Source organism: Mytilus californianus, unplaced genomic scaffold, assembly GCF_021869535.1.
Source record: "Mytilus californianus isolate M0D057914Y unplaced genomic scaffold, xbMytCali1.0.p SCAF_5, whole genome shotgun sequence".
Lineage (NCBI taxonomy): Eukaryota > Metazoa > Mollusca > Bivalvia > Mytilida > Mytilidae > Mytilus > Mytilus californianus.
The window spans coordinates 79049639-79596413 of record NW_026262701.1 but is presented as its reverse complement, the minus strand read 5'-3'; the positions used below and the strand labels follow the sequence as shown (position 1 = coordinate 79596413).

Below are 546775 nucleotides of genomic sequence, written 5' to 3'. Positions count from 1 at the left end.
AAAACAGAAATTTACGTGGAAATAACATATCATTTTTAAATCAAATTCGTACTACAATGTTTCGAGTAATATTGATTTAAAGTTAATCTTTTTAATCTATGTGTAATATTAACATGTTTTTCTATAAAATTGTATTTCTATTTTTGCTAAATTTGTTAGATCTCGAAAAGTGTTTAGCTTACAGATATCTTTTATTCAATATTCATATACAATTGTTTATAATCTATTTGTTTGTATCATTACATCTTGAAATAACCCATTTTTACGTACCTTTATAAATGTGTAAACCTGTTACCCTCCTAGACAATATCCGTTTATTCTACTCTGTGTCCATGGTTGATATGTATTTTTTAGAATAGAAAAAATCCTGGTGTCACATACAACATTTTTTTTTTTAATTCTTTTTTAATTTAGTTGTTTAATTTACGTGGTTGCAGCTAGACAATGAGTATTCCATCCACATTTCGAAAACAACGGCTAACAATGCCAACCCTATGAAAATACAATTGGTGTCTCTTTAAATGATGTTTATATAAATTAGCGATTTGACAAATTTACCCATGATGATACATACAGAAACGACACTATGGAACAAAACCAACAATGACATGTGTACATAGCATATCAAACATAAAATATTGTGTGGTCAGTCAAAAAAAATTCTTTTCGTGTTTATATGTGTCGGTCGCATAGTCTTTGTCTTGTTATTAACTCAATCAACCTATTTTGCTGTTCCTAGAATGTGAATATAAATTTAAAATGTTAACGGACATATCTATAAACCGCATAAGTATGTTCAGTTTACCGGATGATATCAATGTTAGTTAACAACATGAAAAATCTCGTAAAATAGACAAGACTTATAACTTTGTACGTAAGACATGCGTTTCGTCTACAAAAGACCTAACAGTGTCGCTCGAATCAAAATAGTTAGAAAGAACATCATATACGAAGTTGAAGTAAAAAACCGAAAATTCCGAAAAGTTAAACCAATTACGGATGAGGCAATCTTTGCCTGGAGTAGGAAAAAACTCGGTGATTCAGGTTTTATAAAAGGACATTTACAGAAAATCAACATATTAATAATATAAGCGGTACCTTTTTTTCACGCCAGAAGCATGATTTGACACAAAGTATCACTGAAGAAGTGTTTCTAGAGACCTAATAGTATGTTAATTGAAAAGCTTATACAAATGTTGACGAGCTGATATAACTAAAAATGAATAGAAAATATAGTTTAGCAAGGTCATTGTTTAACATTTTCAAGGTGTAAGGCAAAAATCGAAAATTATTTTCAACGAATTGTTTAATATATTTTGTCCTGTCTTGGCCTTTTATAGCTGACTATACGGTATGGGTTTTGCCAGTTGTCGAAGACCGTACGGTAAACAAAACGTTGCTGAAATCCAAGTCATTGGAAATCTGTTTGTTATTTGTCTCATTGGCAATCATATCACACCTCCTTATTTTAGATAGGTTAACGGTTTGTTTTTATGCGGTTATTTTGATTTTGAATAAATTGATAGTTCTAACACCTTATAAATTTTGTGCACTTGGAGAGCTATCTTAGTTTACTTTCATTAGGAACGCTCAAACTCATCATTTTGAAAGACTATGATATATAAATATTTGAAGAGCTCTTTAAAAGTATAGCCACATATAATTCATGTCATGTTTGCCTATGGGAGATGGAATCTTGGTTTCTTCATAATTTCTAAAATTAGGAACGGAAAATTTATGAAAGTAATGTTATGAACCATGTCAGTATCTAAACACTGTCTACTGAGCTGGTGAAACCCTAGGCATTAAATACACTCATCATAGATACCAGGATTAAAATTTTGTATTTGCGCCAGACGCGCGTTTCGTCTACAAAAGACTCATGAGTGACGCTCGAATAAAAAAAGTTAAAAAGGTCAAATAAAGTACGAAGTTGAAGAGCATTGAGGACCAAAAATTCCTAAAACTTTTGCCAGTTAACGAACAGCGAAATCTAACCAGCGCTGATAATGAAAATAACGCTTTATAAGTTTGGTGCGCCTGAAGCACTTTTCTGTATTCCCCTTCATTAGGAATATAGTAATTGTGCCAGTTGTCTTTTTTAGATTCGTTACGTAGTTGTGTTGCTGTCTCATCGTCGTATACATCATATCATCCTGATATTCATATTGCATGAGATACATTGACTCTTTTGTTTAAGTAAGATCAAAGGAAATTACTGTATTCGAAATCCTTTGTTTTATATTATTAGGATCCACATGGAATTGACATACTGTTTCCAAACTGTAGCTTGTCCAACAAAAAAATTAATGAAACAAAATGTTATCGAAAAATTATTTCAAGCATTGTTTTAAGGTTATCTTCAAATTGCCATGTCATTGTTACAGGGCTCATATATTTCAGCATATTCAATGATAGGCTTGCTTAAAGAACCAACAAATTGGATTCAAATGGACTCACACGATAACAGTTTTTCATATCTAACGACCAAAGATATGTATTCCCTGTGGACTTATTTTAAAGTGGTCTAGCAGCATCTGCAGTAGCACTTTTGAGCATTAAGATAATCTGAACTGATCATTTGTTCCCAATACGATTAACTTTAGCTGAGGAAATTACAGTCTTATTAATGAGAACGAATTGCTCCCTACTTTTTCTCATGCAATTCACTTATTTTTTTTTTTTTGTTTATTGCCTCGATTTGTCTCTTAATCGATTGATGAGATTTGATCAACATCGGTAAACTACTGTTAAACCTTCCACTTGTATGACAGTTGTTTATAGTTCCGTTATATTTACAAAATTGGGTGAGCAATAAAGTATCAATCTTACTTGTAGTTGTCAAAAAAGCACTGCCAGATGATTTTTTAATACATCAAAATACGGAAGAGTTTTTACATAATTACAGTTTGCTATGATTGAAGAGTTTTTTCAACTTTCTCTTTTAAAGATAAAGTTATAAATTTCTTGTTGAATATTAAATCACTGTACCAACTTATCACTTCACAAGAACGTTTTTTTGACATGTAGACTGTCAAAATGATATAAAACACTATCAAAATTCATGCATGACATATTTTTTTAATTTCATATGATTATACATCCTTAACTGTTTAAGTTTAAAAAAAAATTGTTAATTTTTTTTTATCGGCTGATTGCAAGCTAATATATGGTTTCTATTGTTTTATACATTTTTCTCTATTCTTACTTTTGGCTCTGAGCGTACATAAAAGTTTGAATAGAGAAATAAGAAAATAGATATTTTTTTACAATTAGTATAAATGCCAACATTGCTTCATACCATTATAATTTGAAAGATGATAAATGGCAATTTAGTGTTTTCAGTGTGTTAAAATACACAAATTAAGAAGAAAGTAAACGGATAAAAAATAAAATAAATATTTTAAAACTGTACCATTAAGTAACAAGTAAAATGTTCTTTATGCACATTATCCATATAATCTATAGACCAACGAAATCACTAAATACATTAATTATGTCGAACATTCATACTAACGGACCTGTGTATAGTGAACCGTTTACCACAGCGATTGCTGTGGCTGTTTCTCTAAATCTAAACAGTTAGATCAATAGAAGTTTCTATTACATTAACGGATAGATCTTAACATATTCTTGAAAGGTAAAAAAATCGGTATGAATTACTTTGATTAAACCTTTTATTTAGTTATCAAAATGTATGGTTGAAATCAACTTACATAAACATACTTTATTCGGTATTTGTATATCTACAATGTTGATATAGATTTAAACAATCTCAATTAAATTATTTCATATTTTTCATGTCGGTGCCTTTTAAAGCCGACTATACGGTATTGGTTTTTCGCATTGTTGAAGGCTAAAATAAAATAAAATCCTTCCCCCAAAAAAACATTAAAAGTTCTAGACAACCATATATCAACATTAGATAAAACTGGACTAAATTCAACCAACAACCTGAATATGAATTTACTTTGGAGTTTGTATTTTTGTTAATACTTATTTTTTTTAAACGGTGGAATACTTTCCGTGTTGGAAATGAATATTTCTAGGTTCATAAACTTTCAAAATTATCAGGTGACAGAGTATGTGAATTAAATAGATGCAAAATAAAATTCACAAAAACGAAAATAAAGTTTGAGCTACTCTTGCACTATTTTCAAACATGTTGTGTAACGTCTTTTAAATAATTCCCAGAAATAGTCAACAAAAGCACAATGACACCAGAATACTGGATCAAATGCATCCTTGATCCCGCTTGCCATGATTCCATCTACCCAAACATGAACCATGTCGTGGTAGCATTCACAGCAAAACTTGCGTTGATTGCGAAGCACTATCTCGCTATATTTTCTTCTAGATAGCACGGCTGCAATTGTTTTGTTTTTTTTGGAAAATCAATGATCCCGGTCCGTTGATTGCTGCCTAATCCTTCGTCCGGGTAAGTTTGCATAAAACTCTTCGGTAACTTGACCAAGCGGTGTCCCAAAATATTTGTTTGAAAATAAAATGGGTACAATTGGACACCAAGTTTCAAGTTTCAAGTTTCAAGTTTTTATTTCTCAAGACCCTGCTAACCAGGCATGGGGCGAATAACATTGCAATGTAATGCATTATTTTACAATTACTTTGGCAAAACTATGCATAAAATTACAATTACAATTACATGCATGTATCAAAGTAATGCATAATATTACAATTACTTTTGCAAAGTAATGCATTGAATACACATTACATTTGTAAGTTTTATTATCAAGTGAAAAGAAAAATCAAACATTTTGAAAAACATGAAGTCACAAAAGATTCTAGCATATGCAGTAACTGTTTCATGTATTGAATTTAAGTATACATGTAAAAAGTATATTCAATACGACTATTACATTTCAACATCATAAGGGGTTCGAAGATTTCATGATGAATGATATTTCTGACTACCCGACGGTTTCAGAAAACCTATCAAAGTTGATTGCTCTTCTATCTTTGGTTTTAAAGGTATACATCTCTGTTTTTTCTCCAAAAAAAAATTTCAGAGATGAAGTTTAATACTTATTTTAACTTAATGTTTAATTTACTTTTATAAATATACATTATTTTTTTTAATTTCAATCAAAATATTTACTGAGAATTTCTTTCCTAATTATATAATAAACATAGAGCTTAATTTATGACCAAGTGTCAAAATGGTGAAAAGATTGATTGTAAAACAAACTAATTAGTGTTTTAAGACAATGTTCAATTATCTGTTATTTAATCATGTGATCTTTTGACAACAATGCAACACTTTTACAGTAATGCTTTTCAAACATCAACCTTTTTATGCAGGAAAATGTATAAATAAAATGAAATAAAAAAAAAACACTCAATCTGATACACAGTGTTGTGTTATTCATTTAGAATTGTAATTTGGTCATTCTAGTATTTATACCACTTTATTTTTTTTTTCAAGTTCTACCTGGGGCAAGGATTAATCTCCGAATTCCCTCTAGTGATTTATCTAAAGTGTGAAAGATAAAAATTAAATATCAAATCAATATTTAAATGATTATGTTCTTAGTTAATCAAAAAATCTTAAATAATGCTTTAGTTTCATCTCCAAAAATCTGTTAAAGATATATAGTATGTGAAAAAAAGTAATCCATGTAATGCAATGTAATGCATGAAATTACACAACTTTTTGCTAAAGTAATTAATTAAATTATAATTACATGTAATGCAAAAGTTGCTGCATTACACATTACATGCAATTACTTGGAAAAATGTAATACATTACCATGCATTAAAATTACAAATTTGCATTACCCCATGCCTGCTGCTAACAGGGGAAAATCCTGACGTGGGAAATGAAATAGTTTTATATTAACCTTTTGAACACGTTCAATTATACTAAGATAGACAAAGGATGTGAATATAATATATGCAAAATAAAATTCGCAATGAAAAAAAAACGTTACAACAATTCCTGCTCAATTCTGACTTTGTTCAACTACACTAACTCTGAAAAGAGGGTGAGCTACCATTAACGGAACAGAAAAAAAGATTTAAGTTGACAAATAAAATTGAGAATGGAAATATTTACTTAATTTCTTTGACAAAGCTAACACTTTCTTTTAAGTAAGTTAACAATTGGCACACAGGCATATTGAAGAAACTCGCAGTAAGTCAAATCAAGCATGTGTCTGTGTTGTTTACTATAGATACTACAGTTTTTTATACGTCAAAAACAGTGAGACCAGAAGTATAAGAATCGATTTGATTTGCATAAAATAAATTAAGAGGAGAAGCAGCCGGAATATTTTGTAATACTGCTTGATGTATACCTTGTAAGGCCGTCACTGTTGTTTTACTATCTGCCATACCAAAAAGAATTTCATCTGGGCCTGGTAATTAAGTTCCACTCGAAGCACCGAAGGTGGCCACATCTTTTCGAAATTGTTCTCTGATTACTCTCTTTACATACATACATATATTTGTATACTGTTACAATATAGATCTTGACTATTTGAACACTTGTTTTGGCGTGATTGCGCGGGAGCATATCGTCGAAGACGGACATATCTATTACTGTAACCTTCTCTATTTGTAATTGGTGGAATTGGTCGGTATCTGGAATTGCTAAATCTCATTTGACCATCTGGAGGATGCAATTGAAAACCTAATGCATAATCTGCAGGGGCATTCAAAATACGTCTTTCAAATAATTCCTTGACGTAGTCAACAAATGCGTGATGACACAAAGATATAGGGTCAAAGGCAGACGTGTGCCCGCTTGCCATGGTTCCATCTTTCCAACGGTGTACCAGGTTGTGTTAGCCTTCTAAAAAATATCTGCGTTGCTCCCTTCGAACAATCTGACTATGATGTGTTCTTGTTAGAACAGCCGCAATTGCATTCTTAGAAAATGAGTTTTCCCGTTGCAGCAATATTACGTATTATTTTTAATCCAGGTAAGTTTGCAAAAAGTCTTCACTAACCTCTGCAAAAGGTGTCCCAAAATATTTTTTTGAAAACAAAATTGTCCTTGTTTTTCAATTTCCGAAGGCTTGATCACAGAAGTCCCAGAATGGAGTAGAAACACCTCGACCAAAAACAGAATGCAATGCAGCTTCATACCTTTAACAAAAAAAAATACTTTCAGTTCAAATATTTTGTCTAAAAATTAAAATAATATTTACAGTAACGTAAAATAGAATTCAGACATGTATTCGTGTATAAGCAAGGTTGTTACCACTATAGTAATACTTACTTGTAATTATTAAATCATTGGGATATAATTGATTGAGTGATTTATTGGTGTTTAACGCCACTTTCAACACTATTGTGCTATTACGTGGCAGTCAGTTTTTATTGGTGGAGGAAGCCGGAGTGCCTGCAGAGAACCACCGACCTTCGGTAGGAAAACTGACAATCCTAGTCAATTAAAATTAGAGTCGAGTGCACCTGCCCCGTGCGGGATTTGAACTCACAACCTCAGTGTTAACAGGCCACCGAGGCCCCCATATTGGGATATAAAGTTAACTTTATCGCTAAATGAATTTTCTTTTGATTATTTTAGATTTCAGTCTAAACCATCATCGACCAAAGGTCTGAACCAAACTCGACCAAAGTCTACCCACTATCCGACCAACTTGAACCATACTTGACCAAATTAGCTCTACTTTTTTTAATTTTAATTGTTTAATTGTTTACTAAATATAAACTCAGAAATACTGCCATGACAAACATCATCAAGTACTAATGAGAATATCTCAAAATTTATTTAACCGAAAACTTGATATTTTTTTAATCCGACCACAAATCACTTCCTTTGATCATCGTGTTTTTATTTTTATTTTAGAGGTAATAAACAATTATAAGTGTTGATGAATATGGTGTTGATTATTATATTATATGTATTGTGAAATTTGGTTTCAATGCTATATTAAATACATTTTGGATTTCAAATTGTTGTACAAATTTCTAGCCAAGGGAAATAACTGTTCCTAAATTGATGAAATACTATAGATAGATACAGAAATAGTCCTCGTTTGGTTAAGACTTGGTCAAGTATGGTTCATACTAGGTCGAGTATGGTTCAGACTTGGCAGGGAATGGTTATGACTTGGTTGGTCGAGTATGGTTCAGACACCTATACAATGGTTAGGTACTGGTCGACTAAAGGTCGTGTACAAGTTCAGGCTATTAAGTATGGTTCAGACTATAGTCGAGTAATATCAATTAATTTTCAAACCAATTAAGACTGGTCGAGTAAAAATCAGAACAGTCGGGTACAGATATAGGCCATTTCAGACTATTACTGGTTTGTAGTGTTTTTGTATCTCCCGCCTCTCTTTTGAAACAAAAGTAAGGTTAAATTATGTTGTGTGGCGTATTCTTTAACATCTGTTTGCTTCATAGTTAGTGCGACATGTCTTATAATTAGTCTACCAAACTATCTGCAAACATAATTACTGGACTAAAATTTAACTATTGTAAGTTAACTCATTCTTTAATATTTTATTTGGAACGATTCACAAAACAAAATTATCTTGTTTAGCATACTTACGAAAGTTTTTAAGTTACCTTCAGAGAAAATAGCAGACTCCTTGTTTAATACTTGATAGGTGACACACAATAACCTATATTATTCAGTTAATATAAGAAAATGGAAAAAAAAATATTAAAGCTTGCATGAATTAAACTACAAAAAAATAGATATTGGATGAATCTGAAGTTAAATGCCATTTAAGAAATTACTTCATTTGATTTACTCGATAACCTTGCGATTTTAGATATTTATAGAATTTTGTATCTCTTACTTTTAAAGTCATGTGAAACTTTGAATTTTAAAACAAGAAGTTGAAAATGTTTAATATACTTGAATGGATACGTTTAACTATAAAAAAAAATTGTATGTGAACTTCCTTTATATTATCAAAATCTTCACAAATGTACTGCTACTGAATTATTGTCTACTCGTACACACTGTATCGGTGTATTGGTGTTGTCGTGCTGGCGTGTTTGCCTCGATTGCGCGAGTTCGTGGGTTTGAATCCCGGCCGGGTCAAACCAAAGACTTTAACATTAGTATTTGCTGCTTCTCCGCTAAGCACGCGGCTCTAAGGAGTAAGAGCAAAGACTGGTCGGCTCGGAGTCAGAATAATGTGTCCGGGTAAGTTGATATGTCTTTCTGTGGACCGTCACCTTGTGAACTACCACGTTAAAAATCCGGCTCAGCGTGTTGGTCTACTACAAAGCAGTGTCAATATTCATATTACATTAACATGTCCTCGTTTTGAATATGCATATCAATTTGCCGCTGGGCGTTAAGCAGCCACCCTTCCTCATCATCATCATCTTCCTGTACATTAATTTGCCGATATTTTTCCATAGACAGTGACCTTTACTACGAGACCTCTCGTTAGAACTTCAGGTACCGCACGAGGGGGAAACCGCTGATGAAAGCATGTAAACACGCGTGCAATGGAAGGTAAATAGTAAAAACTGGTTCTTAAAGAACAAATTATTTAACAATTGTAAAGGAAAAGTTTAATTAACAAATGAGAACGCATTGAAAATATAAAATAAAATAGCATAGCTCTAAAAATTCACTTATTTGTCACGTGCAACACGTGCTCTGAGTTGATTGTTTATCAATGTCACGATCAAGTAAACATCGGCAACAAACTCGTAAGTTAATTAGCTTGTGATCAACAGTCACTGAATGAAATATCATTTGTCGATAATACGTTACAGATTCGTAATAAATATATAAAAAGGGGCATACAGGATTTAGTTTAATATATGTGCAAGTATTTGTTCAAAAATTGCGATAACCTTAATATTACAAAAAACTTGTTTCATATACATTGGTTTATGACACTAAAGTCTAAACAGCACAAAACTGATGGATATTTAGTAATTCTATTCTGAACAATTTAGTGTTTTCCCAGTTATATACTTAGTTTGATGTATTTTAAAAACTGATTAGAGTAGTTGTATAAAGGGCTTTTTTTCATTTTAAATTCCAATATATAGGTTAAATATGCACGTGTAATCCTTTTGCGGTTTAAAGGGTGTGGTTTTGTTATACATGTACTATATAAAAAAAACATTTGTAGTGAGTGCTCGCAGTAACTACAACAGACATTTTGTCGTTTTGTTGTCGTCTATTGATATATGGATCATGTAGTTTACTTTCAGATCGTGTTAAAGTATTGGACAAATTTTCTACATGAAAATGTCAATTTGAATATTGTTTTTAAGTTGAATTTTGGATTTTTATGTTTTAAATATTGGTTGCCAAAAAAATATTTACCGCGATCTATATATAGATTTTTGTCTTATCTATACTATAGATGGCAGATAAAAAGACATGTTTTAGATTCAATTAGATGGCGAGAGAGAAAATAATATGATAACATGAGTGCACCAAACAAGATCAAATTGTGTACCATATAGCATTTTACTAACAAAAAAATTAGAAAATGAATTATCAAAATAACAAGGTAGGTGTACCTGGTTTAACAAAGTTGTGCTATTTAAAGTGTTACAAAATGATAAATATTATTTACAATGGAATTGATAAAAGATAAAATTGTACGAATAAGATGAAATGAAATCGTGTTGATAGATATTTTGCCTCAACAAATAGCCTTCATCAGTGTCAGTCCCCTTTCAAAATGTAATGAAACTAAAACTTTTTGTTAAAAGAGCTTACTCATATATATAGTGATGAAAAGGTATAAAAAAAAGAAAGTTCACATATAGACTCTTATTTACTAAATCAGATTGTAAGGAATGAATTAAATTATAATTGTTCATTATGAGTCCAGAAATCGTGTTTGCATAGGTTTTGGTAGATTACAGGTAACACTTGTCAAACTTACTTTGAAACGCGTGTGAGGTTCGTTTTGGTGATAAAGCTCATCTATTGTTTATACTTCATCGACTTCTTAAATATTTAGTTTCGATTTTACCTGAAGGAGATAAATTTAGAAAAGCGCTTTGGACGCATTAGATTTATAAAGTGCTATTTTCATTTACAATCATTCGTTTAACTAATTAGAAATACAAATAAACTGTTAATGGTGTTCCAAGATGAAAAAGAACATAAAACCTCGACTTTTCGTATGTTTCTGCAGCGCTATTTCAGTTTAACTTCAGCAGGAACACGCACACCTAGGCGTCTGATACCCAATTTTACCAATCAATTTATCTGTTAAGGCAGATATATGTATGCAGCATGGATGTGGTGGAAAGTCCATTGTTAACTATTACCTACAGATATGTTATCATGTACTGCAAATAAGGAGTAGACAATGTATGGTATAATTAGGCGATTGTTAAGACTTGAGCATCGTGCATTCTTATCTACTTTGATTTAATAAATGTTTTGGCTCGGTAGACAGTTTTCTTAATTAGAAATACTGTGACGTTCCGGGGTTTTCGAGTCAGGAGACCCGGCGTTACTAAAGTGGGTCTCTGGTGAAGAAAGTTATTATAAAAATCATAATGGAAGTTCATAAATTGCATTATTTTCTGCTTCAGTAATATGCAATACAACGATAGAGTGGTTCATAAAATATATTATATGAAATAAAATACGTTAATATATAACAAGTAATACAGCAAGGTGCATTACTCAAGTTGAACTAAGTTTAATAAAACAATTGTTCTAGCGCTAGGTGCGAGAAAATCTACTTGGGACACTGCATTATAATACTCTGCATACTTGGTGCAGGAAAATCTGCCTTGTGCACTGCATTCAAATGCTCAGTATACTCGGTGCATGGTTAGCGATTTACCTGAACAAACAGTACGTCAGCATTTTGATGTGAAGACTTGATTAATTATCAAGTCTATTTAATATTATCACCAAGCACTCTTACTTGGTGCAGCAAATTATAGTTTGATATATACTGCTAACAGCATGGAGGTTCTTGGAGAGAAGCTCCAAGTAGGAACATGCGTTCCGTATTTTATACAAAAGCGTCGTTTACTGGTGACGTAATACACAAGTTATTCATAAACAAGAACAGGATAACGTAACGTTATATTTGGCGCGTTACACGAAAATAAATTTTAACAAATACAAAATGAACAATTACATTCATAAATAAAGTCGATTTGTAGATTTAAGGAGGTCATTAAATAATGTAATGACCAGGTAAGCTATTTCTTCTTTAAAATACGGATCAGAACACAACAACGGACATATGCGTGTATCAAGCGTGGAACGGAGACCACAGTGATAATACAAACACATCTATCTTATTTACACAAGTTAATACCACAGTAACAATATAAGCTTTCAAATCACCAGAGCGTAACAATACATAACATAATTTGATGTTTCATCTTTAACCTATAGCCATGACATAAAAGTTTGAAAACAACTATAAATCATATCAACTTAATCTTACAACAAAGGATAAACTATGTGCCATGATAAAAAAAAGCCGACCCTTGATGCTCTTGAGTACTACATGTATGGATAGTTGCAATGATGTCATAGGTATTCATATCTGTCCGAACTCCTCCTGAAATTTCAAGATACGCAGTTGTTGATCCGCGGTTGGTATTAGTTTAATTACTTTATTTAAACTGATATTTTGGTTACAATTCTACCCGGTTACTTGACGTAATTAATCAATAACTTTGTTGGTAGTTTACTCTTTCAATGACCCGAATGGAACCCATGATGACACACTATGACCTGTTACAATAATACGGAAATGACACTTAAAGGTCAATGTTCTCTCCGTTTTAATGGACATTAGAATAAACGTAATCTTTAGAAAGTGTTAAATATACAAGACAAATTGAGATCGTAGTTTAAATAAAACCGTTGAAATATACCCTTCTATCTCATATAAATATTAGGCTTTCAAATATTCAGCTTTGGGCGTTCCTGATGGAGGTAAATCCAGAAAAGCGCTGCTTCCTCGTAAAATTTATAAAGTGTTGTTTTAATTTTTTACAGCATTTGGTCGATACCGCTGCTACATGTGCTAGTAGACTATGAGTCCCGCGGTTATCATCAGGTCAGTAATCAGCACTTTGGTACTGACATGATTTATAACAAATCGTTCTTAAATTGTCCGTTTACAAGAAATTATTTAGAAACTAAGGTTTCAACTCCCTCAAGCAAAGTTGACCTTAGATTGATTTGGCTGTTATTTTTAAGCCCTTTTTGTCATATATCTCTTCAGTGTCGGTCTTATACATCTTTGGCTTTTAAATATTTGGCTTTGAGCGTTCCCGATTAAGGTAAATCTGGAAACGAGCTTCGGATAGATAAAATTAATAAGGTGTTGTTTCCTTTTTTTATCTCATGTTATGAGGTTCAGCTTAGTAGTCAACCAAGCAGTTAAAAAGTAACAAAAAATTGAACATTTCGATCTATAGAGAAAAACACCCCAAAATATAAAATTGAGAATGGAAATGGGAAATATGTCAAAGAGACAACAACCCGACCAAAGAGCAGACAACAGCCGAAGGCCACCAATGGGTCTTCAACGAAGCGAGAAAATCCCGCACCCGGAGGTGGTCCTCAGCTGGCCCCTAAATACAATTGTGTACTAGTTCAGTGAAAATGGACGTCACACTAAACTCCAAAACATATAAATGAACTAAAATTAAAAAACAAACAAGACTAACAAAGGCCAGAGGCTCCTGACTTGGGACAGGCGCAAAAATGCGGCGGGGTTAAACATGTTTTGTGAGAGCTCAACCCTCCTATACCTCTAGCCAATGTAGAATAAAGAAACACATAGAAATACGCAGAGTAGAAATTCAGTTTAAAAGAAGTCCGAGTCCGATGTCAGAATAGGTAACAAAAGAAACTAAGCAAAATGACAATGATACATAAATGAACAAAGGACTACTAGCAGTTACTGACATGCCAGCTCCAGACCTCAATTAAACTGATTGAAAGATTATGTCTTCATCATATGAAAATCAAGTACAATCCCTCCCGTTAGGGGTTTAGTATCATTCTTTTTTTAGGCAATCGATTGTTTATTCAAGATATTGTAAGCGTTTTTCTATAAAACATATTGTAAGCGTTTTTTTTAAAAACCTATTGTAAAGATAGTTATACGCACGGGATATTGAATAACGATGTATTTTTACGTTATGATTCAGTTGTCGATTCTATCTACTGTAACATAACATTTTTGTTTCTTTGTCCTTTACAAGTATAATGTTTAAGCAGAATAAAACAATCACGAAACTTCTGTCCATACTATGTTGCTATAGAGATTTCCAATAAAATGACATACGTACCTAACTCGACGTACGCACGTAACGGGACCGGTTATCGCTAGCATATTAATTTTGTTTAATTCGTCACTCAAGTTTCAACTAAGTATTTCTAAACTATTAAACCCATTCATGATAAATTTTATCAATAACAATTATTTCTAAGATGATGAAAAACGAAAGAAATCATGATTTTTATATATCACGTGATAATTAAGATTCCCGCCAAAATTTCACTGTCATAAGCCCACGTATATACACGTATCTTTACCTATCATAGTAACAATTGATTTGAGTTGTCTTTTATGGTTTTGACCATGACTTTGTTTTTCGATAAACTTTGCAAATGAACCTTTTATTATTTAATATTTGTCGTTATCAGATTGGTGCCCCTTTTTCCTTTCGTCTTTTAATGGTTTATGATATTTGATTTCCGTGGGTATTTATTATTAGACAGAGATTTTTCTAGCAATTTCAGAAATATCGAATTTAAATTGTTAGTCAGAATTTGTCTCTGTTAAAGTTAATAACTCGGATTGCATCATACTTTATTAAGCGTCATTTCAAACGTTCTCTTCTTCTGCAGTAAATCTTGCTTATTTACAATCTCCGATTTTTACCCAGGGAAAACGTACGACAAAGGGATGTGTATATTTAAAAACAAAAAATCAATACAGGTTTTGCACTTCTTCAAATTTTAAAAGTTGACATACACTTTTCTTTCAAATAAAAGTCAACTAACAAAAAAAAGAATTTTGTAATTACTACTGATTTATGTAAATAAATGTCTACACCAATTCGTTGTATAGATTGTAATTTGGAAGGTGTACTTGATTAGCAATTGATGACTAATCTGCATATAAACATTGACCGCTGTGGATAGTAAACTATCAATTTATAGTACATAGTAATTGGCTAAAAAAAGTCCTGTTCCCAAGTATCTCTGATTAAAAGTGGATATGAATGCCAATTTACATACTTGTGACATTTTTAAGACAACTATAATGCCACTTCAGTCTTTACAATGATTTTCTGTTTAAAATGTACTTTTAATTAGTAAGGCTTGATATTGAGGATTTTTTTGGATTAAGACAACTCTTACTAATCCAATTAGAAGTGGATTCTAAAACTATCACATATTGATTGAGTAAAGCAAAAATTTTGAGTTTCAATTTTTGTCTGGCCTTAGAGGTATATATTTATATATAAAAGTTAAACTCTGCGACATATCCATGCATAGGATCACCAGTGAAGGTGATACACGGCTGAAAACACATTTTATATTCATAATTACTTTAAATATGTATATATTTGTGTGAACCAAGCTCTCTGAAGGGAGGTTTTTCCAGGTTGTTATTATGTCGTGCTGTTGCACCACTGTCCCAGGCTTATTGGAGGGGGGTTGAGCATTCACAAAAATGTTTAACCCGGCCACATTCTTTATGCGCGGCTGCCTGTCCCATGTCAGGAGCCTATGGTTCACTTGTCGTCGTTGGTTCATTTCTGTTATATTTGTTTTTTCGTAATCCGCTGTCTTTAGAAAGGTATTTCACGTTACCCTTAAGTCGTGAACATTCTTTAAAAGACATCAGACGTAGTGTTAGTGTTTAATCCACTGTGTTTACAAATATTGCAATGTAGGGAAATACCGATCAAGTTGAAATATGTGTTTAGCCTTTGGTAAAGTATCGACAGAAGTATTCAGTGATGTATTTCTTTAGGATTTATTCTAGATTTGTCTGGACATCATTTGTAGTTTACAAGTTTTAAATATTAATATATATCTAATAGATTTACGCAATCTCAAGTTGTATATCGTTACAATAACCTATTCTAAATCCTAATAAAGTCAATCTCGCTTCAAACATGTTCTTTCTCCAATGATTTACTTAATGATTGTCTCTGAAACATTAGAAGTGTCATTTTTTTTCAAGAAAAAACTCTGTTTTCATCAGTATATTACAATACTCAAATGTTGTTGTAAGCTATGTGATTGAAAAGTTAATTCTATTTCTAAAGGGGCCTCGGCGGCCTCGTGGTTTAAGTAGTCGATCTACTGTATCAATATCCAGTCGACAATGAGGTTGTGAGTTCGAATCAGTATGTTCATTTTAATGACAAAGACTTAAAAAGTTAAATCACAAAAAATACTGAACTCCGAGGAAAATTCAAAACGGAAAGTCCCTAATCAAATGGAAAAATCAAAAGCACAAATACATCAAACGAATGGACAACAACTGTCATATTCCTGACTTCGTACAGGCATTTTCTTATGTAGAAAATCGTTGATTGAACCTGGTTTTATAGCGTTAAACCTCTCACTTGTATGACAGTCGCATCAAATTCCATTATATTGACAACGATGCGTGAATAAAACAAACAGACATAAAAGGAAAAATGTCAAAATAAGGGTACAGCAGTCAACACCGTGTCACAATCTTTATCACAAGAAAAACAAACAAATATTTAACAAAGAACCACAGAAAGCATATTTCACATTTAACAACCTCGTTCATTGCTAACTTATTTTTGTATTTTATTTATGTATGCCAAATCAACCCATAAAGGATCGAGGGATTTTAAGCACTGGGACCGAATCGTGATTTTAACATTAACTCTGGCGTAGAATCGCGTGTTTGACGTCAGAATGTAAACGTCACACAGGTAAAGATATAAAATAATTTTGTCGTTCAAAGTATGCAAAAATTATAATAGAGCAATAACACAATGGCGGGATGTTTAAAGTACAGAGACACGTCATATGTATCAAAGTAATATATAAAGTCAATCGGACAAAGCACATAAGTAAAAATGAAAAATAATACAAACAACTCAATGACGGGATGCATAAGTACAGAGCAACGTCAAATGTATATCACCAAAAACAGACCAAACATTAAAAGTAATATTAATAAAGACAAATAGAAGAACACTTTAACACGTTATTAAGAAAATAAACAGCGTCAGTACGCAGAATCTATACTTCAAGACCATCATGTATTATTTGTGAAGTTGATACGGAATATTTATCAACAAGGTCTTGGTACCTTCCGATGAACTTTTTTGGCAAAAAGGACGAGACGTTCTTTGACATACCCCTGGTTCATCAAATTTCTGCTCAGACACTGGTGACGTTTTACAAAGTCTGAGTAGGAGCTGCAAGCTCTTGCATACCGAATAAATTGGGAAATGTATATCCCATATGCAGGTGAAGTTGGTATATTGCTACTAAGGCGGGGGAAATTGATAATTTTAAAATAGTCTCGTTTGTCATAGATTCTGGTTCTGAGATGACTGTGTATGTCAAATTCGAGGTATAAGTCTAAAAATGAGGCGGAGGAAGCCGTGTCTGTTGTTTCTTTAATTTTTAGTTCTGGGGGATATATTAATGGAACCCAATCAGAAATGTTCGGATTGTTAATGGAAATAACATCATCAATATATCTGAAAGTGAAATTAAATAATCTGGCTTCTTTGATCTTCTTGTTTTTGACAAGTGTCTGAAGGAACTTAGATTCATATGAAAATAAGAAGAGGTCGGCAAGGAGAGGCGCACAGTTTGTTCCCATAGGAATGCCGACAATTTGATGAAAAAGTCTACCTTCAAATGTTGTCGAAAAGAAACTCCAGCATACTGATCACTTGTTCCTCTGTGTAGCATGTTTTACCCTTTTGTTCGCTATTTACAAAATATGCCTTATGGTATCCCAAAGTAATTAATTTATAGCGTATGCTACCATTTTTATGTTGAAAGGCATTGTGGATTATTTCTTTTAGGCGATTTTTCAATTTCACATGGGGAATGGTGGTATACAGGATTGAAAAATCAAAAGTTTTGATAGAACTAATTTCAGAAAAAGACCGAGATTTAAAATTATCCAGAAGTTCTTTAGAATTTTTAAGAATCCACATATGATAATACCACTACGCGAGTAAACAGTTTCACAGGAAGGATTTCGCAAGGATTTCTGAAATAAAAAACTGGTAATTAAATCAAAATAATAAACCTTACATATTATAAAAAAACCAAAGAATGATTTCTTGTTTAATTTGTTTTACAGTTTTTTATTTCGCAAGGATTTCTGAAATAAAAAACTGTAAAACAAATTAATAAGAAATCATTCTTGGGTTTTTTTATAACATGTAAGGTTTATTATTTTGATTTAATTACCAATAATGCATTCAGAATTTCAAGAAAAGTGTTTCATGTAATACAATTAATTGTTTACAGACAATAAGTCTTAAAATTTGAATAAATTAAGGCGACAGTGATTTATCAATGTTTAGGGCTCGACAAATCATGTAAAGAGACAGACAGATCACGGTAACATAAGTTAGGTAAGCTTCTTCGACCATTCGAATCCACATTCAGTCAAAATGTCACAATTGGGGAAGGGATACAATCGATTAAATTACAGATCATACTGATTTTCTAAAGATGTAAGACCGCGAAAAACACCATTGAGTTACGACACCGACACAGCATATCTGTCAACCAATGTGACGGACGACAGTTATGACAATATTTCGCGCTGGCCCTTTTGGTCAGATACGCTTAAATATAAAAATAACAATGGGGCAATCATATATCTAAATTTCAAACAGACTACATCATGACAAAATAAACGACATTAAAATTGAGGATGATAAATATTCTAAAGGACAGGCGATGACACTTTACATGTTATATTTTAGTGCATTTAGTTTTCCGGAATAAGGTTAACATTCATTAAGACCACAAATGCACAAATAGATACGGGTCTAACATATAAAAAAAATTATATTGTGCGTATAAACATTAACGGTACCAATTTTACTGCAATGGATTCTCATTTCAAGAGGTAAAGAAATAATCCATTTTTTTTATTTTTTTAGATCATATTTGTGAATGTATTTATATAGCCGGTTTTATCATTTGTAAGTTTGTCTCAGCTATCCTCAAATATCAAAATAACAACCATCTGATAAGTGAAGCCAATGAGTCAATGAATTCAATAACAAAAATGTTATTATATCATACTTTATTGAAAATTCAGGTTTGTTAGTTGGATATAGAAAGTACCGGCATTATCCCGGCTGTGTTAACAGTTTTAGAATATAGCTGGTTGATTTGGTTTAGTAGTTATCTAAATTCCTAAATATACCTTATAACATTTTAATATCAAGCAAACACTTCTATGTCATTTGGTCTCTGGTGGAGAGTTGTCTCATTGGCAATCATACCTCATCTTTTTATTAAAAATAAATATATGTCTAGGTTACTTTGTACTGGTTTTGGCTTTCAAGCTTTTTTCATCTGAGCGTCACTGAATGGTCTTGTGTGGACGAGACGCACGTCTGGCGTATTGAATTTTAAGCCTAGTACCTTTTGTTAGCTATCATTCGTGTGTTTCTTTGTCCTATATGTTCTCCCATTTATTTGTATTGTGGTCCTGTCATGTGATGTTGTCGTTTTGGTGTTGTGTTTGACGTTGCCATTAAAGCGGGAGGTTTGGCATGCCACAAAACCAGGTTCAACCCACCATTTGTTTCTTAAAATGTCCTGTACCAAGTCAGGAAAATGGCCATTGTTATATTATAGTTCGTTTCTGTGTGTGTTACATTTTAATGTTGTGTTTTTGTTGTGTCGTTGTTTTCCTCTTATATTTGATGCGTTTCCCTCAGTTTTAGTTTGTAACCCGGATTTGTTTTTATCTCTATCGATTTATGAGTTTCGAACAGCGGTATACTACTGTTGCCTTTATTTACAGCATACACAATTGCTGAGGCAGATAATTTTCTTTTGTAGTATTTACACAAGTACAAATAAAAATTAAAGGATACCGGTGTTTATAGGTGTTTTTGATAAAAATGTATTTCTGGCCTTATACTTTCGTAGTGATATGTTTATTTTCTCTTACAATTTGTTACCTATACTGATTATATGTCTAACATAAAAATAAGGAGATGTGGTATGATTGACAATGAGACAATTATCCACCAGAGTTAAAAAAAAAACGTGGATATTTATAGAATAATGGCATTTTTGTTTTTAATGCTTACTTTTTCAGCAAGAATACTAAGCGAGTCCGCAAGGGCAAAATGATATTCGAGCTGATAAAGTCCGTATCAAAACTTAAAATGCAATTATTCTTGTTATCGGTAATTCGTCTTAACTGAATTGTTTTTTTGTTTTGTTGAGAATATGAAATAAAATGAAATAGTTAAGATTCACTCGGTCTGATTTAACACTTTTTATATTGGGTTGTGAATCAAACCAATACATGAGCGATAGGTCTCATTCATTTCTAGGTCCAGGATCATATACATTAGAAAGTTTTTTTACGCGTACGATGGTTGTTAGGTTGTATGAATGAAGTTGCGAGTATTTCATTTATAAATTGACGCGGATGGATTTGAACACGTGATCTTAAGCACTACACCGATATATGACGTCATTGTCTAATATTTTCGAGCATCAGGTCCTGTCCATGATCTAAAAAATATGAGGCGGTAAGATCAAAGGGGAAATGTACAAATTGCATTTTCAGGTCACCTTACGGCCTTCAACTATGAGAAAACCCATATCGTGTAGTCAGACACATCTGAACAATTCAAACGAGAAAACTAACGGCCTATTTCATAACAAAACAATAAGTTGGCTTATATATTTCTTCTTTCTCAGAAAGTAAGTAAATATAGATGGATGATCAAATTTTAGCTCAACTAGATGATATGTTTCTAATTTTATTGAATTTGTGATGAAGATATCAAGATACACATTCTTCAAGTTGAATGACATAAAATACTGAAAAAAAAAAAATTTTTAACAAACACTGGTTGCTTATCATAATGAAAGTCAATTGTTGAAAATAGTAAAACTCCTGTACTTCATAACAATTATCCTTTGCCTCTCTTTTATGGCCAGTATTGAAAATCAAACAGTATGATATGAAACCACACAGTAGCATTTCAACGACTTTTCATGAAAAACAGATAATAGTTTAGCAAATTGTGCTAAAATTTTTCAATCAGACAGTTTTCTCGTTATTGCAAAGATCTTGAAAATAAAGATTGCCATGACATATGCATGCCGATAATTATATGATGTAGTAATAAGTAATTTACTAACAAAGCACATTCATTTTGTTTTTTGTTTTTTTATTTCTTTTATAGTTGAAAACATAAAATTGTGTTTTAATAACATGTGTTTTGATTCTGGTCAAAACAGAAATTAAACTAGACTTCCTATTGCAAGCAATAACGGATGTCACCCGCCCCCATTGCTACGGTTACGGCAGCCATTTTGAAAATTCCAAAGTCGAATGCCAGATAAATATATATATGCCAGTTAACATTTCTGTAACGTTTCGTTAAGTTTGGAGCCTTTTGAAATTTTTCACAATTTGGATGTTTCCATGGTCACGACGGCCATTTTGGAAAGTCGAAATTCAAAAGTCTCATCTTTACTTGCCAGTAAACATTTATATTAAGGTTCGTTACGTTTGGAGCATTTTAAAGTTTTGGACATTTTTGCTGTTTCCGTGGTAACGGTAACCATTTCCAAAATTTTGACTACAGATATCACATTGGTACATGAGAGGAAACACACTTTCAAAGTTTCACTGGGTTTTACCTACCATTTTAAGGGAGGAAATGCTACTTTACAGCTTTTAGAGCATTTTGACTTTTTTACATTGTTTCTATGGTAACGGCAGATATTTTGGAAATTCCAAAATCAAATGACATGCTAGTCAACATTTCTGTGAAGTTTCATTAAGTTTGGAGCATTTTGAAATTTTGACTTTTTTGCTGTTGTTTCCATGGCAACATAGTAGTTCCGATTATTGTCAAAATCATCCAAAACCTGTATATAGTAGTCATCTACATTGTATAAGAATTTAATGATTTTAAGTTCGGGCATACTCAAATAATTCACCAGACCCAAATATTTTCTTTTTAACATTTTTCAGGTTTCTATGGTAACCGCAGCCTTCTTTTAGTGCCAAAGTGAGATTGAAATTTACATATGGTGATTACCATTATGGTAAAGTTTTATCAACATTGATCCATTAGTCTTTCATTTATGCTCCGGACAAAAAAAGGTGGAAGAATGATAATATTAATAATAATAATAATAATAATAATAATAATAATAATAATGATAATAATAGGGGAAAAAAACTGAGGAAAAGCAATATGTTAACCGACATTGTCGATCGGGTGACATAATGACGTATACTTACATGTATCAATCAATCTAGTTAAGATTGACTAGGTAAATGCATTCAAGAACTCATAATTAGGAAAACAACATATATAGATTTAAAAGAAGAATATACTTGTTTAATTTTACAACTTAGCAGGATTTGGGTGAAATAATAATAATATGAGACTTCTTTCTGAAAACAGTTTTTTTAACAAATCTGATCAATCAACATGAAGAAAGGACGCATCAAACCTTTTCTGAAACATTTTTTTTTAATAATTGTTATGTTCTGCAAGAAGTGGTTGAGGTAACTGGTACGTAAATTAGGATCTTTAATTCTGTATAGCTTTCAACCGGTAACGATCGGTCTGATAAATCCGCCATATCCATTCGGAGCAATGCATTAATAATTTTACATTAAAACACTATAATTTTAAAGGGTATTACCGAATGAGTTTTTGCTGTTTTGATCATTTCAGTGTATGTGTTATATCTGAAAAAAAAGTGAAGAAAGATACTGTTAATATGCAAATAACAGTCACAATGTTACACTGCTCCTTTTCGGCTCTTTTTCATGCTTTTTAAAAGATTCGTCTATCAAAACTAAAAAAACTAATTCAGTGATACTTTTAAAGTTATCAATAAAACTAAAATTTCAGTGGCAATATCATATGATTTTTTAAAGCAAATCTTACGACAAGGTTTCGAGAAACATTAATTTAAGGATGTACTTAGGTCAGGTTTAGAAATTTTTGTCAGATGTTTGGACTCCTTGGTTTTTTTCCTACGATACAGGGTAAACTATTTTGCCCCATAACACCGATTTTTCTTTTCATATAAGACTTCAATAGCTCATAAAAGGCCATTTACCAAAATTTAAGCAGATTCTAGATTTCTTTTCTTTCGATTTGAGACCCAAATAATACCAATGCAAATATAAGGTAAAAGTCCGAGTCAGCCTTTCCCCGCCATATTTAAAAAACATAAATATCTCGAAAAGGAGCTCCATAACCTATCAATATATCTAGCTTTTTTGTTCCTTAACTAATGCTCTTCTGACTTATAGTATCAATTTTAAATTCTAGATTTTTTTAATTTCACATAGGTACATCCTTAAAGCTAAAAATGTCTTTACTTATTTGTGATATTTACATGTTTTCTATACAAATATACTTCTATTTTTCTGTAATTAGTGAGATCTCTCTCGAAAAGTATATATGTTACAGATATCTTTTAATTCGATATTCATATGCAATTCCTTATGATGTGGTTGGTTGCATTTATTTTCTTTAGTTCTTAAGAAGTTCTTACTTTATGAATGTATAAACCTACTACGCTCCAAGACAATCTCCGCTTTATTATTTGTCAATGGTTGATATATATTATGAAATTCTTACTGATTTATATCAAAAAGAAGAAAATCCTGGTGTCACATGCAAGAAGTACTATTTTTTCATTTTTTTGTTATTTGCTTCTATGTGGTTGCAGCGAGATACATTAATCAGAATTCCATGCACATTTCGAAAATAACAGCTAACAATGCCACCACTGTGAAAGTATTCTAATTTTGATTCAGCGACACAAACTGTTGAGTTTGTTTTAATTACAGTTGATGTATCTTTAAATGATGATTATATACATCAGCGATTTGACAAATTAAACCATGATGATACATACAGAAACGACGCCACGAAAACAACAATGACATGCATACAAGCGTTTCAACATTAAATAGTGTATGCCGTATTTGGATCAAGATAAAATGGCTTTTCGTGTTTATTTATGTCGGTCATATAGTATTTGTCTGGTCATTTTGTTCAATCAACATATTTTTGCTGTTGTTAGAATGTAAACGAAAGCATTTGTTAGTATCAGTTTCATTTAAACGGGGAAATCTGTAAACGTCACATGTATGTGAAGTTAACGGATGATATCGATGTTAACTGCATGAACATCTCATCAAAGATACCGGGTTTATAACTGATTACGTCAGACATGCGTTTCGTCTACATTAGACTTAACAGTGTCGCTCGAATAACTGTTAGAAGGTAACATCATATACGAAGTTGAATATCAAAACCGCAAATTCAGTAAAGTTGTGTCAATTACGGATAAGGTAATATATGACTAGGGTAGAAAAATCTTGATGTTTCGAACAAATCAAGATTTGAAAAAAGTTTATTGACAGAAAATGAACACATTCTTTCATCTCATTCTTTGTGTCTGCAATAAAAGACTAGAACCACCAGGAAAACACTGTTGTGAACACAATAAACGTGTAAAACTTTGAATCTAAATCTGACCTTGCAAACCAATCAATAAATCAACTACGATTTTGCTCCCAATTCATCATTGGCTTTCAAATAGTCGGGGCTTTAGCGTTACTGATGAAAACGCATCAAATTCATAATGTGTTATTTTCATCATTCAGCAGTGGGTCGATTCCGCAGTTGATGGACTGCTTATTCCCAAGGGAATCATCAGCTCAGAAGCCACTGTTTCGATACTAACAGAATATATAACACAGAGCTCTATTATTACTTTTTTTTAAATTCTCCGTTGAATTAAAAACGGAATTAGAATAAGAAAATGTGTTATGTTTGCCTATGATAAACTTTACTATATAGTCCAAATGATGTCACCATTGTCTGAGCAGAAAGTTGATGAACTAGGGTTATGTCAAAGAACGTCTCGTCCTTTTCCAAAAAAAGTTAATCGGAAGATACCAAGACCTTGTTGATTAATATTCCGTATCTTCACAAATAAAACATGATGTTCTTGAAGTATATATTATAGGTACTGACGTTGTTTATCATCTTAATTATGTATCATAGTGTTCTTTTTATTGGTCTTTGTATAATGTTTAACCTTTATCTGTATTGTGTGGCACGGTATTTATACATTTTGCCATTGTGTTATTGTACTTTGGTCAATTTTTGTATTCTGGTCTTTCATTTTTGCTTATGAGCTTTGTCTATAGAGTGTCTATATGCCTTTTTGTTTTCTTTGTTGACATAGTCGTTCGTTTTTATAGTGATTTAGATAAAAACATAAAGTTGACTGCTGTACCCCAATTTTTGACATTTTTACTTATTATGTCTGTTTGTTTTGCTCACACATTGTTGTCATTTTAATGGAACTATATGCGACTGTCATAGAAGTGAGAGGCTTAGCTAGCTATAAAACCAGGTTCAATCCACCATTTTCTACATAAGGAAATGCCTGTACCAAGTCAGGAATATGACAGTTGTTTTCCATTTGTTTGATGTGTTTGAACATTTGAATTTCCCATTTGATAACGGACTTTCCGTTTGAATGTTCGGCATTTTTGTTATTTTACTTTATGGGAGCTACAGGTATCCGTACAACTTTAAACAATTAGTAAAACCTCATACCTTTTCATCAGCAATAAAACGTACCTACATGAATAAAAGGGAATCAATTAAAAGGAAAATTGATTAACGCCTGCCTCACATTTTTTAACGACTGGGTTCAGCTATATTGCTGGTCTTTTTCGGTTAAATTTTTTAATTGACAAAAACTTTTGCCTCAAGAGACACTGGAGGGATTTACTGTGTCAAGGTTGCTATTGGGACTAACTGTGCACCACTTATTGCGGACCTGTTTCTGTATTGTTATGAGTTACAATTTATGACTAAAATCAGGAAATAAAATTGAGAATGGAAATGGGGAATGTGTCAAAGAGACAACAACCCGACCATAGAACAGACAACAGCAGAAGGTCACCAACAGGTCTTCAATGCAGCGAGAAATTCCCGCACCCGGAGGCGTCCTTCAGCTGGCCCCTAAACAAATATATATACTAGTTCAGTGATAATGAACGCCATACTAAACTCCAAATTGTACACAAGAAACTAAAATTAAAAATAATACAAGACTAACAAAGGCTAGAGGCTCCTGACTTGGGACAGGCGCAAAAATGCGGCGGGGTTAAACATGTTTATGAGATCTCAACCCTCCCCCTATACCTCTAGCCAATGTAGAAAAGTAAACGCCTAACAATACGCACATTAAAATTCAGTTCAAGAGAAGTCCGAGTCTGATGTCAGAAGATGTAACCAAAGAAAATAAACAAAATGACAATAATACATAAATAACAACAGACTACTAGCAGTTAACTGACATGCCAGCTCCAGACTTCAATTAAACTGATTGAAAGATTATGTCTTCATCATATGAATATCAGGCACAATCCTTCCCGTTAGGGGTTTAGTATCATACCATCATAACATATATGAGAAGAACATAACCCGTGTCATGCCAACAACTGGTTTTTAAATAAATGTGTTTAGTGCCGATGCAAAGACCCTATAAGTGAATCAATATTAACGCCAAAATATGCAATCTTTAATGACCTGACAACAGTATCGTAACTATATCCCTTCTTGATAAGTCTATTTAAAGGTTTTGTTAGTTTCAGAGGTGAATACTGACATTTTTGTGCTTTATAAAGAATATTTCCATAAAAAATTGGATGTGAAATACCTGAACGTATAAGAAGTCTGCATGTTGAGCTATATTTACGAATGATGTCCTTATACCGATGATAAAATTTAGTAAATGTTTTGACTAGTTTGTGATATCGAAAACCCTGGTGTAATAATTTTTCAGTAATACATAAATTTCTCTCTTTAAAATCTAAAACATTGTTACATACACGAGCGAATCGTACAAGTTGAGATATATAAACACCGTAAGATGGTGACAAGGGAACGTCACCATCTAAAAATGGATAATTAACGATAGGAAATGAAAAATCATCTCTTTTATCATATATTTTAGTATTAAGCTTTCCGTTAATGATATAGATATCAAGATCGAGGAAAGGACAGTGGTCATTGTTAGTATTAGCTTTATTTAAAGTAAGTTCAACAGGATAAATTTCTTTAGTATACATACTGAAGTCGTCATTATTGAGAGCCAAAATATCATCCAAATATCTAAAAGTATTATTAAATTTGTGTATCAGATGTTGTTTCGATGGGTCTTTACTGATTTTTGTCATAAATTGTAACTCATAGCAATACAAAAAAAGGTCCGCAATAAGTGGTGCACAGTTAGTCCCCATTGGAATTCCGATAACCTGACGATATACGGAATCTCCAAAGCGAACAAAAATGTTATCTAGTAAAAATTCAAGGGCATATATAGTATCAAAGCATGTCCAATTGACATAGTTTTTTTGTTTATTGCTACTAAAAAATGACCTAAAAGAGTTTGAACATATATATTCACATTCTGACTTTTTAAATGCCCATTTAATTAGGTGTGTGAATTTTTTCTTAATGAGAATGTGAGGCAATGTGGTATATAGGGTAGAAAAATCAAAACTTTGAACAGATTCAAAATCACCAATATATGCATGCAATTTATCAAGTACTTCCAACGAGTTCTTGACACTCCAAAAGTAATTAATTCCACTATTTTCGAAGGCCTTATTTGAACAATTTATTATCAGGTTTTTGATTGTACCAAGTGTACTGGTAAGAAGAATAGACAATTTAGTAGTGGAACAATGGCTTGAAGACGAAATGAATCTATATTTGTAAGGTATTTTGTGTAGCTTCGGAAGCCAATACATAGTTGGGACTTTCATTGTATTTGGTTCTGCTTGTAAAACGGTAGCTAAAAGTTTATGTTTGTTACAGATGTCGTTTTCTGAAAATGGAGTCAGTTGGAATGTTGGTGAATTGGTGATTTCTTTTTTCAGAACCTCAATGTAAAATTTACGTCAAACAATAATAATATTATTAGCAGCTTTATCGGCCGGGACAAAAACAAATTCCTTGGCTAGTTCTTTTAGTTTATGTTTGATACGAGAAATAGGTTTATTGTGGTTATTGTTAAGAGTAAAATGTTCTTTAAAATGTTGAATACGTATATCAACTATGTTCATTACTGATTTAAAAAAAGAGACTATGTTCATATAACAAATTCCTTGGCTAGTTCTTTTAGTTTATGTTTGATACGAGAAATAGGTTTATTGTGGTTATTGTTAAGAGTAAAATGTTCTTTAAAATGTTGAATACGTATATCAACTATGTTCATTACTGATTTAAAAAAAAAAGACCCTTCGAAACAACATCTGATACAAAAATTTAATAACACTTTTAGATATTTGGATGATATATTGGCTCTAAATAATGACGACTACAGTATGTACACTAAAGAGATTTATCCTGCTGAACTGACTTTAAATAAAGCCAATACTAACAATGAATACTGCCCTTTCCTGGATCTTGATATCTATATCTTTAACGGGAAGCTTAATACTAAAATTTATGATAAAAGAGATTATTTTTCATTTCCTATTGTTAATTATCTATTTTTAGATGGTGACGTTCCCTTGTTACCATCTTATGGTGTTTATATATCTCGACTTGTTCGATTCGCTCGTGTATGTAACAACGTATTTGATTTTAACGAAAGAAACCTCTGTATTACTGAAAAATTATTACACCAGGGTTTTCGATATCACAAACTAGTCAAAACATTTACTAAATCTTATCATCGGTACAAGGACATCATTAGTAAATATAAATCAACATGCAGACATCTTATACGTTCAGGTATTTCACATCCAATCTTTTATAGTAATATTCTATACAAAGCACAAAAATGTCGACATTCACCCCAAAACCTAACCAAACCATTAAACAGACTTATTCAGAAGGGATATAGTTACGATACTGTTGTCAGATCATTAAAGATGGCATATTTTGGTATTAATATTGATTCCCTCATAGGGTTTTTGCATCGGAAATAAACACATTTATTCTAAAACCATACTAAACCCCTGACGTGAGGGATTGTGCTTGATTTTTGTATGATGAAGACATAATCTTTCAATCAGTCTAATTGAGGTCAGGAACTGGCATGTCATTAACTGCTAGTAGTCCTTTGTTAATTTATGTATAATTGTCATTTTGCTCAGTTTCTTTTGTTACCTATTCTGACATTGGACTCGGACTTCTTTTAAACTGATTTTTACAGTGCGTATTGCTGTGTGTTTGTTTATTCTACATTGGCTAGATGTATAGGGGAGGGTTGAGATATCACAAAACATGTTTAACCCCGCCGCATTTTTCCGCCTGTCCCAAGTCAGGAGCCTCTGGCCTTTGTTAGTGATTTTAGTATGATTTTAGTTCATGTATATGTTTTGGAGTTTAGTGTGACGTCCATTTTCATTGAACTATTACACTTTTTTGTTTAGGGGTCAGATGAAGCCCGCCTCCGGGTGCGGGATTTTTTCGCTGTGTTGAAAACCCATTTGTGGTCTTCGGCTGTTTTCTGCTCTTTAGTCGAGTCGTTATCTCTTTGACACAAACCCCATTTCCATTCTCAATCTTATTCTGTTGTAATAGTAAATTAGGCACTTTTTCTTTTATTGATTGTTCATTTTCTGCCAATTTACTAGTAATAAAATGTTGAACCATTTGTAACACTCATGTTTTTCTACCCCATTCTTAAATTGCCTTTGTCGTATTTGGCACAACTATTTGAAATTTCGGTTTATAATGCTCCTCAACTTTGTATTTGAATATGCCTGAAAAGTGCTTTGATTCTCCCAACACCACTGAGTCTTATGTAGATAAAAATTGCGTCACGTACCAATTTATAAGTGTGGTATCTCTAATAAATTATTTCATGTAGTTAAATAAAATTGATAGCATCTGTTAACTTCATGGACATGTGGCGTTTACCTATATGTTTGTTTGTGAATTTAAATTGATATTCACAGTCACTTCCTTTAACATTTTAACTCCGAATAGTATCGTAAACACGTATCAAGCAACTTAATCTTCTGAAATGCATTGAATGTTGTTTTTTTCGAAAAGTCGTAAGTCATCGTAACGTCGTTAATGTATATTTTATACACAATATATTTTTTGATGTTTTAGATTCACACAAATACTTGAATGATTTTAACAGCAACACAGATTACGGTGATGAACGTTCTATATTTATTCTGTATCAATAAAACGAAAATTGCACCAATACATGCATATATACTAAAATAAATCCCCTATGCACGTTTTGTTTCATTTATAACAAATCCATAACGTAAAGTCGACAAAACATATTTCATTCAGTGATTGATGATCGAAAACTTTGGGTTCTGATTAACTTTCGAGTTGTGTTGCTGAAGTTTACCGATCTATACATTTATAAACAATCAATACATAATTGTCTAGCACGTGGAAAATAAGTGAGTTGATAGAGCGATGTTCATTTTGTTTTATGTTTTCCATACTTTTCTAAATGTTAATAAAACTTCGTCATAACAATTGTTAAATGATTTGGTGTATCATTTATTTCTAATTCAATTAATACTTTTTACCTTCTATCCCACGCTTATTTACCTTTTCTTTCATCATGGGTTTTCCTTTGCACTTGCGCTGTGCGATTACCGGAGCTCTGACGAGAGGTCTCGTGGTTAAAGTCACTGCATACGGAAAAGCTATCGGCGAATTAAAGTACGCAAAGACAATAATTCAATAACAGTATATTTCTGTAGATTTTTATACGATAAAGAATTTTCTATTACAAGTAAGTCCATGTTCACTTGTTTTAATAAAACATAGCCATTCAAGTATATACAACCTATTCAACTTTTTTTTTAATTTGAATTATCAAATGACTTTGAATGATTTGAAATTTTATAGATATTAACGTGCATTCTATACAGTTCTACTTTTATCTGAATAATACATAATTTGCTTTATCTCGGAAACAATGCGGAAACAACATACTTTTTCAATATTCATATACAGGTAAAAATGCTTTGGTTGTTTGCAAAATTTCATAAAATCAGTGAGATATATGGTTCTATCACACAACTCAGTGATAACTTATTCATCCACTTGAGGTAGTTAAATTTTCAAACTTAAAAATGTTATAAGTTTAAAAGTTAAGTTTGAGAGTAGATAAATATAGTAATTGACGGGATAAAGTAGTAGAATTTGTTTTTCTAACGATTCAATTGAAAATTTGAGTGCTTTTCGTTGAAAGAATATGGCGTATATCAAATTTATCAAAATGGTCAAAACCTATTGAAATACGTACAGAATTAGAAAAAGTCCATTTACGTACCCTAGACCTGAAGCGCTATATGCACAACATCATTACTTGTTTAACAGCATTTTTTATGCTATTTGTTGTTTAATCAAAGTGTTTCAATTTGCTTTTATTAAAGAGAATAATTTAAACATATCTGATAGATTTTTGCTGTAATTTGAAGTAGCTAAGCCAAATATTGATCAGATGTCAACCCTAAACAAATGAGTAAATTCACGAAGTATACATATTGGCCCTAGAATTCCATTAATTTCATTTTAGTAATAAAAAAAAAGATTTAATGACAAAATCTTATTCAACAAGCTCTGACTAATTAGAACTATTGTGATGTCATTATGACGTCATGATTGTGCATTCTTATGAAGAAAATGATACTTTTAACCAATATTTGTTTAAACTCGTAAAAGATTTTGCTTCAAACGTAATTGGTAGCATGCAATGTCCGCCATAATGATTTTGTTATGTATCCGACCCATATAAATCTAATAAAACAATTTCAAATTGGTCGAAATGTTTGACCAATGGTTTTTCGGGTGGAAATAGACATACAAAATGTAAAAAAAAACAGGTAAGTTGGCTGAAAACTTGTAAAATATCATCCTTTTGAAGCTGCCAACATTGTTAAAACGAACAGCTTACAACAAAAGTGTTTAGTTTATCTTAATTTGCATATTTAAGATCGTATGGGTTTTTACATATGGTATGACAAAGTTTGAATTTAATGGCCAATTAAAGGCCTTCTGGGCTATTCTTAATATTTTTCCTGAAAATCTATAAATTATTTTTCAATAATACATTCTGATCTGCTATTACCTATTCAATCATTACCAGACTGATTTATACATATAATAATGAGTCATTTTATTTATGTATTGAATGCTTATCTTGTTACAATTATACACCTGCTTCAACACAATATTTACTTGCAAAAGTCATTCGTGTAGTAGGTTTCCTAGAATTGGTAGTAAGAAGAATGTCCACAGATCACTAGTAGGTATTGTTTTTGAAAATATATGTAAAAAAAAAACAAAATGTATGTGATAAATTAGTATATTACTTATCACTGCATCATATAATGATCGGCATGCATAAGATCTGTCAATATCTATCACCAAGATCTGTGCAATAAATGCAATAACAGAAAACGTTTTTTTTTTTTAACTATCAGAACAATTTGCAAAACTGTTTTCCGTTTTTCGTGAAGAGTCGTGAAATACTACCGTATAATTTGATATCATACTGCATGATTTTCCTATACTGACCTTATTGCAATTGTTATAAAGTAGAATAGTTTTATTTTGTGTGCATTGTATTTTCTTTCATAATGATAAAAAGTAAAATAACAAAAAACCAAACTGCAAGGAAAATTCAAAACGGAAAGTCCCTTATCAAATGGCAAAATAAAAAACTTAAACACATCAAACGAATGGAAAATAACTATCATATTCCTGCTTTGGTACAGGCATTTCCTTATGTAGAAAATGGTGGATTGAACCTGGATTTATAGCTAGCTAAACCTCTCAGTTGTATGACAGTTGCATAGAATTCCATTATAATTGACAATAATCTGTGAGCAAAACAAACAGACATAATAAGCGAAAAATTCAAAAATTGGGGTACAGAGTCAACATAAGCAACCATTGTTATTTTTTTAAAATTCTACAATCAGTATTTCATAGTGATTTTAACTTGAAGCATGTGTTTCTACATTACTTTATCACAATTTTACATTCCAAAAGATCTCATTATTTTAAGCTAATATATGATTATTCTTATTCAACTTCTGAAGGTTGGATTTATCTTTATTCAATTTCATACTTTATGAGGCAGAAGAAACCAACTTACAAGAAAGATACGCTATATATGTAACGAAAGCGTTAAAAGGTAAATTTATTAATACAAAAGTATAGAGCCAAAAACATAATTAAAAGCAAAAAATAAGTAAAAGTTTTGCATATAACTACCTGAATGCTTTCATACTTATTTGTGCCTGACTAAATACAATAAAAGAAAAGCATCTGCCTCAGCAATCTAAAATGCTGCAATTGAGACATAGCTTGCTGTGAATATATAATGATCCCGACAAAAATTAATTTTCTTTTCTTTCCACCCCAACCCCACCCCACCACTCTAAAAATTTACGTCGTCCTTTGTTGAAATCTATTGATATTACGATCATTTTACACTTTGGATAACAAAAAATAACTTACCCAAATCTAAGAGCGAATGGACTAATTGTGATAACGAGGACGGGATAGAATACAGGTGCTTTTTGTGTCCAACTTTCAAATGCAAATTTTTCAATTAAGTATGATATACTTGATAAAAAGTTAATCAAGTTCAGTGGCTTATTGCCCTCGATATTACATAGTTGCTTCGCAAATATCTGAGAATAACTGAGACACAGCAATAAATAATAAAACTGGCTTTATGATTACATTGACACCATTGATATATAAAAACTATTGGTAAACAAATTTATACGCACAATTGTTTGCATTTATAAGCATCTTCTGTCCGTACGAATATCTATTCCGGAAAACGCTTCAAATGCACCAAAATATAGTTTGGTATGTGTTTTTAGCAGTCATTTTGAAACATTCATTATTCTCAATTGTTACGTCGTTTTTTTTTTTTATTTTGGCAAGGGTGTTGTCTGTTTTTCTAGACTTATGATTTTTTATTGCCCCTTTGGTATCTTCTCTTTTTATAGCTCATCAGACCCATCACTTGGCGTTCGTCGTCTACCGTCGTCCGTTGTCGTCCGTTAATTTTTACAAAAATCTTCTCCTCTGAAACTACTTGGCCAAATTTAACCTAAGTTGGCCGGACACATACTTGTGATATCTTGTTAAGAATATGTGTCAGACGATTTTGCTTGTCAACAAACGTGACCGCCAAGGCTAAAATATATAACACTGAGGTAAAATGCAAGTAGTGATTATTATTTTGAAAAGTTGTTGATAGAAAAAATCCAACAGTGGCAAAAATGTTCATAATGTCAAAATCTATATATTGTCTAGTTTGAGCAAAATGTTCAGTCAACACTTTATAGGAGTTATTGCACTAAAATGACTTTATTATTCTTTTTATCTTTTTGTTCGTTAATTTAAAAACTACGAAAGATACAGGAAAACTTCAGATAGCAAAATTGGTCAGCAAGACAAGGTAAAACGAAGATTTTAAATACCAACGAAATCGTCATTCGACTCCTTATAGGGTTTTTTACCCTTAAACATGTTAAATGACGATGGTTATTATTTTGGGATTTTCCCCCATTGTCGTGAAAACTATAACAGAAAGAGGAAAACTGTAAACTTAGAATAATCAGCAAAACAAGATCTTCAAGTCAACAATTAACAATTATAAGATGAAAGCAAATGATTCAAAAAATTTAGCTATGCTATGGGACAATTTTAAAATAGATGTTCGAGATTGTACAATTCAGTTCTGTAAATTGAAAGCACTAAATAAAAAAGATTCAATCAATATATCAGAAAGTCAACTATACCTTGACCTTGACCTATAATGGCCAATAATGACTTGACCTATAATGGTTTACTTTTATAAATTGTTACTTGGATGGAGAGTTGTCTCATTGGCACTCATACCACATCTTCCTATATCCAGTACAATAAAATAATGAAATTCATACAAATAACAACAGAGTTAATGAAACAAATACCTACCTGATTGAAAAAATAAAGAAAGTAGAACAGGAATTAGGAAATCTGTACAATGAAAAAATAAAAGGCAATCAAATAAGATCAAGGGTGAAATGGATTGAAGAGAAAGAAAAAAAATACCTCTTACTTCTTAGGTCTTGAAAAAGCCAGGCAGCGCAAAAAGTGCAGGAATGTATAGATGCTATATTCAAAATGACATTAAATACAGCTCCAGGTTTAAATGGACTTATTGTTGATTTTACAGAAAATTTTGGGAAAAAATAAAAGAATTACTTGTATCTGTATTCACAAAAAGTTGAGGCAATATCATTAATATATATAAAAAAAAAAGATCCACTCTTTCTAAATAATTATCGTCCAATAATTCTGTTAAATTTTGGTGAAATATTCTTAGCTTATGCACTTGCTCAAAGATTAAAACTAGTATTATCAAAAATAATTCATACTGAGTAAACAAAAAATTAGATAAATAATAGACAAATACAAGATGTTATTGATTACTCAGAGAACTTTAAAGTAGATGAAGCTATACTTTATGTTGATTGTTCCAAGGCATTTGACTCCCTTTAATGGAACTTTATGTCAGAAACCTTGGAAAAATTTGGCTTTAAATGTAGTTTTATAAGATGGATTCCAACAATGAACACAGACATAAAAGACTGTATACTCAACAAATGGTTAGGTATCCAGCAGTTTTAATAATTTTCACGGAATTCGACAAGGTTATCCAATTTCTTCGTTAGCCTTTGCTTTGGTATTGAAATTATGGCAATTAAACTACGATAAAATAATAACTCCAAGGGTTTAGAGGTGAAATTAGATGGTTAAAACTGGTCACTGAAAATATGTCAACTTGATGATGATACAACCCTATTTCTTAAATCACCAAAAGATGTTAGTTTATCAATGTATAAAATTGAAACTTTTGGAGGCTTCTCAGGATTACTGTTAAACAGAAACAAAACAGAAGGATTTTGGTTGGGAAAACTTAAACATAGTTGAGACAAATTTGAAAACAAAAAAATGTAAAACTGATAACATTAAAAAGTTTTGTCTTTTACTTTGTCAAAAACTAAACACTGACAAACAGCTTAAAAAATGTGAAAAGATAATATCATACTGAACGAAAAGAAATTTAACATTAGTAGGTAAAATAATAGTAGTAAAATCATTAGTTCTTCCAAATTTAACTTATATTGCATCGAACATGTACATACCAAAGGAAATAATACAAAAATTTAAAACTGTAGGCTATAATTTCATATGGAATGGGAAAGAAGATAAAGTTGAAAGAACAACCCTATGTAAAGACTATTTGGAAGGCGGGTTAAAAATGATCGACATAGACATGTATCTCAAAGCACTTCAATTACGCTGGATTTTAAAACTTAAACAAAACTCTGGTGATGATTGGTCAATCAAACCCTAAGTTTACCTATACAAATTTGGTAAGAACCTTTTGATATTCAAAATGAACATTAAAAATTTTAATTTGTTTAACAAAAAACTATCTAAATCCCTTCCTGAGTTCTACCAGCAACTTAAAAAAACTTGGATCAATGTAAAGGTGGACAAACAAAGATCCCACAAACTTTTTTAGATATAAAAAAGCGGATTTTATGGGGCAATCATAACATACAAAGAAGAGGAAAATACCTATTGTTTACAAAGTGGATTGAACATAATATTCTGTATGTAAATGACATACTTGTTGAAAGAGGTTACATATCATAAAATATAATATTACTTAAACTAAAAGACCTACGAGAACGGATTAGAGAATTATCCTTAATAAAGAAAGCTATCCCAAAACATTGGCAAACTATTTTAAAGCAAGAAAGCTCATTAAAAACAAAAATACTTATAAAGAATACCAGAAATCTGCAAATATCATAAATCATAATATCTATCCAGAAATGAGAAATAACGAAATATATTCAATACTATTTGACATTCATAAACAAGAAAAAAACTGTAGGTTTTTTTAAGTGGGAAAGAATTTTTAAAGAAAATTTGAACATAGAATTTTAAAACACTCCTAGTTTTGTATTTGAATACCTAGATAACACCAAATTTAAAATGTTTAATGGAAATTACTCCATTTTATCCTTCCATGTAATGAATTATTAGTTCAGTGGAAAGTATTAGAAAGCAGTTCATGCAATTTCTGAAAAGAAAATGAAAACTATAAACATTTTTTTCATAACATGCACTTATAATACTAAATACTGGCAAGAAATATACAAACTACTACTTGATTTTTAAATAGACATACACACACTAAGATTAGAAAATTTAGTAAATGGTTATAAAATATCAGATGAAAAATATTTTGACATAAACAACCTTATAACAGTTATATTCTTCTCTATATATAAGGCATATTTTATTTCAAACAAAAAAGAAACCAATATAGATATATTCAAAATTTTCAAACGAAAATAAACGAAATCATTAAATTAAATGCGATCAGTAATATTGAAACTGAAAAAAATGATATTAAAGACATCAACATATTGTAACTTGTAAGTGATATCTGTATTGTGTAAGTTTGACAAATCAACACATGCTACTTTCCGTGTATAAATAATGACCACGAGGTGCCAAAAATGCACCGCTGAGAACATAACCTATTGATTTGCAATTAACATAATTATATACACTTACCTTTATATTTATTTCCATTAGCATGGTCAAACAATAAAGTTTGAAAAATAAATCCTTCAAATTATCAGAAAAGAATAATTGAATCCCAGTTACACAGGTATCCTGTCAAAGGTAAATATGATAAACGTAAAACGGTACGGGTGTAGATCCGTTATTTTTTCCGATTTGTTAGTAGACATCAAATCTTATAAATCAATTTATATTTATGTTTATTTATATTATGTATTATGTTAAAATGTATAATACTAACATTTATATATATTTTATTAAATATTCTCCCTGGATACCTAATAATTAATACACAGGAAAACTTAGCCCAATGCTGTAAGGTAAGTAAATGTAAATTGTTAAACAGCATATAGTGCAATAAAGATTAGTTAATTGTGAAAAAAAAAATCTTCAAGTCTATATGGTCAAAATTGTCAGTTGATTCCGTACAGGAGTTTTGTTGCTATATGACAATTTCTACCAATTTCTTTGTTGATATAAAAAAAGGAGATGTTTCTATTTCAAAATTCTTCTGTAAATGACCCCCTTCGACACAAAAACAAAATCGGTATGTATACTAGTTTAATGAAGAACTCACAAATCTCAAACTTTTTCGATATTCTTTAGTTTCGGAATCAATTTCCTTTAAATTTGGCATGACTGCTCATTTGGTTTACCTAACGAACGTGTACACGTCTTTATAATTCATGCATAACCAAACGGACGACAATCAGCATGACAAGATGCAAGGGCTTGTCAAGAAAGCACAACATACTCCAACACATATTTACATGACGTATGTGCATATTGTTACAAAACATACTCGTATAGTAATCACCAGTACTGTACATGTAGTTTATATCCTTTAAAGAGTCATGGTGTCCACTTTACCAGTACGTTGAAGCATTATCCAACCATATTTGACAAATTTCAACATATACATTTTCAATTTGTTTCAATGTCAGTCTTTTTAATTGTAGAAATTATAAGAATTTTGAATAAAGAAGAATTAGATATAAATGTTTGGTAAAAGTTAGGCGAAAGATACCAAATGGATATTCAAACTCAAGTCGAAAACAAACTGACAATGTCATGGCAAAAAACGAAAAACGACCAAAAGACAAATAACAGTATACAAAACACAACATATAAAAATATAGACTGACCAACTAGAATCCCACCAAAAACCGAGGGTTATCTCAGGTGCTCCTGATGGGTTAGCAAATCCTGTTCCTGTTTAAATGTTTCATAGCAGGTAAATTTTATATTGATCATTTTCGTGTCAAAGTTGTTTAAATTTTCACGCTGAAAAACTACACAGTAAGCACAATTTATTTTCTTTGAATTAATCACGGAAAGATGATATATATCTGTACAATGTTAAAAAATAATTTCACATCTTGTCGGGTTGTCACATGAACTTATTTTTCATTGATAGTGCGTTTAAAACTTGTTGATTAGAAACAAGAAGATGTGGTATGATAGCCAATGAGACAACTTTCCACTCGAGACCACATGACATAGAAGTGAGCAATTATAGGTCACCGTACGGCCTTCAATAATAAGCAAAATCCCATACCGCAAAGCTAGCAGTAAAAAGCAACGATATGACAAATGTAAAACAATTCAAAACTAACGGCATGATGTCATCATTTTGTTCAGATTAGGTGATTTGGGGGATTTTGTACAAACAAGTTGTTTATAAATATATAACATTGAAATATAGTAGATTTATGCCTTTGAACATATATATAAGATATATGATATCTAATACATATATCTGTATGCAGATTGTCCTGAAATCACAATAATCAATCTCGCATGTTTGTCCATTCTTCTATTACTGTTATAATCGTAGTAATAAATGCGTGCATTAATTTCTGAATTTACAATATTTTAGGTTATGAAAACATGGTCTACTTATTATTTGTAATTTGGTTTTAAACCAGCTTTCAGCAACTTTGAGTGTTGTTATAGCACTCTTCAAATCAATAATGGAGGATTAAGCGTTTATAAAAATTCCCGCCACAAACTTATGGCTTTATGTCCGAGCCAGGATCATGTAAGACAGCGATTATCGTTGGTTGCTGTTTGTCCTTATCGTTCTGCATTTATTGTTTAGGGCCAATGCAAACAGTTGGTTTATTCTCTTTTGAAATATTTTTACATTTTATCACCCCCTTGACTTGTTTTATTTGTATTAATGAATTGACCGTTGTTAAAGCCGGTACAGTGATATGAAGTTACAAATTTACTAGTGCTTGGTCTTTGGTGGAAAGATATCTCCTTGACAACGTATCACATCTTTCATTTTTATCTAGATAACTCTGTTGGTGCATATTTCATGATGTGAGAATAGATTTGTTGCAGTAATTGTGCCAGTTATCTTTCTAGATTTGTTGCTGTCTCATCGTCGTATACTTTATATCATCCTGATATTTATATAGCATATAATACATTGACTCTTTTGTTTAAGTAACATCAAAGAAAATAACTGGACGTGTATTCAAAATCATTTGTTTTTTTTATTTTTAGAATCCACAAGATTATCAAGAAATTATCGCATGGTTTCCAAACTGCAACTTGTCCAACAAAATTTAAATGAAACAAAATGATATCAAAAATCATTACAAGCGTTGTTTTAAGGTTATCTTCACATTGCCATTTCATTGTTACAAGGTTCATAGAGTTCAGCATATTCATCGTAAGGGTTAAAGAACAAACAAATTGAATTCAAATGGGCTCACAAGATTTCAGTTTTTTTTTTATATCTAACGACCTGAGACATGTATTTCCTTTTGGACTTCTTAATTTAATGTGGTCTTACAGCATTTGCATTTATTTAGCACTTTTGATCTTTAAGATAATCCGAACTGATTATTTGTTCTCATACCATTAACTCAACTTGAGGAAGTTACAGTTTTATTACTGAGAACGAATTACTCGCTACTTTTTGAGTTCATGCCATTCCTTCGGTGTTTGTTTGTTACCTCGATTTGTCTCCTTGATCGATTATGAAATTTGATCATCATCGGTAAACTTCTCTTGCCTTAATATTTCAGCACAAACGGTTCACCAAGCAACATGCGCTTATAGGGATTGCAAAATGATAAATTTCAATCATTTGACTGAGTGCTGTGTGTTTAATTAAAATAGTATTAACCAAAATACCGAATTACAAGGGTAATTAAAAAAGGAGTCCATAAATCCTGACGAAAAGCAAACGTTAGACTTTTTCAACCAACAAAACGAATAGATACAAATGTCATATTCCTGACTTGGTACAGGCATTTTCAGAGGCAAATGGTTGGTTATACCTGGTTTTATAGCTTTTTTAACCTTCCACTTTTATGACATGTGTTTATAGTGCCGCCATTTTGACATAATTCTGTGAGTAATAAAGTATCCGTAATGTTTGTAGTGGTAAGCGATGTTCGCTCCTCTGTTTCAAAATAACAAGCTGTTTAAAAGACTGTTATCAATTGATAGCATATAAATAACGAAACTTAAAAAGTAGAACAAAATTTCAGGTCCGTGTCCTTTATTTTGAGATAAAATCAGTTGAATATATGACAGATAATGATTCTCTCTTGATTTTTCATATATTTGAAATTGGCACCTTTATTTTTTCAAAAACTATGAAAAAAAACAAGGAATTTAAAAGATTTACAAAAATGGCTTTTTAACTATATGTAATAAAATTATGAAAAGGACAGTAGGGATTAACGGGCAAATTTCTGTGTTGTTTTTTGGCACTACATTGATAAAACTAGAGGATTCCGAATACCTTACAAAAAGTCAAAAACAAAAGTAGCGAACATCCATAAAAAAGCATATGATTAGTTTTTTAATGTAACAACATAATAACCGTTTACTGTGATTGAAGAGTTTTTTCAAATTAATATTTTGTAGATAAAGTTATACATCTGTTGATGAATATTAAATCTTTTTACTGACTTATCATTTTACAAAAACGTACTTTAGATATGTAACCTGTCAATATGATATAAATCACTATCAACATTCAAGCATGATAGTTTTTTCAATTTCATGTTAGTACATATCAGGCATGGGGAAATGCAAATTTGTAATTGTAATGCATGGTAATGCATTACATTTTTCCAAGTAATTGCATGTAATGTGTAATGCAGCAATTTGTGCATTATATGTAATTGTAATATAATGCATTACTTTAGCAAAAAGTTGTGTAATTTCATGCATTACATGGCATTACATGTCATTACTTTTTTCACATACTACATCTTTAACATTTTAACTAAATCAAATTTAAGATTTCTTGATTAACTAAGAATATGTTAGTCATTAGAATATATTCTTTATTTCATCTTATTTCATACATTTTCCTGCATAAAAAGATTGATAATTTAAAAGCATAACTATATTGTTGTCATAAGATCAAAGAATATCTTGTCTTGCTTAAATAAAAGATAATTAAACTTTGTTATAAAACACTAATTAGTTTGTTTTACAATCAATATTTTCACCATTTAGACAATTGTTCATTAATTAAGGTCTATGTTTATTTTATAATTAGGGAAGTAATTCTCAGTAATTAAATATTTCGTTTAAAATTTTAAAAAAAAACAACAAAAAGTATATTTATAAAAGTAAAGTCAACATTAAGTTAAAATAATTAAATTGTAAATTAAAGTCGAATTAAATAGACTTTTTACATGTATACTTATATTCAATTTATGGAACAGTTAATGCATATGCTAGAATCTTTTGTGACTTCTAGTTGTTTTTCAAAATGTTTAATTTTTCTATTCACTTAATAAAATTTTCAAATGTAATGTGTAATTCAAGGCATTACTTTGCAAAAGTAATTGTAATATAATGCATTACTTTGATAAATGCATGTAATTGTAATTGTAATATAATGCATGGTTTGGTCAAAGTAATTGTAATATAATGCATTACATTGCAATGTAATTCGCCCCATGCCTGGTACATATCCTTAACTGTTTAATTTTTAAAAAACAAAATACTTTTTACAGCGCAAATTGCTAACTTATTTGATTTCCCTTGTTATCCCTTTCCTTATTCTAACTGTTGACTCTGAGCGTACCTTGATATTTGAATAGAGAAATAAAAAAGCTTTTCTTTACAATTAGGATAGTTGACAACATTACGTATTTTAATCTGAAACCATTGAAATTAGATAGACAACGAAGCCTTTTCCACAACGTTTGTAGTAGCTGCTTCTTTTAATCTCAACGATAACATCAATACAAGATTCCGTGACATTAACGGATAGATTTGTATTTCTTAAACTTAACATATTCTTGAAAGTAATATAACAGCTGAATGAATCACTATGATTTAACCTTTGATTTAATAAAATATGTATGTTCAAAACGTTCCAAAAATAAGAATGGACGAGAAATGATGAACAAAAACATCAACAACCATAACCAATAACAGTTTAACATTGGAATAATTTCCCTGTTGGAATTTTTTTATAAACGTTCAAAACTATCAGGTGACAGAGACGGTGAATAAATAAATGCAAAGAAATTCACAAAAACACGAGCTAAACAACTTATAAAGATTAAACACCTGCTGCAATATTTTCAAATCTGGTAGGTTACTCGCAATTACTCATATGATAGGGAAAGACTAAAATAACAAAAAATACAGAACTCCAAGTCCCTTATCAAATGGCAAAATCAAAAGCTCAAACACATCAAACGAATGGAAAACGACTGACATATTCCTGACTTGGTACAGGCATTTCCTTATGTAGAAAATGGTGGGTTAAAGAGGGACTCGCAATTACTCATAGGATAGGACAGAGGGACTCGTAATTACGCATAGGATGGAGAAGAGGGGAGTAAAGCCCATCACTCATTGCCTAGATAGCTATTTTATTTGACTAGAACTGTTGCCTTTATTCTTTAACCTGTTAAGTCAGTAGCAATCGGCATATTAAAAAAACGCAGTTATTCGATTTAAGCATGTGTCTGATATTTTACTTGCGGTGTAAGCTATAAATACGACACATTTGTTAAGCAGCAAAAACTGATAAAGGACGAGTGTTAGGGTCGATTTGATCTGCAGTGAACAAATTAAGAGGAGTACCAGCAGGAAGATCTTGTAATAATTCTTGCTGGATACTCTGTAAGGCTGTAACTGTTGTTGTCACATCTGCCATTCCAGCAGCAATATCAACTGGGGCTGTAGCCGCACTAAAAGCACCAAAAGCTGGGGCACCAGCTGCATCCATTGGAGCTGATCCTTCAGGCACTGCCTCTTGGGAGATACATATTCTTCTATTTCTGTCACAGAATAAGTCTGGACTATTCGAACACTGGTTTTCACATGATGGCGCAGGAGCATATCGTCGAAGACGGGCATATCTATTACTGTAACCTTCTCTATTTGTAATAGGTGGATTTGGTCGGTATCTGTAATTGTTAAATCGCATTTGACCCTCTGGAGGATGCGTTGGAAAACCTAATGGATAATCTGCAGGGGCATTTGCAATACGTCTTCTAAATAATTCCCAGACGTAGTCAACAAATGCATGATGACACCAGAATATTGGATCGAATGCAGCCAAGGTCCCGCTTGCCATGGTTCCGTCTACCCAAACATGTACCATGTCGTGATAGCATTCCCAGCAATATCTTCTTTGATCATATCGTACAATCTGACTATGGCTTCTTCTTGATAGCACGGCTGCAATTGCATTTTTGGAAATTAATCCTCCCGGTCCGTTAATTGCACGCCTAATTCTTTGACCAGGTAAGTTTGCAAAAAAGCCTTCGGTAACTTGACCAAGCGGTGTACCAAAATATTTATTTGAAAATAAAATTGTTCTTGATTGTCTATTTCCCATCGCTTGGTCACACGAGGAGTCCCAATATGGAGCAGTTACACCTTGTCCAAAAACAGCTTGCAATGCAGCTTCATACCTAAAAAACATAAGGAGGAATTAATATATTGTAGCTTAAACATAAAAAAAAATATTGCGTTCATAAAACAAACTCCGAAGTAATAAGAATGAAAAGACACAATTTTACCCAAGTCAAAGTTTAGTACAATATTTTCCTACTAGTTATTTGTAATGCAAACATAAGAAGTAAGAAAACCAATTATAATTTGATACTATATTTACTGAACTTACAACAACAGGTAAATTCTATGCCATGAAAAGAAAGCTGACCCTCGATGTTCTCGATTTCCGCCTGTATGAATTGTTGCAATGATGTCATAGGTATTCATATCCTGACGAACTCCCTAGAAAATAAAAATGATACAGTATTTGATCCGCCTTGGTTTTATTTTTATTGTTTTATTTAAGGATGTACTCAGGTCAGGTTTAGGAATTTTTGTCAAATGTTCGGACTCCTTAGGTTTTTTCCTACGATACAGGGTCAAATATTTTGCCCCATTTCACCCACTTTTCTTTTCATAGAAGACTTCAATAGCTCATAAAAAGGTCATTGCCAAAATTTAAGCAGATTCTAGATTTTTTTCTTACGATTTGCGACCCAAACAATGTCAATGCTGACTATAAGGTAAATTTCCGAGTCAGCCTTTTTCCGCCATTTTAAAAAAATATCTAATGCTCTTCTGACTTATAGTATCAATCTTAAATTCTATATTTTTTTAATTTCACCTAACTACATCCTTAAACTGTTTTTTGTAGTTTGTTTTATACCTGAGTCATCAATAAGCTTTACTGTAAATTTTCTTTTTCAATTGCCATGGTGAAATCCCGGATGTTACAAAGTGAACTACTGTAATCTTTATATGAGACGGAACTAAGATAGAACGTTGACACTTAGAGGGTTCATATGACACCCACTCTTTTTACCTTGCCTTTAAAATTAGGACCTTATTTTAGAAAATGTTACACATATACGACAAGACTAATTAACAAAGTTTTAAAAAAAAGTGTTATAATGTGGTCTTCTATCTGGTGTTCCGACGGTCAGCTTAGTCGTAAAAGGTCCAAGGTGATGTTTTATACATAAAGTATAAAATTTGAACTAATGTGGTGTTTTAAAGACCATTTATATTGCAATTGTGATACATTCGCAATCAAAATGTATTGACTTTATAAACTTATCCTTTGTACATGCACTTGCTTGTGACGCTGATAAAGTGTTTCCATAGAGCTGTTAATGTGACGTGGAAAAGGATGCAGTTTTGTGGAATTTTTTTAGACCATTTAAGAGTCAATGCCCTATCTTTTTCCGTAGCATTTGTTGATTTGATTACAACAATATCACATTGTAATAGCATGGGTTTCGTGAATGGCACTTGACCAAACAAAACGTTCAGTAAGCTTGTTGATTACTTAAGTAAAGTTCAAGAGTAAAACTACCAAACAAGTTGCTTACGCTGTCCGCATCAAATTCATAATTGCTAATCGGAACAGATTAAAGAGTTGAAGTGAAATGAGAGCAACCATAAATTGTCTCAAAATATCAATAAGTTTTACTCGGCTCCAAAAGTCGCCAAGTCTACCCGTTTCTAAGCCTTGTACAAAGTAAAATAATATATATATTGTCGTATAGACATTGGCAATCATAGAAAATCATTTAAAACTAAGGAATGCCTCTTCCTCCTACAAAGCTCTGATTTTTTGTGCGGGTATTGCTATATATTATGGTCCTTTACATTTAGTTCAGTTCTTCAATGTTTGTTGTAGCAGGTTTTCTGTTTTCAATTATTATTTGGCATCGAGGATCACTGAACATCCATTAATTGTAGATTCATAATCTACACCGTTTAGATCTTTAAACTGTTGAATTTCTTCTTTAAAACTGCGTTTAAAATGGCCATTTATTGTCAAATATAACAATGTCAACGTGTTTATAACTGCATAATGTGTAGTTCTGGTGTGCTGTCGTAAATTCATGGAAGGTGTCCGTTGTTATTCTGCGGTACACATGTTGTAATGTACTATTATATATTCATTTATGTATTTCTATGTGCTGAGTGTTCTTGTGTTTGTTTGCACTGTATTCATGTCACGTTGTGTTGTAATTTTAGCGGTATTTTTAAAATTGCCATATAACCGGGATGTTTGGCTTTCCATAAATCCAGATTAAACCCACCATTTTTTCTTAAAATGTCCTGTACCAAGTCAGGAATATGGCAGTTGTTATCTACAGTCCGTTTCTATGTATGTTGGCGTTTGCTTTTGTTGTAGTTCAGTGTTTCTGTTGTTCCGTTGTTTTCCTCTTATAGTTGATGTGTTTCCCTCGGTTTTAGTTTGTTACCCGGATCTACACTGATTTCTTGTTACGATGTATAAGTCCTTGTCATACTAATATAATACTTACAAAATGGTTTTTCAATCTCCGTACAGCTTGCGCATAACGGAAAAAGTTGGTTTCGTATGGAGCTGCTCTGACTTCCCGTCTGACTGGTACTCCAACCGCCTGCCTTTTATGTCGAGAATTAGCAGCTGTATCAACCTCACTGTTGATCTTTCGCCATAATGCCGTTAAGAAATTAGAGGAGCTTGTATCGTTCAGCGTCTCTGTTGCCGGTTGAAGAAATTCTTTGAAACATATTATATTGATCCCTCTCTTAAAACAGTCTGTTTTGTGGTCCGTAGAATTTATTTGATAGCTTAAAATGTCTGCATCTGTGCTTGGAGGAAAATCCAAAAACAACACAGTCATAAATAGACTAACCTATAAATAAACATAGCATTATAATGTACAAAGTTTTATGACAAAGATTCCTATAATACAGATCTAGTCGAAAAGGTGAAAAGGTAAACAAGTTTTGTACTACTGAAATATATAACATACTTTATGATGATAATTATGATGTCCCTACTTTGAAATTACCAAATTAAAAAAAATATAATACGAATAATGGTATTTATTAATCATTGCAGGGATTGTGGTTGATTGTCATATGATGAAGACATGATCTTTCAACCAGTTTAATTGAAGTTTGGAGCTGACATGTCAGTAACTGCTAGTAGTCCTTTGTTAATTTATGTTTATCATTGTCATTTTGCTTAGTTTCTTCTATTACCTATTCTAATATCGGACTCGGACTTCTATAAAACTGTGTTTTACTGCGTGTTTTGCAGTTTTTTTTGTTTTTTTTCTGCCACTTTTGCTTCGGATATTAGGGGAGGGTTGAGATCTCACAAAACATGTTTAACCCTGCCGCATTTTTGCGCCTGTCCCAAGTCAGAAACCTCTAAACTTTGTTAATCTTGTATGTTTTTTTTAATTTTGGTTCATTTGTATGTCTCGGAGTTTAGTATGTCGCCATTTCGCTGAACGAGTATACATAATTATTTAGGGGCCAGCTGAAGCCCACCCGGGTTGCGGTTTTCTCGCTGAGTTGAAGACTCATTAGTCCTTTGTCTGTTTTCTGCCCTTTTTGTCGGGTTGTTGTCTCTTTGGCATATTGTCCATTTCCATTATATATTCTAATATTCTTATTATAATTGAGTACCATAAGGGATTTTTGGATTTCGCCAACAAAAAAAAAAGGAGAATAAAAAAGCGCTTCATTAAATTCATTAAATTCAGATGTGAACTGATAATTAAGCTTAGAATATAGAAAATATGATATGTAGCGTTTACTTCAATTAATCAAAGAGTCAGTAATAACGGTTTGCACAAAACAATAGGTTGGCATTTCGTTTCAAGGATATACTACAATTTGTATATCAAATACGAAGGATAAGTATTTTGGTGCCAATCTTAACGTTAAGTTCTCTATAATTTAGTTGTTATAAAGAAGTTATCGGTACGACAAAAACACCTTTGAAAACTCTTCCATAATAATATAAACAGGGATTAATCTAATAAATGCGCAGGCGTATAAAGTTCTATTGAATGATAGAAAGTGTTCACCAGAACAACATGGAATTCGTCTGAAATAAAAGAAAAAAATGTGTTTGAGGACACGAATGCCCTCGCTCAAGCTTTGCAAATTTCCAAGTTAAAAAGGGGCATAACTCTAGAACGGTAAATAACTCACTGCCAAAATTCGAACTCTGTCTGCTTGTTGTTATTCTTAACATTGTTAATGAATTTTATAAAATTTGGATGATGCAATTTAAGTTAGAGTGCGGAAACGGAGATGGGACGGACGGAAAGACAGAAGGACGGAAAGACGGAAAGACGGACGGAAGGATTTAATAAACGTATCAGCCGGGAAGTTTCCGAATGACAGAGTTATCTCCTGTTTCGTCTATGTTATTTGGAAATGACACGTTTGCCATTTACGTTTCTTTCGCCGAGAAATTTTAATGTTTTGACCTAAATGAAACGATAGCTGAGTAAGGGTGTCGTTGATCGGAAAATCAATACATGCTTGTGATAAAAGAATCATTTAGGAAGGACATGAGTGCCTTTGTAAGGTATATAGTCACATAGAAATATTTTTAATTATTTTTCATCTAAAGAAGGTTAGGCTATTCAAACTGTCGACTTAGGATTTTTCAGTATACAAATACATGTATGGATAGTAAACTGAACATTGCTAGAAAGCAAAGAACTATTGATGCCAACGTTAAAAACGTTAATAATGTAATACAAATAGACAAGAAATACGAAAATAAATTTACAAAACATTGTTTAACAAATTTTAATCTGCTAATCGAGTCCTTGTGGCAAATTCAGCTAAGATCGTCTATTTCTGGAGTAGACGCTTACCCTGTCGACGCAGTTTTTATTTTAATACATGGAAATGGATGTATCAATCGGATGGATGAGATATCAACTAACTCACACTATTTGTGAATTAAAACAGATACATCGGGATATAAATCAAATAAAGAACTGAGAAAATCAACAAATAAACAAATGAAGAAGGTTCCTTAAACTTACATACCTTCCAAAATTCCGAACGTTATCAAAAATATAATCATAAAGAATGATACGTAATCCCTAAACTTAGACTGATCAATAAGACGAATGATAAAAGACATATTGATGTTGCCCTCATTATGTCTGCTAGTTGTTCTTGTTATTGGGTTTCAATCCCCTATTTTACTAATTTTCCTAGTAAGACAGTTTTATCGTTACTGGATGTCGTGCACATATGGAGGCAATAAATGTTTATGTATCATATGTATGCACCATCATATCTTGATAGAAATTAGAAATATACTAACGTAAGACATATATATTGTTGGTATATGTGAACCATTAAAAGTGTTTTAAAGACAAGCAAATGTGGTGTGTTCAAAGTAGAATACATAAGTAGTACATTATTTTTTTTTCAAAAACAAATATTATACTAACCAATGTGTTGTAGGTATGCATCCTACCAATCCTAGTGAAAAACACAAAACAAATTACTTTTTTTCAAAATGCATTTATTTGTTGGAATTGACACGCAAATGTGATTGAATTAGCATTTTATATGTAAATAACATGACGTATTGTTATCGATCAGGTTGGTGTAAATTAACTAAATAAATGCACACAAGAATGCATAATAACAAAAAACAACCTACTTTTGAAGAAAATAAAATATATGTTATTATGTAAATTTAACTAAATTTACTCGAGGAAGATACTAGTGACCTAATGTTTTCATACAAAAAAAATCAAACATCATGCACTAATGCATCTGATATGTTCTAATTGTCTTAACTACAATTCCGTCCTCTATTCCCGAATGTGACCTACCGAATTACACTGGTCACCCTGGTGTGTACTTGCAGGAGCAACACGAGGGGTGCCACATGTGGAGCAGGATCTGCTTATCCTTCCGGAGCACATGAGATTCCCCCGGTTTTGGTGGGGTTCGTGTTGCTCAGTCTTTCGCTTTCTATGGTGTGTGTTGTGTACTGTTGTTTGTCTTTTAGTCTTTTTATCTTTTTTTGCCATGGCGTTGTCTGTTTATTTTCGTCTAATGAGTTTCAATGTCCATTTGGAATTTTCGCCTCTCTTTGCATCATATACAGAACTCACATAATTTAACATTTTTATACCAGACGATAAGAAGCAATAATTTCTTTTTGAAACCATTTAGATTTTCTGTGAGCAGGGCTAACGCATTTATAAACCTACTAAGTTTAAATATTAAATACTAGTTTGATCCTTTTTCTTCTAAATTGTTAATACATACATACATTGTTGGAGTATATATTAGTATAAAAAGTGTACAACAACACCAAAAATTAGATAGAACACAGTAAATAAATACAAATATTAATAAATATACCGGATAACAGATATCCTTATTTAGTGTGAAGTATAATGGAGTCCTTCTGATATACGCTGATAAAATTCTTGAACGTACAAGAATTGAACAACGCTTGTATAATTCTAAAATATTGTAGTTCGCGCAAATTAAATATTTACAATTGATGGGGCTGTGTATGTATACATCCCAAATGAAACAACACACCCAGCTGCTGTAGTTAGTACTGCAGGATTTGAACTACGCATTCTCATTGATCCTATCCCGAGTGCTTCTCTCCTCCCTACGCCAAGCAATATGTTGGTGAATGATGCCTTAGTGTGGTAAGGGATCTCAAATGTTGACTGAGTGGAAGGTTTGGCTTTATAATACATTCATAGTCACTACGATGACCATTAATGCATTTGTGAAATGGGTTTTGACTCACCAATATACTGTTCATCACACTTACACTGTAGTAGATACACAGTACTTGTACTCTTGCAAGAAAAATTGAAAAATATGGTGTATTTCGTACCAGTAGAGTGACTGTTGAAAGTTTGGGTATGCAGTAATTGCTGGCAAGTCAGACATCGTATGTTTCCACAACTCTTGCATGAGCCTGCTGACGAAGAGCTCGGTTTAAAGGATAAATCAGCACTTTAAGACTTTGGGCCTACTTTGTTCGTATATAAATATGAAAAAAATGTTAACTCATTATTTTTAAACAGAAAAAAATACGGATGTCAAATAAAAAAAAATCCAATTTCCTATAAGTGAATGTGGGGCCATCAGTTTTGCATAAACATTTCGCAAACTCTAATAATACATGATGTTTTATATTTCTTCATATTAATATGATGACTACTAGCAATTGGAACAAGGGACCAAGGGGATAAATACAGAATCCTATCTCTTTCAATTTTCACAAATAAAGATATTTTTCACCAAAAAATGGACATTTCTATCTATGTTGAGCATGCATTTTCAAGACGAAATAATTTTTTTTTTTATTTAGTGTTTAGTTTGAGGGGGATTCTTTTCTGCACGCGGTGGTTAGTCATAATTTTAAATTGTCAAATCTAACTGGAAATTTTATATTAAAGAGTTTATTTTTTAAACAATTTAACATAAATATATTTTATCTTATGCAGACTAACCGTGCGTCTGGCGTATTTATAAGCCTGGAACCTTTCTGTTTTTACATGATGGTTTTTTTTTTATTTTACATCGAGAGGACGTTATTATTTACAATGTGTTTATCATTTAAGGAGTTGTAACAAACCCGTAGTATTACGCGTCATTTATTACTGCAAAAACAAATGACAATTAAATGTCATAATTAATCATCAATATACACAAAATGAATTTAAAACAATAGAGCCTAAAATAGTCTTGGTATTAAGTGGTGCACTTAACCCAGTAAGATTGAACTTGTTACATAGTCATTCCTACTCCCTTGTCATATGTTATCTTGATGAGTGTCTCTTAAAAATAAAATATTGACAATCGATTTCGCTTATGAATTATAACAGCACCATTTTCGTGTGCATGTTCCTAGTACAAAATGCAAATAATCCGACTTCTTTACACTTAACACATATCAGTCCACATTCTAAACTTTATAGGTTTGTTCATTTTTGAAGGCCGTAAAGTGCCCTATATAGTTTTTACAGCCTCCGTTTTTTATCTCTAGTGGAAAGTTGTCTCAGGTGATGATTTTTGCCACTAGATTTTCCAATGGTAAGTTCTGATAAATAGCTGAAAAACTCAAAACTGAAATCACATATTCGAGTACGTTCGTACCTACAAGAGGGGCGGAAGGACCCTTTTTTGGAAATTGGGAATTGAGCAGTTCAATTCACGGGAATTCGGGAAAAGCCAGTTAAATCGTAAGGAATTCGGGATTTAATTATATCGAGATGCGGGTAATTCGTAAATTTGCAAAAACAGGGACAGTAAGCTAACGTTGGAATGAAAACAAAATTAGGGTTAACTGTACGTTCAAAATTCAATTGAAATTTAAAATAAAGATGATCATCTTGACTTATTAATGCGTACCAATAAATTATAGAGTATACGAACTTTTTTGTAAGATGCTTTCCTCATAAGATCTTGTAGAGGGAGGGTATAGAATTCCCGAATTCCCGAGAAAATAAATGCCAAATCCCGAATAATCGTGAAATTATTGTGTCCTTTCCCGCATCATGCTAAAATTAAATTCCGAATTCCCGAATTTCCGACGATTTAAATGGCTATTCCCGCGAATTAAACAGCTCAATCTCGAATTCCCGAAGAAGGTAAAAAAAAAATGTTGTTGACTGTTGATTGTCTGTTTGACTTTTTTTTTGTTCTTTTGGTCTCGGTGTTGTTTGTCGATCTCCAACTTTTGAGTTTTGATTTCCCGCCTTTTTGGTATCTTCTGCAGTTTTCTTGAGTATTTTTTATTCTTGTGGCCTAAAATTATCAACGTTTTGATATCTCATTATTTTTGTAATCCTATTTAATATCTCAACATATACAGCTTTATATTAAACATCAAAAACAGAAAGAAGGCAAGAATTTGGATCAACTAGACTTGTAGTCAACAAAAGAATGATGGCAACCAAATATAGGATCGAATGCAGCCCTGAGCCCGTCTACCCAAACATGTAACACGTGGTAGCATTCCCAGCAAAACCTTCTTTAAATTTGATTGCTTTGCACAATCTATATATCGGTGACTTGTTCTTGATGAAACAGTCTTTATGGCATTTTTTGCAATAAGTCCTCCCGGTCCATTTATTGCACGGAAAAAGCTTCGCCAAGGTAAATTTGACAAAAATTTCCCTCTGTTACCCGACCAAATGGTCACTAAGAAACTGACCTTCAAAGATATTCAGTATTTCAAAGTACATGGACATAAGACATCTCTTCCTTGTAGATTTATAAGTTTTATAAAAAAAAGTCACTTATTCTTTGGGTTTATTCTTGAAATTTGTTAAATTTAAAGAAGAGTTTGTTACGGCAGTTAGACAGCAAATCAACTGACTCAAAATATGTCAATAATGGTCATATAATTATTGTGATTTACTATTGCATTTTAAAGATCTCCTCTGATAATTTCTTGTTATTAACGGTACTTAAAAGCCTCTATCTTCACGTCCCGTTTCAAATTTTCTTGGACTGTTTTGATACCATGTTCAACCCAACATTTTTTTTTTAATTGTCCTGTATACCAAGTCAGGAATATGGCAGTTGTTATCAAATAGTCTGTTTCTATGTATCGTTGGCGTTTGTTTTTGTTGCAGTTCAGTGTTTCTGTTGTTCCATTGTTTTCCTTTTATAATTGATGTATTTCCCTCGGTATTGGATTGTGACCCGGATTTGTTTTCGCTTAATCGATTTATGATTATTGTTGCCTTTATTTATATATAATTCTTAACCCAAATGGTTGACTGGGGTAAAGAAATACGGTCACCAGGACTCCTCCCATTTAACAGTATAACCTATGCTAAAAAGGTTGTTCTTTTGGGTGTGTTCGTAAGCAGTCGTAATAGGGACGTTAAATCTGAAGTCGTGTAAGGAACGTACCATGCTTTCTAAGGAACCCTTGTAAAAACAAAATTGAGTCCGTAGGTTGCCTGTTGCAAAAAAAGAGTCTGTAACTACCCAACGTACCTTATTTTCAAATAACAATTTAAATGTCCCGCCCGTCACATTGTAGTATCTACGAATTTGATTATAATTTCTTTCTTTCTGAATATGAATAAAATATTTGCCACTATTCAAAAATCAATCAATCAATCATATTTTCAGAGTTTGCGTCAGGTCTTTAACAAAAGTGTATAACAAATATAGCTAACCTCAAGGTTTATTTGAAACAGTAAGCTGAACGCCTTGTTTTATAAAGCACACCCACCTATAATATAAAGGATAGGAAAACAGAAAATATTTGTCTGACAGATACGAAAAGCGCTTACACGTTACGCATCATTACTGTCAAGCTGCATACAAGATATGAAGTTATTCTGTTCAGTAGTAGAAACAAAAATAAAATAATAAGACGTAGCTAACAAGACCACTTGCAAAGTTTTGTGTACTGCTATTTATATTTTCGTCCTTTTTCTTTCGTCGTAGTGTTTTATGTCCTACTTCGACTTGTAAAATGTCCCTTCTTTCATTCCGTCTTATCTGTCAAACCTTATAACCGATCAAACGTATTACTAATATATCTAATGATTTGCGTCAAAATTAATTTTATAAACTTAGACAAGAAACATAAATATATTTGGGATATTTTAAATTGTTTAAAACATGATCCAAGGTTAACAATCAGTCTGGATCTAACATTGACAAGAATCAATACGTAAGCAGCCATTTAATTTTGAAGATAATAAGATTCGTATGTAAATGAAACTTTTCATATTTCCGAAAATGAATCATAAAATTCAAAATCAAAAACAAGTGTCAATGACTTTGAAACAAGGAACTCCAAGGAGAATCTGTATCGTTCAAGTGGCATCTTTGTGTATAATATTTTATTTGTGCGATATTTTCTATAGCATTCCAAAAGAGAAACTTGATTTTGGCAGTTAAAAGCACTCAAAAATGTGTAATCAATATTCTTGAAACGCAATTCAGTAAAGAATGCTGACACGTTTTCTTTATACCTTATTCAGCTTAATACAAACTTTAAACATGTGTTTTATTATTTGCACCTATTTGAGCCCAAAAAATAAACCCAATTCAGAAAAAAAATCGACAAACATTCCCCGTACCTTGAATGATTAAGGATGAAAACCAAACAAGATTCATTTTCTTGTTACTAAGTCCAAGGGTTGTGATAAGTCAACCGGAACCAGATTCATCCGTCATCTGAAATTACTCATCACGTAATTACATGTCAAATTCATGGAAATAACCTATCGGTTGCGTGTAAGGAGTAGGCCCGGTAAGACCCCTTTTTGGTCCCAAAATATAGCATTTCAATTTTTTTAGCTAGTATGTTTAAGAAAGAGGATTTCTTTTGTTACATAAATATGTGCTGTTTTTTGACAATACAATGCATATGCATCAGGTACTAACATCATTAATTCATGCAAAATTACTGAAATCTTCACAATTTTAGCATTTGTGCTAATTTTAGACGGTTTTTGTCAAAAATGGAAGTGGCCGCACTTGTGTTCAGTCTTAATATTTAAATATATGTTGTATTTGATGATGATACATAACATATATAACGGTTGAGACTGAACACGAATGCGTCCACATCCATTTTGGACAAAAACCATCTGAAAAGTAACGTTTTGTGGCATATTTGATAGAATTTCATATTTAAGCTTGAATTTAGACGTCTTTAATGACCAAATCAGTTCAAATCTTTTACATAAACTAATTGAATCGACTGAAGAAGAAGACACTTAAGTGTTTAAAAAATGTCAAAAATCTTTCAACAGATGTTCTTCAAATTTAAGGCCAAAATAAGCCCTTACCGGACCTTCTCCTTCATATAAACTAAGCAGAATCAAGAAATTTTGTAAATCGACCAGAACGAAACTTATATAAGTTGATGTTATTATTTCTACTACAATTTTTTACCTCTTATCAGTACAATATTCATAAGAATGACCGAAATGAGAACAGAGCAAAGAAGAAAAATCAACAGGATTACAGGTTTCTAGCTTGGGACAGGCATATAAAGAATATGGCGGGGTGAAACATGTTTACCGATCTTTACCAGAACTCAACCCTCCACTGAATTTGGACAGTGGTGTGGTAGAACAGCAATAGAACAAACTATAAAAGCCAGTTGAAAAGAGTTTAACTCATTAGATCTAGATTAAGTACAAACAATAGTAGCAAAATGTAGAAAGATAAAGTGTGACTGTATGTTATTTCAAACCCCAATTTCAACTAAAAAATAGACGATGCCTACCCGAACTTAAAGATCAATCAGTGCACTTCCGACAGATAAAAGTAGAGATGTCTTTATGATATAAGCAGACTAGGAAAAGCATCACCTTTGAGAATGCCAAAATATGCAGGACCATAAGTGTTAAAACTGGGGCCGTGTCAACGAAGCGGTCTTAGGACTAGGACGTGTCTTAGGATGGTCTTAGGACACGTTTTAGTCCTAAGTCAGGTTAACGAAAGTCTCCTAAGTTAAGATATGTCCTAAATTTGGTCCTAAAGTAAGGATATATGAATAGGTGTCTTAGGATGGTCTTAGGATAGTCCTAAGAGTTATGATGTCCTAAGTTGAAATAAAAACAACAAATATGGCCGCTGTGTATGTTCATGTAAGACGACGAGCGAATAATATTCGCCGAAACAGAGTGTTTAGGGACAGAGACAATCCATTAGACTATTTGAACGATGCTGATATTTTACGTAAATATAGACTTTCAAGACCAATGATTCTAGAACTTTGTGGAATGTTCCAAAATGAGCTCGCTAGGCCGACTAAAAGGTCCCATGTATTTCCTGTCTCATTACAAATAATGGTAGCCCCAAGACTTTATGCGACTGGGAGCTTTCAACTGGTTAATGCTGATGTCCATCGTATTTCTAGAGCTAGTGTTTCTACTATTACACGTGAAATCACACAATGTTGGAAAAATGTATACAATCAATACATTTCGATGCCCACAGATCAAGCATCTCTTCAAGCTTTAAAGCAAGATTTTTATGACATTTCAAATTTTCCAAATGTTATTGGTGCTGTTGATGGTACTCATGTGCGTATCAAAAGCCCAGCTGTTGATGAACACTTGTACGTAAACAGAAAAAATTACCACTCGCTTAATGTAATGGGTGTTTGTGACTCAAACTTGAAGTTTTTAAACATTGTGATAAAGTGGCCTGGTAGTACACATGACTCATTTGCATTGCGCAATTCAAGGCTTTGTGAAATGTTTGAAGACGGAGACATAAGCGATGGATGGCTTCTTGGGGAAGTGGATATCCACTTCGACCTTGGCTCCTAACACCAGTCATAAACCCAACAACAAGACAGGACCAACGTTACAACAGTTGCCATATGAAAACAAGATGTGCTGTTGAGAGGAGTTTTGGAGTGTTGAAATCTCGGTTCCGATGTATCGATACCACTGCAGGAACATTGTTGTACAGCCCAGTTAGATGTTGTGACATTATAGTAGCTGTTGTTGTTCTACACAACATGTGTATTGACAATAGAATTCCATTGCCTCCAGGAAACGATAATCCAAGAGATCATGGAAACATTGGTGGACAGCAATATGTTGGTATCCAAAATGATGGTACAGTTATTCGTACTAGATTGATTAATAACAGATTCAACAATTAAAAAAAAAAAATATTCTTATCCTTCTTTGTTAATCACTAATGCGTTGTTCATTGCATTTATTCTTGTATTCTGATACCTGGATGACTATCTCACAGACATATAACCAATAAAATTTCATTTGGTGGTACAAAGGAATTTAACAATTTTTAGGTTTAAAAGAAAGGAAAAGGATTCTTAAGGGACACTCGAACTCACAAGTCGAATATAAAACTGACAAAGACATGGCAAAAAAGAAAAAGAAAATGTCCAAGACAAATAAGAGTATACAAAACACAATATAGAAAACCAAAGATTGAGCGACACAAACCAGTATAGCGATTATCATTGTAAACTTATAGTTTTCAACGGAAATTATCATTGTATACTTATAGTTGTCAAAGAAAATAAGGTAAATTATTTACTGAAATGATAACTATATAATTATTCAAAATTGAACTATGACAAAAAGTATATTTAATCAATATGAAAGAAATAGCAATGTATCACTCGTGATCACTGGCTCGATCTGAGTTTTCTGGAATCTGCAAACTGATACCAAGTTGGACCAAACGCAACTGTTCTTTGGCCTGTTCCAGCTGAAGGCGTTGGCGGTCAACAGATAGCTTATCTTTTTCTACGCGAAGTCTTTCCTTTTCAACGGTAAGTCTCTCCTTCAGCAGCCTCATTTTTTCTTCTTTCAATTTCAGTGTATCCTTTTCTACCTACAGTCTTTCCTTTTCAATATTCAACCTTCCTCTCTCAATTTGAATCAGCTGCTGAGAATCACTATCGTCCATGGTCGAAGCAGTGGTGGTAATATTTCTGGTTGGCGTAGTTCTATTACTAGCACCGCTGATTGATGGTTCTGAAATAGAATGTTAAGCATTAAGCTAATTCATAAATACAATTTTTTGAATCGACAAATGCATGAAAAGAATAACATTGGTTGACATATCTGGCGATTACCGTGTGTGTGTGTGTGTGTGTGTGTGTGCGTGTGACGTTGTGGTCTATACACACCCACATCTCTTAGTTTTCAGTTTATTATCAAATAGTTGAATCATAAACAGATGGTTAATAGAAATATATTTTAAATATTAAAAAGGACAATCATTCAAAACGGGAAGAATAAATGTATTTCAAGCCAAAATTCGATTAATTGATGATCACATCCAGTGGCAAACATTACAAGCCCATCGTGACCGGAGAAAGTTCAAAGACAGACATGTCGAACCAATCATGTCGTCACCTCCTCCCCCCCCCCTTTTTTCGCTCTATTTTACACAAGAACTATAAGAAAATAAACAAATTACCTCATTCATCTGCTGAAGAGTAGGAGCTCCTTCTTGAAGATGAACATGACGGCATCGACAAATCCATCGACGTTTCTTTAAAAGAGGCTGTATCTATTCCTCCGTCTATTCCATCTATAGGCGTGTCTCCAATAATTCCTACCACCTGATCTTCCATGGAGGAAATGTCTTCTGGGGGAGGACCTCCGCCTGTCTTTCTTGCCTCTCGTCTATTGTGTGCCACTTTCTTTATTGCGTTGCTCATATATGCTGTCCATTTCTTTCGAATTTCTTCAACTGTTCTTTGGTGGTGGGTATTTGAAGAATTCATCTTTGTACATATACCATCCCATGTCTTCTTCTTAATGTTATTTGTCGCAACATTTGACAGCTTGCTGAATAGTATTCCTTTATGTTTTTTCAACTTCGGCTAGCATAATTTGAATTTCGATTTCGGAAAAATTTGGAGATCTTTTCTTGCTCATGTTGATTCAGTATACGAATTGAAATCGAGTAGACCTAAGTACAAAACTAGTTTATATAGTTAAATTGCAGCACGACAATAGCCTCTAAAAAGTTTTGAGAAAATTAATTTAATCGTTTAAAGAATTGTATTCTTTCATTTTAACAGTTTATATTATGTTTCTATTATTATATGTTAAAACCTTTATTTTGTGTTATTTTTTCATTACAGATGACCCCCCCCCCCCCCCCCCCCCCCCCCCGCTAAAAAAACACCAAAACTTTATATCTGTGCAATGTAATGGTTATAATTGCGTGAGTTTTTGGAAGCTTCTATGGGCCATTCGATATCCTCGGAAAAAATTCTCGGAACGTCTCGATAAGTTTCGATCATTTATACACTCAGTCAGGTAGTTGTTTATGTCTTTGATACGGTCCCTCTATGGATAGGCTACCACGTGAAATTGTATTAGTTCAACAATCGAAGTTCATTTGTAGATCGGAATATTAAAAAAAATAAAGACTCGATTGCAATAAAAAAAATCATTTATATATTGCCACCTACTTGCCTTTTGGTAGAACATATGCGTTTTTAATAATGCGACATAATCAGAATGTTTATAAATATCAAGTATAATGATAACGCAATTATATAATTCATGCTTTGAGACGGTCCTTGTGTGCGTTGTGTATGTAGTATTTAATACAACGTGCTATTGTGCATTGTGACAATAAATCTGGGAATAGTATACTTATATGTTATGTCTCAGAACATGGAAGTAATATTTAATATTACTTCCATGCTCAGAATAAACTGATTATTTTTTAACGTTTACCACATGACATTATTTACTTTAATCACAGCCTGGGCTAATGTCGGAAAGCAAAAAGAAAATTAACAAAACGATATTGCTGTAAGTTATAAATATTTATCTTAGGTCGGAAAGCATAATTATAATTAAACAAAACAATATTTCTGTCAAAATATTTAATTTAATTAGAATACACTAACAGACCAAGAAAATATTCATTAACATTATTAAGTTTAAACTGAAACTGAATTTGTCATTAATAGAATGTAATGTATAATGTTATATTATGTCCGACATGTCTGAACAGTGAATACATTTATGAAAACTATATGCAACATATTAGCACCAACTATCAGGAATGCGTACACATAAGTGAGTTAAATTTAAACTGTAGTGAATGAAAAAATACTCTCACAACGATTTTAAATCCTTGCATCTCACGAAAAACGTATTTAATATTTTACAATAATCATTTAATTACTACGTTAATTATTTAATTTCGTTTTAGTATATATGGTTTTATAAGTCTCTGCTTATATTTTGTATAGCAATATATTCATATAATGGAAATTCAGACTTGAAGAAGAAATTAATTTAATAAATAAATTGTCGTTCAGTAAATACTTGATGTTTGGAACCCCCTTTTTTTTACGATCACTGCTTTTGAATGGGGACATATGGTTGGAACCCCACTTTATCCTGGGTTTGAACCACCCCCCCCCTTTTATTTTAAAAATGGCTGGATCCGCCCCTAGTATACATTGTGTTGACCAGCTTTCATACACCCGTCTTGATTTATTTTTATTATATTATACCCTGTTCACACGACACAACATCGGTTTGCGTTTACACAAATTTCGGATTAAAAGGACATGAATCCGGAGTCAAAACACTTGAGGTAGGCGGTTTGACATCCGAATTCAACTAGCATTAGATTTGAGCCTTGAATGAATATACGTGTTGACGCAAATGCGTGTTGTAATCCAGAGTATCAGTGCGTATGCTTTCCACTTACTATTTCTTGCGCTGCGAAAGAAAACCACATGCATGCATAGATATTAATTTCACTCTCGGACTGTGAATTTTCGCATTTCTTATCTAAATTCAGGACACGGCAGTTAGAGCTGAAGATGTGACGTTGAATCATGGTCATCATCAGTTAAGATATTCTGACCTCTAGCTGTTTCGCCTTTCTTTTTCTTTTCGTTTGAGTGATTGTCCTATTATAAACTTTGAAATTTTCAAAATACTAAGTATTTTCTTCCCACGGAATAAATAGATTACCTTAGATGTATTTGGCAAAACCTTTGTTTCGAAATTTTGGGTCTTCAATGCTCTTCAACTTTGTTCTTTATTCGGCCTTTTTAACATTTTTTTATTCAAGCGTCACTGATGAGTCTTTGTAGACAAAACGCTCGTCTGGCGTACAACATTTTTATCCTGGTATCTATACATTTTTATATATCTACATAGGATACATATCTTTTTTTATATTAATTGGTGCTTTCGAGAGCATATTCAGGTATTTTTAAATCTTCTTCAGAACTAAGTTTTCCCATAGAATATTTGGATTGATTAAAGTAACTTCAGGAAATCCTTAAAATTTGAGATGTTTTTATAGACCGAAATAATTGTCAGTTTATAAGAGGTCCCAATGTAGCTGGTGTGTTGCTCTCAAAACTAAAATACGAAACATTGTTATAAGTTGATTTCATTGTATTGTTCACACATGCATGTAATTGTACCTTATAGTTATGTTATATTTGTTCTCTATAACTATGTAATTGTAGTTTTATGAGAAATAAAGTATTTGGTATACGGCTGAAAGATTTTTGACAGTTTTTAAACACTTAAGTGTGTTCTTCAGTCGATTAGATTAGTTTATTTAAAAAAAATTGAACTGATTTAGTCATTGAAGACGCCTAAATTCAAGCTTAAATATAAAATTCTATCAACTATGCCACAAAACGTCACTTTTCAGATGGTTTTTGTCTAAAATGGAAGTGGTCGCATTCGTGTTCAGTCTCAATCTTTATATATGTTATGTATCATCATCAAATACAACATATATTTAAATATCAAGACTGAACACAAGTGCGGCCACTTCCATTTTAGACAAAAAAAAACATCTAAAATTAGCACAAATGCTAAAATTGTGAAGATTTCAGTAATTTTGCATGAATTGATGATGCTAGTACCTAATGCATGTGCAGTGTAAAGTCAAAAACAAGCCCATATTTATTTAACAAAAGTATTCTTCTTTCCAATAAATATCTCAAAGTTTATATTTTTAACAGATTTTTTAAATGCTATATTTTGGGGCCAAAAAGGCTTACTCCTTTGTTCGGTTATTAAATGTAATTCGTAACAATCCAGAAACATGTTTCTATCGAAGGGGCTCAAATCGTGTCCATGGGAATACATATAACCAGCCGATATATTGATTGTATTGTCGAAACGTCATTGGATGTTGTAAATGACAATATGAACGGCTTTAATTGTCTCATTACAGTTCCAGTAAGTAAATTTTACATATTTATCTATTTCACAACCATAGAAATCTTTATATGAGTAGCAGCAAATATATTCGCAATCAGCTTTTTCTAAAGAATATTTGATTAAATAAGAAACTTCTGTTTGATAAGATTACATGGAAGTGTAGTGTAGAAAGTGGAAAAGGTATAATTGTCAACGGATTTGAAAGGACAATTAAAAACACGTAATTCATCCACAGGCGCTCGGGAACAGAATTTGGATTTTTTTTTCTATCGATACTTAAAAACAAGATTGTTTATAAGTATTCATTCCAATAAATTGTATATGCTGTATAACAAAATTGTACGATAAGTCCTTTAAGAATTGTTGTGGAACAGAAAGGTTGTGGGGAATACTTACAGGAATTCGAGATGAAATGAAATTTGGCGGTTTAATGTGTCGTATAGGTAGCCAATACATGAGAGGACCCTCAAATGTTCAGAGGTTACCGTAATGATATGAATGTCAACTATATCGCGTTCCGTGTAGCGCACGGCCTTGAATGTAGAAAAATCTATAATTTCATTTTTATGAATTTCCGTATAGTATTTACTTCATACCACTACCATATTGTCTAATGCTTTGTCGGTCATCACGAAAACAAAGCGCTTTCCAGTGAAATCAACAACAACAAAAAATAATCCGTTACCTACCACTTTTATGACAGTCATTTCAGTGTTATTACTTGAATATTACAGAGCCAATATCCCCAAAATAGTGCGTTGCTGTGTATTGGAGACCCCAACGGACGTGGATATGTATTCATAGTTTTTTTCGGTCAAAATGTACGCCCATCAACATCAGTACCTGCAAGGCCTATGTCAAGAAAGTTCCGAATACTCCCACACATTTATTTAATTTAATGTAAGCAATCACTGCTAACTAAGCTCGTTAAGCCAAACAAGCTTCCTCTGGCAAGAGTACTTAAGGATGTTCGCTCCTTTTGTTTTAGATTTTTTGCCAGATATTCGGAATCCTCTGGTTTTACCCATGTAGTGCCATTAAAAATTTTGCCCACTAACCCATACTTTTCTTTTCATAATTTTATTACATATAGTTTAAAAAGCCATATTTGAAAATACTATAAAATCCTTGTTATGTTCTCATCATTTTTTAAAGAAAACGGGTGCGAATGTTAAATGTACGAAAAGTCTAGAGAGGATTATTTCCCGCCAAATTTTCAATGGCTTTTATCTCGAAAACAAGCACACGGACCCTTCATTTTGTTCTGCTTTTTTTTAGTTCCTTTATTTATATACTACCAATTTATAACAGTCTTTTAAAAAACTTGTTATTTTGAAACAGAGTAGCGAACATCCTTAATAGGGATACAGCAAGTGTAGTTATTCGGGGTAAAGCAAGAGTAGTTATTAGTACAACACGAGTAGTTATTAGGAATAGTTTACAGCAAGAGTAGTTAATCAGGTACACTACATGCATAGATTTCTAACAACTATAAATGAAAAGTGATTTGTGATATACGTCGATTGATGAGACAGCAACCCAGATTACATTTTAAAAAATACACTATCATAATAAGTGCAAATTTGCCAAAAAAAAAGGGTTAAGCAGGTTTGACTATTTGGTCCTGGGGGACGTTATCTCTTCAATCTAATTAAAAACCGAGCTTGCATCGCTCCCATTTTCTGATATGTCACATGGGACACATAAAACTGGAACATTGCGAGATAGGATTTAAATTAGTTTTGTATCTCTTAGTATACCTGTACTGCAATCATTAAACAGATTCTACCAATAGGTGCTCTTGAACTGATAAAAACTAGACTTCTTTATGTTTGTCATGGATAAACATTTTTACCGGACACATGGTGATCACTGTGCATAAAGTGTGTAGCCCTTCTCGTCGTTATCTTTTAAATCTGCGAATATTTTTTTCAGGAAATACGTAAAAAGCTTAATATCTTTCAAGTGGTGAAGGCTTTTCACTAAATATATTTATAAAGTCTACAAGTTGTCTGAAGATAACATAAATTTCTATTTTTCTGTATCAGCATTTTAGCCTCACAGATATACGGAATATAAAGCTCTTCATTGGGCAATATGCTAGTATCTATGTACAAGTATTCTTCATGTAATGTCTCGGTGAAGAAGTCTACTAATTAAAGCGTTCTTACATGTAATATTATAAATCAACGTGAAAGAAAAGTCATGATCGCCAACACTTCCGTCGTGAACTATTGTGGTATATATCGGGTCTTTCAAATGACAATGAAATATTGTGTTTACTATTATAGTGGCAGTTCATCCATCTTTCCTGATTAATGCCTTAAAACTAGATGTTATAAAAAGTACACAGACAGTTTCAACACGTTGATTTATACGGACTTGATTTTAATCACCAAGGTCGAACAATTGCTGTCCCCCGCTGCCGTCCATTACATTACGAGATTGTTCAGTTGTATATGTCTTGATTCATATTCAGATATCAGTGTACTATTCTTATAGATAAGAGGTTTTAAGATGCGTAATGGGAAATCCGATTATGTTTCTGTAATTATTAGACATACTGGTTATCATTTTTTAGATGAGTTTATGCTTGGCTTTTTGTACAAAACAAATATGTCACTATACATGTATCTGCTGAAAAGAAAAGAAAAACGGTTCAAAAAATGTTTCGATGTGCATTATTAAAAGTCGTTGCATATTTGTGTAAATGTTTAGTAATGTTTAATTGTTTTAACCACACATCAATTAATATATCTAAAACATGTACAACATCATGATGAGTTTTGATGTGTCAAAATAAAACGATGAGACAAGAATAGTTAATGTATTTTCAATCAATTCATCATCTCTCTCTCTCTCTCTCTCTCTCTCTCTCTCTCTCTCTCTCTATATATATATATATATATATATTTATATATATACAAGTCTAAATTGAAAACAACGTTCAAACCTATGATTGCGTTGGATAAAAATCGCAATTTTTATACATGTGCATGCAAAACAAATTTCTTGGTAGAGTGGTCTAAATACAGCACAAACAACATTTTCCAAAAGACCAAAAAGAGTGAAAAAGTATATTTTAACAAAACGCATTTGACTAGCAGGTCGAACAACGGATGTTCTTAAACCCTGCTGACTGCCATGGCGATTGCCAAAAAAACGGATCACCAGATGTAAAAATGGATCTTAATTTATTAATTAAATACCAAACAGAAAACAATAAACTTGCGGAAAAGATGGTATACCGCAAACATGAGGTGCAAAAATTTGTACACCATATCCGGATTTCGACAATTAATGTCTCTTCAGTGATGTTAGGAATCGAAACGGTATTTGGAAGGCCATATAATTTACCTCAATTTGGGATTGACTCTTAAATTTTGAAGAGTCAAAATAGGATGAACGCATCATATAAACCCGAAGGCAAATATAATACAAGCCCAAACGAAAAAATATAAACAAGTCTAAATTGAAAACAACGTTCAAACCTATGATTGCGTTCGATAAAAACCGCAATTTTTATACGTGTGCATGCAAAACAAATTTCTTGGTAGAGTGGTCTAAATACAGCACAAACAACATTTTCCAAAAGACCAAAAAGAGTGAAAAAGTATATTTTAACAAAACGCATTTGACTAGCAGGTCGAACAACGGATGTTCTTAAACCCTGCTGACTGCCATGGCGATTGCCAAAAAAACGGATCACCAGATGTAAAAATGGATCTTAATTTATTAATTAAATACCAAACAGAAAACAATAAACTTGCGGAAAAGATGGTATACCGCAAACATGAGGTGCAAAAATTTGTACACCATATCCGGATTTCGACAATTAATGTCTCTTCAGTGATGTTAGGAATCGAAACGGTATTTGGAAGGCCATATAATTTACCTCAATTTGGGATTGACTCTTAAATTTTGAAGAGTCAAAATAGGATGAACGGATCATATAAACCCGAAGGCAAATATAATACAGGCCCAAACGAAAAAATATAAACAAGTCTAAATTAAAAACAACGTTCAAACCTATGATTGCGTTGGATAAAAACCGCAATTTTTATACGTGTGCATGCAAAACAAATTTCTTGGTAGAGTGGTCTAAATACAGCACAAACAACATTTTCCAAAAGACCAAAAAGAGTGAAAAAGTATATTTTAACAAAACGCATTTGACTAGCAGGTCGAACAACGGATGTTCTTAAACCCTGCTGACTGCCATGGCGATTGCCAAAAAAACGGATCACCAGATGTAAAAATGGATCTTAATTTATTAATTAAATACCAAACAGAAAACAATAAACTTGCGGAAAAGATGGCATACCGCAAACATGAGGTGCAAAAATTTGTACACCATATCCGGATTTCGACAACTAATGTCTCTTCAGTGATGTTAGGAATCGAAACGGTATTTGGAAGGCCATACAATTTACCTCAATTTGGGATTGACTCTTAAATGCAGAGTCAAAATAGGATGAACGGATCATATAAACCCGAAGGCAAATATAATACAGGCCCAAACGAAAAAATATAAACAAGTCTAAATTGAAAACAACGTTCAAACCTATGATTGCGTTGGATAAAAACCGCAATTTTTATACGTGTGCATGCAAAACAAATTTCTTGGTAGAGTGGTCTAAATACAGCACAAACAACATTTTCCAAAAGACCAAAAAGAGTGAAAAAGTATATTTTAACAAAACGCATTTGACTAGCAGGTCGAACAACGGATGTTCTTAAACCCTGCTGACTGCCATGGCGATTGCCATATATATATATATATTGGTGGCCTTGTGTTGTTTTCTGCTCTTTTTTCGGGTTGTTGTCTCTTTGATACATTCCCCGTTTCTATTCTCAATTTTATATATATAACTTTGTCATACATTTTCAGTAAAGTGCATAAAATGCATAAAGAAAGTATAAGTTTATGTTTACAAGATGATAAGAGAGTATGCACAATAAGGAATTGAGGAATAAATTGTACTAATTTGAATAACAGGAGTTGTAGAATTGACATTAATTATAGACATCAACCAAAAAACAAAAAATAAAATGCCATTTGAAAGTCAAAATAATGTCCTCAGCAATAGACAATTTTAATGCAATATATAAAACATTAAATCGCCGTGAGTTTAGAAAAGTAGTGAAAGAAAATAAGACAGAGATTATTAAAGAAATGGTGAAAGTCTAAGACGCTAAAGTCGGAAAATACGGCAGTATCAAATTGACATATTTTGAGAAATTTCTTTGATGAAAATGCATTTGAAAATCACAATATTTTTTATTTAAAATTGTAGAACAATTCATTAGCATTAAAAATCCGTTTAAATTTTTATTCTATGCTTAGGGCTCCGTTCCAGAGAAATTGCTTAAAACATAGATATAAGAAGATGTGGTATGAGTGCCAATAAGACAACTCTCCACCCAAGTCAAAATTTATAAATGCCAATTTTAGACTTTCGTGTTTTCCGACTTTCGAGATTTCCGACTTCCGTGTTTAAGACTCTACCAAAGATATCCAATTAGCACCGAATTCCATAAAGGATCAAAATATTTAAACTGAGCAGGTATGCATTGGGGATTACGATATTTTTTTTTAACTTAGCATGTATTAGATGTAAATATCTGAGAGAGCGTCAATTAGTTTTGATATAACAGAAACAGTGTCATTTTCCTCAAATTTACCAGATGCATGTCGTTATGGATTTGGAATGAAATCTTAGTTGCGTCTATTTCTCTGTCATCAAATTGATACTTTATCGCTTCTCTTGTATAGCAATATGAATCGCTGTACTATCTTGTCTTTTTTTCTGGTTTAAATGTCAAAATCTGAACTGTTTGCTGATAAATGATAACACTTCTATATAAATTATGAACATGTTTCATATCTTAAATAATATTTATATGTTGGTAATGGACAAAACAGTTCTATTTTTTTCGTCTTTCTGATATATCACTTTCTATCCTTCCCTGTTGTTTCATGTCACGTCACTTAACGATAAAGTACATTGTTAATATGTGTTCATCAAAACATCATATAACATTGTCCTGATATTGTGATAATATTTTGCACCGGTGAGAAATATATCATCCCTATAGTTTGTAAAGGATCCATGTGTATATTTCCATTGAAGAACAAATTTAGTTAGTATCTATCAAAATATTTTTGATTTCTCAAAAGAAAATAAAAAATGAAAAAGAAATCACAAAAGTTATCGTGAATTCAGATACACAATGTACAAACAAAAACGAAATACAAATCAGAAACTGACTGCCAACAGTGTGTATAACAAATTTATCAACTTTTAAATGATACTGACGAGTGTTCTGTTAATCAATCTTATTTTTGCAACAAGCGTTTTTTCAATGAACTTTTATTTAAATGACAAACTTTGAATGTAAATATTCAGTTTAAACATTTTGTAATTTGACTAAACTGTTGATCTGCAATCCCTCAATCAATAATTAATCGATCGTCCTGAACATGCATGAAATATTTGACACTGAACGTTAAGCTGACATCGTCAATCAATCAAAATTGACCGACGAGTTTGGTTGGTTGTTGTAAGTGCCTTTTGTATTTTTGTTAATATAAAAAATAGAGATGTGGTATAATTGCAAATGAGACAACTGTCCAACAGAGACCAGAGAACGAGGATCTAAACAACGATCGCTGAATGCACCGTCCGAGTGATCTATAAACATGATAAATGTTTTCATCGTTGTCCTTTTGGCAATTCTTTGGCAAGCATACAACATCTTTTTTATTTTGTAGAGGTTAAAAACCAGGAAAGGGCTTGATTTATAAGATCGACAAGAATCACAAAAAAACTAACAAAATGACAAAATACAAAAGAAACAAATTATTGACAAAAGAAAGCTTGCAATATAGTAATTGAAAGCCAATTTAACACCAATTTTAACATGTTTTTTTTGGTCTAAAATACACACGATAAACGTGCGGAAATCAATGTCATACATTCATACCATTATATACTTTTTTAGAATTACGCTTTAAGGCATCCATGCAAAGGCACTGTGCGAATTTGTTAAAAAAAACTGTAGTTGTGGATAAAAACTCTACTAAATATACTTTTTTCGTAATACCTTTTGCGACCCCCAATCGGAACAAGTATCATCAAAATCAACTCAAGTCTTTTTTAATATGTTCCGAGATATAGTGGATGAAATGTTTTAAAGATTGACAACTAATTAATACAGTATCATCTTCTAACGGATGACAATGCGATGGCACATGTATGTAACAAACACCATGCCATAAAGCAACCATAGTACCAGTAATTTGGATTCTATCAAAGCATACTATATGCGATTCACTTACAAACAATATAGAATGCTATTTGGTTTTGTAAATTTACCCAATCATTAGCCCTTTTTTATGTAATTGGGCCTCGGTGGTCGAGTGGTCTAAGTAGTCCATCTACTGCACCACTAGCATGTCAATACTGTAATGAGTTCGAACCCCACATAAGGCAGGTGCGTTCGAATCGTAATTGACTAGATTGCCAGTTTTCCTGCCGAAGGTCGGTTGTTCTCCCCGGACATTTCGGCTTCCTCCGCCAATAAAAACGGAACGCCACGATAGTGCCAATAGTGCTGAAAGTGGTGTTCAACACCAACAATCAATCAATCATTCAATCTTTTTGTAGTGATGTGTAGGCAATTGTGTGTTTGTTTGTCTTTTTTCAATGGTGTTGTATGGTTGTCTTCGCCTTATGGGTTTTGATAGTCTTTGGGTATAATATCCCCCTTTTTTCTAGTTAATAACAAATATAAGATAGCACAAATTCAATATTTTAATATAAATATAAATATAACTGAGTAACTAATTATATTTTTTTTACATTCATTCAGATAATGGAAAATATAACAGTTTACATTTCTTGTTTTATTAAATCATTATAATAAAAAAATAACGTTAGAACATGACATTGTTATTTTTTAAAGAAAAAAATCTTCTAAAAGTCAAATGAGATGTATCTTAAGCTTTATTCGCAGTTAGTTGACTTTTTACACATTATATCTGTCTTTTTCTTCTTAACTGCTAGATGAATTATGACGAGATCTTGGCTTTGGCGGTTTAGTACGTGGAACAAACATACATGTTGGTATTGATGATTGTTGCTTCTCAACCAAGGTTGATAATGCTGTAGGAAGACTCCTCGATTGACGAAGAGCAATATCTGCAAAATTCTACAAAAGAATTTTTAAAACGATTTAAAAACATATTCAATATCAACACTGTGCAAGACTTATTAAAAACTTTATAATCAATCATAAAAACATATAATGTTCGTGTCTAACAATCAACAAAAACAAAGAAAAGACCTTTTAAATTAATTAAGAATGAATACATGTATAACGAAGGGCCTTCTTTCCTGTGTTTTAATTAGTGTGAAAAGTAACCAATTATTTTCACCATATTAATACTAATAGGATTTAAAATGATTTTTTTCTTTTGCTACCGACATAAATACATTACTATGTAGAATATAAATAACGTGATTGCCAATGAGACAGTTATCCACCAGACATCAAAGGATAAGGATGTAAGCAAACACAGGGCAATGTACAGTCTTCAACAATGAGCAAAACCCATACCGTATATAATAGTAGGCAATGATGTGCAAAACTGTACAATTTTCCCCTTTTTAACGATGATCCTAAAAAGATACGGCAATTATAATTGTGATAAAGTTCTTCTATATTATTATTGCAGGTTAGTGACTGATGAATCAAGAGATGAATACAAGCCGAATTGGACAAGTGTCATGCACTGTCATAAAGAAATTTTTTTGTTAAAAGGTTTCCTCTTTATTCAGATGAGGCACCTTAACAAGTTGTAATAAAATTGGCGTATGTAATGATCTTATACAAAAATACAGCTTTCATACCTTTGGTATCCCGAGGAAGGTTTTGACTTGTTTGACTTCTTCTGTCAGTATATTAACTGTATGTCGTAAACACTGATTTTCTTTAGCTATTCCCTATAATTGAGGAAAACGAATTTTTATTTACGATTCATATAAATATTTGATATAGGTTTACCGTTACATAATAGCAAAAACAATATCCTTTTAGATGACAGAACATCCGAAATGTGATGTAAACGGCATTAGTTGTAATTTATCTGTTAATTTTGCTAGTTTGCTATACTACATGGAAAAATGATGACATACAATTTACATAATTTTCATCACAAAACATTGTAAATTACCTGACAGATGAGAGTTGACAATAAATACCTTGAATGTCGCATATTCAATTTTTCTTTCCCATTGTGACGCAGTGGAAGCATTGAAAGCATTTAATAGTTTTAAGTATGTATACTTGGTCGATTTTTTGTGAGGTATCCTTGCGATGTATCTTTTTGTATCTGTTGGTACAACACACGCTTTACATATCCTGAGAACCTGAAAAATGTGGGTGACCAGTTCTGCAGTCATCTTATAAAAGAACCAGAAAATAAACTTTAAACTTGAGGACATACTGGTTGAAAAGTACTCATAGTGCGCGACACGGTGATTACCTAACCCCTAGTTTGTAAAATTGAACATGTTAACAACTATAAATATCTGGGTTCACATTTTTGTGCTTCTTGTACCTTCTCTTTGGGTCAAAACGAATTATACCAAACGTCATTTAAAGCATTTTTTAAATAATGCAGGTACTGTTTTCCCCCACAAACCGCATGTAAAGATTGTAGGCATACACATGGAGTTCGGGAGGTTTCCTCTTCATTTTATCATTGTTAAATGCTTTTTTTTTTATTTTGGCATGGATTATACATGATCTATAACATAAACTTATTATTAATTCACCGTTCATAAATTATGAAATTATAAAGATAATAACATTGACGGTACCAATTTTACTGCACTAAATGAGCATTTCGACAATAGATGTCTCTTTAGTGATGCTCGAGGCCAAAATTTTTGAAAATCCAAAACTTACTTTAAAATATAGGTTTCAACTACCTCAGACAATGAAAGTTAACCTTAAAGGATTTTTTACTATTAATCTGTTTAGGTCCTTATTTTGTCCTATAGCTAATATGTATCCGTGGCTTCCAAATGTTAAGGTGTGAGCGTTTCTGGTGAAGGTTAATCCAGAAAAGCGTTTTGGATGCACGATTTGTTTTTAAAAGTGGTAATTTCTATCATAAATTTAGAATCTTCTTTTCTATAACTTCAGACGCATACATTTTATGAAAGGAAATGTTCAACAACTGACAAACATCATGGTTTGTTTCAGTTGAAATACTTAAATGTCTTGAATTTTCAACACAATCTTAACGTTGGGAACGGTGGTTTTTAAACAAATGATGAGTAAACTTGCATATTCACATTACTTAAGTGAATTGATAGCAACTATTGGAATGTTCTGTTGGAAAACTAATCCTGAACATATACTTAATTAAGAATTAATCTAAAATTTATGTTGGAATGTTATTCCCCGATTGTATCACCAGCCAAGTAGCCAATATTTCGGTTTTTGACTTTCAAATATGTTGGCCTTGAGCTTCACTGAAGAGACAATAATTGTCAAAATGCTCACCTTGTGCCAACAAAATTGTACCTTTAATGTTATTTCTATCTATCTCCACTGACCTTCATTTCAATTCTGGTCTTTTCTTTTTCTTGCAAGAGGTTTTTCACTACAATCACACTCATTTCTAGATGTTTATGCGGAAATATTTCCTCGTGATCTTTGTGTTCGGCTGTTTTACCCTGAATACAATAATTAAGGGTTTCCTCAATTAGTTGTAGGTAATTTTCTCCAAGATAGATACACCTATTCAATACTATTAAAATCAATAATAAAAGAAACAAAAGAACAGCGTTCATATATCACCTACCGTAGCACATATCTAATCTGTCAAAGAGAAATAACTCAAACTCTTTTTGTCTGTTCTTTTAAACTTTTTTAAGCTTACCACAAATCGGCGACTGGGGGAAACAAGTAATTGGTCTGCGCTAATTATCGAACTCATCTAAGATATTGCGGATATAAACCTTTAGTCTTTGTCTAAAATTTCATCCCAAAATTCCCAAACGTAAGGGTTTCCATCCAAACCTATGAAAGGATAGATAGCTACTCTGGATGATGTAAACACATGTTTATTGTTGACCTCTAGTATAGGTATTTTTGTTTAATCTTGTCATTTGCTTGCTGTCTCATTGACGTATACCCCACATATCCTTCGATTCATATTTTTAAGTCACTTGTGATGCTAATATCCACATCAAAGTTTTGCACATATTTTAGAAAACAGCAAATAGGAAAAAAATGCTACTTATACTTTTCAAATCTACAGTATATAGCACAAAGATATTGAATGAAGTGACAAATTAAAACAAACAATTATTACCCTAAATTTCAAAAACATGGACATTGTTTTGATTTTGCAAATATATCAATAAGTGTAGTATTTTGGCATTCAATTGCATATTTACAAATGTTCAAAGTTGTTCTTTGCTACTCAGAGCAAAATCTTGAATACAAAATTCTCAAAAATTGTAAAAAAAATCTTTTTTACCTGTTTTTAAAATTACTTCATACTTTTCTACACCTGATTCATCTCTCAGTTTGGGAAAGTATTTCAGTAGATACTGTATTTTTGTCCAATCAGTGTTCAGATACATTGATTTAAGTAGGGTACACAAAAGAGCAACCTAAATTCCGAAATGTAAGTACTGTCATACCACCTATACGATTTTGACTATTCCGTAACTTAATGCTCTTCAATATTTATCATTAAGGCTTCTAAAACATTTCGTCCTTGGGTTTTCCAAAGTACGTGTTCTGCGCACTGGTATCGATATTCAACGTGTATATTAGAAAATGTACGTCTTGAAGAAAAGTAAAACTGCCCATAGACCATATATTACATGTATAATTCTGATGTTTTATATGCCATTTATCTATTCGATTATGTTATAAGTAACTGGAAACTAATATGTGCAGCTGTTTGCTGAAAGTCAGAAAGTACAAAATTGTTTTTTGACACTTAATCGCGTTTCAAAATCGTATGATTTGATAGAAAGAACTACATACAATATAAGTGAAAAGGAAAATCTTATTTTAAAAATCAATTTGATAATCTGTCATCAAGGAATACTACCATTTACGGGAAAGGTTTATTTTCATTTTGGTTTTCACAACGTAATAAGAATTCTTTGAATATTCAGAAAAACTTTCTGAGACTGTTCACACTTTAAATTTGTTTTTAACGTGGCACTATTGCAATTCCTCTGGCTTATTCTAGCACCATAAGGTCTTTTGGAGTTCGTGTGATTTTCTCCGTGGATTTATGAGATTTAAAAATTGATAGACTACTGGTGCTCTAAATTTTAGCTTATTACCATTTCAAAATAGGAATCTCACGTACATATCAGACAAACTATTTTTAAATATTTATATTTATATTTCAGCTACATAGAAAAATAATTTCAACGATTTATCATAAAAGCAACAGCGGTCACTTGTGAATATTTTTCGGTAATATAAATTCGATATAATGAATATCAGATTAGCACGGTTTCATGAAAAGTATACTTTAAATTTCTAGATTAATCAAATCTGATTTGTGAAAATGATACATTATATCCAAAATGTCATCAACTGCACATTTTTCATAATAATTGTAGCAGTAAAATAAATGGTACTTACCTTGAAGGCGCAGCCAAAAATCTGATATTGACAAGGAAGTAGTCTGTTGCAGCATTCTTTCATATGCTGTGTCATCTATATCCACAAACACAACGAATAGAATACAGCATTGCAAATGATGAAAGGATACAGATGTCATTGAAGATAATAATATGAGTGTGTTTTTTTCATTCTACATTGTTTATTTGATTCTCGGTAAATCAAAAATCATTAAAAAATTGTAGTCTTTAATAAAGGATATATTTTCTTGCAACAACAAAAAATTTCCAAAAAAGACCTAGATGACGTTGCAAACATAACAGATTTTTAGCATTTAAGGAACTTTTAGCATGTGTTTTCTATAACAACGGTCAGACATGATTAAATATAAATGTCACCGTGTAGGATTGCTTTGGAGATTAAGCATAGGGCTCGCATAATTGCTAAGTATAATTGTTATTTTAAGAATAATGAAATGTAAAAATTAAAGCTCTTCATGTTGGTATGTATTTGTTGTGGTATTTACATTTAAAATGCAGAAATTGGAATTGACACAGTACGGTTAAAAAATAACAACGAATGCGTCCGTTCAATCATTTTTCTGGACCTATGCAGGCATTTGTCACATTTATGTATATATATGTCAACAACGATGTTTAATCAAGAAAAGACTGAATGTCGAAAATTTCGTTGTGATTTACTCTATAACTTAGGTGCTGCTGGCGAACTTTCATGTTACCGGGGATATAATTCAACGTCTTAACTACATTACAATAATAACAAACACAAAGCAATGCATTTAGCCGTGCAGACTAACAGAGCCGGCGTTTAACGTATATTTTATATTATAAATACATATATGAAATACAAATACATTCCAAATTGAGGTACACAGAAAGAATAAACGTCTAAAGAATGTCTACTATGAAGCAATAATAGCCCATATCTCTATGTATGTATGTAAATATATATCCGTCTTTAACGTTACCTCGCCGCCCAGGAAAAACCACAAAAACTTTACTAAAGAAAATTGATATGGAAACCTGTGTTACGGAGCAAGTGCAAGGCACGCCTCAGGACATTGATGCCGAACTTCATCAAAAAAACAAATTAACATATAATATCAAATATTATGAAACATTGAAGTTTAGTGTTGAACGTCTGCGGCTAGAATGATTTTCAAACACAAGAAAATAAAAAACCCGCTTTCACCTCATTAACATAAGAATACTTATTGACAATCCAAATGATTGGTCCACGTAACCACGTGTACAACTACACATAACAAAAAACCGCCAAAAACATACCGTTATTAAAAAACGTTCCTTTTAGACAACATTTTTCCGCTATACTCAGAAACGCGGGAAAATACATTTGTAGTCAGTGCTAGACAGCAGTGACTTTTATTTCATATTAATTATGATACATCTCGGTTGAAAAATATATGTAAGGGGACAAAAACAATAAATTCAGAATAAGAAAGACCTAACAAAGACCTTTTGTTCTTTCATTTGATCGTATGAACTAAGTAATAAGATGATACAACAAAACATCGTCGTACAAGAGCAGTGCATAAAAAACTGTTATGAAACATCTTATATAGTCATCTTATTTGATTTCTCTAGACACTAAGGAAAACAAAGATATTCGTATATGAAAAACAAATAGCCAGTCTCCATATGCATACATGAACCCCTGTTTCACAATCAAACTCGCTTGCAACATGTGCAAAGGTTTCCTGGAATAAAAAAGCAGGTGAATATACTTACCTGATTCGTCAAGGTTTTCATTCTAAAAAGTGTTTTTAAATTAAAACATAAGTTTACAATTTGCATAATTATTATTGTGTTTGTTCCTTAAATTCTGTAAAAGGAAATAATTTCAAGCGGATGCAAGCTTATTGTTATGCATATCACTACTTACTTTGCTTCTCTTTAAAGATTGTATTCCGCATCCATACGGGCAAGATAAGGATATTTCTGTGCATATATTTCCATGATGTTCCTTTAGAAAAGATAATATGCTTTCCAAAACTGACATTTGAATATAATAACATATCTGTGGGTTGCATGAATTATTTCGATTAAAATAGGACAAACACGGTCATTTAACAAATCTGGAGCGAAGATAAGTGTTCCGTGTGTGTGGCTATTAAATTAACCATCTCTCCCCTTTTTGAAAGATTAAGATAAACATTTCCAATAAATCTATGGATTGCATGAATTTTTTCTTAAGTAAAAATGTGTTTTAAAGTTATAATTCTCAATCCTAAATTTGAAACTTTTAATCTACAATTTTTATTCGTTGGCTACTTTTACCATCTAATTCATAGTTGCTCTTCAGCTGTTTCGGTTCTTACACATTCTTGGCTTGCAAATATTTGGCTTTGTGCGTTCCTGATGAAGGTAAATCCACATATGCGCTTCGGGCGCATGACATTTATAACGTGTTATTTCTATTTTTTTAACATGTTATATTAGATTAGTTACGTCTTTACAAAGGATTTGTAGGGATAGTCCTAATGTTAACTTTTTACAATGCCACACAGGAAACGGGAAACCGTCATAAACGATTGATATACAGTTCCAGTACCAGTGTAAATATCATTTGACAAGAATAGTCTACCTCGTTTGCAAGCAAGTCTTGTGATGCAATATATCCATACAATACTAACCTTGATCTGGCCTCTGGAAACTGATAATTTACAGAAGGCACATACAACGGGAGCTTGAACACAAGATGTAGAAATATGATCCTGGAGGTCCTTGTAACGTATGCTTCCATCACATCCTTTATCTTTAAATGTACAGTTAACAAGCCTCCACTCACAATCTGACAACAAGTGTCTCTGTTAAATGTCAAAATATATAGTAGTCAACCTTTTAACGATTTGACGAAAAGAAAAGGAATAATTAGGTTTTTTTACTGGATCTGCAGTATCTGTTAACTATCTATCCATAAGATTACCCATGGAAAATGTACACTTTGAAATGTTTCATCTAAAACTAATTTTTCTAACAAACTTTCCGAGAAGGTGTAAATTTCTGAAGAACTAAATGTTATTATTGTTCTTTTTTTCCTCTTTAGTTATGTCATATGAAAATAATGAAACTAGTAAAGATGTAGTTCAAAATAGATAATGACTTTTATATTTCTTCAGTTGAAGTTTACGTCTAGAAGCTTACTTCGATTTGCTTAAGTTTTGAAGTGTATGCACAGCCATTTTCCATTTCTGGGCAATAAACAGTAGCAGACAAAATATCTCTTCTCAAACCATAATCTTGATGAATCTAATAAAAACAAAAAGACCAAGTATAGTGAATATTTGTGTTATTTCTGTCCGACAGTATTCTAAAGCCAACCTTCGACATATTTGTATTTATCTTTATCACGTAATATCTTCATTGTTTGAAAATATAGCATGACGAATTTGAAGATCCTTTGTTAGTTTTTGCAATTCTATTAGAGTTCCAATTGATTAATTGAGATAATGTATTTAACTTATACTGTTTTTGTCTGAACTTCTTGTTACCAGTGAAACCCTTAAAAACGGAGCAAAAATAAAATTACTTTCTTGTAGGTCTATCTACATCCTTTAATCAATTTCCATTTAATTTCATGCATACATATGATTGAATTTTTTACAATTTTATAGATTTTTGTAGAAAGATGTAGGGCAAATTTCAATTGATGTCTATTCTATGTCTGTGTAAAGAAATATAGCATGTACATTTCAGGATCATGATGCATTACTAATGGAATTCGTCCATGACTACCTAAGACACACTATTCCCTCTTTTTAAGCCATGTGTTCATTTATAACAAGAGCCCTTTTCGTAACCATTTTTGTTCGATTGTGATAATTTTAAATGCCAAATGATAGTTATTGTACTTACTAGTCCCAGGCACAATTAATGATTTCAATCTTAAATAAAATGTTTACCTCTGATTCTGCGAACGTTTCATTGCAGCTATCTGGATTCATCGGACAATACCCGTGACCATCAGAATCAAAAAGGGTATTGATACAACCATCACATACGCAATGTCCACAAGGAAGCTGCATTGGTCTTCGTAAAACACATTCACATACTGGACAAAAGAATCGGTCCTCCTTCAGAACGAACTCAATTTTTTGTTTTGGCAAAGTCAAAGCTAAATCCAGGCTTGCCATAATTAAACCTAAAAGTATATAAAAGAGAGGCGAAATATACCGGAGCATTCAAACTTATTAGTGGAAGATAAACTAACAACGCAATGGTTAAAACGAAAATCGACAAAAAGACAAACAACGGTCTACAAAACACAACATTGAAAACTAAAGACTGAGCAACATGAACCCAATCCAAATCCGGAAGTAATCTCAGGTGCTCCGGAAGGGTAACCAGCTCCAGCACCACATGTGGCTTCCGTTGTGTTGCGTCCTGTTGCTCATGTTGGTATAAAGTCGGTGTTAAGTCTATTTCGGTGATGTCATATTTGAGGGAAACAGGACTGGACTGTGGTTACGACAATTGGAACAAATGCATCGTCGTCTGTGAAACAGATATTCAAAGACGGTCAACCAACTCGTAATGGTGTCGGTAAATTGTCATCACTTTGAAACCTTGGTTTACAATAGCTTCCTTGTAAACAGAAATCAGATATTAAGGAAATCATAATACGAAACGCAAGCTCTGAAATATCGTATCAACTCGGAGATAGATACTCCATATTAGGAGCTGCTGGAATGCTGCTACATAAAAATGGGAAGTTCAAAATTGAAAAGCTGAAATCATCTCTCTTGTCTTAAAGCTTAGTTCTCAACAGACCCTCATTGTCAATTTCTAGATGTAAGTCAAATATGAGACAGACTTACCTGTATCTGTGGTTTTCTTTATTTTAGGATCGATTGGACAGATTGGTTCAACATAGTCACCAAAACTTGAATAATTTCGTGAGTGGACGTCATTTATATTGCGAAATGTGGAGTTAAACGATAATACTAGCTTCTCTTCATTCTTTTAATAAGCTCCTATATGAAGTCTGCCTCATGTAAATATAGGAACAAGTTATGGAGAAGACTTCATAAGTCTGTTTGTGATTATGTTTAAACTAAACAAGTCGGCAGGAATGGGAGCATAGTTGTTTCCAATAGGAATGTCGATTCTTTGTTGAAAAACACGTACGTAACAAATATTTAGTCAACCAAGAAATCTAGCATCTTGATTATGTTAGTTTCAGAGAAAATTTTTTAATCAGAGTTGTTTTACAAAGTATGAATTTACAAGATATGTGTATGCACTTTCGATATATTTTTTTATGAAACAAAGTTGGACCAATTTTTTTTTTTTCATCAAAGTTTGAAATGGGGAATACTTGTGTAAAGGGTAGAAAAGTATAATGTTGTTATACTATTGCAAGAGGAAAGAGATTAAGATTGTATGGACCCAACAGATCGCTGGAATGTTTTAGTATCTACATCCGATTCAAACCATTCATTGCGTAGGTAGCTTTACAATAACTCTCAAGCCAGACTTCGATTGAGGAGAAAATTGATGTTCATATTTTGGAAAGAGGTTTCGTGGCGCACTTGGCAGACCTGCAATATAACGTTGTTTGAAGGGACACATGTAATTTAGGTATCCAATAAAGTGAAGGAAGATCCAGATTTTCATCTTTGATTGTAATTGCGAAGGAACATTGAACCGACCTATTATTAGTCAAAATTTTCTTTTTGGTAAGCGTCGTCAAGTAAATTGTCAATACATAATTCCTTTAGCAAGCAGTTTATGTAATGTGATTTATATTTTCTTACACATGTATATTCCGCAAAAAAAAACACATTTTGATGGGAGAGAATTTTTTCATTATATCGAGTTATTTCCTTTTAATACAAAAACTATACTTCATCCTAGTTTATGCAAAGTTTTTTTTTATTATTTTCAAATATAGTGATGATGTCCTAACATTTCGAACCCATATTTCAGTGAGTGCTTGCATCTCAAATATCCTAGTGCATCTACTTTACTATTTTATATTGTGATTAATGATACTTTTCAAACTAGAAGGTCTGCTTCATATCTTGATATGTCCTTGATATTGACACAGATGGACGACATCAAACAAGAATCTATGACAAACGTGATGATTTTAATTTTCCAATTTCCAACTTCCCATTTATCAACAGTAACATACCCTCTGCTCAATCGTAGTATGACCACGGTTCCAACAGATAAGTTAGGAAGAACGACTGATATCGGCACTACATAGTTTATATTGTCACCGTTGCGACATGGTTGACCAAACACTATGTGTTTTTGTCTCAACTCACAAGAGACATGTTATCGCGGTCATAGATCTGTCTATACATGTACTGGAATAATAGTCGAACCTGTATAGTTACCGATTGTGTCATATCCTGCGTGTGACACATTGACTGAGTGTGGATTCGCATAACGGATGGTTCGTGCAGAGATCGAGACGCTAACCCTGTCGACGCTCCAGGTCTCGCTCCTTTGGGATTCACTTAGTTTCTTTTTATTTTTTTAATTTGAGTTGTATCTTCTTACTGGACTAATGGGATTTGAACATTGGTTAACTACTATTGATCATTCATGATTCCAAGAATATATCATGCGTCGTCGCCGCTGATAACTCCTGGTCAGCGCAATGATCATATATAAGACATGGTCATATCTATACTAATATGTGTCATATATAACTCAGGTAAGGGGCCCGACTTTTTTCTTGATTTTGGTTCTTAGACAGACGTAAAATGGGTAAAATCCATATCCTGTTTAATACAGTGCTTAATTTACAGCATCGATCTATGCATTGCGATGTGACTGCTAAAACACATTCTTATCATAATACACAAACATAAAAACACACAGAGTCCTAAAAAGATAATTTAACCAAGCATAATGTAGTACTCAAAAAACCAATTACTGATCATTTAATAAATCGTGGTTTATCTGATAATTAAAAATGCAATTGCACAAGAAGATGAAGATCAGGCGCAGTTGCACTATAAAGTTCATGCAAAGCTATTTTGTAATATGAATGGTAATTTTTCCTTTGATATTCGAGAGTTGAATGCTATAATTCAAAGAGATGTGCATTATAAAACTCTTTCTTTTATATTATAGCACTAGTATGTGTCCTCGTTCACCACTTGTTATAGTCATAGCAAAGAATGAGAGGAGTTTAGACCTGTCCAATTCATTAAATTCGATCTGATAATTTGTTATTACGATGTTTGGGTCCGCGTTTTGAAGACATATTACACAATTCAATATTTCGATGAAAAGAACATAATTAAAACTAAATTATTAATTTCTTGCGTCCGATATGCGCTTTTCTGGATTATCTTCATCGGGAACGCTCTAACCCAAACATTTGAAAGCCAATTGTACAATGTGACTTTATGCATGTAACATAACGGTAGTATGCAAAATGTTGATTGTTTTTTTTTTCTCGTTTTTTGTTGTTGGATTTTTTTGGGGTTTTTTTGGGGGGAGGGGGGGTGTAAATGACCTCATTTAAACAAGTTTATATGTACGCTAGGGTTCTTGTGTTTAAAATAAAATAAAACATATCTTAGTGTGTCGTATTCAAGAGAAAAGTATGTTTGCCCTTCATATTCCCTGATACAAGCCTATAGGCGGCAATGTTAACGTTTTGTTTACAAACTTTAAAACATATATAATTCTATTTTTAACTCCAAACAGAAATGCTTCTACCCATAAAATACACAGACAAATTATATTTTAAGTTAATCGCACAAGGTCAATGATAGAGATATGATATAATTTTAAGGTAAATTGAGTTGAAACAATTGTGCTTTTTGATTGAAAACTTACTATTTTTCTTTGTCAATTGACGACAGTAAATCTAATGGCGGCCTGCTATAAATAGATACAGGAATTTTTGTAATGTATAAATACCAGGAAAATGGTTTTCCTGATAATATGCCGGTACAGCACGGAAAGCTATGGAAAAATGATTGTCACTATTTAAAAAAAGTTGCATAACAGTGTTGTTTTCAATTAATTATTTTGTACATCTGAGTTAAACCCAAACTTTCCTGAATATAGATCATATAGTCATCAAAATATAAAATATAAAAGTATATGCAAAGTGATATGGTGTTGCATGGCTGTTTCCAAGAATGTTCTTGCAGTGTCCAAATTTTTTTTATTTGTTTTCTATAATCGAATAAAAAATCAAAATCTTCATCACCAGATATATTCAAATCAATGCTAAAGTGAAACGAAAAGAAAAGAAAAAGACGGGATATGCAAATGAGTCATGTTAGTGTTCAGTTTGCAATACTTCACGAAATAAAACAGTAATAAAATTGAGAATGGAAATTATAGTAAATATGACATATTACTAAAACGATTTGTACATCCATTGTATGCTAAAAACTTACAAACTATGTCAGTATCAAGGAGGTATAATTTCATTGATTTTGATTATGATTCGAAGAAAAATTAAATATCCTATATAACCCCGAAAAAAGCGATCAAAATGTGATATAGCAATAATCTCGTGTGTTTTATTGGGTTTTATCAGAATGGAAATATAATAAATCAAACTCGAGTATCTTCTTGTTTTCAGTTTTTTTCTTAATCCCGTGGAGTTCAACTTTTTATTGTATAATTTTAGAGTTCTTTCTTTGGCTCTCGAATTCGTTTACCAATGTTTTCTATTCTATTTGGGTTTTTTTCTTCTGTCATTGTGACCTATTTACATCAATGGTAGTCTTTTCCTCGACAGAGTAGTAAATCTACACCGTTTACATTAGACTGAAATCAGAGACATATATATACATATAATGGTTCACATAAAAGAAATGTTTAATATGACAATTTCTTTACAGCTTAAAACTTTCCTTTAATTTTAGCATCCAATTAACCTTGATTTATGGCCATGGGTTATGTGACCTTAATCTTAAGGAAAATGGTCAGTCTCTTTTAGGTCCATATGTACATAAATGTGTATGTATGGGTGTGACTGAGTTTTATGTCTGTTTGTTTTGCTCACACATTAATTGTTGTCAATAGAAAGGAATTCTATATGACTGTCATACAAGTGAGAGGTTTAGCTAGCTATAAAACCAGGACTAATCCACTATTTTCTACTTTAAAAAATGCCTGTACCAAGTCAGGTATATGACAGTTGTTTTCCATTCGTTTGATGTGTTTGAGCTTTCGATTTTGCCATTTGATAAGGGACTTTTCCTTGGAGTTCGGTATTTTTGTTATTTTATTTTTAGCTGTGGATGATTTTGGTTCTCTAAAACATCCCTCGACCTTTTTAATTCTGTTCTGGCTCTCTGTGAGAAGATTTTCATAATAATGCCTCATACTCCTGTTCTTGTGGCCATGTCCTTCAATAGTTTTTCTTTAATTCTGGTAATTGTTTCTTTATCCGGTGCTGCACATTCTCAATCATATCAATATATTTTTTTTTATATGGATGCCATACTGAGCTTTAAAACTCTAAATGTGTTCTTACAAGTGTCTTGTAAAGTTGTAAAAAGGTATCTGTATCTAAATATTGGAATGTCCTTCTCAGTAGTGCAAACATTGAATTTGCCTTATTTACCTTTTCGCTGATATGTTTTTCGAAATTTAATTCAGAGTAAATCTCCAATGTCTTTTTCTTCAGTAGCTCTTTGTAATATTGTAGACTTCAGTGTTTACTTTGAGTATGGGTCCGGTTCCGGTTTACCAATATATTTGCACTTGGCAAGGTGAAGTTTTAATGGGTATCACTCAATTGCGATAATTATTAGGGGACTTTGTAATTGTGTTTTATGATCTTTTTGATTAATTGTGTTAAAATCTTAGTATCATCTACAAAAAGCAAAAAAGTATACGTCGGAATCAACAAGGTTTGGTAAGTTGTTTATAAAAATTACAAAATGTAATGGCCCCAACACAGATCCTTGGGGTATACTCGAGGTTACTTTTGACCATGATGAAGTTTTGTTGTTTATCGAAACGTGTTGTATCCTGTAACTTAGAAAACAATCTACCCATTTTAGTTCTCAATATTCTGTGCCATGTGCTCTTAGATTGTTCATTAGTTGTTTATATGGAACACAGTGTCGAATGCTTTCAGGTAGTCCATGTAGATAACTATACTAGATTTTCCATTATCAATTGTTTCTTGCCATTTGTCAAGGATATCTAATAATTGAAGAGACGTCGATCTACCTGATATAAATCCATATTGACGACCAGTAAAGAACTTGTTTCTTTTCATGTTTGACAATGTGTTCACGTACCAATACTGTTTCCATTACTTTGCACACACCTGACGTTAGGCTCAAAGGTCTATGGTAAACAGCAATACATTTTTGCTCTTTTTGAATATAGCGCTTATGTGTGATTCTTTCCAACTTTTTGGAACAGTACTTGTTCTAATTGATTGGTTGATAATTGGGCGTAATTTTACGGATATTGTTTCAGTTAGCTCTTTGAGTATTCTAGGGTGTAACCTATCTGGTCCCGGAGATTTATTAACTTTCTGTCCCCTTAGTATCTTAAAAATTTCTTCCATCTTTACATTTATTTGTTGCATTTTACTTTAAGTGTCTCTTATCGATAATGTATGCACCTTACAGGGGCGGGTCCAGGTGACGGCGTAATGGGCGTACGCCCCCCCTTTTCAAAAAAAAAAAAAAAAAAAAAAAGCTATCGCAATCTGCTAATATTGTAATGAATATGGAAATTTATCATATTCATTAATTATTTTATGTTTTGTAGCAAAAAATAGGTCCAAAAAAATTTTCGTCTCGCTCCGAATATTTCATTCTACGCCCCCTCTTTCAAATATCATAGAAACGCCCCTGCCTTACCTTCTGGTCCTTTTGTAAATACACTGTTGAAGAACGTTGTATAAATTTCAGCTTTTTCTTTGTCATCATCAGTCTTTCCAGATTTTTCATCATTTTGGTCTGTTGACAGCTCTCGTATTTCTGATCTTGTTTTAGACTTTGACTTAATGTATTTCCAGAATGCTTTTGGATTTTTCTTAGAATTTGTTGAAAGTTTCTTGTCGTGTTCCCTTTTCAGTTTATTTGTCGTAGTCTTTACTTATTCCCTGTCTGTGGTCATTTGTTATTTCATTCTACATGATTAATTACATGACATATATAACTGGCTTTAACCATTGGGTAATATGATGGATGATGTATGCGAAAAGATAAATTCATCATAGATACCAGGCTTAACATTTTGTACGCCAGATGCGTGTTTCGTCTACAAAAGACTCATCAGTGACTCTCAAATCAAAATAATTTTAAAAGGCCAAATAAAGTACAAAATTGAAGTATGGTTTGCTTACCAGTTAAGGGTACCTTACATCATTTCTGGTTATTATGGCAGTTTTTATTGTCAATAGCTTTTAGTTTTTCTAATCTTCACTTGTGAGTTAGTCTTGTTTATCTGTGCTCTAACATGTTCTTATTCTATAGTTATTGAAAGTATATTTTTTCCTGTTACATTGCTGCTTCAGCTATTCTATACTGACTGATTGACTAATGGTCACTTCGTGTCAAGCCGATAACATATTAATTTCATATCAACTGACCATACTTTGTACTACACAGACATTAAGTCAGTTAATTATAATGCAGCTCAACATGTGTAGTCAGTAAGAAGACATGTAACTCCAATTGAATATTTCATTCTAATTTTGAGATGACCAGTATATGTATTTACTCATAAATACTACTGACTTGGCAGAAGAGATACAAATATAAATAAAAGAAGAATGTGTCTGAGGACACAAAGGCCCACGCTCAAGCTTCAAACAAATGAAAATGGGACTGACGGACGGACGGAAAAACAGACGGTCAAGGGTAACACTTAATGCCTACGGCGGGGGCATAAAAACATTGGGTTTTTTCATATTTGGTGGAACTTACAACTTTCTGCAAATAAGGCAATCATACTAGCGCAATACAAGACTCTTCTCAGCTTAACTATGTAAATCCAGAAAAGGGCTTGGGACACACTTGTAGTGTGGTTTTTTTTAATTTGTATTTTTTAAATCATGGCAGCATTCATATTGTATTGTTTAAAGCTATTTACTTTTTTTTCCCTATTATTATGGCTGGGGTGACGTATTGTTATTCTACGTTTCTTTTCTTTTTCTCTCTTATTATGGCACCCTCAACGGAGTTGGGATGACATATTGTTATTGTTCGTTTCTTTTTTTCTTATTATTATGGCACCCTCAACGGAGTTGGGGTGACATATTGTTATTGTTCGTTTCTTTTTTTCTTATTATTATATTTATTCTTCCACACTTTTTTGTCCATGCTATTTCTCAGAATTGGCTTGAACAATATTGATGGAACTATACCATAATGTAGACCACTATATAAAATTGTGCAATCGGGGTGTGGCATCATGAAGATGACTGCCGTTGCCATGGAAACTGAAAAAATGTGAAAAAAAATGCAAATTCTAAATCTTTCGTTATAAGAGGCAATCTCTTGAAACTTTATGCAAATGTTGGCAATGGTGCCCTGAGGTACCAACAGTACTTAGCTTCTGCAAAATGGCTGCCATTGCCATGGAAACTAGAGAAAAGTTTAACATTGACCCTATGGGAAAAAACATCAAACCAACTTTTCTAAAGGAATATATGATCAAACTCAAAGAAACATCATGAATATATAACATGGCATAAGTCAATGTTGCAACTGTTGTTGGAATTTTCAAAATGGACACCGTTACCATGGAAACATGGAAAGTATCCAAAAATTTCAAAATGATCTAAACTAAATGAAACTTATAATAAATTGGTACTGACAATTGGAGATAAGACTTTGTACTTCGGAATTTCGAAAATGGCCGCCATTGCTATGGAAACTGCAAAAATAAAAATAGATAAGAAATGTTTCAAATTTTCCGAAAATTTACAGACAGGTTTGTTGTGATGCATTTAAGTCCTACGACTATTTTCAATTTTCAAAATGGCTGCAGTTTAGTGGCAGTGTGGGAAGGGTGCCATCCGCTATTGCTTGCAATGGCAAATCTAGTTATTATTATGGCACCCTCAACGGAGTTGGGGTGACATACTGTTATTCTACGTTTCTTTTTTTTCTAATTATTTTTCTTGCACAAATTTTGTCCGCGAGTTCTTGGAATCCAATGGACCAATGTTGATGGAACTCTACTATAATGAGGACCCCCATGTAAAGTTGTGCACCTTGCTATGGAATGGTAAAAAATGGCCGCCGTTTCCATGGAAACAGCAAAAATGCCAAAAAAATCAAAGTGTTCCAAACTGGAAGAAACTCCACAGGAATGGTAACTGGCATGTGCTGATTTGCAGTTTGACTTTGGAATTTTCAATATGGCTGCCGTTACCATGGAAACAGCTAACATATCAAAAATTCTAACTCATCCGTTATAAACCCAACTGGATGAATAATAAACTTAATGAAAATGTTACCCAGTATGCCAAGATGCCAAGACAATATTTGGATACTCCAAAATGGCCGCCGTTGTCATGGAAACTGGGGGCAAGTTTAACATTGACCCAATGGGAAAATGCATAAAATCAGCATTTTCTTAAAGAGTTTTTCACCAAAGTCAATGAAACTGTATTGATATATAACATGACATGTGGCAATGAGATGTCTGCTTTTAGAATTGTGGAATTATCCACTGTAACCATGGCTGCATCATAAATGTCCAAAATTTCAAAAAAAAATCAAAATGCTGCAAACTGGATGAAACTTTACAGAAATGGTAACTGGCATAGGCAGAGTTGCATTTTGAAGTTGGAATTTTCAAAATGGCCGCCGTTACCATGGAAACAGCAAAAATGTTCAAAATTTCAAAATGCTCCAAACTTAATAAAACTTTACAAAAAGGATAATTTGCATGTGTAGATGCACTCTTTGACTTTAGAATTTTCTAAATTGCTGCCACTCACCTGGCAACGGGGGAAGGGTGCCATCCGCTATTGCTTGCAATTGCAAGTCAAGTTATTATTATATTTATTCTTCCACACTTTTTTGTCCATGCTATTTCTCAGAATTGGCTTAAACAATATCGATGGAACTATACCATAATGTAGACCACTATATAATATTGTGCAATCGGGGTATGGCATTTTTAAAATGGCCACCGTTACCATGGAAACAGAAATGTAAAAAATAAAATTTTAGTTTTTGGTGAATATTTTGAGTATGCCTGAACTAAAAAAAAAACAAATTTATATATATTGTTGGTGTCCACTATATACAGGTTTTAGACGATTTTGAGAATCTTTGGAACTTCTATATTGCCATGGAAACTAAATATGTTTAGCATCAAACCCTATGGGAAAACTTAAAAGTAGCATTTACATGCATACTATGGCAGGCCAAACTCGGTGGTTCTGTAATGGTAATGTTCCTGTTATGTGCCAATGTTGCATGTATCATTGGAATTTTGGAAATGGTCACCGTTACCATGGAAATAGCAAAAAATTCAAAAATTTCAAAATGCTCCAAAATTGATGAAACTTTACAACAATGTTAATATACATCTTTAGATGCGCTCTTTGACTTTGGATTTTTCAAAATGGCTGCCGCTCACCTGGCAATTGGGGAAGGGTGCCATCCGTTATTGCTAGCAATTACAAATCCAGTTATGGCACCATCAACGGAGTTTGGGTGACATATTGTTATTCTACGTTTCTTTTTTTTCTTTTTATTATTATTATGTCACCCGTACGACAATGTCGGGTGACATATTGCTTTTCCTCCGTTTCTTTATTATTATTATTATTATTCCACCTTTTTTTGTCTGCCAGTTTTCTCATAGATTAATGGACAAATTATATTGAATGGGTACCAAAATGAGGACCACCAACTCTAAGTTATGCACGACACCTTTGGAATTTTTTAAATGGTCACCGTTACCATGGAAACCAAATAAAGGTGAAAAAATAATATTTTTGAGTTTGGTGGATTTTTTGGATATGCATAAACTTAGAATCATGATATTTTAATACAATGTAGGTGCCCACTATATACTGGTTTTGGATTATTTTGGCAATCACTGGAACTACTATGTTGCAATGGAAACTACACCAAAAATTTCAAAAATATCAAAATGCTCAAAATTAAATGAAATTTCACAGTAATGATGAGCAACATTGGTAGATGTGGAATTTAGCGTTGGAATTTCAAAAATGTCTGCCGTTACCATGGAAACAATGAAAAACAGGTCAAAATGATCCAAAAACCTTAATGTAGCATTTCCTCTCTTAAAATGGTAGGTCAAATCCATTGAAACCTTGATGGTATGTTCCCTCCAATGTACCAATGTGGCATCTGTCATTAAAATTTTGGAAATGGTCTCTGTTACCATGGAAACCAGCAAAAATGTCAAAAATTTCAAAATGCTCCAACCTTTATGAAACTTAATATAAATGTTAACTGGCAAGTATAAATGAGATTTCTGGCTTTGGAATTTCCAAAATGGCCGCCGTTGCCATGGAAACAGCAAAAATGTGTAAAAATTTCAAAATGCTCCAAATGTTCTGAAAATTTACAGAAAGATGTAAAGCTATGCATATATGTCCATTCACTGTTTAAAATTTTCAAAATGGCTGCCGCTTAGAGGCAATGGGGGGAAGGGTGACATCTGCTATTGCTTGCAATGGCAAATCTAGTTATTATTTCTATTCTTCCACACTTTTTGTCCGAGCTATTTCTCGGAATTGAATGGACCAAAGTTGATGGACCTATATCATAATGTGGACCACTATGTGAAGTTGTGCAAGAGACATTAGAATGGTTCAAAATGGCCGCCGTTACCATGGAAAAAGCAAAAATGTAAAAAAATAATCAAATTTCAAAATCTTTTGTTATAAGAGCCATCTTATTGAAACTTAATGTAAATGTTGCCAGTGGTGCCCTGAGGTACCATCAGTACTTAGAAATTCCAAAATGGCTGCCATTGCCATGGAAACAGGAGAAAAGTTTAACATTGACCCTATGAGGAAACACATTAAAGCAGCATTTTCTTGAATAATATTCGATCAAACACAATGAAACTTCATGAATATATAACATGGCATACGTCAATGTTGTAGCCGTTGTTGGAATTTTCGAAATGGACACTGTAACCATGGAAACAGCAAAAGTGTCCAAAAATTTCAAAATGCTCCAAACTTAATTGATTGGTAAGTAAAGATAAGATGTTTGAACTTGGAATTTCCAAAATGGCCGCAGTTGCCATGGAAACTGCAAAATGAGAAATATTGAAAAATGCTCCAAACGTTCTGAAAATTTACAGACTGATGTGTTATGATGTATTTATGTAAAATGACTGTTTAAAAAATTTCAAAATGGCTGCAGTTTATTGGCAATGTGGGATGGGTGCCATTCGCTATTGCTTGCAATGGCAAATCTAGTATAGTCGCCAAAACGGAGTGTGTTTGTCCCGTTTCTTATTATGTCACCCTGACATAGGTCAGGTGACATATTGTTATTGTTCAATTCTTCTTTTTATTATTCTTATTCCACACTTTTTGTCCAGCTTAGTACTCGGAATTGAATGGACCAATTGTGATGGAACTATACCATAATGTTAACCACCATGTGTAGTTGTGCACCTGACTTTGGAATAAAAAAAATGGCTGCCATTGCCATGGAAACAGCAAAAATGTGAAAAATAGAAATGTGTTCCAATTTATATGAAACTTCTATGATATTAAGAGACTCATGCACACTTCAACATGGAACATTTTTATTTCAACTGGGGGGGTCTCCTTGGCATAATTTGAGGGGGGTGAATTTTTCATGGAACATTCCAGAACATTAGTGTTAAAATAGGTCTACAGACATTAAATGTAATATGATGGTATATTATTATGGGGAAAACAATATGCAGCAGTAGTTTGACTTTGGAATTTTTAAAATGGCGGCCGTTACCATGGAAACAGCAAAAATACAAAAAGTATCAAAATGCTCCAAATTCATTGGAATTTAAAACAGATAGATATGTTGTCATGCATAAATCTGCATTCACTGATGGAAAATTTCGAAATGGCTGCTGTTTAGTGGCAATTGGCAGACCAGGGTGACATCCGCTATTGCTTGCAATGGCAATTCTAGTTTTTCTTATTCTTCTTCCACACATTTTGGCCGTCGTGTTTCTCGGAATTCAATGGACCAATGTTGATGGAACTTTACTATAATGAGGACCCCCATGTAAAGTTTTGCACCTTGGTATGGAATGGTTCAAGATGGCCACCGTTTCCATGGAAACAGCAAAAATGCGAAAAAAAATCAAAGTGTCCCAAATGGAAAGAACTTCACAGAAATGGTAACTGGCATGTGCTGATTTGCAATTGTGACTAAGGAATTTTCAAAATGGCCGCCGTTACCATGGAAACTGCAAAAATGTCAAAAATTTCAAAATACTCAAAAGTTATTGAAACTTTACAAAAATGTTAATCAGCATGTGTAGATGCACTCTTTGACTTTGGAATTTTCAAAATGACTGCCATTACCCTGGCAATGGGGGAAGGGTGCCATCCGTTATTGCTAGCAATTACAAATCTAGTTCTTTTTCTTTTGCAATTTTAAAATTACTGTAAATATTCATTTAAGTTATAACTAATATCTCATCTTTTTGTGTCTTGTCATGAGCACCGATCATCAATTCATACTTTATTTGATAACATAAAATCTGTAAATTAAGTAGAAGTAAGGCTCATAAACAAAAGCAAGAACATCTTTTGTAAACTATTTATATTATTTCTTTTCTTATCAAAACATCTGGTTGAATAAAAATTATCACTGAGTTCTTGCAAACAACCACAGGTCATTAATCTTTGTGTAAGATGATGTCAACGGTTATTTTCTATAACAATTGTTCTTGCTGGGTAGCCTTGCAACTCACATATTACATGCTTAAACTGATATTTCTTACTGTCGTCCTGAAAAAAATAATGAAATATGTAATATCCATGTGCAAGACCAAAATTCTTAAGCATCCACATTTTGGCCGAAAAAATTGAAATTACTCATCTCTGAGTTACAGTCTTCAGTCTTGATAGAAACAGCTCATCATGGCTTTTTTTATCCAGATTAGCTAAGAAGTCCTGATGATTTTAGGATTTTGAAAAGAGCAAAGGAGAAAAATGAGTAACATCATATGCCCTGGCAACCAAATTTTAGCGGCACAAAAATCCGCTGCTGGATAGTTTATAGTTCACAGTTGGGAAAAAAACTGTTTTCCTGCATGTTGAAGGAGATGATAAGATTTTGCTCTTCTAGAATGGGTGTGTTCCAAATGAGATTGTTTCTCCAATTTTATTGTCAAATCGAATTATTTACACAGATTTTGTTGAACTTTTGGGTGAGTTTTAGTTGTTGATACTTTTGGTTCTCAAAAAGCATCCCTCAACTTTGTTGAAGCTAATTTTTATACTTTTTGATAACCAAATATATAATTTTACATTGAATAAAATATTGATATTTCATTCATTGATATTCTATTTCATTACACATTGATACACACGTTAAACTTCTAAAATAACTTTATTTACCATCATAAAAACACAAGTTAATAGTTTTAACAGTACCTGAAATACTTCTACATGGACAGTTCCTTTTCTGTAAGGCCCTTCTATTTTAAAGACAACTCTCATGTGTTTTACACCATTTTCCATAAATTCTTGTGAACTGTAAAAGATGAAACATTATAGCAAATATAGGTTATACTTTTTACAGACAACTGAATTGACATGATAAACAATACAGTTTTTTCACCCCCAACTACTTTTTTTAAACAAAAGTAATCATGGCAAATTTAATAATGTCACATGACCCTTTCTTAAAATGTATATCTATGTTTCTGTATTCAACAGCACTGATTGATTTATTGATTAATTGATTGATTGATTGATTGATTGATTGATTGATTGATTGATTGATTGATTGATTGATTGATTGATTGATTGATTGATTGATTGATTGATTGATTGATTGATTGATTGATTGATTGATTGATTGATTGATTGATTGATTGATTGTGTAAGCCACTATCAGCACTCATTGCTATATCATGGTGTCTAGTGTTTACTGGTTATGGAAGCCCAAGTACCTGTAGAGAACCATGACCTTCTGCAAGCAAGCTGGCAATCCTCTTCAATTAAGATGGAGTGGACTGCACATGCCACAAGCAGGGTTCCAACTCACAACCTCAGTACTTGACAGGCTAATGATTAATGTACATAAACTAATTAGTTCACTAAGTCATCAAGTCCCCTCAATACATTTGTTGCATTATATACTGTATATAAATATCTGAATACCTCACATGCTGTTTCCGTCTCCTGCTCCCTGAAGTCCCATGTCCTGTGATTGGTTCTCCTAATGTATCAAGTACCTGTTTCAAGAATAAAAACAAACATTTTTAAATGTATGAATAATTTTAATGCATAAAATTTGAATCATAATGTTCATAAATACTATTGATATCTATTATCCTTGCAGAATTTGGCTATGGATGAAACTTCATCTTGATACCTTACAAAAATAAGAAGATGTGGTCTGATTGCCAATGAGACAACTCTCCACCAGACCCAAATGACTTAGAAGTTTGCAAATATAGGTCATGGTGAGGCCTTCAACAATGAGCAAACCCATACTGCATAGTAAGCTATAAAAGGTCCCAAATGACAAATGTAAAACAATTCAAATGAGAAGAACAATGGCCTGATTTATGTACAGTGGGCCTCATTGGGGTCTAAGCGTGATGCGGGATTGCCGATTTTTTGTAAGCGTGATACGTGAAAGTCAAATTATTGTGTCGTGAAAACGGGAAATAAAGTCTAGCGGGATACAGGAAATTACAAAAAAAAATGAGAATTGCTTACGTACATAGTGTAAGCGGGAAAAGGGAATCTGTCAAAACAGTAAGCGGGATCCGGGATCAGAACCCCCCAATGAGACCCCCTGTACAAAACAATAAACTTACCAACTTTAACCAATACTACCAACACCTTGAATATTATAATTGAATAATTTGAACAGTTCATGGCTTTATGCATTCTGTGATGAAGTTACCTTGTGATTTCAAATTTGAACTTGCCACTTGTTTTATAGTTAACTATAAGCGTTTACTTCGATTCATTCTGTGAAGAACTTAATGTGATATCACATCTCCTTCACCTAAGACTATCTTTAACCTAAATCTTACAATGCAACTAAGAATTATTATCACTGAACCATGAGAATCCCAGTGCTATTGATACAGTGCACCCAAGATGGTTCAGTGAAAAATCACTTGTTCTGGTGTTTAGTGAATCACTATCAATGTTATTCTTGGAGATTTAAGATGATAAACTCAGGATTACAAGATTGCCATATAAATAACTTATGAAATATAAAGAATATATATATACACTGAGTATGTTAAGTATAGATTGTTATACCACTGTTATATACATGATTTGTCCTATTCTTTGTCTTACCTCCATATTATTTTGGCACTTTTTTAATGCTTTACTGTAAACACCTGCTGGACTTTGACTTGAAAATAATTCCTTGCCAACAGTATAAAATACTACACCTAAAAATATTTAATGATCTAATTATTTTTTTTTTAACATGTACTTTATAAATGTGTATTATAGTGACAATAGTGGCACTGCCAGTGAAAACTCAAACTTATCTACAATGATTCACTAAAGGTGGTACCAAACACCTTGACTAAAATTAATTTGGCTTGTTTAATTTTCATAAAATTTTGACATAATATTTACTTTGACCCTTTGACATAAATATAAAAATTTCAAAAGACTTAAACCACATACTTTATCGAAAAATTTCATTGGATATATAGAAGTTTGACAAACACCAATTTTGATCATTGAGAAGCTTAATATTTCCTTAACAATAGAACGTGATTAAAACGTTCAGCTGATTTTTACAGAGTTATCTCCCTGTAGTGTTATGTACCACCTTAACACTTTTATATACATTAACACATAGACAGGCAAGTAATTAATACAATCTTGTACAATTGTATTTTCAAATTTTCCATTTCTCAAACTTTCCCAAATCTAGACCAAATTTTGGATCAAGAGTCTTTTGATGTAGCTACTTATAAAGATCACTTTGTCTGTGGTAGTAATCTGTGGGCAAACTGACTTTGGCCAATTGTGGCATTGCACAAGATGATGTTTTTATGCCCCACCTAAGATAGTAGAGGGGCATTATGTTTTTTGGTCTGTGTGTCCGTTCATCCGTCCGTCTGTCCGTTTGTCCATCTGTCAGGCTTCAGGTTAAAGTTTTTGGTCAAGGTTGTTTATGATGAAGTTGAAGTCCAATCAACTTGAAACTTAGTACATATGTTCCCTATGATATGATCCTTCTAATTTTAATGCCAAATTAGAGTTTTGACCCCAATTTCACGGTCCACTGAACATAGAAAATAATAGTGTGAGTGGGGCATCCGTGTACTATAGACACATTCTTGTTTAGAATGTTTCTGACTTTTCACTGTAATAAATATTTTAAAAGTACTGAATCTGATAAAAGACATGAAAGAGAGTGTGATGGTATGATTTATACAGCAGATAAATATTTGAGCTCTGTAAATGTAAAGTCTGAAATTTTGCCATTACTTAATTATCTGATTAACTGTGACTTTAACTTTATCATTACTTTTCTAAACAAAAAGTGTATATGATATGGCTTTTTCAATATGGCACACCAAACCAACCCTCAACCAATATTATCCCTTGAGCAGAGCACTTGAGAATATATAAGTGTCTCGGGCTGATATAAGTGTAATATTGAAAAAGCCATATAATATTCTCTATACACAATTTGTGAAACTAAATGAGTAAGTTCGATAAGGCCCCTAAAACAGAACCTATTTCTAGCTACAATTTCAAACGACAACAACAAAAAACAAGGAATCATAGCTAACAAAATGACTACATAAAAGATATCATGACTTTTTGTTGAAAATTACATACTAACGTTAATGTCATGATATCACAAATAGCACTCATGATGATTTTCCACGAAAATTCAATGAAAATGATAAATTTATATTAATTACTTAGACAGGAAACACAGAGTGCAATGCGTTGACGAAAAAGATCTTTTAACATAATGTTTGTTAAAATATTCTAAATATCTGTTTTGAATATTTAATTTGTCCTTTTTTTTAGTCTGTCCTCTATGTTTCCTAGGCCTAAATTTGGTTGAAATTCAGAATATTTTGTCAAATATCACAAAAATCTCTATTTTTTGTCTATTTTGGATGTAAAAATCAACGCTTTAAAATAAGTTTAACAAAAATAGTTTAAATTTCTTACATTGGTTTTTAACATGTCTTTTCATCGGTTTTTAACATTTTTTCATCTTGAAACATTGAACATGATATGGCCCTTACCAAACTTACTCCTTTTTCATTGATCATTTTTTCTCAAATATTTGTTCTCACTATAGATGAAACAAATCAAATCATGCTAACTTTTTTTATAGTACTGAATATGTTATGTTTCATAAAACTCTGTTTTAGATGTCTTTAAAACCTTACCTATAACACCAATTCCTGCTATTATAATTGCAATATATGATGCATCTTTACCTGCTTCTTTCACTGAAATCATAAAAAAAATATCATTTTTTAAGTTTTTCCATTCCTTGAATTTACTTATTTTTAATTTTTCAATTGAAAGTACAAAAATGTAGGTCATTTTCCATTCCTTGAATTTACTTATTTTAAATTTTTCACTTGAAAGTAGGTCATCGTTACAAAATATTAATGAAAAATCATGATGTAGGGTAAATTATACTGCTTACACACATGAAACAATAACACAATTTTTAAATTTATAACAGAAATCATCTGAAGCTAATGAAAGGCTCTTCTTGACAAGTACATTATTATAAGTGATATAACTTGAGCTTAAGAAGACCCCTAAAAAATTAGTCTAAAATAAGATTAGGCAAACAATCTACTTCAAACTTATTTAAATACATCAATTCTTTTATTGTTTCTATTGCTGAAAAATAATTCATAATCAGGATTTGATAATCAATCATCTGAGATATTGGTTACAACACTCTATAGACTGATATAAGTTAGTCTATCATGTCTATATGAAATGTAATATCTAATCAAATGCAAAATGTTCTGTTTATAAACCCGTTCCTAAGTTCGCTCTGCAACAGTCAACTAAATTTCTATTTAAAGATGATTAAAAAGGGTTAAAATAAATTATTTATAGGTAGTTATACTGAATCTTTTTTGAATCATTTATATATAATTTGATAGAAATTCAGGTGACTGCACGACATCTGTACCTCATCTAACTGCATTTAAAAAGCTGTCATTCTCACTTCAGGCACTAATCTGCATTCTTATATATGTTTTGTAAAAAAAAAGTATCTTTGCATAGCTTCTTGAATCCCCTAAAAACTTAATCCAACTGTCTTAACAAAATTAATATTTTATATATATATTAACCTTTTTCTGCAGCACTTAGACCAGCATATGGACTTTCTCTTTTAATATCCAGTTCTTTCTTTGTTTCATTCTTTGGTACTTTGTTACTAAAATATCTTTTTGATAGATTTATCAGTTGACGTTGCCTTTGGTTTACTTGGCTGTTTGACCTTAAGCAATGATAATGTTCTATTTGTGAAGTGGCTTTCCAACAACAAAGTCTAAAACTTTTAGTAGAACAGCATGTCAGTCCTTTTAAAAACTGGGGTCTGCTGAGAAAAATATATGTGCTCATTTTTATGCTTTCATCTCAATCAAGCATTTTCATTTTATATTTTGTAGATATTTATCATTCATGCTCCATCAGAACTTCATTCATGTAGATTTTCAGAGTTATTTGCCCCTGTCAATTTTTTAGAGTTATCTCCCTCCATAATTTCCGGTTTAAAATAATAGAAAACATGAGCGAGAAAATTAGTCGTTTTGAGGCCTTGGAACAACAGTTAGAGCTTTTTATAGAAACAACCAGACAAGTAGGAATAATTGTGAGCGATGTGCAACCAAATAGCCAAGCCGTTTTGAATAAAAAGTTGTAAGTAAAAATTGCACATCCTCATCCGTGCCCGGAAATTTAGAAACGATCCTGGTAAACTTATCGATCCTTTAAATAAACTTATTCTAAAAGGTTATCAATTCAACACTGTAATTAGTTCATTAAATATTGTTTTTATTGGTACTAATATTGATTTTGTTATCAGTAAATTAAAAGCAAACTAAATATTATTGTTATATACATATACACATTCATGGATCTACAATCTGTCGATACCTGTATCTTGGAATTGCACAAGGTCATGTTTTTCTCTGACTGTTTATGACGTCTTTACACTAAATTCATTGGATGTAGGATGTGTACGAATTGATAATTTAGTCTTAGATGCATGATTTTTTTTTTTTTATTAATTGTTAGTGGCTTTGAACTAGCTATCAGTAACTGCGAGTACTCTCAGATCCCTACTTGGTGTCTTTTTGTTGTTTGGATGTACAAGTACCCGGCCACGTCCACTTGTATTTGTATTATTTGTATTTTTATCCATCTGATGAGTTAAGCCTCTTTCAACTGATTTTTATAGTCGTTCTTATGTTGTACTGTTACACCACTGTCCCAGGTTAGGGGGAGGGTTGGGATCCCACTAACATGTTTAACCCCGCCACATTCTGTATGTATGTGCCTGTCCCAATTCAGGAGCCTGTAATTCAGTGGTTGTCGTTTGTTTATGTGTTACATATTTGTTATTCGTTCTTTTTTGTACATAAATTAGGCCATTAGTTTTCTCGTTTGAATTGTTTTACATTGTCATTTCGAGGTCTTTTATAGCTGACTGTGCGGTATGGGCTTTGCTCATTGTTGAAGGCCGTACGGTGACATATAGTGGTTAATTTCTGTGTCATTTGGTCTCTTGTGGAGAGTTGTCTCATTGGCAATCATACCACATCTTCTTTTTTATATGAATTACATTAGGTGACACTCCGTCATGATTTATCGTTCGTAATCTTAAAATAAATGAAGCTGAAACTGTATATCAGAAGAAGAAGAATCACTTTTGGGTGGAAAAGGGGGGGATAAAATTTCTGTACAAAATTTATCATCTAAATTCATTCTTATTTCTACTTGAACTTCTACTTTTAATTTTCGCGACCACCATCAATAAACGGATTATTCAGACACTTTTGGATGAGCATGTAAATAACCTATAAGGAAAAAGGGAGGAATGTGCTATACATAATAATTTATAGAATAGACTGGAAATTTTATTGGGGAATGTGTCAAAGAGACAACAACCCAACCATAGGCATAGAGCAGAAAACTACCCAAGGCAACCAATGGGTCTACAACATAGCAAGAAAATCCATCACCCAAGGCAGGCTTCATCTGGCCCCTAAACAATAATGTATACTATATGTATAGCTAGTTCAGCAATATGGACACCACACTAAACTCTGAAACATACAATTAAATCAAAATTTAAAATCATGCATGACTAACAAAGGCTTGAGTTTCCTGACTTGTGACAGGCGAAAATGGGCAGGATTATAAATGTTTTGTGAGATCTCAATTCTTGCCAATGTGGAATAATCAAAACACAGTGAAACACAAAATAAATTAACAAGTTTTAAAGAAGTTTGAATCTGATTTAAGAGTAGGTAACAGATTGTACATGTATATAAAGTGAGGTTAAAAGCATCCTAAGCAGTGGTCTAGATCGTCTCATGTTAAAAAAATGTAGGTGAGTCTTGATACATGTACATTCAAGACTAACAGCACTGGTGGCGGCATGTGATAGGGCCATGCTTTCCAATCTCTAATATTGTTCTTGGGTAAAAAGATTCTTTCTTCACTTCTGTTTTACACAATGGTACTTGGAAACCGTTGATGTGTAAATGTACATGTATGTTATGTGATAGTCTGTCTGGTTGAGTGAGAATGTTTTCTGTGCCAACAATGACCATCCTATTGGCAGGTTTGTACATCATTGTGAGTCTGGATATTTTTATTTTATCTTCAAGGGTTTTCCCTTCAAGTTGGTTAAGCATGTAAGTAACAGATGAGGTTTTGTGATAACTGTTAGTGACATATCTTGCTGCTTTTCTTTGTACTGTTTCCAGCCCGTGTTTGTTGTTCTGCTGGATAGGGTCGAAGACTGTATGTATACCACTAGTTTGTCTAACAAGAGATTTGTACATGTATGCAGTTTCCTTTTAATGGTGTTGTTAATATTGAGGTTCTGTTTCAGAAATCCTATGGTCTTCTTTGCCTTATTACATATTATGATTTTCCATTTCATGTCTGAACTGATGGTACAATCAAGGTACTTTGCAGACCCAGTATTGGTCTCATTGTTTAATTTGTTTTCCTGTCTAATTTTATATCTCTACTTTTCAGTTGATAATACAGAATGAACATTAACCCTGTAATTCTTTTTACTAATATTGTTTTTATACGCCCCTTTAGGGGACGTATTATGGTATACCGTTGTCTGTTAGTCGTCAACATTTCCGACAATAACACTAAAAAAGCTTAATCCAATTTGCATGAAACTTTGATGAATTGTTTATATCTATAAACGTTAGATCCCTTTCGATTTTTATGAATTTTAGATTTTATATTTCAAAGTTATGGGTTTTTTTTCATTAAAAAAGGGGTATTTTCCAGTTTTCGGACAATAACTCAAAAAATGCTTTGACTAGTTTCATGAAACTTTGGTGAATTGTTTATATCTATGGACATAAGCTCCCTTTGGATTTTTATAAATTTTAGTTTTAACGTTTCCGAGTTATGGTTTTTGATTCATAAAAAAAGGGGTGATTTTCCAGTTTCTTGACAATAACTCAAAAGTGCTTTGAGCAGTTTTCATGAACATTTGGTGACTGGTTTACATCTATTAAAACAACCTCCCTTTAGTTTTTTATAAATTTCTGATATGACATTGAGGAGTTATTGAACTTTATTCTTTGAAAAAGGAACAGGCGTATCATGCGCTCATATCGCAGCTGTTTATTTATAATATTATTATTATATTGACAATACTCAGTTATATTTTTAGTAAACTAAACAAGGGAACTTAAGGTTGAATTGAGATGTTAAAACTGATATATGGATTATTTTAAGATCAACTCTGTCAAAATTAATAAGTTTGTGGAAGTAGAACATACATGTTCATGATAATGTCTGTCATTAACAAACATTCTGTAATTGTAAAATATATTAAAAGTATATATTTGTAAACAGTTTTTTTTTTTTTTTTTTTGAAATTACTTTTATGTTTCTTTTGCAGAAATGAAATGATCACAGGAATGCAGGAAGTAGACAAAATGAAGTCACAGATGGCCGATATCAGTGTTCCATTGGAGGTTTTTGAGTAAGGATTAAGTATATCATAAAAAATCATAAGAGGCAGTATTTGTCAAATACAACATAGAAAAATTTTGTACATTGTTTTGTACATGCATTACAACAACTGCATGGTTTACAGACCATGACAGAGTACATTTACAAGTTAATTTGACAAAGAGTATTTTATAAAAACTTTTGCTTACATACTTATAGTACATGTAGCATTAATATGTCAGATACAGGTACATGCCATGCTTTTCAAAAATTCAACAAATGAGAACTAACAACTTAACTTCTTCCCGTTTGTTCAGTATACATGAGTATATGTTTGTACAAGGATAAAAATGAATACTGACACTAACTGATGGATAATATCAGCATTGATATATTTGAATTATTTTTAAATTTTCTAATTGTTTTCAGTTACATTGATCAGGGTAAGAATCCCAACCTTTATACTAAGGACTGTTTGGAGAAAACATTGGCCAAGAATGAACAAGTCAAAGGAAAGATTGATAATTTAAAGGTAATGTTTAAGAAAATCATATAAAAATAAGAAGATGTGGTATGATCATGATGATTGCCATTGAGACAACTCACCACCAGAGACCAAATGACATAGAAGTTTACAACTATAAGTCAAGTACAGTCTACAACAATGAGCAAAACCCATACAGTTTAGTCAGCTATAAAAACCCTGAAAAAATAAATGTAAAACAATTTAAAAGAGAAAATAATGGGCTGAATATGTAAAAATTAACAGTTTTTGATACTTCTGCACAGTATACATATTATTTTTTTTTTTTTTTAAATGTAATTTTGATACGATATTGTAAAAATATTTCATCAGTATCTTATGCTTGTGGAAGTAATTGAGTAAGATTTGGTACAAGTTGGGCATGAATATCAATGTGGGTTTTTTTTTTTAAATAAATGAGGATCTCGCTGTGTAAACAAGCCAGACTGGTTAACTAGAGACACAGAAAGACATTCCCCTCTCACAATTTGGTTTTCCCAGTTCTCAAAAGAAATATCATGTTGATGTGCAATTTAATCAGTTTGGCTGGATCACATTTCAACATCAGCTATGCCATGAATGCTTTGATTGTCGTCAGTAATACATGTATTATTGAGTTAAGTGCTTTTGAGGAATTGATTAGTAATGTTAGTTCTTCTCTGTAACATCTTTGTTATTTAACTGATTGATATAGAAAGGTTTGGTAGGTGGGGGTGGGGGTGTGTTAACAATACTGTTTAAACCTACAAAGTGGTAATAATTTGCCTTTCCCTAGTCTGGTACCCTGTCAGTGAGTCAGTAGATTTCTTTGTTTTGTTCGTAATGGTATTTGATGTTGATGGCATATCTTTGGAAGTCTATAAAATATTCATATCTAGTCCAGAATCCTGACAATAGAGGGTTAACATTCACTTATCAGTTGTTGAATACAGTATGTTGAAATTCTAGTTGTCTCTTGGTATCTAGAGGAAAGATTGCACAAGCAAAAGCCTATTGTAACTGGCTTGATATTTTAGACCACATCTGTGGTAAACATTTTTTAAATCATATCCATGCCCATGTCAAGCAATTATTTAATAATGTATTTTATTTAAGATATTCAAGTTCCAAAATGATTTGAATATGGATAACCGTACTTGTCAAGAACTATTTTATTAAAGATTACATAAGTTGCAAAAAGTAATGTATGTTCTATGATTCTATCTGATCTGCCTACAATTATGGACAAAGGGAGATAACTCAATTCAAAATCTTGCCTAAACCTTCTATTTCCTTATTAGATATACAATGCAAAGTTAAATTTTAAGTTCAGATTTACTGTGCAAGTTTTTTCGGCTAATTTCAATAAAAACCACTAAGTTTTCATTTGAATGGTTAGATGCATTACTGATTCTTTAAGCATTATGGAACTTTTTACTGCATATACATGATTATACATTTTCTGAAATTAAAAAGAAGTCTGTTTTTTGTTTTAATTTGCATTTTTTAAGCCATGATTTAGATGAATGAAAAGGAATTTTATTCAAAGTTTATTTCAGTAGACCTAATTGACAGTAATGATGATAAATATATAAACTAATTGGATTTGCTTTGACTTATCTTATCCTATAAAATATGTACAGCTTAATTTGCTGCACTTGTACTTTTATCCTGTGTAACTTTTTACTGCATATACATGAGATATATGCATTTTCTGAAATTAAAAAGAAGTCTGTTTTTATCAATCTACATTTTTTATGCCACGATTGAGATGAATGAAAGACATGTTATTCAAAGATTTTTTCAGTATAAGTAATTTAATTATGATAAACATATATAAAACTAACTTACTGGATTGATTTCAGAGATTCAAAGCTAGTTTACTGGTGGAGTTGACAAAAGTTTTTCCAAATGAGATCAACACTTATAGAGCCCTAAGAGACGACCAACCAACCTGAAATTTGTTATTTTGTGACAAGTGTTAACTAGGAAAGAAATGTTGCAGGCTTGATATTAATCATCAGATTAACAGTTTGCAGAACAGATTTTTGTGAAGCTTTGAGTGAATGGATCTGAATTGTGAAATAAATATGTACCTGATGTTATGTTTGATAGCTATTGGATGATTATTTTGCCTACAATTTTATGTGAAACATTGCGCTGCTGAAGATGGAGAAGTATCATTTTCCAGTTGAATTATAGGATGTGTTTTTCGAGAATCATTGATACTTTTCCTTGTGTCAGTTATAGTAATATCATCATTTAAAATGAGTTGAGAGCTACAATGTATTCAGGGGCTTAATAATAAATCAATGTACTATCAACAACTTTTTTTATACGCCAAAAAATCTTCTATCTTATTTTGTTTTATACTTTTGTCATTAATTAATGCTTTCTCATGCATTTTTCAGAGGCGGATTTAGAGGGTCTTCCAGGGGGCCCGATCCCCCCCCCCCCCCCCCCCCCCTTTTGTGGGAAAATTTGGTTGATTATTTAGGGAATCACTGAAGCATGACTGGAGCGGGCCCCTTCTTAGGTAGTCAGTGGGCCCCCTTATGAAAATTTTTAGATCCGCCACTGTTTTTATATATATTTTTTCCAATAATTTTTTATACGCCCGTTTACGGGACGTATTATGGTATAACGTTGTCCGTCCGTCTGTCCGTCGTCAACATGTCGGACATTAACTCAAAATTGCTTTAACCAATTTGCATAAAACTTTGGTGAATTGTTTATATCTATTGACGTGAGCTCACTTTCGTTTTTTATAAAATTTAGATTTTACGTTTCCGAGTTATGGTGTTTTATTCATTAAAAAAAGGGGGATTTTCCAGTTTTCGGACAATAAGTCAAGAATGCTTTCACCAACTTGCAAGAAATTGTGGTGAATTGTTTATATCTATTGACATGAGCTCCCTTTCGATTTTTATAAATTTTAGATTTTAGGTTTCCGAGTTACAGGGTTTTATTCATAAAAAAAGGGGATATTTTCCAGTTATCGGACAAAAACTCAAAAATGCTTTCAGCAATTCTTATGAAAATTTTGTGAATTGTTTGTATGTAATGATGTAAGCTCCCTTTAGAATTTTATAAATTTTACTTTTTATATTTCTGAGTTATGGGGTTTTGTTCATTAAAAAAAGGGGTGATTTTCCAGTTTTCGGACAATAACTCAAAAATAATATGTCAAATATTTAATTACAATCCAAATTCAGACCTGAATCAAGCTTGAATATCGTGTCCATTTTTGCCCCAACTGTTCAGGGTTGGACCTCTGAGGGCGTACCTAGCTGCGCTCAGCGAAGCAGTTTATTATAATTGGACAACAAAGCTGTACATTTTACAAATGGGGTTAGCTATATAAAGATAAGAAGATGTGGAATGATTGCCAATGAGACAGAGACCAAATATCGAGTGTAGGATTTCTGGTCCTTTCCATTATTCTCAGTGTCAAATATTAAATTGAGGCCTTAAATAGAGAAATTATCAGCTCTAGTACCTTTAAAGATGTAGAAGTTATTGTTCATTAACACATTGTGCAACTCGGCTTATCCTGAATATGCATGAAATATTTGTCACTAGACATTTTGCAAGCAGCAATCATTCAATCAACTGAATCAGAATTTTAAAACCTTATGCCATTTCAACAGTACATAATAATTAACAAGAAAATGACATTTGATTATTAAACTAATCAAAACAACTTTTGGTTATTGTTTTATTTCATTTATTCAAGTACTCTAAATCTACAACAAAATATCTGTTTCTGACTACATGTATAATAAAAAAAAATCGTCTAAGGATACTTCAACGAAATGTATCAGGAAGTGTATTAAAATTTACTTTTATTATCCTCAGTAAATTTGTCCTTCTTTCTATTATATTGTAACAAAAACTGTATCTTGAATATGCACTTTGCAATTCAAAATCAGAAATTGTTCTAAAAACATAATTTCCATGATAAGGATGAGACTGGCCATCTGCCTGAATCTGCACCTGCAGCCATAACAGTTTGAGGTCAACTTTGACCTAGGGAATTGCAATTTGTTTAAAGTTTTGATAGTTTAAAACTTTGTAAGAAGTGTCATATCTATTCATCACTGGAATTATGATTTGAAGATGTACTAATTATTCTCATGAAATCATGAGTCTATGTGCATATTCAACAAAGGACACTCTCCAACATTGTAGACGAGAATAGAATTCATGACAGAAATCTCTGTTTTGTTGATCTTGTATTGCTGACCATTAAGTCTGTTTAGCTTCTCGCTATCTTTATTTTTTGCTCAAAACACAAGAGGGTAAAAAAAACCCTCATTTTAGAGCAATCACTCCTGTAATCTATCATTTGCATTAATCATGACATAAAATCATTATGTAAATTATATTAGTTGTATGATTTTAGTGGTCTTCAAACAATAACCTTTTCACATAAAAAAATATATAGTACTATTCTTTTAAAAGAAATATAAATTTTTACAAAGAACTTACAGAGAAATAATAATAGTAAGGAGATACCCTTCATCACTACAGATAAAACCAGGTACCCGGGAATGATTCAGTAAATACTGTTGAATATATTATACTTGTTTTTCTTCTTTCTTTCCCTTAGTTCGTCGTAAAACTGTTATTTTTCCTTCTGAACATGTACGGTATGCTTCAAACAGTGATTGAATTGTTCCTTTTTGGTCGATTATGCTTGTCGGCATAGGCATGATGTAATGATAGAATTGTAAAATGTTATTAATTTTAATAGAATTTTCGTTTCATTTTTTTACCAATTTTTACGTATATTGGTATGACGTCGTCGTCTTCATCTGAAGACACATTGGTTTTCGCACAATAACTTTCTATGAAATTTTAACATAAGGTTCAATACCACAAAAGGAAGGTTGGGATTGATTTTGGGGGGTTATGGTACCAACAGTCAAGGAATTACGGGTAAAAAATAAGCATTTTTGTAACTTCCAGACAATAACTTGTGTTTAAGTGTATGGATCTCTCTGAAATTAAACCACAAGTTTCCATACCACAAAGGGATGGTTAGGATTGGCTTTGAGGGGTTATGGCTCAAACCGTTTAGGAATTAGGGGCAATAAAGGGGAAACAAGGGCTTCCTGGCTAATGGACAATTTAAAAGCAGTGTAAGGGAGGTAATCCAAAAACAAATGTTGGATTACCTCCCTTACACTGCTTTTAAATTATCTATTTAAGACTTTTATGATGTATTTAAATTGGTAATTATGGTTGCAAACTCCATTGGAAATTTGAATTGAGATTATGACCACATCTTTTTTTTTTTGGGGGGGGGGGGGGTCAGTTGGCAACAGCTTAGTGTATTGCACAAAAGCAAAAAATTGAATATAAATTCAAATCATATAACCAATTCTAAGTTCTTTGACTACAGTTATTCTGTGTCAGAAACCTATTATGTGTCAAATATTTAATTACAACCCAAATTCAGACCTGTATCAAGCGCGAATATTGTGTCCATTTTCGCCCCAACTGTTCAGAGTTGGACCTTTGCGGTCGTATCCAGCTGCGCTCAGCAAAGCATTTTATTCATGATTATCAGAATCAGTTTATGCGTCGTTTTTTAAGCTATATTTTTTCGGTTAAATTTCCTTTAGTTATAATTACAAGATGACATTTTGATAATTCTTAAACGACAGTATTTGATAAAAAAAAAACTGTCACCAATAATAACAAATACAACAGTACTGCTTAATAACAAAACGACATTTTATTAGTTTTAAGAACTGGCCATCTTCCATGGAGTTGGTGTTTGCTTCATCTACCTGAAAAAGAAAAAAAATACGGTAAGAAATTACATTGTTCCAAAGCAAACACAAATACGTGAATGAGGTATGTAGTATCCGGGAATTGTTTGTCATATCAGGAATAGGTTGCAATAGATATGCTTACCAAAGAAGTGTTGTCATCTCAACAATTAATAAGAACATCTTAATAATTGTGGAACTATAATGTCTACCATGGAGTTAAGAAGGATAATAAATAAACTGAAGAAGGCCAGTGCATGGCCGAAACGTCTTAAAAAATTGTTTAAGTACTAAAATAATGTAATATATATATATAGTATAAGGAATTTCATGTGAATCATCTGAATAACTGATTGCAATTAACAAGGAAATGTAAGCAGTTATTTTTGTGGTATGTTTACCATCTTCGTTATTTGCAATAGCGCCGCGGCTAATACATTCCACATATTTTCATAGCTGCGAACCGTCTCTTTCGTCTTGTATTGATTGTTGATTTGTATGCACCGTCTATCCAATAAAGTAAATCCATTGGGATTTTTTGTGTCAGTTTACTTACCAAAATAGTTCTGTAATACCCTAACGTCTTTGTCCACTTCCTCCAGTGACAAGATATCCTCTGATATTACTTTTCTTATTTTCCACAATTCCCTGTCTGTAATAGAATTCAAACAGTTATATATTTCAAATGTTCACAATGGTTAATAGATTTTAGATTGAAGTCATGCAGGTATTGCATTGTATCAATTATAATGTCAACATACTTGAAAAGAAAAAAAGAGATGCAACTAAAATACATAAGGAGCATTTTGCGGTCTATTACATGATTTTGGAAAAGGGGAAAGGTAAGTCTCAAAATAATTCTGTATGGGGATGTAAACAAATTGTACTAGAAAGATATCAATAAAAGGAGAAGTGGGGTGAAAGTCACTGAGACAGGAACCTATCCACACAAAATCCAAACGATTGAAGAAAGTATCTGCATCTGTCCAAAGGCAATAACTAAGTCATGTGTTTGTTTTTGTTGGTTCTTTTAAAAATCTATTTATTAATAGCAATGCATTTTTCCAAATATTTCTATTTTCCAGGGCATAACTCACAAATAGTTGATCGACACTTTCAAGACCTTGTTAATCTAAGCATATGGACAAAGAGACATAACTCCTATTAAAGTAATAGATCAGTGCTGATTTTCAAACTCACCCGATATATTGCTTAAAAGTAAAATAACAAAAATACCGAACCCCAAGGAAAATTCAAAGCGGAAAGTGCCTTATATACACATTTGATATTAATTTCATAACAATCATTCAAGAAATGTAGGTGTTAGTACGAGTGTGCTTACAATGCAATTCATGTATAATTAATAATTCTGAGGGGCATAACTCTTTTAAAAATAATTGTCGGCACTGATTTTCGAACTTGTCCGGCGAAATGTTGATGATGTAAACCTTTGATATAAATTTTATAGATATCTTGCAAGAATTGAACACAATAGAGCGCTTACAAGACTGGACAGACGGACGGACGGACGCTGGGTATTTCTTTGTCCCCGTAACATCGTGCGCCAGGGGCAATTAGGACATGATTGGATTTTTACGAGTAAACATTTCAATTCTAAAAAATAATTATGCCATTATTTTCTAATTTTTTGGCGAATATGAAATTGTGTTTTTAACATCTAGTAATTACAGCTCAACTTCATGCTGCTTAATTGTATGCACTAAAGTCAACACTAGATGCTTATTGACCTTGCTTTAAAATTTGAGCTTTTTAATTAATATCTAACATCTCCAAACAAACTTTTAAATGAAAAAAGTAACAAATGCATGCTCGAAAACTTTTGTCACGTGTTCTTCAAACTCATTTTCTTTTGCTTCCTATGGCGAGTGGTGTCACATAAAAGCATGTATATATAATGATTATTCATTTGAGATGTTGTTACATTTACCTACAAATCCTTTAGCCATAGTGAGTTGGACCTGTGTTCCCTGCTCGGCAATGTGCATCTTTCCATTAAGAACGTCTACATCAAAACGACTTATACATGAGTGTTCTTTCGTCCAGTTATGTCTTAAAGTCTGGAAGTCGTATTTAATATTTTTGCATACCGGTACTTTTTCATTTACAATCATTCTACTAGCTCTTTGGAATCTATCATGTACACAAGTTGATTGCGATTCTAGATTGGAAAACTTGATTTCCACATCTGAAATTAATAAGCTATATTACATTTATTTGCTAACCCTTCCGGACCAATTAAAATCCGCTATGGCATTGCCAGTTTGTTTTCGACTTATGAGTTTGAATATCCGTTTGGTATCTCTTGTTTCTCTTTTTATTTAAGGAATGACTGTAATATTTTTTCTGTCTAGATGAAGAAATAACATCAAAAATGTGGTGCACACTGAATAACCCGCGTAGCGAGTTATTTTAAAGTGTGCACCACATTTTTATGTTATTTCGAAAAAATATTACAGTCATTTCTTACAATTTTATTCTTAATTCCTTTTAAACAGGAGTAAATCATGAAAAAACGTTGATGACGTCAAGGTCACATGACAAAATTATGTTATTTCGAATAGACAGAAAAAATATTACAGTCATTTCTTATAATTTTATTCTTAATTCCTTTTAAACCGGAGTAAATCATGAAAAAACGTTGATGACGTCAAGGTCACATGACAAAATTATGTCTATGAGCTGATAAACAAAACAACGTCAGCCAATCGGAAGACGTGTTACATCCAAAATTGAATTATTTACTAATATCTGTATTTTCATACGAATTTTGTGTTCAACGTCTTATCATTAATAAGCATGAAATATTTCCCACACTAAGACGTTTCGCAAACAACAAACAACAGTTAAATGAAATTTACTAGGGTTTCAATATTTCTAATATAAAAATAAGAAGCCGGATGTGGTACAGTTACCAATGAGACAACTCTCCACCAGAGACCAAATTACATAGAAGTTAACACCGTACGGCCTTCAACAATGAGCAAAACCCATACCATTTTTGCGCCACATCATTTGTGGTGCGAAAGAAAAAGAGACTGATTGTACTACCGAGAACTAATACAAATGAATTATACTAGGATGTACTAATATAATTTTGATTTTACTATCCGGGTTTATGATAATGATAAATTGTTCTAACTGTATTTTTTAGAAGTTGTGCGTTTATTTAGTCTATGAAGAGTTGACAACATGTATACTATATGTATTTATCAAATTATCTGACTGTTTGACATCTAAGGACCAGGGCCCGTATGTATAAACCCACTTAAGTTAAGAAATCCAATCGTAGTACTAATTTATCGTTGGACACGTAGAAAAATCCATCTGTTCGGAACAAATTTTAACTTAAGTAGCTTTATGCATACGGACCCAGGCATAATAATAAACAATAAATCAGCTGTTTACCTCTATAAAACTTAGGGATTTTCATTACTTGGTCATGGTAACTTCTGCATTTTTTCATAAACAAATCGAATTCTGAAATTTAAGAGTAAACAATGGTTCATAATGGTGTTCAAAATGTTTGGTCTTCAGTGCCATTCTGATAATGTGGTCATTGTGTTCCATTTATCATATGCTATTGTTGTTGTGCAACTAATTTTGGTTTGATTTATTGATTGATTGATTGTTTTGTGTTAAACGCCACTTTCAGCATTATTCTGTGGCGGTCCGTTTTTATTGGTGAATGTGGCCGGAGTGCTCGGAAAGAACCAAAGGTCTACGGTATGAAAACTGACAATCCAAGTCAATTAAGATAGTGATACAGTAGTTGAACGTGTTAGACCACTCGGCCACCGATGTCCCTATTTTGGTTTGCATTTTCAGAAGGCGAGTAACAGTTTTCCACAGATATCTTCTTATTGAACGTGATGGTGGTGGTCATCGTTGTTTATTTTTTAAATAATGTTGTCTAATGCAGGTCATTTGTCGTAATCTTTGATTTATTTCAAATTGATTTTTTAATGACTGTGATTACCTATGGTGAGAGACCTTTAGATAATTAATTTCTTGTCTGTGGTGAGTGACAGACAGTTAGATGATTAATTACTTGTCTGTGGTGAGTGACAGTAAGATTATAATTCCTTGTCAGTTTGTCTATGATGGGTTGCTGTTTCATTTACAAGATCATTTTTGGCGAAGTAAATGCTCTTCGTAATAACTTATGATAATGATTTCACATCGCATGAATACTATTTCAGTAGCCACCCTCAACAGGTACGATTGAGATCAAAACGTTTAATTTTACATCATCAACAGCTAGGATTGAGATCAAAATGTTTAATTTTACATCAGGTTTTAAGAAGAAGAAAAACAAAAACATGAAATGACAGCACTTGATTTAATTGGTGAAATGAAGCGGTCCATAAGTTGAATAATGACCATATTTTCAAATAAAAAGAACTTCAGTCAGTAAAATAATTGTTATACATTGGTGTTTAGTTTCCATTTAATTTTTACCTTCCTCGTCTCGCCACTGAACAAACAACTGATATAACATGCAACACATAAAACCAGTAATAACACATACTGCTATTGCATCCCTCCGTATGCTGCTTTCTTTTACACTAGGAAACTGTAAAAAACGTTAAGTTTTCATTCTTTATGATCTTTTAGAGCTATTTTCCTAATGCTTGTAGTTTAAAGGTTTGGTTGGCTTGCTTGCTTTGTTTGTATAAATGCACTATTAATCATGTACTTTTTGCGGAGTAAAATTCTGAAAAACACAGAAACATGTACTTTTGTGACTTTCTGAAAAACACAGAAACATGTACTTTTGTGACATTCTGAAAAACACAGAAACATGCACTAGTACTTTAGTATATTCTGATAAAACACACTTATAGTCATGTACTTTTGTGATATTCTGTCATAAAGAAACCCAACCATGTATTTTCATAACATTCTGACAACCACAGAAACATGTATTTTAGTACATTCAGACAAACAAAGAGCATGTTACATTCTGAGAAACACATACACTTGCGCTTTAGTATATATTCTGACAAACACAGAGTAAGTAAGTAAGGAGTAAGTAAGTAAATGTTATTAAGGTCAGCATATATGTACTTAAACAGAGAAGAATTAGGATGATGTCATTTAAGCCGGGGTGCGAAGAAACTCAACAAATTAATTCAAAACTATTCAGTCTTTAGAATTGTTTCTGTTAAGGCCAGCAACGCGGCGTCGGTGGACATTAAGTGTTACCATTGTCCGTCCGTCCGTCCGTCCGTACGTCCCAAAGTTTTTTTCCGTTCTCTTAAATTAGTTGGCCTCAACCAAATGTTATGAAACTTATACACAACGCTACCACAAAACACAGATCACGTTCAAATTTTGGTTGCATTTCTTTTACCGTTCTTGAGTTATCATTTTTATAATATCCCTTTATAATGTGATATGCAAGCGGGGCATCATCTGTGTCCCATAGACACGTACACTCTCCGTCGATAGTATTATAATTGAAGGGGTCTGCGTAAACTATCATAAAATATAGTAAACACTTGAGGTACCTACCTGAATGGAGTTGAGTTCTTGATTAACCATTTTGGAAACAATCTGTGATTCCGTTCTATAAAAAGAGAATACGAGGAGGGTTTATAAAATATGGCTTCATCTCAAATATCGTTTAATTGTTGTATAAAACATAAATCTGTTTATAGAACTCCCTGTTAAACTTTATACGCAACCTTCACTCTTAAAGTGGTCCTTTAAGTATATATGTAACAGTAAATTTGGTCCGGTAGTAAAATTTGTCCGCCAGACTTTTTTTCCTAGTTAATCAAGTCCATGACCATTATTTTACTAGGAATTTAAGTCCCAGGACAACTTTTCCTAGGAAAATAAGTCCATACCTAGTAAAATATGTCTGGCACTTATTTTCCTAGGAAAAATTGTCCTAAGACTTGTTTTTCTAGTAATTTTTATTACATTTTAAAAATTATTGAAAATAAAAAAAACATTTTCTTAGGTAAGATTGGAAAGTTTCATTAATTTGTTCCTATTAAAATAAAAGGACATGGCCGGACGTTATAACCTAGGCATGTTAATTGGACATAATGTCCTAGGAAAATTAGTCTGGGGACATAAATTTTATTAAAATATTAATACACAACTCTAAAACAATATTAAAACATAACATTTAAATTTAATTTCAAAATAAAGGGAATGGACGTTTTTACCTAGGAATATTAATGACATGGACATGATTTCCTAGGAAAATTAGTCTGGGGACATAAATTTTATCAAAGTATTAATGCACAACTCTTAAACAATATTAAAACATAAAAATTGAATTTCCATTGTTAACATGTAAATAATTTGTTTCATTAAAATTTTCCTTTTAAAATAAATGGCATGGACGTATTTACCTAGGAATATTAATGACATGGACATGATTTCCTAGGAAAATTAGTCTGGGGACAAACATTATATTAAAAAAAAATTGATACACAACTCTTAAACAATATTAAAACATAACATTTATATTTACCTTTTAAAACAAAGGGCATGTGGACGTTTTTACCTAGAAATATTAATGACATGGACATGATTTCCTAGGAAAATTAGTCTGGGGACATGAATTTTATTAAAAATATAAATACACAACTCTTAAATAATATTAAAACGTAATATTTAAATTTCCAATATAGTTTAAATGTAAATGATTTGATTCATTAATATTTTTCCTATAAAAAAAAGGACATGGACGTTTTTACCTAGGAAATTTAATGACATGGACTTGAATTCCTAGGAAAATTAGTCTGGGGACATAAATTACTAACATCGGTCTAAATATACTAGTAAATTATGTAACCATGGACTTTTTATACTAGTTATATGTGTCCGCCCGGACATATTTTACCAGGACAAATTTATCTCTTACATATATAGGAAGATGTGGTATGAGTGCCAATGAGACAACTCTCCATCCAAGTTACAATTTATAAAAGTAAACCATTATAGGTCAAGCTTTAAAACATATTTTACTAGTGAAAGAAACATTATTTTTTCAAAAGTTCTCATTTATTATCAACTTTTTCTTATCTACATCACTAGTGTCAATTAACTTAGACTATAAGATAATCTTACTTCAAATTACATAATGACTGATTCTCGATCCATTGATTACAAAACAGGGTAATCAAAACGTTCACCAACAAAACTACGCCTGCCATGTTAGGTTACTAATCGATCCTGTGTGCCGTTGCTACGTGCATGACGTCATATTAAGTGTAGTATTGCGGAGCATGTACGGAACGGATATGAACTCTGCGCCGGAGATTGCCGTGCAACTAGACATCGGGTAACGTCACTAACATCAGAGACTATCTATTTAAAATTTTCACAGATTTTATATTCATTTTTAGCTTCATAAATGACGATTAAATAATTTAAAAACATTCAAATACAAATTATGCATTGTATAAAATTTGTTAACATTTTGAAAGAATAATAAAGTCTACCTATTTGTTCATACAACTTATATATTTACTACTGATTGCTTACTGGCATTAACAGAGCATCGGAATAAATATAATTCATATAAAAGACTGAAAGAAAAGGAATCTTTAACAAATAAATACCGTTAAGACTTTGAAAGAAATTATTCTTTAAAGAAATTACTACTACTACTCCTCCTTCATTTTCAAACGGACACTGTTGAATTATACACCCGTCATACATGTAACTGGTGGCTATTCAAGGAAGGAGACACTAAGGTACTAAGGAATCATCGTAAAGCCCATTGCATCATGACAGACAGATTTTGACAGTTATTTTAAGAATATCTACTTCACATTAACCTTATTGACTTTTGCTTAAATTAAGAATAACAGTAGTGTACCAATGGATGTTCATATCTTAAAAATCCATCAAGAAGATACAAATCAAGGAAAAAACACGCCGCCGTGCAAATCACAATCACTCGAAATGTCACAAAAGGGAATTTTGGACACAATTGGTAAATACAGGTCAGACCTATTCTGTTATCTTAAACCACGAAAACATGTCGCTATTGAGTTGAGACACAGAAATATTGTACCAGTCAACTAATTCATGATGGTGACCGTAAAACTTATCGATTTCAGTCGGGTTTTTTTTTTCCTAATTACTCTGTAGGAGCAGTTTTTTGAGTCTGGAGCAAACTACTGCATATTTTTCAGTTGGTGCCACTTTACAAATATCAAGATACTTCAAGTTCTATTGCCAAGTTAATTTGACTGCTTCGACCCAGGCTCTTGTTTTTTTTTTAATAACCGATACAAGCTTTATCAATTATATATTTTTATTTATCCCGTTGTCTAAAAACAATGAACACGAGACCGCTTCTCATATTTCATCGGTTGCTGCTTTTGAAATTTGAAATACAAAAAAATAATTAGATAGAATATTAAAGATTAATATGTCGCTAATATGACAACGAAAATCATTATAAAATGATATATACTTTTGACTTAGTTTTTTTTAGATTCTGTCAAAGTATTGGAATCCGATATTTTGCGTCTTTACCTCAAAAATTCGAAATCATATACTGAAATATATCGAGCCATGAAGGCATATTTTTTCTTTCCATATTGAGTGAGTGCATATCATATTTAAGTCATAACTTCGTCGAAAATTCAACGTCAGATGGTCTTCTGTATCATATCCAAAATTTATGAGAAAAGATTTAACAAGTTGCTTTCTTTAAAAAGAAATGCAGTCGTGAACCTAAATGCCTGTTTGGTATATAAAGATGTATGATTTACCTCATTGTTATATAAGACGTAGAAACACTGAAATGGTTTCTTAATGAAACTGCTGTCCAAATTATGTACGGCATAATTTTCCTGTTATAGAAATCATTTCTCTCTCTCTCTCATCTGATAGATAACATTACAAGGTGTTGAATAGGAGGAAACCACTGCATGTTTCATTCTGATGTGCTATTTTGAAAATTAGAGGTAGCTCCCTGGCTAAAGTCGACATGTAAATTCTTTTGAAAAAGTTCAATAAAATGAATCATGATTATTTGCTTTTGTAGCCAGCTTGAAAATAGTTCAAAACCATGAGCTTTATTCTTATTTGTTAATCCTAACTATAACTGTTCTGGAAAATCAATTACATTGGTTTATATGGTTTGGTCATTAGCTATCATATTCAAGATATGCTTGATCAATTTATTTACACCAGCATGACCAAGGCAATGAACTCCAACCAGGCTTTTAGAGTAGAAAAAGTTTGCAACCACAACTATTTACTTAAATTGTTTTGTTAAAAAATTTGTTCTTAAGTAAATTAGCCAAAATAATTATAATAAAGTTGCTGATTTGTTGCTTTTAAACGATTGTGTGACAGACAGATGGAATTAAGACTAACAGTGCCAATTCACTATAGCTCATTTTCAGTACGCAATTTTAAAATCCTGCTTTTGCAATCGCATGTCCGTTGAATTACGGATATTGTTTTTAAGAAAAATAATTTGTTATTAAGTTGAGCTATTTATTGTTAATGAATACACAATTTTTGTATCGTTTAATTAGTTAAGATATCGTCCTATTTTGTCGCCAAACGCTTTATGCCTCTGTCAACTAGACCCTCTTAGTTCGCTTATGAATACAGATTGCCTCGACTCCTTGAAAACAAATTTACGGAATGTACTGATTCTTCTTTAGGTGGGACATGAAGTTGTGCACCTGAAATTAAACTTCAACTTTTAATTTAGGGGAGGTGTGCGGGGGTGTTGTTTCACATACCAAAAACAAACAAAAAATGACTTTGCCATTTATAACTTAATTTTTAGGAGAGGGTAGTCGAAACACGTGTTACTTGGAAAACTCATTATTATAAAAAAAAAACAAATTAACATACGCATATCTAATTTGATAAAATGATCATGAATAGATAATATTCATCTTACTGTTATTATAAGTCTTTGGGCAATTGCTAATATATTCTCGCAAACCACATACCGGTAGTAATTTATAATAGTTGTAAATGACAGACATAGAGAAATATATAAATCATCTTTTTTTTCTATTTCATTGACCATAAGTTTGAAATAGATAGAGAGTCATCGCCTGAACTCCAAAGAATATCACTCAGTGTCTGTAAATCGTTTCATAACTATAGAATTATTTTAAGGGCTCAAACTACAGGCACTTGTTTCTGTCAATGAGGGTTTACTATCCACACTTGTACGAAAAATCACAAGGTAGCTAACGAAAATTTTCTATGTGTTCGGTTCAACCGATATTTTCTAACACTCCCTTGCATTTCTCACGAATAAACACACATCAGTCTGCCGGTAATTGATTTATCTTTACAATAAAATATGTTTTACGTTTTTGTTTCGACTTAGAACATCGTAACTTTAGGACTATCCTAACACACCTATGTATATATCCTAACTTTAGGACCAACTTGAGGACATATCTTATCTAAGGAGACTTTCGTTAACCTGCCTTAGGACTAAGACGCGTCCTAAGACCATCCTAAGACACTTCCTAACGTCCTAGTCCTAAGACAGCTTCGTTGACACGGTCCGTGGTTGCTATTTCTGTGAGTCGTATTATGTTAAGTTTGTCTCGGTTGTAACCTATGGATTACGGCGAATATAGCTTATGATCGACTTATGTCAGACTGTTGAAGAGTTTTAACAGCAGAACTGATGGCACATTTTAACAGATGATATGTGATCCGCCTACCACCGCAATTCTTGATTCAGTTTTATATAGTGAAAATATTTTCACTTTCTAAATAAAAAAAAATGGCATTGATACTATGAACGTTTCATATTTTAACAGCAAAATTAGTTTAAAACAGTATTTATTATTGAAAAATTATAACAATGAAGTAGTACAGTTTTACATAAAATTCAGATATGGGATTCGGAAACAAGTTTGGAAAACTTTTATAAATCCGCCTCCCGACAGTTAAATTGATGGAGCGTCTTTAAATTTTAGTATGTATGTAATAGATAATGCATATGTTATGGTTTTTCTTGTCGTACAACACACCCCGGGGTGTTTATCAAAGGGGATGCTATGTTTTTTCTTTTTCTTTTTCATTTTCATGACATTTTTATCGCGGAAAAGCAGATTATTTTCAACAGTTTTTAAAGCTATTCAGAATACTAGTAATTGTTTTCTCTCTTTTGTCTGGCAATATAATTTTTTATAAATAGTTAAGAACTAGCACGAAGAAAGCACGAAATCGTGATGCATATACATGCATCACGAAAAACGATTATCCATAGATCAAAGTATGATTTCCAATATAGTGAGAATCAATGTGATTTTCAAAATCCTACACACGAATGTGTTAAATACGGCGTGTTGTAAAAGTGTTGTGTAAAGTTTTACATTATCAAATTCATCTCACATAATGCCCCTTTATTGTAGCGATAAATTAACAAACATTCACATTATTTGTTTCGAAAGTTAAACTATGCGTCACCGACGATTTTTGGTATTTCAGTCTAATAAACAGAAGAAAGGATTTTTTCTGCCTGAAACCTATCAAAAATAGAAAATTAAAAAGTTAAACCCCAATAGGCAACAACACACGATAACTATCAAGTGAATTAAATATTTAAGAAAATTATAGTTTGCTTTTCAATCAGAGAAAATAATGACCTTACAGAGATCATTATGTTATGGTGTAATACCACCATTGTTTTTCCCCTTTTAGTGTTTGTTAAATTTGCACTTTTGTGCAGAATTTATCTTTGTTTCAAATAAAGAAATACTTGGCATGAGTAAAGTTTGATCCTGTCCAGTACTACAGACAAAATTTCACATAACTTTTTATTTGATATAAGAAAATAACCCTCACTGGAAGTTAACCAATCAAATGTTCACCCCTTTTTTCCTGTGTACAAGCTTTAGTAACCACGTAACCTCAAGTTTCCGAAATATTCTATAGAAACATCAAATAAAAAAAGAATGGTGCTTTGAAACACCCAAGATATATGTTTATGACTCAGAATTTTTTTTACTGCAATGAAATGTAGGATTAATTTCCTACAACTGTCAAATTCAAGGGAATATTTTTTTTCGACCCTTTTTCGTATGCAACATTTGGTGGTATTAAACCTTATGCCTTGAAGCAAAGTTCATTGAAACTTGGTATCGTCCGGGTTGATTCTTCAAAAGAAAGACCTTTCGTTCTGAAAGAAAAAAACCTCCATATAGGTATATAAGAATCAAAAAAACATGAACTATAAACATTCTTTTCTGACTTTATTAAAGGGAGATTATCGATTCTCATCCATTATTTATCCAAAACTTGACCGCAATCATCATTATGGTATTTATTTTAAAAACATGTGTCCGATGACACCGCCTGCCAACCAACATGGCCGACATGGCTAAAAATAGAACATAGTGGTAAAATGCAAGTTTGGTCTATGATCTTGAAAACCGCTATGAATGGAGAGAATCTGTCGAAAGCAAAAATGTTCAGAATGATGAGATCTATATATTGTTTTTTTGCTTCAAAACTGTCAAACGACTTCTTATAGGAATTATTGGCCTAAAATGACGAATTTTACCGATCATTTTTCATGTTTGCCTAATATCTGAAACCTATAGTAGATAGAGAGAAACTTTATATATACCAAAAATATCAAGTAGACAAGATCTACTAATAAGTCCACATGGCCGTCGAAATTGTCAGACGGCTCCTTATTGGAGTTATTGCCCTTTATAAAGACGATTTTTATCGTATTTTTGTGCTTTTGCTTAATATCTGATAAACTATTATAATAGATAGATAGAAACTTAAATAAGCCAAAGTGATCAGCAAGACAAGATCTACAAATTAGTTTCAATCTTGAAATCGTCTGACGACCACTTATTGGAGTTACTGCCCTTTGATAATGATTTTTACCATTTTTTGCGTTTTGTCTAATATCTGAAAAACTCAAATAGATAAATAGCAACTTGAATAAGCAAAAATGATCAGCAAGAATTGATCTACAAATAAGTCAAATAACCGAAATCATCAGTCGACTCCTTGTAGGAATACTTGCTCTTTAATGACGATTTTTACTAATATTATACGTTTTACTAACTATCTTAAAAGGTCTATAGACACTTTCTATGGTGCCTAGGGGGAGGGGTCAAAATAGCAGGTGATATTATAAGTAAAGAAAAGGTCGATAGAAATATTTTCTATGGTGCTTAGGGGGAGGGATCATATCAGCAATTGATGTTGTAAGTAAATAAACAGTCAATAGAGACAATTTCTATGATGCCTAAAGGTAGGGGTCATATCAGCAGGTGATGTTATAAGTAAAGAAAGCGCCGATAGAGACGCTTTCTATGGTGCCTAGCAGGAGGGGTCATATCAGCAGATGATTTTATAAGTAAAGAAAAAGTCGATAGAGACGATACTTTCCATGGTGCAAAGGAGAGTAGTCATATCAGCAGGACTGGTGATGTTATAAGTAAAGAAAGGGTCGATAGAGACACTTTCTATGGTGCCTCTAGGTAGGGGTCATATAAGCAGGTGATGGTATAAGTAAACAAAAGAGTCGAAAGAGACACTTTTTATGGTGCCTATAGGGAGGGGTCATATCAGCAGGTGAGGTTATAAGTAAAGGAGGGCCGATAGAGACACTTTCTACGGTTCCTACAGGGAGGAGCTATATCACCAGGACATGTTATAAGAAAAGAAAGGGCCGTCCAAAGTGTCTCTATCGGTTCTTTCTTTACTTAGAACATCACCTGTTGACGTGACCACTACCTTTAGGCACCATAGAAATTGTCTCTATCGACTTTTTCTTTACATATAACATCACCTTCTGATATTATCCCTTTTTATAGGCACCATAGAAAGTGTCTCTATTGACCCTTTCTTTACTTATAACATATCCTGATTATATAACTCCTCCATATAGGCACCATAAAAAGTGTCTCTATCGACCCCCTTTTTTTTACTTTTAACATCACCTGCTGATATTACCCCTCCCCTAGGCACCATAGAAAGTGTCTCTATCGATAGAGAAACTGAAAAGGGTTTATATCAGCAGGGGATGTTATAAGTAAAGAAAGGGCCGATAGAGACACTTTCTATGGTTCACCTTTTACAAAAAATTACCAAAAGAATTGTGTAGAATTATACAATATATTCAACATGTTTAATACTAAGAATTTTTTATCAGATGTACACCATGATGTCATCTTTAATCATACTTTATCCTAAAATAAGAGCCCTTTTTAATAATTTAAAGATGATATTTGCGTTAACCCAAAAGATGAGTTACGAACAGAAATATGGTCACTTTTGTTTTTTTAAACTGTCAATAAAGCCCTTGTGAAAGTGGGCGTCCGTTTGGTCGTGTTGGATGAATAAATAATCAGCCACGTCTGGTCAGAAAGGAGACGTTTAATCCCATGTGTCTTGTAGAGAAAGAGTGCCAGGCTCTCTGCACGTTAAGGACCATTGAAAGAACTCTTTGAAGGGTTCTTAGGTTGACTGTTGCAAGGCTAAATTTCAGTTTCTCTAACCTTTGTCTCGTGGTAGCGTGTTCGCCTCCAAGTGCGGGATGTCGTGGTTTCGAACCCCGGTCGGTTCAAACCAAAGACTTTAAACTTTGTATTTGCTACTTTTCTACTAAGCATGCGGCATCTTACTTAATAATGTGTCCGGGTAAGGTGACATGTCTTCCTGCGTACTGTTACCTTGTGAACTTGTACATTAAAAATCCGGCTTAGCGTGTTGGTCTAGTACAAAGCAGGGTATATATTCATATAACATTAACATGTTTTCGTCTGAATATGCATATTAATTTGACGCTGGACGTTCATCATCATCATCATCATCATCATCATCATCATCATCATCATCATCATCATTTTAATTGGTATACAAGAAAAATAAAGGAAATGAACACTAGTGATATAAAGGTTCCTCTATCAAAATTTTACACCATGATGCCATTGAAAGTAAAAGGAAACCCTACATTTATCATGATTATCATGATCACCATAAACGAAGTTACTTAAATTACTGAAATTTATCGTTTTGCATTAATTATGGCATAAAATCATTGTGTAAATTATATAAGTTGTATGATTAACTTCTTTTAGTGGTGGTCTTTAAACAATAATCTTTTAACAAAAAAAAATATAACAGTCTTATTTTTTAAAAGAAATATAAGTTAATTTCCTGTTATAACTTTATGTTTTATGTTTTTTAAGCTATATTGTTTTCAGTTAAATTTCCTTTCGTTATAATTACAAGATAAGATTTGGATAATTCTTAAAAGACAGTATTTGATGTTTATTTTCACCAACAAAATCACATTAAATTTCATAAGATAAAACACATTTTATTAGTTTTTAGAACTGATCATCTTCCATGGCGTTAGTGTTAGCTTCATTTGCCTGCAAAATATAAAAAAAAACAAGTAAGAAATAACCATACATTGTTGCAATTTGTATGAAGTATGCAGTTTCAATGAATTGTATATCATATCAAGAATTAGTTGCATTCAACCGTAGCTACGTAGCTCTTTGGTCCTTTTTTTTATTTCTGATGTGTACGCACCATAAATGTTCTTGTCTTTTTAATAAAGCAAATGTAAATTGTACTGGTACTAAGACAACTGGTGGTGGTACAATTTGTCTCCGTGGAAAATCCGTATTCACGCAACCGTATGCACGAAGAAATTGAACAGATACACATTTCGATGTTAAAGTAGTAATGAAATGTTCCGTGAAAAGAGGATTCATCAATAGTTTGTACTCATTGATTGGATGGAGGGCTGGTTAACGTTTAGTGCATGTAGTGTCTCATATAGAGGAGACCTGATGTATGAACATATGATTCATAAGTTCATTGTCATTTGCAAGGTGTTTTGGTGTCCTTTTACTTACCAAAATACTTCTGCAATAGACTAACGTCTTTGTTCACTTCCTCCAGTGACAAGTTATCCTCGGACATATTTTTCCTGATTTTCAACAATTCCCTGTCTGTAATAGAATTCAAGCCGTTATTTGTTTCAAATGTTTCCACAATGATCACTAAACATTGGCTTGAAGTCATTGTATGTATTGGTTTCTATTATAATACACTTATATGTATTGGATATCAGAATACGAGTTCTTATTCATCGATTGCGATACTCAAACAGTCGCATTATTCGCATTAATAAAACCTCGCAGTAATTTCTGAATTTACAGTACTTGAAAAGAAAAAAAGATACAACTTAAATATATAACGGACATTTGCGGTCCATTACAGGATTTTAATGGGAGAAAAAGTGAAAGGAAATCATCAAAATAATTCTGTATGGGATGTTAAACATTTTTGGCGAAAAAGAAAGGTATGAATAAAAGGAGAAGTGGGTGAAAATCACTGAGACAGGAACCAGGAGAAATATAGGCATGAGATCGCTTGCAATGTTATTTTCCATATACCTCTATTCCAAGTGGCATAACTCTTGTAAAAATAGATGGTCGGCACTCTTCCAAGATCTTTCTGAATTAAGCCTTTCATATGAACTTCATCAAAATTTGACAAGAAATTAATGTGGGAGTGCTTACAACGCAATGTTCAATATACATTACATTTCAAAGACATAACTCATTTAAAAATAATAGATCAGTGCTGACTTTCAAACTCATCCAAGACATTGCTCATATACACCTTTGAGCGCTTACAATGCAATTTTCGATTTGATTTAATTGATTGATTGATTGATTGGTGTTTAATGCCACTTTCAACACTATTGTGCTATTTCTTGGCGGTCAGTTTTTATTGGAGGAGGAAGCCGGAGTGCCCGGAGAGAACCACCGACCTTCGGTAGGAAAACTGACAATCCTAGTCAATTAAGATTGGAGTCGAGCGTACTTGTCCGAGACATTGCTGATATAAACCTGTGATATAAATTTTATAAGTATCTGGCAAGAATCGGACACGTGAGAGCGCTTACAAGGACGGACGGACGGGCGTTGTTGACAACGCGTTGCTCGGGGAACAATGATGTCATGATTTAACTTTTTTGAGTAAACATTGCAAATCCAATAAATAATTTGATATTTTTTTCTAATTTTTTGGCAAATATGAAATTGAGTCAAAGTTTTTACCGTCCAGTAATTACAGCAGTACAACAAAATCAGGATCTTTAACATCCACCCTATTTACGATTATTCAATGAAGATATTAACATGTACCCATCACTTAATCCAAATGGCATTATAGCACTTATTATCGGGTCAGGAGCGATATAGAATAAGGGTCCTGGATTTGGTTCGGCCAAAACGGTCATTTGTAAATCAAGTTGCAATCAATTTCCAAGTATGGGATAAGTCTTCTCAGTAACTAATCGAAGCTCGGATGTTTACTCAAGTTATTCTGGCATTATCCACTTACAAAACTAACCACAACGATATTGTAAAATAATGCTACCAGGTATTATATCTCTATTTTGATGGACAACGAATGATTTTTACAAGTGTATATTCAGATATACAAATAATTTATTTCAGATGTTGTTACATTTACCTACAAATCCTTTAGCCATAGTGAGCTGGACGTGGATTCCCTGCTCCGAAATGTTTCTCTTTCCATTTAGTACGTCTGCATCGAAACGACTTATAAATGAGTGTTCTTTCGTCCAGTTATGTCTTAAAGTCTGGATGTCGACATTCATAGCGTAGCATACTTTTTCATTTACAATCATTCTACTGGCTCTTCGGAACCTATCATGTACACAAGTTGACTCAGATTCTAAATAGGAAAATCTGGTTTCAACATCTGAAATTAATAATAAAGCCATATTGCATATATTTGCTAATCTTTGTTCACTTTTTAGTTTTCAATGTTGTGTTTTGTGTACATTTGTTCGTCATTTTTGTTATTTTTTTGGCATGACATTGCCAGTTGTTTTCGACTTATGAGTTTGAATATCCCTTAGATAACTTGTGTTTCTCTTTTAATGACAAATATCTGTATTTTCCTAAGAATTTTGTGTTCAACGTCTTATCATTAATATGCATGAAATGTTTCCCACAAGACGTTTAGCAAACAACAAACAACAATTAAATGAAATTTACTAGGGTTTCAGAATATTTCTTAAGCATTTTTGCGCAACATCATTTGTGGTGTGAAAAAAAGAGACTGATTGTACTTCCGAGAACTAATACAAATGAATTGTACTAGGATGTACTAATGGAATTTGATTTTACTCTCAAGGTATATGATAATGATAAATTTTCCCAACTGTATTTCTTAGAAGTTTATTTACTCCATGAATAGTCGACAACAGGTACTACATGTACTTGTCAAATTATCTGACTGCTTGACATCTAAGGATGATCAGGCATAATAATAAACAATATATCAAAACTTAGGAATTTGCATTACTCTGTCATGGTCATCTCTGCAGCTCCCCATAAACAAATCGAATTCTAAAAGTTAAGAGTAAACAATGGTAAATAAAGGTGTTCAAAATGTCTGGTCTTCAGTACTGGTCGGATGAATTAGTCATTGTGTTCCATTTACTATATGATATGGTTTTTAACTATTTTTGGTTTGCATTTTTAACTGGTAAAATGAAATGGTCCATGAGTTGAATCATAACCATACTTTCAAATAAAAAGAACTTTAGTCAGTTAAATAATTGTTATACATTGGTGTTTAATTTCCATTTAATTATTACCTTTCTCGTCTCGCCACTGTAGAAGTAACTGATACAAAATGAAACACACAAAACCGGTAATCACACATACTGCTATTGCATCCCTCCATATGCTGCTTACTTTTATACTAGGAAACTGTAAACAAAAATAAAGTTTTCATTCTTTATGATCTTTTAGAGCTATTTTCCTAATGCTTGTAGTTTAAAGGTTTGGTTGTCTTGCTTGCTTTGTTTGTATAAACGTTTGCTCAAGCATTGTAATTAAGAATGATATACCCTGCATTATACCTAACATCCAATAACATTTAAAAGTATAATGTATACAAGCTGAAGCCCCGCCTATCTGTTGATTGCAGATGTCAATCTTAAATACAATGCTTGAGCAAACATTTATACATACAATACAAGCAAGCCAAACAATCCTTTAAACTAGAAGCATTAGGAAAATAGCCCTAATATTAGAAATCATAGTAGGTATGTTTAAAATGTTTAAAATCAAAGCATAAACAACAATAATAATCATGTAATTTTGCGGAGTAAACTGGCAAACACAGAAACATGTTCTTTTGTGACATTATGAAAAACATAGAAACATGTACTTAATGCATTAAGTGTTACCATTGTCCGTCCGTACGTACGTACGTAAGTCCCAAAATTAGTTTCAGTTCTCTAACATTAGATTCAACCAAATGTTCTGAAACTTATGCACAATGCTTATTACCACAAAACACAGATCACGTTCGAATTTTGGATGCATTACTTTTACTGTTCTTGAGCCATGTCCCTTTATAACGTGATATGCAAGCGGGTGCATCGATCATCTGTGTCCCATGGACATATTCTCCATGTATTTCTTTTTCTTTTGAAAGTCGATAGTATTCTAAGGGATCTACCTAAACTATCGTAAAACATTGTAAACAATTGATGTACCTACCTGACTGGAGTTGAATACTAGGTTAACCATTTTGGAAACAATCTGTGATTCCGTTCTATAAAAAGAGAACATGAGGAGGGTTTATAAAAAATGCTATATATATATCAAATATCGTTTAATTGTTGTACAAAACATAAATCTGTTTATAGAACTCACTGTTAAACTTTATACGCAACCGTCACTCTTAAAGTGGTCCTTTAAAACATATTTTACTAGTGAAAGAAACATTATTTTTTTTATAGTTCTCATTTATGTTCAACTTTTTCTTATCTACATCACTAATGTCAATTAGCATAAATTATAAAATAATCTTACTTCAAATTATCAGATGACTGATTCTCCATCCATGGATTACAAAATAGGATAATTAAAATATTCACCAACAAAACTACGCCTGCCATGTTGGGTAACTAGCGATCCTAATGGCGTTGTTACGTGCAAGACGTCTATAACAAACACCCGTGCAGTTAGGCATCGGGTAACGTCACAGAGACTATCTCTAAAAATTTCACAGAGCCCCCCCCCCCCCCCTCCCAAAAAAAATAGAAAAAGAAAGAAAGATTGAAAATAAAGTATAAAGTAAAAAAATGTTACGAAGTACATGAATAACTTTGGACAGACGAACTTTGCTTTGTTTTTAGATTTAATGTACAAGCCAATTTTATATTCATTTTTATCTTCATAAATGACAATTGAATAATTAAATTCAAGAAAGAGTACAAACTCCTCCTTAGCATAGCATGCTGTACAAGAAAGCAGAAATATTCCAACGGGTACTTCGACATGAAAGAAATGAAAACACAAACTGATTCAGACAAATCACGGAGAAATGAATTTTCATCTTCGAATAAATACCTAATTACCCGTGCTTATAGTAACATGAAAACTATAGACGACGGCAGAAATGCTTTTAGAAGGGAAATGAATATGGATGAACCGGAATTAATGTATTGTTATTTTCGACTTGCTGTTTTTGACAGTTCCCTTGGTATCTTTTGTCTCTTTTCCTTCATTTTCAAACGGGCATTGTTGACTTAAACAAGAAAGTGACATTAGTAACATTTGTTTGTATATTAAACTAATAAATCGTAGTAAAAGAATTGCAAACGTCATACATGTAACTGGTGGCTATTCAAGGAAGGAGACACTAAGGTGCTAATGAATTACAGCCTATTGCAATCAACTGGTATAATGCCAGACAGATTTTGACAGTTATGTTAAGAATATCTACTTCACATTGACCTTATTGACTTTTGCTAAAATTAGAAGTAACAGTAGTGTACCAATGTTCATATCTTACAAGAATGTGTCCATAGTACACGGATGTCCCACTCGAACGATCGTTTTCTATGTTCAGTGGACCGTGAAATTAGGGTAAAAACTCTATAATTTGGCATTAAAATTAGAAAGATCATATCAAAGGGAACATGTGTACTAAGTTTCAAGTTGATTGGACTTCAACTTCGTCAACTTGTGAAACCACCTTGACCAAAAACTTTAACCTGAAGCGGGACAGACGGACGAACGAACGGTCGCACAGACCGAAAAACATAATGCCCCTAGGTGGGGCATAAAAAACAAAAACGCCGCCGTGCAAATCACAATCACTCAAAATGTCACGAAAAGGAATATAGGACACAATTGAGTAAATACAGGTCGGACTATTCTGGTATCTTAAACCACGAAAACATGTCGTGAGTGAGTTGAGACACAGAAATATTGTACCAGTCAACTAATTCGTGATGGTGCCCGTTAAACTTATGAAGTATCGATTTCAGTCGTTTTTTGTGTCTAGAGCAAAACACTGTTAATGAAGTCCATGTAGTGTGAACATATACGAGCTCAACGTACTAATTGAGATCTGTATACACCATACGATGGGACAGAGGATATATTACTGCCGAGAAATGGGATATCGGAAGTTTACAATTGGAAACGGTTACAATCATGACGTGTGTAATAAATTCTAGATTGAAGTCGTCCAATTGTGTGTATATCGAGGGGATGGGGAATATGAACCAGACATTCTAGATTCGGTAGTATCCTTAATCTCAAGTTGACTGATATTTTAGATGCAAGCACTCACTAAAATGTGGGTTATTGAGTACAAGACATCATCAATATAACTTAAAGATGAATTAATTAACTTTGCAAGATACCGTCTCTTTTTATTTTTGAAAAGGTTCACTGTGAATTCTGCTTCATATGAGTGTAAAACAAGTCTGCTTGTAGGGTGGACAATTAATACTAAAAGACGAACTGTTTTGAAATTTTAGGGGATTTATTATTTGAAGACCTTCTACAGACGGTCCTCGTGTAATTTTGATTAGGAGACAACATTTTTGTGTGGCGGTTAAATACGAGTAGTTCTCATGAACCTGTATAGACTCTGAAACTACTTGGTCAAAACAACTTAGCAGAAATGATGTATGAAGGGTCCTCTACAACATATTCTGAATTTAAGTGTATGTCGCATATCCAAGTTCACAATGGGTAGATGCAATGAAACTTTCTTTGACCTTTCACTGTACTGTATGCTTGAGTGGCTTGGGTATGGATAGCATGACATACAACGAAACTGACATATAATATACTCGTTTTATTTTCAATATTAATGATAGCAAACGGGAATATGTCACTATGTGGAGTTCACAGGCACTTGATAAGTGCCTGTGGTGGAGTTGTTAATAAAGTATTTTTGCAAATGTCAAGAGCAAATTTGGAGCCTGCATCACAACTGCAACTGATTGGTTCTGTCGTTTGTAGGGTTAAATTTAAAACAAGAGTGCACACGCTGAAATGTCTAGTCTGAGTTAGTTATAATTGAATTCATGTGGAAAGTCTGTAATATGAAGGTTTTACTAGCAGTATCACATAAAATTATCATTATTAATGTTCTATAAAAATAAGGTCACAGTCATATGAACCCTGTCAGACAGACATGTACACCTTACAATCATTCCATTCACCAAACATATTTGACCTATGGCTTATAATATCTGATAAACTGATAACATTACGAAAACTTATCATTGACCAATGAACCATGAAACTGATGAAGTCAAGGTCAGATGAAACTTCCCACACGGACATCTACAGCTTACAATCATTACATACACCAAATATAGTGGCTCTATTGCTTATAGTATCTGAGAAATAGTTCAAACAAATAAAAAAAAAACACTGTCCAATGAACCATGAAATTGATGTCAAGGTCAGTTAAAACGTACCAGTCGGACATGTATACCTTACAATCATTCCATACATCAAATATAGTTGACCTAATGCTTATAGTATATAAGATACCTTATCTGATCCATGAAATGAGGTCGGGGTCAGGTGAACCCTACCTGACGAGACATGTATAATCATTGCAAGGAACCCATTTACCAAATATAATTAGCCTATTACTCCTTAAGTAAAAGAGAGTATTTCACTTGACAAAATAACTGGATTTTTTTTTCAAGCAGTCACTGAACCATGGAAATAAGGTCAAGGACAATGGACATATGACAAACGGAAACATCGTAACATATTGTATCTGCATACAAGGTATGAAGCATCCAGGTTTTCTACCTTCTGAAGTATAAAGCTTAAAACAAATAGTTTACGCCGCCGCCCCGATTGTAATCCCTATGTCTCGCATTCTGCGACTTTGTCACAGGAGAGACAAAAATGGTACTTGCTGCACCTCCAACAAGCACATAGTATTTAGGTGTAAGAGCAAATAACAGTCAGCTCAAGAGTAGGAATGTGTTAGGCAAGGGGAACATGTCTGCCTGCAGTCTGTTATCTTGTAAAATATCTGGAAATTTAAAGCAAGCTTCACGATGATATCACATTAACATGTTATTGTCCTGAAAATCCATTTAATATACATGCATCAGTTAATCAATGTGAGTACCACTGCTGGTGGGCCTTGAATTTCACAGGGCATTTTCTTCCCAGTGTCAGTTACTAGCTTATTCATAAATTCAAACTTTGTTCATTCTTGTTTAGTGTCTGTAAGTCTGTTTTCTCAGAGTAGTCAGGAGTTAATGTGGACTGTTGTGTGGAACTTTCCAATATTTTTGGTTATTCCACATCTCTCTTTTGTGTATTGTGCTTGTATTGTTTCGCTAATTCTATTTATATCTGTTGATATTTTTAATAAACTGCTTCGCTGAGCGCAGCTAGATACGCCCTCGGAGGTCCAACCCTGAACAGTTGGGGCAAAAATGGACACAATATTCAAGCTTGATTCAGGTCTGAATTTGGATTGTAATTAAATATTTGACATATTATAGGTTTCTGAATAAATGTAGTCAAAGAACTTGAAATTGGTTATATGAATTGAATTTATATTCAATTAAAGATTTCTTGCTGTTGTGCATTACTTAGTATATCTGTTGTCAGCCTATAAACAAATAAAGTTCAATTAATTCTCAATGTCATATTAGAAATTTATGAAAATAAAAAGGGAGCTTACATCAATAGATATAACAATTCACCAAAGTTTCATGAGAATTGGTGACAGCATTTTTGAGTTATTGTCCGAAAACTGGAAAATCAACCCTTTTTTTAATGAATAACACCCCATAACTTCGAAATGTAAAATGTAAAATTTATAAAATTTTAAAGAGAGCTTACATCAATACATACAAACAATTCAACAAAGTTTCATAAGAATTGCTGAAAGCATTTTAGAGTTTTTGTCAGAAAACTGGAAAATCCCCCCTTTTTTTATGAATAAAACCCTGTAACTCGGAAACGTAAAATCTAAAATTTATAAAAATCGAAAGGGAGCTCATGTCAATAGATATAAACAATTCACCAAAGTTTCTTGCAAGTTGGTGAAAGCATTCTTGACTTATTGTCCGAAAACTGGAAAATCCCCCTTTTTTTATGAATAAAACCCCATAACTCGGAAACTTAAAATCTAAATTTTATAAAAAACAAAAGTGAGCTCCCGTCATTAGATATAAACAATTCACCAAAGTTTTATACAAATTGGTGAAAGCATTTTTGAGTTAATGTCCAACATGTTGACGACGGACAGATGGACGGACGGACAGACGGACAACGGTATACCATAATACGTCCCGTAAACGGGCGTATAAAAATGTATCAATGTATTTTCTTACTTCTCAAACATGTTTGACCCTGATTGTTACCAATGAATGCCGAGATTTAAACAAAACACCCTCTACTCATATATTGAAATCTTGTGAAAATCACAACCCATAATATATTTCATGGCAAAATCATGACCTATTTGTATATTTCTCATTTATCAAATACATTTTTTTACATCTTAATCTGATTTTTAAGGATAAAACAAGCATCTATACAGATATCTAATCAAAAGATGAAACCTATGGACCAATTGACATTTTACCATGATGAGTATGAAATCTATTGATATATTTGATACGTTAAAAAAGGGACCCATTCCAGCCACATGTCTGTGTATACCTTTATATAGGAAGAGACCCCTGAATCCTAATGCCAAACAAGCAACAATACTATTCAGACATTAATGCCCTACTAAAAAGACCAATATGAATTAAAACCAGGTGCAGATCCAGGATTTTAAAAAGGTGGCCCCCTGACAAGCCAACCTTTAGAGTGATACTTGTAAAAAGTCTATGCAGTTATAATATATCTGTAGCTCCAGAAGGGGGGCCTGGCTCCCCCCATAATCCACCTCTGAGAACCTTTGTACAAAAGAACAAACTCTTTTAATTCTTTATTTCAACATTCAAAACTAAGTGAACACAGTTTAAAAACCACATAAATTTCTTCATAAAATATATGTGTATAATATAAAATACATGATGTATGCTAATTTGATTAGCACTAATTTAATGTATATAATAAATATTTTTGAAATCTATGTATATATATATATATGTGTGGAATGTTCATAACATGGATAATTTGTGATATCTATGACTGAATAATATATATATGAATTAAATAAATAATAACATCTTTTGATTTTATTATTAAAGTTATAGTTGTTAGATATGACAGTTTTAATCTTGTTTACAAATTGTTCTTTGGATCCATATTTGTTTACAAGGGTACGAATATTTGTGAATTGAAGAAAAATTGTATTTCAGAGGCTAGCTACTAGATTTTGTAGTTTTGCTGAAGTTTGCATTCAAGCCATTAAGAAACTTATACTTCAGTGAATATTTAAATTTGTAGTTCAACAATACCCATGAAATCCACAAAAATTGGCAGCTTAATGAATAAATAATGAATCCACAGTAATCAATGGTTTCCCCGATTCTTTAACAAGGTAGATAACTCTATGGTATCTGAATGCAGTCAAACTTAAAACCAGATTGGAATTAAAAGCTTTCACTTCTTTTTATAAACTTCTTGGTATCTCAAAGAATAAATCTATGTAGCGTTTTATGGTTAGATCCAATAATTTGAGTTTGAGAGGGGTAATACCAAAATCTGAAATATTTGTCACTTTTTAAAAGACTTTGTTGATTTGCCAACATTTTGTTTTGAACCTCAACTACCTCTTATTTAATCACAAGAAAGAGTACAAAATGAATTAATCCTTTAAACTGCAATTAATCGTTGAAAATTTTATGAATTTGTAGCCTTTAATGAGATAATTTAATTTATGTTTTCATTTGACAGCATATTGGAGTAGCTATTACTTGTATAGCCATAAATTTAAACTGTTGGTTACATTGTCATGATGACTCATAAGTACATTCAGACCAGCCTAGATAAGTCCCAGCTTCATAAAAGTGAGACATAGAACTGCCCTGCATAACAACATATATGGATTTCTCTGAATTTATGAAAATAAGGTTGTTTTCAAACACCACAAAAAACACAACACAGTGTTTAAACTTTTGCTTTTAACAATTGACAGCGACAGTATCTTTACCTTAATATGGTAAAAGAATAATCTGATCATAAAATAAAAAATCTAACAAATTTACTGAAAACAAACAATAAATGAACAATGAGATGGCATGATACCAAAGTATAAATAGAGAGATCTAACAACAAAAACAATGGTTATATACATAACATCAACATAATAATTTCATCTTTTGTTGAATGGAAGACATCCCTCAACTATTTTTTTATTTCAACAATAGTCTGTTTTCTCAAATTTTTATAAATTTCTCATTTTCCTGTGGGTTGCCCCTGAACCTCTTAGTGACTCCTTTTTGGGGGCAAAAGCAAAATGAGAATAACAAATGTACTAAAATCAATAATTATTTCAGATTCAACCATCATAAATCAACCTATAAATAGTTTACATCCTCATCCTTTGGCCTCGGTTGGATATTGGTATCATAACAATCATACCACATCTCCTTATTTTTATAAGTCTACAAAAATCAATATTTTTTTTTAATTCATACTTTATTAAAAGAAAACATGATGATGCTCAGCAGTATTAGCTGTTTTTCCATTTCTTTACCTTATTATCAAACATTAATTGTCACAAAATTGCAACCTTTTACTGATATGCTTCCGCAAATAAGATATCCCATCATAGGGTTGAGAGGCAACCAAGGGGCAACCAATAAAGTAAGAATAAATACTAACACAATTCAATTGTACAAAGCCAGCACTATTTGTAAAAGAGTAATCCTATAATAAAACTTCTGTGTATAACTGCATAATATACAAATAACACTACCTTACAAAGGTTACAGCTGTTATCATAATGCTAGCAAGATAAAGGTTTGGTTGACTTGCTTGCTTTCTTTGTATAAATGTTTATTAAGCATTGTAATTAAGATTGACATCTGAAAATATATAAAAAGATGGAGTTAAACTTGTATATTATATTTAAATTTGATTGGACATTATCAAATAATCAAATTTACCTATATACAGGTTTAACTCCGCCTACTTATATTATTTGCAGATGTCAATCTTAATTACAATGCTCGAGCAAACATTAATTGAAACAAAGCAAGCAAGCCAACCAAACCTTTAACTTGCTAGCATTAGGATAACAGCTGTAATATTATACATATGTTATGTGTATCACAAAAATAATGAAAAGAAACACATCAAAGAAATCAGGTCTATAATTTTGTACACCAGACACCGGTTGTCTACATAAGACACAAGTGACACCTCAACTTTAACCAATATTATAACTGTTTGTTTATTCTAAATTAAAAGCACCTTCACTATGTATTTTCTATGAGTTTACATCATATTTCTTAATGAACAGGCAAGAACAGCATCAGTAAAACCTCATTTTACTTATATTTTTCTTAAGTGATCTTAAGTCAAGTTGCCACTTTTTCAAATATCAATGCTTTAGAACCATCTTTCTTATTATAACGCCCAAATAATTGTTTCACTCAATAATGTGTTAAATAAATAAATAAAAATACTCATGCTAAGCACATGCCGAATTTAACAGGTAAAATTTTTCATTGTTAGTTAATTGTAAGGATTGAATTTTTTGTACCAAGATATTAGTTTATGTTAAAAGATTCGAACTGGCTGTTCCTTTTTTAAATTCTTTGAAATATTGATTTTATCTTATTATCTTTAAATAAACAGCTGCGCCACGAGCGCATGATACGCCCGTCGTCTTGTGTGTGAGGTTTTATGCAATAATCATAAATCGTTTCTGAGATACGGTGTGACATGTGAAAAACCCCCTTTTTTATAAAAAAAATCAATTACTCTAAAATAAAATTTTGAATCATCACCAAAAAGTATACAGATCTTTAGATTAATATAATTAAGAAGTGTGTAAAGTTTTAAGCAATAATCATAAATCATTTTTGAGATACGGCGTGACATGTGAAAAGCCCCCTTTTTTTTTACAAAAAACTCAATAACTCTAAAATAAAATTTTGAATCATCACCAAAAAGTATACAGATCTTTAGATTAATATAACTAAGAGGTGTGTAAAGTTTTAAGCAATAATCATAAATCTTTTTGAGATACAGCGCAACATGTGAAAAAAACACCCCCCTGTTTTAGTTAGAAAGTCCTGTAACTCAAAAAGTTTTAATCTTATTTTCACAAAAGTATACAGATCGTTTGACCATCATAAGAAACAACTATGTTGAGTTTCAAGAAATTTGGATAAGTCCTTCTCAAGTTACAGTGCGACATGTTGACGCCTGACAGACAGACCGACACCGGACATTTGTAACCATAATATGTCCCGTAAAAGGCATATAAAAATAAACTTACAGACGAAAGCTTTCATTAAGTTTAATTTGAAATTTTTTCTCGCTGAATAACAAATATCTTATAAAAATTTCAATTCCAAATCATAATTAGTTTTCCCCCTCGTATAGTCTTTTTCATGAAATAAATTTTTAAAAAATATTATCTTGCTTGCATTTCTTATTTCAAAAAAATTAAGAAGTACAATTAAATTTTTGTGTGGCCTTATCAGCATCAATCAGCACATGCTTTTTAGTTCCTTGATGTGTAATCTAACAATATATGCCTAATTTTATTTTCTGACAGGAAGATTCACGACTCTTTTGACCACTTAGAAGTTGTCAACTATTCTTAAAGTATGTTTAATTTTGGAACTGTCATACTGTTTTCACTTTCTGTAACAGGGAAACTGGCTCCGATAATTAAAAATACTGAGTAAAAAAAAAAAAATAAGAAACACTTATTTAAAATTTGGTATTTCAAAAATTACGTAAACTTCAAAACATAAAAAAAAAATTATTGTAAAAAAGAAAATAAAGGATAAGGTGCATTTTTTAATTGACATAAATGCAATTAAAAAAAAAAAAAAAAAAAAAAATTTTAATTTCAATTTTTTTTGTATTAAAAAGGGATGTGGCATAACGTAAAAATTTCAAGATTTTTTTGTTTTAAAATAGATGTTGCTTAACTTTTATTTACTTAGTACAATGTTCATAAAATCACATTTTGACAAAAACGGACCAAATCTACTGATATAATTAACTATATATAATGTATGAGATCATACAGAGGTAATAGTCTGACACATTTCAAATGTTAAATTTTGACAAAGCTCTTTTGAATTGTCACTAAAATAATCACTGGTCTCATCGCCTCGATCTCCTTTCTCACTTGATGTAAGTAATGGAAGACATTGTGAAAAGGATGAGGGGATTTCATGTGAATGCCTATGGGATTTATTTGAGATGGATCCTGTTGGACTAATGTCTGGGACTTCATAATGATCACTATATTTGTCTTTTTGAAGAGCCTGTGGCGTTCCAATGCTGTTGCTTCGTTGTCTTCCCTGAGGACTTGAGGGACTGAATGCTGGTTTCACCAATGTTTTTGTAGGTGTCAACAATTTTATACTTTGACTTCCGCCACTCAAACGTTTTGCGTCCTGAGAACTTTGAGACAGACGGTTAAAAAAGTTCAAAAAATTAGTGGAATGTGATTTGGTCATCGTTGAATGACAAGACGTTGATTTAAATTCTATTGGATCTAGATCGTCAGCAAGATAAACACTGTTAGTTGGAGCATCTAAACATGGTTCCAAAAATGAAGGGTTTGCTTTCAGAAACCTTATGATATCTGGTAAGTCCAGACGATCCTTTGATTCAGATGCCAAACAATTATATATAAATCTGTATCTGAAATAGGAAGAAGAAGAAAAATATCGATTAAAATACATTTTTTTTGTTAAAGATATTTTATACTTTTTTAGCATGTAATGAATTTTATTGTATGCAGCAAACGGATAATTTTAGTATCATGTAACATGGCTTCTAAAACAGTCATATTTTTTACTGACATGTCCCAACGAATTCTCTTTTGTCCGATTGTCATTCAGCGGAAACAGACACCAAATGCAGATTTTTTGGTTGTTTTTTTATGAACAAAATTCTCATTAAAGTGTCATGAGGAATAATCACTGTAGAACCACACCCTTATTTAATCCCCCTCACCCAAATTGCTATTACTATTTACTATCAAGGTTAATTAGTTGTCAGACAGCTGAGATTTACTTGTTTACCTAACAGGTAAATTACAGTACCAAACATCAATCAATCTTTGTGAAGATGCTTATCATTTTAAACTGGTTTTCATCTAACTAATTTACGTAAGCAATAAAAGATTAAGTGAATCAAACAAATGTTTAAAATAATTAAATTAAAAAGTTGTTTGAAAAAAAACCCCAACAAAACCATGATGTGTGTGTGTGTGTGTGTGTGCAGGTGTGAAATTTGATCATGCATTTGAAAGCTTGAAAAAATATAGTTATACCAATTTTCTCTAGCATTTACTTGAAGATATGACATGGAAATAACCACTTAAACTCATATATTCAAAATGTACACCAATCAAACATGTATTCCATATCTGTTCCTAGTTTTATCTCTGTCTGGTCAACATCCGGTATTCTAACATGTTTGTATTTAAAACAAAAGCATTTTTTAGTATTTTCAACATAAATGTAAATCATCTTGTGTTTCACACTACAAATGATGCTCTGTAAGTTGATGAAACTTCTACCAATATACAAGTTACTGCAAGTTTCAGAAATCCATTACAAAAGTACCTAAAAAGAAGACCATTTTGAACTCTCCAGAAAAAATGAAGGATATCTGGCAATTAAGGCAAATATATAAACATTTGCAATTAAATGGCAACTAATTTGTCTTTTATGTTAAGTGCTTGTATTAACATCCTTAAGCTTTCAGCAAACAATGGCTTACATAATGACTAAAAACCATTTTAATTTTGGTAAATACAACAACCACAGAAAAACAAAGTCACTGAAGACTGAAAGGAATGGAAATGACATGATATAAACTCACATATCTTCAGGACAGTTTCCAGGTAATATTAGTCTGTTTTGATTCTTCACATATTCTATAACTTGGTTATTAGTCAGACCTTGGTATGGAAAACTACCAAATGTTACAATCTCATACAGCAGTACTCCATAGCTCCAAATGTCAGACTTTGAAGTAAACAGTCCATCCCATAAACTTTCAGGTGACATCCATCTAACTGGTAACATACCTAAATAACAAAGAGATGCAAATATTATTCTAAAAGATGTGATATGTTCTGTGTTATAATACCATATATGCAATGACAAGCACAAATATAACATGCAAATTTTTTTATGCACAGAAATACAGATTCTGTCTCCATGCTTTGGTTACAAGGATCTGACAATGCGCCTCTTCTTACTTGTTTATAAGACAAAGAAGAGGTAATGTCACTTCTTAACATAATGATATAACTGATGCATAGTTCAAAGTCTTATGTCTGCTTTCTGTAACGGTGCTATTGTGAAGATTGTGGCTAGTACTTCGTTTTGAATTGATAAGGCTTGTGTTCATACAAATTTATTCATGTAATGAGTAGTTGCACACAAGGCAACGTTACATATACAAACGTTAGTGATGTTCGTTACATAGTAAATGAATAGTGGCAAATCCTTGACAGGTGCCTTAATTCTTTAATGGATCTGATTGATATAATGTCCATCTTTTCTAACTCCACTAGTATCATATGACTTACCTTTCTTGGTAAATCTGTAATAATCAGATTCTATAATTGGTCTAGTCATTCCAAAATCTCCTATTTTCACTGTTAGGTTGGAATGAACTAAGCAGTTTCTACAAGCCAAATCTCTGTAAAATAAGAAGTACAAGACGTCATTTATAAATAATCTTTCATAAATAGTCATGCAAGTTCACACAAGTGATTTAAAAGTAATTTTCTTGCAACTGATAAGTTCAATTTCAATTTTACTTAAAGCTAATGAAATGTTTATTAGGCATTGAAATTACTATAGCTCAGTTAAAACAACATGTCACATTACCTAAGATTTGCTAAAATTCCACTGCAATGAGCAATTTTAAGTACAACACCTGGCCTTTCGGTCATAAAATTTTTATTGTACTCAGACCCTGAAATTAACCAATCAAAATTCTGTATTTCAGTGTTTTTAAAACAAATTTTGAACTCCAAGTACTGAGTTAAGTTTTATGACCGAAAAAGGCCTGATATCTAAAATTAAAATCAAATTACTCATAGAAACTGAAGAGATCAGGATGAAAAAAGAAGCTATACAGTTTATTTATACTTTCTTTGAACCATGAAAATTCAAGAGTAATCGGCATATTAAACCAGACAGAAACCTCAAATCATAAGAGATTTGTATACCACACCACTTTTAAAGTCTCAGGTATGACAAGGACACCAATTGAACTCATTAGAAGCGGATTTAGGGAGTGGCCAAGCCGCCCTTTACGGAACAATGGAACAAAATATATGGTTAATGCATAGGCTGTTTACAAGTCCAACTCCTACAATTGCCTTGATGGTGAGCCCAACCCCCTCAAAATCCTAGATCTGCATCTGCTCACAAACTTGCCACTCACGTCAAGCATGCTTTCATAAGACAAAAGACAATTTACCAGAAAAGACTGGATGGGGTAGGTGTAATTGATACAATAATATTATAGAAATCTTCCTAAAAACAATAATATTATAGAAATCTTCCTAAAATAAAAACTGCTAACACAGAGAAAAGTCTCGCCTTTTTGTTATTACCCAAGTCTCGCTTTTTGACTATGTGAAGGCGACACAAAACGGTGGCTAGGTCATAAATATATTCCACTATTACAGATCTTACCTATGTACATATTTCAAGTCATGCATATATTTGAGACCACTGGCTACATCCAATGCCATTTTGGTCAGTCTTTCAGAACTTATATCTAATGCCTCTTTGCAATCACTTCCTACTAAATTCCTACGTGATAACAAATAGGTTTTCAAATCACCTGCAACAAGAAAATATTGTTGTGAAAACTGTCCTCATTAAATATTAAAGGGCAGCAAATCAGTCAGTTTAATTCAAATTCTAAGAAAAATAATTAAATACATTTTTTTTTGGTTTGTGACACAATAGAAGGTTGTTTTACATTTCAAATTTAAATTCATAGTGGACTTGGACAACAATTCCCAAACTGATATGAACTATTAGATCCTTATACTTTATAAAATCTGTCAAAATATGTATAGGTCGTTAACAGATATAGAATAATACATGCAAACTTTGAAAATAATAATGGTTCTTTTTGCACATTACGACATTTTAAAGTGTTAGAATATATAATATTCATACAGTGTAGGAAAATATAAAATTTATTTGATGAGTTTTAGAAACAGAGAGAAAACCCAGGCTTGCAAAGCTTTTCTCCTGTTTTGAGTACAAATAAATTTGATTTTTTTTATTAGTACTTTTGTATCTATAACTAGCTTTATATTAAAGCTGTCTTGAGATGCTCCTTTGGTGGTGGAATATATAAAATATCAATAACTTGCTAGTGTTGTTGATTTTCATAATAAGCAGAGAGCACAAGTTTAAATTGTCTATAGAAGTGCTAGTATTTGTCTGTATCTTTTTTACTGTTCAGAAATATGTTTGCAATCTTGGTCAGTAGAGAACTGACAGTGACAGACTTGGTAGTGTTCTGAGCCTAGAAGGACTTCTGAACATTACTGCTTTGAAATATCATTCAGGCCTCTGTGATTAACTTTGAGGTCTCTGTTGCAGACTTTGTAAAGGCATTTTTTAGTGTGATTGTCTCCCTTGGAAAAAGTCCAAAATCATGTTTTGCAGCTTTTTCATGATCACAATTGTGCAATCAGGACAAAGGATTGTCTTAATCGTTTAAGTTGGAAGGTATGCAGAACCAAAAATGAAACAATTTTTTTTTCATATTTATACCAGATCTAAGGGTGCATTGCAGACAAGTCATGGCTGACTTAGGCCTGAGACCACAGCTATTTCGTAGTGCATTTCTTTTAGACAATAAATGAAAATTAAAAAAAATCCCACCTGTGCTTTCAAAATAATATTTTTACAGTGTGGTGTACTACATTTTGGACAAATTATATCAAAATTATAGAAAACTTCATGATCTCTAACTCAAAATATGGACAATTTTATGTTAAGGGGGTCTTGAATTCTTTTGACAGCTTCCAAAATACTAATTTTTATCCTTTTTTAGCTGGACCAAATCACTACTTTACTTTAAAATTAATGACCCAAATTTTTTTTACAGTGTATTTTCATCCCCCTACTTGCTATTTGAGGCATAAAACATGAAGAAATAAATTTGGAAAGGGTATAAAAAAAATGGCAAGTAACACACTGTCCACACTAGGGACTATATTTGTAGACAACGAAAAATCAAGGGACAATAACTCTGTTCCCATACCATAGTTATATAGAAAATATAACTTTGTGATTGTACATACCATGCAGATGGTACTCCATAACAGCATAGACAGGTTCTCCTCTGGTACACACACCTAGTAACTGTACAATATTTGGATGTTTGAATCTCTTCATAATATCTGCCTCACTTAGGAAATCAATCTGAAATATGGAAAATCCTGTAATAACACGACTAATAACAAGTCTGGCCATGCCTCGCTGCATGCATTTGATTGGTGTAACATGTATACTGGAGCAAAAATTATCATTCCCTTTCATTGAAGCTAAAAAAACTTTTCCCTGTACAATGAGTGCTGTAAAATTTCAAACTGTCAGCAAACAGGAAGTGGCTGTACAGAAGATGTTAAAATTACTTACTCATTACAACTAAACATTATCAAGCTGTAGACCAAATATTAAATCATTCCCTTCAATAGGAGCCAAGAAAACTTTTGCCGAAAATTTTCCTTGTATAATGAGTTCTTTAAAATTTCAAACTAACAGCAAACAGAAAGTGGCTACACAACAGTTGTACAAATTGCTTACTCGCTACAACCTAGTAACTGTACAATATTAGATGTTTGAATCTCTTCATAACATCTGCCCCACTAAGGAAATCAATCTGAAATATGGAGAATCCCGTCATAATAAGAGATTACCTTAAATCCAAACTGTTGATGGTTCAAGCCTAAAAAAAAGTTTTCCCTATTTCATTTAAAAAAGATGTTAGAGTCAAGCATCCTTTAAAGAATAGATTTTTTTTGTTTTAAAATTAAAAAAAAAACCTCCTGCAGACATTCTTACCTATTCTTACATCGGACTCAGACTTCTTTTAAACTGAGTTTTACACTGCGTATTGCTGTGTATTTGTTTATTCTACATTGGCTAGAGGTATAGGGGGAGGGTTGAGATTTCACAAAACATGTTTAATCCCCCACATTTTTGTGCCTATCCTAAATCAGGAGCCTCTGGTCTTTGCTAGTCTTGTATGCTTTTTTAATTTTGGTCAAGCATACCTTATAGTGTTAAATTTTGAAATAAATAATTTGATTGGTAGCGTATAAAAACTTTTAAAAAATATGTGAAATTTTTTTCTGACTCAGACAAAAAAAAAAAATCCCCCCTTGAAGTTAAATGGTCGCTCCCTTATAGCTGTAGATGGTAATTAATACCCATCTCAACATAAAAATCAATAGTGATTGTTGTATTAAATAATCTTTAGCGAATTTTACTCAATAAATTACAGTCAAGATTGAATCATATAACAAACCTTTTCATCAACTCTGGCTCCGATTTTTAATGCTTTAACTGCTACAGCCACCCACCCACGACCATCAAGGAAAGCTTCTCCACCAAATACTGTTCCAAAGGCTCCTTCTCCCAATTTCCTGTTCACAACAACTTTGTCTCTCGCCATCTCCCATTCATCCAAAGATAAACACGGAGACATGTCAGGAGAAAGCAAACCTAATTCTTTCATTCTTTCGTGTGTTTTTCTCATTTTGGCATCATATCTAAAATAAATATATTTCGAATTTACATTATTGATTAATTTATTCATTTACAATATAGACATTAATAGACAGTCATAACAAATCTGTGTTCAAGTTTGCAGAATTCTTCATGATCAATTAACATATAATTTGCTCATGTATCTTTTTAATATACCTTCTCCAGGTATAAGTGTAAGCATGCTTTAACTATCAGACTGCTAGTTCAGAATTCATTGCTGTGCAGCCAAAAATAATTAAAGCAGAGAAACAATACATATAAAACTACAGATAAACATCTTTACAAAAGGGAGATAATTCATGTATACTAATACATACATATCTTTTTCTTTCAAAATGCATGAGAAATCTAAATTACCTGAATTTTATAAAAACTAGCACCAATACAACCAGAATGAGGAAGACACCAAAACCAATCACATTAGCAATAACTATAGCCATCTCACAGGTTACTCCAAAAGCCCTCCGGAAAGTTTCTACTACACATTCTTCAACATCTACAAAACATAAGTATCATCATTTTGTTTTAAAAACTTATTGAGACTGTAGGCATATATTTAGTCCATTGAAGAACAGTTGGCTGTCAAGGAGATCATCTCCACTTGCAGTAAATAATGTTGAGACTAGGTAAATTTGAGAAAACAAATTAAAGGCATCATTGTTTGAATGGTGTTTTTTTTTTCTACTTGATTATATTTGGCAAATTATTTTGTATCTTTCACATATTATAAATACATATTAACATAATCATAACTTGTTTAAGACTTCAAACATAATAATCATCATATTGTGTAAACTAAATATATATGGACAAAGACTAGCTCCCTTCAACTTGAAAATGGTAACTTGATAATGGCAAATCATTTAAAAATGCTTGGAGTGAAAGGACTTGTTTAATGAACTACCTAATGAATTTTATGCTACTAGTGTTCAAAATAATAAGCTTAATACCAAAGTAATATTAATATTATATTTCAGCTACTTGCTTACCTATATGACCATCTGAAGGTCGTTTACCCTGTGATGTTAACCAGCGAATCTTAGTTTCATCAATTTGTAGTTTGCCTCCATGTAAACCAGGCATAAATTGTCCTACAAGTCGTGTTCCATTGTGGAAGTGTTGTAATATATTTATAGTTCCTGGTCGGTTACTACCATTAAACTTGATATGTCCTGATACCCCATGGAAATCTGTCTGGTTCACATAGTCTGCTAGTTTCCTTAAAATGGATATATATGTGTAAGTATAATTTGTTTTCTATAATCTGTGAAAGATACAGCAATGGAGACGGGCTAATTTTGTTTATAGGGGCAAACTGCAGGAGGGTTGGGGCTTTGATTGGAAAATATATAATTTTTTAGCATAAAATTGTCCTAATTGTTTTAGGTCAGCAAACCCCCTTTCAAAAATCCTGCATCTGCACCTGGTTTTATCATTTACTTATTCATATTAATATTTAAAAAATTTGCATTCATGACTTATAGTTTCAGAAATACTCATATTCCTCAATTCCTATCATCTTTCCACAATTTATGAAAACTAGAGGCTCTCAAGAGCCTGTGTCGCTCACCTGTATTTACTGATGCTTTGGAAATCATGTAAAATAAGGTTAAAATCATAATTAATAGTATTAGATATTAGATATTATAATGATATCTAAGATAATAACAAAAAACTGCAAAATTTTTGTAAAATTACTAACTCAAGGGCAGCAACCCAACAACGGGTTGTCGGATTCGTCTGAAAATTTCAGGGCAGATAAATCTAAATCTGATGAACATTTTTGCCACCTGTCAGATTTGCTCTAAATGCTTTAGTTTCAGAGATATAAACCAAAAACTGCATTTTACCCCTATGTTCTATTTTAACCAAGTCGGCAATGATGGTTGGAAGGCAGGGTCATTGGACAAATTTTTTAAACTAGATACCCTAATAATGATTATGGCCAAGTATGGTTAAATTTGTCTCAGTAGTTTCAGAGAAGAAGATTTTTGTAAAAGATTACAAAAATTTACAAAATACAGTACATTCCGGTTATTTGCATAGCCTATTTGTCAGACGAAATTATGCAATTAAGCGGAGTATGCTTATATCCGAAATGCCAAATTACAAAGTCAAACAACATCGATAGTGCAGATCAGTAAAGGAAATCCCTGAAGAAAGATGAACGTCCATAATCCACTTACAACATATTGAATGCTTATTTATTCTAATAAAAGTTATTTGTCTAGTGTCATACATGTTATTTCATTGTGTATTCTTTCAATAAAGTTTATAAACACATTTTGTTTTAGTTTATTTACGCACCGACTTTTCCTTTACCTGAGATACGAAAATAAAATTTTTCTAAAAATAGATTTGTTTCTTTGACCCGGATGTACAATGTACATTGTTACGCTTTGATTAAAATAAACTGTTTAACAATACTACACAGTTTATAATCATTTTAAACAATAAATGTGTAATGAACTGCCTTTGATATGCAGTATTTACCGATTGCACAGTGATGTAACACTGTTACTTTAACCTCGTTAGTTTCGTATATGCAAAGCAGTTAACAGGTAATGGGGCCCTGCACGGGTTATTTGCTGGACACGAGTGTTGAAAGTGAGAAAATATAATAATTAGAAGTTAATGTTCTTTTCAAAAAATATTAAAAATAAAAGATTGATGTATAAAATTCTTCAACCAAATATAAATGCTCTGTAAAATTTAACATAAGTGTAGATCACCCCAAGCCGAATTACGAGATTACACATTGGATAATGATCGATAATTAGCAGGTGTTATTGTTTTAAAAATTCACCCAAAATGTAATCTATGAACAATGTTTGAAATCCAATCAATAATTAACACCTTTTGAGATAGAATGGTCGTGTTTTTACAACAATCAGCTGTTTGACATTTTTATGACCTCGAGGCTTAAAATAGAACATGGGAAACTTTACCTGTGTACACATCGAGGCTTATTTTACAATCATATAAACACGAAAGAAACTGTTTTAAAACTTTATTTAAATAACACAGAAGTAAATATGAAATAATAACGAAAATTATAATGCATTCAAGAAAAATATACTTACCAAATTGCCGTTTCCGGTCAAAAATCTCGTCAGTTTTTACTAAGCATATCTAGCTGGCGATTATTTTCTATGCAATTAACCGAAATGCCACTTGTAAGGCTATGCATATAACCGGACAATTTAACATTAGATGAATGGGAAATGGTTTTGTGCAGGAGAAAAGTATGCAATTAACCGAATTATGCTATTAAGCGGTATGCAATTAAGTGGAGTCGACTGTATTGTTAAAAATTTACTATTAAGGGCAATTACTCCTTAAGAGGTCAACTGACCATTTTGGTCATGTTGACTTATTTGTAGATCTTACTTTGCTGAACATTATGATGTTTACAGTTTATCTCTATCTATAATAATATTCAAGATAATAACCAAAAACTGCAAAATTTCCTTAAAATTACCAATTTAGTGACAGCAACCCAACAGCAGGTTCTCCGATTCATCTGAAAATTTCAGGGCAGATAGATCTTGACCTTATAAACAATTTTACCCCATGTCAGATTTGCTCTAAATGCTTTGGTTTCAGAGATATAAGCCAAAATCTACATTTTACCCCTATGTTCTATTTTTAGCCATGGCGGCCATCTTGGTTGGTTGACCGGATCACCGGACACATTTTTTAAACTAGATACCCCAATGATGATTGTTGCCAAGTTTGGTTAAATTTGACCCAGTAGATTCAGAGGAGAAGATTTTTGTAAAAGTTAACAGACGACGCCGGACGACGACGGACGACGGACGCAAAGTGATGACAAAAGCTCACTTGGCCCTTCGGGCCAGGTGAGCTAAAAAGCAATCCACAAAGGGGATGGAAAGATTTTCATTTTATTAAAAATAATAGGGTTTTCCGTTCAATCTTTAAAATCTGAATCTAACAAAATGAATATTGAGGAAATAAATGGCCACAGAAATGAGGGGGAAAATTAGGAACCTTTCCTTGAGGGAAGACATTTTAATATATTGCTAACATTTTCCATTTTCAAACAATGATATGAATTGAATTATACATTATTAAAACATATTTTACTTTTTCAATGATCCACTTGATATATAAAAATATATAAAAATGTGTAAATACAGACTTGTGTATGGTAATCATTGAATTTTGAATTTTACTTACTGAGCTGTAGATTTGGAATGAATCAGTTCCAAGGCTCCTGGTTCATTTTTGAACAGTTTATCTAAGGCATAAGCATAAACCCACACAGCATCATAAACATAACTGGCAAAGGCACTCCCTGCTACTCCCTGTAAAAGGAAATCATATATATGGAAAAGCTCGGTTTCATATTTACAAGGACAGTTTAAATATTAATTTTTTGTTATATATGTCTTAGAGCATCATTGTTAAACATGCTGAAGAATTAAGGAAACATTATGAAGAATATAACCTTAAGGAAGATAATCGTGTACTGCCATTATCAATCTGCTGTGCATTTTCTCTATTTTACATTTAAATTTATAGGAAAACTAATGAAAATCAAATTAGTAGGAGATAAAAAAAATTTAAAAACTTTTCATACATATGATTAAAAGATTAATGGACAGAAACATTATGATACAAAAGGCGAAACCAAAAGACATATAGTCTTCAACAAGAGACAAGTGTCTATATAATATATCAAGCTCAAAATCAGCCTAGTGTCTAGAAATGTTGGGAATAAATTAAGTTAACAGAAACTATCAAAGATATACAAGATATCAAATTCCCTAAATAACAGAAACCATCAAGATATTAACAAGAGACCACAACTGATGAGTCTCCTGAAGAGAGGCACATGAATGTGTGGAGAGTTAAAACTAGGTTTTTGAGAACTCAAACCTTGACCATGTAATCTCGATCAGTGGAATTAATAAAAGATAACTTAAACATTGTACAATAAAAATCAATACAGGAAAAGCACTAAACTCTTTGATATCCATATAATTTATAGACAACAAATACACATGTACAAGCAAAACAATACGCTATGAAAGAATGTTCATACGTTTACCTTACAGTATTTTGGTATTATGCTTGTTATTTTACTCATTTCAAAAATCGTAAGTTTACATGTAAAACAGTAAATAATTGTTTCAGGAGTGATCTGATATGAAATATAAAAAAAAGAGATGTGGTATGATTGCTAATGAGACAACTATCCCCCAGAGACCAAATGATGAAGATGTAAGCAACTATAGGTCACCATACCGCCATCAACAATGATTCTTACTAAAAGTATGTTTTAGAAGGCCCCAACATGACAAAATGTAAACAATTCAAACGAGAAAAACAAACAGCCTGATTTAAGTCTAAAACAATAACAAAAGTTTGAAAAGTCATTTGACTTACTGCTTCTCCAACACGTTTAGCGTACATCTGTTTGTACTGTCCAACTGTTATGTTCCCAACAATTAAAGTGTTGTCTGAATCAGAAAATGTCTTTGATAATACAAAATATCCATCTGTAGCATACTTCATCATGTCTGATGAGCAAGGTACATTCTCCTGGGTACGTGATTCTGTTGGATTAGGTGAGCTATTGTAAAAATCAACATCCCACCAGTCATTAGGGTACCAGGAAGGTAGAAACCAAACATAACCCTCTCGACTTGTCATTCTCTGAAATATAAAGGATTTTTATGATTTTTTTTCAAGTACATTGAAGCATGTAACTATTATGCCAGATGTGTCAAAAAAGCTCAACAACTATACACTTATCAATCCCTCTTAAACATCCATCAGAATTTTTTTTCACAAATACATGTACATTTTTTTGTACTTAATTTTCTCAAATACTGCCTGCTGTTGGATAAAATAAAAGTAAAATACTGGTTATGTGATGTTTTACTTCTAGTGTTGTGCTGTTGCATAGCTGTCCATGGTTAGTAGATGGTTTGTGCTCTCATACATGTTTGGCCATGCCACATGCTGAGTGTGCCTGCAGAATGCTACTTCATTCATAAAAGCAAGAAAGCATAGGTTGCCATGCTACGCATACCCAAATTCATAATTCAAAGTACTGGAAAACAGGAAGTAGGTGTTTGACAGATCAAAAACACCCACACACAACAACTCATCACTGTTGAGCTTCTGACTACATATGAAGACATTCTTCTCATTAGTATTGGAGAAATGTGTGACCAAACATTTTAGTTCATTCAACATATTGAAAAATTCAAAGTATCAGCAAACAGGAAGTAGTCATCAGATATACCGGGTATCTCACACATTACAACTCATTACTGTCAAATTGCTGACCAAATACATAGTTATTCTGTTCAGTAGTTTCTGAGAAAGTGTGACGAAAATATTTGTCGGACAAAAAGATAGACAGACTGACAAGGGGATTGCAATAATGAATATAGACCCCAATCCCAGAGTGGGGGTATAATATAAATTCCACTAACAAATGAAATGAGATGTGTCATAACAAATTGGAATCATATTCACATAAGTATAGTTCAAAGATATCTTTTTGGATTTTGAACTTATAAATATTTGATGTAACACAAACCTGTCTCCAAGCTTCACACATGACTGCTCTAGCTGCTGGCATGTAAAAGTCTGCTATTATTATTTTAACATTCTTTGATCTCAAATCAGCAAATATCTGAAATAAAAAGAAGAGAGATACAAGAATTGATAACAATTTTTAAAGGATATAGATTGCATTAATTTTTAAATACATCAGTTTTTTTCATAAACTCCTGAACATAAACTACAAATATTTGAAAAACTTGCTTCTCTTAAAGGTTAATAAAATGCTCTGCTGGGCGCAGCTTGATACGACCGCAGAGGTCGAACCCTAACAGTTGGGGCAAGTATGGATTGTGATTAAATATTTGACACAGCATAGGTTTCTGACACAGAATGAATGTGGTCTAAGAACTTAAAAAATTTTAATTTACTTATTCAAACCATATCATTATTATTTGCTTTTATATATAAATCAGAAATAACCAATTTAAAATGGAAAATTTTAAAGAAAAAAAAAAGGAAAAAAAAATCCTCCCCCCCAAACTCAATCCCAGCCTTCCCTTTGTGGTATGGTACCTTGCAGTTCAATTTCAGAGAGATCCATACACTTGAACACAAGTTATTGTCTGGAAACTAGAAAAATGCTTGTTTTTTGGCCCCAAATTCCTAAACATTTAGGGCAATTACCCCCAAACTCAAACCCAGCTTTCCCTTTGTGATATGGAACCTTGTAGTACAATTTCATAAAGATCCATACACTTACACACAAGTTATTGTCCTGAAACTAGTAAATGCTTGTTTTTTGCCCCTCCCTAATTCCTAATATTATGAGGCAATTACCCCCAAAATCAATCCCAGCCTTCCCTCTGTGGTATGGTACCTTGCAGTACAATTTCAGAGAGATCCATTCACTTGAACACAAGTTATTGTCAGGAAACTAGAATAAATACATGTTTAGATTCAGCATATCAAAGAACCTCATATATTCAATTTTTGCTAAAATCAAACAAAGTTTAATTTTGGACCCTTTGGACCTTAATGTAGACCAATTTGAAAACTGGCCCCAAAATTAAAAAATCTAAATACACTGTTAGATTCGGCATAACAAATAAATAAATGTGATCAAAGATTTTACAAATCTAATGCGCCATACTGTGCAATTAAAGACTTCTTGAAATTTTTCAATATTTGAAATTTGAAAAAAAATAATTTTTGAAGAATAATTCTTTTTAATTTCTGAAATCTGAAATGAGAAAAAATTGACCCCCCCCACAATTTCTTTTTATCCCCCCCCCCTTTTTTCCCCCAAAAAATTCTTTCCCTCAAGATATGGTCATAATCTCAATTCAAATTTCCAATGGAGTTGGCAACCATAATTACCCATTTAAATTTACCATAGTGCTAACTTAATCTATTTTATAATAGAATTAAAAATATAGTGTCAAATCTTTCATATGGATTTTTTTGTAAAAAAAAAAGATGCAACATTTGCAAATATTTTTACTGGTCTTCCTTTATAAATATGCATTTCTTTAAACATAATTTAAAAGCAGTGTAAGGGAAGTAACCAAAATGTTGTATTTGGATTACCTCCCTTACACTGTTTTAAATTATCTTTATTGTTCATTAACCATTACTTTATACATAATTTAAAAGCAGTGTAAGGGAGATAATTTCAATGATGTATTTGATTTATCTCCCTTACACTGCTTTAAATTATGTTTTGTACTGAAGTATTTGTCCATTAACCAGGACAACCCTGTTTTTCCCCCTTTTTTGCCCCTAAGTCCTAAACGGTTTGAGCCATAACCCCCCAAAGCAAATCCTAACCATCCCTTTGTGGTATGGAAACTTGTAGTATAATTTCAGAGAGATCCATACACCGTTCCACAGTTATTGTCTGGAAACTAGAAAATGCTTATTTTTGGCCCCTTTTTGGCCCCTAATTCCTTAACTGTTGGTACCATAACCCCCAAAATCAATCCCAACCTTCCTTTTGTGGTATTTAACCTTATGGTCAAATTTCAAAAAGATCCATTCACTTAAACTAAAGTTAGAGTGCGAAAACTAATGTGTCTTCGGACGACGACGACGACGCCAACGTCATACCAGTATAAGACCACAAAATTTTTTGGCGGTCGTATAAAAATGCTTATTTTTGGCCCCTTATTCCTTAACGTTTTAGGCAATTACCCCCAAACTCAATTCCAGCTTTCCCTTTGTGATATGGAACCTTGTGGTACAATGTCAGAGAGATCCATACACTAACACACAAGTTATGTCTGGAAGTTACAAAAATGCTTATTTTTGGCCCCTTTTTCCTTAACTGTTTCTACCATAACCCCCAAAATCAATCCCAACCTTCCTTATGTGGTATTGAACCTTATGGTAAAATTTCATAGAAATCCATTCACTTAAACTAAAGTTAGAGTGCGAATACCAATGTGTCTTCGGACGACGACGACGCCAACGTCATACCAATATACGACCGCAAAATTTTTTTGCAGTCGTATAAAAACCAACCTCTGATACATCTGAATTTTGTAGTGTTCCCTGAATGTTATGTTTGACAATGACAGAGACACCTCTCTGATGGAGATATTCCTGGAGCATAAGATGATATTCTGGTAACTCTTGTCCTCCTTCAGACATGGCACCTAGCTGGTTCCAATTCATCGCATGGAAAAATTTCTCATATACAAACCTAAATACAATTATGGAATATATTAATGAAGTTGTTTATTTTTTGTGTAAAGAACGTATTATGTTTGTGAGTAAAAGGTAAAGTAAACACTTTAGATTAAGTCTGTATAAATTACACTTATTACTTTTAATTTAAATAGCATGCACTTAAAACTATGTTCACAAGAAAAATTTCACAAACAAAGACATATGAGGCCTATGTAGAAATTAATACTTTGTCATGTATTTTTTATTGATCAATTACTGTAGGCATATCTAATGTATAAATTCTATGTTATACTAGTATCTCACCCTTATTTTCAAAATGGCAGTTACTATCACCGAAGTCCTTTCAGACATCTGCTGATAGAACTACTTATATTCAATGTTTACAAACTATTTTGATTTTAAAATTGTGTATTTTTCATAACAAATATTTCATAAAAACTTACTTGTGATGGCTAACTTCTGGGATAGTTCGGAAGAAAAAAGGGTAGTTAACTCTGTTTGATAAAGATGAAGCCTCGGCACCATAACTAACAGTTAACATGTTAAAGTGGCGGGACAATGAGGCAATTGGTTCTGTTTCATCTGAACATGCTGGACCTGTAAAAGAATTTTCAGAATGAGCTTCAAATAGGGATTCATTAAAACAAGATGTAATGTAATGAGCCATCATACCCCTGTTTCAAGTATACAGTAAAAATAGATATTGAGCAATGGAGCAGAAAACAAATAACACCAATATCAGGAAGCTGTGATTTGTAGTTCTGAAGGTAAATATGAATGGACCAATAGAGGAAAAGCAGGGATAACCCCATTCCTCTGAACCGAGGTATAAAATTCACAACAACAATTAGTCATGTACATGTTAGTAGTGTAGTTTGCTTATAATTTTATATTAATAAAATTGCTACATTCTAAAATATTTATGGAAGTTTATTACTTCCATGAATTTTTTACATGTGTTGAAAAAAGGTAATAATTATTACCTCATCGAATTTTTTGCAAATGAGTGAATTTTTAATCATTTAATATTGTTCACTTTCTATGTAATTTATATAGAACTTGTTTATGTTGTTGGGTTCCTTCTTAATTTTCCACCAAATCTCATGATCTCCTGTTATTCTTTATTTCTCTTCTTTCATAGAAGTCAGTATCCATTTGGACTGTGTTTGATAACCGTCTCATTGGCAATCATAGCACATCTCCATATTTTATATTAACTATTTACCTAAAACTCCTGCAATAGGAATAGCCGATCGTTTTCCAACATATCTAATGAATTCTTTCAATGCTATACCAGGCTGACACTGAGAATCAACAACCACCATTTCTAAGTCATGATTTGGTAATATATGACGATTTTTGTTCACAATGTCAAGTGCAAGCTTAGCTCCTGAAACAAAGATTAAAAGTGAACTTGAAGAATACAAAACCTACTAATATGGTCATATAATATCTTGCCAATCTCTATAAGGATTCTTTAAAGAAATATCTCTGTCTGTCTGAATATGTACAAACCTGATGTTAAATAATTACTTTTCTGTTCAATCAATGAAAGACTGTCCCTCTTAAAATGGGATAGACCAATATGATTTTGTGGTCTATATTGTTGTTCATGTCGAACCATTATTACACAGAAAAGTGAAATCTAAATGTCAACTATTCAAATATTTGAGTTTCGTAGCACTATTTCAGAAATATGAAAAGTTACTCTAAAAACAGCACACAAATAGTATTTTTTAATGTGCTCTTTTATAAATTGATTTTATTCACTAAAATCGAAAGTTACAAACTAGAGTGAATATATTTTTATAAACTTTTATATCCATATATAAACACATGTATAAATAACTAATATTTGAACTTACCCTGAATTAGTCCTGGTTGTCGCCATCTAGATCCAGATAAGGGAAAGAAACTAAGTAACGATACTTTAATTTTACTGGATAAATTTGGCGGGATCCATTTTTGCCACTCATCTTGGTGGTATCTTAAATAACTACAAGCCGCTTTTTCTGTAGATCCATAATATTTGTATCTTTTAATAAACTGCTGAGTATAAATCTCATCAGTAAATTTCATTTTTGAGATCACATGATAAACTTCTGGTGCACTATAGCGAATCTTTGTCCATACAAATTTTTTGTATTGATTTCCTTCAAAATCACAGTTGTTTGGATAAAAGAAAGAGTTCTTTTGGCACAGTGGAAAATTTATTCGTGTTACATTCTCTGTCGATGTCAGGATACTTGGATTAATGTCAAAGAAGAGAACTGGAAGACTTTTCTTTAATCTGTCCTGTACAAAAGCATTAAAATTGTCACCAATATATACAACATTAACAGGAAGACCGAGACTTTTGACCTGGGATATCAAAGCACCATTATCAAAATCTGAAAAAATAATATAACATGGTATTGAATTAAAAATGATCATGCTTCATTTAGTCTCAAATAAATAAAATGGACATATATGTTTTTAATTATTGTTTTTAGCATGAATCAGGCTGTTTGTTTTCTCTTTCCAAATTGATTCACATTTTGTGATGCAGAGGCCTTTTGAAGCATTCTATACACTATGAGTTTTGCTCATTGTTGAAAATTACTCTGTGACCTAGTATAGTTATTAACAACCTCATCCTTTGGTCTCTAGTGGATCGTTAGTCTCATTGGCAATCATACAACATCATCTTATTTTTGTAATGATCAAAATAAAATCACATCAAAAAGGAATTTAATCTATAAAAGATGAACAAAGTGATATATAGTTCTGTGTATCAATCTGTAAATTGTATAATGTAAAAGAATCAAATGCTCACAGAAATCTCACTTGATTTACCCCAATAATGCACATTTATGAGCACTAGAATGAAACTTGAAAATAATAGTCATTTGCTCAGTGTAGAAGGCTGTATGGTCCGTGAGTGACCTATAGTTTTTGACTTCTACATCATTTAGTCTCTGGTGGAGAGTTGTCTCATTGACAATCATACCACATCTTCTTATTGTTATATTTGAAAGCTACATATTTTCTACGTATCTAATTAATAAATACATATTCATATTCTTTTTTTCCCCACTAACTTTGGATTTAAGAATTATTTTGATATCACTTGTGTCTAATGTCATATCCCATATATTTATATATATAAATAAATGGGGAATGTGTCCATGGGAAACAGATGATGCCCCCTCTTGCATATCACGTTATAAAGGAACATAACTCAAGAACAGTAAAAAAAAAAGCTACCTAAAATCTTACTAGATCTGAGTTTTGTGGTAATAAGCATTGTGTATAAGTTTCATAACATTTGGTTGAGGCAAACAAAAGTTACAGTACGGAAACCAATTTCGGGATGTACGGACAAGGGTAAAACTTAATGCCCCCTCCGCTACAGCAGGGGCATAAAAAAATTAAATTCTTTTTATCTTAATATCATACAATAAAATACTTGCCTGGAAAAGACGTAATCAATGTAGAACACTTAGAAAAATTGGTTTTGGGACAACCATAGCCATAAAAAATACCATCCTCACAAATAGGACTATCACAGTAATGCTTGTTTGTTATGTCGTTTATAATTGTCAGATTCTTAAGTTGCTCATACTCGCTAGTCAATGCAAACTTTTCTGCCACACTCTTAGAAAACAGTGACCTCCAGTGGTCTGATATGATCCCTAATCTCCATAACTCATCAACCATATGTGTGGTAGCAAACCAGCCTAATCTGTAAAAAACACCAGGATAAAAAGAATTTGGATCTAAGGTTATCCTCCTGATGTATAGGGTTTCTTTGCTGGTTAAAAATTCTATTTTGGTGTTATTTGTTTTTTTTTTTGCTTGTCTGTGTTTTACTTTGATAACAACAAACAAAACAAAATATTTTTTAAATGTGCTAATGATACATTTAACTGGCTTCCATATCTTGTATATTTGTAAACCTAGCATATATATTTAGTAAAACAATTGTATTTCATTGAATTTTTTTTACAAACTGTGAAGTAGACATATTGTGTAAAAGCTTTTGGTTTGAAAATTAAGATTTGTGTAAATTATTAACTTCTTTGTGTTTTTTTTTCAGTGCTATCTTTATTGGCTCTCACTCAAAGTGTATGTTTAAAGTGTCATCTCATAATTAGCAGACAGGGGTTGCTTTACAATATGTTGAAAGTTGTTGCTCTAAAATATGTAGAAAGTGATTGCTCTTAATTATTTAAAGGAAATTTATTAGAACAATATGAATTCAGCTTTCTACTCATTCTCAGTAATAACTCAAGTATTAATTACTATAACTGCTATTGGAGTACTTATTAAGTCTGAAAATTTTTAATTCATCTCTTCAAAATAATGTTTTCTTATTTTGAGAAGCAAAGTGACAAGCTTCTGGATACTTTCAATTGGTCAAGGTATCTCCTTTTTGTCCTGCAAAAGCCCTAATTCTGTATTCTTCTAAAGCACAACGTTTCCCTTCTTTGGAATGTGGAACCAGCAATTATTTTGTATTAAAAAAATCAAACTGGCCCTTTGTTTCAATAAATCCTGTATTGTATTGTGTATTCTGCTGCAGTTTAACATACCTCCCCTTTGGTCCAAGAAAGCCCACATTTTGTATTCTATCAGTACTGGTCCACGGACTTGTGTCATAACCATTTTGAACTGGTACCTCCAGGTTAATCATAGATACTGGTAACTTAGCTCTGGCTTCATCATTTCCACTAAAATCACAATAATCAAATTCATTCCCTACATTTTTACTATTTTCAAGTTTTCAATTGTACATTTCGATGTAATTGTTGAACATTTTAGGTAATCCATAGATTGATCAATGTAATGGCTGTCTTTGTACTGGCCGAGTCAAACTTTTAACATCCTTACTTTGGTAACAGTCCACAGGAAGACATAACCTGGTGCATTATTCTACCTTTGAGTAGAACAGTCTTTGATTTTACTGTTAGTAGTGCTTGAAGGAGAAGCAGAAATTACTTATTTCAAAGTCTTTAGGTATTGCAAAGCAAGAGATACATGTCAAGACTTCTCAACAATTGCACACTTCCAGAAGACCATCAAGATTCACAGAAACTTGACCATACTGGAATCAATTTTGTAAATACTGTGAATTCATTTATTTTCATGGCTACCAATTTTTTCGTGAATTCAGGAAAACTGACATTATCCTGGATATTTGGTTTTTGTGGTTTTGCAAAGGCTGCAAACTAGCCTATAGAACATTTGTAATTTGCTAAACATTCAAATTTGTGGTTCACCTGTACCCACAAAATCCAAGTAAATTGGTATCTCACGAATAATAATGAATCCACAGTATACTATAAATAAAAGACATGACTTACTCCTCTCCTTGATATGGATCCAGTCTTCTGAGGACATCTGATGTATTATATAATGCTCCTGATTGGTAGTTGATTCTAATCTGACTGTAGCCAATGATCTCCTCCAATAAAATCTTCAAGACATAGTTGGTGATATTCTGTGACAATCGATCACTGCCTTCCAGAACTATTGGAACACTAGATCCATAATGGTACAGCCGTTTCACTCTCGGCACATCTGTAAATCAACAATCTAAACTTAAATACGGTTGAATATTGCGATCAATGATTTGTAAATCATTTCACTATAAAGATACAAATTTGAAAAGAATTCTTTTCATTTCTTTTTATGTTTTGGTTCTTTTAAATGATAGATTTCCCTGTTTTAAAGAACACCAATCAATTTAAGAATTTACATGAATAATGAAATGCTTAAATTAGCAAAATAATCTTTGATGAAAAAAGGGTATGGAGATGTTGAATATAATCCAAAGATTCTAAGGCAATATAACCATATAGCAGAGGATAAATTTTTTTATTGCTGTGCTTCATCTTGAATAATTACTGAAAAGCTTTGTTAGCACCATTCAACTAGGAAACCTGCAATCTGTAGCTTAGGCATGCAAGCCATAGAAATTTGCTCAGTTCACATTATAAATGTTCATCTCTGCAAAAATGAGAGCTGTCACTTTGCAGCTATAATTTCTGTAAACTGTGTGTACCCTTAGTAAGAGAAATTAAAGAACCTTAGTGAGCACGCTCACATACCCCACGTCCCCACATTGTCACTGGAGAAATAAAATAACTGTAAGAAAAAAAAATTGTATAAGAAAAAAAAATTGAATCAAAATTTCCTGTCGATATGCACATCTACATAGTATGTCCTTATTATCCAGAAAGTTTCATGAAATTCTGTTGTGTGGTTTCAGAGGAGTTGCGATGACAAACTGTTGCAGAGGTATATTGAAGCAAATAAGTTCAAAGGGGCGTAACACCTAGAAAAAAAATTGAATCGTAATTTCCTGTCGATATGCACATCTACGTAGTATGTCCTTATTATCTACAAAGTTTCATGAAATTCTGTTGTGTGGTTTCAGAGGAGTTGCAATGACAAACTGTTGCAGAGGTTTATTGAAGCAAATAAGTTCAAAGGGGCGTAACTCCTTGAAAAAAAATTGAATCGTAATTTCCTGTCGATATGCACATCTACGTAGTATGTCCTTATTATCTGAAAAGGTTTCATGAAATTCTATTGTGTGGTTTGAGAGGAGTTGTGATGACAAAAGGTTGCAGTAGTATATTGGGCAAATAAGTTCAAAGGGGCGTAACTCCTGTAAAAAAAATTGAATCGTAATTTCCTGTCGATATGCACATCTACGTAGTATGTCCTTATTATCTACAAAGTTTCATGAAATTTTGTTGTGTGGTTTCAGAGGAGTTGAGATGACAAACTGTTGCAGTAGTACATTAAAGTAAATAAGTTCAAAGGGGCGTAACTCCTAGAAAAAAAATTAAATCGTAATTTCCTGTCGATATGCACAACTACATAGTATGTCCTTATTATCTAAAAAGGTTTCGTGAAATTCTGTTGTGTGGTTTGAGAGGAGTTGCGATGACAAGAAACAGGACTGACGGACTGACGGACGGACGGACGGACGGACGGACAGACAGACGGACAGACGGACGGGTCAAAAACATTATACCCTCCGCAACTCGTTGCGTGGGGTATAATAACCCAATATATATCATGAAATATACAACTATTAATCAATATGAATCAACAAAAAAACAATAGAATTTTTGAAAGATTTGAAAAGGGAAGAAGATAATTTTCCAAATTCTATAAGACACCATGCCCATCTTAAGCTATCACATTTCTATGTTCAGTGAACACCTAAATCTGGATCAATAGCCCAATTTTGCATTTTGTAAAATACCTTAAAACCAAACTATACTCTGATACAGTACTGTACAGAGGACTGGATGGACTAACAGATAACAGACAAAATGTAAAAATAAAAAAAAAGAATGGAAAACATAATGCCAGCCGTACTACCATAGGTGTTTCATAAAAACAAATATCTTTGCTGCTTATTTTCATCTTAAAACTACTTAAAATTTCAACTTCTTTATATTCTGTGCTGCTCTTATTCTGTATCTTCAAATACTAGTACAAATACCTGGTATTTTACAGAAACATTTCTGCATACATTCTACTGATTCTTCAGAATAACCTATGTACAGACAAACAACCAGAACAGAAAGTATTTTCTTCAAAGTGCCTGGTGAATGGTATCCCATCATTCTTTATCTCCATGACAACTGGATCACATGATTCAATAAACATCCAAGTTTCTTCACCCTCTAATTATTTTAGGAACCATTGTCTGAAATAAGTAAATATAATTCATCTTTATTCTTTAGTTATAGTTCACTAAATTTTCTAAATAATTAAATATTTTTCATCCTGCAGCAACCTTTTTATTTTCTGTTCATCAGCTAGTGCCCTAAACCTAATCAGTTTGTTGCCCCATTTGTCAAAAGTCCATAGCATGGCAGAAAGTGGACTCTTCAACTGAACAGTCCACTACATCTCTGTGATTGGAACATTAATCTGCTGAAATATTGCATATTTCATTTTATTTGTCTTCTTTTATAATTTATTCAATCATTATTTGCCAACAACCCTTCCAGATGTAAAAAGATCTTTAATTATTTTGGACAACTGCTGGAACTCACCAAATGGTTCCAAGCTGCACTTGGAACTTCTGTGTATGGGTTAATTATGGGGAAATTTAACATAAAAGTTTCCAAGTTTCTGATGCAATCAAAAGGTAAATGCAGGTAATTCACTTTTGTTTCTTACAGAAAAAAACTAGAGTACAATTGTACTTTAACATGTCAAATTTAAAACTATACAACTATTAGTAATTTATGATGATATTCTTATATAAGGAAATATTTATTTTAATCAAAGTACAAATGTTTTTATACAACATATCTTATTACAGAGTCACCATGTCATGTTAAAATTCTTTCACGAATCTTATATAATGCATTTATACTTAAATTTCATACTTTAAAGTGCATATTTAATGCACAAACAATGCCTTTTACATGTAAAGTACATTAACTTTTTGTAAGATAAAGAATGCACTTTGTAATCATAATCCAACGATTTTAATTTTATTTAGTACAATATCAAAAAATAAAGTTTTATTATATTGCAAATGAATAATTGCATGAATTTTCATCTTAAAATGAATACACAATATCTTTACAATAGCTATGGAGATGATTATCAGATAATAAGACTTGGATCAAGATTTTCAATTAGATCTATGGAAAACGGTCATGTTTTACTGATCGTTTAGAAAGTACATGGCTTAATGATACATTGCAAATTGCTCATACATGACAGCACATAAAGTTCATTATTTAGTGTTATGAAAAAAAATTAATTAAAAGATATGCTAAACAACACCATATATTGATGCATCCTAATTACTTTTTTAAAAGTTTTTTTATGTGCATACACACATCTTTTATTTTCATAAGCACCATAAAATAGGAACATGAAAAAACTATTCTGCCTTCTCAATCAAGAAAAAGGTGTTATGCATTATGGAAATTCCAAATGATATATTCAGAAATTTATATATATGGAAGTTACGAATTGAAACTTGGGAGTATTGGAACTATTTTTCGAATCATCATTCATAAAATTACACATCGACTTCAACGTTTTTTCCTATTACCAATAACTTTCTGAATTGTTTCCGAGTAAACTTCCAAGTTAAATCCAAGTGACTCAAAACAGATTCAAAATCCACTTCCAAATGATTTCAAAGCAATTGAAGGAAAAATCTGAACCACTGTAGACTAGTGGATAGTGCAGTGTAGACTCAGGTGAGAACTATGAGAGAATTTCATCGTCTAAATACAAAGTAACGTAACATGACACATGAGACAATGTCACAATGAGCCATACTTTATTAAACTAAAAATCCTACCACCGGAAAAATAACAAATAATTTTTGTACCAGATTAAGTCTTAGATATATTGACGGAAAAAAAAACAGACTGAACAATAATTATTCTTTCAGTAATTTTTCAGACAATTCCAGTTTAATACCACAATTCAGTTCTGTTTAGACATCTTGTTCGCAGTTAATCCATAGGTGTTCAGTCTATTTTCAAAGTATTCAGTATTTGTTTCTTACCTGTGCTAATAGCTATACTGAATAATGTCTGAATTGTGACTGAACAAGTCTAGATTGACTGCCAATGTTCTCTGCATAAATCTTATTTCATGCAAAGAAAATATGTGAAAAATAATGTACATTCATGTAAAGACTACTCTTCTGTTCAGTATTAAGACTTGAAGTGGCTGTTTCAGACTGAAATTAAAATACTCAAGATTGAAGATCCTTATTTGGCTATAGGAGGGAAGTTTACCCAATAAACCACCAAAATAGAAGATCAAGAAACACCATGGAAATATTCTCAAATGCTACCCCAAATTTAAAATGACTGAATACTGACATGCCTTTATACAAATGTAAATTTGTTTATTTACCTAAGACATTCTTACCTCTTATACAAGTGTAAATCCACTGTCAGACATGTATAACCCATGTTTGACAAATAAATCACACATAGAAGGCTAAGTTAACATGACTTATCTGTAATTAACAGATTGATAGCAATATAGAAAGGTGTTAAAAGATATTCTGTCAGCTGATGTAATTAGGTGCAAACCAGTTACCAATGCACTGTATATACATAGACATGTCATAAATTTAGGACAGTAAAAACTGATGTAAGAGCATTTGCTTGGCACTGGGTCAACATAGTCCCATTTTTCAAGGAACATAATTATCTCAAGCTGTAGTTACCAAATCAACTTCTTAAATTATCAAATTACAGGGTCAAAGAGTAGCATAATTAAAAAATATCAACAGGTAAAAGGGAAAAATTATTGTCATTCCACTGCTATATATATTTCTTATTTAAAACAATAACATTTCAATAAACAAATATTACTGTAACTTGTGTTTTGAATAACTGTCTATAAGTCTGTGGTGTCACTCTAGCTGTCAGGTCAAGATATTCTTCAGTGTAATAAGTCAATATTAAAAAAAAAGAAGAGCACAGATTACCATTGCCTACAAACATGGGCAGTAAGCAAAATGTCTTACAAAAACGTCTAAATGCCTTCCTTCTATCAATATGTAGGGACCCATGATATCACCAGCACTTTACAGTGAGACCATTGAGGTGGAACTCCCTACTTCACTGCTAATGACCATATATCAGTTAGATGGAAAACAGCAATAAAATCTCTGTTTTTCTATACATTTGTTAATTTCTTTTCTTTTTTTTTCATGAGAATTTTGTCAAACATACATAGACCCTATATTCTTTTTTTTCCAAAAATCATTGCAAATGAGAATACCTGTTTAAAATTTTCAGACAGTAAGCAATTGAAAAAAACTGTGATTAATATGGGACGTTAACTATACAAAACTTTAAAAGTGTACCGATATTCTCTTGTTTTCCCACATCATATTAATGGTCATTAATAGATTAATTTTCTAATGATCCAGATACTTTTTAAATATAATCTTAAATAAAAAGCAGTTATAAATAAGTTTACTGCTGTGCTCATTAATAAACTGATTTTGTTTTGCTTTCACATGTTTATTTTTAAACCAAAAAGTAAAAATAATAAATGGTGGCCTTAAATATAATGCTTGTGTATGGTGAGACTGCCATGCTCTCAGCATATTAAAGAACCCTTGGCACAAATCAGAGGGTATGTAGGTGGCCTAGCTGTTCCAAGGCAAAAAAAAATGTTTGCCCCCATCCACCAAACCCTCATTTTCAGTGGCACTCCAAATTTCCTGCCCTTCATCACGGTTGACCTAACTTTTGTATTAATTGTTAATTTATTCTAATCCTGAATATGTATGAGATACTTGCTACTGGATGTTAACCAATCAACAATTTATCAAAATACAAAAGAATGATTACATTCCAAATAATTTATTTTAGTGTTTAAACGTTTTAATCCTAAAAAAGTAAAAAATACAGAATTAAAAATATTGGCTTAAACCTTACCCTAATGTTGCTCCATTTGTATATATTAGGATTTTAGTAATTCCAGCAATGATGTCTTGCATTTTATTTCCCTGCCAACTAAAGATTTTATTGTGAACATTTTCAAGTTATTTAAACATGTCAACATGTCACATGACTTGTATATTAAAGGATTTTTTGTTTATATGTATCACAGTTTAAATCTGATGTATCACCAACTTATTTTTATAATTTGTAATATGCTGATACTCCAAGTCATAATTCCTGTGGTTTTTAAAATTCTGAGAAATTACATCCAAAAAATAAAACTGTGAATCAAGAATGCATCAGACTTGAGAATGGACTTACAGAAAGGTTGAAAATTGAAGTAATGGTCCCAAAGTTCACCCTTTAGGAGTAATACCACCATTGTTTTTCCCCTATTAGTCTCTTAAAAATTAAGCAGAATTTATCTTTGTTTCAAATAAAGAAATACTTGGCATGAGTAAAGTTTTATCCTGTCCAGTACTACAGACAAAATTTCACATAACAGATCATTGCAATATAAGACAAGAGTGCACATGCTGAAATGTCTCGCCTTCTTTACTAATCATTGATATTATGTTGATAGTCCTAAATATAAAGCTTTATTACAACTGTCACATAAACTTAACATTAACCAAGTAAACTAAACATTGACCAATGAACCATGAAAATGAGGTCAAGGTCAGATGAACCATGCTAGGCAGGCATGTACAGCTAACAATTCTTCCATACAACAAATATAGTTGACCTATTGCTTATAGTTTAAGAAAAACAGACCAAAACACAAAAACTTAACACTGAGCAATGAACCTTGAAAATAAGGTCAAGGTAAAAAAAAACCTGCGTGACTGACAAATAGATCATAAAATATTTCCATACACCAAATATAGTTGAACTATTGCATATAATATTAGAAAAAAAGACCAAAACTCAAAAACTTAACTTTGACCACTGAACCATGAAAATAAAGTCAAGGTCAGATGACACCTGCCAGCTAGACATGTACACCTTACAGTCCTTCCATACACCGAATATACTAGACCTATTGCTTATAGTATCTGAGATATGGACTTGACCACCAAAACTTAACCTTGTTCACTGATCCATGAAATGAGGTTGAGGTCAAGTGAAAACTGTCTGACGGGCATGAGGACCTTGCAAGGTACGCACATACCAAATATAGTTATCCTATTACTTATAATAAGAGAGAATTTAACATTACAAAAAATCTTAACTTTTTTTTCAAGTAGTCACTGAACCATGAAAATGAGGTCAAGGACATTGGACATGTGACTGATGGAAACTTCGTAACATGAGGCTTCCATATACAAAGTATGAAGCATCCAGACCTTCTACCTTCTAAAATATAAAGCTTTTAAGAAGTTAGCTAACGCCGCCGCCACTGGATCACTATCCCTATGTAGAGATTTCTGCGACAAAAGTCGCAGGCTCGACAATAATAACCATCACTGGAAGTTAATCAATCAAATTTTCACCCTTTTTTTCCCTGTGTACAAGCTTTAGTAACCATGTAACCTCAAATTCCCAAACTATTCTATAGAAACACCAAATAAAAAAAAGAATGGTGCTTTGAAACACCCAAGATATATGTTTATGACTCAGAAATTTTTTACTGCAATGAAATGTAAGGGTTAATTTCCTACAACTGTCAAATTCAAGGGAATATTTTTTCCGACCCTTTTTCGTATGCAACCGGATGTGATGTACTATGATGTGGTGGTATTACACCTTTATGAAAGAATAACAGAAGAAATTTTGTTTACACCAGAATCCATTCCCACATTAACCAATGTTCTTGCAAGTTGTCAATTTTTATTATTTTTCATATCTAAGGCTATTTAACAAATCAATGTAATTAAGGCAAAATTTTCAACATCTCAGCATTATGTTTCAAACTTCTTGATAAGTTGTAACTGAAGTGATCAGTTTCAAGAGAATTTGTTAACATATGAATGAATTTTGCTTTGACATGGAAAATGCTTCGAAACAGATTACTTTAGTTTACAAAAATCTCAACAATAATGTCCATTTCAGATGTTTATAAATCTGTTTGAAATGGATTACATCAATAAATTTCAAATCTAACAAAAATCCATTTGAAACTCACACCTATCAAAAGAAGTTTAAACAGACAATTATTGTCTGAAATTTAAGTTAATGTCACAAAGTGCACCCACTTCTCACACATCAGATAAAAGAAAAGGATATTTTATTCTCTCTGTATGAAAGTTTCTCAGTATTATTATATTTAAAGGAATACTTAATATACATTGGATGTCTAGCTGATTTCCTATTCATACATGCCAACACAAGAAATGATTAAAGTAGGATAAAACAAAATATTCAGATTAAATATTAAATTATTGCTTTTAATTTCCAGTGGCAAATATCACACACACATTTTCAGATTAGCACGAATCATTAAAAAAATCAATTAGAGATGTTCCGAAAAAGTGGTTGGATCCAGTGGATGAGTTGCAGGTTACCTGTGACTGTCACTTGGTTTCAAGTGCATCTTTTTACCTATTGCAGTTCATTCAAAATTCTGACCCAATAGCAATTTGTTTCATCAAATCAAACTGTTCCACTGGTCTGAAATTTACAAGACTTTTAAAATGAACAGAATACCTTGGTAAAGATTGATTGAATTAATTTTTGGTGTCTAATGCCACTTTCAGCACTTTTGGCTATTTCAAGACAACTTTTTATTCCTGGAGGAAGCCGGATTGCCCAGAGTGAACCAAGACCTTGATAGAAAACTAGCAATCCTCACTTTTCAAACTCACAACCTCAGTGTTGACAGGCTAGTGATACAGTATATAACCTACTTAGACCTCTTGGCCACCGAGGCTCCACCTTGGCAATGATGTTTCATTAATAACAGTAATGATTTCAATTATCGGTACTGTAATAAATCCCTAAAAAAAGTACCTATTAGTACCCTTTTTTTTAACAATTCATTAAAACGTACTTGAAATGCAGACCAATTTCCATAAAATTTAATGATCTTGAATGCACCTGTTATATATTTTGTTTAGATTAACAAAGGGTGTAGATACTTGACAATTCTGTTATGATCAGTTTACAGTCTAGGTGACAACGCTCTAATCATATATGTATTTCCTTTTAACGTGTGAAATTCACAACACATGCCAATAAAACAATACCAAACAAATCCTATTTCAAAATATACATCAAGCACGTAATCCACCAGATTTAATTTAAAACCCTTTTTTTGTTGTATATATTGTCCTCTAAATGCAAAATACCTAGACCTCTTTGTCTGCATGGAATTTTATTCATTAAATGAAAACGTAACATCCACCCATTTTTTATACAGAAACTAAAGGTATACTGTGATAACAGTCTTCAAAAGCTACTAAAAACCACCAAAACTGGTAAGAACGGATGAAGAACAGAATTGCTGTACTTTTCCTTGAAATAATAGTTATTTTCTAAGTACTGTGTTTTCATTTATTTTTGAAGAGCTTGCATTTTTGGGACACTTTATTTAATTTTGAAAGTCCATAGTAGTGGTTACTTTAGATAAGTTTAACATACATGTAAAATTAAAATTAAGAATAGAAATGGGGAATGTGTCAAAGAGACAGCAACCCGACCATAGAGCAGACAACAGCCGAAGGCCACCAATGGGTCTTCAATGCAGCGAGAAACTCCCGCACCTACATGTACATGTATCTTACCATTAAAAAGAATATTATTAATCCTAGGTTGAAGGGGGACAATAAATGTATTCAAACGATTTGAGAGACTGGTCCAATTGAACCTGTCTATTATTCTAAGGTTAATTGTGCCTGAGGGAGTCCAAATTTAGTTATAGTACAATAATATAATTTATAAACTGAAAATTTTCAGTCAAAATGTATCACATAAATCCATTCAATATAATCAGGTACATGTACAAATATGTGCTTCCTACATACAGAGGAAAACACAATTATGAATGGAGTTTAAGATATTGTAAATTCAGAAATTATTATGAGGTTTTTATTAATGCAAATAATGCGAGTTTGTGATTATCGCAATCATAGGAACTCGCATTCTGATATCTGATACATATATATCTGTATGCAGATTTTCCTGAAATCGAAATAATTAATCTCCAATTTTTGTCCATTCTTCAAAATATCGCAATAATAAATGCAAGCAATAATTTCTGAATTTACAGTATAAGTAAATTCCATGTTACCATGCTTAACATCTATGTAAAATTACATTGGGTATATGTAAATAAAACAAGTTTAGGGCTTGTAAGTTGTAAAATATTAGTAACAGGTAGATTGATGTCCTGGGTAAAATGAATATTTTCACATACATGTGTGATATTTAAAATCAGGTTAACACCCAAAACATAACTTTGAAGTATTGAATTTTACAGGGTTTTTAGTAACAATAAAATTTAACAATTTAAAAGAGTTTTACCGCCAAATTGTAAATACTCAACAATGGAATGTTATGTGGAGATCTATTCCACATCAAACAAAACTACTTAAAAGGACTTCTTTTTTTTCACCCTTTAAATTTATCTGTTTTCCCACATTTAAATACAAATATTTACAAGGATTAAAGACTTTTCTCATGAACAAAACGAAAATATGCATGTAAATTGTTGTCCTTATGCATTCAACAAACATGTACACTTATAAGAGAAACCATCCATGTGCTAACCATGACAATTTTCTAGATATTTTTTTTTATTTGATCAATACCTGTTTTAAAAAGTGTGAGGTGTCTGAACTAAAATTTTTCAGGTCTCAATTAAAATATTCAGGTACATGAAAACCTAAAACTATTTAAGACACTTGATGCAAGCTGTTTTTCTTTAAAGCAATGTTGATTGCAATACCTAACTATTGTTTAAGTAACTTTAAAGCAAGGAATTATATGAATCTGGAATATTTTGAATTCTGAAAAATTGATAAGAAATGCATGATGAAAACTAACCCAATTAAGGAGGGTTATATTGATATTTCTGTATGAACTAACTAATACTATAACCCCCCTTAGACATTCAAATTGAATTGACACATTCTTATAAAAAAGATGCACAAATTTAGGGTCTAAAATAAATTGTATTCCATCTATGTTTTTCATTGATTAATTGACATCCAGTGACAAATAGTTCATGTAGAATTCAGGACAATATGTTGCCGAAATCATGAACTTCATCATACCAATTTAAGGAATTACATGTATCAATTTTTCTCTCTTTTTATAATATTTGATGTTAAGTTTCTCCATTTTTGTAACCTTTATGTAGTACTTGTAATATACCCTGGTATAACAATGAAAAATTGAATATTTGTTGACAAATTCATTCTATCCCTGAAGCTCCGCTATATATTACACAGTATAGTTAAAGCAAGAACTCAGCAAGAGTTTGTTAATTAGCGTAAGACATACCATTATATATATTATATGGGTATGTTTAACAGGTAAATCCAACTTAGGATAAAATACACCCAGAGGTAGTTGCAATTTTGAAAAAGTGTTATTTATTAGATAAAAAATTTGCAAAGTCATTTTTGTTGGGGGTAAATGATTTCAAGAATACAAATTCAAATTTGTATCTTTTAATGAGCAATAATGATTAATTTTTGTTTCTGGTGTTAAACATATTTATTTAGAAACTTACAAAAATGTATTACACAAGAAATTCTTATTTTATAGATAAAAAGGAACATTAATATCTACGTCATTTGGTCTCTGGTGGATAGTTGTCTCATTGGCAATCATACCATATCTCCTTATTTCATATTATATATATATATATATGTTTTCAATTTAGACTTGTTTATATATATATATCTTCATGCCTTATATATCATGTACTGTTACGACGCTAGATAAAAACTGACGAGGAAAGGTAACACCCGGCCACCGAAAGCTTGATTTTTTTGTTGAGCCTAGGTGGTCGAGTGGTCTAGCGCGTTGGGCATAGTGCAAGGCAATTTGGTGCCACGATATCTCAGTAGCATGAGTTTGAATCCCGGCCAGGGAAGAACAAAAAATTTGTTTCCGCAAATTTACAGATCTAACATTGTTGGGCTGTTATTTAGTCGAATTATGTATACAGAATGTGTTTTCAGCCTTGTATCACCATCACTGGTGATCCGATGGATAAAATCTGTCATAGAGTTGTCACTGGTTCAGACCAGACGTACTTATATATATATATAGAGCCAATTAAAAGTTTTTGGGTAGTTGTTAGTGTAAACAAGATTGCTATGCTGTAGAGAAATGTCTCATACAGCAGTGTACTGAGGAGAACAGTAACTACCAAGTATGAAAGCTTTTTGGCAAACAGTCTCAGGAGATAGATTTACAAACTGTTTTTGTCTTACAAGAGTTAAGAATGGTCAAAGTCCCATAACTCACAAACAAATTTTAAAATCAATGACGGTCAAGTATGGTTAACTACACATCATGACAATTAATCCTAATATTTATGAGATCTTTCCGTCACACTGTCTAAGAGGAGTTGCGTTCCAAAAGTGTTGAACAGTAAAATAAAAACTGGTTGAGTCCCATTACTCTCTTAAAAATTTTCAAATAAAAATGAAATACACTACCGTAAGCTACAGCCACATTTAACGACAAACAATGCCAACAAGTATGATATCTTTCTGTCAGTCTCAGAGGAGTTGTGTTCACAAGGTGCATTTATTTTACAATGGTAAAACAATGGTCACAGTCCAATAACACCCATAAAAATTATCAAATCAAAATGAGGTAACATTATGGTCAAAGGATTATGATGAAAAACAAACCTTCCAATTATAAAATTTTTCTTTGGAACTGTCTCTGAATATTTTTGTGATCCAGAACCATGGACAATTTAGACTATGACTGTGCATCTTAGGATTTGTTGACCGACTGCAGATGTTTGATTGCATTATGGTTCCTCTGTGACTGATAAGTATTTTTTTTAGTAGCAGTAAGTAAAATACCATATATACACCACAAAGGGATCAAGATGACCTCAGCTGTCAACTAGAATCATTAAAATGTGTCTTTTTCTTGCAAAAACTGAACAAAATACAAATACATTACATTGTTTTGAAATTATGAATTATGTGTAAAAGTGATACATGTATCTCCAAATGTTTTTTTATCATTACTCATAAGTTATATATGTGAACCTCTTAATGGTCTCCCATAAGGTTGTTCCAATTTTGTTAAAAAAAATGAATTACAAGCTTAAAAAAAATACATGTTATTTCTACTTCAAAGATGCAATGAAATGTCAATGAGACAATTTTATTGACAAAAACAAATTCAAAAGAATGATAACAATTATCCATCTCAATCATTGTCATTTTTACACATATTCATATTTATCATATTTTTCCCCACTTTCATTATAAAATTATGCAACGATGTACTCCATTAAATACTTTACATATCTATATAAGCTTGGTTACCCCAAAAGATAATTTGATGGTGAAGTAAGTTTTAATGCGATGTCTAAGTTATCCAACAAGTATTTTGTAATCAGTCGGTATAACTAATTTCCTTTTCTTCAAACCCACATACCATATATTGGGAAATTTTCGTGTCGTCTAATTTTTGCTGTGTTTGTGATTGGCACTTTATCGGGAAAGGAATTCTACAGGAACATTTCAATGTCAATTCAAAATCACTTTAAAAGATTGTGAAACTCAAATAGCGAACATGGCGATAATTTAACTATCCCTACAATGATATGGCCTTAACAAAGTACAAAATCTGACAAGAAAATAACCTGATATATGCTATATAGTATACGTTACCATACCTGCCAACTTCTAAAATTTGACATCTGAGATTTTAAGCATGAGAGGGTCTTATGCATCTGTTTTGATCTATGTAATATACTATGGTTTTTAATGAGTAAATATGTGCTAAAATGCCATTCTGACTCCTTTGGAACCATGCCGGTTTTGAGGATTTCAGTCCAGTCACCACCTCTCACCGGGGAAATCACCCATTAATTGTGGGAAATCTGCATAAATTCCTCTTCCACATGCAATCTTTCAATTTCAATGATACACATTTTATTGTTTTTTTCCACTGTAATCAATTATTTTTTCTGTATAAACCTTCTTTTCAAAGTTAAGTTTGTTACTAAGATGAAAAGGTGGTGCATTGAAGAAGTTATTGGTACATGTATGTGCCGTCCCTTCCAAAGACAAAAAAGGGTGTGTTTTGAGGGTATTTTTAGTATAATTTGAGAGTCCAAAAACCATTTTACAATTTGACTAAATTAAGTCTATTTCATATTCACTTATTTCATATTTCATAACTTTTTTTCATTATCATCACATTTACATACAAATAAAACATTCCAATTTATTTATATCCATTTACATAAATACAGTAGGTCACTTTTTAAAAATATTTACCAATAGCAAACTTATTTCCACCGTAAAAGGCCTTCGTCAATGGGATAAAGTATAAATACCTCATGATTTATTTACATGTTGTGATATATTTATATATTTTATACCGAAAAGTGTCTTATATTACCTGTGATTACCTGAGAAATCAAAGTCATTTGATTAAAGATCAAAGGGCCAGGTAAAATAACTACAAATGATGAAGAGCAAAGATAGGGTGAAAGCTCAAAGTTTGGCTTTGTCCTTGGGCAATAGGTGTGCAATTCCTGACTGTCTAGATAATATTTCGATAGTTTTATAGCTCCAGCTATAAAATAGAGTCCTAAAAAAGTCAACAGCATTTAAAAGTAAATGATCCATCACTATACACCTACTTAGATAACCATGTTTTTTTCAAGATTGTGATCAATTTTTCAAGGATAGATCACTGCACTAAAAACTAACTGACCTACAGTACAGAGAGATAAAATACTTCCCTGGGTGTTAAAAAGTGCAGATTTACAAAAAAATTTCCCTTTTTCTTTTCAGATTTTCTAACCTGCAAACTCAAAAGAACCTTTGTGCTCGCAACGTAAACACTTAAACTTTTGTCAACATACAGATATTCTTTAGATTAATCAGGGGATTTATGCAAAATTTAAAAGTACTTTTTTTGTGTGTGCGTCAGAATTGAAAAAATAGAAAATATCTGTGCAATTAACATGATTAAAATTGCATTTGTTAACATGGTTAATAAGCTGACAAAAATGCAAGACTAGTAAATTCAATTTCAAGAAAATCTGCATGTACAAATAATATTATAAAAAATAAAAAATGCAAATTTTACATGATTTAATGCAATGCTAATCATGTTGTATTACTTTTGCAATAATATGATAATAAAGATTTCAAAAATTATATAAAGTATAATTTCACAGTATACACTGCAGGGGGTCAATGCGAGGAATTTACTCATCTACCAGTAGTCAGAGTATATTTCTCTGACAACTTACGATTTTTGCAGGTAGTCTATGAGGACATTTAGAGGAATAAACTCATCTTGTCTATATTCCTTTGACAACTAAAAAATTTTATACAAACCAATATATCATCAAATGGTCTATTAACTGAGGTCCACCTCAGCAAATTGTTGCTTTTACAAAAAAAAAGTTTTTGGTTTTTTTTTCATTGAAAGTACATGAAAAAATGTACATACTTTTTAGTTGTTTGCCTGTAATATAAATAATTAAATCTAAACCCATAAAAATAATATCCAAACAAGCTTACTCACTTTAAAAAGATAGTACTGTTTTACTGCTATGCAGACCGTCTATGTATACATGCATAATAATATATCAGCATGTTTATGAATTTAGGTTGATGTGACTATAGATTTTAACACAATATTTTCCAACTGAATTTACTTAAGTTTTTATAAACCATATGTATTATCTTTCACACATCTGCATAAGTCTTTAAAATTTGTAGGCACAATTAATAAACAATTTAATTAAATATTTAACAAACCACAGCTAATCCTAAATATGAGTACACAATGTATGAGTACCAATGTGTCCAATCTACATCTATATTATCATTTCTCAATTTTCTTTACAACATTTTGATATGTTTACCTGGCTCAGGTGTCTGAATCAAATCTAAATCACATTCTTTTCATTTTAATATCCACAGGAATGTAGGTAAATATTAATACCTTAAATGAACCTTCGATTACTTTCAAATGTGTAAGTAACAAATCTTTAGAATATTGGAATGCTCCTGGTTATAAAAATATATCACCCTTAATAACATTATGACCCTTTAATACTACTGTTGATAAAATCATCTAAAAATTCCTAAAACTTTTTGAAGCATGGCTTATTAGAATAAAAAATTTGATAAAAACAATAAATATTGATTTGTACCTTTGGTACTTAAGTTGTCACAACAAAGAACATCTGATAAGATATGTTTTTGTATATTACAGTAATTATTTGTAACACAATACAAACAGGTGCTTAGACTGTCTTCTAAACAGATAAAATCTTCCCACCAAACACTCGTATATACATGATATATATCTAATTGAATTTCAAATTTTTCTGAACAAATGTAAATTGAACTCAAATTACAACTTGGAAATTTAGCTATAGCCGACAACAAAGACCTGTGACTCTCATGACTAATATGTCTGCCTATTATTAAACAAAGACCTGTATTTGATTAATTGATTGTTGGTTGCTTGATGTCCAGTGGCAACTATTTCATGAATAGTTCGGACAATGAGATCTGTGACTCTCATAACTAATATGTCTGCTTATAATATTAATGAACAAAGACATGTAATTGATTAAATGATTGTTGTCTGCTTAATGTCCAGTGGCAATTATTTCATGCATATTCTGTACAATAAGACCTGTGACTCTCATGACATAAATAACTGCCTATTGAAAATCTGTAATGGATTGATTGTTGCTTGTTTAATGTCCAGTGGCAACTACATGTATTTCATGCATATTACAGACAATGAGACCTGTGACTCTCATGAGTAATATATGTCTGCCAATTGAACAAAGCTCTGTAATTAATTGATTGTTGGTTGCTTAATGTCCAGTGGCAGTTATTTCATGTTTATTCCAGACAATGAGACCTGTGACTCTCGTGAGTAATATATGTCTGCCAATTGAACAAAGCTCTGAAATTAATTGATTGTTGGTTGCTTAATGTCCAGTGGCAGTTATTTCATGCATATTCCAGATAATGAGACCTATGATTCTCATGACTAAAATATATATGTCTGCCTATTGAACAAAGACCTCTTGCTTAACGTCCAGCAGCAATTATTTCATGCAGTTTCACGAAAATGAGACCTGTGACTCTGATGACTTATTATATATATAATATATATATATGTCTGCCTTTTTGAACAAAGATCTGTAATTGATTGATTGTTGCTTGCTTCCTATGTCCAGTGGCAACTATTTCATGCATATTCCAGACAATGAGACCTGTGACTCTCATAACTTGTATATATATATGTCTGCCTATTGAACAAAGAATTGTGATTGATTGATTGTTGGTTGCTTAACATCCAGTGGCAATCATTTATTGCATATTAAAAGAGGTTGAGGAATGAATGATAGTAAAAACCAGCAAAATATTGCCCTTTGTACATGTACCTGTTTAACTTCTCACTTTATCTTTTACACAACTGTTAACTAGTCAGCAATCTTAAAGTAATGGTTCATCTTGTAAGACTGATTGATTGATTGTTGGTGTTTAATGTCACTTTCAGAGGTATTGGCTATATTGTGGCTCTCAGTTTTTATTGGTGGAGGAAGCCCGAGTGCCTGCAGAGAACCGGTACCTTATGCAGGAAAACTGACAATCCTATTCAGTTACCATTGAAGACGAACGCACCTGCTACATGCATTGTTCGAACTCACAACCTCAGTGTTGACAGGCTAGTGATACATGTATAGTAGATGAACTACTTAGATGAATTGGCCCCAGTTTTGTAAGACATATAAATAAAGGAAGAATACCAAACAATACATTAGGCATAAATCAGGCCGTTAGTTTTTCTCTTTTGAAATGTTTCACATTTTGTCATGCTGGGCTTTTAAAGCTTACTTTATGTTATGGGTTTTTCTCATTGTTGAAAATCATAGAGTGCCCTATAGTTGTTTACAATTTAGTCCTTAGGGCTCTGGTGGATAGTTGTCTCATTGGCAATTATACCACATCTCCTTATTTATATATATGTACATAGAAAGCAGTATGATTCATCCAATTAACTTAAAAAGTATGATTCATTCAATTAACTTAAGGAGTATGATTCATCCAATTAGCTTAAGGAGTATGATTCATCTAATTAACTTAAGGAGCATTGGATTCACCCAATTAACTTAAGGAGTATGATTCATCCAATTAACTTAAGGTGTATGATTCATCCAATTAACTTAAGGAGTATGATTCATCCAATTAGCTAAAGGAGTATGATTCATCTAATTAGCTTAAGGAGTATGATTCATCCAATAAGCTAAAGGAGTATGATTCATCCAATTAACTGAAAGAATATGATTCATCCAATTAACTTAAGGAGTATGATTCATCCAATTACCTTAAGGAGTATGATTTGTCCAATTACCTTAAGGAATATGATTCATTCAATTTACTTAAGGAGTATGATTCATCCAATTAGCTTAAGGAGTATGATTCATCCAATTAGCTAAAGGAATATGATTCATCCTATTAACTTAAGGAGTATGATTCATCCAATTAGCTAAAAGAGTATGATTCATCTAATTAGCTTAAGGAGTATGATTCATCCAATTATCTTCAGGAGTATGATTCATCCAATTAACTTAAGGAGTATGATTTATCCAATTAACTTAAGGAATATGATTCATCGAATTATCTTAAGGAGTATGATTCATCCAATTACCTTAAGGAGTATGATTCATCCAAAACCTAAAGGAGTATATGACTTTATGATTCTCCCAATTCACTCTGCAAAGTGAACAGACAACTCTAGTTACCTCAAGCTTTTAATTAAACTCAATTACATGACGAATGTACAAAGTCAGGATACAAGTTCATGTATATAGTCCATTATGTTACTTTTGATTCATGGGTCTCTGTCTGTGGTTTTTTTCATGATAAGTTGGTACATGTAGTTGGCAGATGATGAACAAAGTGGTGACGATTTATGTGCTTTTGATCAATTTTGTCATAATTTTGAAGAATCAATTGGTAGTTACAACAACTCGTATGTTTGAAAAAATTTGTATCAAAATGATAATGTCGTAGTTCATTATTAGGGTTGGTTGGGACACCCTAAATGAATAACATTTCTTTATGTTGCCTGAAGACAAAGGGAATGTTGTTTAAATCTATTAATCTTTAAACAAGATATTAGCCAATTTCACATATTTTGTACACCCAAGTTTACAAATGTTTAAATTGTTTAATCATAATAATAATAAAAATTTGTAAGGGTCCCGCGGAAACCAGTGTCTCGCCTGCTTTTGCTGTTGTCTATGTTTTCAGTGTGATAGGGGAATGCACATAATAGATTTACAGTTAATGAAAATAAACGTTTGAAATGTATAAAAAAGTTATGCTTGTAAAAAATGAATACAGTATGCAATAAAATCTATAGATTTATAAAAGAGTTGAAACATAAATTTATTGAATGAACAAATGATAAAGAAAAAATAATTTTTACATATTTGGTTTGGTAAAAATCGAGGATGGTGCCGCCGAAGAAAGTTATTAAAATTTTAAAAACTTTCATCACAATGTGAATGTTATGTTAACTGGAAGAAAAACTAAGTCCATTTATAAGTAAAATACGGAAAAACAGAAATAAATATTTTACAAAATTTTCTTCTGGATACTATTTTTAGATCATAAACAAGCTTCTGTCCAAGTTTGGTAGAAATCCAGGATATTTTAAGAAAGTTATTAAAATTTTAAAAACTTTAACCACAGAGTGAATGTAATGTTAAATGGCAGAAAAACTAAGTCCATTTATAAGTAAAATACTGAAAAACAGGATTTTTTTTTTACAAAATTTACTTCTGGATACTATCATGACTATCTTATGCTCATAAACAAGCTTCTTGCAAGTTTGGTAGAAATCCAGAATAGTTTAAGAAAGTTATTAAAATTTCAAAAACTTTCACAGAGTGAATATTTGTGGAAGCCGCCACCGACGGAATGTACGATCGCTGTCACGCTTTTGCGACAAAAGTCGCAGGCTTGACAATAATGAAAACATACACATGTATTAATTATCACTATTACAAATAGTAATTAAAAAAAACATGAACAGGTAATCACGCAAAATCGATTACAAAGATAAGATACATTCATTTTAAGGAAAGAGATCACCTAAACAGACTTCCAAGAAATAAACAGATAAACAAAAAAATTTAATCACCCTTATTTAAAGAGCAACTTTAGAAGTCTCAATCAGGAAGAAGTTTAGGAAAAAAATATATTTGTGATGAACAGAAATTCTTTCAATTATTCTCTGAATTATACTTTTTTCTGGTACATGTAACATTCAAATGGCAAAATTTAGTTCAATACGGGAGAAGTTTAGCTAGGAGTTACCCAGACAAACCATGTACTCATGCCTTTTATTACTAAAATTCGACATCATTTGTGGAATATTAAAAGAAATTCAAAATCCTGACAATATGCATACCTTCAGTACATGTACTAACATACATGTATACTACATAAGTAATATAAAAGTTTTTGCTTGAAAACTGTAAGGACAAACCATATACCATATGGAACAGATGGACCACCAGGGGTAAAACAAAATGCCCCAAGACACTTTGTCAGAGGGTCATAAAGAGATAAAATCGCTGCATCGATGGTCCATAATATGGCAAAGAAAGTTTATAACATCATAATTATTATACTTGAAATGCATTGGATTTTACAAGATGAGAAAACTGTAAATTGGAATATTCCTTTACCATACTGGCTTTTTCTTTAATTATTGAAAGAGAAAACTATTTTTGACATGTTTTGAACCACTTAAGCACCTGATTATTGAGATATACAAAGAGGCATGAAATTAAATAAAAGTTTAAATGGTTTATAATGTACACACTTGTGCAGACTGTACTAGATTTTGGCAAGTTATCAAGTTCTGTCAAGCCATTTAAATAATTTGCGAATAGGTATCCTTATTTGCAGTTTTGAACATATGTGGTGTATTCAAAATTATTGCTAAATAAAGAAATTTAAAAATTTAAATACTCCTAAATTGTATATGCTGTCAAACCTGTATATTTCACTGAATTGATAGTAAAAGGGAAAATTAACCTGCACAACAGAACAAATGAACTGGACAGTGTGACCATGACTGTGCAGCATAATAAAACTAATGTTATAATTTATATGTATTGGAGTTAATTGACAGTAATACAAAAGTTGATTTCACTTTATTTCTAATATATCCTCATTAAAAAGTTTAAACAATAATTGCCAGGACTTAATTTTACGTTTACTTACCTTTTTCAGCTCAGGTGTGATTTTACTACAGGTACGTCTATCGTGGGAACTCGGACTTGTCCATGCACATCGTAGTAAATGACGTATTTTCGGTACATTTCGATATGGCGGGAAATATAAAATTTGTAATATTACAAAGTAGTGTTTACAAAACGAATATACTGTGTTAAGCCAAGGATTTGTATAGTGACTATACAAATCATTGGTTAAGCGTATCCAATAAGAACAAAGTGTGTGGTTAAAAGCCTACCCAATTCGAATAAAAGGTGTGGGTGAACATCAATTAGACAGCAACCCAATGGCATAAAAAAAGAGCAACAAAAATTAATTATCTCGAATCAATTCAATATGACTGATATATAGGTTCTGTATTGTATTTTCTGATTACGATATTCTGACTAAAACTCCAGTGAAGTATAATGGGGCTGAGAAAGTAGACCATAGCAGTCTCATGGTGGGGTAGGAATACTCGCTAAAGTTTCCCATGTCTTCCAACAGGGAGCAATAGATTTTAGTCCCAGCTTCCAAGAAGCGGCAATATTTAAAACCTGACACTGTCCCAAATAAAAATGCAAATCCCTATCGAGCTGGGAGTTTATCAAATACCAGGAGACCTGTTTGTATGTCTTACCTGAGACTACTATAACACTGTATAGTAGTCTCATGTCTTACATTCTTTCTTTATTTGATTTTTTTTTTATTTTCAAATTTATATTTACAATAAAATGTAATTAGGTCATATCGCAAATTCTGATCTTATATTCAAGCTTTACGTATTGCTGTGTGTTTGTTAATTCTACATTGGCTAGAGGTATAGGGGGAGGATTGAGATCTCACAAAACATGTTTAACTCTGCCGCATTTTTGCGCCTGTCCCAAGTCAGGAGCCTATGGCCTTTATTAGTCTTGTATGTTTTTTTTTTAATTTTAGCTCATTTATATGTTTCGGAGTTTAGTGTGACGTCCATTTTCACTGAACTAGTACACTTTTTTGTTTAGGGGCCAGCTGAAGCCCTCCTCCGGGTGTGCGGGATTTTCTCGCTGTGTCGAAGACCCATTGGTTGCCTTGGGCTGTTTTCTGCTCTTTGGTCGGGTTGTTGTCTCTTTGAAACATTCCCCATTTCCATTCTCAATTTATTCAGAAGCCAAATTAAGGTGTCAAATATAAGAATAAAGAAGCTGGGACTATTATAGCTTGGATAGTTCCAGAAAGAAGTTATGAACTATTTTGAATAATGTATGACATACATTTTTGATGATGGAAGTTTTTAACGACCTTGACTGGCTATACAGCCCTCGCACGGTCGGCCTTGGCTTGCGCCTTTTTGGGCATTTAAATAATTTGTTTTTATAGGTAACAGTTGTGTGTCGATCTTTGCAAACATTACCAATAAATTATATCTTTTACCAATTTCACTGATTTTAAAGTACTAAGAATCTGCATAGTTTTTAAGAAAAAAAATGTTTTTTTCTTAAGTAAAATGAAGTTCTGTCATCAATTCAATTTTCTTACCAATCCTTGGTATACAAAGGGAGGTAATTACTAGAGAAATAAATTTTCATGTTGCATTTGTATTATAAATCTTATCTGCATGATATAGGAAGACAACATATATTCAAATCCTTGATAAAACACTTTTAACAAAAAAATTGTAATAATCCTTGATAAAGGTACTTTAGTATGGGGTTCTTTTCTATGAAGGAAGTCAAAGACTTTAGTGTTATGTATACATAGTTGTTTCAGAGACATATATGTCTCTGGTTGTTTCAAACATTGGCAAACATAGTAGTAGTAATTGGATGTGAAATCACAGTTCCAATTCGGGCACGTGACGAGTAAAGATGTTTTCATTTAGGTCAGCGCTCATATCGTAGAAATTCGTTTCATAAAATGTACATTTCTATAAATAGTTCATCAAGCGTAATCTTTCAAAACAGAAATCCTACAGTCATCAAAAATAGAAATTAATAGATTTAAACAAACTAAAATGCCAAGGAGGAAGAAAACAGGTGAGAAAAAACATGGAACAATGCATGTCACAGTGATTTGCATATGTGTTTGTCTCTGTAAGTTGACTTAGTTGTGAGTGTAACCGAAGAGCATGATTGATAATTTGTTATTACAAAATTGTTTGTTTAGAGACGATTCTTCGATTCTTTCATTTAGTTTTTCCTGTTAGAAAAGTTTTAAGGCCTAGCATCCACTAGATCCCGTTTACCAGGTTTCTTCACGTGTGATTAACTTTCAATTTGTTTGCAGCAGCTGATGAAAATGCGAATATTTGACCCAGTCACCCTGCATAAATAATTTTTACTGCATATTCAAAGATTTATTGCTGTTAGAACATTTCATACATTATACTTTTAATCATCAAGGACACACGGAATTGATGTGTACACCTGTTTCACCATAAGGGTAAATTACATTATGTATACAATAAGTCTTTTGTGTTGATAGACATATCACAAGAATGTGCATATATCAATTAAGATCTCTGTATACGGTATATATAATAAAAGTCAAATGCATTTTGTGAGCAATGGTATGGATTAAACAATAAAATGAGCTTAAATATACATGTATACATGATTATTATGATAATTTGATTTAATAAATGAAAAAAACTTGCTAATTATATAATTAGCGAACTCAAGGAGGTTATAACTGCATGGTATGATCAACACATAAAATGTTAAAATTTAAGTATCCCTTTTACTTGAAAGAATAAACAGATTATTTGAACAATACTTGAATTATTTGTGACGAGTGAACCAACACCTTCTAACGGAAAAGCTGGTAGAGTAACCAAGATGGATACCGAAGTATGCTGCGGTTGTCTTAAAACCTCATGGAAATATAATATGTAGAGACAACAACATCTGGGTTACCGCAAGGTGATAGTTTTATTGAGTCTACATGTTTCGCCACTTACGGTGGCGTCTTCAGGACAATTTAAACATAGAAAACAAATACTGAAGTACATAAAATGCGGTGCATATGGGGTTACAAAGGTTAACAAGACGTAACGTCACAATGATTGATTTGACAACTTTAAAATGAAAGTGAAAGTAAAAGTTAATAATGCATTGTCAGTGTCTATTCCAAAATGGACAACACCTCACAGGACATTCCGTACCATTCCAAAAGGCTTCACTCGGAAAGAGGTACTACTTCCAATTGCGTCGGGAATGTTGTAAGATGTATGGTAGTCGCACATGTAGGGCATGGTGGAAGTTGTGGTGAATTGGTTACATTTTGCGGTTGTGGTACACTATCCATGTTGCAAGTTTATTTCAACAATAATCGTGCGGTTCTGTGGTTCAGTACGTTTTGCGGTGGTCTTCTTTTTCGCGGGTTTTCCTTTTCTTCGAGGTATGGGCGGTTTCTTCAGTGAGGTTGGTGGTAGAATGGAACTGGTCGGTAGACATGAGGCTAACGGTTGTAACTACAACGCAGGACGGCTAAGGTGGATCGTGTGCGGATGCAGGGGTTCACAGAAAAATAAATAATTTGTGACGAGTGAACCAACACCTTCTAACGGAAAAGCTGGTAGAGTAACCAAGATGGATACCGAAGTATGCTGCGGTTGTCTTAAAACCTCATGGAAATATAATATGTAGAGACAACAACATCTGGGTTACCGCAAGGTGATAGTTTTATTGAGTCTACATGTTTCGCCACTTACGGTGGCGTCTTCAGGACAATTTAAACATAGAAAACAAATACTGAAGTACATAAAATGCTTGAATTATTCAAATGTAACTCAAATTGCTCTACCCTCAGTTCTAATGTCAAGTTATTGCAATTGATAAGTTCTGGTTGTTTAAATCAGAGACATATAATACATATGTATTACTTGTATATGTCTCTGTTTGAATAAATTCTTTTCAATGATAATCATAATGGTGTTTGTCTGATGCTTTTGCCTTTCAGGTGTCAAAATAATAGGTATTTTACATATTGAAATTGAACAGAAAATGAAAGTACCAAAATTTTCCATGCCAAAAATTAACCACTGCTGTTTTTATGAAATTCATCAAAATATTCTTATACTATAATATCCTGATTTACAGTATTTATATGCAGGACTAGCAGAGTGAGTGTCTTTAAGTATTGAATCCTGAGTATATATTTTTTTCCTCTTCACTACAGATGCAACTGAAGATGGTAGTGGAGATTCGGTTCCAACAAAGAAATCTAAACTTGGATCACAGATTGATGGTGTAACAGTCCGATGGGAATGGGAAGGAGATAAATCTACCTGGACAAAGTACTCAGATGATAAAAATGAAAATATTACTGATGCTTTCAATTCAAAGAAACCATCTGTGAGTTGAAGTAAATAAAATTATTGAATGAAGAAAATATACCTTTTACAGTACCTATCATACTATATGTAGATCAAACAAAATATAACTTCTTCAGAACAAAGTAAATGTAACTATTACTGTTCAAAGTTATATTAAAGTTTAAAGTTAATACAAATATTTCAGTGCAAAGTAAATACATATATTTTACAAAGTGTAACCATTACATGTATAACAGTACATGGTTATATTTTTTTTTTCTCAGAAATGTTACAAATTCTAGTTTATTAGTTAGAAAAATTCCAGTCAAATGAATTGGTTATCATGCGCTATATGGTTATTATACAACTTTGTACAATGTTCAATACAGTTTGGTGAATATTGTTCATGTTGTGATTATCTATGCGATTTATTGCTATTTAAACTTGCTAATACATGTAATATGATTGTAAACTATTGTAAATTTAGATGAGCTTTGATGTTGCTGGTGGTGCCAGTTTAGAGGTTGTCTTTGACAAAATGGTACAGAAGAATAGTAAGACTGGATGGTCAAGAAGGGTCAGATTAGCAGTTAAAGATGATAAGAGTGATGGTATGTTTAATGTGAAATGTCAATTTCAAGTAAATTATATGTACCTCAAAGCTTTCATTTTCTTCCTTTGTTCATCCGAAAATAAATATTGTCCTTCCTTGAAGAATAATTACCAAAAAAGGGTATATAGGGCTGAGTCCTCACTAGGATTTTATTTATATAAATTATATAAATCATATGCATATCAAGTACAACAACTGATGAAAACATCTATGTTTCCCCCTTTAAATCCTCAAATATCGACATAGAAAAATAAATAAGAGGTGATGTGGTTTTCTGTAAAGATACTTGATAAAAATTTCTACCGCAAAACACTTTTTGTATAAGGCACAAATACCCATATGTTAGACTACTCAACTTCAAAAAAACTAACTGATATTGTTTAATATTAAAGTTTGGATGATGGGTATGTCAGCAACGAATGGCCAGCCTTCAACAATGAGCAAAACCAATACCATGTATTCAGCTTTAAAAGACTTGACAAAAAGTGAAACAATTAAAACTAGAAAACTAACGGCCTGATTTATGGCAAAACAAATATGACAAACAGCAACGAATGACAAACACTGAATTACAGGCTCCTGAATTGGGACAGGCACATAAAGAATGAGTTAAACATGTTTGTGAGTGCTTAACCTTCTCCCTGTCAATGTGGTGTAACAACACAACATGAGAACCAACTAATTATCTCTTTTAGATTACTATGTGTGGCAGTGGGAGGACGAGAAGGGTAAATGGAATCCATACAATGCTGAACATTCCATTGAAATAGAGAATGCCAGAATTTCTGGGAAGGATCTCAATATAGTGGCTAACCACAGAGCTTATGATATAGACTTTGCTCAAATGGAACAGGTTAATACAGTCACCAATGTAGCTCGTACTATAGACAGATGTCAATCTGGTGAGGAAAGTTAGAAGAATTGTTTTATTGGAAAGTTAATAATTAAAATACAAATGATCATGATGTGAAAATGTGGAGGAAAAAGAAATAATAAGTTTAGACTTGGAATATTCTTTTTGGATATTAACAATACATATTATTCTTATATCAGAAACGGTAGTATTTGTTTGACCATGTAAATTAAATTTTGATACCCGGTAGGCTTTAATATTATTTAATTAAATATGATACTTTGTAATTTTATATAGATATAAGAAGATGTGGTATGAGTGCCACTAAGACAACTCTCCATCAAAGTCACAATTTGTAAAAGTAAACCATTATAGATCAAAGTACTGCCTTCAACATGGAACCTTGGCTCACACAGAACAGCAATCTATAAAGGGCCCCAAAAATGACTAGTGTAAAACCATTCAAACAGGAAAACCAACGGTCTAATCTAAATAAAAAATGAGAAACGAGAAACAGTCTATATGTAGAATTTTTTACAGATGCAGTTGAACCAATAGATTCACCAAAGAAAGTAGCACCTAAAAGAGTATCAAGTAGAGGAGATGCTGTGAAAGTGAAAGTAGAACCTGAGGATGAACCTATGACCTCAAAGTCAGCTGGTAAAGGCAAAGGGAAAGCTGCTAAAAGTGGAAGGAAGAAAGGAAAATCTGGAGCTGATGAAAATGGCTCTGAAGGAAAGGAAATGGGTACGAAAAGCTTTTCACTTTTTATATCCAGATATCTAATACAGACTTATCGGAGATGCTATAAGAATGTGTTCGGTTTTTTTTTTTGTGATTTTCATGATATTCTATAGAAACATTATAGTACAGTAGACTCCACCTAATCAGATATCGGCTAAACGAATATATCGGCTATTGTAATATTATTTCAAAACACCAAACCCTTTCCTATATGTTAAATGTAAATTTTATCGGGTACCGTACCTACTCGCTTATTAGTCGGAAAATTGGGAGTAAAATTCATAATCCAGAGAGGGGGACCGACTAATAGACGAGATCTAGCGACCAGAGGAAAAATCCAAGCTTGAGAAAAGTCAGGAGTGAATTTCCTGGTCAAAACTACGTTTTTGATTGCCAAACCTACATAAATCAATAAATAAAAAGTTTTTGTTGAAAATAAATGACTACATTACTAGCTTTGTGTTTTATTTGTTCTTTGGTAAACATTTTCTGCAAATTCGTGTTGAAATTCTACTGTTTCCGGTTTGTGTATTGATTTTCATGGTCACATGGTTTTCCTATAAACCCAAAAGAAGAGCCAAGAACCAAAAATGAAAAGGAGATAACAATGTACCAAATATGTGAAAGGATGTTTTCAGCGGTGTTATTGTGTCATTATTGTGATATCATGATATCAATTCAATGCTTATAAATCATATAATAATCAAAAAATAATTTTAAGATTCATTCCCAAAATCAAAATATTATTCATTAAAGTGTCTCAGGTAAGCAAAAATTACAAAATTGATTGACAAGCCAATATAATCCATTGATAACCCCAATTAAGAGACAAAGAGTTGTATTTACTAAAGGTGTGAAAACTATCAGTGATAGGTAAACAGATGACACTAATGAGTTGGAGTTAGTTATTTTAATATATTGATAAGCTTCACTTAATTTTTTTAATCCTTTAATCATCACAATATAATAAGAATTATGAAGTGTACATGCTCATTTAACACCGAGTTATGTATGCTGTGAAAAATATTTTCATCAAGTGTTGATTGACTTTAAATTTTTCAGGTTCATATTGGTTTATATTCGCTTTTCTCAAACAATAGGTTGTTAGTCATACCCTACAAAATCATTGATGCATTACGTAAACAACACATGGCTAATCTAACATTTGAACAGTGAACAAAACAAGAGAAATGAATACATCTTTATTATTAACAGCAATATAAATTATCATGATGAGCATCAACTAAATTCAAACCAAACATTAATGCAGAAATGAATATTATTCCTGGATTTGCATTGGTTCTACCGGTGTTCAGTTACTGTCAGCTGAAAAAAAATGCCCAAATTTTGTCCGACTTATACGAGGGTCAAGACTAAATCCTTAGAATTTGGAGCTGAAAAGGGCCCCCGACTTATAGTAGGATCGACTATTAGGCGAGTTTATACGGTAAATGAATATTGGATATACAAATATATCGGCAAATCGGATAGGAATATTCATAAAAATTCTGTCAAAACCATGCACAATCCGATATTTTCAATGTTTTTCTGACAGGAAATGAGGCAGGAAGTTATGCAAGTACAATCTTGCAGACAAGAAAATTTTGTTTCTGCTTAATAAAAGGGACTATTTCCTAATAAGATTTTTGTCTTTATTCATTGTTATACGACCGCAAATTTTCGTATATTGGTATCACATCGTCGTCGTCAGTGTCATCCGAAGACATTTGGTTTCTGGACAATAACTTTAGTAAGTGTAAATAGAAATCTATGAAATTTAAACACAAGGTTTATAACCACAAAAGGAAGGTTGAGATTGATTTTAGGGGTTATAGTCCTAACAATTTAGGAATTAGGGGCCAGAAAGTGGCCCTAATAAGCATTTTTCTAGTTTCCAGACAATAACTTGTGGAACGGTGTATGGATCTCTCTGACTGAAATTATACCACAAGTTTCCATACTACAAAGGGATGGTTAGGATTGGCTTTGGGGGGTTATGGCTCAAATCGTTTAGGAATAAGGGGCAAAAAAGGGGGAAAAACAAGGGTTTCTTGGTTAACGGATAATTAAAAAAAAGTACAATGTTATGTTTGGATTACCTCCCTTACATGTTTTTAAATTATGTTTAAAGAAATGTTGTATTGTCTTGGAGTGATTAGCTGTCAATTTATTTTTAGAAGTTACTATTCAAAAATGCTGATTAAGGAATATTAATTTTAGCCATGGTTATGTATGTCATTTTCTATTTTAAGACTTTTATGATGTATTTAAATGGGTAATTATGGTTACAAACTCCATAGGAAATTTGAAATGAGATTATGACCATATCTTGAGGGAAAGAATTTTTTTGGGGGGAAAAGGGGGGGGGGGGGGTTGGAGGGGAAAAAGAAATTGTGAGAGGGGGACAATTTTTTCTCATTTCAGTTTCACAAATTAAAAAAGAAAATTTCTTCAAATTTTTTTTTTTTTTTTTTTTTGCATAAAAAAAAGAGGGGTGGGGGTGGGTAAACATTTTTTTTTTGGGGGGGGGGGGGGTCAATTTGCAACAGCATAGTGTATTGCACAAAAGCAAAAAATTGTATATATATTCAAATCATATAACCAATTCTAAGTTCTTTGACTACAGTTATTCTGTGTCAGAAACCTATTATGTGTCAAATATTTAATTACAATCCAAATTCAGACCTGTATCAAGCGCGAATATTGTGTCCATTTTTGCCCAAACTGTTCAGGGTTGGACCTCTGCGGTCGTATACAGCTGCGCTCAGCGAAGCAATTTTTCTTCCTTTGCAATGTGAATAAGATGCCCTTACAGTTCAAATGGATGAATTTTATTTAAAAATACCAGTGCAGTACGTTGGGAGAAATTTTGATAAAACTTGTGTGTTCACAGAATCCGAAATATAATCTTAAACTGAATAATTTATTGCAATGTACATATAAATCCCTTCAGAACAGAGAAATCTGACTTTTATCAGATATAATTATGTAACATGTGCATGACCACATGTCATGGACGCCATTTTCCCTTGTTTACATTTTAAAATGTGTAGCCTCGAGAACCATGACCCGAACAATAACAGAATCTTTAGAAAACTTAAACTTGATGCATTATTTATTCATCAAACTTTATTATCTTCATTGATAAACAAACTAAATTTCGTAATTTAAAGAAATAAAATATATAACAAGTAAGATTTCAGTGAGTTTAGAGACTGTGACAAATGATAGTGAAAAAATGATTTGCTGAACTTCAGACATGTAATCATTTTAAATCTAAATTTAAGCCTCTTTCCATATCATTTCTATTGAATGATAGAAACAAATTATTTTTTAATTAAATATCATCAAAGAAATAGTTTAATTAGTCATCATGTTAATAAGACAAGCTGATAAAAATTTCACAGAGTGTGAGCAAGATTTTACTGTTACCTCTGTTGTCACTACATAAATAGACATGCATAAATATGGAGTATTACTTCATTTATGAAACAAATAAAGACACAAACTATGGATGGTAGATATATATTCACATAAATAATTAGGAAATTTGATTTATTTAAATAAACAAAGGATTAAAAGGCAGAAAACAAATAGTATTACATAACAAGCTGATCAATTTTTAACTCAAACATCTTGGTGGTGTACCTGAAAAAATCAAGAAAAAAACGTCTTAACCTTTTCTTAAGCAGTGGTCAGGGCTAGTTACATCTCAGGATTATGAATCTTTTTTTTTTTGCAGAATATTCAATAAGTATACATTTATTGTCTAATTGAATATATCGGGTAATGGCATATTTTTTGCTGATGTTTTGCGTATCCGATTTGCCAGAGTCTACTGTACTTACACATTCTCGCAATTTTGTAGACATCACATATTTTAATTAAACAAGGACGTTAAGCAACCAACAATCAATCAATCAATTAATTTAACAGTGTAAACAATAGTCATTAGATATTATGTCCCACTCACCAACAAAAGATGAGTGCCTATACCATTTGTCAAGCTTTCATGTTTTGATTTACAGTGAAGACAGTTGTCATGAAAGACAAGGCACCAGTAGATCAGAATGTACTCATTCATTAGGTAAAGATCATTTTTATTTTATTTACAGTGAAGACAGTTGTCATTGAAGGCAAGTCACCAGTAGATCAGAATGTACTCATTCATTAGGCAAAGCTCATGTTTATTTTATTAACAGTGAAGACAGTTGTCATTGAAGGCAAGTCACCAGTAGATCAGAATGTACTCATTCATTAGGCAAAGCTCATGTTTATTTTATTTACAGTGAAGACAGTTGTCATTAAAGACAAGGCACCAGTAGATCAGAATGTACTCATTCATTAGGTAAAGCTCATGTTTATTTTATTTACAATGAAGACAGTTGTCATTAAAGACAAGGCATCAGTTGATCAGAATGTACTTATTCATTAGGTAAAGTTCATGTTTATTTTATTTACAGAGAAGACAGTTGTCATTAAGGACAAGGCACCAGTAGATCAGAATGTACTCATTCATTAGGCAAAGCTCATGTTTATTTTATTTACAGTGAAGACAGTTGTCATTAAAGACAACGCACCAGTTGATCAGAATGTACTCATTCATTAGGCAAAGCTCATGTTTATTTTATTTACAGTGAAGACAGTTGTCATTAAAGACAAGGCACCAGTTGATCAGAATGTACTCATTCATTAGGTAAAGATCATTTTTATTTTATTTACAGTGAAGACAGTTGTCATTGAAGGCAAGTCACCAGTAGATCAGAATGTACTCATTCATTAGGCAAAGCTCATGTTTATTTTATTTACAGTGAAGACAGCTGTCATTGAAGGCAAGTCACCAGTAGATCAGAATGTACTCATTCATTAGGCAAAGCTCGTGTTTATTTTATTTACAGTGAAGACAGTTGTCATTAAAGACAAGGCACCAGTAGATCAGAATGTACTCATTCATTAGGTAAAGCTCATGTTTATTTTATTTACAATGAAGACAGTTGTCATTAAAGACAAGGCACCAGTTGATCAGAATGTACTTATTCATTAGGTAAAGTTCATGTTTATTTTATTTACAGAGAAGACAGTTGTCATTAAGGACAAGGCACCAGTAGATCAGAATGTACTCATTCATTAGGCAAAGCTCATGTTTATTTTATTAACAGTGAAGACAGTTGTCATTGAAGGCAAGTCACCAGTAGATCAGAATGTACTCATTCATTAGGCAAAGCTCATGTTTATTTTATTTACAGTGAAGACAGTTGTCATTAAAGACAAGGCACCAGTTGATCAGAATGTACTCATTCATTAGGCAAAGCTCATGTTTATTTTATTTACAATGAAGACAGTTGTCATTAAAGACAAGGCACCAGTTGATCAGAATGTACTTATTCATTAGGTAAAGTTCATGTTTATTTTATTTACAGAGAAGACAGTTGTCATTAAGGACAAGGCACCAGTAGATCAGAATGTACTCATTCATTAGGCAAAGCTCATGTTTATTTTATTTACAGTGAAGACAGTTGTCATTAAAGACAACGCACCAGTTGATCAGAATGTACTCATTCATTAGGCAAAGCTCATGTTTATTTTATTTACAGTGAAGACAGTTGTCATTAAAGACAAGGCACCAGTTGATCAGAATGTACTCATTCATTAGGCAAAGCTCATGTTTATTTTATTTACAATGAAGACAGTTGTCATTAAAGACAAGACACCAGTTGATCAGAATGTACTCATTCATTAGGCAAAGCTCATGTTTATTTTATTTACAGTGAAGACAGTTGTCATTAAAGGCAAAGCACCTGTAGATTCAGAATGTACTCAGATGTTAGGCAAAGCGCATGTATTTTATGAAGGAAAAGATATTTGGGATTGTATGCTTAACCAGGTATGTATAATAAATCAAATTGAAACTATTTTCCACATATATTATATATGCAAACTGTATGTTAAATATTACAAATTCAGGACATGTTGAAATATATAATGCATGTTTAGCATTAAAAACATTGTTTGAACAAAAATTATGTTTATTTTGGTCATGTTACTTAATAAAGGTTTCATAATGAGTAAGAATTGGACATATCCTCATATTGAGCTGATTTTTATTATGTGAGTCTACTATGATGAGTAACAGATGGAGTTTATGTTTGGTTCCACTTTTTTTCTAAACACCTTCACATATTGAGCTGGTGTTTTCTTATGTGAGTCTACTATGATGAGTTACAGAACAAGTTAATGATTGATTCCGCTCAGCTGATTGATGCCAAAATTACGGACTTTTGACTTTGAAAATTTTCTGAAAATAACAGTTACATTGTGTATGCAGACTTTTTTTCTAAACACCTTAACATATTGAGGTGATTTTTAGTATGTGATTCGTTGAACATTTAAATTGGTAGTTTACCTATACCCATGAAATACACGATAATTGATATCCCACAAATAATAATGAATCCACAGTCATGACAGTAAATAAGTTATTTAAAAGAAGCAATGTATGAAAGGAAAAACAAAAATCTTTTGAATTAAAATGATTTTGTTCATCGATTTCAGACAAATGTTGGGAACAACAACAACAAATACTTTATGATACAGTTATTAGAGGAAGACAGTAAGAAATCGTACCATGTTTGGTTTAGATGGGGTCGTGTTGGTTATAAAGGACAGAATAACCTTGTTCCATGTGGTAGTAATATAGATCTGGCTAAGAAAACATTCTGCAAAAAGTAAGTCTTGTTCCAAAAGGTAAGACTTATAAGCCATTGATTCCTGATATATGAAATGAAAGCATTTTAAGTGCCAATCTGCCAAAGAATCAGGCAGTGGTGAAAACATGACAAATAAAAACCCACTCAAGTTTACATTAATTTAAGTTCAAAATGTATAATTGTGCACGCATATAACGTTCGTTTCCTTTTCCTGTTCTGGTAATTCAAGATACAATTTGGTTGAAATGCACTAGAAATTACCAATTGAGGGGAGCTAACTCTGTAATTTGCTATCATTCTAACCAAAGATTAGAGATTTATCAAAATTAACAGACATGCAGAAACGAAAGACCTACCATTTCTAACTCAGGATGAAGGTAACTTCAAAATAGAATGGTTAGGTCGGTGGATTTTGTTCAAAAGCTTCCTTTACTGTCAATTCAGAAAGAAATGCATGCATTTGTTATTACGAATCCTTGATACTGGCAAAAATGCAAAATCTAAATAATGCGATTGCAAAAATTTTATGAAGGAATTGAATACTGAACTTATCAATGCATGTTTTTATTATTGCAAACTTGAAACTGTCACATTTTTCACATTAATAAAAACATTGCAATAATTTCTGAATTTACAATATTTACATAAAATGACACGTCATCCTTTGCCTACTGAGAGATTGATATTTGTGACGTGTCAGGATGGATTTTACTGTTGGTGCATGTTCATATTTCCTTTTGACAAAAAACATGAGAACTTGATAGTGAATGAATGTAAGAAAGCAAAGTAAAACACCATCAAACAAACAAATTAAAGACCAACTCTATTATAATGTCTTTGGCAATATGATGGTTCATCTATCTGTGTGGGGCAGAGTGGTCTAGAAATCAGAAGTATGGTAATATTTCTCTATGTAAAAAAGAAATTTCGAAAATTTAATACAGTCAAACCTGTTGCATTACTATCAGTACATATCTGTTTGATGACTATTTTGAGGCCCTGCCCCCTAGGTCATGGTCCAGTGACTTTGAATTAATGAGCAATTTTCAATGTTAAGTTTTCTGCTTAAGTCAGTTTGACAAGAACTACTTGTGACAGATCGATGATATTTTGTATAAAGTTGCATTACTATCAGTACATTTCAGTTTGTCGATCATTTCAAGTTCAATGCCCTGCCCACAAGATCATGGTCCAGTGACTTTGAAATATTAAGCAATGTTGCTGTCCATCAGATTGTCTTTATCTGAATTTTGTGTGAACAGGCAAACATATCTCTGTGTCAACAGTATATTCCTTAATAGAGGTGACCTTTGTTGCCGGATTGATTGTAATAGGTTAAATCTATGCACGATATATTAAATATTTGCACTCTGCTGTATCTAAGTAAATATAAAAATGAAAGAAGATTTTGTATACTTGCCAATTAGACAACAATCCACCAGAGCTGAAACGAAGTGGTAGTAAGCAATTATAGGCACATGTACAGCCTTCAACAAAAAAATATCATACTGCATAGGCTGCTATAAAAGGCTCCGACATGAGAAATGTGAAACAATTTAAACGAGAAAACTAACTGCTTAATTTATAACAAAACAATTTACAAAAAGCAAATATGACAGACATGAACCAGTGACAACCACTGTACTTCAAGCTCCTGACTTGGGACAGGCACATAAAGAATGTTAAATAAATATTCATTGTATAGTTGAAAATCTTTTTTATTGCAGAAGCCGTTTAATTGTTTTATTCCTACAGTGAATGTGGATTAAATATTTGTAATTTAAGTATATTATTTATTCTTTATAAGATTTACAGATAAAACAAAAAATGACTGGGCCAATCGAAGCAAGTTTGTTCACTCCCCTGGGAAATATGATATGTTAGCCATGGATTATGGTGAAGATAGCAAGGTCAGTCAAAGAAATGAAAATAGTTGAATGAAGTTCAGAATATTTGAAAAAACAATTGAAATGTTCCAGAAAACTGCTTAACAATAAGCTCCTTTAATTATAAAAATAAGAAGATGTGGTATGATTGCCAATAAGACAACTCTCCACAAGAGACCAAATGACACAGACATTAACAACTATAGGTCACTGTACGGCCTTTCGACAATGAGTAAAACCCATACTGCATAGTCAGCTATAAAAGGCCCTGAAATGACAAATGTAAAACAATTCAAACGAGAAAACTAACAGCCTGATTTATGTACAAAATTTTGAACAAACAAATAGAATAAACAGCAACAACAACAACCACTGAAATACAGGCTCCTGACTTGGGACAGGCACATACAGAACAAACAAATAGAATAAACAGCAACAACAACCACCACTGAAATACAGGCTCCTGACTTGGGACAGGCACATACAGAACAAACAAATAGAATAAACAGCAACAACAACCACCACTGAAATACAGGCTCCTGACTTGGGACAGGTACATACAGAACAAACAAATAGAATAAACAGCAACAACAACCACCACTGAAATACAGGCTCCTGACTTGGGACAGGCACATACAGAACAAACAAATAGAATAAACAGCAACAACAACCACCACTGAAATACAGGCTCCTGACTTGGGACAGGTACATACAGAACAAACAAATAGAATAAACAGCAACAACAACCACCACTGAAATACAGGCTCCTGACTTGGGACAGGCACATACAGAACAAACAAATAGAATAAACAGCAACAACAACCACCACTGAAATACAGGCTCCTGACTTGGGACAGGCACATACAGAACAAACAAATAGAATAAACAGCAACAACAACCACCACTGAAATACAGGCTCCTGACTTGGGACAGGTACATACAGAACAAACAAATAGAATAAACAGCAACAACAACCACCACTGAAATACAGGCTCCTGACTTGGGACAGGCACATACAGAACAAACAAATAGAATAAACAGCAACAACAACCACCACTGAAATACAGGCTCCTGACTTGGGACAGGTACATACAGAACAAACAAATAGAATAAACAGCAACAACAACCACCACTGAAATACAGGCTCCTGACTTGGGACAGGCACATACAGAACAAACAAATAGGATAAACAACAACAACAACCACCACTGAAATACAGGCTCCTGACTTGGGACAGGTACATACAGAACAAACAAATAGAATAAACAGCAACAACAACACCCACTGAAATACAGGCTCCTGACTTGGGACAGGCACATACAGAACAAACAAATAGGATAAACAGCAACAACAACAACCACTGAAATACAGGCTCCTGACTTGGGACAGGTACATACAGAACAAACAAATAGAATAAACAGCAGCAACAACCACCACTGAAATACAGGCTCCTGACTTGGGACAGGTACATACAGAACAAACAAATAGAATAAACAGCAACAACAACCACCACTGAAATACAGGCTCCTGACTTGGGACAGGCACATACAGAACAAACAAATAGAATAAACAGCAACAACAACCACCACTGAAATACAGGCTCCTGACTTGGGACAGGCACATACAGAACAAACAAATAGAATAAACAGCAACAACAACACCCACTGAAATACAGGCTCCTGACTTGGGACAGGCACATACAGAACAAACAAATAGAATAAACAGCAACAACAACACCCACTGAAATACAGGCTCCTGACTTGGGACAGGCACATACAGAACAAACAAATAGAATAAACAGCAACAACAACCACCACTGAAATACAGGCTCCTGACTTGGGACAGGCACATACAGAACAAACAAATAGAATAAACAACAACAACAACCACCACTGAAATACAGGCTCCTGACTTGGGACAGGTACATACAGAACAAACAAATAGAATAAACAGCAACAACAACCACCACTGAAATACAGGCTCCTGACTTGGGACAGGTACATACAGAACAAACAAATAGGATAAACAACAACAACAACCACCACTGAAATACAGGCTCCTGACTTGGGACAGGTACATACAGAACAAACAAATAGAATAAACAGCAACAACAACCACCACTGAAATACAGGCTCCTGACTTGGGACAGGTACATACAGAACAAACAAATAGAATAAACAGCAACAACAACCACCACTGAAATACAGGCTCCTGACTTGGGACAGGTACATACAGAACAAACAAATAGAATAAACAGCAACAACAACCACCACTGAAATACAGGCTCCTGACTTGGGACAGGCACATACAGAACAAACAAATAGAATAAACAGCAACAACAACCACCACTGAAATACAGGCTCCTGACTTGGGACAGGTACATACAGAACAAACAAATAGAATAAACAGCAACAACAACCACCACTGAAATACAGGCTCCTGACTTGGGACAGGCACATACAGAACAAACAAATAGAATAAACAGCAACAACAACACCCACTGAAATACAGGCTCCTGACTTGGGACAGGTACATACAGAACAAACAAATAGAATAAACAGCAACAACAACCACCACTGAAATACAGGCTCCTGACTTGGGACAGGCACATACAGAACAAACAAATAGAATAAACAGCAACAACAACCACTGAAATACAGGCTCCTGACTTGGGACAGGCACATACAGAACAAACAAATAGAATAAACAGCAACAACAACCACCACTGAAATACAGGCTCCTGACTTGGGACAGGTACATACAGAACAAACAAATAGAATAAACAGCAACAACAACCACCACTGAAATACAGGCTCCTGACTTGGGACAGGCACATACAGAACAAACAAATAGAATAAACAGCAACAACAACCACCACTGAAATACAGGCTCCTGACTTGGGACAGGTACATACAGAACAAACAAATAGAATAAACAGCAACAACAACCACCACTGAAATACAGGCTCCTGACTTGGGACAGGCACATACAGAACAAACAAATAGAATAAACAGCAACAACAACCACCACTGAAATACAGGCTCCTGACTTGGGACAGGTACATACAGAACAAACAAATAGAATAAACAGCAGCAACAACCACCACTGAAATACAGGCTCCTGACTTGGGACAGGCACATACAGAACAAACAAATAGAATAAACAGCAACAACAACCACCACTGAAATACAGGCTCCTGACTTGGGACAGGCACATACAGAACAAACAAATAGAATAAACAGCAACAACAACCACCACTGAAATACAGGCTCCTGACTTGGGACAGGTACATACAGAACAAACAAATAGAATAAACAGCAACAACAACCACCACTGAAATACAGGCTCCTGACTTGGGACAGGCACATACAGAACAAACAAATAGAATAAACAGCAACAACAACCACCACTGAAATACAGGCTCCTGACTTGGGACAGGCACATACAGAACAAACAAATAGAATAAACAGCAACAACAACCACCACTGAAATACAGGCTCCTGACTTGGGACAGGTACATACAGAACAAACAAATAGAATAAACAGCAACAACAACCACCACTGAAATACAGGCTCCTGACTTGGGACAGGCACATACAGAACAAACAAATAGAATAAACAGCAACAACAACCACCACTGAAATACAGGCTCCTGACTTGGGACAGGTACATACAGAACAAACAAATAGAATAAACAGCAACAACAACCACCACTGAAATACAGGCTCCTGACTTGGGACAGGTACATACAGAACAAACAAATAGAATAAACAGCAACAACAACCACCACTGAAATACAGGCTCCTGACTTGGGACAGGTACATACAGAACAAACAAATAGAATAAACAGCAACAACAACCACCACTGAAATACAGGCTCCTGACTTGGGACAGGCACATACAGAACAAACAAATAGAATAAACAGCAACAACAACCACCACTGAAATACAGGCTCCTGACTTGGGACAGGCACATACAGAACAAACAAATAGAATAAACAGCAACAACAACCACCACTGAAATACAGGCTCCTGACTTGGGACAGGTACATACAGAACAAACAAATAGAATAAACAGCAACAACAACCACCACTGAAATACAGGCTCCTGACTTGGGACAGGCACATACAGAACAAACAAACAGGATAAACAGCAACAACAACCACCACTGAAATACAGGCTCCTGACTTGGGACAGGCACATACAGAACAAACAAATAGAATAAACAGCAACAACAACCACCACTGAAATACAGGCTCCTGACTTGGGACAGGTACATACAGAACAAACAAATAGAATAAACAGCAACAACAACCACCACTGAAATACAGGCTCCTGACTTGGGACAGGTACATACAGAACAAACAAATAGAATAAACAGCAACAACAACCACCACTGAAATACAGGCTCCTGACTTGGGACAGGTACATACAGAACAAACAAATAGAATAAACAGCAACAACAACCACCACTGAAATACAGGCTCCTGACTTGGGACAGGTACATACAGAACAAACAAATAGAATAAACAGCAACAACAACCACCACTGAAATACAGGCTCCTGACTTGGGACAGGTACATACAGAACAAACAAATAGAATAAACAGCAACAACAACCACCACTGAAATACAGGCTCCTGACTTGGGACAGGTACATACAGAACAAACAAATAGAATAAACAGCAACAACAACCACCACTGAAATACAGGCTCCTGACTTTGGACAGGCACATACAGAACAAACAAATAGAATAAACAGCAACAACAACCACCACTGAAATACAGGCTCCTGACTTGGGACAGGTACATACAGAACAAACAAATAGAATAAACAGCAACAACAACCACCACTGAAATACAGGCTCCTGACTTGGGACAGGTACATACAGAACAAACAAATAGAATAAACAGCAACAACAACCACTGAAATACAGGCTCCTGACTTGGGACAGGTACATACAGAACAAACAAATAGAATAAACAGCAACAACAACCACCGCTTAAATACAGGCTCCTGACTTGGGACAGGCACATACAGAACAAACAAATAGAATAAACAGCAACAACAACCACCACTGAAATACAGGCTCCTGACTTGGGACAGGTACATACAGAACAAACAAATAGAATAAACAGCAACAACAACCACCACTGAAATACAGGCTCCTGACTTGGGACAGGTACATACAGAACAAACAAATAGAATAAACAGCAACAACAACCACCACTGAAATACAGGCTCCTGACTTGGGACAGGTACATACAGAACAAACAAATAGAACAAACAGCAACAACAACACCCACTGAAATACAGGCTCCTGACTTGGGACAGGTACATACAGAACAAACAAACAGGATAAACAACAACAACAACCACCACTGAAATACAGGCTCCTGACTTGGGACAGGTACATACAGAACAAACAAATAGAATAAACAGCAACAACAACCACCACTGAAATACAGGCTCCTGACTTGGGACAGGTACATACAGAACAAACAAATAGAATAAACAGCAACAACAACCACCACTGAAATACAGGCTCCTGACTTGGGACAGGTACATACAGAACAAACAAATAGAATAAACAGCAACAACAACACCCACTGAAATACAGGCTCCTGACTTGGGACAGGTACATACAGAACAAACAAACAGGATAAACAACAACAACAACCACCACTGAAATACAGGCTCCTGACTTGGGACAGGTACATACAGAACAAACAAATAGAATAAACAGCAACAACAACCACCACTGAAATACAGGCTCCTGACTTGGGACAGGCACATACAGAACAAACAAATAGAATAAACAGCAACAACAACCACCACTGAAATACAGGCTCCTGACTTGGGACAGGTACATACAGAACAAACAAATAGAATAAACAGCAACAACAACCACCACTGAAATACAGGCTCCTGACTTGGGACAGGTACATACAGAACAAACAAATAGAATAAACAGCAACAACAACCACCACTGAAATACAGGCTCCTGACTTGGGACAGGTACATACAGAACAAACAAATAGAATAAACAGCAACAACAACCACCACTGAAATACAGGCTCCTGACTTGGGACAGGCACATACAGAACAAACAAATAGAATAAACAGCAACAACAACCACCACTGAAATACAGGCTCCTGACTTGGGACAGGCACATACAGAAACAAACAAACAGGATAAACAGCAACAACAACCACCACTGAAATACAGGCTCCTGACTTGGGACAGGTACATACAGAACAAACAAATAGAATAAACAGCAACAACAACCACCACTGAAATACAGGCTCCTGACTTGGGACAGGCACATACAGAACAAACAAATAGAATAAACAGCAACAACAACCACCACTGAAATACAGGCTCCTGACTTGGGACAGGCACATACAGAAACAAACAAACAGGATAAACAGCAACAACAACCACCACTGAAATACAGGCTCCTGACTTGGGACAGGCACATACAGAAACAAACAAACAGGATAAACAGCAACAACAACCACCACTGAAATACAGGCTCCTGACTTGGGACAGGTACATACAGAACAAACAAATAGAATAAACAGCAACAACAACCACCACTGAAATACAGGCTCCTGACTTGGGACAGGCACATACAGAAACAAACAAACAGGATAAACAGCAACAACAACCACCACTGAAATACAGGCTCCTGACTTGGGACAGGTACATACAGAACAAACAAATAGAATAAACAGCAACAACAACCACCACTGAAATACAGGCTCCTGACTTGGGACAGGCACATACAGAAACAAACAAACAGGATAAACAGCAACAACAACCACCACTGAAATACAGGCTCCTGACTTGGGACAGGCACATACAGAATGTGGTGGGGTTAAACTAGTTAGCATACCATTCTGATTCCCTGTCCTTACTCAGAATAATGCCTATTTAGATAAGGATTAAACTGTTGTGTATGTGATGATCGTTTACGTGCTATTATGCTATAGCTATAGTTTATATTGTACCCACACATTCTTATACATTGAATTTTTCATTATATCAAATGAAAATTTTCGTCACACATTTCTCCAAAACAACTGGACAGAATGACTTTCATATCTGGTCTGCACCTCAATAGTGAAGAGAAGTAATGGATTTTTGCAGAAACCTACTTCCTGTTTTCAGATAATTTGAATTACAAGTGTCAGTATGCTTAGCAAGACAGCCTGTGCATTCTTGTTCTGTATGTATACTAGTGAAAAGTTATAATCAACTTTCATGATTACTTTTCAGAACAAAATTTACTCATATCTCCGGTTGTAAAAAAAGTGTTTATGATTGCATATAGATACTAATGTTTTTATAAGTGATGTGTGTTTTAAAACATGGACTTACTATATTTATCATATTTGTACTTTTCTAGGGAGAAGATGTAGTAGATACTGCTGTTACAAAAGATATTAAGTATCCAGATTCAAAGTTAGACAAAAGTCTACAGGTAAATGCTGCATCACAACTAAAAAGAATGTATATTTTTCCAATCTGAAAAATCTTCTATAAGCTATGATGGAGTTTACAAAAACAAAGTTACAGATACTATTATAATGTGGCAAGTTTAGTTGTGGGAGATTTGATCTCAGTGGTGCTCATTACATAAGCCTGGTGAGAGATACAGGTTCCTTGAAGTCCTACTGGAAAGTGAAAATGTTGGAAATAATTTTATTTCTTGTTTCGTTCAAAACTTGAAAAGATATGAGGTAAATAAATTTGAGATTGTATCCAAAAATATAAGAATCTGCAGTGAGTGTCATAATATCAACATTTTTATATGTATCTGGTGAAAATTTAATCTGATTTAAAATGCCCTGGCTACAATTTTTTAGAGGCATTATGTTTTCTGGTCTGGTTGCCAACTGTCCATTATTCTGTCTGTCCATTCATCCTTCCTATATCAGGTTAACAATTTTTGGGCAAAAATAAAGTCCCTTGGGTTCAGATTTTCGGACCTCAGAAAAAAAACCAAACTTTGTAGGCATACATTATACTCCCTTTTGAGAAACCTAACTCAGGGTAATAATCCAAGTGTTATGCATAACTGAAACCAGTATATGATATTAGGGAAGCAAAATAAAGATTTATTTTGCAAAACTAGGCATACAGCCAGTTATCTATGATTTCAGTATGAACAGAAATCTTTTTTCCACACAGGCTTTTGAGTACAGTAATGGTAATTGTAATGTGATATTTATTTTCAGAACTTGATAGATTTGATATGTGATGTAAAGTCTATGGAAGATGCTGTCAAAGAAATGAAATATGATGCTAAAAAGGCTCCATTGGGTAAAGTGCTTCATTTATTTTATGTAAATATGTATACTATAATAATAAAAAGTGTTTACAATTTTTTTCTTAAGTAATCATTGAAAACATCTATTAGAGATGACAGAAATATTTAAAAACCTAGTTAAATAATTGGCAATGAAGACAGAAATATTTGAAAATCTAATTAAACTATAGGCAATGAAAGAAATATTTAAAAGTTTTTGCTTTATATTTCCGTTTCGACAGGGAAATTAACAACTGATCAAGTAAAAGCTGGTTATGCATCATTGAAGAAGATAGAAACTTGTATAAACAAAGGCGATTTTGGTCAACACTTGACACAAGCTTGTAATGAATTCTACACCAGAATACCGCATACTTTTGGGTAAGACAATTATACGAAGGTCTAACCAAGAATCAGAATCAACACTTTTGTTTAGGGCTGTTCCATTAAAAATATACAATGGACCCAGGGAAGGGCAATTTGAATTTGTCACATTTGGTGGGTTTGACTTAAATTATGGTGTACAAGTTAAAAATGTATGCAGGTCTCCAAAATTCCTTCGATAGGTGGTTACTCGGTTTTAGAAGTGCCATCCCTGGATACTGGGTACTATGTATGTTTTCATGGAATGAAGTTCTTTACTTTGTGTTCTTTTAAAAAGGGATTTCTCATTTTGATCTGACAGAAACTTAGAATATGAATACAACATGGTTATACTTTGACAGCATTTATTCATTCTGAAAGTCAACGTTTGAAAGCAGTCATATTTGCCAGAGATAAATATTCAAATTTTAGACTTTCAAAATTTAGAAGATCAGGTATTTTGTTATTCAGTGACCATAATGACATGTTAACCGGCCAAATGTTCCTATGTTTAAAATATTTGGCCAAAAAATTGTAAACCATCAATGCTATGTCAAGTATTATTGTTTTATTTATTTTGTAAATTTTTTAGGCAAAGTATATGCATGTATAAATTTGGGGGAATTTCAGATTTTTATGAATTTTGCATTAATTTAAGAATTGTTCAGCTGCATCTGAATATTAAAAAAAAAGATGTAAGTAGCATTTATACTTCCAAAGTTACAATCAATTTAAGAATTGTGAAACACATCTAAAGGATGCAGCTAAAGAGCAGCTAAGTTTTTTTTTTCTCACTTATGGAACTATATTGGAACTGATTTTATATGACCTTTGATGATACACAATGGATGGTAGATATAACATTATTTTAACAAATCTATTGTGTTTGCTTTCAGTATGTCACAACCACCATTGATTAGATCAAAAGAAGAAGTGAAAGCTAAGATTCAGTTACTTGAGGTAAGGTTCTTTTATATGGCATTTAAAAGGTTTATAAAATTGTAAACATGCATGTTAATTTGTTAAATGTGAATCTGAATTCACCAGTTCAAAAATATTGATTTGTCTATTATATACATACTTTCTTTATAATAGATAGTTCAGTAGACTCCACCTAATCGGATATCAGCTAAACAAATATATTGGCTATTGCAATATTATTTCAAAACACCAAACCCTTTCCTATACATTTAATGTTAATTTTATCATGTAATCGAATATCGGATATAGGAATATATCCGCAAATCGGATAAGAATATTCAGGAAATTTTGTTCAAAACTATGCAATGTTTTTCTGACCGGAAATGCAGACAATAAAATTAGTTTTTACTAAATAGAAAGGAACAATTTCTTAATAAATTGTTGTCTTTATTCATTTTCTTCCTTTGTAATGTGAATTAGATGCCCTTTAAATTCAAATGGTTTGAATTTTTTTATATAAAATACACAAGAGCAGCATGTTGGGAGAATTTTGATAAAACTCTAAATGTTCACAGAATTAGAAATATAATTTAAACTGAATGTACCGTACCTCCTTCTGAACAATTTATTGCAATATACATATAAAGCCCTTTTGACAAGAGAAATCTGACTTTTGTCTGATATAATTTTGTAAAATGTGTATGACCACATTTCATGGATGCCATTTTGTTTTGTTTACAAAATGTGAAGAAGCCTCGAGAACCATGACCTAAACAATAAACAGTCTTCAGAAAACTTAAACTTGATGCAATCATATTTTTTTTCATAAATTTAAATTTTATTATTTAAAGAAATAAAATATATAAATATAATTTTAGTTTAGAGATATTGTACACAGACATGCTTTGATCTGTTTATAGCCCAATTATTAGCTTACCTGTGATAAATGTAAATAATGGACCATCATCCAAACATCTGTGATGTGATGGATGAAGGTCATTATATGAGGAAGCCAAGGGCTTCCGAGGGTTAATAGTGAACCTTTTATTATGTGCCAGCCACACGCCTATTTTACAGTTGAGTGATTTTTTGTATGTCCAGGTAGTATATAAGGCCAGGTGACCTGAGTAGTATCCTCTTTTATTTTGAGGCAAACAGTAAAATCTCCAGTGTAAATGGGTAGTAACACGACCAGTATTTGCATTTATATCAAACCTCATCGGGAATGGGTTTTCACTAGGGAGGGTACTATTAACCCTCGGAAGCCCTGGCTTCCTCATATAATGACCTTCATCCATCACATCACAGATGTTTGGATGATGGTCCATTATATATCATAACCCGGGCTTGACTCGGGTTAATAGTGAACTCTTTACAGCCAAAAATGCAAATACCAACAAGAACAACAAGAACATCAATCACCATAACCAAACAATTGGTCTCTCATACTTTAACAAGTATATATGTATGAGCCTAAATCATATCAAAATATTTAACTGCAGATAAAAAGAAAATTCATCTGTCTCCATTCATGTATATCACTTGTACGAAAGAGAATACACAATCACCACTATGTCTATCTACTATCTTTTTATTCCATGTGTTAGATGTTTCTGTTTTCATACCAAAATCATAAACAGTCTCTATTAATACCAAATATAAAACATCCTCTAGTAGAAAACCTAACTACCACTCTACATAATATGTACATGTAGTAGATCATAAATTATCACATTTTGTCTCCATAACATTACTCCAAAACTACCCAGAATTGCAATGACTATCATGAAATAATAGAATATTTCTTTGTTTTGTGGAATAAAGACATAAGCTTCATAATAACTTTTATTATGTTCAAAAACAAAAATCTGTTACAATCTTCAGAAAACAATTAATACTCTATAAAGTTCACTTTAAAATGCCTCTCACATGTAACAAATATAACAAAATAACACTGTTGTTTTCTCATTATTCTTAAATTATCACATTTTCTCTATGCTTCTTCTCAAACGTTCTCGAAATTTAATGCTATTGACTAAAACTGTTCGATTCAACTCCAAATGTCAGCAAACTCCTGTTGCAAAAAACCAAATGGAATGTCCAAAAACCATTCATCTCGCAGAAATGCTAGATACATCATAACATGTACGTAGAAAAACCATAGCTGATCCTCCTGGTCCACCATACAGTTCCTGTAAACCACTAGCTATAAATAAGAATTAAATACTGTTTCAGTATATGATGGCAATGGAGTTTCAATATCTTTAAAATAAAACTTTTGAAAAGTGTAAGCTGACCTCCAGTTAGCAGTTTTTAATATATCATTCAGTGAAATTCCAGCTTGTTTAGCAGCTGAAGTTGAAGCACTACGATATGAGTGTGCCTTAAATTTGTTTATATCAATTCCTGCATTACCTAACACTATTTTCAACCAACGAGCAATAGTTGAAGTTGTAACACGTTTGAATGTTCTAAAAGAAATGAATAAATTTTTACTTTTTCGAACATCCTTTGTCCGTAAAATATAATGTTTAATACATCTAACAGGACAAATATCCTGTTTTTGATATTTATGTATGATAACATCCAAATTAGATTTGTTTGGTTTAGTTGTTTTTAGTAAAACTGGTATCTTAAAAATCAAAGAATTGTCTGTTACAGATACAAATCTCAGATCTAAATTAACAAGTGTTTGTGATCTTTGAGCTGATGACAATGCAAATAAAGCAATGCATTTCAGAGTTAACATTTTTAGAGATAAATTCTCATTTGGATATAATTGTGATAAGTACTTCAAAACTGTACCAACATTCCATGTAAATGTATATCTAGGTAAAGACGGCCTTAAATTAAAAATGCCTTTCATAAATCTAGTTATGTGTTTATCTTTTGCTAATTCAGCCATACCCATTAATGTCAGAGTCTGACAAATAGCTGATTTATGAGAATTAATACAGCTGTAAGATTTTTTGTTTTCATACAAAAAAGATAGATAATTCAAAATTTGTATCACAGATGGAGAAGTGGAATTAATTTGTTCTTTACTACACCACAAAATCCACTTCCTCCAAGCATATTCATACTGTTTATTGGTTGAATCTCTCCATGATTCGGAGAGAATTCTAACAGCTCTTTTTGAAAAGCCTTTATCAATGAGATATCGCCGGATACAATACAAGCGATAAGGAATAATCTTCGTTAGTTCATTGAATGTCTTTGACCATTGTGAGCCAAAGTTAATAGATCTGACCAATTTGGTAATTTTAGTGGAGTAGAAATTAATAATTCTAATAATTTTGGAAACCATGTTTGTGTGGTCCAAACAGGAGCTATAATTAATGCCTTCCTTACCTTGTCCTCTTCTATTTTCTGTAGGACTCTTGGCAACTGACTGAAAGGAGCAAAAATATATGGTAATAAATTACTCCAAGAGAGAGAAAATGCATCTGAAGCATAAGCTTCTGGATCAGGAAACCAACTAACATACTTTGGCAGTTGTTTGTTTAAACGAGACGCAAACAAATCAATCTCTGGGTTAAATAAACTTAAAGTCACTTTTTCAAAAACTGAACTATTTAGTTTCCACTCTGAAGAATCATTAAATTGTCTAGATAAATTATCTGGTTGTATATTTTGTTTTCCTGGGATATGTACCGCAGATATAAATACTTTTCTTTCAGTACTCCAAAACCAAATTTCTTTTGCAAGTTTTAAAAGCGATAATATTGATCCCCCTTGATTATTGATGTATGCAACCGCTACTGCGCTGTCTGTTCTAACACAAATATGACAATCTTTAACAGATCTACAAAGAGCCTGCAATGCCAAAATTATTGCTTTTAATTCTAACACATTAATATGATTCTGACATTCATCTATATTCCATCTACCTTGGGTACAATCTTTCTCAAATACTGCACCCCAACCTATCAACGACGCATCAGTTTGTAAATAAACTTTTGGAGGCTCTTGTCGAATTGGACAACCATTTTCTTTTTTAATATTTTGAATCCACCATAAAATCTCATTTTTACTCTCCACCGACAAAGACATATGAGCATTAAAATTTTTAAAAGATTTTTGTAAAGCTTTTGTTTTGTCAATGTCCAAATATCTATGCTGTAAATGTGCAAGTGTAATTGCATGATAAGATGAAGAATATAACCCAATTAATTGGGCAACCGTACGAATTTGTGTAATCTTCCTTTCAAACACTTTGTATGAAATTTCTATAATTTTTTGTATTTTATCTTCTGGTAAAAATACCTTGAACAAAACTGAATCAATAATGAATCCCAGAAACATTGTTCTTTGTGAAGGTATAAAATTTGATTTCTCTATATTTATTGAAAAACCTAGTGATTCTATTAAATCATTTACAAAATGTGTGTTTCTTTTTGCTTGTTCGAAACAAAGTGCTTGTAATAGGGAATCATCAATATAAAAGAAAGAACTAATGCCTAACTGTCTCACATGTGAAAATACCACTTTCATGATTTTTGTAAATATTCTTGGAGCCGAAGCTATTCCGAATGGGAGACATTCAAAATTATATAATTTGTTGTTCCACATAAATTTCAAATACTTTTTACTGTCTTCGTGTATCGCTACAGACCAATATGCCTCGGACAAATCCAGGCTTGTAAAAAATGCATTTCTAGAGATGCTTTTCAAAATAACTTCAAGAGTTTCTTGTTTAAAATGATAATACTGAATATAACTGTTTAATTTTTTCAGGTTAATAACTGGTCTAAATGTTCCATTTTTCTTTTTTACAAGAAAGAGATTTGAAATAAATTCACCTTTCTCATGGTGTGAAATTTTAATTGCTCCCTTTTTTAACATATCAGATACCTCTGTATCAACTAATCTTTCCTCATTTTTATTAAATTTTATAGGTCTTGGAATTATTTTCTGAACTGGTATCTCATCAAATTCTATTTTGTAACCAGTAATTGTTTCTAATACCCAACTATCTGATGTTAATTTTTTCCAATTTCTAATATGATATTTTAATTTACCAATGTTTAAGCCAACTTTTTCAACATGTTTACATGTAATACCAACCTTCAATTTTTTCTTCTGTATTGAGAATTCATCATGGGTTGCCTGTATGACCCTCTTGGGTAGCGGCTCTGCCCTCTGAAAATGCCTCTTGGGTTTGACATACCAAACCGGTACCCTCGCCGATAGGATCGGCCTCTGTAGTTTTTTGAACTGAAAGTTTTGTTTATCTTTTGTGCATCATTAATCTCCCGAAGTCTTTTACTAATATCATCTCCAAAGAGTTTTTCACCCACGACCTCATTTCTGTTACACAGTTGATGGAATTTACGTTCAATATGAGGCTTCAAATTCATTCTCCTTTTAATAGATAGCTCAAAATGCAAATTACACTGTATAGAAATAGCTCTTGAAATTAACTCTCTCATTGTCTTAATACAAGGATTTTTCCCTCGTAATAATTCCGCCACCTTAATCAAAGGGACCATGCCTGCCCCTGTTAGCTTTTGAATATTCTGAGAAATCAAATCCTCAGTCTTAGCTCTACGGGCTAAAAATTGCCAAATTTCTGGGTTGACAGGTGGTGGTACTAAAGCTTTACAATTGCTAGGTATCTTGCTATCCTTAGTCAAAGATGTAACATCTGACTTTTTCTTACAAATTTTTTCTATGACTGATGCTATCGAAGGGCTGACCTCAGAATCAAACCGTTCATCGTCCTCAAAAATTTTTGGCATTTCATAATCAAACTCCTCGTCTTCACTTTCAACGACAAGTTGTGTGGGATCAACATTACTCTCATGTTCAGACAAATCATCAGTTTCAAACAAATTGAAAACATTTTGGTCATTTTCGACCTCATTAATGTCATTATCTTCAAGTTCCTGTATAAAACTATGGGAGTCACTACTTGGACCTGCAGTACCACTACTATTGACATTTATTGCAGACACAATATTACTAGATAAGTCAGCAAATAATTGTTTCAGTAACTCATTTTGCTCGGCTTGAGCTTGTTTACTTTTAGAAGTTTTTCTGGGAGCCTTTGGCTTACTACAGCTAGCGGACGGTTCGTCCTGCGTAATTTGAATACTTCTTTTCAAAGGTGCTTTGCCTTTCTTATTTTTGCCTGGACCTTTTCCCGGTCCTTTTTCTGTAGGCACAACCACTGTTTTCTTATTAGTTTTTACGTTTGTACTCACAGTTTGTGAAAAAGAATCTATATCGGGTTTATCTAAAACCTGAATGCACTCCGGTGTATTTGAAGCGTGATTCACACTTATATTTTCAGAAAACCCGGAGAAACTTGCGTCAAACTCATCCTCGGAAGCAAAAAGCTTCATAATCTCCTCATAGTTTCTTTCATCTTCAGATTCTGAAGAAGATGGTCTACGAGACCTTGCCATTTGAAAATCTATAGTATAGACACGTGTATCGATCAAACAGGGTCTGCTTGATACGTACTTAAATTCGTGCGGCCTTGAAATAAAAGAGGATACTACTCAGGTCACCTGGCCTTATATACTACCTGGACATACAAAAAATCACTCAACTGTAAAATAGGCGTGTGGCTGGCACATAATAAAAGGTTCACTATTAACCCGAGTCAAGCCCGGGTTATGATATATAATGGATATAATTCGTTTACAAAACATATAATGACAAAAACTATGGATGGTAGATATTTATTCACATAAATATTTCGTGACATTTGATTTATTTTAATAAATATAGGATTAAAAAACGGAAAACAAATATGAGCATTACATAACCAGCTGATAATTTTTTACACAAACATCGTGGTGATGTAACTGATAAAAACCACTCCAGCCCTTTCAAATATACAGCAATGGTCAGGGTTAGTAACATCTCAGGATAAGGTCTACTCATTATTGCAGAATATTCAATGAATATACATTTATCGTCTAATTGAATATATGGGGTAATGGGATATTTTTTGCTGACATTTTGGGTATCCTATTTGACTTCTAGTATAATCTTTTACACTTTCATATTTCATCAGCAAAATCATTTCTTAGAAATATAAGAAGGGTTGGAGTTTATTAACTTTTTTTTCTCTAATAAAAACTTGACATAAATGTATCCAGTGTTTCTTTGGCCATATTTTAAAAGAAACCACCATAATAGAATTTAAGATGCTGTCTAATTCTCTCCCCATACATCATTTCTTGAAAAGCTATCAGAAAGGCACTGTTAAATATGGAACTTTGTGCATTATTAGATTTATTTTCCTAATGCTGGTAGTTTAAAGGTTTGGTTGGCTTGTTTGCTTTGTTTGTATAAATGTTTGCTCAAGCATTGTAATTAAGATTGCCATCTGCAATTAATAGATTGGTGGGCCTTCAGCTTGTATACATTATACTCTGCATTATATTTAACATCCAATAACATTTAAGTATCAGGTATACAAGCTGAAGCCCCACCTATCTATTAATTGCAGATGTCAATCTTAATAACAATGCTTGAGCAAACATTTAAACAAACAAAGCAAACAAGCCAACCAAACCTTTAAACTACAAGCATTAGGAAAATAGCTCTAAAAAAAATAAAACAACCACCACTGTTATCTTGTTAGAGTAATTGATTGACAAATGGTATGTCTTAGGTTTACTACACTACTGGATCAAACAATTCCAAATCGGGTATTTATTATTTTTCTTCTAAGTGTGCATCTTCCTGCGTTAGAGAAGACTTGTTAGCTTGGAGTCCGATTAATGTGTCCAGCTATGAAGAAATGTGTTCCTGCAGACTAGTCATTTTGGGGCCCTTTATAGCTTCCTGTTCGGTGTGAGCCAAGGCTCCGTGTTGAAGGCTGTACTTTGACCTATAATTGTTAACTTTTTATACATTGTGACTTGGATGGAGAGTTGTCTCATTGGCACTCATACCACACCTTCTTATTTGTATTACCTTCTGAGCTAGCACATTAAAAATTTGGCTCAGTGTTCCAGCTTAGTACAAAGCAAGGATTAGTAATGTAACATTAACATGGTATTATCCTGAATGTGTATGTAATATATTTGCTGCTAAAGCAAAGGATATGTCAATTAATCAGTTTGAAATAAACAATAACAAAAAAGTGTGTTAATTTGATTTTAATTCTTTTTACAGGCATTAAGTGATATTGAGATTGCAATCAAAGTACTGAAACAAGGAGATATGTCTGACAACCCAATAGACAGACATTATAAATCACTTAATGTTGATCTTGTACCTGTAGAAAAATCATCAGATGATTATAAGGTAAATACACATGCTCCCTGAAACAAGGAGGTTATGCCTAACAACACAATAGACAGACATGACATTACTAAAGTGACCGAACAACACTGATAATTAACTCATGCACTCAGGGCATTCATGAATTAATGTTTTGTTCTGCCACTCAAATATTTTTACTTGATTTGAATTCTTGGATTAGTTAAAATTGAGAATGGAAATGGGGAATGTGTCAAAGAGACAACAGCCCAACCAAAGAGCAGAAAACAGCCGAAGGCCACCAATGGGTCTTCAACACAGCGAGAAAATCCCGCACCCTGAGGTGGGCTTCAGCTGGCCCCTAAACAAAAATGTGTACTAGTTCAATGAAAATGGACGTCAGTTACTCTATAAATTAAGATGAAAACCTAATTAAAAAAATGAAATTTATCTTAGGTTCTTACAATTGATTGATAACAGTTCTTTTATTACAATGTTTATTATTTTATTTCAGATGGTAAATGATTATTTACTTAATACACATGCATCAACTCATAGTCAGTATAAGATGGAAATAGTCAGTCTTTTTGAAATGAAGAAACATGGAGAAGATAAAAATTTCAAAGATCTTGGAAACAGGTACTGTATGCATGTGGAAGAAACTTAAAACACATTTTCAAAATAAAAGAAACATATTCTAGTGTTTTGTAGAGTCTAATATTGGGAACTATTCCCCATGACAAAAACAAACATAAACATTTAATCTCATCAAATTGGCACAGGTGATTAAAATCTGCTACTATTTAAATGAGATTAGGTGAATGACATTAGAAGATGATAACCAAATCAAATAATAAAAATTAAAGATCACATGTGAGACCTGAAACTGAAAAAGATGTTAAGCAATGAAATCATGAAAATCAACAGTTACATTACCTGGAATCATTAAAATCACTGATCACATGACATAAAATCATGAAAATCACTGATCCCATGTGAGACCTGAAACTGAAAAGATGTTAATGAAACCATGAAAATAACAGATTTCATTACCTGAAATCATTTAAATATCTGATTACATGACCTGAAATCATGAAAATCACTGATAAAATGCCTTGAAATCATGAAAATCACTGATAACATACCAGACTAAAATATTTACATGCTACATTTAAATACGAAGCATGATAAAGAAAATATTTTGAAGTATGTAAAATTTGGTTTCTGATATTACAAGTATCAAAGAGATATGTGATTTCAATATTCATTAGGATATGAAAAAAACAATTCTTATTTTATTACAAAATACTGAAAAAAAGTTGATTTACTGATATGTACCATCTAACATAGCCTATTTATACCCATTACAGACAGTTATTGTGGCATGGTTCTAGACTGTCAAACTGGGTTGGAATTCTTAGTCAAGGTTTACGTATTGCTCCACCAGAAGCTCCTGTAACAGGATACATGGTAAGTTACTGGGTAGGAATTCTGTGTTATGGTATGCATATTTTGTTTTGTGAGAGTTCCTGTCATAGATAACTTGGTATCTAAAATTGTAAACCATTGTAGCTCCTGTGCCTGTTACAAAACATGTTAGCTGAACACAGTTTAATAATTAAGGATATTTACCTGTTGCATTGTGAAAGTTAAGGGCCCATACACCTGAAAGTATATATATGCTGGGATATTTACCATATTCACCAAGAATTATTTATTTATTAACATGGAAAAGGTTTGACTCACAGCTTCTACAATCAGAAGTAAGAAAAAAAATTAGAATTAATGAAAAAGAAGGAATGTTCTGTAATTATTGATGACACAAAATCCTTACATGCATTTGTCAAAACAAAAACTATGTATATAAATATCCATGTTTACAATTTTAAATAATAATTGATATAAAGATCTGATTTATTATTTAATTTTTTGAATTTCATCGGTGTCTTTAAGGGTGGATTCATTAATTTTCGTGGGATATCAATTTTCATGGATTTGTTGGGTATATTTGAACAAAGAAAATAAATATTTAATGAAGCATAAATTTTCTAACGGCATGTATGCAGACTTTAGTAGAACCCGGAAATCTAATATCCTCGAAAATATAATTTTTCTAAATCCATGAAATGTGTTACTCACAAAAATAAATGGATCAACAGTATTTATAATACTATAAATATGTTTTATGTTTTTGATCACTTTCAGTTTGGTAAAGGTGTATACTTTGCTGATATGTCTAGCAAGAGTGCTAACTACTGCTTTGCTTCAAGATCTAAAAATATTGGTTGTATTTTATTGAGTGAGGTATGTAAACTTAATCATTATGTTTTGATTGACTTGGTATCATTTTGTTGGAGTAAAGATTGCACTAAATGCAATCAAAACCCAATTGTGACTGGTTGGATAAATATATCTAGCCAGTGTTCAGGCCTGTTCTCTACTTATGTTTGTGAATACACACAACATAGTGCAATGAGGTGGACATTCTTTAGATCCTATCCATGCTCATGTCAAGCAATTTATTGGTTATATTTACTCAAGATAACCAGGTTACAAAATAATGTGTATATGTATAACCATACTTGTGAAGAAACCCATGTTATTATGGCAAATAGAAATTTTCCTGTATCACCAAGATTACAATTCTACGTTGCTAATTAAGTTGTTATATTAGCCTAGGAAATACCTATTTAGTCTTGAGAATTGAAAGGTCACTTTATCCCAAGTTATCCCAAGTATGCTTGGATCAATTGACTAGAAACTTAATTTTGTTTGGCTTGCTTAAAGTAAGCTACATTGTCATTGTGAAAATTGTCTGGTTGTTTTTTCCAAAGGACTTTAACCAAGAGTTAAGGGACTTTAACTGTCAGATTTATGCCAATTTTTCAAATGTTGTGCACTAACTCAGTATGCTCTGATCAATTTACTTGAAACTTTACAAAAATGTTGGGATAAGTAAATATGCCTTTGGGCCAGGTGGGCTTACCATTTTCTTAACCATTTTGGTTTCTAGAGGATACATTATCAGACAGATTTATTGTGAAATACACCATAACATAAGTTTTATATTATTTTTTCAGGTTTCGTTGGGCAAAACAAATGATTTGTTAGCAGCAGATTATAAGGCAGATAAATTACCTACAGGAAAACACAGCGTAAGAGGATTAGGCTCTATTGGTCCAGACCCTTCAAAGACAAAAACTTTGTAAGTATAGAAATAAAACATTAGGCTCTATTGGTCCAGACTCCTCAAAGACCAAAACTTGTACTTATAGAAATAAAAGATTAGGCTCTATTGGTCCAGACCCCTCAAAGACCAAAACTTTGTAAGTAAAGAAATAAAACATTAGGCTCTATTGGTCCAGACTCCTCAAAGACCAAAACTTTGTAAATATAGAAATAAAACATTAGGCTCTATTGGTCCAGACCCCTCAAAGACCAAAACTTTGTAAGTATAGAAATAAAACATTAGGCTCTATTGGTCCAGACCCCTCAAAAACCAAAACTTTGTAAGTATAGAAATAAAACATTAGGCTCTATTGGTCCAGACTCCTCAAAGACCAAAACGTTGTAGCTAAAGAAATAAAACATTGGTCTAGACCCTTCAAAGACCAAAACTTTGTAAGTATAGAAATAAAAGATTAGGCTCTTATTGAAACAATAGCTCTGGTGGATAGTTGTCTCATTGGCAAACATACCACATCCCCTTAGTTTTGTAAAAATACAATTGGTGTAATTTTGTAAAAGGCATTTCTTTGCTTTATGTCATAGTCATTAAAAATTCTGATTTTGAAATTATAGCTGATGGATCAATTCAGAAATTCTACTTTTGTCCTTGTAAATTACATTGTGAAGTCTCAGTCTCCATGTAAATGAAGTCTCAACCAATCAAGTATGTCCAAATCATCTTGTAAATTATGTCTATAGTGAATTTACCTGTGTGTAAGACAGCAAAAACTAATCTCTGTAAACTGAGATTGATTGATTGTTTAATTGTTTATTGGTGTTTAATGCCACTTTCAGCACTCTTATCTTTATCATGGCCGACAGTTTTTACTGGAGAGGAATCCTAAGTTCCCAGAGAGAACCACTGACCTTGGGCAGGAAAATTGTCAATTGAACTAAGATAGTATTTCCCAGGTGTAAAAAAACAAATCAATAATCTGTTTAAACAATTACTGAGAATTTTTTATTATTTCTGAGGTACTTATTTTCCTGGGTACAGGCTAACCACTTTTTTTAAAGTTCAACAAAACACAAGTTTGTAATACACATCTACTTGAATGTAGAATTTGTCAAAGTTACTCATAAAGTGTTTTTATTTTCCACCAAAATGTTTTTCCTCAATCCATGAAAATTGGTACACAGGAAAATAAATGAATCCCCTTTTTATTTCTTGGTGAAGGTTACCTTAGATAAGTCAATTTCTCATATAAAAATGCGTTATAAAGTAATTTTTTCTTTGATTTCAGGTCATGTGGTACTGCTGTACCACTTGGTAAACCAGTTGACACAGGTGTAAAGAACCCAGCAGGATATACTCTGAACTATAATGAATTCATCGTCTATAATACTCAGCAAATTAAAATGAAATATCTTTTACAAGTTAAATTCAAGTTTTAAATGAGTCCGTGATATATTGAGGGGGAAGAAGTTACAATGATACCAAATGTTAACTTCTGTTGTTAGAACAAGTGAATTATTGGACAAATGTAGTGATAAGTCTCAGTATTGTGCTTGACAATTTTATAGATGAACTGTGTGGTGAACAATTTTAATGTAGCCTCCTTGTTTTATTGATAATACCATGTTGACATTGAATAGGTTAGATGTTTATATAAATTTGATCTAGATGTGTGGATAAATATGTTGCAAGGCTAACTTTGGCATCATTGACAAAGGGAGAGAGGCTATTTTCAATATGGTTGAAATGGAAATTGATATGTTCATGTCTGGATTTAGTCTGGTAAATAGTTAGACGTCTTGAAATAATATTTTAATTTTTCAGATGTCATAATTATTTGCACTAGTCTGGATTAGAATCTTAGATTCATGAATTTTCTGGTTAATAAATTTACAGATTATTCTGTTCTATTGTTTTTGTCTTAATAGGTTAAAATCCTGCATTATTATGAAGAAAATGTATTGTAAACAAAAAAAGATTGTATTTTGTTGATATTTTAAACCAAAATAATATTTGTTTCACCTCATACATTGTAGTTGAAAGACAATCATGGAAAAAAAATTAATTGAGAAACACCTTTTATTGCTAAGATTTCAATAAAAATTGTTATATAGGTATAATGTATCATTTCAAATTGATTCCAGGTGTATTCTGCCAATTTCCAAATAGACGTCAATATACATTAAAGAAATTCGACGTCTAGAGCATGATATCCCAAATTAATTCTTACTCGTCAGTCACTGTTTTACAAAATGGTCATCAAAATACTTAAACATTTTGAGTACTTGGATTTCAATGAATTGGATATCTAGGTAGAATATTAGAAAATGATATCATGAACTAATCTCTAGTGTCCTTGTTGACATGTAAATTATTCTTGTGTCATTTTTATCAATAGCATGTTTCATCAAATTTAACGATTAATATTGTTTTGCTTATACTGAAATGTTATGAACTTATCACATGTTGTAAAATCATACATCATTCATTGTTTTTGTATACTGTTCTGTTAAGTTCTGTAGTTGTTAGATTTGAAACCTCTTAGAATAAAAGATTTAAATTTTTTTTTCAAATTTTGATATTCGCTCCCGTCTTGGTGGATGAGAAAGTGTTTTAGTTGTATATCAAGATAGCCATAGTATACAAGAACACCAATGTTAATGTCCAGAAATATAAGATGGGAAAATCTGTCTCAAAGGAAAGAATATCAAGAAAGCATACAATTTCTTATGATTGGAGAAAGATGGAACTTATACAAAAAATACAGTAAAGAAGTGGTCAGGACAAGGAAGTTTCTAACTGGTAAAATGGCTGTATTATTAAACTGGGGTTCTATGAACTTCTCTCTCCTATGTTTATAAAACAGATATATACACGAAGGCTTCAATTAATAAATAATAATAAAAAAGTGGAATTGGTTTGATCAAAACAATAAACCACCATAATTTTTATGTTTGTATGTCTCTTCATGTATTTGGCCAGGGAATGCATTTCTGAGTACATTGTTTTAGTTGATTCATTTTTTGTGTCACTGGGATTCAGTTATAAATTCTTGTCACTTGTTGAGGCTATCAGAAAAAAACCTTTTGTGATGTTTGCAGACCTGTTTAATGTCCTGATGTTGTAGGTTGTGAATTTTAATTTCAAAAGGATACATTAATTAGACAGCAACCAAACAGTACACAAAAAAAGACATCCATTACTAAGGACAGTATATGATCTTCAATAATTGACAAGAGTATTATATATTTATACAAGCTCTGAATAAGTCTAGATCAAGTACATGCATTGCTCTATAGTTTCCTTTGGTCTCTGGTGGATAGTTGTATCATTGGCAATCATACCAATATCCTAACTTTTATAAAGAATAAATACAACTGGAGACTACACCAAATTCCCTGGACAATGAACATTAAGATATAACTACAGATAGCCATTGACGAGGCTTCTGACTTGGTGGACGGTCACATAAACATTTAATTTTGTTAAATTAGTGTTTTGAAGACTCAACCATTCATCTTAATCGCTGTAGTGATGAAAGGTATACAAAGAGAATGTTCCTAGGGCCTAGGTGGCTGAGTTGGTGGTAGATAAGTAGTTCATCTTCTGTATTACCAGCCTGTTGACACTGAGGTGAGGTTCAACCCAGCATGTGGCGGTTGAATAAGACCAATATCCAAAATCTAAAGACAGGGTTAGATTCAGCATATCAGAGAACCCAAGAATTCAATTTTTGTCTCGCCTTGATGAAGTCAAAAAGCAAGACCGGTATGCTGTTTCCGGCGTCAGCAGCAGCATTAATGTATTAGTTTGTGATTAGGTCTAGTTTATGGTGAACCACTAGTAATAGGTCAATGATATTTGGTATGCAGTTGTACTAGCATTGACACATCTCATTTCCATGGAGATTATTTGGCCCTGCCCCCTCAGTCATGGTCTATTGACTTTGAAACTTTTGCTTAGTTTACATGTATTGGTTTGTGATTAGGTCAGTTTATTTGGAATCACTAGTGGTAGGTCAATGATATTTGGTATGCAGTTGTATAAGCTTTGGCATATCTCATTTCCATGGAGATTATTTGGCTCCGCCCTCAGTCATGGTCTATTGACTTTGAAACTTTTGCTTAGTTTACATGTATTAGTTTGTTATTAGGTCAGTTTATTGGGAACCACTAGTGGCAGGTCAATGATATTTGGTATGCAGTTGTATAAGCATTGGCATATCTCATTCCCATGGAGATTATTTGGCTCCGCCCCCTCAGTCATGGTCTATCAACTTTGAAACTTTTGCTTAGTTTACATGTATTAGTTTGTGATTAGGTCAGTTCAAAGGGAATTATTAGTGGTTGGCCAATGTTAATTGGTATGTAGTTGTATAAGCATTAGCACATCTAATTTCCATGGAGAATATTTGGCCCCGCCCCCTCAGTCATGGTTTGTGATTAGATCAGTTTAAAATGAACCGCAAATGTTAAGTCAATGATATTTGGTATGCAAATTTATTGGCATTTGCAAGTCTCATTTCATGGAGATTATATAGCCCCACACCCTCATCATGGTTCATTGACTTTGAAACTTTTACTTAGTTTACAAGTTAATGTTTGTGTTTAGGTTTGTTTAAAGGGAACGACTTATGACAAGTTAATGGTATTTGGTATGCAGTTGTATTAGCATTGGCACATCTCATTTCTATGGTGATTGTTTAACCATGTACCTTCAGTCATGCTTCATTGACTTTGAATATTTGCATAACTTACATGTTAAAGTTTTTCTATTTTAATTTCAACATTTGCATTATCAAAATTACAAAAAGAGGAGACATATCTCTGTGTTAAGTTTGATGAAATTGAACATATTTTAAATTGGACCCTGTGGACCAATTTGATAACTGGGCCCAAAATCCAAAATATAAATACATGGTTAGAACCATTAGCTTTGAATATAAGCTTTCAGTAACTGCAAGTACTCTTATGTCGGTGCTTTGTGTCTATTGTTTTATGTATAACTTAGTTGTTTTATGTGCTTTGTTCTGATCTATCGTGTTAAGCCATTTACAACTGATTTTACAGTTTGTTCTGATCTATCTAGTTAAGCCATTTACAACTGATTTTACAGTTTGTTCTGATCTATTGAGTTAAGCCATTTACAACTGATTTTACAGTTTGTTCTGATCTATTGAGTTAAGCCATTTACAACTGATTTAACAGTTTGTTCTGATCTATTGAGTTAAGCCATTTACAACTGATTTTACATTTTGTTCTGATCTATTGAGTTAAGCCATTTACAACTGATTTTACAGTTTGTTCTGATCTATCGAGTTAAGCCATTTACAACTGATTTTACATTTTGTTCTGATCTATTGAGTTAAGCCATTTACAACTGATTTTACAGTTTGTTCTGATCTATCGAGTTAAGCCATTTACAACTGATTTTACAGTTTGTTCTGATCTATCTAGTTAAGCCATTTACAACTGATTTTACAGTTTGTTCTGATCTATCTAGTTAAGCCATTTACAACTGATTTTACAACTGATTTTACAGTTTGTTCTGATCTATTGAGTTAAGCCATTTACAACTGATTTTACAGTTTGTTCTGATCTATTGAGTTAAGCCATTTACAACTGATTTTACAGTTTGTTCTGATCTATTGAGTTAAGCCATTTACAACTGATTTTACAGTTTGTTCTGATCTATTGAGTTAAGCCATTTACAACTGATTTTACAGTTTGTTCTGATCTATCGAGTTAAGCCATTTACAACTGACTTTACAGTTTATTCTGATATATCTAGTTAAGCCATTTACAACTGATTTTACAGTTTGTTCTGATCTATTGAGTTAAGCCATTTACAACTGATTTTACAGTTTGTTCTGATCTATCTAGTTAAGCCATTTACAACTGATTTTACAGTTTGTTCTGATCTATTGAGTAAAGCCATTTACAACTGATTTTACAGTTCGTTCTGATCTATTGAGTTTAGCCATTTACAACTGATTTTACAGTTTGCTCTGATCTATCTAGTTAAGCCATTGAATTAAGTTATTTACAACTGATTTTACAGTTTGTTCTGATCTATCGAGTTAAGCCATTTACAAATGATTTTACAGTTTGTTCTGATCTATTGAGTTAAGCCATTTACAACTGATTTTACAGTTTGTTCTGATCTATGGAGTTAAGCCATTTACAACTGATTTTACAGTTTGTTTTGATCTATTGAGTTAAGCCGTTTACAACTGATTTTACAGTTTATTCTGATCTATTGACTTAAGCCATTTACAACTGATTTTACAGTTTGTTCTGATCTATCTAGTTAAGCCATTTACAACTGATTTTACAGTTTGTTCTGATCTATTGAGTTAAGCCATTTACAACTGATTTTACAGTTTGTTCTGATCTATTGAGTTAAGCCATTTACAACTGATTTTACAGTTTGTTCTGATCTATCTAGTTAAGCCATTTACAACTGATTTTACAGTTTGTTCTGATATATCTAGTTAAGTCATTTACAACTGATTTTACAGTTTGTTCTGATCTATCTAGTTAAGCCATTTACAACTGATTTTACAGTTTGTTCTGATCAATCTTGTTAAGCCATTTACAACTGATTTTACAGTTTGTTCTTATCTTTTGAGTTAAGCCATTTACAACTGATTTTACAGTTTGTTCTGATCTATTGAGTTAAGCTATTTACAACTGATTTTACAGTTTGTTCTGATCTATGGAGTTAAGCCATTTACAACTGATTTTACAGTTTGTTCTGATCTATCTAGTTAAGCCATTTACAACTGATTTTACAGTTTGTTCTGATCTATCTAGTTAAGCCATTTACAACTGATTTTACAGTTTGTTCTGATCTTTTGAGTTAAACCATTTACAACTGATTTTACAGTTTGTTCTGATCTATTGAGTTAAGCCATTTACAACTGATTTTACAGTTTGTTCTGATCTATCGAGTTAAGCCATTTACAACTGATTTTACAGTTTGTTCTGATCTATCTAGTTAAGCCATTTACAACTGATTTTACAGTTTATTCTGATCTATTGACTTAAGCCATTTACAACTGATTTTACAGTTTGTTCTGATCTATCTAGTTAAGCCATTTACAACTGATTTTACAGTTTGTTCTGATCTATTGAGTTAAGCCATTTACAACTGATTTTACAGTTTGTTCTGATCTATTGAGTTAAGCCATTTACAACTGATTTTACAGTTTGTTCTGATCTATCTAGTTAAGCCATTTACAACTGATTTTACAGTTTGTTCTGATCTTTTGAGTTAAACCATTTACAACTGATTTTACAGTTTGTTCTGATCTATTGAGTTAAGCCATTTACAACTGATTTTACAGTTTGTTCTGATCTATCGAGTTAAGCCATTTACAACTGATTTTACAGTTTGTTCTGATCTATCTAGTTAAGCCATTTACAACTGATTTTACAGTTTGTTCTGATCTATCTAGTTAAGCCATTTACAACTGATTTTACAACTGATTTTACAGTTTGTTCTGATCTATTGAGTTAAGCCATTTACAACTGATTTTACAGTTTGTTCTGATCTATTGAGTTAAGCCATTTACAACTGATTTTACAGTGTGTTCTGATCTATTGAGTTAAGCCATTTACAACTGATTTTACAGTTTGTTCTGATCTATTGAGTTAAGCCATTTACAACTGATTTTACATTTTGTTCTGATCTATCGAGTAAAGCCATTTACAACTGATTTTACAGTTTGTTCTGATCTATTGAGTTAAGCCATTTACAACTGATTTTACAGTTTGTTCTGATCTATCGAGTAAAGCCATTTACAACTGATTTTACAGTTTATTCTGATATATCTAGTTAAGCCATTTACAACTGATTTTACAGTTTGTTCTGATCTATCTAATTAAGCCATTTAAAACTGATTTTACAACTGATTTTACAGTTTGTTTTGATCTATTGAGTTAAGTCACTTACAACTGATTTTACAGTTTGTTCTGATCTATCTAGTTAAGCCATTTACAACTGATTTTACAGTTTGTTCTGATCTATTGAGTTAAGCCATTTACAACTGATTTTACAGTTTGTTCTGATCTATTGAGTTAAGCCATTTACAACTGATTTTACAGTTTGTTCTGATCTATTGAGTTAAGCCATTTACAACTGATTTTACAATTTGTTCTGATCTTTCTAGTTAAGCCTTTTACAACTGATTTTACAGTTTGTTCTGATCTATCTAATTAAGCCATTTTAAACTGATTTTACAGTTTGTTCTGATCTATCTAATTAAGCCGTTTAAAAGTGGTTTTACAACTGATTTTACAGTTTGTTCTGATCTATTGAGTTAAGTCATTTTCAACTGATTTTACAGTTTGTTCTGATCTATCTAGTTAAGCCATTTACAACTGATTTTACAGTTTGTTTTGATCTATGGAGTTAAGCCATTTACAACTGATTTTACAGTTTGTTCTGATCTATTGAGTTAAGCCATTTACAACTGATTTTACAGTTTGTTCTGATCTATTGAGTTAAGCCATTTACAACTGATTTTACAGTTTGTTCTGATCTATCAAGTTAAGCTATTTATAACTGATTTTACATTTTGTTCTGATCTATTGAGTTAAGCCATTTACAACTGATTTTACAGTTTGTTCTGATCTATTGAGTTAAGTCATTTACAGCTGATTTTACAGTTTGTTCTGATCTATCTAGTTAAGCCTTTTACAACTGATTTTACAGTTTGTTCTGATCTATCTAATCAAGCCATTTAAAACTGATTTTACAACTGATTTTACAGTTTGTTCTGATATATCTAATTAAGCCATTTAAAACTGATTTTACAACTGATTTTACAGTTTGTTCTGATCTATTGAGTTAAGTCACTTACAACTGATTTTACAGTTTGTTCTGATCTATCTAGTTAAGCCATTTACAACTGATTTTACAGTTTGTTCTGATCTATCGAGTAAAGCCATTTACAACTGATTTTACAGTTTATTCTGATATATCTAGTTAAGCCATTTACAACTGATTTTACAGTTTGTTCTGATCTATCTAATTAAGCCATTTAAAACTGATTTTACAACTGATTTTACAGTTTGTCGTGATCTATTGAGTTAAGTCACTTACAACTGATTTTACAGTTTGTTCTGATCTATCTAGTTAAGCCATTTACAACTGATTTTACAGTTTGTTCTGATCTATTGAGTTAAGCCATTTACAACTGATTTTACAGTTTGTTCTGATCTATTGAGTTAAGCCATTTACAACTGATTTTACAGTTTGTTCTGATCTATTGAGTTAAGCCATTTACAACTGATTTTACAATTTGTTCTGATCTTTCTAGTTAAGCCTTTTACAACTGATTTTACAGTTTGTTCTGATCTATCTAATTAAGCCATTTTAAACTGATTTTACAGTTTGTTCTGATCTATCTAATTAAGCCGTTTAAAAGTGGTTTTACAACTGATTTTACAGTTTGTTCTGATCTATTGAGTTAAGTCATTTTCAACTGATTTTACAGTTTGTTCTGATCTATCTAGTTAAGCCATTTACAACTGATTTTACAGTTTGTTTTGATCTATGGAGTTAAGCCATTTACAACTGATTTTACAGTTTGTTCTGATCTATTGAGTTAAGCCATTTACAACTGATTTTACAGTTTGTTCTGATCTATTGAGTTAAGCCATTTACAACTGATTTTACAGTTTGTTCTGATCTATCAAGTTAAGCTATTTATAACTGATTTTACATTTTGTTCTGATCTATTGAGTTAAGCCATTTACAACTGATTTTACAGTTTGTTCTGATCTATTGAGTTAAGTCATTTACAGCTGATTTTACAGTTTGTTCTGATCTATCTAGTTAAGCCTTTTACAACTGATTTTACAGTTTGTTCTGATCTATCTAATCAAGCCATTTAAAACTGATTTTACAACTGATTTTACAGTTTGTTCTGATATATCTAATTAAGCCATTTAAAACTGATTTTACAACTGATTTTACAGTTTGTTCTGATCTATTGAGTTAAGTCACTTACAACTGATTTTACAGTTTGTTCTGATCTATCTAGTTAAGCCATTTACAACTGATTTTACAGTTTGTTCTGATCTATGGAGTTAAGCCATTTACAACTGATTTTACAGTTTGTTCTGATCTATTGAGTTAAGCCATTTACAACTGATTTTACAGTTTGTTCTGATCTATTGAGTTAAGCCATTTACAACTGATTTTACAGTTTGTTCTGATCTATGGAGTTAAGCCATTTACAACTGATTTTACAGTTTGTTCTGATCTATTGAGTTAAGCCATTTACAACTGATTTTACAGTTTGTTCTGATCTATCTAGTTAAGCCATTTACAACTGATTTTACAGTTTGTTCTGATCTATTGAGTTAAGCCATTTACAACTGATTTTACAGTTTGTTCTGATCTATTGAGTTAAGCCATTTACAACTGATTTTACAGTTTGTTCTGATCTATTGAGTTAAGCCATTTACAACTGATTTTACAGTTTGTTCTGATCTATCTAGTTAAGCCATTTACAACTGATTTTACAGTTTGTTCTGATCTATTGAGTTAAGCCATTTACAACTGATTTTACAGTTTGTTCTGATCTATCGAGTTAAGCCATTTACAACTGATTTTACAGTTTGGTCTTATGTTGTGCTGTTACACCACTGTCCCAGGGTAGGGAATGGTTGATTGCTCACACAAATGATTAACCCAGCCACATTTTTTATGTGCCTGTCCAAAGTCAGGAGCCTGTAATTCAGTGGGTGCTGTTGGTTCATGTCTCATGTCTGTTATATTTATTTTTGTAAATTGTATTGTTAAAAATTAGGCTGTTTGTTTTCTTGTTTGAATTGATTAACATTTTTAATGTCGGGGTTCAAAAGACTTTGAAAATGGTATTTGCTACTTCTTAGCTAAGCATGGGGCATTTAAAAGAAGAAAGAGCAGAGACTCATCTTCTCAGAGTCAGAATTATGTGTCCAGGTAGGTTGACATGTCTTCCTGCAGACTGTTACTTTGTAAACAATCACTGGATATGTCCTCATTGGCATTCATACCGCATCTCCTTATTTTTATATTAATAGTGCTGAACACTTGGGATAATTTAGTGAACTACAGCCTGAACTAGACTAAGTAGAGCTGGACACTTGGAAGTAAATTGGTTATCAGATAAATTGTTCTTCTAAATATACCTGAGGAATTCACAATAATACAAAACTTAATTTAATAAGATGTACATGATGTATGCACAATTAACTAAATAAAAAACACAATGGAGTTGCATAGTTTAATAAAAATAAATTACTTCATTTCAATGACATTTGAACACAATAAAATTTTCAAATCATAAAATCAATTTCACTTTTTAAAACAATTATTACATTAAGATCAAAGAAACTATAATTGACTAAAATTTTTGGAACAATATGAAAAGTTTTACCAATATTTTTTTATACCCTCGTAATGTAGTATAATCTCATAAAATGAGTGATTATCATGAATGTAAGGGATCATCTCAAAAGTTTTTATATAACTTCTAGACTGAACAAATTTAGTCAATAACTTCATCCCACTTGTTTGGGGGTCAAATTCAAAGGGATAGTCTGTGACTGTTATATTATATGAACGTATGAAACTAATTTCATTTTGTTTCTGAAATTACCTTCATATTTTATAAATTTCAATAGATGAAAACCTGAAATTTAAAATTAAACAAATGAAAGAATTCAAGTCGAGGAAATCTTAAGATACCCAAGTTTAAGATTTCCAGTCTAGGAAGCTTTTCTAAGTAAGAGATGATAGAAATTATAGCTAAGGGTGTTTGAGACTTTTTAAGTAAGATATGATAAAAATTATAGCCAAGGGTATTTGAGATTTTCAAGTCTTTCTTGCCTTCTTGCAGGTATTTCTTTTTATTGACCTTTAACATTAAAACCCATTTACATACTTTCATATATCACGAGAAAAGGTGCATGTTTACTGTCTCACTCAGGATGTTGGGCGAGACAGGGATAACTCTGTTCATATCTTCACATTATAAAAGTATACATTTTAGTAGTTATATAACAACTTTTGTTATAATCCTTTGCAGGGATTGTTCATCATCTATACATTAATATGAAAAATTCATACATCCATTTAACAAATTTCTTCAAATCATATTTCATCTCTTCATTTCAATAGTTAACCATTAAACTTTGAACTATTTGTATCTTATAAAATCAGTAATAGTATAAAAATTCAGTTTTTCGTATAATTAATCTTATTAACCTCCAAAGAAAAGCACTCCAAATAAAAAAGTTACCATAAGGCTTAAACGTTTTTTGTGAATGAATATTCTTTCCTTTGTAAAGGACAAACTTAAGGTATGCTGATCAATTATAAATCATAAAAATTTAATCTTCAAAAAACTTCATTACACAGAAAACCTTTTTATTTCCTTATTAAGGCCAAGTCAAAGTAATGGAAGATATTCTTGTAATCATAATTTTTGTTGCTATGATGCATCTAAACATAACCAATAAAATGCTTCACTGGGGCGCAGCTTGATACGACCGCAGAGGTCGAACCCTGAACAGTTGGGGCAAGTATGGACACAACATTCAAGCTTGATACAGCTCTGAATTTGGATTGTGATTAAATATTTGACACAGCATAGGTTTCTGACACAGAAAGAATGTGGTCTAAGAACTTGAATTTTTTTAATTTACCTATTATGGTCCAATGTCCAAAATCAAAATACATGGTTAGATTCAGCATATCAAAGAACCCCATATATTCAATTTTTGTTAAAATCAAACAAAGTTTAATTTTGGACCCCAACTTGGACAAACGTGAAAACTGGGCCCATAATCAAAAATCTAAACACATGTTTAGATTCAGCATATCAAAGAACCCCAAGAATTCAATTTTTGCTAAAATCAAACTAAGTTTAATTTTGGACCCTTTGGACCTTAATGTAGACCAATTTAAAAAACGGGACTTAAAATTAAAAATCTAAATACACGGTTAGATTTGGAATATCAAAGAACCCCAATAATTCAATTTTTGATGAAATCAAACAAAGTTTAATTTTGGACCCTTTTGACCTCAATATGAAGCAATTTGATAGCGGGGCCCACAAATAAAAAATCTAAATTCATGGTTAGATTCAGCATATCAAAGAACCCCATATATTCAATTTTGGTTGAAATCAAAAAAAGTTTAATTTTGGACCCCAACTTGGACCAACTTGAAAACTGGGCCCATAATCAAAAATCTAAACACATGTTTAGATTCAGCAAATCAAAGAACCCCAAGAATTCAATTTTTGTTAAAATCAAACTAAGTTTAATTTTGGACCCTTTGGACCTCAATGAAGACCAATTTAAAAAACGGGACCCAAATTAAAAATACGGTTAGATTTGGCATATCAAAGAACCCCAATAATTCAATTTTCAATGAAATCAAACAAAGTTTAATTTTGGACCCTTTTGACCTCAATATGAACCAATTTGATAGCGGGGCCTACAAATAAAAAATCTAAATACATGGTTAGATTCAGCATATCAAAGAACCTCATATATTCAATTTTTGTTGAAATCAAACAAAGTTTAATTTTGGACCCCAATTTGGACCAACTTGAAAACTGGGCCCATAATCAAAAATCTAAATACATGTTTAGATTCAGCATATCAAAGAACCCCATATATTCAATTTTTGTTGAAATCAAACAAAGTTTAAATACTGGACCCTATCTTAGACCAACTTGAAAACTGGGCCCATAATCAAAAATCTAAACACATGTTTAGATTCAGCAAATCAAAGAACCCCAAGAATTCAATTTTTGTCAAAATCAAACTAAGTTTAATTTTGGACCCTTTGGACCTCAATGTAGACCAATTTAAAAAACAGGACCCAAAATTAAAAACCTAAATACACGGTTAGATTTGGAATATCAAAGAACCCCAATAATTCAATTTTAGATGAAATCAAACAAAGTTTAATTTTGGACCCTTTTGACCTCAATATTAACCAATTAGATAACGGGGTCCACAAATAAAAAATCTAAATACATGGTTAGATTCAGCATATCAAAGAACCCCATATATTCAATTTTTGTTGAAATCAAACAAAGTTTAATTTTGGACCCCAATTTGGACCAACTTGAAAACTGGGCCAAAAATCAAAAATCTAAATACATGTTTAGATTCAGCATATCAAAGAACCTCATATATTCAATTTTTGCTAAAATCAAACAAAGTTTAATTTTGGACCCTTTGGACATTAATGTAGACCAATTTGAAAACTGGACCCAAAATTAAAAATCTAAATACACTGTTAGATTCGGCATAACAAATAAATAAATGTGATCAAAGATTTTACAAATCTAATGCGCCATACTGTGCAATTAAAGATTACTTCTTGAAATTTTTCAATATTTGAAATTTGAAAAAAAAATAATATTTGAAGAATAATTCTTTTTAATTTCTGAAATCTGAAATGAGAAAAAATTGGCCCCCCACAATTTCTTTTTATCCCCCCCCCCCTTTTTCCCCCAAACAAAATTCTTTCCCTCAAGATATGGTCATAATCTCAATTCAAATTTCCAATGGAGTTGGCAACCATAATTACCCATTTAAATTTACCATAGTGCTAACTTAATCTATTTTATAATAGAATTAATAAAAATATAGTGTCAAATCTTTCATATGGATTTTTTTGTAAAAAAAAAAGATGAAAACATTTGCAGATATTTTTACTGGTCTTCCTTTATAAATATGCATTTCTTTAAACATAATTTAAAAGCAGTGTAAGGGAAGTAACCAAAACGTTGTATTTGGATTACCTCCCTTACACTGTTTTAGATTATCTTTATTGTTCATTAACCATTACTTTATACATAATTTAAAAGCAGTGTAAGGGAGATAATTTCAATGATGTATTTGATTTATCTCCCTTACACTGCTTTAAATTATGTTTTGTACTAAAGTATTTGTCCATTAACCAGGACAACCTTGTTTTTCCCCCTTTTTTGCCCCTAATTCCTAAACGGTTTGAGCCATAACCCCCCAAAGCAAATCCTAACCATCCCTTTGTGGTATGGAAACTTGTAGTATAATTTCAGAGAGATCCATAGACCGTTCCACAGTTATTGTCTGGAAACTAGAAAATGCTCATTTATGGCCCCTTTTTGGCCCCTAATTCCTTAACTGTTAGTACCATAACCCCCAAAATCAATCCCAACCTTCCTTTTGTGGTATTTAACCTTATGGTCAAATTTCAAAAAGATCCATTCACTTAAACTAAAGTTAGAGTGCGAAAACCAATATGTATTCGGACAACGACGACGACGACGACGACGACGACGCCAACGTCATACCAATATACGACCACAAAATTTTTTTGCGGTCGTATAAAAATGTGTACCCCCCTTTTACTCAATGCTTGAATTGTGGCTTTTTCCACTACTGTATACCAGCCGTATATATTTAATTCAACTTTTTAAGGTACATGTATATTGAATTTTGGAAAATCATGTTTATCTATTTATTTATATAATATCCCTAGTTTTTTTTAAAGGAAAGCTGACATATGGCCATGTTTCTAAGCTTTCAGAAAATTTATGAGCACTTGTGCTTGACTTTTTACGAGTGATCTTTATTTTATGTTTTAATTGAAAACAAGATAAACATATGTAAGGTTGTACACCTTGTGGATTTCTTATCATAATGTGGACTATTGGACATGAAGCACAGACATCAAATTAACAATAAATTACTTTGACTTGACCATAAACATATTTTCCTTTCCATACATGAAAGACCAATTTATAAACCTGGGGCTGATACATAAATGATAAAAAAGGAACTCAATTAATACATACTTTTTCACTCCACAGGTATAAAAGTTAGTACATACGATGCATGAATGATTACACAAAGAAAGGCTATAGATATGTCACAAAGATTCATATACATCATACTTGTGCAACATTTTAAGTATGTTGACCACAAAAAAATTGAGCATTCATACTTCATAACGACAAAATGTCTATACACAAGCTTTATATCATTCAAATGTAAACAATAATGGTGAAGCTATAAATAAATACAGCAATGCTGATTCATTGTTGCTCAATCTAATGCATTCTGGGTAATATTTTGAAAACCTTTCTCCAAACTTTGTGATTGGTTAACAAGACCTTAACAATAGATATCTGATGAATGCTGTAACATTATTTTTATTTTAGAATTTAGACTTCTGAAACTGTGAATTTTATATTCTTTACTATTGGAACATAAAACAATAGAACTTGTGGAATGATTAATATCATCAAGGAACAAAAATAATATGGATTAAGGGTGTATATATTTGTTCGCTACTGGGAACAAGAACTATGTATTCCTTTTATGTTAAATATGTTAAAAATATTTTACATTGTGAAAATACTGTGAAAAAAACAAACTTTTTACTGTAAAAAGTGATGTTTCCGTAATGAGATTTAATTTACCCCAGTATTATGTGATTTATTAGAAAAATTTATTTGACCACATATGTTATGTTTACAATATAAAGCAAACTGAAAGTTTTTTTTATCTCTATATAATTATATCACACAGGTAAAACAAACTTCTTGCATTAAATTCCCATGCTGTTTTTACTTTTTTTCAAAAAAGAATGATTTTAACTGAGTATTCACTTATTCATCTAAATGCATTTTTGCAGAGCAAACCAAGAAACCTTATTCACATTTTCTTAAATAAAGTCCAATAATATTTTATATCAACTGACACAATGATAATTTTTACAGCCTCCTGTTTTAGCATATATGATGGTATTATTCAGCAAGATTTGAGAAGTTGTCTACAAAAATCTTTAAGTTTTTTGTGTTAGCACTATAAAGTTATTTTATATTGAAAAGTTAGTAAAAACTTTGAGAAAAATACAAAATAGTCAAATAAAAGCAAATTTCTATACATAAAGTAAATACATGTTTGAAGCACCCTGAGAAGGCTATCACAAAATGCAAAATGAAATATACAACAAAAAAAACAACATTGGCAAGCTTTGATTCTTTTCACAGTATTTGAACTCTGAACACAAAATTACTATACATATATTTAAGGTAGATCTTCCCTTCAAATTCAACAATGCCTGCCGGAGCTGTTGATGTTGTCAAGGGATTTGGTTGTACACTTCTTTTTTTTTTGATACCAGCTAATTCTCTGTTCTTTAAATAAATATTAACACAAACACTATTTGTCAAAAGTTTGGAAAGTCAAAGATATAAAAATACTGCGGATATAATTTTCTTTGTCAGTACCAATTTTCAAGGATTGAAGAAAAACTATTGTCATGGATATTTGATATTGTGGTCGTGATAAATTTTACCTACCGGTACACAGCTATAGCAAATCTTGTATTTTTAAAAAAATTAATTAGTATCAAACAAACAATAGTGAATCCAAAAGTACACACAGAACAATTCTCAAAACGGGATACAAAGAAGTTGAAAACTGTCTAAGATAAGTTGCCATTAAAAGATCAGCAGCCACTGATCAATTAAACAATCATACATTCATAGCTTTATCTTTAGGTAAAAGAGAAAATCCACTATAATCATAAAACATGTAGCATCAGAAAATGTTCAACATGTAATCTTTGCTCGTAAAAAAAAAAAAAAGCAATCAATATCATTATCCACAATACAATGCCCAACAGATAAAAACTCAGATAATAGTTAAATATTAGCAATGAAATTTGCATGCATGTTATTATTTGTTCTTTAAAACAAAATGTTAAAATAAAAAATTTTAAGGCACACAACTGAGGACCATAAAAATTACAATCCATCATAGATATGAATAAAGTAAGATGGAAGTAATTGTCAATAAGAATACCAAACTGAAACAAGTCTTTACATAATTTGAGTAAAATTCAAAGAGACAACCTATTTTCAAATGAATGAGTGTTTAACTGCTAGTGGTGGCAAATATAACATGCATATCTCTATAGCTTAGAAAATGTTCATGCAATAGGATTATGTACTAGACCAACACACTAAGCTGATTTTTATCTTGATACATGTAATTCACACATTAGCAGTATACAGGAATAATGTCATCCTACTAGGGTAAATTTCTGACTCTGAGCCAACCAGTCTTTGTTTTTACTCCTAAATACTGAATGCTTAACTGAAAAGCAGCAAATACCTCTTTTCAAGTCTTTGGAGTGACTCACTTGTGGATCTTATCCATGACCTCCTGCACTTGGACAAGCATGCTATCATGAAGCAGTTACCTTCAGATCAGACATCAACAACAGATTCATAATAAGATGAAAAGATTAACAGCAACCACTGACAAAATTTCAAACTTGGGACAGGCAACTAAGCAATTGACTCGGTTAATCTATTAGTCTTAGTAATAACTGGTTGTAACTCCTACGATCAGAAATATTATATATAAAGGATTCCATCTTGTATTGCTTGGCTGTCAAATAAAAATTTTAAATATATCATAGCTAAAAATTTCTTTTTTAATACATAACTTTCTGAATTAAAATAAAATCTGCTAAGGTCAAATAAGCCTTCCTACTTTTTGTGTTCAGAGCAAAGCAATAAACCAGATGCTGGCTTCAGTTCATGACATAGACTTAAATGCAGTAGGTAAAAAATGCATACATTCAATCTGAACAAAGCACTGGTGACTATATATTGAAAGGTTTGATATATATGTATGTCTGAAATATTTGCATATATGAAAAAAAAAACTATTGCATTATTTTAAGTAAATTATTTATCTTTGTGTTAGTCGATTCCCTTTTGTAGTTTTTTTGTAAATATTTCTTCCCTTTTTCTCTTATATCTATACATAAATACACTTAAAAACCTCATTCATGTTAATTAGGCATACACATTCATAACGTTTATGTTACACAAAGAATAAATATATGACAATATTCAGTATGTACAAATAAGCATAATATCACAATCAACTGAATTCTTCTTTTGACACCTCAGGAATACAAACTATTCCAAATATTACCCTTCAAAATCAATTTCCTATATTTCCTCTTTTTTTAAGTTCAAGTCTTATGTTTAAATTAGATATTTAAATTTTTTTCTGATCTTGGCCAAAAATAGCCCTTCAACCTATCCTCCCCCCCATCATCAAATCATACCTGGTACTGGGAAAGTTAAAATTCAAATATGCCATTTTAAAAAATTTCAAAACTGATAGTGGTTGCCATTTTTCTTTGTCCTATGACCTTCAAAACAGTTACTTCATGATATTTATTTTACTGAATCAGTGTAAGAACTTACTTTGATAAATTTAAACGAAACATGGTTGACAAAGGAATGGTAAAATCAATGGTTATAAGATAAACAAGCACCTAAAACTATAGTTTAACAAGATAAAATGACATGGATGGTCTGAAATCACAGTCACTCACAAATACTGACATTAGTATTGAGCACAATTTCTGTGTGAAAGGAAATATAGTAAAAGTTAAAAACTTTTGTAGAAGTTATATTTCATCAAATGATAAAAAAGGCTAAAATTTATATTGACCAATGACAAAGTTAATTACCCTCCCCTTTTTATAATTGAAAAAATTAGATATGTCTTTCTTGTACATAGCATTTTTAAAAATTACAAATGTTCTTTTGCCAAACCCACAAAATACAGAATGGCGGTAATAAATGATAAATTTCTAAAAGCTCAATATAAAATTTAATAATCACTTCATCGTTGTAAGATATATAAGATGTACCGCAACTGCAGACACACAAAACATTTTTTTTTTAACTTTTGTATCATGTTAGTTGTTCAACGAACATATTCTGTTGAAATATTTTCTCTTTTAATAGTGATTGTATCCCATATATAAACCTGAAAATAATTGCGTATTTTGAAAATCTCATTAATAAAGAAATTTTCTTCACTCAATTCACATACTCACACAGAAATACTTTAAAGAGATCATTGAATAAGATGATTATGGGAAAATGATTTATTCTTGTTGCATGAAGTAGGTTTGATAAGGCCCAAAAAGTCCCTTTTTCTAGCTGAATTTTCAAATAAGGATTTAATGGCCATTATCGTAATAAATCATAGCTAAAACAATGACTAGATAGAAAATATGTCTATTTTGAAAATTTATGTATCAGTGTTCTTTTTATGATGTCACAATTTGCATCAATTTCAAGTTTTAAAATAAAATTCAGCTTAAAAATAATAGACATCTTATACCACTATTTAAAATTTAGTGATTTTAACAATCAAAGTAAAATATAACTCTTAGCACTTTAAAAAAAATAAAATATATTTTTCAATAACAATAGAATTTAATAATGCTTAAAACTAGTAACATTAATGATACGCTTGTATGCAAGCACATGTATAATATTTGCTTAATGTGTTCATGCAAAGGAAACTATTTTTTATCTCCTTTGATTTAAAAATAAATTTAATTTGAAAATAAAAAAAACATTATAAATCTTTCCAATATTTAAAATATACAAGTATATCAGATTTCAGTAATTATTCTTAACCATGTCTTGCAAATTTCCTTTTTAGATCTTTTAAACTAATTTCATATAGGCAAAAAACCTGCAAAGCCTTCCACATTTGCATCATTTTTCCATCTTCTATTTATTGTTCAGATATTTTACCAAAAAATGTCTTATTCAAAGATATTGAGGCTACTGATGTTGTCAATTATGACATGTTTTTGCCTTCACATTGAAAAAACAAAAGTAACAAATGATATTTCTACACTATGGTTGCCTGAATATAGGATCAAAATAATGGCTCCTAATAGGTTTTCTTTTGATCTAGAACATTTCAAAACAAAATAAAACACAATGTATTTAACACTCAGTTGTTTTTAAAAGTCTGATACAAAGACCAGACCATCTGTATTTGTAGATTTGGTTTAATATACAAAATAAGGTTAATATTTATGAAACAATCACTCTACCTCAATTATTTATGGAGAAAAACATTGCAACAAATACATAATAAATGTTATGGACAGAAGTACAATATTGCTACAGTTTAATTAAGGTAAATGAAATATCATTGAACATTGGACTTAATTCTGTAGGCAGGTTCATATAGCAATGGTACACTGATCAGTATGAAAATAATTCCATTCATACAGGTACATACAGCAATGGTACACTGATCAGTATGAAAATAATTCCATTCATACAGGTACATACAGCAATGGTACACTGATCAGTATGAAAATAATTCCATTCAGACAGGAACATATAGCAATGGTACACTGATCAGTATGAAAATAATTTCATTCAGACATAACAAATCACACACAGACACACCATTTTTTTAAATCTGCTTCTAAAATCGATATCTAAAACATTTAATGATGAGAAATGTGGAGTTTTTTTCATTTTGCCTAGGCCATCCCTGCCGTTTAAACTGGTCCACTGGTTTTTTTCATAATTTGAGCTTCAATTGGAATTCTTCAGTCAGTGATGTATTTCTGTCTCCTCTTCTGTAGTCATGGCAACAAATAAATAACAGTAATGATTGGTACATTAGTTAATTCAAATACTTTAATTCATTCAGATTGGACCAGTAATTACACTAAGTTCCAATGATATTTATCTCTGATAGGTCAGTTCATTAGCCAATCACTATTGTTGTTGCTGTTGGTTTGCATCTGTGTGATCAACTGAGAAAGTTTAAGCCAATCAAACTAGACATGAGATCAAGATACACTAGATTTAGGTCTATATAAAGTTACTGATGCTATATGTTGGTTCTGCATTACCTGAAATATAATATCAAAAAAATACATTCATTATAATTAAGTGCCAGTCTTTGTAAGAATCAGGCAATTTAGAAAAAATTCAAAGCATGGCCGAAAAAATTCCACCGACCTAACCATCCTATTTTGAAGTTATCCTCATCCTGAGTTAGGTTGTTTCTGCGTGTCTGGTAATTCGAGAAATCGAATTGGTCTGGTCTTGTTACTTTTGGTTAGAATGATAGCAAATTACAGAGTTAGCTCCCCATAATTGTTAATTTCTAGTGCATTTCAACCAAATAATATCTTGAATTACTAGAACAGGAAAAGGAAACGAATGTTATATTTGTGCACCGTTATACAATTTGACCAAAAATTAATGTCAACTTGAGTGGGTTTCTGTTTGTCATGTTTTCACCTTTTTTAGGCAGATTGGCACTTAAAACATGCTCAGAATTAAAACAAAATAGAAAAAGATCTCCATAATCATGTCTACCATACAATCTTTCTGTACACAGAATATACTTGATCTATGAGAAATTGACCTAATCATGAAAATTCAACATTGCCCAATAAACCCTCAAAAACTGAAAAAGGTGAACCCTGTCTGATGAACATGAATGGATACCTTGCAATAATTCTACAAACAAATATATAGTTGTTCTATTCCTCATAATAACTGAAAAAATTACATGATGAAAAACTAATTTTTTAAAAGGGTCATTGAAACAAGAGAATAGGGTCAAAGGCAAAGGACATATACTAGACAGAAACTTCAAACTATAATGCAACTGTATACCAGATATGAATTATCCAGTTCTTTCACCATCTGAAAAAATAAAGCTTAATACATATTGCCCTTGGATTAGCATCCCTATGTCTTACTTTCTGCAACCTTTGTTGCAGACGACACAAAAACTTAAATCCACAGCTGATTAATAACATCAATGGTACCAATTTTAATGCACCAGATCAGCAGAAATCTATTTTGACAAAAATGTCTCATCAGTGATGCCTAAGGCCAAAATTTGAAAGTCTAAACTTAATACAAACATTGAATAGCTAATTAAACCAATAGGATTAGAGTATGCTTTACCTCAAATATAAGATCCTGTACGCCATAACAGAATGTAGATCCAAAGGGATTACTAGTATTTGTAGATGCTGATCTATTTAATATCACTGGCTGTTGGTCTGGTCTTATTAAGTAATTCTGAACAGAATCCCACTGAAATAAATTATTTGAGTGTATGTATATTAGAAAAATTAAATAGCTTTCTTCACAAAATTAATTGGTAATTAGCTTTATGTCTTAAGCAGTGTTTCAAATACTGTCAAAGCAGAAATTATTATGTGCATTTATTATTTCAATTTTTGAAGATTGGATAAAAATGAGTGATAAATTAATGCGATTTCAGGAAAATCTGCATACAGATATATGAGTTAGCTACGGAATGTTAGTTCTTATTATTGTGATACTCACCCAGTCACATAATTCAGTGTTATAAAAAGCTAATGATAATTTCTGAATTAACAAATAGAAAGGATTCATCAAATTCAATAAAAAATGCATCCTTTGTACACAGTGCTTCACTGACAACTTTTACAAAGAAGGATAAGAACAATACCAGCGTTATGTCAAATTGTAATATACAACTGTGACCAATGAACTGTGAAATTAAAATTAAACCCTCCCATCTTATACAAGTTTTTTTTTATGTCACTGTAATGTTTCATATCTTGAAGTTTTAATTGATGAAGTTCCATGCTCCACATTTCCCTTATACTCATTTCCTTTCACAAAATTCTTCAACAACACCTTAGCAGTGAATAATCATCCATGAAATTGAGGTCAAAGAATCATTTTGACTTAATTTTTAGTTAGTAACATCTTATTGCGAACCAAATGTAACTCTTCCACAGAGTCATCTCCTCTTGGTCAAGGTATTTAAATTTTTGTCAGTTCAATTGACCTATTGAATAGCTATTGTTCTCTCTGTGTTTATTCACTTCTTAGAGAAATCCATCACTCATTAATTTACCTGATGCAAAAATTATCTTCTAAGCAGATGAAAATTCATGTTATCAACTCACAAAACTGTATATGATGTTGTATTTATTCAATATCAATAATATATTTTCAATCTGTTCAATATACACACTGATTTCATCATTAAAAGTTGATTTAGCATGGTTCCTATTGAAATTTTGTGTGTTTGTTTAGTTATAGAATACATTTTTAAAAAGCCTTAATTTGAACATCATCATTTTCCATTTTTTATTTGTCAAACACAAAAAAACAAATTTCAATACATGTCTTATTGGTATAAGCTGTGAAATTCTTAATATTGGGTTTCATTTTTCAAGGTTCATAAAAAAAATTATTAGTTCATGAATTTTTTTTTGTTCCTGGTTTCAGATTTTCGATGTTACAAATTCATAGAAAATATTCAAATTGTTCTGTCACAAACTTGCTGTATTTGTTCTTGATTGACCTTGAACATAAGTACATTACAACAAGTACTTTTATATAAGCTGTACATGTAACAATATTTGTAGCTTACTTTAGAATAAGCTGTAATAACCCTAACTTCTTCATCATCACTTTCTCCTGTCTGTATCAGTTTTGGTTTGGTGTTCTCTACCATCACAGGAATCTTACACTCACATCTATAGTACCTACAAACAGGTATATACTGTGTGTACACACATATTCATTTTAAAATACATAACCAAAGAAAACATATTTGCTAGAATATTTTCTAATACTTGTTAAAGTTTAATTAAAGATCATCCAAGTTCAAAATCTACTTTGCATAAAGTAATGTCTATTGACGGAAAATAATGTTGATTTTGCAAAAACATATAAAATTGAAACTTACATATTAAAATTATAATGGCCCGGGAAATTAGTGTGTAGAATAAACTTCTTTACTTGATGTGTATTGGCATCCAAAAGAATGTCCTGAAATAAAATGTATCTAGATTATTTTGTTTATTGAGATATTTATAGTATATATTTAAAGCAGTCTATCCATTTTTGTTTGTGCGAAAATTACTACGAGTTATCATCCATTTAAAATTTTAGATTCACATAAATGCATTTGTTATCTTTCATAAAAAGTTGGAAAAATCAGTCCAAATACCATTATCCAACCCTGGGTTTAGACCTCAGGTTATATGACTGTCTTTGGATGATATCCAGACTGATATATGGAAAATGGTGTGTAACAATCTATTTTTAATACACCTATTTTTCTAAATACTTAATTTTACACATTATTACATTTTCTGCAATAAATGTTTATAGTTCAGTTTCAAATTTACTACTCAGTGGAATTTTTTGTCATGCTTGCCATTTCTTTTTTTTTATCATTATGATTTTAAAATACCGGTACACAAAATTCTTGTGTGTGTGTTGTTTTTTTTTATAAACAATATGTGCAATATAAAGGGTGAATGGCAGGTCTGGTCCTAAATATGTGAATGGCAGCATATCAGATGGTGAGCATTTAATTCAAATATTGATTGCACACTAGTCCTGCATATTTCTGAATATATTTCCATCTAAAACATCAATCACTAGCAGAAGTAAAGGAGTAGTCCCAAAGGATTGAAATTGGCTCTCAGATTTACATTATTTTCAAATTTCTGGTCAAAATACTTCAAATTTTACATAGAAAAAACTGTGATATCACTATGAATACAAAATAATTTCTTTGTGGCACATAAATTAAATTTTTCAACAAGCATTCTGAGAGTATTGCATGGCAATACATAGTCCCCTACCGGGTAAAAATTCATTATACTGGAACAAAAAGCTAACTTGTTCTATAACTTGTCATGGTGTAAACAAAAAGAAAATATCAAGTCAATATCTTCAAGCATGACTAAAAACAGTGTGGAAAACTGATTACTGTGGATTCATTTATTTTAGTGGGTACCAATTTTCGTGGATTAAGGAAAACTTGCATATTCGTGGATATCTAATTTCGTGGTTTTGCTGAAGTCTGCATACAAACTTACAGAAAATGTGTCATTCGTTGAACATTAAATTTCGTGGTTCACCAATACCACCGAAATCCACGAAATTTGGTATCCAACGAATAATAATGAATCCACAGTAAATGAGTGAATTTTTCAAGTCCAAGGACCATAACTCTGCACAAAATTATCAGACCGAAACAAAATTTCAAACTTGATCTGTATAACTTGTCATGATAAAACTATATACCAATTATCAATCAAGATCTTCAAGCATGATGAAAAAAAGTGTGGAAAACACTTTAACATTAGATATGATTAATAGTTCTCTAAAATTAGATATGATGTAATACAGAGTATATCTATTTTCAAATTATAATCAAATATAATTAATAGTTCCAAATATTTTTTCTTTTATTTGTCACAAACTAATATAGATTTGTAACTTATCTATAAAATGTCAACAATTTTTATCTACACAATGTAATGTAATATATACATTAATAAAAATAGATTATTATCTAATTAAAGGATTTCACTTCATAATTTTTTTTATATGTATATAGCATTCAGAAAATTAGTTTATACAAAATAACAAACAAACCTGCCAAAAAATTCTTTAAATAATTTACCAAAGAATGTCTTTTAAAAATGAGTTATCTCCCTTTGTACAGAAATATGGTTTAACATAGTACTCTAACATTAGATATGGTCCACAACTCTGGACTAAATCATCAGACCAGAACAAAATTCGAACTTGATCTATAACTTGTCATGGCAAAACTATATACCAAATATCAAATCAATATCTTCAAGAACGAAGAAAAAAGGTGTGGAAAACTGATTGCCGGACTGACCGATGGACAGACGGACAGACAGACGGACAGACGGACAGACAGACGGACAGAGTGCAAACCTAAAGTCCCCTTCGACTTCGTCAGTAGGGGACTAATAAGTAAAGACCCTTTAATCATGCATTATTTGTGTTGTATTATCAGTTTTGGTCCAATCTTTTCATAATTTATTACAGTATTCAGCATATTTAACTTTGGCTGTTAAATAGTTGTGTCTAGGGATTCTATATAAACATTAGCACTTTTTGGTTACAGAACATTGGATCAAGGGTTCGTGGCCAAGGTTATCCTATGGCTTTTTCGGAATCAGCTGAGTAGTAAATCTCTCAGAATTTTTTTAAACCTGTACCAATACTTACAACACCAAGCGTAAAATAATTAAAGAAATAATCGGAACATTGAGATCGTATCCGCTTGTGAACATAAGGGGAATGAATCTTCATTTTATCTTCTGCTTTATAGTACACTTTTCCAGGACAACCTAAGGCACTAATAACATCCTATAAAGAAAATGAAATCATGTAAATATATAAATATATTGTATTTATTAAGATAAAAAATGTGAAGAAAGTCATAAACTGATATGTGTATTTTCAGGTAATATAAAAATCCTAATTAATCTTAAACAAGCTTATTTTTTTCCTTTTTGATTTACACGTAAATATTTTGTGAACATGACTTAACCCATACTTTTACCTATTTAAGCAGTTTTGTATTACAACAGAAAAACAGAAAGATTTTTACTATTTTGTTGCAAGTGTTTAATTCTATCTTATTCTTTTAAGAGCAATTTAAAAAAATAAATGGGGAATGTGTCCATGGACACAGATGATGCCCCCACTTGCATATAACGTTATAAAGAGACATAACTCAAGAACTGTAAAAGTGAGGCTACCCAAATTTGTACTTGATCTGAGTTTTGTGGTAATAAGAATTGTGTATAAGTTTCATAACATTTGGTTGACAAGTTAGAGAACGGAAACGAAACTTTCAGCAATTTTTCCATTTGTAAAGGGGCATAACTCTAGAACGGTAAAAGTGAGGCCACCAAAATTCAAACTAGATCTGTGTTTTGTGGTAATAAGCATTGTGTATAAGTTTCATAACATTTGGTTGAGGCAGAGTAAAGTTAAAGAATGGAAACAAATTTTGGGACGTACGTACGGACAGACGGACAGATGGACAAGGGTAAAACTTAATGCCCCTCTGCTACGGCAGGGGCATAAAAAATGTTGTATGAAAGTAAAATTGCTCTGATGGAACTTAAATAGGTGAATCAGTTACAAGAAGCAAACAGTTTTATCTGTGTGTTATTTTTTTCTATACATGCACAAAATATACCTAGGTATATGCCATATGTTAAGGATCTGACTGGGGGTTTACAGAAAAGAGAATAATGAACCCAAAAAAATAAGAATAGATAAAACTGGGCCAATAAAATAGAGAATACATAATAATATAGTGCTAAAATATAAAGAATAGAGAATTTTATACAAACACAATAAAGACTAGAGAATAGTAGGCAAAAAAAATATGGGATAGAGAATACTAGGCAAATAAAATAAAGAATAGAGAAATAAACTTGTAAGAGTACAGAAACAACCCCTTATATTGAGACCCTCATATGTTCAAATAGCTCTTGACAAAAATTGAAATTGAAATTTAAATTGCCAGTTGCAAAGCAATTAGTTAACACTTCTATGAGTTTGTGTGAAGTACTTTTGAGATTTTTCAAACATCATTATACTTATTTGAGTTAATACAATTTCCACAGCATTATCATCTTTTTAATTGTATACTTTGCAGATATCTAAAAAATAACTCTAGAACGGTTAAAGTGATGCCACCAAAATTCAAACTTGATCTGTGTTTTTGGTAACAAGCATTGTGTATAAGTTTCATAACATTTGGTTGAGGCAAACTAAAGTTAGAGAACGGAAACCAACTTTGGGACATATGTACAGACGAACGTACGTACAGACGTACCTACTGACATACAGACGGACAAGGGTAAAACTTAATGCCCCCATCTGCTACGGCGAGGGCATAAAAAAAGGTGCACCATAAATACTACTTTCTTAGTAGCATTATTTGATGCTACATAAGCTTTACAAATTATTACCTGACTGGAATCACCAAACTGTACTATTCTTTCTACAATCTTTTTTCTTGGGTCTATTAATTTACCAGGACCATTTCCTGAAATAAAATATTGTTCTATTGACTTAATCTTATCTACACATTGTTATGCTAAGTACACATACTACAATTCATTCAGCTGTTGACCAAATTTGAAGCCAATCTGTTCAGTTGTATTGAAGAAATGGGTGACTAAATTTTTAAGTTAGTACAACAAATTAAAAAATTTAAAGTATTAGCAAAAAGGAAGTAGGTATCTGACTGATAAGAAAAGACTTCAAGTGCAAACACACAACTACTCATCCCTATTAAGCTGCTGACCACATATGAACATGTTCAGTTGTTTCTGAGAAAAAGTCTGACAAAAAATATTTGTTGGACGGAGAGACCAATGGACAAACATATGAATAGATTGATGGACAAACTGATTGCAATATAGCCTCCACTCCTAAAATAGAGTTTCATAAAAAAAAAAAAAACCACTCGATTTATCTATATAATGTAAATAAAAATCAATATTTTTCTCTACATATTAGTCAACTACATTTTTAGGACTCTTTATTCTTTTTAACCTCATTAATCAGCCCAAAACTCCAACATTAATGAAATTTACATTAAGGTTTCAATTCTTGTAAATATTGATGTTAAGCATTGTGAGTTTTTAGTCCAATCTAGGTCTATAAAAACAAGTATGTACAGTACACCATCTCTAAAGTTGGTACTTATTAAATTTGCAATTATGGTGATAAATAAATCTATTGAACTATTTCCAAGATTTATGTAAGAGTTTTTATTATCAAACATGACATACACATGTATTCCCTAAACACAGAGGCAAATCTTTGATTGATTGATTGTTGATGTTTAACACAATATCCAGTACTCTTGGCTATATCCTGGCGGTTACTTTTTATTGGTGGAGAAAGCCAGAGTTCTTAAAGAGAACCACAGATTTTCGGCAGGAAAACTGGCAATCCTAGTCAATTAAGATTGTAGTCAAACACACCTGCCATGTGCGGAGTTTGAACTCACAACCTCAGTGTTGACAGGCTAGTGATTTCTGTAGATCAACCACTTAGACTATTTAGCCACCGACACACCCAGGACATCTTTGATAGTTCTTTGTTTATTCACTACTTACTGTGGATTCATTATTATTCGTGGAATACCAATTTTTGTGGATTTTGTGGGAATAGGTTAAACACAAATTTGAATGTTCAATGAAGTACACATTTTCTAAAGGCTTGTATACAGATTTTGGCAAATCCATGAAATCAAATATCCCAGAAAGAATGTTTTCCTCAATCCACTAAAATTGGTATCCATGAAAATAAAATAAATCCACAGTATCTAAATTTATTGTGATTTAGAGCTTGACACATAGTTTAAGCATTGTTTATTGCTAAAGATCATATGTAGACTGTTACTGAACCTCTAGCTTCCTTTTGGATTTTTTTGTTATCAGGTTGCTGCCTCATTGACATATACCTAAGTTCCCTTTTATTCCTAATATGAATAACACATCTGCTGTAGATCTATAAGACAAAAGCAAATACTATACAAACCTTCAGTTACTAACAAGAACTTTAATCCTTTTGTCACATTTCTTTCCCTCAATACTTCTAAACAATCTAAATAACAATTACCATGGAAACAAAGAATGGGCAGTGGAGGTGCTCTGAAATAAAAAGAATCAAGCAATTAGCAATAAGGATGTTTTAAGTTGTTTATTCCCTAATAAACTATATGTTCCTGCAAGACAACCTTGTCTGCAATTTTCATTCTTTAGGTTATTAGTTTTCACAGAATGACTTTCTGTCTTTAATACATACTTTATTTTACATTATGTTCTTATAAGATGTCCAATAGCATTTCTATCACAATACTCCATAAGTGATAACTTTCCATGTATTGGTGAAAATCTTTCAATATCTTATCAAAATTTTGCAATAACATAAATGGTACGAATTTTTCTGCACCAGATGCGCATTTCGACAATCAATGTCTCTTCAGTGATGCTCAAGGCCAAAATGTTTGAAAATCCAAAGCTTATTAAAAAGATGGAAGAGCTATAGACCAAAAAGGACCAAAAAGTAAGCCAAAGTCAGGCAAGGAATCAGAGCTTTGCATGAGGGAGATACATTCCTTAATTTAAAATAATAACCAAAATTTTGCTACTTTCCTCTAAAGATTGATAATACTGATAGGAAGATAAAATATTTTACTTTGTACAAAAAAATCTCATTTTCCACATCCCCTTTTTCATCATTTTTGTCGAGCCTTCGACTTTAGTCGAAAAAGCGAGACATAGCGATCCTACATTCGGTCAGCGTCGTCAGCGGCGTCCACAAATATTCACTCTGTGGTTAAAGTTTTTGAAATTTTAGTAACTTTCTTAAACTATCCTGGATTTCTACCAAACTTGGACAGAAGCTTGTTTATGATCAAAAGCTAGTATCTAGAAGGAAATTTTGTTAAAATTTTGTACCTGTTTATCCGTATTTTACTGATAAATGGACTAAGTTTTTCTTCCAGTTATCATTAAATACAGTCTGCAGTTAAAGTTTTTAAAACATTTATAAGATTCATAAACTATCCTTGATTTATACCAAACTTTGACAGAAGCTTCTTACAATCAAAAGATAGTATCTAAAGGAATATTTTTATTGATTTTTTTCCTCATTTTTGTTGAGCCTGCGATTAACAGCAAAAGTAGGCGAGACACTGGGTTCCATGGAACCCTTACGAATTTTAACTATAAGTACTGTAGTTGTTTGTCTTTTAACAAAATCAACTAATTGTCAAAATATGGTTTGTTTACACAACATAAAATGCTAAATGCCAGATTCCTTATGTTATTTTTTGCTTATTTTTTCATTTGTAAGTTTATTGTAAGGACTGTTTAAATATATTTATAATTCATCTGCAAAAATAACAATTAAAACAACATAAATGGGTTCCAACTAAAAATTTATGTCAGAGGAAGATTTCCTATTTTGAAGTTTGACATCTTTGCAGATTGCTACTGATGATAAGATGAAGTAAATAGATTGGATGCTACACTGAAAAACAGTGCAATTTGATTGTATTTTTCAATGATAATATATAAACATGTTCTCAAGGTTTTTCTTTATCAAAATTAAAATATATATATCTATTCATATATAGAAAAGCTCCATAATGTAATCTAGTTTGCATTCCTATATATGAAGTATAACACAATTTGTTTTATTTCCACAACAACAACAAAATCCTAACCACATTTTCTGTCTGTTGTCTAAACATGAAAATACAGGTAAAACTAACATTTAACAGCAAAGGCTTTTTTCAATACGTCAAAAAAACTAACTTACTTTGTATCAACTAAACTACTTCCTGTATATATACACATCCTAGATACAACTGGGGAGGAACCATTTGGAAACTGTAATGATCCTAAACCATGGGCATATTTAGGCTGAAAAAAAAAATTATGCTGCTTTCATTGTAAACATATTTACATGAAGACATAGAGGTAGATACTTTTTTTATTATCCACATTGATAAACTTCTGGACAAAAATTACAACAAAATTAATTCCCTCAAAATAATGTCAAGGAACAATGAAGAAGAACAACTTACAATTATGATGTAACAAATTTTACTGAAGTTTAATGGGAATATGCATTATGTTGTAGAATAGAAGTGCAAAATTACAAAAAATGTGGTAGAATTTTTCTACACAACAGTTGTCGTGCTAAGCATACCCCTTCTTGTAACTTATAATATTGGAAAACTGGAAGTTAGTATCTTACAAATCTGAAAAGTGCTTACACTGAATAACCCTTCCCAGACAAAAATTCTGATATTTATAAACCACATGTTGATTAAAATTGTCATTTGTGATTTCCTGTGAAATCTATAGATCATAATTAAGTTTTTCATATCATCATAATAGAAATAGATCATTTATATACTACTCCCAATAATTAAAACAGTAGGTTTGATTAGGCCACAATATGAAGCCTCTTTCTATCTTAAATTTCAAATTGGGATTTAAAGGTCATTATGACCTTTGAATCAAAATTAAAACAATGAGTAAATGGAAGATATATTTTTTTTTTGTATATGAATCAATATCTCAGTGTTCTTGAAATGACATCAAAATTGGCATGAATTTCAATTTTCCAACAAAATCTCTGTCTCAATGAGGTTTTAACCCAGACCTTCTCAATCCAAAAAACATCAAGCAATTAAATATAAACAATCAAACTGATTTTCTTGCTAGTTTTGCAAAAGAGAGATAACATTATATTTTTCTTATGCAACATTTATAAAAACAAAGAAAGAAAAGAAAATTGAACATACTTAAATGCAAACTTACCTCAAACTTGGATTCTATTGGGAAATCAAAAGATAATCCTCTAAAATTCAAGACAAATAATTGCTTCTCAGAATTGTAAACTGTGAAAAGAAAACATTACATAAATTTTTGAGTTTGAGTTATCTTTCTTTATCCATGATATTCAATTTGCATTTATCGGTAACTGATTCAATATTTAAAATAGAAAAATAAGCTAGAATTATAATCTAAAAATATGTACAATGCACATTTTGTGTCTAAGAAAAAATAGGCTGCAATTGGAAGTTCAAAGGTTTACAATATTTTTTCAAAACTTTCAATATTTTGTTTTTTTGGGAATAGGTGATTTGATAACATAAAAAAAACAAGGTTCAACAAATAATGGATTGAGGGTAGAATAAGGTCATGAAAAATTCTTAGCACAAAATTTCAGTCAAAGTATATCCCCACTTGTTATTTGACATTAGCCAACAAATTCCATGCTCGGTGTAAAAAACAAAAAAAGTATTGTCAAACAGGAAGTGACTGCCTGGCAGATCTAAAAATCGCTTACACAGTACAACTAATCATCATAAAGATCAAAACCAATTATCATATGATTCCTTATTACAGTAGCTGGGGAGAAATATGCGACAAAAAAATATTCTATCAGTACATCTACTTCATTTGAACTTTAGTGGATAGTTGTCTCATTGAATAGGCAATAATACCACATGACCTTATTCTTTTATTATATAAACTCAAAGTATTGTCAAAAAGAAATCTGATATTCGCTAACAAAGTACTACTCATCATAATAAAGTTCCAGACCAAATATCACATATTACAGAAGCTGTGTAACATGAATCAAAAGTTACGGACAGGTGGACTGAGAGACAGACAGACAAGTTGATGCAATAAACCACCCACTCTTTGAGTTGGGATATAATATCAAAATTGAATTAACACCAAATTTTCATTTCAAACCAGAAAAGAATTTATTCAGTTAAATTGGTAATATAAAAGAAGAAGAGAAATGGCTACATAAAAAAATGTATCCTGGTCAAACCTCCTCCTCTTGTTAGTAAGGCCAGGTTTAATACAAACCACTCTTCAGCTCTGTAAAGGACTGAATTACATGTGCATGTTTTATAAATAATGAATATATCAATCAGATGGCAAATTAACTATTGATTCGTTATGTAAATAAGTAAAGTTTAATTATGATTGCTTTTTTTTTTAACTGAAAATTCCATTTTTCATTAACTTTTAAATAGTTTTCATATAGAAATATTTCCCGCCTATGTGTGTAAGAAATGATGCAATCCAAAAGGCATAGTTTTAACATCCACTAAATGAATACACATCATTGTATCCCGCCTGGCTGTACTGTTGAACTGTGAGCCATGATCCCAGGCTACTATCAATGTACCACCATCTTCAGTTGCAATTGTCAAAGGGGAGAAAAAAAGTGCCTATTGATAGTCAACTATTTCAAGATATTCTTTTACTTTATTTAAGGTACCAATATTATTCCTTTTATTATTCCCTCATCTTTTAGCAAAGTACTTGTCAATAATTGCAAAATAAACTGCATTATTTACATAATTTCTAGTTAACAAAGAACTTGTTCACTATGTTAACTGATTAATAATATTCTAGCTATAATGACACTCTTTAGGGGTCAAATCAATATGAAGATAGGAGTAAAAAAACAGTTGTTCATGGGCTATTAAAAAAAACTTAGTGCTCATAAGAATTTGTAAAATAAAACTTGCATGTTCTTCAACATGAAAATTCTTAATAAACAAATGTACGGGTAGCTTACGGTCTTTGCAATTCTAAAAGTCATTAGACAAGAGACAATTCATAAATTTATTGAACGGAACCTTCTGTCCTCCAGCACTATAATCTCGATCAATGACTTTTGATGAATACAATTAACCATCAATATTGTCTACATAAAGAAACAATATTCTTTTTATGTTTTCAAATGATTCTTTCTTTGGAAACAAACGTCTAATATGAATGAATGGTTACCGACTCACCGTCATATCAATAACATAGTATGAATCTTCCAGGCAAGATTACCCAAAATACCCAACATCTAACATGAATAAAATAAAACTATTGAGTAAACAAACTAATGCCTTAAAGATGAATGCAGGTTCATCAACAAACCAAAGATTGCTATTTACTGTACAATTTCTTAAATTGTGAATTGGCTCTCAGAATAAATGTCTGCTGCTAAATATACTGTGTATTCATAATTACTTGTTGAATACCAGTTTTTATTGGATATACCGGTAGGTAAAGCAGGAATCTAAATAACAAAGTACAAACTTTTCCATAGGTTGTATGCAAACTTTGGCAAAACCATAAAATCAAACATCCACAAAAAAATACAAGTTTTCCTCAATCCACAAAAAGCCCATTTACAAGCAATATATGGTGGCATGCCCAGAAGCTGCTATAGTAGAAAGTGCTACATTTTCAATTTACAAGAAAAGAAAACAATTTTGTCTATTTTTTGCAAGCATAAAATTCTTTTTGAAATCCTGAACTCCTAAGCATGTTTGTTTTGTGATTATGAAAGGATTCATTCACGCAATAATCTAAATATTTCCTAAAGACCTTCAGAACTCCTATAAAAGGTACATGTACTTTGACAATATTTAAAGCTATGAAAACCTTCAGAACTCCTATAAAAGGTACTTTAGACAATATTATTAAGCTATCAAGACCTTTATAACTCCTATAAAAGGTACTTTTTACTACATATTAAGCTATCAAGACCTTCAGGACTCCTACAAAAAGGTACTTTGACAATATTTAAAGCTATGAAAACCTTCAGAACTCCTATAAAAGGTACTTTTTACTACATATTAAGCTATCAAGACCTTCAGGACTCCTACAAAAAGGTACCTTTTTCAATATTTCAAGCTATGAAGACCTTCAGATCTATAAAAGGTACTTTGACAATATATAAAGTTATCAAGACCTTCAGGACTCCTATAAAAGTTACTTTTACAATATTTCAAGCTAAAAAGGCCAACAGAACTCATATAAAAGGTACTTTGTCAATATTTGAAGGTATTTATGTTTGACAATAATCTCCTACAAAATAAAATAATTTACACCATACCTCCAGGGTGAGTTGCTCCAAAGGACTGGTCTATCTGCTCTATAGTAGGTTGTACTTGTGGGGAGCTGAAGTGGACTCCACTGAAAAAAGAAACATTTTGTTAAGATTAATGGTGTAACAAGAAAAACATCAATGCTTGTTGTGTGAATATATCAATACATAATAAGTGCTTTGCTGAAACACCATGGGTAATCAACTTAATAAGATGAACAATATTTCAGGGACATAAAAATGATGGCAGACCTTTCCAACACCTTTTATTATAGTTCCTTTAAAGGAATTCATAACAATCTTTAAAAATAAATTGCAGTCTGCCGACAAGACCTCTCATAAACTTTGAGGAATCTGCGAGTTTAGAAAATGAATACATAATATCAATAATCTCAATATTAATGAGATTAAAGATGTTTCAATTAAAAGGTACAATGCAATTTTCGAAAGATGATCTTAAACACAATGCTACAGTGAAAAAAGAGTCAATTACAAATATATTCAAATTTAAGATTTTTTTCAAACGGGAGGCTTTAAGGTGTAAAGAATTTAGTTGCTAGAAAGCACCTCACACAATCAAAAATTAGTGCTCATAAATTAGCTACTGAGCACGATTGTGATAAAAAGATTGACAAAGATAAAAGAATTTGATTTTGTTTTTCTTTACATTCAATTGAAGATGAAATTCATTTTCTTATGGAATATCCAGCATTCAAACTACAACAACAAGTTATGTTAGATTCTGCTTAAATAAAATGCTTTCATTCAAAAATCTGGATACAGACAACAGATTTTGGCTTCTTGTGAATATGAAGAAATATGCAACACTGTGGCTTTGATTTGTTAGTAAGAAAACAACTGCTTAAATTAACATCATATTCTCTATGGTTGTAGCCTGTTGTCTATTTCTCCCATGAAGAGAAATATTTCTCGTATCATACTGCTAGGAGTGTGATACGAAAAAATGAGTATAATTTGATTGGCTTATCCAGCATCATGAGATGATATTGTAACATTTCCATTGGCTATTGGTCAGGTCATTGATGAATTTCAAATGTTAAGAAGATAAACATTTCACTCATGGCAACAGATATATGTGATTTTTTTCAATAATATACAAAACACTCATATTTTCATCTGAAAATCTTATTTTTATCACAATTCTATTACATTCTGAAGTGTATAAACAATTTATAAAATGTCTAATGTTTAAGTTTAATGCTGTTCCTACTAGTATGCCAGTGCAAAAGACTATTCAACGATTCACAGAATTTTTGATTTTACACAATGATAACATTGACCATAAGAGAAATAGGTTTAACAACTTGTGAGAATTGGATATTGTTTGATATCAACTCTCGTTATTTAATTTAAATAGTAATAATAAACTCACACAAGGCTCGTTCATTATTATATTGAAATTAAATAAATAGAGTTGATATCAAGCGATATTCCATTCTCACTCGATAAGAAACCTATAGTTATCATTATTATTCTCATTATTGTTTTTTAACTTATGGATATTTCATCTCATTATATGTAACATGCCCTTTATGGCCCAATGATCGATTTACTAATACTAAAGTATTCTTATTTGTATTGTGTAACCAAGAACCTTCAAAAAAGTTATATCTAAAACAAGAGGCTGTCAAAACGACAGTAAGCCTGATTTTTAAAAGGTTTTCATATTTATTACGACTGGTTAAGCAATAAGGTGAGAACCTATCAAACAATGCATTTTAAAGAATTGGCAAAACCATTCATAAGTTATTGCACGGATACAACTAGAGCCACTATCCAAACCGCTCGACCGTCCACCTGCATTTAACCAAAAATCATATCCACTTTCTGTGGATAAACCTGGTTAAATATTTCAACTTGCAAGCTCTTTTATACAGGTCACTTTAGAAAATGTATACTCCCGACCCCCATTTTCCCCCTCCCCAAAACCCTAAACATTAGTTATCTTAAATAATTAGTAACTCAATAAAAATAGTTTGCCATCAAAAACAATATAACAGTTATCTTTTGGTTATCTTTGACTTAAAAAAATACATACTTTGTCATGGAGACCCCCTATAATATATTTGAATTTTTTGTTTAAAATGCTTACTTTGTCACCAAGACCCCCTATAACAGTAATCTTTAAAGATTTGTAACTAAGTAAAAATGCAAAGCCTGCCACCAAAACCCTTTAAGGTAAGGGAATCTATGCTGAATCTAACACCTGTCAGACTCTTCAATTTCCGTGACATACAAATAAAAAATATCTATTTCCCAAGAAAGCATTAAAGTTAACAATTCCAACACACTGTAAATTTGTGTATATCATAAAATTTATTTATAGCTTATTTATACACGCAACTTTTGTTTATCTGAATGCCTTCTATTTTATAGTAACAATATAAGGAAATAATCATTGATTAAGCTATATTAATCAAAACAACAGTGCATGTTACTAAATATAGAATATATTTATAGCAAATTCCCTTGGTACTGATCAGCGGGAATCCTTTTTAATGTACTAAAATAATCCTTTTACTTAAGAATAACTATTTTTATCATCGTGTGGGAAATGTCTTTGGCCTTCTTAGCTGTTAAATACCTTTCTTCTTCTGTAAACAAGGGAATACATATATATGTGTTTTATGTTTTACTTGATACATTAAAAAAGACCTTAAACAAGGAGTTATTTGAATCTGGAATCATTTTGAATTCTGGAAAATTGAAAAGTAATGTATGATGAAAACTAACCCAACTAAATAAGGTTAGCCATGCACGCATGGCTAAGGTTAATTTTATTTTCACTGATATTTCAGTATGAACTAACTAACCCCTCTTAGCCATGCATGGCTAACACTCCAAAATTGGGTTAGTTTTCTCATACATTTCTTATCAGTTTTCCAGAATTCAAAATTATTGCAGATTCAAATAATTCCTTGTTCTTACAAAAACATTTGATTGGAGATTTCATGACTATTTATGTTCATGTTTGTATCCTTACAGTTCCTCATAATCAATCATTATTTTTATTAGTTTATTAATAACTTCGATCTTATAAATATTGCCTTTCTAGTCTACAACTTACTGCAATTAAAAATGGTGGGTTTAATTCACATGGCTTTCTATAAATTTTGGTATAGGTTGTACTTGGTAAATAAAGTTGATTCACAAACCATGCATCTTTTTGGGAGATACTTAATATTCATAGATTTTTTGTTTTGTTTACCTACTGTTCTCCATGTTTCATCTCATAGAGACACAACTTGAGAAGTTTACAGTTGGAAAAGCAATCAATTTTAACACTTTATGACATTGTCAAAATTTTAGACCAATCTTATTCAGAAAATGAGTCTGTTCTTAGGTATTTTAGATCCCAATTTTTTTCTTTACATGTTATGATAAATATGAAATAATTGAAGAATGCCACATCAAAGTTTAGAGAGAAAATCAAAAGTTTTTTTTTCTATGTGCATTTCTATAGTAACAAGTAAGTTGTCTAATCTTCTTCTTCAAATTTGAATATCTTACAATTTGGTGACTGTCTACATGCTATGTAAACTTTTATAGAAATTCCAAAAGTAACCAAGTTATATTTTATGCCCAACAGTTATGCTATACTTCTTGAACGTAACAACAATTCAAAATTTCCAATGTTTCTCTTCAAACAGACCAAAATGAGTCAGGAAGCCTAACAAATTTTTAGAAAAAAATTCAAAGGTGGATCATAACTGTATCCAAGTTTGAGCTTTCTAAAAAGCTGTGGACTGCTTAGCTCTATCCTAATTTAAGGTAATATGTGTGCATGTGGTTGTTGATTTAGTATTGGAAATGTGGTATTTTTATGATTGATATAAAATGGATGTCTTATACTTGGAATATCAATTTTTGTATATCTATTAAGATGAACTTTTCTGAAATTTTAAACTGGCTGTTCAGTGTTAAGTTGTCAATGTGTTTTTGTGGAGTGTGGTTTTCCAGTTCTTTTAGCTGGTCATTGACTTGCTATTTTGATTGCTAGTTCTGTATATAATTTATTAAGATATATATGAATGTTTAGGTATGTTGATTAAGAGTAACATGATTTCGAGTGATGAAGACAATAACAATTAAAACCAAGGAGTAAACAAAGACTTGTACAACCAAAAGATATTTACAACCGTTACAATGAATAAGAAACAGCAATAAATATTTAGTTTCAGTGAAAATGATGTTGTTCTACTTTAAGAGTGTGCAATACACCCATGCTTTTAAAATTTTGTTCACTTTACTTGTTGAAAATTAAAACATTAATTTACAAATAGACATGACTCTGGAGGTGTGCCTCTCTGGAGGTGTGCCTATAATGGCAGAAGTTATAAAATACAGATAATGCATTTTTGTAAACATTGTATAGGAACATTGTTTAGCAAAACAAATCGTGCATATTGCAGATTAACAAAGCAAATAAACACGTATTAATAATTGATATTTCAATATTGAATTTCAGTGTGCAATATATGCATAATAAAACGAACATGAATTAATGACATTTGATCGGAACTGAAATACACATAGTTAAAATTTTCCGGCATTTGATGAGGTCTTATTCTAAGACGAGAAAAGTCTGATATTCTTTATCTCATTTTAGCCAATAGCTGTTGCTGTATCTCAGCCGCATCATAAAGCAACCAATCAGAATCTATATGTGATAAGTAATTATTTCAAGATGGCGTGTATATCGACTGAAACTAATAGCTCATCCGTCATGCAAAGCAAATATTCCCCTAAAAGGGCCTCTTCCTTCATATCAGGACTTCAGATATTACTATGCAGTTATTGTTCCTAATCTGTCAAATCTACTAGAAGTAACATTTATTTATAAATATTCTATTTTAGAAATTTTGTATTAATAAATCAATATTCAAAAGACATTTTTATCAATTTTATACTCACTTTGTTGTATTTTCAAAATACTTACAAATATTGCAATAAAATTTAGAATTTGCAGTATTAGTATCAATAATGAGACCTTATTATTTGTGATTTGTGCTATTTTCAATCAATTACTCCTGAGAGTGACAAAAAAGAATAAAATAATCAACGATGTTTTGAACTTTCATGATTTACTTTGTGGTCAACAGATTCAGAAGAATCCAAATCCTTTAGGATATTGCACAATATACATGTACTGTTATTTCATGTAAAATTCATAGGTCAGCATAAAAATAATCTGTATTCATAAAAATATATCTAATTAACATGTAAAATTAGTTTTGATTTACTAATCAATATCAGGATTGAATAATAAGAAAATAAAATCAATCAATTAAGAAATAAATAATAAGTAATAGTTTTGTAAGAGTAAGACTGAAAAATACATGACTACTGTATCCATGCTGGTGACTATCTTCAGCATGAATGAAAATGCAGCACTAATAAAACAAGGAACCACCTCCCGACAGCCTAATCCTGTAACTCATAAAACTTACTTGTTTAGAAACAATTGTGCTGTTCTCAATAAGTCTGACACAATGTCAACAAAAAAAGGCAAAACTACTAAGGAGAAGGGGGCATTAAGGACCGGTTTTGGCCCAAGAAAATAAAATGTTTGACAACTATTTCAAATTGGCACATAATGTTTGGAAATGCATAGAGTCAAGAAATATAAATGAAAAACATACGATTTTTTATCTGATGACATCACAATTACGTCATAATATGTACCGTTTTTATGAAGACAATGTAAAATACAGAATTTATAGAGTTTTCCATCATTATTTGCATTGTGGAAATATCGTGCGCAGCAAAGAAACAACAAACGAATTTAAGAGAAGTTTTATGATATCAATTGACATAATCTGATTATCTATAAAGTTGTTTATTTGGTGCGCACATACTTTTCTAATCTAAATATACTTAAAATTTGATGAAAAACAACGAAAATCAAGAAATATTACAAAATATACAAATTTTGTCTTGGTTTGTAGCCATGGTAACTCGTTAAATGTGATATTTGTTTTTATTTTCTGAATACCTTGTACTTTAGTCTAGTTAGAACAAATTTAAGAAAATGTCTGATAACTTTTAAATTTGTAGTTAAATTTGGGCCAAATAAGTAAGTATTTAAGCTTGTTGCAGTTTTCAGCATTTTTACTTTTTTTATACAAGACATATTGATCAACAATTTATAGTTATATACAAAACATCATATCAAAACAACTACAATGTGTATATAATTGTTAATATTTTATCAAACATAACTTATGCAAAATATTCTTTCAATAAAATTTTATTTGTAGAGACAAAACTAAACTTAAAAGCATTTCCTTGGACTTCTGAAACAGATTTTCACAGTCTGAAGAATATTTACTGTTTTAATATGTTTTTCATTGTCAGTATACCAAAGCCCCTTTAAATCTTACGGATCTTTCGGACAAAGGCCACACGGGTGGAAGTAATAACTCCTAATACATCACTTGAGCAAATTATTTAATATTTTCACAATTCATTATCCAAAACACCCCTGGACAAAGAAACATACATCACACATGCCTTGACCATCTTCCGTAAAATCACAAAAGATATTAGTTTTGTATGAAAATACAACATTGAATAACAAGTTACATGTCCAGTTTAATAGGCCAGCAAGAAGTGGACACTTGTTATCAGGCAGATGTCTTTTGAAGTTTTAAGGACAATTTGTATCTAATTAGCATAAATTGAGAAAGAAGCATGTTCTATCTGACCACTCACTTACAGGTGTCCAGGTGACAAAGTGACCAAAATTCTCATTTGAAATGTTATAATATTAAATGACTTTCATAGAAATTATTTACTACTAGGAATTTACAGCCAGCTTTAGCATTTCAATTGCAAGTGTTTAATGAAAAACAAAAGGCAAACTTATGTCAAATTGAGCAAATTTTTGGTGGGGTTCAGGTTGCTCTGTCTTTAGTTTTCTATGTTGTGTTTTGTGTACTGTTGTTTGTCTTTTGTTCTTTTTCTTTTTTTGGCATGGTTTTGTCAGTTCATTTTTGACTTATGAGTTTGAATGCCCCTTTGGTATCTTTCGCCTCTTTTTTTTGAGCAGGCGACATGAAAACAGAACCAATACATGTAGTACTTAGAGACTCAGTTTAGTTTTTAGTCACAGTGTATTCGTATATTTTCTTTGGTACCAATTTCTTTGAATTGAGGAAAAAATGCTCAATTTCTTGGTTTTAACAAATTCTGCATACTAGCATTAAAACATAGCAAAATTGTGTTAGTTGAATTCTTATATTTGTGGTTTATAACCCTTTAACCCACTGAATCCATGAACAGTAAATGTTTTTATTTAAGACAGATAATACATTATATACTGCAACTGGTCAAATTGACTGTATATTCATATGTGATATACAGTCAATGACTATATATCACCTTGTTTTTGACGTTGGCAATGCGTTTCTGTAGTTTTTTGTCGAGCCTGCGACTTTTGTCGCAGAAAGCTCGATATAGGGATAGTGATCCAGCGGCGGCGGCGGCGTTAGCTAACTTCTTAAAAGCTTTATATTTTAGAAGGTGGAAGACCTGGATGCTTCATACTTTGTATATGGATGCCTCATGTTACAAAGTTTCCGACAGTCACATGTCCAATGTCCTTGACCTCATTTTCATGGTTCAGTGACTACTTGAAAAAAAAGTTAACATTTTTTGTAATGTTATATTCTCTCTTATTATAAGTAGTAGGATAACTATATTTGGTATGTGCGTACCTTGCAAGGTCCTCATGCCCGTCAGACAGTTTTCAGTTGACCTCGACCTCATTTCATGGATCAGTGAACAAGGTTAAGTTTTGGTGGTCAAGTCCATATCTCAGATACTATAAGCAATAGGTCTAGTATATTCAGTGTATGGAAGGACTGTAAGGTGTACATGTCCAACTGGCAGGTGTCATCTGACCTTGACCTCATTTTCATGGTTCAGTGGTTATAGTTAAGTTTTTGTGTTTTGGTCTGTTTTTCTTATACTGTATGCAATAGGTCTACTATATTTGGTGCATGGAATGATTGTAAGGTGTACATGTCTAGCTGGCAGGTGTCATCTTCTGACCTTGACCTCATTTTCATGGTTCAGTGGTCAAAGTTAAGTTTTTGAGTTTTGGTCTTTTTTTCTTATACTATATGCAATAGGTCAACTATATTTGGTGTATGGAAATATTTTATGATCTATATGTCAGTCGCGCAGGTTTTATATGACCTTGACCTCATTTTCACAGTTCATTGCTCAGTGTTAAGTTTTTGTGTTTCAGTCTGTTTTTCTTTAACTATAAGCAATAGGTCAACTATATTTGTTATATGGAAGAATTGTTAACTGTACTTGTCTGCCTGGCATGATTCATCTGACCTTGACCTCATTTTCATGGTTCATTGGTCAATGTTTAGTTTTCTTTGTTAATGTTAAGTTTATGTGACAGTTGTAATAAAGATTTATATTTAGGACTATCAACATAATATCAATGATTAGTAAAGAAGGCGAGACATTTCAGCGTGTGCACTCTTGTTATTTATGACATCAATACAGAATAAAGGTTCACAGAACTTTTACGTTGTTTGCTTCAAATTAAAAAAATTATTGTTTTTACCCCCCAAACATTTCATTTGGAACAGTTGTAAGAGTTGTAGGATATAAAGAATAACCATACATTTGTCTCGAAATATCGATACATTGTACATACCAATATTTTAATTTTACTTTTCCCAAGTTGTTCACTTCAATGACCTGAAAATATAGAAATAAAAGGGATTTATACTAAAAATAATGCAAATATTACAAGCTTCACACACACACACACACACACACACACACTATTAACTTGTCTAAATACACAGAAAATGTTTTGGCATGATACATCCATATTGACTTTCACAGGGAACAAATATTATTTTCCCTTCTGTAACTGCTTTATCTTTTACATTAAAATTCTTAAAACCTCCAAAATACTGATAGGTGTTAGACTTAAAAGACAAAATGTATGTCGAGTAAAGTGTTGTCTTTGTTGTGTTATTGACAGATTTTGTGTTTAAAATTATGTAGTTGGCAGGAAGTAGGCTTAAGGAACTGCATAAGAATTAATGTGTAGAGAAAATTAAATATTTTTTTATTGTGCTGCTTTTGTAGTGAAGATTATTCTCTAAATCAAATGATGGTCTTGTTCATCTTTGCAAGCAGAGGAGGGAGACTGGATCATAACCCTTGGCTAGCAAAGATGTGTCTTGTTCTATATGGAATCTGACTATTTTCTCCAGTTTTGTCATCAGGACATCACAAATTATGTAAATTCACTTTTCTTAGGAATGAAAGGGTGTTCAAACTTCAAAGGTAATCTCCCTTGAAAATATCTTTTGAACCAATCTTTGTATATATATATATATATATATACTAGTAGACAATGTACCAGAAATTGTCTTTTGTAACACATTGTCTTACTTTAATAAATACCAAAGTGCTCTCCTGTTGAGAATTACTGTAGAAGTCTAAGAGACCATGATAACCGGAATTACATAACTATCCCTAATATGTACAACATGTAATTATCACACTCCGTAATTTCCTTATATGGAATACATTTGGTTGGATTCTACCTTTATTACATAATTATCAAATCCTAATAAGGTAGTTTGATATAAGGAGTACCACCTCTCCTTCCAGTAATATTAACTGCGATTCTAATTCCAAATCTAACCAAATACTGATATTGCAAAACAAACACCCCCAAAACTTTACTGATATTAGTCACACATTTAACATAAATATGTAACTACGATTCCATTTTAATAAACAAGTTCTTTAATACTAAAAATATACATTTTATGGAATAAAACTATAAACCACAATAAGAATTAAGTTTTATGTCGATTGTGGATTAAGAAGTGAACAGAGATTAGGAATGAGGTAAATGATGGTATGACATAAGTATAGTTTCTACGTAATTTACCGCTGAATCCCGATGACAATGATTGCAGAAGTTATTGAAAACCATATCAACAATTAAAATTTGTAGGATTGTCAATATAATGACTGAGATTATAAACTCTAGAGAATTCAGGAAAAAAGTAATTATTTCCGTAAAATAAATAAATTCTGAAAGCTATTATCCTTAATAATGTATTAATGATCAAATTATTTGATACCAGAGGCATAATATATTGATTTTTTTAACATAGACAAAAGTATATTATGACGTTAGAAAAGGGTTCTGTAACGAAATCTTGACGAAATATTTCAAAGTAATTCCCTAGTGGCTAGAGACAATGACACAGTCTTTCTATGCATTTAATTCAATGACGGACAACATTGTTTTCCTTGTCGGAGACTGACAGCAAAAATGCTTAAAGGGGTAAAGGATTTCAAAGATTATTTTTCATTTCAAGGTTGTGATACAGGAAGTAAAATCCAAAACATGATGTAAGCAAGGTTTTCTGCTTTAATACAGATGAATATTTGAACAAACAACTTAAAAAACAGAAAATAAACTGAAAGTTTCAGTTTGTATACTTAAATATAAGAAATAAGAAATGAAATATATTTCGGCAATTATAAAGGAAACAAACTTTGCCAAGACATTCAAACCAGTAAAAACACATCCTTTTCAAAAACAACACTTTTTCACTAAACTTCCACATATGTAATACTAAATTGGAGGGTATACTAATGATAGCTATAGAAATAAGTACGAAAAATCAAAATTGGAAATTTTACTTAAATTAAAAATTTCAGGGATATTTAGAAATATTTAAAGATTTTGACCATTTTCTTTTCAAAATTTATACGCTTCTTAAAAGAGTGCACTTAATTAAAAACTCAATATGAAATGCTAATTTTCCATCAAACTTATGGTCATTATTTTTTCATATCCTGAATAAATAGAGTGGCAGGTGGACAGCTGAGAAGTCCATTGTCCTGAGCTGACCACTGGCTAGTTTATGTCCAAATTAACCTTCTACCCCTAAACTGACCATTCTTTAGCCACTTAAAGTGAGCAAAAGTCAACAATATTTCTTCTTTGTATAATAAAAATGTGAAGTTTACTGTTGTGTTTTTTTATCTAAACAACTGGACCTTCATTAACAAGACCAGCGGTCACTTTCATTAAATTTTGGACAAAAAGAAAGGTCATCAGTGAACGTGGTCTTAAATGACCTTAACAGGAGGTCAGTCCAATAAATGCATAAATTGACTCTATCAAACTAATATTTATTTCTTTTTTATACAAATACTAATCTGTTTATTCCATCAATCAATTCCAGCTTCTTTGTTAATCTTTAAAATAAAAAGACCATCCAAATTTCTTTTAAATACATTGAGTTATAATGAAAAATGTTCGTATTAAGCTTTGTTGCTATCTAGTTTTATAAACTTTATTTACAAAATCACAAACATTTCTGAAACATATAGGTGTCAGACCACCAATTCACTCACCCAATTTAGAACGTATGTAAAAGTAGCCCTACTCTGACACAAAATAGTGCTTTTGATGTCATTGTTTACTTAAACTAACCAACAAATTTGCAGAAATGGAACTTTTGGTGAAAGAGAAATAAATTAGACCATTTTGAGCCAAAATTTACTTGTCTATGAGTTTGCACTAAAAATTGAGGATTAATGCGTTCCATATTATACTTATCTAAGATTTCCAGAAAACCAGGGGCTATTTTTAGTAGTACTTGTCTTCGGAAAGGCAGTTCTTTCTTAGAAGGCTTTAAACATGGGTTGAAAATTGGCAAGTAGAAAGGTGATACATGTACAATTCAGGATATACCTGGTTTCTATGAAGTTAAACTTAAGGTAAAATATTAAGAAAGCTGTGAAAATTGCAAAATTTGATTGAAAAGATAGGGATTTTTTGAATTGGTGGTCTGACACCTATAGTAACATTATATATTGGATTCTTTCTCAGTTTACACCCTTTGATTCCAGATGAGGGTGATATAACTTATAGAGGGATAAAGTGTCACACAATTCTTTAATAATCAATTTATTTCATTTTTTTTTCCCTTTAACATTTCCTGGTTTTGAGGCCTGTACCACTTGATTTAATGACAATTAAAAAATTGAAATTAACTAGTTTCTTAATTTTTTAATAACAGCATATGTCAAAAAATGTAATTTCTGCAGATTTTTTTCTCGATAGTATACAGAAACTGTGCCGTAATTTCTATCGGAAGAAATAACAGCAGGACTATTTGTTATTAAATGTTAAATAATGTTATTTAAATTAGTCAAAATTGTTAAGAACCTTATAACCCTCCCATATAATTTGCAAGAGTCGTCCAATATTTGTTTTGAAGCATAATTGCAGGTGCCTTTCATGATCAATAATACAAGAAACTTCAATAAAGAGGATAATTTACTAAAAACTTAAACAATTATCATTAAAATATTATAAAACAGACAGTCACTTTCATTTGATAAATATTTTTTTTCTAAATTGTTTTTGAAAAGTTGGAGATGAAATTTCTATGATAATTTACGGCCAATTACAAGTTCAAAGTAATAATTTATTTCTTTAGCACAAGGACAGCTGCAGTGGGCAAGTGAAACATGATTTAACAAAAAATGTGAAAAATTGTTCAAGTCATCAAGCACTGTTATTTGTAAGGAGTTGTTTAACAGTAATTTATGGAAAACATTTTAAAGAGACTCAAGACAAGAGAATACTGAGGCAATTCATAGAAAATGATACACTGACAATAAATTCTATCTTAAAACTATAAAGAACTACTTAGACATGATTTAGCATATTACACCAAGCAGGTATACTGTAAAATGGGAATTTTTTGAGAGGAGTTTATTTTTCAATGTAAAGATTAAGATAAAATCGCAAAAATACCCCTTTTCATAAATTTGATCCTGAAGGAAGATAAAAATAAAAGAGAAGAAGAATATGAAGCAGGCTAAAATAAATTGAACATTATGTTTACTTGTTCAAGTGTCTGACATTTTTTCCTGTAAAACTATGAATTATTATTCAAAATTATTTGTCTTCCCCTTTTTCTTGTTTCCTTGTCTGTCCTGATTCAATTCTTTTTCAACAAAATTCATAACACTTTAGATAACGGGGAACTTGTTTCAGACTTGTGTCCAAAAGGAAGAAAAATTCTAAGGGCTGAAATAAAATTTTGCAACACAACTATTACTCATTATCTTAAGTCTAGTTTATAATTACAATTATTGTATAGAATTTTGTTATTTTATTGCTTTAAAGAATCAGCATTTTCTGTTAAAAAGATTACAAATTTCTATTATTCAAATAAATAACATAGTTAAAAGAGGTTTATGTATTCAGTTCCAATGAATAATAAAATGCTTGAAGACAAAGTAAATTTGGACATACGAAATAGGTGCATTTTTAATTTGTAACCCAAAAAGTTAAAACAGAAAATTCAGAAATTATTTTTTGCATTAATTATAGCAATTTTTGAAGAAATGAACAATAAACTGCTTCGCTGAGCGCAGCTGGATACGCCCGCAGAGGTCCAACCCTGAACAGTTGGGGCAAAAATGGACACAATATTCAAACTTGATACAGGTCTGAATTTGGATTGTAATTAAATATTTGACATATTACAGGTTTCTGAATAAATGTAGTCAAAGAACTTGAAATTGGTTATATGAATTGAATTTATATTCAATTAAAGATTTCTTGCTGTTGTGCAATACACTGTGCTGTTGCGCAATACTTAGTAAATCTGTTGTCAGACTATAAACAAATAAAGTTCAATTAATTCTCAATGTCATATTAGAAAATTATGAAAATCAAAAGGAGCTTACATCAATAAATATAAACAATTCACCAAAGTTTCATGGGAATTGTTGACAGCATTTTTGAGTTATTGTCAGAAAACTGGAAAATCCCCCTTTTTTAATGAATAAAACCCCATAACTCAGAAATGTAAAATGCAAAATTTATAAAATTCTAAAGGGAGCTTACATCAATAGATATAAACAATTCACCAAAGTTTCATAAGAACTGCTGAAAGCATTTTTGAGTATTTGTCCGAAAACTGGAAAATCCCCCTTTTTTTTAATAAAACCCTGCAACTCGGAAACGTAAAATCTAAAATTTATAAAAATCGAAAGGGAGCTCATGTCAATAGATATAAACAATTCACCACAATTTTTTTGCAAGTTGGTGAAAGTATTCTTGAGTTATTGTCCGAAAATTGGAAAATCCCCCTTTTTTTAATGAATAAAACCCCATAACTCTGAAACATAAAATCTAAAATTTATAAAAAACGAAAGGGAGCTCACGTCAATAGATATAAACAATTCACCAAAGTTTTATGCAAATTGGTTAAAGCATTTTTGAGTTAATGTCCGACATGTTGACGACGGACGGACAGACGGATGGACGGACAGACGGACAGACAGACGGACGGACGGACAGACGGACAGAGGTATACCATAATACGTCCCGTAAACGGGCGTATAAAAATGTGAATTTAATTATTGCGATTTTAAGTAAAGCTACATACAAATGTATGTATTTGATATCAGAATGCAAGTTATTATTAGTGCGATACTCAAGAAGTCGCATTATTCGCATTAATAAAAACCTCGCCATTATTTCTGAATTTACAGTAGCCAGTATTTTTTGAAATATGGGAAAAGTGTTTATGCTAAAAGGTTTATGCTAATTAAGAACATTACAAAATTATACCAGGACTGTGATAAAGCAAGCAATGACATTTTTTCGCAATTCTAATTGACTTGTTATAGATTTCTTTTATTTCATACATGTGACCTGAATGAAAACTGTTTTGTCATACTAATTATAGATTTATAATAATCTTAAATACATTGCAACACTACATTTAAACTCAATAATTAAACGGTTCCGCAGACTTTTTTCTGATACAAGATCCTATAAAAACACGACTGCAGATGACAGAGACAGATTCAGACCGGTGGCCAACAACATTCATTTGAACAGGCTAATAAGATACTAGACAAAGTTCAATTCGTTTTTGCAAATTTGGGAATTGTTCAATACAAAGGGACAATAAAAATATAATTCATCATTTATACAAACACAATAAAACTACATCCTGCTGAGAGGTGTTACAATGAATAAAATAAATGTTCTGGTGAAGTTTTTCCCTGCAAGATATATGACTTTAAGATTTGTCAATACCTTATAAACAATAATCATTACCATAAAAGAATAATTCATTGAATTTTACATGGAAAAAATTCCAGGAATATTACAAGGAAAACACCCAGTTCAATATCCTGAATTTTTCATTACATACATTTTCCAACTTTTTCATTTTTTTATTCATATAATTGTTAATTTGTGGGTTATGATGAATTTATATGAAATAGTTTTACATGTTTTGATGAATCTAATGTTGGTAACTCATAATTGTAGCAAAAATCATTCAGATTCTTCTTGTCGTCTGCTTAGTTTAGAAAATTAAAGATTAAGAAAAAGATAGTTTTATAATGTCAATAAACTGATATATTTTCAGATGAAATCAATTATCAATTAATTTCATTCAGCTACTTATTATGAAGTGTATCTAGAAGGTAAATTATATTTAGATATTCAGTAAAAATATTTTTGTCACTTTTGTAACCATTTATTAGAATATTACTGGCTTTTATTCAAACAACGCAATACTCTCCCTTTTCCAATTGGTAGAAAAAATATTCAGCAACATTTTTATTAATATTTAGATGCACCAAGAGCACATAATATGCCTTTTCCCCTTATTATTAATAATAATACCATTAAAGTCCCATAACTCTATAACATCAAATCTGTAAACAGTCAAAAATTAAAATGGAGGCATAACATAGTGGCATTTATAGGTTGTGAGATTTTATCAAAATTTATAAATTCTTAAATAAGTTGAAAGAAAACTGTGTCCTGCACAAGACACATGAAAAAAGCCTACAGTTTGACCAAAAAAATTATATTTACTCTGGACTAATACCAGGGGTAATTTGGAAAACGATCAAAATGGTAACTAAGGATAATGAATCTAGGAATACTGTCAAAATTTCATAAAGATCTGTTAAAGAAAACTGGACGGACTCAGTCAAACATTCAGTAAGTTTTTTAAAAGAACCGTTCAAGTCCACTTGAGGCAACACTAATAAATATTAGCACTTATTTAGGCATCCCAGAAATGACAAAATAGAGAAAATCGAAACTAAAAATTGTATCTTGTTGCTTAAATCTTATAGTATATGTGAACCAAATCTTAATATAACTTTAAGATTTCAAGCAAGAAAGTATGTATCAACATATGCCAAACACTGATGCATATATGCATTTCATTTCATGGCTATTTTCTACCTTAAATAATAGCAGAAAAAATTAACAGACAATGGTTAAGGGGGTTGAATGCTCTGAACATGAAATATGACTGCAAATAATTTTTCAATAAGTTAAGCTATGAACAGTGCTTTTCTACCTATTTTTAAGAACAAGGGGAACAACAGACTTTAATCGTTGAAATATATGAAACAGAAATAATGGCAAACATTTTTTTTTTTAAATCCTTTAAAACAGTCTCAACATACTTAAATGTATGTGGGGCCTTGGAGGTCGTCGGTTCTATCCGGGCATTCTGGCGCTCTCCATCAATAAAAACTGACAGACACGAAAAAGCACAATAGTGTTGAAAGTGGCGTTAAACACCAATCAATCAATCATAAATGTATGACGTCACATCAAAATTCACCAAAAATTAAATTTTAGGTTTTACTTTTCATTAATGTTACACCAAAACTTATGCTTTGATATACTAAAAGAACGTTACATTGCCCTTGGTATTACACATTGTTTTAGGAAACATGTATCTTATTGCCCTCTGTGTTGCACATCAAGGAACCAGGAAGTATATATTGAACTTTATGTTGTACATCTAATTTTCATATATGTTGTACATCTAATTTTCATATATGTTGCACTAATTTTCATATGGTAACTAGAAAACTTACATGTCATCAAGAGCCCCTCCTGCTCACTCTTGTGTGATTAATACTGATGCAAATAAAGTAAAATAAGTTCATTGGGTATTTATTTTAGTCGAAAATCAAAACACTATGAAGTTTTATGTATTTTGGCAGCCATTTCGAAAATAGCTGCTGGCCACAATATTTTTTAAACAGGGAATTTGGAACAGCATATCAAATATCAATTTTTGGTGAAATCTTAGCACAAAAATTATTTATTATGTTCATAAATTTCATAGTTAGCATTTATCGTATAAAGTATTTATTGTACTCTGTATTGTACATAACGATCCAGTAATATTCATTGTACTGTATTCTGTATGTACTATTTGATGAACTTGGTTTTTTTTTCAGGAAGAACTTTTTGTACTCTACTCTGTTCATTAAGCTTTCAAGAAATATTTATTGCAGTGGGTTGTAATTGATTTTTCCATAAGTACTGTTTGTACTCTATATTGTACATTACATTTCCAGGAAGTATTTACTTTACTCTACATTGTACCATATATTTTCATGACAAGATCAATATTAACTGGCCTTTAATCAATTTAAAATAAATAAGTTATCATTATTTCCCTTTGAATGTAACATCGCTCCTGCTTTTTTTAAATAATGTTACACAAGAGAATTGCATATTACTTTTAATCCATCACCTCATGAAGCATTTTTTCACCTTCTTATCCAATGATTTGAATTTGACATTTTACACCTTCCTAGCTTATGGCCTGATTTTTAATTTGATATATTTCATATGTCAATTACATGTGCATTGCAACTGTTTCCGGAGGTTTTTTTAGCGAATAATTGTGAGAAACAAAATATAATTTAAAAAAATGAAACATTAAGCCATACATCCACCATGATTTAACAATGTTTACAAGTTTTGTTGAAGTCACATTATTTCCTTACTGCAAGGCTCAGAAAAAATTCATGATTGCAGATACACTTCATATAAAACTTATGAGTTTTCTATATATATTTGTTAATGTAACTGTTTCCTGAACAAAGAGTTAAGTCCAAGGGCCATAACTTTGTGAAAAGTATGTCATCCATAAAACATGAACTTGCTGCAAAGATGATATCAAATGAAAAAGTATAATTTCTGTCAAAATATGATTGATTGAAGGTTGCTTAATGTCCAGTGGCAAATGTTTCATGCATGTTCAGGACGAGAAACTGTCAAAATATATATATATATCTCAAGATATATATTGCTTTAAATATTGTACTAACACGTGGTAAAAACCTGAGGTGTTTGGTAAATAACATCTAGTCTGATAACCAAGGTAAATTAATTTGGGTCATCTGATCACGGTTTAAGTTAGGATTTTGAGAGCTTTAGTCACTTTTGTGCGAGATGAAAATCAACCTTATTTGGGGTAACATCAAGAACCAAGGATGTATAATACTAGCTATACATCTATGTCAGACTTTGAAGGACTAAGGCATGTACTACTAATAGGCAGTTATTGCATGATTTAACTGATTTGGCGCTTAAATATGAAGATTAGGATATAAGATCTAAAAGTTAGTTTCAGGGGACATTCCTTATCAACAAAAGTTGGTTTCCATTTTTTTTTTACCAGGAATCACAGCATAAATGAACTTGTAGTAAGTTGTAAGACTATTTCACTGCATAATCATTGTCCTTATAAAAACATTTAAATCAATAATTGGAATTCATTTCTATAAAGTTGGAACCAAGGAGTTGTTCAAATCCTTAAGAGAACGATTCTAATGACTGTAAATTGTAAATTAATCAAGAATTGATCAGGACTTTTACTTTCGATTTTCAAATGAAATGAAAATGGGAAGTGACAAGTAGATAATAAATTCAGAATGAATCCGGATTCATCTATGGATAATTATGATGGTCAATTATGGAGTTTATTAATAATTAACAGATTAGTGACCCATCCGATGTTGATAAGCAGATTACCTGTAATCACAACTTATAACATCTGTTGTAAATGTTAATTAGCTGAGGGTCATAAACTTGTCAGAAACATGAAGACAGGTAGAATTATAGTATTTTCATGCGAAAATATTTTTACACTTTCCTAATTTAAGTGATACTTTTGTCATTTTGAAAACCGTTTCATAAATGACAAAAAAGACGAGCGCTAGCAAAATCGCTGTCATCTGATTGGTCAGTAAATTGTTGCAATTTAATCAAGACATTATGCTCTGACAGATATCGGTTACTTATTTGCCCATGCAACTGAGTAATGGGGGCATAAAAAACGAACAGAATTTGATAAGATTGAACACCACAAACTCCACCAAATAAACAGGGGTGGACTCAAGTGCTTCAGAAGAGTACGATGTTCTTGCTCCACTTGCTACACCCATTGCAACGCTCATTGCAAGTAAAAATTTAATAATCGGCTTTCATAGACACCAGAAAAGAAGGACAAGCCAGGGTTATGATTAATTCAGTATTAAATATGAATGCCTTCTGCTACAATGTTCTCGGGTAATACAAATGAAGTGCCTGCTACAATGTTCTCGGGTAATACAAATGAAGTGCCTGCTACAATGTTCTCGGGTAATACAAATGAAGTGCCTGCTACAATGTTCTCGGGTAATACAAATGAAGTGCCAACGGCTACAATGCTCTGAATGCCAGAATTTTCCTTTATATTCATAAATTCTCAAACGCTAGTTATTATTTTGACAGTCTGCAAGGTAAGAAATAAAAGGCACATGTTATTATAAATGATGATATAATGAAATGAAAAAGACCATTATACTACCAAGCCATTTAAAATTTTGGTTAAAATATAAAAGTTAGGCAAAATAGAATGATTGATTGTTTGTATTTAACACCACTTTCAACACTCTTGACGGCCAGTTTTCATAAATGGAGGAATTAGTCAGAGAGAACAACAGACCTTATGCAGGAAAACTAAAAATCCTAGTATATTTAGATAGGAGTTGAATGCACCTGCAACGAGCAGGTAACGAAATCACAACCTCAGTGTTATTGCACAATAGATATAATGTTTCTGAGAGAATGTTTCTGAGATAATGTACACATTACATGTAACTACATTTTACACACACAAAGTAATAAGCATTGGCAAGATTTACAGTTTCACAATCAGTACAATTCAAAATTACGTCTTTGGAATGTTTCTTAAACGCAATACACAGAGCTATTCTTAGGATTATTTTTCCAATATTTTACCTCAAATGAAGTTTAATTATAACCACATCAAACTAGGTACATTAACCACAAATCATGTCTTATTATTAATAGAGACGAAAGGAAATGGCTTCTTGGTTACATCAGAGACTCCTCCAATCCCATTTGTAGGAAGCTACAGGCCTGTGGGATTCTGACGACTATCTGAAGGATTTAAATCTCAATATAGTCGTTTTTAATTTTATTGTTTTTATTTGCTCATTCCTGGGAAGACAAAAATGTCTTTTCAACAACAAAACATACATTATAGAGACAGATATTAATGACATTAAAGGCTATAATGAAATAAAATGATACCCACACACTTATAACTGTCCATAATATCTCTAGAACTAAAATACTACCATCATCAACTGACAAAATAGCAAAGAATTAAACCTACTTTATATTGAATGCGCTTATTTAACAATTTTAGAATCGTTAAGAAAAAAAACTCAAGATATTACAGTATAACAAAGTACCATGTCAGCCATTTTGGCTGAATATCGCATATGAATTTTTCTAATTTAAGTTCCGTTTTTTGTGTCATACAAGGAAATAAACACTTTTAACCAATCCTAGGAATCACATAAATATAGATCTTTATTCTTTTTTTTTTTTTTTTTTAAATCATGCATAGTGTTCAAATACACACAAATTTTTATAAAATGATTATTCTCAGGATATTCAAATAAATATTTAATGCTAACGATGATGTTTGAAATAAAAGGTATTTACTCATGCAGTATACATGTGGAATGTTTTACTGCATTTAGTTCAAGGTTTTAATTGTTAATTCAGATCAATAATTCATCATTATAACATGTTCTTCATTATACTTTTCACATGGTAATGAAACATAAAAGTTTCAGCATGACTATCTGTAGGTGTAAAAATCATTTCACAAATAAACAAAACATCAACTTTTTATAATGAGTGGAAATTGACTATATTTTTGTAGTCAAATTATTTAATTAGTAACTGAAAATATGAAGATAGAGACTTGATTGAAATATCAAAGTTAGATAGTGCTATCCTCAGGCAAACAAAAACAATGTCTTTAATGAGTAAACAAAAACAATTTCTAAAGTATACTGTGGAAGCCAGGAACAGGATCGAACAGAATTGTTTCCTACCCCCACATACAAAATACATACTCTTGGTCATCATGTACTTTCATCTTTTCTACCCCCACATGTAATGTTGTTTTCATATACTTTTAAACAATAAAACAAACAAAAAACAACTAATAACTTAAATAACGAATGAGGAAACAATCTGACAGTCAAATTTACAATTTCCCCCCAAAAAAACAATTACAGAGACGAACATTCTTACGTCACCCTACACTTTGGGCTTATATTCAAATGAAAAATTCAGAAAGGTTTCTGACCTTTCAAAATCAATTTGTTTTTGAAATTATTATAACTATATTCTGCATAAGATATCTGAGCTTTTGGTAAGATTTCAAAGACAAGTCAGTGTGCATTTTCTCGAATTTTCAGGATGATCATTGTTGTAATTTATAGTTTCTATTTTTCAATATATTTGACAATAAACTGCTTCGCCGAGCGCAGCTGGATACTACCGCAGAGGTACAACCCTGAACAGTTGGAAACAAAAAACAATAAAATGCTCCGCAGGGCGCAGCTTGATACGACCGCAGAGGTCGAACCCTGAACAGTTGGGGCAAGTATGGACACAACATTCAAGCTTGATACAGCTTGCATTTGGATTGTGATTAAATATTTGACACAGCATAGGTTTCTAACACAGAATGAATGTGGTCTAAGAACTTAAAAATTTTAAATTGGACATTCACCTATTATGGTCCAATATCCAAAATCTAAATACATGGTTAGATTCAGCATATCAAAGAACCCCAAGAATTCAATTTTTGATGAAATCAAACAAAGTTTAATTTTGGACCCTTTTGACCTCAATGTGGACAAAGTTGATAACGGGGCCCAAAAATCAAAAATCTAAATACATGGTTAGATTCAGCATATCAAAGAACCCCATATATTCAATTTTTGTTGAAATCAAACAAATTTTAATTTTGGACCCCGATTTGGACCAACTTGAAAACTGGGCCCATAATCAAAAATCTAAACACATGTTTAGATTCAGCATATCAAAGAACCCTAAGAATTCAATTTTTGTTAAAATCAAACTAAGTTTAATTTTGGACCCTTTGGACCTTAATGTAGACCAATTTGAAAACGGAACCAAAAATTAAGAATCTAAATACACGGTTAGATTCGGCATATCAAAGAACCCCAATAATTCAATTTTAGATGAAATCAAACAAAAAAGTTTAATTTTGGACCCTTTGGACCTCAATGTGGACCAATTTAAAAACGGGGCCCAAAATCCAAAAAATAAATACACGGTTAGATTCAGCATATTAAAGAACCCCAAGAATTCAAGAATAAAACCCCATTGAAATTGGTCAAGAAATAAGCAATTTATACGAAGTATCTTCTTTTGCCCAATACTGTGCAATTAAATATTTCTTGCTATTGCGCAATACTGTACAGTTGACAATTTCTTGCTATTGCGCAATATTGTGCTATTGGATATTTCTTGCTATTGCGCAATACTGTGCAATTGAAGATTTCTTGCTATTGCGCAATACTGTGCAATTGAAGATTTCTTGCTATTGTGCAATACTGTGCAATTGAAAATTTCTTGCTATTGCACAATACTTATTATATAATAATTTACACTTCCTGTTTGGTGTGTATCTCCTACCATATCATTATTATTTGCTTTTAAATATAAATCAGAAATAACCAACTTAAAATGGAAAATTTTAAAAGAAAAAAAAAGGAAAAAAAGAAAAAAAAGGAGAAAAAAAAAATCCCCCCCCAAATTTTTTGAACCCCCTTATGATTCATCACCCCCAAACTCAATCCCAGCCTCCCCTTTGTGGTATGGTACCTTGCAGTACAATTTCAGAGAGATCCATACACTTGAACACAACTTATTGTCTGGAAACTAGAAAAATGTGTTTTTTGGCCCCTTTTTGGCCCCGAATTCCAAAACGTTTAGGGCAATTACCCCCAAACTCAAACCCAGCTTTCCCTTTGTGATATGGAACCTTGTAGTACAATTTCAGAAAGATCCATACACTTACACACAAGTTATTGTCCTGAAACTAGAAAAATGCTTGTTTTTTGCCCCTTTTTGGCCCCTAATTCCTAAAATATTGAGGCAATTACCCCCATCATCAATCCCAGCCTTCCCTTTGTGGTATGGTACCTTGCAGTACGATTTCAGAGAGATCCATACACTTGAAGACAAGTTATTGTCTGGAAACTAGAAAAATGCTTATTTTTGGCCCCTTTTTGGACCCCAATTCCTAAACGTTTCTACAATTACCCCCAAACTCAATTCCAGCTTTCCCTTTGTGATATGGAACCTTGTAGTACAATTTCAGAAAGATCCATACACTTACACACAAGTTATTGTCATGAAACTAGAAAAATGCTTGTTTTTTGCCCCTTTTTTGGCCCCTAATTCCTAAAATTTTGAGGCAATTACCCCCAAAATCAATCCCAGCATTCCTTTTGTGATATGGAACCTTGTGGTACAATGTCAGAGAGATCCATACACTAACACACAAGTTATGTCTGGAAGTTACAAAAATGCTTATTTTTGGCCCCTTTTTGGCCCCTAATTCCTTTACTGTTGGTACCATAACCCCCAAAATCAATCCCAACCTTCCTTTTGTGGTATTCAACCTTGTGGTAAAATTTCATAGAGATCCATTCACTTAAACTAAAGTTAGAGTGCGAAAACCAATGTGTCTTCGGACGATGACGACGACGACGCCAACGTCATACCAATATACGACCACAAAAATTTTTTTGCGGTCGTATAAAAATGGACACAATATTCAAGCTTGATACAGGTCTGAATTTGGATTGTAATTAAATATTTGACACATTATAGGTTTCTGACACAGAATAAATGTAGTCAAAGAATTGAAATTGGTTATATGATTTGAATTTATATTCAATTGAAGATTTCTTGCTGTTGTGCAATACACTGTGCTGTTGCGCAATACTTAGTAAATCTGTTTTCAGACTATATACAAAGAATTAGCAAAATAAATTGTGATCCCCAATTTTTTGGGGGGAAAATTAATAATTTCTAAAATCTTGAGGAAAAAAAAATTGACCCCCCCAAAAAAAAAATATTTGAAGAAATTTTCTTTTTGTAAAATGTGGTAAAATTTAAGAGACATCCATACACTTAAACACAAGTCATTGTCCAAAAACTAGAAAATTGCTTGTTTTGGCCCTTAATTCCTTAACGGTTTGGGCAATTACCCCCAAAATAAATCCCAACCTTCTACTTGTGGTATTGAACCTTGTGGTACAAATTCAGAGCAATCAAAATATTTATACACAAGTTATTGTCCTGAAACTAGAAAAAATGCTTGTTTTGGGCCCCTTTTTGGCCCCTAATTCCTGAACAAATGGGACCATCACCACCATCACCACCATAAACAATCCCAACCTTCCTTTTGTGGTATTGAACCTTTTGGTTAAATTTCATAGAGATCCATACACTTAAACTAAAGTTATTGTCCAGAAACAAAATGTCTTCGGACGACGACAACACCAACAACATTATAGCATTATACGAATGCAAATTTTTTGCGGTCGTATAAAAACACAAAAAAATACTCCTTAATAATTTATCCATTTGTGTTGGTCATATTGGCATTTTTGTAGATGTTGAATAGCTGATCATTTCTGCTGAGTACAGATTCTACCTATCTAACATACTTTTCGAGATTCAATGTTTTTGGCAAAAACACTGAATTTGTCAAAATCGTCATTTAATGACAATAAACTTTAGGTAGTCATCCAATTGATGAAATTATACTGGACTTTCTGTAGTTCTTGTATTGCTTATCATTTTTGCATTTAACAGTTTCTACCAACATAAAATGTATAGATTATCGGGTTTTCGACATATTGATATAGTAGAATATCAGCTGCAAGCTACAGTGTGAACCTTTTAGGCGAGTGATCGCAGCGAACGAGCAAACTTCACATTATACTGAGGGGCTAATTAATATTTTTCGTACATAATCTATATATAGAAAACCTGGTAATCTTTTCTTGTTCTATTAATGTTCTTGTTTTACATTTGACGAATGCATGCTTTAAATATCACATTGTGATGTCGCTGATATTAAACTTCTCTTAAGACATTGTGACAACACTGATAATGCCTGCTCACGTCTCAAAGCCATTTAATGATAATACTGAGCAACTGAGCAGAACGATATAGATGAAGAGAAGGATGATAAATTGTATGATTTGGTTCTATTGTAGTTCTCAAGATAACAAACAAAAACATGACAATGAGTCAAAAATTGTCATTTCAGGGAAATTACTACTTAAGGAGTCATTTTCAAATTTCAGTTGTATCAGCATTCTGTAGATCTTGTATGGCTGATCAGTTTTGCTGTTTAAAATTTTTACCTATTTATTATAGTTTTGGGGTTAATTGGCAAACACATAAAAATAAGCCAATACATGTAATTGTGAATTAAAGGTAAGATACTTATGGAGTGATCAACAGTTTCTGTAATATTGGTATTTTTGTAGATCCTGAATTGCTGATCATTTTTGCTGTTTACAGTTTCTACTAATCTATTATATTTTTCAAGAAATTAGATAAAAGGCAAAAACTTGAAAATTAGTCATTTAAGGGCAATAACTCCTACAATGAGTCATCTATTAATTTTAGTGAAAATAGGAAGTAAATAGATCTTTGATATTCTGATCATATTTGTCCTGTTAAATTTTCCCTATCTAGTATGTTTTTCAATATATGAGCTGTGTTGGTTAGAAAACAACCTTGTGCAAATGAATATCAATACATCTGTTAACCTATTTCTGGTTAAAAAAATCTTTGTGGAAATAAAATTGAGAATGGAAATGGAGAATGTGTCAAAGAGACAACAACCCGACCATAGAGCAGACAACAGCCGAAGGCCACCAATGGGTCTTCAATGTAGCGAGAAACTCCCGCATCCGGAGGCGTCCTTCAGCTGGCCCCTAAACAAATATGTATACTAGTTCAGTGGAAAGTCTGTAACTGTTTGAAAATTATTGAGATGTAATACGAACCCTACAAAACAGACCAAAATTCATCTTTTATTTCTTATTTGAATGTTTCAAAATCAATCATAGTCTTATACATGTACATGTATACGTGCATTGTTGATTTCTATCCTAAGCAGTTCATACAAGTCAATTAATTCTGAACATGCCAAAAACAACAGAATACGTAGTTATACATATAAAAAGATGTCTGACATACAAAATACTCTGTATTATGAATATATTATATAAAAGATCACTGTGTTTAATTAAAAACAGATCAAAAGGTCACTGTTTCAGTTTTAGTTAAAATTAACCATACAATGTCTTAAATCGTAAATACTGTCAAACTGTACCAATCACCTGAGTGTATGTGTCCTCACAAGGACATGTATCTTCAAGACACAAAATATTATTGAATAAAAAGGCAAACAATTGTTTATCTACTGTAATGAAGACATGCATCTTAATTGTTTTTATTTAGTTTTGTCAACTCTACTAACTGCACATACTCAATGATATACAAGACGTGAGGTCAATTAAGGTTAGCTTGCATAAGGATGAGTTAAATTGCAAGTAATTGTCACCAGACAATGATTCAGAGACCTATTTTTTTACATTTTAATTTCTTGAAATGCTTCAGTGGTCTGTACAATTTTGACATATTCATGTTATTCTGTTCATTGCATAACTCTTACATTCATTTCAAGAAATATTTTCAAAAATAAATTCTATTTCCAAAATGCTAGTCACTGTACACATTCGACACATCTCTGCAGATCTAATAATCATGAGGTGTGCCAAATGTCACTGTACAGTTTTACTATATCCTTTTGCTGTCATACTTCTTAAATATAAGGTCAATTAAAATTAGTCGATCAAAAGAAACTTTATGTAATGTTTCAAAAGATATATGTCATTAAAACACTCTAACATTGCAGGATTTTTTAACGTTCCATAATAACAATAATGATGGACATTAAACTTGCATTGTTAAAAACTAACACAATGGATACACGACACCTTAACAATTATGGTAAAATAATGAAGCCAAACACTACCACAGTTTTGTAAAGATTTGGCCACAAAAACAGCTGGACTGACCAACTGCCTTCTGCATTATTACACCAACTGTGGTCAATCTTAGATAATGTGTTTTACATGATTGATCAGCGACGATTTCTTCCTGATTTATGGCACAAGTAACAAAAACATAATAATATGTGTTAAGGTGGTCATTTAAGTCTTGATGAGGTTTTCAGCTCTCTAAGGAATAACTGTTAAAGCTTCCCCTTTAATATCGTAAAACTTCTTTCTAATTAATGGTCAGCTGTGGCTTATGGTTTTTAAATGTGAAAACATACATGTTACATGTTATCAAACATGACAATCAAAAAGATGAAATCAAGTTCTAACAATAATGCTGCTTATGGATATGAATTCATAAATTAGTGGTATATGGTTTCTTTAAACAAGAATGCAAGGGCTGCCAGAACAAAATTTTCTATAATTGCCAGTCAGACAACTTTCAGACTTCTTGCAACTAGCAAAGCACAGAAAGTTTTAAACATATTTTCTTGTCAATACATAACAAGCAGTTATTGTATGATAATAAGAACAAAAGGACCTTTATAAAGATACATATAATGAGATGTTAAGAAATACAAATTTTAATCATCAGATGACAAGATAATGAAATGCTTCATTGCATTTACATTGAAATTAAATTGAAAAAAAAATATCAATTAGATTTAACACAAAAAAAATTCCCTGAACTGCACATTAATTGAAAGAGAGCAAAAATGAGTACCATCAATGTTTTGTAATTCAGGGTGAAAAATGGTATGCTTGGAACAGAAAAATATCAATTTATATATATACCGTAATTGTAATTTTCCACCTGGAGCATACCGGTATTTGTAACAATACTAGAGTTATCATCCCTGAAAAATCCAAATAAGTAAGGGCTTCATGTATATATATAAGCATCCTAAAAACTTTTCAGGGAGTATAGAAAATCAGTTATCTGGAAGGTTGTTCTAAATAGTCCATGTGGTCAAGAGTTTACACAGGTTGTGGATTTGATCCCGGGTCTGTTCATCCTAGACTTGAAACCTAGTATTTGCTGCTTTACCTCAAAGCATACAGCATTTAAAAGTGAAAGCAAAGACTGCTTAGAGTACCGGTAGGTTTTCAGATTGCTATTACATCAGTATTTGGAATTTGCTGGGACTATGGATCCAGTATATCCTAAAAAGGCTGTCAGACGTCAGAGCAATCTAGGACTAGGGTAGGATGACATGTCTTCCTGCAGACTGTTACCTTGTAAACTAGCACTGCCATTAGATGATCCTCAAACTGCACTTTTTTTTTAGAGAAAATAAAAATAAATACCATACATATATATGGCCTATCTTGTATATCATTTATAATTTAAAGGAAACCAACTTTTTCCAAAAGTTTCTATTTTTAGTAAGTGACCTTGAACTTTAACCTTTTGCCCCCAAAATGGGCTCCTTTCCCTTCCCTTTGTCTTTAAAACATATGTATGAGTTTTATTCCAATCAAGCAAGATTAACCCAAGAAACAATCTTGAAACAATATTTCATAAAAATTCAATTTTTACTAACAGTGACCTTAAAATTTGACCAATTAACCCCATTATTTATAGCAGTCTTCAATTCCCTATGCCTTCCATGGTATAAGTTTCCTTCTAATCAAGCAAGAGAAACTCAAGTTACCATCCATATGATCAGACCATATCCCATTTGTTTTGGCCACACAGACAGACAGACAGAAGGAGGAAAGACGGTTGGACAAAGTGATTTTCTGGGCACATAAAATCAGTTATAACTTTGAACACTCAACATTGACAAATAATGAAATGAGGTAGAGGACAACAGGCATACAACAGACAGAAAATTAAGATCAGATTATCCAGCTCTTATCTTCTGAAATATAAAAGCTTTAAACAAAATAGTAATACCACCAATGCCATCACTGCAAGATTACCATCCCCTATAAATATATTGCATTCTGTGACATTCATTGCAGCCAAGAAAAAACTAAGACAAAAAACTTAAGGCTGTATTGCACAAAATGACTTTCAGTATAATCACGGAAGTATTATATTAATAGGACCTCCAACAAATCAACTTCAAACGTTTATAGTGCGATGCCGCAAAATCGTAATGTATCTGTTAATTAGCTCGACATGTCATATCGATGCATGGGTTCAACCATATCTCCTTATTTTAATATTGGCTTGAATACAATGTAACAATAAATTCCTAGTGTAAAGGGGGGCGGGGGGGGGGGGGGGGGGGGGGGGGGGGGGGGAGTTGTATTCTCCATCTATAATTGAGGTTTACTGCTAACTTTGACAAATATTTTGATTAATTCTTTACTGAAAGTCCAATTGGACAAGAAAAAAACATATATTGCTTAACAAATGTAGTAAGATGTTTCAGAACTGTTAAGCATTTACACACAAAAATAAATTAAAATTTGGTTCCCAAGATAAAATCTGAAGAATAAAAAAATATTATACTGCTTAGGGACCATCATGATGATTGTTCTTTAAATGCATCCAGAATTATTTAAAGTTAAGCCATTCCTAAAAAAAATCTGTCACACGTCAGAGCAATCTCGGACTAGGTTGAGGGTTGTTGTTATCTGTCTCATCACCTGATACATGCTATGTAGAGGTCATCACATGCGTGTAATTATTAACCTCTTTTAGTATTTAAAACATATTCAATAAATACGTTTAATTACATTTTTCTACACTGAGACGATAGAGAAAACCATAAATATTCTTGTAACACTCGATAAAAATTTACAACCTTTAACTTAAAATTTGAGTTATCCTTCGCCATCATGCACACTTCACAAGCATCACATTATTTTCTACAAACACCCTACTTCAGGTACATGTAATTTTTAATACCGGATATTTCCCGATTTCTAAGTTCCAATGATTAAAACATATTAAACAAAACTAAAAATAATCTTGCCTTCTTTCCGAATGCAGTTTAATATGGACCAATTTTTAAAATCTTTTCAGCTTTCGCCTTCATTAATTGAACAGAAACAGGTTTCGTCATTCATGTGGCAATCCACAAATAACCACAGGAGTTTCCGTGTTTATTTACATTGGTAGGTAGACAAGACATTCGATAACAAATCACATGATAAGACCAGCTTCATTTAACAGAACAAGCGAAGGCAGCATCGCAGATACCCCACAAAGGAGTTATCACATACTTGACAAACTGTGTCGGAACCTTTTATTTTCTTAAAGAAATCAGTGGGATGGGAATGTGCTAATTTTTCGTTGGAGTTCCTGTCAATATAATACTTCCATGGTATAATTAACTCAGATACTGATTCCTGACTTCAAAATCCAGTTTCAAAAAGACTATTTCTTTCCTTGTAAATGCATTCCACCCTTATATTAAGATAAGTACTCTTTTTTTTTTACTACTGTAATAAATACATGTATATAATTAATATTTCCAATGGGCATAAATCTTTAAAAAAAAGTTGATTGGCACTGATTTTGGAACTTGTCCAAGACACTGGTGATATAAAACTTTGATTTTAATTTCATCAATACCTTTCAATTGTACACTTGAGAGCCCTTAAAATTTATATTTCCAAGCACATAAAACTTTTTTAAATAGTTGATCGGCACAGTTTTTCGTACTAGTCTGAGACATTGCTAATATTAACCTATGATATAAATTTCATAAAAATCTGGCAAGAATTGTGGATGTGAGAGTGCTTACAAGACCAGACTGACATGGTTCAGACGGTGCAGTTCACAAAATTTTTTTCTTAAACTTTAATGCCTCCGTTTCCTTGAATATACGTTTATCTGTGACATTTAAGAAAGTTCATTTATCAATGATACATACTTTAAACTTTTCGGTACATATTATTGTACATGATAACTAATCAATGCACCCAAGAGACTTAATTCCATTATAACAAGAAAAGTACATGTGAAATGTACATAAATTCTTAAATCCTTTACAAAACAACTGTCAATTCATTGCTTCTCAGTAACAACTGCAAGTAAACATTTCTTAGAAAGATTTTTTTTTAAACATTACACGCAGTAATTTACAAGACTAAAAAATTTTCTTATAGAATTTTAAACAAATAGTGTGTTAGATGTATCTTTTAATTTATATAGCAAATGAGAGAAACAAGCATTGTTGTCAATATACTGAATTATTATTGAGAACTATTCAAGATGATTAGCAATTTATGACATCAAAATAAGGAAAGATAATAAGAGTTGACAGACAAAGGAAAAGTTTTGTCTTTCGTACTTAAAACTGAGAATATGGCTCATGAAAAGAACCAGTCATTGATCTATGCAGTGGTCTAAAGACCAACAAGCAGAAACTACAGTCTCCTCAGAGCCTCCTCCACCAATCATCTGACATTCATGTATAATGCTATTTTACGCTCTCTAGTGGTCTGAATACCAGTAAACAGACATATTTTTTTTTGCACTAACCTTTTCTAGTCAGTGTAATATTATAGCCAGACACATTTGTGATGATTCAATATGAAAATAAGGAGATGTTGTATGATTGTCAATGAGATAGCTACAGATGTATCCATAGAGACCACTGGACAAGGAAATAAACAACTAAAGGTCATCATACCACCTTCAACAAAACCCATACAGTATAGCGGAAAGCTAGAAAATCAGCTGGTATGACAAAATGCCAAACAATTAAAAGTGAAAACCAACGGGCTTATTCATTCCAAAAAAAGAAGAAAAAAAGATAAAAAATATGGCAGACAGCAACCAATGACCACTGAATTATAGGCTCCGGGCTTGGGGCAAGAACATACAGAATGTAAAGGGGTTAAACATGTTTTGTGAGTGCTGAATCCTCCCCCTAACCTGGGACAATGTGTAACAGCACAACATAAGAACTGTTAAAATCAACAAACATGAATCATCAGATCTACACAGAGCACAAAATACAGTAATCAAAAGAACACAAACTACTGATGTAAAAGATCTCGCATTTACATAAGCTAGTTCAAAGCCAATTACCATGACTTTGGCTAACACACACTTCTTGACGGACTTTTGAGAAAACTGAGTTTTTTTAAAACCTTGATCACCACCTGGGCTACTGGAAATAAAAATTAATCGGCCTGTTAGTCTTTTTGTTGTCACAGGTAAACTGGTTAAACATTGGTGTCTATCCCTGAATAAAAATAGGCTATTTGTCTACAAAAATTGGGAAGCACTGAGCAAGTTCCTGCTATACGTACTTGCAAGTACATGTACAAACTACTAACCTTAAGTCTTTGTGAGACTGGATCAAAAATTAGTCTGACACCATCTTGAGACAGGTTTAACACTAGGTCCATCTGCAGTGGATACTATAATAAAATAAGAATAGGCTTTACATCCCAACTGGTGTGTTAACTAATTTTCTGGCAACTTATTAATTCTATTTTGAGCTGTTTCAAAAATATATGAAACTCTTGCAATAATCCTCTGAGGGGTCTGTGTATGACAAACTGACAAGCAAAATTCTGTCTCCACCCAACAAACCCTAATTGTCCAGTGGCATCTCTTTGGAGAACCTTCTTAATTGATTCATTGTCAAATGTGTTCTTGCCCCAAAGATGCATGAAATATTTGCCACTGCAATAGACTATTTTCATATTACCGACTTTTGACTCCAAATTATATAATTTTTCGACAGGTTACTTTTTCTGTGGTAAGACATCCTGGTACTCTGTCAAGTAAGAGCAACCAAAATAAGTAAAATCAAACATATAATCGGTGTAATTTGAGGGGAAAGTTTACTGTTTTCTGATGATTTTGTCATGTAAAGAAAATGTAAAGCAATTAATTTTCCCCAAAAATTATACCGATTGAAAGCTTAATTTTACTTCTTTACCTTGCTCTTACTTGACTTGGTACCAGGATGTCCTACCAAAGAAAAGGTAACCTGTTGAAAAAATGTTTAATTCCAAAGTCAAAAGTCGGTAATATGAAAATAGTCTATTAGGTAAACAAAAATCAATGTATCACAATGAATAATATCTAATCACCATACACTAGCATGCAATCAAGTAATCAAGTTTACCTTCAACCATACCACTGCATAAAAAACAAGAGTACTTACCGAATAGATCTAGTCTGCTTTATTGATCATGATTGATATTTATATTGAAAGTCTTAAAGGTTTTACTACAATTACTACATAAACTTTACATTATCAATGACCCGTGTAAATAAGGTCAAAGTCAGTTGGAATATCTTATTATCAGATGGATATGGACACTTAACAATTTTTCAATACACCAAATTTAGTTGACCATTGCTTATAGTATCTGAAAAACAGACCTAAGCATAAAAGCTTAACATTGACCAAATAAACCATGCAAAATGAGGTTAAGCCCTGCCAGCTGGACATGTATATCTTGCAATCATTCCATACATTATATATTGTGTACATACTGCTTATCCGTACATATATAGTATCCGAGAAAAGTGTATTCTTTTACATTCTTACAGTTATAGCAAATTCATTCTTGAGATTTCTTAACCTTTCTACCTTAGTCAGCTGTATTTAAATCTTACAGTGTACACAATTCTAGTCTTTTGATGAGGTAAATGTATATATATTGAAGCAGGTCCAATTCTAAAAAGTAAAATTGCCTCCATTCATTCTGTTTTTATTGTTTAATGCAGTTAACCAAAGTCAAATTTAAGCCCAATTCTGACTGGCTGAAATTCCTGTTTTTTGTTATGCATGTGAGTGCTGGTAATTGTAAGTGATAACACTGATTTTATTACCCCCTCCTATAATACATGTATCTTTTGAAAATATGGAGATGTATTTCAGTGAATTGCTGATCACACTTACTCACAATCACCATCATTCACTATGAATAATCAAAATTACCAAGAGACTGAGTCACTGAATAACATTGTAAACTGTAAACCACAACGTATATGGTCATTAAACCATAGCATATAGCTAACTTGGTAACATACTATTACATATTTACAAAATGTATATAAGAACATTATCAAACTCACCTGATCACTATACCATACTTGTACCCCTTTAATGGACCTATCTTGTCTTTTTAATATACTGATAGCCTGGTTGAATGGCATGCCTGTAAAATAAAAATATCCCATTCTACAGAGTTTATAGGGTACATCATCAGGGTGGGCGATAATACTGATTGTTGTTTGCCTACCATACAGTGCATTAACAGCGGCAATTATTTCATGGATATTCAGAATGATATATGTATGTATGGCAATATGAAAATGCAGATTGCTTTTATACATATGAATAAGGAATAATCTTATCAAACCAGCCTACAGACAATTCTAATTTTCCTGTGCTAATCAAATCACTAAATTAAGCCATCGTTTATGACCCTTTGCTATTGGTTGAACAATAGCATCATAGATAAAACACCAAGTTTTTAGTACCCCACAAAAAAAAAACTCCAAATTTTATTCCAACAGTGAGTAAACTGATCAAACAGTTTTAAAATTTTATCCGGAAATTTTCAAATTTTTGGCAATGATGGCCATCTTTGTTTTCAATTGATATGAGTTCAAACTAATCTAATAAAATTCATTCAAAGTTCATGAGGAACATTTCAACTACTCTTTAGGTTATTTGCGGTAACATTTCAATTTCTGACCGTCCAAAACGTGATTTGTTTCTGTCTACTACAACGTTTGATATAACATCCCTATACTTATAATCAGAATGACAGAGTTCTCGAAATCATTTTTTCGCTGGTGGTCCTTGAAGAAAATCTGCTGGTCTTCACTAACATTTCTATTGCAAAATACCAAAATTGTCAGTCCTTTGTAAAATTTTGGTGTTCATGACCTTCAGACCAACACTTTTCGTGAACTTTGGAATGACATTGAGTACATCGGTGTTTGTGCATTAATGTACACATCACAATGACAAATGTTACCAAAAATAATCATCTATGGAAGTATATTTCTAAAAACTTCCTTTAAATTTCAACTATAACAAGCAATCTGAAAGTATTGCATGGCAATACATAGTCCCCTACCGGTTAATAATTAATTGTACTGGAACAAAATGCTAACTTGATCTATAACTTGTCATGGTGTAAACTATATAACAAATATCAAGTCAATATCTTCAAGCATGACGAAAAAAAGTGCAGAAAACTGATAATTTAAGTGAATTTTCTAAGTCCAAGGACCATAGCTCTGCACAAAATCATCAAACCGAAACAAAATTCAAACTTGGTCTGTAATTTGTCATGATAAAACTATATACCAATTATCAAATCAATATCTTCAAGCATGACGAAAAAAAGTGCGGAAAACTGATTATTTGAGTGAATTTTATAAGTCCAAGGACCATAACTCTGCACAAAATCATCAGACCGGAACAAAATTCGAACTTGATATGTAACTTGTCATGATAAAACAATGTACCAATTATTAAATCAATATCTTAAAGAATGACGAAAAAAAGTGCGGAAAACTGAATATTTGAGTGAATTTTCCAAGTCAAAGGACCATAACTCTGCACAAAATTATCAGACCGGAACTAAATTCGAACTTGATCTGTTACTTGTCATGATAAAAGAATATACCAAATATCAAATCAATATATTCAAGCATGAAGAAAAAAAGTGTGGAAAACTGATTTGCACGACTGACAGAAGGACAGACAGACAGACAGACGGAGTGCAAACCTAAAGTCCCCTTCGACTTCATCGGTAGGGGACTAATAACCACCTGTTACTTTGCCTTTTAATTTAACATGATACATTTATAAAAAAAAATCCATTTGTAGAATAATCACTGACAAAATCAATGAATGTATACTGAATCCATACAGCAACGATCCATAGATTAAAAAAAAACTTATTTTAAAAGTGACACAAAGAGTACAAATGTGACTGACCGGGACATCCCTACAAATGTACAGGTTTTTAATTTAAAACACAAAATGTTTTACTTTGGCCTTCCAGTCAAAAAGGCAAGAAAAGTTATACTAGACTGCATGGTTTTGGTCAGACTCCCTGAGTGGCAATAGCTTTTTCAGAACCAGACTACCAAAGCAATTACACATGTAAAAAAAATTATAATTATTACAATTTACTAGTAAAATCTATCAAGTGTTGCAAACAGTCTTTTGATCATTTCTTTTTAACATACTTCATGTAGTACAATGTAATAAACTTGTTTTGTTTTAAAATGTGACAATAGTGTCTAGGTTAAAGGAAATTGTATGTTACAAGTTTGAAAAACCTATAAATTTTGCTTTTACTTGCTTCCCAGTAAGTTTTATCCTTCTATTGCACCTGTGACAATTGACTATTCTCCTAATTACAGCAATGTATATCAGTAGAAAATAATGTATTTTCTAGATAGACAGTCCCCATATGTCAGTTCCGAGATATGGTAGTTAGTTATATCTGTCATGTGACTTTCATCACCATGTGACCAAAATGTAGGCATTGTGAATTTGTCAATTCCAACACATGTTGAGCAAATGGATGAAAAAGTTTGATGCTATACATCACAAACTATTTGGGAAATCAAAATCTAATAGTTGGTCACCTTCTCTTCAGTCATAAGGGACATTGCGATTATGTACCTACTGAATACAAATTTATTTCTAGATTACCCTGAAGAATGAAAATCCTGAAGATGCTTGAAACTTTAATAGGTGCAGGGATACTGGCGCGCATTCTATCTGGTAAATGACGTCATAAGAGAGTGCGTAAATGACAATCTTTTCCGGTGAAAGACATGATTAAAAAAAAAACCTATTCCAAAATTTCATCTTAAAACATGATACCCTTTATCAAAAACAAATTACAGACTCATCAGTGTAATTTCATATTTTTAAAACTTTTTAATTTTCAAATGTCAAATATTTGATCCTTTTCTATGTGCTTAAATAAGACTTTTATAAGATTGACATAAAGCACTTGTTAAAGATCACGTATGTTGCCACTGCACTAAAGTTACATGTACTCTCAAACCTTTTAGTATATATATCAAGTCTTTCTGGTCCGAATTCAATCCGGCCCAAGTCTATCTACACCCATAGTGTATACAGATGAATAATTACTATAAAAATCGGTGGGTTTTGTGACATATGTGATTCATGGTAAGTGGAATTTGCACATGAAAAATTTGGAACATTTTGTAGCAAACAGTATTGATGATTAATAACATTCGTCAAATCAAACAACATTTCTACATTGTAAATTTGTGTTGTTTTTATAACTTTGTAAGGTGTGTGTGTATCAGCTCAGTGGGAAACGGCTTGTATAGTTGTGTATATAACTATTTGTCTACAAACAATAAGTGTAATATGCCAAAAGGCTATTTCTTGAATCATGTCTTTCACTAGAGAAGATCGTCAATTTCGCACGCCTTTATGACGTCATTTACCAGATAGATGGTGCACCTGTATCCCTGCACTATTAAAGTTTCAAGCACTTTAAGAATCGTCATTCTGCAGGGTAGTCTAGAAATAATTTATGTTCCATAAGTACGTAATCTTTATTGCCGAACAACTGAAGGGAGGGTGACACCACTTAATAGATTTTAATTTCCCAAATATTTTGTGCGTATGTTGGAAGTGATGATGCCTACATTTTGGTCACGTGGTGATGGAAGTCACATGACAGATTCAACTAACTTCCATATCTCGGAACTGGTGTATCTGATTGTTATATACAAACAAATAGGTTTATAAAATGTACCCAATACTAATAATAAGGAAACTTATTTTGGTGAACAATAAAAACATACAATTTCAATATTTTATTGTTTTTTTCCTTCCAAAATTTCATTTACTTCAAACTCCAACACATAAGAGTAAATCTATGATCATTTTCAACAAAGCGGACTTCAAAATATACTCGAGTAAAGAGATTTGAATCAACCCAGATCAATTAATCAAAGTTAGAAATGCCTTAAACAAACACGAATTCTACTGAGACTTACAAAATACCTTGACTTGTCAGTTTTTGACACAACAAGGTTCTACTGTATATAAATCAGAAACTGTACTATGGCATAAGTGGGTTGCATATTATTACTGGGTCTGGGACTCTTTGGTCCCCCTTAATAAAATGATATTACAATTATAAAGGTTTGACAATTAGTGCAGTTTAATGAAATCTTGTTCCAGAATTACAAATATCTGAGTCTATGATTCCTTAAGTTTTGCCATTGATTGTCTTGTCCCTACATGTATTTTTTATCCAATAGTGATCAGCTGTTTTGTGACATTCGACCTTCACCGTTGTTATTAATTTTATATATGACGATCGATGTCCATTATAAATTACGGAAATGGGGAAAACAATTTATTTACCGACGTCAAAACATAGAGTTTTAATGTCATTAATCTATTTTTTTTTCATAATCTGTAGTTTTCACAAGAAAATCTGACATAATGACTTGTAAATGACGACTTCGTCATACTCACCAAGAATAAATTCCCATTGCTCGTTTCCAAGTGACCTTTCCGGGACTACTTCTAGATCGAGCATGGTAATTTAAAATTATTGTTTCTATCGGCATCAAGATTAAGGTTTTATAATGCAACGTTATAAAATTCTATAGACATTTTTAGACTGTCAATTATGGTTTGTTGTCATTATGATATCGCCATTTTTGTTTTGGTTTATACAACCTGCGCAATGCATCATTTATTTAGCGCCAAATTTAAACAACCCGAAATATCTAGGACTATTATACTAACTATACAAGTATAATAGTCCTAGGAAATACATAGATAATAAAATTCACGCGTCTATCCATAGATTTTTTTTTATTTTACCGAAATAAGTTATTAGAATTCTGTTTTAACAGGAACCAGTAATATCTTAAAAACTGATGCTGAATCTGACTTGCATGGGTCCACATATGCACTTGAAATGGACCTCTTGTTCTTGTTTCTTTTCTTTTTTTCACTTTCTATTTTCTTCAAACGAGTATTTAAATCGTCTACTGTTGTTATTTACATTAATGTAACAAACAAAAAACTCAATACAATAATTCTATAAGTTATTCGAGTGAACCCTGATAGTCGACAGGTCAAATAGGGCATGTATTGCCAGTTTCAGTGAAAATATCAAATTATCAAAATATTCAGATAAATCTAAATTGGTAGATTTACATATATTACTTATCTTCAATAATCAAGGTACGAATGTAGACCTTACCAAGGACTCACGTTCTTTCAATTGAGTAAAGGGAGGTGCTTAGTAAACATCAATGAGACAGCAACCCAACGACAAAAAATACATATACATCTAGGAGTGTGTTTTATTGCTCTCTTCTGTACACCTCCAGAATATATTCTGTTGATTGGGGGTAAAAAAAAAAGAATCTGGGTCTCGTTCTGGAGATATTCTGAAGAAGAAGCAATAAAACACAAATTCAATTTGCCGTCGAATATAGCAGAATTTTTTAAGTTGGGTGACATAAATGAAGTTTACGATGATTTATTAGAAAATTTAGTTACCTCAGTCAGAGACATATATGTATATATGTATATATGTCTCTGCCTCAGTTCATTCGGTAGACATGAGTTATAGTGTGCTCTGTTTTTGGCATTGATATAATTATATAATAAGTGTAAAAAACAAAGAAAATTGGTTGGAAGAAATCACTGTGTTTGTGACATTTTTTCTTTATGCTTTCATAACTTAATTTAGCTAAACAAATCCGGCTTAAAGCTCCGACCATTTGGATTTCAGGAATAACCTTAAACTGAACAAGAATTTGTCAATGTTTGTCTGATATATGTTCGAAAAAGACAGCTCGTCTATCAAATTTTTTAAAGTACCCGGCAACCCAACTGGATTATTTTTGGATGTAAGATTTATATCATTATGTATACAAGTAATAAAATAGAACAGTGGCGAATCTAGGGGGACCGGCGGTTGGAATCCCCCTTTTTTTGACGATCAATGCTTTTGAATTGGGACATATGGTTGGAACCATCCTTTATCCTGGGTTAGTTTAAACAATATTTATTCAGATAAATCAACATTGAACCATATTATACAAATGAAATGAATATTAAGGATTCAGAAACAAGCAATTTGCTTTTACAAATCTGTCTCCTTTTACAAAAATAATACACTTATTGAACAATACATAAATATAATTACTGGCATGCTCTGTAATAAATATATGAATATGAAAAGGTGGAAAATACTTAAGAGAAGAAGAAATGGGAACCCTCTTTTAAAAATGGCTGGATCCGCCCCTGGAATAGAATAGAATAGAGCAGTACAGAGCAGAGCAGAGCAGACTATTTAACTTTCAAAGTTACAGGGCCAATATAGAGCATATAAATCAGATACAATGATTGAAGTAATTGGGTCAACAAAAAGACATTACAATATAATATTGATATCACTATAAGCCGCTCAGTCAGAATCAGAGCCAAAATAAAACAAACAAACAAACAAACAAAAAACACATTTCTATTATATAACAGTATCAAAACCCGTCTTTTTTAAGTCTACTAATAAAATTACCATTTTTTTCCCATAATAGTAAAGTTTTCTTGTGTTAACAACCACTGTGTTAAACCAATTGCAACTTATTTTTTACACCACTGTCACAGGTTAGGGGGTGGTTGAGCGCCCACAAACATGTTAAGCCCCGCCACATTCTGTATGTGCCTGTCAGCCAAAGCCAGGAGCCCGTAGTTCAGTGGTTGTCGTTGGTTCATGCATGTCTGTCGACTCATATGTGTATTTTGTAAATTGTTTTGTTATATATAATTAGACTGCTAGTTTTGTCGTTTGATTTTTTTCAAATTTTTCACGTCGGGGACTTTTATAGCAGACTAAACGGTATGAGTTTTTGTCATTGTTGTAGGCCGTACGGTTGCCTATAATTGCTTACATCCTCTTCATTTGAACTCTGGTGAATAGTTGTCCTATTGGCAATCATACCGCATCTCCTTATTTTTATATTATATACCTGACTTTTAAACTCTTGTCGTCCTGAACATGAATGAAATATTTGTCACTGGACGTTAAAAATAATCAACCAACAATCAATTAGTTTAAACTCGTGTATTATAAGGGGGAAACCATTTGATATTTATTTTTGTTTGTTGGGGGGGGGGGGGGGGGGTTGTATATGAATATGCTGCCCTGGTAAGAGCTGATAAAATAAGCATGCATAGCGACAGATTAAGATGAGAAATAAATCCGCAAACATCCTCCTGCCCCCTCCCCAGAATATCAAATAGTCGTCCCCTTACTGTTATTTTCCGGCTAGTTATTATATTTATCCAGCTTATCGTACCAACAGGGATGTCGTAATAAGGATTCCATACGATAAAAACGTTTATCATACAGCTCACATTCTTTTATATCTGCATTCATAAATTTATTAATGTCATTTGAAAGACGCCATGTTTGTTATGTGCCTCTGCCGTCTAATCTGCTGATTTAAAAGGAAGTGGTATGTGGTGGTAAATAGAAAATATCCATTTCATTATTTACAGTAGTTTATTCAAGATTAACGGTAACATGTGAGGCATGGCCATGCAAAATAAGTAATAATGGTCTCTGTGAAGAGAGATTCGGAAAGTGAAATGTTTCAAACCATTTCCCAAAAAGCAGTCCATCTAGGTGCGTTTCCCATACTGAGTGCTAGACTTAATTTTTGATATTTGAAAATAATCATTGGTGGAATTATTCGGGCTTCTGCACTCACATAGCATAAGGCCGTAACATTTTCACCACGTTCACCGTTAGTTTTGGAATGTATATTTTTCACCCTTTTGCCAACAGCTTATGAAGGATCAAATGAGGAGCGGATTTAGTCAAAGTTATTGTTTTTAAGGAGCTCCTGAAATATATTTCAGTAACTCCATAATTCGAATTCAGGATGTCCATAAATCATTATTCAAGACCTCCAAAACTATTTATGGAGGTCCACAGTTATTTCAGGACCTCCACAATTGTTATTCGATTTGAGGATATTCTTATTCATGCGTTTACTTTTCTACATTGGCTAGAGGTATAGGGGGAGGGTTAAGATCTCATAAACATGTTTAACCCCGCCGCATTTTTGCGCCTGTCCCAAGTCAGGAGCCTCTAGCCTGTTAGTCTTGTATTATTTTTAATTTTAGTTTCTTGTGTACAATTTGGAGTTTAGTATGGCGTTCATTATCACTGAACTAGTATATATATTTGTTTAGGGGCCAGCTGAAGGACGCCTCTGTGTGCGGGAATTTCTCGCTGCATTGAAGACCTGTTGGTGACCTTCTGCTGTTGTCTGTTCTATGGTCGGGTTGTTGTCTCTTTGACACATTCCCCATTTCCATTCTCAATTTTATATCATAAATTCTAATTATGGAGATTCTGAAATATTTCAGGAGGTCCTTAAATACAATAATGTTGACTAAATGCGCACTTAATAGGATCATGTCTAGTTTATCCATTCAGATCACCAAGCTTTTTAAAATATGCTGATATATAAAATGATTCGGATTTGCACGGTACTGCGAGCTGCACTTCCTTCAAGATTCCAGATAGCTAGACATGGATGAAGATCTCTGAATCCTTGTCACCAATCCTATCCAGCTGTCTACTTTTCTTTATTAAAGGAACACTTTCTTTCAGATCTAGCAACGATTTCTTAAGCCATGCTGTGTACGAACATCGCTTTTGTTCAGACGAATTTTTTTTCTTTCATTTTCGAGATATGACCAACAAGGATTTCTTCCTTTGTTACTGTTCGCAGTGTTGTTTTAGTTACTGAGATTCCAAATCCATGTATTTCAGCCGTCTAGACAGTGTTGTCCTCTGAATATCGTATAATTAATTTTGTTTAGACTTGACTTGATTTAATCTCTCTGACAGGGACTTTTAACTCCATTTCCTTCGCTTCGTGGTCCATCCCTTCTTCTACTTAGCCATGAAAATCTGTAAGTAAAATTTGAAAAATAAATCATATTTATCCAAGTGAGTAACAGTCAGTAATTTTTTTTTAATACTTCCGATTTATACGTATGCACACAATTTCTTGTTTAAAACTAAGAGCTGGATATAAAAAAGTAGATGTGGTACGATTGCCAATGAGACAACTCTTCACAAGAGACCAAATGACACAGAAATTAACAACTATAGGTCACCGTACGGCCTTCAACAATGAGCAAAGCCCATACCGCATATTCAGCTATAAAAGGCCCCGAAATGACAAATGTAAAACAATGAGTATGGTTGTTGCAAATGGGACAACCATGCACCGACGATTAAAGAACACGAGAGAAATAAAAGCCTGAAAAAGAATCAATTAAGTGCAAAATTAAGAAGTATGGACAAATACTGGTCGACTCAGAGTCAAAATAATGTGTCCGGGTAGGACAAAGTAACATGTCTCCTGCGACCTATAAACTATAGGACGTTACAAATCTAACTCAGCGTGTCAGTATTGTACAAAGTATGCCGGTTCATAATGTTATATCGCATTGACATGTTCTCGTCCTGATATGCATGTAATAGCTGCCACTGGACGTTTAACACCAATCCATCATCGTCATCATCTAAAAAATAAGCCAAAATATTAAAATTTGTAGCTTTCATACACAAGAAGCGATGAAATCTAACATGCATTATCACGTTAATAAAATCAACTTCATACCTAACTTTCAAAAAAACACATAAAAAGAGTTTAACGGAAAGATCGTGCAGTCGTTTCCAAAGTTGTGAAAAGTAATCTTCAAAAGGTGAATGAGATCAATATTTTCAAAAAAATCAAGCATTTATATATGCAGATCAGATTCTCAAGATATCATAAACATACACGTGAAGCTCAATGTGTGACAAGTTTTATAGTTGAAGGAGTTACAGTGCACGTGGATAAGAGATATCAATTATCCATAAACTTCTTATCGATAAGCACTCATTTATATGAGGGTGTATAAGAATAAGAAGATGTGGTATGATTGCCAATGAGACAACTCTCCACCAGAGACCAAATGACATAGAAGTTAACAAATATAGGTCACCGTACAGTCTACAGCAATGAGCAAAATCCATACCGCATAGTCAGTTATAAAATGTCCCGAAATGACAAATGACAAACAATTCAAACGAAAAAACTAGCGGCATGATTTATGTACACATCAATGAACGAAAAACAAATAGCATATACAACAACAAACGACAACCACTGAATTACAGGCTCCTGACTTGAGACATGCAGGCACATACAGAATGTGGCGGGGTTAAACATGTTTGCAGGGCCTAACCCTCACTTAACCTGGGACAGTGGTGTAACAAGTTGTTTAGCTGTCAAATGAGCCTGAAATGTTAAGCTTTTTTAGAAGTGTACTGTACATTCAGGAATTATTTCGTGCATTCATTATTGTAATTCTTGAAAACTGAACAAAAACGCATGATTTATATTTGCCATTTGATAAATATATGTATCAGATATTAGAATGAGAGTTCTTATTATTGCGATACGCACCCAGTCGCATTATTCGCATTAATAAAAACCTTGCATTAATATTTTTAATTTACAGTATATGATTAACAACATTTTTTTACTATCTAAAACTGAGGATAATAAATTGAATGATATATACTTAAGATGTGATACCTTGAACAGGATATTATTACTCATATTGAAGAAGAAATAAATCTATGTTTAAAATGGTCCTCTTGTAGACATTTGACAGCAAAGAGCTCTGTTTAGGCATGATTTTGACAACAAAGAGCTCTGCTGTTTCTTTAATCGTCTCTCTCGAACGTCTGAGAGATAATTTAATTTCAAGGGGGTCTTAACTTATACGAAATGAAGTCAACTTTGGTTAATAAATTTGTCACATTTTTTTGTCAGGATTTTTTTTCGGCAGCCCTATGTATCTTCCCAATAAGTGTTTTTAACTCTATATGTGGATCTAGTACTTCTTTTCCAAAATATGAGTTTTGAATAGAAAAAACTCATCAAAGATACCATTAAATTAGATTATATCATTTGTTTCGCCAGACGCGCGTTTCGTCTACACAAGACTCATCAGTGGCGCTCGAATCAAAATAGAAATATATAATCGTTAACCCGACCTAAGCACGGAGCATTGAAAGCTTTACAGGGCACTCCTGGAATTTCTTAAGCTTGGTAAATTTGTTAGATTTCAGAAAAATCTGAATCATTGTATTGGTCTATTCCACACACACCTCACTATCGTCCAAAGCAATAGGAACATATTTTGATATTTTCATTTAGATGTTTGTTTATTGTAGTAAGGAATCTTATATTTTATACAGGTATTTACTTAGAGAGCTATACATGTGAAAAAGATTAAAATACACAGTTTAAAACTTCTGAAATATATCATTTCATCGCTGCTTTAGGTCTTTCATTTTGATTAAGCCTGAACCTTTGAACTTTATTTTCAGTGGGGTCAAGTTCACTGGACTTGCAGATGGAGATCGAAAAATGACCCAGTAAATGTTTGTGTAGTACTTAGAATGCTTGACTTCTTTTGAATACTGGAGTCCAGACCTCTTACAATAAACAAAACAACATCCAATAAGAACATATGTAAATTTGTCACTTTTCACTAATATCGGTAAACACAACAGTGTCATATACCATAAAAACCATTTCCAGAAAAATGGAACTGGTATAAAAGTGACAAGAACACAAGTACATTAAAACAAAAATAGATTATACTGTATCAAAGAATGCCCGCAGCTACTGAAAAAAAAAGCTGAAAGTACTGATCCTGCTGCTACAAAAACCATGCCGTCCTACACTCTAATCATGTATTAGATATACCTTGAGGGCGTTAGCCCGAATTGGAGTATCTTATTTACACCAAGATATTATTGTCAGTGCAGAATGATAGTTTTCAATAATTTAGGAAAGGGGGGGGGGGGGTGTCTTTCAGCGATTCGACCATATGTTATTGAAAAGTGTGTATGAAGGGTATACAATTTTATTTAGCGACATCTTGGTATAAATAGCCTTGTAGGTGATAACCCGAATAATTCAGTCGTTATATTCCGCTGATCTACGAAGGCTACATTAACCTCGTGTGGGAGAAAATCGGACACGGAAAGGGCTTGAATTATTCGAGTTATGTAGGTGACTGATACTTTTGAGTAGATTTCATACGGTAACATTACACACTGTTTAGGATTAAAGGATCTTGTAAAATGGCCAGAATAATTTCTACACAATTTCAATGGAAAAAAATAGAAAATAAAATAAAAATGTTTGTCTTTTTGGTTAGACTATATAAATTATCGAATAGATGTCTATCTATACAAAAATATCAGACGTTTTATTTAAGGTGTTACTTTCTTAATTTATTCGAACTTTTTTTCTTTTCCATTTACTTTGCTTCAGTTTAAGCAGTAAATAAATAGAAAACCAGATTCTTATTATTTCCCCTTTCTTCTTTTCTCTTTGTATGATTATAGTAAGGGGCATGATTGTCAGAAATGATAAAAATTCTGCCGCGTAACGATGCAATATTTTGTTAATAATTATATGCTAAAAATTCGATATTTTTCCGATCAAAGGGGTACGCCCTTTATACAGTTCCCTCCTCAGAATCCGCACTCACGACTTCTTTCCCAATTGTCAGTCATTCAAACAATTGTTTTTGCAACTGCGTACATCCGATGAGATTTTTGTCTGCAGTTGCGATAGCAATTACAATACAATGGATTTTGCAATCGTGTACAGCAGATTTTGATATGTGTTGTTTATTTCATCTACAGTACCGATAGCCCGTAATAGCTACTGTAATATCTATTGGTCCTAGGTAATAGGTGCAACGGAAAACTTATAAAGTTACCATAGTTGTGGGACTTTACAATCTAGTTCATTTGTACATAAATACAAATATCACAGTAGATGAAGTAGTACTAATGCTATGCTTTATTATTGATAAATTAATTATTTTATACATAAAGTAAGTACATTTTTTAATCAGTATATCTACAAATTCTTTTCAGTTTTATGTGAAAACGTCAAAACACGAAAAGGGGACCTTTTTTGTGTACATTTCGTAATCTGAGCCCCCCTCTAATATCGATAAATAGACAAGTACTTGCTTACATTACGATAATCAATTTCCAAAACTTTACAAATGAAAAAGGTTGATGACGTTGTGGTATGATTGCCAACAAGACAACCCTCCATCTAAGGACAGGGATGTAAACAACGATCACCGTACGACCCTCATCAATGAGCAAACCTGACACTGTAAAGTAAAAGGCCATGGGTTAGAAAAATGTAAAAAAAATAAAAAAGATGAAACTTTTTAAGTTATATAGCGGACTGATTTAAGCTGGGACTAATACATATCTCAAATCCCAGATTTAAGCTTTTAACATTAAACGAAAACAATTATTAACAGACGTTAACCAACGACAACCATGCACTGACGTTACCATTGGCACATGATACAAGATAACTTAACCCCCGTTTCATTATGGTGAAGTACATTCCATATTTGCTAAGGGAGACTAAAATATCACGAAAAGAAAACAAAAATTAAGAAACAAAAATGAGAGATGTACAATAACATGTGATACTCAGAAGTGGCAGAGTCGATGTTTTGCCATAAAAAAAATAATAATTCGAATCTAATGGTTGAAAAAGGCAGTTCACAATACGGTGTACCATTAGATAAATATTGTTTCTCTGATGTCCAACTGAAATGCAATCGGGTGTTTTTTTAGGACGAGTTTCTAAACACTTCTTGTCATATGTGGTAAAGTGAATTTTGTTACATGAATTGCTTACGCTTCAGGAGCACCCGAGTTCAACCCGGTTCACGTTACTCTGTCTTTACGTAGAAAGATTGTCATATCGTCTGTTTTAGTTTTTTGCCATGGCGTTATCAGTTTTACTTCGACTTATGAGTGTTGAATGTCCCCTTGATATCTTTCGCCTGTTGTTTGACTTAATAACAAATCATTCATATAGAAATAACATTGGAAGAGCAGCATGTCATAGGTACTAAATATTCAGTGTTGTCATTCCTTTACGGCTGAAGTTTTCCACACTTAAACAACTAAATTGCGGATATAGTTAGCGAAATGACGAACGGAAACAACGATCTGAGTACAACCAATATAACAAACAGAGGAAGAGAAAACAAATGAAAGAAAAATGAATGTGTTAAATACGAAATTCCGTACAAGCTAATAGCTGGTATGCTTGTTTTTAGCACACCAGAAAGGACACAAAAGTAGATTAATAGAAAAACAAAGGATATGGAATATCCATCCATGGCACCAAATCAGTACATGAACAGCAAAAAAAAAACTAAAAAAAAACGCTCACACACAAAAAACTAGTTTATTTCAGAACGAATAATTTGTAGGCTTGGTTCCTAATGCATTTTTTTTTTGCTGGAATAACAAATTTGGTCACTGAATTAAAATGTATTTTGTCGTAATTTTTTTTTTAAATTTCAGGATGATTGTAAACTTGCTTTCAGCAGAGAAAATAACACGAATAAGTTACATATTAAAAATAATAAATCATTAAAAGCTAATTATTATGCAAGATATTATGAACTTTTACATTTACAGTAAACAAAACTAATCCCAAGAAATGAATATGCCTGTAGGTAGGTGTTTTCAGACGCTCCTGTACATGACAATTCTTTATTAAATTTTTATCACCTTCATCCTCCTTTTTTCTCTGTTAAAAAAATAAACTGAAAAAAAAAACAGTTTCACAATTGTCAATATTTGTTTGGTGGTGCATATCGCAATCACGTTTTCAACCTTTATACTTTTGCTTTGATTGTTTTGAAATTAGTCAACATCGCAAGACTAAACAACATGAAAACATCACGATTTTATATAATTAAGTCATTAACATAACTAAGAAATTTCTGATAATTTATCGAAGTCTTGTTTTGTTTACTATAAAATCGGTAGTAAGTTGTAAATGTGTAGTAGAAAATCTAGGCCACGTCATTCCATAAAAGGAATAAGCTAATGAATTATTCATGAGATATACCTTATATGGAAGATGATAATGAAATATTGATCACGTCGTTTGCATAATAAGCGATTTCCGCTTACGTAGCGTAAACACTGAATTCCCGAAGTCGACAATATCCAAATAAGGTAGTCCCCGGAGATCTCCGTGATCCCGAACATTCATGAATATATTTCCGTCAACCAATCGGAACAGTCGGTTGTATTTCGTCACACCGAGAATATTGTTGTGATGTAGTAATGAATGAAGTGACCTCAGACAGCATGCTTTCATTTGTAGCGAACACGTTGTGTTGCGAAGTTGGAAATAATAATTTTAGAACTATGCCAAGAGTTGTCCCTGATCAAAGATCTTCGTTTGACAACGACGAACTATTTAGAAAATTAAGCAGAGAGTGTGAGGTAGAGAATAATATAGTGTTTTCTTTCTTACCTGTGGAGTTCATATAAGTTCATTCATTGTACCGTGTCGCAAGTTTTACCAGGAATATATATATATGTATTAGGATTATGTCTTATATTTCAGGTAAAATACACAGGATTTAGGGATCGACCAACAGAGGAGAGACAACTTAGGTTTCAAACTGATTGCAGGGAAGGACACGCAGAAATAGTAAGTGTTGTCACTTTTCACACTTAATGAACTTTTTAAGTTGCGGTAATATGTAATATGAGTAATTTCAGAAACAAACACTTTTCTTTCCAATAGCATGGAAGTTTTCTTAGCAAGAAAGGGCCGTCCTTATTATTTTGTTAGCTTAACAGGTTTTTCAGAAAATTCAACTCTTGGAAGACCGAAAAATTAAGACCTACCAAAGTTATTGTTGAGTTTACAAAAATAGATTTTTTGGAAAGACCAATTCTATCCGCTTTTATTTACAACAAAACCGCAGATATATACGTGTGTATATATATTGACTATTTACTACAAACGTAGAGGAAGTTATAAGTATTTCTTGTTTCCTGCTTCTTTGCCAACTACACAACTTACATTTTATTTAGCAAGTTGTCTAACAAAATTTCACATAAGAGACACTCCCATATTTTAAATATGTCTTTACAATGTTCCTTAATATCGGCACAGTTTCAAAGAAAAGAAAAGAGGAGAGTCCGAGACAAGACAAAGAAACTTCCTCCATTCATAAGTATTAGTCACGACTTATTAAGACTTAAGACGAACTTTGTATATTTACAAAGATTTTCCAACTATCTGGGATATGTACAAAAATTGGGCTCACCATATTTAATATCTGCAGTATTGAGTAAATATCAAAGTGAACCAAAAATGGGGCGAGAATTTTCAGAAGATGCTAATATTTAATTTATTTTTTTATAAAAAATTGCCACAGATTATATCGACTTGTGCATTTTTTTAAAATAAAAATTCATGTAACTTTTGTCCCCAAATGCGAGCGATTAAAACTAAAATGACACTATAAGCTGAAATCGGAGTTGAGCACCCTTTCTATGTATACCATTGACAGGCTAATCGAACGCACCCATTCTAAATCCATTGTAAAAAAATATTTATGTTTATTATTTGTCCAGATTTCTGTCTCTTGAAAACTAATTTATGTATAGTTAGAAGAATGTGTATAAATTTATATTGGTTTACATAAAAGTACATGGGCTTCGGTGATCATTTTGTCAACGTATATTTGTTCCGCCTAACAGAAGTTCCATTGGAAACTTTGTTATAAACAATGTCATAATATCTGTTCCTGTTGGAACAAATATTCTATACCATTTATTCCGATAGGAACATTTACTGTAATATTTATTCTAGTGGAAATAATATTCCAGAATATTGTTTCCATTTGGAACTTATATTATGAAGGAACTTCTATTCTGTGACAATTTATGTATATAGATCGATATGATTTTATCATAAGCAACTAATAACAACAAAAAAACAACCTTAAAACACCATTCAATTTAATTTGGGATATCCTTCTTAAACGAAACGTTATTGGATTCGGAATTTAATTTTTTGGGGAATAATTTCTGATTACTCCATGCAGTAAACTACAACGGTTGTGGACTCTAAATCCTGGAGTTTTAAGTTTCTATCTCGTCCTACGCTAAGTTAAAACAACAGTTGTATTGAAAGTACGTATGTTATACATTGTGTAGATGTGCTTTCTTAACTTTGTGTAATATAATTAAACTAGAAGAGACTACAAAATTTCAAAACCTGTTTTGGAAAGCAGAAAAACAATTCAGGATTAATTATTTTAATTTTTACAAGCTATTGTAATTTAAAGTATGTATATGATGTATACATTTATGATGTCTTCCTTTTTGGTAATGATTATGCTTCATCACTGCACCATTACAGATAGGAAAATGGAAAGAAATTAAGTCAAGTGGCCAATATTTTCCCAGCACTTCCTCCAAACTTCTTTATGAATACAAAGAGTATTGTTTATTGAGTTTTTGTTGTGAAATTTGAAAAATTAAACAAAACAATTCCAAATACAATATGCACAATAGGATATCAAGAAACTTTATTTTTTTTAACATTCTATGTTCTTTTGAAGAAATAAACAATAGAAGCTTCATTCCTATCTAAAATATATCTTCTTCCTTATATGGCATTTTTTACATTTTTGAAAAATTATCTTATTAGAAGCTATTGTGAAGTAAGGTTACTTTAAAACAATGTGTCTCTTATTATTCTAAAGTATCCAAACGATGACTACTTAAAAGAAAGTGACTGCTTCAATTTATTGAACTGCCTAAAGAATAAGATGCTGTGTTGAATCTTGTTTAAGCAGTCATGAAATCAAACACATTCACTAAGAAATGTTTTCCATGATTTTACAAAAAAAGTTTTTTAATAGATATTTATTCTACATGGACAGTATTCTACATAGACAGCTAATCCTTCTTTGTAACCATTACACTTTTCAATGTTGACCAAACAAATTTAAAATATTTCAAGGCATTATACATTAAACTGTTTTACAAATAAAACTCTTGTTTAAATAAATATTTATATGCAGGTAATTGACTTATTTTTCTTTTCCCTTTTTTAAAGGCATTTGTAGCAACAGGGACCAATATACCTCTTCTTTTTTCATCAAATGCCTGGTCGGAACGAGAAGAAGACCGATTAACGACACGAGAGTTTGTAGATTTTGACAGAGAACCAGGAAAAGTGAGTGATCGTTGTTGTAAAAGTACAAAATGAATGACATTTATATTTTTGAAATTTTTTACTGAAGTCTCAAAGAAACAGATTTTTTATTTTTAGTTCATTTATATGTTTTGGAGTTTAGCGTGATGTCCATTTTCATTGAACTAGTACACATTTTTGTTTAGGGGCCAGCTGAAGCCCGTCTTCGGGTGCAGGATTTTCTCACTGTGTTGAGACCATTGGTGGCCTTCAGCTGATTTCTGCTCTTTGGTCTTTGGTCTCTTTGAAACATTCTCCATTTCCATTCTCAATTTTAATAATAAGTCACACATGCTTCACACAGGAGAGAGGTCTTAAAAGGAAAAGCTATATACCATCATCAGACTTAGATTTCCATTTTTGGTTCCTTTCTATTTTTGGCTGGCTATCTCAGCGACCCTTTTCTGATATCTGTTTTCATCAGTACATTGTATTCGATTAAACAAAGCTATTTTTTCCTAACTGAAAATTTTAGTTTGTCCTTAAATGGACATAGGTCAACAATTTACCATACTGCATGGATTATTTGTGGTATATTTTGAATAAAAGAATTTTCTCATCTTTATTTATTAAGTAATTAGATACTACAGTTTTGATCTTTTTTTAAAAGCTAATGCATAGCTTTGTAATCATACTTTTGATATAAGTGAATAGAATCAATGGTTGTCCTAATTTTGATGGAATATGACAGTGCAAATTTGATGCTAAAAATTTTCCAAATTAAAGATGGATTTTTTTTGTTCAAGACAAAAGTTTTCTATTTAAAAAAAATAATACATGTACTTCATTGATGACATTATTGAACTACCTGAGTCAAGGGGCAATGTCCATTATGGTTTTGCCTTTAAACTGAAAACGGTTATATTTGTAGATTTCATATTGATAATTTTAAAAAATCTAGTTATTAAAAAATAAATATTTATGAAACTAACATATTCACAAAAGTACAATACACAATTGTCTATATGAATATTAAACAAGGAAATTACATATTATCAAACAGGAGCTGAATAAGTTCTCAACAATTTTTGTAAACATGGGGATCAGTAGGGGAGATTTTAAGTTTATGTAATACCAGTGATTCCCAATTTATAAATTGAAGTGGAAATCTTGCAATTTAAATAGAGAAACATTTATAGACCCTTTAAAACTATCTATATTCCAGAGTTATTATTCAATGTTTTTGTATGTACATATTATATATATATAATTATATATAGATGAGGGTTATGCCTTAGCCCTTTTCATAGTATTTTGATAAAATAGTTTGTAATGTCAGTTTCAAAATTTCCTCTAGTTATTTTTAATATTGGTCAGTTTTGCAATTAAGAATTGTTTTCACTGTCTTTAAGTACTAAATACACGAAACAGAAAAATACTTTTTATCTTACAAATTTTCAACAATTATATATGTTAACCAAAGTATAAGATAGATCCATGCATTAGGTTTGTTCATATATCCTGGTTGCAGACTATATAAAGAACTTGTGAACAAGTTTAGTCATTTCTAATTTCTTACTGAGTTGAATGACCATTTAAATTGATTTCCCAGCAAACTTTGACATATATTTGTTGTCTCTGGCAAAAGAAGTTATAATCTTTGTACCTTTATGTGTATTCTGCTTAATAACAAATACCATTCTATGATATTGAAATTTAACATGATTAAGCAAGGAGTGGAAGTAATTTTTCTTTCACCCCCATGTACATTTTTAGTACTGAAATGTATACATGACTTTCAGCATTTATTTTACTTTGTTATTTTTTTATGAGAAAATAACTTTAATTAACAATATCCTCATGTTTTGTTGGCTTTCTGATCAATAAATATGCATCAGTAATGTTTATTGGTGTCATCTGGTTTATTTCTTTTTACTGGCGAAGACTAATAATGTTTATTATAAGAATAATGTGACTACTTGCATGTTTTGGAATTTTCCCGATACTGTATTATCCTTACATAGTAGTGACATCATAGCGCTAAGTGTCTGTTCTACGTAATTCTGTAAGAATCAGATGATGATGGTAACAGAATCATCTGTGATTGTTTTAGAATGATATTGAAAAACTAATCAATATACTGTGGCTTATGGAATCTCGCCAAACCGCAAGACAAATTTAACTGTTATGATAGACTCAATGATTATCTAGTGTATTTGCACAGCGCTATGTACAGGGCTAAATGAGGAATTCTATAGAGGATTTTCTAATTAACAAAATCAAAAACAAATGCAAAGATCCTTTTACGAATACAACATTAGATTTTCGTCATTTGGCAATTACTAGCCGTGTAAAATAGAAGTGTTTTGTACAGTTTTATTTCGATATGTCAGATTTTAGCTTGAGGCTAATAAAAATGTAGGCAATTACATCTTTTTGTTGACATTAAATGCAATACATCATTGACTTCACACACTGGTGCACATATAAGTAAAATTCAGACATAGGTAGGAAGGTAATTTCCTGGTGAAAAATAAGATTTTAAAAATTAAAAAATGCTGTAATTATTGTTTGATCAGGAAGTGATATGAAAAGTCACTATAATAAACAATTACAAATATTGAAGAAGAATAAAAATAATTCCCACATTTTTCCAAGCATGAAAAGAGCATTAAATTTTCTAATGGAATAAAAGCCTATCATATCATCTCCTTGAGGTGAGAAGAAAGTGAAAATATCTTTTATGTAATATGACATTTTTAGTAAAAGTTTCACTATCATAATCTGATTTATTGAAAACACTTTTTCCCCATAATTTTCCTTAAGATACATGTACATAACAATATGTCAATTTGACCTTGAATTTTGACAATTGCATTTTGCGTAGTTGAGTTTTATAAATTTCACACAAACAGTTTTCAATTTAACTTTATAATATGTGGTGTTACTAATCATACATTGAAACTTATTATTAATATAAAAACCTTAACTTAAGGAAAGAATAGGCATTAAAAATTTAAATTTCATTCTCATAGATTTCACTGGTTTTAAACTTGTTAATTAACGCTATTAAACCTCCTTAAAAGACACCAAATTTTAATGAATGGCCTTAAGTCAAAAACTTTAAAATGAAAAATATAAAAAAATAATGCATGAAGTCAGTGAACAGATTAGACAGATTAGAAGTTAAATTTTTAATACTGTACAAAGTGAATTTTCTGTTTCAACATTTAATGGGAGACAACTCTGACAGTACTAATGTCCTAGATAATTTCAGTTCATTTGTAATGCATAGCATGCCACTTATGTTTTATTATATAAAGAATAAATTTTGTAAGGTGTATTCAATTCATTCTTATAAAATTCCTATCATAGTTGGTTTTATAATTAAATTCTTTTAACTATAACAATGATGAAAATCTATTTATTTATGTCATAAGTACTCTTTAAATAGCTTAAGATTACATCATAGTTTATATTGGCAGAAGTCAAAATATTTAAACAGTTTGGCAGAAAATCTCAAATGTATTCAGATAAAGGGGTGGTCAGTGATATAATACCTCATTACACCTAATAAATCATCAATGAGTCACATGGCCAGTGACCCACTAACTTTTTACATACCAAAAGTCGGAAAACCCCCACCCACACATACAATGGCTACACTCCAGTTACCTTTGTAAATATATTTTGCCTTGACATTTTTCTTTGTCCTGGGTCAGTTTTATTTAGAGATGATAATATAAAGTTATTTAAATGAAATGCTTTAATAACAGTTTGGTTCAAGTGCCTTTAAAAAAGTAAAATATTGGTCTTGTTGAATCACCTGGTCAATCGATACCTGAAGTGTATAATTGAACACACTTTTTAATATTATTGACATAGGTAAAAGGCAAAAAGCTTAAAAAAAGCAAGATTCCAATTAATGCTTGCAGGTCTACTTGGGGACCCATCCTAAAAGGCAAAAAACTTAAAAAAAGCAAGATTCGAATTAATGCTTGCAGGTCTCCTTGGGGACCCATCCCTACTCTTTCTATTATAAAAACACTATATTCAATAGAACCCCCTAAAAGGTGTTTATCCTTCAAATCAAAATTTGTTAAGCAACTGCCTGATTTATCTATGTAAACATTGATAAATAAAAAAAATAAGAAATAAATAGAATTAAAAAAAAAAAAAACTTAAAGGGCAAGAGCAAAAATGCCAGATTTTAGCAATTCAGTGTATGTTAAATAGAAACTTAAATCTTTTCTATTATCTCTGCTAAACATAATGCTAGTTTGAAGTGTTGTTCAAGTTCAGCACGGTACATGTCATTGAGTATAATTTCTAGCACTTGTAGGCACAATAAATGAATGCTAAAACTATTAAACAGTTGTAACACATTTAGTGTTATTGGCAGTAAAATACAAAAATGCGTGTTTTGGAATTAGTCATTATAGTAAAGGATGGTCATTTGACTCAGTACTCCAACCATCCCCAATACTTCAGTTACAAGATGCTTATCTCTCCATACCTGTGTAGTGCAAGTGCACATGGCAACATCTGTAGGCCTGTTGCATTCTGAGCAATTGCAAAAATCATCAAAAAGTGAATAATCATGATAATAAACATTAATATTTATAGATTTTTTGTATGTAATAATTCACTAAAATAGAAAACAATCAAAAATATACCACATGCTGTTGTGAAAAAAGTATTTATTTATTAGCGAGGGTTCCTTTTGTGGTATTCAGATTGACTTCTATGTTTGTTTGTACTTAAATAACTTTTCCTTGTTTATTAATTTTCAGATCTGTTTCTGTAATTTTAGAAGAAATATATATTTGATCATTGTATTCATTGACGTATACATGTGATAGTGTCATATTTATAAAACTAGACCAATCATTTGTAATTATGCTCTTTAAAGTTAACAAGAGGACAGTGAAGAAAATTAATAAATTATAATATTAATGTCTGTCCAAATTATCATATAAAAAGATGATTTTTTTTTTTTAATATGCTAACAGTTTGGCTTTAAACAAACTTTTATTACTTTATGATTAAGATTAAGATTTGACAACAATATGAATTGTAAAGAATTTCTTCTTGTAAAAGGATTATAAGTTTCAAAACTTTTGTCCAATCCATTTATTGAACAATTAAATATGATATTGTAATAGATACTTTATGTTGATGTCACAAAATGTGTTTCCATATACTACAGTATTTGTTTTGTTTTGATATTTCGGGATTGTTTGCATTGGGTTTGATCAAATGAGAAAATAAACACCATATTGATTTCATTTTCTACTGTATTTTTTATTGATACAGTAGTTTAAAGGGGAATGCCTAATGACAGATATGTAAAAAGCTATTTTGACGGGGAATTAAGTAAACTGTTTGTCATTTTTTACATCGTGAGGTATAACATATTCTGTCTATGACATCACATACAATATGATACACAATAAATGTTACGTCACACCTGTGAATGTCATGGATAATAGATATTAATAGGATGTGGGTGCACAGTATTACGTCACTTCAGCTTGTTTACAAAGCTTCCTTTATCATTTGTTACTAAATTTTCACATTTTTGTGTAAATTTTCTCTCCCATTTGCCAGATTTTTACAGACTGACAAAGTTTTACTCATAGTTTCAGAAATAATGTTAGTGACAAATTAAATAATAATACCTATATAATAAATAAAAAAACGTGTGGCACAGGTTCAGACACTACAACACAGGCTTAACAATTTGTTTGAACAAATTACAATTATTAATGGGTTCAATGGGTTTTTCTCATTGTTGAAGGCTGTACATTGACCTATAGTTGCTAAACTTCTGCATCATTTGGTCTCAGGTTGGACAGTTGTCTCATTGCCATTCATACCACATCTCCTTATTTTATATTAAAGTGTCATGAAGTATGTTTATATTAAAAGTTAAAAGTAATTGCATAATCTGTGCAGTCAGTCAAAATTTATTCAAGCTTTATGGACAAATTGATAACTCTATCCCCAACCAGGATATCACCATGACTTTTTTGGTAAAAATAAATCTTAGTATCCCTTCCAAATAAAAAGCTGGTCCAGCTAAATGTTATTAGCCCAATATTCTCCTTTCTTAATTTTTTTAGGGACTGTTAGATTTTTTTTTCCATTTAGGTGTTTCTGATAGCCCAGACAGGACCAAGAGTTCATGTGATCCCTTTCTATAGGACTATTTAGCTATTAGGGATACTTATTTTGTTTTGTAAGACATTTACAATTATTCATTTAGGATAAAACAATTAGATGAAGAACTAGAAGACAGCCATCAGTTTAGATCTGTAGAGTGTATAAAGACAGAATGTTTTAACATCATATTATCTATTTCAGGTACATTTAAAATCACAGTTCATATTGAATGGAGTATGTGTTATATTTAGAGGAGCTTTAGATTTAATACGATTAGATGGCGTAGGCAGTTTAGATTTCGACTCAGATAGAGCCGAGGTAAGTCCAGTGCATGATGGGAAAGGATTTTCTTCTGTTGATCTTATTTGCCATTGCTTGATGGCTTTGCTGACATTATAGCATACATCTTTTAGCTCAGCTTGTCTTAAGATTTAAGAAAACACCCGGAATTGTAATTTTAAAAGTGAAATAGGTTATTTATTCAGATAATTTTTAAATATGTCTTTTAATAACATCCCATATCTGAATCAAGGATAAGTATGAGACAACTTTATTAATAAGGTCTTTAATTGAGGGACTTAAGGCCAGAGACTAGACACAGTTAGGAATGAGAGCAAGTTTATGCTTTGTTCAGTGAATCAGGTGAACTGGAAAGAAGATTTCTTTTGCCTACATCTCCCATGTCCTTGTCTTTTTTTTATTTTAAAATTGTAAAACTGAAGTTCTGAAGTGTCAAAAGGACATGCTTATGGATCTCTCACTTTCTTTGAAAAGAATATGCATTTCTATATGTATATATACTGATACACAAACATTTTTTCAACAATCCTAAACATGCTAAAAGAAAACTGTTAAAAAAAACAGCTGTTTTATGCAATTTTTTGTTGTTAAAAATTTGAATTCGTTTTAGGACCATCATTTATGTTGATAACTTGTGAGAAACATTTTTGAAAAGATAATAAGGGGTATTAACAAATACATCTCCATTGTGTATAGTTAGGAATATTCATATTCAAAGATACAATACAAAAAATACAATATCTGGCTGGATGATGGTAAAACTCCCCAGGGACCAATTGTAAAAGGAAATATTTTGAACTAAAAAAAAATTGATATGAAAGATGAAATTAAAACATCAAAGTTGTCTTGATTAAAATTGATGTAACAGTACTATGAAATGAAAATGTCAACTCTATGAAAGCCAATGTTTGAACTAAGATAATACCACAGAGCATATGGCCCAAGAACAGATTAAAATGCACCCTATCATAATTTTGTTTGCATTTGCAACATGATTCACTGTGATTAAAACACTTATTTTCCTTCAATTTGGTTTCTAAATGACCATGTTGGGACTGTTTTATGAAGAAAATTGTTCACAAACACAGGATTTTGTAATATTGTTTAATTAAGATGCAAGGTGGCAAACAAAAAGGAAAAAACAAGATTGAAACCATTTTTGCAGTTTTATGGAGATTTTGACAAAGAAATTTGTCACTTTTGTGCAAAGATTAGAAGTTTTGGATGTTATTAATATTGTTTGTGGTAAAGGGGACTGTTTAATATCATATGATTTATGAATAAAGGTCTTCTTTTCTGCAATGTCTAAAATGTATTTCCTGCATGCAAACTGCAAAGTTGCATCATATGAAATTGCTTTTCTCTTTAATTATGCTTGGTGAAAATTTCAATGATTTAATATTTTCTGACAGGTTTATTATCTAAAATTGAAAAAATATGTCCCTATTGTTTCAACATCTGCAGCATATTTCAAAATTCCATTTTTCAGAATTTTCTCCAACAATACATTTTTAAAATTTGTGTTTTAGGCCATATTAGAAGTGGGTATTTTACAAGGGTTATGGGCTCTTTACATAATAGTAAAGCACATTTTCCATATCTAGAAACCATGCCATATGCTGAATTCTGTCTTTTCTTCAACATTATCATTTGTTGTGGTTTTTTGTGCCATTATGTAATGACTCCGCAATCATGGTATTGCATCTTGAGATTTGAGATATGAATGAGCCAGTCACCAGCCTCCCAAGTTTGTGTTGTCCCTGAAAGCTATAGATAACCACAAACATCTCCCTGCTCCATCTGCTATAGGCCAGGCCTTGCTATCTATAGACAAGAAAACAATGAAAACAAAGACTAAAATGCAGATTGCAAACCTGAAAAAAATTGCAGTGATCCATTCTAAATATCACATGTGTTTCTTAAATCATTCAGCATCAGATTCATTATGTCAAATGTTTCATAATTTTAGCTGCAGCATCTGAGTAAAATTAAAGTTTCCACAGGACAATGGGAACAAAAAAGACAAAGAAAAAATCAATATCTGATAGCAAGTGAAGGAAATGTCAGCTGCCTGTATCCCATTTTGTTATTTTATTGCACTATATCTTGTAATAATAGCCCAGAACTACCATATGCAGTATGGATGCAAAAAGCCTGCAGGAGAAGTTAAAAGACAAAAAAATAACTTCAAACTAATTAAAATTTCATTTTCTTTGATGTTTTGAATTAGCAACACATTTCATAAAGCAGCTGATTGAATTTTTTAGCCATATTTTATTCCATTGTTTTGAAACTTTCAAGGATTGCATCTTAAAATGCATAAGCCGCAGTCATGTTTTTGGATGCAGATGATGCATTTTAGTGCTGCCCGGCACATGTCCAGCAAGTGCTTACATAATAGAATAAAAATATTACCATTTACAAGCTCCAGGTGATACATAGGGACTGCAAAAGTTGAAGTTTTAACGTTTGAATCATTCTCAATAAAAGTTATTTGGATATGTTAAACCAAATCATGTGTGAGACCCATTACCCCTCAGATAAAAAACTAACAAACTATAATGCCTTTGCATATTAAATGATTTGCAATAAAGCTTTTTAAGTAAGGACATATGCTCTTTGTAAATTTAACTTGAAAAAAGTGACTAACAGCTTTAGGTTTAAATAAAATAAAAAATAGCCTTATGGCTTAGATTTTAATGCTAGATTTACCTCCCCTTTTCAGGCGGAAGATGCAATGCTCAGAGAACAAGTAGAACAATATAACAGACGAATACGAGACTTTGAAATACGACAACAACAATATCGTGATCAACAAGACCGAAGAGCAGAACAAGAGGCAGAGGTAGTTGAAGCCTTGTTGTGCTTTTCTGAAGAACGGAAGTCATAGCGATGTTGTATACAATGTTGTGTGTGATAGGTGTATGTGATCTTCATTTGCTCACTTGCATGAAAACTAGCCTCATGCTGAAATTCTTCATTATCAATTTTGAATGTATTTTACATTTCATTTGTTTATATTATGAAAATTTTTCCTTATTAAGTTAAATCTTTTATATATTTTATTTACAATTTTTGCTTTTCTATATATGTGGTATATATATATCTCTTGACTTCAAAGACATGATTAGGTGATACCATTTTTTAACAGTATATATACTTGTTTATTTATCAATGAAAACTTGGCTTGAAAATTTTGAAATTAGTCTTGCAATCAATCTGGTTAAAGTATTGGCAAGGATTCTTTGGGAAGTTTGATTTGTAGAACTTTTTGTTTTACACTACTTTTACAATAAAAATGCTTTTATCTGTTGGAATTTTTACTAGAATTGAAAAAAAAGAAGTGATATACTAGGACATTTTCAGATTACTGTGTCCTTAAAGTTTAATTAATAAGTTAATTAAATTATTTTCTAATTGAATTTTTGACTGATTTTAACAAAAGTCCTACACATGCTTACAAAATTGATTTAAGCCCTCATCAAGGTCTTTCAAGCAGATTATTCCAGTTATATTATATTTGTCCCTTCTTTCTGAATGTAACTTATCTGACCTTAAAAATCATAATATTCAAATCTTTCTTCCTGTATTTATGTTGTATACTGTTGTATTCTCCAAGTTGATTGAATATTGTAAAGGCTATAATTCTGAACAAAAAAAAAACTATTTCTGTTATGTTGTAGAGATCTCGTCTTAAATGCATGTTATTGTTTGAGAGTATATAGATATTGTTTTATCGTCATTGTACATACAAGCATTTTATCGTAATCATCCAGAATATTGTTATTGTATGTTTGTTGACAATAATTTATGATTCTCTAGTCAATTTTTATATATTTATATTATGTGTACATAGAAGCCACTGAAGATGCCTTACCAAAATGTATATGCAATGCAGTTCCGATGCAATTTGATGTATATAGATTTGTAGAACTTTTTCCAAACATAGAAGGCTGTGATCACAAAGATCATGACCGTAAAGTCTTCTGTCATGATTAGCCTTTTATAAAGGTTAAATCTGTCGTCTTTGACCATGATGATCTGAGTTTTGCTAGTTTTGTTTTACATGAACAATGTCATTATATTGCCAGATTTGTTTGCAGTCCGTGTTTATTCTGAAAAATGGATAGTCTGAAAAGCAGTAGACCTGTTTTTTGGCCGAATAATTGCTTCTTATGTAGAATTTAAGTCAAACAGTTTGGCTTTTTTCCTTGAAGAATATTCCTGATAGAAAAATCAATATTTTCTTCTAAAAAATTTAGAGTTACCTCCCATGTGAACAATAAAATTCCCATTGAAAGATAAACTGTCACTATTGTTTTGTTTTATGTTTCATATTTTATAATGACAAGGTTGTACACAAATTATGTTTTAATGTTAAATAAAAACTGTTGAACTCTTTATTTTCTTCTTTGTTTTATTCTTTCCTGTTTTTTTGTTTTTCAGTGCATGCATCTTGTAAGTGGTCCACACTTTTCTTTGTTCAAGCTTTCAGTTCTTTTGTTGTGGTCCCTATTACAGACAGGGCACATGCCCAGGTTTATTGTCTCCTTTTGCAGCACCTGCATTCAAAAGATTGAAATATTTATTATTTCACATTTCTATTTATGCATTCATATTTCTACTTTATTTCAGTTAAGGTAAATAGGTCATTACAATAAGTGATTTAACAATGGAATTTTCAATATTTTTTCCAAACCATAAAAGTGAACATTTGAATTTTTCATCAAAATGTGGAAATTCAATTCTTTATTGGTACATTAAGATAATAAATCTTACAGCATTTTGTATTCTTGAGCAATAGCAATTATTATTTTATTTTCTTCTCATATCAATTGATTATGACCATCTGTGTTTTTTATATCATACATCAAAATATTTTAGACTTTTACTGTATTAAGTAAAGGGTTTCTGGTTGAATTATTCCCCTTGATTTTGCTAACAACAGATATGGAAATAAATGGTCGGTGGCAGACAATTGTTATTATAGTGCTATATCAGTACTACAATAGACTAGATTATTTTAAATGGGTTAAGAACTTTTGAAAGGTAAAAATACATCTTTTAAAGTATTTTGCACTAGAAATTAAATGATACATAAATATCCCAAAAAGTCATAAATCAATTGCTGTTTTGGAATATGAAGTAAAATTTGTGATGTTTTGTTCACAAGTCTTTACAATGTAAGTTACGGAAGAATATAAATCCATATTCATCAGAAATAGATTATATAATTTTCATAATACCTGTTGTAAAAAGTTGAAATTTAGGGTATTTAAAATGTTAAATCTTTTAAATGTTATGCTAATGAGCATTGGTCTGACTTACTTTTAACAACAGGTTTGCATATTGCTAAGAGGCAAGCAATTGCTTTATATTGTGCATGCTATGAGAGGAAGTTGTGCATTTTATGTATTACTGATAATTTAAGCAGAAAGATGAATTATGAAAATCCAGACAAACTTTTCTCGCTTTTCATCTATAACTTGAAAAGGTGTCTAGAGCTGTTTGCCCTTTTAAAATTTAACTGAGAAACATGTAAAGCAAGAAGTTTTTATCAGAAAAATAATTAAATCCCTTTTTAAGGATGTTATTCATTATTCAATTACGACAGTTAATGACATATCTGATTTCATCTAAAGAACATTCATGAAAACTGAAATCATGTTAAACTGGGCATCTATAGGTACGTCCATCATTGCTCTTTTCTTGTTAGAATGGTATAATGTGTTTTTTATGTTACCGATACTATAATTATACTGCCCATGTTAATAGAGATCACGCTCAGGAGTAAAATTAATACCTTTATTGGACAACAAGATTAATTTATTGAATTCCATAACAATGAAAAACAGACATGAGCTCATTTAAAACTTAAATGGTAGTCTTTTTGATGTCCAGTAAATCAGAATACTTAAATGGCCAACAGATTAAAAATAAAAATGTAAGCATTCAATGTAACCTCTATAGTGTAGAATTTGAAGTATTGTATTTCTGTTGGTTTTTTTTTATATAGTACTCTGAAATTTTTTTTTAAATCAACTCACCGACACACAGATAGATATTTAACATTTTTGAACAAACATAGATCTGATATAATTTTAACAAAAATGACATATGATATTTGAGGTACACATAAAGTCACATCACATGATAAAATTTAAGACCGACATCAAAGAAGAATACTTTTTTGTTTTCTGTCCTCTGACTCCTCTCATTTGTATGTAACCAGAAGGTCTTTAACATAAATTATAACTTACTTAATATTACTAAGGCCATTCCAAGTTGAATACTTGTTTTTCAGATTTTTGTGTACATAAATTGGAGCGAGCGACCGAAATTTTTATTTTAATTGGTTTATCCTAAATGAATATTTTAGCAAGCAATACCTGAAATTCATTGAGAGGAAGGCATATTTTTAATTTTTTTCTACAAAACTTTTAAAGAGAGAAAAAATATAACACTCTGAAATAGTTGAAATTGTTTAATTTATTTAAATGGAGTAATAACGAAGAAATTCTCATAAGAATTTCAATATAAAATATTTTAGGATTCCAAAGTTTGGAGCGAGTGAATTTGAAAAAATATGAATCAATTTGGAGTAGCCTAAAGTATTTTTTCTGACAGCGATAAACAGTCTTCAAATTGTTCTCATACAAGCAGTTCAACATTCTCTCACATTATAATGTACTGTGTTATTAGTTTAGGAATATCCGCTTTGGTCACTTTGCTGGTTTGCTTATTTTATTTAAAAACATTGGAGTTATTTCTGTTAAAAAAAGATACCAAAATATCTTTAATTAATTTTTTGTGGGTAATTTACTAATTTTCAAGTCTTAGTTTTGAAAAAAAAGATTTTGCAATAAAGGCAAAGCTTTCGCCCAATGTGCTAAGAGCTTCATAATATTAAATGTATTTACAACTAAAACCATAAGTGTGTGTTAGGTAACCAGTTTTTCTTGCAGATGGACTGTTTAAATTTGGAGACCAATTATAAGTTAATCTAAGGAAAAATTACCAGAAACAAGCTTCTTAGCCTAAGTTATGTTGATATTAGGACCTTTCAAAATGCAAAAATAGATCTAGGGAAAATTCACACTGAACTGATCTGTTACAAGAAAATTAGTTACACTAACACTTGTATCCATAACAAAACTGGTACTGTAAATTCAGAAATTATTGCATCCATTTATTATTGCGATTTTGTCATTTTAGACTAAAATGCGATTTTAATTTTTGCGATATTGAGAAAAATCCTGTTTAATTCATATAAAAAATTTCAAAATACGTGTTTAAATTATTGCGATTATAACCCTGTTGCATTTTTCGCAATAATAAAAACATCGCAATAATTTCTGAATTTACAGTAGTCTGTAGTTTACAATGCACAATGAAAATATTTGGCTTTTAATATACATTTTTAGCATTTTTGCATGAAGATATTTTCGATTAACTTAAATAGATATAAAAAAATTTAAAGGTAGGCTTAAAGTTGTTTGTCTTCAAATTAATGTTTTTTTGTAGACTTTTTAATTAAGAATTTTAATTTAAGACTTAATATGTATAAACACTAAAACTTGCATGGAGAATGACGATAACTTGATTTCTGAAAATCAAATATCAAAAAATATTTATCAAATCTATCTGGAACTTGAAAGTAAAAAAAGAGCTCTTCCTGTGTATTCCACCTCACCAAATTTCTATATTAATATATCCGCTTGTCTCCTAACACAGGTGAGTTCATCCACACAAACCAGAGGTGCCAAAATGATTGCCGACCCTCCAGTTAGAAAGTAAGAAATTGTTTTGTCTGCTTAGTAATGCATTGTGATGTTCAGCCATTACATGAAAAACAATTACTTCCCTTGAACATACTCTTATGCTTGGAGTTTTGCCACTCATTACAATTATTACACATGTTTATATCACCTTCATTTAATGCAATAATAAAAACAGAAATTACATTAACACTGTTCAACCTGTGTTATTTTTTTAAAGGAAATCTAATGTTGTTTTAAAACTTGCATAAAGGTCACGTAGCAAATTGAATTCACTTTAAAAGGTTAATTTGAAACTAAATTTTTCAAGCTATATGTTTAAGGCTGATTTAATGTTGAGTTATAAGGCTACATCACAGTACATTGGTTATTTGTAGTGACTTTGGTTTGTGGGCATGGACTCGTTGTGTTTTACAATGCTTTACTTTGATTTTGCTTTTTTGTTTGAGCTAAATATTATATGTATTTTCAGGGAATATACATTTATGTTTGCCAATTTTATTTAGCTCACCTTGACTAAGGTCATGGTGCTATTGTTAAAGCTTTGCATTCGCCATTTCATGATTTGACTATTGTCATAAGTCTTTTATTAACCACTTAACTAATTTGAATTAAAACTGACCTGTATCATGGGTGACCTTCTTACAAATTTGGTTGGGTAACTCAACCAAACAAACAACCAACCAACCAACATGGCCACCATTACATAAAACAAAGATAAAACACCAGATTTAATCATATGTCTTTGTTATGACATGGTTTACTACAAATAAGCATTTTGAATATTTTAAATTCTGATACATGAAAATAATTTGATCAGACTGATTAGAAATTATTAGAAATATATAGCTCAGATACTTGACTTTTAAATTTACATCCACTGACCTTTGGAACTTATGAGATACTATACTCTCAACTCATCTGAAACCACTGTTCTAATTTAACCTAAGTTTTTCCCGAATTATCCCTAGGGTGTGTTCTATTGGACACTCTGACTTTATCTGTCAATAAAAACTGACTGCCAAGAGATAGACTAAGTAGTGCTGAAAGTGGTATTTAAGGAGACTCGCGGGTACAAAAATTTCAGCAAAAATCAAACATTTTGTTTTTCATTACAAATTTTATTTATAATACTATTAGTTGTTACTTTATGAAATGGTACAAAAATCAACCGAGAAAATCGATTCGTTTTGACCCCAGATGACTTTTTAAATGTTTATATCATTGAAAAAGCTCCAAATTATCTCCCTTTGGTGTAAAAATGCCATTTTTTTGCATAAAAATTGAAATATCTTTTTCAACTCATCGGTGACCTATATTTTTTATTATTTTTTTCAAATAAGCTGTACTTAAACTAAACTATATTAAAATTTAAGTGATTTCTGTAATTTAGTTCTTTTTTTATTTCATTATTACCTTTTTTTCTCCTATTAGTTTAACAGAAAAAAAGTACCTGAACAAAAATGCATGCTTATTTCAAAGGCAGATTTTGAGCTTAAATGAACAGTGACCCCATATTTTTATTTTGTTTTTCTATTAAGTAAAGGATAGAGTTTATTTATAGAAAAAAATAGTGAAATCCTATATTTAAAAAAAAAATTGATTTATACCCGTGAGCCACCTTAACATGCAACAATTAATCAATCAATCAATAATCCTATTTCAAATCTAAATCATGTTATGCAAATTAACAACTAATTGGTTGGCTTTCTTTTTAAATAGAACATTAGAGATTAACTTAATCTTTATCTGTATGCAGCTTATGAGCACTCAATGAAGTTTTTCCAGCAACTCAGAACAAAATGCTGCTATAACTAGATGTTGAAAATATAAAAAATTACTTGCAGACTCTGGTTTTTATACGCCCGTCAAAATTTTGATGGGACGTATTATGGTTTACAAATGTCCTCTGTCAGTCTATCCGTCTGTCCGTCTGTCTGTCCGGCGTAAACATGTCGCACCGTAACTTGAAAACAGCTTATCCAAATTTCATGAAACTTAACATAGTTGTTTCTTATGATGGTCAAACGATCTGTATACTTTTTGGGGAAAATAAGATTAAAACTTTTTGAGTTACTGGACTTAGTAAATAAAACAGGTGTGTGTTTTTTTTCACATGTCGCGCCGTATCTCAAAAACAATTTATGATTATTGCTTAAAACTTTACACACTTCTTAGATATATTAATCTTAAGATCTGTATACTTTTTGGTGATGATTCAAAATTTTCTTTTAGAGATATTAAGTATTTTGTTAAAAAAGGGGGAGGGGTTTTTCACATGTCGCCCAGTATCTCAAAAACAGTTTATGATTATTGCTTAAATCTTTACACACTTCTTAGTTATATTAATCTTAAGATCTGTGTACTATTTGGTGATGATTCAAAATTTTGTTTTTGAGTTATTGAGTATTTTGTAAAAAAAGGGGAGGTGTTTTTCACATGTCGCACCGTATCACAAAAACGATTTATGATTATTGCTTAAAATTTTACACACTTCGTAGTTATATTAATCTAAAGATCTGAATACTTTTTGGTTTTGATTCAAAATTTTATTTTTGAGATATTGATTTTTTTTTTTAAAAAGGAGGGTTTTCACATGTTGCGCCGTATCTCAAAAACGATTTATGATTATTGCTTAAAATTTTACACACTTCTTAGTTATATTAATCTAAAGATCTGTATACTTTTTGGTTTTGATTCAAAATTTTATTTTAGAAATATTGAGTTTTTGTAAAAAAAAAGGGGGGTTTTCGCATATCAGGCCGTATGTCAGAAACTATTTATGATTATTGCATAAAAATTCACACACAAGACGATGGGCGTATCATACGCTCATGGCGCAGCTGTTTATTAAAAAGTGTAGAGAGATCTGTGGAACACACTTTTTTCATAGATGTATTTTTTTCAATTTTGTTCTAATAAAAAAATAATTCAGTGACATTCTGTTTTATTCTACATCAATTAAAAATATATGTAAGTTTCTCTTATTTATAAGTTTATGATTAAAAATGGCTATTTTGTAGATGAAATTTCAAAACTGTTAAATATAATTTTAATGCACAGACAGAAATCTCCATGTCCTAATAAGCCTCTAAGTCAGACAGATTCAATTATAAGGAATAATATTATTAAATAATGATGAATATTTGATACTTGGCCTATAAAAACAACACAGTCAGGTGAAAAGTATAGTGAATTTTTATAGCATTATATAGCAGCAGAAATTTATTTCACAAGTAAAATTTTGATGCAAATGTAATTATGATAAAAACTGTCTACTGTTAGAAATTCTGCCATTATTTTGTAAAGACATATTCAACATATGCAGAATTTGCATTTGTTTGTTTGCATTTTAGATTATTTATTCATAAAAAATTCTGATGACGGTCATAAACGATTTTTTTATTCAAATATCATTGAGTTTTTTGTCAACATCTCAGTACACTGAAATGTAATGAAATATTGTCTCCAGTTTTGTTTCTTGGTTCCATCTGTTCTTGCCCCTATAATTACATTGTAACAACAATTTTACCCTCGGAAACAGGTAAACGTTAACATAAAGAGTGGTTCAAGTCACTATATGAATTTTTTTTTTTTCAATTGAAGAAATTATAAAGTATCCTGTTACATGCAGCAGTAACTGCATTTCAAATTTTATATTTTCAATAAATTCATAGATAAGATAGAAACTAAGATTTGAGAGCTACTAAAAATCAATTTGAGAATTTCTTATGACTAATAAATGAAAAGGAATGAAATTTGTAGTTCTCCTTTCATGATTTTAAGGAGCTGTACAAAAAAGCAAGTTCAAAGGTTCCTTAACATAAAACCGTTCAGAGTCATTACTTGGCCACACAAAATAACTATCAATTTATCTTTAAATACTCAGCCACACGCTAGAACAAAAATTAATAAAAATCCATTTGATGGAATTATACATTACTAAATAATAAATCTTTGAGAAATGATTCTTTGTATTATGAAATTATTTTCATTTTCTGAAGGTCAATTTACACTTAAATGTGTTCATAAAGACTTGCTTAAACACTGTTTATAACATCTAAAGAGGTAGTAATTAAAACTAACAGAAAAAAATATATTTTATAGAAAATTAATGAATATTTCGCTAACGCGATGATTGAAACCTTGCTATTAAACAACCATAATATTTTCTTATTTCTAAAACATTTTGATATTCATCAAAATTGATTTAAATGTTTAATAATATTGACTTTTGGTCCTTTCTTGGACAAAAGTTGTGATTCAATCGCGAGTTTTACATGTTTGATGACAAAGGTCATTAAAACTTATAGACAGCTGATAACAAAAAAATACATTTATCTTGGTCTTCTTTTAGATGGCTAAGCAAACAAATTTTACAAAATTTTGATATAAAATGTCCTTCATTTTTAGAAATGACCAAATTTTTTGTAGTGACAGATTATTTTTTCTGGAAAGGCTATTGATGTATGAATGATTAAACATAAAAAGAACATTTGTAGATGGTCGGGTGTTAAAGGGGTTAACTGAATTTGTAATAATAATACTGTACCAATCCTTCTATATGAAGGGAATGAAATTCTTTGCTTTTCTTGTTATGAATTTGATAAATGATAATTCAACTTTTTGGTAGGTATAAATTAAAGACAAAAAAAATTAGCTAACAAACAATAAAAAATATTGATTTTTTTTAAGATTACATTATATTTAGTTCTTGACCATAGAAATTTGAGATGAAAATGTCCAAATTATGCACTTTTAGGCTAACTAAATTGTTCCTTTTGTTATCTTGTGTTAACATGTCACCTTAAAATGATCATGTTAACACACTTGTTAAAATGTCACCTTGAAAATGACCATGTTAACACTTTTAACTTGTTAACAAATTTGTTTACTCTCACTGTGATGTGACGCTTACTGTAATTTTTTTAGGCAAACCTATATTGTCCAGAATAGGATATTTCAAATTAATTTCATAGGCCCAAAACAGGATGTAATATTATGTTTTAAGAATTTTTCTTCCCCTTTTTATTAAATATTATTCAAACATATCTATTAAATAAGTGAATAGTTTGCCCTTGTTTTAAATTCATCACAGTAATCTTTTTTTTAAGGAAAACAGAAGTTTGATATGAACCATAAAAATAAAGTAGAGGGTGCTCTAACTCTTAGCTCTTGAGTATAAATGTACTGCAAATTCTGAAATAATTGAAATGTTTTTATTAACGCTAAAAATACGACAGTTTCAAATTGGCCAACAAAAAACTAGCATTTATAATTTCAGTAGAGATTTTCCTTCACATAAGTTTTGCAATCTCTTTAATCATATCTCAAATTTTAACCAGTAATCAGTGATTTGCAATAATAAATGCACATGCACTAATTTCTAAATTTTCAGTATTTAGATTTAAAGGTCCATTTTATGCACTTTTCCTTATAACTTCAACAGTTTCTTTGTATTATAGTCAGATTTCAAAATGATTTTTTAATATAAGTCAAAATGATAAGAAAATGACTATTGACAAAGTAACTTTTGTAATCATTGACGTCAACACTCTGTAATAGTATATCACAGGATGACATTTGCCTAAATGTTCCCTAATAAAATATTTGAAACAAATTTCAAGTAGCTAATACTTTTAATAAATCATATCTTCCGAATTATGTAAAATAGTGTAAAGTTAAGATGCTTTAAATTCATCTCATTTAAAGGTTTTTGAGGATAAAAAAAGATTGATACATGTATAGGTAAAAAATTCATAAAAGATGCTTCAGTTTAATAATTGATATTTTTTTGCATTTAAATTTTTCACGATAAGTTGACTTATTACTTTTTTTAAAAGATGAATGCTATATTGAAAACCAGCTCATAACAAAGTGACCACTTGAAATTTATCTTTTATATTATTTAAGGTCAATTAACTATTTTTTTTGGCATCACAACTCTTTGCTATACATTTTTTTACATAGTCTTATTTTGTTCAGAATACTGTATTTTAAAGACCTTTCATATCCATAATAGTACCAATGTAATAAGAAATCATAGTATGAATGAGGGTGTGGATGGGGGTTAACAGAATATAGAATAAAGGGCAAAAAATATAAAGAATAGAGAAAAATGGACCAAAGAATAATAATTAGGTGCTAAAATATAAAGAATAGAGAATAATGGGCAAAAAGTATAAAGAATAGAGAAAAATGGCCTAAAAAATTAAAGAATACAGAAATGAAGGACCCCCTACCCAGACCCTCATAAACCATATCTAGTTTCTATCAGCATACTGGGCCTTTCATTTTCACCCTAAAAAAAGCAGTATTGTATGGAGAAATCTAGGCTCAGTTTTTAACTTTTAAAAATCACATAACCATTCAATTGATTCATAGAGGGCTCTTTTACAAGTTTCTCCATTTGACGCTGGCTACTTTTACTGTTCTGTGAAAGATGAGTTTTCATGGAAAGTTCTCATGGTTTAATAAACTAAGTCTTAAATTAAAATATCGTCTAAGAAATTCAACACCATATAATTTATGGTATGATTGAATAAATTGAAGTCAAAATATTGAAACATAATGAATAAATCTGAATACAATTTTTTGCATAAATATTCAATGCACAGATGATCTTTATCATTAAATTGCTTCCACAAAGTGATAATTAGACCTACCTCAAAGAATAAATCAGGCCTGCAAGGTGAATATGTTTTTTTGATCAAATTAATTTCATATTAATATTCAATATTTCAAGCTTGATGCATAATCTTTAAAGACATCAGGGTACCCTTAAATTAAGTTCAGAAACTATGTCCGATTAACATTAAGAGGTCAGAGAGGGGAATTACATAAAAAGATGAATTTTTAATTTTGTATTTTTCTCTGATGATGCAAAAACTTCAAACAGTCTTTTGTTTTGAAAAAAATCCTCGGGAGGGCTCTTAACTCATATTTATAATTTTAAATAGTTTTTAAATTTGACGTAAATTTCTTTTCATCTTACTAGACAGATGCGACTAAATGACCCCTATTGTCCTTCAATTGAACAACCTTATGCCTGGACAATGCAACCTGTATTACAAACATTCCATGTTGGTCCTTGAGGAAAAAACTAGTCTATTATCATTGAATAATAAAATAGAAATTTGAAATAATTTATCTGAAGTGGGTTATAATACTGATTGACAACAAACAAACGTGAGGGCAAGACTGTCCATAATAGGAAGATTTGTGGAATCATTTTTTTCGATGAACATCTTTCGTCACCGTGGGGGTTACATAGATTTTTAACAAGTTTTTTTAAGGTTTTATTATGAAAGTGAAGAGGATATTACAATCAGATAATTATCCATCGTAGGGACATTATGAAAATGTTTTCATTAGATCAAAAACGTAATTATATTTTTTTTGCTTGTCCGCAGTATGTCATGGACAAAATTTAATAGGTTGGAAAATTCTTTGTTGAGATGTGGGACCTTTGTCCCAAACTGTTCCAAAATGAATTTTATTGCATAAATTTACGTGATCAGGAATAATAAAATTGTGGTCAAGATCTGTGAAATGTCATTATTCATGTATTAATTTTCCAGTAAAAACTGATAAAATTGATGTTTATTTGGATGAATTTCATTTTTGCATATAAATTAGATTTTTTTCAAAGATAGTAAATTGTTTATTGCAAAAATGTCTAGTTAGATAACAAAAGTCACTTTTGTTCAGGATTAGAATCTCTATCAATTTAATTTGTTTACCCAACATCATCTGTTCTTGTTCAAACCTCAAAAACCCAAACCAGCTTTTGGTTTACCAATTCAGCCAAATCAGACATGCATTTATATGCATGACATTACCACAGTTAATCTGTTTAGTATTTTTATAACATCATTTCAAAATACAAAACATATAGATTTATTGCTACTGTTACAAGTCTTAATAAGACAGATTTCTCACATAAATTATGAAGAATCAGGTAGCGTTAAAACTTGGTAGGAGGAACTGTATGACTGACTGCCTTTACATATTACTATAAGCTTCAGTATTTCAAAATGTTCCTTCAATGGTCAAGTTCTATTCATTATATTTCACAGGGTAATAAATTTCATGTACTTGATGAGTAAAAATCAACTACAAATTCAAAAGTTAAAAAAAAAAATTATACAAATTTCTGTACACAAATTTTGCCAAACAATGAAATTACGGTATTATGTATCCACAAAAAAGTTTTCTAAATTAATCCTATTATAATCCACGAAATTAAATGAATCCACATTAGTTATAGTTCCATTTTGAGTAATACTTTTAAAATAAGGATGGTCTTCTAAATGTATTCCTGCACCCACACAGCAGAAAACATAATTGCATACACCTCCTTGTTCTCAATTTACAGGACAAATTCGCGAAGGAGTTTATTATTTTACAAAAAAATAATAATATGAATACAACCACTAAATATAAAAAGCAAAACAGCAAAACCATAAAATACATATAAATTGAAATTAAAAGTTAAAAGATAGAAAATGGTAAAAGGTGTTGAAATTTAAAAAAAATGTCTAGATCACATAGGAACGGAGTGATGGCTAGCTAAGAAGTGTTCAATAGTTTACTTTCCATCAAAAAAATGATATGGAACTAAAGCTATTATTTTTAATGAAGTAAAGACATTTTTTAATACCACACATTTGCGTTTGAAATTAATTCAAATTTTTAGTGATATTACATAGTTTTATTTTTGTGCATTATTTCGTCATATTAATTTTTTATTTAGTTTATATTTTATGTAAGAATAAATGATTTTTTTTTAAAACAAACATTTTTTATGTTACATGCAAGGTTTAAGACTTTAAACATAATCTATTTTTATTCACACAAAACCCCTCTGAATATACTAGTCATCCTTTCATCTTTTTTTTTTTTTTTTTATAACCAGTTTATTGAATGAACTCTTTTTGGGGTGAAAAGAGTATAAGTTTATTTAGGAAGGAAATCTTAGTCATTGAAAAGATGGAATGGTCATTAATCATATTAAGTATTTCTGACATAACTAAATTAATTTCTGGTTTGAAATTGAGAAAAATAAACTGCTCAACCCCCTTCTTGCTCAATTAAATAAACACAAAAATGATACTTTGTACATTGTCAGTAACAATTATAATGTGATTAAGAGCTGGTATAATGACATTGGTCTGTCAGAGATCATTGAGACATGAATGCAGTTTTATTGCATTTTTATTAAATATGCATTGAGCTGTATGCACATCCCGTTTTTCTGTTTATGTAAGAGATTAGCCACACGGTTTTCATGTTTACAAAACTATCAGGGGAGATATCATATTTAATTGCCTAAATTAGTTAACATAATGATTTTATATGACCATGTAACAGTGCACTTGCATTTCCTAATGCAATGTGTTAACAAGCTTAATAAAATTCTGAAGGAGCCTGTTAGTGCATACAAAAGATTGAATCAACGAGAAACCAATGATGCAATTTTTTTCAAATCGGCTAAGAATACATTAAACATGCTTTTCACAATTTTTTTCTTCTTAAGAAATCATTAAGAATTTTTTAATTTATTTAAATTCCCCCTTTTAGCATCACAAGTATCAAACTCTAGGGCAACTACTTAAAGTACAAATGTAGTGTTAAATTAAAGAATTAAAAAATCTTGGCAGTTTCTTGTCATCTCTGTTCTTAAGTCTTTCTAAAAGCACACTTTTATTTTAAATTGCAAATGCCTGCTATAGAGTAGTTTCAATGAGCTGTCATTTTAAGATTTTAGAATACTAAAAAAGAATAAGTTGTGAACCATGATTATTTTTTATGAATTCAAAGAAGTATTTTGATTTTTACTAATATTTTGAAATAATTTGTGTTATATTATTGAAAGTCAGGTGAAAATTTCCTTATATTTTTAAAAGAGTATTTCAAAATAAAATCTTAAGTGAAATTTATGTTTTTGTATTTGACAACAAGGTAAAAAATATAAAATTCTGGTTTAAATCTTTTTTTCAATGAGGATTGGAAAAAGTTAGCTTTGAAATTTGTAAAAACTGATGTGCATTTGATCCTCTGTGGCTAAATGGTCTTGATGTTAGACAAACAACAATCAATCAACCATATAACCACTGGTCAAACTTTAGATGACCGCAGCATGTATAACAAAACTGCAGTATGACTTTCCAATGCATATCAGAAGGTCAGCAGTTAAATCACATTACATCGAGAGTTTTCTTGTAGCATTTGCTTTGGGTCAGTCCAGCATTCACTATTTATGGTATCTTGTCCTCATATTCATTATTGACAGATAAAAGAGGGGAGTTGTGTAGTTAACACATTGAAGATGAAAATTAGTTTTTAAGACTTGCATGTTGTATTTCTACCTATTTCCATGAAAACTGAAATTTATTTTTCTTTCTCATGACTAAAACACAAGAAATATAACTGGTAAACAAGTTGAATAAAAAAGTTCATCAGTTCACATGTTCAGGTTATTTTTAGAACTAAAAATGAACCCCTTAAAAAAAAATAAAGAATGCATTGTACAAATTATTTTATATTGATTAACATGTTTGTTTTTTTTTTTCTTCATAAAAACCACATTAAAATTTAAATTCAATAAATATTTGCAATTTCTTTAAGCATACATCATAGTTTGGTATTTCAAGAAGGTGAAAAAAATGTCTGGAAATGTGACAGAAAGGACAAAAAAAAATTGTAAAAAATATTGAAACAGGTTGGCTAATGTTTATAATTCATATGTTTGATACACAACAGAATATCACGTTACGTGTAATAATAGAAGTTATAACGGTCGCCTATTATGATAAGAATTGAAGCCATTTGTAAAAACAGTAAACTGAGAGATGTGCTAAAAAGCCAATTAAAAATTATCATGTTATCAAAAATAGAGATGGCACAATGTCAATCCGCAATAAAAATATGAGCATTAAACTTTTTTTTATATCGCCTTTAATTTTTCCATTAATGTATAGCTTTTGTTGACTCAATATGAAAAAAACGACAAAAGGACTACACTATGTCCAGAACACAAAATAACTATAAAATCTCATCAATACATGACCAGATCACCCGAGGGTGTCCTCTCAAAACATTAGCCCATTATCATTGTTTGAAGACTACAAAAAATTGCCCGCACTGTGTCTTTATAGGCGTAACATAGATTTTTATGGTGTAGATGTAATACCAGGTCTCTTGTAATGGCGTGTGACAGGCACACTCCGATCAAATGTAAAGTATATAGGCAGAGATTTGAACGTACCGGTATTGCTTTTTTTATTTGCTTGATAATGTTTTAGTCACCTGTCATGACAAATAATGTATTGAATTCTGTAATACTATTTAATTTTATGGACGGATAGAAAGATTTAAAATTGAAATGGGTGTCAAGCTTTCCTTTAATTAGCCAACATCAATGCAGTTTATTACTCTAAGGGTTCTAATAGTTTTCAGAGGAAAGGTTATTTAGTATTGTGATGCAGAAGAAATTTTTTTATGCTATTGTGAGCAAGGTTAAATGTTTATCAGAGTAAGCCGTAAGGCAGGTATGAAATTTTAAGCATGCATAATGGAATCATGTTAATATTAGCATATATTATAGTAATTCATGATTTCCTAAAGAAAATAGATAAAATAGTGCCTTTTATGTTACAAGACACGATGTTGGCTTTTTGACGTTTTGATTTAATCGTCATTGAAATTTAGCAAAGCGCTGGTTTATTGTATTTCATGTATGGTATAAGAACATTAAGGCGTATCAGGATAACAGATTGTATTAGTGACTTATTCTTTCACATTTTCCCTATATAATTATATCCACGTGTTTCTTTCATCTCAGTTGTGAAAGTACTCAAAAGTATGAAAAATAACCATTTTTTCAATTGTATAGAATACAATAGCAACTTTTTGTAACATTTGGAATAATAAAAATATTGTTTCTTCAATTTCTGTCATTCAAAAAGGATTTTAAAGAATTCAGTATGACAGTCTGTTATTACAAAAGAAAAGTTTCCTTTTTAATTATTTTTATTGCAAAACATACGCTGAAAACTATTATTAAATGATGGATTAAATTTTCTCCATTCAAATGTTGATTGAACGTTTATTTTTACCACTATATTTAGTTTTAATATGTTGTCCTTTGACAGATATTATGCTATACTTATAACTGAAAATGTACTTTGGTCAATATGTTCTAACAAAGCTAACAGAATATTAGGAATTATGGTCATAAGATCTGTGAAGATATGAGAGTTGAAAAAAAAAACCATCACTTTTCATTATTGGTTCGAAACTTATTTTAAAAAGGATGATATCAAGGGTGTGAACTATTTGTACCAAGTGATTCTACTCACAGAGGTTTACTTCTGGAGTCAATTATGCACAGATGAAGGCCCCTAAAATTGCATAATTTCTAATAAAAATAACAAAAGATAGTGTCAACCAGTTTTATATATATTGTAATCGATTGGAAATAAATTGATAAACTTCATAATGGAAACTGTTTACTGGAGGTTTGGTCATGATAATTTAATGTTGCAAGTTTGGAAACCTAGTGACTTTTTGTTAGCCTTGATTTATAGTGGCTACATGTTACTTCTTCCTGAAAGCTGTTTGACATTTTTTATGATGAAATCCAAATTATGGTACTTCTTGAATTTTCTTAAGCTTTTCTAAAATTCCAAAAGAACTGTCTAAGGTGCAATGTGCTACAATCCAGATAGCAATTGCAAGTCACAAAAGTATTGTAAGGCGACATGTCTTCCTGTTACCTTATGAGCTAGCATATCAAAATAGACTCAGCATGTTGGTCTAGTACAAAGTAGGGTATATTGTTTGACATTGATATGTAATATTTGCTGCTGGATTTTAAGCAGCCATCAATCAATCCACCATATTACAGATGAAAAATATTTATAAATGATATTTCATTGTTTCTATTGGTTTTGGTCAAGTTTAACATCCAAGTTTGCATGGTTGTTTTCCATCAAATTAAAGTTTTCTTTTATGTTTTTTGGCATAAAGTCACATAATTTGGTCTTTGAAATTTTTAAAAGTCAGGGTTGGGTTGTAAGGAGCAATGTGACTTACACTTGTATGAGTGGTTTTGAGGCAGCAACTAGGGGAGCATAACAGCCTCCCACCTAAAGTAGCTCACTATGACCTATGTTTATGTCCATATTTAGTTCTGTTCTAATAAGTGACCTAAATCATTTAACTTGGTGTAATGATTATGCAGCTGAGAATATAACAGCCTCCAACCAAAATTAGGTCTCTTACCTATATTTCCAGCTTCATTGACTGAGGTTAAATAATACATTCTAATACATTTCTCAGATGGTCAGTGACCTACAGTTATTAAATAAGCCATAACAATGTTTTGATGGATTATTGGAGAACTCCTATTGTCCACGTCCTTGTCTATGCATGTGCAAGTCTACAGTCAGTTCTAATAAACTAAAAGACATACAGTCATGTAATTATGAAGAGCCATTCATTGTGTACCCTAGAGCAGTTTGTGCATTTATTCCAGAGCAGTGGATAACAGTTTGTTCATATATCCTAGAGCAAAGGGTAAAACAGTTTGTTCATGTATTCTAGAGCAATGGGTAACAGTTGGTTCATACATCCTAGAACAAATGGTAACAGTTTGTTCATGTATTCTAGAACAATGGTTAACAGTTTGTTCATGTATCTTAGAGCAATGGGTAACAGTTTGTTCATGTAATCTAGAGAAATGGGATACAGTTCGTTCATGTATCCTAGAGCAATGGGTAACAGTTTGTTCATATATCTTAGAGCAATGGGTAACAGTTTGTTTATGTATCATAGAGCAAAGGGTAACAGTTTGTTTATGTATCCTAGAGCAAAGGGTAACAGTTTGTTTATGTATCCTAGAGCAATGGGTAACAGTTCATTCATGTACCCTCAATGCAATGACTTGCAGCTTTTATGTGTACATGGTTGTCCAATATTCAATAATAAAATATAATGTGGAACACTATATAAGAAAGCACAGTTAAAGATCCCTTGCATGACAAAAAAAATCATCATGGATTACAGTAGCTGTAACATGATAATAAATCACTGCTACTATACTGTCTATAACATAAAACTTTTAAATGAGCCTGCTGCACAATTGGAATAGAATATGCTCTTAGTTCTAGCCTTCTTTTGACATGATATGATAAAATTCTTTCATTCTTATGTAACATCATCAGTTCATTGGTTTTGATGGTATTCTACACGGAATCGTCTTCAATTAAACTTTAATTAAATCTTTTAAATTTGATTCCTGTATGCTTATGTGTATTTTTTTTTTTAAATCTTGTTTTTTTTTATTTAAGAATCTAAATCTTGATCATAATCTTAATTATGGCATTAATTTGCATGCAATGAATATTTAAAACCATAATATTTAAGTACTTAAGTATTTTCCATTGCACAGATAAATCATCACAGATAATTGACCATTTACCACAAAATGTCAAAATGTTGACTTAAGAACAGGATAAACAGTTAACAACGGTGTTATGAACCATATCTTCGTTGTTTGATATGCATTTACACACATCAAACCACAAAACCTTCTGTTAGTGCAATATTAAATAGGAAAGAAGTCAGTCAAGTAACAGAAAAGTACAAATTAAATAAGTTACCTTGACTCTCAGGTAGCAATCAGGTGGGATCTATCGATAGTTAGGATCGGCTCATATTAAACTCAGGTGTTTAATAATTCTTTTTTCTTTTCAAGTTTAGATTGTACTGCAAAGGTATCAGCCCAACAATTAATAAATCAATAAATGAAATTGATTTCAAAAAAATTTTGCATTTTAATGATTGACATAATATTATTAGTATATTTTATATTGCAGATGTCATATTTTGATAAATATTGCATATTAAAAACATATAAAGGTCAGAGGGATCAGTGGTGATTGGTAATGGGGGGAGGGGGGTATATACATATTCATATACTTTTCTGCAGTAATAATTGTGTCCATAAGTTTTTGCAGAAAACAATGATTTCATAGAAATTATGAAGTGTTACGTTTCAGGTTTCTGATCCTATTACTATCCATCAGGACAAAATTAGGTGTTCGGAAAAAAAAATTGGCAATTTTTTTAAGGTTTAATATTGTTTGATTGGTTGATTACAAGTTGCTTAATATTTGGTTGTCTTTGAACAAACAGTAAGTTTGGACAGTTGACTTAATTGAAGATTTCAAATTTCTAACTGGAGTTTGTTCATAGTATATGTATGCAATAATTAGGGCTCTTGTAAATGATGTTTATTCACTATTACAGATATCCTCTTTTAATTTACATCTCTTCAGCATGAGAAATATAGTTGAAGGATTTAAAAAATAAAATTGTCTTTCAAAATTGTCAAGTATGAATTTCCACTTTATTCTTAATAAGGAAATGACCTTGGGTTTAAAATTGACCCTTAGCACCAACACCTGTCTCTGTGTTCAAATTTATGTTTAATCAATGTATAAATGTAAAAAGATGTTTAAAGGATAGATTTGGTAGTCTAATACACCTATAAATACTGATAAAGGATATCATTTATCCTAGATCAGTCAAGTAAAAAGGGCTGTTACTAGTAATACCATTCATGCAGGACCAAAGATGGTATCTTTAGGATTGGTTGCTTTTTGTGTACTGGTACTATTTTTTTTTTTCTTTAACATTTTATTGACAGTAATAAATATCTTTTCTATATAAAAGGATTGTGCAGTTAAGAGTTGATATTTCACACGCCATATATGCTTAAGGGACATCTTTTGATAAATTGTCTGTCACATCGAAAGATGTGTATAAGTTTTATAAGATACGACTATGTAAATATTATTGTAGATTATCACATGTTGTGTAGCAAGCACTTGGGCTGTTTGTCATTTTATTTAATCTTTATTCTAACAATTTCTAATCCTGGACTATAGATTCATTGTATTTTAAGACAAATCTTTTACATTTATGGAAACTTTGACAGTTTTGGAAAGAATTGCAAACAAATGATTGTTTTGAATTGTTCAATGTTTAGATAATATTTGAGTTTTTTTGTTTGTTTTATGTCTCACTTTCAGCAATTTTCTTTGTAACCAGTGATTTATATTTATTCCTTGTATTACTTTACAATTGGCCAATGGCCCCAGTATTGTCCACACAAATGAAGAAAGATGCTTTTTACGGCTTATTCAACGAGGGGCAACTGGTCGAACTTTTGTTTAGAGATTACATCTGGTCCGAAAAAACATCTTATTGCTACAATATTAAATGAAACACATTGACAATTAAAGCCAATCATGTCCATCATTCAAATTATTCCATTCTTTTACTCTTCATTTACAATGCGAAGAAAGGACCATGTGACTTGTCCATCGCGGAGGATTAGCCATGGTGTGATCTTTACGGACAGTCAGGAAATCCAATTTTACACTTGCTTGGAGTTACATCCCATAAAAAATTATAAATCTATAGCAAATAAAGAAAATGGTCAATTACTATTGTAACTTTTGTATCATTATTTTTCGAAATTGTCAACGTCTGTCCAACAATGGCTTTGTCCGCCCTTTTGAAAATCAGGGAGTGAATAGTTGTTGAAGGTCTTCTAGATGATTAGCAACCTTTTGAAATTGACACACGCTAAGTGTAACCTGTCTACTGCATACTTAGAAAATGTTTTAATATGACTTCTTTCTTTTTTCTTAAAGATTTGCAAATTATCTAGAATATTTATATTTATTAATATTTATCAGAAGTCCAAATTTATTCTTTTATTTGTATCTTTGTCATGCAATTTGAATGAATGAACACTGACCACTGTTATGAAGAATTGACCCATCAATGAGATGTTAGAATTAAGTTAATTGCAGTATGTCTTAATTTGTTCTTTTCCCCTGGCTGAATTGCATTTCCTGTGTTCAGGAAAGTTCAGTTTCAATGTATCTTAAAGACACATGCATCTGATATAAGTTCTTATACAAAAAATGACAGATCACGTTATATTTATAAATAGTTTACTTTAAAAGTAAAAAAGACCACTTTTCATGCATTCATTAGGGACTGGTCCCCAAATATATCGGGCATAATTTCAAATCTTTATGTTTTTGAAAATGTTTCGCTTTGCATCTATTTCGTAGGTATCACAGATATGTTATTCTCTATTTTCTCAGCTACAGCGTCATTACGTGTGAATTATTTTTGCTTGAAAGGTTTGCATTTAATTCCTAAGATTGTATATCTTTGGTGTTTTTGTGCAATACAAACATTTGATAGACCTGTATAAAAGAAATAAAAGAAAATCATTAATGAATTTGCATGGAAATAATAAAGATATCACTTTGAATCTGTGATCTTTATCATTCACAAAAACATCAGAAATGGCTATTAGTCAAATGATTTTTAATTGAAGCAAAAATGAGAAAACTGCTTTGAAATAGCAACTTCAAAGTTTTTATTAGATAAAAATCATGAACCATGCATCTGTACAGTTGTTATATAATTATTAGAAATAGGCCAAAGTTAGGCCATGCCAGGTAAATGTACATTTATTTACTATAAATGTACTAATAATTTTACAATAGTTGATATGGCTTTTTCAAAATTTGACATTTGAATATGAAAAAGGCTTACTAAAAAATTGAAGAAAGTTACTTTCCAAAACCATAATATTATTTTTATTCCACAAATGGTAAAGCAATTTTTGAGGGATGGTGGATTATTTTATTGTTTGTACACCACAAAAAATGCTATGCAGTTGTTGAATATCCATTCTTACAGACATTGTAAATCAGTGTTTTGATATACACTTTTGAAAATATACCAAGAACGCATTTTATTCCAAAACAAGGAATTACTTTTGTGTGTGCAATTCAACTTATAATTTAAGGTTATGGTTTAAGGCGAAATACATCTATCATGTTATCTGAAAACATTTTGTTGTTTCTCAAAGTGAACAAGAAGAAGGCCTAGCCAATCCAATAGCTTTAGTTCATTTGAGGATTCAGATTTTTTTTTAATCGAATTTCTTGAGAAATTTTGGTTAACACTTTTCACTGAAGGATTTGTTACTTTCTTTTGCAAAATTTCTGTATGACTTTGATCTAGGTCCCAGCTTTGATGTCTTTCTCAAACAAAGTTTTAATTATTCTATGCTTTTAATGTGACATTACATAGTTTAGATTTCTCTTTGGTTGAGAAATATTCTAAATTTCACATTAATTCATTTAAATGATGCAGTTTTTTTTTAATCTGCAATAAAAAAAAAATAAGGTTCATAAAAAAATATTTAAAAACTATGGATTTTTCTTGTTTGCAAATTGTGTTAATAATTATTTTTATGAAGACAAATTATCAAATTGGAGTTTACAATAGTGTGTAAAATTACACATGTATTCAAAGAGTCAACAAGATAAATAAATTTTGAACACATTTTATCAACCTTGAGTTTTAAATATTTTCAAAACCTTTACCTGTCATAAATGACATTGACCAGAATTTATTCAGTCATATTTAAGGTTCTCACCCCCACAAATTAGGTTGTCACACTGTTTGCAATTGTAAAATACCAATTATTAAAATTCTTTTCAGCATATCTGATGCATGTAAATGCAGTATGAAAAGAATAAAGGGAAGATTTTATAGAATAATAAAAAAATAAATCCTAGGTGTGATCTTGTGTAGGAGGTACTTATTGTTTAAGCTAAGTAATGTGTAGGATTTTAGTTTTTATCAATGATGTTTTTTTATAATATATTTGTTGGAAATGTTAATCAGTATGTTTTGCCTTATTTAAATCTTGAAATAGAAGTTTAGTACATTTGCACTTAGAATTTACAGGTACACTGGTATTTAGCTCATTTGAAGATAATGGTTTTATTTAGATATCTATTTTGCAATGATTTTCCTAATTGTTGTTATAAATAAATGATCACTCTAAGAATTTTTAGAAATATTTAATTAATTTGAAAAATGTTTTATTTTGTAAAACTCAGCTTTAACATATTTTAAAACGGAAATAAAGTAATTTGAAAAATTTTAAATTTTTGATACATTGTAGTTGTTAACAATGACTAATGTTTGATTTATTTGAACTTTTCATTAATATTCAGTCAGATTGTATAGTTCTACTATCACCCAGTAAACATATTAAAAGAAAGTTGACACAGTCAACAGTCCTTATTCTCCTGAGGACATAATAATCACTTTAGCTCCTTAAATTAGTAAGATGTCAAAGGAATCGGGGATGTACCGATTGACATCGTGAATCGTACCTAGTACCGAAATCATATATAATTTATCATACCCTGTAATTTTGTCATGTTTTATAGTTTTACGATTTGAAGCCATTTCCTGGTTTCTAATTTTACAACCTTTTTTAAAATTTATAGTCAAATTTTGTTTATATTTATAACATGATTACATTTGAAATATAAACTGCTCCAAATGATGATTACTTGCAATTTTGCACAACGCTCCGTCTTTATAGGTAAAATTCATTATTACCGGTAATCTATATATTGCATTTTGGCAGGTATAAATATTTGTAATAAAAATTGTTGATGTGTAAAAATTTTATAACAAAGGAAGAAAAGAAAATTTAAATATGGTGTTTTCTCATTTTGAAAAGTGTTGTGTGAAATATGGATTAAGGATATATATTCAATGCTATATACAATAGTGCAAAGTATCTTGGGCTATTTTCAGCAGTGTCTGACATTTTTGTGGAAATTCAGCATGCATACAACAAAGTCTTAAGAAAATCTTTCATTATATTTATGTCCCTGCTTGATATTTTTTTAAAAAATTTTATTAAAAAAATACCGTTCAAATACCGCCATTGTTTTCCACTAAATATTCTACTACAGTCTATATAATGAATTTTTATTTGTCTATTTCGTTGAAATTTATAGACAGGAAAATCAGCATATTATTTAAGTACAAAGTAAAATGAATCACCCTTGATTATTTTTAATAGATAATAAGTATGAAATTGACCATTATATTTGATATAAATTCAACATATAAATAAATTGAAATTGAAAGAGTTATGTAGTGCCTTGAGATGTTGTACAATGGCTTCAAGTTTACACTGAAAACCACAAATATTACAAGTATTCCTTTATAAGATGAATTTAAAATACCGTATTTACTATGAATATAACCTTGGAGTGATAAATAAAAATTTGAATTATTGAACTGAGGAAGATTTGAAGCTTGTCTCATTGACACACTAATATTGAATAGAAGTACATATTCCTTTTTTCTGTTAAATCAACTGTCTTATTTATCAGTTCTTATAACTTACAGAAATTTTTCATGGAATGAAACTTCATGCTTATAGCTAGAAGAAGAAAAAAAATCTGAAAGCTGAATTTCAAATTTTAAAAAAGGCAAAAAGATCAGATAATTTTTTTATTATTTATTACTATGAATTTTTGGAATCAGATAAAAAAAAAAATTATTTTATATTATCTTTAGCCTTTCAATACTAAATTGTAGATTTAAAAACTTTTTTAGTATCTGTAAGGTAAAAAATGTTGTCACTTTAAAGTATACATTTTTATTGTTATATACCTGAAAACATACAATTATCTTTTATTAGCTTGTGGTCAGCCAATTCTACATATAAAAGTCCCGAAACAGTTGATATAGATAACTGGAGTCACTTTTCCACACTTCTAATATCTCTAGTCTATAATCAGCTTTTATGGCATAAGTTAACCATGCCGAATTTAAATTTATAAAACTGTAGATGGCTATTTACATAAGTGTTTAAGTGTCCAGATTGTATAATAATTCAACCCCTTTCTCTGTTCTGGTTTTAAAGTATGGGTGGGCTGTGGTTTATAATCAGGTGTCCCAGGATTTTCTGATCCTCTTTAAATGTGGTAGGTATAAGAATTACTCATAAACTGTAGACGAAAGAGGGACAAATCAAGCATCTCTGTATTTTTGATTGCCTTAAGTTTTTTTTCAAAGAAATTATATAAATATTCTCAATTGCTTGTTTCAATTTTACTAAATGAACTTTGCATGATTGTGTTTTTAATATATGACAAAGAATAATATATAAAGTTCATCTTAAAAAGTGCACAGACTAAATATTCTGTCTAGTAAGCATTTTCACAAAAAGTGCTAACATAGTCTAACCTGAAATGGGAAAAGTGGTTAACCGACTTGTACAGTTTATCTTGGAATATCTCCAAACCAAACCACAACTTCATTAAACAAAACCATAGTACCATAGCTTTTATGTTACACGTTTGTTTTGTCTGCAGTTTTTTGTCGTTCCTTCCTTTAATGTTGTTTGTTTGTTTACCTTCTGTGTGTACATTTATTTCGTAAGAATATTATATTTAATAAATCGTTAGTTGTGTTGAACTGCTGTTTACAACAAGAAATTATCTGTATGTACCAGTAAATCTTTAGCTCAAATGGTGAAAATTAACAACTAGTTCTGGTTTATGAAACAAATTATGTTACAGTAGAAAAGAATTTTCCAAATTGATATTGGGTGATAACTTTCTTCTGTTCAATTCATTGTATGTAGAGTTCTCACACTTAACATGATGATTTTCAATTAGTATTTTTTTTCTTTTTTTTTTTTTTTGAAGGAAAGGAGTGAGATTTTGAACATTACAGAGGTTTCAGAAGTTTAATGAATTTTGAAGCATGTGGTTTGAAATTTTAACCAAAAAAGAGGTCATCAGACAGTTCTTCTTAAATATACTGTATTGGTTGTACTGAAATGTATGTTCTATTGTCTTATGCTTATATAATTTGTTCATTTACAATAAGCCAATTGAAAATATAGAATTTTTCTTTTTACTTTCAGACAAGTCGTAGAAGTTCGCGTTCCAGTCCCGCTGAGACCAGTGGCAGTGAATGACCCTCGTAGAATGTTTCCATTGAAACACCGCCATTTGTACATTTTGTAAATACAGAGCTCAAATAGAGAAGAATAATTTATTTTTTATCAAAAATTTGTTATATAAGTATTAATAAGACAAGATCCATTGGTTATAGCAAGCCTTTTGACATTGTACGCAAATAATTATGAGAAATAAACAGTTGTCAGGCATAGGTACAAATATATGTGTTTTATTTTCGGTATTTTTTCTGTGGAAACAATATTTTTATCTTTAAAGTAAACACTTTCAGTTATTTATGAAATTGACTTCCAAAACTTGGGTCTAAAGCCAAATGTAGGCATTATGCTTGTTTTAAAAGTCATTCATTTATTTAATATGTAATAACTCAAATAATTTGAATGATATTTTGGAAAAACAATTTTTATCTTAAAAGAATGAAATAAGGAAAGTGAAACATCAGTATGTATGTGGGTTGGCTTCACACTTATATGTTTTTATGTGTGTTGGCTTCACACTTATATGTTTTATGTGTGTTGGCTTCACACTTACATGTATTGTGTGTTGGCCTCACACTTACTTAGTTTATGTGTGTTGGCTTCACACTTCCATGTATTTATGTGTGTTGGCTTCACACTTTCATGTATTTATGTGGGTTGGCTTCACACTTGCATGTTTTTATGTGGGTTGGTTTCACACTTACATGTTTTATGTGTGTTGGCTTCACACTAACATGTATTTATGTGGTTTGACTTCAGACTTACATGTTTTTATGTGTGTTGGTTTCACACTTACATGTATTTATATATGTGTTGGCTTCACATTTACATATATTTATGAATGTTGGCTTCACACTTACATGTATTTATGTGTGTTGGCTTTACACTTACATGTATGTATGGCTGATAACTGTAAAAAATTTGTTGATTTATTTGTTATTATTCATAAGGTCAGATCTTTGTGGATGACCTTAATGACTTAGAAGATATATTATTAGAGTAATGTGAAATGGCACTGGGTACTTTTGTAAAGTTATACAATTTATGGCCTGGCTTTGATGTTCTGTAAAAACGATTTTTTTTCATTAAGTGAAAGAGTATATTTAGGCCTCGTAATTCAAGGCCTTGAGGCTTAAAAGACTTTTATTTTGTTACTTTTAGCATAACATTACATTTGTATAGAGACCATAATATAAAAATTTAGTATCAATTTTTAATATATGCTTAGAATTTGTCAAAAGTCTTTAAAAATTGCTTTAGCATAATTTTCTGTGACCTTTGTACTGTAAATCTCTATTGAGAATTAATTTACATGTGATGTAATTATAGTTGAAAACATTGAGAATTTGTAATTCTTAACTAAATCTATTGAAAAACTGATTTTAATGAGATATTTTCCTCAACATAGTACAGGAAGACATGGTAGAATAGAATCTAAAGCTATTAGTCCACCTATAATAAAGTTTAAAATACTAAAGAGTCCTTATAGAAGAGTTCAGTGCATGTAGATTTTGGTTTGTAGAAATGGTGATCCTACTTATAGCATAAATCTTTCATGTTTTAACCAATTTCTTTAAAATCATTCATTTTGTGAAAATTTTATCAAGAAATTTTGCGAAAATTTTATGGTTACATTGGATGGTATTTTAAACGATCTCAATAAAATCAAAATGGAATGGACCACTTGCAAGAAAACTGGTTAACAGATGAAAATCATTTGTAACATTAGTAAATAATTACATTTTTAAATTGAGTTTTTATATGCTTATAGACTTTTTGTTCAATTGCAGTTATTTTACATTCCACTTCAAGAATGCTGCATAAAACATATTTTTACAATTAAGGGGTGAAAATTCATCATATTTTTATATTTATGTCACCTTTTTTTTCTAAACTTTTGATAATTTACCTAAAACATGATGTCAAATTGAAAAAAATATGAACCCTCCCACAGGTATATTTCTTGTAAAATAAGAAAATCTTGAATTTTTATGCGTTACAAATATTAAAAGATTTGAGACAATATTATCATCAAATTTTCATATTTTGTATATAATTTCATGGTATGAAATTTCATATTTGTTTAGAATAATTTTTTTGTTTAGAAATATTTATTTTCTTCATGTGTTTTGCTCATTAACCAATATCAGATAACCTGACATTTTTTTAAAGACAGGATATTGTTTCATATTCGTTTTTTTAATTCTGTAATGAACCTTGACCTTATAAAACCTTATATGATTGGGAAAATAAAATTTCAAATACCATGTAAAAACTTGTAGAATTTTATGTCAAAATATTTATATTATGAGGCTGATTTTATTCTTTCTTTATTTTCAATATCATATTTTTTGTTTTTTGAAATATTCTAGAAAGATTTGCATTTTCAACTAATGTCATAAAATTGTAAAATTAAAATAAAATTATCCTATTGGAATATTACCATTTATAACTTCAATATTTTTTGTTGTTCTTTCTGTTATTCTTAAAACATTTTATTTTATCATTGGTATATGTTTGATTATTTCTTTTCTTTTATATTGTTTTGTTTTTTTAAAAACTATGCTCACATCATTAATTTGGACATCTTATTATTATTTAAAAGATAGTTCAGCATTATTTGTCTAAATAAGGATGCATGATGATAGCATTGGTTTTTGTCTCACCTGGAAGCAGTTGTATAAGCATTGGCACATCTCATTTTCCATGGAGATTGTTTAGCCATGCACCTTCAGTCATGGTTCATTGACTTTGAATATTGGCATAACTTACATGTTAAAGTATTACAATTTTAATTTCAACATTTGCATTATCAAAATAATAAAAAGGCGAGACATATCTCTGTGTTAACAGTTTATTTAAACATTCTAGTCAATTTTGTTGTTATTTGTTTTATTAGTGGCCGTGTTGGTCATATTGCATTATTTCATTAATCTGAGATGTATATTTAGGTTCATGTTCATGATTACAAAGAATTCTAAAAACATATCAGAATTTAATCTGTTTAAAACCTGTATCATAATATATTGTATACCAGGTTTTATTTTATGTTATTTTTGGTATTTTGATTTACACCTTTGTAAGAATATTGTTGAGTTTATTTTTCTAATCCTTTTTATAATGTTTTAATGTTTCGTTTGTTGCAAAATATGTCATTTCTTGTGCTTGAATATTTCATTGGTTGCTTTCAATTGATTGTATGATAAACATACTGGAATGTAAGCAGTAAATTAGAAATCTATTAAAAAAGTGATTAAGAAAACTGTCCTCCTGACTCTTTTTACATCACTACATTCCCCCTTTCATGAAACATTTTTAATCATTAATGGCAAGAGATTTTTATTTCCTTTTGCATCCTAAGTATATTTTTAAGGATCTAGATGGGATTTACAGAATAGAGATTAATGGGTAAAAAGTACAGAATAAAGGGAAAAAATGTAAGAATAATGAAAAATAGGCCAAAAAAATAAAGAGTAGAGAATAGTAGGGTGCTAAATTATAAAGAATAGAGAATAATATGCAAAAAATAGGCAAAAAATATAAAGAATAGAGAAAAATGACAAAAAACTATTGAAGACTACAGAAATGAAAGCCCCTCCCCATCCAGACCCTCTTGTAACATTTTCTATACAACAATTTGCTTTCAAAAGATCTTTTTACTAGATGATTGTCTAAAATAAAACATGAGTCTGTGATTAACAGATGTAGTTTCTTCATTAGAAAATAGACTATGACCGACTATGTGTGTGATGCTTTCTAGGATGGGAGATAACTCTTCCAATTTACTTTTTTAGGATGGGAAATAACTCTTGCAATTTACTTTTTTAGGATGGGAGATAACTCTTTCAATTTACAATAAAAAGGGATTATTCAACATATTATTGACTGACAATAGTAATGCAAAGATTTTCTTTTTTGAATTTTACAACTGCTGATGTATAGCCATAGTTTGTGTTATGTCATAGTTGACCAAGAAATTATCGGTTAAAAATTGGTGTTGAACAACTATTCCTGGCATGTAAATTCAATTATATTTAGCTTGTTATTTTTGTGCTAAACATTCCAGATATTTTATTGTTTTGTTGTAAGTTTTTGAAAGAATTATATGGTGCATTATTTAAAACAAGCTCAAGTGGACAGATTAGAATTGTGTATTATATTGAGACCATAAAAATCAGTTCTCATTTTCTATTATTTTTGTTTATCTCTATTTGATAAATCTCTTCACAATGTGCAAGAGGTTATAGTATTGATAAATTTTTGTATAAAATATTCCAAGTTTAATAGCCTATAAATATTTTGGGGAGGTCTGAGATTGAAAAACTTTTTTTGAAGGGCCTAGGAGTGAAAAGTATGACGGGAATTAAGTTGTAGAACCATAGCCTATTTAGCCCATAGTTGTTTTGTGAAATGTGCATATGTATTGTAAGATTCAGACAATAAGCTCTATGGTTCCTAAGCTCAATGAACATTTAGAAGAATCGGTGCTAATTACTTGCACAGGTACCAATCCAGGATTTGATGTTAGGTGGAGCTCTCCTGAGAACTAGGAATAAGAAGACCTTATTTTGATACAAAGTTGACTGTAATTTTACCTTTAACACATTTTTTTCTTTTTTACGGGATAGATTCAGTAGGTGTTTTCCCGTTTTAATGTACACTACATGCACAAATTTTACCATATTAGACTTTCTTACTTGTTTTCAAAAGCACATTTATATGTTTTTTAATATCGGTGCTAACAAGAACTATATCATATGTTTTTACCGGTGATGAACGTCCCCAGGGAGTTAAAAAAGACGAAATTTTGTGACAGTAATATTCCTTTGTACATAATTATTGAATTTGTGTGTTTATAAACTATTTAATGTGCATATTTTGGTGTCAATCTTGAATTATCTTAATACAATTAATGAATTAAATTAATTTAGTAGTTTTGTATAAATTTTTGTGTCGTGGCACACTGCCTTTTAAAGTGAATATACTCACAGTTTAGAATAAACATGGCTTGAAATTGATGAATTCGATGTATGACAAAACATTGACAGAATATATTGTGTTAAACAAGTCAAAGTCATATCTCTTCAGAAAAATAAATAACTTTTTCTTTCATTTGGACAAAAATCTGACAACTCTGTGAGGTTAGAAGAAACTAGCAGGTATTTCCAGACAAATAAGGGCTGAGTTTGTTTGATATATTGTATAAAAGTATATGTTATCTGCTATCAAAGTACTGTTGAATGATTCTTTAATTGACAGTGTTTACCAGATATCTTGTTGTCCCTCTTATTCTGGTGATGTGCACATGTTGCATACATGAAAATCATCAAGTTCAAAACATTCAGTTCATGACGGTGATACTGTGAATTCTATTGATAGCTTTTGATTAACATAATTTGAGATATAGAGCTATTTCCCTTTGCCCCCCTCCTCCTCCCCATGTTGGAGGTCAATGTGTACAAAATCTTTCATAAGTAAACCAAATTTATCTTGTATTTCTGACTGCTAGACTTAGAAAAAGTTGTTTTCTGCACAATTTTTAATTTTATGTTGTGTTTTGTATACTGTGGTTTGTCTGTTTCTCTTTTTCTTTTTTGGCCGTGGCTTTTTCAGTTTGTTTTCAACTTGTGGGTTTGAATGTCCCTTTGGTATCCTCCCCCTCTCTTTTTCAGTCTTTTATAATTTATTCCTATGATCTAGTAAGGAGCACTTATCAGACTTGGTTGTATGAAATGTTTTAATTTAGTTAGTCAAATAAGAAAATCAACCAGTTTGCCCTCCAACATGGCAGCCAAGGAAAATAACTCAAAACTCAAATTATGTCACATTGAAAACTATCTTAACTTTACATAAGTAACAATTTTCATAGATGGGTGAGGATAATGAGAAATTAGTTCTTTTCATGGATTTGAGTTTTTGTGGTTTGTGGAAAATTTTTTAAATCAATGGTTTAAGACTTTGCATGTTTTATTGAACAGGATTGTGGGAAAATGGATTTCATTTGGTATTAGAATTTGTGATGATCATGAACAATGAATTCACTTTTTTATTTAATTTTTAATCAACAACAAAAAACTACTTTCAAAAGTATTTTGAAGATCCTTATTTTGATGTTTAAGCCATTTCTCAGTAACAAATAAAAACACAAACATGAAATTTGTTGCATTCAAGGTACTTTTAGCAATTATGGTACTGGAAATTCATAATTTAAAGTGTTCAATAAAGGCTAAATATTTTCAATTTGCTATACATGTATTCATCCCTTCATATTTTTCATATTAATAAACCATTGCATTTATTTCTGATTTTATACTAACCCTTATTAGGAATATTCACAGTAAAAATTTTAAAGATAAAATGTTGGACAGTTTGCAAGCAAAAAAAACAAATAGGCCAAAAGTGTACATATTTAGGTTTTTTTTTATCCTTCTTATATCCCTTGAAATCTATGAAAATTGGTACTCCAAGATAAAGGAGGAATCAACAGTGGTCTTTAGGAATATCGTTTCATGTTGAATTTTATTGATTAAGTTATATTTAAAATACTGTAGTTAGAAATTTTTTGTACAAGAGGTCAACATAGTTTCTAGCCACACCAGTTTAATTCTTTTAAATTTTATTTACCTTTTTTCCAACAAATTTTCTTAAATTTTGCCCATTTATTGCATTATAAAGATTGTTTTAAAAACTTTCTACAATATATAGAAAAAGCTTTTGAATCGCTCAACATATTTTGGTTTAAAATGCTTGGTTAAGAGAATAAAATAAAGAAGCAGCTCCTGATCATTTGCCAACTATTCTTACTTTGAAAATGAAAACTTAAGATATAACTGGTGTGGTTCGATACTCCATTATTGTACGGCTTATTATTTTTTTTAAATAAACTGAAGTTAAAAATTCACTGTAGACCAAATTTCTAATGCCTTAAATTTTTATTTGAAAAATAAAAGATTTGAATAAAAAAAAAAATATAATTATTCTCCTTTCAACCTGTATGTAAGGAGAGCAAACTCCTATAGAAGGGAGATAATCAGGTTATAACTTCTTTTTTGAAGTTAATGCAGTCTTTAAAAGATAAATGAATAATGCGCTGAATAATAATACACAAATTGTAATGTTTTACATGTTAACTTTTAAACTTTGTAAAATTTGTATGTTTAGACGCCAAACAGCACAATTATACTTGTAATCACAATAGTATTTGTGCCTGAATGAATAAAATTATATTTTTTGAAATAAGAGACTTTTGTAGTTCATTGATCTCAGTATATATCTCTCTTTGAAGAACACCAATGCTACAAAGAACACGGATTGTTTTTTTTAACAATGTGGAAGCAGAGGTAATCAATCGGACTTTACTTCTTGTATCTAAATCACTCAGTCATATGAAAATAATATATTGCTCTTTTATAACCAGACAAACTAGATTCTTTTACGAGTTTACAGTAAATTACACATCTAATTATATAATTTCTTTCCTCTATCAATTGTTCCTACCATGGATTTTCTGGGAACATTGACATAAAGACACTTAGGGGCTCAAGTAGGGTAACCTCCTTTGTTCACAATGTCGTGTTAAATATTGCCTCAGGTCACCATGTCACTTATAAGCAAATGTTAGGTTAATGTTTAACAAAAAACCTGTGTTTAAGGTTACAGATCCATTAAATGAGACGTCATGTTGCACGGTTGCCCACCCAAAACCCAAAGGTCCCAGGTAAGATTTGACAAGGTTGGAGCCACCACATTGTTGGTGGTAAAGTTTTTGTCCAGCTTTAACGAAGTTGAAAAAGCAAGACTTAATGCTGCTGTTTCCAGCATAGGTATTGTTGGAAGATTCAACAATGTATTAGTTTGTGATTAGGTCAGTTTAAGGGGAACAAAATTGTGGTAGGTCAATGATATTTGGTTAAAATGTAATAATCCAATAACTCTTGGAAAAATTGTCAAATATCATTGGCAGTATAGTACTGTGAATTCATAATATTTGGGGGCCTCGGTGGCCGAGTGGTCTAAGTAGTTGAACTACTGTATCACTAGCCAGTCAACACTGAGGTGCATGGGGCAGGAGCACTAGACTCTAATCTTAATTGACTAGGATTGTCAGTTTTCCTACCAAAGGTCGGTGGTTCTCTCCAGGCACTCCGGCGTCCTCCACCAATAAAAACTGACTGCCACAAAATAGCACAGTAGTGTTGAAAGTGGCATTTAACACCAATCAATCAATCATAATATTTGTGGGATACCAATTTCTGTGGATTCCGATGGTTAAGATTAACCATGAATTTGGAAGTTCAATGAAGTGCCAATTATCTATAGGATTGTATGCTGACTTTAGCAAAACCATGAAATCACAATATCCATGAATATACAATTTTTTTTCCTCAATCCATGAGGGGGTGACAGGCGGGTACCCTTCTCCCACTTCCCACTTTAAGAATCTTTTTTTCTCTCCCACCTCTCATTACTCTTGCTAGAAATGTAAAAATGTGATATGGACAACTACACATAATGATAGTTTCATAAAGTATGAAGATATATAGTCACAGTGGAGTATCGTTTACAATGTTTCAAGCTACTTTAAGCCAAAAATGGTCAAGGTCCCATAACTCTTGCAAAAATTGTCGAATCAACATGGCTTTATAGTATGACAGTAGAGTGGTCAACTACACATGATGCTAAAAAAACTTACAAAGTAAAAAGTTTTTGGACAAACAGTTTAAGAGTAGTGTTCACCAAGTCTAACTGACAGAAAGACAGATGGACAGAGACTGTAACTGTGTCCGACCCTTTCTCAGGCAGATGGCCATTGGTATAGGACAAAAACTGAACCCTCCAAACTTTCAGCAAGTTAATTGATAATCATATATATCTTGGCCCTTAAAAGTTACATCTTATTGTTAAAAAAAACTTTCAGGCCCATACCCCTATAAGTTAATATTTCCATTCTTTAATTTTTCATAGTAGGTGCTTTATTTTACAACTGACAAGTTATGCATTTGTCTTCAATTCTGCAACTTGAAAATAAAATGTTCAGGTTATTTGTGACGCAAGCACTTGCATGTATAAATTCACATATTATAAACCACAAATGAATGAAATAAACCAGACGACCTGAAATATACAGTCGCTGCTATAAATACCAAGGTTACTACAGAAGTTCTCCTACAACTTTCTAATGTTCTGCCTCAAGATAATTTAAATATAATTGCAGAAAAACGGCATCATATTTCATCCATTTAAGGTTCTTTAAAGGGAAGATTATTTCATCCTCAAGGAAAAATGAAGATTCAAAACTCCTACTTCAAAGCACTGGAAATATTCAGTTGGTTAGAGTGCAATATTTATGTTCAACCAACAAACAGCATGAGTAATAAAATAAACTTAACAACTTAAATACAAGTCATCTTATAAAAATCTGATGAAATATATAACAAGAGGCTCACCTGGACCTAAATGATTAACATTGCCATAGTGTAAAAAATTTCATGATTAGTTTATTCTCTATGAAAATACATATATTGGAATCTTATTCCTCCCTTTGGTGTATCACTGACCACAATATCAGGAGAAACATATTAAATAATAAACAGTTGGTTCAATTAAAATAAAAACAGAATACAAAATGTCGAAGTTGTATCCACAAATAAACATGATTGATCCTTGGGTGTTAAACAACACTTTCAGCACTATTGACTATTTTGTGGTGGCCAGTGTTTTTTTGGTGGAGGAAGCTGGAGTGCCCATGCAAATATTCACATGTATTTGGAACTCAGTTCCATTTAATCAAGTTTATTTCGTAAGAAAAGAAATGTCACTAGAAAACCATATTGAATATCGGAAAATTATGTATCTTAATACAATTTTGTGTATACCACAACTTTCATATATAAACCTTACAATCGTAGGTGTTTTCGTCATGTCTACTGACCACATTGTAACACAATATTCATTGCACTATTATTTGTAATCTGTGGACATAGAAATGTGAATCTGGCGTGCACTCTTTAGAAGTTCCTGAGCTAAAAATATCCTATTGTCGCATGCAGATTCCTATTATTGAAGTTGTGGAAAATGATATGGATTGAGATGTTTCAAACATTGTAGGTAACAAATCAATAGAAACAAATACATTTCATAAGTTATTGAAAAGTGTGGTTAGGATAAAACTACAAAATCGGCATAATATTGGAAATCTACAAATCCAAGTACTTTTACAATAGTTATACAAAGCAGATGGTCATCAGGATATTCATAAAGGGGCAATCATGTCCTCCCCTCTTTCAAACTAAAAAATTTAAAGTAAGCATTTAAATAACCAATTTTATATCTTATTATGCAACTTTTTCTTGCACACTATTTTTTTTCTGCCCCTTTTCTGTTTTATGTTTTTCTGCCTATGAGAAACACATGATGACCTTGACAATTACTGAGAGTATTCAAATTTTCATTTCCAAAAATTAAAGTTCTTGCTGTTTATATTACTGTCGAGATCATGTGTCTTTTGCTACTTTAAATTCACTTTTCAAGTCATCTGTAACACAAGCACACGCAAATTAAAACCACAAATGAATGAAATAATCCAGACAACATGAAATATACAATCACTACTTTAAAATACCACGGTTACTACAAATGTACTATAGTAGTTTTCCTACAACTTTCTTACGATCTGCCTAGAGATAATTTAAATATAATTGCAGAAAAACTGCATCAGATTTCACCCGTTTAAGGTTCTTCAAAGGGAAGATTATTTCATTCTCTAGCAATATATAAGGGCCTGGAACAGGGTCCGTAATTTCTGTATACTTAAATTTTTAAGGCATTTTTCTTTGTCTTTAAATAACGCTCATTCAGTAGAATTCTTATGAAAATGATTTACTTGTAGCCTTTTCTTTAATTATATTTCTTTACACTATACATTGTTCATTATTGTTAATTTCTGTAATCAGTATTATATTATTCCATCCAGATCCTCATATATAGATTGGAAACACCTACTAAAGAGCACTTGAAATTTCAGTGGGTAAACTGTGGTGCAATTTTCATTTTCAATCAATGCTTGGGTGATAACATCTACTTAAAGAAAAGTCTTATTACAGTAGAATTCAAAATGTAACTAGCCAGCAAATGAAAAATCTCATAGGGTAAATAAAAAGAAAGATTATTTTAATCTCCTGAAAATTACTTATACTGGAACCAATCATTTGTGTGTTTGTGACCACAATATCAGAAGAGATTTATTATAAAGTTTAGCAAAATAAAGTTGGTTCAATTGAAAAAAAATCAGAATACTAAACACACAAAAAATGTAGGTGTATTGTTGTATTTACACATAAACATGTGCAAAATGTATTCAGTTGCATGTAGTAAACTTAATTTCATAAGAAAAGAAAGGTCACCAGAAAACAATATAGCTTAATACATGTGTATACAACAACTTGCATATATCAACCTCCCATCATAGGTGTTTACTTCATGCAAATACCACAAACAGATATTTGTATTCTGTGGATGTTGAAATATGAATCTGGAACGTATGTACTTTTAATACAAGATGGAGAACTAAATATATCTTATCGTCTCCAGGTACTGATATAATCATGTAAACTAGTAGGTAGCGACTATAACATTAAGCTTTAACTTCCAAGTCAAGTTACAGTAAATTCAAACAGTATTGTGATGTTTTCATTTTTGCAAAAATTGGGAGGGGACAGGCTTTGCAAAAATAAAGACTTAAATTTTGATAGCATTATTTGTCAGCAGCATTTCCTGAAATCACAATAAGTAATTTCCTATTTTTGTCCATTGTTCAACAACACAATAATAAATGCCAGCAAAAAATTTACAGTATATCAAATGTAAGCAAGAAAATGTCTCCATAGGACACCGTGCACTGCTCACACTTTCACATTTCAATGTTTAGTGAACAGCGAAATTTAGGTCAAAACCCTTTTTTAAGCCGACGTGACCACAACTGAATGGTCAACTACTAGGGTCATGATGGTCCCTGTTGTTTCCAGGCAAGACATTGGCTAACATCTTCAATTCTAGTAAATCTTCTTCATGTACATGAGGAGGCCTCAGTGGCCGACTGGTCTGAGTATTTCAAGCACTGTATCACTAGCCTGTCAACACAGAGGTTGAGAGTTTGAACCCTGCATGTGGCAGGTGAGCTCACCACCAATATGAATTGGCAAAGTTAGTCAGTTCTCCTGCCAAAGGTTAGTGATTCTCTCCGGCTTTCTCCACCAATAACAACTGACTGCCACAAAATAGCCATTAGTGCTGAAAGTGGCGTTAAACACAAACAATCAATCAATCATGTACATGATGTCTATAATAGACAGATATTTTCATGTGATACTTAAAAATGTTCCTCCCCTTTGTATGTTTGTAGGTAAGGATTAAAACTAAATGTATATGTGTATGTATAAATGATTGACATGGTGAAGCCATAACATTGAACTTCAGATCAACACTAATTATTCCCCAGAGGTCCCTCCACACAATACATTGTGTTCATCAGTTTCCACCATGAAGCTGTTAGCATAACTCCATAACTCCTCAATGTCATATCAGAAATTTATAAAAAAACTAAAGGGAGATTATTTTAATAGATATAAACCAGTCATCAAAGTTTCATGAAAACTGCTCAAAGCACTTTTTAGTTATTGTCCAAAAACTGGAAAATCTCCCCTTTTTTATGAATAAAATCCCATAACTCAGAAGCGTAAAATCTATAAAAATCAAAAGGGAGTTTTCGTCAATAGATATAAACAATTCACCAAAGTTTCATGAAAACTGCTCAAAGCATTTTTGAGTTATTGTCGGAAAATTTGAAAATCACCCTTTTTTAATGAATTAAACCCCACAACTCAGAAACGTAAAATCTAAAATTTATAAAAATGGAAAAGGGAGCTTACGTCAATAGATATAAACAATTCACCAAAGTTTCATGCAAATTGGTTATAGCGTTTTTGAGTTATTGTCAGACATGTTGACGACAACGGTATACCATAATATGTCATGTAAACGGGCGTATAAAAACTAGACACCCTAATGGTGATTGTAGCCAAGTGTGTTTAATTTGGCTAAGTAGTTTTAGAGAAGATTTTTGTAAAAGTTAATGATGACGATGACGGAAGACGGTTATCTTTTTTTCCCCACAATGATACCTTTGTATTACTTAAACTTTGTTAACGGTGTAATGGCCATACTAGATTAAAGATCAGCAATAAAAGTATATGTTTTGGTATGATCAATTTTCCATTTTGTCTGTGGTAGGTGCAGAAAGAAACCCTCAATATAAATCCAAACTTATAGGGCAGCTTTGAAAAGGTGAACTTAAAATGAAGTAATCAGAAGGAAAATTAATTAGACAACAAAAGCTTTCACTCTTTTATTTCTGTAAGACAAACAAATAATTAATCATACATATTCAAGGCCTTGGTCCATTCAACAGATGCATGATGTTTGTACCCTCTCTCAATTCAAAATGTAATTATACAAGACCAAATTAAAGCATATGATAAATATAATTCCCTTCAAAACATACTAGGCAACACTTTTCTAATAAGATTGGTACATGCGCCATTTATAGAACAGTTAGGTGAGGTCAATACTACTCAGACTGAACTCTGGTAAAGTACAATAAGGACAACTTTTCAAACTAAGCATTTCTGGTTTAATACCTGAGCATTATAACAATCTTAACAGATTTCATTAGGGACAAGAAGATATTATAGATGAATTATTGAAACTATATTTGTGAATGGCTAATGAAAAAGGAGTTGGGTCAAAGAGTTCTTGAACTTTCAACCTTTGCACATAACAAATACCTATAAAAGTTAACAATTTGTAAGGTATAAAAATTTTGGGGTTTAGATGTGTGAATGACAAAATTCATAAAAGGTATTAATCATGTTTTAATTCTTTATAACAGCAATGCCTACCAAAATATCACTCATGTTATTTTAAGGAAATGAAACTAAACTAACCTTTTAATCAAATATCTGTAAAGGCAAAATTGTCAAAAACTGAAAACTGCCCGTTTTCTTTAAAGGAATAAATTTAACAAACATCAACGAAAAATACAGGATAATCAAAAACTCTAAAATAAGTATAACCAAGCATATCTTTTCCACTAAACTGGAATAAAATATCTGTAGCAATATTTTCTCCTTCAAGATAAAATGAGAAGATGTGGTGTGATTGACAATGAGACAACTATCACTCATTGGCAATGATGTGGATATATCATGTAAGCGCCTTCATAAAGTAGTATTTAGTACAAGTTACACAGAAACATTAAAGGCTTGCATGCATACAAGCCTTTAAATCACTCAAAAGTATACTGGACACATGTACATATACATATATATATAAATATTTATACCACACAGCATGCATAATAACTAATTGACTATTTTCATGTTACTGACTTTTGACTCCAGAGTATATAATTTTTCGACAAGTAACCTTTCTATGATAGGACATTCTGGTACTTTGTCAACTACAAGCCACTTAAAGAATCAAGCTTACAATGGGTTCATTTTGGCAAAAAAATTAACTGCTTTCCGTTGACGTAAGTGTTGTGTATAGAAAACATAAAACACTTAATATTTTCCCCAAATTGCACCAATTTTAAGCTTCATTTTACTTCTTTTAGGTACTCCTTCTTGACAGAGTACCGAAAAATTATATACTCCTTAGTCAAAAGTCTGTAATATGAAAATAGTCTATTGTAAGTAAAAATATGGTTTCTCTAGAAGTGTATATTCTGGTGGAATGAAAGACATTGAGCACTTATTTCCACAATGGATTCTACAGCACTGTATAAAATAAAAATCATTTCCAAAATTTCAATAACATGCACATTTTACTTCACATAAATGTCTATATATTGCTTTGCAATAAATACTTTAAAATATATACAATCGTGTTTCAAAAAAACATAATACACAACAGTGACATATACAACCATGTGTACATATATACTGTACAAAAATCTGAATGTTGCTTTACAGTCTGTTCGTTTCAATTAAACATGGCACATATACATTGAAACATTTACAATTTGAAAATCATTAACAGGAAGTGTTCTTATAGGTCAGTTCTAATTACAAGAAAACAATAACTAGATTTCTAAACCATTTTGTAAACAAATGTAAATCCTGTACCCAAAATAAAACATTAGAGTTATAATATGAAATAAATTCACATCCTTGCATGACCACATTGATATGAAATCAATGACATAATTTATCATTTCACATCTATTAACAAGATTTGTTCTTTGCACGCGATTATAATTTGATTGCTTTCAAAATTCGACTTAGAAATTTGATTCTTGTTTTTTTTGTTATCAAACATGACCATTAAAAAACCTAGACAAAGGGAGATAACTCTATATTAACTGTGCATAGCAATTTCACAAGCAGTCATTTATTCTAACTTTTACAAAATAATAAAAAATATACTCAAATGAATGGTTTAAAATCAACTAAACATTACAGAAAGCTTGATATGTTTTACACAATGTCTGGAATGAAGGTTTTTTTTAATTGTCAAAGGACTGGATTTACAATTATAATCCTAAAACCAGAACATCTAGAGGAAAATTCAAATGATACTACAATAATGCACATGGAAAATGATTACAGAAAATAATACAAATGTTCTGGTCCATTGTTTTATATGAAACTATCAAGCAATGTCTTCTGGGTCTGCTATAAATTTTCGAAAGATGCCACTAGGAAGTATTGTTTCCTTTTCTACTGTGGATTCATCTATTTTCGTGGATACCAATTTCGTGGATTGAGGAAAACTTACAGGTTCGTGGATATTTAATTTCGTGGTTTTGCTTGAGTCTGCATACATTTCTATAGACAATTTTGAATTCGTTGAAAATTTAAATTTGTGGTGACCCTGTACCCATGAAATCCACGAAAATTGGTATCCATCGAATAATAATGAATCCACAGTATTCTAAGACTAGAAAAGGTGTACAATTATTAGATAAAATGCAACAATCTAATATATCAGCAAGCTTTTGGCATTTGATTTTGTGTTTCAATCTATCCTAATATTAGTGTATGCTCTTAAAGCTACATATATATATTTATTTTCCTTTTGAAGTAAAAAAGTAGAGTTCTACTTCTTGTTGCATAAAAAAATAGCACTAATTATGTCTGTATAAAGCTTTTTATATATACATAACAATGGCATATAACAATAGCATTTCACTATGCAAGTTCATACCAAGGGATAAAATTCCCAAATAATTAATGTCTGTTACAACTGTCAATAGTTCACTATTTTTTCTACAGAAATTAAATGCTTTTTGACAAAATTGCTGTACAATGATAATCTATCAATTGAGAAATACACATATTTCTGATTTATTGTTCCCACAGTTTCAATCTTATTCTTAACAAAATTTAAACCTCTAATGCCCCTTGTCTTTAAAAATTCAAAAGCCATTCAAAGGTCATTTCATAACCAAGGTCATTAAGGGAAATGTGTTATATCGCAAACTAAATCAAATTTTTCCATTTGGGTAACTGTCAATATGCAAACTAAAACAAAATTAATACATGTATACATTATGGTAAGCAAAAACTAATGAAAGAGATTCGTTAAAGTGGAAACACTTCAACTCAATACATATTTTCTTAAAAAACTTCTGTCTTTATTGTCAGAGCAATTTTGAATTCACCAGCTTTCAAACTTCTAAATAGTTCTTTATGTTAACAAAATATGTCATATGAAAATATGTATCAGGTTGGAGAATTTCAGATAGAAAAATCTTCTTGAGCCAAGGCTAACTGGGAAATGGAAAGAAAATTATGAGATGATTCATTACAAAGCACACAACCATAAATATAGAGAAATGTATTGTTTTAATGTTCACTTTGTTCCCTGGCCTCACACATTCTTCACTTAATGGATCATATGATCATAGAATGGTACAACAGTTTTGATTGGATGATCGCTGAAGATGACAATGCCATATCATCTGTGAGTGGATGGACTGTTACCCAACTGTCTTATATGATTGGTCAATACTGAGCTGCCCCACCAATGGCTTTCAAACACTATCACTTTCTACAATTTCTTCATTAATCCATTGTTGACATCAGAATTTGCACTTCCTTATAAAGATTTCCTAATTTGCCAGATACCGATTGTTTCTTTTCTAATGTTATTCTTATTTCTGACAAAAAATTATAACAAGCATTGCACTTCTGTATTCTAAAAAAAAACATAAAAAAATATAATGTTTTTTTATGAAAAGTAGAAAAAAACCCATTATAAATATTATTTTGACTAATATTCTGGTAAAGCAAGGTACAGTTCATTTCATCATAGCTGTTGGACAAATTAGTTACAAAAACAAAAAATTATCTATTTAGTATCAATAACATCAGTACAATCAGAAGGAATTAAAAACTTGCTGTTTAAAAAAAAAAACAAGAGTGCACACGCTGAAATGTCTCGCCTTCTTTACTAATCATTGATATTATGTTGATAGTCCTAAATATAAAGCTTTATTACAACTGTCACATAAACTTAACATTAACCAAGTAAACCAAACATTGACCAATGAACCATGAAAATGAGGTCAAGGTCAGATGAACCATGCTAGGCAGGCATGTACAGCTAACAATTCTTCCATACAACAAATATAGTTGACCTATTGCTTATAGTTTAAGAAAAACAGACCAAAACACAAAAACTTAACACTGAGCAATGAACCTTGAAAATGAGGTCAAGGTCAAATAAAACCTACGTGAATGACATATAGATCATAAAATATTTCCATACACCAAATATAGTTGAACTATTGCATATAGTATTAGAAAAAAAAGACCAAAACTCAAAAACTTAACTTTGACCACTGAACCATGAAAATGAGGTCAAGGCCAGATGACACCTGCCAGCTAGACATGTACACCTTACAATCATTCCATACACCAAATATAGTAGACCTATTGCATACAGTATAAGAAAAACAGACCAAAACACAAAAACTTAACTATAACCACTGAACCATGAAAATGAGGTCAAGGTCAGATGACACCTGCCAGTTGGACATGTACACCTTACAGTCCTTCCATACACCGAATATACTAGACCTATTGCTTATAGTATCTGAGATATGGACTTGACCACCAAAACTTAACCTTGTTCACTGATCCATGAAATGAGGTCGAGGTCAAGTGAAAACTGTCTGACGGGCATGAGGACCATGCAAGGTACGCACATACCAAATATAGTTATCCTATTACTTATAATAAGAGAGAATTTAACAAAAAATGTTAACTTTTTTTTCAAGTAGTCACTGAACCATGAAAATGAGGTCAAGGACATTGGACATGTGACTGACGGAAACTTCGTAACATGAGGCATCCATATACATAGTATGAAGCATCCAGATCTTCTATCTTCTAAAATATAAAGCTTTTAAGAAGTAAGCTAACACCGCCGCCACCGCCGTAGGATCACTATCCCTATGTCGAGCTTTCTGCGACAAAAGTCGCAGGCTCGACAACAAACAGTACACATACTAATTTTACTGCATCATAAGTTGTATAATGGGGGTAAATAAAAACATAAATTTTTGCCAAGTTGAAACTTATGGTCACAATTTAAAAAAAAAAATTCATATAACACGTTTTCCAAAATCTTTTTTTTTTTTGTATACTTAAAACATACTTTGCTTTTTAATATCTATGTTAAAGAACATATTTTTCTTACCTTTCTTCTCTTGATAGATCAACACCTATACTTGGCGCTGATGTAATATTTGACTTTATCACAGGTCCAAAGTTTCTAAGTATAATCTTTAAAGCATGACAGGCAGCTTCTGCATGGCTAAAAAAATACATAGAAATACACAGAATTAAAAGATAGCATCATAAATGAAGCATCCTTCAATGATTACATCAAAATATATTAATTCTGAAGAATCATCTTGGAGAGATCTACCAGCTTTTCGCTTTCCCTGGGGGCTGAGTGGATTAAGTAGTTCATCTACTGTATCACTGGCAGATCCGTTCTACTCCAACCTTAATTGACTAGGATTGTCAGTTTTCCTGCCGAAGGTCATGCTTCTTTCAGCTTCCTTTACCAATAAAAACTGACAGACACATTATAGCCAATAGCCAATAGTGCTGAATGTATATCATCTCAATCTAAGTCAGATTATGTAGAATATACGTTCATCTTAAATCTATTTTCCAGTTCTGAGTACATAATGCCCTGTCTGCTATAGCAAGACCATATGGTGCTTCTTTCTAGTCGGCTCAGTTCAGCCTCTGGTTAATTTGAGGATAAGTTATATATTGGCACTTCAACTAAATACTGTGAATTCATTTATTTTCATTGGTACAAATTTTTCATGGAAAAAATCAATTCTTATAATTTTCATCTTTTGATTATTCAAGTTCATGGCAGCACAATTTTTTTTGGCAGATATATGTGGGACACACATTCTGGCACAATACTTAAGTATAAGAAACAAACAATTACCCAATATATAATTTAAAAAAAAGGTTTACCAAGGAGATATGGAATTATGGAAAAAAACAAAATTTATATATCTCATGTGTTTTACCTTTCATATTTACTGTTAAGGAGATCTTTAACCTGAGGTAATAAACTGCTACACAGATCTAAATTCCATAAGCCCCTGAAAAAGACAAATTAGTATTACATGTAGTGTATATATGAACAAACATTTTCCTATGAAATGTATTTGTACATTTTTTGTAGCTTATTATCAGTCTAACAAGTTTCACAGATTATATAGAAACAGCATACACTTAATTTTAAAGCAAACCATTATACCCAAAACAAAATACAAATCTGAGACTACAAAAAAACATGAAGTGAAACTTTCCAAGGAATCTGACTTTATCTAGTTCATGTATATTATTATTTTCCATGTTGGCAACCATCTTTTGATTTTGATTCAGCAAAAATGGAATACCTCAGGGCTCACACTACTTCAGAATCATAGGGAGAAGTGACTTCTCTTTTTGAAACTGATAGAGAGAAGTGCTTGTTCAATCACAGCGCTAAAATGTTTTGTTTTTACCATAATATAAATAGCCATATGTATCCTATTTATTTAATTCTTTTTTATATTATTAAATTCATACCTGAGAATACAATAAAGTAACAGTTGTTTCAGTTTATGCCTTAAATAATCATTTATAGTTACTCAATTAAATTTTTCCCTCTTGTCAGAAACTTCCAACTATATATCTAGCACTAAAAAGATCTTTTTTATAGCAAAAAAGAAAAGAAAGTATCATATATCAATTAAAATTCAATCAAAAAACTATGCTGTTTATCCTGTTTAGGAAATTCTTTGTTTCTCATTAAAAAGATAAATAAATTTAACAAAGTTAAGCAACTTAAATCAATAAATTGAAACAATGCATTACATGGAAATATAAACATTGAGCAAGGAGATCTAACCAAAAGTTTTTATACACGTGGAATGCAAAATTTTCACTTTTGGGATCATTATTCTTCTGTCAGCTGTTCCATTGGTGTGTCTGTAGTTATTATCATAAAAATACAGATTTCAGTCATATCTGATCCGCTTCCGATGAATCACGACTCCAATCTGTGGTTCGTACAAATATTTCAATGGCAGACGAAGAAATATTTACGAAAAATAAACAATGTTTGACTAGTGTTTTGGAAAGGAATATGTCACTTTTAATGCAATAAATGGATGAAAAATTAACTAAAGGCAATTTTTATTACGTTCTAATGAAGAAACAAACTTATTTTGCCGAAAATCCATATATTTTGATATACAGTATGAGTAACGATTACTGGAATATTTCATCAAAGTTGTTTCTTTGAAATAACAAACGACCAATCTATAAAGTCAATACTTTCACATCTTTTCTACAGAAATAAATCGTTTCTTTCTTTGAATTTCTTTACTGATAACAGATAAACTGCTTCGCTATCGCAGCTGGATACGCCCGCAGAGGTCCAACCCTGAACAGTTGGGGCAAAAATAGACACAATATTCAAGCTTGATACAGGTCTGAATTTGGATTGTAATTAAATATTTGACATACTATAGGTTTCTGAATAAATGTAGTCAAAGAACTTGTAATTGGTTATATAAATTGAATTTATATTCAATCAAAGATTTCTTGCTGTTGTGCAATACACTGTGCTGTTGCGCAATACTTAGTAAATCTGTTGTCATACTATAAACAAATATAACTCGGAAACGTAAATCGAAAATTTATAAAAATTAGCAGGGAGCTTACAAAAATAGATATAAACAATTTACCAAAGTTTCATAAATAAATGTGGATAGTGTCCACATGTGGACACAGATGATGCCCCCACTTGCATATCATATAGTTATAAAGGGACATAACTGAAGAACAGTAAAAGTGATGCTACCCAAATTTGAACTTGATCTGAGTTTTGTGTGTAAGTCTCATAACATTTGGTTGAGGCTAACTTAAGTAGAGAACAGAAACTAAAAATTCAGCAATTTTTCTATTTATAAAGGGGCATAACTCAATAATGGTTAAAGTGACACTACCCAAATTCAACTTGATCTGTGTTTTATCAGTGGAAGTCAAAATTAAACATTGCCTTGTATAAAGCATTGATTGTAGTTGATTCAACTATAATCATGGACAAAGGAAGATAACTACAATTTTAAAAATAACTTGATATTAAGAAGAAAATAAAAATTTTGCAATTTTTCCATTTATAAAGGGGCATAACTCTAGAACGGTTAAAGTGACGCCACCAAAATTCAAACTTGATCTGTGTTTTGTGGTAATAAGCCTTGTGTATAAGTTTCATAACATTTGGTTGAGGCAAACTTAAGTTAGAGAACGGAAACTAAAAATTTTGCAATTTTTCCATTTATAAAGGGGCATAACTCTAGAACGGTTAAAGTGACGCCACCAAAATTTTAACTTGATCTGTGTTTTGTGGTAATAAGCATTGTGTATAAGTTTCATAACATTTGGTTGAGGCAAACTCAAGTTAGAGAACGGAAACCAATTTTTGGACGTACGGACGGACAAGGGTAAACATTAATGCCCCCACCGCTACGGCGGGGGCATAAAAATGTTAATAGCATTTTTGAATTATTGTCAGAAAACTGGAAAATCCCCCTTTTTGTAATGAATAAAACCCCATAATCGGAAAACCTATAGTCTAAAATTTATAAAAATCAAAAGGGAACTCATGTCGATAGAAATAAACAAAACACCAAAGTTTCTTGCAAATTGGTGAAATTGTTTTTGAGTTATTGTCCGAAAACTGGAAAATCCCCCTTTTTTTAATGAATAAAACCCCAAAACTCGGAAACGGTAAATCCGAAAATTTATAAAAAACGAAAGGGAGCTCACGTCAATAGATATAAAAAATTCACAAAAGTTTCATGCAAATTGGTGAAATTGTTTTTGAGTTATTGTCCGAAAACTGAAAAATCCACCCTTTTATAATGAATAAAACCCCAAAACTCGAAAACGGTAAATCCGAAATTTATAAAAAAACGAAAGGGAGCTCACGTCAATGTAAATAAACAATTCACCAAAGTTTTATGCATATTGGTTAAAGCGTTTTTGAATTAATGTCCGAAATGTTGACGACAGACGGACGGACAGACAGATGGACAGACCGACCGACAGACGATCAACAGTATACCATAATACCTCCTGTAAATGGGCGTATAAAAAATTGCTGTTTTATTGACTTGGTAAAAATGGAAAATTGCCAATGTGGACAGCAACTGCAAGCAACCATTATGAACACCAGGGCGACTAGATATCGCTTTTGATGGTCTGGCAAAGCGAAGTGACAGACCTGAAAGGGACTTTTTCGGCCAAGTCGCCTGCTAGTGTGAGACCTGATACCTTGAAGAGCTGGTTTAGATTCATGTTATCTAGGACTCCATTTCAATCCTTTGTAAAACTATAATGTGTGGTGGCTACCATATTGGAGTTTAACCAAGATCATAAGTACTATAAAGAATTGCTCATTTATCCACAAATCATATGTATCAGATCTGATAGTAAATCATGTCCAAAAACTCACTGGACAGGTTGTAGTTAATAAAATACAAAATGTAATGGATACTTACGTTTTTAAATTAAGAACATTTAATAAGTCTACTATCACAGAAGGGTCCCTCATTGATATTGCAGAGTCTAAGGCTGTCTGAAAATATAAAAATATTCACCCTATAAGGCTTTGATATTGTAGGGAGAATGTATAAAATGTTTGCTTCATAGCCATGAACTATCTTAAGTATTACCTTTGGTCGCCTGGCAATCATACGACAGCTCCATATTTTTACATAAACAAGAGTGCACACGCTGAAATGTCTGATTTTATGTTGATAGTCCTAAACATAAAGTTTTACAAGTATCACATTAACATTTATGATCCAAGAAAATGAGGTCAAGGTCAGAAAAACTAAGCCAGAAATACATGTACACTTTTAATACAATCATTCCATACACCTTATATAGATGACATATTGCTTATGGTATAAAAGAAAGAGACCAAACATGGAAATTTTATATTAACCAATGAACCATAAAAATGAGGTCAAGGTCAGATGAACCCTGCCAGACAGACATGTACATCTTATAATCATTCCATACACCAAATATAGGTGACCTATTGCTTAGAGTTTAAGAAAAACGGACCAAAACACAAAAACTTAACATTAAGTAATGAACCATGAAAATGAGGTCAAGGTCAAATAAAACCTGCCAGACTGACATTTACATCGTAAAATATTTCCATACGCCAAATATAGTTGACCTAAAAACACAAAAACTTAACTTTTACCACTGAACCATGAAAATGAGGTCAAAGTCAGATGACACCTGCCAGTTGGACATGTACAACTTACAATCATTACATACACCAAATATAGTAGACCTTTTTCTTATAGTATCTGAGATATGGACTTGACCACGAAAACTTAACCTTGTTCACTGATCCGTGAAATGAGGTTGAGGTGAAGAGAAAACTGTCTGACAAGCATGAGGACCTTTCATGGTATGCACATACCAAACATAGTTATCCTATTACTCATAATAAGACAGAAATTAACATTACAAAAAAATATTAACTTTTTATTCAAGTCATCACTGAACCATGAAAATGAGGTCAAGGATAATGGACATATGACAGACGGAAACATCATATCATAAGGCATCTATATACAAAGTATGAAGCATCCAGGTTTTCTACCTTCTGAAATATTAAGCTTTTAAGAAATTAGTTAACGCTGCCGATGGATTGCTATCCCTATGTCTAGCTTTCTGCGACAAAAGTTGCAGGCTCGACAAAAACTAATTAAAGATACCCAGCTTATAATTTTGCATGCCAGAAGCATGTTTCATCTACAAAAGACTCACCAGTGAGGCTTCAATAAAAAAAATTTAAAAGGCAAAATCAAGAACTAAGTTGAAGAGCATTGATGCCCCAAAATTATAAATGGTTTTGCCAAATACAACACACAATAATATTATTGTTCCAAAACACTGTACCTTCGTGTTTCCTGAAGTCCACATGGCTCTAACAATTTGTAAATTTTTACTCCTTGAAGACATAACAGCTGACATGGCATCATGTCCATTTTGAATTGTCTGTAATACACTTTCATCTGTTACAAACTGAGATTTTTTGTTTCCTGGTTTTTCAGATTTCTGTAAATAAATGTTAAAAGCAAATCATTATAAATATTTTTTTCATAGCTAAGAACAAATGTAACTCTTTTGTCAGGTTAAATCTAATAACAAAATCTACAAAAACCTACTTGTGAATATTGTCTTTGTTCATGATAAATGAGACTAGTACAATAATGTTAATTTATAAATGAGACCAGTACAATAATGTTAATTCATAAATGAGACCAGTACAATAATGTTAATTTATAAATGAGACTAGTACAATAATGTTAATTTATAAATGAAACCAGTACAATAATGTTAATTTATAAATGAGACCAGTACAATAATGTTTAATGAATTTGTGGGTAAAGGTTAATCATAAATGTAAGTGTTTTAACAAAAAGTTTTCTATATATCATTAAAAATGTATGTAGAATTTGGGAAAACAATACAATGAAGTATGGATGTGATGTTTGTATAAGCAACATGTGTTATAAAAGTAATAATCTATTGTATAACTTTAAGCTGAATTTCACTGTGATAAAGCCAGTCACCACTTTAAAAAGAAAATTTTTGGATGAGTGTTGATATGTCCTATACACTTTAATGTATATTTAAAACAGAAGTTTTTCTGTTAGGGTATGATAATGCATGTAAAACTGTGACTGATATCCATAGCATCAGGGGTTGTTGATGCAGAACGATTGCCAATGATTGTATTACAGACAATTTACTAAATATATGATAAATCAATAACTGACATTATAAAATTATTGACATAGAAAAAAGAAGAAAACACAATTTATCATGATGTCATAAACTTATGTCATGGACATTGCCTAGTAAAATAACAATTTAGGTAAACGTTAGCTGTTTCAAATCTTCTATTAACCTTTAAGGATTTTTTTCCATTAACAATATTATGTTTTACTGTAGAATATTCCCTTTGCTTTTGGCTAATGAGAAAACAGAAATGTTATAGTTATATGATATTGAGTTTAAAATATATACTAACAGGAAGAAAATCTTGAGCAGATATGGCAGAGTTTTCTGGAGGTTCTCTTGGAGATTTTATCTGTCTTGTCTGTTTAGATACAGCTTTTGGCACTGGTTTAGATGATTCAGATTCTTTTTTACCTGGAATTTAAACAAAATTACAATTACTTTGGATTTATTTATTTTCATGGGTACCAATTTTCGTGGATTAAGGAAAAGTTACATTTTCCTTGATATGTAAATTTGTGGTTTTGCCGAAGTCTGCATACAAGCCTTTAGAAAATTTGTCATTTGTTGAACTCAATTCAATTTCGTGGTTCACCTGTACCCACGAAATCAACGAAAATTGGAATCCAACAAATTATAATGAATCCACAGTATTACAAACAGGACTTAAATTGCCTAAAATCTTCCACTAAACAATGTGTGCATCCACTTAATTTGACATCCAATCTGCAATATTCATAGGGAGAATTTGCAAAAAAATAAAACAAAAACAAAAGAAGCATGTGTACATGGGACACAAATGCCCCTGTCTGTAAATATACGGCAAATTCAGCAATTTTTCATTTTATAAAGGGACATTACTCAAGAAAAGTGAAAGTGACACCACTCAAATTCTAACATAATCTGAATAAGACATTTGGTTGAGGCAAAGTAAAGTGAGTGCAGAAACAGCAATTTTTTTTCATTTATAAAGGGACATAAATCGAGAATGTGACAGTGACACAACCCAAATATGAACTTGATCTGTGTTTAGTGATAATAAGCATGTGAATCAGTTTCATAACCTTTGGTTATAGAGACAAAGTAAAGTTAGAGCGCAAAAACAGGATATTCAGCAATATTTCCATTTATAAAGGGACATAACTGGAAAACAGTGAAAGTGACGCCACAAAAATTAGAACTTGATCTGTGCATTGTGGTAATAGGCATTTTGTATGTATAAGTTTCATAACATTTGCTTGAGGCAAACTAAAGTTAGAGAACATAAACCAATTTCTGGAGGTATGGATGTACAGGGGTAAAACTTTATGACCATGTCGCCTAGATGCAAACAGAACCTTGCTCCTTATTCTATTCTGTTCTTTGAAAAGAAATATTACTTTGAAATCTGTTAATAAACTGCTTCGCTGAGCGCAGCTGGATATGCCCGCAGAGGTCCAACCCTGAACAGTGGGGCAAAAATGGACACAATATTTAAGCTTGATACTGGTCTGAATTTGGATTGTGATTAAATATTTGACATATTATAGGTTTCTGAATAAATGTAGTCAAAGAACTTGAAATTGGTTATATGAATTGAATTTATATTCAATTAAAGATTTCTTGCTGTTGTGCAATACACTATGCTGTTGCGCAATACTTAGTAAATCTGTTGTCAGACTATAAACAAATAAAATTTATAAAATTCTAAAGGGAGCTTACATCAATAGATATAATCAATTCACCAAAGTTTCATAAGAATTGCTGAAAGCATTTTTGAGTTATTGTCTGAAAACTGGAAAATCCCCCCTTTTTTAATGAATAAAACCCCACAACTCGGAAATGTAAAATCTAAAATTTATAAAATTCTAAAAGGAGCTTTCATCAATAGATATCAACAATTCATCAAAGTTTCATGAGAACTGCTGAAAGCATTTTTGAGTTATTGTCCGAAAACTTGAAAATCCCCCTTTTTTTATGAATAAAACCCCATAACTTGGAAACATAAAATCTAAAATTTATAAAAATCAAAAGGGAGCTCATGTCAATAGATATAAACAATTAACCAAAATTTCTTGCAAGTTGGTGAAAGAATTCTTGAGTTATTGTCCAAAAACTGGAAAATCCCCCTTTTTTTAATGAATAACACCCCATAACTCGGAAACATAAAATCTCAAATTTATAAAAAACGAAAGGGAGCTCACGTCAATAGATATAAACAATTCACCAAAGTTTTATGCAAATTGGTTTAAGCGTTTTTGAGTTAATGTCCGACATGTTGACTACGGACGGACAGACAGACAATGGTATAGCATAATATGTCCCGTAAACGGGCGTATAAAAACATATGAGAGCTATTCCAAAATTAAAAGTTGGAAGGCAGTTTTTCCGAAAGTGCTTACCTATACAATTCTAATTGAAAATGTAATGTGATATTGTTTGAAAACATGTTTCAAACCCAATTACACCTATTTTAACAATGTAAGGGGACTTCAACCCCCAACCCCAACACAATTGATTCTGGAATAGCTCCGATACAGATTTCAGTGCACACAACCACATATTCTAGACAGCAACTTTTCTGTTATTTTGTGTTTGTTCATGCTTAACTTACTAGGTGTTTTTTTGACAGGCTGTTTTGGTGCAGGTTCAGGCTCCGGTGCTAAAACAAACATATATATGTAGTGCAACTAGAATCATTCACATGGCATGAATATATTAAAGACTTGCATCATTCAAAGGAAAAATATACAGTCACCAAAAAACTAAATAAGAAACACACATAAAACTAAATAAAAAAGGCATAGTTGCAAAACGCATGCAAAATATTTCTATATGCACTTTCTAGTTTCTGATGATCCACACTACTTTATACTGCAACTAAGTTGTTAATCTTATAGCAAAAATATTTAACATGATCAATATTGACAGTCATGTTTTCTCTTAAATCTTTGTGTTCAATAGAAAAGAAGTAATGACCTTAAATAATTTTTTGTTTGTTTGTTATTTTAAGTCTAACTCACTAGTTTTCCTGGCTGGTGGTGGTTTTTTTACTGGTTCTGGTTCACTGGGTACTGAAATTAACATTTTTTCACTGAATTCAGGTAAATTTGCTTAGAAAATTCACTTGAATTTTTTTTCGTATTAATAATAACATGAAATTGAACATAAATGTTAACATAAATAAGCTTATAAATATTTTGATAAGATACTTTCTAGTCTCTACTTGACATTCTGAATAATAGATAAATAAAGATTTTCAATTTTCTATTGAATTTCACAAAAAAATCGTTTAGATTGGAGTTTCTTGTGAATTTCCTGATTTTTCATCAATTTAAGTAACAGAAAGCTGTCTCTGTACTTAAAGACAGATCCAATTAATTTCTTTATAAAATCTTTTACTAATGAAAAAGAATGGTCACAGAGTTTGGTATAAACAAACTTCTTAGGAAATGACTAATACAATTATTTACAATTTTGCACATTTTTTAAGAAAGATTTCCCTGAAAAGTATCTGACAGAAATTTATTCAAATAATTCTGTTAATCAAACAGCATGAACTGTCCAATGCACTCATTTACAAGCAAGTATCGAATAAACCATTCAGAGTTGAATATCATGCTTTATAGTGAATAATACATACATATCAAAAGAAATTGGAAAGGGGTTTATTAGATTAAGGAAGAAAGAGCAGGATCCAAAAACCATCTTTATCTAATTATAATAATAAAAAAATTTGACCATGCTAAATGCTTTAAAGAAATAAAACAGTAATATATATTTTGTAATAATTCTATTTGAAATTAAAAGCATATCTATAGTACCATCTTCAGGAGGAGCTGGGAATGGTTCCACTTTTCGAGTAGGTGACCTAGTAATGCGTGACTTTGGTTGGAAGATTTCTCTGTAATCTTCAGGATTTTTTATATCAGCAGTTGATGTCTCTTTCTCATCTTCATTATCATGTGTTGGTTCTTCAGCTTCTTCTTTAGGAACGCTAAAATAAAGAGAACTATATGTCATTCAAAAGAGTAAAGGATAAGTCATCTGAAAACCTATATGTGTGTTATCTTATCTGTTTGTGCACTATGTAGCTCCTTTTGTAGCTTTATTGCATAGGATTGTTCTATAAAACATACATGGGAGTGCGCCAGGGCACTTTGAAATCTCAACCCATTTTCACAGTACCTTCCCTGGGTACCATGTATGTTTCAATGGAACAGCCCTTATGTCTAGGATGGAAAGATTAGTCAAACAATTGCATTTCGACAAAAAGAATAGATAAAATATAATGTTGACAGGGATCAATTAAAGAGGAGCATTGGTCTGAATTGTTGAGAATCCATAAGTTCAAGAATTAATTAGATATTCATCCTTTTTTATTTTCTTTTAAATACATTTCTTTCTGAATAACAATTGATTTAAATGTTATTCATTTTTAGAACGATGCTTATACTTTTGATACAAAATTTAGTTAGTATATTTAAGCAATGAAATAGTCAGCATACAGGGCTCACACTACTTCAGAATCATAGGGAGAAGTGACTTCTCTTTTTGAAACTGAGAGAGAGAAGTGGTGAGATTTGAAAGAGAAGTGCTCGTTCACTCGCAGCGCTACACTGTTTGGTTTTTACTATAATACAAAGGGCCATATGTATCTTATTTTTTTATATTGTTCAATTTGTACCTGGGAATACAATAAAGGTAACAGTTCAAATTCAAAGTTGTTTAATTTTATCATATCTAGTTGCACAATCATATTAGTCCTCTTGTTAGAAGAAAAATTAAATATCTAGCAATAATAAAAAAGATTTTTTCATATCAAAAAGGAAAAGAAAGTTGTTGTATCAATTAAAATTCAATTTAAAATGTACTCTGTTATCATGTTTATGAAATTCAGTGTTTCTCATTAAAAAATATATAAATTTAACACAGTAAAGCTTGGACTTAGTATTCCCAGAGTTGATCAATTTTAAATAATAAATTGAGACAATGCATATACATACCATGGAAATATATATATTAATCAAGAAGATCTAACCAAAAGTATGTTAATGAGCGTGGAATGGGTAATTTTTCCTTTTGAGATCAATATTCCTCTGTCAGCTGTGCCATTCATGCGTCCGTAGTCATTATCGTAAGAATCCGGATTTCGGTCATAGCTGGTCCGGTTACGATCAGTAGTTTATACAAATATTTCAATGGCGGATGAAGAAAAATTTACAAAAATAAACGATGTTGGACACGCTATTTGGAAAGAAATATGACGTTTTTAATGCAATACATGGATAACAAATTTACTTCAGGCAAATTTCATCACGTTCTAATGAAGTAACAAACTTATTTTGCCGAAATTTAGAATGATTTGATGTACGCCTTGAGTAACAAGTACCGGAAGTGATAAACAATTGTTTTTTTATGAAATAACATGCAACCAACTTTAAAATCAATGCTTTAATCACTTTTCTGAAGAAAATAAATTGTTTAAGTCCTTGAATTTCTTTACTTTTAAATGAAAAATTGCTGTTCATCGACTTGGTAAAAATTGAATATTGCCGATGACAAAAGCGACTGAAAGCGAGTATCTTAAACAACAGGGCTACTAGATTTCGCTTTTGACGGTCGGGCAAAGCCAAGTGACGGCTGGGAAAGCGACTTTGTTGCCCCAGTGGCATGGTAGCGTGAGCCCTGAGCATAGTAACATTCTGCAGAGAATGCCATTATATAGCTTTTTGATGCAGCCTATAACAAACATCATTCATCAAAGCAAAGAGAATTGGTATTTTATCATACCTGTCTGAAGTGGAGATAACTCTTGCAAAGGAAAGAGATGAAATGGGGAAAATAATATACATTGCACCAATCCACAAAACTTACCTTGCCTGTCTTGATGACTGTGTGGGTGGTCTTTCTGTTATAAAACTTTTTCTGTTATGACTACTGTTTTGACTACTGTAAAGGTGACATATTTATAACATTAATAACATTATACAATAAATTCTAATATGACGTTCTTCAAATGCTTTGAGTACACACCCGTGGTAAAATATGAATATATTGTATGTCAGCTGATCGGCAATGTCATGATTTGTTTGGGCTGTTCCAATCATACTCCCACCTCAAATATTTTTTTATGAATAAGCTACCCGATGACAATCGGTTTAAATGACGTCATTGAATGATGACGTAAGAATATAAGCATTTTACGGGAAAATGCATGGTTGTGAAACTGAAAGTCATCAAATCAAGGAAAAATAAACAAACGATAATGAAATTTGTTACATATAAGTAAGGTTATCATTTAAATTCATCCAAACCTATCTAAGTATCTTATTGTAAATAGTTTAAGCATGTCTATAGTTCAGTTTTCTCTGTTTTTTTAAGTTAGTTTAATGATGAGAGCAAATGTTTGCCTTCACCTAGAGCGCTTCTATCCAAAAGAATTGCCGTATATGTCCTATTAGAATAGAAATAATTCATGGGGGCTTGAATTTAAATTGATTTTACAACGGGTTTTCCCTTTATGCCGATATTTTACCCCTCGCTATCGCTTGTGGTATAATATTTAGCATAAAGGGTCAAACTGGAGTAAAATCAGTATAAATTCAAGCCCCCATGAAGTATTTTTAACCAGATACCTAGTTTAAACAAAATAAAGTTTTCTAACATTTCCTGATAATTACGTTTATACAAAAACACTGGCATTAAGCAGCCTATTTGAGTTAAACATTTTCTTTACATGTGGCATTTAAAACATTTAATGTTTAAAATATTTATTAATTTCTACATGGTAAATAGCTCATTTTAGAACTCTTGGTTTAATGTGCAGGTACTTTTTGTTTACCTTTATTTGCTTGTTAGTTCATGTATATACAATAAGGACAATAACACGTTGATAAACTACATACCCTGTTTAGTACTAGAACCACACACTGATCTTGATTTAAATATGCAAGACATAACAATATCTTGGGAGAAATTTCATTTTACATGGACACATGATTATGATGCCAAGCCAACCAGTCTTTGCTATTACTCCTAAATTCAGTAATGTTGGAGTACAAGCAGTAAATACCAATTTTAAAGTTTTTGTTTCAATGCAGCTAGAGTTTGAACCCCAACCTCCTGTAGTTAGGACAAGCATGCTAAAACAAGACCATCATCATTGTGGTAACAAAAGTAACTTATTCCATAAAATTATTTTACATTTAAACTTTACAATAATATATTATCAACAATGAACATATCTTGTATTCTATTTATAATTTTCTTCTTCTAATTTAATCAACAATAATTAGCCTCACTGTTAAAAGGTCCTTTGAACATTCAAAGATGGGTTTTAAGTTTTGATTAAATCGGCAAATATACAAACCATTTCATGCAATATTTGTCAACAATTATTACAAATCTACCTTTTAAGTTATAGCATTATGTACCTGTTCAGTTGCTGTTGTCCTTCCTGATTAGGTACACCTCCAAATGGGTGAACTCTCTAAAATAATTATATGCAAATGTATAAATTTTTAGGACAATACAAAACAACATAACATCGAGAGACTTCATGTTGGAATTTTCATCTAATTTGTACAAAGCTGTTTATTCTTTCGTATGTACATTTCTGCATGAAGTACAGACACCAACCTTTTGATACTGAAGTCCATTTTTTAAATATCATTGAGACAGGAAGACAAGTAGTAATGATTTATAACCTATTTTTCATTAAAAATAATACAGTGACAAGGAGATATACCAGAACTGTCAAATTAACAGATTTTGAAATTAAAAAATAAAATAAAATAATGCTACATGTTGCAAGTATCTGTAAAGAATAAACTTTTCCTTTATCTCATTATGATTTGCTATCGCCAGTCTTTTTGTATTGATTTTGCAAAAAAAAAGGATTTACATTAGCAGCAAGCTGACGAGAATTTAGATTGGATTTTTAAAGTGCAAAATATGATAGCTATATAGGTTACCTGTACATCCACAACATAACATGAGACATTGGTCTGTGAAAAGGAAGCTCCTATCTACAATAATACAGTAAAATAATGAAATTCTAAAAAGTGAAAAATCAACAGCGGAAAAGAAGATGTAATTATAGCTACTTATTAAGTAAAGTCTACTTTATATTAATTTTAAGAAATAATTGAGGCCAGAGTTTGTTTGGGGGAAAAAGAAGGATATAGTGTCAATCTACATGATGTTTGTTTAATGGGGGTTTTGATGCATTTGTACAAGGTCAGGACATAATTTATTGGTAAAGCAGTCATAAATTACTGTAACAAATTTTATTGGTAAAGCTGTCAATAGTACCATGGCAAAAAGTTTTATTCGTAAAGCAGTTTATATTGCCATGGCACCAAGTTTTACTGGTACAGCAATCCCTTATTTCATGACAACAATTTTTATAGGAAAATCAGTCCTCTCAATACCATGACAACAAGTTATATAGTTAATGCAGTCCCTAGATGGCTAAAGTACTAGGTAAAATTACATTTGTGTTTACTTCATATATTTAAATTCTCCTTGGCAAATAAAGTTTAACACCAGCTGCATGATAAAACTCATAAAAATTATCTATTGGTGCTGTAATGTTGAAATACATTGTACATTGTTTCTTTCAAGTTTCTGTATAACAAAAGTTTTGTAAAAACATCAAAACAGTCCAATGTACTTTACAATGAGTTAGAATTTAAACATTGGTATGATACAGATATCTCATCTAATCAAGAAATAAAAGAAACTCAAACATTATAATCAAACATACTAATTGGTTCTGTGTGAGTGTTATATCTGCCACATCGCCCCATGATATAGGTATAGAATCATGACACTCTGATGGTTCCCACCCATAAACTTTCAACAGATCTTTACCACCACTAAACAGACACAATCCATCAGGATGAAATGCCATTGATCTGCAAAGGAAATAAAAATAGTTATCTACTGAGCAAAAAGAACAATAACTTTTGGTGCAGCACTTAATCAATGATCAGATAAAATATTCAATTAAGTATGATCAGAGACATTAAAATGCCAGCAGAAATTCATCATTTAGGTCTTTCCCATAACAAATGGAAAGATCTTACTATATTTCATATGATTAATCATTTTAATTTCTTTGGAGCTAAAAATGATTATGTAAGTATGAAACTCAATAGATATATACCAATTTGGAATTTTGTGGTATAATAAGCCAAAAGTAGTAGCCTTTTTCCAAACATTTTGCTTTTATAATTCAATAGTCTGAAAATCTAACCTAAATGACGATCAATCAATGATTAAAAGACAAGACATAGTATAACACAATGCATCTCATGCATGAACTTTTCTTTGTCAACTCTTAGACATACTTGCAATAAACCTTTACAAACAGATTAAGATGAGGGGGCTATATACAATAATTTGTTAATAAATTGTTCCATAAAAAAATAACATTCTACTATGACTTTCTTCAAATGCTTTGAGTACACACCTGAGGTAAAATGAGAATATATTGAATATCAGCTGATTGGCAACGTTATGATTTATTTATTTTTAAAAACAAACCCCCATGAATTATTTCTTAAATTAATCTTAATAAAAGAACAGAGTTCCAATGTCCCCATGTTGCACATATTTTATATTTCCAAGGGACATAACTCTTTTAAAAGAAGTCGATCAGCCACCATTATAGAACTTGTCCGAGATATTGCTGATATTAACCTATAGTATAAGTTTTATAAAAATCTAGCAAGAATTGTACATGTGAGAGCGCTAACAAGACCAGACGGATGGACGGACGGAGGGACGCCCGGTATTTCCATGTCCCCCGCAACACGTTACGAGGGGGACTAAAATGGTCAATTTGAAGCGAGATATTCTTAAAACAATTTGAAAATTAAACTGTTGCTAAATTTCTTCCTAATACTTATACTTGTTTATGCGAGATTCATTAAAATGATAAATATGCATTTCTACATGTAATTACCTGATTGGTGTAGAGTTACCATCTGTTGATGAGACCATACTAAATGTTTCTAAATCCCAAAATTTTATTGTTCTACAAAAGAGTATTAATTTTGTTTAGCTATTTGCATACAGTATGAATTAATAAAGTGTAATCACTTTAAATTCTATTGATTAAACAGCATATTCAATATTTTCCATCAAAATATTCTTTAGTAAACAGTTTTTGTTTATCAAATCTGATTTCACAATGAAAAGCTCGACTACATATGGCCAAGTTCAGTTAATGAAACAATTAACTGCAAAATAAAAGCCCACTAAAAATGCATTACAAATACATCTTCTTGTACTCTTGTTCTTCTGTATAAATACAATCATTAAATCTTAAAAACATATCTTCAATGTTTAAATTTCAGGTCTTTATCAAAACCAGATGCTTGTGTTTTTCTAAAGGGTCTCATAACAATAATTAAAAAAATAAAGATTAGCATAGAGTTGACCTGTGGCCATCTTCAATTATTGAGAATTTTTTCACATTGAATATGAACTAATACTTACTTATCTGAGCTACCTGTTCCAAGTAATAATTCTTTAGGATGAAACTCTACAACATTTACCGGACCACAGTGTAAATTCAGTGTTGTTAATACTTTCCCTGCTGTTAAGTCCCAGATCTATGTAAACAAAACAAAAAACACTCATTTCATGATCATGTTCATTTAATCTTTTAGGTAAAGTACTTAAAAATTTCCATCTCAATTCTGTAATACAGCACACTAAACTAAAAAAGACAAATGGAAACACATTGTTTGTTTGAAATGTCTATGTTTAAATATTATTGTTTTTGTTTTTTATCAAATGAATTTGGTGTTGATGGCAGAACTTTGGTAAAACTGGTCAACAACTTCATTGCCTAGACTTCGATAGAGCTTAACATATTGTTACAGACACTTTAAGGACCATATGTTGTCTTCTAGATGTCCTTTGATTTGATAGAGATGTTGGGTTGCTGTCTCATTTGCATATACCAACATGTTTCATTCATAACAGACAAATGAAAATGTATAACTGTGCCTCACATTCCTTTAAAGACCATAAGATCAATAGATTGCTAGATTTAATCTTTACTAACCTTTACTAGACCATCAGCTCCACCAGAAGCTATCAATTTACCATCTGGACTGAATCTTAGGCAATTTACACAATCTGTATGACCCTGAAATAAACATATTGTCAAATAAAATAGTGTTTGAAAATAACAGTTCCATTCTATAAAATATCTTAATGCATAATATGGAGAAAACAATCTCAAATATGCAAAGAATTAAATATTGAACAGTTAATATGCAGGCAATTTCTTTAAAGTCATTACAAAAAGAAAAGAAAATTCATTTCTTCTCTAACTCAAAATGCAAAACATGTATATTATATAGCAGTATATGTACAGATGTAAAAAATATCAATGGCCTTTAATTTTTCACAATAATAGTTGTATTTTAAAAGAACACCATAAATAGCTACTACGACCATACCATAAAATTGCTGGCAAACCCTTAGATTTTTTTTAAATACATGTAATTGTGATAATTTGTCACAAGTTTTGCCAACTTTAACCCTGCCTTAGCCAAATATCTAAGAAAATGTGTTAATTGTCAATCTAGGTACAATCGATAATCTCCACTCCACTGTGTAAATTACAAACAAATAATAAATACCAATAACATTCAAATTACAGAAACTATTCTAAACTTGTTGCTAGGTGTGGATATTATTGCTACTGCATTTTAAGTTACAACCCCAAGCTGTATGACATTGATGAAAGTATTCTAAGCTTCATTTTTACCCAGAAATACAATGTATTAGTAATACTATATTATTACAGGATTTTTCTGGTCAATACACAGATGTTTATCCTGTCAGAATATAACAAAAAGCACTGCAGACATTTTTTTAATTTGTATTATTGTAAGACAGTTGTAATTATTACTTTGTGAGGAAACTGTATATACATAAAAAAGTGTTTTGGATCATGCTAAAATTAACATTTTTATGTGGAACTCACCTGTGATGACTCATCCTGAATTTAATTTTATGCAATACAGGTTTTGATTTACTAACACTTTTTATGTTGTTATGTTTTAAAGGTTTTCTTTTTTTTTTAAACAAATTATTCTTTATTTTAGTAAAGCTGTGTGTACAAATTGTTTAAGGATACAGCTTTCTCCTTTTAAGCCCTGAATACTATAAATAATAGGCTCAGGGTTACATATGGCTAAACACATCTTCATATTATAATTTATTATTCTCCTGATAGAAAACAAGCTTTTCATTATTAAATTTTTTTACTACAAAAACGTCCTTAACAATAATAAAACAAAATGTTGTAGTTGGTATTTTATTTGACAGTTTGTGAGTATATTGCAATATCTTTTTTGTTTTCTGTTTTATCTGTTTTTCTATGATAAATCTAAATCATTGCAATTTGGTAGATTTTAACAAGGGCTCCCTATCAAGATGCAAGTTCCATTGGTTCTTATAAAAAATCTGGTACCCAAGATTGGTTAGCTCATACAAGACAGGGGACTAGTAACCTACCAATTCTAGAAATACAAGTGAAACTGCGAGCTTCTGCTCACTGATGATACCCCTGCCCAAATATGGATAATTCTAATAGTGTAAAAATATTTTAAGTGTTCAGTAAACAGGAAGTTGTTGAGTGATGAATCTGAAAACACATCACACAGTATAGCTCACTCATATAAACCTTGAAACCAAATTTCAGAAATCCTTGTAACGTAGTACCTGAGGAAAATGCGATGAAAAAATATTCATGGGACGGACGGACAGACAGACCGACAGACAGAGGTAAAACAGTATACCCCCACTTTTTCAAAGCGGGGGTATAATAATTGTTTAGACAATTTGTACATACCTTATAATTATATATACAACCCTTCCTTCTTATATCCCATAACTGAAAAAAAACAAAGAAACAATATAAGTGCGTAGTTATTAATTGGATTTGCATTTTTTTTTCAAATTTGCATATATATTGGTCAGGTATATGTATAGATATATCATTTTTATAAAAATATGTCCCTTTTTATTAATGCCAATATTGTCCATAACTTCATGCATTTTTTAATATATATTTTTTTAATTCATATCTGTCCAAGAAACTGATTAGCAATTAATTACTAGAATCCCTCCAAAAAATGGAAGAAAAAATATAATCAAGAATTTATAATATTAGAATAACATATCTTCCTTCAGAAAGTTTTTTTTAATTCAACAGCATTCATTTGTTTATAGTAGAAACAACTATTTTGAAGCCAAAATGACTTCAACCTCTAAATCAGCCTTCACATTAACTATTATTTTTTTTCAGTATGAATTCTGTGAATGATACAATACACCTTAATGCTATTTTGGAATCTGTGACACTTGAACTATTGACGTGATACAACAATCACTTTTCCTTTGTGGCGTCAGACATTTTCTATTGTGTTGTCAAAATTTCACGGGAACCTTTGTGATATCCAGTCATGGCAGTCAAATAGTGATAAGGTGTATTGATGTAACTGAGTGCTTTCCCTTGAGGTAAATCTCAACTGAAAATTTACAATTCTAATATTTTGATATTTTCAATTTAAAAAGTGGTGAACCAACACCTGAGGTAGTAATTCTGCGGTTGGGTAATAGCGGGTGGATACCACGCGGTATTCACAGTTGTCTTTCACTATAAAAGCAAATAAACGACATTAAAGACAACACCACCCATCAATTACCGCATGGTGATTAATTTATTATGGTCAACATGTTTCGCCAACAATCGTGGCGTCTTCAGGACAATTACAATATTGAAAAATTACATTGAAGTACAGATTCTGCGGTTGTGCGGTTCACAGAATTTAAAGTCATAATGAACGTAGTCTTGACGACGTTATTGTTTACAAAATGAAAGTGAAAGTAAAAACAGTATAAATAGAAATTGAAAATGTAAAATAAAAAGTTATAAATAGAATGTTAGTTTTTTCTTGTCTTGTAGCAATTAATTGTGAAATTATTGTCTATTCCATTCATTTCAATGTTCGGATATTCTCCTGGGATATGTCTATATCCTTCAAGGCCTTCATAGCTAGAATATACTGATAACTTCAAGGCTGTTTCTAAAGTGGTTACTGTATAAATAAATTCCTGTTCCGGTGGTATGGTTATTTCTTCTGGTTGTAATTCTTCTTCCTCCTCGTCACTGCTGATGTATAAATCTGCTGCAAGATCTATAGTATTATTGTCGAGATCTGATTTTGCTATAACACGGAAAGTAGGTGTTTTTTTCCAATCGATTTTCTTAGTAGCCTCCATTGGTGGTATCAACGGCTTGATTTTTTCAGCTAATTCTCGTGGTGTTTTGTCCTCTACTATAAGTCCCTTCGAATTGAATATATTGTGATCTGTTTTCATATGCCTATGTGCCGAGTCCCTCCTAATAAAGGACTTGTTGCACCAGGAACATGAAAAATTGGTTACTGTCGGTCTGTGGTATGTGTTAAAATGTCTTCTTAAACTGCTCACATTCTTGTAGTTCTTTTGGCATCGGGTACAGTTTAAGGAAAGCGGTTCTTGCGGTTTACGTGGAGTTGTTTTCGTTTTTGCCATTATCTTCTTATGTTGAGTCCCCACGGCGATTGCGTACTCAAGTAGTGAATATATGCTTCTTCTGTGCGTAGTCGTATGTTGACGTTGGCAACGGTGGTTTTGATGCCTGTTATTGTTACGTCGTTTGTATTGTGACCTTCTGCGCTAAAATGCTTCGAAACGGGTTTATGTTCGTTTTTATTCTTGATGTCATTCATGTGCCCGTAAAATCTCTCACAAATGGTGTTCCCTGTTTGACCTATTTATTGTTTGCTGCATTTTTTGCATTTGATTATATATATAACGCTGGTGGTTAAGCATGTGATCGGTTCCGTGATTTTAATTGTTTTTCCGTTTGAGTGGCTTTTTATTTCTGTTGAATGGGTCATCTTTGTGCAGATATGGCAATTCCGGCCGCACGGCCGGTTTCCTTTTGGGTTTGGCGGTTTTATGTCTGTGTTAACTAATAATTGGCGTAGGCTGGTGGTTTTACGTGTGGTTACATCAAATTTCATACGGGACATATGGTATTTTTCAGGTGATCTTTCTAGGATGCCTTTCCGTTGGTTGATAATTTTTCTTATTGTTGGGTTGTATGGGTGGTGGGTGATAATGAATTGTACATTTCCTTCTGTGGTTCCAATTCTTGGTGTGAAGAGTTCGTTCCGATCTTTATCGTTTGCATTTTTGATAGCCTTTTCTATGATTTCCGGGGGGTAGCCTCTTTTTATAAAGTTTTCTTTCATCTTTTGTGTGTGTAACTGGTAGTTATCTATTGTGCTGCATATGCGTCTGATCCTTATGGCTTGACTGTAGGGTATACTGTTTTTTTGGTGTAGCGGATGACATGACTTGTATCGTAGGTACAGATTTGCATCGGTTGGTTTTTTGTACAATGTGGTTGTAAGATTTCCTTCTTTGTCTATTATAACTCTTGTGTCTAAGAACGGTATCGATGTTTCGCTTATTTAGAAAGTAAATTTAATCGAGTGGTGAAAATCGTTGAAGTCCGACATGAAGGCATCCAATGCCTCGCGATTGTGGGGCCAAATCATAAAGATGTCGTGGATATATCGATACCACACAAGTGGTTTGTGTGGTTGTGTGTTGAGAAAATTTCGTTCTAATTTGTCCATAAATATTATAGCATACTCAGGTGCCATTTTTGTGCCCATGCTAGTCCCGCGTTTTTGTAAATAGTAATTGTTCTCAAATCGGAAGCAGTTGCAGGTCAGTATAAAATGTATCCATCTTAAGACCATCCAGGTGGGTATTGTTTGTTCCTCTCTTGTGTCTAGCATCTCTTTGATGGCGAGTAGTCCTTCTCTATGTGGAATTGATGTGTAAAGTGCCGAAACGTCTGCGGTTATTAGAATGCTATTTGCAGGTACCGGGCTTATGTTTTTTATTTTCATTAGGAATTCGTTAGTATCTCTTATGTATGAATTAATGTTTTTTATTAGAGGTTTAAGTATATCATCTGTGACTTCGGACATTCTTGATGTGGGTGCGTCTACAGCGGAGACAATTGGTCTTCCCGGATTTCCCGGTTTGTGGATCTTCGGTAGTGTATAAAAAATCGGTGTCCTCCATTGTTTGGGAATGAGGTATTTCTCTAAATTCTTGTCCATCTTGTTTTTCATTATGTTGAGAAAGTCCGTGAATTTCTTTATAAATTGGGGGTTGAGATCGTCTTCTACTTTCTTGTAGATACTTTCATCGTTTAGTTGTCTGTATACTTCATTTAGATAGTCGGTTTTGTTCATAACTACGACGGCTCCTCCTTTGTCTGCGGGTTTGATTATTATATCCTGGTTGTTCCGGAGTTCCTTTAATGCCTTAAACTCGTCTGGGTGCAAGTTTCTGTGCGGTTTGTTTGTATTGGTGGTTTGGTTGTTGGTTATCTCTTCTGTGATTACGTTTATATATTAAGGATCTAGACAAATATATAAACGTAATCACAGAAGAGATAACCAACAACCAAACCAGAAGGAAATGTACAATTCATTATCACCCACCACCCATAGAACCCAACAATAAGAAAAATTATCAACCAACGGAAAGGCATCCTAGAAAGATCACCTGAAACATACCATATGTCCCGTATGAAATTTGATGTAACCACACGTAAAACCACCAGCCTACGCCAATTATTAGTTAACACAGACATAAAACCGCCAAACCCAAAAGGAAACCGGCCGTGCGGCCGGAATTGCCATATCTGCACAAAGATGACCCATTCAACAGAAATAAAAAGCCACTCAAACGGAAAAAACAATTAAAATCACGGAACCGATCACATGCTTAACCACCAGCGTTATATATATAATCAAATGCAAAAAATGCAGCAAACAATAAATAGGTCAAACAGGGAACACCATTTGTGAGAGATTTTACGGGCACATGAATGACATCAAAAATAAAAACGAACATAAACCCGTTTCGAAGCATTTTAGCGCAGAAGGTCACAATACAAACGACGTAACAATAACAGGCATCAAAACCACCGTTGCCAACGTCAACATACGACTACGCACAGAAGAAGCATATATTCACTACTTGAGTACGCAATCGCCGTGGGGACTCAACATAAGAAGATAATGGCAAAAACGAAAACAACTCCACGTAAACCGCAAGAACCGCTTTCCTTAAACTGTACCCGATGCCAAAAGAACTACAAGAATGTGAGCAGTTTAAGAAGACATTTTAACACATACCACAGACCGACAGTAACCAATTTTTCATGTTCCTGGTGCAACAAGTCCTTTATTAGGAGGGACTCGGCACATAGGCATATGAAAACAGATCACAATATATTCAATTCGAAGGGACTTATAGTAGAGGACAAAACACCACGAGAATTAGCTGAAAAAATCAAGCCGTGGATACCACCAATGGAGGCTACTAAGAAAATCGATTGGAAAAAAACACCTACTTTCCGTGTTATAGCAAAATCAGATCTCGACAATAATACTATAGATCTTGCAGCAGATTTATACATCAGCAGTGACGAGGAGGAAGAAGAATTACAACCAGAAGAAATAACCATACCACCGGAACAGGAATTTATTTATACAGTAACCACTTTAGAAACAGCCTTGAAGTTATCAGTATATTCTAGCTATGAAGGCCTTGAAGGATATAGACATATCCCAGGAGAATATCCGAACATTGAAATGAATGGAATAGACAATAATTTCACAATTAATTGCTACAAGACAAGAAAAAACTAACATTCTATTTATAACTTTTTATTTTACATTTTCAATTTCTATTTATACTGTTTTTACTTTCACTTTCATTTTGTAAACAATAACGTCGTCAAGACTACGTTCATTATGACTTTAAATTCTGTGAACCGCACAACCGCAGAATCTGTACTTCAATGTAATTTTTCAATATTGTAATTGTCCTGAAGACGCCACGATTGTTGGCGAAACATGTTGACCATAATAAATTAATCACCATGCGGTAATTGATGGGTGTTGTTGTCTTTAATGTCGTTTATTTTGATATTTTGTAAAGCAAACAGAGACATAAATGGATGAAAACCAATTGTTCATATGACATTTCATTAAATATGAGGTTTTATTACCTAATACATTTCAATATTTACCTTTATATTGTAGTCTAATGACCCAGAGGCTGCATAATCACCATAGGGATGGAAATCTAAACTACGAATACTCGACTTGTGACCTGTTAATGTCCTTATGACTGTAAACACAAATATTTGTAGTGTATTTAAATGACGATTTCTTGCTTTCTTGTTATTAATACAATTCGATATGAGATTTAAATATTCTTCTTGTGCTTGTACTTGACAACTAATGTGGATATTTTAACAATCTTAAATATATACCATATGTTTATAATGTACTTTATCATTTTTTTTATATATAACCACCACAAAGGAAGGGATATTAGTAATCTCAATGTTCATTCATCACTTGATTTGTCTGTTGTCAGCCACAGGTCACTTTTTCAGATTATAATTGAATCAGAGTTCGCAAAAACTTATTTCGACCCGTCGGTCATGTGACCGACAAAGCATGATTATTTGTCAGTCCTACAAAATTTTAGCCAGTCCTACAAAATCTGTCAATTTTATCCTGAAATAAAATTAATAACATATTTTATAGAAAAATAACTTTATTAATATTAGTTTGATTCTTCGCACCCACAGGCAAATTAACAATGAAGGACCAGTTCAGGTCTTCTGATTGTTCTTATTTAAAGTCATCTTCACTATCCATTTCATCATCTGAATCGCTTTCTCGGCTGTTACAGTATTTGTTTGCTCCATTGAAGGGTTCAATCGCCGATTGTTTGCCAGGGATGGCTCTATGAACAAATTTAGTAGGCCACGTGTAAATCGCCGCTTTGGTTTGTTTATAATAAATCCATAAACCAGTACCGGAAATTGGCAGTGAGTACATCTGATAACCGATGTAAACACTTATTGGAAACAGTTGCGGTACATCTAATAACCGATGTAAACAAGTGCCGAAATATGCACTACAACGGCCATTTTTACATTGGTCATCGGGACTGGCACTAGCCTTCAAAATACTGGTCCGAGCCTCATTTTGACCGATAGGACCGACAGGACCGACCATTTTCGCGAACTCTGATTGAATCATTTCTTAATCAAATATTTTTTTACAGAATGCTATTCAAATACTATAAAATACAAGTGGAGATAATAAAAATACAGTTTAAGAGTTATCACCCTTAGATCCTCTTCAAAATTGTGATTGTAAGGGAATAAGTTGTCCCTAGAGAGATTGCTCCAACATCTGACAGCATTTTTTATGACTTGTTGGGGGCTGTGGGAAGTCAGAGCACAGTCCATTTTGAAAACATGGAAGTTTCCAAGTTTTTATCTTGAAATAGTAAAAGATACATGTTAAAGCAGGTAAATCAAACATCATTTGATTCCTTATCCATTTTGCTCCATATATATATATATGAATATATAAGTTTTATTCATAGCACAAACAAAATCTTTATTCCTTTCAACCTTAAACATTTTTTATTTTGTACTTCCACTTTATAATCAATTTGTCACATGACTGTGTTCATGGTGTTTATTTCGTGTGCATGGAATTTGAAGAGTTTGTTGATGCATATGATATCAGTGACCTCATATATTAACAAATTCGGGTCTATATTGACTGTGCTCTGACTTCCCATGGCCACTAACAAGTCCTGAAAAAAAGCTGTTAGACATCAGAGAAATCTCAAACCAGGGATTCAGTAGGTTCGTCTGTGATCCCAAGATCACCCTATTCTAACTTAATGTATCTGTTTGTGTGTATTTAATAGTTTTAAATATATGTTCCGTGCAATACTTTTATTTAAATTTAGAATTTACTTTTAGCTTGTTCAAGATCCCAGATTTTGAGAGCACCAGACATGGACCCTGCCATTACCATTTCTTCATCAGGACCAAATCTTACACTCTCCACAGGTGTTGTATGACCTGTCAAGCTCTGTAAAATAGATATGGTTATTCAATATATTACCTACAATCAATTGTTAATGGAATAAAACTAATCGTAGTAGTAAAACAAAATGCCACGATACAAAAGAAGTGACAATGATAATGTACATGTACTTGAAATTTGTTAGATTAGACTTAATGCCATTTCTATGATTATGTACCAGTTTTTTTAAGCTATGTCAGAGTTCACCCAGATAATAAAAAATCCAGTGTAAATATGTAAATGTTCTGTGCAGATTTAGAAAATACTCCGACACGTAACAGCATTGACTATAAATGAACTGAAGCTAGAAGGCTATACATTTGTAATTTCATGAATAGTCTAGCTAATGTTACATTTGTTTATGAATGTGTGCAAAAGTGTATGAACAAAGTTGAGTACTTTTATTATTTAAATTCTAAATATGAAAATATAAATGGTAAACTAAAAAACATCACAGACTTTAATGCATCTATTTAAAATTTTAATTACAGCCGTTACCAAAATTCAAATTTTTGAAAGAGAAACCCTTAATTCTGACATTAAATATTTTAATGTACTTGGAAGAGGTTTCTGAGTACAATTCACAACATTACCATAATGCAATTTGGTTTTCCGACTGCCCATAGGTTTACTTTACGATCCTCCCCACCAGTCACTAAAACTCGTCCAGATTTCTGTCCTAATGCTAGGCAATTGACATTGGCACTGTGAGCCACAAACTCTTCTACAAACAAAATTATATAAATGGTTATTTATAGAGTACCATTTATAGAGTTGTGCATAATGAAAGTTTACTGCAAATTCATAGTTATTATCATACATGTACTTGATACCCATACATGAATGTAAAAAGCATAATTACTTTGCATCCTGGCCTCTATTAATTTAGTATGTTTTCATACACTGACAACATTTTTAAAAGCATTTCTGCTCTATGACATTTTTATTTTCTGATTTTCAGGGAACTGTTTCAACTTGAGCATGAGATAACATCAAAATTTGGAACAGTGGTATTTTTTTTTTGTTAAAATGAAATACCAGGTTCATCTGTCTGATCATTTGTGTATTCTGAATACAGAAGATATAAAGATGCTGTGTTCAACTGGTCAAGGGAACAATCTTCTTAAATTGCCCTGCCCTTTAAACAGTTTACAGACTACACAATTAACCACAAGTCCTCTACAACCCAGGCCAATGAAAATGTTGTTGGTCTAGTATAATTTTCTGAAAAAGCGGCCTCACTAGCCACAATATTTTAGGAATGATTCTAGCTGGCCTAGGGGGCAAGTAAAACTTTTGTTAAACATCTTGTTTGTCATCTAAAATAACCTGCTTGCAACTGCCCAGTAGATCTCTAATTTCTATCCTTGTTTATAACTTTATGTAACTTTTATACAGTTTCACAGGTATGATGTCAAAAATAATCAACTAAAATGAAAGGAAAAAATAACATCTGGTTTCATTTCCTTTATTAGAGTCAGCAAATATTTTTATAGAATGTAAAGTATGAGGAATTTTTTTCTGTATTAAATCAAACTATATTGTACTAATAGTATACAGTTAACTCCATTGATTGTAATCTTTTGTATACTACACTTTTGTTGTCATCAATGTGACAAAGGTTACAAATTTTCTGCTTCATTAAATATATATTTAACTCAAGGGCTGTAACAAAAATTTCTAGCAAATTTACGTTAAATTAATTTTATCGTTTTAAATGTAATTATAACATTAAACTTGTGTCAAATAAAAGGTTAGAACAAGACATTTAAATTGAAAACATGAACATAAAACCAAAACAGCTTTGAAAATAAAGTTATAACTTAGAACAAAAGTATGTCTCACCAAATCCACTGAAGATTGGCAAAATAAATTTCATGAATGAACAATAACATTTGCCCTACAAGTATTTGGGGTCTTTAAGAAACATACATGTACATGTATGATGCTCTGGTATAATAAGTTGTATAATACACATAGGCAAAAACAGTTGATTCTAGAAAAGGTACAGGTACATATATCTCCATAATTTGTTATGAATATATGATCCTCACAATATGGACACACATTATATCTATTGGAATATCCTAAAAATAAAATAATTCAAGCTTGGAAACAGTAGGAGTTTAGTGGATAACATATGCACCTTATTTGAAAAGTTAAGCCAAAATAGACTAAGTTCAAACTTTTGTCTTTTTAATAAAAATAATTCATCAAAATAAAAACTTTCTAGCTTGAAAACATTCTGAGTATTTTAGCTGACAAACAGTGCACAATTATACAAAATTAACAACAGCTAAATAGATTCATTTACTAATAAACTTTTGAATAATTACAGAAAACATAAAGATTCAATTGCAAACCATTAAATTAAATTAATTTCAAAAGAAAGACCCATGTCTGGTGATAGTTCCCTATACATTTTTCAGATAAACAGATGTATGTTAATCTTAGCTATATAACATGTATAACAGGGTTCATGTATCTTATTAATTTGGTCTTTATTAATTTGGTCTTTAGTTTACCGTCTTTACACCTCACTAATAAATACATGTAAAGAACAGCAATCCAATGCCAATGCAGATGTACATATTTGATCTGTCCAAGGGTAATAACTCAAAATAATTTGTTGGGGTTCTTTTAAACTTTTAAAATACCCAACAAGAAATGTAGGCATAAGATTACTCACAATGTTATTTTCGATATAATTTCTAATTCGAAGGGGCATTTGCAGATGAAAATAAATGTGGATAGTGTCCACATGTGGACACAGATGATGCCCCCGCTTGCATATCATATAGTTATAAAGGGACATAACTGAAGAACGGTAAAAGTGACGCTACCCAAATTTGAACTTGATCTGAGTTTTGTGGTAATAAGCATTGTGTGTAAGTCTCATAACATTTGGTTGAGGCTAACTAAAGTAGAGAACAGAAACTAATAAACTGCTTCGCTGAGCGCAGCTGGATACGCCCGCAGAGGTCCAACCCTGAACAGTTGGGGCAAAAATGGACACAATATTCAAGCTTGATAAAGGTCTGAATTTGGATTGTATTAAATATTTGACATATTATAGGTTTCTGAATAAATGTAGTCAAAGAACTTGAAATTGGTTATATGAATTGAATTTATATTCAATTAAAGATTTCTTGCTGTTGTGCAATACACTGTGCTGTTGTGCAATACTTAGTAAATCTGTTGTCAGACTATAAACAAACAAGTTCAATTAATTCTCAATGTCATATTAGAAATTTATGAAAATGTAAAGGGAGCTTACATCAATAGATATAAACAATTCACCAAAGTTTCATGAGAATTGCTGAAAGCATTTTTGAGTTATTGTCTGAAAACTGAAAAATCCCCCCTTTTTTAATGAATAAAACCCCATAACTCAGAAATGTAAAATGTAAAATTTATAAAATTCTAAACGGAGCTTACATCAATAGATATAAACAATTCACCAAAGTTTCATACTAACTGCTGAAAGCATTTATGATTTTGTGTCGGAAAACTGGAAAGTCCCCCTTTTTTTATGAATAAAACCCTGTAACTCGAAAACGTAAAATCTAAAATACATAAAAATTGAAAGGGAGCTCATGTCAATAGATATAAACAATTCACCACAATTTCTTGCAAGTTGGTGAAAGCATTCTTGAGTTATTGTCCGAAAACTGGAAAATCCCCCTTTTTTTAATGAATAAAACCCCATAACTCGGAAACGTAAAATCTAAAATTTATAAAAAACGAAAGGGAGCTCACGTCAATAGATACAAACAATTCACCAAAGTTTTATGCAAATTGGTTAAAGCGTTTTTGAGTTAATGTCCGACATGTTGACGACGGACGGACAGACGGACGGACGGACAGACGGACAACGGTATACCATAATACGTCCCGTAAACGGGCGTATAAAAATTCAGCAATTTTTCTATTTGTAAACACGCATAACTCTAGGACGGTTGTGTACAAGTTTTATAACATTTGGTTGAGACAAACTAAGGTTAGCGAATGGAACATAAAATTCAGCAATTTTTATGTTTATAAAGGGACATAACTCAAGAATGGTAAAAGTCTTGCCATCAAATTTCGTACTTAATCTGTATTATGTAGTAATAAGCATTGTGTATAAGTTTCATAACATTTGGTTGAGGCAAACTAAAGTTAGAAAACGGAAACAAAAAATTTGTACTTGATCTTAGTTTTGTGGTAATGAATATTGTGTATAGGTTTCATAATATTTGGTTGGGGCAAACTTAAGTTATAGAATGGAAACTAAAATCTTTGCAATCTTTCGATTTATAAAGGGGCAAAACTCAATAATGATTAAAGTGACACTACCCAAATTCAACTTGATCTGTGTTTTATCAGTGGAAGTCAAAATTAAACATTGCATTGTATAAAGCATTGATTGTAGTTGATTCAACTATAATCATGAACAAAGGAAAATAACTCCAATTTTAATAAAATGCTCCGCTGGGCGCAGCTTGATACGACCGCAGAAGTTGAACCCTGAACAGTTGGGGCAAGTATGGACACAACATTCAAGCTTGATACAGCACTGAATTTGGATTGTGATTAAATATTTGACACAGCACAGGTTTCTGACACAGAATGAATGTGGTCTAAGAACTTAAAATTTTTTAATTTACCTATTCAAACCAAATCATTATTATTTGCTTTTATATATAAATCAGAAATAACCAATTTAAAATGGAAAATTTTAAAGAAAAAAAATCCCCATCCCAAATTTTTTGAACCCCCTTATGATTCATCACCCCCAAACTCAATCCCAGCCTTCCCTTTGTGGTATGGTACCTGTAGTACAATTTCAGAGAGATCCATACACTTAAACACAATGGTCTAGAAACTAGAAAAATGCTTGTTTTTTGGCCCCAAATTCTGAATGTTTAGGGCAATTACCCCCAAACTCAAACCCAGCTTTCCCTTTGTGATATGGAACCTTGTAGTACAATTTCTTAAAGATCCATACACTTACACACAAGTTATTGTCCTCAAACTAGAAAAATGCTTGTTTTTTGCCCCTAATTCCTAAAAGTTTGAAGCAATAACCCCCAAAATCAATCCCCTTTGTGGTATGGTACCTTGCAGTACAATTTCAGAGAGATCCATACACTTGAACACAAGTTATTGTATGGAAACTAGAAAAATGCTTATTTTTGGCCCCTTATTCCTAAATGTTTTGGGCAATTACCCCCAAACTCAATTCCTGCTTTCCCTTTGGTATATGGAACCTTGTAGTACAATTTCAGAAAGATCCATACACTTACACACAAGTTATTGTCCTGAAACTAGAAAAATGCTTGTTTTTTGCCCCTTTTTGGCCCCTAATTCCTAATATTTTGAGGCAATTACCCCCAAAATCAATCCAAGCATTCCCTGTGTGATATGGAACCTTGTGGTACAATGTCAGAGAGATCCATACACTAACACATAAGTTACAAAAATGCTTATTTTTGGCCCCTTAATCCTTAACTGTTGGTACCATATTCCCCAAAATCAATCCCAACCTTCCTTTTGTGGTGTTGAACCTTATGGTAAAATTTCATAGAGATCCATTAACTTAAACTAAAGTTAGAGTGCGAAAACCATTGTGTCTTTGGACGACGACGACGCCAATGTCATACCAATATACGATAAAATTACTTGATATTTAGAACAAAATAAAAATTTTGCAATTTTTTCCATTACTAAAGGGGCATAACTCTAGAATGGTTAAAATGACGCCACCAAAATTCAAACTTGATCTGTGTTTTGTGGTAATAAGCATTGTGTATAAGTTTAATATCATTTAGTTGAGGCAAACTTAAGTTAGAGATTGGAAACGAAAAATTCAGCATTTTTTCCATTTGTAAAGGGGCATAACTATAGAACAATAGAAGTGACGCCACCAAAATTCAAAACTTGATCTGTGTTTTGTGGTAATAAGCATTGTGTATAAGTTTCATAACATTTGGTTGAGGCAAACTTAAGTAAGAGATTGGAAACGACAAAATTCAGCATTTTTACCTTTTGTAAAGGGACATAGCTCTAGAACGGTAAAAGTGACGCCACCAAAATTCAAACTTGATCTGTGTTTTGTGGTAATAAGCATTGTGTATAAGTTTCATAACATTTGGTTGAGGCAAACTTAAGTTAGAGAACGGAAACGATAAATACAGCAATTTTCCATTTGTAAAGGGGCACAACTCTAGAACAGTAAAAGTGACGCCACCAAAATTCAAACTTGATCTGTGTTTTGTGGTAATAAGCATTGTGTATAAGTTTCATAACATTTGGTTGAGGCAAACTTAAGTTAGAGAACGGAAACGATAAATACAGCAATTTTCCATTTGTAAAGGGGCACAACTCTAGAACAGTAAAAGTGACGCCACCAAAATTCAAACTTGATCTGTTTTTTATGGTAATAAACATTGTGTATAAGTTTCATAACATTCGGTTGAGGCAATCTAAAGTTAGAGAACGGAAACCAATTTTGGGATGTACGTACGTACAGACGGACAAGGGTAAAACTTAATGCCCCCTCCGCTACGGCAGGGGCATAAAAAGTGTTGCTTTGGTTTCTATTGACAATTTTCAATAATGCTTTTACAGGAATATGGCAGTTGTTATCACATAATCCGTTTCTATGTATGTTGGCGTTTGTTTTTGTAGCAGTTCAGTGTTTCTATTGTTCCGTTGTTTTCCTCTTATAGCTGATGTGTTTCCCTCGGTTTTGGTTTGTAACCCAGATTTGTTTTCACTTATTCGACTTATGACTATTGAACAGCAATATACTACTGTTGCCTTTATTTACAAATTGTCTGATAATCTCTTAAGTGTTTCAACATTGCTCAATTATGATATCATTCCTTTAGTTTCAAATAGCTTTAATATACCACGATATAGAATGTAAAACAAGAATTTACTGTGAGGTTAACAACAACATTCTCTATAGACATGATAGAGGCTGAGCAAAAAATTAAATAAAAATAAAAAATGGAAACTTGTACTACAGTAAATTCATACCAAATGGAAACTTGTACCAACTTATTCAAATTCACTCAAATGGTGTTAAATGTTGAATTTATGTGCCATTTTGAAAAAATGTTGAATTTTGAAATTGCAAAATTGAATATAAGTTACCAGTTTGAACCACCCTCAGCAATTTGTAAGTAAATCAAAGCAAACAATACTTTTGTAACAACATATAAAAAAGTGCAATCGATGTCATAAATTAATATATAACGAAACATTTTTTGAAAGGTGTTGCTATATTTTGTCTCTCCTGTTACCATGGTCAAACGAAATTTTCTGCTATTTATAAGGTCTTTTTTCATTTTAAACATATTTTTCGTGGCCAATAAAAAGACAAAGACATTGTAACTTTTAAATCAGTTCCTTTTATTATGTGTTAAAATATATGTAATTATATACTTTTAGAAGACATCTCAGTTAAATACATCATACATGATTTGAATAATATTAATGCTACGATTTTACAGTAGTACAAGTTCACAATGGTACCAGTTTGATACCCTCAGGGACTGATAGTCCACCAGCAGAGGTATCGACCCAGTGATGTAAAAAATTGAAAACAACACGTTTAATAATTTCATGTGTCCGAAGCGCTTTTCTTGATTTACCTTCATCAGGAACTCTCAATGCCAAACATTTGAAATCCTTGATGATTTCCTGTATTTTTCAAACCATTTTTACCTCCGTTATAAAAATCTGCCCCCTAATCAACATGGCTGCACTAACCGCAATGGGGCCTATTGTATGAGTTGACTAGCTTCTTTTTAAACTTTTAAAAGGAAGTCTCTCCGATGTATAAATCAATTAAACAAAAATTATGCAATAAATGGATTGATGATAGAAAATGGATCTCCTGTAGTTGGTGATCGCAATACTGGTATACCAGTATTGTGCACAATACTGGTATAAAAATTTTGTACCAGTATTGTATTCCAGTATAGTACCAGTATTGTGTTTTTTTTAAATAAACAATACATATAGGTAATTAATCTTTAAATTTATTAAAGGTGTCACATACATGTATATATGCATCATGAAATTAACATAATATTGACAATTTTATAAGGAATGATTGGACATATAGATTGTATGTTTAAATAATGGTACACTACGATTGTCATCAAAGAAAGTTTAAAATCATCTGTTTTTTTTTGTTCTTAAGGGAGCAGTACTGTCCCAGAATTTCAAAAAACTCTTTATTTTCTTCTATCTTTTCTTTCAGCTCTAGCGTTCTCCTTCCAAGTCTCATAGTAATATTCCTCTTAAATCTTTTTGAGTTCATTTAATCCCCCTTTGATCTTCAATATCTAATTTTGCTTAAAATTCATTTTTTTATTATACACCTTAAAGTATAGTCAACAATACAACTACAATACTGGATTATCAGTAATGTACCAGTATTGCTGTTTTTTTTTTCTAAAAAGTTACAATACTGGTACAAAATTTTTATATACCAGTATTGCGATCACCAACTACAGGAGTTTTAGAAAATTTCACATCCCATTCCCAATGATTAAAAATAGGATCAATTCAATTTCAGTGATTTTGAATACCCACACATTCCTAAATAACTGGATACAGAACAGAAGAAATTTGGTCTAAAAGATCATTCATTTTGGTATATCAATACATAATTTCATTTCAATTCTCTGGACGTTTATACTTTTGCTTTGGGTCAGCAGGGTTTAATAAATATGCCGAGCACTGATCTGCTCTGAAAATGTACAATGAGCTGAAGTGGAAATGCTGAAAATAAACGATGGTCATGTGGTAGCAACATAAATGTCTTCCTAAAAACAGTTTTACATTAAACTTACGCAGCTTCCATGCTCTTTTAGTGTGGGACATTTTGTTTCTTATTTATGTTGTTGATTCGATTATCTAATTTTAAATCTGAAATGTGCCAACAAAACGTTTTAAAAAGAAGAAATCCATGACTGTATTCGGAAATATGGCAATCGTTATTGAACGATAATAACAACAGATTTTCAATTGGCCTTCGAACAAACAGGAAACCAAAAATCAGCGAATTGACAAACACGTAACAAATTAAGATAAGGCTTTTACGCATGTGTAGTAAAAGTAAGAGCTTCCGATGTAAACACAGAATGATCTTTCGAAATATTTCACGTTTAACGTCAAAAAGATGTATAAGTTATATCCAGGGTCAATCACCTGAACCAAAGATTCGAGAATACTTGTATCAACACTTAACGTCATTTTCAATATGGCGGTGCGGGTCAAAAGGTCATAGGGGAAAACTTCCGTATCCATTGTAAACAATATGGCCGCCGTGATAACGTTGAAAGAAAGATGTGAAGTTCTGAACTTAATTTGATACATTTTTACACGATTTTTATATACTTTACCTTTTATATATTTGACATTTGATACGATATTACCTTTTATAATGGATACTACTGACCAAAACACTTCTTTAGATGATTTTTTAACCTGGAAAGTAAGTGCTTTGCGCGACTTCTTGACAAAGAGAGGTATGACGAAAGATGGTACAAAAAGTGAATTGGCGGCTCTTTGCTATTCGGCGTCTGTTTTAAAAATTGCAGTCATTCCAACTTCTTTTGAAATTATCAAAACCAATAAACTAGACTATCAGAACTTGCTAAAAATAAACGGCCAAGCTTTACCAGATCCACTACAGATTCATAATAACTGGTTAGATGAGAAAAATGGTATGAAAAAATTTCCACCAGTCTACATATCTGACATTGTAAAGTACTTAAGCGAAAAAAATACATCTGGTAAAATGAAGGAGATTCTCCAAGACTATAAAATTGGCAAGGCTTATGAATATTTTAAAAATGGATTCTTGCAACAAATATTCTATCATGACATTGATGCAAGATCCAAGAACTGTTTTCTAAGAGCAAAATGTGTGCCTTCACAAAAAATAAAAGAAGAAGAACATGATGTCTGGGTGTGTGTTGAGAAAGCAACAGGAGAAATTGGATCCTCATACTGCACATGCACAGCAGGGTAAGACTTCATGTTATTTAATATAAAATGTATAGTAAAGTTCCTTGAATTATATGCATAGATGAGGGTGTGGATGGGTTTAACATAATACATAATAATGGAGAAAAAATAAGAATAGTGAAAAATGTGCAAAGTAATTAAGAGCAGAAAAATCTCAGAATAATGGGATGTTAAATATATAAAAAATAACTACAAAAATAAAAGAAATGGGCAAACATATAATAATTATAGAAAAAAACAAGTCCAAAATACAGTCATCAAGTAATAAATGTAATTACAGAATAGCCATTCTTTTAAAGATGAAGACAAATGTAAAATTAAGAATACAGAAATGAAAGATCCCCATCCATAACCTCATAGATTTGCAATGTACTGTAAAGCCTTCCATTTTAATGTAATAGCAATTAATAAGCTGTAAAAGGTTGGGACCAATCTCCAAAATGGGTTAAACTATCCCATTCGAGATATAATACCTCAATTGAAACATAAATGTATGAAAAATTAATGTGCCAAAACAAATTAGGGGAAATGTTTTAAAAAAATGATTGTTAAATTAATTTTTTTTTTAAAGAAAAGCAAGATTTGAAGTACAGTAAATTTATATCCCATTTGGGAGATTGTCCCCAACCTTTGTCATGTTTGTTATGGGAAATGTTTAATTAGAAAACCTCAAATTCACATGTTCATGGAATGGTATATCATTTTTTATCTTTCTTGTAAAATGTTCCTTGCTAATCATATCCATTGTCACGGCTGTAAAAACCTACATGGTATAAAACTAACCATGCTAACTGTTTGTTGACATGTTTATTTCTATGTTTGCACATTTATCTTGCAGTTCTTTATTAATTTAAAACTAATAACTGTTTTGTCAATATAAGTTTTTTTGCTGATCGACTTGCATCATTTGCTGTAGATTTACTGGGTATTGAACAAGATCATTTATTAGTTGTATTTTTTTTCAGTTTGGGAAGAACATGTAATCATGTCGCTGGACTCCTTTTCCGAGTTGAGGCTGCAAACAAACTAGGTGCATCTGCATGTACTTCCCTCCCCTGCACATGGAAAGTACCGTCAAGAATAAAGGGAGTGAAGCCAACTAAAATTAAAGATTTGAGAATCTTCAAGTCAAGACATGGACAGTCAGGTATGTTTTTTTATTACCAAGCACGAGAAAAATTCTATATAATTTGGCTACAATTTTTGTAATAACTACTATTCATGTACATCTGATCAATTATTTCAAAGGTTGTGTACATTTTAGATGATTTTAAATAGAATTTAGTATCAAAAAGTCATTACATACAGGGGCGGATCCAGCCATTTATAAAAGGGGAGGGGAAAAGGGGGGGGGGGGGGGGGGGGGGGGTGTACCTATCCCAGGATAAAGGGGGGGGTTCCAACTATATGTCCCCATTCAAATGCATTGGTTGTTCAAAAAAAGGGGGTTTCCCCCCCCCCCCCCCTTGGATCCGCCACTGACATACATACCATTTATTATTTTTGATATTTTATTAGCCACACTATATATGTTTTTATTTCCATACTGCTGTACCAATCCTTGTCATGGATTTTACCATGGAAACTAGACTCGAACTAACAAAGCAAATAATGAGATATATTATAAAAATAAGATGTGGTAAGATTGTCAATCAGACAACTCTCCACAAGAGACCAAATGACACAGAAATTAACATGTAAATTAATAAGTCTATCACATTAATGATAACGTCAACAAGTAGGAAATATATGTCACGAGTTTGTGTTTTGATACACTAGATATTCTTTTTATACATTATTCCAGTATGTGAAACAACAACAAAATATGATCACAAGAGTAGTCTATATTCATGTTCATTGATCAAAGGGGGATAAGTCATTAATTCTTTCGGTTTTATTTTAGATAGTAAAAGACCTTTAGTTTGCCAGTCCAAGTTGCAGTACCAGCCCATACCTGAAAGTAGAGACAACCTGGACACTTTTTCAGCAGTACTCAAGAAGTCTATCCCAAATGCTTGTATTTTCAAAGGTACATATAAATACAATGTTATAATAATAAAATAAACTTGAAGAACCTCAATTGTTTTAAGTTTATATTGTTTTATTGTTTTAATTTTCTCATAGAGCTTTTTTGCTAGTTTTTTTATTTGTTTGTTTATGTCGTATGAATGCAGTTTATAATAACATGATAAAATTTGATCTCGTGATAAATCTAAATTTACAAGAATAAGTCATTTGAGATGAATAACTTGGACTACAAATATTTTTTTTTTAACAAGAACAGTTGAAAATCAAGTCACAACATATTAACTAGTTTTAAAACTTTTTTCATTGTTTTTCTTGAAAATCTAAAATGATGAATATACCTTTAGTTCTAATCTCAGATGTTATGATTTGTTTAGTTTGGGGCTTTTTTTGTTATTATTGGTTCCAATCTCTACAAAAACTCTAAAAAGGATATGTCTTTGAAAACAATTTGTTCAAGACACAGCCTAAAATTCTTATTAAAAATGAGGAAATTTCAAAACCCTCCCCACAAAAAAAGCCATTCCCCAAGTCAAAATCAATGCACTTAAATATGTTGTTTAAAATATTCTTTCAGGTTTTGTCACAGAAAGTGTAGAAGAAACAGTAACCAAACCAGTTAGTGAAGACATCACAGCCTACACAATACAAGACATTAAAACAAAATGTAACAACCAAACTGACTTTTTAAGCAACATGCCAAAGTATACTCAGAGTGAAATTCAAAAAGTAATGCGTTCTACGGTTGGTCAGTGCAGCAATGAAAAATGGCATGAAATAAGATCGGGTCGTCTGACATCATCGAATTTCTACGAAATACATACAAAAGTGCAGAGTTATAAGAAAAAAGAGGGTGTTACTTTTGATCCATTAATTTCACGACTCATGGGATACAAAAAGTTAAATCCTAACATAAGGTCTCTTAAGCATGGGCGAGAAATGGAACCAGAAGCCAAATCGTGTTACCTTGTGGGTATGAAGAAAGCAGGCCACACAGATGTTATTATTACAGAATGTGGAATATTTCTTGATAATGACATGACTTATCTTGGGGCTAGCCCTGATTTACTCGTTGATTGTGCTTGTTGTGGCTCAGGTGTTGTTGAAATTAAATGTCCTCTTGTTCCAAAATGTGGCAAATGTACAACATTTTGCAGTTGTTCTATTCCAGACTATTTGTATGTTGATGGGACTAAGTACAGTTTAAAAAAAAAACACAAATATTATGGCCAAATTCAAGGCCAGTTAGCAATAACTGGAAGGAAATATTGTGACTTTTTTATATATACATGTAATGGAACATTTTGTCAGAGAATTGTTTTTGACAAACCTTATTATGAGGAAATTGTTGATAGTTTAAAACTATTTTTTGAAAAATATTTTGTTCCTGAACTATTTTCTGGTGAACTTAAAATGCAAACTGCTTCAAATCTACAGGAGGTGTGTACCAGGAACAACAGCAGTCCTATAGAGGACCAAATGGAGTTTGAAACAACATATTTTTGTCCATCATGTAATCACATTGTGAAAAACTCTGAAAATGTTGAAAATTTTATTGATCATAGTATTTGCTGTGATATTTGTGACTTGTGGTATCATTTCAGATGTGTAAATGTAACAAAAAAGGTAGCATCAAAGTTACAGCAGTGGGTTTGCAAAAAATGCACTCAAAGTAATTAAATATAATTTGTCATACAGAATGCATGATGTACATGTACAAATAATTGAAACTTTAATTTTTAGAAGAATGCAGTTACTATATATGCATTATCAAATAATTTTACCTGAATATGTACCTGTAGAAAAGATTTAATTTTCATATATAAATTATGCTATACTTTATAAAAATAAGGAGATGTGGTATTGTTTAGCTCCAATAGATTGCAAATGAGACAACGTTCCACCAGAGTTCAAATGAAGTGAATATATTAGTAGTAATAGGCAACTGTGTGGCCTTCAATGATGAGTAAACCCCATACCCTTTAGTCAGTGGTAAAAGACAATGACATGAAAAATGTGAAACAAATGAAAACTAACAACAAAACCTTAATTGTGATTATTTTTCACAATTTTTGGATCACAATCAAAATTATGTCTCATACTTTGGAAGAGGGGGGTACATGTTGCATATTCCTGCAATTGTTTTAAAAATACTATCCAAATGTTGCATGAGAGTAAGCGGCACTTCATACTTCAGTATTCTAAAGTATTTCATTCTTCGTATAGCTTGCTCAATATGAATTCTGCGATTAGCAATTTCTTTTGTTTGTTGGACTTCATTTGTTGACATTTGTGTAACACCTCTACGACCTGGTGGAATAAACAGTTGTGCTCTTACCAAAGCTAATTCTTCCCTTATGGTGAAGCCACGATCAGCCATTACACAGTCATATGGTTCAAGAATGTCTAAAAAACCAGAATTGTTAGTAATATATTTATCACTGCATCTACCACCAAAACCCTCTGAAACATAATTAATTAAGCCAGAAGGATTTATGCTCACTAAGAATTTAGCTGTGTTATGATGTTTATAATCACTCCATGTCTGAGCTGCAACCTCTAAATTATTGGGTCTCTCTAAAAATACTTCGGTGCAGTCAATGATGTGACGGACATCAATGTATTTTGTTCCTTTGAAAGAAGGTGGTAAATTTGTTTTAACTGCCTCTTTTGATGGGTTAAACACCAAAGATCCTATTGTACTGGACAAAACTTTTATCCATGTTGTAAATATGTTTGAAGCATGGGTGGTAGAAATTCCAAATCGGTCAGCAAGATCTTCAAACAACAGGCCTAACCTTAATTTCATAAGGGTCAATGCAAATTCAAATTTAAGTGATAATTTTCTGTTTGAATTTGATCTTGTATATTTCTTGTTTTTAAGTGGATTGCATGTCCTTTTTGGACCTTTCCAATGTCTCATTTGCCTCACTTTTTGTTCCAATTCAATGAAAAAGTCATTGAAAGTTTCAACCTTTGGTATGCCTGTATAGAATTTGCATTTTTTGTCACTTTGTAATATAACATTTATGTCAAATGTTGTTTTTCGTTTAGTATTGACAGATCTTATGTAAGCAGATTTATACATATTGACTTCTTTTTGCAGTTTCTGTACCTGGTCCCTTAATAAAATTACTTCACGGTTACAGTCTGTGTCTTGTATATACATGTAGTCATGATCAGAAGTTATGTGTTTGTTCAAATCCTCAACTGAAAGGTCATTCTCAAGTTTTCGCTTTGTTTTCTTAGGAGGGGGACTGTCATGTCTTTCACGTGGAGGGGGCCTAAATTTTGTTACTTGTATTGGTGTGTAACCCAAGTCAAGTGTTGGTAACGGGTTACTAAGAGTTGGTTCACAATCTACAAAATGTTTGGAGCAAATTCGAGATTCAGAATTAGGTTGCCAATTATTGTTTCCATGTTTTCGATTTACAATTGTTGTCCATTTTTTGCGACCAGCAGGATCTTTTCTCTCAGTGGGAAAAGGTATAAGTTGAAATGGAGGTGAACAGTCACATGATCCAGTTCCCTTGTTACATTTATGTATTTCACATTGTTCTTGCATCCATTTTTCTATTTTGTACCAACTGTTAGAGCAGGATATAACTGAACAACTTCTCCTTGAAACTTTATACATTTTCAATAATTTAACCAAACATTGTAAACAGATAACCAACAAAGATTACTATACCCATTATTTCACTAGAAATCTGCAATTGAAATACCAGAATATGAATCAAAATACACTGTGGGTGTGTAGACCAAAGATGAAAAAATGCAACTCTGCATGTTGTTGGGTTACTGCTTTTTTATTTACATGCTTATGGCGTTGACCATGGTTTGAGTGTGGTTTGATCTTATGATTATATTCATCATGTTCATATTTATATATGATTATTAAAATTATTGTGTCAGTTATTAAAATCTTTGTTATAATTTATTTTGCTTTTCATGGGCATTTTTATTGGAATAAAATATCTGATCTTATTACTAACCTTGCTGTTGCCCCACAATTACACCATGTACACTGTTACAATAAAGACTTTGATCATGTAAACTTTAAACTTGGCAAAGAACAACCAATAACCATGCAAAAATATCAGTTCACATGATCAAGGTTTTATATGCTTGTGTACAGTCTCTTGTAGTATTCACAGGAGCCTTGTGAAGTAGACCCTGCTTGATGTTTTGGGGGTTTAATTTTTATTATTACTTAAAATATTCAATATTTTTAATTTAGCAATGTTTAGTATGGAAAGTAAAATAAGGGGTTGTATCAGAGTTGGTAATTTGACTTGAAACAAGACGAGGCATGCACAGTAGCCACAAATAAGCATGGTATAAACATAGTAAAAATTAAACATTTTAAGCCATAATAATTCATAAAAAAAACCACAGAAATTTAATAAAAGGGGGTGTACCCCACATGTGCCTGTTGCAGTTACAGCAGAAACTTGTTTTATTTAAAAAAAAAAGAAATATCAAGTATATTTGTAAGGTGGTAAAAATCAGCATGTTTGTAAGTTTAATTTTGACAGATCTTGACTGTTTGGAACAGTACATTTTACAAGTAAGTAACCTAGCTGGTGGACCCTTTAAACAATTATAGGGATCCCTATATACATGTATGCAATAAAATGGAATAATTCATAAGCAAACCATTCCTGAGTCTAGTGTTATAAACACGGAAATAAGTCACAAAAGTTAAAATATTTCAGTTAGGTAATGCAGAAGACCGTGACCTAAACAGCTAAAAGGACCTTGTCACGGCTTGTGTACGACAAAGTATGGTTTTGCACCTCTGAAAGGATACACACTGGCTAAGTTTTTGTATTTTTACTAACCTAATGGATTATATAACTATTTAAAATGGTATAATTTGCATGATTTAAGACATTTTCAACTCGAGTAGTGATTCTGGCGATCAATGTTTATTATTACGTGCTCAATGATGTAAGCGGTTTTTCCCCTATGACCTTTGACCGGGCCGCTTACGTTCCATGTGTTGATACAAGTATACTTTTACTTTATAGATCATCATGGTCAGGTACGGGTCATTTCTGCCAGAAAAGAAAGTCAGCTCAACTCGCCCCTCACACTCGCCCTTACTAAGGCTACTTTCAACAACCTCAACATAACTTTGAAAATATCTTGAACCTCTAAAAAAATGGATTTAATAAAAAATTTCAGTGCTGCTGAAACTGGACCATTAAACTTTCTGCACCGATAAGAATCTAGGTCGTTTTGCACCAATTCTGTAACATGTTACTCTTTTTGTTAGGGAAATGCAGGAATCCTGTCAACTTGCGTTGCCAAATTGGCCAAGACAATATTGTCCCAACTTTTTTAACATCTACCAACTCCCCCACTTTCTTTCGACTTACCCCACTTGAGTGAGCCAACTGGCCCCACTAATGAAAAGGAGTACAATCAGACTGAATAAAGGCCCTCTAATTAAAAGGAGTCAGGCCTGCCAACTCGCCTCAATACTTACATGAATTAACAGGAGATTAATCCTGCTGAAAAAAAGCGTGCCAACTGCCCCACTAATGAATACTGATGAAAACCTTATGATAAAATTATATAAAATATAACCTGTGTTATAAAGGATTCATCTGGAATATGATTTGCAGACTCAAATGAAAAAATGTAAATGCTCTTTTGTTCCGACATTGGAAATTCCGGGCGGAAAGAACTAACTAGCCGAAAAGTTCCGGAGGAACTTATTAACTAGTTAATTTGTTCTTCCTCTGGTTTAAAAGTTCCACTGGAACAAAGTGACTAGTTGAAAAGTTCAAACGGAACATTTCAACTAGTTAGAAAGTTCCTTTTTGCCAAATTAGTCAAAACCGGAACTAACAAACTAGCCCAAAAATTCCAATGGAACTTATCAACCAGGCAGAACATTCCATTTGGAGAATTGATGCAAAGTAAAAGCGCAACATATTATATTTGAACCTTTCAAAGGGAAACCAAGATAATGATTACAGAAGTCAAAAGGAACTTATCAACTAGCCACAAAGTTCCTCTTTGGCAAATAAGTCAAAACCGGAACTAACAAACTAGCCCAAAAGTTCCAACGGAACTTATTAACAAGTCACAAAGTTCCATTTGGAGAATTGATGCAAAGAACCACATGAGGAGGGGGGTATTCTTACCTCTCTTGAGTGTACTATGAATACTAAATTGCATGATAATGCAACTTATTCTGTTTTATGTGAGCTATGAAATACAACTTAAATTTTGCATATTTGTCCCCAAAGAAACCCCTTTCAGTGCGTTGGGTATTCTTGTAAATTAATGATTTGCTCTTATATATACTGATACTCATTCTTCCCCCTCTTTCTACAAAAAGGACGAAATATGGTATATTCGGAACGATGTAACTAGTTGTTCTGTTCCGCCAGAACTATTCAACTAGCTACATTGTTCCGGGACTTTTCAACTAGCTACTTTTTTCCGGAACTTTTCGACTGCACTCGGAATAAAACAACTAGTTGGAAAGTTCCATCGGAACGAAATAACTAGTTGAAAAGTTCCGCCAGAACAAAGTAACTGACGGAACATAGTGGCTGTTACATAAATACATACAGGTGAAAATATTCTGTTATCTGGTTTTATTGATAAATATAAAAATAAGGAGATGTGGTATGATTGCCAATGAGACAACTATCCACCCAAGTTCAAATGCAGTGAATGTAAGCAATTATAGGCACCAGTATGACCTTCAGTTATGAGAAAAACCCATACCTCATAGTCTGCAATAAAAGGCCTAACATGAAATATATGAAACAATTCAATAGCATGGCAATTGTACAATTTTATTGAAGTATTTCTAAAAGAACTTACTAAGTGTGCTTTTAAATACCTTGACTGTTGAACAACTCTGTGATGATAATGTTATTAACCAATGTAATGTTTTACGACGTTTGTTGTCTTGTATATATAACACTCCTTACTTTACAAGATAAGACAAAAATCATGACTGCTTTATATAATTTTATTATCAGATGATGAGTTTGCACATATATAAAAATAAAAAGATGTGGAATGATTACCAATGAGACAAATTTCCATCAGAGACCAAATGACGTAGAAGTTTAGAAGTATAGGTCACCTTATTGCCTAGCAAGCCATAATAAACCATGACATGACACATGATACAACTCAAACAACAACAAATATCCTGATTTATATACAAAACAATTAACAAAAAACCAATATGATCTTATATATTTATGCATGACAATAAAAGAGAAAAAGTCTCCAAAACATACATTGTTAATGCTTTAAGTCAGTTGTCATACCTTCATTTGGTAAATTTATTCACTTTCAATTTACAGCTATTCCTTGATGATGCTAGAATGAAGAACTTCACATCATGCTTCAAAGGTACTGTATTAAATAGTCGAACGGGAGTAAACATAGTTAATTAACTAGTAGATATAAAATAAGGAAATTTGGTATTTGCCAATGAGACAACTATCCGACAGAGTCAAAATGACATGGATTTAAGTAACTGTAGGTCACCTAGGCCTTCAATCATGAGCAAATCCCACACTGCACAGCCAGCTATAAAAGGCCCTGATATGACAAAAATGAAAAACATTCTAACAAAAAAACAGCCTAATTTATGGCAGAACAAATGAAAAACAGATGTAACAGACAGCAAACAATGTCAACCATTGAATTACAGGCTCCTGACTTGGGACAGGCACATATACATGTAGAATGTGTCTGGGTTAAACATGTTTGTGAGTACATAATCATTCACCTAACCTGGGACAGTGGTGTTGAACAAACTGTAAAAATCAGTTGGAAATGGGTGTCTCATCTGATTGGCATGAAGCACAAAACAGCTAATGTTAAGACAAAAGACACAAAGTACCAATCAAAGGGTACTCACAGTTACTGAAAGAGCCAGTAACAACTAATAAATAAAACATATCTGTTCTCGCAGACTAAAATATCAATCATTACACATTCAAGTGTAAAGACATTATATACAGTGATCACAGTCTGTCAAAAGCATGACCTTATGCAATGCCAAAATATAAGTACATGATAATGAGAGGATGAAGGTGCATAAGTTACATAAATGTATAACAATGCATATTTAGTTATTTTTATGTCCCCCCCGTAGCGGAGGGGACATTAAATTTTACCCTTGTCCGTCCGTCCGTCCCAAAGTTGGTGTCCGTTCTCTAATTTTAGTTTGCCTCAACCAAATGTTATGAAACTTATAAACAATGCTTATTACCACAGAACACAGATCAAGTTTGAATCTTGGTGGCGTTATTTTAACCGTTCCAGAGTTATGCCCCTTTACAAATGGAAAAATTGCTGAATTTTTCATTTCCGTTCTCTAACTTTAGTTTGCCTCAACCAAATATTATGAAACTTATACACAATGCTTATTACCACAAAATACAGATCAAGTTTGAATTATGGTGGTGTCACTTTGACTGTTCTAGAGTTATGTCCCTTCACATATGGGAAAATTGCTGAATTTTTCGTTTCCTTTCTCTTTCTTAAGTTAGACTCAACCAAATGTTACGAAACTTATAAAGAATGCTTATTACTACAAAATACAGATCAAGTTTGAATTTTGGTGGTGTCAATTTTACTGTTCTAGAGTTATGCCCCTTTACAAAGGGAAAAGTTGCTGAATATTTCGTTTATGTTCCCTTACTTAAGTTAGCCTCAACCAAATGTTATGAAATTTATACACAATACTTATTACCACAAAACTCAGATCAAGTACAAATTTGGGTAGAGTCACTTTTACTGTTCTTCAGTTATGTCCCTTAATAACTTTATATGATATGCAAGCAGGGGCATTATCTGTGTCCCATGGACACATTCCCTATTTATTTAATTTATCAAAAGCAAAATCTGATGAAAACAATATTCAAAGACCTTACTACGGTGTTAAAATTATATCCTTTGAGAATAAGTTTATTCCAAGGATCAATAAGTTTAAATGGATCATATTTATATTTATGTGCTTTATAAACAACATGACCGTAAAAATTAGGATGATATAAAAATTCTACTGGCTAATTTCAAAATCAAATCTTTGTATCTATGAAAGATCATAAAATAATTTAGTTAAAGTTTAAGTAATTTATGCTAACGAATTCCCTGACTTCGTAATTTACCATTTATAATTAGATCGCTTTCATTGAAATTTGAAACATCACAACAGACATGGGTATATCAAACAAGTAGTGAAATATATCCACACGGTAAGAAGTCACTGTCCTCTTTTCACATGAGAGAAAAACAGATAAATATAGCAGATTATGATTTATACCAACATCTACTATAAAGTAATAACATTATATTCAGACACATTGGAAAAGATTAATATTGAAGAGAAAAAAAAGGAATCCATTAAGGTGACTGGGAGGAAGTTTTAGACTTATTGTGCTTCAACTGAATAATTACCCCTGGTTATGTTGTACACATTTACATATTCATATGCAAATGTCCAAATAAGGGGGAAACTCTTTGCAAAATATTGCATGCATGATTCAATTCAGAAAATATTGTTTTGTCTAAAATAACATCAGTTTAGTCTCTTTTTCTGTTTGTTTGATACTGTATTAACTCTAGTGCAATGTGATGTATTATTGCAAGCTAACTTTTGGTTACATTCTGTATGAAATATGTTTTTGCTATACTAGTTCAACAAAAGTTGTTGGTTTCAAAGATGTCAAATCAAAATGTTTAAGAATTGTTTAGATTATTTTGAAAGGTGAAATGTCTATAGCTTGTATTAATTATCTTTGCAGAAAAAGATTTTCTAGTGTTTTTCTTTAAAAGACTGAGAATGAATACAACAGACAGATATAAAGAAGATTTTCCTTATCTGTCACTCTGTGGAAGAGAACGAAACTTTGTACGATGTGACGATCAGCCGATTGTATACACCCATATCATACCCTCAAATGACGAAAGTGAAAATGATCAGTTATCATATGGCGGTGCAGGACCTGCTATGACTGTAGAATTTGAACCAGAAAAAATCTGTATGTTACCAAATACAGGCCGTGTTTATTATCCAGCTACAGAAAAGCTTGGTGGTATTGGTCTAGTAAAATCTAGTCTTGCTATTGATCTTAGTAAACATTTTGAATTTCGAAACAATGAGCAAAATCCACCAACACATTTTAACTGGAAGAATAAAAAATATACTTTAACAAATGAATTGGTCAAAATGGTGGATTCTGAACTATCGTAAATAATTGTATTGTATTTTTTTTGGATAATTATTTAGAAATGCATCTTCTAAGAAGAAATTTCTCGATTTGAACTAGTCATGCTAAATGAATTATTCACTTCAAATTGTCTTGTCTCTGCAGTGACAAGATGATATATTTATGTACTGACATACAACAAAATGTTTGAAGAATGATTTTTATCTGTGATAAAACTGCTTCTATGTATATATATATATATATATATATGTCTAGGTTGTATTTTTTTTTCTTTCATAAATTTAAAGAAATACTAATGTAGACTTGAATAAAAAAACTATCAATCTTGGATATTTTGCTTGTAATACTTTTTGCAGATGATAACACAAGTTGTTGTTGGATAAGTTTTTTATAACTTTGCAACATTCCTACCTGCTATGAGATTCACATAGATTTAAATTTTCACTGTCACTTCAATTACAATTCCAGAGTTGGGTTTTTTAATTGTTTCAAAATAGTAAAAGGAATAGTTTCAAAATAATAACATTAGTTTGCTATGAGCTAGAACACAATTGTGTAATATTGTCTACTGTAGAATTCCTCTTCATTCAACATTCAGTTTTAAACAATTAAGTGTCTAATACCATGTATACCATTTCTTAATATACTTACAAAATACACACAACTGCTATAATGGAGTTGAATGAGGATTTTTTGGGGAATTTAAGTCTTTTTTTCTCAGCAAAATTTATGAAAGAGGTACAAGATTTGTGTAATCTCCTCCTTCAGATTTAACCCAGATGATCCCAGATCCCTGAAACTTTACAGGAACATTGAACTTCTGTTAAAGTTGTGCACCTGCTATTATGGAATTGTTTGAGGAATTTTTACATTTCATATTTCAAATATTTAAATGTTCAGTATACCGATAGAGCATTCTCAATTGTTTAAGAAATATTCTGTGCAACCCTGCCTTTTGAGTCCTTGATCTATTTTTATACGACTGCAAAAAAATTTTGCTGTCGTATATTGGCATAAAAGTCTTAAATAGATAATTTAAAAGCAGTGTAAGGGAGGTTATCCAAAAACAAAATTGTACAATGTTGGATTACCTCCCTTACACTGCTTTTAAATTATCTATTTAAGACTTTTATGATGTATTTAAATAGGTAATTATGGTTGCAAACTCCATTGGAAATGTGAAAACATTTTTTTATTTTTTATTTGGGAGGGGAGGGGTCAATTCGCGACAGCATAGTGTATTGCACAAAAGCAAAAAATTGAATATAAATTCAAATCATATAACCAATTCTAAGTTAGTTCTTTGACTACAGTTATTCGGTGTCAGAAACCTATTATGTATCAAATATTTAATTACAATCCAAATTCAGACCTGTATCAAGTGCGAGTATTGTGTCCATTTTCGCCCCAACTGTTCAGGGTTGGACCTCTGATGTCGTATCCAGCTGTGCTCAGCATAGCATTTTATTTCAGTTATTATGAGTTATATAATGACAACAATATATGGTATAAAGAATCATTGCAAGGTATACATCTCCATATGTCAGTTTCTCAGATGCATTAAGTGTTACCTTTGACCTTCTGTCTTTCCGTCCGTCAGGCCCATTTTCAAAGCTTGAGTTGGGCCATTCTTGTCCACAGACACATTCTTCTTTTATTTTTTAGATACTATTATGCAAAATTTTAACTATTTGGTGAATGGATGATTGATTGTATGGTGAAAATGTCCATCTGGCAGGGTTCATCTGACATTGACTTAATTTTTATGGAACAGTGATACATGTACATTTTCATGGCATTGGTCAACTATAATATTCGTAATAATGTCCCTTTTTCATATTCTATAAACAATCTGTCAATTATATTTTATTCTCTCTGGCAGGATTCATCTGACCTTGACCTCATTTTCATAGATCAGTGAGCCATGTTAAATATTCCTGGTTAGGTCTGTTCCTCAAGAAACTATGTGCAAAGTATTGTGTCTATTTGAATTATTGAATGATTGTAACATATGCATATGCATGTCCACCTTGTAGGGTTCATTCGACCTTGATCACATTTCATGGTTCATTGGTCAACATCTTCATGAACATGCATAAATATTTGCCACTGGACATTAAGAAACCATCAATCAATCAATTGGTCAACATTGCTGCAAGTTTTTGTAAATAGGTCTGCTTTCAGATATTGTAAGTAAGAGGTTAACTTTATTTGGTGTAGGGAATGATTGTAAGATAAAAAAAGTCTGTCTTGTAGGATCTTAAGACCTTGACCTCATTTTCATGTATAATTGATCATGCTATTATAAAAATCTGTGGTTAAAGCTTCTGTCATTCAGTGAGGACTTTTGTCCATAACTTGGGATCATATCACCTTTGGTGCTGTGCCACCCATTCAAAATCTCTAAAGGAGTTTTAATCATAAAAGGAGCTATTGTTATAAATGTCAGATTTTGGTAAAATTTTGCATATAACTTTGGCTCCTATTAACTATGCATAGATTTTTCTTAAAAATTGAAATGTTGTTGATACATAAATTTCCATTTTAGTGATGTTAAATGATAATAGGGTTACTGACTTTGTTTTTATGGTTCACATCATTCAACATGGTGTTCTAGGTGTAAAAATATCACAATACTTTGAAATTAAAGTGTAATGTCATGTGGAAGTAAGCCATAAAATGATGTTTTTCACTACCAATTAGGTAACAGATTGGATAATACACAAATAAACTGTTATCACAGAGGTATGTCTCGCCTTTTTGTAATTTTGATAATGCAAATGTAGAAATTAAAATAGCAATACTTTAATATGTAAGTTATGCAAATATTCAAAGTCGATGAAGAATGACTAAAGGTACATGGCTAAACAATCTCCACGGAAATGAGATGTGCCAATGCTAATACAACTGCATACCAAATACCACTGACTTATTTTAAGTCGTTCCCTTTAAACAAACCTAAACACAAACATTAACTTGTAAACTATGTAAAAGTTTCAAAGTCAAAGAACCATGATAAGACGGTGGGGCTATATAATCTCCATGGAAACGATACTTGCAAATGCCAATAAATTTGCATACCAAATATCATTGACTTAACATTAGCAGTTCATCTTAAACTGATCTAATCACAAACTAATACATGTAAACTAAGCAAAAGTTTCAAAGTCAATAGACGATGACTGAGGAGGGCCAAATATTCTCCATGGAAATGAGATGTGCTAATGCTTATACAACTGAATACCAATTAACATTGGCCTACCACTAATGGTTCCCCTTGAACTGACCTAATCACAAACTAATACATGTAAACTAAGCAAAGTTTTCAAAGTCAGTAGACCATGACTGAGGGGGCGGAGTCAAATAATCTCCATGGAAATGAGATATGCCAATGCTTATACAACTGCATTCCAAATATCATTGACCTACCACTAGTGGTTCCCCATAAACTGACCTAATCACAAACTAATACATGAAAACTAAGCAAAAGTTTCAAAGTCAATAGACCATGACTGAGGGGGCAGGGCCAAATAATTTTCATGGAAATGAGATATGCCAATGCTAATACAACTGCATACCAAATATCATTGACCTACCACTTGTGGTTCACCAAAAACTAGACCTAATCACAAACTAATACATTGTTGACGCCGCCGCCAGAAACAGCATACCTATGTCTCGCTTTTTGACTCCTTCAAGGTGAGACAAAAACGAAATTGATAACCCTATAATTATTTTTGTAGTTGCACCAAATTATGTGACTGTAAATCATTAGCACTGTATACAGAATTCAGATGTAAATCTTCTAAAGTGCCAATCTGCCTTAGAATCAGGCAGTGGTGAAAACATGACAAACAAAAACCCACTCAAGTTGACATTAATTAAGTCTCCCAAACGAAGTTTGGGAAGACTTATTGTTTTTGCTCAGTTCTTATTAAGTCGCCAAAACAGAGTTTTGGGGACTTTATGTTTTTGTCCCGTTTCTTCTTCTTCTTCTTATTATTATTATGTCACCCGATCGACAATGTCGGATGACATATTGCTTTGCCTCTGTTTCTTTGTTATTATGTCACCCGATCAACAATGTCGGGTGACATATTGCTTTTCCTCTGTTTCTTTTTCCCTATCATTATTATTATTATTATTATTATTTTTCTTCCACCTAATTTTGTCCTCCAGATTTCTCAGAGCCAAAGGAACCAATCCAAATGATGGTGCACTATAACAAGGAACCCTGACTTTCGAGTTGCAGTGCAACTTTGGAACTAAAAAATGGCTGCCGTAACCATGGAAACCGAAAAAAAATGAAAAAATAAAATTATAGGGTTTGGTGAATTATTTGGATATGCTTTGACTTAAAATCATCAAATTTTAATACAATGTAGGTGTTTACTATATACTGGTTTTGGATGATTTTGGCAATCATCGGAACTACTATGTTGCCATGGAAACTACACCAAAAATTTCAGACATATCAAAATGATCCAAACCTTATGAAACTTCACAGTAATGATGAGCAACATTGGTAGATGTGGAATTTGGCGTTGGAATTTCAGAAGTGTCTGCCGTTACCATGGAAACAATGCAAAACAGGTCAAAATGATCCAACAAACCTAAAAGTGGCATTTACTTTCTTAAAATGGTATGTCAAATCCATTGAAATTTTTAATGGTATGTTCCCTCCCATGTACCAATGTAGCACCTGTCATTCAATTTGGGAATGGTCTCCGTTACCATGGAAACCAGCAAAAAAGTCAAAAATTTCCAAAAATTACAAAATGCTCCAAACTTAATGAAACTTAATATGAATCTTAACTGGCAAGTCTAGATGAGACTTTTGACTTTGGAATTTCCAAAATGGCCACCATTGCCATGGATACTGCAAAAATGTCAAAAAAATTTAAATGATCAAAAATGCCCTAAATGTTCTGAAAATTTACAGAAACATGTATAGCCATGCATGTATAAGCATCCCGGTTTAAAAAATTTGAAATGGCTGCCACTTAGTGGCAATGGGGGGAAGGGTGACATCCACTATTGCTTGCAATGGCAAATCTAGTTATTATTATTCTTCCAATGATTTTTGTCAGGCAGTTTTTTTGGAGCCAATGGAACACAAAATTTCAGGTTGCAGTAGGTCTTAAGAACATAAAAAATGGCTGCCGTTACCATGGAAACGGAACAAATGTGAAAAAATCCAGTTTTTGGTTTTGTTGAACTATTTGGATATGCTTAAACTTAGAATCATTATATTTTAATAAAATGTAGGTGCCCACTATATACTGGTGTTGGATGATTTTGGCAATCATTGGAACTACTATGTTGCCATGGAAACTACATCAAAAATTTCAAAAAAATCAAAATGCTCCAAACTTTATGAAACTTCACAGTAACGATGAGCAACATTGGAAGATGTGGCATTTGGAGTTAGAATTTCCAAAATGGCTGCTGTTACCATGGAAACAATGCAAAAAGGTCAAAATGCTCCAAAAACTTCAGGGTTTGTTGAATAATTTTGGTATGCTTTAACTTAAAATCATCAAATTTTTATACAATATAGTTGTCCATTATATACAGGTTTTGAATGATTTTGACAATCATTGGAACTATTATGTTACCATTGATACAGGAGCAAAAATTTCAGAATGCTTCAAACTTAATGAAACTTCACAATAATGTTTACTGTCATGTGTGGAAGTGGCAATTGGCGTTGGAATTTCCAAAATGGCTGCAGTTACCATGGAAACAAGACAAAAAATGAAAAATTATGCGTTTAATTTGTAAATCCGCTAAATGTTCTAAAAAATTACAGAAAGATGTATAGCCATCAGTATATATGTGCATTCACTGTTTAAAATTTTAAAACTGCAATCTATTGGCAATTTGGGAAGGGTGACATCTGCTATTGCTTGCAATGGCAAATCTAGTTATGTCACCCGATCGACAATGTCGGGTGACATATTGCTTTTCCTCTGTTTCTTTGTTATTATTATTATTCTTCAAATGATTTTTGACCGGCAGTTTTTTTGGAGCCAATTGAACCAATCTTAATGATAGTTCACTATAATGAGGAACACAAAATTTCAGGTTGCAGTAGGTCTTGAGAACATAAAAAATGGCTGCCGTTACCATGGAAAAGGAACAAAAGTGAAAAAATCCAGTTTTTGGTTTTGGTGAACTATTTGGATATGCTTAAACTTAGAATCATTATATTTTAATACAATGTAGGTGCCCACTATATACTGGTGTTGGATGATTTTGGCAATCATTGGAACTACTATGTTGCCATGGAAACTACACCAAAAATTTCAAAAATATCAAAATGCTCCAAATTTTATGAAACTTCACAGTAACGATGAGCAACATTGGAAGATGTGGCATTTGGAGTAAGAATATCCAAAATGGCTGCTGTTACCATGGAAACAATGCAAAAAGGTCAAAATGCTCCAAAAACTTCAGGGTTTGTTGAATAATTTTGGTATGCTTTAACTTAAAATCATCAAATTTTTATACAATATAGTTGTCCATTATATACAGGTTTTGAATGATTTTGACAATCATTGGAACTATTATGTTACCATTGATACAGGAGCAAAAATTTCAGAATGCTTCAAACTTAATGAAACTTCACAATAATGTTTACTGTCATGTGTGGAAGTGGCAATTGGCGTTGGAATTTCCAAAATGGCTGCAGTTACCATGGAAACAAGACAAAAAATGAAAAATTATGCGTTTAATTTGTAAATCCGCTAAATGTTCTAAAAAATTACAGAAAGATGTATAGCCATCAGTATATATGTGCATTCACTGTTTAAAATTTTAAAACTGCAATCTATTGGCAATTTGGGAAGGGTGACATCTGCTATTGCTTGCAATGGCAAATCTAGTTATGTCACCCGATCGACAATGTCGGGTGACATATTGCTTTTCCTCTGTTTCTTTGTTATTATTATTATTCTTCAAATGATTTTTGACCGGCAGTTTTTTTGGAGCCAATTGAACCAATCTTAATGATAGTTCACTATAATGAGGAACACAAAATTTCAGGTTGCAGTAGGTCTTGAGAACATAAAAAATGGCTGCCGTTACCATGGAAAAGGAACAAAAGTGAAAAAATCCAGTTTTTGGTTTTGGTGAACTATTTGGATATGCTTAAACTTAGAATCATTATATTTTAATACAATGTAGGTGCCCACTATATACTGGTGTTGGATGATTTTGGCAATCATTGGAACTACTATGTTGCCATGGAAACTACACCAAAAATTTCAAAAATATCAAAATGCTCCAAATTTTATGAAACTTCACAGTAACGATGAGCAACATTGGAAGATGTGGCATTTGGAGTAAGAATATCCAAAATGGCTGCTGTTACCATGAAAACAATGCAAAAAGGTCAAAATGCTCCAAAAACTTTAGGGTTTGTTGAATAATTTTGGTATGCTTTAACTTAAAATCATCAAATTTTTATACAATATAGTTGTCCATTATATACAGGTTTTGAATGATTTTGACAATCATTGGAACTACTATGTTACCATGGATACAGGAGCAAAAATTTCAAAAATTTCAGAATGCTTCAAACTTAATGAAATTTCACAATAATGTTGACTGTCATGTGTGGAAGCAGCAATTGGGATTGGAATTTCCAAAATGGCTGCCGTTACCATGGAAACAAGGCAAAAAATGAAAAATTATGCGTTAAATTTGTCAATCTGCTAAATGTTCTAAAAAATTACAGAAAGATGTATAGCCATCAGTATATATGTGCATTCACTGTTTAAAATTTTAAAACTGGCTGCAATCTAGTGGCAATGGGGGTAGGGTGACATCTGCTATTGCTTGCAATGGCAAATCTAGTTATTATTATTATTCTTAACCCTAGTTTGCCCGACCATTTTCTTCCAAGCCTTAAATGATAGAAACTTTATATTTGGTATGATAATGGGGTAGTATCCTTAGGGGTGCATTCAATATTTTTTATTTCAAATGGAGGTCAACTTGGCACTATTTGGGGTCCGGAACATGGATGGGGTCATTTTTATACGACCGCAAAAATTGAAAATTTTTTGGTCGTATATTGGTATGAAGTTGGCGTCGTCGTCGTCGCTGTCGTCGTCGTCCGGCGTCGACCGGCGTCGTCCGAAGACACATTGGTTTTCGCACTCTAACTTTAGTTTAAGTGAATGGATCTCCATGAAATTTTACCATGAGGTTCAATACCACGACAGGAAGGTTGGGATTGATTTTGGGGGTTATGGTACCAACAGTTAAGGAATTAGGGGCCAAAAAGGGGCCAAATATAAGCATTTTTGTAACTTCCAGACAATAACTTGTGTGTAAGTGTATGGATCTCTCTGACATTGTACCACAAGGTTCCATATCACAAAGGGAAGGCTGTAATTGATTTTGGGGGTAATTGCCTCAAAATTTTAGGAATAAGGGGCCAAAAAAGGGGCAAAAAACAAGCATTTTTCTAGTTTCATGACAATAACTTGTGTGTAAGTGTTTGGATATTTCTGAAATTGTACTACAAGGTTCCATATCACAAAGGGAAAGCTGGAATTGAGTTTGGGGGTAATTGCCCGAAACGTTTAGGAATTGGGGGCCAAAAAGGGGCCAAAAATAAGCATTTTTCTAGTTTCCAGACAATAACTTGTGTTCAAGTGTATGGATCTCTCTGAAATTGTACTGCAAGGTGCCATACCACAAAGGGAAAGCTGGGATTGAGTTTGGGGGTGATGAATTATAATGGGGTTCAAAAAATTTTGGGGGGGGGGGGATTTTTTTTTTTCTTTTTTTTTTCTTTTAAAATTTTCCAATTTAAGTTGGTTATTTCTGATTTATATTTAAAAGCAAATAATAATGATGTGGTAGGAGATACACACCAAACAGGATGTGTAAATTATTATATAATAAGTATTGTGCAATAGCAAGAAATTTTCAATTGCACAGTATTGCACAATAGCAAGAAATCTTCAATTGCACAGTATTGCGCAATAGCAAGAAATCTTCAATTGCACAGTATTACGCAATAGCAAGAAATATCCAATAGCACAATATTGAGCAATCGCAAGAAATTGTCAATTGTACAGTATTGCGCAATAGCAAGAAATATTCAATTGCACAGTATTGTGCAAAAGAAGATACTTCGTATAAATTGCTTATTTCTTGATCAATTTCAATGGGGTTTTATTCTTGAATTCTTGGGGTTCTTTAATATGCTGAATCTAACCATGTATTAAGTTTTTGGATTTTGGGCCCCGTTTTTAAATTGGTCCACATTGAGGTCCAAAGGGTCCAAAATTTAACTTTGTTTGATTTCATCAAAAATTGAATTATTGGGGTTCTTTGATATGCCGAATCTAACCGTGTATTCAGATTCTTAATTTTTGGTTCCGTTTTCAAATTGGTCTACATTAAGGTCCAAAGGGTCCAAAATTAAACTTAGTTTGATTTTAACAAAAATTGATTTTTTAGGGTTCTTTGATATGCTGAATCTAAACATGTATTTTGATTTTTGATTATGGGCCCAGTTTTCAAGTTGGTCCAAATAGGGGTCCAAAATTAAACTTTGTTTGATTTCAACAAAAAATGAATATATGGGGTTCTTTGATATGCTGAATCTAACCATGTATTTAGATTTTTGATTTTTGGGCCCCGTTATCAACTTTGTCCACATTGAGATCAAAAGGGTCCAAAATTAAACTTTGTTTGATTTCATCAAAAATTTAATTCTTGGGGTTCTTTGATATGCTGAATCTAACCATGTATTTAGATTTTGGATATTGGACCATAATAGGTAAATGTCCAATTTAAAATTTTTAAGTTCTTAGACCACATTCATTCTGTGTCAGAAACCTATGCTGTGTCAAATATTTAATCACAATCCAAATTCAGAGCTGTATCAAGCTTGAATGTTGTGTCCATACTTGCCCCAACTGTTCAGGGTTCGACCTCTGCGGTCGTATCAAGCTGCGCCCTGCGGAGCATTTTATTTGACTATTGATTCGCTACTGGTAGAACCTTCAAGTTTTGTGTAATACAAGAGACCGATGTCCAGGTGTCCATTCCACATTTTTTATTTCAGCCCAGGGTCATCTTGGCATTATTTTAGGGGGTCAATTTTCATGGAACATTCTAGAACAATAGTCATGTGATTAGTCATGTGATAGTGTTGAATAATTCCTATGTACTTTTTATGTTATATAATGATAGATTATTACAGGTAGCACCATATGTAGCTGTAATTAGACTTTGGAATTTTTAAAATGGCCACCGTTACCATGGAAACTGCAAAAATGTGATTTTTTTTTTAAATGCTTCAAATTTAATGAAATTTGACAGAGATGTTAACGAGTGTATGTAGATTTGGAATTTGACTTTGGAATTTCCAAAATGGCCGCCGTTGCCATGGAAACAACAAAAATGCGAAAAGTCTAGATTTGGTCCAATCTTTATGAAACTTGACAGTAATGTGACCTGTCATGTGTAGATGTGCCATCCGACTTTGGAATTTTTAAAATGGCTGACGTTACCATGGAAACTGCAAAAATGTCAAAAAATTCAAAATGCTTCAAACTTAATGAAACTTTACACAAATGTTGACTGTCTTATGTAGATGTGGTATTTGACTTTGGAATTTCCGAAATGGCCACCGTAACCATGGAAACACGAATGCCTAAATTTGAAAATTGGTCCATTTTTTATGAAACTTGTAAGTAATGTGACCTGTCACGTGTAGATGTGATATCCGACTTTGAAATTTCAAAATTGCTGCCGTTACCATGGAAACAGCAGAACAATGGTTGGGGGCGGTTTTGGCGACTTTTGTGTTAGCATCCTAACACAGGATTACTTGTTATTATTATTATTCTTCTTCCTCTTCTGCCACTTTTAAATTTGAACTTGTCCGCACCCGTTCTCCAAAACCGCTTGTCAGATTAACTTAGGGTTTCACAATATGTTAGACTAACATGTCTAGTGGTGCAATCAGGGTTTTGTTTGTGCAATAGGGTTTATAAAGGGGTACTTTAAGGGGCGAAAAGAAAAGAGTTTTATTATAGAACCCTATGGGATTTTATTTTTTTAAATTTTCAAATGATTATAAATTGAAAACCGTTTGTGATAGACACAATCTTTTTAATTGAAAATGTTCTAAATGTTAAAGCACATTAAATGAAATACAGGGTTAGTCCCCAGGGGTCACCCCCACCTCCTGCCATTTAAGAAAGTTCTAATATCTTGTAAATGGTCGAGATCCCCACCCCTAAACCATATATATTCTAGTTTGTCATGCTAAGATGGTTTGAATGATATACAGGGTTAGTCCCCAGGGGTCATCCTGACCCTTTGCCATTTGAGAAAGTTCTAATATCTTGTAAATGGTCAAGATCACCACCCCTAAACCATACATATTCTGGTTTGTCATTATAAAGCAAATCAAATGAAATACAGGGTTAGTCCCCAGGGGTCACCCCCACCCCCTGCCATCTAAGAAAGTTCTTATATCTTGTAAGTGGTCAAGATCACCACCCCTAAACCATATATATTCTGGTTTGTCATGCTAAGATGGTTTGAATGAAATACAGGGTTAGTCCCCAGGGGTCATCCCGACCCCCTGCCATTTGAGAAAGTTCTAATATCTTGTAAATGGTTGAGATCCCCACCCCTAACCCCTATATTTTCTGGTTTGTCATTACAAAGCAAATCAAATGAAATACAGGGTTAGTCTCCAGGGGTCTACCCCACCCCCTGCCGCTTATGAAAGTTCTAATATCTTGTAAGTGGTCAAGATCCCCACCCCTAAACCATATATATTCTGGTTTGTCATGCAAAGATGGTTTGAATGATATACAGGGTTAGTCCCCAGGGGTCATCCCGACCCCCTGCCATTTGAGAAAGTTCTAATATCTTGTAAATGGTCGAGATCCTCACCCCTAAACCATATATATTCCTGTTCGTCATGTCTCGAACATTTGAATGAAGTATAGGGTTAGGCCCCAGGGGTTCCCCCCACCCCCAATGTTCTAGTAACTTGTAAATGGTCGAGATCCCCACCCATAAACCATATATATTCTGGTTTGTCATGCCAAGATGATTTGAATGATATACAGGGTTAGTCCCCAGGCATCACTAATGCATATAACTTTACTGGACCAAACCAATTTTCACTGGACTTTGCCCAATGTCAGGCTACCCTGGGAATTACAAATTATGGGAGCTTCGTTTGGGAGACTTCGTAACAGCATCCTGTTACAATCATTTCTTGTTTATTTTCAAATTGTATAATGGTGCACGAATATAACATTTGTTTCCTTTTCCTGTTCTGGTAATTCAAGATATAATTTGGTTGAAATGCACTAAAAATTAACAATTAACCTGTAACTCCGTAATTTGCTATCATTGTAACCAAAAGCTATCTAGAGATTTCTCGAATTACCAGACACACATTAACAAAAGACCTACCATTTCTAACTCAGGATGAGGGTTACTTCAAAATAGGTTAGGTCGGTCGGTTTTTTCAGCCATGTTTTGAAATTTTTCTAAATTGCCTGATTCTTACAAAGATGGGCACTTAAGCTAAGACAAAAAGAATAAAATTAAGGTCAAAGTGACCTTGAATAAACAGAGTTTTATGATTGTAGGTCACTTCACTGCATAAAATAACTCATTCATAATGCTTTATCCAATACATAGATATTACTATCTAAAAACTGTGTTTTGTCATTTAAATAAATCAAGGTAAGCTTAGATGCAAATGTTATTAAAACCACTGATCCATAAAATGTATGTCAAGAGATCATTATCTTATGGTATATATTCAAACTTCGACAATGGTTTAGGTCTGTCATATTTGCTTTTCTTAAATTGTATTGTTAAAAATTAGGCAGATAGTTTTCTTGTTTGAATTGTTTCACATTTTTATGTCTGGGCCTTTTATAGCTGACTAAACTATATGGGTTTTTCTCGTTTATGAAGGCTGTACAAAGACCTTAATTTGCTTAAATCCATGTCATTTGAACTCTGGTGGATAGTTGTCTTATTGTTAATCATACCACATCTCCTTATTTTTATGTTTATAAGAGCAATCAACATTACAAATTATATAGCTGTACTTCAAGAACACAATGATGGCACAGTCATGTTGGTTGAGTCAGGCTAATAAAGGAAACCAGTTCCTATTTTTTGTAATGATATTTGATAGTACATACATAAATTATTGGATAAAATATATTTTATTTTATTTTATTTACATGTGATATATTAGGTTTGTAACTTTCTATTATGATAGCCATAATCCATATGTTGACTAGGAAGAACAAAACACCAGCTATCCAGATATACAGGAATGTTGGTTGACCTCCGAACTCTAGGTAGTATGCAAACAGTAACCATAAACCCTAAAAAACAAAATTGAAATTGAACATAATAATTTTAAATTTTTTACCTTTTAATGCAAATAGGCTGCATGCTTATACAAAGGCGGATATAGGGGGCAGCAGGCCTTCCCCCCCATTTTATGGAGCTACATATATGGTTAATGCATAGACTTTTTACATGTCTAACTCAACTCTAAAGGTTGCCTAGTTTGGGGGCCCTGGGCCTCCTTTTTCATAATCCTGGATCTGAATCTGTTACATCATTTCACTATATAAAAATATTTCTGATCTGTAGCTTCATTATTTAGATCAATCAATAAGTAATATTCAGTTTCTAGTTCATTTAAGGTACTATATTGTTTAGCTTTATGTATCTATTGTTGTAAGCTGAGATTAACATGATTCATATAATATATGTAACAAGAGGCTGTCAGAGTGACAGCAAACCGGATTTTACTGCAGAGGTCGAACCCTGAACAGTTGAGCAAGTATGGACACCACATTTAAGCTTAAAACAGCTCTGAATTTGGATTGTGATTGAATATTTGACACAGAATAGGTTTGTGACACAAAATGAATGTGGTCAAAGAACTGAAAAATTTGAAATTGGACATTTACCTATTATGGTCCAATATCCAAAATCTGAGTACATTGTAAGAATCGGCATATCAAAGAACCCCAAGAATTCAATTTTTGATGAAATCAAACAAAAGTTTAATTTAGGACCCTTTGAACTTGAAAACTGGGTCCAAAATCAGAAATCTAAATATATGTTTATTAATAGACAATATAAGCTTAGTTTTAAAGGAGTTTGCTTCATAAAAAAAAAATATATATATAGTATTCAGAAAATTAGTTTATACAGAATAACAAACAAACCTACCACAAAATTCTTCAAACAATTTAGCAAAGAAAAGAAAGATCAAAATGTCTAATAATGAACATTCTATATGTGCCTGTCCCAAGTCAGGAGCCTGCAATTGAGTGGTTGTCGTGTTGTTTTGCTGTTTCTCATATTTGTTTTTCATTTTATTGTTTTGCATAGTTTGTTCTTATGTTGTGCCGTTAAACCACTGTCCTGGGTAAGGAGGAGGGTTTGGCGCCAATAAACTAGTTTAAACCTGCAGCATTTGTTTGCACCTGTCCTTTGTTTGCACCTGTCCTAAGTCAGGAACCTAATGTTCAGTGGGTGTCGTTTGTTGATGTGGTTCATAAGTGTTTCTCGTTTTTTATATAGATTAGACCGTTGGTTTTCCAGTTTGAATGGTTTTACACTAGTCATCTTTGGGGGCCCTTTATAGCTTGCCAAGGCTCCGTGTTGAAGGCCGTACTTTGACCTATAATGGTTCACCTTTACAAATTGTGACTTGGATGGAGAGTTGTCTCATTGGCACTAATACCACATCTTCTTATATATAGTAAATTTCAAACTATATTTATACTGTCCTACAGAGCTTATCATCAAAAACACTTAGGAAACACAAAATTTTCAAATAAATCTGTCACTCCAATTATAATTGTGATTGATAATTACCACATGTTTGTTATCTTAAAAACACTTAGTGTAATCAAACTTTATATCTTTCATTTGTCACAAACTAATATCTGCAACTTATCTATCAATGTCAACAACTTTATCTACACAATGTAATGTAATGAAATATATCCTTTAATAAAAATAGATTATTATCTAATGAAAATGATATTTGCAATCTGGACCCCCAAACAGGATCAAGTAAAAAATATATACTTATTAATTAATTACATTTCTGTTCAAAGGGAAATAACTCAAAATCATATAATAAGTATCCCTTTTGGCTATTGAAAGGTCTACAACTCAACAATGAGAAAAGCTAAAATCATGAAAATTGAACTTGACCTTCATTTAGTCACAGGATACAACATATCTAAATTTGAAAAAGATTTCGTCAAAGCGTTTTCATGTTAATGAATGTGCACTGTTTGGCAGCCGCCCGCCTGCCGCACATCCCAAAATCAACAACCGATTTTTCTTTCGAAAATCAGGTTAAAAATCATTAGTCACAAGCAAAGTTCAAGTGAGGGGAAATTCTAGGTTATTTCCCATCCTTCATAAATTTTCTCAAAACAGATAAAATTGAAAGCTATATCCACAAGAAGATATATCCTTTTATTGTTATTAAATAATGAGTTTTTCCTCTCTTGTCAGGCACTTGGTTTGTAGATAAGCACACCTACCCCAGCCAGCCCTAAAGTAAATTTCATATATGTCATTGAAACTTTATAATACGAAACCTTGGGGTTTGTTTTTTAAACTACCGGTAATTAAAATACTGTAAATCAACTCATTTTTCTGGATACTCTTTTTGTATAATTCAAATTTACAACGATTTATTTTACTTTGATTTCTTATTGTAAGAAAAGATCCACGTTCGACAAATTCACAACGATTTATATTTGCATTATCTTTCTAATTCTTTCACAACAGTCTTGTAAATTAGTCGCATGCAAAAAAATAATTGGTAAACAGTATTGCTGGATCAGCCCCAGATTCATTGATTTGGTTTATTAATCCTTACTTGACTAGAAATCCAACAGATAGCTGCAGTGATAGCCTTTGAGTATGACATATATAGCTTTGGAATTACAACTGGCAAAATACTCAAGTACCATAAGAAATACTGAAATAAAAAACAAGAAATACATCATTTTTCCAGATAAATCAAAGAACATTGAAAATGTACCTCCAAACTAAACATCTAAAAGGTCATGAGTCACGGTATGACCTTCAACAATTAACAAAAATAAAAACAATATGGCAAGCTCTTCATCACCAAGAACATATGTATAATTTGTGAATAATTCAAAAAGATCTGACCTCAATCCTAAATAGTTTACAATATCTTTTCTTTCCAACTTTTTTTAGTTTAGAAATATTTCTTCTATTATTTGCAAACTGCTGAGGTTATAACTTTGTTGATGAGTCTAACTTTGTACCTGTATGTCAGTTTTCAATTTATGAACTAGTTTCACAAATACTATCCATAATTTTTTTACAAAATCCAAACACATTTTGTACTAAGTGACCAGTTAGTTATATGTAATCTGCCATGCCTCTCCTTACAAAGCCATATAAGGTTGAGAGTTCTTTATTGGTATAAAGTTAAAACCATCATAAAAATATTAATGACATGATTTAACATCGGTTCAAATCATAGTTTTATTGTCCTCCTTTATCAAAAGCAAATCAAATCTGACATTCCCTCCAGCAAAAAATGATTGATTGATTGGTGTTTAACACCACTTTCAGCAATATATGCTATTTCATGGTGGTCAGTTGTTATTCATGGAGGAAGCCAGAATTACATGAGAGAACCATCGACCTTCCGCAGAAAAACTGACAATCCTAGTCAATTAAGCTAAAATACCATGTACCTATTTAGATTTAAACACAGGACACACAATCTAATTATTACCTGGGATGTGCAAACTTTGTTAAAGGTAACAAAGACAAATGTGTTGAGGAACCAACATAGTGTTGTCTCCTGCCTGTATCTGATAGAAAATGTCACCATCAATATCAGCTGTGGTATAAATGACAAAAGGCTTATTACAGTTGTATACTCTGTTACAGTTGTTAGGTATAACATGTAGAAATATACTGAAAAATTATGTCTTATGTCCCTTCTTGTTAAATGGTAAAGGTAAGTCTCATGTAGAAAATCCCAGCCATACCTACAAAACATAAAAATACCATATTACAAGGTAAAGCTTTTACTACATGTTTCTAAGCTCTAGAAAACCATGTGAAATGGTTTAAATTTTCTGTCACTAATATTTTAATTGACAGGCCATATATACCCTTTTTCTTTCAGAAATAGTGCTCTGACTAGATTTATAAGATTTAGAATTTTTATGCAAACTGTGTGAGTATAATCCAAGCAATATATTTCAAATAGATGAACTTTTGATCATTAAAATATGACTTAAAGGACAATTTCATGCCTTGGTAAGTACTGTGATGAAATGTTTACATGTTTTCCATTGTAATATAAAAATAATGAGGAGTGAAGTAAGATTTCCAATGTTGAATACTATTATGTTATCATATACATGTATAAACAAAATTCTAATGAAGCTGAGTCATTGATGTTGGTAAACCTCCATTAGTTCTTAAAAAATATATGTATATGTATGTTTTTTAGAGAGAAAATATCCAGATTCATCATTACAACTTTTGATAAGGATTAACTTACAATAGTTGTTGGGTTGCTGTATTATTGACATATACCCTATACATGTGTATCTCATTTTACTGTGTTAGCATGGTAAAGAAGTTATATTATTATCTTTTTATACGACCGCAAAAAATTTTGTGGTCGTATATTGGTATGACGTTGGTGGCGTCGTCGTCGTCATCCCTCGTTGTCGTCGTCCGAAGACACATTGGTCGCACTCTAACTTTAGTTTAAATCAATGGATCTCTATTAATTTTACCATAAGGTTCAATACTACAAAAGGAAGGTTGGGATGGATTTTGGGGGATATGGTACCAACAGTTAAGGAATTAGGGGCCAAAAAAGGGGCAAAAAACAAGCATTTTTCTAGTTTCATGACAATAACTTGTTTGTAAGTGTATGGATCTTTATGAAATTGTACTACAAGGTTCCATATCACAAAGGGAAAGTGGAATTGAGTTTGGGGGTAATTGCCCAAAACGTTTAGGAATAAGGGGCCAAAAAGGGGCCAAAATAAGCATTTTTCTAGTTTCCAGACAATAACTTGTGTTCAAATGTATGGATCTCTCTGAAATTGTACTGCAAGGTACCATACCACAAAGGGAAGGCTTGGATTGATTTTGGGGTTAATTGCCTCAAAATTTTAGGAATTAGGGGCAAAAAAGGGGCAAAAAACAAGCATTTTTCTAGTTTCAGGACAATAACTTGTGTGTAAGTGTATGGATCTTTATGAAATTGCACTACAAGGTTCCATATCACAAAGGGAAAGCTGGGTTTGAGTTTGGGGGTAATTGCCCTTAATGTTTAGGAATTTGGGGCCAAAAAGGGGCCTAAAAACAAGCATTTTTCTAGTTTCCAGACAATAACTTGTGTTCAAGTGTATGGATCTCTCTGAAATTGTACTGCAAGGTACCATACCACAAAGGGAAGGCTTGGATTGAGTTTGGAGGTGATGAATCATAAGGGGGTTCAAAAAATTTGGGGGGAGGGATTTTATTTTCCTTTTTTCCCTTTTTTTTTCTTTAAAATTTTCCATTTTAAATTGGTTATTTCTGATTTATATATAAAAGCAAATAATAATGATATGGTTTGAATAGGTAAATTAAAATTTTTTAAGTTCTAAGACCACATTCATTCTGTGTCAGAAACCTATGTTGTGTCAAATATTTAATCACAATCCAAATTCAGTGCTGTAACAAGCTTGAATGTTGTGTCCATACTTGCCCCAACTGTTCAGGGTTCGACCTCTGCGATCGTATCAAGCTGCGCCCAGCGCAGCATTTTATTTTATTATATCAAAGTAGTGTACATGTGATAAGCAGAAATGTACATTCAATTGTTAATGCAAAGAAAGCAAGTTTCTTAAAAATTCGTAAGGGTTCCGCGGAACCCAGTGTCTCGCCTACTTTTTCTGTTAATCGCAGGCTCAACAAAAATGAGGAAGTAAATCAATAAAAATATTCCTCTTGATACTATCTTTTGATTGTAAGAAGTTTCTGTCCAAGTTTGGTAAAAATCCAGGATAGTTTATGAATCTAATAAATGTTTAAAAACTTTATCTGCAGACTGAATGTAATGTTAACTTGAAGAAAACAAAATTTCCTTCTAGATACTAGCATTTGATCATAAACAAGCTTCTGTTAAAGTTTGGTGCAAATCCAAAATAGTATAAGAAAGTTATTAAAATTTAAAAAAACTTTAACCACAGAGTGAATGTGTTGTTTCCTGACAGGAAATCTAAGTCCATTTAAAAGTAAAATACGGAAAAAATGGATTTATTATTTTACAAAATTTCCTTCTAGATACAAGCTTTTGATCATAAACAAGCTTCTGTCCAAGTTTGGTACAAATCCAAAATAGTATAAGAAAGTTATTAAAATTTTAAAAACTTTAACCACAGAGTGAATGTGTTGTTTCCTGGCAGAAAATCTAAGTCCATTTAAAAGTAAAATACGGAAAAAATGGATTTATTATTTTACAAAATTTCCTTCTGGATACTATCTTATGATCATAAACAAGCTTCTGTCCAAGTTTGGTAGAAACCCAGGATAGTTTAAGAAAGTTATTAAAATTTTAAAAACTTTAACCACAGAGTGAATGTAATATTTCCTGGCAGAAAAACTAACTCCATTTATAAGTAAAATACGGAAAAAATGGAATTTTATTTTTACAAAATTTACTTCTGGATACTATCTTATGATCATAAACAAGCTTCTGTCCAAGTTTGGTAGAAATCCAAGGTAGTTTAAGAAAGTTATTAAAATTTCAAAAACTTTAACCACAGAGTGAATATTTGTGGACGCCGCCGACGACGACGACGACGCCGACGGAATGTAGGATCGCTATGTCTCGCTTTTTCGACTAAAGTCGAAGGCTCGACAAAAATCAATAACAGTAATTATAAAGCAATAACTTGAGAATGTCAATACAGAAACCATACCCATTTCAAGTGATCATGCTGTAATTAAAATGAATTGAACTTACCAGTAATAAAATGTTCCAGTTAATGCTAAAAATGTCCCTCCTGCAACGCAGACGAATATGCGCTTTCTTCTATTTGGCCATAAATCATCTGTTAACTTTGATACGGAATTTCCACTGGCACATTTAAATGAATCTGGTTTTAGGTACAAATAAATTTGTAAAGCATATACAGCTGGATAAATCTTTACATGAACAGATGTACCATATATTACTGCTGCCATGACAACTTTGTTATCCTGTACTAGTTTCAGTGACAACAAGACAAGAACTGCCATGATAGATTCTGCATTTCCTCTGCTGGAAACTGTAGCAGGGAGGGGATTAAGAAGCCATAAACAAGAACAGATAACTGCAACTTTTTCCTGTACCTTTTGTGATATGCATAGTAAGTATATCAAATATCCTGTTATTATATCACAGAAAACAAATATGATCTTTCCAAATAAAGGAGTAAAGGTAATGTCTGGCTGAAGTAACCATGCTAAGAGCGGTGTATATCTGTATGTAGGTCGTAAGTAAGGTGACTGGTTCTGGTAAAAGAAAATCATTATAAAATCAGGAATGTTAACATGAAAAAATACTAACAATTTCTTATAGAATAAACAGCCTACCCTTGCCACAATAATAATATGACTGTAGCATGTTTACATTAAAAAGTGTACATTAAAAGCAAATGACTATATATGGGTAGCTTAACAGTTACTTGCTGGATACAGTAATTTTCTCATTTTCTATATCAGTCTTGTTAATACTTATACAAGTTATTCTTATATACTTGAAGATGCAAGTTATATTTACTTGTACATTATGTATAAGTAAATTTGTCAGATTTAATTAAGGTTTGAATAATCCCCTCTTATGCTTCTCCAAAAACAATTACAACTCCTGAAATTCTCATGTTTAAAGAAGTCAAAACATGCCTCAAACATTTGTTTCTGGTTTACTATTTTTTATAATAGATTTTAACCTTTTATCTCTAGAACTGAGAAAAGAATTCTATTATGCACAGATGTTAAGTAACTACGCAAGCCTTAAAAAATTGCTCCTGGGAGGCTTGTAAATAGACAGTATTTTCGAAATAATAGAAAAATTAAACTTCTGTTTTCCATGACAACTATTAAGATAAACAATAAAACACACTATTAGAGCAATTTAGTCAAGAAAAAAAGACTTGGTTACTTTTACAAAATTTATAAGTAAAGAAATCTGAATAATTAAGTCCAAAATTATTACTAGTAAACTGAAATTATTTACACAAGTAAAGGTATTACCCCTGACTTTGATCAACGGTCCTTATTAATTCTGATGTGTAATGTGAACAAACATACACTCATATGAAGTAGGTACCTATTCAATACACAAAACATTAGTCAATGAGTATTGGCAACAGGTGAGTACACTGTAATTTACTATCTTTGAATTTTTTATAATATGTTCAAAGATGTTTGAATTCCTTTTAAAAGCAGATTTTATATTACCTTTGTCATAAACTCAGCAGCATCTGTAAAGACATAATAATCTACATCTGTGTATTTAACTATCTGTGTCCTGTCCTGCCAGTCTCCATAGAGAATCAAACATAGTCGTAGTACTGTTCCAATTACAAGTACAGTTTTTATACCAATTGTTTCAAAAAAAGACATTTCATGGCTTTACAATCTGTAATAAATCAATCATTTCAACATTATAACCAAAGCTTATAAACTATTTTGGTACACGTGTTGTTCTGTTGCTGTTATAGGTTTATGTATGTTATATCTCATTTAAATGTTCCCAAATTATTTGTGTGCATTTTGTTTCTCTAGTATATATATATAGATCAGTTTAGGCTCTAAACCACAATTGTCCCCCTTTATATTTCAATTTTTCATTGTCCCACAAATATATATGTTGTTATTCATTAGTCAATGAGTATTGGCAACAGGTGAGAAAAACTGTAATTTTCTATTTTTGAATTTTTGAAATATGTTAAAAGATGTTTGAATTCTTTTTAAAAGCAGATTTTATATTATCTCAAAATAATTTGTGTGCATTTTCTTTAGGCTCTGAATTACAATTATCTCCCTTTAAATTTTTCATTGTCCCAAATGTATATGTTATTATTTGGGTATATTTCTTCCAACTTTTTTTGCTTTGACTCAGTTTCATTTTCTGATCAGTGATAACTTTTTGTGTTTTCTTTGTATAAACAAGGCAGAAAGGATTTGAAATAAAATTCTGATAAAAAGATTTTAGTAAAAAACCACGTTGAAGAAAAGAGGGGCGAACGATACCAGAGGGACATTCAAACTCATAAATCGAAAATAAACTGACAACGCCATGGCTAAAAAAGAAAAAGACAAACAAACAATAGTACACAAAACACAACATAGAAAACTAAAGACTAAGCAACACAAACCCCACCAAAAACTGGGGGTGATCTCAGGTGCTCAGGAAGGGTAAGCAGATCCTGCTCCACATGTGGCACCGGTTGTGTTGCTCATGTTAGTACAAACCAGGAAAATAGTCTAATTCGGTAGGTCAAATTCGTGAAAAGGGAAAGGATTGTAGTTACGACATTAGGAACATATCCACTATCATCTGTTGAACTGATATTCCATAACGGTCAACCAACTCGTGATGACGTCCGTAAAATTTACGAAGGGATGATTTCAACTTCACCATTTGGAACTCTTGATTTAATAGCTCCCTTGTGAGCAGCAACCCTCTATCCAAGTTCATGATAGGAAATATAAGCCAGGGTATATCGTATCAATTGGGAGATATATACTCCGTATGCAGGCGCTGCTGGAATGTTGCTACACAGAAATGGAAAGTTCGCAATTGGGAAGCTGAAATTATCTCTTTTGTCGTAAAGTTTTGTTTTCAACCGACCCTCATTGTCAATTTATAGATGTAAGTCAAGATATGAGGCAGACTTAACTGTATCTGTTGTATCCTTTATCTCTAGTTTGATGGGATAGATGCGTTCAACATAGTCACCAAATTTTGAATTATTTAGTGAGAGAACATCATCTATATAGCAGAAAGTAAAGTTAAAGGATACTGCTAACTTCTTTTCTTTTTTCCTAAGAAGTTCCTGTATGAAGTCAGCCTCATAAGAATAAAGGAACAAGTTGGCAAGAAGAGGGGCACAGTTGGTTCCCATGAGAATGCCGATAGTTTGTTGAAAAACACGTCCTCCAAACGTAACAAATATGTTGTCAATCAAGCATCTTGATAATGTCAGAATGAAGAAGTGATAAAGCCAAGCAAAATTTGTATTTTCCAAAGTCTTCTGTTTTTCTTGATAGTAGATGAATGTAAAATTCATTTAACACTTACAGATTAAACAATTACAATATGAACAAGAAAAAAAAAGAAAAAAAGAAAATATTACAGATAATTAATTCTAAACAATTTAAGAAAAAAATCATTCAAACATTCAATGTTTCTGATTTTACTGAAATAATCAAACAGTTTCTCATTATTCTTTTCTGGACTGTATGTTGAAATTAATTCATAAAATTGCACATCACAGCTTTGTGATGTCAAATATGTTGACCTGGCCTACAGTATGTACTGATTATCAGGTTGGCTGCATATTGATATTGTAAAATATCAGCTGCTCGACACAATATGAAGCCTTTTTTAACTCGTTCGCTGCGCTCACTCGAAAAAAAAACTTTATATTGAGACTCACAGTTGGTATTGTACAATATCAATATGCAGACAACCTGATAATCAGTACATACTTATTCATAGTAACTAAGACATTATTAAGGTAATGCACAAACTGGGAAATTAATACCGTTTCCTAATATGGTTGATATAAAAATAAGATTTTGTATGATTGCCAATAAGACAGCTCTCCAACAGAGACCTAATGACTGAGAAGTTAACAACTGTAGGTCACCGTACTGCCTTCAACAATGAGCAAACCCATACAGCATAGCAAGCTATTAAAGCCCTCGAAATGACAAATGTACTATTCAAATGAGAAAACTATTAGCCTGATTTATGCACAAAACAATGCACTGAATTACAGGCTCCTGACTTGGGACTGACACATATAGAATATGGCCGGGTTAAAACATGATTGCTGGTGCCAAACCTGGGACAGTGGTGTAACAGCACAACATAAGAACAAACTGTAACACTCAGTTGAAAAGGGCTTAATTGATCAGATTTATACAAATCACAAAAAAAATAACAAAGACACAAAGTATAGCTCAGAGAGTACTTGTAGTAATGGAAAACTAGTTCAAAGTCAATAACATATGAAAAAAATCATGTATCTAGGACTAAAATATCAATGTACACTTGAAGCACAAGTCAATAAGGCCATTATGGAATAGTTCTTAACATAGCTGTTAAAATCTATTTGATAAGATGGAAATCTACTAAGTTTTAGAGTTGGATTTTTTCCAGTTAATTGCAGTAGGCTGTACTTCAAAAAGTAAATTATGTATAAAAGATTGATTAATAGTTGGTTGCTTAAAGTCCTGTGGCAAATATTTCATATGTATACATGTAAAACTTAAAGGAGATACAAACCTTCCAAATGTCAAACAGTTTGCACTTGTGTGGTAATGTCATCTATATTTGTTTTGGCTTGTTAAAATTCCACAAATGTCACAAAATTCTCAGTCTGACACTGAAAAATAGAGTATTTCAAATCATTGGAGAGTCTTGGAAAGGGATTTTGCTATTGTAAGTAGATAGATATTTATGCAGTGTCCACCCCCACAATTTTTTTTGGCATATACAAATTTTATCTTGTTTCTAGAAACCATAGCATCACATTCTTAACACTGTCTATACAAAATCAATTCAGTTAGATTCGCATTCAAGTAACATAGGATCACATTAACATGAGGCTAAAAGGTCAAGAGGTGAAAATACTGATTTATGACAGGTAGGAATAAAAAAAACATAAATATACCAAATTACCAAATTAAAGGAACAATCAAAAATACACCTTGGTAAAAGAGAAAATAATGACAAACAGACAAACTGCAGTCTACCAAACACTACACAGAAAATTAAAATTGAACAAAAAAGAATCCTGCCAAAAATTGGGGGGGGGGGGGGGGGGGGGTGGACTCAGGTGCTCTTGAAGGGTCCACAGTCTTTGATCCCATAGTAAAATCTGGTGCATTATCTTGACAAAATCTTACAAAAACTCCCTGGTCATATATTAGTAGGTTATTTTTGTGGGTGTTAAATTTAGCAGTTTAGGTTGAAAATAAATAAAGACATTTTTCAGCAGATTCAAAATGTCAATATAATAAATTGGGCTGTCACTGAATGCAAGTCACAGATTTTAAAATGAATTGTCTGATCATGTCACATCACCACATTCAATGACATTTAACTAATTAATCTTAAGTTACCTTAGAATAGAATACCGTAATGACCATATCTAATATTATCTGGCCATGGTCATCCTGTTATTTTGTTTAACGTTGATTAATAAGATTACCAATTAAGGTATCTTTTTGTATCCAACATTTACAGGAACCAAATATTGAAAGTTATTTCTTTATTAGCTGTCATTTTGGTTCAGTTTTGTAAATATCAACACCAAAACTTCACTGATATATTATTAACTTGCAAGAGATTAATTAAACCTACATTAAATCCATATATGCATGAAACCAATTATTTCACCTCAGTTGAAGGTAAATGCGCATGTGCTCAAAATGTTCAATCATGATTGATTGATGGTGTTTAACACCATTTTCAGCACTCTTGGCTATATTGTGCCAAAATGCTGACCAGCTTTTATTGGTGAAGGAAGATGAGTACCGAGATAGAAGGTTACACCGACTTTCAGTAAGAAAAATGGTAATCCTATTCAATAAAGATAGTAGTCCAATGCAGCTGCCACATGCAGGGTACGATATAACAACCTCAGTGTTGACAGGCTGAGATACTTCCCACAGGGGCTCGTATAATATATAGATATAAGAAGATGTGGTATGAGTGCCAATGAGACAACTCTCCATCCAAGTCAAAATTTATAAAAGTGAACCATTATAGGTCAAAGTACGGTCTTCAACAAAGAGCCTTGACTCACACCAAACAGCAAGCTATAAAGGGCCCCAAAAGTTACTAGTGTAAAACCATTCAAACAGGAAAACCAACGGTCTAATCTATATAAACAAGAGGCTCTCAAGAGCCTGAATCGATCACCTGTATTTCAGAGGAGAAGATTTTTAAATGTAAGCAAACTTGATGAACAAATTGTGTAAAATTGTCTTTAAAGGGCAATAACTCCTTAAAGGGAAACTCCGCAAAAAAATGAAAAATTGATATTTTGTTCTTTAAGCATAAAAAACCACATGTTCATAAATAAAAAACTTTTATTCTCTATGTAAAGAGATCAAAATCGATTTTTGAAATTCACTATCAGTGCTCGACATATCGCCATCTTGTCGGCATGTTCGATCTAAAAAGTCACGTGATATCTATAATCCACAAAGAACAAAAAGAATTGGGGATTTACCGACCGTGCGTTAAAAACTCCCATCATCAATTGGGGATTACCGTAGACGGTTATTCAGTGTCAAAATGTCTTGTCAAGCGTACGGTTGTTATGTCAGACAAGGTTATGACAAAAGTCGACATAGTTTTCCCAATCCCACAAAAAAGAAAGGATTGTATCAGACATGGTTGTACAACCTTAAACTAACAGCAAATAGTTGCATCTATAGCAAGCACAAGTTGGTGTGTGAAGACCATTTTGAACAATATTGTTTCGAGGGAGATTCGCTGGTAATTATCCTTTTTTAATAACAAAATAACCTAGCAGTTCTGATAGCTATAGTTATCAAATCCTTATATGATAAGATCTCGTTGAATAAAAAAAATATAGATTTGATGAGGAAGAACAGTTTCAATTATAAGAAAGACAAATGCAGTGTTCTTGTGACAATCACTGATTTACAGAAGATTCATTAGTATGCCTCTTTTATATAAAGTGCATTGATTTGTACAGAGACATATAATATGTATTATATGTCTCTGATTTGTATAAAGAATAGTTCCGTATTTAGACAAGATAATTTTTCAATTAATAAAGTTATACAATATAAAATAACATTTTTTTAATTATGATATTTAACGGCTATTGACAAGGAGCAATGTTAGGAAGAGGTTTTAGCTGGGACATAATATGTTGATATAGTATAATATTCCCAGGTTATAGATATGTAAATATCGAAATATCGGACATCTCAATTTTTTTTATTAAAAGTGGTTTTTTTTTTTAACTAATCTTTAAATTATATCAAATTGATACGGGATCCATTCGGAACGGTCACTTATAAAGACACTTAGCTTTACAGTTAAATGTGTGACTCTATTTGGTATGTTCGGTGAAAAATTTATAGTTTTTTTTTCTTATTAAATTTTACTTACGTTATCTTAATATATATATATTTTGGCTTCCTCCCGAATTGATAATAGGTATGTCAGAATTATTGATAGATGTCGTGTCAGAGCGACACATTCAGTTAGGTATTCCAAGGACGTATATTAGATACACGTCCCTGGGTATTCCAGTGACATCCTGTCAACTAAAAATTCGTATTACACAATTATATAATACAGGTTCATGCATGGCCTCTTTATTGAGGTACCCGGTGTGCACAGGTAACATTTATTGAACCATATATTTGTGTCTAACATTGTTTATCTTGTGTGTGTTTGAAATTATAATTCCACCTTTTAATGAATGATGTTCTGATAATAATATTATCCACTATTTTTGCTGATAATAAGTTTAAAAAAATTATAAGCATGACCTTTGAACATTTTTGTGAAATGAATATTGTTTTGTCATGATTCTGGACCGTATTTTTGAAAAAAAATTCTTCAAGCAAATACAAGCACTTATAGTCACTATCAATATTAATTCATTGAAGATAAGAGAGCCCCTTCTATGTCTAATGTCCCTATCTTTATAAGGATTAGGACGACAGGGGAAAAAGGAGCGGAGATAGAGTGGCATAGTGAAAATAAAATAACCGAATAGAGAACTATATAGAGAATGATCGACGAAAAGCGAAATAGTTATTGTAAAGGAGCGGAGATAAAGAGAGGCATAGAGAAAAAAAATGTTTGCTTGACAAAGTTATTGCTCGCTTTGATATTTTTAGTTATACAAAATCACACATCGTGTTCCTATATAATTGGTATTCACATGCACTAACTTGATGCTGGGAACAGTATATTAATAAATATGTTCCTGCTTGATGTGTTAAGTTTCTGCATAGCATGGTTAAAAATAATTAGTATCCCATTTGTTATATCGTAGTGTCACGGTGTTACTTTGTTAAATTTATTTAGTTTGTTAATGATTGTGTAAATAAGAATAAATCTGTATAAAAACTTCATACCATTTTAGTGATTGCCTATAGGCGTTTGATTATTGTTACATTTAAGATATATATATATATTTAGAACCTTTCATACATCTTAAAGTAAAAGATGTGTGTCTGAGTTAAACGACACAAGAACCCTGTAATACTAGTTCGAGAGTATAGCATGTAAAAATTCCTACTCAATATGGTTGTATTGGAAATCTTTTCATACAGATTGACAACTCATGGTCCGACATGCATGTAATATTTGCCAAATGACGATCATAGTTCTTTCTACCATCATCATCTTATTCATTAAATATTGCTGTAAACATCGATGGTTCACACCAAAACAAAATGGGAGTAATATACCTTCAGATCTTCTCCGTGGTATACACTTGTGAAGTATATAAACGAAATTCGGTATTGAAGTGAATCTACATCTCACAAACACAATTTTTGAATAATGATTTTGAGTGAACACCCACCAAACCAATACAAACATATGGCAAGATATAACCATGCAGGCATTTAGTTTTCGTCAGACACAAGATAAATAATCACTCTCATAAACGTATATATGCATGCAGTTTCAAATATCAAGAACAAGCGGTCGATGTCTATAGATCATTGTTAAGTCCGTTTACTAACTGTTCAGAGTCAGACATGTCAATAGTTCATTCTTGGAACCTTCATATACCCCATCCGACGATGGGAACTCTTTCTGATAGTGTTGACAACATAAGCTTGTTTATCTGTACAAGTGGTTGCATGGCCTCTCCTGCCCCAACAAACAAATACGCTACTAGTCTGCTATCTCTGGAGCTCATCCTCAATGGCGCTTATACGTCAGGAAACTTACAAGTATACTAGTAAAGATTGTTTCAAGAACAACGAGGTTGGGACGAACTGTTCTAAAATTGTCAATATCAGTAATACATTACTAAGATATGCCTTCAATTACAACAACTGTATTACTAATTTGGATTAATGACGGCTATCCTGAAAAAATCCTCAAACAAATTAATGTATTAGCTTAGATTTATAATGTAGATTCAGATTCAATAGTTTATTAAAGTCTCACCAATGAAATAAACAATAATTCGTATTCTTTTCACAAATAATTTGTCTAAGTGATTGTCAAATGAATTTAATTATGTAAGAATGAAATGTTAATAAGAAAATTAAAAAAAATTATGCATGTTGTACTGTTGTATTTTTTCAATTAAAAACTTTAAAATTGCGATAGTTTTACGATTGTTAGCATTTAAACATCGCCAGATTTAAATACAAGTTGAAGAATTCCGGGAAAGTAAATTAAACAGATGTGCAATGATTATTAATTGGGAAATGTAACATTTAATTTTTAAGATTAAAAGTACTATTCTTTTAACTTCATATCTTAACTTTATGCTAATTGCATAGAACGTAACCGAAAATTGTTCCATTTTAATATTGTAACACTTCCGGAATTAAAAAGTTGAATGTTAATTTTCAATTAATTTATGCAATTTTTAAAATTATTGTTTCTCTATTGTTATCGGGTATTTCATCTGGGTATATTAAACACGCTATACTCTGTCTGTTAATCCATTCAACATGACTATATTCACACCTGTGTACGCTTGAATTCACACCTGTGTACGCCTGAGGCTAAATTGCTGCAAGGTAAAGTTCAAACGAATTCTCCTCAAATCGAGAAATAAACAAAATAATATACACACTCTGTTCACAAATATTTTGCATTGAAATGGTTATCAAAGTTATAACGGTAAATAAAACTTAAAATATTTTCAGTTCAATATCAGTAAAAATGTTCTATAGATATTTTATGAAAAAATCTCAATAATTTATGAAATTAATTCGAAAATATTTATATTTAGATAACTTCATATAGGAAGTTTTATTCAATCAATACAAAACGGTACACACATATTCATTTTCTTTCATTCTTATATTGTGGTTATAAACTACGACCAACGGTCATCTGTGCACTTTTAATTACGTAAAATTCTGATAAGCAATTAAGACTTTAACATATTTTATTTTTTCCCATGATTCAACAAATCGGGTTAAAACGTCACAACCCAGTGACGTAGGTCAACCAAAAAAGTTACAAATACTTGATTTTCTCCGTTATATGGTTATTAGAAAGAATATAAATTTAAAACTTTGTGAATGTGTTTTTTATGTTAAGATGAACATATTTAGATGATAAGTAAAAAATCGCAGACTTTCCCTTTAAGGGGTCAATTGACAATTTTTGTCATTTTAACTTTTTTGTAGATCTTACTTTGCTGAACATTATTACTGCTTACATTTTATATATATCTATAATAATATTCAAAATAATAACAAAAAACTGCAAAATTTTGTTAAAACTACCAATTCGGTGGCAGCAACCCAACAATGGGTTGTTTGATTCGTCTGTGATTTCAGGGCCGATAGATCTTGACCAATTAAACAATTTTACCCCATGTCACATTTGCTCTAAAAGATTTAGTTTTTGAGATATAAGCCAAAAACTGCATTTGACCCTTATGTTCTATTTTTCGCCATGGCGGCCATGTTTGTCGATGGATACAAACTTCGGATATAACTTTATAAACAAGATACCCTAAGGAACATTAAGTTAAAAGTTTGAAGGTAATTGGCCCAGTAGTTTCAGAGGAGAAGATTTTAAATGTTACCAAACATGATGAACAAATTGTGTAAAATTGTCTTTAAAGGGCAATAACTCCTTAAGGGGTCAATTGACAATTATGGTAATATTAACTTTTTTGTTTTTTGTAGATCTTACTTTGCTGAACATTATTGCTGCTTACAGTTTATATATATCTATAATAATATTCAAAATAATAACAAAAAACTGCAAAATTTTGTTAAAACTACCAATTCGGTGGCAGCAACCCAACAATGGGTTGTTCGATTCGTCTGAAAATTTTACAGCTGATAGATCTTGACCAATTGAACAATTTTACCCCATGTCAGATTTGCTTTTAAAGCTTTAGTTTTTGAGATATAAGCCAAAAACTGCATTTAACCATTATGTTCTATTTTTAGCCATGGCGGCCATGTTTGTTGATGGATCAAAACTTCGGATACAATTTATAAACTAGATACCCTAAGGAACATTTAGTTAAAGTTTGAAGGTATTTGGCCCAGTAGTTTCAGAGGAGAAGATTTTTGAAATAGTTTACGACGACAGGCAACGACGACAGACGACGGACGCCAAGTGATGGCATAAGCTCACATGCGACCCTTCGGACCCCGGTGAGCTAAAAACGAGATACAAGAAACACTTATGAACCACATTAACAAACGACAACTACTGAACATCAGATTCCTGACTTAGGACAGGTGCAAACAAATGCAGCGGTATTTTTAATGGTACCAAACCTTCACCCTTTTTCTGAAACAATAGTGTAACATCACAACATAGAAAGAAACACTATAAAATATCAACTGAAATAGCTTAACTCAATCAAAGGACATATTAACACCAGTGAACATACACTAACAGTGATATTGTTTGCCTCAAATTACATCCGAAATTCGGCTTTTTCCCCTGGAGAAAATTCCCAATTACTAAAAAATGATTATGATGTCTTGATAGGCTAACTTAACTTTTGTTGTAAGACGTCAGAATTATTTGGACTAACCAGAGACATATATATATACAGAGATTGGCAACTTATCGTTAAGGCTATCATAGAGCTGTCAACATCACGTGTGTGCACGAGAGTATATATGTCTCTGGACTAACTCAGTTATTCAAAAGAATGTCAGCTGTAAAAGTGAAACTAGGGTTCCATAGGAAGACCGATTACACGAACTGATTTGACCAACAAATTAACATCTATACAGGTTACAGGTAGAACGTAGCCTGGCATCCCGGACCGATCTTTCCTGACAAGTTACAAGTTGTGCCAGGACCGCAGGCTAAGGGAGCTACAATTTGATTTTTATGGGGAAGCTAGGATGAAATTTGAAAAAAATAGGCAGGACAGGAGTTTTGAGTAAAAAAAAAAGGCAGGATGAGACACTAGTCCAAATAATTATGACGTCTTGAAAGGCTATTATATTTTTTTTCTTTGACGCCTTACATCGAATTTTTTTTCTTTGACGCCTTACATCGATGTAAGGCGTCAAAGAAAAAAAATATAATAGCCTTTCAAGACGTCATAATTATTTGGACTAGATGAGACACTTGCAAAAAAAAGTCAGGACGACAATTTAATTAAAAAAGTCAGGATAAACTAAAAAAAAAAAAGGGCAGGACTGAATAGAGTGAAAAATAAAAAGGCAGGACAGAGATTACAGCTAAAAAAAATGCAGGACAATATTTTTCATCCTAGCCCCCCCCCCCCCCATAAAAATCAAATGGTAGCTCCCTAAAGTAAAACGGTGGTGTACATTATTTTTTGTTTTTGATTATTTTGGCAATTTTTGCAAGGACCAGACTCTGCAAGTGTGAAGTGTTATATGCGTCCTTGCTGATTGTATATATATTTTCATTACTGGGTGTTCATTGTAAATATTCCAATAACTATACATTTGGAAACGATTGATAATGTTCATGTGTTATACCTTCCTCTGACAACAAGATAGATTTTTTCAGACGACAAAATAAGGGAGAAAACCCTTGCAAGCTCAAGGGAGATAATGCACCCATGCCGAACGTGAGCAAGCACCTGCTCAGATTTCCAACCGAGATATACAATAGCTGCCTGGAACACCTATTTAATTCTATATTCTACTACTCCTGGGATCACATGGTAAACTGCTAGTCAATATATGAAATAAGGAATTGATGACACGTTTCTACGGTAGTGTTTTATAAACAAAAAGGGGGAGGGACGTCCAATAATACCAGTTCAGAATCCGTGGCAAAATAACATTTTACAATATTTATGCTACTCACTAATGAAATATCAATACACAATTATACCAGAATGTACATAGATAATTTTCCCATATGTCCATATGTTAATAACATAAAAATTTCAATAATCATTCGTCCTGAACATGCATGAAATATTTGCCACTGGATGTTAAGGTTCATGTGGACCCTTTGACTAAAATGGCTGCATTTTCACCTCAAAATTTACTCTGAGTACAGACAAACCTGAGTATCTGGATAAATTTTAAGGCATAGCATGCTCTAGATAAATGAAATTCAAATATATTTTCTCTTTACTGTGACTTGACTGTTAGTGTTGCTCTCCACCTATCGCAATTTATTCAAAGTTCTGTCCAAATTGCAATTTGTTTTATAAAACCAAACTGTTCAACTGGTCAGAAATTTGAACAAACTGCTGTAGAAAACCACAGACAAGTCGTGAAAATGCAAGGTGTTAAAATAAAGCATACTTACAATCCTATTAGACTTTAATTCCACTACAACATGTTCAATGATATTATGAAAAATCAGTCTTAACAGTTTGTAGAGATTTTTTAATGTTATTATCATGCTAAAGGTGATAGATAATAATTTTTAATTGAGATAAAAATGTCCAAACTAAGCTTTCATGCAACTTTTCTTTCGACAAGTCTTCTATCTTCATAAGAATCAGACATCATTTGAATTAAAACATCTTATATTCAGTAAAATATATATGAAATTTAAATACGTTGTTAATTAGTTTCCATGGGAGATAACCTAAAACATTATTCTTTTGAATATAGAGAACTTTTCGAATGAAAAATTGATTATCTCCCATGGAAACTTCCTAACAACATATTGTAATTTCATACATATTTTGCTCAAAATCTTTTGTGTCAGATACATATTCATGAAGTGTTTCCTGCGGTCCTTGCAAAGAAGTTTTTTTCTTTTTCCTTTACAGAAAGATCTGCACATTCATGTAATCTGGTAATTAAAATAGTCTGCAAAAATGATGGCTGAGGAAATTTGTTGAATTAACTGTATATAGAAACCTGTGCAACTAAAAAGGTTGTAAGGCCTTGCAGATATGTAAATGTTACATGCATTTTGTGTAAAATTAAAAACTATCCTGGTTTTTTTAATGTGCAATATTTTACAGGTGTAAAATAAACTAAGTCTAGGTTAGTCTATGAAAAGATATATACTATGAAATTTAGAGCGAGGGGCTTGCAAAGTTAAATCTTTTAGTTGTTCCCTCAGGTAATAATTATTTTGTATTGACTAATCTGGATAATTGAGGGACAATAGATATATTTGCTCAACAATTGGTGTTTTAAACAGTGTAAATGAGTGGACAGTACATGTATTAAATACAACTCTGGAGTTTATTTCACCAATTCTTTAGGGATGGGAATAGAATGAATCTCAAAATCTCAAAAAGTTTTTATTTTTAATACACAAAATGGATAGCTTTTTATGTATCTTAATCATGTCACAGAACATTGCAATTAGAAGAAACCACTTAACAAGCAATATCAGGTTTAAAGTAGCGTTGTTCAGTCTGTAAAAAAATGCAACTCATGATCTGTTGTAATCAACTTGATTGAAGATATAGGGCATAGATTGAGCGATTCTACATTTGTACTGCAACCATTAAAAGAGGGTTCCAAGCCTTTCTAATCATTTATTCATATCTAATTATTAATTTCAATTTTGAAATTTGAAATTTGATTATCTAGTTGAATTGCTTCAACCAATCGATATTTGATCATAATCAATCATTAAAATGTCAATTACATACAGGAATACACAATGATTCCACATATATCACATCCTTTAAGGCACGATTCCTTGGAAAAAAATATCACTCTTTTTATGTCCCCGCTGTAGCCTTGTCCGTCTGTATGTCCGTACGTCCCAAAATTGGTTTCCGTTCTCTAACTTTAGTTTGCCTCAACCAAATGTTATGAAACTTATGCACAATGCTAATTACATGTACCACAAAACACAGATCAAGTTCTAATTTTGGTGGCGTCACTTTTACCGTTCTTGAGTTATGCCCCTTTACAAATGGAAAAATTGCTGAATTTTTCGTTTCCGTTCTCAATGCTAATTACTACAAAATACAGATCGAGTACAAATTTGGGTAGCGCCACTTTTACAGTTCTTGAGTTATGTCCCTTTATAACATTATATGCAAGCGGGGGCATCATCTGTGTCCCATGGACACATTCCCCATTTATTTTAAAATCTATTTCAAATGTATTAAGAACAAGGAATTATATGAATCTGGAATCTGGAATAATTTTGAATTTTGAATTTTGGAAAATGTATGATGAAAATTAACCCACTTATTGAGGTTTTGCCATGTATATTTCTTAAAAATTTTCAAGAATTCAAAATTAATCCTGATTCAAATAGTTCCATGTTTAAAGTACAGACATGTTAATAAAAAATCTTGTTTAAATCTTTCCATTTTTTATTTCAGATGATATAGTAGCAACTACCATGGGCATCCCAGGTCTGACAACATTGATAGATGACAACTTACAGCTTCTAGAAGACTATCAGCTTCATCATTCTAAAGTTGTAATCGATGGTAACAATCTCTACCATCTTCTCTTCTATAGTTACAATGTAGGTTACACACATGGAGGGGATTACGATAAATTCTCACGAAAAATAAAAGAATTTTTTGACATTTTAAAATCATGTAATATAGAACCGTACATTATTCTTGATGGTGGGTATGAGCCAGATGATCGAAAACTTAAAACAACATTAGAAAGAGCAGGTAAAAGGATACTCTTATCAGGAGCAATAATAAACTCTGAACGGGGGAAAATTCTACCTATCCTGTCGTATGAAGTGTTTATGACTGCATTAGAGGATCTTGGTATTCCTCATGTGACATGTGACTTTGAAGCAGACAACCAGATAGCAGTATTAGCCAATGAGTTCAAATGTCCAGTTATTTCCTTTGACAGCGACTTTTATATTCTTCATCTTACCAATGGATTTATTCCATTTGATAGTGTCAACTTTGAAGTCCAGCCAACTGTGACAGACGTTGAAGGCAAACAATTCAAATATCTTCCCGTCAAAATGTATTTCACACAAAACTTTATTTCATGTTTTCCAGAACTTGATAAGGAAGTTTTACCTCTAATGGCAACAGTGCTTGGAAATGATTATGTAAATATTCACACATTTGAAGAATTTTATTCAGCTTTGAAAATTCCAAAACATGCTCCTTTAGGCATTACTGTTACAAGAACACATACCAAAATGATGAAGATAATGAACTGGCTGGAAAGTTTGAAAAGCATTGAAAGTGGGGTTAACAGGCTTATATTGTCAGTTAAACCAGAGAAACGAGATAGTGTGAAAGAATTGATTAAAAAATCAATGGATACTTATTCTAACATTGCCACTTACAGTTCATTCAGTCTGAAGGATTTCTTCACCAATAAAGAAGAGTCATCGAAGAATTATAAAACATTAAGTTATAATAGAAACACAATTCCATCTTGGTTCATAGAATTTCACAGGCAAGGGAAAATGCCACCTTTCATGCAGAATACATTGGTTCTTCATAGGAACATCTTACCATGTCAAGTCGAGGATTTGAAAATGCCTTCATCGTACAATTGTTCTACATTCTTACGTCAAATTTTGTATAGTATATTATTGAGGGATGATTTGAAAAATTTTGCATGTACAGAAATTACAAAAAAATATTGCGTTGAGGAGTATGATAGACAAGATGGACAGAAAAATGTAAAGAAAAATATAATTGAAATTATCCCTTTGATGGAAGGATATGGTGACCTCCCAGGGTTAGGTGAAATGGAGGATATAAAATGTAGCAGAAAGCGAGAACTCTTGTGCAAGGTTTTTGATCTAAACTTTGATCAAAGTAATGAGGAAATTATTAGTGATGACATAATTTTGTTTATAATGGCATTCATATTTTGGATAAGAAATGCAGACCCTAAAACAAATCTACATTCTATAAAAACACTTCTTGTCTGTTGGTTTTCCTTGGCATCAAGAACATTTGCTGAAGAAATTGATCAAAATGGTTCCACAATAAATTCAGCATTTACCAAATCAACTCCACAACAGAGGGAAAAAGTGAAGAAAAATTTAGAAAAGTATTTTCATGCACCTCAACATTCTATGAAGCATCCTATTGATATTAGTATCATTCATGGGTTTGCACAGTTCCAGTCTTGCATTTTGTCAACTACACATTTGAATCAAATATTGGGTTTTCCTTTTCCACCTGTAAATCCTTCATCGATCTTCTGTGGCAGTTTTCTGTACAATTTTTGTAAGGATTTGCAAACAAGAACAAATCCAGATCTTTTTATATCAGAAATGTTAGTAAAGCAGTCGCCTGCTCTTTCGTTATTTCAAAATCTACTATCATTTATTTTGTCTAGAGTAGATGAAGATTGTCTAAAAACTGTCACATCAACAAGTAAAAGGTCCAGAAATAGAAAGAAAAAGAAGTCTGCTACGAATGTTGACAAAAAAATTGACAGCGATGATGATGATGAATGTTCAAGTGAGACCACTGATAAGAGTACTGTAAGGAAAGTGAAAACAAATATCAAAGCTGCTTGTGAACTGTCTAACAGATTTAATTTTCTAGATATTGACGAATCTGATGATACTGATGGTTGATATCTAACAATAAAGTAACTTCTGTAATTAAAAACGAAAGAAAAGAAATGATTTTCTTTTGCTAATGTTACATTGTAACTTGGCTTACCGTATGGGCAGGTATAAATGAGTACAAATAATTGCAGAACTGGGCATGCCCAAAAAGATATTATATTAGACTAATCAGGCATGCACATTTTTGCAAGTTTTATTCATACACAATTAGCAAAATGCTGTATTATTCCTTTTTCATGATAAATAGAAGTTTAATGATTTAAATTCAAGTGCACAGTTTTGCGATTTTTTTGGCATGATTATGCAATGATTTCATTTAAGTGCACAGTTTAACAATTATTTTCAAATTCTGCAATGATTTAATTCAAGTTCATAGTTTTACAATTATTTGCACAATTCTGCAAGGATATATTTTTATACGTCCGTTTACGGGATGTATTATGGTACACCTCTGTCTGTCCGTCCGTTCGTCTGTCTGTCCGTTATCAACATGTCGGACAATAACTCAAAAACGATTTAACATATTTGCATGAAACTTTGGTGAATTGTTTATATCTATTGACATGAGCTCCCTTTCGATTTTTATAAATTTTAGATTTTATGTTTCATGTTACTCATTGAAAAAGGGGGATTTTCCAGTTTTCGGACAATAACTCAAAAATGCTTTGAGCAGTTTTCATGAAACTTTTATAATATCAGCAACCCAATAGTCATCTACCTAGGAGTTCGACCATACTCAATATGAAGTTGCATGCATGTAGTTAGTTTGAAGTTTAACTAAAACTATTCAGTATTCAGCAACACAAAGGCAAAATTATACATGACCGATGAAATAAAAAAAAATGGTGAATATTAAGTCAAAGAGACAACAATCCAATGAGGATAAAATATCACCAAAGGGTATCCATGGTTCTTACATCAACAGCCATGGCACCTTCATACCAAAGGGTAAGCTGAAGATGGTCCCTAAACAGCAACAGAAACCAATCCGTCCCCCAACCTACACCAAGAGCCATGCTGTCTATGTGAAAGATGCTATGCAGTAGTGAGATGACAAAAAAAAAAAAGTTTGTTTTCAATAGATGGTGAAAAAAATTATTTGTTTTTGATTGGCTGTGGAAAAAATTACAAGTTATTTTGGCTCAATGTAAAAAAAAGTTTGTCTCAGAAAAAAATCCATATCCCCCCCCCCCCGAAAATCAAATGGTTGCTGCCTTACATGCTTCAACTTAACATTATCAAGCTATGAACAAATATAAAATTAATCCCTTTCATAAAAACCAAGAAAATTTTGTTGAAAGTTTTCTACATTAGGTCTCACTGACAGATGGAATGACAGAATAAAAAAGACAAGCATTCTGAAAGTATTGCATGGCAATACATAGTCCCCTATCGGGTAAAAATTCATTATTATACTGGAACAAAATGCTAACTTGTTCTATAACTTGTCATGGTGTAAACAAAAAGAAAATATCAAGTCAATATCTTCAAGCATGACTAAAAACAGTGTGGAAAACTGAATATATGAGTGATTTTTTTCAGGTCCAAGGACCATAAATCTGCACAAAAGTATCAGACCGAAACAAAAATTTGAACTTGATCTGTAACTTGTCATGATAAAACTATATACCAATTGTCAATCAATATCTTCAAGCATGATGAAAAAAAGTGTGGAAAACCTATAACACTCTAACATTAGATATGATTAATAGTTCTCTAAAATTAGATATGATGTAATACAATGTATTTGATTTTTTTGATTTTTGGTGTTTTAATGCCACTTTAAAGCACCGCTTTTGGGCTATTTCGTGGCGGCCAGTTTTTATTGATGGAGGAAGCCGGAGTGCCCGGAGAAAACCACCGACCTTCAATAGGAAAACTGACAATCCTAGTCAATTAAGATTGGAGTCTAGTGCACCCGCACGAGCGGGGTTCGAACTCACAACCTTAGTGTTGACTGGCTAGTAATACAATGTATATCTATTTTCAAATTACAATCAAATATAATTAATAGTTCCAAATATTTTTTTCTTTCATTTGTCACAAACTAATATAGATTTGTATATAAAATTATCTATAAAATGTCAACAACTTTTATCTACACAATGTAATGTAATGAAATATATACCTTAATAAATATAGATTATTATCTAATTAAAGGATTTCACTTAACAAAAAAAAAAATATATATATATGTGTGCAGCATTCAGAAAATTAGTTTACACAAAATAACATATAAACCTGCCACAAAATTCCTCAAACAATGTACCAAAGAATATCTTTTAAAAAATGAGTTATCTCCCTTTGTACAAAAAAATTCAAACTTCGTCGGTAGGGGACTAAAAATATACACCTCATGTAAGGGTTTCCCTAAATATGCATGAAATGTTTGCCACTGGACATTAAACAAATTCACACTGAATAAATTTTGTAAAGCTCAATGAGTTATGTTCAAACATCCATTAACTATCATATATTTACCCTGTAAGTAAAACAAATACAGGTAAAGGTGTTTCTTTATCACAAGATTGACAGAACCTTTTATATGGTTTTCTAAGAAACAAACCATTCACCTTTTGTTTTTGTGTGGGAGGTTACATGAAGGTTTTTTTTCTCATAACCTTCAGTTAAAACAGTTCATGTGTTGTGACAGTCAGTGATGTAAGGTACACAGTACATTTGTTGTGACAGTCAGTTATGTAAGGTACACAGTACATGTGTTGTGAAGGTCAGTGATGTGAGGTACAGTACATGTGTTGTGACAGTCAGTGATGCAAGGTACACAGAACATTTGTTGTGACAGTCAGTGATGTAAGGTACACAGTACATGTGTTGTGACAGTCAGTGATGTAAGGTACACAGCACATGTGTTGTGACAGTCAGTGATGTTAGGTACACAGTACATGTGTTGTGACAGTCAGTGATGTAAGGTACACAGTACATGTGTTGTGACAGTCAGTGATGTAAGGTACACAGCACTTGTGTTGTGACAGTCAGTGATGTAAGGTACACAGTACATGTGTTGTGACAGTCAGTGATGTAAGGTACACAGTACATGTGTTGTGACAGTCAGTGATGTAAGGTACACAGTACATGTGTTGTGACAGTCAGTGATGTAAGGTACACAGCACTTGTGTTGTGACAGTCAGTGATGTAAGGTACACAGTACATGTGTTGTGACAGTCAGTGATGTAAGGTACACAGTACATGTGTTGTCACAGTCAGTGATGTAAGGTACACAGTACATGTGTTGTGACAGTCAGTGATGTAAGGTACACAGTACATGTGTTGTCACAGTCAGTGATGTAAGGTACACAGTACATGTGTTGTCACAGTCAGTGATGTAAGGTACACAGTACATGTGTTGTGACAGTCAGTGATGTAAGGTACACAGTACATGTGTTGTCACAGTCAGTGATGTAAGGTACACAGTACATGTGTTGTCACAGTCAGTGATGTAAGGTACACAGTACATGTGTTGTGACAGTCAGTGATGTAAGGTACACAGTACATGTGTTGTGACAGTCAGTGATGTAAGGTACACAGTTCATGTGTTGTGATAGTAATATTAGAAAGACAGTCCATTTGTTGTGACATTGATTTAATAGAAATCATATGAGTTGATAGAATGGCATCAAACACAGTTCCCATGTCTTTAGGGTGACTGGAAGTGGTACTTGTCTATATTGTGAGAGGGAGATCATTTGTGTTAATATTGGTGCAAGGGAGACCATTCACATGTGACAGTAATGTAACAAATAATTATTGTTTGGCAGATCCCATGATTTGACATGAATGTTAAAATTGAAAGCTGTTTATTGCTGTAAGGGATGTCATTGAGACCGCCTTTATTTCCCTGTGTAAGTCGAGTGATGTTAGATTGTCATTGTTTTTAAACATAATAGAACATTCTAGAATAATTCTTTACTATACTTAGGAATAAGGTGAGGATTCTCAGTGTATAAGGGAGCTACCATTTGATTTTTATGGGGGGCTAGGATGAAATTTGAAACAAATAGGCAGGACAGGAGTTTTGAGTAAAAAAAAAGGCAGGATGAGACACTGGCAAAAAAAAAGTCAGGATGACAATTTAGGTAAAATAAAGTCAGGATAAACTTAAAAAAAAAAAAAGGCAGGACCGAATTGAAAAATAAAAAGGCAGGACAGAGATTACAACTAAAAAAAAATGCAGGACAAAATTTTTTAAAAGTATGGATTTAAGAGAACTACCAAGAAAACTATTTAATGGCCTCTTATATTCAGGATCTGGGTTTTTTTTTTTGTGGTTGTAATGAAAGGATGACAATCCATGTTTATGGTTTAGTGGTAATATGAATGTTGGCATTGGCATAAGAGAAGGTCAATGTTGTATAGGCAGTCTGTGCATGTTCTGACAATTATGTAATGGAGATAGTCTAAGACATACTGTTACAGGGGTGATCCACAGTTATTTATAGTTTCAATCTAATTTGAAATACAGACTTGTGTCCACACTTTTTCAACAAGAAACTGACAGTTCTCAGATTTAACTTTTGATTTCAAGACTTTTTCAGGATTTAATGATTTTGACCTAATGAAACACACCTTCAACAATTTGAAGGCAGAATTTCATTGGTTGCTACTTTACTGGGATTTGATGTATTAAATAAGATTAAGATAAGACATTGATGTAACAGTTGCATTTTAATAGACAGTCTGCAATGAAAATGAGTCATGTTATGTGTTGACTTGTGACTGACATGAGAGCTACTCTTTTGTTGTGATAATGATTTTGAGTGGAACTCAGCCGGTAGTCAGCCCTTCAGATTTTTTTAAATCACATCAAAATTGATTGAAAATTAGGCTGAAACACCATCAAACTGAAATGATAATTTGCTGTATTGATAAATTGTGGATTTAAAAACTTTTTCCTTTGAATGTTCCTGGTGGAAGTTAATAAATAAAAGCTCTTCAAAGGCATTCATGATACTTGTAGCTGCACTGCACATGTGTTTTATTAAGTCTCCCAAACGAAGTTTGGGAAGACTTATTGTTTTTGCTCAGTTCTTATTATTATTATTATTATTCTTCTTCTTCTTCTTCTTCTTCCGCCGCTTTTAAATTTGAACTTGTCCGCACCCGTTCTCCAAAACCGCTAGTCAGATTAACTTATGGTTTCACAATATGTTAGACTAACATGTCTAGTGGTGCAATCAGGGTTTTGTTTGTGCAATGGGGTTTATAAAGGGGTACTTTGAGGGGCAAAAAGAAAAGAGGGTTTTACTATAGAACCCTATGGGATTTTATTTTTTAAAATTTTCAAATGATTATAAATTAAAAACCGTTTGTGATAGACACAATCTTTTTAATTGAAAATGTTCTAAATGATAAAGCCCATTAAATGAAATACAGGGTTAGTCCCCAGGGGTCACCCCCACCCCCTGCCATTTAAGAAAGTTCTAATACCTTGTAAGTGGTCAAGATCCCCACCCCTAAACCATATATATTCTGGTTTGTCATGCTAAGATGGTTTGAATGATATACAGGGTTAGTCCCCAGGGGTCATCCCGACCCCCTGCCATTTAAGAAAGTTCTAATATCTTGTAAATGGTCGAGATCCCCACCCCTCAACCATATATATTCTGGTTTGTCATGATAAAGCACATCAAATGAAATACAGGGTTAGTCCCCAGGGGTCACCCCCACCCCCTGCCATTTAAGAAAGTTCTAATATCTTGTAAGTGGTCAAGATCCCCACCCCTAAACCATATATATTCTGGTTTGTCATGCTAAGATGGTTTGAATGATATACAGGGTTAGTCCCCAGGGGTCATCCCGACCCCCTGCCATTTGAGAAAGTTCTATCTTGTAAATGGTCGAGATCCCCACCCCTAAACCATATATATTCTGGTTTGTCATGATAAAGCACATCAAATGAAATACAGGGTTAGTCCCCAGGGGTCACCCCCATCCCCTGCCATTTAAGAAAGTTCTAATATCTTGTAAGTGGTCAAGATCCCCACCCCTAAACCATATATATTCTGGTTTTTCATGCTAAGATGGTTTGAATGATTTACAGGGTTAGTCCCCAGGGGTCATCCCGACCCCCTGCCATTTGAGAAAGTTCTAATATCTTGTAAATGGTCGAGATCCCCACCCCTAAACCATATATATTCTGGTTTGTCATGATAAAGCACATCAAATGAAATACAGGGTTAGTCCCCAGGGGTCACCCCCACCCCCTGCCATTTAAGAAAGTTCTAATATCTTGTAAGTGGTCAAGATCCCCACCCCTAAACCATATATATTCTGGTTTGTCATGCTAAGATGGTTTGAATGATATACAGGGTTAGTCCCCAGGGGTCATCCTGACCCCCTGCCATTTAAGAAAGTTCTAATATCTTGTAAATGGTCGAGATCCCCACCCCTAAACCATATATCTTCTGTTTTGTCATGTTAAAGCACATCAAATGTTATACAGGGTTAGTCCCCAGGGGTCACCCCCCACCCCCTGCCATTTAAGAAAGTTCTAATATCTTGTAAGTGGTCAAGATCCCCACCCCTAAACCATATATATTCTGGTTTGTCATGCTAAGATGGTTTGAATGATATACAGGGTTAGTCCCCAGGGGTCATCCTGACCCCCTGCCATTTGAGAAAGTTCTAATATCTTGTAAGTGGTCAAGATCCCCACCCCTAAACCATATATATTCTGGTTTGTCATGCTGAGATGGTTTGAATGATACACAGGGTTAGTCCCCAGGGGTCATCCCGACCCCCTGCCATTTGAAAAAGTTCTAATATCTTGTAAATGGTCGAGATCCCCACCCCTAAACCATATATATTCTGGTTTGTCATGATAAAGCACATCAAATGAAATACAGGGTTAGTCCCTAGGGGTCACCCCACCCCCTGCCATTTTAGAAAGTTCTAATATCTTCTAAGTGGTCAAGATCCCCACCCCTAAACCATATATATTCTGGTTTGTCATGTGAAGATGGTTTGAATGATATACAGGGTTAGTCCCCAGGGGTCATCCTGACCCCCTGCCATTTGAGAAAGTTCTAATATCTTGTAAATGGTTGAGATCCCCACCCCTAAACCATATATATTCCTATTTGTCATGTCTCGAACATTTGAATGACGTATTCGGTCAGTCCCCAGGGGTTCCCCCCACCCCCAATGTTCTAATATCTTGTAAATGGTTGAGATCCCCACCCCTAAACCATATATATTCCTGTTCGTCATGTACTGAACATTTGAATGACGTATAGGGCCAGTCCCCAGGGGTTCCTCCCCACCCCCAATGTTCTAGTATCTTGTAAATGGTCGAGATCCCCACCCCTAAACCATATATATTCTGGTTTGTCATGCCAAGATGATTTGAATGATATACAAGGTTAGTCCCCAGGCATCACTAATGCATATAACTTTACTGGACCAAACCAATTTTCACTGGACGTTGCCCAATGTCAGGCGACCCTGGGAATTACGAATTATGGGAGCTTCGTTTGGGAGACTTCGTAACAGCATCCTGTTACAATCATTTCTTGTTGTGATTAGTTTTATAAAGTGTGGTTTGGATAGGCAAAGGGAGAGTTGTGTACACATAAAACTGGTTTGACCTAACCACATTTTGTGCCTGTACCTAGTGCGGCTATCTGGACATGTGTTGATTACTGGTTTGACCTAACCACATTTTGTGCCTGTACCTAGTGCGGCTATCAGGACATGTGTTGATTACTGGTTTGACCTAACCACATTTTGTGCCTGTACCTAGTGCGGCTATCTGGACATGTGTTGATTGTGTTATTGTCAGTCTTTGTTTGTTTGTATGTCTGTTTTGGAGGGGTCTGGTGTTGAAGGTTGATATGGTCAATTGTACTTTCCACCATTTTTTGGTGGTTCTTGTTTTAAAAGCATACACACAATCCATTGGGATTGGTTAACAATGGATATTTTACCAATGGAGTAACTGTATTTTCAGTTTGGTAAATAAACAATAAAATTACTCAGTCTTTAAGAAATTAAGATTGTTGAACAGAGACTGGCCAAGTAGTTCCTTGAAAAACTTATAAATATGTGTATGAAGTTTGACACAGACTTCACATAAACAATACACCTTATCGCTATTCCCAGCTGACCCAAGAATCTGTCCCGCTTGAACTATTGACGTCATACAACAATCACTTTTCCATTGTGGCGTCAGATATTTTGTATTATGACGTCAAAATTTTACGGGAACCTGTGTGATGTCCAGAAAGGGCAGACAAATACTAGTAGCGATAAGGTGTATTACAAGACAATGCACACAACGTGACCTAATGATTGATTGATTGTTGGTTGCTTAATGTCCAGTGAAAATATTTTATGCATGCTCAGGACGAGAACAAATAAATCACTTGAAAATGAGGGTATATTGAATAGAGCCAGAAATTTTGCCTTGCAACAGGCCACCTATGGATCCCTCAAAGAGTTGTTACAAGGGTTCTTAATGTGCAGAAAGTGTGACCTAAAAGATCATCACATAATAAAATACACATGAAACACGAAACATACTTTAATACTATTAAACTTTAACAAACACATGGCTATGACTATAGGACAATAAATACACCATTGCAGAAATAACAATCAGATCCTATTTCTTCCTATATAACCTCTATGAAAATCTTAAGAGTCAAAAGAAAAAACATCTTACCCCATGGATTTTTTTAGAATTGTGTAGTATGAATATCTACTTTAAATGTTAGAAAAAAAACAAAATTTATAATTTGTTTAGAAAAATAAATCTATTTTATTCTACTATAATGGTAGAATATATACCTAACCTAATATCAGATTCAACTATTCAACAAAAAAAATCTTTGTTTATCAATATGTATAAATGCATTCTTCATCTTAGTATGACATATACCGAAGGATATATCAAAACTTTGTAATTAAAACTTTTTAAAAAGACTAAATCTAAAAAAAATTAACCATACTAAGTCAAATTTCGAAAACTAGAGATTTTCAAATGAAAGTCACAATATTCCCTTACTTGAGGGCCTCATGGAAGATTTGTTTGTTGTAATGAACAGTGTTTATCCATTTAAAAAAAAAAAGATTACATCATTATTATTATTATTATTATACCTCTTGTTATTTTTAAATGCATAATATTACGATACAATGTTACAAATGTAAATCCAGATTTTTCATTTATGGACTTTGTACCACAATTGATCACATGATCACTAAAAAGACCATGATGTCAACAAAAAATTAATAAAGAAACTTTGACAGATGCTGTTTCAGCATTAAATAAGTATATTTCAGTAGAATATTGATCTATGCACCTTACACATGTATATGATATCATAGTGTTGTCAAATATTCAATATGCTTTTTAATATTACATATTTTCCTAAGCCTAGAGTCAGACACCTAAATAATAATTTAAAATCAAAGATTTTTTTAACTTAAAATAAGGTAAACTGTCAACGTAAAATAATACTTTACTTTGAATTGTGAATAGGAACTTGTGTTGTAAATTTACAAACGTAATGCCCATCATTTTTTACCCTACAATACAATATTATAATGTGATATTTTTTTAATATAACAAATAATAACAATCTCTTTAAAGAGAACGTAGTTGTCATTGAGAACAGAGAAAATCTTGTGAACGTAATACCAAAGATTTTATGGAAAATGTTTCCAATCAAAAAATATCATTGTCTGATACAAAAATAAAAGAACATAATACAAATGTATTAACACATACATATTTACATGTTGTAACTGTGCATGATGCTAGAAAGCCAAAAAATATACATGTATATATGTAAGATACAAAAGTGACTGGCAGGATAAACTTCTAGAAATGACACAGGCACTTGCATACCTGCCAACTTTTCAAAATCTCCATGGGGGATTTTAAGCACAAGAGGAACTTATGCTTTTCTTTTATTGTCATAAGTGTTTTTTAATCTACTACTATATTGTTTGAAAGAGTATGTATTTTCTTAAATACCCTGCCACCCTAAATCTGCCTCTGGGGATATCCCCATAAATCAGGATAGTTGGCAGGTCTACACTTGTCTCTGAAAAAAATTACCTACTAACTGATGTTGTTAGAGAAAACTTTTTAAACAAAGCTTGGATATGTTAATGAAAAATATCTAATTAAAAATCCTCAAAAGAAATCTATTGCATTTTCATACTTGAGACAACTTTAATTTCAACAAGGCCAACAAAAAATTCTGTTTCCTCTACCTTCCCTAAATTTTCCTGCCTACCAGTAACAATTTTTTTTTTAATTATTTGGGTTAACACAGTTAAGTCGTAACATTTTTCTCTGAGCATTTTTAAAGTCCAGCTACTCATTTCACAAAAAAAGTTTATGAGTAAAAATACTTGTAAGTCATGAACATTTCAGTAAAACTTACTATTTTAGTCGTAAAGAGCTCCAGATAATTTATAGCCTGTATAGTCTATGTAAAATATTTGTCAAAAATTATTTACCTACCTACCCTATTTTTTCTGCCAGGAGGCAGGAAACAGGTTGGTTTTTTTTTTTTGCCTAATAGTAAACATTATAAAAAATCTATTTTATAAATGTAGCTCTTCTATTTTTTAGATTGCTTTCTAACTTACTCATAGGACAACAAAAAATTGTAAACAAAAAAAGTTCATTACTTTGAAATACATTTGAAATAAGCCAGATCAAATAATTCAGTTCAGATTCTTCAGAATAGTTCTTTGTAAGATTTCATAACAAGACTAATAAGACAAACAAAATACAAGCAAATATAAAAAAATAGCACTAAATACAAAACGGTTACAGATACATATAAACAAAAACTAAAACAAACCAGATCTACTAAATTCAGACTTATTTGGTAATAGGAGCCACAATTTTTAACTGTATACGCCATGTGCAATAATTTTCCAGATCAATGTGATCTTATACATCTTCAAATACAGGCATTTCGTGTTTTTTTTTTCCTTCTATTTAGCAAATAAAAGAAGTTATACCGAAAAAGATTGCATTGCTTAAATCCCATTCAAAGTGATCTTTTTCAAGACATCTATGCCTCAAGGAAGAAACCTAGGAAAACGTTTTTAAAATATTATGTCACCAATATATATTTCTTAATAAAATGCTTCGCTGGGCGCAGCTTGATACGACCGCAGAGGTCGAACCCTGAACAGTTGGGGCAAGTATGGACACAACATTCAAGCTTGATACAGCACTGAATTTGGATTGTGATTAAATATTTGACACAGCATAGGTTTCTGACACAGAAAGAATGTGGTCTAAGAACTTCAATTTTTTTAATTTACCTATTATGGTCCAATGTCCAAAATCAAAATACATGGTTAGATTCAGCATATCAAAGAACCCCATATATTCAATTTTTGTTGAAATCAAACAAAGTTTAATTTTGGACCCCAACTTGGACAAACTTGAAAACTGGTCCCATAATCAAAAATCTGAACACATGTTTAGATTCAGCATATCAAAGTACCCCAAGAATTCAATTTTTGTTAAAATCAAACTAAGTTTAATTTTGGACCCTTTGGACCTTAATGTAGACAATTTAAAAAACGGGACCCAAAATTAAAAATCTAAAAACAAGGTTAGATTTGGCATATCAAAGAACCCCAATAATTCAATTTTTGATGAAATCAAACAAAGTTTAATTTTGGACCCTTTTGACCTCAATATGAACCAATTTGATAGCGGGCCCACAAATAAAAAATCTAAATACATGGTAAGATTCAGCATATCAAAGAACCCCATATATTCAATTTTTGTTGAAATCAAACAAAGTTTAATTTTGGACCCCAATTTGGACCAACTTGAAAACTGGGCCAAAAATCTAAAAACATGTTTAGATTCAGCATATCAAAGAACCCCATATATTCAATTTTTGTTGAAATCAAACAAAGTTTAATTTTGGACCCCAACTTGGACCAACTTGAAAACTGGGCCCATAATCAAAAATCTAAACACATGTTAAGATTCAGCATATCAAAGAACCCCAAAAATTCAATTTTTGTTAAAATCAAACTAAGTTTAATTTTGGACCCTTTGGACCTTAATGTAGACCAATTTAAAAAACGGGACCCAAAATTAAAAATCTAAATACACGGTTAGATTTGGCATATCAAAGAACCCCAATAATTAAATTTTTGATGAAATCAAACAAAGTTTAATTTTGGACCCTTTTGACCTCAATATGAACCAATTTGAAAAACGGGGTCCACAAATAAAAAATCGAAATACATGGTTAGATTCAGCATATCAAAGAACCCCATATATTCAATTTTTGTTGAAATCAAACAAAGTTTAATTTTGGACCCCAATTTGGACCAACTTGAAAACTGGGCCAAAAATCAAAAATCTAAATACATGTTTAGATTCAGCATATCAAAGAACCCCATATATTCAATTTTTGTTAAAATCAAACAAAGTTTAATTTTGGACCCTTTGGACCTTAATGTAGACCAATTTGAAAACTGGATCCAAAATTAAAAATCTAAATACACGGTTAGATTCGGCATAACAAATAAATAAATGTGGTCAAAGATTTTACAAATCTAATGCGCCATACTGTGCAATTAAAGATTACTTCTTGAAATTTTTCAATATTTGAAATTTGAAAAAAAAATAATATTTGAAGAATAATTCTTTTTAATTTCTGAAATCTGAAATGAGAAAAAATTGACCCCCCACAATTTCTTTTTACCCCCCCCCCCCCCCTTTTTTCCCCCCAAACCATAATTACCCATTTAAATTTACCATAGTGCTAACTTAATCTATTTTATAATAGAATTAAAAATATAGTGTCAAATCTTTCATATGGATTTTTTTGTAAAAAAAAAAGATGCAACATTTGCAGATATTTTTACTGGTCTTCCTTTATAAATATGCATTTCTTTAAACATAATTTAAAAGCAGTGTAAGGGAAGTAACCAAAACGTTGTATTTGGATTACCTCCCTTACACTGTTTTAAATTATCTTAATTGTTCATTAACCATTACTTTATACATAATTTAAAAGCAGTGCAAGGGAGATAATTTCAATGATGTATTTGATTTATCTCCCTTACACTGCTTTAAATTATGTTTTGTACTAAAGTATTTGTCCATTAACCAGGACAACCTTGTTTTTCCCCCTTTTTTGCCCCTAATTCTTAAACGGTTTGAGCCATAACCCCCCAAAGCAAATCCTAACCATCCCTTTGTGGTATGGAAACTTGTAGTACAATTTCAGAGAGATCCATACACTGTTCCACAGTTATTGTCTGGAAACTAGAAAATGCTTATTTTTGGCCCCTTTTTGGCCCCTAATTCCTTAACTGTTGGTACCATAACCCCCAAAATCAATCCCCACCTTCCTTTTGTTGTATTGAACCTTATGGTAAAATTTCATAGAGATCCATTCACTTAAACTAAAGTTAGAGTGCGAAAACTAATGCGTATTCGGACGACGACGCCGGACGACGACGACGACGACGACGACGACGACGACGCCAACGTCATACCAATATACGACCACAAAATTTTTTTTGCAGTCGTATAAAAATGTGGAATAATAGATATTTATAATCACTTCATGCAATTCCGCCATTACATTATATTGTCATTAAACCTACTAATGTATTAGAAAAGTTATTGCAAATGTTACATTTAAAAGAAAAAGAACAATCCGTTTCTATATGATATAGTATACATCATAAAATAAATATTTACAAAAATCTCTGCTTACACATACATCATGTTGAAATAATGTTCTCTTTTCTTATCAAACAAATAAATGAAATAAATAATATGCAACATGTTTGATTGAATTTTGTCAGGTTTCCTCTGTTTAACTTTTATGATAGACACTTTCTTTAGGCCATATCTTAGTTCTCAGAATATGAAGACAAGGAAACAAAGTAATTTGAGATCAACTTACTAATATGTATAAATGTTCATTCACAACCATCAATTATAAACAGTAACCGGAGCAAATTAAGAAAGATATCCAAAAAAAACTTAGAAGAGGTTTTCAAAATGTTTCTTTTAAAAATTGTTCCATCTAATGTTAACTTTTTCAATTGAAATTTCAGAAAGACTATGAAAATCAAAGGAAATTCTATCGAGAAAACTGAGATTCCTGTTGAACCTATATAAATAAGAAGATGTGGTATGAGTGCCAATGAGACAACTCTCCATCCAAGTCACAATGTATAATAAAATGCTTCGCTGGGCGCAGCTTGATACGACCGCAGAGGTCGAACCCTGAACAGTTGGGGCAAGTATGGACACAACATTCAAGCTTGATACAGCTCTGAATTTGGATTGTGATTAAATATTTGACACAGCATAGGTTTCTGACACAGAAAGAATGTGGTCTAAGAACTTCAATTTTTTTAATTTACCTATTATGGTCCAATGTCCAAAATCAAAATACATGGTTAGATTCAGCATATCAAAGAACCCCATATATTCAATTTTTGTTGAAATCAAACAAAGTTTAATTTTGGACCCCAACTTGGACAAACTTGAAAACTGGTCCCATAATCAAAAATCTAAACACATGTTTAGATTCAGCATATCAAAGTACCCCAAGAATTCAATTTTTGTTAAAATCAAACTAAGTTTAATTTTGGACCCTTTGGACCTTAATGTAGACCAATTTAAAAAACGGGACCCAAAATTAAAAATCTAAATACACGGTTAGATTTGGCATATCAAAGAACCCCAATAATTCAATTTTTGATGAAATCAAACAAAGTTTAATTTTGGACCCTTTTGACCTCAATATGAACCAATTTGATAGCGGGTCCACAAATAAAAAATCTAAATACATGGTTAGATTCAGCATATCAAAGAACCCCAAGAATTCAATTTTTTGATGAAATCAAACAAAGTTTAATTTTGGACCCTTTTGACCTCAATGTGGACAAAGTTGATAACGGGGCCCAAAAATCAAAAATCTAAATACATGGTTAGATTCAGCATATCAAAGAACCCCATATATTCAATTTTTGTTGAAATCAAACAAAGTTTAATTTTGGACCCCGATTTGGACCAACTTGAAAACTGGGCCCATAATCAAAAATCTAAATACATGTTTCGATTCAGCATATCAAAGTACCCTAAAAATTCAATTTTTGTTAAAATCAAACTAAGTTTAATTTTGGACCCTTTTGACCTTAATGTAGACCAATTTGAAAACGGAACCAAAAATTAAGAATCTAAATACACGGTTAGATTCGGCATATCAAAGAACCCCAATAATTCAATTTTTGATGAAATCAAACAAAGTTAAATTTTGGACCCTTTGGACCTCAATGTGGACCAATTTAAAAACGGGGCCCAAAATCCAAAAACTTAATACACGGTTAGATTCAGCATATTAAAGAACCCCAAGAATTCAAGAATAAAACCCCATTGAAATTGATCAAGAAATAAGCAATTTATACGAAGTATCTTCTTTTGCACAATACTGTGCAATTGAATATTTCTTGCTATTGTGCAATACTGTACAATTGACAATTTCTTGCTATTGCGCAATATTGTGCTATTGGATATTTCTTGCTATTGCGCAATACTGTGCAATTGAAGATTTCTTGCTATTGCGAAATACTGTGCAATTGAAGATTTCTTGCTATTGTGCAATACTGTGCAATTGAAAATTTCTTGCTATTGCACAATACTTATTATATAATAATTTACACATCCTGTTTGGTGTGTATCTCCTACCATATCATTATTATTTGCTTTTAAATATTAATCAGAAATAACCAACTTAAAATGGAAAATTTTAAAAGAAAAAAAAAGGAAAAAAAGAAAAAAAAAGAAAAAAAAAATTCCCTCCCCCAAATTTTTTGAACCCCCTTATGATTCATCACCCCCAAACTCAATCCCAGCCTTCCCTTTGTGGTATGGTACCTTGCAGTACAATTTCAGAGAGATCCATACACTTGAACACAAGTTATTGTCTGGAAACTAGAAAAATGCTTATTTTTGGCCCCTTTTTGGCCCCCAATTCCTAAACGTTTCAGGCAATTACCCCCAAACTCAATTCCAGCTTTCCCTTTGTGATATGGAACCTTGTAGTACAATTTCAGAAATATCCAAACACTTACACACAAGTTATTGTCATGAAACTAGAAAAATGCTTGTTTTTTGCCCCTTTTTTGGCCCCTAATTCCTAAAATTTTGAGGCAATTACCCCCAAAATCAATTACAGCCTTCCCTTTGTGATATGGAACCTTGTGGTACAATGTCAGAGAGATCCATACACTTACACACAAGTTATTGTCTGGAAGTTACAAAAATTCTTATTTTTGGCCCCTTTTTGGCCCCTAATTCCTTAACTGTTGGTACCATAACCCCCAAAATCAATCCCCACCTTCCTTTTGTGGTATTGAACCTTATGGTAAAATTTCATGGAGATCCATTCACTTAAACTAAAGTTAGAGTGCGAAAACCAATGTGTCTTCGGCCGACGCCGGACGACGCCAGACGACGACGCCGACGACGACGACGACGTCGACGCCAACGTCATACCAATATACGACCAAAAAATTTTCAATTTTTGCGGTCGTACAAAAAGTTAATAACTATAGGTCAAAGTACAGCCTTCAACACGGAGCCTTGGCTATGTTCGGTTTGCATGATTTTAAAAAAAATTCAACTAGAAACTGCGAGTTCCTCTGATACTAACACAGGATTATCTGCATTTCAACGACAAATCAAAATTTATTTTTCATATTGGTCTTTACTCCCTTAGGTATAAAAATAAGAAGATGCGGTATGACTGCCAATGAGACAACTTTCCACCTTTTGGAAATTTCAAGACTTCAAAACATTTTAATTATGACAACAGGGCATTGTCTATCTACATATTTGTTAATTGATACATAAATTGACAATCTTTATATCTCATTGAGTGAAAAATTCTAAAATTCCAAATTATAAAGGGGAGATAATTTGTATAATTTTAAAAGTTATAAAGCCTTCAGAAAATATTTTTACCTATCTAAACATAAATATTTTAAATAACCTAATTTAAAACTATGTGAAATGCAAATGAATTCATTTAGCTTTGATAATAAACTTGTAATTCTTAACATAAATGTCAAAATAGCATATTTAAAGAAAAAAATATCAATGGTGTCACCAATAAACAAAATATTATAACAATTTTAAAGCTCTCTGGCTAAAATTATACAAATTGAAATGTGTATTATACATCTTCATAACACTGGCAAGTAAAGACACTCTCTTCTTTAGTCATTCCTATAAAAATTATTAATTTTACAGATCTTAAGGATCATTAAAAACTTAATTAATTGAGTTTAAGGCTTTGAATAATAAAATTGTAATAAAATTTGAACTCAGTCCGAACTCTCAAACATAAAGATGAATAAATATTTTTTGGCAGTGCTTGCTAGTTATATTATATCCATGACTATGTTTAACTAAGAATTTATTAAAACTTAGTCCGCACTCAGCCAAATGTGAAATTTCACAATATTTTACAGATAAAACAATAATCATACATTGTATGTACAAAATTATATATTACATTAATTATTTCAAAACTTTGCATGTGGCTAAAAAACAATGCTGATTTAATTTTTATTTTTCAAGTTACTGTAAAAATATTCATTGCCAAAATCACACTATTGCAATCAATCAAATGTGATATATTTTATGGAAAATAAATCAAGTCTCTTTTTTTACTGGCAGTTTGAAAATAATACTATTAATCAAGTATTAAAACAAATTATAATAGTAGTTTTATATATATTGGTTCTTAAAGTCCTATGCAATGTTCTAAAACAATTGCAGAAAATTGTAAAAACCATAACACACAAGTTTTATAATACACTGAAAAACTCTAATAACTCAATCTAAGCATGCTAAGAGGAACTTTATATAAAGGATAGGAAAATACATTTCTGATAAGATATCAAAATTATCTTATCTAAATCCTTTTTCATAGATAGAGCCCAAAGAATGTGTTTTCATTTTTTTTGGCACTGAATAAATGAATGTGTTATTTTTGAAAATCTAAAGGTATTTAATAGAAAAATGCTTTGTTGGAAAAATAAAAATAAAAATATAAAAAAACAGTTGAATATTTTTGTATTTGAAATACTGAAAGTTTGAGCTGTGAAATTTCAGCTATATTTTGATTCAGCATAGAGTTACATCACAACTTTTCTTTCTTCTGTTTGTCGTTCACTTGCAGTGTCCATTTAATAATATCAGAATGACTTTTCATATGTACATTCAGTTCTGCCTTGTTAATAGTCTCAAATCCACACTGGCAACACCTAAATGTTACCCAGCATGCAGCAGATTGTGGATCAACAGTGGCATTCATACCTTCCAAGCGATCTTTTAACTTTTGGCGAATTGTTTGGAAAAAGGCTCTAATATCATCCTTCTGACATTCGTACGTATCAAGTCTACTATCATAATCTATAGCTGCATTAATAACTTCATTTGTAAATTCATAACTGTAATTCTGGTCACTAGCATGTCGCCACATGTGGGATTTTAATGATGGTAGATGATGGCAGACATAACCACAGATATTACATTTATACTGCTCCAATGGCTGTTGTACAAACCGTTGATCGTTGATATGTCGCTTCATGTGAGATTTCAGACTTCTGTTTGAGACTGCTGGGAAGTCACACAGCTCACATTTAAGTGTTTTTGGTTCATCATGAATTTTAGCATGATTTTCAAACCGAGTAATGCTGGTAGTATTATATTCACATTTGGCACATTTGAACTCTTTGTTATGAATTTTTGCATGCTGCTTTTGTTCTTGTGGACCAATGGCAACAAAGTCACACTCATCACACTGAAAAGATTTCTGGTAACTGCACAGTTGTTTCTTGTGATTTTTTAGTTCATATTTCGAAATGAATTTCCGATCACAAACCTCACATTTGTATTGTTTCTTTTCATTGTGACCCCGAACATGATTACGGTAACTCACCGGGTTTGTTGTTTCATAGTCGCAATCATCACAAACAAAAACCTCTTTTTCCGTATGAGCTCTCATGTGAGCTCTCAGCTGACTTTTGTAATTAAAAGCTGATGTACATAACTTGCACTGATATGTACGAACTTTACAATGCTGAATCATGTGATCCTGTAGTGATTCACTTGAGGTAGCAATAAAATCGCACAGAGAACATTCAAAAGGCTGTTTAGTTTTGTGTAATCTCATATGCTGTTTGATAACAAATGTGCTAAGATTTGAATAATGACACAACTTACAACGATATCTGACTTCTCCTTCTTCCTCCCTTCGTTCTACATTCCCCATATTTTCTATTTCTGTTAAATCTTCCAACAATTCTCGTTTCATGCGTTTCTTACTTGTTTTTTTCACACCTGGAACTTCTTCGAGTTCAGCTTCTGTTTTTGATCTTTCTCTTAGTTGCTCAATAACAGCAAGTAATGATGACGAAATACCCTGCTTTGGTTTGTCCTCTGTTTCTGTTTCTATGTTAGTATCTGACACTGAAAATTCTGATTTTAAACTCATAGGACAAGCAGGATTTTCATTTGGTCCTTTTTTCAAAAGTGAAAGTAGAGTAACAGCTGATTCGGTCATTGAAGTCGATGGTATACGTTTACGTTTCCTTGTATTTTCTTCTTCCTTTACAATCTCCATGTCACTTTCATTGCTTGATGTTTCATCATCAGTGTCAATAACTTCCTCCATTTTGTCATATTCAACAGATGATACTGTAACCTCTGTCCCAAAATCCTGAAAAATTGTGCTTTCTTTTAAGTCTTCCTCTGATCTTGGAAGTGTTTCTATTATTAGTTTATCCATTGTTGATGCTATAACTGTATTAGTATCTGATCCTACACCAGAATCACTTAGTTCTGACTGGCTGACTTCAGACACTGCACGAGGACTATTTTGTTGACTTTTTATACTTGTGTAGCTGATAAGATTTGTATTATCCACTGATTCCACAACAACATTTTTCCTGTCTTCTGAAGAATAAATTTTCTGGGTTTCAAGGTTCTCCGGTTGTCGTTTCAAACTGACTGTTTCAACTTCAACATTTTGTTGAATAACTTCAGGCTGGTTAATGTAAGTCTCACTTTCTTGACCATCTGTAACACTAAGAGTTTGCACAGAACTAGGTGCCAATTGTCCTGTGGTGACCTTTGAACTCATCAGTCCTTGGTCTGGTAACATAAAGACTACCTTCTCAGCATGATTCTGTGGTAAAGACGTAATCCCTTTATCATAAGTGTGCATTGTGTCCAAAAATACTGAAATGACAGTTGTTCCTGTGGAAGTTTGTGTAGGAATCAAAATCTCTTGGATACTATCTGATGTTGATGACGGCTGGTTGGAAGGTAAATTGTCATTTTCTCCATTTGTATCTTTTTGTTTGGCTCTCATTGCTAACATATTTGCCAGAAATGGAGCCACTGGGCTAACAGATGACATCTTGTTAATTTCCTGAGCTTTCTCAAAAACTACAGTTTTTGTGTTATACATAGGAAGATTACTTCCTTGGCTCTCGACTGATGATACTGCTGTTGATACAACTGGTTTTTCTCCTTCTACTCCTGGTTGAAGTAATATTTCTTCATAAATACTCAATGGACCATTCTGGAACATAGGATAATCAATATCTTTATTTCCTGAATGTTTCCAGATATGAGCTTTGATTGTTCGCTGATAGTCACATGTATAACCACAAATCGTACACCGAAATTTAGCATTTGATGTGTTATATACAAAAGGCAAGCTTTCTGAGCCCTGATTTGTATCATTTGTTACAACTGGATTAATTGGTTCTGGCTTCCCTTCAAATTGCTTTTTATCCTGGTAATTGACAGCAGGTATTCTTTCTGCATCTTGTGGTGGTTTTGGAATTTTCTGTAGTTTTATAGTCTTGGGTAACATGGGCAACTTTTGATCTAATTTCTTCTGCTGCACAACCATCTCATTCATGATTTGTGGCTGTGTTTGATTAAGTTTTGATTGTTCAGGATACTCCAGTGACTTGTCTGTGTGAATCTGTAAATCTGGCCTATGTGTCAGCATGTGAACTACAAAAACATAGGCTTCACTACAAGAGAATTCACATTCTACACATTTGTATTCTGCCTTGCCTTCAGGTGTTGTTGTCTGAGGTTGCGGCTTTATATTCTCTGCAACTTCTTTTGAGGTGGGAGACGAATGTTTTTTCATTTCACCAGACTCTTCCTGCTCAATGTGGACAAGCATGTGCTCTTTCATCTTCAAAATATCACCAGACACAAACCCACATTCAGAACATTTCATCATTTTTCTTTCAATGGGTATATTTTGAGCTGGTTCATTTTTCATATTTTCAACTGTTTCTGCTTTCTTCTGTGCCTCTATACTCTCCCGATGTGTTTCAGCATGTGCACAAAAATGTTCAAAACTCTTACTCCTGTGATTACACATTTCACACACATACATTTGTGAGCACTGAGTCTTGTGTAATTTCAAATGTTCTTCAATCTCTGTCTTATTAACAGCCATGAAACTACACACATCACACACATACAGCTTATCAACATTGTGAACAGACTTCATGTGTGGTTCAACATCTGGTTGATAAATGGAAACTTTGCATATAGGGCATGCCACCATCTTCTGATGAAGTTTAACATGATTGGTTAAATGTCCTTTCTTACGAAATGTGGCATTACAATGAGTACAAACAAAAGGCCTCTCATTTGAATGAACCATCAGATGCTCTCGTAAGGAGTGGCTACGCTTTCCAGCATAATTACAAAAGGGACATTTATATGGTCTGCTAGCACAATGGACCAGATCTACATGTTGTTTTAGGTAATGTTTGTTATGGCTAGAGTAATCACATTCTTCACATTTATGAACTTCCTGACTAGTCAATAAAGACGATTGTAAGGTTTGAGCTGACGATTCTGGTGTTGGCATGGAAACATATAAGTTTGGTGGTGATTGTGACGTTGATGTAGTAGGTGTTGTCATGGAAGAAGCTGATGTAACTTTAGAAATGTTTTCTACAATAATAATTGGACTGTTCATGAATCCTTTCTCTTTAGCAAGTTGTTCCACCAGTTTCTGAGGTGACTGGACATTTTTGGATGTATATAGCGTTATAACAGGGTCCGACATCTTTACCTCTAGGGAACTGTCATGGTTTTGAGATTTCTGTACTTGATTGACTACTTCCTGTAACTGACTGAGATTCCGACTACTTGTAAACTGTTGAGATTCTGAATTTTGATCAGAAAGCAAAGATGGCTGGACTATTCCTGTCAAGGAACTGACAGCTTGTAAATGACTACCACTGGATGACATCATTCAAGATGAATTCAGATCTTTATAAAACTTTTACAGCTTACAATCTGCCACCTGAAAAAAATAGAAATAGGTTTTATATATTTTTTTAAGGGTGCAGATAGAGCAACTAGAAAAATAAATTATTACTTTATACAACCAATCACATTACAACTAATGCCCAAAATGTAATCATGAAGTACAATATTATGTGTATGGAAGATGTGAAATGTCATAGATTTGTAACTCACACAAATAGAATTTTATTATTATTAGTCATATTAAAGCATTGGCAAAAAAAACAACTTAAAGCTTTTTAGTTTAAATATGTTTTTTCCCCAGAATTCCACCATGTCCACCAAAAAAACTTGAATGAATATTTTAAGAACTTGTTTAAACTACTACCATTCAAAACATAATAGGGCTCAAAAGAAGCTGATAATCAAAATTTATTATTCTTTTTGTCCCCCACATGTGCACGTCTTAGGGAAATATGGTTATTGTCTCCGTCAGTCCTATTTCTATTTCCTCCAAAACCCATCAATACTCAAGACCATTTGAGATAAAGCTTTCGAACTTGGTAGGACTATTTTTCTTTATATTCTCTTGATCTTGCTATATCATCAGTTCGATTTGACAATTTTTTGGGGAGTAATGACTGAACATTTTTTTTTAGTATTGTAACAAGACAGCTTGTGAACTCAACTCCCTTGTATTGTTTTGACAGAAAGCTCTCATACTTGGTAAGATTGTTTGTCATCATGTTTAGTTTTACATTTTTGGCCATACCATTTTAAAAGTTGGCCATATTATACAGTTTTTTATCCAAACATTTTATAGGGAGTTATGGGACTTTTGACTTTTTTAGAGTATTGTGACAATAACACATTCTTAACGCAACTATCCTGAGACCATTTGACAGAAGCTCTCATATGTGCTAATATTTTTTGCCATCATGTGTAGTTGACCATTTTATACAGTTTTTTATCCATACATTTTTATGGAGTTATGGGACGTTGACCATTTTTTTAGTATTGTGACAATAAGACTTTGTGATTGTAACTTCTCCGAGACCATTTGACAGAAAGCTCTCATAATTGGTAAAATTGTTTGTCATCATGTTTACTTGACCAATTCACACTGTCTTGTTGATCCAAATTTTTTTTACAAGAATTTTGGGACCCTGACCATTTTATGAAGTATTGTGACAATAACACTTTACTAGTTTAGTGACTTTGTGAAAGCAACTCCTCTTACAGAAACTGCTGATATTTGGTAGGATTGGTTGCCATCATGTGTAGTTGACCATATTATACCTTTATTTTGATCAGACCATTTTTACAGGAGTTATGGGACTTTTACCATACATGTATCTTGACTCAATATACATGTATTAAAATTAAATCTCCACACTTGCTCATTTTTTTTTTTTGCTTGGTAGCTCCCGCCTGACCAAGCAAAAAAGAAATGACCAAGTGCAGAGATTTAGTTTTAATTAGATTATGTGTAAAGAAGACCATGTCACTAGACAGTACAGAAGTCCATTCCTATACCTTGGACATGTTAGATAAGACTAACTGGCTTATTCTCTTACAATGTAAATCATATACTTAATTACATTTTTCAGAAAAATATTTAATAATATTATGTATTTATTACATAATATTTTGCAATTCTTTAAGGGGAAAAAATACAATTTTACTGTTTAGATTTATTTGCTTGTATGCATTATAAAGTATACCAGTAGATATTTGGTGGTGTATTTCAATTTATCTAAGTCAGACTATCTTCACCATGTGTTGCTGGTTGTTGTTTGGCTTTGTATGTCAATTTTTTTTCAGAGGAGTCTATCATGTGTGGTTTGTTGTACTGTTCCAGTGGCGGATCCAGAAATTTTCATAAGTGGGGGCCCACTGACTGCCTAAGAGGGGGCCCGCTCTGGTCATGCTTCAGTGATTCCCTATATAATCAACCAAATTTTTCCAAGAAAAGGGGGGGCCTGGGCCCCTTGGCCCCACCCTCTAAATCCGCCTCAGTGTTCAACATTCATTGGTAATTCCTGTTATACTTTAAATTTTAATGTTTTTTTTTAATTTAACTTCTGCATTGTTTTCTGTTATTAAAAGCTGTGGTGCAGTTTATCATAATGATGACAATCAAGTCATGCAATAAAATGCATTCAATTTTCTGTATTTTGTATATTTAATAACCAATAAAATGCTCCGCAGGGCGCAGCTTGATACAACCGCAGAGGTCGAACCCTGAACAGTTGGGGCAAGTATGGACACAACATTCAAGCTTAATACAGCTCTGAATTTGGATTGTGATTAAATATTTGACACAGCATAGGTTTCTGACACAGAATGAATGTGGTCTAAGAACTTAAAAATTTTAAATTGGACATTCATCTATTATGGTCCAATATCCAAAATCTAAATACATGGTTAGATTCAGCATATCAAAGAACCCCAAGAATTCAATTTTTGATGAAATCAAACAAAGTTTAATTTTGGACCCTTTTGACCTCAATGTGGACAAAGTTGATAACGGGGCCCAAAAATCTAAAATCTAAATACATGGTTAGATTCAGCATATCAAAGAACCCCATATATTCAATTTTTGTTGAAATCAAACAAAGTTTAATTTTGGACCCTTTTGACCTCAATGTGGACAAAGTTCATAACAGGGCCCAAAAATCAAAAATCTAAATACATGGTTAAATTCAGCATATCAAAGAACCCCATATATTTAATTTTTGTTGAAATCAAACAAAGTTTAATTTTGGACCCTTTGGACCTTAATGTAGACCAATTTGAAAACGGAACCAAAAATTAATAATCTAAATACACGGTTAGATTCAGCATATTAAAGAACCCCAAGAATTCAAGAATAAAACCCCATTGAAATTGATCAAGAAATAAGCAATTTATACGAAATATCTTCTTTTGCACAATACTGTGCAATTGATTATTTCTTGCTATTGCGCAATACTGTACAATTGACAATTTCTTGCTATTGCGCAATATTGTGCTATTGGATATTTCTTGCTATTGCGCAATACTGTGCAATTGAAGATTTCTTGCTATTGTGCAATACTGTGCAATTGAAAATTTCTTGCTATTGCACAATACTTATTATATAATAATTTACACATCCTGTTTGGTGTGTATCTCCTACCATATCATTATTATTTGCTTTTAAATATTAATCAGAAATAACCAACTTAAAATGGAAAATTTTAAAAGAAAAAAAAAGTAAAAAAAAATTCCCCCCCCCAAAATTTTTTGAACCCCCTTATGATTCATCACCCCCAAACTCAATCCCAGCCTTCCCTTTGTGGTATGGTACCTTGCAGTACAATTTCAGAGAGATCCATACACTTGAACACAAGTTATTGTCTGGAAACTAGAAAAATGCCTATTTTTGGCCTCTTTTTGGCCCCCAATTCCTAAACGTTTCGGGCAATTACCCCCAAACTCAATTCCAGCTTTCCCTTTGTGATATGGAACCTTGTAGTACAATTTCAGAAATATCCAAACACTTACACACAAGTTATTGTCATGAAACTAGAAAAATGCTTGTTTTTTGCCCCTTTTTTGGCCCCTAATTCCTAAAATTTTGAGGCAATTACCCCCAAAATCAACTACAGCCTTTCCTCTGTGATATGTGGTACAATGTCAGAGAGATCCATACACTTACACACAAGTTATTGTCTGGAAGTTACAAAAATGCTTATTTTTGGCCCCTTTTTGGCCCCTAATTCCTTAACTGTTGGTACCATAACCCCCAAAATCAATCCCAACCTTCCTTTCGTGGTATTGAACCTTATGGTAAAATTTCATGGAGATCCATTCACTTAAACTAAAGTTAGAGTGCGAAAACCAATGTGTCTTCGGACGACGCCAGACGACGACGACGACGCCAACGTCATACCAATATACGACCAAAAAATTTTTGCGGTCGTATAAAAAGTATTATGAGGGTGTGGATGGGGGTTTACAGAATAGGGAATAATGGACAAAAAATGTAAAGAATTGAGAAAATGGACCAAAAAAATAAAGAATAGAGAATAGTGAGGTGCTTAAATATAAAGAATAGAGAATAATAGGCTAAAAGTATATAGAATAGAGAAAAATGGACTAAAAGTATAAAGAATAGAGAAAAATGGCCTAGAAAATTAAAGAAAACAGAAATGAAGGAACCCCCCGTCCAGACCCTCTATTGTGTCATGTATGACAAGTAAACCAAAATACACCTTTTAAAACCCAATAGTGTTTGTACATGCCTGATATTATGCCCCTAAAGGATAGTAAATGATAGGATCCATAGATTATCCCAAAGTCACCATAACTTGCATGAAAACATACAAAATATAGTTAGCCACTTCAATTGTGATTATTTAGAACATGTGTAACAATTTTTCTTTATATACAAGCCAATGCTTAACTAAATTGTGTTAATCAATTTTTTCGTAATTTCAATTTCACATGATTTTTTTGTGCGATCACATAATAAAATTATATTATGGTATGCAAGTTTAATCTTATTTTCAATTATGTGCATAACAAAGACCCACATTTTTGAGATCTATTACAAACAATCAATTTGATTTCCATATAAACATGATTAAGAAATCAAAGTAATTAATTTGAAATTGATAGTAAGTGTTGTGTACAGTTAATTGTGCTTAAATAAAGTTGATCAGATCAATTAATTCTGAACTGTCATTGTAAGAGTTTCTGATTGAAATGTTGGAATGTCTTTGTACATGTTGTATATAACTCAAAATATCTTACTGTATTTTAATTATGGAGATCAAAATAATAATATTATATTACTCAAAATTTCAATTTGCTTTATATCATGTATATATACATGATATATATTTATACATAAAATGTAAATTGCAAATAAAATATGATAGTATTTTACATTATTTAATTTTACAGATTTATTGTATCATTTCATCATGTGGACTCACCTCAAAATTGTGCACATACAAATATGAAAATATGATAAAATTCACACAATTTCATTTATTTTTCTGTTATATTTTTACTTCTCATAATTTGATGTACACAAAAGTAAAGAGTTATAATTCTTGAACTAATTAGTCTGTAGGTAGAGTTTTCCTTGACCTAATGCATAGTCCATGCATAGAAGATAGTATTTTAAAAAAAGTAAAATTGTAATTTTTAATATGTTTGTTAATAGCTACTGCTTACTTAAAAATGACTTATTTGGATTTCTCTTTTAGTGTTTTCGTGCAACTTTTTTAGTTAATTTCTTGACTTTAAATGATAGACGGTAAATTTTAATCTCTACACTTAGGCCCCTAAAAAACCTTCAACAATACATGTATGCCACCAATGTACATGTAACTTCTTTTCATTTTTTTTTTTCAAAAAGGTGCAAATGATATCATGCAACATTTGTGTATCTGATTGCTAAAATGTATAATGGCATGTACTAAGTCAATAAAAATAAAACTTGCAACAAATATAACATCCAGGAGCTCATCAGGTAGCACCTGCTTCACATTAGTTTACTGTATATAACATTAACAAATGTCGAAATGATACATGTAAGTTGCAACAAACTAACATGGTCATGTTTCTCCCTGTAAAACGGATAAACCAATACACCGACAAACTTTTGTTTATTCTTTGCCAAATATTAACAATACAAAATCAAATAATTGTCTGTTTCATGCAATGTCTTTACTCTGTCCCTCCAAAACAATATTTGTGTCATTACCGACCGCATCAACTTTCAAAAACGTGGTTTACAAATAGTCATTGTTTTTCATCTTAGATTACTGCAATATAGTGAAAAATGGTTGAATATTTTTTAAAATGGGTTCGTGAATAGAGCAAAATCAACTTTTCTCTGGATTTTTGTGATGAACTCTTACATTGTAAGCAGAAAATTCAGGGATTCAGGTTAATGAATGTCCATGATGGCGATCAAAATAGTCACGTGATCTGGTAGTACGCCAGAGAAAATCACATGGCATTTTCTCTCGCGTTGGCATGAAAACGAGAGAAATAATATTTTATTGATCAACTTTTCAAAATATGGAATATTGTAAGATTTCATTACGTCAAAAAGATAATAAGACTGTAACTGTTAGAATGAAAATTGTTTCAAAAATTAAAAAAAGTATCACGTTAAACTGGAATCCGCTTGTATATAACGCTATGCTCAAAGTGTAGTAGTCAGCAGAGAACCAGCTTAGGTTAACAATACTAAAAATCAGTTTCGGAATATATTCCGGAAAACGTACGAAAAGGAAAGATTGATGATTGATTGATTGATGTTTAATGCCACTGTCAGCACTATTGGCTATTTTCGAATAGAAAAGATGGGTTAATCATAAATTGATGAAGCAATTGGAGTAGCATCTCTTAAGTTGTTTGTTTCACAGGGTTACTCGGTTAGCGGATATACAAGAAATTGTATTGGGGTTTTCTTCGTATTTCCTGTCTATCTGCTTGATTTGTATTGAATTATTACGTTGGCACCAAGATTCGGTGGCGGATTCGGAGTGGGGATAGAGGACGGATCTCCCTTTTAATTGAATAAAACGGAAAGCATGTCATTTTTTGCATTAAAATCGTCTCCACAAATGTTTGCTATAAAGATGCACGGCGGTACATATTATCATTTCCCCGTGGAATAACGCTCCCTTTCAGAAATTCAGGATCCGCCCCTGAGAGTTTTTTGTTTAAACTAGTAAAGTGCAATTTACTCTCCATATTCGTATACAGAAAAATCCTCGAGGGGATTTAAAAAGTCTGTATTTTGTATTTCCCATCCTGCTTTAGATTTTAAGGACATTTTTCCTTAGCTTTAAAAATATCTCTTATTCTGTAGAATTCCATGAACATGATTTTGCTAATACATTTTTGTCTCGCCGGTGACGAAAGTCGCAGTATGCGAGACATATGTATTACTATCCGACGACGGCGTCCGCGGACTCGATGTAAACTATTTGTATCATAAAGCTTTTTATTTCAGATGGTAGAGGACCTGGATGTTTCATACCTTGTATGCAGATACCTCATGTGACGAAGTTTCCGTCTGTAATATGTCCATTGTCCATTACTTTATTTTCATGGTTCATGTGAATTTCTCACTTATTATGACGGTAATAGGAAAACTATATTTGGTATATGGGTTCCTTGCAATGTCTACATGTCCGTCAGACAGGATTCACCTGACATCTACCTTATTTTCATGGATCAGTGATCAATTAAGGTTAAAGTATCGTGATTGGGTTCGTTTCTCAGATACTATAAGCAGTAGGTCAACAATATTTGGTGTACGGAATGATTGTAAGGGGTACATGTCAGTCTGGCAGGTTTCATCTGACCTTGACCTCAATTTCATGGTTCATTGGTCAATTTTAAGTTTTTGTGTTGGTCTGTTTTTCAAATGCTAATACCAATAGGTCAGCTATATTTGGTGTATGGAATAGTTCTAAGGTGTATATGTCTGTCTGGCAGTTATTATCTGACCTTGACCTCATTTTCATGGTTCATTGGTCAATGATAAGTTTCTGTAGTTTGGTCATCTTCTGAGATACTATAAGTAATAGGTCAATTATATTTGTGTATGAAATGATTGTAAGGTTTACATATCTGTCTGGCAGGGTTCATCTCAGTGACCTTAACCTCATTTTCATGGTTCATTGGTCAATATTTAGTTTTCCTGGTTAAGCATCTTTTTATATATTATGAACAATAGGTTAACTGTATTTGGTGCAAGGAATGATTGTAAGGTGTACATGTCTGTCGAGCAGGTATCTTCTGACTTTGACCTCATTTGCATGGTTCATTGAGCAATGTTAAGTTTTCAGCAGTTTGGTTTCGTTGTTTGATACTATAAGCAAAAGGTAAACTATATTTGGTGTATGGAATGATGTTAAGGTGTACATGTATGTATGCCAGGGTTTATTTGACCTTGACCTTATTGTCATCAATCATTGATAATGTTAAGCTTATGTGATACTTGCTGTAAAACCTTTATTTTCAAGACTTTCAACATTAAGTCAATTATGGTCAGTACAGGTGAGAAATTCCAGCGTGTGCACTTTTGGTCTGTAATAAGATGACTTTTTTATCCTGTACATCGTTCATTTCTGTATTGTATTACATAATTCATTTATTTTCCACACTGAGTTATTCTTTATACTTTTGAACCCCATTGTTCTCTTTTCTTTATTATGAGTTTTTTTCTCATTTTTCTCTATTCGTTTACCCCTCTCCCCTACCCCATTATTCTCTATAAACCCCACCCAGACACTCATTTCCTTCCTAAACGATTTTTCTATCAGAATCATGCATAGGTTTTATAATCCACGACACCCTTATCTTTTCCCACAGGTAAAAGCAAAGTGACTGTCAAACGTATCGTGATATTTGATTCTAGAAGAATTCAAACAGATTGAAAGCGTAGTACATATTTTTAATAAGAGGCGGAAGATACCGAAATGAACACCCAAAACTCACAAGTAGAGATAAACGATCAAGGACATGATAAAAACATAAGACGACGAAAACAATAAAAACAAAAGACGACGAAAAACAAACAAGTTCACGAAACAATACATAGAAAACGAAAGACGACAATAGAACGATCTCATAAACACTTCATATACACTATATAAAAAAACTAAAGACTGAGCAACAATAACCCCACCAAAAAAACTAGGCCGGTGATCTCAGGGTAAGCAGATCTTGCTCCACTTGACTGGCACCTGTCGTGTTGCTCATGGTAAGTACAGATTCGGTTAATTAGTCTAATTCGGCGATGTCACAATCAGGATGAAATTAAGGTTACGACAATTGGAACATGTATGTGGTCATATGTGACCCAGACAGATATCCCATAACAGTCAAACAACTGGTGAAGGCGTCCGTAAATCTTTCGAAGGGATGACTTCAACTTTACGACTTTGTTCGGTATCTTCCCTGTAAGCAGCAACCCTGTATCAAGAAAATCATGATTGGAAACAAATTAAAGTTCTGGAATATCGTATCAACTCAACGATATATAATACTCTATATGCAACAGCTAGGGTCTGGATGAGGGTCCTTCATTTCTGTATTTTTTAGACAATTTTTCTGTATTTTTTATACTTTTTGTCCATTATTCTCTATTTTTTATATTTTAGCACCTCATTATTCTCTATTCTTTATTTTTTGGCCTAGTTTTCTCTATTCTTTATATTTTTTGCCCATTATTCTCTATATTCTGTAAACCCCTCATGCAAGCGCTGATGAAATGTTGCTACATAGAAATGTAAAGTTCACAATTGGAAATCTAAACACGATCCCTATTGTTGTAAAATTTTGTTCCGTCAACCGACCCTAATTGTCAATTTATAGATGTAAGTCAAGATGTAAGGCTGACTTAATTCACTGCATCTGTGGTATCCTTTATTTCAAGTTCGAAATGATATATATGCGTTCACCTTTGAATTATTTAGTGAGAAGACATTATTTATATAGAGGAACGTAACGTAAAAGGATAATGCTATAGTTTCTTTTCATTCTTCCTTAGAAGATCAAGTAGGATTAAGTAACAAGTCGGAAAGACTTAATTGGTTTTCTTATAAAGGAATGCCGATTGTTTGTTGAAAAAAATCCTCCAAACGTTACAAATTTATTGTCATTCAAATAATAAAGCATCTTGATGATGGCATGCAGTCTCAGAGAATTTTTGTTTGAATTAGAGTGTTGTTTATTTTTTAATATAATTAAACCCATCCTAAAATAAGATATTTTTTAATCTACGTTGGTCGTTCTTTTTAATGAAACAAAGTAGGATTAATTCTTTCTTTAATTAAAAAAGGAGATAAAGATAAAGCGATCTATAATTGACCAGTATCTTTGAAAAAATAATACAAGAAAATTGTTTTTAAGTCATCATGATATACAAATTTATTATGACAATTAGCACGGTTTCTGAAGAAAGAGGTCAAGTGAAACCCAACTTATTATTAGCCGATTCAGGACTTGGCTAAATCGTTGGCAGATTGAAACTTATGGAGGTAATTCTTTTAGATTTTTTAAAGCAAATTCATTGATAAAGTCTTCTATATCAAAGATTAATTCAGAATAATTATATATCAGTTATCCAACATAAGATGCAAAACAAAGGGTCAATAAAAATATAGAATCATGAGAGAGAAAAAGCGAAAAAACATAGACAAAAAAGACAAAAAAGGCACCCCTGGGTGTGCGGGTATCATCAGCTCAATTAGTCAATGTTTCGGTAATGACATGATTTATAACTGACAAGCTTTTCTCAGTTTAAATATTCTCTGTTTGAAATGACCAGAAAATTTTATCTAAATTCCAAGCGTCTAAATAAGATGTCATGATTACTTGGAAATATAATTATATAGATGGGTTGTGATTTTCTTATGAAATATATGAATGGGTAGGGATTTTTGCATTAATCAATATATGAGTTGGGAGGGAGGGGTATTTAAATCTGAGCCATACGTCTGTACCCAAATTTGTATGTTGAGACCCCACCTCCCCGTGAAGAAAGAAGACTTAAAAGCAGATTGATATAAAAATAAGAACAACTATAGGTCACCGTACGGCCTTCGACAATGAGTAAAACCCATACCGCATTGTCAGCTATAAAAGGCCCCGATATAACAAATGTAAAACAATTCAAACGAGAAAACCAAATGTACAAAATAATGAACGAAAAAACAAATATGATATAAAGCAACACACGACAACCACTGAATTACAGGCTCCTTACTTGGGACAGGCACATACAGAATGTAGCGGGGTTAAACTGGTTTAAAGGCGCGACCCTCCCCTTAACCTGGGACAGTGGTGTAACAGTACAGCATAAGAACAAACTATAAAAATCAGTTGAAAAGGGCTTAACTCATCAGATGGACACAAAGCAGAAATATACATCTAATAAAAAACAGAGGGGACGTGACAGGGAACTTAACTTGTTCCATAGAATCACCAACAGCAAAATTGCCATACCATATAATGACATCCTAATTAAAAAAGCAAAGCAAACACCATGCAGGTCTATAATCACGAACAAACATACAGACAAATTTTCTTTCTTCGGCCAAACTATAAAAGATAGAAACAAATTATCCATTCCAATAGCTCACCAGAGAAATTCTCCTTTATACTTACCCATACATACGTGCATAATCCTTAACGTGTCACTCTATACAATTAAAGAATACTAAATTGAAATATTGTACTTGCCTATATAAACACAACTTGAATATAAAAAAAAATGATATGGTAATTAGAAAAACAATACTGTGAAACCATGCATGCGTCAGAAATTAGTCATCAACCAGTTGGTTTTTTCCTGTAAATAAAGAAGAGAGAAGAGGCATCCTTTGGTTTCAAATGTTTGGATTTGCCAGTTCCTGATGAGCAATGATGAGGGTTATCCCAAAAAAATCGCTTTCAGACGCAACATATTTATAAAGTGTTATTTTCATCTATCATGTTCTAATATTCTTGAATCTTTGTATATATAATATCATCAATCCTAGAATCCTTGCAAAAGGGAATCTCCACTCTAACATTCACGAAAAAATCATAGTCTTCCCAGAGACATATCTCGAGAGACATATAATGAGGGGGCGGACAGGGTAAAGGGAGACAGGGAGAGAGGGGGTGGGAGAAAGGAGAGCACGGGCGGGAGATAGGAGAGAGGGGGCGGGAGAAAGGAGAGAGGGGGCAGGAGAAAGGAGAAAAGGAATTGAAAAGGGAGACACAAATGTACAAAATGTATATAAAAGTTAATAAAAGTGAGCTGGAAAACAAGTCTTTTATTAAATTAGTTAATAAAAAGCTTCATGAAAGTGTTAATAATTGTCGTAGTAACGAAAACGACCTCATAAATACTCTGAGTGTCGTCACTCATTCATTACGACCTCTTAATCTTATATTCGGAGAAAGACTAAAAACTAACAATGTCCAGGATATTATACTGAGTCTACATGGATCTTCAATCTGTCGATACCTCAAAATTATCATTCAGTACACATTCAACATCCAATGGATTTAGTTTAAAGATGTCATAAACAGCAGAGAAAATCACGATCTTGTGCAATGCAACGATGCAGGTCCTATATCGTGGCATTGCACAAGGACATGTTTTTCTCTGCTGTTTGTGACATCTTTACACTAATTTCATTGGATGTTGAATGTGTACTGACTGATAATTTAGTCTTAGATGTATGATTTTGTTTTATTAGCTGTAAGTGGCTTTGAACTAGCTGTCAGTAACTGTGAGTACTCTCAGATCTGTACATGGTGTCTTTGTGTTGTTGGGATGTACAAGTACCCGGCCACGTCCATTCTATGTTTTTATACGACCGCAAAAAAATTTGCGGTCGTATATTGGTATCACGTCGTCGTCGTTGTCCGAAGACATTTGGTTTCCGGACAATAACTTTAGTATGAGTAAATAGAAACTATGAAATTAAAACACAAGGTTTATAACCACAAAAAGGAAGGTTGGGATTGATTTTGGGGGTTATAGTCTTAACAGTTTAGGAATTAGGGGCCAAAAAAGGGCCCAAATAAGCATTTTTCTAGTTTCCAGACAATAACTTGTGGAACGGTGAATGAATCTCTCTGAAATTATACCACAAGTTTCCATACCATAAAGGAATGGTTAGGATTGACTTTGGGGGGTTATGGCTCAAACCGTTTAGGAATTAGGGGCAAAAAAGGGGGAAAACAAGGGTTTCCTGGTTAATGGACAATTTAAAAGCAGTGTAAGGGAAATAATCCAAACACATTTAAAGTACAATGTTGTGTATGTTTGGATTACCTCCCTTACACTGCTTTTAAATTATGTATAAAGAAACGTTGTATTGTCTTGATGTGATTATTTGTCAATTTATATTTAGAAGTTACTATTAATTAATTTTAGCCATGATTATGTATGTCATTTTCTATTTTAAGACTTTTATGATGTGTTTAAATGGGTAATTATGGATGCAAATTCCATTGGAAATTTTAATTCAGATTACTAGTGACCATATCTTAAGGGTAAAAAAGGGGGGGGGGGGTGAAAAAAAAAGGGGGAGGGGTCAATTCGCAACATCATAGTGTATTGCACAATAGCAAAAAATTGAATATAAATTCAAAACATATAACCAATTCTAAGTTCTTCGACTACAGTTATTCTGTGTCAGAAACCTATTATGTGTCAAATATTTTTAATTACAATCCAAATTCAGACCTGTATCAAGCGCGAATATTGTTTCCATTTTTGCCCCAACTGTTCAGGGTTGGACCTCTGCGGTCGTATCCAGCTGCGCTCGGCGAAGCAATTTATTGTTATATGTATTTCTATTTGTATCCATCTGATGAGTTAAGCCTTTTTAACTGATTCTTATAGTTCGTTCTTATGTTGTACTGTTACACCAATGTCCCAGGTTAGGGGGAGGTTGGGGATCCCGCTAATATGTTTAACACACCACATTCTGTATGCATGTATCTGTTCCTAGTCAGGAGCCTGTTATTCAGTGGTTGTTATTTGTTGCTGTGTTACATTTTTGTTTTTGGTTCATTTTTTGTACAGTAATAAGGCAGTTAGTTTTCCCGTTAGCTGAATATGCGGAAAGGGCTTTGCTCATTGCTGAAGGCCATACGATTATCCATAGTTGTTAATTTCTATGTCATTAAGTCTCTCGTGAAGAGTTGTCTCATTGGCAATCACATCACATCTTCTTTTTTATATGTATAGAGACACATGTCAAAAAGGGGACTCGGCCAAGTGGTCTAAGTAGTTGCTACTGTAATCACTAGCCAGTCAACACTGAAGTTGTGAGTTTCGAATCCCGCTCATGCGGGTGCACTCGACTCCAATCTTAATTGACTAGGAGTGTCCGTTTTCCTATCGAAGGTCGGTGGTTTTCTACGGGCACTCCGGCTTCCTCCACCAATCAAAACTTGCCGCCACTAAAATTATAGCTCAAAAGCGGTACTTAAAAATGGCGTTAACAACACATAAATCAAATCAAACACATATCAAAACCTTTTTTTTTAGACAAATTGCTTCAAAATTGACTGATATGCAAAGATTTTGACAGAAAAGGGATGACGTTACTGAATGTAGAGTAACGTTATTTTTTACTCCGAGGTATTGAAAAAATATGTAATGGGATCTGAATGGTGTTTGTTATTTTGTTGTCATTTCCCCTGTCCGGTTTCGTAAATTTCTTATCAATTTTACTAATTTAATTTTATTTCGACCTACATGTAACCTGGGAACAGTATATCTATATATATGTTCCTGATGTAACTGGGTGCACATTCAGCTTAGAAAAAAAACATATCTTCAACTTAACCCTATCAAACTAGACAAAGGTAATGCCACTCTACTTTCATGCAAGGATAAAGTGCTTTAAAAATTTGATTAAGTACACTGTGATTTTCAAGTAGTTTGAATTGATTGATTTGAGGTTGCAAATTGTCCGGTGGCAAATATTTCAGGCATTATCAGGACGATACAATACAATTTGAATTAGTTGTGTCTAAAAGACACATTTAATTTAATGCAGCCATCAAAAAAGGTTATTTATAAAAACATTCCATCAGTTGTAAAAGTGATAAATAAAATAATACATATTTTTAATATAGCATTTACTCTGTATGATTTAAACGTGTGAGCTGTGTGCGTAGTTGCGGACTATATGCATGTAAACAAAAGTATCTCTTTAATTTATTTTTTTGCGTTCGGAGCGCTTTTTTGGATTAAACTTCATCAAAGCACCGATTATTCATTTATTGTTGGCCACTGTTTTTTTAATGAATCGTGTGCCTGATTGTAAATTTCGAAAAATAATTTGTTTTGAAATACCGAATTGAAAGAAAAATATGTAACGGGATCTGACAGATCTAATTTTATTTCGGCCCATCGGGTGAACATTAAGTGTTGACATCCCAAAATGTCAATCCTTTGTTAACTTTTGCCTCATTCTGATGTTGCTGTCCTGTGTAAACTACGCTTAGCGCTTATACGATTACAGTGTTGGCAATTTATTTTATACAAGCTTCCGGAACCATATTTTCTGTACAGTCCAATAATGTTCAGAAACTGGTTACACTTGGAACATAGAAAAAGTTGTGCGGCAAAATAACCAAGTTCAGAGACAATTATTCTTCTTTGTTAATTCCATTCCAACAAACCATTTTCTGTCTGAATTTCCACGGCTGCTTGTACTATGCATCAAGTTTCGCTAAATTGTATCCGTATAACTATTCTTTTCCAAATGAATTCTTTTTTTCTATTTTGCAAGCAGCGTTTTTAGCAACCATTTTAAAACTAATGGGTTTCTTAACGAAATTGCACTAATAGTGGCACAACAATTCCCCGTATTTTCAAACATTATCATGCGGATTCTATAATTTGGATTTCTATTTTGAAAAAAAAAATCATCGAGAAACGGCGTGCATCAGACTTACAAATTCATTGCAAACAGAAATCTTAACATTTAGTGAAAAATTTATTGAGATTCTTGAAGCAGAAGAAACAACTCTTCTATCTCGTGAAAGGACAAGACGGAGACGAGCCATAAAAACAAGACATTTGATCGATTTCTTTTAAAATGAGCTTCCTATACATTAGTTTTTCATTATTTAGAGTGGGAGACAAGAGAAGAGGGGCGGGAGAAAGGAGAAAAGGGGCGGTAGAAAGGAGAGAGGGGGCGGGAGAAAGGAGAAAGGTACCCCCCTGTCCGCCCCCTCATATAATAAATTATATGTATCTGGTCTTCATCAACAACTTAATTCCTATTTTTTTAACTTGTAGTTATATTTTTTGTGATATTGTGTAGATATATTCACGAATTCCGGGATGTTTTACACTCTCTTCTGATGATATACTCTCGTTTTATATTTGGAAGAAAAAGACAAAAGGAAGAAGTGGACAATGTTGGTCGTCAGGTGATTTCCGAATATGATTTCCGATATTGACTCGCATATTAATAAAACCGCTTCCGGTTTTCTTTCTTGCATCTTTGCTCTGCCACGTTGAATTTACAACAAAATTTATTGAAATGCCTGAGAAACTGACGTCCGTTTTGTCAAAATTCTATGATGAATACATGAACAATACACCAAAGCGTTTGAAACTTGTAGATGCATATTTATTCTACATTGTATTGACAGGTGTTTTCCAGTTTATTTACTGTTCACTTGTTGGAACATTTCCTTTCAACTCCTTTTTGTCAGGATTCATCTCCAGTGTAGGATCATTTGTTCTTGCAGGTAATTTTAAAATGAAACATGCAAATCTCAATTCGTTTGCATAAAATGAACCTTATACAAGTTATAGTCCTCATTCCGGGTGTGTTAAAATTGTGCAGCTGAAGATGATATGAACATGATGTCGATGACAGGCTTATTTTGACCCTTGTCTGTAAAGAATAATTGATATTGTACCATCAAGGGTCATGCAGGGCGCATACAGGATAGCTGACAGTCTGGAATATATGTATAAGCACAAATACAGTAACCGATGCAGATGATAATGACAAACAAAAAGGATATGATAATTTCTATATTCCTCTTTTCTTAAAGTATTTACATTTTTGTAGGTTAGGTTTATCTATTTTTAATTTAAGCTGGAATAGTCTGTATTATGTAATAACAGTATTTGTAGACGTGCAGATAGCATATCAATTTTCAATAAGCTTCTGACACTTTGAATTGCAAGAAATCAAGAACAAGCAATAATTAACTCTTTGATCCACCACAGTTTCCAACAGATATGATATAACAGCTACAAAATGTGTATCCATTGATTTTTATATGTGTCTATAAGCCATTTAAGTAATACTCTATCAAAAACAAGTGAACCAATTGTTACCGGAGAGCATGATTTTTATTACAAAATCATCTTTATCTCCACTGGGACTCGAACCCGGGACCTCTGTGTTACAAGGCAGCAAGTTAACCGACTGAGCTAAAGAAGTACTTCTCTAGCTCAACCGCATACGGCTGGCTAAGTATCTACTACATATACCAAGAGAAGCAATACCTTCACACTTCCCCCACCTCAAGAGTCATTATACTATACTGATGAATGATATCTTCATTTTACTCTTCCCTGGCTATGTAATTCTTTTAACCGTGGGTTTTTATTGTTGGGCGCCAAATGTTACCGGAGAGCATGATTTTTATTACAAAATCATCTTTGTCTCCACCGGGACCTCTGTGTTACAAGGCATCGTGTTAACCGACTGAGCTAAAGAAGTACATTTGTACTTCTCTAGCTCAACCGCTTACGGCTGGCTAAGTATCTACTACATATACCAAGGGAAGCAATACCGTCACACAATGATTACCAAGTGGATGTTTTTATCTATATAAAGAAAATATTAAAAAAAATGTGTAGATCATGATTCATACCAATCAACAGACAATGTTATTTGAATGTAGTCATAACTGTCAGACAGATTTTGTGAACTTCAAAGTTTTTCCAACTTATGAAACCAATAATTATCAGAAAACAGAAGGCTACTGTACAATAACACCATAGTAAATTATGCATCTGTAAAATTATGGAGAATTCTTTATTTTCTTTATTTTTATTTCAGTTTGTTTGAGACTGCAAGTAAATGCACAGAATAAAAATGAATTCACAGGAATAAGTCCAGAAAGAGCCTTTGCTGATTTTATATTTGCCAGTGTCATACTGCATTTGGTGGTGATGAATTTTATCGGATAAAGGATTTCAGGTACAAATTTAATTTGAAAGATAGTTCAGTAAAGTGAAATATTGTAACATTTCCAGCTTAGCAATTGAAGCAGCATAATAATTTTGAAGTCTCTGCTTTTCCCCATCGAGGGTATGCACTTTCATATTCAATGATTTTTTTTCCCTCGCAAATGCAAGACATTGGCAGGCATGGATCCAGCCATTTTTAAAAGGGGGTGTTCCAACACATCAAGTCATAAAAAGGGGGGGTTCCAACCATATTGGGACAAAAGCATTGGTTGTCAAACAAAAAGGGGAGTTCCAACCATATTGGGACAAAAGCATTGGTTGTCAAACAAAAAGGGGAGTTCCAACCCCAGAACACCCCCTGGAATCCGCCACTGCATTGGAATCCTATATTCCTTCAGCATTTAGCTTTAGGTTCAGTCTGTAGTTAAGGGAGAAGGAAACAAAATTATGATGTTATTATTCAGAGAATCTATTGTTTATTAAAATAGTAATAAAAATCTCTCCATGTTAAAAGAATGTCAGAAGTAATTATTTTTATACGACCGCAAAAATTAATAATTTTTTGGTATTGGTCGTTTATTGGTATGACGTTGTCGTCGTCGTCGTCCGGCGTCGTCGTCGGCGTCGTCCGAAGACACATTGGTTTTCGCACTCTAACTTTAGTTTAAGTGAATGGATCTCCATGAAATTTTACCATAAGGTTCAATACCACGAAAGGAAGGTTGGGATTGATTTTGGGGGTTATGGTACCAACAGTTAAGGAATTAGGGGCCAAAAAGGGGCCAAAAATAAGCATTTTTGTAACTTCCAGACAATAACTTGTGTGTAAGTGTATGGATCTCTCTGACATTGTACCACACGGTTCCATATCACAAAGGAAAGGCTGTAATTGATTTTGGGGGTAATTGCCTCAAAATTTTAGGAATTAGGGGCCAAAAAAGGGGCAAAAAACAAGCATTTTTCTAGTTTCATGACAATAACTTGTGTGTAAGTGTTTGGATATTTCTGATATTGTACTACAAGGTTCCATATCACAAAGGGAAAGCTGGAATTGAGTTTGGGGGTAATTGCCCGAAACGTTTAGGAATTGGGGGCCAAAAAGGGGCCAAAAATAAGCATTTTTCTAGTTTCCAGACAATAACTTGTGTTCAAGTGTATGGATCTCTCTGAAATTGTACTGCAAGGTACCATACCACAAAGGGAAGGCTGGGATTGAGTTTGGGGGTGATGAATCATAAGGGGGTTCAAAAAATTTGGGGGGGGGGATTTTTTTTTTTCTTTTTTTCTTTTTTTCCTTTTTTTTTTCTTTTAAAATTTTCCATTTTAAGTTGGTTATTTCTGATTAATATTTAAAAGCAAATAATAATGATATGGTAGGAGATACACACCAAACAGGATGTGTAAATTATTATCTAATAAGTATTGTGCAATAGCAAGAAATTTTCAATTGCACAGTATTGCACAATAGCAAGAAATCTTCAATTGCACAGTATTGCGCAATAGCAAGAAATCTTCAATTGCACAGTATTGGGCAATAGCAAGAAATATCCAATAGCACAATATTGCGCAATAGCAAGAAATTGTCAATTGTACAGTATTGCTCAATAGCAAGAAATATTCAATTGCACAGTATTGTGCAAAAGAAGATACTTCGTATAAATTGCTTATTTCTTGATCAATTTCAATGGGGTTTTATTCTTGAATTCTTGGGGTTCTTTAATATGCTGAATCTAACCGTGTATTAAGTTTTTGGATTTTGGGCCCCGTTTTTAAATTGGTCCACATTGAGGTCCAAAGGGTCCAAAATTTAACTTTGTTTGATTTCATCAAAAATTGAATTATTGGGGTTCTTTGATATGCTGAATCTAACCGTGTATTTAGATTCTTAATTTTTGGTTCCGTTTTCAAATTGGTCTACATTAAGGTCCAAAGGGTCCAAAATTAAACTTAGTTTGATTTTAACAAAAATTGAATTTTTAGGGTTCTTTGATATGCTGAATCTAAACATGTATTTAGATTTTTGATTATGGGCCCAGTTTTCAAGTTGGTCCAAATCGGGGTCCAAAATTAAACTTTGTTTGATTTCAACAAAAATTGAATATATGGGGTTCTTTGATATGCTGAATCTAACCATGTATTTAGATTTTTGATTTTTGGGCCCTGTTATCAACTTTGTCCACATTGAGGTCAAAAGGGTCCAAAATTTAACTTTGTTTGATTTCATCAAAAATTGAATTATTGGGGTTCTTTGATATGCCGAATCTAACCGTGTATTTAGATTCTTAATTTTTGGTTCCGTTTTCAAATTGGTCTACATTAAGGTCCAAAGGGTCCAAAATTAAACTTAGTTTGATTTTAACAAAAATTGAATTTTTAGGGTTCTTTGATATGCTGAATCTAAACATGTATTTAGATTTTTGATTATGGGCCCAGTTTTCAAGTTGGTCCAAATCGGGGTCCAAAATTGAACTTTGTTTGATTTCATCAAAAATTGAATTCTTGGGGTTCTTTGATATGCTGAATCTAACCATGTATTTAGATTTTGGATATTGGACCATAATAGGTGAATGTCCAATTTAAAATTTTTAAGTTCTTAGACCACATTCATTCTGTGTCAGAAACCTATGCTGTGTCAAATATTTAATCACAATCCAAATTCAGAGCTGTATCAAGCTTGAATGTTGTGTCCATACTTGCCCCAACTGTTCAGGGTTCGACCTCTGCGGTCGTATCAAGCTGCGCCCTGCGGAGCATTTTATTTTATATTCAAATAAATCGTTTTGAATTTCGAGTTGCATTGGCAGCTGCCACCTTTCTCAAATTTTCTACTCATTACATTCTGTTTCCATTGGCATCAGTGTAAACACAAATTGCATATTAAACAATTCGAACAAAAAAAATTACAGAGTTATCATAGAGAATCAGATATATATAGGGTTAGTTCTAAATTTTAGCCAAAATAATAGGCAGAGGAAATCCACAGCCGAGTCCATATCACAGTCGTAATGTTAGCCTACTGATTGAGTACTCACTTTGAAAAAATGTTGCTGTTTTGGAAATTGTCAGTAATTGTAGTACAACAATGAAATGAATTTTTAACATAAAATTTTGTCCTTCAAATTCAGACAGTAATCAATGTAGTACACAAATTTAAAGTAACGAAAAAAACAGGCACTTGTCTCTGAATAATAGAAATACTGATAAATATATATATAAAGTGCCTAGATAATCAACCAAACAATGTTAGAGTAGATCTGACCTTAATATATAACACAACATTTTTTAGAAAATGACAGTCAGCCACGAACTTCTGTTATATTTCGATTCCACGGTTGTCTTTCCCACTGATCTACATTAAATTATCTACAAAATGGTGTACAACACGCCTATTTCTGTTGTTGGAATCATTAGTAGCAAGCCTTACAAGTAGGTTAACTATAAATTATTTCTCCATCTCACAGCCAAATGCCAATGTTGACATTGCACAAAATGGTGGTAAATTCAAAATTGAAAACTGTATTTTGTGTGTACAACTTTCATGTGGAATACATTTTAAAAAGGAAATGCTTACACTATTTCATACAAACAATTGTTTGTATTGAACACACATTTATCTTAGGTTTATTTCTTTTTTAAAGTTTTTCCTCTGTGTACTGGCCTGAGAATGATTTTGTGTACTATTTTATTTTATTTTCAGATGTTTTTGTAGTACCAATGGTGTCTTCATTGAATGGAGAGGATAAAACAAAGACATCTATTCATCAGACTTTAAAACTTAATCATTAATATATTTGTTGTAAATTTGATAGAATAAAACAGAATAAAAGTTGTACATGTATAGCTTGATTTTTATTAACAGAACTTTAAATACTACTTTTACATAAACATTTTCACCTGTATTATAAAAATGAAATTCTGCTGTTTTTGTCTTGCTGCAACACAGTTGCAGAAGCTAGAGTTAGGTGTGCTGTTTTTCGTCATTGGTGGTGTCAACCATTTGTAAGGTCAGTTTAAAGATACAACTTATAGCAAGTCAACTTTTGGTATTCAACTGTATTAGCATTGGCTTTTCTTATTTGTGTAGAAATTAGTTGGCTCCTTACTCTCAGTCAGGGTCCATTGACTTTAACAGTTTTGAATAGATTACAAGTTACAGTTTTGCATAGATTACAAGTTACAGTTTTGCCCTTTAAAATTCAACATTTGCATTATTATTCATAAAATTAAAATTACATGCAGGCGAGACATCTCTCTGTGTGAAGTCTATTTTATACACACTGAACCTTCATTATCTATTAAGTGGTCAGGAAATGTTTAGAACAGCACAAATAAAAATAAAGATTACATGAACCATTTAAAAAGAGATACCAGCGTTGAAGCTAAAAAGTGTCACAGATTATGAATAGCGGTAATATTTTTATATGCCAGTCAAAATTTTGACGGGACGTATTATGGTATACAAATGTCGTCTGTCTGTCCGGCATAAACATGTCGCACTGTAACTTGAGAACAATTTATCCAAATTTCAGTTGTTTCTTATGATGGTCAAACCTGTATACTTTTTGGTGAAAATAAGATTAAAACTTTTTGAGTTATTATGGTTTACAAATGTCGTCTGTCCATCTGTCTGTCCGGCGTAAACATGTCGCACCGTAACTTGAGAACAACTTATCCAAATTTCATGAAACTTAACATAAATGTTTCTTATGATAGTCAACCGATCTGTATACTTTTTGTTGAAAATAAGATTTAAACTTTTTGAGTCACGGGACTTAGTAACTAAAACAGGTGTGTGTTTTTGTACGCCCTTCAAATTTTTGACGGGACGTATTATGGTATACAAATGTCCGCCGTCCGTCCGTCTGTCTGTCCGGCGTAAACATGTCACACCGTAACTTGAGAATGACTTATCCAAATTTCATGAAACTTAGCATAGTTGTTTCTTATGATAGTCAAACCATCTGTATACTTTTTGGTGAAAATAAGATTAAAACTTTTTGAGTTACGGGACTTAGTAACTAAAACAGGTGTGTGTTTTTTTTCACATGTCGCACCGTATCTCAAAAACAATTTATGATTATTGCTTAAAACTTTACACACTTCTTAGTTATATTAATCTTAAGATCTGTATACTTTTTGGTGATGATTCAAAATTTTATTTTAGAGATATTGAGTATTTTGTTAAAAAAGGGGGAGGGGTTTTTCACATGTCGCGCCGTATCTCAAAAACAGTTTATGATTATTGCTTAAAATTTTACACACTTCTTAGTTATATTAATCTTAAGATCTGTATACTTTTTGGTTTTGATTCAAAATTTTATTTTAGAGATATTGAGTTTTTTGTAAAAAAAAAAGGGGGTTTTCGCATGTCACGCCGTATGTCAGAAACTATTTATGCTTATTGCATAAAAATTCACACACAAGACGACGGGCGTATCATGCGGTCATGGCGTAGCTGTTTATTTTTCACATGTCACGCCATATCTCAAAAACAATTTATGATTATTGCTTAAAACTTTACACACTTCATAGTTATATTAATCTTAAGATCTGTTTACTTTTTGGTGATGATTCAAAATTTTTATTTTTGAGTTATTGAGTATTTTGTAAAAAAAGGGGAGGGATTTTTCACATGTCGCGTCTCATCTCAAAAATGATTTATTATTATTGCTTAAAATTTTACACACTTCTTAGTTATATTAATCTTAAGATCTGTATACTTTTTGGTGATGATTCAAAATTTTATTTTAGAGATATTGAGTATTTTGTTAAAAAAGGGGGAGGGGTTTTTCACATGTCGCGCCGTATCTCAAAAACAGTTTATGATTATTGCTTAAAATTTTACACACTTCTTAGTTATATTAATCTTAAGATCTGTATACTTTTTGGTTTTGATTCAAAATTTTATTTTAGAGATATTGAGTTTTTTGTTAAAAAAAAAGGGGGTTTTCGCATGTCACGCCGTATGTCAGAAACTATTTATGCTTATTGCATAAAAATTCACACACAAGACGACGGGCGTATCATGCGGTCATGGCGTAGCTGTTTATTTTTCACATGTCACGCCATATCTCAAAAACAATTTATGATTATTGCTTAAAACTTTACACACTTCATAGTTATATTAATCTTAAGATCTGTTTACTTTTTGGTGATGATTCAAAATTTTATTTTTGAGTTATTGAGTATTTTGTAAAAAAAGGGGAGGGATTTTTCACATGTCGCGTCTCATCTCAAAAATGATTTATTATTATTGCTTAAAATTTTACACACTTCTTAGTTATATTAATCTAAAGATCTGTATACTTTTTGGTTTTGATTCAAAATTTTATTTTAGAGATATTGAGTTTTTTGTAAAAAAAAGGGGGTTTTCTCATGTTGCCCCATATGTCAGAAACTATTTATGATTATTGCATAAAAATTCACACACAAGACGACGGGCGTATCATGCGCTCATGGCCCAGATGTTTATTTAGATATTCGCACATGCTATGATGCTATCCGTTTATGGCATTGTACAGAAGGTTTTAAGCATATTTGCAATCTTGATGAAGGTGAGCTATTGCCATCATTTTGCATCCATTAATTATCACATTTTCATCATTTTGTCTTGTGTGTTTTAATCAAGATGAACCAAATTTTACAGTAATAGAGTTTTCCAAATCTTTTTTTGTCTGTTGGTCCTTGAAGAAAATCTGCTGGTCCTCACTTTTATTTCCAATGCAAAATACCAAAATTGTGTTGGTCCATAGCAAATTTTGGTAATCAAAATCTTTGGACCACCACTTTTCGAGAACTCAGAATATTGTGTGGAATATCATTTAAAACAGGTCATGCTGGTGGTACAAGGTTATAAATAAAAAATAATCTGTTATAGAACAAAAAACAAACTGAACTCCAAAGACAAACCTGTCTAGGCACTCCCTAGGTGGCTAAAACCAAAGACATGAAAATCTGTATTTGCTACATGCAGCATTTAGGAGTATGAGCAAAAACGGGTGATGTGTCTAGGTAAGGTAGCATGTCTTCTTGTGGACTTTTACTCTTAAAAATCAGTCTATGTGTTGGTGGAATACAAAGCAGGGTTCATATTCATATAACATGTTCTTGCCCTAAAAACATGTAAAACTTGCCACCAATCTATACATCCATCAAACCTTTTGTGAACATACATTGTATTTGTACTAAATTTCCTTTTCAGTGGATATATTAAATGGACTTTATAAAACATTTAATTCTTATTGATCAGCATGGAAGATTAGTGTTACATAGAACCCTTGTCCATCATTCTATTCTGCTTAATAATAACTTTCCACTGTCCTGGTTACCTAAAATGGCCAGATTTTTGGTATGCAGTTGCTAAATGAAGAGTGACAGTTATGACTAACTTTATTCTGATTTTTATTTAAATTAGTAGTGAGGTCCTGGGACTGAAGGAGAAAAATCACTTAATTATCTTTTGTACTAGTTGACTTCATATCAGAAAACTGAAATAGGAAAATAAACTAGTTTAGTCAATAAATAGTGAAATGTAAATCAGACTGACCTGCTAATTTTATACCAGATGTCCTGTACGGGTACACTTATTGAGATGGCTGCAGACCACTTCATATCTGTATGTAAATTTTAATAAAAAGCAGCTGTTAATCTCAGTAACCCTGCTATTGTGTTACTGACAGCTCAGACACATCCAAGTTAAGTTTTGTATCTAAATTTAGAAGTTTTAAAATTTTATTCAGGAATGATCACATTTACATTTAAACCAAAAATGATTTCTATTTCAAACTTTATTTTATGACCATGCACTGAATTCAATTGTTTAAACCAGAGGCTCCACAAATCCTATCAATTTTGCATAAAATTGATACAATGCAATGAGCATATTTCAAATAGTTTTCCAGAAAAAATGCCAAAAAATGTAATATCACCCTTCAAGGGCAATAACTCCTAAAAGGAGAAGACTGAAGATTTCAGGCATATTGACTAATTTGTAAATTGGGTGTCCAGCTGATAATTTTAGCTTTTTGAGTTTCTCTCCATCTCTTTAGTTTACACGAAAAAAACCCACAAAATTGTAAAAAATTATCATTCAATGGCATTCAATTACCCCTACTCCTGGAAGAAGTCAGATGACAATTTTGGTCATGCTGACTTATAAGGGAATCTTGTCCTGCTGTTCTATTTTGATATTTAGTTTCTTTTAATATACTATAGTGTCTTAAAAAAAACACAAAAATAGGTAAAAAGTGTCTTTCAAGGGCAATATAGCTCTTATACGAGGTCAACAGATGATTTTGGCCATGTTGACTGAATTGTAGAAGTTGTCCTGCTGATCATTTTTGCTTCTTACAGTTTCTCTCCATCAACTATAACTCATGCAAAAAATTCAATAACAGAAAATGGTTAAAATTCATCATTCTAGGGCAATTACTCCTATAAGGATTAAACCAACATTTTTGACCTTATAGTGGATCTTGTCCTGCTGTTCAATTTTGCCATATTACAGTTTCTCTCCATCTACTGCATTTTCTATGAAAAAGATAAATGTGTAAACAATTGTTTTTCAAGTGCTATACTCCTATAAGGAGTTTAATGACGTTTTTGTCTTGTTTAACTTATTTGTAGATCCTGTCCTGCTGATAAATTTTGGCATTTAGTTTACCTATATCTATCATATTTTAAAGATGAGAGCCAAAATCGCAAAAACTATAACTGTTATCAAGATAATAGTAAATACCTTCCTTTTACCCCCTGTGTTCTATTTTTAGCCCTGGCAGCCATGTTGGTTGGCTGGAGAAATCAAAGGACACATTTTTGTCCAGCTTGCAACAAAAGTCGCATAATGCGAGACAGGAATTACTTTCTGATTACATCATAAACCATTTGTTTAAAGACCTGGATGCTTCATACTTTGTATACAGATGACTTATATTATGAAGTTTCTGACTGCCATTGTCCTGGACCTCATTTTCATCGTTCAGTGACTGCTTGAAAGCTGCACATTTTTTTTGGTCATGTGAAATACTCATTTATTATGAGTAATAGGATAACAATAGAAGTCTACTTTTTGTCAGACAGGGTTCACCTGACCTCAACCTCATTCCATGGATCAGTGATAAAGGTTAAGATTTCAAGGTTAAGTCGGCATCTCCGATACTATAAGCAATAAGTCAAATATATTTGGTGTATGGAATGATTGTAGGGTGTAAATGTTGTCATGCAGGGTACATCTGACCTTAACCTCAATTTTATGGTTATTGATCAATGAACCATAAAATTGAGGTTAAGGTCAGATGTACCCTGCATGACAACATTTACACCCTACAATCATTCCATACACCAAATATATTTGACTTATTGCTTATAGTATCTTGTTGAATTTTCTGAATTAGGTATGTTTCTCAGATACTGTAAGCAATAGGTTAACAATATTTGGTGCATGGTATGATCATAAGGTGTACATGTCTGTCTGACAGGGTTCATCATACCTTGACCTCATTTTTATGGATCATTGATAATGTTAAAGTTAAGTGATACTTTTAATATATAACCTTCATATAACAGATTTTTAGCCATGATAAGTAAAGCATTAGTGTGTGCACTCTTATGTTCAAACTAGATACCAAAAAGATGATTATGGCCAAGTTTTGTTTGATTGGCCCAGTGGTTTCAGAGAAGATTTTTATACGCCCGTTTACGGGACGTATTATGGTATACCGTTGTCCGTCTGTCCGTCCGTCCGTCGTCAACATGTCGGACATTAACTCAAGAATGCTTTAACCAATTTGCATAAAACTTTGGTGAATTGTTTATATCTATTGACGTGAGCTCCCTTTCGTTTTTTATAAAATTTAGATTTTACGTTTCCGAGTTATGGGGTTTTATTCATTAAAAAAAGGGGGATTTTCCAGTTTTCGGACAATAAGTCAAGAATGCTTTCACCAACTTGCAAGAAATTGTGGTGAATTGTTTATATCTATTAACATGAGCTCTCTTTTGATTTTTATAAATTTTAGATTTTACGTTTCCGAGTTACAGGGTTTTATCCATAAAAAAAGGGGGGATTTTTCAGTTTTCGGACAAAAACTCAAAAATGCTTTCAGCAATTCTTATGAAACTTTGGTGAATTGTTTGTATGTATTGATGTAAACTCTCTTTAGAATTTTATAAATTTTACATTTAACATTTCTGAGTTATGGGGTTTTATTCATTAAAAAAAGGGTGATTTTCCAGTTTTCAGACAATAACTCAAAAATGCTGTCACCAATTCTTATGAAACTTTGGTGAATTGTTTATATCTATTGATGTAAGCTCCCTTTTTATTTTCATAAATTTCTAATATGGCATTGATTGATTGTTGGTTGCTTAACGTCCAGTGGCAAATATTTCATGCATATTCAGGACGATTGAACTTTATTTGTTTATAGTCTTGACAACAGATTTACTAAGTGTTGCACAACAGCAAGAAATTTTTAATTGAATATAAATTCAATTCATATAACCAATTTAAGTTCTTTGAATACATTTATTCAGAAACCTATAATATGTCAAATATTTAATTACAATCCAAATTCAGACCTGAATCAAGCTTGAATGTTGTGTCCATTTCTGCCCCAACTGTTCAGGGTCGGACCTCTGCGGGCGTATCTAGCTGCGCTCAGCGAAGCAGTTTATTGTAAAGGTTACTGGACAAGTGATGAGAAAAGCTGACACTGGCCCTTTGAGCCTGGTGAGATAAAAATTAACTACTTCCAGCCAAAAAAGTTTCAAAATTGTGATACTCTGCACATTCATTTCATATAACCTCTTAAACTGAAGGAATCCAAGAAAACTGACTTATAATTTTCTCTTTTGAAATGTTTTACATTTGTCATTCCGAGGCCTTTTATTGCTTGCTGTAAAATAACTAGTACTATGAGTGAACTCACAACCCTGCAATACTTTTAGTACATCTATAATATAAATTAAATTGATTATCTCACCTGTAAAAATGGAACGAGATTATATTCCATTATGCACCTCTTCAGGTAGTCTTTTACATAAAGTTTATAAAGTTTCAGCAATATCTGTCAAGCCATTTATGAAGAGTTACTCTTACAAGGCAAATGGACAGACTGATTGACAAGGTAATTCCGGTATATACACCCCACCAAAATAAACCTCTGTTTGTTGAGGAGAGGGTTAAAAAAGCTACACAACCTTTCCATGCAAAACCTGATGATTTCTCCATATTTACCTTCATCTTACTGTTACATAAGTTGATAAACATTTAGAGTACGTTTTTCATAAAAAAAATAAATAATATATTAAAAGATGAAGAACACTTCTAAAATTATACTTCATCAAAGTCTTGTTTCAATGTAAGGTTCAAGTTATCATCATTTAGAATACTGTGGATTCATTATTATTCGTTGGATACCAATTTTCATGGGTTTGGTGGATACAGGTGAACCACAAATTCAAATGTTCAAAGATTACAAATTTTCTATAAAAATTGTTTTTAAAAGTATCTGCAACTCAATTTGGATCTTTCCCTCATTACCTGACACCACAGACTCATTTGGGTTCTAATCGGAAATAGGATTCTTGGGTTATCATCAAGAATCCTAACTAGGTTTATCATCAATAAAACCTGTTTTCTGCACTGACTTGGGGCTATTTTTAGCATCTATGACCTTTCTTTACCTTGGTTGTAGTGATCTAAATTTAAGTAGGATTCTTCTTAAAATTCACAGAAATTTCAATGTTAGCTGGTAATGTACTTAGGTCACAAAGTACAAAAAACAATCATGTGTTATGAAATGTTCCCAGGCAAAGCAAGTTAAAACTTTGTAATTTTTACTACTAAAGGGAATCAGAAAGGGCCAGCCATTTCCCTACATAATACAAAATGTATTCTATTACTTTTTCAAGTCAGAAACAAAAAACTAATTTATTATATAATAAACTGTTAACACAGAGATATGTTTCGCCTATTTGTTATTTTGGAAATGCAAATGTTGAAATTAAAATAACAATAATTTAACATGTAAGTTATGCAAATATTCAGTCAATGAACCATGACTAAAGGTACAAGGCAAAACAATTTCCATGGAAATGAGATGTGTTAATGCTAATACAACTGTATACCATATACTATTGACTTTTCATTAGTCGTTCCCTTTAAAGAAACCTAAACACAAACATTAACTTGTAAACTAAGCAAAAGTTTCAAAGTCAATAGACCATGACTGAAGGGGCGGGGCCAAATAAACTCCATGGAAATGAGATATGCCAATGTTTATACAACTGCATACCAAATATCATTGACCTACCACAAGTGGTTCCCCATAAACTGACCTAATCACAAACTAATACATGAAAACTAAACAAAGTTTCAAAGTCAATAAACCATGACTGAGGGGATGGGGCCAAATAATCTCCATGGTAATGAGATGTGCCAATGCTAATTCAAATGCATACCAAATATCATTGACCTACCACTAGCGGTTCACCATAAACAAGACCTAATCACAAACTAATACATTGTTGATGCCGCCTTCGCTGCCGCCGGAAACAGCATACCTATGTCTCGCTTTTTGACTCCGTCAAGGCATGACAAAAACCATGATAGAATAATAGTCCTCCTCTACTTCATAGATGAAATCTATAAGATATAGTTGCTGAGCTTCCAAAGGCAAAATGATGGGAACATTCATGATAACAGATAACAGATAAAAACAACATAACCTGGAAAAAACAGTTGTTTATTTGACCTGATTTTTAAGATAATCAATCATTTATTTATAATATACATGTAAACTGTAAATTCAAAACATCAGGATTATCTATGGTACATTCTGTCCAAATTACTTTCTAGTAGACATGTCAGTATTACTGTAAATTGTAATTTATAATACAGACTATACAGGCTCTGTATACCCAAAATGTATATCTTTTAATATGGATGTGTAAAAAAAGATGCATTTCATACAAATAAACAGAATTCATGGTATTAAATTATAACTTTTACAAAGAACCAGAGATCCTGAGTACTGTTGGAAGGTACTCTCCTTGACAGGGCACTTCAGTATATCATTATATAGAACTTGATATTTTGATAATGCAACCTTTCATTTTGTAATTTTCTGTCTTTTTATTCTTGCCTTACAATCATGTCCTAAAATGTATTAAATTTTAACCACTATACTTTCAATTTCGTGTAATATACCTGAACTTATTCAAATTATAAAAAATTTTAACAGCAAAATTTGAATTTATGTAATTAAAAATATCAAATGTACATTGAATTCACAGTATACAACTTGAATAATTTACATAATTTACCTATATTGTGGTTATAAAATACACCTACATAGATAATCATACTGATTTTAATAACTTGATGTGGTTTTATTCATAACAAACATATACTATAACTAACATTTAGAAAAAAAAATATAACCAGTTTCAACTGAAACTTCAATTAACATGGTTTTTATTTAATGGTCTATTTAAAAATTCCAGTTTAAAATATTTATAGCATCAAGGTAATCAACAGCAAGTATTTGAGGGTGTTTGAATAGTTCTGTTCCTTTTTTACCTGAATTGTTTTTAAAATGAACTTTTACAACTTTTTAAATCTTTTTTGAACAAATTTCTCTTTGAGTTTTTTTTAATATGTTTTAAAGTCCCTTTACAATTTTAATTCAACTCCTGAAAGTTTTAAATTATGAGCAATTTCAATTGTGCATCTACAACTTAAAAGTTTAGTTCATAATAATAAATGATACTTAATGCAGCAATTGCTTATAAGTTGCAATTTCTAAATGAAAAATAAAACCATAAAATTTAATAAACCTTATTGTCTGAAATGATAATACAATTCATATACTCATATATACATACAATTATTAGTACATATCATGCATAATTTACCCCAAAAATGATTGTACAAAATATAAAAACTTTTTGTTTAACAATGTTCATAGATAGTTTTCAATTTAAACATTTTGAGCAAGAGTTACCTCCCTTCTGTTGTCATTTTTGGAGTCTACGAACATAAATTCCTTCATAAATCAACCACATTCAACTTGTTATACAAACAGCTAGACTTTAAAAAAAGTTGTTTTCTGAAAATTTTCTTTTATGTCAGCCTTCTTAATTTATCACTACGATCTAGTAAGGTTTCAATTTGGTTAGTCAAATGATTAACACCTCCAAAATGGTGGACAAGGGAATAAACTCACACTCAAACTATGTCATGAAATCTATCTTCATTTAGTTCTTAGTAAAACTACAAAATCATCATTACAATCTTGCTGAAGTAATTAGCATTAATTGACAAATCAATAACTCTTTGAACAAAAATCTATGAAAAGTCTTTGTTTTTGAGCCAAAAAAATATCTGCACTTAAAACATACAGGACCATTAAACTGTACTGTTCAATTAATTTTTGTCAAGTGGTAAATATTTATATACATCCAAAGCATGAAATATTCTGCAATTACTTTTACAGTAAACTGAATTTTCTTTCTAAATTCAGGTGAATTTAATCATTTTTGTCGAAACACCACAAATCAAGATGACATTAGCACAGAAGTATGAGCTAGTGTTTTAAAATTTTTAGAGTTAGCACATATTTTAATTCATATACACAATTTGTAAACTTAAATGTTGATTTGTAATGAATGTTAACTTACGTCTAAAACTATTTTCCATGGAAAAAACATAGTTAAAGTCACTTTAGCTGACATGACAATATTGAAGTACAATGTTAGCATTAAAACAAAAAAGCACTTTTTTACAAGTCTAGTTATGGTATTATGAATATTCTATGATGTAAAATGATAATAAAATCAATCATAACGTTATACAACAACAAAATATAAAGTGTGCCAGTATGGCATATTAAATTTACAACTGAAACCAATTAATTGGTTAAAATATTTACATCTTCTATGAACATTTTTTTATAGTGAAAAAGGCACTTTCTTACATAGGATTTTTAGGAAAAAAGGAGATTATAACATTGACGAACAAGCATATGGACAACAGAAGCTAAGCTGAGGATTAACAATATGTTATTTCATAATTTATTATTTATTTATGATTAAAAGTGTCTATGCTTTTAAAGTTAAAATTATGTATATTTACAATATCACAGAGAAAATTTCACAAACATTAGTGTATGTACATTCAGTCACAGATTATTCATATATAAGTGTACTGAAAAATGTTTAAAGAGTTTCATTTGTATTATTTTTCTACTGAACTTTGCATAAAGCACATTCTAATTTGTGTTAAAGTGGGAATAAATTACAATCTTGTGCTTCAACATTTTACATTGCTCCATTGGGGTAAACACACCCAACCATGGTTGACCCCCCCCCCCAAAAAAAAGACACAAAGATGAAACACAATTAAAATTGAGTTAGATATTAAGAAACAATCAGTACTCTCTTATTTCATGTTTACAACCACTCTTTGATTGGATATTGAGATTTTTAATAAAAATATGCATGCCACATTTTAAAAATACAGAAACCCATATCATATGTACATATGTGGCTAATATGGTAAACTTAAGATAGGACACAAGAAAATGTTCACCGGTGTAGAGCAGAAATGTTCAAATATAATAAATCAACAATATATAATAAAACTCAATTTAATAACTTAAAACTATTTTCTACTGATATCAATAACTGTGAACATTTTAATTGGATTTTTTTTTAAACAATTTTATTGAGTTACATTTTTTTATTTTTTAATTTCCACTTCTTATTAATTGGCTTTTTATCTTTAATGATTATTCTACTGACCATATCCAAATTTAAAATAAACAAGAGTGGACACGCTGAAATGTCTCGCCTTCTTTACTAACCATTGATATTATGTTGATAGTCCTAAATGAAAGCTTTACTACAACTATTACATAAACTTAACATGATCAAAGAAAATGAAGTCAAGGTCATATAAACCAAACAAGAAATACATGTACACCTTACAATCATTCAATACACTAAATATAGTTGACCTATTGCTTATAGTTTCTAAGAAACAGACTTAACCAAGAAAACTAAACATTGACCAATGAATCGTGAAAATGAGGTAAAAGTCAGATGAACCATGCCAGGCAGACATGAACAGCTTACAATCCTTCCATACAACAAATATAGCTGACCTATTGCTTATAGTTTAAGAAAAACAGACTGAAACACATAAACTTAACACTGAGCAATGAACTGTGAAAATGAGGTCAAGGTCAAATAAAACCTGCGAGACTGACATGTACATCATAGAATATTTCCATACACCAAATATAGTTGACTTATTGCATAATAGTATAAGAAAAAAGACCAAAACTCAAAAACTTAACTTTGACCACTGAACCATGAAAATGAGGTCAAAGTCAGATGACACCTGCCAGTTGGACATGTACACCTTACAATCATTCCATACACCAAATATAATAGACCTATTGCATACAGTATAAGAAAAACGGACCAAAACACAAAAACTTAACTATAACCACTGAACCATGAAAATGAGGTCAAGGTCAGATGACACCTGCCAGTTGGACATGTACACCTTACAATCATTCCATACACCAAATATAGTAGACCTATTGGATAAAGTATAAGAAAAACAGACCAAAACACAAAAACTTAACTATAACCACTGAACCATGAAAATGAGGTCAAGGTCAGATGACACCTGCCAGTTGGACATGTACACCTTACAATCATTCCATACACCAAATATAATAGACCTATTGCATACAGTATAAGAAAAACAGACCAAAACACAAAAACTTAACTATAACCACTGAACCATGAAAATGAGGTCAAGGTCAGATGACACCTGCCAGTTGGACATGTACACCTTACAATCATTCCATACACCAAATATAATAGACCTATTGCATACAGTATAAGAAAAACAGACCAAAACACAAAAACTTAACTATAACCACTGAACCATGAAAATGAGGTCAAGGTCAGATGACACCTGCCAGTTGGACATGTACACCTTACAGTCCTTCCATACACCAAATATACTAGACCTATTGCTTATAGTATCTGAGATATGGACTTGACCACCAAAACTTAACCTTGTTCACTGATCCATGAAATGAGGTCGAGGTCAAGTGAAAACGGTCTGACAGGCATGAGGACCTTGCAAGGTATGCACATACTAAATATAGTTATCCTATTACTTATAATAAGAGAGAATTTAACATTACAAATAATCTGAACTTTTTTTTCAAGTAGTCACTGAACCATGAAAATGAGGTCAAGGAAATTGGACATGTGACTGACGGAAACTTCGTAACATGAGGCATCCATATACAAAGTATGAAGCATCCAGGACTTCCACCTTCTAAAATATAAAGCTTTTAAGAAGTTAGCTAACGCCGCCGCCGCCGCCGTAGCCGCCGGATCGCTATCCCTATGTCGAGCTTTCTGCGACAAAAGTCGCAGGCTCGACAAAAATTGCTTTTAATTAGTCAAAATAGCTTAACATATAAATTTTGATACTTCTGAAAGTTAGAAATAATAAAACATGAGGATCCCAAAAGGCTGAATCGCTCACCTGGTAACAATATACAATTTTGAAATTTATTTTTACCTATATTGCAATCATGGCAGATAGAACTTGACCTACTGATCATTTTTACCCTTCTTATTTTGATGAATCTACTTTACTCCCTTTGTCCTATTTTAAACAACAGCAGCCATTTTTATATACTTGTATACAATTTAAAAACTAGATTCCCTTGGGAACATTCAGGAAAAGTTCAGTTTGAGAGGAGAATTCTTTAATGAAACAGTTTACGAGGACTGATGCTAATTGATGGCAATAGCTTGAAGGCCCTATGGGCCAGGTAAGCTAAAAATGAATAAAAGTGTGGACAACATCAAATGTCAATCAGACAAGTAAAATTCTATTTATTTTATTTCCTCCAAATCAATATTTCAATTTATCACAAAACAAAACTGACAGGTTATTTAAAGATTTGTATAAATTTATTTTCATACAATCCAATCTAGTTGCATTTTATTTACAACATTTATCAGACTTCCAAAATGTAGGGATTTTTTTTTTTAAAGGAAAGCATGAAAAAATTTTAATTATAGAAAAAAATATAACTACTGGAAAATATCACATTTCAAAACAATATTTTAAAAATTTAATTATATTAACAAATAATATACATCTTTTTAATAATTTACAATTGAGTTTCTCCATTAAATCTTCTTTGTGCTGCCATATAATGTAATTCTCTCCTTCTAAGAGGATCTTCTGTTGATGTATGTGTATAATCTCTAAGAGGATCTCCTGATGATGTATGTGTATAATCTGGCCTTCCAAGATATTCTTCTGTTGATGTTTGTGTTTGTAAAATATTATTTTTATTTTCACTGTTTTCTACACTATTCAGATCACCCTGGTTTGTACTATTTTTGTCTAAATATTTCCTATAAATATAAAAAAAATAGTAATATTTATAATTACCATCATAGACCATTTCAAAGATTATTGTGTCCATTAATTGAAGGATGGCACAGTACTAACCTTATTCATATATTATAAAAAAGGACAATCTTAATGTCCTACAGTTAATTCCAAACAATATATTAAGGAAACATTTCCAATAAAAGAAGAATGTGTCAGAGGACACGAATGCCCCCGTTCAAGCTTCAAACAAATGAAAATGGGACGGACGGATGGAAAGACGGAAGGAAGGAAAGACGGTCGGTCAAGGGTAGTAATTAATGCCCCCATCACCTAGGATGGGGGCATGAAAATAACTGCCTTCAAATGCTGATATGAGTTTAAAGTCATTTTAACACAACAATATGTAAAATGTTTTTTCAACTACACTCTTTTAGTAAATTACTAAAGCTTAGAAAACAAACAGCATTACATTCCTATTCAGGCTCGACAAATCCTCTGGTATTCAATAAAATAGACAAATATGAATATTTCTCTTTTTTCCTATAACTTCTTTCACTTATATGTAGAGAATATTTACAAATAATTTCATTACTCTTGACTTTAAAGTTTTATCATAAGCACCATCAGATCTGTTCATCATTTCAAATTAACTGTTCTTTTGACATATAATTCCACTAAATTCTATTAAATTTACTTACTTTCTAGCCATTTCCAACATAGAATTTTTTCTATCACTTAACATTTCTTCCCTCTCTGAGGTTGACTTTGAGAATCTCCCTCCAAAAGTTGAAGGACCTGCAGCTGGTTCATTAATTTCTTCCCTTGTTAAAAATATAAAAATATATTATAATTTACAGGTTGCTGAGTATGAAAAGAAAATGTCCATTTCAGTAAGTTTGCAGTATGATTTATAATTGCCACACATCTCCTTTCAATCACATAATTGTGTCACCAAAAAAATCTGTAATTTAAAGAAAATTGTATTTTGGAATTATAAACCCTTATCAACACCTAAAACAAAAATTGATATGTTGTTGTGCTAAGCATACCTCCAACTCATAAGTCAAAGTTTTGGGATTCAGGAAAAAGGTGTTTGACTGATATGCTCGAATGTTACAACTCATCTCTATCAAGCTGATTATCAAATATGTTCAGTAGTACTTCAAAAAAGTAAGAAAAAATGTTATCTTAATCCACATTTTAAAAAATTTCACCATCAAGAAGTCAGTGTCTGACAAAAAGTATTCACATGTTACAACTCATCACTGTCAAGCTGCTGATTATATATGAAGCTATATTCAGTAGGAATTTACTTGAGAAAAGTGTGACAGAAATATTTGTTGAACATGACGGACATACAAGGTGAATGCAATATAGTCCCCACTCCTAGAATGGGGCAATACATAAATAATGTTCAAGGGCTAAGGGAGACAGTTATATTGTCCTTCACGGTATACTAGTTAGTAATGTGTCTCAGTATTTATATGTTGAATATAACTTTCAAAAATTATATCTTGTTTGAACTAAAATCTTGAACATAAAAGCAACTGTAACAGCACCTCTGACTCCTTGTTTAGGGATTTGCAAGATTTTGAATTACATAATTTATAAAAAAATTAATTTGTATTGAAGTAACTTTATAACAACTACAAATGTTGTACCTGTTTTCCTCTAAAAAAGGAACATTCTCATCAATATATGATGGTCTATCATTCTGTTCTTGGTACAAATTTTCAGCTAATGCCATTGCTCCTGTCTGTGATATGACTGAAGGAAGCAACAATTGCTAAAATTAGAATAACTTTTCAATTAAGTTAAGTTTATGAATAACTATAAAGCAAAAACATGCACTGCTTTTTATGTTTTATATTTTTTTTTCATAATCTAAAATTTCAGGGATTCGAAATAAATTTTCAAAAAAATAGGACATTGCTAAAAGATATCTGTACTAAAAATCTTACAATACTAATGGAAGTAAAGTCTCATAATCATGTTATTGAAGAACTATGAAAAGATATATCATTGTAAAAATTAAACATTATAGCGCCGCAAACAAGCACTTCTCCATATCAGCTTCAAAAAGAGAATTCATTTCTTCCTATGATTCTGAAGTAGTGTGAGCCCTATAAATCTATATCAATTCTTTTACAAACAATTCTAAATTGAAAACAATGTTCAAACCTATGATTGCGTTGGATAAAAACAGCAATTTTTATATGTGTGCATGCAAAACAAATTTCTTGGTAGAGGGGTCTAAATACAGCACAAACAACATTTTCCAAAAGACCAAAAAAGTGAAAAAGTATATTTTAACAAAACGCATTTGACTAGCAGGTCGAACAACAGATGCTCTTAAACCCTGCTGACTGCCATGGCGATTGCCAAATAAACGGATCACCAGATGTAACAAAATGGATCTTAATTATTAATTTAATATCAAACAGAAAACAATAAACTTGCGGAAAAGATGGTTTACCCCAAACATTAGGTGCAAAAATTGGTACACCATATCCGGATTTCAACAATTAATGTCTCTTCAGTGATGTTAGGAATTGAAAGGATATTTGGAAGGCCATATAATTTACCTCAATTTAGGATTGACTCTTGAATTTTGAACAGTCGATTTAATCTTTTTTACAAGACATGGGAGATGAAAATAACATGAAAAAATCATACCATGGAAATTTGGTAATCTTAAGATATTTCACAAGTTGTTTCCCAATACAGTGATTCCAATTATTTATCTTATTAATACATGTACATCAAAATTTGCACAGGTTTAAGATTTGCATCCCTAATATCGGGAAATTTAAAAAATTACTCTAAAATTAATGCATAAAGTCACCTTTTTATTATTGCGTCTCCTTGAGATAATATCTTAAATCCACACATCCCAGGCTCCAATGAGTAGTTCTTACAATAAGGTCAAAATAGATATATATAATACAGTCTAGATCAAGGCTTCCTAAACGGTCATATTTGCCGGAAAAATGTAAATTTATCGGACATTGTTCGACTGGGCCAAGCATGAAAGGGACATCCTATGTAGGTTTGCCATTTCAACGTTCACGTGATTCCGAAAAAATCAACCATTTTGACTTAACCTTGTGCCTTAAACAGACACACTTTTCCGGTCATTAAAGTGATAGTACTCTATAAACAAGCCCTACTATAATCCCCTCTCATTACAATCAAGGTTAATTAAGTGTCTAACGGGTGAGATTTACCTGTGATCATCTGTGTCAGGTAAACTATTTGTGCCAAACATCGATCGATCTTTTTGGAAGTTATTTTTTTATGTAAATTAAAAACATTCCTGGTCTAAATCTAACTACTTTTTAACAACAGATTGAGACTATCAGAAAAACGTATTTAAAACGATAAGATCATAATCTACACACTAAAGATAAACTTTTTTGTACCGGACATTGACCGGCCTATTTATTTAAAAGTTATATTTAAATTTCAGAAGTTTGCATCTAATCAATTTAGCCAAAAAGATTTAGATTATCAGAAATACATATATGAACATGATTTGATGAAAAAATAATAAAGGTAGTAATAAAGGTTGTCAGCGAAAAATCGTCAGAACCATGTTGTTTGAACTAGTACAAGTGTGCGCATGTGCACAGGTGTGAGGTTTTATTATGCATCCGAATTTTTCAAAAATGCTAAAATTATCATTGATACCTTTATCTAACATTCATTTCAAATATTTTCCTGAAGAAATAACCTGGAAAGAGCTACTTAAACTCAATCTTGCTTTGTAAACGTACACTGATTTTACGTATCCGTCTCTGGTCCATGGTTTACCATCGCCAAGTCAACATCCGGCATCATACCGAGAGTAAACACTACAAGATATGGGCTAAAATCTTTCCGTTATAGTGCTGCACAATTATGGAATGAGCTACCAAACCAAATCAGACAGGAAACTTCTTTAATTCAATTTTCCAATTTAATACAGACCTGGAATGGCAGCTCATGCCAATGTAATGCTAGCGATTAGTGTTTTATGATTTGAGCTTAGCTTAGCTTTTTTGCTGCTTTTTATGCTAAATTAGTTTGCTTTGATTTTATAATTTATCTGCATGAACAGCATTATTTTATTTTGCTTATGTGCTTGACTGCTTGCTGTCTTATGTCTTATAATATGTTTGTTTGTCTTAATATGTGTGTTTGTTTGCATGTCATTTTGTTTGTGTGTAATGTATTATAATGTCGATTTTAAAAGCTCACTAGAGCTTGAGTTACTTTGTATGCAATGTATCAACAATAAATAAAACTTTGATTTGATTCGATTTTAAAAAATGTTTTTTTTAAATCGAAAGCAAAGTTTACGACAGCATAATTTTCCACAAATAAAGAGTCTAAGGCAGATATGAGTACGCTGATATTGCACACTTCGAATGATGCACCGTCAATTGAACAGTTTACGTCAGAACATCGAATTTATATCAAAAGTCAAGTTTAAAATCGTTTTTGAGTCAATCTTTGTTTATTTGAAGCCCAACTGATTACAATGCTTGCCTTTTGTTACAAAGTCTTAAGGAACTGAAATCGGGATAAGACAAAAACTGTTCGGCTGGCTGAAATATTTTTTTGAAGCCCTGGTCTAGATATAACCTATATACAAACCTGATTTTCTGGTTCTTCCTCTGATTCGCTATCTCCTATTGCTGCTCTTGTTACCAAAGTACCAGGCTAAATAATTCAAATAAAAAAGTTCTTAAAATGCTATATTTTAAGCGATACTATGCTCCTAAAGGGGTTAAATTGTGTCATATATAGATAACTGACAAAATTTCAAGTAAGGTGAAAACTAGGGATGCCAATACTTCTCATCCTTAATAATTTGTGCAAATTTATGTGGTTTAAAAGAGTTTGGACATCAGGGTTACATACCACTCATATGAGCCACCCAAAAGGTCCTACATGACAATGTGAAACTCCAAATATCAATGAAATCAACACATAATATTATAGATGATCAATACTTAAATTTTTTTATCAAGATAATGCACACATTTAGATAGATGATTAGTTTCAGAGGAGAAACATATATCAATCAAGCAAAAATAACCTGTTTGGCTATTGAGTATGAAAACCAGCACTTAAAATCAATGAGATAAAAAATAAAACAGATAGGGCAGCACTATTTTGTCCATAATGTTTCTATGTATGCTATTATTTCATTTTTCATACTTCATATACATCATAGCATTTTTTTTTTAATAATTCTGTTGCTGTTTCATCCTATTTGTGGGTACCAATTTTCAAGAATTGAGTAAAAAATGTGTATTCTGTGATATTTTGTTTTTATGGATTTGCCAAAGCCTGCATACAAGCTTATAGAATATTAATACTTTGTTGCACATTTAAATTTGTGGTTGCTACCACACATTTAGTAATGAATCCACAGTATTGAGACTTTGATGTGTTCAATTTTATGGCAGTTTCTGTTGAATTTCATTCAAAATTTGTCTAGACTTTGATCAACTATGAATTCTGGATCCTTCTCCAAAATTGAAACCATTTATTTTACTGTATATAAATAAGTATACACAAGGTTTTGTACATATTATGAAATGTTATAAGATGTAGTTGGCAGAAGACTTCATAAAATTGTGTCTCATTCCTTTTGGTAATTATATATAAAAAAAATCAATAATCTAAAGACAATATGATGACTTCAGATGCAAAGTTTGTTTTTTATGTATTATCAGGTTGCTGTCACATCTCCTCTTATTCATACAAAAAAACTTCAAAATCTTTTGAAGCCAAAAAAGCTACCAAAATGCAATACAAGAATGATCAGATGAATCTTACTTACAGGGGGAGCCTCAAGTCGTCCTTCTAAAATATTTTCTATAGTAAAATCTACTGATCTAGTATTCCTCAGATCTTCCGTTACTAAACTTAATGGCATATGTGGGAACACAGATAATACCTGTCTTGCCTATAAATGTAAATACAAAAAAATTAGGTTATCAATGGCCTAATATCACAAACATTATGTGGATCAAGAATGCAGATGCCGAGTTTCATATTCTTTTTTCCACCAGCATATTCAATTTCTATAAAATTGACTACATAGTTCTGACCCATGCTTTTTGCTTGTCACATTATCTAAATAGAACAATAGAATAATAGAATAATAGAATAATGAATTTTAATGATGATAAATAAATAATAGTATTGAATAAAATGCTTCGCTGAGTGCAGCTGGATACAACCACAGAGGTCCAACCCTGAACAGTTGGGGCGAAAAATGGACACAATATTCGCGATTGATACAGGTCTGAATTTGGATTGTAATTAAATATTTGACACATAATAGGTTTCTGACACCGAATAACTGTAGTCAAAGAACTTAGAATTGGTTATATGATTTGAATTTATATTCAATTTTAGCTGTTGCAAATTGACAACAACAACAACAACAACAACAACAACAACAACAACAACAACAACAACAACAACAACAACAACAACAACAACAACAACAACAACAACAACAACAACAACAACAACAACAACAACAACAACAACAACAACAACAACAACAACAACAACAACAACAACAACAACAACAACAACAACAACAACAACAACAACAACAACAACAACAACAACAACAACAACAACAACAACAACAACAACAACAACAACAACAACAACAACTTATCCCCCATTTTTTTTTGCTTTTGTGAAATACACTATGCTGTTGCGTATTGATCCCCCCCCCCAAAAAAAATTTTTTTTTTAACCTTCCCCCCCCTTTTTTTTTGCAAAAAAAAAAAAAAAATATTTGAAGAAATTTTCTTTTAAATTTCTGAAATCTGATATGAAAAATAAATTGCCCCCCCCCCCCCCTACACAATATCTTTTTAACCCCCCCCCCCCTTTTTCCAAAAAAAAAATTCTTTCCCTCAAGATATGGTCATAATCTCAATTAAAATTTCCAATGGAGTTTGCAACCATAATTACCAATTTAAATACATCATAAAAGTCTTAAATAGATAATTTTAAAGCAGTTTAAGGGAGGTAATCCAACATTGAATAACATTGTACATTTGTTTTTGGATTACCTCCCTTACACTGCTTTTAAATTGTCCATTAACCAGGAAACCCTTGTTTTTTCCCCTTTTTTCCCCCCTTCCTAAACGGTTTGAGCCATAACCCCCCAAAGCCAATCTTAACCATCCCTTTGTGGTATTGAAACTTGTGGTATAATTTCAGAGAGATCCATACACTTAAACACAAGTTATTGTCTGGAAGTTACAAAAATGCTTATTTTAGGCCCCTCATTCCTTAACTGTTGGTACCATAACCCCCAAAATCAATCCCAACCTGCCTTTTGTGCTATTGAACCTTATGGTAAAATTTCATAGAGATCCATTCACTTAAACTAAAGTGATTGTGCGCACACCAATGTGTCTTTGGACGACGACGCCAATGTCATACCAATATAAACATTTTTTTGCGGTCGTATAAAAATGTTGCATTTAATATATGGCATGTGTTGATATGAAAGTTTATTACAATACCATGTGATATATGTTTTACCTACTGTAAATATGTTGGAAAAGATGGAACAAAATATATCGGCTTAGGGGAATGAGAGGCAATCTAATTAATTAAATATGGGTGGTTGTATTTTCCTTAGACTTTTGGAAGATTTATAAGTAAAATGACAGTTTTTATTTTATGGGTGGTCGGGGTTTTAATAAAGTGCTTCCCATGCCCACCATGTGTTAAATCCTGAAACAGCCCTTAGTTTATTTTACCATGTTATCTAGCTGTGAAGTCTGTAAGGCTGGTAGTCTGGCTCCACCATGTGGTAATAACTGTGTATGTGTTACTTCTACAGAAAAGCTGGGTAACCAACTCACATATCGGGATCCTGAAAGTTATCGAAAGAAATTTAAATCATCATTTAATTACACATATATATATACAATAGAAAAATATGCTGGATTGGCAAACTTATATATAAACTGGAAAAATGATGGGTAACTTGAATATTTTTTTGTTGTGATTGGTCATACTTTTATGAGGCAAAAAAAACTTGACCAGAAATTAATAGGGTAGGTAAATAGATAAAACAATTTTGTTTCTTTCACTTATTTTATATAGGATACAAATGAAATGGTTCTGGACTAAAAGTGTTTAACCAAGAATTTCCATAAATGTGTTAGGATAGGCATGAAAATTTACACAAGGCTGGAAACACAACTATATTTTTTTGGGGCCTAATCATCATCAAAGATGAAGAAATAGGTGGTAGTTAAATGGTTGGCTGTGAAAGTGAGTAGTTTTTCATATACAGGTACCATTTAGAGGGGAGTAAATGGTTAGTAGCCTGAGGATTTGGTTGATGTTTATCACTCACCATCAAAGTGGAAGAAATGGTTGGTAGTCTGGGGATTTGGTGGTGGATGAGGTGGGTGTGGCACGTTAGGCCTGGCATCTCCTGTTTCATCTGGAACATTTGCGTTAGGATCACCTTGGGGACCTTCACTGAGTGACATCCGACATGTTGGACATGATGTGTCCTGCTCTAACCATGACAACAGACAAGCACTGAAAACAGAAATAACTTGAATGTTTATAAATATTTTTTTTTAACTAACAGTGGTCCACTATGATACAGTTTTGAAATGTTAAGACTCGTTAATTTTTCTAAATTTGGTATTGCCAAGAAATTCCATGGATTTTATCAATTTCACGGTCATATATCTCAATTATGAGGAAATGAAGACATGATTGAATGAATGAATGAATGATATTTCTAAATATATCAAAACATAAATAACGGACTTAAAATACTTAAATGTTTATCAATTAAGTCTACATTTGTTTAACAATATAAAACAAAGAACACATAGATTATTAAATAATCAAAATAGTCGTTTGTTAGATAGTTATTTTCAGATTAATTTTTAACTAAAAAATTAAATGTATAATAACCTCTTGTATAACAAACTACTATTTTGGTTATTGAATATTCTTTTTTAATTTTGTTTTTTTTGTATAACAAATAACGTATGTTGGATAGGTTGATACGTTTTGCCTAGCAATAGATAATCTACAGTAATATTATCATTCCTTTGGTAATTTCTAGTCTGATCCCATTTCAATGATTGGCTCTAATGTGAAAGGTGAAAGGTGATATGAAGGAAAACTTTATTCCCAAAACTTACTTGTGAAAGAGATGCCCACATGGTAATTTTCTGGATGATTCCATTCTCTCCCAACAAACAGCACAGTTGTCATTATGGTCTTTGATTTCTTCTTCTGTTGCCATTGGAAACCTTTTCAGTTTAAAGTATTATATTGTATAAGAAAACAGTGATAACTTTAGTGAAGAAAACTTTTTTTTCAGGAAACACAATCACAACTTTCTACAAAACTTCTTTCTATGTTTGCTATGGTTCCAATAGAAAAGAATACAGAAATAGCATTTACTCATTTACTAAAATCTATATAGAGAATAATACAGTAAATGCAGAAATTATAGAGAGCTTTTTATTAATGAGAATAATGCGCCTCCTTGAGTATGGCAACAATAAGAACTCACATTCTGATATCAGATACATATATCTGTATGTGGCTTTCCTTAAAATTGCAACAATTTCAACTTGCATTTTGGTTCATTCTTCAAAAATCCCAATAATTTCTGAATTTACAGCTAACACTTACTTTTATTGACATCTATATGGTAAACTCAAAATGTTCAATTTTAGGATGTTTTTCATTGTAGGGATAATATTTCACTGATATATACTCCTATATAACTATTACATCAAATAAATTTGATACTAAACTCAAGAAATTTCATGAGTTTATTTTTGCAGAAAATGAATTAAAACTCTGTTTGGAGAGATTTTACGACATGTTTCATAGGAGGCATGTAAAATGTTTTAAGCTGTTCCTTTATATCCTGACTAAAGTTGACTTTTTTTTTGCAAAAAATAGCAGAAACAAAACAAGTTAGCCTTATATGAGAAAGAGAAAATTGTCCATCCATTTAAGTTGTTACTATATCAGGGCTTTTCCTATCATGATTTCCTTGATAGAAGGTTGCTGCTCACAAAGAAGCTATTAAACCAAGAGTTCAAAGTGGTGAAGTTGAAATCATCCCTTTCAAAATTTTACAGACACCATCATGAGTTGGTTGACAATTATGGAATATCTGTTTCACAGATGAAGACGGACATGTTCCAATTGCAATAACCACAATCCCGTCCTCTTGTCCCCGAATGTGACCTACCGAATTGTTTGTACTAACATGAGCAACATGACTTGTATTAACATGAGCAACATGACAATGCTACCTGTGGAGCAGGATCTGCTTATCTCTCCGCAGCACCTGAGATCAGCCCCGGTTTTTGGTGGGGTTCGTATTGCTCAGTCTTTAGTTTTCTATGTTGTGTTTTGTATACTGTGTTTGTCTTTTGGTCTTTATCGTTTCTGCCATGGCATTGTCAGTTTATTTTTTACTTAAGAATTTAAGTGTCCCTTTAATGTCTTTTGCCTCTCATTTTAGGTGTTCAGGTCAAACCAAAGAAATTCAAAAAGTTAAAATCTCGAAAAAACTGGCTTGATTTTTAAGATGAATATATATTTATAAAAAAAATTATATTCTGTATTGTAATAAAAACAAACTGTAAGAAATATAAGTATTAACGGGAGATTAAGATATAAGAACAATGTTTTCCCATCAACCAAACCTCCTTCCCCTTATTGTCCTATGATTTCTATTTACCTAGCTTCAATATTCTTTACAACTCTTCTGTAATTCTGATGACGATTCAATCTTCTTTTAAATTCATAAAACAGAAATCTTAACTGCATACAGATAACTAAACTAGCCATACTCAGGAAAATGTTACCCCATAACTGAAAATTGAAAATAAAATAGATTGTGCTTGAATTTTATACAAATAGCACATTACACATAATATATGAAAGTATAAACAAACTGTACATAGACTTAAAATAATACGTATATTTATAATAAAACTGAAATTACATGTTAAACTCCTGTTACAAATAAACTTATCATAGATACCTGGATTAAAATTGCAGATACTGCTTACGTTCTTATCTTGAAAATTTAGGCTGTGCAGTTTTTATAAGGCTTTCAAACAGAAATTCAATTCTTAATTTGGGGTATTATGGTGTGCAGACTGACTGGAGGTTGTTTGTTTAAGTGGCTGCTCAAGCTGTTGCCATGCAATAAGAACTGTTCAAACAATGACCAGTTTTTAAAGATGGAAAAGAGTGCACACGCTGAAATGTCTTGCCTGCTTTACTTATGATTGGATTTATGTTGAAAGTCTAAAATATGAAGGTTTTACTACAAGTATCACATAAACTTAACATTGATGATCCATGAAAAAGAGGTCAAGGTCAGATGAACCATGCCAGACAGTGTTCCAGCTAGGATTTCAAAAGGGCAGGGAGCCAATCATGAAAAGGGCACTTTAGCACGATGATTGATATTTCAAAAAGGGCATGTCAAACATTGTCTTATGTTAACTGCAGGGGTTTCAGCTAGGAGTTTTGAGGGGGTTTAGTCACTTTTACGCTAGATGAAAATCAACCTTATTTTGGGTAACAGTATTAAAAGGACCATGCAAGGACGTATATTACTAGCTCAGTCTTCCCTAGAACATTTTTGATGCATGGTAGGTCTAAGGTTAAGTTGCAATGCAGAGAGCAGCAGCGTTTTGTAGAATTATTTTTATTTCATTAGTGAAATGAATTGTGCATGTCAGTTAAAATACTACACTAGATCTGCAATACAGTCAGGAACAATACCTTACATATTCTCCAGGGGCCAACCTGGATCCCAAAACTTTTTTCCAAGGACCCAGTAGAAATTTTAAGGCCCTACCAGGGTATTTTTACTACAGGTACATACTTATTAATAGTCTTGAATGTTCTTATAAAGGCAATAATATATGTTTGAAATGCCTTGTACATGTAGCCCAGTGTTTCTGATTATGATAGAAATAATAAATGAATAAAAATAAACCACATTGAGTTTTTCAGAATTAAAATCCATTTAACCATGTCTTTTCAGACTGTTAAACTTATATTTGTAATATTATATATAAATAAAATGCTCCGCTGGGGCGCAGCTTGATACGACCGCAGAGGTCAAACCCTGAACAGTTGGGGCAAGTATGGACACAACATTCAAGCTTGATACAGCACTGAATTTGGATTGTAATTAAATATTTGACACAGCATAGGTTTCTGACACAGAATGAAAGTGGTCTAAGAACTTATAATTTTTTAATTTACCTATTCATACATGTGATGGACTGTGAAACTCAGATCAGGAGATTGGGAAATTTTGGTCAGGAGATTAGGACTCAGATCAGGAGGTTTTTAATCGACATAAATTTTGTCGTAAATGTAACCGTGTGCTGTAAAAATGGTCTTTTAAAGTGTGTTTTCTTCAACTTTCCATCCAATTTATTATGTTTATAGTACCCTTGTACTTATAAAGTTTCTCCATCTTTATATTTTACATGTTCAATCTAACATTTTTTTTTTTCAGTATGTTCTTTAAATTTTTTACTTCATATTCTATAAAACATTTATTGCAACCAGAACATTTGTTTAACTATCTGCAAATAGCTTTTGTTTGCATACTCAGAAAATCATTCTAACTGTAAATCAAGGGTCATAGTTATTATATAAATTTCAATTTAAGCCTTGAAAGGAAGTATAGAATCCTCAAATAATTTTCAAATTATTATTTTTTTATTTGTCCTAAGACATTTAAAATCATTTATTTACCATCCTTTTATGATTATTTGTTCAATTTATATTTTATTTATATTCTTTTAAAAATTTTCATTATTAAAAGGAAAGTAACTTAAAACAGGATAAATCAAGGGAAGTAACCCAATAAATACACAGTTTTTGTTACACAACGGCAGTTAGCCTGAGGTAAAAAATCATTGATTACCAGTATGTTTGACACCCAAGCTGACAATTGAAGCCATATAATTATGCATGTTAATTGATTTACAGGTAAAATATAACTTCAGGTAATGTGAGTTACACCAGATGCCTGAGATGATATGTTGGGCAGAAATTTTTCATTCATGAAAAATTTCATACACGGGATTATAATTTTCCTCTTCAACCGGAGGTCAGGAGGAGACTCCTGAAAACAGGATTATTGTACACCTGTCGGGAGGTTCACATGTATGCTATTCAAACCATATCATTATTATTTGCTTTTATATATAAATCAGAAATAACCAATTTAAAATGGAAAATTTTAAAGAAAAAAAAGGAAAAAAAAATCCCCCCCCCAAATTTTTTGAACCCCCTTATGATTCATCGCCCCCACACTCAATCCCAGCTTTCCCTTTGTGGTATGGTACCTTGCAGTACAATTTTAGAGAGATCCATTCACTTGAACACAAGTTATTGTCTGGAAACTAGAAAAATGCTTGTTTTTTTGTCCCTTTTTGGCCCCTAATTCCTAAACGTTTAGGGCAATTACCCCCAAACTCCAACCCAGCTTTCCCTTTGTGATATGGAACCTTGCAGTACAATTTCATAAAGATCCATACACTTACAAACAAGTTATTGTCCTGAAACTAGAAAAATGCTTGTTTTTTGCCCCTTTTTGGCCCCTAATTCCCAAAATTTGGAGGAAATTACCCCCAAAAATCAATCCCAGTATTCCCTTTGTGATATGGAACCTTGTGATACAATGTCAGAGAGATCCATACACTTACACACAAGTTATTGTCATGAAACTAGAAAAATGCTTGTTTTTTGCCCCTTTTTGGCCCCTAATTCCTAAAATTTGGAGGCAATTACCCCCAAAATCAATCCCAGCATTCCCTTTGTGATATGGAACCTTGTGGTACAATGTCAGAGAGATCCATATACTTACACACAAGTTATGTCTGGAAGTTACAAAATTGCTTATTTTTGGCCCCTTTTTGGCCCCTAATTCCTTAACTGTTAGTACCATAACCCCCAAAATCAATCCCCACCTTCCTTTTGTCGTATTGAACCTTATGGTAAAATTTCATTGAGATCCATTCACTTAAACTAAAGTTAGAGTGCGAAAACTAATGTGTATTCGGACGACGACGACGACGACGACGACGACACCAACGTCATACCAATATACAACCACAAAAATTTTTTTGCGGTCGTATAAAAATATATAAAACCCCCCCTCCCCCCTCCCTTTTCCATTTTACACACCCCTAGATGTAGAGTATTAAAGTATTATCAGTTTCACCCCAAGAAAGTATTCATTTTTAATGAAAAAGACTTAGCAGTTAATCAAAATGAAAATCTTACTGTCTATAAATAACAATGAAATGTAACTGTTTCTTGTTAAAGGGGTTTTCCGATATAGATATTCAATGAAAGGTACAGTCAAGCATTGTTTTTACTTTCTTCTGGATTAAAACTAGTTTAAAAGATCAATTTAAAAAAAAACCTTTGACATAACAACAGACGATCTACGGATACATCAAAAGCAAATTGTCATCTTTTGAGAAATATTGAAATTTTAATGCTGACTGACCGAATTTAATGAGAAAAATTATTACAATGGTCAATTATGAAGTTTAATTAACGGATTAATGACCCATCCGATGTCGATAAGTGGTTTATCTGTAATCACAACTTATTACACCTGGCCTGCTGTAAATGTTAATTAGCTGAGGGTCATAAACTTGTCATAAATATGAAGACAGGTAGAATTAAAAACCAATTGTTCAGAGAACAATTGAAGGTCTTTCCACCAGTAAGGATCTATTTTGATATGAAATATTAAAATTTGGTTTTAAATGTCATTTCCAGAGTCAAATGACAGCTTATTGTACGCTGATTCCAAAAATATATGGTTTCTATACAAAAAGATATAAATAAGGGAGATAATTTTTTTACTTCCGGTTTGAAAAATGTCACTTCTGGTATTGTTTGATAGTTTACTTGACACTGATTCCAAAAATATATTGGTCTATATACTTTTACATTAATTAAATACAAAAAATAGCTACTTCCGGTTTACAAAAGGTCACTTCCGGTTGACTTTTTCAAGTTCAAATGTCTTGCAACCTAATGCAAAAACGTCCCATGGCTTTATCATGTATACTTATGAGGTAAAAGCAAAGGTCAAAATCTAGAACGTTAAATTTACCTATGACCTTGAGCTCAATTTCAAGATCATAAACCAAGGACCTTAAATCAAAAGACCCTAGATCTTAATTATATATGATAAATGAGTTATATCACCATACGTGTAATTTTAAATATAATAGGGGAGAAAACTCCCATTAAATGTCTCCGTACGCTTTCAACTCAAATTTACCTGTTACGACATGTCGCAACTAACAATTCTGTAAAATATTTTGTCGATATCTTATAAGATTTCTGAAAATTAGTGATAACAAGCCAAAATCAAAATTTTTAACATGACCTTGACCTTTGACCTTGACCTCATTTTCATTTATATTGACCAAGGACCTCAAATAAAAAGGCCCTAGGCATCTATCACTTATGGTTTACCAGTTAAAAATACATTTCATTTATATCAAATACAAAAGGGGAAATAACTCTCATATGGAGTCTTCGTAAAGCTTCGGTCTATATAAAACCTAACATCCTGAGGATATAACGAGCAATTTGGAAAAATTAATTTGTCGCTTTCTTTTACGGTTGCGGAGGAGATTTCATAACAAGAAAAACAGTGTTTGGGGAGATAACTCTTACAAAGAAAAGTGTTCGGTTAAACAGGGTCAGTTTCAAAAGCGTATAGACTGTAAGATATCATATACCAAAAAACTAAGCGACAACTTTTGAAACAAAAATACACCGCAAGAAAAAAATTAGGCGGAAGAAAAAAAAAAAAAAAATAGAACGTCAAATTAAACTTTGACCTTGACCCCAATTTAAAGGTCATGAAACAAGGGCCTCAAATCAAAAGACCCTAGGTCTCAATTATATAAGATGAATGAGTTATATCACCTTACATGTAATTTTGAATATAAAAGGGGAGAAAACTCCCATTAAATGTCTCCGTACCCTTTCAACTCAAATTTACGTGTTACGACATGTCGCAACTAACAATTCTGTAAAAAAAATTGTCGATATCTTATAAGATTTCTGAAAATTAGTGATGACAAGCCAAAATCAAAATTTTTAACATGACCTTGATCTTTGACCTTGACCTCATTTTCATTTTTATGGACCAAGGACCTCAAATCAAAAGACCCTAGGCCTCTATCACTAATGGTTTTCCAGTTACAAATACATTTCACATATATCAAATACAAAAGGGGAAATAACTCTCATATGGAGTCTTCGTAAAGCTTCGGTCTAAATAAAACCTAACATCCTGAGGATATAACGAGCAATTTGGAAAAATTAATTTGTCGCTTTCTTTTACGGTTGCGGAGGAGATCTCATAACAAGAAAAACAGTGTTTGGAGAGATAACTCTTACAAAGAAAAATGTTCGGTTAAACAGGGTCAGTTTCAAAAGCGTATAGACTGTATGATATCATATACCAAAAAACTAAGCGACAACTTTTGAAACAAAAATACACCGCAAGAAAAAATTAGGCGGAAGAAAAAAAAAAAATAGAACGTCAAATTAAACTTTGACCTTGACCCCAATTTAAAGGTCATGAAACAAGGGCCTCAAATCAAAAGACCCTAGGTCTCAATTATATAAGATGAATAAGTTATATCACCATACATGTAATTTTGAATATAAAAGGGGAGAAAATTCCCATTTAATGTCTCCGTACCCTTTCAACTCAAATTTACGTGTTACAACATGTCGCAACTAACAATTCTGTAAAAAAATTTGTCGATATCTTATAAGATTTCTGAAAATTAGTGATAACAAGCCAAAATCAAAATTTTTAACATGACCTTGACCTTTGACCTTGACCTCATTTTCATTTTTATGAACCAAGGACCTCATATCAAAAGACCCTAGGCCTCTATCACTTATGGTTTTCCAGTTACAAATACATTTCACATATATCAAATACAAACGGGGAATTAACTCTCATATGGAGTCTTCGTAAAGCTTCGGTCTAAATAAAACCTAACATCCTGAGGATATAACGAGCAATTTGGAAAAATTAATTTGTCGCTTTCTTTTACGGTTGCGGAGGAGATCTCATAACAAGAAAAACAGTGTTTGGGGAGATAACTCTTACAAAGAAAAGTGTTCGGTTAAACAGGGTCAGTTTCAAAAGCGTATAGACTGTATGATATCATATACCAAAAAACTAAGCGACATCTTTTGAAACAAAAATACACCGCAAGAAAAAAATTAGGCGGAAGAAAAAAAAAATAATCAGAAGAAAACCAATAGGTCTTTCCACGGAAAGGTGGAAAGACCTAATAATTGTATTTTCATCAAAATATTACAGCAATAAAGCATGGACTTACGAAAAAGGGCACAGGGCGTCAGTAAAAGGGCGGGCGGACCACCCTGTGAAAACGACCTAGCTGGAACACTGCCAGATAGACATGTACACATTGCAATCATTCCATACACCTAATATAGTGGTCATATTGCTAATAGATCCTGAGAAATAGACAAAACCATAAAAAACTTAACATAGACCAAAAGAACCATGAAAATGAGGTCAAGGTCATATACCCATCCACACATGTACACCTTTCAATCTTTCCATACACCAAATATAATTGACTTATTGTTTGTAGTGACTGATAAACTGACAAAACCACGAAAACTAGATATTGACCAATGAACCATAAAAATAATGTCACGGTCATATGAAATATGCCAGACAGACATGTAAACCTAACAACTATTGGTTTTTCAAGAAGAAATTTAAAGTTCCCATTGAATTAACTCCACAGAGAACAATAGCTATTGTATTTATTCAATAGGACAGTACACTTTGCAAAAATTTAAATGGACAGGTAATCTCCAACTGATTTTGGGGAAAGGTATGATAGCCTTGGGAATAATAGTAATAGCAACGTTGAATCATTTACTTTGTCCCAAATGAAACTGTACACTCTCTTTAAAAATCAAAATCAGACACCTAAATAAATTCAATACTGATACTTTTAACTGGCTCATTAAAATAGAAAACTTACAAGCATATGAAGATGATGGCCAAAGTCTATTGATATGGCTGATAGCTCAAATATTAATTCTGTGTAGTAAATATATATAGATCTATTTTCCCATACTCCATCAACATTCATCTCATACAGGTGAATCACATATCTAAAATTAGAAAAACAGGGAAGTTGCACATGATTTTGAAATTAATTTGCATGTCATTTTTACATATACTTTATAATATGCATGGTGTGTCCCATCAACCTAAGAAAGTGATTTTTAAAACAAAAAATAAACATTTGTTTTGTTACTGAACTAGCAAACTTCAGTTCAGAAACGTTTTAAATTATTCATAAATGTGAAATTTGAACATATCATGAAAATGTACTTCCATTCAAATGTCATATTTCAGACTGCAACCTATAAATTATGCATATATATGACTTTAGTATAATTTTGTGTTACTTTTTTTCATCTGAATTTCCATGATTACATGCACTACTCATTTTTTTTTTCTAGATTGTAATTAATGTATATTTTGCTCTAACATTAAATTAACTACGCGAAATAAATTTATACAGAAGAATACATAAAGAACTGTTGAACCAACGCCTCCCAAGTTTTGTGCTGGAAGAGATCCTTTAAGCTAAATGATGATACTGTGGATTCATTTGATTGCATAAAAACAGTTTTTTTTGTAGATACTTCATTCCAATGTTTTGCCATACATACATGTACAATCCAATAGGAAGTTTGTACTATGTTGAACACAAGATCGTGGTTTAGGTTTACCCATGTAATCCAGGAAAATCGGTACTCCAAGAATAATAATAAATCAACAGTACATCAAATTAAGACATAGCTAAAGAAACCATGAATGTAATCATTATTACCTTCCTAAGACATGCAGACATCTAATTGCTAGGATAAGGCACTACAAATAGAGAAAGATATATTTAATTTACACAGCATATATAATCATATAATGCAGTGTATTAGCAATGAAAGTCAATATTTTGAATTGGAAATATCTTTTTTTGTCCATAATTGTAGTTCGTTCAAATTATCTGAGTATATATTTCATTTGAAAAATTGTTTGATACATGGAAAAATGTGAAGAATGTTTACAATAATGTACTATGTTTTTGTTCTCTCAAAAGGAATCATGAGGTTTGAAAAATATAGCTATTAATCCAGTCTCATAAGGTCATAATTGGCAACTCTAGATCACCTTCAATTGTTTATTTCTACTTTATTTATATTCTGCATAATTCTAACAGTAAATGACGATCAGACATTTACAGCAACTTAAGTTGTATTGTCCCTTTGACACACAATAAACAAACAAAAGCTTATCTTGTCTCCTTTTAGTTAATGATGCCATCTACACACTTAATAATTCAGACCTTCATACTTTACCTCTGCAGCCATAAAAGCAAAGATTGTGATTCCTGCATGTAATCCAATGTAGGTGCAGGCACATAACAATACCATACAACTAAATAGTATAAATCCTAATAAACTCAGCAGCTTCATGTGCATCAATCGTGGTGTTGTTGGAGAAAATGACAACTGAAATTGACATATGTAATTAAAATGAAATTAGTAAAACAGTCAATTCAGAAATTTTTGCATGCATTTATTATTGCAGTCGTTGAACAGGGACACAAATGCAAGATTAATTATTGCAATTTCAGGAAATGCTTATAAATAATGCTATCTAAATGTTTATTTTTCAACACAAAAATTTTTGCAATAATAAAAAATAAAAATATTGAAAAACTTCTGAATTTGCTATATAGTCTGATATTGCCCTATTCAAAATGTACTAATAATTTCATAGGTGTTTTTTAAGAGGCATTCCTTTGAAAAGAACATGATCATGTAATAAATATGAGGTCATATGGTAACATGAAAATAAAATATACCCCATTTAAAAAAAAATCAAATTAAAGGAATTTAAATTAGTAATGGTGCACAAGTCTTGAACAACAAAATTCAGTAAGATGTTACTTGCACTAATTTTTTTGTGAATATCTAACAGTATTGAAGCTTATCATCAGAACACAACAGTGGTGGCCTTCAAATCATCAATTTTGTCTACTGTGGATTCATTTATTTTCGTGGGTATCAATTTTCGTGGATTAATGAAAACTTGCATATTCGTGGATATTTGATTTCGTGGTTTTGTCAATTTCTGTATGCAAAGCCTATTGAAAATATGTTATTCGTTGAACATTTGAATTCGTGGATCATCTGTACCCACGAAACCCATGAAAATTGGTATCCAACGAATAATAATGAATCTACAGTATTTTGTATTTTTTAATCAAATCATGAGTGAAAATTAGTTGGTTTACATGTTACATTAATATGTGTATAACATGAATCAGCTATGATATATCTCGCCTCTATGTAGAAATGATCTTTAGGGCTATTCCATTAAAATGTATGTGGGAGGGTAGGAAGGGACTTTCAAAATATCCCTACAACCAAGAACCATTTTTTAGATAATTTTGCATAATGGTAATAGACACATACTGAAAAGAGACCCAAGACCCATGACCCACATTCAAAATTAAACTTCCCTTCCTACCCTCTCACATATATTTTAATGGAATAGCCCTTATTAAACTTACATATTCAAACCTGTCTTTAGACAGCTGAGTCAAGAGATGGAAGAACCCAAGAAAGCTGAACCAAGCAACCCATACAAAGACTTCCTCCATTGTCTGGACATTCATCACTCCAAAGATGAAAATGAACTTGTAAAACAAAAAGTTCCAAAACTTATCCTTCAGATGCTAAAAGAAAGAAATAATATTTATTAATTCCTTGGACTTTTTAAAACAAAAAAAAAGAAACTTCATAGTATAGACCTCCAAAATTCTTTTAAAATCTTTAAAAAATTACAAATACAGAAGAGAGAACAGCAAAAAAAAATAGGTCACTAAAACCTGATTATCTACGTGTATGTTTGGTTAAGCACAGTTACAGTTTTAATTTCTTTTTAAGGATTCATTTTTTCATTTTAAGTTTATGAAATCATGATTTTAAGACTTCGGACTTGAAAAATCGGAAAATATGCACTATGTTAGATAAAATATAAAATTCATTAAAGTATGAACCTCAAAGATTTTTTAATTGTACAATATATAAGGAAATGTAAATGTGATTTATGCATGTAATTCTTCAACATTTATTTAAAACACAGACATGACCGATCATTTTGTTTGTGTTGAACTATTTAATAGTAAAAAAGATTTACTGTTAAGAAACTTTAACTGTGTAATCCTTATCAATCAGTCAAAATACACAAAACAGTATATGAACATTACCTGTTTTTCTACAACTCTCAACTCTCCAAATACAGCTTTTTGAATCAACTTGGCAAGAAGAATTAGACAGCAATATGCTGTGTTTACAACAGTCTGTAAAATAAATACATCTAACTTAAAAAATGTTAAAATAAATTGAAACATCAGAACATTAACACATACATGTACACAGTCATATGACAGTAAGAATAGTTATATAAGAAATAATCATGCAATATGTCTTAAGATCTTTTATTGTTTAAAATACAATATGGATTTTGCTCATTGTTGAAGGCTGTACAGTGACCCATAATCATGATAATGATCATATCTTTGTCCTTTGGTCTTTATGGATAGTCGTCTTATTGAAAATCATTTTTTTATATGTAACAAATGGAAAAAAATTTAAAAGGTTACTGAACCACAGTGCTGGGAATGCTGAAATTTGAAATTCACTAATTTTGTTGCTTATTTTGTTTTTTTACAATAATATGATCAAACAGTTTAAGTACATGGTCTACAGTCGACTGTTTTTTAATGTCATTATGTTATAATTAATATTGATGTGGCTTGAACAATTGGGGCTGCTTTATCCTTGAAGTGCCCTTTTCAAATCTGAATATTTATATTGCATAGCTTAAAAAGAAATCACAATCCCGTCCTATTCTCCTTGAATGTGACCTACCAAATAAGACTTATCAACAAGTTTGTACTAACATGAGCAACACAAGAGGTGCCACATGTGGAACAGGATCTGCTTACCTTTCTTGAGTACCTGAGATCACCCCTGGTTTTGTTTGGGTTCATGTTGCTCGGTATCTAGTTTTCTATGCTGTGTTTTCTATACTGTTATTTGATCTTTTTCACTTTTTTGCCATGGCATTGTCAGTTTGTTTTTGACTTATGATTATCCCTTTGGTATCTTTCGCTCTCTTTTACAAATAGTGGATAATCTTTTCTTTAACGAAAATCCAAAGGTTTAAAGACTAAGTTTTAATTCTTGAAATTGAAATCAGTTTTATACAATTTATTACATTCAACTGTAACTCAATGTAGAAACAAGATTTCAATACAGCAAAACTGAAAGCAAACATTTTTGCCTGTGTGACTGCAACTGAAGTCGTGGTCTTGACCATGAACTTTCCCCTTTTGGAGAAATGAGATATGCCAATACTAATACAACCGCATACCAAATATCAAGGACCATCCACTAGTAATTACTCATAAATTGACCTAATCACAAATTAATACATTGTTGATGCCCCAAATTTTGGTTTTCATGAGATACAGTTGCCGTATTATACAACTGTTCATCTATGAACAAAAAGAACGTGGTTTTGGTTGATTCTGTCACAAATTTTGATAAATTAAGTTAGCCATTTCTACAAATGATTTGTTGCCAAAGGTTTTTGAAGAAATCCTCACAAAAACACTATAGCTGGAACCATTCTATATATGTATGTGGTCGGTCAGGAAATCATGAACTCATGTTTGAGATTGGCCTTATCAATGTTCAAGTCCTTCTTCTTCTTCTTCTTCTTCCAGGTAAGGAACCGGATTCAAAACTGAATGTTATTGGTTCCACGCGAAAACTTTATAGAGTGTCGGGCAACACAGAAAGTTCTCTCTTGGCTATTTACAAATTACATTAAAAACGTTCGCAATATTATACAATTTAAATTATGTACAACTGGTGTTTCCTACTTCCTTTCAGAGCATGCCTTAAGGGCAGCTCTGAATCCCTCAAAGGTGTTGGCCGATGAAACTGATGTTGGTAAGTTGTTCCAATCCCTGATGGTCCTCTGGAAGAAAGATTGGCCGTAGGCGTCTGTACTTGTTCTTTCTTGGTAGAAGCCGTTTTTACCTCTGGTCCGGTTATCATTTGGGATTAAATATTGGTGACGGTCTATGTCTATAAGATCATACTGGATCATGAATAGCATGCATAGTCTGTTTGTTTTCCTCCGTTCTTCTAAGCTTTCCCATTTTAGATTTTTGACCATATTTGTGACACAGCCAGGTGTTAGGTCTGTGTAGTTGTTATTCACAAATCGTGCTGCTCTTTTCTGTACCTGTTCAATTGCCTTGATTTTATTTTGGGTTGTTGGGGGCCATACTGTGCATGCATATTCCACTGCAGGTCTTACCATGGATACATATGCAGCTGCCTTTACAGGTTTTGTACAGCCGTTGAGATTTCTACATATAAATCCCAACGTTCTGTTACCTTTGCCTACTGTATTGTCTATGTGTTTGTCCCAGTTTAGGTTCAACCTTTCCTAGACGTTTTCATTTTTACGTGCCTACCATGAACGTACATGTCAAAAGCTCCTTAGAGCTTGTGTTGTGTCTTTTAACTTATGCCGAATCAAAATAAAGTTTTCTTATCTTATTCTTATCTTATGTAACACCCCACTCCAACATTGAAATACAACAATGTTAACTGGTTCTAACGTCACTATTTCTGACTAGAAATACGTTTGAAGTAAAGGTACAAATTATAACACAAAAAAACAGTGTTCAATAATTTGACAAACTGCCAAATGTTGATGGAAGCTCCTCAATGACCCTTTTTGACTAGATGAAACAGTCTGACAATCAGACTGGCTAAAACATGAAATAGGCAGACTTGGTGAAATTTTGGTGGTCAGGACAGACAGTTTTTGTGAATTATGCAAATATTCCATACCAACAATTTCACTTGGGATCAAATATACTCACTGTGTTATATTGGCAGATTTGTCTTATAAGCCTACTTGGCTGTACTATTCTCTTATGTGTACCTACCCAAATGCACCATATTTCTGAAGTTAGTACATAAACTACATTCCACCAAAAACTATCATAAGGTAGCTGAATGTCAAATTCACTTGATATTGGTTCCTTTACTATATCTGGATCATTAAATATTTCACTGCTTTCTTTTGAACCACCGATGTTAACATTATGTTCGATTTCGGCTCCGTTTAGTTCAGAATGAGTGTTTGTTTGAAAAGCAAGAACACATTGATAGGCATAAAATACAGCACATGACAACAATAAGACAGAAAGACTAGTGTATGTACGAAGACTAGGCAACGGTATCCGTTCTAGAAGTATCACCGGCATTTTGGTTTATTTGTGTTTATAGGAAAAGATATCAAACCATTCTAGTGTGTCACCTGTCAAATTATTGCGTCAAATTCGACTTGGAATTTTGTTTGTTTTGGCGGTGTTGTAACCTTTTCTGTTATCAACCATGTCAAAAATAGAGACTTTTCATTAACTAATTTAACAAATGAATAAAGAAAAATAAAAGTTAGTAGAGAAAATACACTTTATTCGAAAAAAAAAATCCACAAAAATAATAGAATATAAATTATAAGAAATCGAGCGCACCTGATATATGGATTTACACAGTTTCGTATATACTCACACCCTCAATTTCAAACAAAATACATTGTAAAGCTCTCAAATCAGTTATTTGACCTTTCACATTTAAAGTTTTGAAGTTTTAATCAACAGATTTTTACATGCGAAACTATATTTTCCGACTGTCAAAAAGCTGTGATTACGCAACGTCTTGTTTTGACTGTTAACCGGCTAAACGACTGAAGCAGTTGTCAGCTTTGTAGATTGATTCACATAGAATGAGGGCTTTAATAGGTGATGCATTACTCTTGAGAATAAAGGAGGTGGTAAATATATGTCAATGAGACATCAAAAGAACAGCAAAAATTACCAAATGACATTTAGAGGACAATTATCTGATTATATATGTTACATGAGGGTAGTAGTAATGCCCTTTACTGTCAGGCGTCAAACGGTCATTTTCGGCTACCGTAAGCGTCTAATTTGTTAGTTTTATCGTGATTCGTCAAAATATCCTTATTATGATTTGTCAGAGATCTCAAATAATTATCGTTACCGTTATTTTTTAAAACAATTTAAAGTGATTCGTCAAAATCAGTCAATTTTTTATTGTCTAAAAGAAAGTGTACGTTTTATCGTCATGCACCAAAAATTACCGTTAACCTAATCGGCAAGAATTTTTACCGTTATTCGTCATGAAAGTACTCCCATTGGGACCCTCTTACATCAGAGTCAATTAGAAATTATACCCAAGATAAACAAATAGAAAATTATGCAAATATCATGCTGGTAAACGCATTCTAAGCATTCCCTAACAAGATTACTACAAACTGCACAGTTGCTGACAACGTTAACAATCTATATGAACAAAATGTACATTTGTGTTCATATATTCTCAGGTTGTTATTTTAGAAAATCTCTATTAAACATTTATTGATCAGAGTTTCCCATAATATTTTATTGTCTGACATCAAGGTGTCAGACAATTGGAATCAGTTTGAGGACTTCCATTTCAATTGATGTAGGCGTTGCAATGTGTGTAATATGAATTTTACCATTTTAAAGTTTAATTTTAAATTTAATCAACTGTATCCAAGATTACCTCCATTGACCTCTGTTTTATGTCGCATTTTCAACTTTTCACAGAATTTTCACTCATCTAATAATATTTTTTCAGTTGTTTTTCAGGACACATAATATTTTAGTAACCTTTGAAACAATGTCTGTTGTTCTGTTAAATATTTTTAATAATTTCTCTTATCCTTTTGTGTATGTGGTGGAATTATAGATTATTGCATGGCATTTTCCAATTTGGTCCTAGTATCAGCCAGAGACTCCCATGTCAAGCCAGAAGGCTAATCTAGGTCAAGGGCTGATACCAGGGCCAATATGGAACATGCCATGTAATGATCTATTTATCACATATTTTCATTATTGTTTTTGATTGACATGATTGACAGGTTTACCAGAACTTAAATTCGGGGGCTTAGTATGGATATTTGAGGGCAAATATCAATATTGGCCCCGAGGACAAATAATTGACTGAGACTTCCGGCTATTATTGAACATTAAAAAACGTACATATTAGTACAAAACATTTGATAATTTTTATTATTAAAGTCAAAACTTTTAAACTAGTATGCCCAATAACTAGGTTTTTGATTTTTTGTCTAGCCTGCGACTTCTGTCGCAGAAAGCTCGACATATGGATAGTGATCTGGTGGCAGTGTTAACTAAACTTCTTAAAAGCTTAATATTTCAGAAGGTAGAAAGAAGACCTGGATGCTTCATACTTTGTATATAGATGCCTTATGATATGAAGTTTCCTTCTGTCATATGTCCATTGTCCTTGACCTCATTTTCATGGTTCAGTGACTACTTGAAAAAAAGGTTATGATCTTTTGGTTATTTTTGTGGCTGGGTCGTATGTCTCATAGACATGTAATCTGCATCTCCTTTTATTCATAGTATTATTCATCCTTGATTTTCATATGATGAAAACATAATCTTTCAATCAGTTTATTTGAGGTCTGGAGCTGGCATGTCAGTAACTGCTAGTAGTCCTTTGTTAATTTATGTATCATTGTCATTTTGCTTAGTTTCTTTTGTTACCTATTCTGACATCGGACTCAGACTTCTTTTAAACTGAGTTTTACTGTGCATATTGCTATGTGTTTCTTTATTCTACATTGGCTAGAGGTATGGGGGGAGGGTTGAGATCTCACAAAACATGTTTAACCCCGCCACATTTTGCGCCTGTCCCAAGTCAGGAGCCTCTGGCCTTTGTAAGTCTTGGATGTTTTTTGTCGAGCCTGCAACTTTTGTCGCAAAAGCGAGACATAGCGATTCTACATTCCGTCAGCGTCATCGTCGTCCACAAATATTCACTCTGTGGTTAAAGTTTTTGAAATTTAATAATTTTCTTAAACTATCCTGCATTTCAACCAAACTTGGACAGAAGCTTGTTTATGATCATAAGATAGTATCCAGAAGTAGATTTTGTAAAAAAAAAAATCCTGTTTATCCGTATTTTACTCATAAATGGACTTAGTTTTCTCCTATTGAAGGTCGGTGGTTTTCTCCGGGCACTCAGGCTTCCTCCACCAATAAAAACTTTCCGCCACGAAATAGCCCAAAAGCGGTGCTTAAAAGTAGCGTTAAAACACAATAAAAAAAAAATAAATCAAATCTTATTTTCAAAATGTTTATGGTACCCATTTTACCACAAATGTTCACTACAAAAAGATATCAATGCATCACACAAAGACAAGAACATGACAAAGATTTTAAATGCCTCCTAAGGCGAAATTGCGAACATAACCAATGTGAATATAATCCAACCATGACAACATAAACTTTCTTTAAACAAAATATATGTTTATTTTAGGTGGAGGAACTGGTTTTGTAGGCCGTCATTTAACAAAAGCTTTACAAGAAAATGGTTATAAAGTAACAAAAGTTTCCAGAAAGACAGGACCAGACACAATTACCTGGGTAAAGAATAAGCTTTATTAGTTTGTGGTTAATTTAAAGATCCAAAGATGTGGTATGATTGCCAATGAGACAACTCTCCACCAGAGACCAAATGACGTAGATATATATATAATCATAGATGTTCTGTGAAAAGTTCCAAATTTTAATTAATTGTTGTACATATATATTGAATTCTTCATGCTCCATAAGCAAAATTAGTTTGTTTGATTGGGTTTGATATAAAAATTAAGAGATGAGGTATGATTGAATGAGAGAACAATCCACCATTAAGCAATGAGTAAAACCCAAACCATGTAGTAAGCTATATAATACACCTTTCCACTCTCCTATCAATCATCAGTAAATTCACCAATCACATGTGGTAAATGTAACACATGTATAAACATTTGATTGCAGCACATGTTGTCGGCCATAACCTCTGTCAAACATTCTTATCTAAACAGTTAATTTGATCTAACATTTCTTTAAATTTTCACAAATAAATGTCCAGAATTTAGTTTTTTTGGAATGCAATCAATGTAAGAGGGTAGCAGAAGGTCAAGTTGACAACTTGAAACAAAATAAAGACTTTTTTAATGAAAGACAGTTATAAATAAGTCAATTACGGTAAAAAGGAATAAGGGGCCAAAACAAGCATTTTTCTAGTTTCAGGACAATAACTTGTGTGTAAGTATTTTGATTGCTCTGAAATTGTACCACAAGGTTCAATACCACAAGTAGAAGGTTGGGATTCATTTTGGGGGTAATTGCCCAAATTGTTCCGGAATTAGGGGCCAAAAAGGGTCTAATTAGTTATCAAAGGTACCAGGATTATAATTTAATACGCCAGACGCACGTTTCGTCTACATAAGACTTATCAGTGACGCTCAGATCAAAAAGGGTCTAAAACAAGCATTTTTCTAGTTTTCAGACAATAACTTGTGTTTAAGTGTATGGATGTCTCTTAATTTGTACCACATTTTAGGGTGGGTAACATTTTTTATTTTTTTTGGGGGGGAGGGGCATTTTTTTTTCCTCAAAAGAAAATTCTCTTCAAATATTATTTTTTTTGGAGGGTGGTAAAAAAAAAAAATTTGGGGGGTAAAAGAAATTTTTTTTGGGGGGAGGGGGGGGGGGGGTCACAATTTATTTTGCTAATTCTTTGTATATAGTCTGAAAACAGATTTACTAAGTATTGCGCAACAGCACAGTGTATTGCACAACCGCAAGAAATCTTCAATTGAATATAAATTCAAATCATACAACCAATTTCAAGTTCTTTGACTACATTTATTCTGTGTCAGAAACCAATCTAATTAAAATTAAATCCTTTAATTATTGTGTCAGAAACCTATATTGTGTCAAATATTTAATTACAATCCAAACTCAGACCTGTATCAAGCTTGAATATTGTGTCCATTTTTGCCTCAACTGTTCAGGGTTGGACCTCTGCGGTCGTATCCAGCTGCGCTCAGCAAAGCAGTTTATTTTAATATTAAAAAAGGGTCAGTACAATGTGCAAAGATTCCTGTGAAGGACAAGAATTTTTAATAAAGACGAAGCACAATGGACAAATGATCAACTGATTTTCTTGTTTTCTTTGTATTTTACTTAGTGATAGGAATTTTCATTATCATTAAGTTATTTATGGATATAAAAGCAGACAATCTGTTGAAAGTTTTTTGATAAACAATGTAATAGGTACTGGAGCAATGATGCTTGTTTTACAAGTTGAGCATAATGGTGTGTTTGTCTACACAGTAAACACACTTATCAGAATTCTTTAGACATTCTTAATTAAACCTGTAATTTATCATAATAATTTATCATATTAATTATGTAATGAATTATTCTATATCTTGTTGTTAAACTATATTTCTGGGGAATGGGGGTAATTGAATAGCTTCAAATCTGCAACACTTTAATTGTTTCTTTTTATTCAGTATAAATTGACATAATTTCTTCAAAATTTCATACATTTATCTCTCATTTCCAACCTTTGGGAGTAATTATCTTATCATACTTTCACACAAAAGCAAAATATGTACAAACAATTGCTCTTTATTCATATTTGTTAAAAATTCCTTACTTTGTTATTATTCAATGTTAATAACCGCCATTTTGTTGATTAGCTTGACCTAGGATGCTGGGTTGCCATGTGTTGCTAAGGGAGGCGGGGCATACCAGTGAATAGTGGAAAGGTGTATTGACATTTGTACAGCCGTATAATTAACCGTAAATTTCAACATGAAGCTATAGAACATTTTACCACTGATCTTGTAATGGCACGAAATTTGATTTATAAATAACTTTGAAAAGAGCAATTGCTAAAACCACATATATAAAGTACTCTAGAAATAGCAAATTTTCTACAACTATTTCAATTGATACCAATAAAAATAAATGAATCCACGTTATTTTAATATTACGCGGTAGATATTGTATTTTTTAGAAAGATATAAATAAAAACGGAATACCAGATGATGTTACAGCTGTAGTGAATTTAGCTGGAGCTAATATACTCAATCCTCTCAAAAGGTAAGACATACACTTATCCTTTGCTACTGGAAAATAAGATATAACACTCTTAGAGTATTCTGAATCTTCAGAGAAGATAGTAATGTCTCTAGTTTCTCAAAAGTTAAAATGTTGAACATTTAAATCTGTTATGTATATGTAATTCCCACACTTTCAAACAAGTCTTCCAGCCCATTCCTCTACCTTTTTATGACATTTGAAAGAGGTAGGACATTTCCAAAGCTAAAGCCATAAAAAAATAACTAACTTCAATAAAGTATACACATTTTGGAGAAAAGGATGTCGCGAACCGCGATTTATTTTCTTTTCATCTTTTGAATGTGCTCCATATTTATTATTATGTAACTTAAGGATCCGTTCATTGTATTCATAACTCCGTTTATTGTCTATTATTTATGTAATTTAATGATCCGTTCATTGTATTCATAACTCCGTTAATTGTCTATTATTATGTAAGTTATTCACATGACATATCATCAATGGAGAAACAGAGTTGTATTGTGTATAAAAGAAATAGATTTGTAATTTGAAAGTTAGAGTAAAATAAATGTTATATAGTGATTCTGAGTTGTGTCTTAAATAATTCCAATGTTTGTGTTGACAAGGACTTACGCAACAAAGCATGAGTTGCTGAAGATGGTGCACTGATATTTTTTTGTGGCTACAATTGAAACAAATATATATTAATGAATCTTGAAACACAACTTTAAAACATCACATTTATCACAAATGATAAAAACAATACTGTTATGTGTAATAAGACAGGACAAGTATTCTCATATCTGTTTTCCCAAAGCGTCTCAAAATATCACATGAAGATCCACAAATATTATGAAGGAAATACTAAGATAGTTAAACATATTTTATTGTTCTAAAGGACAGATGGATCAGACACAAGTTTTTCAAATAAAGATATATGGCAAATTGTGTTGAATGTGTAGAAATGGATATCAAAACAACAATCTACTAATCAGTTCAACCATAATGTGAATGAAGAAATATTTTGGATAGAATCAAAGTCAACTACTGATAAGGATCCTGACTTGTATTTTGCACTTAGTTATTATTGTACATTGACTGCATATTTTTTATTTGATTGCGACTTTTACACGGCTTTTTGTATTTCTTCAGGTGGAATCAAGCTTATAAAGATGAAGTGGTCAATAGCAGAGTAGAAACAACAAAAACCTTAGCTAATGCAATAGTATCATCTAAGATCCCTCCTAAAGTATTTGCTACAATTTCTGGTGTTGGTAGGTATATATAGTGTTGTGTACATACAACTGATATTACTATATACATGTACTTATTTTGAAAATGTATAAAGGAGATCATGTGTGAAAGTCAACCAAACAATTACCCATCAATTCATGTATATTAAAACAACAACAAGAGATCACAGTAAATTCAGAAATTTTTGTGAGATTTTTGTTAATGCAAATAATGCAACTGGGTGAGTATTGCAATAATTAGAACTCACATTCTGATATATGATACATATATATGTATGAGGCTTTTCCGGAAATCGCAATAAATCTTCAAAAATTGCAATAATAAATGCACGCAATAATTTCTGAATTTACAGTACCACACAACCTCTTTTCATGTAACATTATAATAAGATATTGGACATTGTCACATAGTAATTAACATTGGAAATAGTTGTTTTAATACTTAGCCAAAATATTGTTTATTTAATGCTATTTTCAATCATTGATAAAATTATATTATCTGAGTTATCTCCACTTATGGCTAATTTATATTAAAAAAAAATGAATCAACCAAAACATAATCTGTATTTGTAAAACAGTTGTAATAATAAGATAAGACACATGATTTCTTCATTTGGATAAAAAGTCTTACAAGTGAATAACATCCCTCACAAACAACACTGAAAAGGCTCTATGCAATGGAAGATTGAACCCATGACATATAAATTTGAATGCAAGTAATAATGACACCAGTCTTAAATTGTATCATATAAATTTTAAATGTTTAGAAATATTTGAATTTGAATTTTTCAAAAATTAAAAGATAAATTTACAAATGAAAACTAGAACTTTGAGTGAGCTCACAAAAGGATTTCCCTGCCCTCAAATTTGATCATTTTCAGTTAAAAATGTTAGATGGGATCATGTTCCTTCCTGCACATTCTCAGGTAATGTTCTACAACTGTGTAAAGTTAAGCTGTTTAGGAGTTATGCTTACAAGGCACATGGACAGAGGGACTGAGTGATTCAGAGAGTTTGATAATAATGATTTTGATTTTATAGGTTAAGTTTTGATCAAATGATGCAGGCCCTTCTTTAAAAGCTATAATGAACAATTATCATTGTGAATATAACCAGTTACAAGTCAAAAACATGTGAATAAAGGTTTAGCAATATCAAAGCACAAAGTTTAATTTTATTATGTTCATTTGATTTACAGCAATATACAAACCAAATCCCACATTGGAATACACAGAGGATAGTGATGTAGAACCATACGATTTCCTGTCACAGTTAGTAGTAGACTGGGAACAGGCAGCCAAATTACCAGAATCTCATAGCTGTAGACAACTTACGGTTAGATCAGGTAATTTATACTTTGATAACTTAAAGTGACTAGGAACAGGAAGACATGTTACATAGCTGTAGACAAGTTACAGTGTTCTCCCCAGGATTTTTGGATAGCACCAGGGTAATGCCTGCTGACAGCTTGGTGAAATATTTCATACAATCAGTTGCGTCGCTTAGCTCTATTTCTAGTTACTGTAGTTCTTATGTCTCTTGTTTTGTTTTTATACTGTGGTACTGTATTATTTAGACATTGAGTCGGAAAATTATTGGTAAAAAAGAAGAAAATCAAAAAACAGTTTGTATACTTTAATATTTTTTTAAAATAAATAAATTATGATTCATATTCATCTGAATTTAAAGTAATTAAATTTTTTATAAAATCCAAAATCAATGAAAATAAAATATCATTCAAAAGAGAACAAAAATGTTCAATTTAAAAAACTTTCTAGTTTCTAGAAAGAAAGTTGTATGTGAAAGGATTCCTGTCATAAGAAGATATAAAATTAACAAGAATAATTGCAAATATTTTTTTATTATTTGAACCAGTTTCTATCTTAGATTTTAATAAAAAGAAATTTTTCATAAATTTTAGAACATTTTGCCATAGATTTCATGTAAATATTAACCTTTCTTGTCTTTGGTGATAATGAAACATATATACAGACTAAATACTGCACTGAAATCTAAATCTTTATTTGTCATGAACCATTTAAAAAGAATTCCTAAATCTATAAATTTATCTTTGGTCTAAAGATCTATAAGTAACCATATTCAATGTCAACAACTAAGTCTCCCTATTTTCCCGCCTAAATGACAGGAAGTAGATATAAATAGATTTAACATGTGCTTATGGATAAAATTGCAAGATTACTTCTGTTATTCATTAATTATGGCTATAGATATCCAGTTTGAAGGTACAGTCATGCATTTTATTTATAAAATAGAATAGATTGCAATTAATTGTAAATAAACTTGAATATTCTACGTGAACTAACTGGGTCATGTGATATGTACAGACAGATACTACAGTTTGAAACCCTACTATCATGCAATAACTATGTCATAATTAAAGATAATATTGGCCATGGTTTAATCAGAGACATATAATACTATAATATAAGAATTGAGAAATGTATAATTGTCAATTATACGAAATGAGCCACCTTTATGATGTACAAAAAATGTACCTATCGGGTCAAGACACTGTTTGTGTACAAAGTATTTGCCGACTTGTCACAGGTCAGTGCTTGGGTGGTGAGTGAAGCCATAAAATAGTTATCTGTGATCATAAAGTTATGAACTCTTAATTAAAACACAAAAGAATCATGTTACAAGTGTTAATTACATCTATTTAATCCAATCAACAAGGTTAACCTCATAAGGTAAATCGATCACGTGGTGAAAACAATCTGTGTTGAACTGGTTTGAACTGGTCAAATTTCACCTGGAATTTTATACCCCATGGAAAAGATTTAAGAAGTCGTTTAAAACTTTACCGATTTACGATTTTTTTACTGAAAATTTTAGCACCACGGAGAAAAAATATACATCGCGGTAAGAACGATACCACCACGGTAAAAAATTATACATCGCGGGCCCGCGGTCTTTTAAGGGCCTGGGGAGAACACTGAGTTACGGTTAAATCAGGTAATTTATACTTTGATAACTTAAATTGACTGGGAACAGGAAGACACATTACATAGCTGTAGACAAGTTACAGTTAGATCAGGTAATTTATACTTTGATAACTTAAAGTGACTGGGAACAGGCAGCCATATTACCAGAATCTCATAACAGTTATGGTTGAATTAAAAGTAATATGTTGGTGGCTCGGAGGAAAGTTATAGACCCTAATTGAGAACCAGTTTCCATGTAAGAATATTGCAACTACAAACATGTTATAGTTTGATAATTATAATGTGAGTATAAGTCAGTCTTGGAACAGGTTTAAACATTGCAAGAATTTTGTATCGAAATTTACGTGTTACAGTTAGATTTTGTCAAACTTTTATGGCTTATACTGACCTAAGTTATAGACTGACTTGCAATAAAATAGATGTAGCTTAAGTTAAGTAGATTTAGTTAAGTTTACTCTGATCCCTATTTTGCAAATATGTACTACCGGTACTTGTTACTCAGTTATGAAGATGATATAGTAAAATGCTTTTGTGTCCTAAATGATAGATGCAATAAAATTAGTCTTGCAATTAATAATCACTGATCTTGTGACAATGTATACCAATTTCAAGGTTATAGGTTAAAGGTAGAGATCACAGTAAGACATATTAGAAAAAGCTTGTAAGAATGAAAGAACTAAATTGTTTAAGATCACAAAAATAAAAATTAGTAAAAAGCTAGCTGAATGATGAAATGCTTCTTGGTTAAATTAACCTTGAAAGGTCTTAGGTATTTTTGCAAGAGGAATTTCCCTTAAAAATAGACAAAACATCAATGTTCATAGTTCATATCAAGAACATTCCAACTTAAGGTGGTTAAGACAGAATATATGTAGGACTCTAAAGTTTGATGGGGACGCTAAAACACAATGGTCACGCTAAAGTGCGATGGCCTATGCTAAAGTGTGATGGTTTGATACGCTAAAGTGCGATGGTCTGTGCTATTTAATGGAACACGCTAAAGTGCGTTTTTTTCCGCGAAAAGTGTGTTTGGACGTTTGCAACGTTAAATAGTATTTGCGATGCTACAAGCCTTTGTACAATCAAAAATGGACATGCCGGTAAACGAGAATGTATGTGCAGATGAAGGTTTTTTACTAGACAAGAAAATAGAAACAAATGATCACAATCCGGAACGGGGCGGGGACAAACGTGTTTCTGTCAGGATACTGAAAAAAAAATACTTCTCATAAACATAGAAACTGAAGATAGTAAGGGGAAGGTGTTTACCGTAAAAGAGAGCGAAAACGGCAAAACACACCAAGTGTCAAAGTATTTCATTAGTCCAAATTTAATTTAGAAACACCTTCAATGCTTTTAATCCCATGTCATTTACTTGCGTGAAATAAAAGCTACTTTTTATACGCCCGTTTACGGGACGTATTATGGTATACCGTTGTCCGTCTGTCCGTCCATCGTCAACATGTCGGATATTAACTCAAAAACGCTTTAACCAATTTGCATAAAACTTTGGTGAATTGTTTATATCTATTGATGTGAGCTCCCTTTTCGTTTTTTATAAATTTTAGAATTTACGTTTCCGAGTTATGGGGTTTTATTCATTAAAAAAGGGGGATTTTCCAGTTTTCAGGCAATAACTCAAGAATGCTTTCACCAACTTGCAAGAAATTGTGGTGAATTGTTTATATCTATTGACATGAGCTCCCTTTTGGATTTTTATAAATTTTAGATTTTACATTTCCGAGTTACAGGGTTTTATTCATAAAAAAAGGGGGATTATCCAGTTTTCAGACAAAAACTCAAAAATGCTTTCAGCAGTTCTTATGAAACTTTGGTGCATTGTTTATATCTATTGATGTAAGCTCCCTTTAGAATTTTATAAATTTTACATTTTACATTTTTGAGTTATGGGGTTTTATTATTTAAACTAGAGGCTCTCAAGAGCCTGTGTCGCTCACCTGTATTTACTGATGCTTTGGAAATCATGTAAAATAAGGTTAAAATCATAATTAATAGTATTAGATATTAGATATTATAATGATATCCAAGTTAATAACAAAAAACTGCAAAATTTTTGTAAAATTACTAACTCAGGGGCAGCAACCCAACAACGGGTTGTCGGATTCGTCTGAAAATTTCAGGGCAGATAAATCTAAATCTGATGAACATATTTGCCAACTGTCAGATTTGCTCTAAATGCTTTAGTTTCAGAGATATAAACCAAAAACTGCATTTTACCCCTATGTTCTATTTTTAACCAAGTCGGCCATGATGGTTGGAAGGCGGGGTCATCGGACAAATTTTTTAAACTAAATACCCTAATAATGATTATGGCCAAGTATGGTTAAATTTAGTTTCAGAGAAGAAGATTTTTGTAAAAGATTACAAAAATTTACAAAAAATTGTTAAAAATTGACTATTAAGGGCAATAACTCCTAAAGGGGTCGACTGACAATTCTGGTCATGACAACTTATTTGTAGATCTTACTTTGCTGAACATTATTGCTGTTTACAGTTTATCTCTATCTATAATAATATTCAAGATAATAACCAAAAACTGCAAAATTGCCTTTAAATTACCAATTCAGGGGCAGCAATCCAACAACGGGTTGTCTGATTCATCTGAAAATTTCATGGCAGATAGATCTTAACCTGATGAACATTTTTACCCCATGTCAGATTTGCTCTAAATGCTTTAGTTTCAGAGATATAAGCCAAAAACTGCATTTTACCCCTATGTTCTATTTTTAGCCATGTCGGCCATGTTGGTTGGCAGGCGGGGTCATCAGACACATTTTTTAAACTAGATACCCTAATGATGATGGTGGCCAAGTTTGGTTAAATTTGGCCTAGCAGTTTCAGAGGATAAGATTTTTGTAAAAGTTAACGGACGACGCCGGACGCCAAGTGATGAGAAAAGCTCACTTGGCCCTTTGGGCCAGGTGAGCTAAAAAAGGGGAGATTTTCCTGTTATGGGGTTTTATTCATTAAAAAAGGGGGATTTTCCAGTTTTCGGACTATAACTCAAAAATACTGTCAGCAATTCTCATGAAACTTTGGTGAATTGTTTATATCTATTGATGTAAGCTCCCTTTTGATTTTCATAAATTTCTAATATGACATTGAGAATTAATTCAACTTTATTTCTTTATAGTCTGAGAACAGATTTACTAAGTATTGCGCAACAACACAGTGTATTGCACAACAGCAAGAAATCTTTAATTGAATATAAATTCAATTCATATAACCAATTTCAAGTTTTATGACTACAATTATTCAGAAACCTATAATATGTCAGATATTTAATTACAATCCAAATTCAGACCTGTATCAAGCTTGAATATTGTATCCATTTTTGCCCCAACTGTTCAGAGTTGGACCTCTGCAGGCGTATCCAGCTGCGCTCAGCGAAGCAGTTTATTAATTTTCTAATTGAATTATTAAAAAAAAAAAATTTTACAATAGGGTTTCGTCATGTCTGTGAAAGAGATGGATACTCGTCAACAAGACAGTAACATAATGACCAGAGGTGTAGCATCATAATATGATTGCCAATGAGACAAGTCTCTGTCTTAAGCTTAATGTCATTTATGTAATTAACTATAGGTTACCGTATGGCTAACCCTGCAGATAGTATTCTATAACGACCAAAGGGCATCAAAACGACCAGTGTAAAACAATTCAAACTAGAAAATAATGGTCATCGCACTTTAGCGTGTTAAACCAACGCACTTTAGCGTGTCATCTGATTGCACTTAAAAAAACAAACAACCATCGCACTTTAGCGTCTGACACCATCGCACTTTAGCGTAGACCATCGCACTTTAGCGTGACCATCACACTTTAGAGTCCTACATATATATTGTGAAAGGCCAGAGGTCAAATGACAGGTCAAAAGAAAGGTAAAGCTTCTAGTTGAATGTTAGATACAGTAGGAAATTGGCTTAAAAAAAAACACAGTGCAAAAATTGGTAGAAATGCTTCATATATTACTTATTGTGGATTCATTTATTTTTGTGGATACCAATTTTCGTGGATTGAAGAAAAGTTGCATTTTCGTGGATATTTAATTTCGTTGTTTTGGCAAAGTCTGCATACATTCCTTTAGAAAATTTGTCATTCGTTGAACATTTAAATTCGTGGTTCCCCTGTACACACAAAATCCACGAAAATTGGTATCCATCGGATATTAATGAATCCACAGTATAATAAAATATTTTATAATGTAAAAAATATTCCAGTATATTTATTTAATTTAACAGGAGTGGTACTTGGAAGAGATGGTGGAATGATTCAGCAGTTGTATTTTCCATTTTATTTAGGTCTTGGTGGAACCATTGGTTTACGTGGTGACCAATGGTTGCCATGGATACATGTCTCAGATCTAGCTGGAATTTTCATGCATGCAATAAATAATGATAATGTTCGTGGTATACTAAATGGAACAGCTGAATCAGCTACAAATGCAGACTTCACAAAAGCATTTGCAGGTGCATTATGTAGGCCAGCCATATTTCCAACACCTGGTTTTGTTATGAACATTGTTTTTGGTAGTGAACGTGCTAAAGTTGTATTAGAAGGACAAAATGTTAAGCCTAGAAGAACATTAGAATCAGGATATGAGTATAAATATTATGATGTAAAATCTGCATGTAAAAATTGTGTTAGTTGAAGTGCGAATAAATTAAAAATTGTTTTCTATGTTATCTCAAAGTCTATGTTTGAAGGCTAATTGACCTAGACTATTATCTTTTGCATGTTTATCTAAGGAAATATCATATATATGTAGTAATAGGATTTGTCTGACTGAAATGAAATCTAAAATCTCAAGAAAATCTTCTTATTATAAATATCCACAAAGCAGCAGTCTTTAAACTAAATAGTTCATTTATTTCTTAGACTTCAGTGGGAACATATGTGCTATTGTAGTGGAAGTGAGCAACATCTTAATAAATAATTACCATCTCAATTACCAAATAAATGGAGAATGTGTCTATGG

General features: G+C 32.0%; 17 protein-coding genes, 2 long non-coding RNA genes and 1 pseudogene across 30 annotated transcripts; 7 read left to right on the top strand and 13 right to left on the bottom strand.

Annotated features, from left to right (window-relative positions):
• Positions 1-43837: 43837 nt before the first annotated feature.
• Positions 43838-50149, bottom strand: LOC127703091 (tyrosinase-like protein 1). The gene is made up of 4 exons (XM_052207514.1): positions 50127-50149; positions 47187-47543; positions 45017-45129; positions 43838-44804 (listed from the first exon to the last, which is right to left on the bottom strand). The coding sequence occupies exons 1-4, from the start codon at positions 50145-50147 to the stop codon at positions 43895-43897; spliced, it is 1401 nt and encodes a 466-aa protein (XP_052063474.1). The 5' UTR covers positions 50148-50149; the 3' UTR covers positions 43838-43894.
• A 7654-nt stretch (positions 50150-57803) lies between these two features.
• LOC127702772 (putative nuclease HARBI1) lies at positions 57804-58321 on the top strand (annotated as a pseudogene).
• A 12849-nt stretch (positions 58322-71170) lies between these two features.
• LOC127703093 (TNF receptor-associated factor 3-like) lies at positions 71171-83920 on the bottom strand. Its single transcript, XM_052207515.1, has 9 exons — positions 83882-83920; positions 79981-80219; positions 79223-79327; positions 78712-78885; positions 77961-78041; positions 76059-76133; positions 73997-74116; positions 72281-72373; positions 71171-71579 (listed from the first exon to the last, which is right to left on the bottom strand). The coding sequence occupies exons 2-9, from the start codon at positions 80209-80211 to the stop codon at positions 71424-71426; spliced, it is 1035 nt and encodes a 344-aa protein (XP_052063475.1). The 5' UTR covers positions 80212-80219; positions 83882-83920; the 3' UTR covers positions 71171-71423.
• Positions 83921-93783: 9863 nt separating this feature from the next.
• Positions 93784-99923, bottom strand: LOC127703088 (mitochondrial import inner membrane translocase subunit Tim21-like). Its single transcript, XM_052207503.1, has 6 exons — positions 99542-99923; positions 98609-98671; positions 96528-96625; positions 95367-95440; positions 94635-94734; positions 93784-93986 (listed from the first exon to the last, which is right to left on the bottom strand). Exons 1-6 carry the CDS (start codon positions 99813-99815, stop codon positions 93897-93899), a joined length of 699 nt encoding a protein of 232 aa, XP_052063463.1. The 5' UTR covers positions 99816-99923; the 3' UTR covers positions 93784-93896.
• Positions 99924-99926: 3 nt separating this feature from the next.
• Positions 99927-107614, top strand: LOC127703089 (mediator of RNA polymerase II transcription subunit 10-like). Its single transcript, XM_052207504.1, has 4 exons — positions 99927-100112; positions 103357-103440; positions 103839-103941; positions 105777-107614. The coding sequence occupies exons 1-4, from the start codon at positions 99982-99984 to the stop codon at positions 105867-105869; spliced, it is 411 nt and encodes a 136-aa protein (XP_052063464.1). The 5' UTR covers positions 99927-99981; the 3' UTR covers positions 105870-107614.
• Positions 107615-109241: 1627 nt separating this feature from the next.
• LOC127702244 (uncharacterized) lies at positions 109242-116874 on the bottom strand. The gene is made up of 7 exons (XM_052206348.1): positions 116802-116874; positions 115227-115281; positions 114171-114285; positions 113118-113189; positions 111640-111897; positions 110248-110343; positions 109242-109709 (listed from the first exon to the last, which is right to left on the bottom strand). The coding sequence occupies exons 2-7, from the start codon at positions 115254-115256 to the stop codon at positions 109702-109704; spliced, it is 579 nt and encodes a 192-aa protein (XP_052062308.1). The 5' UTR covers positions 115257-115281; positions 116802-116874; the 3' UTR covers positions 109242-109701.
• An 8096-nt stretch (positions 116875-124970) lies between these two features.
• On the bottom strand, positions 124971-127453 carry LOC127702658 (uncharacterized). Its single transcript, XR_007982522.1, has 3 exons — positions 127206-127453; positions 125576-125671; positions 124971-125083 (listed from the first exon to the last, which is right to left on the bottom strand). It is a non-coding gene; the product is annotated as an uncharacterized LOC127702658 (long non-coding RNA).
• A 591-nt stretch (positions 127454-128044) lies between these two features.
• LOC127700267 (uncharacterized) lies at positions 128045-129321 on the bottom strand. The gene is made up of 3 exons (XR_007981515.1): positions 129275-129321; positions 128362-128476; positions 128045-128110 (listed from the first exon to the last, which is right to left on the bottom strand). It is a non-coding gene; the product is annotated as an uncharacterized LOC127700267 (long non-coding RNA).
• A 9131-nt stretch (positions 129322-138452) lies between these two features.
• On the bottom strand, positions 138453-182170 carry LOC127701524 (uncharacterized). The gene is made up of 20 exons (XM_052205422.1): positions 182105-182170; positions 162722-162928; positions 160563-160779; positions 159792-159929; positions 158670-158941; positions 157083-157607; positions 156443-156607; positions 155661-155814; positions 155050-155230; positions 152564-152659; positions 151399-151668; positions 150187-150314; positions 146976-147205; positions 146344-146482; positions 145745-145988; positions 144516-144636; positions 142882-143032; positions 141762-141874; positions 141047-141254; positions 138453-139858 (listed from the first exon to the last, which is right to left on the bottom strand). The coding sequence occupies exons 2-20, from the start codon at positions 162843-162845 to the stop codon at positions 139228-139230; spliced, it is 4107 nt and encodes a 1368-aa protein (XP_052061382.1). The 5' UTR covers positions 162846-162928; positions 182105-182170; the 3' UTR covers positions 138453-139227.
• LOC127701473 (zinc finger protein 507-like) lies at positions 153064-477052 on the bottom strand. Of its 5 annotated transcripts, none has more exons than XR_007982050.1 (4): positions 476995-477052; positions 465135-471155; positions 277675-278296; positions 153064-153253 (listed from the first exon to the last, which is right to left on the bottom strand). XR_007982050.1 is itself a non-coding variant. In XM_052205344.1 (2 exons), the coding sequence occupies exon 2, from the start codon at positions 471102-471104 to the stop codon at positions 466944-466946; it is 4161 nt and encodes a 1386-aa protein (XP_052061304.1). In that variant the 5' UTR covers positions 471105-471155; positions 476995-477052; the 3' UTR covers positions 464582-466943. The 5 variants fall into 5 exon arrangements, 1 of the variants encoding a protein (XP_052061304.1); XR_007982051.1 differs by lacking the exon at positions 153064-153253 and adding an exon at positions 153849-154759 and having other exon boundaries at positions 277996-278296; XR_007982052.1 differs by lacking the exons at positions 153064-153253; positions 277675-278296 and adding an exon at positions 232752-233422.
• Positions 184004-220766, top strand: LOC127701483 (poly [ADP-ribose] polymerase 2-like). Its single transcript, XM_052205359.1, has 18 exons — positions 184004-184113; positions 186257-186432; positions 186880-187003; positions 187701-187907; positions 188399-188605; positions 194371-194486; positions 195155-195327; positions 197117-197219; positions 204609-204683; positions 205441-205525; positions 205754-205892; positions 206771-206834; positions 214932-215063; positions 215533-215657; positions 216389-216488; positions 217224-217322; positions 218099-218223; positions 219491-220766. The coding sequence occupies exons 1-18, from the start codon at positions 184092-184094 to the stop codon at positions 219639-219641; spliced, it is 2223 nt and encodes a 740-aa protein (XP_052061319.1). The 5' UTR covers positions 184004-184091; the 3' UTR covers positions 219642-220766.
• Positions 238912-293411, bottom strand: LOC127701505 (phagosome assembly factor 1-like). The gene is made up of 14 exons (XM_052205396.1): positions 293221-293411; positions 288792-288874; positions 287033-287116; positions 263094-263137; positions 254402-254481; positions 251299-251378; positions 250289-250392; positions 248501-248613; positions 246919-246995; positions 245156-245296; positions 242841-242923; positions 242523-242637; positions 241055-241186; positions 238912-239982 (listed from the first exon to the last, which is right to left on the bottom strand). Exons 1-14 carry the CDS (start codon positions 293282-293284, stop codon positions 239920-239922), a joined length of 1263 nt encoding a protein of 420 aa, XP_052061356.1. The 5' UTR covers positions 293285-293411; the 3' UTR covers positions 238912-239919.
• On the top strand, positions 303951-346956 carry LOC127701526 (core-binding factor subunit beta-like). Its single transcript, XM_052205423.1, has 8 exons — positions 303951-304150; positions 304275-304361; positions 306789-306908; positions 313233-313349; positions 316057-316176; positions 321066-321124; positions 334072-334083; positions 342963-346956. Exons 1-8 carry the CDS (start codon positions 303989-303991, stop codon positions 343063-343065), a joined length of 780 nt encoding a protein of 259 aa, XP_052061383.1. The 5' UTR covers positions 303951-303988; the 3' UTR covers positions 343066-346956.
• Positions 356383-397467, bottom strand: LOC127701488 (katanin p80 WD40 repeat-containing subunit B1-like). Of its 3 annotated transcripts, XM_052205368.1 has the most exons (21): positions 397323-397467; positions 389064-389194; positions 388359-388476; positions 386598-386698; positions 381276-381317; positions 379476-379559; positions 378902-379017; positions 378366-378437; positions 377163-377313; positions 376369-376422; positions 375829-375884; positions 374270-374344; positions 372217-372389; positions 371416-371466; positions 371007-371054; positions 368706-368827; positions 367568-367726; positions 366145-366221; positions 362617-362691; positions 361758-361874; positions 356383-360251 (listed from the first exon to the last, which is right to left on the bottom strand). In XM_052205368.1, exons 1-21 carry the CDS (start codon positions 397351-397353, stop codon positions 360119-360121), a joined length of 1986 nt encoding a protein of 661 aa, XP_052061328.1. In that variant the 5' UTR covers positions 397354-397467; the 3' UTR covers positions 356383-360118. The 3 variants fall into 3 exon arrangements, with proteins under 3 accessions (XP_052061328.1, XP_052061329.1, XP_052061330.1); XM_052205369.1 differs by lacking the exon at positions 371007-371054; XM_052205370.1 differs by lacking the exons at positions 371007-371054; positions 371416-371466.
• On the top strand, positions 397574-411080 carry LOC127701518 (UPF0598 protein CG30010-like). Its single transcript, XM_052205416.1, has 4 exons — positions 397574-397705; positions 405550-405574; positions 407871-407919; positions 410325-411080. The coding sequence occupies exons 1-4, from the start codon at positions 397575-397577 to the stop codon at positions 410771-410773; spliced, it is 654 nt and encodes a 217-aa protein (XP_052061376.1). The 5' UTR covers position 397574; the 3' UTR covers positions 410774-411080.
• LOC127701503 (uncharacterized) lies at positions 402604-404414 on the bottom strand. Its single transcript, XM_052205395.1, has one exon. The coding sequence runs from the start codon at positions 404162-404164 to the stop codon at positions 402617-402619; it is 1548 nt and encodes a 515-aa protein (XP_052061355.1). The 5' UTR covers positions 404165-404414; the 3' UTR covers positions 402604-402616.
• On the bottom strand, positions 423978-443838 carry LOC127701506 (GPI mannosyltransferase 1-like). 2 transcript variants are annotated; one of them, XM_052205397.1, is made up of 7 exons: positions 443772-443838; positions 435370-435469; positions 432312-432492; positions 430834-431363; positions 427588-427846; positions 426691-426792; positions 423978-424153 (listed from the first exon to the last, which is right to left on the bottom strand). In XM_052205397.1, exons 3-7 carry the CDS (start codon positions 432474-432476, stop codon positions 423989-423991), a joined length of 1221 nt encoding a protein of 406 aa, XP_052061357.1. In that variant the 5' UTR covers positions 432477-432492; positions 435370-435469; positions 443772-443838; the 3' UTR covers positions 423978-423988. The 2 variants fall into 2 exon arrangements, with proteins under 2 accessions (XP_052061357.1, XP_052061358.1); XM_052205398.1 differs by lacking the exon at positions 435370-435469.
• On the top strand, positions 443839-449153 carry LOC127701484 (protein asteroid homolog 1-like). Of its 2 annotated transcripts, none has more exons than XM_052205361.1 (2): positions 443839-443959; positions 446558-449153. In XM_052205361.1, exon 2 carries the CDS (start codon positions 446578-446580, stop codon positions 448759-448761), a length of 2184 nt encoding a protein of 727 aa, XP_052061321.1. In that variant the 5' UTR covers positions 443839-443959; positions 446558-446577; the 3' UTR covers positions 448762-449153. The 2 variants fall into 2 exon arrangements, with proteins under 2 accessions (XP_052061321.1, XP_052061320.1); XM_052205360.1 differs by having other exon boundaries at positions 443845-444010.
• A 24510-nt stretch (positions 477053-501562) lies between the features above and the next one.
• Positions 501563-531887, bottom strand: LOC127701485 (E3 ubiquitin-protein ligase AMFR-like). 4 transcript variants are annotated; one of them, XR_007982057.1, is made up of 16 exons: positions 531504-531887; positions 528738-528830; positions 528039-528203; positions 526819-526971; positions 526293-526333; positions 525432-525564; positions 518054-518187; positions 516489-516599; positions 515678-515868; positions 515073-515188; positions 513116-513241; positions 511921-511986; positions 508944-509068; positions 507981-508103; positions 505411-507302; positions 501563-505263 (listed from the first exon to the last, which is right to left on the bottom strand). XR_007982057.1 is itself a non-coding variant. In XM_052205362.1 (15 exons), the coding sequence occupies exons 1-15, from the start codon at positions 531822-531824 to the stop codon at positions 507053-507055; spliced, it is 2148 nt and encodes a 715-aa protein (XP_052061322.1). In that variant the 5' UTR covers positions 531825-531887; the 3' UTR covers positions 501563-507052. The 4 variants fall into 4 exon arrangements, 1 of the variants encoding a protein (XP_052061322.1); XR_007982058.1 differs by having other exon boundaries at positions 501563-505410; positions 505558-507302; XR_007982059.1 differs by having other exon boundaries at positions 501563-505410; positions 505705-507302.
• Positions 531888-532255: 368 nt separating this feature from the next.
• On the top strand, positions 532256-546477 carry LOC127701514 (epimerase family protein SDR39U1-like). Its single transcript, XM_052205413.1, has 6 exons — positions 532256-532361; positions 534955-535061; positions 537493-537578; positions 538710-538831; positions 540009-540155; positions 546039-546477. Exons 1-6 carry the CDS (start codon positions 532346-532348, stop codon positions 546446-546448), a joined length of 888 nt encoding a protein of 295 aa, XP_052061373.1. The 5' UTR covers positions 532256-532345; the 3' UTR covers positions 546449-546477.
• The last annotated feature ends 298 nt before the right edge of the window (positions 546478-546775 follow it).

Bases quoted from the DNA above. Each gene is read 5' to 3' on its own strand.
- LOC127701526 (XM_052205423.1), top strand. From the start codon at position 303,989: ATGAATGAAGTGACCTCAGACAGCATGCTTTCATTTGTAGCGAACACG. The intron at 304,362-306,788 runs GTAAGTGTTGTC...CCTTTTTTAAAG, and splicing joins GGGAAGGACACGCAGAAATA to GCATTTGTAGCAACAGGGAC. The intron at 316,177-321,065 runs GTAGTTGAAGCC...CTCCTAACACAG, and splicing joins GAGCAGAACAAGAGGCAGAG to GTGAGTTCATCCACACAAAC.
- LOC127701524 (XM_052205422.1), bottom strand. From the start codon at position 162,845: ATGATGGGATACCATTCACCAGGCACTTTGAAGAAAATACTTTCTGTT. The intron at 150,315-151,398 runs GTAAGTCAAATG...TTCCTTTTACAG, and splicing joins CTAAACGTGTTGGAGAAGCA to GGAGTAGCAGGGAGTGCCTT. The intron at 139,859-141,046 runs GTGAGTTTATAT...TTCCTATTTCAG, and splicing joins GGAAACTGTCCTGAAGATAT to ATACAGATTTATATATAATT.
- LOC127701503 (XM_052205395.1), bottom strand. From the start codon at position 404,164: ATGTATAAAGTTTCAAGGAGAAGTTGTTCAGTTATATCCTGCTCTAAC.
- LOC127701505 (XM_052205396.1), bottom strand. From the start codon at position 293,284: ATGCTCGATCTAGAAGTAGTCCCGGAAAGGTCACTTGGAAACGAGCAA. The intron at 288,875-293,220 runs GTGAGTATGACG...TTTATTTTACAG, and splicing joins GCAATGGGAATTTATTCTTG to GCATGCCATTCAACCAGGCT. The intron at 242,924-245,155 runs GTAAGTATTGGT...ATTTTATTTCAG, and splicing joins ATTATTTTACGCTTGGTGTT to GACATTCTTTTGGATGCCAA.
- LOC127701514 (XM_052205413.1), top strand. The intron at 537,579-538,709 runs GTAAGACATACA...GTATTTCTTCAG, and splicing joins ATACTCAATCCTCTCAAAAG to GTGGAATCAAGCTTATAAAG. The intron at 540,156-546,038 runs GTAATTTATACT...TTAATTTAACAG, and splicing joins ACAACTTACGGTTAGATCAG to GAGTGGTACTTGGAAGAGAT.
- LOC127701485 (XM_052205362.1), bottom strand. From the start codon at position 531,824: ATGCCGGTGATACTTCTAGAACGGATACCGTTGCCTAGTCTTCGTACA. The intron at 515,869-516,488 runs GTAAGTTTTGGG...TTCTGTTTTCAG, and splicing joins TGTGGGCATCTCTTTCACAA to TGCTTGTCTGTTGTCATGGT. The intron at 513,242-515,072 runs GTAAAATAAACT...TTACATTTATAG, and splicing joins CTTCACAGCTAGATAACATG to GCAAGACAGGTATTATCTGT.
- LOC127702244 (XM_052206348.1), bottom strand. From the start codon at position 115,256: ATGGTTAATCAAGAACTCAACTCCATTCAG. The intron at 114,286-115,226 runs GTAGGTACCTCA...CGTTTTTTACAG, and splicing joins AAGAACTCAACTCCATTCAG to TTTCCTAGTGTAAAAGAAAG. The intron at 111,898-113,117 runs GTAAACAGCTGA...TATTAATTTCAG, and splicing joins AATCCCTAAGTTTTATAGAG to ATGTGGAAATCAAGTTTTCC.
- LOC127701473 (XM_052205344.1), bottom strand. From the start codon at position 471,104: ATGATGTCATCCAGTGGTAGTCATTTACAAGCTGTCAGTTCCTTGACA.
- LOC127701506 (XM_052205397.1), bottom strand. From the start codon at position 432,476: ATGTCTTTTTTTGAAACAATTGGTATAAAAACTGTACTTGTAATTGGA. The intron at 427,847-430,833 runs GTAAGTTCAATT...TATGTTTTGTAG, and splicing joins ACTGGAACATTTTATTACTG to GTATGGCTGGGATTTTCTAC. The intron at 426,793-427,587 runs GTAATAATTAGA...TTTTTATTTCAG, and splicing joins ACAAAGTTTGCACATCCCAG to TATTTCTTATGGTACTTGAG.
- LOC127701518 (XM_052205416.1), top strand. From the start codon at position 397,575: ATGTGTAGTAAAAGTAAGAGCTTCCGATGTAAACACAGAATGATCTTT. The intron at 397,706-405,549 runs GTATCAACACTT...ACAAGTATACTT, and splicing joins CCAAAGATTCGAGAATACTT to TTACTTTATAGATCATCATG. The intron at 405,575-407,870 runs GTACGGGTCATT...TTCAATTTACAG, and splicing joins TTATAGATCATCATGGTCAG to CTATTCCTTGATGATGCTAG.
- LOC127703093 (XM_052207515.1), bottom strand. From the start codon at position 80,211: ATGGCAAGCCTGGATTTAGCTTTGACTTTGCCAAAACAAAAAATTGAG. The intron at 76,134-77,960 runs GTAAGTAGTGAT...TTGTGGATATAG, and splicing joins AATCTTTAAAGAGAAGCAAA to ATGACACAGCATATGAAAGA. The intron at 74,117-76,058 runs GTAAGTACCATT...TATTGTATTCAG, and splicing joins TTTTTGGCTGCGCCTTCAAG to GGTAAAACAGCCGAACACAA.
- LOC127703089 (XM_052207504.1), top strand. From the start codon at position 99,982: ATGAGCGAGAAAATTAGTCGTTTTGAGGCCTTGGAACAACAGTTAGAG. The intron at 103,441-103,838 runs GTAAGGATTAAG...AATTGTTTTCAG, and splicing joins GTTCCATTGGAGGTTTTTGA to TTACATTGATCAGGGTAAGA. The intron at 103,942-105,776 runs GTAATGTTTAAG...GATTGATTTCAG, and splicing joins GAAAGATTGATAATTTAAAG to AGATTCAAAGCTAGTTTACT.
- LOC127701483 (XM_052205359.1), top strand. From the start codon at position 184,092: ATGCCAAGGAGGAAGAAAACAG. The intron at 184,114-186,256 runs GTGAGAAAAAAC...TCTTCACTACAG, and splicing joins GCCAAGGAGGAAGAAAACAG to ATGCAACTGAAGATGGTAGT. The intron at 187,004-187,700 runs GTATGTTTAATG...TATCTCTTTTAG, and splicing joins TAAAGATGATAAGAGTGATG to ATTACTATGTGTGGCAGTGG.
- LOC127703091 (XM_052207514.1), bottom strand. From the start codon at position 50,147: ATGCATACCTACAACACATTG. The intron at 45,130-47,186 runs GTAAGTATTATA...TTTATTTTCTAG, and splicing joins GGAGATTGAAAAACCATTTT to GGAGTTCGTCAGGATATGAA. The intron at 44,805-45,016 runs GTAAGTTCAGTA...TATGTTTTTTAG, and splicing joins CATAGAATTTACCTGTTGTT to GTATGAAGCTGCATTGCAAG.
- LOC127701488 (XM_052205368.1), bottom strand. From the start codon at position 397,353: ATGTCCCACACTAAAAGAGCATGGAAGCTGC. The intron at 368,828-371,006 runs GTAAGTTAAGCA...TTTAAATTCCAG, and splicing joins GCCTGTCAAAAAAACACCTA to GTAAAAAAGAATCTGAATCA. The intron at 360,252-361,757 runs GTAAGAAAAATA...GTTTTTTTTTAG, and splicing joins GATCTATCAAGAGAAGAAAG to AATACAGAAGTGCAATGCTT.
- LOC127703088 (XM_052207503.1), bottom strand. From the start codon at position 99,815: ATGAGCACATATATTTTTCTCAGCAGACCCCAGTTTTTAAAAGGACTG. The intron at 94,735-95,366 runs GTATTCAGATAT...CATCTTTTACAG, and splicing joins AGACGGAAACAGCATGTGAG to TTCACAAGAATTTATGGAAA. The intron at 93,987-94,634 runs GTACTGTTAAAA...TATTTTTTTCAG, and splicing joins TCCATGTAGAAGTATTTCAG to GACGACAGTAAGAAATATCA.